This window comes from Pinus tabuliformis, chromosome 6, assembly GCF_031772625.1.
Source record: "Pinus tabuliformis cultivar Carrire ecotype Pingquan chromosome 6, CPIR1, whole genome shotgun sequence".
In the NCBI taxonomy this organism is placed as follows: domain Eukaryota; kingdom Viridiplantae; phylum Streptophyta; class Pinopsida; order Pinales; family Pinaceae; genus Pinus; species Pinus tabuliformis.
Window position 1 is genome coordinate 1,272,429,356 of NC_142292.1, and position 576,716 is coordinate 1,273,006,071.

The window sequence follows — 576,716 nt, forward strand, 5'->3', positions numbered from 1 at the left end:
TTAAAAAATCATTATGAGACCCCCTGGTGGAAACTCAGTTCATGGGAATTCATGGGCCGACCTTACTTCACAGGTCTGCCCAACCACCGTGTCACCTAGTTCACCCATCGCCCAACTTTCCTATTATGTTTGCTCAACGAACCAAATTCAAAATTGGAAATGATTGTATAAACGTAAATGAGCTTCTCTTCGTTTCAAGAATAATATATTCTCTACTGAACAAGGCCACCCCCCCACTCCCCCCACACATCACTATCAATTCCCCGATACCTGATCTATCTACTATAATATATTTGAAAGAAACACAGTAACGTTCAAACATAAAAACTAGGAAAATAAAAGTTTAAGGTGAATGAAAGAGAACAAACCAATTGAAAACATATAAATACATAACTTTTATTTTTCAACATTTTGATATCATTAACCTTCTTCCTCACCCAACTCATCATTTGTATCATCTAGTTCAAAATTCATGTACAAAGGATTTTCCATTTCAACATCATCATCATCGTCTATATCATCATCTAGAACATGCTCTTCTACATTTGGTTCAACTTCTTCGTCCGCCACAACGTCAATCTCATCTAGTTCATCTAAATTAACATTGTCTCGATTAACATATATTCCTTGAACTTCTTTAAGGTCTTCGTCTGACACTGCATGAACCCCCTACTCCTCTACATCATCATCTTCTTCAATTTCAACTTCTTCCATTACATTATACTTTATGGGCCTTCCTCTGGGATCATATCTAACAACATATGACTAACCCTCTTTATCTGGAACATCTGCATAAAATACATAATCACATTGGCTTGGAAGAACATATCGCTATGATCTTGGCTCAAGATTCCTTTTATCAACCATGGTAGATATGTTAGAATGCTCAATAACAGTTCTATCAATGTCACATTCATGGATTCGTAGCCTAAACCATTTGACATCGAATACAACTATTTTGAAGTATTCAAAGTAACGCTTAAGTATATCATGCAGATACCCATAGTATTGACTGTTAGAGAGTTTTGGATGTTTGTCACCTCTAGAGGAAACATTGATAACTTGAAATACTGCAGTTATCCCACTATCAGAAGTTTTCATCTTTTCATTCAACCTTTTGATGCGAAATTTGCGGCCATCATACCACATTTTGTGGGGGTGTTTTAACTGCAATACGTCAAACACATAAAAATAAAAAAAGCATTTTCAATTGATAAGCATATTTGTACTTGCAAAATTTGCAAATTAACAAAAAAACTCGCCATATGCATCAATATAATTGTAAAAAAACTAAGTCGTATGGGTGAATATGCTTGCCTGATAATCTTTTAAACCATATGTTAAATCGATTTCCCGCAGTGTAAGATTGGTATATACACTACATTGAGATTCTTTGACCAGTGTAGACACACCATACCATGCTAACCTACCATTATTAACTTGTTTGCATCATTCAATCCATACCTTCATCCAATCAAGATTGTTCGCAATGTATAAATGTATCACATCCCACTCTTGACCAACTGTATTAAAATAAAACAATTCACATATATATAATTAGTTACCATGTTATACCTTCATAATAATGGATTATGCAGGAAGACTACAAATTAAATAAGTATGATATACATAAAAACAAAAGGGTCAAATGTGCTATAAATCTCCACTATCTACTTACATCTCACTTTTCTCATTCTACCTTTCGCCAATAAGTGCTCCCCTTCAAATTTGTCCAAAAAGTTGACATCCCAAATGTGATCCAATACATTAATACTTTTTCCTATTTCATGCCTATATTAACGAATATAAACCATGGTTTAATATACCCTATATGCCTCTACCATATAACCCTTAGGATGTGCTCTTTGTCTGACCAAAGCGTTAAGTGATTTGAAGTGCCTCTCAACCATCGTGTGTACAACTCCACACTTTTCAATCTCCTTGACTTGTTGTATGAGGTAGTTTTCTTGTGCATTGAAAAATGTAAGAGGTAAATACTTTTGCATTTCACACATTAGATGAGGAATTTTTTTCCTCTAATACTTTATATATTATTTATCAATTTCTTTAAATCACGGCCATCTACAAATGAAGCAAGCAAATCACAGCTTTCAACAAAAAAAGTATATAATACATGATGACAAGTAAAACACATGCAGTCAAAAATATGTGACACAACAACTTATTGAACAAATTACACTTTGCACATAAATCTCCACTTACCTCATGTATTTTCCAAGGTTATATATAACTTGTTTGACATTGTTGTCAATTTTTTCTTGGAGAGATAGAGGTAGAACATAGTGTGACAAAAATAATGGCTAATCATTATTTTTTCCCAAATTAGTAGAAAAAAAACATTATTTAACAAGATGTTTCACCAATGTATAAATATATACACCAAAATAATTACCTTAATGAACGTATGCCAATCATGGGTTTTTACCCCACCTAAGTCACCTTTCTTTGTTAGGATATTATTTATGTTTAAAGAAAAGCCAATTGGAAATTTATTTTTTTCAATAACCTCTTTAACATCCTTTCTTTGTTGCTCTGTCAATAACCGTGGAAGGGCGCTTATATTTTGGATGTCTTCATTATTATTTGTATGAGTCGCACATTGCAATGCATGGTTGGCCTCCTTAATGTCATTACAAATCTTGACAACTTTTTTTTATCTCTCCTTCCATCGAAGATTCTCCATAACGTCTCTGTTACATTCATCCTGATGTGCATTGTATCAAACAAATGAACAATCTCTAAGTGCTCATAGTAGGGGAGTCTATTGAATTTCTTGGGATAACTTTTCATTCCTCATGGAAGTGCCTTGTTATTAATGCCTTGACAACCTACACCATGAATCATAGTTAAATATATTATAACAACAATATAACCTGTCAATTAGTACAATGAAGAAAATGCCACAAAAATATAAAATAATCAAAACATATCATGTATATTAATACATAGATAATTTGATCTATACCTTAAGAGACTTTATTATATTGCAACTTCCATGCATGTGTCATTCTCCGTGGTCTTAATCCAGTCTCTTCTTTCCCATTGAAAATATGTTTTTCGGTATTTCAGTACCTGTGGTTCTTAGAATGGAAGTGTCTATACTTATCAAACATCTCCTTTCCTAAGCTTCTTGAATAACGATATTTCATCTTAGGACCACAAACTAGACAAGCAAAATTACCCTTTGTTTGAAGACCTGAAGAGATGGAATAATTTTTATATCAATTATTTTAAGTACGTATAATGAAGGTCGAACTATTTAAAAATCATACATGAAATGTACTTCGTAAAATTAAACATTATTAAAGTGCAAAGTAATGTTATAACATAACACAAAAATGTGTTAGCCCTGGGGCATCGTGAATTTTCCATACAAGCATTGCATGGAAATCAAATTCCCTTTGTGCAACTATTGGTCCAGAGATATCATACATAGTGACATTGTTCCATTACTCTACTAATTCATCGATAAGAGGCTCAATATATACATTCATATCTTTGACCTCGTAGTTACCTAATTGATTGAACATACAATACAAAATTACTACATATATGAGTAAATAATTTTTTTTATAAGACATAATTATAAGGCATAATTGAACATATATAAGTAAACAAACAAATATAGGACCTAATTATCAAACAAACAAGGCAAATGAGATGTTATTGTGTTAAAAAAAATTATTAAAAAAAAATTAATACCTCGAACAATCATTGTCAACATTATGTGCTCCCTCTTTATTGACTTCTACAGAGGAATGTTATTGTTGATAACAAAAATGGGCCACATCGAGTGAGTAGATATGGGCTCTCCAACTAGAATGACATTGTCAGTTATTAATTAAAACCTAATATTATGAGGTTCTCCTTTAAACTATGACCACTTTTCCTCTATATTCCTAAATGCAGATCCATCTACAGCGATCTAAAGAATACCATCTTCACTTCTATTTGTTTCATGGTAATCCATAAGTTCTGCTACGCTTTTGCACTTGAACAATTGTAGCAAACGTGGAATTATGGGGATATAATGAAGAACTTTGTGAGGCACCTTTGTTGTTACTTTATCGGTTTGACATCTACTCTCATCACATTTTGGGCATTGTCTATATATAATAAAAAAATAAAAATAAAAATAAAAATAAAAAAAAGTATTCGTTTATGTACTAGACAGTATTAATCATACATATTGCATCCAAATGTACAAATTAATGAAAGGATGATCACCATACTAACATTAAAAAAAAATGGAAAAAATAATTGCTTTATCATGTGTATAGTATTAAAAAAAAAAAAAGTATTGGTTTATGTACTAGACAACATTAATCATACATATTGCATCCAATTGTACAAATTAATGAAAGGATGATCACCATACTAACATTAAAAAAATGGAAAAAATAATTGCTTTTATCATGTGAATAGTATTAAAAAAGAAAAGTATTGGTTTATGTACTAGACAATATTAATCATACATATTGCATCCAAATGTACAAATTAATGAAAGGATGATCACCATACTAACATTAAAAAAAAATGGAAAAGATAATTGCTTTATCATGTGTATAGTATTAAATGTCACAAAATATATTACATATCTTAGGAGTTGTGTCACAAATATGTTTGGCAAGCCATTCACCACCTCTAAGTTGACCAACAATAATACAACAGAGAGGAGATGTTTTTGAGCCTTCATAAATAGGTTTAGTTTCGCTCTCAAGCTTATGGATATCAAAAGCACGATCATCATACTAGTTGCCATTATCATATTGGTTGCCATCATCATCCATTCCAACATTATTAAATGTCTCTTGGATCAATCTATTTATCCCATCTTCTTCAACTATGTTATCAACATCATTATCTTCTTCCATAGGATCATCAACTTGATCCTCAATATTAATTGCTCCATGTTCTTGATCAGGTGCTTGTACTACAACCACCTCTTCCTCATCGAGCAATGCACTAGGGGGGCCATACTATACAATTACAATCAATAAACTAATAACATTATATATATATATAATATTGAAATGTCGATACAACAACCATTTACAAATATAATATATAAGGAAAACAAAGACAACAAAGAGAAAGAGAAAGACAACTTAGGTGAGACCAAGAAATAGAGACAACAAATCAATGATGATGCTTATGCAATTTATCAAGATATTTAAGAATATGTTGAAAAAATATAAGAAAGATGTTATTTTCCTTGACATGTTGTAGGAAGTGAGACACTTTTTGAGATATATAGTCACAACCATAATAAAAAAAATAAAAAAATAAATATTGATCTTATTTTGCATTCATCATTATGATGTCATATTTTTCTTAATGTCACATTTTGCATAATATACTTTAAAAACTTATTAATAATTCTCCATAAAAACCCATGATTAACATCTAAATCCGCTAGGTACTAATTAACCCCCTAAACATACACTAACCACCTAACACCTTAACCCTGTTCCCCTAAGCCCTTAAACCCCTAATCCCTAAGCCCATAAGCCCTAACCCCTAAACTGTTAAACAATAACCCCTTATCCCTAGGCCCATAAAGTAATTAACCACTAACTCGAACTAACCCCTTAATCGATTTTTCACACTGTGATCAACACCCTCCAAAATTTTGCCTACACGTGAATTTTGGAGCCCACTGAGGATGTAATGATCTATTCGCTTCATGATCAATGAATATTATGTTAGGTGTTTAAGTATTCTTATATGTTTATGAGTGTCAAAGTCACTTGCTCACACAAGTTCAATTTGTGCAATGTTCAATCTATGTCAACAGTCAGTGCACACTTTCAATTGGAAGTCTCTCACTTTTTGTTGTGATTGCACTTTTAATTCAATGAATTTTACAACTGTCACTTTAATGTTTACGATTGTCGCTTTTCCTTACCTTCACTTTAATAAGTGTCATTTTCATGTTATTTTCGCTCTATCACGTGTCACTTTCAATGTCATTTGCATTTTACGAGTGTCATTTGCACTTTTATCTTACCGCCACAAATGTCATATTTTGGCATGGGAAGTGTTGCATATCGCATAAGTATAGTTGTGTTTCATTTTGAGAGACAACTTTAGTACCAATGTGTCCTATTTACCGTGTAGACATGTATTAGACCCATCCCCAAAGTTTATGCATTGTTGTACAAGTGTTGTCACCGTTTTCGTAAAGTGTACCTTAAGTGTCATACCTAGTCGAAGGGAGTCAGTTGTACATTCTTAAAGGGTAGTTATAATCCATTATCCTACACTACTTTGTCCCATTCATCATAAGGAAATACATAAAACATATTCCCCAATTCTCGAGCACTATCATACAAGTGTCGTCACTGTCATCATAAAGTGTACCCTAAGTGTCGCACTTGCAGGAGGTTGTTGTATTTTCGTCACGTTGAGGGAATCATGTTGTTGTTGTGTATTAAGTATTCAATGTTGTGTCGTCAATTGTTCTGAGTGTCTGTGATCATTCATAAGTTCATCTCAACCTCTCTTTTACCTTTCTCATCCCACGCTTAGCAAAATCCCAAAAAATATTTCTACCTGACCAACTTGACCTCACTCGGCCCTCTAGAACTGCGCACTACACAGTATCAACCCTCAAGCTCAACCCTTCCTCTTGGAACTACGTAATGCACAGTTCCTGCCTCCAAGGATTTCACATTGCATAGTCACAGTGCTCAAGGATTGCCCCTCTTCCCTTAGAAATTGCACAATCCTACCTCCCAACTAGTCTCTTGTTCCACATTGCATAGTCTCAATCATTAAGTTGTCTCCCTGAGTCCTTGAACCGCGCAACTACGCAATTCACTGATCAGTCTCCCTCCAAAACTACACATTATGCAATTTCAAGGTTCAAGAATTCCTCCACAACCATGCATATCATCCTCCTAGTCAACCTTCTTTTGCGCACTATGTAGTGTCAAGCCTCAAGCTTCCATCGTGCCTCCTTGAATTGTGCAACTACAAAATCCCTAGGTCTCTCCCTCTCTTGTGTTGCACAATGAGCAACTACAAACCTCAAGTGTGCCTCCTTAAGCCCCTCAACTACGCAGTTATCTTGCCCAAGCCTCCCTAAATTGTGCACTACATAGTCTCAAGCCTCAGTCCTCCCTCCTTACCTCTAGAACTGCACATTGTGCAATCCCTGAGTCTTCCTCCCTGTCCAGTGCCCAGTCCCAGCTCAATCAACCATTTTAAGGAAGCAAGCTAAACTAGGATTTTTTTGGACTGATGCCATCCTATCATGTGTGGATTCCACTTGCAAGTATTACATATTGACATGATAGGATGATGCTCAAAGAGGAAGAAAAGGTGATCATATGAGAAGACACTTGCAAAGTTGGAATCATGAAGAAGTCATCAAACGGGAAGATGAAGAGACACTAGCTTCTGATAGAAGATCAAAGATCAGGATCACATGAAGACTCCATATCAATTAGCCCCTTAGAGGATGAATACAAATCACATGCAAGATACATCATGAAGATGCAAAGAAAGCAACAAAAGGAGCAGCTTGGCAATGCCATATCATCGTGAAGTTCCATGTCATCATTGAAAAGATTCACCTCAAGAGTCACATGTGTCATAGTGTCTTGCCACATCATTTGTGGAATGTAATTGTGTAATTCTCCAAATGAGCATATGTAAAATATGTGAAGGACCAAGGGTCCCGCATGGAATATGAAGAGTCATTATTGAGTTCTAAATTCATATAGAAGCTCAAAGGTCATGTAATAATTTGAAAAGTCATTGTAGAAGCTCAAGATTCATGAGAGGTCAAGAGCCACATGGGAGGTGAAGAGTCACCCCATTTTCTATAAATATACCCTCATAACTCAAGTAAAAGGACTTTTGGGACCTGAACTTTCACCCTGGCTTCTCTAGCTTGGCATAGGAGAGAAGATCTTTCTTTGGAGAAGCAAGTGGTGACTTAATGTTCCACTATTGGGGCTAGTGTGACAACATTGTATTTATATACTTGGCACTTCCACTTAATATATGAAGCTCGATGAACCAACACATTTTCATGCATGTATTGTGAATATCATAGGACTATTCATTTGATGTTTATGGTATGTGTTTCGTTAATATGTACTAAGGAAATTGAACTATTTTGGTGGCTTTGGTACTTATCTTGTGGAAGGTGTGTTGTATTTGATTTTATGATCGTGGTTGCCTTGTGAATTACTTTTCAGACTAACTTGTGATCCTCTTATGCTCTTATGTGACTCTTTTAGGATGGTACTATTACTTTTCTTCTAGAGGCTCGCTCTCTTTCTCATTGTCGTGAAAGTACCTTGTATACATAGAAATTGTATGCCTCATAGTGTCAACTTGCTTGTTTCAAAGAATGTTGTATAACCTCTTATGTTAATAATTCCAGCCAAGGCAAATCCCTAAGGAAAATGACAAAAATGATTGTATTTCTAGTTGGGGCTCCTACTCCAAATGGTGTAAGGTCTAATTATGACTTCACATCTGGGAGACCCTCTTGGTTGACATATTTCCAACACCGTCAATAGTTGGTACTAGAAGGAGGGCCAGGTAACAAGTTATGCTCGTTGAATCTATTTTGAATCTTATCTTTGTTGAATTTCCACGATCTTATGTCGACCAAACCAAGAATGTCAACACAACTACTTTTCATAGTGGAACAATATAAAGCAGTGAATCACATATGCATAAGTATACACAATTTTTAACAAAATATTATACAATAATGTACAACCCAATCTTCATTATATTAAACCAATCTGAATAATACAACAGTCTATGGAATACAAGATACAATGGCAATCATGTTGCATACTCTATGTTGTAACTTGTCTTGTCGGGCCTTCGCTCCCAATCTGCTCTCTAGTTTCCCCTTACTCCATCAAAGGACAACACATAGAGTCTCCAAGAGGATTGTCACCTATCACTGTTGCAAGTCGCTCTGCTACAATGAACACAGGTTGGTCCAATATGCTCTCTAGGATGGCCAATAACTGAGCTCCAATATGCCAATCTAGTAGCCTCTTTTGTCCATCAAAGAACTACACATTAGGCTACAAACTTCAACCCTCACGCACCAATCAACATCCTTCTTGTATGTTGCTCTAGGGCTAATTTGGGTAGCCAACATGGTGCCCTCCACCAGTCCAATGGCACCCAACTATTCACTATAAGTTATGCTCCTAGTTGAGGTCTCCAACTACCCAAGTCAACCTCAACACATGGCAATTATAGGTTTCTCATAAAACCGATCCAAAACTGGTCAACCTTTTGACCCAACACAAGACAAACTCAACTCCAAGTTTGTTGTACCACTGTTGTCCTTGACTGTTCTGGTTAGGGCACCTGGCACACTACAACAGCCCTAATAAAATCACCCAAACAACCCTGAATTAGTTGTGGCCTTCCCTCAAGTGTATCCTTTGCCTCCACGTTGATGTTTAGGGCACAAATTAGCCCCAAAATAGTCCCAAGCAAGCACTTTCTGAGGTGTTAAAGCTTACGGCCTACCACACCAGTGTTGTTTTCCCCATGACTTTCTCAAAACAAAGGTTCCTCACCTTAATTCATGCCCCAACATACCTGCATTTCTCCTCGTCCTACTCAGCCTGTCTGTAGGTGTAAAATGACCCCTCAATAGTCATGAAAAGGCTCCTACGCAACCTCTTTCTCTTGCTGAAATTCCCTCCTATATGCGGCCTAAAATAGAAAATCTCTTTCTCCTCCAATGAGCTTCTTCTTATGCTTGTGTTTCAATTTTGGATGTTTGAAATGATCTCACACTCACCTTGTATTCATACCACATATAAGGGCTCCTCATAACATCATCATAGGGCTTGAAAACCTATCATAATTCTTACTAATATGAAGCTAACCTTGACCTTATGCCATCATGCCCACACATAACTTTCAAAAATTCATAAATCCATTTCTACAACTCGAATCGTTGCGTCAGATTCGTCTCGACAAGAGATATCATCCTCATCCATCTCATGTCAAAATGTGTCCATGGTTTTGGTCCAAATCACGATGGGTGCAAAACCCCAAGCTAGGATTCCAAGCCCACAAGTGAGCCTTGTGGCACTTTTCCCTCCAAACCCTGAACCCTAGGTCTTGGAGTACCTCCCAAGCTACTCATAAATCAACAATCTTAAATGGTTCATTTTGAAATCATAATCCCATAATGTTTTTCTAACCTATCCCCTGGTAAACTTTTCATCTCCGTAGAACAATTTCATGACTTGTCTCAATTCAGGTTTGATAGTGAGGGTTTTACATTCATAGCCAAACATATATATGATTTTCTTGGTTTTTGTATGATGAAGATGTTGTTTGTATATTATTGACCCTCACTTTTGAAGGTCGAGTTAAGAAGTGGTCTTAGAATTTGCCACCTTCTTCCATTCACTCATTCGATCAATTTCTCAAGGAGATTCATCAAGCCTTTGATAGGTATGATTTTCAAGATATATGTAATAGGATTGATCTACTCATAATGAAATCTGGTGAGTCTGTAGAGGATTTTATTAATCGATTTTTTCACCTTTGCAATGAATTTCCTAAGGGAGTGATTGATTCATGTTTTATTAGTGAAATTTTTTAAAGCCTGATTCTTCTCTCCTTGAAATCTTTTGAATTTGAACCACCAAATGATGCTTCTCTTCCAACTTATGTTGATCATGAGACATCAAAAATTTGTGAAGAGGAACTTACTATTCTGTTTGTTCCTTATCCTCCTCCTTTTTGAGTGCCAATTTGGGTGCCTCCTGGTGATGTTGTTAAAGTTGGGAAATCTAAAAATTTAATTGTTAATTTGGTCATTCAACCTCCACTCATTTCCCATGATTCAAATCCTATTGATGAGAACTTGTAATGGTTTAGCAATTACACGAAGCAACCTCTACCTTCTACGTCTCATGATTCCTTATTTCATGATCTGCTTGATCAACCTAGTTAAACTTCTAATGATGTTCAATATGTTGTTTCAAGCAACAATCAAGAACAAGGTAGTTGTGTTTCATAGGTAGAGGAGAAAATTTTTCAATATATGCTTCATCTCTCTTGCCTCTTTCAGGATGACAATCTCACATTCCCAACTGATCATGCATTTTGCAATCTTGATAACCTATCAAATGATTTCAAATCCTTCATTCAAGTCGAGACTTTGGACAACCATCACTATGACATCCATGTTTACATTAACACATGTGGTGATGGATATCCAAGTACAACTAATGATATCTTTTCTTCTTTTGAAGGCTTAGATTTGCGAAGCATCGATTCAGAACTTGTTTCTCATAGCTTGCAATCTTCATTTGTGCAGTGGGAGTCTCATTCATTTCAAAATGATTCTAAAATTTGTACAAGACATGCATCTTCAAATATCAAATCTAAAAAGACAGGTTTTTAGCATTTTGAATCTTTTGTATATAGAGTTGAAGAAAAGCAAGATCAATCTTAATGTTGCATTTGTATGCTTGTCTATGATCATTACAATGATGAACATAATTTCATGGGACATAACATACATGTTAATTCATTATTTTTACAAGCTCAATCTGATTTTACAGTTGGTGTTTCTCCACCCGATTCCTTTTATCTTTCCTCACCTTTAGCACACTACTCATTGTACCTAGACATGTGCCATAATTTTATTATTCCAAAAGTCTCTCTAAATCCTTTATATATTTATCCGGCTACTCATGGTCAAATCAAGTACAGGATGGTGTGGTCTTACAATCGGAGGATGAAAAGCTTGAATCTATTATTCATGATCTGTTCAATTGTAGATCTTTCATATGGTAGGAGGAAGATGTTACAATTCTAAATTATCTAGGGAGTTTTCTAACTTATGCATCTCAATTTTCCATCCATCAAGAATCTAATATGTTTAATCTTGAGTCTGATCAAACCAATGGCATTAATAGTATTTTCATTGACACATCTGATGACAGTGGTGCATCTCTACCTGTTGATTTTTCTAAACTGCCCAAATTCGATGATCCAACATCAGAAAGTTCATATACCTTTTAGGAAGTTGAGGCACTTCAGCCCCTGCTAATGGTTCTGCCAAGTTATCACAATCTTGTTGAGATCACTGAATTAATTTGGATCTATATTGTCACACATAATTATTTCTTTATCATCTATCCACTGGTCTTGAGTGCATTCATAAAGGACTTTCGATATTTTAAAGTTGATCTTCAAGATAACATTTATAATCATATGAAAAATTATTGTTTGGTTAATCCTTCTTCTTCATGTGAATCCCTTGCATCGCACTCAGGGTTGGAGAGCACATATTTCACAAATCCCCAAAATTTCAAAGCCTTTCATTCTGACTATCAAGATAAAAATCATTTTGGGTTAAGGGATTTCTCTTTGTCAAACACTTTTGAGATTAATCATCTTCTTATCCCTCTTGTTGATCAGAAAATGATCCTAGATGACTTTTTACTCAAAAATTAAAGTCAAAGGATGCTTCTGAAAATAGTCCCATTGCATAGATCTTTTCAATATGAATCTAATGCAATTTGAATGGGCTAAAATGGACTTCAGATGAAGAAGTTATTGAAAAAATAAGATTGCCCATTATCCTTAGAAAAGGAGGCATTTCTTATAAAAATGAACTTAAAGGCTCCTTAAGGAAATCACATCGGAAAAGGTGCAAAGGGAGGACTTAAACCAAAGGTCGGACAGACCCCCGATCAGCGATCTCCGATATATCGCATCGGAGGTAGGCCTACATGCAATATCGGAACCCCAGGTGAGGCGATTAGCGATTGCGATTGCGATCAGTAGATCGGAAGATCAGCAATCAGCACAGTCAAAGGGAAGACCCCCGAGGCCGTTGCGACAGCAATATGCCGATATGCCGATATAGCGATGGGGCCGATAGCGATACGCCAATATCAGCGATCGGTCATCCCAGATTCAAAGGGCCAATGCACATTGCAATTGCGACTTGTGATAAATCGCAGACCCGATAAGAATTATGGACGCGATTTCATAAATTTTGAAATCCAGAATTACGAGATTTCTATGTATTTCCTGTGTATTGGGTTGTTTTGGCCTACGCCATGCAATAGAGATATGTGATAAAGTGTAGACTTGAAAGGGATTATATATGCGACTATATATCATTTGAAATCCGGTTTATGCGAATTTTCTATGTATTCCATGTATTGGGTTGTTTTGGCCTATGCCATGTCATTGGCGATATGCGATAAGGAAGTGGACCTGATAGGTTTATAGATGCGGTTGCATTCCAGTTGAAGTCTGTTTTTTGCGCCCGATAGTGTATTTCCGTGTATATTCTCTATGTATTGGAAATATGGCTATTTCGCGGATTTTGTCCTGGAAAGAGGCCGTTGATTCCTTTGTAACTGTCCCTGTTCTAAAATCATTGTGCCACGCTGTAAGCAAGTGTTTTGTAACAATGATGCGTTGTAACAGGAATGCATTATATGCAGAGAGCCACAGAGCCAGAGAGCTAGAGGGCCAGTCGAAGGAACAGAGGAATGATTACACATAGAGAAACGGACAGGAAGCCACAGAGCCAGAGGGATGCCTCACAAATAAAAACCAAGAACTCAATTGATAGGGCTACTGAGGGTTGCAGAGATTCGCTTGGAGGTCAAGTGAAACCAGAAGATCGTGAGAGCCAGAGCCGAAGAGCGAGAGCTAGAACCAGAACCGAGAGCCAGAGCCAGAGCTAGAGCCGAGAGCCAGAGCCAAATCCGAGAGCCAGAGCCGAGAGAACAGTAGGGAGATCAAATGATCCAACTGTTGCTGGTGTCTAATGTGTGCTGAAGACAAAAGAAGGAATTCTAGAGACAATGAAAGAACCTTGAGGGAGTTGGTGCAAGCTAGAGCTCAAGATAGCTAAGAGCGCTGATTGAAGGAGTCTAGTCCAGAGAAGCCTAGATCTGTCATCAGAGTATGGACAGCCAGCGGGATAAGATGGTATTCAGTTGTAAACCAATGGAGTTGAGTGTGGAACTTGTAAAAGAAAGATTACCATAATCCCAGAGAGCCTAGTCGAGTTGATTAGAGCTCAAGGAGACATAGCCCAAGATATCAGGGTGAACTCCATATTATATTGTTGTCTTATGTGTTTGTTCATTTGCTGCATTGCATTTACTGTTGTGTGTGTTTAAATATCAGCAAATCAAATAAACTTAAGGCAACTAAGCAGTTAAAGACAAACACAAGCATACACCTATTTCAAGTTCTTTTAATTCCGCAAATTGTCAAGCATAAGCTAGATCTTGGGAATATATAAGCTTTGGAGTGGATGAGGTTCTTGTAAGCTTGACAAGAAGCCTTTAATGCCCCATTTCAAATCAAGTGGTTTCAGAGCTAGTTATAGTAGAGTTGGTTATATCAAAGCAAAGGTTGATTAACACCACCTTCAAAGAACGTGATATTAAAGCTAAGTTATACCAGAGCAAGTGGTATCATGAAGCAGATGGTATCATGATGCAAGCGATATCAGATCAGAATGCTTGATTGGCAGAACAATCTATATGCTTGTTTGACTTGAAAGGTGTTCAAACAATAGAAAGAATTTAGTTGTTTGATTGTTGTGTGAGTTTGAAAAGGTGAAAGTTATTGATAGCTAAGTCTAGGAGAGGACAAGAAGGAAGAAGGGTTGAAGGCATTCTTCTTATCCCAAAGGACCTCAAATCAATCCTTGAATTACAAGAGGTTTGTTACAAAAGGTTGCTTGAATAAGCTCTTTGTTAATCTTGTTTGAAGTTCTTTTGTTCATTCTGATAATGACTACTTCTACAATTGAGTCCTCAAATTCTTCTTTCTTCACAAGAGTCTTTGATGAAGACATGAAGCAAGACTTGTCCATCATGATGGATATGGTGAGAGAAATGTATGAGGATGGAAGGAAGAGCATCATACTTAGAGAACAGTTGAATTCCATGAAGGAAGAGAAGCAGTTGCTTTCTGACAAATTGTAGGAAATGGAGAGGCAACTTCATATTGCAAATATGAACCTGGAAAGGATGCATGAGTTGGAGACATAGCTCTTTGTTGCCAAAGAATCCTTAGTCAAGTATCAACTTGAAGAAGAGGTAAATAATTCCAGTTTGTCTTCAATTTCCTCTAAGAATGTTTATATTGGTTCTTTTGAAAAACATACCAGAGGCATAGGTTCCAAGTTAATGTCCAAGATGGGCTATGAAGGAAAAGGCTTGGGAAAACATGCACAAGGTATTGTTGAGCCAATAATGGTTGAGGAAAGGCATAAGTATTTGGGTCTTGTCTATGGACAAGCTTATGGAGAAATTCCCAAAGCTGCCATGAAGACCATTAAAACAGCTCCAAGAAGGAGTTTCATTGCAGGTCTTCTACCTCAAGAGCGTAAAGATTGTATTCATGGGGAATGCAATAGCTTGAAACATCATTTTTAGGATGAAGGTGTTCATAAGCATACACTTGAACTAGAGAATAGTGGAAACTCTGAAACCATTGAAGAGGTTGATGGTGTTCCAAAGGGAGCTACTTCTTCATTCAATTCACCTCCTCAAGAAGGAAATAAAGGTGAAAGAGAAAGGTATAAATTTGGTTCTAATCATATTCCTTTTGATTATGCAAAGCATGATAAATTTCCATATAAGCATGGGAAAAGAATTGCATGTTCCTTTTGTGGTTTGGATAACCATAATTTTTCTAGATGTTGGAAGAGAATGGCTACATACAAGAAACTTTTGAAGGAAAGGAAGCAAGAAGCCAAAGGTCCATTATACAAGGCAAATCATGTTGTCAAGAAGATGCACATGTGTTGCACTTACTACCATAAGCAAGGACATATTGCTGAAAAGTGTTGGACTCTGAATCCAACAATGCTTCCACGAAACTTGAAGAAGGTGGAAAGAGAAAATGGCAGGAATGGAAAGAAAGATTCCATGAATGATGTGTTTCAGGATGATTCACATGCTGCTATTGATGTGCAGACAAAGGAAGGACTTTTGAAATGGATTGGTAAGAAATGGTTAGAGTTCTTATCCAATTAATGTTGCATGTATTTTTAAAAATGCATTATATCAGTTTGCATCTATTTGCATTTCTTTGTTAATGAGATGCAAGTTGTAGGGTTTTACCAAGAAGGTGAATGGAAAAGTTGAGTTGGAGACTCACTTTATTGCTGCAACATTATATCCATTTCAGATTCGAAAGTACAGTATGCTTAAGAAAAAGTTGAAGGATGAAATGCATGCATAAACTTGATATGCATGAACACAGGGATGCTGATGATTTCCTTGTATTTGAACATGTATGTGTAATTAACTTGAAGGGTTGATTGCTTTGTTTTAAACATGCATGTAATATTAATATTGACTTGGAAAAAGTTGATTTGGTCTCCAAGATGGAGATAATGATGAAGTGTTTCATCTTTTGAAAAGAATCCTTGAGATCGTTTCTACATGCTTGACTTGAAGGATCAATTGTTTTTAAAGGTATGTTTTGTTGGCCTGTTATCTAGTCAATCTTTTGTATGTAGATGTAAAGACATGGAGGTATTCACAAGATGTGAAAACTATTTCTTTTGTTGAAGTAGGAGTTTAGGCCATCGAGTTGTTGTCTGTAATCTTGTTGTTGTTAACAGTGGTTGTTGACAGTATGTCAAACAGGTACAAATGAAAATTTTGTGAAGCAAATGCAACTTCACATTGGTTTGAGCCACCTTGGATCAATGATCAAGGCAGATAAGTTCAAACTACCTTATGTAACCTTCTCAGCAGGAGTTTTGCAAGGAGTCAAGGAGGAAGACAGTTCTTCCCAGGAGAACAAGCACATCCAGGAAGGGAGTGTTCAAAGGTTTTGGTTCATAGGCACTATGCAAAGCAAGTGTATGGAGGCTGAAAGAAGAGGGTGTTGTTACTCTCATTTACTGTTCAGATTAGTATATCAGACTTTTGGAGACCAAAAGATTTTTAGTGGGAAGGAGTGATTAGAAAATGATCCTATATGACTTTTTACTCAAAACGAAAGCCAAAGGATGCTTCTGAAAATAGTCCCATTGCATAGATCTTTTCAATATGAATCTAATGCAATTTGAATGGGCTAAAATGGACTTTGGATGAAGAAGTTATCGCAAAAAGAAGATTGCCCATTATCCTTAGAAAAGGAGGCATTTCTTATAAAAATGGACTTAATGACTCCTTAAGGAAATCGCATTGGAAGAGGTGCAAAGGGCGGACTTAGACCAAAGGCCGGATGGACCCCCGATCAACAACCTCCGATATATCGCATCAGAGGTAGGTCTACATGCGATATTGAAACCCCGGGTGAGGCGATTAGCGATTGCAATGAGCGATTGCGATTGCGATTGCAATCAGCGGATCGACGATCAGCACAGCTGCGACAGCAATATTACGATATGTCGATATAGCGATGGGGTCGATAGCGATACACCAATATCGGTGATCCCTGATACAAAGGGCCAATGCACATCGTGATTGCGACTTGCGATAAAGCACGAACTCGATCAGAAGTATGGACGTGATTTCATAAATTTTGAAATACGAAATTAAGGGATTTCTATGTATTTCCCATGTATTGGGTTGTTTTGGCCTACGCCATGCAATAGTGATATGCGATAAAGTACAGACCCGAAAGGGATTATATATGCGACTGTATATCATTTGAAATCTGGTTTATGCAGATTTTCTATGTATTCCATGTATTGGGTTGTTTTGGCCTATGCCATGTGATTGGTGATATGCGATAAGGAATCGGACCCGATAGGTTTATATATGCGGTTGCATTCTAGTTGAAGTTAGATTTTTTTGCCCGATAGTGTATTTCTGTGTATATTATCTGTGTATTGGAAATATGGCTATTTCGCGGATTTTGTCCTGGAAAGAGGCCATTGATTCCTTTGTAACTATCCCTATTCTAAAATCATTGTGCCACGCTGTAAGTGGGAATTTTGTAACAATGATGCGTTGTAACAAGAATGCATTATATGCAAAGAGCCACAGAGCTGGATGGCCAGTCGCAGAGCCATAGAGCTATAGAGCTAGAGGGCCAGTCGAAGGAACAGAGGAATGATTACACACAGAGAAACAGATAGGAAGCCACAGAGGCGGAGGGATGCCTCACAAATACACCAAGAGCTCAATTGACAGGGCTGCTGAGGGTTGCAAAGATTTGCTTGGAGGTCAAGCAAAACTAGAAGCTCGTGAGAGCTAGAGCCAGACCCAAAGCCAAAGCCAAAGCCGAGAGCCAGAGCTAGAGCCAGAGCCGAGAGCCAGAGCTAGAGCCAGAGCTGAGAGCCAGAGCTAGAGCCAAAGCCGAGAGCCAGAGCCAGAGCCAGAGCTAGAGCTGAGAGAACAACAAGGAGATCAAATGATCCAGCTGTTGTTGGTGTCTGATGTGTGCTGAAGATAGAAGAAGGAATTCCAGAGATAATGAAAGAACTCTAAGGGAGTTGGTGTAAGCTAGAGCTCAAGATAGCTCAGAGCGCTAATTGAAGGAGTCTAGTCCAGAGAAGCCTAGATCTATCATCAGAGTATGGACAGCCAGTGGGATAAGATGGTATTCTAAACCCATAGGTTTAGATGTAAACCAATGGAGTTGAGTGTGGAACTTGTAAAAGAAAGATTACCATAATCCCAAAGAGCCTAGTCGATTTGATTAGAGCTCAAGGAGACATAGCCCGAGATATCAGGGTGAACTCCATATTATATTGTTGTCTTATGTGTTTGTTCATTTGCTGCATTGCATTTACTATTGTGCGTGTTTAAATATTAGCAAAGCAAATAAACTTAAGGCAACTAAGCAGTTAAAGACAAACACAAGCATACACCTATTTCAAGTTCTTTTAATTCCGCAAATTATTAAGCATAAGCTAGAGCTTGGGAAAATATAAGCTTTGGAGTGGGAGAGGTTCTTGTAATCTTGACAAGAAGCCTTTAGTGCCTCATTTCAGATCACTTGTGTATGTCATGAAGCTAATCATATTTTTCACACAATCTCTCTTCTTGAATGATGGTATATGCTTGAGTCATTTGGTGAATCAAGACCCTTGTGTTGTTATGAATACCTGGTTTGTTTTGACTCTTGCTTCCAACATTTCACCAACCTGGTATCTTAAATGGTTTCTTGAATTTATGATGACAATGATTGTTTTAAATACCTTAATATTTCATATTGCTGGCATGATGTCTAATCATATACAAATGGAAGCAATGGAGAATCAAGGATCTTATAGTCACCAATCTGATCATGGTGCTAGTTCTAACAACTATCCCTCAATCAATCATTGTCCCATTATCATATTTCATGATAGTTGTCTTACATTGATTTAATTTCTTGAACCCAGTGATCTTCATGGTTCATCATTTCACCATTTAGATGTTGTTGGATAGTTGAGACACTTCAGTGTGAGATGATGGTTATGTCAAGTTCTCACCATCTTGAAAAAGTTTTTAGGTGAGATCAGTTTTAATTCCCCTCGGAAGATTTTATTTGAGATTCTCATGAGCATCAGGGTTTTCAAATTGATTGTTTTGAATATCAAGATCCAAGCGTTGAATGGTTAAAGAATTCCTACATCACAAGCTCTATCACAAATAACAAGTTTCAATCTTTCTTGATGTTTGCAAAAACTGAAAACGTGAAAGAATGTACTTCCACGAGAAACCTTCAAGGTTTGTATGATCACCATTTCAAGCAACAAGGTAAAGCTCAAAACTAGTTAAATCTAGTAAGTATGGTATATCTTTCTAATGACAAGCAATACCTTCGATTCATTGTTCAAGTTTGTCAAGTTGTAGTCTTTTCTTTTGCATAATGCTTTATACTACTTTTAATTGTTTATATCTTTGTGATTGTAGGTCGGGAATGGTTATGGTGGCTACATTGGAAATTCCATTAGAATTATCCCTAGCCTTCTATCCCATTAGGTTAGGAGTAGGTGTAGGTGTCTTTAGTCCCCTAGTTGCGTTTCATGATTCTGCATTTCACCTTGCACTAGTCCTTGCATTTAGTGTGTTTGTTTATCTCTCATGTTTCTTAGTCAAGGTTTACTTACGCTTTATTTTTCTTTTGTCTTCTTGTTATGCCATGTCTTGTCTTTCTTAGTTTTTTTTAATATGACTCTGGATGAAAATGCTCTCACTTAGCTCAAAGGATAATGTGGCAAAACTTGAAAAGGGAAATTGTGATGACGAAAAATACTTGGCCTATCTGTTATCCTCTTCTCTATCTTGGGTTTACAAATCTTTAAAGTCAATGATATCTGAATGGAAAATACGATCCATTCGAATGGAAAGCCTTTGGTCGAACCATAAAGCCCGTTTCTCTTCTAAGATCTTCATTCCTTAACTCGGTGTTGTAATTAAATGGTGTTCTTCTTGTCGATCCATACGAGTAGAAGAAGGGAAGGGGAAAATCTATAGTGAGAAAACCAATATCAGAGGTATAAATATCCTTCTCTGAAGGGATAAACCTCTTCTGCTCTCAATAAGTCGGGATCCCTCTTTCGCCCTATGAAATAAATAAGTGTCGAAGCACAATTCTCTAAATAAATAAATAAATGGAGAAAGAAGAGAAAGGCATCCTGCGCAGAAAGGTGAAGAAAATAAATTTGCTCGAGTACTCTTTAGGCTTGCTCACAGTGAAGAAATCCTTGTGTTCCCATAATGACTCCGCTTGAGTACTATCCAGGCCTGTTGACAGTGAAGCAAGACCATATATGAAAACTAAGACTCTGATTATCTTAAACTCACAATATACATTACTCCTCTCCTGAATCAAAACAATTGTAATTTGGCAAGCTTTGTGAATGAGTTTAACCAAGAAAAAGAACATAGGAGACTATATCCATAACCGGGTCAAATGGAGAGCCAAGGTAATCCATGCGATGAATTAATACTTCCTGGAAGACTGAGACCTTGCACTTAAGGATAAAGCATGAATAGAGAAGCTGGAGTTCTACCAATGTGTCCCCAAGTGTTGACACTATGATAAACACCCTCCAAAAATTTGCCTACACGTGAATTTTGGATCCTACTGAAGATCTAACGATCTATTTGCTTCATGATCAATGAATTTTATGCTAGGTGTTTAAGTCTTCTTCTCGGTTGCTGAGTGTCGAAGTCATTTGCGCACACATGTTAAATTTGTAACAAGTCATCAGTGCATTCCTTTATGCAAGCTTGAACATGCATAACACAGTCCATCAAGACAGTGCTTGGGCAATGTTCAATCTTTGTCGATAGTTTCTGTGCACTTTCAATTGGCAATCTCTCACTTTTGATTATGATTGCTCTTTTATTTCAGTGAGTTTTACAATGGTCACTTTTGCGCACCTTTGCTTTCGCAAGTGTTGCTTTCATGTTTAAACTATCGGTTTCTCTTGCCTTCACTTTCACAAGTGTTGCTTTCATGTTATCTTCGCTCTGGCATGTGTCACTTTCAATGTCATTCGTATTTTGCGTGTCGTTTTCACTTTTCTCTTACTGTCACAAATGTAATATTTTGGCATGGGAAGTCTTAAATATAGCATAAGTAGAGTTGTGGTTCATTTTGAGAGGAAAATTTGGTACCAATGGGTCCTATTCACCGCGTAGACATGTATTAGACCCATCCCCAAATTTTTATGCATTTTCATACTAAGGTCATCATTGTCGTCATAAAGTGTATCTTAAGTGTCACACCTAGGCGAAGGGAGTCAATTGTACATTCATGAAGGGAAATTTTGATGGATTCTCCTACACTATTGTTTCCCATTCATCATAAGGAAATACATCAGACGTAGTCCCCAAGTCCTTAGCACTTTTGTACAAGTGTCATCACTATCGTCACAAAGTGTACCCTAAGTGTTGCACTTGGAGGAGGTTGTTGTATTGTTGTCGCATTGAGGGGATCACGTTGTTCTTGTGTATTGAGAGTTACATGTTTTGTTTTCAATTGTTCTAAGTTTGTGTGATCATTCATAAGTTCATCCTGGCCTCACTTCTACCATTTTTATCCCACTCCTAGCCAAATCCTTAAAAAGCTTTATGCTTGACCAACTTGACCTCACTCGACCCTCTAGAACTATGCAGTGTAGAATCTCAACCCTCAAGCTCATCCCCTACCTCCTAGAACTATACAATTCATAATTATTGCCTCCAAGGACTACACATTGCGCAGTCATATTGCTGAAGGATTGCCCCCCTGCCCTCAGAAATTATGCAATCCTATCTCCCAACCAGTCTCTTGTTGCTCAGTTTCAGTCACCAAGTTGTCTCCTTGAGTTCTTGAATTGCGCAACTGCATAACTCACTGGTCAGTCTCCCTTCAAAATTGTGCATTGTGCAATCTCAAGGCTCAAGACTGCCTCCTTGACCTCCACAACTACGCATATCAACCTCCCAATCAGCCTTCCTCTGTGCATTGCATGGTGTCAAGCCTCAAGCTTCCAGCACATGTACATGTACAAGTGATCAGGACGCAGACTATCGCCTCACAACAGATGGTGTGGTGAGATTTAGAGACAAGATCTATGTACCGAATTGTAGTGAGCTCAAGAAGCTTATCTTGAGGGAGTTTCACTCCAAGCCATACACGGGTCATCCACGATATTAGAAGACGTTGACGATAGTGAAGAAGTTCTACTATTGGCTGAATATGAAGAAGGAAGTGGCAGAGTTTGTGGCTAGATGTTTATATTGTCAGTAGGTCAAGGCAGAATGTAAGCATCCATGTGGTTTACTACAACCTATAGCGATTCTAGAATGGAAATGGGGGGTCATTTCCGTGGATTTCATTACAGGTCTTCTGAGGACAGTGAGGCAACATGATTCTATTATGGTCGTGGTCGACAGGTTGAGCAAGGTAGCTCACTTTATTCCAGTAAAGACTACATATTCAACCAGTGAGGTAGCACAGGTTGTTCATCAGAGAGATAATGAGACTGTGTGGTGTTCCAAAGAAGATTGTGTCGGACAAGGATGCAAAGTTCACTTCCAAGTTTTGGAAGGAGTTATTTGCAGGCTTGGGTACATAGTTGGCCTTCAGTACAACTTATCATTCACAGAAAAATGGACAGGCAGAGAGGGCCAACATGATCTTGGAGGATATGTTGAGGATGTACGTGATGCACCAGCAAAGGAATTAAGAAGAGTATCTTCCATTAGTTGAGTTCACATACAACAATGGTTATCACGAGTCATTGAGGATGAGTCCTTTTCGAGGCATTATATAGATGAATTTGTAATGCTCCCATTAGTTGGAGTGATCCAGTGAACATGGTACTTATTGGACTGGATATGTTGGCAGACATGGAGCATGAAATGAAGGTTATAAAGAAGAATCTAAAGGCAAAACATGATAGACAAAAGATTTATGTGGATCAACATAGGGTTTTCAAGGAGTTTCATGTTGGGGAGCATGTGTATTTGCGCATCAAGCCCAAGAAAATATCTTTGAGGATTGGTTCATGTGCCAAGTTGGCACCATGGTATTGCGGGCCTTTTGAGATCCTTGAGAGGATTGGACCAATGGCATATCAACTTGCAATGCCTCCAATAGTGAAAGTACATTATGTTTTCCATATTTCATTGCTTAAGAAGTATATAAAGGATGTTGATCATGTTATTGATTGGTCTATATTACAGGTGGAGAAAGAAGGAGAGTTCCAGTCGGAGCCTCAATGCATATTGCAGCAGAAACAACTCATGCTCAAGAACAGATCCATAGAGCAAGTTAAAGTGAAGTAGAAGCACTTTGGGCCTGAAGAAGCTACATGTGAGATGGAGGATCAGATTCGGGCCCTGTATCCTTCATTGTTTGCCGGTTGAGGCAAAGAAGTTTTGGTTTGATGTTGGTATATGTTTGGCACATGTTTTGTTGATGTTTTGGTATATGTATATGGATGTAAATACCGCCATGATATAAGTTATAAAGCTCCAATAAGCGGTATGGGTGCCATGTTATCATGATGTTTTTCTTTGAGCAGGTCTTTCATTGTAAATATTGCATCGAGCTAGGTTATAAAGCTCCATAGACAATATGTTTTCTTTTCAGCGGTTTTGTTGAGGTATTGGTGTGGTTTAACACCAAGGATGGTGTTCCCCAAGGGGGAGGGTTTTGTAACAGTCTTGGTGAAAATTCCATGTAATAAAAGATAATAAAGGCAAAATAAGACCATGGTTAAGGGACACTTATTCCAAGCTGAATGTTCGGCAAAGATATCCTAGTGGGCGTCACTGGATGTGTGTTTATGGCTAAGGAAATTGACAAAGGCTAAGGCTAAGGCATTAAAAGGAAAAAAGGCATTTTAGGAACATTTATTTATGAAAATAAAGGAAATTAGGAGAAAAGTAAGGTGAAAGGTCATAGGTTGCATGTGAGGAGGAAATTGAAGGAAAATAATGGAAAAGGAAGAAAATAGAGGCCTCGTTAATAAAAAGGCTTCTAAGGATCAGTTGGTAACCTTTTGTCAGTTCAAGTTTGGATCTCTCTCATCATTCTCTCTCTCTCACCCACTTGGTCACTTAGAGTTTTCTTGGAGCACTCTACTCTAGCTTTGGATCAAGGAAGGAAAAGCAAGGAAAAGGAAAGGAAGGAAAGCAGGAACACATCCTTATGAAACATAACCAGAAGGATCACCTCCTTCTCCATTGAGCCATTATATCATCAATTAGGTCTTTCATCCATCCATTTAACAATTACAAGTAAATACATGAAATAACAATGACATGAACCAATCATTTAACCATGCTTATAACCAGCATAAAACCATATAAATATCATAGATATGACAGCCATTAAATCCACATGTAAACCAATGCAAAAGTAAGAGAACTTAGCTTTTATTAATCATAGGAAAATCCGACCAGGTTTGGGACTTCCATGTACCACCCGACCATAAACATGGTTGAACCAAATCTCTCTTTCATCTAGTCACCCTTGTGCCATATTCCAAGCATGAATGTGGGATCTCATAGAACAACTAAGGGATTCCAAAGGTTAAACCACCTCCACCCTCACCAAACAGTGTTCACACCAAAACCGGTGCTCCAATCACAACTGAACCAAACTTGGAATGCCATCCGAAATCCATCATTATTCTTGAGGAATTTTCCATCTCCTTGTCTCTCAAGCTTTACCACAATCCAAACTCGGATCACTAGGCCCTAAATCGAGACTTTTCCGTTAGCCTTTACCATGTATCCCACCAAAACCAGTCAAGGGATTGCTAGGCCTTTGGTAATGAACCCTGAGACCACCTCCGCCCTGCATTCTGAATTCCATCCGACAAACCAAAGCTCAAAACCAAGATAAACATCTCAACATACCATGGCTCCATGGGCATCGAGCTAAGTTATAAAGCTCCATAGGTAGTATGTTTTCTTTTCAGTGGTTTTGTTGAGGTATTGGTGTGGTTTAACACTGAGGACGGTGTTCCCCAAGGGGGATGGTTCTGTGACAGCCCTGGTGAAAATTCCACGTAATAAAAGTTAATAAAGGCAAAATAAGACCACGGTTAAGGGACACTTATTCCAAGCTGAATGTTGGGCAAACATATCCTACTGGGCATCACTGAAAGTGTGTTTTTGGCTAAGGAAATTGGCAAAGACTAAGGCAAAGGCATTAAAAGGAAAAAAAAGACATTTTAGGAACATTTATTATGAAAATAAAGGAAATTAGGAGAAAAGTAAGGTGAAAGGTCACAGGTTGCATGTGAGGAGGAAATTGAAGGAAAATAATGGAAAATGAAGAAAATAGAGACCTCGTTAATAAACAGGCTTCTAAGGACCAGTTGGTAACCTTTTGTCAGTTCAAGTTTGGATCTCTCCCATTATTCTTTCTCTCTCTCTCACACTTGGTCAATTAGATTTTTCTTGGAGCACTCTAGATTTGGATCAAGGAAGGAAAATCAAGCAAAAGGAAAGCAAGGAAGGTAAGGATCAAGGAAGAAGAGTGGGATCAGGCAGCTTCCACAAGAATACTTGCAGGTAACCTTTTGCATGTGTGATTTCCTAGCTAGTTTGGACATGCATGTCTTTGCATGTTGGCGTATGGTTCTCTTGCTGTCGATCGCATGGTTTTGTCAGGTTATGACAGTGGTTTTCAGCCTAGCCTTGCCTTTTTCTAGATGTCATGGTATGTTGGGATGTTTATCTCGGTTTTGAGCTTTGGTTTGTCGGATGGATTTCAGAATCTAGGGTGGAGGTGATCTCAAGGTTCATTCCCAAAGGCATAGGAATCCCTTGACCAGTTTTGGTGGGATACATGGTAAAGGCTAAGGGAGAAGTCTCGATTTAGCGCCTAGTTATCCAAGTTTGGATTGCAGTAAAGCTTGAGAGACTGGTCTCGGTTTAGGGCCTAGTGGTCCGAGATTTGATTTCGATAAATCTTGAGAGACAAGGAGATGGAAAATTCCTCAGATGGATTCGGGATGGCATTCCAAGTTTGATTCAGTTGTGATCGGAGCACTGGTTTTGGTGTGATCACGATTTGGTGAGGGTGGAGGTGGTTTAACCTTTGGATTCCCTTAGTTGTTCTATGAGATCCCACATTCATGCTTGGAATATGGCACGAGGGTGACTGGTTGAAAGAGAGATTTGGTTCAAACATGTCTATGGTCGGGTGGTAAATGGAAGTCCCAAACCTGGTTGGATTTGCCTATGATTAATAAAAACTAAGTTCTCTTACTTTTGCATTGATTTACATGTGGATTTAATGGTTGTCATATCTCTGATATTTATATGGTTTTATGTTGGTTATAAGCATGGTTAAATGACTGGTTCATGTCATGGTTATTTCATGTATTTACTTGTAATTGTTAAATGGATGGATGAAAGACCTAATAGATGATATAATAGTTCAATGGAGAAGGAGGTAATCCTTCTAGTTATGTTTCATAAGTTCTTTAAGTCATTTATGCTTTGTCTTATGTCCTAGACATGTAGGTTGCATTGATGCCAAGTGTTTGACATAATGTCAGTCCCAGTTGGGGATGCTCAGGCCTAATCCTGAGGTTGATTTTGATTTGTTTATATTGTCATCATGTCTTTGATTGATTTTGAAGGTTATAACAAATTTTGGGTGGAGGTCGGGATTCTAGGCTAGAAAAGTGCCTCAAATCTCGGGGATGTTGAGATTGCAACAAGATGATGGAGCTTAGTGAAAATATTCGCCTTCACTAAGTGGGCCCGCAGGCAAATTATGGCGCAAGTTCTATTTTTGGATCCCAGCAGGGATGATCATAGCAGGAGTGACCACAGCAGGAATGATCACAGCAGGAGTGACCACAGCAGGAGTGATCACAGTAGGAGTGACCGCAGTAGGAGTGATCACAGCAGGAGTGATCAAAGTCTATTTTTAGACTGGCTGTCCAAAATAGAAAAGTCAAATATTATTGTCTCATAATAATATTTGGACTATAAACTTGATCTCATTCTCTTGGAGCACTTCAGCTTGAGCTACAGATGTGGCCCATGCAGCTCTCAGAAGGAAGTACGCTTTTCTTATGAGTCAGTTGAGTTGTTGCATGCATGACTTCAGTTAGAACTCAATCAGTTGAGTTTGGTGGAGTTGATTGTAGAGTTGATGGAGTTGTGTTCAGTTTGACTTGGTTAAACTAGTTGTAGTTAGTCTAACTGCAAATAGACTAATGATGAGTTGTTAAACTAATTATTAACTCATAATGCAACTATAGAATACATTAGTTAACTCAGTTGCATGTTAGTGCATGTTCAGTTCAGCAGGGACAGGTGTTAGAGAATCAGATTGCTATCAGTTGTGACTATAGTTGTGCATCAGATCTTGCACAATCAAGGGATTGAGTATGCCAATGAGTTTGCTCATGTAGTATTACAGCCTATGCTCACGTCTTACATAGTGTGAGTGATTCTTTGGAGGTGAAATACGAGTTTGGTAAACCATTCTCATTCATTCTTGAGCAGGTATTGAGCAATGGAGGCAGGCAAGCAATGGAATAGATTTGGAGATCAGATCTTAGCTGTATTGTGTGTAACAGGTGGAGCTGGTACTAGATTGCTTGTGATAAGCATTGTACTTTGTAATGTTACATGGTCTCAATCATTAATATACAGATAGTTGGGGTTTTTAGCAAGATGCTTTCCCCGGGTTACATACTGTGTTAATGTGTGAATGCTCTTGATGTTTTATTATTATTGATGCTGCTATATTGATGATCAACGTAGAGGAGCTTATGTATTGTGTATGTATTCCGCAATAGTACATGATCATGATAATCTCTGTTGAATATGTGTTAAATTGTTCAAAATTTCTACATGGTATCAGAGCTGTTGATCATCAGATCTACTATTCAGGAAGTGTTTACATTCTATTTCTTCAGGCAGAGTCTGTAATCGGGCCAGGTAGCCTCTGGATTCATCCTTCCTTTGGAAGGTGAGATATCCGGTGAATGCCCATACAGTCAATCTCTGTACAAGAAATATTGTGTTCTCATGAATCTTAGATCCGAGGCGGTTGAGTTGGTTGTTGGTGGAATTCGAATTTGCAACAGTGTTTTCTTGGTGGCAACGCAGCAATGTCTTTCAACGGATTGCGATTGGAGTATGCTCTTGGGGCAGCTCAAACTATATTGCATGGAAGGACAGGATGGACGCAGTATTGGATGATAACGGGCTGAAGGAGTTCATAGATACAAATGTCCCAAAGCCTATTGATGCTACTCAAGCTGATGCTTGGCAAAAGAAGACCGCAAAATGTCGAAGGATTCTGTTGGATGGCGTGAAGGATCACATTGTGTCCAGCCTCCATGGAAAGGCTACTCCATATTTGATGTGGAAATAATTAACAGAATTATTTCAAAGCAAGAGCGATCAGAGGAAGTTGGCACTCAAAGATAAACTCAGAAACATCAAATGCAAGAACGGTGACAATATGCCCAAGTATCTCACAAAGATCACTCAATGTCAAGATGAGCTGGGAAGTGTGGGGGTTACTGTCGATGATGAGGACTTGGTGAGCTTGGCTCTCCTTGGTCTTCCGAAGAGTTGGCATTCCTATCAGGACTCTGTCAATGGTCAGGAGAAATTGCCAGGATGGGAAAGACTATGGTCAGATCTTGTGAAGGAGGAGATCAAGCGGAGTACCAGGGACGGATCTTCGTCAAAGGGAGCTGATGAAGAGAATTGCACTTTGGCTACCAAAGCAAAGAAAGGGAAGAGCAAGAAAGCTTCTCATTCCGGTGCGAAAGGCAAGAACCAAGACATGTCCAAGGTGAAGTGTTTTCACTGTCACCAGCACGGACACTATGCCACTAATTGTCCGCAGAAGAAGAAGAACAAGCAGGCTGTTGGATCTTCAGCAGGAGAGGCTCTAGCCTCACAGTTTGAGTTTGATTTTTCATTGATCGCATGCTTGGTTTCAAGTGTGATGGGATCGGTGTGGTTCTTGGACAGTGGTGCGTCTTTTCACATGATGGGAGATAGAGATTTGTTCTCTGATCTGGAGGACAAAGATCTTGGAGTGCACATCGAGATGGGCGATGATGGTAGATACAGTGCGACCGGTATCGGTACCATTTCCTTTGAGAGGGAGTCTGATAAACCTTTTGTATTGAAGGAAGTCATGCATGTTCCAGGATTGAAGAAGAATCTTATCTCAGTGGCGATGTTGGAAGACAAGGGGTATGATCTTGTTTTCAACGAGGGAAAGGCCTTCCTGTGCAGCAAGACAACTGGTGAGACCCGGAAGATAGGGGTTCGAGTGAGGAACCTTTATCAGTTGCATGTAGATGGATGCGCAGCAATGGCAGGCAAGGCAGAAGGATTGGCGAGCTGGGATGATGGTGAGTTGTGGCACAGGTGATTGGGTCACCTTCACCATGGAGCCTTGAAGATACTGCAGCAGATCACTATAGGGCTTCCTAAAGGCACACTTGTGCAGTCAGATCAGTTCAAGGGGTGTACTTTGGGGAAGTTTGTGAAAGCCACTTTTCACGAGAAGGATAGCCGCGCCACGACGATCCTTGAGAGAATTCACACAGACGTGTGTGGACCTTTCTCAGTTGCTTCGACAGCAAAGCACAGGTATTATGTGATTTTTGTTGATGATTTCTCTCGTAAGTGCTGATCTTCTTCATGCAGAAGAAGAGCGAGACATATTCAAAGTTCTGTGAATTCAAAGCACTGGTCGAGAAGGAGTCGGGGAAGAAGGTGAAGGCTCTTAGGAGCGATAATGGTGGTGAATACATCTCAGACGAGTTCAAGGATTTCTGCAAGGCAGAAGGGATTCAAAGAGAGCTCATAGCTCCCCATAACCCACAGCAGAATGGGGTAGTTGAGTAGAAGAATAGAATGATTGTGGGTGTTGCACGGGCAATGTTGCATGATCAGGGCCTACCCCTTCACTTGTGGGTGGAAGCATGCAATACAGCAATTTATGCGCAGAACCGTTGTCCTCATAGGATACTTGGCATGAGTACACCCGAGGAGGCTTATTCTGGTAAGAAGCCTGATCTTTCTCATTTGAGGATTTTTGATGCTAACGTTTACATGCATGTGACGAAGGATGCCAGGAAGAAGTTGGAGCCGACCGCAGAGGTTGGGATATTTGTGGGGTACATTGATACGCCCCACAACTATCGTGTGTATTTGCCAGACAGTGGTAAAACTATTGTGTGACGGGATATAAAATTTCAGGAGGAGAAAGCCATGAAGTGTTTGCTTGAGAGGGAGCTAAACTTGCATGCAAATGAGGAGCTATTAGTTCCTAAGGATGAGCTTCAGGATGTGGATCAGCCATAGGACGAGGTTCATGGAGTGGAAGAGACCACTCATGCAGCGCCAACCATCAGAGGGAGAAAGCGCTTGACAGAAGCTGAGCGATTGGCTCAAGATGCAGAGAAAGTTGTAGGACCACCTACAGCCCAACGCAGGCAGAGACAATCACCTGATTGGTACACTGGATACATGGCTCTTATGAGCAAGTGTGTTGTGACTGAGCCATCCTCTTTCGAGGAAGCTGTGGAGGATCCCGCATGGGTAGATGCCATGGTGGAAGAGTGTGATTCTATTGTCAGAAACAGTGCATGGGAGATTGTTCCTAGACCGGAAGGGAAATCAGTGGTGGGTTCGAGATGGATCTACAAAGTTAAGCAAGCAGCTGACGAGAGTGTCGAGAAGTACAAGGCAAAATTTGTTGCCCGAGGTTTTTCACAGATAGAGGGGATCGATTATGAGGAGACCTTTGCACCTGTCGCAAGGTATTCTTCCATACGGACGATTCTTGCTCTCTCAGCGCAGATGGGATGGCACATTCATCAGATGGATGTGAAGATTGTGTTCCTCAATGAAGTCATTGAGGAGGAGGTGTACATTGAGCAACCTGAAGGCTTTGAGGTCTTCAGCAGCGAGTCACATGTGTGCAGGCTCAAGAGAGCGTTATATGGGTTGAAGCAAGCACCATGTGCTTGGTACACACGAATAGACAGCTATTTCATAGGACTTGGATTCTCCAAGAGCGAGGCGGATCCTAACCTATACCAGATTGTGGTGGAGGGTAAGTTGCTTATCATTGTACTGTATGTTGATGATTTGATTCTAACGGGTGATGACCTGTTGATACTGTCATGCAAGAAGGATCTTGCTACAGAGTTTGAGATGAAGGACTTGGGCCTCCTTCACTATTTCCTAGGATTGGAAATATGGCAGTGAAGTGGTGGATTGTTTGTTTCTCAGGGCAAGTATGCTCGGGAGATACTGGAGAAGTTCAACATGCATGGCTGTAAGCCTGTTGATACTCCTCTTCCTGGAGGTTGGAGGAAGGAGGATGCCACTTCGGGAGAAGAAGTGGATGCCACTGTTTATCCACAGTTGGTGGGGTCGCTGATGTATTTGGTCAATACACGACCTGATATATGCTATGCAGTTAACCAGCTTTCACAAGCTATGGTTAAGCCTACCAAGCTCTTCTGGAAGGCGGGCAAGCATGTATTGCGCTACTTGAGAGGCACATCGGGATATGGATATTGGTACAGATAGGAGGATGCAGATTGGGCAGGGAGCTCAACGGACGACATCAGGTATTGTCATATCAGAGATTGTGTGCAGCAGAGGATCATGTTGCTTTCATACATTCCAACGGAGGATCAGGATGCTGATATTCTGACGAAGGCTCTCACCAGGAGCAAATTCGAGTACCACCGAGGCAGGATAGGGGTTGCTGATAATCCATATCTTGTCGAGAGGGAGTGTTGAGATTGTAACAAGATGATGGAGCTTAGTGAAAACAGTCGCCTTCACTAAGTGGGCCCGCAGGCAAATTATGGCGCAAGTTCTATTTTGGATCCCAGCAGGGATGATCACAGCAGGAGTGACCACATCAGGGATGATCACAGCAAGAGTGAACACAGCAGGAGTGATCACAGTAGGAGTGACCACAGCAGGAGTGATCACAGCAGGAGTGATCAAAGTCTATTTTTAGACTGGCTGTCCAAAATAGAAAAGTCAAATATTATTTTCTCATAATAATATTTGGACTATAAACTTGATCTTATTCTCTTGGAGCACTTCAGTTTGAGCTACAAATGTGGCCCATGCAGCTATCAGAAGGAAGTATGCTTTTCTTACGAGTCAGTTGAGTTGTTGCATGCATGACTTCAGTTAGAACTCAATCAGTTGAGTTTGGTGGAGTTGATTGTAGAGTTGATGGAGTTGTGTTCAGTTTGACTTGGTTAAACTAGTTGTAGTTAGTCTAACTGCAAATAGACTAATGATGAGTTGTTAAACTAATTATTAACTCATAATGCAACTATAGAATACATCAGTTAACTCAGTTGCATGTCAGTGCATGTTCAGTTCAGCAGGGACAGGTGTTAGAGAATCAGATTGCTCTCAGTTGTGACTATAGTTGTGCATCAGATCTTGCACAATCAAGGGATTGAGTATGCCAATGAGTTTGCTCATGTATTTGCCCAGTATTATAGCCTCTGCTCACGTCTTACATAGTGTGAGTGATTCTTTGGAGGTGAAATACGAGTTTGGTAAACCATTCTCATTCATTCTTGAGCAGGTATTGAGCAGTGGAGGCAAGCAAGCAGTGGAATAGATTTGGAGATCAGATCTTAGCTGTATTGTGTGTAACAGGTGGAGCTGGTACTAGATTGCTTGTGATAAGCATTGTACTTTGTAATGTTACATGGTCTAAATCATTAATATACAGATAGTTGGGGTTTTTAGCGAGATGCTTTCCCCAGGTTACATACTGTGTTAATGTGTGAATGCTCTTGATGTTTTATTGTTATTGATGCTGCTATATTGATGATCAACGTAGAGGAGCTTATGTATTGTGTATGTATTCCGCAATAGTACATGATCAGGATAATCTCTGTTGAATATGTGTTAAATTGTTCAAAATTTATACAGGGGATGCTGACACACATCTACTAGAAAAAGTTCAGGGACGCTGGCACATAGGCCTGTGAGAGTGACTTTGCCTTCAGTCGTTGTCTTGCCTATAACATGAGAGTGACTAGAGGTTAAAAGGCTTAAATCTTTAGTGGGACTCGGGTACAAGATGTCTAAGTGGCTGACATGTCTCTTGACGTGTTGTTGCTGATGTGGATGGGTTTGTTTGATATGTTCCATCGGTTCCATTTCCTTAAGGTCACCAAGGAACTTGAATCCCTTATGGTAGCCTCTCTCTTCGCATGTTTACCCCGATTGGTTGGTTGCTTGGGTGGACCTGGGACGAGGGGGTGTTACAGATTGGTATCAGAGCGTGGTTGCGCTCTCCTTGAGTGAAGGTGATTGGTCATGCATGCATGACAATTTCATGTGTATCTCTTACACTTGTATTCCATGTGCTTGTTGCATTGCATCATGTTGATCATGGTTGTAGTAAGGTTGTCACGAGGAACTTGATGTGATTTTGTGGGATGCATCGTCGGAAGTATATTACTGGTTGCATATGGTTATATGCCGCTTACATGTTGATTATATGTCGCTTGACTACATCCTTGTATGTCAGGTGCATTCTTGAATGTTTTGATTACATGTATCAGTCTTCTAGGTTGATTACAAGAAAGGATCGCTTATGATTGACTATATGTGTTCATATGTATGTGTAGTTGATTATGCATTGCTTATGCAAGTTGATCGTTGCATGTGGCAGTGTGTGCAATGGAGTAATGGTTATTGTCATGCAGGAGGTCATAACATGCATTGTTGATATGGCCTTTCATTGATGACTAGACCCTAGCTAGAATGATATTTATGCATTGATACCTTTATTCGATATATGTCTATATGTTGTTATGATTATGTTATACATGTATCACACTGATTTGATGATCTTGCAGATAGGTAACCATGTATTTCCCTCTGGGATCTGCATGTACCACATCCGTAGCTCATCCTGAAGTGCTCCAAGAGAATAAGATCAAGTTTATAGTCCAAATATTATTATGAGACAATAATATTTGAATTTTCTATTTTTGACAGCCAGTCTAAAAATAGACTTTGATCACTCACACTGTGATCACTCACACTGTGGTCACCCACACTGTGATCACTCATACTGTGGTCACCCACACTGTGATCATCCCTGCTGGGATCAAAAATAGAACTTGTGCCATAATTTGCCTGTGGGCCCACTTAGTGAAGGCGACTCTTTTCACTAAGCTCCATCATCTTGTTGCAATCTCAACACTCCCTCTCGACAAGATATGGATTATCAGCAACCCCTATCCTGCCTCGGTGGTACTCGAATTTGCTCCTGGTGAGAGCCTTCGTCAGAATATCAGCATCTTGATCCTCCGTTGGAATGTATGAAAGCAACATGATCCTCCGCTGCACACAATCTCTGATATGATGGTACCTGATGTCAATATGCTTAGATCTATCATGAAATACAGGATTAGCCGAGAGTTTAATGCAACTCTGGTTATCACAGTAAATCACAGTAGGATCCAAATGAGAACCGAACAAACCAACCAGGATCTTCCTCATCCATATAGCCTCGCATGCAGCCAAACTTGCTGCCATATACTCAGCCTCCGCTGAACTGAGTGCCACAGATCTCTGCTTCCTGCTGTACCAAGAAACTGCTGTCGATCCAATACTGAAGACCCCTCCTGATGTGCTCTTTCTGTCCGTTGGGCTCCCTGCCCAATCTGCATCCGTGAAGCCACATAGCTTCACCTCATCCTCCTGTCTGTACCATAAACCATATCCCGATGTGCCTCTCAAGTAGCGCAATACATGCTTGCCCGCCTTCCAGAAGAGCTTGGTAGGCTTAACCATAGCTTGTGAAAGCTGGTTAACTGCATAGCATATATCAGGTCATGTATTGACCAAATACATCAGCGACCCCACCAACTGTGGATAAACAGTGGCATCCACTTCTTCTCCCAAAGTTGCATCCTCCTTCCTCCAACCTCCAGGAAGAGGAGTATCAACAGGCTTGTAGCCATGCATGTTGAACTTCTCCAGTATCTCCCGAGCATACTTGCCCTGAGAAACAAACAGTCCACCACTACGCTGCCATATTTCTAATCCTAGGAAATAGTGAAGGAGGCCCAAATCCTTCATCTCAAACTCTGTAGCAAGATCCTTCTTGCATGACAATATCAACAGCTCATCACCCGTTAGAATCAAATCATCAACATACAGTACAATGATAAGCAACTTACCCTCCACCACAATCTGGTATAGGTTAGGATCCGCCTCGCTCTTGGAGAATCCAAGTCCTGTGAAATAGCTGTCTATTCGTGTGTACCAAGCACGTGGTGCTTGCTTCAACCCATACAATGCTCTCTTGAACCTGCACACATGCGACTCGCTGCTGAAGACCTCAAAACCTTCGGTTGCTCAATGTACACCTCCTCCTCAATGATTCCGTTGAGGAACGCAGTCTTCATATCCATCTGATGAATGTGCCATCCCATCTGCGCTGAGAGAGCAAGAATCGTCCGTATGGAAGAATACCTTGCGACAGGTGCAAAGGTCTCCTCATAATCGATCCCCTCTATCTGTGAAAAGCCTCGGGCAACAAATCTTGCCTTTTACTTCTCCACACTCCCGTCAGCTGCCTGCTTAACTTTGTAGATCCATCTCAAACTCACCACTGATTTCCCTTTCGGTCTAGGAACAATCTCCCATGCACTGTTTCTGACAATAGAATCATACTCTTCCACCATGGCGTCTACCCATGCAGGATCCTCCACAGCTTCCTCGAAAGAGGATGGCTCAGTCACAACACACTTGCTCATAAGAGCCATGTATCCAGTGTACCGATTAGGTGACTGTCTCTGCCTGCGTTGGGCTGTAGGTGGTCCTACAACTTTCTCTGCATCTTGAGCCAGTCGCTCAGCTTCTGTCAAGCGCTTTCGCCCTCTGATGGTTGGCGCTGCATGAGTGGTCTCTTCCACTCCATGAACCTCGTCCTGTGGCTGATCCACGTCCTGAAGCTCATCCTTAGGAACTAATAGCTCCTCATCTGCATGCAAGTGTAGCTCCCTCTCAAGCGAACACTTCATGGCTTTCTCCTCCTGAAATTTTATATCCCGTCGCACGACAGTTTTACCACTGTCTGGCAAATACACACGATAGTTGTGGGGCGTATCAGTGTACCCCACAAATATCCCAACCTCTGCGGTCGGCTCCAACTTCTTCCTGGCATCCTCAAATGAGAAAGATCAGGCTTCTTACCAGAATAATCCTCCTCGGGTGTAGTCATGCCAAGTATCCTATGAGGACAGCGGTTCTGCACATAAACTGCTGTATTGCATGCTTCCGCCCACAAGTGAAGGGGTAGGCCCTGATCATGCAACATTGCCCGTGCAGCACCCACAATCGTTCTGTTCTTCCGCTCAGCTACCCCGTTCTGCTGTGGGTTATGGGGAGCTATGAGCTCTCTTCGAATCCCTTCTGCTTTGCAGAAATCCTTGAACTCGTCCGAGATGTATTCACCACCATTATCGCTCCTAAGAGCCTTCACCTTCTTCCCCGACTCCTTCTCGACCAGTGCTTTGAATTCACAGAACTTTGACTATGTCTCACTCTTCTTCTGCATGAAGAAGATCCAGCACTTACGAGAGAAATCATCAACAAAATTCACATAATACCTGTGTTTTGCTGTCGAAGCAACTGAGAAAGGTCCACACACGTCTGTGTGAATTCTCTCAAGGATCGTCGTGGCACGACTATCCTTCTCGTGAAAGGTGGCTTTCACAAACTTCCCCAAAGTACACCCCTTGCACTGATCTGACTGTGCAAGTGTGCCTTTAGGAAGCCCTGTAGTGATCTGCTGCAGTATCTTCAAGGCTCCATGGTGAAGGTGACCCAATCTCCTGTGCCACAACTCGCCATCATCCCGGCTCACCAATCCTTCTACCTTGCCCGCCATTGCTGCGCATCCATCTACATGCAACTGATAAAGGTTCCTCACTCGAACCCCTATCTTCCGGGTCTCACCAGTTGTCTTGCTACTTAGGAAAGCCTTTCCCTCGCTGAAAACAACATCATACCCCTTGTCTTCTAACATCGCCACTGAGATAAGATTCTTCTTCAATCCTGGAACATGCATGACTTCCTTCAATACGAAGGGTTTACCAGACTCCCTCTCAAAGGAAATGGTACCGATACCGGTCGCACTGTATCTACCATCATCGCCCATCTCGATGTGCACTCCAAGATCTTTGTCCTCCAGATCAGAGAACAAATCTCTATCTCCCGTCATGTGAAAAGACGCACCACTGTCCAAGGACCACACTGATCCCATCACACTTGAAACCAAGCATGCGATCAATGAAAAATTAAGCTCAAACTGTGAGGCTAGAGCTTCTCCTGCTGAAGATCCAGCAGCCTGCTTGTTCTTCTTCTTCTGCGGACAATTACTGGCATAGTGTCCGTGCTGGTGACAGTGAAAACACTTCACCTTGGACATATCCTGCTTCTTGCCTTTCGCACCAGACTGAGAAGCTTTCCTGCTCTTCCCTTTATTTGCTTTGGCATCCAAAGCACAATTCTCTTCATCAGCTCCCTTTGACAAAGATCCGTCCCTGGTACTCCGCCTGATCTCCTCCTGCACAAGATCTGACCATAGTCTTTCCCATCCTGGCAATTTCTCCCGACCATTGACAGAGTCCTGAATGCCAACCCTTCGGAAGACCAAGGAGAGCCAAGCTCACCAAGTCCTCATCATCGACAGTAACCCCCACACTTCCCAGCTCATATCGACACCGAGTGAACTTCGTGAGATACTTGGGAATACTGTCACCCTTCTCGCATTTGATGTTTCTGAGTTTATCTTTGAGCGCCAGCTTCCTCTGATCGCTCTTGCTTTGGAATAATTCTATTAATGATTTCCACATCAAATATGGAGTAGCCTTTCCATGGAGGCTGGACACAATGTGATCCTTCACGCCCTCCAACAGAATCCTTCGACATTTTGCGGTCTTCTTTTGCCAAACTTCCGCCTCAGCAGCATCAGTAGGCTTTGCGATATCCGTATCTATGAACTCCTTCAGCCCGTTATCATCCAATACTGCCTCCATCCTGTCCTTCCATGCAATATAGTTTGAGCTGCCCTCAAGAGCATACTCCAATCGCAATCCGTTGAAAGACATTGCTGCGTTGTCACCAAGAAAACACTGCTGCAAATTCGAATTCCACCAGCAATCAACTCAACCGCCTCGGATCTAAGATTCGTGAGAACACAATATTTCTCGTACAGAGATTGACTGTATGGGAATTCACTGGATATCTCACCTTCCAAAGGAAGGATGTATCCAGAGGCTACCTTGCTCAATTACAGACTCTGCCTGAAGAAATAGAATGTAAACACTTCCTGAATAGTAGATCTGATGATCAACAGCTCTGATACCATGTAGAAATTTTGAATAATTTAACACATATTCAATGGAGATTATCCTGATCATGTACTATTGCGGAATACATACACAATACATAAGCTCCTCTACGTTGATCATCAATATACAAACATCAATAACAATAAAACATCAAGAGCATTCACACATTAACACAGTATGTAACCCAGGGAAAGCATCTCACTAAAAACCCCACACTATCTGTATATTAATGATTGAGAACATGTAACATTACAAAGTACAATGCTTATCACAAGCAATCCACTACCAGCTCCACCTGTTACACACAATATAGCTCAGATCTGATCTCCAAATCTATTCCACTGCTTGCCTGCCTCTCCAGCTCAATACCTGCTCAAGAACTGATGAGAATGATTTACCAAACTCGTATTTCACCTGCAAAGAATCACTCACACTGTGTTGGACGTGAGCACGGGCTATAATTCTTGATATTGGCCAATTCATTGGCATACTCAATCCCTCTGATTGTGCAAATCATCATGCACAGCTATAGTCACAACTGATAGCAATCTGATCCTCTAACACCTGTCCCTGCTGAACTGAACATGCACTGACATGCAACTAAGTTAACTGATGTATTCTATAGTTGCATTATGAGTTAATAACTTGTGAATTAATTAATAACTAATTCACCCAACTCATCTCTAGTCTATTGATCAGTTAGACTAAATACAACTAGTTTAACAAAGTTAAACTGAACACAACTCCATCAACTGCACCTCCAGTCCACTAAACTCAACTCACTTGAGTTCTAACTAAAGTCCTGCATGCAAATATTAGTCATCCCATAGGTAACCACGTATTTCCCTCTGGGATCTGCATGTATGACATCCGTAGCTCATCCTGAAGTGCTCCAAGAGAATAAGATCAAGTTTATAGTCCAAATATTATTATGAGACAATAATATTTGACTTTTCTATTTTTGACAGCTAGTCTAAAAATAGACTTTGATCACTCACAGTGTGGTCACCCACACTGTGATCACTCAACTGTGGTCACCCACACTGTGATCATCCCTGCTGGGATCAAAAATAGAACTTGCGCCATAATTTTCCTGCAGGCCCACTTAGTGAAGGCGACTCTTTTCACTAAGCTCCATCATCTTGTTGCAATCTCAACAATAAGGGGTACATTAGGCCAAGTGTATCGCCTTGGGGTGCGCCAATGTTGTTCGTGAAGAAGAAAGATGGTACTCTTAGATTGTGCATTGATTACAGGCAGCTGAACAAGGTAACGATCAAGAACAAGTACCCATTGCCGAGGATTGATGATTTGATTGATCAATTGAAGGGAGCAACAATGTTCTCTAAGATTGACTTGAGATTGGGATACAATCAGGTACGAATCAAGGAAGAGGATATATTCAAGACTGCGTTCAATACTATGTATGGACATTATGAGTTTGTTGTTGTTCCATTCAGTTTGACTAATGCTCCAACTACATTCATGTGTTTGATGAATAATGCGATGCAACCTTATTTGGACAAGTTTGTTATTGTATTCATTGATGACATACTGGCATATTCTAAGAATGAGGAAGAACATGCCGAGCATTTAGCAACAATGTTGAGATTGCTGAGAGAGAATCAGTTGTATGTTAAACTTAGCAGGTGCAACTTCTTTCAGACTGAGGTACAATACGTGGGGCATGTTGTCTCCAAGGATGGCATAACAGTGGATCCAGAAAAGATAAGGGTCATCATGGAGTGGGCAACTCCTAAGAATGTGGACGAGGTGAGATCATTTATGGGATTGGCAGGTTTCTACAAGAGTTTCATCAGGAACTTCTCATGCACTACATATCCTATCACATCATTGCAACAGAAAGGTAAGAAGTTTGAATTAACAGAGGAGTGTGAGGCTAGTTTTGAGCAGCTTAAGTAGCTGTTGACACATGCACCAATGTTAAAGATTATGGATCCGAACAAGGAGTATGTAGTGTGTACAAATGATTGCAACAAAGGACTTGGTGGATTTATCATGCAAGAAGGACACGTAGTGTGCTATGAGTCACAGAAATTGAATGAGCACAAGGAGAACTATCTGACGCATGATCTTGAGCTAGCAACGATTATACATGCATTGAAGATGTGGAGGCACTATCTTCTGGGAAAGAGGTTTACATTGATGAGAAATCACAGTGGGTTGAGATATTTGTTTGATCAGCCAAATCTAAATCCTAGACAAGCTAGATGGTTGGCTACCCTTAGTGAGTTCGACTTCGAGATCAGATACATCAAAGTGAAGGTGAACTTGGTTGCAGATTTTCTTAGCAGGAAGGTACAAGTAAATCATATAACAACTATCAGCTCTTATGGGACAGAGTTACAAGATATGATCTTGCAGGCAGGACAGTGGGATGACAAATACATGGAGATCATGCACAGGCTACACCAGAGCACAGGTACAGGTACAAGTGATCGGGATGCAGACTATCGTCTCATGACAGATGGTTTGGTGAGATTTAGAGACAAGATCTATGTGTCGAATTGTAGTGAGATCAAGAAGCTTATCTTGAGGGAGTTTCACGCCAAGCCATACTCGGGTCATCCAAGATATCAAAAGACATTAACGACGGTGAAGAAGTTCTACTATTTGCCGAATCTGAAGAAAGAAGTGGCAAAGTTCGTGGCTAGATGTTTAGATTGTCAACTAGTCAAGGCAGAATGTAAGCATCTAGGTGGTTTACTATAACCTACAACGATTCCAGAATGGAAATGGGAGGTCATTTCCATGGATTTCATTACAGGTCTTCCGAGGACAGTGAGGCAGCATGATTCTATTATGGTCGTGGTCGACAGGTTGAGTAAGGTAGCTCACTTCATTCCAGTAAAGACTACATATTCAGCAAATGAGGTAGCACACATGTTCATCAAAGAGATATGAGACTGCATGGTGTTCCAAAGAAGATTGTGTTAGACAGGGATGCAAAGTTCACTTCCAAGTTCTAAAAGGAGCTATTTGCAGGCTTGGGTATAAAGTTGGCCTTCAGTACAACTTATCATCCATAGACAAAGAGGGTCAATAGAATCTTAGAGGAAATGTTGAGGATGTACGTGATGCACCAATAGATGAAATGGGAGGAGTATCATCCATTGGTTCAATTCACATACAACAATGGTTATCAAGAGTCATTGAGGATGAGTCTTGTTGAAGCATTGTATGGACGAAGTTGTAACACTCCCATTAGCTAGAGTGATCCAAGGAATAGGGTACTTATTGGACCGAATATGTTGGCAAGCATGGAGCAGGAAATGCAAGTTATAAAGAAGAATCTAAAGGCAGCACAAAATAGACAGAAGAGTTAAGATCAGCATAGGGTGTTGTTGAAGCCTCGAAAATTGCTGCAACAACATGGGGGATGACCACCCAGTCCGGACCTTAAAGCAGCTCCTTTTCCGTTTGGAATGGTGGTTCCGACTGGTTCAACTAGGTCCAGTTACCTTCTTTCAATCTCCAATGGCTTTAAAACATGACTTTCATTCACTAATGGAGAAGAGACATCAGATCGACCCTCTTGTTGATTAGGCAAGAAAGTGAACCTTAAGCTGATTGGGACTCAGCCAAGCCACTACTAAATTTTGCCTCTTTGGGAAGAGGACTTAAAAGAATGTATAAATTAATATAAATGCAAACTTATTCTTAGATGCAAGCAAAAGAAACTACCTTAATCCTATCTCAATTAGGCATGTATAGATCTAACCCAACCAAGAGCAAGATATTTAAAGTATTGGGATTTAAATATGTCTAGCTTATAATGAATATCAAGCTAATGAAGTAGTTCAATTAACTGACATTATGAATACCGCACACATCCTATTAAGACCTCTTAACTGAAATAATCAATCAACAACACTCAAGAAGAAGTTCTCAAAATGATTTTGATCATTTAATCAGTAACTTGAATTATTAAACAATAATATGAGGAAGAGGTTCACAACATATCACTATTTATTAAACCAGTACTAAAAGACAGATTTATGAATAAATAGTTACTCATAAATCAGAATTCAGCCCATAAGAGCAGAGATAAATAATAACATAAAATAGAGACAAATTACCCGTATTGACAAAAGTGCACAAATATGTAAGTAAATTGATACAATTTTGTCATCATAAAATGAAACCAGCATTTAAAATAATAGTATTCGAAATACCAATTTATTGAATCCATTTCTCCAACTCCGGTCTCTAATAGTCCTTTACAATGTCCGAGCTTCTGCTTTCAAAAGCAAAGCTACAATAGTGCAAACTCTTTTCATTATACATAACTCAGAATGTAAAGAAAAAACCTCAGTAATCTCCAGATCTGAGATTCCACTCGTCCCACCTACAACTCTAAATCCTTACTACAAAAGTGCTTTTAGACTTCTAGAATTGTAGAGGAGAGAAGCCCCTATTACATTTTGCAATCTGCTATTTATAATATTTGCAAAAGAATTCTTTACAAGAAAGTTTGTTGAAGAAGAGATTTTCTCAATCAATTTTCATCTCATGAAAATTATGTTCTTTAATTGCTGGAGCATTCTCATTGATTGAGATCCTTCTCTCCATATCTCTTCCACTGTTTTTTTCTGCAAAAAGAAATCAAAATAAATTAAGATGCAACCATAAAATCAAAATGTCATTTCTGGCATTAAAAAAAATCCAATCAAATGCAATTAAATAAATAATTGAAAAAGAAATCCAAGCTTTCTATTGATTCCTGTGATGATTTAATTGGCCAAGGATATTATTGATGAATCTGCACTTTAGAAGAGGCTTGGACAAATGAAAATGAAGAAAATAAAACTCAGAAAATTGATTTTGTTTAGAAATTCGGAGCTTGATCTTCTGCCTGTTTTTAGATCCAATAAATGACTAAATCTGTTAGTGAAACCTCCTTAGAAATGTTCTCTTTGATTTTATCTTTTCAATTAGCCATCCTAGACTTCATTTGGCCAAGTAAAACTCAATCTATGAGCCTCCAAAGTTGATAAGTCAAATTTGACATAATTCTGGAAATTCTGGTGCTGGGCTAAAAATCAGAATTTTAATTAAAATATTTAATCCGAAATTAAACTCTAATTATCTGATAATTAATACTAATTTAATGATTAATCATAAATTAAACTAATTAATTAATAAACTATTTATTAATGAATATTAATCTAACTAATTAATATATATTTACAAACTATTTAATATTAATCCAAATAAAAATAAAATTTAATTTAATTAATATCTATATGTTAATTAATTTAAAATTTAATTATTCTAATATTAAATATTTATTCTAATATTAAGTTATTACTACCTTACTTCACCCCATTTCCATCATACATATGAGTGTTAACTCAAAACTATTTACATAAGTATTATGAAGTCTTTAATTTATGCTTGAGTGTTAACTCAAAACTATTTACATAAGTATTATGAAGTCTTTAGTTAATGCTTCAAGCCCTTTGACTTTTAGCCATCGAACATTGGCGATCGGGGGAATGAGGTTATCAGGGACTTCAAAAATGTATCACCATGAAAACTTGCGATGCGATGCGATGAGAAATCTCTGATCCGATCATGTAATAATTTTTTAATTTTTTAATAAAAATTGGTTTAGTTATAAAATTATCTAAAGCGTATTTTACTTATCTAAATTACAGCCATTTTGATAAAAATAAAAATTAAACTACAACTATTTTGACATTCTGAGTTTTCGAGATTAGTAATCTATTTGAAAATTGGAATAAATTACTGAAATCCTGATGCTGCATGATTTGGCTGTATAAGTAAAAAAAATGAAAAATGTTAGTAATAACTAACTAGAGGTTAATATTTAAAATAAATGCATTATTGAACTAATTTAATTACAAAAATGGAATATTGTATATTTTACACATTTTAAACCCAGGCAACATAAATGATTAGACTTCAAAGGAGTGTCATTTACAAACCAGTTGACCAAATGAGGCGAAATAAGTATCAATGGGAAGCTTATAAAAAATCGATTTTAACAAAGCGATAAAAAACGAAAGTCTAAAAAATGAAAAATTAACAAAAGCGTAGGATCATACACTTAATAAAAATCCTAAAAGGCGTTTAGCCAAACACTGTATAAAAAGGGTCCCCATTATTTGAAGTGAACAAGTCAAAAAGGGGGTTTGTGTTTTACCACAACAATGGCGACACACGGGAGAAGAACCAATTATCTCTATTTGATATGAATGAGATTTTCCTAAAATTAAAATAAAAATAATTAAAGAAGAGAAAATTATTTTTTGGAATGCTTGACTAGGTTCATTAATCTGAATAAAAGCAAGAATCATCTTATTGTAATTTTTCTTAAAATTCCTCATAAATTAAAATATTTCAAAACTCTATATCAGTCCTTAATTAGTTGTAGAGATAAAGCAGGGGTCACTTTACAGCTTAGCTTTTAAAATATACTCATTTGTCACAGGTAGAGCCACTGCTGCCAACAAACATCTATAGTCTCGACAGGGTTACCTTTTAATCATCAATGATTCAGAATCCCATCTATTTAAGAATTATTGACCTAGAGATAAATCCATTTATATATGTTTATTTTTTATTTTTTAGTTCTTAAAAACCATTGTCCTGGTTTGGTAGCCAGATAGTTGACAATGCCATTCAATAGTTATAATTGGACTGAACAAGCTGGCTCGTGATGATACCCCTTGTCTTATAATTGTTTGCAAACATAAGCCATTACCTTGGTTTCTTTAGAAGTGTAGGTAATGTCAACCTATTTTTCCCCTATGATCATGGTAAGTAGGCTCATGACGAGACCTCTTATCTTTTAAGTTTAAATATATTTCTGGATTACACTCTAGAAAAGTAAGACTCTTTGCGACAGGGAGAATCATTGACTCCTTTAGAGTTAAGAATGACAATTTCAGAGTTAAAGGTGTTTTGCTGTAAAGTGTCTTTACTTGGTTAAAAATAACTTTTCTTAACTAATAATAGAATTTTAAAAGATCTTAATAAAATATCGAAATCTCAAAATAATTACAATTTTGATGAAAAAAGAAATTTCTCAGATTTTATGATACCTTGTCAACTTCTCTTGTTTTGTAATCTCTTCATTAAGTATCCCTACCTTTATAATAAGAAAAGAAAAAGCTAATAGTAGACTACTAACAATTTTTCCCTATGTATGCCAACCATTGTTAGGTAACAAGAAGGCCTTCCATATAAATCATGGCAGAGTAACCAAAATTAAAACTGAAAACCAAAGGAAAAGAATTCTTAAGCCAAAGTGAAAAAAAAAATCAGCTAACAAAAATAAAAATAAAAAGTAAGAGCAAAAAGTAAACTCCAAGTTTTGAAAGATAAACTCTAACAAAAATGTTTATACCAATGTCTCAACAAAATGAAGCAAAAGAAAATAATCATGTAACCATTCATTCTTAGGTCGAGATTTAGATAAATTTTACCTTGCAAGGTTGTAAGCGTTTTAGGCTTCAGATAGCAGTGATAATAAAATTTAGCCACAATGAAAAAAATTTGTCTGATGTCAATCCTTGTTTCAAAGCATCATCTTAATCATTTTCTAATAAAAGGAATGCTTAAAGAAACCGATTAAAGGTTCAAAAACTTCCTAGGGTAGCTGTTTCAATGAAGATTATCGTTGCTTCTTGAAATAAAACCAAGAGAAGAGTATCAGACTTCAAAATATGATCTGGTGGAGGATTGAAAGATTTTATGAAGAGCTATAAAACAAATTTATATATCAACAGGATTTAAGCAACTAAAGTAACGAAATGAAATTTAATGAAAGTGGGAAACCATTCAAACTGGATTTTGAGATTGGCGATTGCGAAGAGGATGCGCACGAAGAGCTAAGGTTTCAGGTTTTTGAGCTCCATGGAGGCGCGCAAAGGGGGGAGCTCCAATCCCTCCTACAAGGAGGCAGTGGCCAGTCGAGGTAAGAAACCAATAGAATCTGTCAGAGGTCCTTCAGGAGAAGGGAAAAGGAACATGGAAGAGGATCAAGATTTAACCAAACCAAGGGAGGAAAACAACACAAAAGATAATGAGGAAGAAGACAAGAAACAGGGAGCAGAAAATAAGGCGCAAAAGGGGCCATGTAAACCCAAGGCTAAGGTCACTCCCATAGTAGTTTTAAATGATTCTACTCTGCAGGTGCACAGGGACCACATACAGACCTATGCTATCATTTGTAAATTCATGGGCTTATGGCCTAATAAAAAGGATTTACAAGCGTGGATTAAATACCACTGGAAACCAAAAGGAAGCATAGACCTACATCTTAGGTCAAAGAGTTTCTTCACTATGGTCTTTACAAATATTGAGGATAAAGATAGGGTGTTTGAAGGAGGACCCTACTTCTATGCAGCAGCAGGCCTCTACATACAGCCGTGGATAATGAATTTTGTCCCGGAGAGAGAGACTTTCACTTCGGTCCTGGTCTGGGTAAGACTTTACTCCCTACCTCTTGATTACTGGCTAACAGAATCGTTATCTGCCATAGGAAATAAACTAGGGCGTTTTGTCAAAGCCTCTGAGGCCACCAGAAGGGGAAAACACACTTCCTTCGCACGAATATGTGTGGAGATGGATCTCTCTGGAGCTCTACCAAATGAGGTTATCTTGAAAGTTTTTGATGAAGAATGGGTGCAAACCGTAGATTATGAACATATTCCCTTCAGATGTCGCAGGTGCCATGAGCATGGGCACCTATTTAGAGACTGCCCTCTCAGTAAAATAGAGAACAAAAGTAAAGCAACCACAATGAGATACACTGAAAACTTTCACAAAGTGGGATATAGAGGAAAAGGGAGCAAAAGGGGGCAAAAGCAACAGCAAACAGAAGGGCAACAGGCCAGTTTGAACAGGTTCCAAGTTCTCGAATAAGAGGAAGAGATAACAAAAGTAGATCAGGTAATGGAAATAAGCCCCGGGGAGAAGGAGAAAAAAGAAGATAGGGAACAAACACAGGATAGTAATAAATAGAAAGAGACTATGCTAAGCGATGGAGAACTTGAGATGGACCAAGAAATGACCCAGAGTGAGATGGAAACGGAGGATTATGAACTGCAGGAGATTCTTGATAGAGAACACCTAGATCTGGAAGGGTTCTTGAAACAAGGAACCATGGGAGGGGTAGACTCATTACCTCAAGAAGAGTTCAACAGAGTACAACAGCTGTTCCTATGGAAAACTCAGGCTAAAGGGTTGGAAAGGCAAAGAAACAATGAAAAACAGGGCAACGAAGGTGTGAAAACTATGAAAACCACACCAGGATTAGCTCCTAGAAACCCAGGAAAGAAAAGAGGCAGAAAAAAGCAGAACGAGTTATTGATGGAATGTGGAAATCTAATGATAGATTCAGGTAAGATGAAAGACCTAACCAGTTACTCCTTTACAAATATTTAATAATGAAGGTCACACCTTGGAATATCAGAGGTCTAGGTAGTAAAAGAAAGCAAAGAATACTTAGCAATAGAATGAAACAAGAAGCTCCGGATATGATCTTTATCCAGAAAACTAAATGTTCCATTCAAAAAATAAAAGAAATTCACAGCAAATGGCTCAATAGATTTGAGTTTCTAGAAGTTAAAGCAGATAATACAATAGGAGGCATACTCACTCTTTGGAACCCCCAAAATCTTGGCATAATAGATGCTGAGGCATCGAGGAATTATTTATCAGTAGTTATTCAACCTATGGGAGATAGGGAGACTTATCTGGTCACAAATGTTTATGGCCCTCAAAGAATGGATGATAAACTCAGGTTTCTAGATTCTCTTGTGGATCTAAGAGATAGACATGTAGGAGTACCATGGATCATGGGTGGGGACTTCAACATGATCAAATCACTTTCAGAGAAAAAAGGAGGAACCAGAACTTTAAGCAAAGACTCCATAGCATTTCAAACTTTTATAGATAATATGAAGCTAGTTGACACTGATATGAGTAATGGCCTCTTTACTTGGAACAATAAAAGAGGAGGAGAGTCTCAAGTAGCCTCAAAGTTAGACAGATTCATAATCTCAGAGGACCTTATGCTCACCGACAAGGAAATGATAGCGAGAATTCTCCCCTTTGGAGGCTCAGACCATTGGCCTGTACAACTTGAGGTTCAGGGCATTGGTACACCCAAGAACAGACCTTTTAGATTTGAGAACATCTGGCTCATCCACCTGGATTTCATCAGCAACAATGCAAAATGGTGGATAGAAGATCTGCATATTCAGCGTACAAGAATGTTTCTGCTACACAAAAGACTAAATCACATCAAGCTCAGACTTAAAGACTGGAACAAGAATGAATTTGGCAATATTTTTGAAGCAAAAAAAGCTGTTGAAGACAAAATGCAGGAACTCAATCAAGCCCTTTTCACGGATGGCTTTGAGAAAGTCAGAAATGATCAAGTTACCAGACATCATCAAGACTCGGAGAATTTATGCAAATAAGAGGAAATATTTTGGAGACAAAAATCTAGATTTCAATGGCTAAAAGAAGGGGAGCGAAACACTAGATTTTTCCACAGATCCATCATGGCGAATATATCTCATAATAGGATCTCTTCAATCAAGGACGAGGGAGGTCATCTTCTTAATTCCCATGAAGATATAGAAACTGTGTTAGTCCAGCACTTTCGAGGTATAGCAAAGGAAACCATTTCAGACAGAGATCATTCTATTAGGGACTTAACAAGGCATATACCTAGGCTTGTAACAAGAGAGTATAACTTCAATCTTAATAGGCTAGTGACTGAAGAGGAGGTTAATGAGGTCATCAAAGAAATGCAGAATGGTAAAGTGTCAGGCCCTAATGGTTTCAATATGAATTTCTTTAAAGCTTGCCGGAACATTGTTAAACAAGACATTCTGAATGTGGCGGAGGATTCCAGAATGAATAGAACCATTTTGAAGGTGCTCAATACTTCCTTCATCTCCTTGATACCCAAACAGGATAATGCTCATACTCCAGACAGGTTTAGACCCATAGCCTTATGCAATGTGGTGTACAAGATAATATCCAAGGTTGTTGCTAATAGACTCAAACCACTTCTTCCTACTCTAGTTTCCGTGGAGCAATCTGGTTATGTGGAGGGCAGACAGATTCTCAATAACATCATTCAAGTGCATGAGGTGGTGCACTCATTGTTAAGCAACAGGAAGGCTGGCATGATCATGCAATTAGACCTAGCCAAAGCTTACGATAAGTTGAATTGGACCTATATCAGGAAGGTCCTTGTAGCTTTTGGGTTCGATCATAACTAGGTAAGATGGGTCATGGCCCTGCTGACTTCTTCTAGCTTTTCAATTCTGGTTAATGGTTCTCCCTCCAAGACTTTTACTCCTTCAAGAGGCCTCAGGCAGGGAGATCCGTTCTCTCCCTTTCTCTTTATCGTCATGATTGGAAGGACTTGGTCGGTCAATCAAGCATGCGAAAGAAGTTGGCAACATCAAGGGCCTCCAACTTTTTGAGACTAGACAGGCTTTGACCTATCAACAATTTGTTGATGATACCATGTTGCAGGGTGTCCCCACAGTCAAAGAAGCTCTAGCTTATAAACAAATCCTGTGTGACTTTGCCATGGCTACAGGTATGGAAGTTAATCTCTCCAAATCGAAGATTTTTTTCTTTAATACCAATATTGCTATTCAAAAAAATATCTCCAAAATTATGGGCTTTCAAAGGGATGTCCTTCCCTCAAAATACTTGGAGTTCCTCTAACAGATAAACCTTTGCAGTGATTAATAAGATGCAAGATAAAATCAGGAAATGGGCTACTAGATCTTTAAACTTGGTTGGTCAGTTAGTGCTTACAAAAGCTGTTCTTCAATTTATCCCCGTCTTCATGCTATCAGCCCTTCCAGCTCCAAAAGGAGTTTTGCAACAATTTAGAACTATTCAAAGAGATTTTCTTTGGGGTAAGGGGGAGCAGAGAAAGAAATGGGCCTTGGTAACCTGGGATAAGAATTGCAAACCTAAAAACCATGGGGGTCTTGGATTGGATGATCCGGAAGTACTAAGCAAAGTTTTAGGGGCCAAATTATGGTGGCAATGGGTAAAAGATCCAAAGGCTCAGTGGGCTAGTATCTGGAAAGAAAAATATGCCAACACTTGGCAAGATAATGATCACATAAGGATGATTGGTGTCATAAAAGGCTCTCACATCTGGAATAAGGCCTGGGAGAATAGAGGCTTAGTACAAAAAAATAGCTTATGGGAAATCAGAGAGGGAGATCTTGCTTTGTTTTGGGAGGATAAATGGCAACAAGAACCTACACTTTTAAGAGAGGACTTTCTTGACCTCAAGAAAGAAACTGATGCCAAAGGGTTACTTAGGGTAAAAGATTTTTGGGATCAAACCAATAGTGAAGGAAAATGGAGAACTTGGAATAATATAGATTACAGGGATGATAGTCCCTTGAAAGCAAAAGCTGAGGCACTTCTAAAAATGTTGGACCAAAGGAAAATTTTAGTGACAAGGGGGCATGACCAACTTAGATGGGGTAATAATAATGAAGGTACCTTCAATCTTAAGGAGGCAAAATGCAAACTCCTTGAGTTGGAATCCATTGTTTCGGACAGGGTTTGGCAGAACATATGGAGGCATCAAGGATGGATGAAGATAAAACTCTTCATGTGGCTGGTTCATCATAAGAAAATTTTGACTTGGGAAAACATTCGGAAGAGGGGTGTTCTGGGTCCTTCCAGATGCCAGCTCAGTGAGGCCGAGGAGGAAACAATGGAGCACCTTCTCAATAATTGTAGTTTCACATCCAGCTTATGGGACATTTTTGCCACTATTTTCCGACAGACAGACAGGGACAATGGAAGCATTATTAACACCCTAAATAATTGTAGACGAAACTTCTCTGATTATGAATTTCTTTGCTCAGGTTGGGCTTTAACGCCAAACTTTATAATTTGGAATGTCTGGAAAGAAAGGAACAACATAATCTTCAAAAATGATAAAATTTCCTCCCAATGCATTTTTGAGTAGATCTTAAGACAGCTTAAGAGATGGTATGTACTATTGTGAGAACTTCCCCAACGAATCCACCTTCAGAAGCTGAAATGCAAATACTTCTTCAGTTGGGTATGCAGGGACTTATACCACAAGGCTTGGATACGAAGGTAATGAAACTGGACACTAAGCAGGATCACTGGCATCCCCCCCCCGGCAAGGTTTTTTGAGATATAACATTAATGGGGCCTCAAAAGGCAACCTAGGTATTGTTGGCTTTGGAGGGGTGTTAAGGGATAAAAATGGCTGGATCCTTTTTATTTTTCATTGCCATTTGGGAAGAGCCACGAATAATATGGCGGAATTAATGGCTCTTGAGCATTGTTTAGAATTCTTGAGGTAGAATAATCTCCAGGATATAATAGTTGAAGTTGATTCGGAGTTAATCATTAACTCGGTTAAGAGAATCAGCTATGGCATGGAGCCAGAAAAAGTCATAAAATACTGGAGGTTGCTGCAGGCCTTTCAACGGATTCAGCTTCACCTCCTGGGCTTACGTACCGTGAGTTTTACCCACGTGCTAAGGACAACAAATAAATTGCCAATCAAGGGGTGCTTTGCACCAAAAGCAGGGTTGAGCTGAGTTCGTGAAAGATGCCTCAGAATAGATTAAAGGCGCTATGTCAAGATTAGGTGGATGAGGACAAAATGGTGTTTCGCAACAAAGCCACAAAGAGAGGGTCTAATTGATTGGATTTATTTATGAAGTGTTATTTCCGAAGTGAGGTCATTTTTGGGATGCAGGTCACAGTCGGCCTCCTCAACCCTGGCAAGAACAAACATAGTAGTCTCTGGAGGATGTTGCTCGGCAGACGCAGTTTCTTGGATAGACAGCTGGACGGAGGAATTTTCAGCTTCCTTTGGTTCAGTTGCCTGAGGAGATGGGTTGATGCGAGGGGCTGGATTCCTGGCTTTCTCGGCAGACTCAAAACCCCAGTTTTTCTTTCTGTGGTGGCAATACTGCTTGCAGGGTGGTTTCTGGTTTATCGCAGGGCCTTCAAGTTGAAAGTGGTTTTTTGGAGTTGGGAGCGATTCCACTCACAAAGCAACACATGGCCAAGGGACGGGAAGGAATACCGCCCTCATCGCGTGGTAATTCTCGGTGCTTTTGGTGCGTGCGATATGTTCCACAGCCGTTGGATCAAGCACGATGAATCTACGGTCAAGATTAAGCGAGCATGTTGGTGGGTCCAGGGCGTTTATCACGTGGTCATTCTCCGTGCTTTTAGGTCTTGCGATATTATCCTCTGCCGTTGGATCTGGCGAGGAGATTCGATAATCGAGGAAAAGTATGCAGGATCGGGTGAGCATTATCTTCTGTGCTTGTTGCGCTTCATGGTGGGAATCAATGGATTTAGGGCGGACTACATGCTCGAGGGCTATCCCCCCATTTGGACCCAAATTCCTTTTAGAATGGTCCCTATTTCCTCATCGGGTCCGATTCTAATTTTAAAGGGGATGCATGTTCTCGCCTCGATTTGAGCCTCGTCCGTCAGATCTCTTAGGGGGGATTGTACGGTCTCGGCTTTTGTTTGTTTTTTGTGGGTTTTGTAGTTTTGTTTGTGGGATCTTAGCTCGGCTTTTAAGCCTTTAGCGTGGTGACCTAGGCTCTAAGTGGTTTGATTTTTCTTTGGCCCACAGTTCCCTTGGGACTGTTGTATTTTATGTAATTTGTTTTCTAATTTAATGAAATAGAAGGTACGACTCTTGCTTTAGCACAAAATTTAATGAAAGTGGGTACATGAATCTTACCATTGGATAATTGCATTTGATCTTACTTGAAAGGTACCAGTTTCTCCAATACTAGCTGACTTCTTCTTTTAGTTAACATTAAAAACATGAAGAAGTCAAACTAACCAAAATCCTATAACCCAAAATCATTTTTTATTTTATTTAAACTAAAGTAAGCAGTAAAATGTAAAAATGAAATGCTTTGTGCTTAAGGGAATCAAAATTAAAACAAATGCATCAGAAATGAGTTTGAGAATATGCAGTGATGAATGTTCTCAAAATATTATAAATTTCATATAAACTCCATGATTTTTATAAATTGTTCAGAATTAAGACCAAATCCAAAATAATGAAATTTAAATGTGAATATAGAGAGGTCTTGAGTTTCATATTTAATTATGGAATTATATTTTTAAAACTGAAATATATGAGAAATCGAAATGATTTAAATACACTGCAAATTTGTTATTAATTGCTTTAGTACCATAGTGGTTAGCCAATATTGCTTTAAAATATTTCATAGAGCACAACGCCTTATCGAATGATTCACATTACATGTTTCTTCACCATGCTTAAAGTTCAATCTACAAAATTTCACCTTTGCTGATATGCCATATATCGATTAAATGTTAATGGCATGGAGGCATGCATTAGAGTCTGTCGCATCGGAAGATGCAATGGAAAATTTTGCGATATGAGAACATGCGATGAGAATATATGCAATGAGATGGAGAGATCATAATATTGAAGAAATGTTATATCGAGGATCGGGGGATATTCATGTCGTGCTTCGTACATCGCACATCGCAAATTTGGAATTGTGATATGATCATCAATAAAAATACGACGAAGCGATTGTGATAACGACATATCGGAATATTGGAAAGTAGTCATGTTAGAAATGCCAATATGATTCTTGCGATAGCGGCGATGTGATGGATGACAAGGCTCTTAGGTGGGACCGACTTTGGACCTCAAAAGAAATCGACGATCGGCAATCTTAAGTACACGATGTAATATTCTTGATACGCCGTTATGCGATGAAGAATGGACCCGATAAATTTATTATGAGATTTAATATCATATCGGATCCGAGACATCCGTACTTTTAAAATTATGGCCCTACCATTATTGCGATTGAACGGACGTGATATTTCTTATGAACTTGATTTAAATTTGATATGGGGTCCCGAATTATGTGGACATCACAATATTGGTAAAGTCATTTTATCGAAGAACGTCGATTCAAGATAATGGAAGTATATCAAACTGAAAACCTCTGATATGCGAAATGCGATATAGCATTTTATGAGAGAATGAGTGAGGTAACACATTGGAGGTTTTGCATCAGCAATTGTTATTAGAAAATGCTAAGAGCTACTTCTGATGAAATATTACGATACAAATGGTTGTGATATGGATGATGTGATATCGGAATGAAATAATTGACGAAGATGAGCGGGATGGGAATATTGTGAATATATATTCACTGTAGTATCAACAATATGAAAATCAAGTTGAAATGTTTCTGATATGAATCCTGTGATACTGTTTTAAATTTCAATTGGGTTTTCTAATGAATGAAAAAAAAGTTAAAGAATGCTCAAATTCTAATGAATCACAAATAAAATTTCCCTAAACCTGTTGCAAATTTGAAATGGGTTTGCTGCTTACTTCAAGTTTTGAAAACAAATGAAAACCTGCAAATAAAACAGAACAAGAATAAAAATAAACTAAGGAAAAGAGAAACTAATAATAGATGAAAATGAACTTGTAAATGCATACTTGGAAGGAAATTGTCTATAGATTTTACCTCATGAATCTTCAAGTTGTTCCTTTGATTTATCAAAATTCTGACTTTGTTCAAAATCATCTCATTATTTATTCTAAATTAAAGTGGGCAATCAAGCTGAAGGAAATCAATTATTCATGTTCAAAAAATTTGAAATTCATAGAATCCATTAGAAATGAAAATGAGAATATGCTCCCTTTTGAATTGCAACAACAATTTATTACCTCTGCTCATTCCGAATTAACTAGAGAAAAATTTGTATTGTTGTAGTGACTGTTCAATAATACATTTAGTAAATAAATATGAAGTGTATTGCAACATCAGATAATAAACTAAAGATCAGAATAGGATAAAGCCACTCATTATGAAAGAATATAATTACAGATTTAAATGTGTGCACATAGTAGCATGGACACCCTTAAGGTTATTTTAACCAATTTCGAGGAAAATAACATAAACTTCATGTGATTAATGAGATCATGAAGCTTTGTATCCTCAAAACCTTTAACAAATAAATTTCAGAAGAAAATCTTATAAGGACATCTCGAAATGGAGAAAATTGGCTTTGAGGTGATGGGTGCCAAGTGCGAACTCAATTAAAGTCAAGACATTATTCAAAATAGGCAGAGATATAGTAGAGTAGAGGTATTGTTGCAATAGATTTTGATTTAAAAATGGAAAGCAAGAATAAAAAAGTTTATGATGAGGAAAAAATATTTCACTGAACATGTATGAGAAGGGCTGATTGCTTTGCTTTATTTATATCTGCAGAACTGTTGAAAATAAATTAACTACATAAAACAAACTAACTAAATTAATTCTACTTCTATTCTAACCATATACATGAAAATGACTAGGTATAGTCATATTCCCAATGTAACTATTCTCTCATTTTAATTCCTGCATATATGTACAGTTCAAACATTAGTAATAGAAATACAAATCTAATTAAAGTAAGAAAGCTAAATATGAAATCAGAATTTACAGTTATTGTTATCAACTTATTTACAATCACATTTTTTTGAAATGTCCTTTCTAACTGAATTCCAATTGGATCATAAAGATATGGATGGGTTTCCATTAAGGATTGGAAAATGTTCAAAAGAGGAGATGACAGGCCAGATTGTGGATATGAGCTTTTAAATTCGAAGGCGTAGAAAAAATTGGTAGTGTTATGGGTTAATGTTAAACTATTAACAATCTTCCATGAAGAAAAACTTTCAAAATATTTTTCAAATGAGTTAATGAAAAATAGATGGAAATCTATTAAATACAATGGAAAATTATTAATTGGATTAGATTGTTGGTCAGATTGTGAAAATGCACTCTCTTGTTGACACTGCTTTGAGAAAAAAGACGCAATTGATAAGAGATGAACATCGATTGAAATTGAAATATTAATAGCTTTTGATGTTCATGGTTATAATATGAAATTTTAATTTCCCAATAGGGCAATGCATCAATTGGGCGTTCAATAGTAAAGTGCTCAATATGCCAGTGTAGAGTATCAAAAATCTAAAAAGTAAAATCAGAAATAAAATCTGATTTTAAACAAAATAAGTGAGGAAACAAAAATAAAATAAAATCACTAATGGTACAACTAATATTACAACACAATTGGGATTGTTTTGAAATATTATTATTATTATTATTATTTTTCACACAAGGATTGGCCAGAATAATGGAATTTGAATAATTGCCAATTCTAACTTGTGAATTAAAAAGAGAATTATGATTATGAGTAGGAATGAGAGCTTGATCATGATATGAATCATAAATTGGAATGTTTTCTCGAATGCTGAAATCATAAAGATAATTTGCTGCTCTAGAATGAGGAGTGGTTGGAATAATTTCTAAATTAAAACGTTCCTCACCCTCAGATGTTATTTGAATTTTAACATGAGGATTCTTTTGAAAATAATAGGGATCAACATTCTCAATGTCAGAGTAATTATCATAAACGACTTCACAATATTCTCTAAAATTCCCTTTGATGTCGTCCAATATATCAAAATGAGGAGGAATAAAAATTTCATGTTCATTAAAGGCAAAAGAATGATCAGTAATTGTTTCTCTATCTTGATAAAAACTTATTGGTAATTCATTTAGGTCACCCTCTTTATTTTCTGAAATACCAAGAGGGAAAAATTATCATCACTAAAAATATCAAGATAAAGGGAAAATGTGAATCTGAAATAATGCATTTAAAAATGTCTCTGTTTGAGAACTCTTGTGTGTTTTGTTCGCTATAAATTTTAGATTCTAGATCATTCCTTTGTGTACTCATGCTTTATTGAAGAAGGTTGCTTTGCTGCTATGATTTCAGCGTTTGCTCATCATAGAAAAATTTAGAAATTTGTACAACAGTTTGCATGCTATTATTTACTTTGATTGCTGTTTGTACTTGTTGATTTGCGATCTGATTTTCTAAATTTAATGCAGAGTAATTTTCAGATTTCAAGGCAACTCTTTTTCCAAAATTGCTACTGTTGTCTTCTTGCATTTGGATCAAAATATTTTCCAAGCTTTGTGAGACCACTTCATCATAATTTATTTGCACATCCATATTGAAATTCTCATTTATGTTGGAAGGGGATGAAGCAAAGCTTGAACTACTTTCATATGGATTGGGAATGGGAGGAAGAGAACAAATATGTTCAAACCAATCTAGTGATTCTTCTTCCATAGGTTTATCTTCGACTTTAAATTTTAAACAATTCAAATGAAATTGAATATTAAAATCTCTAACAGACTCATTTTCAAATCTTCGTAGATATTCAATTTCATCACATACCTGTTCATAATCATAGCCGTCAAATTTACAAATGAAAATTGTAACAAATTGATCCCAGCTGTGAATTGAGGCAACTGGAAGAGTTCTACACCAGTTTCTAGCTTTTGTTGCGAATGTGAGAGTAAAAATTATGCATAAAATGCCTTCATCAATTCCTTGAAAAGCATAATTTGAAACATTTTGAATAAATTGAAAGACATGATTAAAAGCAGAAGAATTCCTCTTACCATTAAACTTTACTTGAGACAAGAGTCTTACCACTTCGGGTGAAGTATTGGAAAATGCACGTCCATGGATACAACACCAAATTGGAAGTTTAAAAGGAGCCATCATGATTTAAATAAAACGTTAAAATTGAAAAGACTCCAATAGACAATAAGTTTCAGGCCCTTCTTCTCGCGCGAAGCCTTGAAAATCGCTGCAGCAACATGGGGGATGACCACCCGGTCCGGACCTTAAAGTAGCTCATTTTCCATTTGGAATGGTGGTTCCGACTGGTTCAACTAGGTCTAGTTACCTTATCTCAATCTCCAATGGCTTTAAAATATGACTTCCATTCACCAATGGAGAAGAGACATCAGATTGACCCTCTTGCTGATCAGGCAAGAAAGTGATCCTTAAGCTGATTTGGGGCTCAGCCAAGCCACTACTAAATTTTGCATCTTTGGGAAGATGACTTAAAAGAATGTAGAAATTAATCTATATGCAAACTTATTCTTAGATGCAAACAAAAGAAACCATCTTAATCCTATCTCAATTAGGCAGATATAGATCTAACCCAACCAAGAGCAAGATATTTAAAGTATTGGGATTTAAATATGTCTGGCTTATAATGAATATCAAGCTAATGAAGTAGTTCAATTAACTGACATTATGAATACCGCACACATCCTATTGAGACCTCTTAATTGAAATAATCAATCAACAACACTCAAGAAGAAGTTCTCAGAATGATTTTGATAATTTAATTAGTAACTTGAATTATTAAACAATAATATGTGGAAGAAGTTCACAACATATCACTATTTATTAAACCAATATTAAAAGACAGATTTATGAGTAAATAGTTACTCAAAAATCAGAATTCAGCCCATAAGAGCAGAGATAAATAATAACATAAAATAGAGACAAATTACCCATACCGACAAAAGTGCACAAATATGTAAGTAAATTAACACAATTCTGTTATCATAAAATGAAACCAGCATTTAAAATAATAGTATTCGAAATACCAATTTATTGAATCCATTTCTCTAGCTCCGGTCTCTAATAGTCCTTTACAATGCTTAAGCTTCTGCTTTCAAAAACAGAATTACAATAGTGCAAACTCTTTTCATTATACATAACTCAGAATGTAAAGAAAAAACCTCAATAATCTTCAAATCTGAGATTCCACTTGTCCCACCTACAACTCTAAATCCTTATTACAAAAGTGTTTTTAGAATTCCAGAATTGCAGAGGAGAGAAGCCCCTATTACATTTTGCAATCTGTTATTTATAATATTTGCAAAGGAATTCTTTACAAGAAAGTTTGTTGAAGAAGAGATTTTCTCAATCAATTTTCATCTCCTGAAAATTCCGTTCTTTAATTGCTGGAGCATTATCATTGATTGAGATTCTTCTCTCCATATCTCTTCCACTTTTTTTTCTTTTTTTTTCCCTGCAAAAAGAAATCAAAATAAATTAAGATGCAACCATAAAATCAAAATGTCATTTCTGGCATTAAAACAAATCCAATCAAATGCAATTAAATAAATAATTGAAAAGGAAATCCAAGCTTTCTATTGATTCCTGTGATGATTTAATTGGCCAAGGATATTATTAATGAATGAATCTGCACTTTAGAAGAGGCTTGGGCAAATGAAAATGAAGAAAATAAAACTCAGAAAATTAATTTTGTTTAGAAAATCGGAGCTTGATTTTCTGCCTGTTTTTAGATCCAATAAATGACTAAATCTGTTAGTGAAAATTTCTCCTTGATTTTATCTTTCCAATGAGCCGTCCTGGGCTTCATTTGGCCAAATAAAACTCAATCTATGAGCCTCCAAAGTTGATAAGTCAAATTTGGCATAATTCTGGAAATTCTGTTGCTGGGCTAAAAATCAGAATTTTAATTAAAAGATTTAATCCTAAATTAGACTCTAATTATCTGATAATTAATACTAATTTAATGATTAATTATAAATTAAACTAATTAATTAATAAACTATTTATTAATGAATATTAATCTAACTAACTAATATATAATTAACTATTTACAAACTATTTAATATTAATCTAAATAATAATTTAATTTAATTTAATTACTCTAATATTAAGTTATAACTACCTTCACTCCATTTCCATCATATGTATGAGTGTTAACTCAAAACCATTTCCATAAGTATTATGAAGTCTTTAGTTAATGCTCCAAGCCCTTTGACTTTTAGCCATCGGACATCAGCGATCGGGGGAATGAGGTTATCGGGGACTTAAAAAATGTATCACCATAAAAACTTGCGATGCGATGAGAAATCTCCGATCCGATCATGTAATAATTTTTTTTTAATAAAGACTAGTTTAGTTATAAAATTATCTAAAGCGTATTTTGCTTATCTAAACTACAACCACTTTGACATTCTAGGTTTTCGAGATTAGTAATTTATTTGAAAATTGGAGTAAATTACTGAAATCCCGATGCTTCATGATTTGGCTATATAAGTAAAAAAGAAATGAAAAATGCTAGTAATATCTAATTAGGGCCTAATATTTAAAATAAATGCATTATTGAACTAATTTAATTACAAAAATGGAATATTGTATATTTTACACATTTTTAACCCAAGCGACATAAATGACTAGACTTCAAAGGAGTGCCATTTACAAGCTAGTTGACCAAATGAGGCGAAACAAGTATCAATGGGAAGTTTATAAAAATGGATTTTAACAAAGCAATAAAAAACGAAAGTCTAAAAAATGAAAAATTAACAAAAGCATAGGATAATCAACTTAATAAAAATCCTAAAAGGCGTTTAGCCATTTTTTTTATAAAAAGGGTCCCCATTATTTGAAGTGAACAGGTAAAAAATGGGGGGGGTTGTGTTTTACCACAACAGGTGTTCAAGGAGTTTCAGGTTGGGGAGCATGTGTATTTGTGCATCAAGCCCAAGAAAATATCTTTGAGGATTGATTCATGTGCCAAGTTGGCACCACGGTATTCTGGGCCTTTTGAGATCTTTGAGAGGATTGGACCAATGGCATATTGACTTGCACTGCCTCCAACAGTGAAAGTCCATGATGTTTTCCATATTTCATTGCTTAAGAAGTATATAAAAGATGTTGATCATGTTATTGATTGCTCTGTATTGCAGGTGGAGCAAGAAGGAGAGTTCTAGCTGGAGCTTCAGTGCATATTGAAACATAAACATCTCATCCTCAGGAACAAAGCCATAGAGAAAGCTGAAGAGCAGTGGAAGCACTTTGGGCCTGAAGAAGCTAATGTGAGATGGCAAATTAGATTCGAGCCCTGTATCCTTCATTGTTTGTCGGCTGAGGCAAATCAATTTTGGTTTGATGTTGGTATATGCTTGACATATGTTTTGCTGATGTTTTAATATATGTATATGGATGTAAATACTGCCATCAGCTAAGTTATAAAGCTCCAATAAGCGGTATGTGCGTTATGTTACTATGGTTGTTATATTGTCATGTTGTCATGATGTTTTGCTTTGAGCAGGTCTTTCATTGTAAATATTGCATCGAGCTAAGTTATAAAGCTCCATGGGCAGTATGTTTTCTTTCCAGCGGTTTTGCTGAGATCTTGGTGTGGTTTAACACCGAGGACAGTGTTCCCCAATGGGGAGGGTTTTGTAACAACCTTGGTGAAAATTCCATGTAATAAAAGTTAATAAAGGCAAAATAAGACCACAGTTAAGGGACACTTATTCCAAGTTGAATGTTGGGCAAAGATATCCTAGTGGGCATCACTGGATGTGTGTTTTTGGCTAAGGAAATTGGCAAAGGCATTAAAAGGCAAAAAGACATTTTTGGCACATTTATTTATGAAAATAAAGGAAATTAGGAGAAAAGTAAGGTGAAAGGTCACATGTTGCATGTGAGGAGGAAATTGAAGGAAAATAATGGAAAATGAAGAAAATGGAGGCCTCATTAATAAAAAGGCTTCTGAGGATCAATTGGTAACCTTTTGTTAGTTGAAGTTTGGAGCTCTCTCATTATTCTCTCTCTCTCTCTCACTCTTGGTCACTTAGAGTTTTCTTGGAGCACTCTAGCTTTGGATCAAGGAATGAGAAACAAGCAAAGGGAAATTAAGGAAAACAAGGATGAAGGAAGAAGAGTAGGATCAGGTAAGCTTTAGTAGGAATACTTACAGGTAATCTTTTTCATGTGTAATTTCCTAGCTAGTTTGGACATGCATGGCTTTGCATGTTGGTGTATGGTTCTCTTGCTGTTGGTGGCATAGTTTTGCCGAGTTATGACAATGGTTTTCAACCTAGCCTTGCCTTTTTCCGAATGCCATGGTATGTTGGGATGTTTATCTCGATTTTGAGCTTTAGTTTGCTGGTTGGATTTTGAAATTCACGGCGGAGGTGGTCTCAAGGTTCATTCCCAAAGGCCTAGGAATCCCTTGACTGGTTTTGGCAGGATATACTGTAAAGGCTGACGAAGAAGTCTTGGTTTAGGGCCTAGTGATTCGGGTTTGGATTGTGGTAAAGCCTGAGAGACTGGTCTCAGTTTAGGGCCTAATGATCCAGGATTGGATTGCAGTAAATCCTGAGAGACAAGGAGACAGAAAATTCCTCAAGGATAGTGATGGATTTCAAATGGCATTCCAAGTTCGGTTCGGTTGTGATCAGAGTGGCATTTTTTGTGTGATCATGGTTTGGTGAGGGTGGAGGTGGTTTAACCTCTGGATTCCCTTGGTTGTTCTTGGATTGGTTGTTCTATGAGATCCCACATTCATGCTTGGAATATGGCATGGGGGTGACTAGCTGAAAGAGAGATTTGGTTCAACCATGTCTATGGTCGGGTGGTACGTGGAAGTCCCGAACCTGGTCAGATTTTCCTATGATTAATAAAAGCTAATTTCTCTTACTTTTGCACTGGTTTATATGTGGATTTAATGGCTGTCATATCTTTGATATTTATATGGTTTTATCCTGGTTATAAGCATGGTTAAATGACTTGTTCATGTCATGGTTATTTCATGTATCTACTTGTAATTATTAAATGGATGGATGCAAGACCCAATTGATGATATAATAGTTAAATGGAGAAGGAGGTGATCCTCCTGGTAATGTTTCATAAGTTATTTCGGTCATTTATGCTCTGTCTTGTATCCTAGACCTGTAGGTTGCATTGATGCCAAGTGTTTGACAAAATGTCGGTCTCGGTTGGGAATGCTCAGGCTTAGTCCCGAGGTTGATTTTGATTTTTTTATATTGTCATCATGTCTTTGATGGACATTGAAGGTTATAACAAGTTCTAGGCAGAGGCCAGGATTCTGGGCTAGAAAAGTGGCTCAAATCTCGGGGACGCTGGCACGTCTGTTGGAAAATGTCCATGGATGTTGGCACATAACCCTGTGAGAGCGAATTTGGCTTATGGTCACTGTCTTGCCTATACCATGAGAGCGACCAAGGGTTAAAAGGCTCAAATCATCAGTGGGACTTAGGGACAGGATGTTTGAGTGGCTGATATGTCTCTTGAGGGTGTTGTTGCTGACGTGGATGGGTTTGTCTGATATGTTTCATCGGTTCCATTTCTTTAAGGTCACCAAGGAACTTGAATCCCTTATAGTAGCCTCTCTCGTCACATGTTTACTCCAATTGTCCAGTTGCTTGGGTGGACCTAGGAGGAGGGGGTGTTACACAAATAATATTTTTAGTCCACACCAGGATGACAACATAGGTTAAACACCTACCAAAAGAATATTATAAAATACATTTATAATAGAAGGATAATACAATTTACAATACAAAGACATACAATCTAAAATACAATATACATATAAACATTTACAAAAACAATCTACAATACATAGACATATAATAAATAACTTACGAATGGATGATATTCATATTCGCCTTCAACATGTCCATTGTCTCTACTATGCTTCTTAGTTGATTTTATTAGAATTCTCCTTGGCCTCAAGCCCTTGCAATTTTTACGAGGGCAATAACATCTTCAATCCTCAAAATCCCTTGATGTTGATCCCACGTATCCTTGAGGAATGTTATGTGACATTTTTTTGTCACCAAACTTTGAGTGATGATTTTGTTCAAAAATTAAGCTCAAAATAAGCGTACAACCTTTCAAATCAATCACAACTATGTCAAATTTATACGATGTTATATATATATAGATATATATTTGACATAGTTGCTATATATATAATTTTTATATTATAATCATATATTATTAATATTATTGATATTGATATTAATAATATTATATATAATTATAATATTAATGTTATATTTATTTTAATTAGTTAAACTCAATGTAGAGCAGTCTCATATTATACATTGTTAGCAGAAAAAGCCATCAATGGCAGAATTGAATGTTATGCAACAATTATTTGCTATTTTGTCAGAAATTGGACAACACATTTTCATATTGGATAAAACCTTGGATATCTGATGGTAAAAGAACTCTCGTCAGATATTTAATGATAGGAGGGATTATAGGAAACACATCAACTAATTGACAAAAAAAGACATTCCACCAAATATTTGACCGTTAAAGAACTCTCGTTTGATATTCGACGGATGCCAGGATTTTAGAAAAAAAATAAAAATTAACTTGCCACATTTTTTCCGATTTTATCCATTCTATTGGATTTAGCCGTCGAAATTTCCACCCAAATGTAGTCTTGCAACGTATTAACTTACCATATGAGAGGTTTTTTTGACACCAAGAGGAGCTTGAGATTTTTATTAATTTGCACATCAATTGGTTTGAGGCATGCTTGGATCTACATGTGCCCCTCAACACCAAGGGACAAGTGCGCCCCCCTCCCACTCAAGAGTTTTTGATGGACCATTAGAATTAAGGGATTGGGTAGCTACCCACCCTTACATTTACAACAAGGGTGCTAGGTTCCAATGATGTTCCTTTATTTGCCTGGACATTTGTTTCCTTATTGTTTTGTCTCATGACATGGAATGCATAATATTTCCTCATACATCTCAGTAAAGATTAAATCCCTTTGAGAGTGATAGATAACGTTAGGTCCTTAGGAGAAGATCCTAGATAGATATGCTGAATTATGATGAAAGATCTCATACAATGATCATCATGTTCAGATTAAGAGATTAAGAGAGATGACATGATGGAGACCTTGGAAAAGGGCATATGCCTTTGCTTGATTATTCGAAGCACACCCTAGACCCCAAGAATATGATACTTATACTTGTCCTCTAAGGCAAATAATCACTCCCTCACTCCTACTACTCTTAGAGATGAACTACATCTTTACCAGGCTAGTCATACCTCTATATGTTGTAATCAAATAAGGTGGTGTATATAGGCAATGGTTATTATATGATCGACTTCTCTAGAGGCTATTATCAATGCAATTAATTGATTGCTTTATAATGTATTATAGGTAAATAAATGTTATTATGAAAATTTTAAAATATTATGAATATAATAGAGGCACCATCTGACTCTTCTATGTTTTGCATTTTTTATAGGAATCAAATAATGCATTTTTTTGACAAGATCGTGGTTGTTTTTGTTGTTTAAATGTGTTTTGAATGCTTAAATAGATTCAACACTTTGGAAAACCTTTGTAACACTTGAATTATGAAAATTTCACAACTCAAACTTATAAATCTAATAAATCTTTGCCAAATTTCAAATAAAATTAACCAAAAAATCTACCTCCAAAAAACAAAAAACACAAAAAAATTAACCACAACTATTTTACCATCATAAGAAATAACCTTTTTAATTTTCAATAAGTTAAATCCAACTATATAAAAAATAAATCATATTTTTAGAACTCTTTTTTTCTTCCATATATAATAATATTAAATTAAATCAAATATATTAATTTTTTTTTATTAAGATATATTTTAGTGAAAGGTGTAAAAACAGAAACTTTATTTATTTATCATTTTAATTTTATCATAAAAATGGTCTAATTAAATCAAATACATAAAAACACATGGAAGACCATACAAATTACAATAATTATCCCAATTACTTACTTGTAGGGTAACTATGAGAGCTAATATACGACCCTATTTAGGAGTGAGCATTTGGCCAAAATTTACGCAGTGGTTATCAAGCCGACTTAAGTGGTGCTCCAAAGCTTCAGGCATGTGGAAACGTGTGAAATGAACCTAGAGGGTTGTTTTGGTCCAAAATTTAAATTTGAAGTATGCCATGGACAAACTAATGGCTTGTTTTATCTTGTGTTTGTTGCCTTCATTATTTTTACACCCTGGCTTTCTGTCCAGAGGGTCGAAGCAATGGAAGGGGAAGCAAAATACGACGCTAAAGCTAATTTCACAGGACAAGTAGAAGCAGAGACCTACTACCAGAGAGGTGAAGCAATGGAAGGGGAAACAATATATGATGCTAACGCCGATGTTACAGCACAAGTAGCAGCAGAGACCTACTACTGGCCTGCTCTGGACTTCCATGTCTATCCTCAGAAGCTTTACCATTTTCATCACCAATTCAAGCTGACTTCCAACTCCAACAACAATTTCTTGAAGGCTGTAAAGTGGTAAGCTGCATTTGAGTTATTATTTTTAATTTTAACTGATGAGTGAGAAGTTTACATGTTATTTGTGTCATGTGTTTTTTTCACAATGGTTCCAGCATTGCATTTTTGTTTCTTTCAATAACAAGTCTAGAGCTTCGCAAACTTTTCCGGTCGTCACAGTCCATTTGATTGATACGGGGTACTTGCATTTGGGGGGAACTGTTACGTGTTTGCAGGTCCCCTGATGGTTCTTGCTTTCTAACAAGCAGCGATGACAATACTCTTCGTGTATTTGATATGTAAGTTTACTTTCAACCAGACTCTGTATTTATATTCTTTTTAGAACTTATCATAATTACCGAATGTTGAAGCTCGATTTGCTTCCTTTGTTTACGGTTTTTATGTTAGCTGATGTAAGAGGAAGAAACCATTTTGATTTTCCAAATACCATGGAACATCCTCGCTGTCTTCTTCGTATTGGAAATTTTTTAGGGCAGGCAGAATTTCCAACAAACACACACACCCAAAATTGTTTCAAATATCAATTTAAAATAGATATGTATCAGTGCTATATCGCAGTACAAATGAAGGTTTCTGGCTATTTTGGGTCAACAAGTAGATATCTACGAGACGTCATAGCTTAGTGAAGACACAGCGTTTCTGTTTCTTCATTTTGGAGTTTAGTATAGGTATCTGCAGGATGGTTGCACGACGAGAACCCAGACGTAGACCTGGACGCTCTTGTTGGTTGTATTGGGCATTTCTAAGGTTAGGAAACTGGATTTACTAACTTCTGAACCAGGCATGTGGATGATTGAGCAATAAAAACCTATCTGGAATAGAAAATTTGGATTACAGAGTCACTTCTAGGTGAAGAAAAGACTACACAATATCAAAGCAATTGTCTTGTTCATATAGTTATCTACTATCTTTACATCGAAGATGTAAATTCCAGCATCGTATTGTACGTCTTATTTATTAGTTTTAACCTTTGTGCTGGTGCTATGATAAAGGTACCATGGCAGATCGTGATTTTTAACCTTGGATACCTAACTAAAATGTGGATATATTTATAGGATGTAACATCAATGAAAAATGCAAATAGCTATTTCTGTCAGGGAAATGTAAGTATTTGGAGTGAAAGTGACACGAGGCACAAAGCAAAGGAATCAAAGATAATAAACACATGCTTTTTGTTGCCTTGACCATGTTCACTAATTTCTCCCAAGATTGACATTGATCTGCATCCAGATGCTGAGGATGTGTGGTGTGGAGGACATCCTGAACTTGAGATAGTTCAGGGTTAGAGAACGATTCTGAAATGCAGAAAGTAGATGAGCTAGTAGATTACACACACATTCACAATGAAAACAAATTTGTTGCACATAGCTCTTCCATTAATCATCAAATGTGGAATACATAAGGTACTGCAACCATCAAGGTTTGTGAAATTGAGAACTCTCGTATTCCAGAGTTCTGAGAAGCACTGTGAGGCAGAATCCTGCATGTTAGATAACTAAGTTATATAAGAGAGACACAAAATGTATGTATTTTTATTTATACAAGAGCACCAAGATTCAGTTATAGAAATGCTAGGGTTTCTATAATGGTCTCAGATATCTGTTTGCATTTCTGGGATTGCTGGCATTATTGGTTGTGGTTGTTAGATTTCCTGCAAACCTAGCACACAGTACTTAATTACTGGCAGAAAACTGATCTGTTGAATAGATACACAGCTAGGTTCCTAGCACAAATTCAGCCGAAACAAATTTAAATAATCGATCTCATAAAACAACACACACAGATTTTGCTCAACAAGTTTTTCATTAAAGCCTATGTTCCACGGGGACCCGTCCCCACCAAAAAATCTCTCGTACCCGACGTTCTGGCATACCGGGGACTTTTACAGGGGTTGGGAATGTCCCCAATTTTTGGGGACTTCATTGGGGACTTGGGGACTTCCAAGTCATTCCCAATCCGTCCCGGACAAATTTTGGGGACTTTTCGAGTACCATTCCACCGTCCCCAAGGAAAAAGTGGTATGTCTGACCCGATTTTGACTGGGTTTACTTTGCTGTTTGGATAGCTTTCCCTCAAACAATGAAGGTTGTATGGATGTTTATTTTTGAATGTAACCTCCTGTGTGAAGTAAAGGCTGCCAACAATGACTCATTTCAGCACATTTCCTCTTAAGACTGATGTTTCCAAAACTGTTCTTTACACTTACTTTGTCCAAGAATAATAAACCAGGATTCAAGACTAATTTACATCTTAGATTGATGTAAAGAAACCACACTATGTTTAAGGCTCTAACACACTTTGCAACTTTGCTAACTATGCCAAGGAAGTTGAATTTGTTTAACTTGGCCATATTAGTAGCAGTGATTGTAAGAAATGCCCTTTTTGCTTTCACAGGATTAGGAAAATATCTAGTGTGGTTGACTAGTCAAACTTGGCTTTTATTTGACAAATCTAACAACATAGAGGTCAATTTAGGTGTTGAGATTGGAAATATTAGGAATTTGAGCCAAGGTATGATTTTGACAAAATTAGCATGCTTGCCAACTAGGATAGTAAGTTGAATTAGTTTACATGCAAGAATGTCAACCAAGAATAGTAAAGCTGAATCTGCTTTTGGATTTGACCAAAAATAACAAACAAGACAACTAGCTCTAGTAATTCAACCTAGGTTTTTGATTTGACATTTATGGCAAGACAAATTAGGCCATTGAAAGGTCAAACTAGCAAGAGTTAGTGTTTTAGCGCTAGGTCATTTGGACCGTCATATAGATGGATACCCTCCAACTAACTATCATGTGTCACACTAGGAGAACAATTCACTTACTCAACACTGCTCTTGACTCAACATCCTTGAACTAAAAACTTCAACTTGAATTTGAGATTTGAGATTATGTATTTGGTTTTGTAATTATTAACATGAATTTCAAATTTCTTAGCTAGTTCAATAATTATAATTTTATTGCAATGATGTATTTATTATTTATTATTTATCTTTATGCACATGGTGAATTTAAAATAATAATAATAATAATATTTATTATATATATGTATATATATTATTGTCGTCCCCAACATGCCGTCCCTTGGAAAATTTGGGGGTGTGCTCTAGCCGTACCGGAAACTTGTCCCCCCATCCCCGAAGGCAGTGCAACATAGATTAACACAAAATCCAAACTTACGTGGGCTACTGTCCTAGAATAATGGCCCCACTGAGAAAATATAGAATACAAATAACTTGGATTTGATCTAACAGATCTGCCCTAGATCGGTGCTCGATCTTCTTTGCAGATCTGGATCTAAAACCTCTCTGTACTCTCTCAGACACAACACACTGCTCACTGAGATGCCTCTCTTAATCTTGTGCTACTATTGTGTGTCTTTCTACTCTCCTCAACCTTGCTTTTAGAACTTTACTTTGAGTTAAACCCCTAACCCTAATCTCAAAGTGATTAACAACCAAGATTAGATCTCGCCTCACTTGAGGTCAATGACTAAGATTAAAACAAAATTACTAAAGTAAATTGTTTTACTTTTCCTAAGTTTCGTTTAGCTCAATAAGTCAACATACTAATATGTGTTTTTTCCTAAGTTAGACTTAGGCTAAGTTACATTAGCATCTTGCTCACACTTGAGCAAGTGTTCTAAGGAGAATGTGGGCAACTTTTGCATGCCTAGACACAAGGCTTGTGCAGAAGTACCTGCACAAGCTACAAAAATCAATACTCCCTCTTAGCAAAGGAGGTACTTTTGGAAGAAACTCCTCCACCTCGATTTGTCACCAATCTCACCACATCATTTGCTGCTGTAGCCACTCCCTCTGAATTGGAAGGCTTCTCTACTACCTATTTTGGAATCTGCAATAAAGACTTGTTTCTCCCAACCATGCTCCTAGGAGACTTAATTTCCTTCGAGCCTCCATCAATATTAGCTCATACCTACTGGTTCTAACAGATCTGAAAGAGGCCTCGTGCCCTTCTTCTATATTAAAAAACTGAGTCCTCGATCTGAACTCAATCTTCAAAGCCTCCTTCTCATTCTTTGTCACTAACATTGATCCTTGATCCTGAATCCCCTTGGATCTAACCACAGGTTGGCCCTATAGGCTGCACAACTTACCCTTCCTGACAATGAGCCTTACTGCCGTGTCTTGGGTAGTTCCCTCTGAACATATGAATACTTGTCCTTTTTGGAACACAACATCACACACTTAGTCTTCCAAAGTTGAGATTGAGAGGTCTTCAACTTTGGGACATATAACACCTTTATTACCTTCAAAGATCTTCCTAATTCTAGCTAGAATAACACTATTCCAACCCCTTTCACTACATATTTGGTACTCATACCAACTTTCACACACATGTTTGAATATGTCTTCGAAATACTAAGGAACACTTCCCTCATTCCCATCATATGGTGAGATGCTCCACTATGCACGAACCATGCATCATTGTCCACAAATTGAGCACTTCTAGCACTAGTGCTAGAAAGACAAATAGCCACCAATGAGAACTCTTCCTAAATTTTGCTGCAAACTTGTCAATCTTTGCTGATGCTGCAACTTGTGTTTTCCATTTGTTTTTCTTTTTGTTTGGAAATTGGATTGCATAATGTCCTAGCTTGTGACATGCAAAGCACTTGACTTTGCTCATGTCCTTCTTCTTCCCATCATGAGAGGATCCTTCCTCTCCTTTGTTTAGTTTGGCAACCCTCTTTCCCTTTCTTGCATGACTTGAAAGAGCAACGTTTCACTCATCCCCTTTACCTTTTACCTTGTGCCACGTAGAGCCTCCTCCTGGGTGAAGTCATCCCACAACCTATCCCAGGTTGGGAGATTCTCTTGTGCCACGACTCCCTTAATGAAGGTACCCCAACACTTTATGAACTTGTTCAGAGCTGTCCTTACCAGTTTTGAGTCTAACACTTTCTCCCCTACTGCAACAAGTTCATCTCGTACTTGAGATATTTGGGTGAGATAAGAATAAATTGTCTTAGTCTTGGACATCTTGGTGCTCTTGAGTTTCTCTCTTAACACCATTTTTTGGTTCTAGTTGTCACTTTGGTATAGCTTGGTCAATGCCTCCCATATTTCTTTAGCGGTTTTCTTTTTGAACACATGAGGAACAATGTGATCCTTCACTCTGTTTAGGATAATCCTCTTGGCTTTCACGTCCTTGTTCTTATGGCGACCAGAAGTGTCGCATCGGTAGGAGTCTAAGTTTGATCTGCCAACTTCCAGATCTCATTCTCCTCTAACACCAACACAATTCTCTCCTTCTAGATACTGTAGTTAGACAACCCATCCAAACGATCTTCAAACCTGAGATTGGTAGCCATCTTTGTCCAACTAATTAAACCCTGCCAAAAACAACTTTTATTTGATGAAGAAGAAGGAGACTCTCATCTACCACTTTGCATCCCAGCCTGAGCTCCGACACCTAGTCTCTCTGGCCACCTGTTAGCTCATGTCACTGGCCGAATCTTCTTGTAGGGAGATGAGATGTGCTTGCATTACTGTAGTCCAATAGCCCGTCAACCGTGTCTGTCATACCCCATCTTGCGTTTGCTGCGTTCCATCTTAGGATCTGGCTCAACCTTGTTGTGGCTGCCTCTACTTTAGCTCACTTATGAACTTTGTTGGTCGTTGTTCGACGATACACACTCTGGCGTCTCTTCCTTCGTGGTTTGATGACTCTTAACTCCTTGATGGTGACTAGCCATAGCTTTGTCCTGTCGCGTTTGTGCTCCTTGATTGCGACCCAAACCTTTGTGCAGCCTGAGCTCTCTCTTCCCATGGGCTAAACAACTATCATGTTTTTATACACTAGCGACTAGCTATTTTGTGATGTTTGCAGGTTGCTTCCTAGACCCCTCAACCTATCTCACTGTCGATTGGGTTCCACAGAATTTGTGTGTAGGTCTGATCAGTTAGCTATCTGTTAGTTTTTCGCCGCCGATTCTACCACCGCCATTGTGATTTTTCTGGCCCCCCACGCACTGCAACTGTTTATTGTAGCTGCTAACTCTTGAGCTTGTCGCTTCGTTGCAACCCTCACCCTAGTGCTGCCTGTTGCCTCAACGCCTAGGTGGTCTGGCAGCTACCTGCTGCCTCGACGCCTAGGTGGTCTGGCAGCTACCTGCTGCCTCGACGATAGGGTGGTTTGGCGGCATGCTGTCGGCCACCAATTGGTTCGATTTGCATTTTTTAAAATTTTATTATGATTATTATTATTAAATTTGACTTTAAAAAAATTAGCTCCTTTGTTTTTGTTTAAAAATAATTTCTTCAACCAAATTGTACGGTTGATTTCTTTTCCCTTAATTTTTTTTCTCGTCTTTGTATGATCGCGGTTAGATCTGGCCCTTGGCGATCCAATACGAACTGGCATCTATAATTTTGAGATTGGTTTAGAGTTTGCGCTCTGATATTGTGTTAGATTTCCTATGAACCAATGTTGTGAAAATCGTGATCGGGATTAAATCGGCGCAGGGAACAAATCGGAAAAAATCGGAATTATCGGGAAAAAATCGTTTGGTACAAAAATATTCATTTTTTTTTCAATTTTTTTAATATCTAAACCATCTACAACATAAAATAAATACATTGACACATAAATATGATAAAAAAACTAACATATAAGATGTTTAATATCAATTCTAGCGCTAAAATCACACATAACATTGAATCATGTCCTGAATAGTAAGTCCTGACTCCTGAGTCCCAACTCAGCCTCAAAATATCAACAAAAAATATGATAATGTATCTCATCATGTCATAATGTCATATACAATAAAATGAAAGTCTAATCCTATTGATTTCCTCTGCCCCTCTTGCGAGAAAATGCCACAGCTTTCCCTTTCCCTCTAGATGTAGATGCTGGTGCCTGTGCTGGTGGAGATGGCAGTGGAGTCTGATGTGCTCTAGAAGCTGAAGAACTAGAAGTAGGAGCTATAGGAGGTAGACCACATCCTCTACTGGTGGCAGGGGTAGCCCGGGCAGGTGGTGTCACCTGGAAACATTACAATCTCCCAATCCTGAAATCCTGAAAAACTGATAAGTCTCCTGGATTTTAAATGAAATCTAAAATTCTACTTTCTCCATATGAAATCCAATGAGGCTAGAACCACTCTCAAACATCCTGAGTCATTACATGGTAATGTTAAAAATTTAAGTAAAAGGATGAAAATGAAGATTAAGGAGAATGTCACTTTTACTTTAAGAATTTAACATTACCATGAATAGCATATCCATACTAGGGCCTAGACTTGATCATTAAGTTGCCCCACTCAAAAATTATTTGTTTCTTTCAAAAACAAATTGCATGAAAAAACCCAAAAAACGTTATAAAACTATGCTGTCGCGACCCCCGGCGATTTTTTAAGTTCTTATTGCGATTTTTTATTTTATTTATTTTTATTTTTTATTTTATTTATTTTATTTTTTATTTTTATTTATTTATTTTATTTTATTTATTTATTTTTTATTTATTTATTTTTATTTTTCGTTTTTATCGCTATTTTTTCAATAAAAAACGGCAAAAAAAAATCCGCGATTTTTTCGTTTAATTATCGCGATTTTATCGGCAGAGGGAAAAAATCGCGATTTTATCGTTTTATCGTGATTTTCACAACACTGCTATGAACCTCGCACCTTGTACTTAATTCCTAGCAAAAAGGTGATCTATTGAATAAATACACGGCTAGGTTCCTAACACAAATTCAATAGAAGCAAATTTAAATAACCATTCTCATAAAACAACACAGATTCTTCCCAACAAGTTTTTCATTAAAACAAAATCCAAACTTATGTGAGCTCTCATCCTGGGATAATGGCCCAACTAAGAAAATACAAAATATAAATATCCTGGATTTGATCCAGTATATCTGCCCTAGATCAATACTCGATCTTCTCTGTAGATCTAGATCTATAGCCTCTCTGCACTCCCTCAGACCCAACACACTATTCATTGAGATTCCTCTCTTAATCTTGTGCTGCTATTGTCTTTCTTACTCCTCTCGTCAATCTTGCTTTTATAACTTTACATCAAGTTAAATCCCTAACCCTAGCCCTAATCTCAAAGTGATTAACAACCAAGATTAGATCTCGCCTCACTTGAGATCAACGACTAAGATTAAAACAAAATCATTGAAGTAAATTACTTTGCTTTTCCTAAGTTTCTTTTAGCTCAATAAGCCCACATACTCATAGGTGTATTTTCCTAAGCTAGACTTAGCCTAAGTTACATTAGCATCTTGCTCACACATGAGCAAGTGTTTTAAGGAGAATGTGGGCGACTTTTGCGCACTTAGACATGAGGCTTGTACATAAGTACTTGACTGAGCTACAAAAATCAACATGGGTTTGCACAAGTAGTGCTAAATGGTCATGTGTGTTGGGGCTGTTGAGGTGTGCATATGCAGGTTACCAAGTGGTGTGTTTGCAAGTTGCTGAAATGTGCATGCACAATTTGAAGCTAGCATGCGTAGTTGGAACTTGATGTGCAATTTGTTATCAAGGTCGTATGGTTGTGTATGGATGCTTCCTCTCAATCTTATGTGTTAGTCGCAGAGACCTTGCCCCTCAACCCTATGTGTTAACTTGTGTGTTAGCCATAGGGATGTTGCCCCTTGAACCCCATAGGGGGGTGCTGTGTGCCCCATTCTTGAGCTAGTGCACAACCATCTATGCCTACATTGAGATCAACTATAATGCATGAAACCTAAGAAAAAACATTTAAAGGAGGCGTAAAACACATCTTACCATGTTTATTTCTTGCTAGTTCAAATTCTCGTGTATTCAATGCATGTAATATAGCAATGGCTTTATCTTGCATAAAATAACCACACTTATAAGGAAATGGATAAAGTGTGGCACATATCCATATGGAGTGTGTTGCAAGTAATTTGTGATATACACTAGGTTAGATAGTATAATAACATAAAAGATAATTTAATCTTAAGTTGATCTTTTGCTTTAATAACATATAAATATAAATAATAACTTAGTTGGCTTATCACCAAAAGACATTATGATTTATATGCTCCTCTTTCAAATTATATTTATATGATCACACATCCTTTGTATCAATCATCTCATTCATTATCAATCTACTAAATATATTTCTATTGAAATATTTTTCTGTCATGCATAATTTGTAGTTCTCTCTTCTATGTGGTATTAGAGCCACATTTCGAGCCAATGCTCTTCACCATCTCAATTCAAACTGTAACAAACAAAGTTCGTATACTGCAATAATCTTTAAATTACTTCGAAGACAAAGACATCCATTGTAGGACACGTAATTATATATGAGAAGCTTAAGAAGGACAAGAAGTCATTGGAAAACAAGGTACAATAGCTTATGAAAAAGGAAGCATTGAAATCTTCAAATGAAGAAATTCAAGTTGAAGGAAAAGGAACGAATACTGATCTAGTGAACATCACAACTCAAGAAGATGACAAACTAGTAGAAGTGAAAACATATTCAGATGTTACAATTCAAATGACAGAGATTTCAAGTAAAGATCCAACAATTAATCAGGTGACTTCCGTATCCGAAGTAAATTAGATACCTCAAGTAAGTCAAGAAATCGTCACAAACATGTTTAAGGGAAATCAAATCACAAGAATTCCTTTTCAACATCTGAATCGCAACAACAAACATCTCCATCAGTCTATAAATATGTATCACTCAAAACAAAAACAACAGACATATGTTCCGAAGACTACTAATGTCACTGCGATTCAATCTTGTGATAAAAATTTATCTGAAATATCTAGTAACTACAACATTCCATAGAAGATTAATCTAGGATGGTTAGATCCATTCTCAGTGATCTAAAATGGATCTAGCATAGACTTCTAAGTTTAAAAATCTTCTTCACAAAAGAAAAAAAAGGGTGCTAAATGGCGCAAATGCATGTAAATCCGAGTTCGGATAAACATAAGGGCAAAGGCGGAGGATCATGGAGATAAACGCTTTTACAAGCAAACCTTAATAAGGCAGCGGAACAATTGACGGTGCGGAACAGGGGCTTGTTATATATATATATATATATATATATATATATATATATATATATATATATATTGCATCGCAATAATATAAAGGGCGAACATCAAGCCTGAAGCACAAGCGACATGCGATTGTGATCTCTGCTTTATTGCATCAGAGAAAAGCCAGCGGAGTGGACTGGACCTTTAGGCTTCAAGCGATTGTGATATGCGATCGCCACAATGTCGCATCGCAATGTTCCATTGAACGTTGAATGGACCCGGGCCGTTTACATATGCGACATGCGACGTGGGCAATATGCGATTGCGATCAGCAATATGTTATCGCATCGCAATGTGCCATGGGAGATGGCCATGACTCGTATCCAATGCGCAAAGCAATTGCAATATGCGATGGGGATGCGGGGACCTGAAAGGATTTATGAATGCAGTTAAATTCCATTTGAGATTTGGCCTTGAGCGTTCCGGGCGGATTTCTTTGTATTTCCCATATATTCCATTATTTGGGGTTTTATTCGGGTTTGGCTGTGGGCCATGCGACAGGGGATTTGTGATATGCGGACCTGAAAAGGATTATGATGTGGCTAATTCCATTTGAGTTCCGGCTTGAGGCGTTCAGGTCGGATTTCCATGAGTCTTCTATGTAATCCGTTATGTATTCAATTTGGGGATTAATAACGGAAAAAGGCCAGGGCGGTCGGGTTACTCGCGTTCGCCGTTTCGTTTATTCGTGAACTGATTCTTTATATGAACAGTCGGGTTTCCACTCAAAAAGAAAAACAATAATCAAACAGGTTATAAAAAAAACACAAATAATACAGAGGATTCAGAGAGGGCCACCCAGGTTGGGAGGACTGAGAAGCCAGAGCCAGAACCAGAGTCGAAGAGCCAGAGTCAGAGCCAAAGATCCAGAACCAAGAGCCAAGAGCCAGAGCTTCAAGAGCCAGGGATAACATGGTGTCTGAACCCACTGTTTATGTGAAAAACAACAGGAGTTAAGTCAAGAGCTTGTAAAAAGGACTTATACCATAATCCCAGAGAGCCTAGTTGAGTTGACTAGAGCTCACGGAGATGTAGCCCAAGAGTTGTGGGTGAACTCCAAATTAAATTGCTGTTTTTGTGTGTGTTTCACTGCTGCATTGTCTCTGCTGTTTTATTTACTGTTATATGCATTTATATATTAGTTTAAGCACATCAACTTACAACACAACAACAGAAATTAAAGCATGTAATCAGTTAAAAACAAATACCAGCATACACCTATATTTTCAAGCATTTCTTAATTCCGCATTGGTTAATCATTAAGACTTGGGAAAATTTAAAGCTTTGGAAGTGGGAGAGGTTCTTGTAAGTTAGACAAGAAGCCTAAGTGCCCCATTTTCAGATCAGGTGGTATCAGAGCTTAAGATTGATTAACCCCACCTTCAAATAAGGTTATTATCAGAATGCTTGATTGACAAAGCAAAGATTGCTTGTCTAAAGGGTGTTTGGGCAGTTAAGGATTGATTGTCTGAGTGTTTGTATGCTTGTTTGCAGACTGACTATTTTCTGGGTTTTGCTAAGGTGAAGGGAAAGCCATCGATAGCTCAGTCTAGGAAGGACAAGAAGGAGAAGGGCTGAAGGCATTCTTCTATCCCAAAGGACCTCAAAGCAATCCTGGGAGCACAAGAGGTTTGTTGCAAGAGGTTGCTTAAATAAGCTCTTTATTTATCTTGTTGAAGTTTTTTTGTTCATTAGCATAATGACAACTTCTACAAGTGGGTCCTCAAATTCTGCTCTCTTCACAAGATTCTTTGATGAAGACATGAAGCAAGAATTGTCCACCATGATGGATATGGTGAGAGAAATGTATGAGGATGGAAGGGAGAGCAACAGACTTAAAGAGCAGTTGAATTCCGTGGACGAAGAGAAGTAGTTGCTTTCTGACAAATTGCAGGAAATGGAGAGGCAACTTCATATTGCAAATATGAACCTGAAGAGGATGCATGAGTTGGAAACACAACCCTTTGTTGCCCAAGAAGCCTTAGTCAAGTATCATCTTGAAGAAGAGGTAAACCATTCCAATTTGTCTTCAAATTCCTCTAAGGATGCTTATATTGGTTCTTTTGAAAAACATACTAGAGGCATAGGTTCCAAGCTAATGTCCAAGATGGGCTATGAAGGAAAAGGCTTGGGTAGACATGCACAAGGTATTGTTGAACCAATAATGATTGAGGAAAGGCCTAAGTATTTGGGTTTTGGCTATGGACAAGCTCATGGAGAAAGTTCCAACGCTGCCATGAAGGCCACTGAAACAACTCCAAGAAGGAGTTGCATTACAGAGTGTGAAGGTTGTATTCAGGAGGAATGCAATAGCTTGAAACATCAATTGCAGGATGCAGGTGTTCAGAAGCACACACTTGAACCGAAGAGTTGGGGAGACTCCAACATCTTTGAAGAGATTGATGGTGTTTCAAAGGGAGCCACTTCTTCATTTGCTTCACCTCCTCATGAAGGCGATAAAGGTGAAAGAGAGATATAAATCTAGTTCCAAATATTTTCCTTTTGATTGTGCAAAGCATGATAAATTTCCACATGTATGGGAAAAGAATTGCATGTTCCTTTTGTGGTTTGGATAACCATAATGTTTCTAGATGTTGGAAGAGAATGGCCACATACAGGAAACTTTTGAAGGAAAAGAAGCAAGAAGCCAAAGGTCCATTGGACAAGGCAAATCATGCTGTCAAGAGGATGCACATGCAGTGCACTTACTGCCATAAGCAAGGACATCTTGCTGTAAAATGTTGGACACTGAATCTAACAATGCTTCCACCAAAGCTGAAGAAAGTGGAAAGAGAAGATGGCAAAAATGGAAAGGAAGATTCCATGAGTGATGTGTCTCAAAATGATTCACATGTTGATGTTGATGTGCAGACAAAGGTAGTACCTTTGAAAGGGATTGGTAAGAAACGGTTAGAGTTCTTATCCGATTAAGATTGCATGTCTATTGATGCATCTATTTGCATTTCTTTGTTAATGGAATGCAAGTTGCAGGTCTACCAAGATGGTGAATGGAAAAAGGTTGAGTAGGAGGCTCACTTTGTTGCTGCAACATTATATTTCATTTCAGCTTCAAAAGTACAGTGTGCTTAAGCGAAAGTTGAAAGATGAAATGCATGCATGAGCTTGATGTGCATGAACACATGGATGTTGATGATTTCCTTGTATTTGAACATGTGTGTGTAATTAACTTGCAGGGTTGATTGCTTTGACATGCATGTGATGCAATGTTGACTTGGGAGCAGTTAACTTGGTCTCCTAAATGGGGATAATGATGAAGTGTTTCATCTTTTGAAAAAGATTACAAATGGTCTTTTTCTACATGCTTGACTAGAAGGTCATTTGTTTTAAAGGCATGTTTTGTGGGCTCGTTGTCTAGTCCATCATTTGTATGCACATGTAAGACATGGAGGTGTTCACAAAATGTGAAATCTGTTCTTTGTTGAAGCAGGAGTTGAGGCCATCCAGTTGTTGTCTGTATTTTTGTTGTTGTTAACAGTTGTTGTTGACAGCTCGTCAAACATGTACAAATGAAAGTTTTGTGGAGCAGATGTACTTCACACTTGTTTGAGCCATCTTGGATCAATGATCAAGGCATAGAAGCTCAAACTACCTTCTATGACCATTTCAGTAGAAGTTTTGTAGAAAGGCAAGGAGGAAGACAACTCTTCCCAGGAGGACCAACCCATTCAAGAAGGGAAGTGGTCAGAAACTTTGGTTCAGAGGCACTATGCAAAGGCAAGTGTAGGGAGGCTGAAAGAAGAGGGTGAGTTACTCTCATCTACTATTCAGATCAGTATATCAGTCTTTTGGAGTCCAAAAGCTTTTTAGTGGGAAGGCGTGATCCAAAATGGATCTAGCATAGACTTCTAAGTCTAAAAATCTTCTTCACAAAGGAAAAAAAAAGGGGTGCTAAATGGCGCAAATGCATGTAAATCCGAGTTCGGATAAACATAAGGGCAAAGGTGGAGGATCATGGAGATAAACGCTTTTACAAGCAAACCTTAATAAGGCAGCAGACCAATCGATGGTGCGGAACAGGGGCTTGTTATATATATATATATATATATATATATATATATATATATATATATATATATATATATATCGCATCGCAATAATATAAAGGGCGGACAACAAGCCTGAAGCACAAGCGACATGCGATTGCGATCTCCGCTTTATCGCATCGGAGAAAAGCCAGCGGAGTGGACTGGACCTTTAGGCCTCAAGCGATTGCGATATGCGATCGCCGCGATATCGCATTGCAACATTCCATTGAACGTTGAATGGACCCCGAGCCGTTTACATATGCGACATGTGACATGGGCGATATGCGATATGCGATTGCGATCGGTGATATGTTATCGCATTGCAATGTGCCATAGGAGATGGCCATGACTTGTATCTAATGCGCAAAGTGATTGCGGTATGCGATGGGGATGCGTGGACCCGAAAGGATTTATGAATGCAGTTAAATGCCATTTGAGATCCGGCCTTGAGCGTTTCGGGCAGATTTCTTTGTATTTCCCATATATTCCATTATTTGGGGTTTTGTTCAAGTTTGGCTGTGGGCCATGCGACAGGCGATTTGCGATATGCAGACCCGAAAAGGATTATGATGCGGCTAATTCCATTTGAGTTCCAGCTTGAGGCGTTCAAGTCGGATTTCCATGAGTCTTCTATGTAATCCGTTATGTATTCGATTTGGGGATTAATAACGGAAAAAGGCCAGGGCGATCGGGTTACCTGCCGTTTCGTTTATTTGTGAACTGATTCTTTATATGAACAGTCAGGTTTCCACGCAAAAAGAAAAACGGTAACCGAACAGGTTATTAAAAAACCACAAATAATACAGAGGATTCGGAGAGCGCCACCAGAGGTTGGGAGGACCGAGAAGCCAAAGCCGAAGAGCCAGAGCCAGAGCCAGAGCCAGAGCCAGAGCCGAAGAGCCAAAGGAAGAGCCAGAACCAAGAGCCAAGAGCCAGAGCCAGAGCTTCAAGAGCCAGGGATAACATGGTGTCTGAACCCACTGTTTATGTGAAAAACAGCAGGAGTTAAGTCAAGAGCTTGTAAAAAGGACTTATACCATAATCCTAGAGAGCCTAGTTCAGTTGACTAGAGCTCACGGAGATGTAGCCCAAGAGTTGTGGGTGAACTCCAAATTAAATTGTTGTTTCTGTGTTTTTCACTGCTGCATTGTCTTTGCTGTTTTATTTACTGTTATATGCATTTATATATCAGTTTAAGCACATCAACTTATAGCACAACAACAGAAATTAAAGCATGTAATCAGTTAAAAACAAATACCAGCATACACCTATATTTTCAAGCATTTCTTAATTCCGCATTGGTTAATCATTAAGACTTGGGAAAATTTAAAGCTCTGGAAGTGGGAGAGGTTCTTGTAAGTTAGACAAGAAGCCTAAGTGCCCCATTTTCAGATCACTCAGTTCGACAATTTTGTTTAACACTCATAGGATCATATTGTTTTGTATCAACGAAGATAACACTTCCGAGACGAAAAGAAGTTCAAATAAGAAAAAGAGATCAAGCCTTTTCATCAGTAATCTTTGAGGACAAATGTTCTCTAAAGGGGAAGGTAATGTTATGAATAAAATATATATAAATAATATAAATATATAAATAAATAATAAATGTAATAATAGTTAATTAAATAATAACTATTTACTGAAGAGGCATGTCCCTAAGTAGTAAGGACATGGCCAGTGATTAAAGGGCACTTGCCTAGGTATATAAGCGGGCCCCCTCATTTGTAACACCAACATCTCTTATCTTCTGTAAATTTCTTATATCATATATTTGTCCTATAATGGATATTTACGTATACCAGATCTTCTGAGTATTCTACTGCGTATACGAACTTTGTTCGTTACACAAACCGCTTTGTTGCATCAAGATTCAACGCACAATTTTTTTATTCCAAGCATTACTTGAAGGAGGCCAATGTTGGGTTAGCTGTAGCAACTTGAGCGCAGGAAAATATAGAGTTGAGACCTCTACTATGAAAGCAGTGACAACAACAAAGCAATGACCATATGCAAAACATTATTTGTTTAAACCTGTAACTGTATACTAGACTATGATCCTTTACAGGCTACATACACCTTTGTATTGTTGCAGACTAGGCCAAATAAAGATCTCATGATTGTAGACTAGTCCATGAGGTGCAAGACAATCCTAGATGTAGGTGCAGTTCTTGATGTAGCCACAAACATTATCAAAACCCTAGGTGCAGGTCAACTTTTAATTGTAGGCCTAATGGAGCTGCACAAACTTTGCTTTTTATGGAGAAGCTGTTAAAACTGGGAGGAGATCTACAAAAGAAATGCTCTTCTTCACTGATTTAATGACAGAGGTTGACAGTGTCAAAGGTGAAATGGAATGAACGAGTCAAAAGATAGAAGGTCTTGATAAGAAATTTGATGACATTTGGGATGGAGTAGATCAACCAAATTGCAAGCTGAATACCAAAATCAATGATCTGACAATGGCAATAGATAATTTTTTCACAAAACAGTTTCATCTCAAATTCATGCTTGATTCGACCTCGATGCAACCCTACCTTGAGGACACCAAAGAATCCCAACATTTGATCTTTGGAATGATGTCATGGCATGTCAGTAAAATATATTTTGAATTGTCCAAATATCATGGCTAGGGAAATAGAGCACCCATTAGTAATTACCCAATTCAACAAAATCAAGAGATACTTAATAATGAGCAAGTCCACCCTAAAGGATGAAGGAAAGTTTTGGTGGCATTCATGCGCCTTGTTGGAGATGCGTACAAGTGGTTTAGTTAGTGGATGGATAGATCTAGAGGGCCATCGATCAATTGGCAAATGTTTTATGACAATGTTTTCAAAAGATTTCATGATGATGAAGAGGAAGCTGTCTTCACCAAAATTTCCTTCCGATGACAAATTAGTTTAGGATGAGAATACACTCATGAATGGGAGATCTTAACTACTCAAGTACCCATCTTTGCAAATGAGCAGTTTTTGAAAATGTATATTACAGGATTGTAAGTTGATATATGGAATGAACTTAAATTTTGGAAACCAACAAATGTTGCTAAAGCCAAAAGTGAATCCAAGTTGTTATAAACAAAGCTATTCAGCCAATAAATGGCATAATTTATCGGAGAAAACAACTAAGTATGTTCCTGCACATTAATGCAACAAGAATAAAATTCGTAAGTAAAACAATAAAAGGAAGCAAGATGAAAACTGTTTCAAATGTGGTGAAAAGTGGACATTGAGCACTAATGCAATTCAAAGAAATTATATCATGTGAGGTTGAGAGAAGTGATGAAGCATAAATTCCATCAATAATTTAGATGAAGAATAGAAAGTACTATTACTTGTGACACTAGTTAGAGTTAGAAGTCAAAGACATGCCTAGAATATCCTTAGTGGTTACCATTGGGATTTTACAATCCTAGACCTTAAATCCAAAAGGACATGTAAAAAAGAGCAATGCCATGTACTAAAAGATTTTGGTAGCACCTATAACTTCATTGTTATTAATGCTGCAAAAAGACTAAACCTTTGTACTTTGTCAGAGATGTTAAGGTTATGGATGCAGATGGGAAGAAAATTGAATCAGATAGATGCCACAAGGTGTCTCTACAACTGCAAAATTCAATATGTAAACTAGCTATTATGCCCTATTATTAGGAGGTGTTGACATGATACTAGGAGTTGAAAAGCTCATGTTGTTAGGGACCTACACTACCAATCATTAGAGGCAACTTCTAAAGTGTATATGGGAATGCGAAACACATAAATTGCAAGGATATCAACCCCCACCTAATGAAATCATTTCATCCCGTGAAATATAGAAGCTAATTCTCCAAGGGAGCTTTGACCTACATAGCCTAGTGCCATTGAATGGAGGCATTACTAGGATCTTTGTTCTCAGAAACCAGGGATACAATGATTATCAAAAATCATAAAGAAGTCTTCGAAGAACTACCAATGGAATTGCCACCTGAGAAAGGAGTTGAGCATATTCTCGAATAAACCAGATTCCTCTCTAGTTAATGTAAAGCTCTATTTCTGCCTATATTACCACATGACAAAGATTGGACATCTTTTACAAGATCTCTGGAAATGCAGTGTCACCACTAATAGTAGAAGCTCGTTCAAAATGCCAGTCGTCCTTGCGAGAAAGTAGGATGGGTCATTCAGGGTATAAACATTGATTTTAGGGAATTGAATAAATTACAATAAGAATAAACTCCCTGTATCATTTATAGATGAAATTCTGGATGAATTACATGGGGCGCAATACTTTTGAAAGTTGGATCTATGCTCAGGCTACTACTAGATCAATATTTGATTGCAGGATGGGGCGAAAACAACTTTTAGAACCCACAAGGGATATTACAAATTTAAAGTAATGCTGTTTGGGTTGACTATTGTTTTATTGTCCTTCTAGGCAACAATCAATAAACTTTTCCAACAATTGTAAAGGAGATTTATACTTGTCTTCTTTGACAGTATTTTAATTTACAATAAAACAGGGAATTAACATCTTAAACACAGCCCAAGTACTGACCATTCTGGAAGAAAGCCAGTCCTATTCTAAGTTGTCCAAATGTACATTTGAAGAAGAGGTCGAGTATTTGGGACAAAATTTCGAAAGGTGTAAAAATGGACCTGGGCAAGATGAAGGCAATTGTAGAATGACCTAGACTGGAAATCATTTCCAAACTAGGGGATTCTTAGGCTTAATCACGTACTATTGAAGGTCTACAAAAAGCTATATACATATTACAAGCCCACTATCAAACTCAGTAAAGAATAATTCTTTTCAACTGACTCAAGAGGCATAAGATTGCCTTGAAAGGATGAAAGAAGTAATGTCCTATATCTTGGTATTAGCAACTCCTGACTTTTCTAAAGTTCTAAACCTTTCACAGTAGAATGAGGAAATGTGATAAGGAAATACTAGCAATTATGCATGCATTTGCTAAGTGGTAACAATATCTCTTTGGGAGTAAGTTTCTAGTCCGTGCTGATCAGAATAGCCTTCAATATTTGTTGTGACAAAAAATGCTCGCAATAGAACAACAAAAATGGATATTAATCAGCTCATTCATCATCAACATATCAAATATATTTCCTCTGAAATTTGAATTATTTCTCCCTTGTGCATAATCTGCATTTGTCTCTTACATAACCCTAGCCTCGGAGAAAGCTCTTAGAAGTCGAAGGGTTTAGGTGAAGGGCACTTATTCCACATAATCAATGTGTGATTGGAGATATCCTTCTTAGTGTATCTTACCAGTTCATGCAAGCTTACATATATGGTTGTCTGCACAAATGCTTAGAATCACACCCCAACATTTGTGATGTTGGATTCTTTTTGATTCAACCATCATTAACCCCATGTTAGGTAGTAACCTATAGGCTATGATACTGGTACATAAGCATGTTAAGAACTATCTAGTAATCCATAACAGGCACAAGGATCACCTTTACAGTGATAGACTTTAAAGACCCTAACCTATTTAAAATTTCAGTGTCTTTCTCCCTCATTGTTGTGAGTGTAGTGTACTTCCATGTCCCATATAAAATCCATTGACAACATTTTTTTTTCTACCATGGTGACACATGCTGATTATTTTGTTTTATTGCCTTTTTCTGCTGGCCGTTTCTTGCAGGCCAGAAAGCTGTGGAAAACGGCCAGCAGAAGCACCAGCCATTTTTCGAGAAATGAGTTCTGTCCAGAAAGAGGAAACAGATGCCAGAAATGATTTTTTTGGTGCCATTTCCATTTCAAACAATTTTTTTCCAGAAATAACTCCCTCATCTGTTGGTAACAAGGAACATCATTCACCTTGTTGACATTTAAGAAAATGGGAATGAATGAGATGACATGCACGGTGAAATGATGACAACTGCTAGCAAGATATCCAGTTTTTGGTACTTATTCCAATCCATTTCCAAATATTTATGTTTTAATCATGCACATTTTCTGTCTGTGATGCCTAGCAAAGCAAGACATGTTATCAATATCTACTTTCGTCCTATGTTTCATTTCCAGTCATATGCTCTATTTTTAAGAATCCTGCACTTTATTTTTGTATGTTGGCATATATTGTTGCTGACATTGTTGATATGATTGAGATCATGTGCTTACAAGGTGCTAATGGCCAGTAACTTACATTTTCTTTTATAAGGGTCAACTTTCTTTCAGTAATTACCATCTAAATAGGGGCTATAAGCAAAATACGTAACCAAGGAATAAATAACATGGAAAGAACTGGCAATAGTATTTTTTGGTTGCAATAAGGATTTGCTTTTATTGTTTTGGCAGGCCTGATTATGGTAGCAGAAGCACACTGGGCAGTGATTTATGCGATTCAGAAGATGGTATAGTATTGGAAACCAGGTCCTGTTTTTCCTCATGTGGTGTGTGAATGAGCATAGGTTTTTTCTAGATTTAATAAAGTCCTCACTAATGCTTGATGAGAACTAGTGAAGTGAAAAGGTGTCTAATGTACCAATTGCTGCATTCTGCATTTGTAACTCCTATTCTAGGAGACATTTGTAATCTCCTATTCTAGGAGTGTACAGTCTGTGTACAGTTGTGGCTATCTCTTGCATTCTCACATTCTTATGAGATTATCTTTGCTGCCTTGTGCTCACATCAATTGGTAGCTGTGCTGAACATTCAGGTCTCTTACATCTCAATTTTTGGTTTACTTTGAGTCTGAGATCTATCATCCTCATCATAACCTCTATTAGATGTACATTGAGGGATTGCAGTTTGTTACTTCAAAAAGAATTTGAGTTTATTTATGGGATTTGATGCACCACTGAGATTTATGTTCAGCCAATTAATCATATTGCTGACATAGCATGGATTTGAAGAGGAAAAGAAATTAGATTTTCAACTGATTTTTTTGTCCGCAACAGCTGCCATTTCCAACAAATGTTATAGTAGATGATGGAATGACAACAAGGAGTTCTGGGACTAGTTCAAAAGGGCCACACTGAAGTGTCAGCAGCACGTACCTTTGGCAATCCCCGTTGCCTAACTAACTTTCAAGATGGACACCTGGATCACAAGTCTCTAATCTTATTTCAAGACCCGATGAAATACAACTGAGCCCTGAGAGAGTTTGGTAGCTGAATTGCATATGGATGACCAAGTGCTTGCTTGGTGGCAGTTTAGTTGCTGGCCACCATAAACAGACAACCTATTTACCAGTGGGATGATTTCAAAGTACCATTTGATACTTGGATACAAGAACGACATGCTTGCACGTTTATTGTAACTCCAACAATTTCTTGGTCAGACTGTCCAACAATACATTGAGCAACCATCTCTCCATAAAGTTAGAGGTGCAATATCTTGAAGAGACTCTCAGAATCAATTATATTTCTAGTTTACTTCTTAATATTAGAAAATAACTACAACATTTCTCAGTTACGTCTTTGGAACATGCTTTTCAACTTGCCTTAAAATTAATGCCAAATCACACAAAAGACTTCGCGAGTCCACTGAACAGTGGTTACAGTTCTCTTGGAGAAAGGGTTCCACACCCTCTTCTTGGCCTTCTTCCCTGGTCACTGAGACCCTGCCTAACAACAGTGGTCAAAACAAAAGGACAACGCTGAGCAACTCTTGTATTGGCTATAGGAAGAGGAAATATTGCGCATACGTTAAAGAATTTCAACTGCACTAATGATGGATGCCAGACATTACAACCTAAGAAGGTAAAAGTCCTCTTCGCTGAACAACAATAGGAGATGTGCAAATCCAAAAATGATGTAAGCAATCCTGATCATGACAATCCTTAACTGGTCCTTGTGGTCAAAGTTTTATTTTTTTTCTAGCAATAAGGAAGCATTCTTTACTTAGATTTGCCAAAGTAAACACAGGCTACAACTGGTCATAGATATTGACACTCAGAAAAATCTTCTTTCACAGCGTTTTGTGGATGAACTCCAACTACCAACCCCAAGTTATCCTAGGTTGTATCAATTTGGATGGGTTAAAGAACTAGGACAAACAACTCTGCTTACACATTGGTGTTCAATTGCCTTCGCCATAGAGCCGTTCCAGGAATTTGTTGAATGCTATGTTGCCCAAATGACTGTTGTGACATGATCATTGGCACTGCTTGCCAATTTGACTGCTGAACAGTCTATGATGATTTCTACAAGACCTATTGATAGCATGAAGATAGCAAAGTTTACAAATTTTCATCATCTTTTGTCAATTCTGTGCTTCTTAGTAGGCAGGCTATGACACCCATGACAAGGGATTCTATTCATTTGTCAAACATTCCAGCAATGACGTCACTGCATCTTTGGTAAGGAAATTTGTCATTCATACTGATCATTGATTACTTCGGTTTTTAAATTCTCAGCCGAAAATTGTTGAGCACTGTCATTAAATTTGACACCTTACAATTAAGAGTTTCATTTGGTAATTATGTACTAGTATGGAATGACAAATAAATTTATTGACTCTCTAATCAAACCTCTTGCCAAGGTACTTCACATTCTTGATGCTAGATGTGCTGCCTATGAGAAGTGGCAGGATCTTTACCCAACAGATCCACACAATGACCCAAAATTGTCAACTAGGTACCTTGTTAGATTGCAGAACCGGAGCGAAATCCACAGTGGTTTTTTTTACTCTCCTTGTCCTTTACCCGCTCCTCTTTTGCTTTTCTTTCCCTTGAGCTTCTCCCCTTCCGTTTCTTTCTTCTCTCCTTTCCTTGTCCTATCTCTTTCTTTTTAGATCATAGGAAGGTTCTTGTCTTTGGTTCGCCCTTAGTCTTTTAGAATCTTAGCATAATTGTTGAAAAATGTGTAACTAGGTTCGGTCTTCATAAACATGAAATGTACTTTTGATTCTTGTAAATTGTAAAATGAAAGACAATTATTATTATTATTTTTGGAGCATGAGTTTCATGCTCAAGGTCTTTTATTTTATAGGTCAAGCACTCATTGAGTGCTTCTAGGGTTTGTCCTAGGTCAAGAAGTCAAAAGAGTCATTGTCATAAGTTGAGCCCATTGGGCACATTGTAACTTGTAAAGAAAATTATTTTTGTCTTTAAAAGTGTCTAAATACCTTCCAAGACCAAGTCGGCCTAAAAGGAAGAGCCACGTCCACCTTAAGGAGCCTATACATAGGAGGAAACTCGTCCTTCTTTGAGAGACATTTATTCATCACTCATTCTAGCAAAGGAGGAAGAAGAAGGCAACGAAGAAGGAAGGACGAAGAAGACTTTTGTTTGGGCTATTTCTCTCTCACACGTGCTAAGGAGGACTAGGGTTTCTGCAACAGATCTAGGGTTTCTATCTACAAGTTTGATCTTGGAGAAAAGAAGGCAAGAAGGTCAAGCAAAGGTCACCAAGGGTCATCCTCAAGCTCCAGAAGTCAGAGAAAGGCAAGCAAAGGTCAAAGGAAGGCTCAGAAGGCAAATCGAGGCTCACACGTGTGGCAACAACAACTGCTGGGGGGCTGAAAATTTCAGATCTGCAGTGGAGGTCGAAATTCTGTAGCTGGAGGTCGAAGAAGTGCTACTAGAAGAGATTTGACTGGGTTTGACTGGATCAAGGTTAGCACATCATCTGGAGAGGTTGGTCTTGGTCTTGGAGGGTATTGGTTTCAGTCTTAAGGTCTTGGAATTCATCAATTGAAGAATCTATAAGGAAGAAAAGAGATTTGCGGGTTTTCCTCTCAAGTGGAGAGGTTTTGGCCCTGGTTTGGTAGCTGTTTGATGATACAGACACATAATAATAAGTAACAAAGCTAATAAGTAAAAATACATCACAAGTAGTTATCAAGTAAAGAGAAATCACTCTAATCATTGCCTTATAGATTTCTCAACATGGTATCAGAGCTAAGGTTGGCTAAGGGCATTATGAAGATCTCCACTACATTGAAGAAGTTCCTCAAGAAGTGTTCAAAGGTAGCAAGTCATGTCAAGGAAGGCATCAAAGAAAGCATGAAATCTTCTATTTACTACAAAGAAGGAAGTAATCAAGACAAAGGATGAAGGTCTCTACTCAGCACTCACTCACACATTCCAAGACAAGAGCATTTGGGTAATCGATAGTGGTGCATCCAGACACATGTTTGGTCATCACAAACAACTGAAGACATTATCAAAGGGAAAATCTTCTTACTCAGTGGAACTTGGAGATAATAAGAGCTATCTTGTAAGAGGAATTGGATCAACCTCTATAGAGCTAGAAAATGGAAGCAACATTCATGTCAACATCCTATTTGTTCTAGATTTGCATAAGAACTTACTCTCCATTTCAAGTCTAGAAGATAAGGGTGATAGAGTAGCTTTCATTGATGGAAAAGTTGTAGTATGGACTAAGAACTCAAGCATAGAGAATGCTAGAATAATTGGTATTCATGGAGGAAGAATTTACAGGTTGATATTTCCTCTCGCACAAGCTTTGGTTCACATTGAAATCAGCCCATGTGAACTCTGGCATAGAAGATTTGGTCATCTTCATTTCAAAATACTTCCAACTCTAAGTTCTATAGTAGATGGAATCCTCGAATTGAAAGAAGATCACGGAGGAGTATGTAAGGGATGTGCATTGGGTAAGAACACCAAGAGAACATTTGGAAGCAATGCTTCACGGTCAAAAGAAATCTTGGATCTCATTCATTTCGATGTCTATGGCCCTATGACTCCTAAATCACTTGGAGGTCATCTATATTTTGTAATATTCATAGATGATCATTCAAAGAAAAGTTGGGTTTAATTGATGAAATCCAAGGATTTAAGTATTTACCAAATTTCAAGAATTCAAAGCTGAAGTAGAGAACCTTACAAAAAGGAGAATCAAGGTACTGAGGTCTGATAATGGAGGATAATATACATCCAAGGGAATCATAGCCTTCTGTAAAGAGTCTGGGATTAAGAGGGAGCTAATAGTTCCATATAATCCTGAACAAAATGGAGTTGCAGAACTAAAGAGCCGATCCATTGAAGAAAGTGTAAAAACAATGTTGCCTGATCAAGATGTACCGAAATTTCTGTGGGGAGAAGGCACGAAGATAGCTGTATATATTCAAAATCGAAGCCCCCACAGGTGTTGAAGAAAGTGTAACTAGGTTCGGTATTTACAAATGTAATTTTGATCTTTGTACTTATCAAGAAAAATAAATATTATTATTTTAGTAAATTATAAGAATGAGTTTTTTGCTCATTCCATAGGTCTAGGAAAGTCAAAGAGTCAAAGAAATGTAAAGAGCATATATGTAAATGTATACTAGTCTAAAAGGCCCTCCAAGACAAGCACAATCCTCCAAGACGAGCACAAAAGAAGTCTGCAAGCAAAGCAAGTTAAAAAGACAGTCATGTCGGCCTAAAAGAATTAAATTCACTTATGTCGGCTCAAAGAAATAGTCACAACACTTCATGGATACATGTTGGCTTAATACAAGGGACTAACTACTATAAATAAGCGTGGAAAGTATCCGCATTACAGGCAGACAAAACCTTGGATATGTCTGAAGTTTTCGGTGGTGATTACAGTAAGTAATCACAGTCCTAAGATCTTGCAAAACTCTGAAATCACTGTTCTTTGAATGGGTATTATCAAGATGAATGTACTCGGTCTCCTCCCTGTCTCGGTGATCACAGAAGCAGCGTTACAGTCTTAACATACATATGGAAAGAAGGACACTCTTTGTCTCAACCTCCTCACACTCACTGCCTCAGTATTCAGTCATAGTCTCGGCATACATGAAGGATCTCAGTCACACTCTGTTTCAGCATATACATTACTTGATGATCACTGTCTCACAAGTCTCGTGATGATATCGGTAGTAGTGCAACAAGGTGTAACAAAGATGTCACAACAATGATGACATAATAGAGATAATCTCACAAGGAAGGAGCAACGATGGTGCAGCAACAATGATTTCATCATTATGGTGAAGTTCTCCATGAAGGTCCAGCAATGATGTTATAGCAATGAAGATCTTGATAGTGCAACAATGATGGAGCAATAATGATGATCTCAACAGCGACACAAAGGAGGATTGGTGTCTTGGTCTTGGAGGAGCATATTAGGTCAAGGGTCAAGGTCTTGGTATTCGTCAATTGGAATCTCTATAAGAAGAATTTAGTGCGGGTTTTCCTCTCCAAGAGGGAGAGGTTTTGGCCCTGGCAGAATGTCAAATATCTTGTGTTCTTGTCTCTTTGTTTTGATAAGCTATTTGATAAACTAACGAAAACACACTCTAATAATGTCAAAGAGAAGATTGTGCTATAAGAAAAATGAAAAACACCTCACAAATAGCTATCATGATAAGAAGAATCACTCTAACTCCAATTTGCCCTAGATTCTTCAACATGGTATCAGAGCTATGGTTAAGGAAGGGCAGAAAAGAGACATACAAAGATCTGTCTTTGAGGACATCAAAACAAGTTGGAAGGTTTGAAGGAGCAAGTCTACAACAGTACATGAAGTATCAACTTCAGTGATTACAGTCATGCACTCAACTCATGTTCAGTTTGATGGAATATATCAATACCATTCCTGGGATCCTCATTTCTTGATCACTGAATCTTCCCTATGAAATAAATTACAGTCTTGGCATATATGGTAGAATTGATCCAAGGAGTGCCTCTCACAATCCATATTATACCACTGTCTCAATATAGTCACTGCAAGAAGGCAATTTCAGTGATAAGACAGTCTCTCTATTCAGTGCCTCTCTACACAAAGACATCACTGTCTCGGTACAGTGTCATAAATACTTCACAGTCTCGGTGCTTCCAATGATGAATGGCTTAATGTAATAACAAATGATACTTCACAATAATGCTACATGATCTCAGTACACAGGGATGCTTTATGTCTCAGGCTCACAGTGATATTCTATACTACTTCATGATTTAGGGATGCCACTACTGCAAGAACAATAATAGTCTTGGATCTCCTCAAGAAGAATTCAAATCAGTGGCATTATAATCTCACTTCGTGGTGTCAAGATCACAAAATACAAATATCTCACACAGTTCAGTTTCTCGTACTTATAATATATCTTGGTTTTGTAGCATGCAGTCCTGGTGACATCACAGTATGCTGAGTATTGCATACTACCTCGATAAAGTCACATTTTGGAGATAATGTTGCTAAGCAAAACTAGGATAAATCTACTTGGGCTAAAGAAGTGTTAGCTCCTCTATTCTGGGCAAGCAATGCTAAGTGCCATAAAGAGATGATTAGTGTCTACACACTGATGCTAATCCTCCACAGTCTATTTATGTGTCAGCAATACAGTACCATATATCAATAACCGTAAAGACCTGATAAGGAGTCAAAGTGCCTTAGAAGTTAAGATGAAGAAGCATTTTCAAACATCATAATAACATATAGGATGGAGCAGTCTTTGTCATGCTTGGTGCTGGACAGTGCAAGGAGTCTTGAGGTTTTCAATAATGCTCTAGCAAAGAATCTCATTCAAAGGAGCAAGATCTCCTCTTCATGTGCCAAGTAAGTATCTTTCATGGTTATGATCTATCTTTGATTTAAATGACTTCGTTTTACAAATCGATATGCTGGTCCTTGCATAAGGAGGAGAGTCTCAGTACTTATAGATAGGTGAAATCATTGAAATAGGTCTCCTTTGAATTCACGAGAAGAAACTTTTAAAGTTCTCTCACATAGATAATATTGGAGACTTAAAAGAAGCTGGAAGAAGAAAAGATGGCCATTAAAGGACAATATCAAATATAGGAGAAAAAGAAAATTCATGCTACTGGTTAAGATGGAAGGAGCTTAATGGGTTCCATGATAAGAGGGAGTAAAATTCTTTAAGTTAGCCTCTCTCTATAAGTCTCTTTCTAGGCTCCTAGATCCTGCATAGAATAAGACTACAATATGTTATAGGATGTGGTGTAACATTATGGAAGTATTAGAAACAAGATCTCGTGACATCATCACGAGGGTGACTATGATCACGATGATAAGTAAGATGCTTCTGTCAACAACTTAGGGTTTCTATGAAAGAAGGCAAGTTGTAAGCAACAACTTTGCAGAACTCAAACATTTGAAGAATGCTCATCATGCAACAAAAGGGAAACATCTGTTGGATAGGGATCTTTAAGATCCTCAAGATTCTTTGATGGAATCTTCACTAAAAGATTCACTGATCCAGGGATGAAGCAAGTGTTTCAATAGAAACTCCACCCTGTGAAGTTCATGAATAATGATACGATGACGTAAGAGTAGTTCAAGGAGTTGAAGATCTTTCAATCAAGGAAGCTGCTGAAAGAAGCCTGGACAACCTAAAGGTAAAATGAGGTATGTATACTTGTATTTAAGTTTTATAATGTCATGTCGTATGGTTGCAGATCAATACTTCTATCTTGAGAAGCATGATCAAAAGAAAAGGATCTCCTCCTTTGAAAGGATGTAGAAAGACATAAGTCACACCAGCTGAAATCAACATATTAATTCTCATATGAAATATGAGGTGGTTGACTACAATTACATAACTTTGATTAGAAAATTCTAAAAAGACACCTGGGAATGGAATGTGTAAGGAAGGAAGAGATCGATAGATATGCAACCCTGATGAAGACAATCAACATCCAAAAAGATCAAGAAGACTTGACTAGAAAATCTCCCGAAAAGATATGAAGACTCTGATGGAAAAGATGTAGACCCTTGACAATGGATATCTTTGGGAGATGTGTCAACATGAATGCAGGATGTTGATACCTACAAGAAGATGTCATGATGAAGAGTCATCTCATAAGGTATGATTTAATTTAATATGATGTTTTGATTTCTTGAATAATATCTGGATGAGTTCATGCAGGGCTACTAGAACAAGACTTGTAAGTACAAGTAAAACCAACATTCATGCGGTGGATGGAAACTCCTGAAAGAAGCAAGGAGAGAAAAGAGGTAGCCATTTGAAGAAGGTTCCAGATATGGACCAAGAAGTCCACCTTCCATGAAGAAAGGAATGACATGACGGAATAAGAATGAAAGTGATCAATCATTGTTGCCCTACAAGGAAGAAGCTCAACTAAATTTCATGACATCAAGGAGAGAAGTTGATCAAGCAACTGAAGGACCCACGAAGAAGAAGTTGCTGATGTATAGAAGAATCCCTAGCTAAGAGGGAGCTCTGACAAGTCCCTGATCAAGAGGGAGCTTGGATTGGATCACCCCTGATCAAAAGGTGTGACAATTGTGTTTTTCTATTTCATGTGTCATGCACTAGACCAGGACTAACAACCGTAAGTCTAGGTGAAGGCCATGAAGAGAAATGAAGACACATGATATCCTCCCTAGTTGAGAGGGAGAGATAGACACAACATTCTTGTCTTCACTTTGGAAGAAAGAATGGAGGATTGGGTAATCATCTGGCATCCGATGCTCTTTGAGGATGTGTAGGGCATCCAAGATAAGAGTAGGCAAGAGGACCGATATTCTTTGAGGGCTGGGAACCCAAGATAAGAATAGTCCTAGAAGGTCATACTCAGTGAACACCCGATGGGTATGTACCTTGAGAGACAATGATGAAGGTGTCTATAATCATTGGTCTCACCAACATTGTGCTTTGATCTAATGAGGGATAGAGCTGCCAGTCAAGACCTTGCTGTGGAAATAATGTTGGTTACTATGATGCTATATAGATGGGTTACCAATCTGATTCTTCTTATGAGAAATTCTTCTGATGGAGAATGACCAAGTACCATTATAAATACCTCCCTAGTTAAGAGGGAGTGTTGAAGAAAGTGTAAGCAGGTTCGGTATTTACAAATGTAATTTTGATCTTTGTACTTATCAAGAAAAATAAATATTATTATTTTTGTAAATTATAAGAATGAGTTTCTTGCTCATTCCATTGGTCTAGGAAAGTCAAAGAGTCAAAGAAATGTAAAGAGCATATATGTAAATGTATACTAGTCTAAAAGGCCCTCCAAGACAAGCACAATTCTCCAAGATGAGCATAAAAGAAGTTTGCAAGCAAAGCAAGTTAAAAAGACAATCATGTCGGCCTAAAAGAATTAAATTCACTTATGTCAACTCAAAAAAATAGTCACAACACTTCATGGATACACGCGGCTTAATACAAGGGACTAACTACTATAAATAGGCGTGAAAAGTATCCGCATTACAAGGAGACAAAACCTCGGATATGTCTGAAGTTTTCGGTGGTGATTACAATAAGTAATCACAGTCCTAAGATCACACAAAACTCTGAAATCACTGTTCTTCGAATGGGTATTATCAAGATGAATGTACTCGATCTCCTCATCTCGGTGATCACAGAAGCAAGTTACAGTCTTAACATACATATGGAAAGAAGGACACTCTTTGTCTCAACCTTCTCACACTCACTGCCTCAGTATTCAGTCATAGTCTCGACATACATGAAGGATCTCAGTCACACTCTGTTTCAACATATACATTACTTGATGATCATTGTCTCACAAGTGTCGGTGATGATATCGGTAGTAGTGCAACAAGGTGTAACAAAGATGTCACAACAATGATGAAATAATAGAGATAATCTCACAAGGAAGGAGCAATGATGGTGTAGCAACAATGATTTCATCATTATGGTGAAGTTCTCCATGAATATCCAGCGATGAAGATCTTGATAGTGCAACAGTGATGGAGCAATAATGATGATCTTAGCAAGCGACACAAAGGAGGATTGGTGTCTTGGTCTTGGAGGAGCATATTAGGTCAAGGGTCAAGGTATTGGTATTCGTCAATTGGAATCTCTATAAGAAAAATTTAGTGTGGGGTTTCCTCTCCAAGAGGGAGAGGTTTTGGCCTTGGCAGAATGCCAAATATCTTGTGTTCTTGTCTCTTTGTTTTAATAAGCTATTTGATAAACTAAAGAAAACACACTCTAATAATGTCAAAGAAAAGATTGTGCTACAAGAAAAATTAAAAAACACCTCACAAATAACTATCATGATAAGAAGAATCACTCTAACTCCAATTTGCCCTAGATTCTTCAACAACAGGTAACTAGATAACAGAACTCCCAAGAAGTATTCATTGGGAAGAAACCAACTGTGGATCATCTCCGAATCTTTGGGTGTCTTGTATATATACCGAAGGACAAAAGAAAGAAGCTGGACCCTTAAGGCATGAGAGGAACATTTGTTGGCTACAGTAACTCTTCTAAGGCTTATAGGATCTACATAAAGGAAAGACACCGTATAGAAGTAAGTCGAGATGTTATATTTGACGAAAGTATTTCATTCAAGAAATCTAAGGAACTTCCCATGGACTTTGATGATGAAGAACTTCCAGTATTTGAAGTAGAAGTTGACAGGGAAGAAGAAGAATCTCACCATGAAGATGAAGGTCCCAGTGAACCTATTCAACCTGTGGTCATCCTCGAATCAAGAAAGAGACCTAACTGGTTGAAGTCTACACTACTTGATGTAGAGGGTCATGGAGCAGCTCAAGGCACATTCAGGGAAAGCAAGAAGCCCAAACGATATTTTGGGTATGCATCCTACATGACAAAACTAATAGAAGTAGAGCCATTCACTTTTAAAGAAGCTGTCAATCATTAAGAATGGAAGGATGCCATGAATGAAGAATGTCAATCTATAATGAAGAATGGAGTTTGGGAGATCGTGCCTAGGCTCGAAGACAAATCTGTGGTAACTTCCAAATGGATCCATAAGATCAAACATGCACAGATGGGAGTATTGACAAGTATAAGGCAAAATTTGTGGCTAGGGGTTTCTATCAACTAGAAGGCATTAACTATGAAGAGACATTTGCTCTGACAACAAGGTATACAACTATACGTTCGTTGGTCTTTTTGGCAACATCGATGGGATGGAACATCCATCAAATGGATATCAAGGCTGCTTTTTTGAATGGCACAATTGATGAGGAAGTCTATGTGGAACAACCCTTGGGATTTGAGGTTAAAGACAAAAAGGCATATGTTTGTAGATGGAAGAAGGCATTATATGGCCTCAAGCAAGCACCAAGGGCATGGTATGCTATGATGGATGCATACCTACAAAGATTAGGCTTCACAAAGAGTTTTGCTGATCAGAACCTTTATATCAAGGTTATGAAGGGAGAACCGGTAATCATTCTTTTGTATGTAGATGATCTTCTCTTAACAAGTGTAGAAGGTCGAATTGAAGAATGTAAGAAGCATCTAGCAGCAGAATTTGACATGAAGGATCTGGGCTAATGCATTACTATTTGGGACTAGAAGTCTGGCAAGGACTTGATGAAATCTATATGGGTCTAGGGAAATATGTGATCAAGATGTTGAAGAGGTTTGACATGATGGATTGCAAACCAATGAGAACTCCGATGATCACAAACATAAAAAGACTAAAGAGTTCCGGATCGAGCCTTGTGGATCCTTCCAAGTATAAACAATTGATTGGCTTGCTGATGTGCTTGGTGAATACTGGACCAGACATATGTTTTGGAGTAAAAGTTCTCAGTGAATTCCAAGTGGAGCCGAAGCATGATCATTGGATAACAGCAAAACATATACTAAGATATCTACAAGGAACCATCCAATATTGCCTGAAATATGATAGGAGGAATGATGTCCACTTGATGGGATATACAGATTCCGATCGGGAGGCAGTGAGCAGGATGGAAGGAGCACTACTATTGGATGTTTCAGTTTGGGATCCTCCATGATCTCATGGATGAGTTGAAAGCAAGACACAATTGCTTTGAGTAGTACTGAGACAGAGTATATTGCAACCTATGAAGTAAGCAGATAAGCGTTCTGGTTGAGGAAGTTGCTGTTTGACCTATTTGAATGACCAATGGACCCTACAATGGTACTTTGTGATAACACCAGTTATATACCATTGTCTGAAGATCCAGTGTTTCATGGAAAGACAAAGCATATCAACAATAAGTATCACTACATTTGGAAGCTAGTACAAGATGGTCTGTTGCAACTACAGTATATCTCCATCGATGAGCATGTAGCTGACATATTGATAAAATCTCCTCCTAATAAGAAGCTTGTGTATTTAAGAGACAAGCTTGGTTTGGTTGATGTATCCTCCCTAATTGAGAGGGAGAGATAGGCACATCATTCTTGTCTTCACTTGGGAAGACAAAATGGAGGATTGGGTAAGCATCTGGCATCCGATACTCTTTGAGGATGAGGTAGGGCATCCAAGATGAGAGTAGTCGTGGACCGATATTCTTTGAGGACTAGCTATCCAAGATAAGAATAGTCCAAAGAAGGTCATACTCTGTGAACACTCGAGTGGAGTATGTACCTTGAGAGACAATGATGATGGTGTCTATAAATCATTGGTCTCGCCAGCATTGTGCTCTGATCTTGTGGAGAGATAGAGTTGTTAGTCAAGGCCTTGCTATGTGACAATGCTGGTTGATATGATGCTATACAGATGGGTTACCAATCCGACTCTTCTTATGAGATCTCTTCAGATTGAGAATGTCCATGTACCATTTATGAATACCTCCCTAGTTAAGAGGGAGTGTTGAAAAATGTGTAACTAGGTTCAGTCTTCATAAATATGAAATGTACTTTTGATTCTTGTAAATTGTAAAATGAAAGAAAATTATTATTATTATTTTTGGAGCATGGTTTTCATGCTCAAGGTCTTTTATTTTATAGGTCAAGCACCCATTGAGTGCTTCTAGGGTTTGTCCTAGGTCAAGAAGTCAAAAGAGTCATTGTCATAAGTTGAAGACCCCATTGGGCACATTGTAACTTGTAAAGAAAATTATTTTTGTCTTTAAAAGTGTCTAAATACCCTCCAAGACCAAGTCGGCCTAAAAGTAAGAGCCACGTCCACCTTAAAGAGCCTATATATAGGAGAAAACTCGTCTTCATTGAGAGACATTAATTCATCACTCATTCTAACAAAGGAGGAAGAAGAAGGCAACGAAGAAGGAAGAGGACGAAGAAGACTTTTGTTTGGGCTATTTCTCTCTCACACGTGCTAAGGAGGACTAGGGTTTCTGCAACAGATCTAGGGTTTCTATCTACAAGTTCGATCTTGGAGAAAAGAAGGCAAGAAGGTCAAGTGAAGGCCACCAAGGGTCATCCTCAAGCAGAAGTCAAAGAAAGGAAAGCGAAGGTCAAAGGAAGGCTCAGAAGGCAAATTAAGGCTCACACATGTGGCAACAACCACTGTTGGGGGGGCCGAAAATTTCAGATGTGTAGTGGAGGTTGAAAGTCTGCCGCTGGAGTTCGAAGAAGTGCTACTGGAAGAGATTTGACTAGGTTTGATTGGATCAATGTTAGCACATCATCCAGAGAGGTTGGTCTTGGTCTTGGAGGGTATTGGTTTTAGTCTTAAGGCCTTGGAATTCGTCAATTGAAGAATCTATAAGGAAGAGAAGAGATTTGCGGCTTTCCTCTCAAGTGGAGAGGTTTTGGCCTTGGCTTGTAGCCTATATTCTGTGTTCCCGTTCTTCTTGTTTTTGGTAGTTGTTTGATGATAGACACACATAATAATAAGTAACAAAGCTAATAAGTAAAAAGACATCACAAGCATTTATCAATTAAAGAGAAATCACTCTAATCATTGCCCTATAGATTTCTCAACAATAATAACATTTACCTATATTATTAGCAACCCAACCCCGCCCAATTCTCCGGCTCCCCCCCAACCCTCCTTTATTACTCTACCACAAATGAATATATTGATAACTTTTCTCTAAGATATTAATGATAATTTCTAGGTCTTTCATGTACTATTCCTTATTAATGCACCTCAAACTATAATGAAATATCTTAATTATAGATTTAAATAATGTAATTAGTACTATTACCCCCCTTTTTTCGTTTTGAACATTAGGTCTTATGTATTTTAAAATACATTAATTATTATAACGCATTACATTTTATAATACATTAAATTTCAATACATTAATTATTATTCTTTAATCATAAGTATAATACTCTTCCACATTTACTTTCATTGTATTAATATCCTTCATTGTATTCTCCTTGGTCTTCTAGGGTTTTTTTTAGGTTTTAATGCACTTTTATTTCCCTAGCCGACTTGGTCCTTTGTTTTTCTCTATTGTAGCTCTTTTAATATTTATTACTTCCCTTAACCAACTCCTTGACAAATTGGTTCTGATGATGAATCTAGTTCTAGATTTGAAATGTCGATCAACGAGATGGACATTGTGGGTTATTCTCCAGTTCTGCAATCTAACAACACGAACCATAGAAACCTTCAAACAACAATTGGGTACCTTTGGACCAGTTTTGTCAAACTCATCCAATACTCGCTAGTCTGGTTGGGTCTTATCAAGTTAGCTTTGGGAAGGATTCACTTGAGACTCATTTGATAAGACTCATCTGAGACTCAATAGACTTACCAGACTTGCGAGTCTTGGCGTCAGATTTACGAGTCTGACCTGGAGCCAACAACTCGAACTTGGCAATCAAAAAAGCACTCGAACAGGTGATTTCACTAGCCAAGACATGTTTTGAAGCAGTGTTGTGGGGGAGTGCCCCCCCCCCCCCCCACCCCCCACCCGCCCCTCGATCCCGCTCCCAATCCGCGCTCCAGGCGGGAGCGATCGGGAGCGGGTCGGGAGCGCGCTCCCTAAATTTTTTTTCGCTCCCTGCCTTTTCAGGAGCGTTTTGCCTCTTTTGCAATTTTTTTTCATAATAATGTTCGAAATGCAATTTTTTTTGAAAGAAACAAATAATTTTTGAGTGGGATGATCAAGTCTAGGCCCTAGTATTGATATGCTATTCATGGTAATGTTAAATTCTTAAAGTAAAAGTGACATTCTCCTTAATCTTCATTTTCATCCTTTTACTTAAATTTTTAACATTACCATGAAATGACTCAGGATGTTTGAGAATGGTTCCGACCTCATTGGATTTCATATGGAGAAAGTAGAATTTTAGATTTCATTCAAAATCTAGCAGACTTATCAGTTTTTCAGGATTTCAGAATTGGGGGATTGCAATGTTTCCATTGAATTTTGTCATGTATTAGGGTTTGGAACTCATATTTAATCAAGAGCACCAATCCCTCTATTGATAACTTTTCTCTAAGATATTAATGATAATTTCTAGGTCTTTCATGTACTATTCCTTATTAATGCACCTCAAACTATAATGAAATATCTTAATTATAGATTTAAATAATGTAATTAGTACTATTACCCCCCCTTTTTTCATTTTGAACATTAGGTCTTATGCATTTTAAAATACATTAATTATTATAACGCATTACATTTTATAATACATTAAATAATACATTAAATTTCAATACATTAATTATTATTCTTTAATCATAAGTATAATACTCTTCCACATTTACTTTCATTGTATTAATATCCTTCATTTTATTCTCCTTGATCTTCTAGGGTTTTTTTTAGGTTTTATTGCACTTTTATTTCCCTAGCCGACTTGGTCCTTTGTTTTTCTCTATTGTACAGCTCTTTTAATATTTATTACTTCCCTTAACCAACTCCTTCTTGACAAATTGGTTCTGATGATGAATCTAGTTCTAGATTTGAAATGTCGATCAATGAGATGGACATTGTGGGTTATTCTCCAGTTCTGCAATCTAACAACACGAACCATAGAAACCTTCAAACAACAATTGGGTACCTTTGGACCAGTGTTGTCAAACTCATCCAATACTCGCTAGTTTGGTTGGGTCTTATCAAGTTAGCTTTGGGAAGGATTCACTTGAGACTCATTTGATAAGACTCATCTGAGACTCAATAGACTTACCAGACTTGCGAGTCTTGGCGTCAGATTCATGAGTCTGACCTGGAGCCAACAACTCGAACTTGGCAATCAAAAAAACACTCGAATAGGTGATTTCACTAGCCAAGACATGTTTCGAAGCAGTGTTGTGGGGGAGCACCCCCCCCCCCCCCCCCCCCCACCCGCCCTCGATCCCGCTCCCAATCTGCGCTCGGGCGGAGCGCGCTCCCTAAATTTTTTTCGCTCCCTGCCTTTTCGGGAGCGTTTTGCCTTTTTTGCAATTTTTTTTCATAGTAATGTTCGAAATGCAATTTTTTTTGAAAGAAACAAATAATTTTTGAGTGGGATGATCAAGTCTAGGCCCTAGTATTGATATGCTATTCATGGTAATGTTAAATTCTTAAAGTAAAAGTGACATTCTCCTTAATCTTCATTTTCATCCTTTTACTTAAATTTTTAACATTACCATGAAATGACTCAGGATGTTTGAGAGTGGTTCCGGCCTCATTGGATTTCATATGGAGAAAGTAGAATTTTAGATTTCATTCAAAATCCAGCAGACTTATCAGTTTTTCAGGATTTCAGAATTGGGGGATTGCAATGTTTCCATTGAATTTTGTCATGTATTAGGGTTTGGAACTCATATTTAATCAAGAGCACCAATCCCTCTATGTACCTTGATGCTTTGGTTGCTGAACTCCTCTATCATGACCCTCCTAAAAATGTACGCATCACTCAAACAAAATCTTGACTTGACATGCTATGCTTTTTCTATCTTATGTTAATGCTTAGAGGGTGATATTAATGACAAAGATCCCTATACAGATACAGAGGTAATGACAAGGATACCTTTGGATATTAATGCTTAGAGGGTGATATTAATGACAAAGATCCTGATTTTCCAACAAGACTAAAAAATTAGACATTTCTCGTGGTGGCAAGAGGCCCAAGCATAAGAAATAGATAATAGATTTACTTCTCTTTTCTAGTTTCTAGTAGCTTTTATAACTATTGACTCTTTCATATTTATTATGATATTTTTTTAAACAATATATGACAATTTAAGTTTGAAGTTGGCAATTATAACTCATTAGTAATGAATTATGAATATGATGCTTCATGAAAGTTGAAAGTTGTTTCATTTCATTTCATTTCATGTTAGATATTATTTGTTGTAATGGTTACACTTAGCTTACAAGTACAACTTTGGCGATTAATGATGATAAATGTTATATATTGAATTTTGAAAGCTTGAAACTTTAAGATTGATAAATCATGAGACTTAATATGTTGTATGTTACTATGTTACTACCCTGTGGACGTGGTTGATGAAGATTATAACTTCTAGATGATTGTTATTATATGGTTTAATCTATGTTTTTTTTTGTTTGTTTATTATCTAATTCATTATTCTACATGTTTTTGTTGACATATGTATCAAAATATATAAAATATATATATATATATATATTATATAAAAAACGCTCCAGGATTCGCTCCCAAACCGGGGCTTTTGAAAATGTCGCTCCCGCTCCCGTTTTCGCTCCCGCTCCTGCTTTCGCTCCTGCTCCCGCTTTTGCTCCCGCTTCCAAGTAACACTGTTTTGAAGGGAGTATTAGGAGGTAAATGAGGTGTTTGACAGGTTGGAAGTTTTTCAGAAGACATTTCTTCCCTCATTTTTTCTCATTCCATTGGTCTTCAAGAGCCATTTCTTCCTCAAAAAAGTGTTATGCGTTGTCACTTTGAGGAGGTTGAGTTCTTCATCATTTAGTAGGGTGATTGAAGGAGGCTTCATCATCATCACCTTAACTTCCACATCATCCTGCCCCTATGCCTGATCTCTAACGCCTTGCATGATCTCAAAATTATGACACTCGGGTATTCTTCATCTTGTCATGCTGATCACTTTTGATGTAATGCATACAAGATTTTTCCCAATGCTTTGCTTGAGAATCTCCCTGGAATATTTCCTCGTCTTGCTAACCAAATTTGACCAAGTTTAACCAAGCCATAACTTTTTACTAGATGCAATTTTCCACGTGACAAGGAATCCTCTAGTCATTCTTTGCAAACTGAGCCTGGGTTGACTTTTTGACTACTTGGACCTTTGCATTGGGAACCATGGATTGCTTCCAATAATGTGAAAGTTGTTAGAAGAGACTGCTATGCTATGAGAGCTTTCAAGAGTGATACTGCACTGAGGCCAAGGTCACCTACAAATTCTATAGAAACTACCCTTGTGGAATGACATAGGCGCACCTTGACGCGAGCCGGATTGGCCCATACTTCAGTGCCCACATAAACCCATGAGTCATCATGAGAAGTCCGCCAAGTTTCACCAGTGTAATTAGGGATGAGATTGCCTAGGTGAAGCTTTCAAGGGACGGGACATGGTCTAACCACAAAATGGATATAGACTCAAACTGACAAGACACAGGTCTAGGATACCCAATACAAGGCCTCACATGGTTTTTACATGGATTTAACTTGTGACCTTGGGTTTATAATGGTGGTGAATGCTGCACTGAAAAGTCTATGTATCCCCACTGACAGAGGGGTAATAGCCTAATAGGTGCTTTAATCTTTGTATGGATAGATTTGCAACTAAGGAATATTGAACTAGGGCCAACTGGGCTCAGGGAATGTAGGTCTACATAATCGTTTGGGGCCACCTTGAGTGATCAAATTTGACCATATCGACCTTCAAATGAGGGAGATTGGTCATACCCTTAAGTAATATATAGACGAGGATACAAAGATGAAAGTATATAATGTGTGTTATTTTGTTTTGTTATGTATGAAGACATATTGTGCACTATTGTGTCATAATGGTTTTTCTAAACACTACCAACTCTTTTGGATATGTTATTTTAACTATTACAATATGTTTACGAATTTTGTCATTGTATCTTAGCTTAGGGTTTGAAGACCCTAGCTTTGTTTTATTGTTGCAGTGTGTTTTAGAGGAAGACTTTGGATGGTATATGGGCTCTTGAGAAGTTTGATTTTTGGAAGAATTGACTTGTTTGAACTTGCAGTGTTTTGAAATAAGGTTTATAGAAGTAATATGGGTTTGAAGTACCAGGCTATGGTGTTTAATATGCACAATTATGGTATGTGGGTGCAAGACATCTAGAGATCACTGAAGAGAAACACATTGTGCGAATTTACAAAGACTGTTGTTTGACCCTAAAGATGAAGATGAGAAATTCATTGTTGATGATAAGAAGGATGACATTGTAGTTATAATGTGACCTACATTTCAATTCAGTGGAATTTATCTCCTAAATGAAGTTTGGAAGGCATTGTTTGACGAGATTGGTTAGGTTTTGTAACTTGAGAAAGCGACGATCTCTCTTGAAGTCGCCTCTTTTGATAGATTTTAGGGTTATCTAGCTCCTTTAAGAGCATAGTAGTTGAAGCTAGGTGAGTGTGGGAAAGACTTTCTAAAGAATGAAGTTCAATTTATAGAATTGATTTTGATGAATTCGAAAACACCCTATGATGTTTTCTCTCTACATCTCTTGCAAATTAAGCTTCAAGGAAAGAAGATGGTAAGATTATACTTTTGACTCCTTTTGCACATTGCTGGTTACGTAATAGGAAAAGTTGCTTGATGAGGGCAAGTTTTTCAATAAGCAACAAGCCCATTTTGTTAAAGGAAAGGTTAGAGAAAATAACAGAGAAAAGGTTCACAATGGCAATCAAGAAAGAAGCTACGGAGGAGATTGTCATAAATATATGGAATGTTATGTATACAAAAGAAAGCATGGAGGCGATAGTCAACAACAGTCCGGGAAAGCCTAACGAGAAGACCTGTCATTATTGTTGCAAACCAAGGGATATTTAGAGGACTTGTTGGAAGAAAAGCAGTGGCATTGTGGAGAAGGTTAACAATTTTGAAGGTGATCGACAATTACACTCTCAAGAGGGTGAAGGTGATAACTATATCATATTTTTTAGTTTTTCTCTAATATTGCAAGCTCTTATTAAAAAAAAAAAATAGAGAGTGAAATCTGGTTATTAAGACCATATAGGTAAGGATGCTTCTCGGTTTTCCCCCTTCTAGAAGGTCAAGGAAGAAAATATTTTTGTTGCATATGATTATGCCCTGATTTTTACTGGCAGCAGTATGTTTGATTGCGAAAATGGTAATCACTAACATTTACCTTGTACCTATCTTTAATTGAAATCCTTTGTCAATACCACAACTCACCCAAATTGGCAAAAATGTTGAATTTGGCTTGGCAGTTTTTGAAGAATCTTAACAATGAGTTTGCTATTGTCGCTGAGATTATTCTTGACGCCATAGACGGATTGTATGAGTTCTGTGATTTTAAAGGTTTGAAGAAGGAAACATGACCATTTTTGCTTGTGACCAAAATTGATGATAGAAGAAGAATTTGGTATGAAAGGCTAGGAATTTTGAATTTCAAAAGTATGAAAGTGATGGTCAAGTTAAATATAGTTCATGGACTTCCTAGGGTTGTTCCTCATGAAGGTGTATGTGAGAGTTGTGTTACAACAAAATTTAGTACCCTTGTGCAAAGCTTCACTAGGCAACCTAGATCAAGTGTAACAATGGGAGTGTCACCATTGTCACCTCAACAACTCTTCTCATTTTAATGATGGACATAGTCCAACATAAGGGAGTCTTCCTTTGTAGATCTTAGTGATCAAATAACCCACTTATCTCCAGCTAAGTGCCCCCAAAGGGTTCTACAATAATTTCCACCCAAGAATAAAAATAGGAAATTAGGGGTGGATTATAGGGTAACTTCAAGATTTGAGTTCAAAGGTTTTTATTGTTCAATCTAAAGGCTTAGGTCAACCAATAGAGGCTCAAGTAAGTTCCCAAACACACACAATCAAGAAATTACACTCTGGTGTTCATAAACTAGCTCTTTAAATTAGAATTTCCAGCAATACAATAGTTTATAACAACAAATTTAGCCTAGAAACTATAATAAAATGTAACTTGAGGACTAAAATTATGAGTAAAAATGAGATTACAACAATTTTCTATGGCTAAAAAGCCATGTAACATCACTAAAGCCCTATGTGTCCACCCTAATTAATGGCTGGAAATTGGACATGAAATGTAAATTTACTTATTCAATACATCCAAAAGTATTCATAACCTTACAACATAAATGTCCAAGTTAATAAATGCTGAAAATATCATGTCTCATCGTCAAAAGTGCTTTCTCAAACCCAATGTTATACTCCTCAAGCCCACGTCATGCAAGAAGGTGCCAAATAATTATCAATTGACAATGAGCAATGTCCTGTCTCTAATAGGCAGTGTCTAAGGTGACAGAGGTGAAGTGTCTTAGGGTACATGCGTGCAGCGTGCATCATCAAGCTTAATGTCCATCAATGAGTGTGCAACATCCAAGATATAGTGGAAATCCTTCCAAAGGGTGTGTCATCAACGTCCAAGACGTATGAGTGAAGCATCATCAATGCCCTCAAAAGGATTATGGCTCATCATCAAATAAAATCTCTCAGCACGAACACAATGGTCATTGAAGCTTAAAAAGTTGACCATGTTCAATGTTAGAGCCATATAAGTATATCACATGAGTATCACCTCCAAATTTCACACTAGCTTACAATCTTATACAAGTTGCCAAATTTAGGTATGGGAGGATCATCAAATGCCCCCATTAGATGCTCCTAGCCCTAGGGGGAGGAAAAATTCGTAAGTTCACTCTTCAATCAATCGGTGTTCTTGCATTACTTGAGTTACCCTTTCCTTCACACTGTTTTTTCCACTCTTTAACTAGCCTTTTTCTTTGCTTTAATTTGGCTTGCTTAGCAAGCTTTCATTACATTTCAACCCCCCTTTAGTATGGACAATTTATCGCTCATAGGTGTTGGGATGTTTCCATCAACCCCTTTTACTTTGATAGCATGATATGCATGGGACTAGGGTGATGGCCTCACATGAGGAGGTGGAGCTCAACTTAATTGAATTCTAATCATCATTCATCCCTTGCCACTTTTTTGCATTTTAACAGTTGGGATATGCCTTTATCATTCTTTCTTTTTGCAGTTGCATCGACCTCTGAGCCCTTTCATAGCCCCTCTTCTCATAAAACAAGGCAAACAAGGAACTAGTATGAGTGACTGACAACAACCAAACAAAGGAAAGGATAATGCATCAAGGTAAATGGTAAGTGTTAAATATGGAGGGTTGTGAATATCTTACATCAATTAAGGCCTCCTAGTTGTGCTTGTCTTAGTTAGTGAAAGAAAGGCCCCAAGGAGTTTGCACTTTACGAGAATGATGGATGACCATCAAGGTGAAATGAAGCAACAAGTATAAATTCCAAGAATCATGATCCATTATCTAATTTCAACAGTTAACCCATGATCCTTACTTAAATGTCAAATGCATATAATGTAAGTACTTTTCATATGAAACAATCGCTAATGTACCTCATGGTTGTAACTTGTTGGCCTATCTTCATCCTGTGAGCAATTTGATCAAGTGGATGAGTTGACCAATGAGTGGGTCAAAGGCATGTGAGAAGCTGTTACTTGAGGATCATATTGAGGTTGTTGGCTAGAAATTTGTATCATAGGAGAAATTTTTTCTCCTAGGGTTACCCTTGTATATACATGGGTAACAAGTTGCATTCTTGGTAAGCATCATTAAGAAGCACTGGAAAAAGGAAATGGAGGGCAAATACACAGTGGTATTTTGTGCACAGTGACCTTCATATGATGTTACAACCTTCCTTAGCTAGTGCAAGGTATGTTTTGTTGATTTTGTAGCCTCAGAAGGTCTTCGACATTGGTTTGGTGTCTTAGAATGTAGAAGATATTTGATTGGTTCATTAGGTGCTTGCTTGGTGGAGTAAGTGATATTATTATTTCTTTCCTAACAATAACTTATGAAAAGTACAATAATCAATTAGATAAATTATTGTGGACTATTTGGCCAAAGTTCTAAGGATAAATAATAAAATTATTTAAGTAACTTCACAATTGTTGATCTTGAGTGGGGCTTAAGATTAAATCCTAGCCATTGATCACTTCGGAGATTAGGGTTAGGGGTTTTGGCTCAATGAGATTATAAAATAAGCCTAAGGGAGATGTGCAGACACATAAGTGGAGGAAACAATTTTCTCTAGGGCTAAAGGCTCAACTAGACTGAATGGAAGTGAGGCGAAGTGCAGTAGGGAATTTTGAAGAAATTCAAGGAGGTTGAGTTTAGGAAAGGGGGAGGCCGAGTTGATGAAGAAGACACCCGAATTATCCAGCGAGGCCGATTTCTCTAGCGTTTAAGGGTTGTACGAGACACAAAGAAAGGGAGGCCGATTTGTTGGTGAAATAGGTTAATTCTCCAAGGCCAATTTGCTTCAAGTGGTTGGATTTCCTAAGGCCGAATTATTTGAGGTTGATTTTCTTAGTGGGGCAGAGTTTACAGGTGCCCAAAAACTATATTTTTTTTATGTATTCTCTATGGGTCTAACCTAGGATTTTCCTGAGAAATCTAATGAAGGAAGACTGTGTTGGGTATAAATTTGCTGTTGTGGTTTGATTGATATCTTCATTTTATTTCTATTAAATTTTTTAAGTTAATATACTAGTGTGTTTATTTTTGGCAAATTCAGAAATATTTGAGATAAATAATTTCTAGGGTTTCAATAAATTGTTGAACTGAAATAAATTAGATCTCGTATGAGAAACATTTAACATGGTATTAGAGCAATAGAAACTCTATGTGATGGATCAAATATCACAAGGGTTTTATGGCAACAAATTTTTTATTTCGCAGCGAGGGTTTTGTGGTTGAAGATGATTTGCTAATATGGCATCATCAAGTCTAAGATATGAAGATAGGTTGGAGGGGGCTATAAACTTCAGTCCATGGAAGGAATGAATCGACCTTGCCTTAATGGAAATGGTTTGCGGGAAATTGCAAGCCAAGCGATTCAGGTTCCTCATTATGCTACCCAAGCCACTGAACATAAGTTGAAAGATATAAGAGCCAGGGGCATAATTTTGGATGGTGTGAAGGATTGAATAATCCCTCACAAAATGAAGAAAGATTCAACTTATTAGAGGTGGTTGGCCTTGATTAAGCTGTACCAAAGTGACAATCTGAATAGAAAGATGGTTGTAAGGGAGAAGTTGAATAGCATCAAGATGAATAGATCTGAGACAGTGACCTCATATTTCACTAGGATTCAACAAGTTCATGATGAAATTTCAGTTGTTGGGCAAGAGGTGGCTAAGGCTGTTGGGGAAGAGGTGGCTAAGGTGGATCAAAGTAGCACTAAAAGGGTGTACCCAATAGTGGGCTACATTTGTGACAAGTATCCTAGCCAGAGATAAAATTCATGATTGAGCCAGATTATGGGATGATTTCACCCAAAAAGAGATTTGGGAGAAATCTATAATTGGTGGATAACTTAAGGGTGGGGATGAGGATAACCTTGTTCTTTCTAGGCAAGCAAAAAGGGCATGGTTAAAGCCAAGAAAAACCAGAATATAATAAAGCTGAGTTCAAATATTGTTGCAACATTTCTTGTTGATTTGTGTAGCTTGGGAGGTACTCCAAGCCCTAGGGTTCAGGGTTTGGAGGACAAAGTGCCACAAGGGCAGCTTGTGGGCTTGGAACCCAAGTATGAGGTTTTGGCACCCATCGTGTTTGGGGAAAAACCATGATGGATTCACGACATGTGATGGATGAGGATGATAGTTCTCGGAAAGACGATTCCAACGCATCGAAAATCGTCCGAATCCGAGTTATTGTTAGAGAGATATGAATTTTTGAAGTTGACAAAGTAATTTGGTTGTCAAGTAGGCCGACTTGATATGTGTCACTTCAAGTGAGACGTTGAGCCATTGTATGTGTATAAATACAAGGCGCATTGAGGTCATTGAAGCATCCGTCTTGTGCAACACATATACATCAAAGACAAACTCGTGGGAGAGAGGATACTCTGATTTAGCCGCAGCAAAAGAAGGACAAAGTGGAACTTAGGGCTGGTTCTAAGGGTCTGTTTGGAGGCCGAGGTAGCTCCCTAAAAGGCAGAGGCAGAGCTAAGTGTTTTTGGGTTGGTTTGAGGTATTGTTTTGGGGCAGATCTTCATCACCTTGCTGGCCATAAGCTACATGTTTACTGTGGGCTAGGCCGCAGGCCATTGCACCACAGTAAGGTGTGTGGAGGGCAGTTTAAAAGGCTTATATAAGGCTATGACAACAACGTGGTAAAGGAGGAGTCTCCCAAGGCTAGGATGCATTTAATGAAGGTTGTTTGAGGGCTATACATGGGTTGGTTAGTGTTTGTTGTAGCCTGCAAAATATGCCCTAACCAGGGACAGTCAAGGGCAACAAGAGGACAACAGACTTAATGTAGAAATTGATGTGTGTTGGGTCAAAGGAGTTGACCAGTTTGGATTATATTATAGAGCAGCCTGTTGGAGCCAATTGGAAGACATTCCGGGGAGGGAAGGTGTCTTCCTAGGAGCAGATTCAGCAGTGACAATATCAGGTGCCATAGGACTGTTGGAGGGCAGCATGTTGGCTACTTTGTGTTGGCTACCAAAGTAGCCCTAGACAAGCTATCTTGAAGGACGAAGAGCAGCTGAAGGTTGGTTGAAGGATGGTGTCGAAGTGCAACACTTTGATGGACTAAAGTTGTTGCTAGCGTGGCAGATTGGAGCTCGAGAATTGGCCAACCCAGAGAGTTGTTGATAAGCTAGTGTTCATTATAACAGACGTGACTTGCAACAGTGATAGGAGGCAGCCTTCCTAGAGTCTCGATGTGTAGTGGCCTTGATGGACTAAGGCATTACTAGTGAGAAGTATGGGTGCGACGGACCAACAGGACAAGATACGACATAGAAGTGTTGCAACCAAGTTTGTCATTGTATCTTTTTTCCACTGGAAAAATCGTAATCTTTCATTATGATTGAAAAATTACATGTTGTAGATGCTTTTCAGCATATGCTGTATTTGCCCTTTGCCATTGTGGGCATTTTCAAAAATGTTGCTCAGTTTATCAAAAACTTAGGATGCATATAGCATTCATCACCATGCAGGGTGCTCAGTCACTGTCTGATATAAAAAGAAACTATAAATATGTCTGCCATCTACAATATTCCACATACACCACGCAGGGTGATGTCTTTTCTGTAGGTCTATATATATAAACAAGAATATATAGTCTGTGTGAAAATATATACAATATATAAGCCGTGCATATCCATCAGGTGAGAACCAAAAAAGACTCCAAATTAGGGGCTATCTGCCCTGTGGTAATTCTGATCATTGTAAGGCCGTGATAGTAGCGATATTCATTGGAGCCTCTATGCTCCTGTATCATCCACTCTCCTCGGGGAAGTACCGTGGCCTCCTTGGAAAGCCCGTCAGCGCTGCTGTTATGTTCCCTGTAAATGTGATGACATGAAACAATATTAAACTGTGCTTTGAACAAGTTCACTTCATCTAGAATATTACTGAGTGTGTGTGAGTGACAGGCAGTAATATTATTGAACCAATTTACTATGATTTTTGAGTCACCATATATGTTTAAATCCATGCAATTATGACCCAAAGAAAAATGCAGCAGATGTCGGAGTGTAATAAGCTCTGCATAATTGTTCGTTCCCTCGCCAAGCCCCATCTTGACTTTGTAGAAATGCTGTTCATTAATATATAATATGAATCCACCACCACATCCATGGTGCTGTGCAGCACCATCAAAAAATGCCCAGGGAGAGTTTTTGTCAATAGGAGCAGGGTCATGCGGTCTACGAGGCCGAGGTCTGTGAGGCTCAGGCAACTCGTGATAGGCTGATATGATCTGGGCTGATATGTGCGGCCAGCTAACAGCTCTGTCCTCAAATATGATTCGATTCCGAGCCAGCCATAAGTGCCAACAGATAATTAAGGGAAGACATAATAGTTTTGTGCCATGATGCAGATTGCACCAGTTTTCCCAGGCACGACATATGTTATCACCCTCCCATTTCCCAGGTATATGAATTGATGAAGAGACAATCTGCCAGAGATTGCTCAGAGTATTACATTGAAGGAATAAGTGCACTGTCGATTCAGATGAATTCTTGCATAAGACACACCAGTGAGGGCCATGGAAAGAGCGGTGTGATAGTGATTCTCCCGTGGGGACTTTATTTCTGAGGATACACCAAAAGAACAGTCTTGTTCTTGGTGGCGATACAAGCTTCCAGATACTCTTCCACCATACTACTGTCTGCTCCGGCTGTTTGTGTGAAATCAGGTTGAGGTATCCGGCCTTTGGGGAATAAATGCCATTCTCAGCAAGACTCCAAACAAGTTCATCTGGTCCTTCCTTAATCCTGATGTGTGATTCACACAGTGCATTTATGTAATCATGCCATTCCTGGTGCCACTGTGGGGGAATATCAAGTTGATGGGCAGATTTCCATCCTTGTGAGAAGATGTTGGTATTCAATGGATCCGCTATGTGTGCCATTACCTTTATCTCATGAGAATTAAGGTGCTGGATGAGTTCTCTTGATAGCTAGAATCTACCTCCTCCCCCAGTCCAGGGGTCCAGTCCAATGCGGGCCTTTGATCCATCATTTATTCTCTAGATGAGATTGTTTCTGATGCTAGGCAGGGAGTGTAGAAGAGCCTTCCAAACTGAAGATATACCTGTTCTAGGCCAGCTTGGCATGCGAACCCAATCCATAATTTGGTGTGGCCAAATGTACTTGTGATATGAAATTGTAGTCCATAGATTCTGCCCAGTCAATAATGTCCAGCCCATTTTTGCAGCTAGGGCTTGTGCAAAAAGGGCTAGGTCTTTTAGCCCCCATCCTCCCCATTTTTTGGGCAAGGCGATCTTGTTCCAGCTGACCCAGGCAAAGATCTTTTTGTCTTGATGGCCATTCCAGAGATATCTGCTACAAAGCTGTTGCAGTCGGGCCAGAATGTTCCTGGGTATCCATGCTAATGCCATCTAGAAAACAGGGGTGGCCTCAAGAACAGATTTGATGAGCACTAATCTACCAGCTCTGGATAAGTATCTATGACTCCAATTAGAAAGTCTTTTTTCCAACTTGGTGACAAGCCAGACCCAATCTGTTATTTTCTGGCTGAGAGGCTTTATCCAAAATCCCAAATATTTGAAACCCCTGTCAAGGGGGATGATGCAATAAGGGAAGTGCTGCTGAGCAAGTTGTGACTCTTGGATGGAAGTGAGGGCTAAGGTAATGGTGGATTTCCCTTGATTAGCCTGCATACCAGTAGCCATCGAGAAGAGGGAGAGGATTTTGGAGAAAGTGAGTGTGTCTCGGATGCTCCCATCAAGGAAAATGAGAACATCATCCACAAAAAGGAGATGAGTGAGGTAGCAGGATTCAGATATCTTGAGGCCACATAGGCTGCCATCTCTTTTAGCTTTAGCTAGTAGACGGCTAAGCCCATCCATAACAATCAGAAAGAGTAAGGGGGAGAGGGGGCAGCCTTGCCTGAGACCATGCTCAGCATGAAAGAAGTGGGAGGCAGATCCATTGATGAGAACACTGTAGGTAGGGGTGGTGATGCAAGCCATAATCCAAGTAATGAAATCATGAGGAAAGCCCAGGTGTATAAGGAGCATCTTGATGTAGAGCCAACTGACTCGGTCAAATGCTTTTGCCAGGTCGATCTTTAAGATGATCCCTTTTAAGTGTTTAGTCCAGATCGAGTGGATGGCCTCTTGGGCCGTGCCAATGGCTTCATGGATCTGGCGATGCTCGAGAAAGGCAAATTGCTGGGGGGCGATATGGCGAGAAAGTAAGGGCCGAAGACGATTCACAATGACCTTGGAAATAATTTTATACAGACAGTTGCATAATGAGATAGGCCTATAGTCATTGAAAGAGGAAGGGGAATCGGATTTCGGATAAGGGCAATGAAAGTAGTATTGACAACATTGTAAATGGATCCAGATATTCTACACTCTTCCACAACTTTTAACAGATCATTCCCCAGGAGTTCATAGAAAGCAAGATAGAATTCTATCGTCCACCCATCCGGGCCAGGACTTTTGTCCTTTTTGAACCATTTCAACGTTCCTTCCAGTTCGCCAGCAGTAACAAGAGCGATTAGCTCATCAACCTCATCATCATTTACAAAACGGGGAAAATGTCTGGCAACATTGATGATATCAGCCAGGTTTGACCCAGGAGGGTTTTTAAAGAGATTCTTGAAATGAGAGGTGCCAAGATGGGAGAGTTTGTTAAAGGTGTCCGCTACTCCCCCATCAAGTAGGGGTAAGTTCCATATTGTGTTTGAAACTTTTCTACCTTTAGCATAGTTCTGGAAGAATCTTGTGTTGTCATCTCCCGCTTGTAACCAGATAGCTCTGCTCTTGAGGCGCCAAGATTCCTCTCTCTCCTTCAGAATCCTTGCCTTTTGGTTTTCCAGCTTGATCAGGTGAGCTTTGTCGTCAGCTGAATTAAATCCCAGGTTGCGATCATCGAGCAATATACTCAATTCAGCCTCGATTTGGGATAATGATAGCTCCTCCCTCTGTTGTTTCTCTTTGGCCCATTTGATGGATAGATGCTTGAGCTGGGACAGGTTGTGGCAGAAACCCTTTGTTAAGGATTCATGTCTATCAATAGGGTTGGCTTTCCAATAATTCGAGACCAGGTTTATGTAACCAGGGTCCTGAAGCCAGACATGATTAAATTTGAATGGAGCTTTGGGTTTGGGATGGGGACCAAAGACTTCAAGATAAATGGGAGAGTGATCCGAGATACCCCGAACCCACCCATTGTTTGTAATAGTGCAGCTGATTCATAAGGGGAACCTTTATCAAAAAACGATCTAACCTCCTGGCTAGAGCAGCATCCCCCACCCTTTTGTTTCGCCAAGTAGGGAGTGGCTTATTCATGGGGATATCCACCAAGTTGTGCTGTTCCAGAAGGTTGGTCATATAGCCAGTAATAGAGTCCACTTGAGCTTGTGACCCCCATGATTCTCCAAATCCCATGGAGAAATTGAGATCTCCCCCAAGAATGATGTGATCAGGAGAAAAAATCGATAGATTTAACAGATGTTGCCAGAAGTTCTCGCTGATGGCAGGGACCATATAAATTAATGACCCTCAGGTTTAGACCAAGCTCCGCCGAGAAAAGATCTATGCCAATAAATCCATGGCCTCCCCAGGATGCTAATACCCTGATGGTGCGGGGATTGTAGCCAATGGCTAGGCCCCCTGATCGTCCCGAAGCATCCATGGTGAAAAATTGCCATCCAGGAAGTAAGGAGACTAATGTGCTGGTGATGAATTCGGCCTCACCTAGGGTTTCTTGCAGCATGATGATATCAGAAGACTCAACTTCAAATAGTCGACGCAGGGCTAGTTTCTTGGAGGCACTAGCCATGCCTCTGCAATTGAATGAGAGACACTTCATGGGGGAACCTTGCCTGGGGTATTCAGTGCTCTAAAAACCCCTTCCAAAGTGGATTGTCTACCAGAGGCGACCTCTGCCCCAGCCCTTTTGATGGCTATGGATAGATTAGATTTTCTCCCACGAGACGAAAGTATGACCGAACTAGGTTGGGTAAGTCCCAAACCAGAGATATGAGTCGGGTGACAATCAATGTGTGAACGAGAGCGGAGGTTGTAATTGTGAGATGAAGACCTCCCGTTAGAAGATGGGGAGGTGGAAATGGATGATAATGTGGGCAAAGATGGAGCAGTGGTGGCGATGGATGGTAATGAATGAGCCAGTGTGCAATGAGCCACAGATGTATTAATGGTGGATGAAACAAGTGATGAGCTATAAGCAAAAGAGGAAGGGCAAGAGGTCAGAGGAATACCCGAAAATTTTGTGGCCTCGGCTGCTGCACGAGCTCTAGTAAGAGGGGGCGATGGCGTTCTGTGCTCTCCTTCCGCCGTCCTCAAGGTGATGTTGCTGACCGGTGGCTGTGGAACCGAACTAGGAGAGCGATTCAGAGCAGGTGCATCAATCCCTATGGATGTAGTAGGTGCCCTCAGAGGATCCTCTGGTTTTTTGATAAGTGGGCATTCCTTAAAGATGTGCCCAACTCTGTGACATCTTCTACATCGGAAGGGGACTCCTTCGTAGTCCAGGATCTGCACCCGAGTGTATTTCCCCCATTGAAGAGTGATTTTCTCTTCCAGTCCTTCGCGAGTGTCTAGATGGACCAGGATGCGAGCTAGGGTTCGATTCTTCGATTGCACGAAAGTTCTGTCGTGGTCCAGGTAAGTGCCGAGGGCATTTCCAATTCTAACGAAAACCTCCTCGCACCAATACTGTAGTGGAAGCCCTGGCAAGCGAACCCATAGAGGTCCCGCCCCAATCTGCTCCCTCTCTGGGTCAAAAAGGGGACTCCATCTCTTGAGGAGTACTGGGGCCATCTCAATATGCCAATATCTAGCGAGGATCAGATCTGTGTAATTTGATTTTGCAAAATGTAGAGAAAACCAACCCCTGGGCAATACCTGCACCTCAGGCAGTTCTTTAAGCATACTTCCCCAAATCTCTCAGACCCATAACGTGAGCCTGTCTGCTGAGTATGCTCGGCCTCGAACATGTCCAACCAGCACAGTACTAGCCATGTAGGCAACCTCCCCAATAGCAGTACTCTCGCCAAAACGTATTGTGATGTCCTTTGAGGTAGCCTTCACACACTTTGTCTTCCGTTTCCCAGTTCGTGGAGCTGATGGATGGTCCGACAATGGATCTGGTGTGACCGAGCCCTCCTGAGGTAGATGAGCCGCTGATTTGACCTTCACCGCAGGGGTTTCGAAATAGCCCGACGGAGAGTTTGCAGAGATGGGAGGGTTTTGTCCGCCGGATGCCGGGAGATCCTCAGGCGGAGCTGAAAAAAGTGTCGAGCTAGACGGATGGAGGTGGTTAATCGACGGATTCGGATCAAAAGAGGGCGAAGGTGGAGTGTTTGCAGTGAGAATGTGAAGAGTGCCTGGTGATAATGGAGGGCAATCGAGGGCGGGAGAATCAATGGAAAGAGACCCAAAGAACAACGGAGCTGTACTGTGACCAGGGTAGGTAACCACCGGCGCAGTGCTTGACGGAACAGAGACGGACGGGAGAGATGAGCCAGATGCCGGCGAAATTAGGTTAGGGTTTCCAAAAATAACTCGGTCGGGAAATGGTTCCTTGGAGTAATCAAGCTCCTCGACCTCCATGACATCGCCCATGCTGATAGCTGTTAACCGCCAGCAGATGGAGATAGCTGCGGTTGAAACGGAGGGGAAACGGAGTACTGTCGGTCGTCCGGGTTCAGGTGCTTGCAGGAGGAGCTTCGTGCTGTAGTAAAACTAGGGTTTTTTACCTAAGCCCTTACAGTGCCTTCTCATTTTTTCTCCACTTGACTCATGTTTGTCATTGTATCTTGTAACCATAGACTATTGTATTTATCAAATTTGGATTAATATAACGAAGATTGGTGATTGTACATTATTGTACAATTTTAAAAAAAAATTAAAACTGTGTATATTGTGCATATGTGATTTACAACTTTATATTTTCGCTGTGCAAAGTAGTTTATGGTTGAGATTCTTGGTTTGGTAGCGTCAGTGATTTTAAGACTCTATCCTAGACCCAAGTTGTGGAAATTCAACATGGTATCAGAGCGTATCAGAGCTACTTTAGATGTAAGTAAATCAGAGTTGTGAGCAATGAAGTACAACGTGAGAGGAAGTTGGTCACATTGTGAGTGAAGGGTTCACTACAATGTCGAAGTTGCAGACAAGTATCCATTATGAAGACAGGTTGGAGGGGATGTCCAACTATAGTCCATGGAAGGAAAAGATCAAGTTGATCTTGTAGGTAAACAGGATTTGGGATTTTGTCGACAAAGAGATCAAGAAGCCAACCGACCCTAAGGAGCTGGAAATATGGGAAGATTTGGATGCGAGGGCAAGATTGATCATCCTTGATGGTGTGAGGGATGCCCTAATACCTCATTTGTCCAGGAAGAACACCGCACATGAGATGTGGATGGCTCTTCAGAATTTGTTCCAGAATAAGAATGAGAACCAGGTACTGGTATTAGAGGACAAGTTGAAGGCCACCAAGATGTTAAAGGGTGAAAGCGTGACCTCGTATCTGACGAGATTGTCTCAAGTCAAAGATGAGCTTGCTGCCATCGGTGTGACTGTCTTAGATGGAGATATGGTAAGGATTGCCTTGAAAGGGTTCACCGAGGAATGGAAGCCCTTCATTAAAGGGATCGTTGCCAGGGAGAAGCTGCCAGACTGGGATAGGCTGTGGGATGACTTCATTCAGGAAGAGTTGCGAGACGAGGATCTTCAGCCGAAGTAGAAAGCTTCAGATGATGATGTGGCACTTGCATCACGAATGAAGGGTAAGCACAAGAAGGACTTGAGTAAAGTCAAGTGTTTCAACTGTGGCGAGATGGGTCATTTTTCGTCGAGATGTCCGATGAAGAAGAAGGGAAATGATGAAGAGAAGAAAGGAAAGCAGGCCTCCGGTGTTGCCGTTTCAGCAGAGATGGAAAATCTCTCCAGGAGATTGGAAGAGGAGGAATTTGCTATGATTTCTCATGTCTTGTAGAGTATTATCACTGAAGATGCATGGTACGTGGATAGTGGTGCAACAAAGCATATGACAGGGTCACAGGAGGTTTTTGAGACTCTAGCTGGATGGGACTCGAGGTTGCACTTGGTGTTGGGCGACAAGAGTCAGGTGGAGATCCCAGGATCAGTGTTGTGCCATTCAAGATGGAGACATGATGTATGATGCGGGTCTAGGATGTACTATTTGTACCAGGACCCATATATAGTGTGATTTCCGTCTCGATGATCGAGAGGAAAGGGTTTGGGGTCTTGTTCCAGGATGGAAAGGCAAGACTCAGGCTTAGAGGCTCTAAGTCTGATGGGATTGTACTCAGAGTTAGAGATCATGGTCTCTACAGGTTGACGAGCAAGCCTATGGATCATGGAAAGAAGCAGGTGGAGCAGGTGCAGGTTCCAGAGAAGCAGGTGCAGGTGCAGGCTTCAGAGGAGAAGGCACAAGTTCTCGAGAAGAAGGTACACTTTTCCGAAGGTCTAGGTTCTAGAGACTCAGAAGGAGTCTAGTTCGAGAGGGAGCTTGCAGATTCAGAGGGAGACTCTGCAACCGAAGAAGAGTGCGTGGTCAGCGGTGAGCAAGGGTGCTCCTACAACTGCCAAGAAGGAATCATGGAAAGAGTGGAAGACGTTACGGGATAAGAAAAAGAAACAGGTTGCTTCCAACAGTGACAACGACACTTACGAGGAGGGTGTAGTTCATCGTACAGGGATTGCTGCGATTATGAGCGCTAAGAGTTGGGCAAGTGTTGCAAGCAGTGATGATGATGACGAGATACTTCATAGTCTTGGAAGTACCTCCCTCGCTAAGGTGGAGTGTTGGTTTGTGTAGCTTGGGAGGTACTCCAAGCCCCGGGTTCAGGGTTTGGAGGACAAAGCGCCACAAGGGAAACTTGTGGGCTTGGAACCCAAGTATGAGGTTTTGGCACCCATCGTCTTTTGGGGAAAAACCATGATGGATTCATGGCATGTGATGGATGAGGATGATAGTGCTCGGAAAGACGATTCCAACGCATCAAAATTGTCTGAATCCGAGTTGTCGTTAGAGAGATATGAATTTTTGAAGTTGACAAATTAATTTGGTTGTCAAGTAGGCCGACTTGATATGTGTCACTTCAAGTGAGACGTTGAGCCATTGTATGTGTATAAATACAAGGCGTATTGAGGTCATTGAAGCATCCATCTTGTGCAACACGTATACATCAAAGACAAACTCGTGGGAGAGAGGATACTCTGATTTAGCTGCAGCAAAAGAAGAAGGACAGCGTGGAACTTAGGGCTGGTTCTAAGGGTCTGTTTGGAGGCCGAGTTTGTTGGAAGGGAGGCCGAGGTAGCTCCCTAAAAGGCCAAGGCAGAGGTAAGTGTTTTTGGGTCTGTTTGAGGTATTGTTTTGGGGGCAGATCTTCATCACCTTGCTGGCTGTAAGCTACAGGATTACTGTGTGCTAGGCCGCAGGCCATTGCACCACAGTAAGGTGTGTGGTGGGGCAGTTTAAAGGGCTTATATAAGCCTATGACAGCAGCGTGGTAAAGGAGGAGTCTCCCAAGGCTAGGCCACATTTAATGAAGGTTGTTTGAGGGTTGTTCAGGGGTTGGTTAGTGGTTGTTGCAGCCTGCAAAATATGCCCTAACCAGTGACAGTCAAGGGCAGCAAGAGGACAGCAGACTTGGAGCAGAAATTGATGTGTTGGGTCAAAGGAGTTGACCAGTTTGGATCAGATTATAGAGCAGCCTGTTGGAGCCAATTGGAAGACATTCTGGGGAGGGAAGGTGTCTTCCTAGGAGCAAATCAGCAGTGACAGCATTGGGTGCCATAGGACTGTTGGAGTGCAGCGTGTTGGCTACCCAAAGTAGCCCTAGACGAGCTATCTTGAAGGATGAAGAGCAGCTGAAGGTTGGGTGAAGGAAGGTGCCAAAGTGCAACACTTTGATGGACTAAAATTGTTGCTAGCGTGGCATATTGGAGCTCGGGAATTGGCCAACCCAGAGCGCAGTTGATGAGCCCGTTCATTGTAGCAGACGTGACTTGCAGCAGTGATAGGAGGCAGCCCTCCTAGAGTCTCGATGTGTAGTGGCCTTGATGGACTAAGGCAATACTAGTGAGCAATACGGGTGCGATGGACCGGCAGGACAAGATATGACATAGAAGTGCTGCAGCCAAGTTTGTTGCTGTATCTTGTAACCATAGACTGTTGGTTTATATCAGATTTAGCAATATAACGAAGATTGGTGATTGTACATTATTGTACAATTTTGTTTAAAACTGTGTATATTGTGCATATGTGATATACTGCTTTATATTTCCACTGTGCAAAGTAGTTTATGGTTGAGATTCTTGGTTTGGTAGCGCCAGTGATTTTTAAACTCTAACCTAGACCCAAGGTCATGAAAATTCAACATTTCTAATTGATTCTCCTGTTACTGTATTTTTATTAAATTGCCTTGTATTTTTGGGTTTATTATAAATCTGAATTAATTACTGGCAATATTTTCTACAATTTCACGATATTTTTGAATGTATTTCCCAGTGCAATATTGCTGAGTTAAACCCTTGTGATTTTAATGAAAATATCCATTTGGGATATTACAAATAAGGGGTGTGGGAGTTTGTGGATAATGTCCCAGTCGCCCCCAATGACTCTCAGCAGTTGGCTCAACATAACTGAAGAGATGCCAACTAAGCGTTAAATTTAAATTTTTTGGTATGACAAGTCGGCCCAGAAAAGTCAAGTCAGCTAGCCATGAAGAGATGCGTCTTTTGGGTTGTCACACCCTCATTCAACAAGTATAAATAAGATGATTTGATGCCCTATTTGACCACCAACAAAGAGCAATTCATAATCTCTCTGTTCATCATTCTTTGACAGCTGCACGTACGATCAAGGAGGATGAATTTGATTGTTTTGACCGAGCTGATCTGATCTCTGTTTGATGGAGTTTGACTGGGCATTGACCAAGATCTTTGAACACAGACTTTGACCAAATTTGACTGGGCATTGACCAAAGATGTTTGACCACAAGCTTCAGGCTGTTGACTGCAGTTGTTTGACCACAAACTGCAGGCTGTTGACTGCAGGTCTGAAGTTTGACTGAAGGGCCGAAGTTGACTGCAGTCCTGTTTGAGCAGGCTGAGTTGACCAGCATTGACTTCTGATTATTTTGGCTGGTTTGACCATCATTGACTTGCTGCTATTTTGACCAGGTTTGACTGGTATTTGGACTTGTATATTGGCACAGATTTCTAGACAAATTAGTGACATGTAAACCTTGCTGAAGGATAATTTATCCTAAAGAAAAGTTGCTGGGTTTTCTTCTAAGCTTGGGTTTCCCAGGGCAAAATTATTGTCTCTATTGTGCATGGTTGTCATTCTATGACCTTTACTGTTTAGGCTGCATTTACTGTTGAGGCTGTTGAGATTTTCTGAAGAGGAATTATTCAATGATAGCAGTGGCATAAAATACTGGTTGAAAATCATTAGGAAGTAATTACCTGGCAGAAAATTGTATTCTACTGCACTAGCGTTAGAATTTCGAAATACCTGTCACAAAATGGTATCTCATGGCAAATGTTGGCACCTTATACTCAACAGTAGGAGTCGCTGAGAGGAAGAACAAGACTTTGTTTGATATGGCTAGATGTTTGCTTCACACAAGGGACTATACGAATTTTGGAGCAGAAGTTGTTGTTTGCTCAAATTATATCCTGAACAGGGTTCTACCTAATTAGTGTTGCATGTGACTCTTGAAAAACAGAGTAAATGGAAACCATCATTTGGATATCTTATAACCTTTGGATGCATAGATTGGGTTGAATATTTTGCATTGCAAGCGGAAGAAGTTGGATTCCAAGAGTCATTCTTGCATCATGATTGTGTATTTCTGAAGCATTGTTACACTTGTCACGGCGAGGTTATCACCTGTATTTCTTGTGATAATTTGAGGTTTTGAAATTATCATGATAATATGGAGATTATCACCCTATCTCTGTCAATATCACCTTATAACTAGATTCTTGGTCTTCCAAACCTCATTTTGCAAAAGTCAGTTAGGGGAAAAATCTGTTGTTTTCGTAACAGTGATTCATCTCATGAGATACATTTATTTTTGTTTTGATGTGATTTTGTATCATCCTGTCAGGACTTCTGACTGAGGACAGATATATTCCAGTATCGGGATGTACCACAGTACCACTTTGACATCTTATACATTTCTATATCAGTTTTATTTTTATATATATGGAGCAGTGTGTTTGTTTGACGTTGTAGTTTTGGATGTTCAAAAAATTGAAAAAAAGATATATTTGTGTTTTTAAGTTTCCTGATAATTTCTGATATTTTTCCTGATATTGCTGATTAGTGTTATTCTAGACACCGTTGACAAATTCACAATAAAGATAAATGTAAATTTTTTCTGAAGAATGAAAGGCATATATATTATAGACGTTTGATCCAATCAAATAAAAAGTGGTCAGTCGCAAGGATGATATCTTTGATGAGCAGATCTCTGGTGCTACTCTTCTGACGTTTTCTTTTGACATGTTGAAATTTGACTCTGTTGGAGTTTTGAAAATTTCTGACTCAAGGTTGTATATAAGGATTAGTAACAATCTTGGTTGCACGAGGGAATCCATCGTGCTGTTTTTTAACAAATGTGGATAAAGCATTCCTGCTTACATTTACATATTAATTCTGTCAATGTGTCTAATAGTTGAAAATAGCATTATGTTTTGATTTTTGTTAATACATAGGTTCGGAGTTTCTTCACCCTTGTCGTTTAGGTCATCACCCAGATAGGCATTGTGCTACATTTTTTTTTGTGGCTAGAGGAATTGGCAAGTGGGCTGGGCTTGTACTCGTGACATGGGGTTGATTCTGACCGCTACCACTATAACGTCTAGGTGAAACCACATGCGCCCCAACACATGGCTTATGGGCTAACTCGGGGGGATTTGAACCTTGAATCACATATTTTATATAATACTTCATAACACAGCCATTGCCAATTGAGCCGCCCCCCGGTGGCTGCGTTGTGCTGCATTTTCTTAAAGCATAACTGATGTATTAACTGTCTCTGTATTGTAAATCACAGACTTCTGCTTTTGCAGATTCCTTTGCTTCAAGGATGATGATCCATGAGGGAGAATCTGTTTATGACTACTGTTGGTACCCTCATATGCTTGCTTCAGGTGCATCTTGATCTGATGTCTAATATAAGTTCCAGTTTTTTTAAGAATCCAGTATTCATTTTATTTGCTAGTCTTCTGAAGTCTAACTTCTGGAGTTTGTTTTTCAAGGGGTTTGCAGAATTCTGTTAGCTTATTAGAACGAGAATTTAGGGTAAGTGGTTTAAACTCGGGCCTCATTAAGTTGCTAACCATTTTGTATTGCAGACCCAGCTAGTTGTGTTTTAGCAGCTACAACTCGCGACCATCCAGTTCATCTTTGGGATTCTGTTTCTGGTCAAGTAATAATCTATGAAACTTATGACAGACACTGGATTTACTGTTTGATCAGTATTTCAAATTAATTAAAATGCACATCTTACATTGGAAATGAATATATGATGCTTTAATTGAATATTTAGTCTTAATGTGCATTGTCAATGTTATACCATATTGGTTTATTACCTTTTTTGCAAATCTTTGCAGCTTCGTGGTACGTATCGGGCATATGACTCTATGGATGAAATAACTACAGCCTTTTCTGTTGCATTTAATCCTTCAGGAACAAAGTATGATTCCACTATTTCTCTTGTGCAATTGCTTTCGAATTGAGGCTTTACTCTCTTTATTTTATTCTAGATTTGTGTATTTCGGTGTTTACCTGGGTGCTTATCTCCAATCTCCTGTGGATGTTTTTATTCGTCTCTACTTTCAATCTCTTTCTGCACTTCATTCTAGACTTTGCTGTGAATGACTCAACAATTGAATGTTTTATGAGTCGATTAAATGTTAATAATCAAATGGATGGAGTGAGGCTTAATGATGCTTACTGGTATGGATTTGTCATTGTTTGATGTCATAAGTTTATAACCAAAGCATTATTGGGTTAAAGTCGGTGTAAATTTGCAGACAGATAAATACAACTATATTGAATTTTCTGAAGACTGGATCCTGCATGTTCCTGGGTTCTAGAGCTTGATATATTATGCAATATCCATCGTTTGAGGGCAGAGGGCACATATTCCCCATTTTTCTGTGTTTGGATTGTTTGACATCCATCTATCTAAAAAATATTCCATGCTATATAGGGGATATAAAAAAGTCCTGAGAATCTCTTATAAAACTGAAGTAATAGTAGAACTATACTTGTAAGGTTGGCATTGCCGAGAAAGGGTTTGCAGCTCTTCGCAAGGAGATTTTTCATATGCCCTTTACATTTTGTTTTGTAGTGACCCTGTAATTTTGTGGGCATGTTCAATGTTATTATTATTTGCTATGAAGCTTGGGATTTTGTCGAATAGTTTCCTCGCTTCAGATCAATTATAAAATTGTACAACAGGGGTGGTGTTCCACAGTACTTCCTTCACTTCATGTGACCTTCTTCCCAGTTTGTTGGATTAGTCCTTGTGTGTGAAAAGCCGCCTTCCTTTTTCACAGGATGATGCCTGTTTGAGTTGGAGTGTTGTGTAGTGCTTTGGGTTATGATCTAGTGAGGTATGGGCCATCTTTTGCCCAAGCCCAATTACTGATCGGTTCCCTTATGCCCCAACTCATTCATTTGCTACTTTTGTTGGGTCTTGTTGTTGCTCAGATTGTATAGGCACGGTGCAACAATGACTTAGGTCGGGGTCTGTCAATGTGATCCCTGACCTCTCCATTTTAGCTGTCTCCCAACAGCAGGCTATGGGGGGTAGTTGCTATGGAAGATGGAAATGCAAGACTTATTGGCAACTAACAAGTCCGGGAGACACGCTGTCTCCCAACAGCAGGCTATGGGAGGTAGTTGCTATGGAAGAAATGCAAGACTTATTGGCAACTAACGAGTCCGAGACACACTGAATGGCCTAGCCACTTGGTTGATTATAGCAAGTTAAAGGATTAGATTGAATTATTTATGAGACTAGTGCCGTATTGAGTTAACTACTTGCTTTAGATCAATTAAATACCAGGTGACTGGATGAACAATTGCTGCTTAGATGCTTCACTATCCTATTTGAAGTGCAAGTTCTACAATCTAGGTGTGATGCAAAAAATCTTGGTTAATTTTTAATTATATGCCTAGCTAAGTGTATCCTTGATCCTTATCTATTTTGAAGCTAGTCTCAAAAGTAAGTGGCAGAGAGAAGTCAAGGCAAAGCAAGCAAAGGCTTGGCTAATGATACCTCCCCTTGAAATCTAACATACTCAGTGCCTCTAGTGCTGCAGAGACTGTGGCTATGACGACTACAAGGTCACCATTTTAACCACTAGAGAGGGTCTAGCGTTCACAAGCTAGAGATGAAGGGTGTTCCTATGTTTCTATCAACCAAGCTTATGCTTGCGGGTAAGTTAGTTAAATGCAAGGCTAGGCCTATAATGGAATGCAAGATGCTTGAGTGATCTTGAGTTAAGATTGCTTATGACTTTAAATACTTAATTACAATTTAACTTATGACAAAAAGTACTTAATAATGAATGGAGGACAACCTTAAACACAAGACAGAGTGCTTAATCTCAATAGTGCCCGCAAGATGTAACCAATGTAATCAAGAGATAATCACTCAAGAAATAAGATAGATGCTCTTAACAATAATCAATATGCCAAGGATAAAATTATCGTCCACAATAGGTGTGATGCAAGAAATCTTGGTTAATTTTTAATTATATGCCTATTTGAAGTGCAAATCCTACAATCTAGGTGTGATGCAAGAAATCTTGGTTAATTTTTAATTATATGCCTAGCTAAGTGTATCCCTTGATCCTTATCTATTTTGAGGCTAGTCTCAAAAGTAAGTGGTAGAGAGAAGTCAAGGCAAAGCAAGCAAAGGCTTGGTTAACGATACCTCCCTTTGAAATCTAACATACTCGGTGCCTCTAGTGCTGTAGAGACTGTGGCTCTGACGACTGCAAGGTCACCGTTTTAACCACTAGAGAGGGTCTAGTGTTCGCAAGCTAGACATGAAGGGTGTTCCTATGTTTCTATCAACCAAGCTTATGCTTGGAGGTAAGTTAGTTAAATGCAAGACTAGGCCTAGAATGGAATGCAAGATGCTTGAGTGAGCTTGGGTTAAGATTGTTTATGACTTAAAGTACTTAATTACTCTTTATCTTATGACAAAGAGTACTTAATAATGAATGAAGGACAACCTTAAACACAAGAGAGAGAGCTTAATCTCAATAGTGCTTGCAAGATGTAACCAATGTAACCAAGAGATAATCGCTCAAGAAATAAGATAGATGCTCTTAACTGTTAGTTTTTGGTAGCATCGGATGTGCTCTAGACATGAAAATTGGTGGAGAGGCTAAGGCACATGAGTTCTAAAAAACTAGAAACCGTTTGGTGAAATTCCACCCGGATTGTGTTTTATTAAAATAATTAATATTTTTAATGGGGTTCCTAAGTCTAAACATAGGAAAATTAAAGTATTAATGGGTATTAATCAAAATATGGGTGAGAATGTTCTAGAAAGCGGATCAAGTCAAGTTTTTAATCTTAGCCGTTGATTAGAGACTTAATCTCGGCCGTTGAAGTCTCAACGAGAAAAGTATAAGAAAGAGGCTTGGGGTTCATTCAGGAATACACCGAGAGAACGAAATTGATCTAGAGTTCGAAATTTCTGGGGCTAGGAAGCTGAGAAATTCGAACTAAGTGATCATTCTGCAGCAGAGGGGTAGGGATAGTTTGGGAATACTGGGCAGAGAGCCACGAGTGGAGGCAACGCAACACCTAGAGGGATTGACGCTGGGCTAGTCTGGGCCCACGCATAGCCAGAAGGGTCAATGCAGAAGGGAAGCTTCCTTCATGTAGAAATCTAGAACTGCCAGGGAGTTGCCAGAACAACAGGGAGAGGGGAGAGGTTGACGCAGAAGCTCCAAGAGGCAAAAGAGACACTGCATGGCTTACGCAGAGCCTCTGAGGCTGACGCAGGGCCAATGCAGAGATAGTCGGGGGTTTGCCAATTCTGCTGCCAGATCAGGCTGAAACTGCCGGGTGAAGTGAGGTAATCTCGCTCAGTTTTCTGCCATTATATTTTTCTCAGTAACTAGATTGCCGAGAGGGCATCCAACATTGTATTCAGAACTACTTCTTAATAATATAAAACCATCAGAGCTGTTGCACCGGTTTTCCCGCATTCGGTTTTTCCAGGGACTATTTTGTCCAAAAATAACGGTGTCCTATGTATCTTGTTCTTTGCTCAGTTTCTTGTTTCATGTAATCAAATTAAATTGGTGTAGGCTGCAGAAGTAATTTACTTCAATATTTTTTAGAAAATAACTTGATAATGTATATTAAAATCAAGTAGGAGAAGTAAATTCAGTTTTGCTGCAATAACAGTTCCTTGAGTATAGGTATTTTCACATGGTATCAGAGCATTGATTTTGAAACAGGAAGAGCAGATCCAACGTTGAGCAGAGAGGCCAATAGCTGCATTTGGCAGCAATTTGAATCCCCTTGAAGGGATTGCGCAATCCTTGCCGGGAAAGCAGAGATTCCGAGGAAATCTCTCTCTGAGAGAGTTGACAGAGGTACAATTTCCAGTTTGTGAGCTTGTAGAGGCAGAGGCAGTGACACAGAGCCTCAACACAGTGCTTGAAGGGCGCAGTTTTTGCCGGGGCAGAAATCCGTCGGAAAAGAGCGAAGACACATAGAAGGGGAATTTTCTCCTCAGAGGACTTTTCTTGCCAAAAGTTTGAATTTTTCACTTGCCGGGCAGCAGACCAGTGCTGCGTGAGATGGCATCACATGGGCTCAGAGGTCAAGACAGGTTGGAAGGAGCTTCCAACTATGTCATATGGAAGACCAAAATCTTAGTTGTTCTGGAGGAGTATGATCTCGAAGCTTACGTCAGGAGTGTTGTGGCTGTTCCCGTGGACAATGATCAGAAGAAGAAGTACAAGGCCGAGCAGGCAATGGCGAAGAGGTAAATACTTGATGGAGTTCGAGATCATGTGGTTTCACACTTGCAGGGAAAGATACAACCCGAGAAATGTGGGAAGCTTTGTCTTCACTGTATGAAGGTTCTTCGAACAACGGAAGATGTACTTAGAACAAAAGTTGCAGCGGACATTGATGCAGAAGGGAGAAGGGGTCAACTCCTATCTTCAACGTCTTCAGGACACTAGAGACGAACTTGCTGTAGTGGGGTCTACTCCTTAGTCTACCACGATGGTAAGGACGACCTTGAATGGAGTCTTAGATGAATGGCAAGTATTTGTCCAAAGTATATTGGGCAGGGAAAGACTACCTTCATGGGAGGAGATGTGGGTAGTCTTTCAACAACAAGAATTAAGGAGGGATTTGGTTAAGGTCAACCTCAATGGCAGCAGTGGGAGTGGCATGAAGACCAAGGAGGAGGAGGAGAACGCAACTCTAGCATCAAAGGGACAACATAAGCAGAAGTGGAAGAAGGACATTTCAAAGGTGAAATGTTTCAGATGTGGCGAGATGGGCCACTTTGCATCTTAGTGTCCTCTGAAGCAAAATGATAAGGATGAGAAACATGATCCCAAGGTTGCTTCAACAAAAAATGATGAAGATGAGTTTGCCATGAGTGCCCACGCATCTCCAAGAGGGAAATGTGGCAATATAGAACTGTAGTCGGGAGGACTACATGTGGGCAGGATCCTTGAGGAACCCACCTCTTGAGGAACCCGAGATTCAGCAGTAGCGAGATGGACTTAGTGTCAGATGATGCAGTGGGTTGGTTGGAGAGACAGATGCAGTAGCCTGAGACTAGAGATTGATCAACGTAGAGCAAGGTTGGCAGTAGTGCAGAAGTCAACAACAGTGCAAAAGATTAAGAAGGTCAGAGACTACTAGTAGTCAGATTCCAACATTCACATGGTATTATGTTGAACACAGTTAGTTCAATAATTTTGGGTGTTTGCTTCTCTCAACAATTGAGTTGCAGTACAAATGCAATGTTAGCAGTGGCAGTGCTGGCAACATAGCAAATGCAACATTTGAGAGGTATTTGTAGTACATATGCGGCAATGGCAGTGGCAGTGTCATGGGTAGTAGTACAGTAGCACAATGTTGATAGGAACAATAGTGCGGAAAGGAGATGCTTCAGAGACATAGTAGCATGCAGTTGGACATTGTAGCTAGAGCACATTCCTTGCTAAGAGGGAGTGTTAGTTTTTGGTAGCATCTGATGTGATCTAGCCATGAAAATTGGTGGAGAGGATAAGGCACATGAATTCTAAAGAACCCAGAAACTGTTTGGTGAAATTCCACCTAATGGGGTTCCTAAGTCTAAACTTAGGAAAATTAAAGTATTAATGGGTATTAATCAAAATATGGGTGAGAATGTTCTAGAAAGCGGATCAAGTCAAGTTTTTAATCTTAGTCGTTGATTAGAGACTTAATCTCGGTCGTTAAAGTCTCAACGAGAAAAGTATAAGAAGGAGGCTTGGGGTTCATTCAGGAATAGACCGAGAGAATGAATTGATCTAGAGTTAGAAATTTCTGGGGCTAGGAAGCTGAGAAATTCGAACTAAGTGATCATTCTGCAGTAGAGGGGCAGGAATAGTTCGGGAATATTGGGCAGAGAGGCGGAGAGCCACCAGTGGAGGCAAGCGCAACACCTAGAGGGACTGACACTGGGCCAGTCTGGGCCCATGCAGGCTTGACGCAGAGCCAGAAGGGCCAACGCAGAAGGGAAGTTGCCTTCACACAGAAATCCGGAACTGCTAGGGAGCTGCCAGAATAGCCGGGAGAGGTTGATGCAAAAGCTCCAAGAGGCAGAAGAGACAGTGCAGGGCTGATGCAGGGCCTACGCAGGGCCAGCACAGAGATAGCCGGGGGTTTGCCAGTTCTGCTGCCAGATCAGCCAGAAACTGTCGGGTGAAGTGAGGTAATCTCACTCAATTTTTTGCCATTATATTTTTCTCTGTAACTGGATTGCCAAGAGGGCATCCAACATTTTATTCAGAACTACTTCTTAATAATTTAAAACCCTAAGAGCTGCTGCACCAGTTTTCCCGCATTGGGTTTTTCTGGGGACTATTTTGTCCAAAAATAACGGTGTCCTATGTATCTTGTTCTTTGCTCAGTTTTTTGTTTCATGTAATCAAATTAAATTGGTGTAGGCTGCAGAAGTAATTTACTTTAGTATTTTTCAGAAAATAACTTGATAATGTATATTAAAATCAAGTAGGAGAAGTAAATTCAGTTTTGCTGCAATAGGGGTTCCTTGAGTATAGGAATTTTCACATTAACAACAAATCAATATGCCAAGGATAAAATTATCATCCACAATAGATTTTAACCATGAAACAATAATGACAATGATGGAAAGTACAAAAGATTAGAGCACTTATCCAAAATGTTATCTAGAAAAATTAGCCAAGGTTTCCTTCAACACTTATATGAGACAACACAAGAATGAACATGATATTAATGACAACTGCCCAAGAGATACACAATTAGATGAGCAATGTTCTCAACACCATTAGCAAATTTCCAAGTTACGTCAATCAATTATCACTATGCCAAATTCAACGTAATTAGATCCTAATGTAATGTGAGAGAACAAGAAATGCCAATATCCAATAATTCCTTGAATAACAAATTTAAGTGATATTAACTATTCAATAAGATGTTAAAGTTTAGGATTATGTGCTTATGTGAGTGAGGTTATTAAGTACAAAATTATGAACTTCAGGATTATGAAACTCACAAGAAAACACAATGTTAGATCTCTTGAACAATAGGAGCAATGTAAGAACTAAACCAATGGTAGATTCATTTCAAAATCCAGTGTCACCAATGCTAGCTGTCTTTTCCACAATGTGTTATTAACCGATTCAAGAAACTTTATGTAACTTATGTTCCAATGACATCAATGAGCAATAATTTAAACTTTTATGACAACAATGAGTTAATTTATGCCAAATATGTTAAAACGGTCCCAAATTATCTCCTCTTGATTAAATGAGAGCACTTTAGATGAGAATGTAAACCATGAGAAAATGCCTATGAGTGCAAGAGATGAAATGCTTATGTCACCGTCCTATATCCAACCTTATGATGCCTTTCAAAACAAGTAGACAATCACCCAAAATTATGAAATATGCCAAACAATGAATGCCCAATTTTTGTAGGTGACTTAGCAAGTATGCTGGGTGTTTTATCAATGATTTTATGTCACTTTTATGAGAATTTTACCTCTGCAAAACAATGTTTTGCGAAACGGTCGGCTCGAAATTGAAATGGTTGAGCCAGACCGAGCCAATGCCTTGTCGGGTCGGCTCGGTGGCTGAAATGGTTCGGCTGGCTGGGTTGTTACCGAGCCAATGACCGACTCGGTAACAACCCGTCCGACTCGGTCGAGCTCGAGCTAAGTCGGCCGGCTCGGTCACCATGGCTGAAAAACGGCTGACGGATTTTTTTGGGGGGAAAAAGGACCCCATAGCCAATTCTAATTTGGCTTAGGGTTATTTTGAGGTCCATTTACCTCTCCCAAATCCTATAAAAGCTACCCAACCCCTCTCATTTCCTCACAACTATCTCATTGCATTTGTGTTATAATTTGTGAGGAGTTGTGGAGTTTGTTTTTGGAGCGGCAGTGAGGAGTCTTGGGCAAGCATTGGAGCAGCAATGAGGAGCTTCTTGGGCAGCCTTTGGAGCAACATTGAGGAGTTGGTTTGTTGGAGCAGCATTGAGGAGGCAATTTGTGCCTAGAGGTTTTTTTTTTCACTTCTAAAATTTGTTTTTGCTTATTTATTTTTTCATGCAAATTTGGAAATTGAAAAGAGTGTTTTTTGTAAAGAAATGAACATTGAAGCAATGCTATTTTTTCGTTTTCATTTTCAATTTTTTTCCTTTCATTTCCAAGTCAAAAAATGGCTCCTAGAGTGAAAGATGTTGCTTGGGCATATGCTGAAATGGTAGATAATCAAACTCATTGCAAATTTTGCAATAGAAAAATTAAGGAGGTTCCTGGGGCATTCATAGGTTGAAACAACGCTTGGCAGGTATTAGAGGCCAAATTACTCCATGTGAATCACCACAAATTGGGGAGATTAGGAAGGAGTTGTTAAATAGATTTGAGAAGTTTCAGGAAGAAAAAGCTAGACAAAAAGAAATAGAGGCTGAAATTGGGAGGAAGAGGAGTATACAACAAATGATGGCTACCAACCCCCATTTTGATTTGAGGGCTCTTCTTCTATCTCTTGTACTAATGCATCCAACCCCTTTTGCTATGTTCCTCCCTCTTTGGAGTCCATGCAAGAAAAAAAGGGTAAGGGTAAAATGAAAAAGAAGGGTGATATGAATATCAAAAGTTATTTCATTGTCACACCCTCCTCTCCATCAGATGCACATGGTCCTCAAGCTATTAGAGCTTTGCAACCCACTTTAGATGACCATTGGAAGAAAGAATTGAGGGAGACTGCTTGTAATTACATATCTAGATGGTGGTATGATGTTGATATCCCCTTCAATGCTTTCCGTTCACCATATTATGAGCCTATGTTTGATGCTACTGGAAAGGGCTTCAAAGGCCCTACTATGCATGAGTTAAGGGGGCCTCGTTTGCAGAAATAATTTCCTCCATTAATGAGTATTTGAAAGATTTCAAAAACTTATGGGCAAAAACAGGATGTACCATCATGTCAGATGGATGGACTGATCAAAGGAACCGTACCATCATAAACTTTCTTATCTTTTGCCCACAGGGAACCATGCTTCTAAAATCAGTTGATGCATCTGATAGGGTGAAAGATGGACAATTGTTGTTTCAACTATTCGATGAGGTTGTTGAGGAGGTGGGTGTGGCTAATATTGTTCAAGTCATCACAGATAATGCCTCTAACTATGTTCTTGCTGGTAAACTGTTAGAGGAAAAACACAAAACCTTCTTTTGGACCCCGTGTGTTGCACATTGCATAGACCTCATGCTTGAGGATATTGGCAAATTAGATTGGGTCAAGAACATTGTAGATCATGCCAAAAGCATAACAAAATTTATCTACAACCATTCATGGATTTTGAACCTAATGAGGAGACACACAGGGGGCAGAGATATTATTAGCCCTGCCAACACTAGATTTGCAACTCATTTTTTGACATTGCAATCTATGCTTTCCCAACATAGAAACTTGCAAAAGATTTTTTTCAGTGATGATTGGAATCAAAGCCAGTCGTCTAACAAATAGGAAGGCAAAGATTTGAAAAAGAAAGTTAATGAAGAAATATTTTGGAAAAAGGCAATAGAGAATGTGAAGGTTGCTGACCCACTAGTTAAGGTGTTGCAATTGGTGGATGGGGAGAGATTGGCTATGGGCTTCATTTATGAGGCTATGGATCAAGCAAAGGAGCAAATAAAGAGGGCATACAAGGATAGAGTGGCTAAGTATGAGCCCATTTGGGCAATCATTGATGGAAGATGGAACAATCAACTCCATTGCCCTATACATGCAGCTGGGTATTTTTTGAATCCATGGTATCATTATAAAGCTCTGGAGGCAGGCTTTGGGTGGGAGGTTATAGATGGATTGATTGACTTCATTTATTGCATGATCCCATTGGAGAGTGATCAGCTGGAGATACACCGATAGGTCACTTGTTTCAGTAAATCCACAGGTACCTTTGGAAAGAACCTAGCAAAGATTGCAAGGGAAGTAGATGAGCCAGGTAAACAAAAAATTCAATTTTCAAATTCTTATTTTGTTAAATTGTTTATAATTTGAAAGTTGGATATAATTTGTTGAGTTAACTCATTGCACTACTATGTTTTTGCAGCACAGTGGCGGGAGGCTTTTGGTAGCCATTGTCCTCAATTGCAGAAGTTTGCAATTCGTATTTTGAGTCAAACTTGCAGTGCTATTGGGTGTGAGCGCAATTGGTCTGTCTTTGAGAGGATTCACACAAAGAAGAGAAACCGTTTGGATAAAAAATGGTTAAATGATCTAGTCTATGTCCAATACAACGTTTGGCTCAGACGCAACCAATTGCTGAACAAGAGACTTGATTCAGATCCCATTGTGTTGGAAGGTATTGATCCAACATCATATTGGGTAGTGGAGAGTCATCCAACAGAGTTTGATTCTGATGAGGATCTTGATTTGGATTTACAAACTGAGGCATCACTTGAATAAAATGTTTAGTTGAATGCAGATCCACTTGTGCCAGCCTCAGGCCTAGCCCCAAGTCCTCCAGTTGCAGGCGCTTCCTCTTCTCAGCCACGACGAAAGCGAATATCTCGTCTATCTTAGCGTGCAACTGCTGCACAGCCTGCTAGTGCTAACACTTCTACAGTTGCAGTTGGAGATGATGATGAGGAGGAGCCATGTGTTTGCTTGTATGACTTTGATTCAAAGTTTGAGCCAGATGATGTTGGCTCCTCTAGCAGTAGCCAGTAGTACTGGTGATTAGTGATGTTTCACAATTTACTTTTGTTGTAGAGGCCATTTCTAGCCTCTTTGGTTATGTGGTTTTGTTTTGATCTCTATATCATCATTCATGTATGTATTGGACAATGCACTGGGTGCCACTTTGATATAATGGATATATTCATGAGCCTACTTTGATCATATGTTGTCTTCTCTCCATATTCTAAAGCTTTGTGTTTGGAAACATGAATGAAAATCTTTAAAATTATGTTTTTTTATAAAAAAATAAATATTTAATGTATTTTTTACGACGACCGAGTCATTGAAATCAAACTGGCTGAGTCGATACTGAGTCGAAGTCAGAGTCAGAGTCGACCCTCGGTCGTTTCTGAACCAGGTTGGAGTTTTAAAACATTGCTGCAAATAAATGATCATAGGCTGCTAGTAAACAGTGAAGAGAATGAGGGTTTTGAGGAGCAAACCAATAGGCCCTTTAGCCTTGGAGATAGATAAGCTTGCTTGCCCACTATTTTCCTAATGGGATGGCCTCCTGCAATCACAAAATTTGACCCAAAATCTCTGCAAAACACCAAGTATTAGCTCAAAAATTAGAGATAACCCAATGTAATGATTGAATGAGGCCATCAAAGTTTTTCAAGCTATTAATGCTCAAAGGTATATAGAGCAAGAGCTGAGAGGGTTGGCACTCAGGTGGCAATCTCAACAATACGTTGCTCAACAAAATAAACTTTTCTTATTTCAAATAACTTAGTATGAGACATAAAGGGTCTCTTGTGGAGGAATCAGGCCTCAATGGCTGCTCTTGCCATATGAGGTTGTCTTTGAAGTGTAGTTCTTTATTGATTGTCAAGCTGACCCCTCTTTGCTAAACCTCGACACTCCATCATAGTAAGGTGAATTTGATAAAGTTCGTTCAATGGATGAGCAGATTTTTTACGCTGCTGAACAACACAAGAAGGCTGTGATTCTTCACTTTCTTTTGTAGATCCTTTGGAAAAAGAGCTAACTTTACAAGTGGTATGTTGATAGTGGGGACCTTGAAGTTGGAAGGTGGAATCCTCTTGGGGTTTGGCCAAGTGGAGGAGGCAACTTAAGTTGTTTTCCTATGTTGCACGGGTTCCCGCACCCGGGGGTGGGGTTCTCGAACCCGTCCCGGGTTCCCGCACCCAACTACTGGATTCGGGTACGGGTTCTTCCCAGAAGAACCCAGAAGAACCGGGTTCTTACATGAAGAACCGGGTTCTTCAAAAAAAAAATGGGTTCTTTTCCTTTCTTGGGTTCTTGGATTCTTCGGGTTCTTCGGGTTGGGTTCTTTGGGTTCTTCGGGTTGGGTTCTTTGGGTTCTTCGGGTTCTTCATAATCACTATGTAATAACTATGGAATTGAGTTGAGGGTATGCAGTTTTGCAGTGTAATAACTATGTTCATATTGTTCTTGATTTTCCTGTCAACAGAGACGTCTTCTGTGAAAAAATCCTTCTCATCTTTCAATGCTTCGCACTCAACTTCCTTTTGACATCCCGGAATGTATGCTTTGAGTTGAGGGTATGTGGTTTTGCAGTGTAATAACTATGTTCATATTGTTCTTGATTTTCCTGTCAACAGACGGAAATTATGCCTGCAAAAGCAAATTTGTTTAAAATTTGTATATTTTGTGTAATTAAATATATTATTATATACATATACTTTCAGTTTGCTCAAGAAATTCGTGGCAGTTTTTTTCTTATAAAGTAGTGTCTTCGATAAAAAGTGATTAGGCAATCCCAAGGAAAATCTTTATTGTAATTTGTATGACATCTTGATTTTGAAATTTGAATCAATAAAATTAACAAAGAATTACATTATCAAATGGAGAATGTACATGACAATATTCATGATTTGGTTTGTGAGTATAACAGACCCAGATTAGGTGTCTGATTTTTAAAATTGGGTTTCCGGGTTTGAATCAAAATAGCTAAAAACAACTATGCCTAATGTGGCCTACAGATCACTGATATACACTGCATCTTCTCATTTGAGGATCTTAAATATTTTATATGTGTGTAGGGGGAAGTAAATCTTTGCACGATTGAATGATGTAGGGTTGGTGGAAGTTACAGTGAAACTTATTCTCATACTTCATTAGAATTGGTTGAAGGGGGGTCTTTGCTCTGGATCATAATCGTCTAAATCATGCCACTGCTTCATCCCTGAAGCTCGAACTGTAGGAATAACATGCATATGAGTGTTTGCTTCAGTTTATACGACTGTAGTCAGATGGCTGTTCGTTGATTAAAAGGAGAAACTTAGCACATTATTAAAACACCTGATTCTGAGTATCTGGCTTCCTTCTTTCAAATTGCCTTAGGAGTCATATTCAATCTCAGGCATTGTTAGTGTTTACTTTTCTTCCTAGTGAGATCTGAGATGCTAACCTTGGTACAAGCATCCTTCCTTTGTCAGTTGACATAGATTTGACTACAATCATTCCACTTCAAAATGATGCTTTGGAGACCTGGACTCAAATTAACTTTAAAATGACTCTCTAAGTGAGCTGGACTCCAGTCAACTTTTACTCATATGTTGGCACAAGCGATGATGTACTTTTGGATCACACTAATGTCAAGGTCTAGAAATTACCTCCAGAGCATTTCCAACTCACTGTTACATTGCAGATTCCAAAGAAAGAGAATGCTTACTCTTATATTCGCATATTCCTAATAAGGAGAGGGTAATTGTGCAGGGGCATCCAGATAAAGATTGAAATGAAAAACCAGTTATTAGTAAACTCCAAAAACCAAGATGTAAGAAAGTGGCAAACTCACCCCAAAACCAGGGGCTTTTGAAGATGCCTTAAGGCAAATTTCGAATGTAGTATGACAATGGACATATATCATGATTCATGTTAATATGTAAGCAATGAACAATTTTTTGGTGAATGTTGAATGTTCAATGATGTGCATGTTTAAATGATTAAAGTTTTCTTGTTTAAACTTTAAAGTTGAAAAAATATACAAATTCAAATTTCATATATATTATTAATTATAATTTATAAATTTATAATTTATAAAATTTAATTATTAAAATTTAATATTATTATATTACCTGACGAACCCACGCACCCTGTTTCCAAAAATGCCGTCCCCGTCCCCGTCCCCGAACCCACGTTTCCTGGCAACATAGTTGTTTTCTTGTATGATGTGTGGTGATTGTTAGTGCTTTAGCATATACGTGGCCATGGTATGAGACTTTTAACCTTGAATATGCGGCCCAACACATACCCTATTTCGGTGAAGTTTCTTTGTGTAGCAAGTTCTTCAGGGCTCGTATCAACAACATTGTGCATCCTTTTGGTCAACTGTTGGTGGGGAATAAGTGTGATGCATACAACTTACATCCTAATGCTCAAGTTTGCACGAAGGTGGACATCTCCACTGTTGAGGTATCTTTCCTCTGAGATTCAACTACTTGCCAATGATTCTGTGTGCATTCAGAAGGTAGTGTATCTTAATTTCCTTAATTGTAGTTTTTCTTGTTTATTGCCTACTCATTTTATTAAAAGATTTTAAATTACATAAACAAGATCATTCTTCCGCTACTTGAAACCCCTTTGCTGAAACACAAAGGCCTTCTAAAACTCCTCATAAGCATTCCTAAGACTCTAAGGGCTGGCAACTCCAAAACGGAAAAAACGGGGCAATTAGGTGTCCAATCATGATAGTAGTGCAATGTCCTCAGGGGGAAAGGATGGGTGCCAAGCAAGGGTGGTTAGAGTAGTGTGTCGTAGGACGTTTCCACTGGTGTTAATTGCAGTGTGGGGGATAAACTGGATGATCTTTTACAAGTGAGGGTGTTTTTTCATATATGCTACCCATTTTTCTCCACATGCCCTCCTCCATTGTTTCTACTAGTCTTGTCTCCTCCGTTAGTGACCTTTCTACTATTGTTTTTGTACAAATCTTGTTTGTAGTCACTTGAACAGGAACGTAATTTTGGTTTCCCATGATGCTAAAACTATATGAATGATCAATGGCTAATGTTCGGGGCACAATGGCTAGTTTTCATTCTGATGTGCTCTTCCTTTGAGAAGTTAAGGTCCTTGGCTTCAAGCTCCACTTGTTCATGCATAATTGGAATGGGAATATGTGGCTACTTCTCATGGGAAGAAAGCATAGTTCTATTTGTGCTTTTTCTTCTTGTGAGCTTCTCATATTATTGCTGAAGGAGAAGGTCCCATGACATTTTGTTGGATGATTGTCCTAATAGCTAATAGGGTATCAAGTTTTTGCCCAAAATATGTTCTCAATGATTCTATTGGTTGTACGCAACTTTGGTGTTGCATGGCCCACATGTTAATGTTTGTTGAATGGGGTCATTTGGTGGAGATTTAAACATGGTTGAATAGGGTGGAGAATCGAGATTGTCTTGGTGGGCAGGAAATTGTACATTTTTTTGGCGAGAGACAATCTTGGAATGAGTGCAAATCTTGAAATGCTACTTAGTGTGTTAGATATTGTGGGGTCAAAAGAACTTAGCACAGGAAGGTTGTTATATGTTGTCAAATATACAGATTGGTTCTCAACTTATCTAGGCTAAAATTTACATGTATCATACCAACTCCCATGTGGCCATGTTCTTATCTATTGGGGAGTGCCTTGTTCATGCAATTTCATCCATTATAGGCTTTGATCATTTCCTTATATCCCACTTGTATGCTCATTTGGTGCTAGTAGCTATAATAATTCCCTCTCATTCTTTGAGCCAAATGCCTCACTTCTTGAGATTGTGGATTATCCAAACACAATTGCAAGGGTAGGGAATTTGGTGCCTCCCTTATAGGGGATAGTGGATGGATTCTTTAATGGGAGGTGGCCATTCTTCATAGTACCAAGTTCCTTTGAAGTGGGGGCAAGATGGTGGCTAGAAGTAGAAATGGTAAAGAAAGATAAGATAAAGATAAGATAACTTTATAATGTCTAGTAGGTGACCACAAACATGGAAATGGGACTTCTAAGTACAATACTCTTAAAAGTTAATACATTGTGGGAATGTAATGATCACTAATATATAAAGATCAAAAGCATAACTAATCTAAGATCAAAACTCTAATATCTAAGAAATAAAGTCTTTGCTAAAATTTGTAGTTTATGGAATGTTAAAGGGCCAGAGGCCAAAAATTCATAAAATTGGAGGCCAAAGGTGCTTAAAAATTTGTCAATGGATTCCCTAGATGAGGGCACAAAGGGGAAGTAGAAACCTTAGTATCTCCTAGACTTGTTTCTTGATGAGGGAGCAAATGGTTGCCCCCCTTTGTAATTGTGTCTCTCCTACCCTCCAAGACCAAAGAGAAAAAAACACATGATAGAACATTGTCTAAAAGATTTGGAAGTAAAGTTGATCTATGATGTGTCTTGCCATCTCAAGGGAGGTGCTTACTGCTATTGTTTGAATGCAGATGACTACTTGTTGGAAGGATGATCCTTGTCTTGGGATTGGAGTTTGTAGCTTTGCATGAATCTTATTGAAGGGGGACAAAAGGCCCCTCGAGGTTTGTTGAATTTAGACCTTGCTGTGATGGCACCATTGGCTACATATGTTTGATCCAAAATGGATTTAGTTTTGCCTTCGGATCAATGTCTTCAAATGCAGATGAAAGTGGGATCAAGTCGAAGTGCTCGTCGATATGATTCCAACGGTGCAAACGGCGCGTAAATCCGAGTCCGGATGGAGAAGCTAGAGGCAGTCAAAGTTTGTGGAAAAGTAGGGCAAAAAAAGTCAAAAGTCAAAAGTCAAAGGTCAACGGTCAATGCGTACATCAGCAGGGCACATGTTAACCTGGGAATGAGCCACGGGTCCTGGATGATGTCAGCATAGAAGGTGACATGGCAATTTGTGATTGGTTCACACGGGCCAATCTGGTGCTAACACGTGGCAGCCCGGATTTGCCCAATGTTGGCATGAAATCCCAAAATTTTGGGGTCAGGGAGGATTGAACCCCTGACCTCCCATAGTGGCAATGACTTCGCCGAAATTAGCTCACCGGTTGGGCTACCGTCGGACTTGGTAACGGATATGATGAACTTGATTTTATGTTGTGTCGGGATCTCCGTTGGAAAAAGGCCGGACGGTCGGGGTCAACCCCACGATCGCCGGTCCTTTGATTTTATGTTATCGCATTATCCCACATTCACCGCAGATTGCAACCACATATAGTATATCAATACCATATCATTGAAACATAACTAACGAAACAACGGAGTTAACACAAATCATATCGCATATCCAATGTATAACAGCGGAATGGTCGGCAGGGGTTTCGAACCCTCAACCTTCCAAAACCTTATATACAAACAACTTCACATAACTCCGCTAACCAACATGTCGAAGGGTGGGACTTGGTTAACCAAGCCACCGATTTTTCTAATAAACCATTGCAGGTGCCGAACCCGCCCTACCACCAGCGCGCAGTCCGAGGTGGTTTTATGCAGGCCAGGGCAGTTTTTTCCAAACAGAGGGTGGTTTTGCAGGGATAGAGGTGGTTTTGGACCATTCCAGGGGGTCTGGAGGTCACAGTGGCCAAATATGGTCAAGTTTATACTCGTTTGACTCGAAATTTCGAGCTGAACGCAGTGGTGATGTCCATTTTCTTATTTGAGACTCTGTTTTCGAGCTCATACCTGTAACAACATTTTGAAGACAAAATAAAGAGGTCAGCACTGGAAGCAAAAGGACCAGGAGACGTAGCCAAAAAGTCTGGTGAACTCCTTTATTAAATTTGGCTGTGTTGATGTGTTTGAATGTGTTTTCAAATTGTTTATGTGTTTATGTTATTCACAATCTTTTCGATCCATTGCACTAAGTAACATAAGCGAATTCACACATAGTCTATAATACCTTTTTCATTAACGGATCAATGTTGGGAAAAAGGATGTAGTTGTGTGACTAGGGTTTATTCAGGAGGGTGGCTTGAGCATGGAGGAGTGAAGACACAATGCCCCTTTCATAAACAAAGCTAAGCAAAATTAATTTTAGTACAAAAAATTGTGAGGAGAGAGTTTTCAGATTCCTTGAATTGGTAGTAAAAATGTCCTTGTGTCTCATTGTGGATAGGATATTGGAAAATAATGTGCTTCTCCATCTTGGTATGTTGTAGATGACATAGTTGGCAAATCATGTCCTCTCGTGGACTTTGATGCTTGACATTTAATTGAAGTCCATGTGAATCCACTCATAATTGGCTAGAAGGATCATAAGCACATGCGTTCGACGTTGTAGAGTGTAAGTAGGTTGAACAATGAGGCCATCTCACAATGCCAAAAAGTGCTTTGAGTAGAAGGACGTTTTCGACCTCAATCCCCCTCATGGGTCAAGCTATGTAGCTTTGATATACTCTCTATATATGTCATATTTTGATAATCTTACTCATCTCTTTATTTGGTGGGAGATGTCAAGGGGCACTCAAAGAGTATCTGAAAGGAGGATGGTGGTCCATTGGGATGCCAATCGGATAAAGATTTGTAACCTTAGAAAACCAACGATCATGAACCCATCTAGTAGGATGTTCAAGGCTAAGACCTCAAAGGAGTATTAAGCAAGGTATGAATATTGGTTCCTATTGGCTGTGGAGTTAGCAAAATGCCAAATATGATGTTCAAACAAGATCAATTTGAGAATGGTCTCAACGGTTGCAAACTCCACTTAAACGATGGCATGGGGAACTATTCCCTTGGCCTTGATGGTGCAACAAATTATGAGGGTTTGTACACTCTCTTGGCCTAGCCTATCTCAAGTGGGCTAGGTTCCCAGATCTTGGAACTATAAAACTATGGATGAAATTATAGAGTCTGGGAGGTCCATCATGGATAATATATTCTAGAAATGATTTTGGAGGCATTAGAGGAGAGCAGAGGACTCATGCACTTTATTGGTATTGGGTTGGAAGAATTGGGCTTCTAGAGAGGTATAGGATATGGTGATCTCAACCTCTTCACTTAGAAAAAATAAATGAATGTCATTGATGATTGAGGATATTCATTGAGCCATTGGAGATCATCGCTTTGGTTTTACTTAGGTTGTGCTTCAACTATTGAAGATCAAAAACTTTGGATAGGGCATCTAATTGCCATTGCAAGCTATTCAATGAGAGGCCAAGAGGATCATGTCATTTGTGAAGAGGAAGATTCAGATTAAAATCTAATGAAGAAGACAACTTTCCCTTGGCTAGATATGCTCTTGTAGAATGAACTTGATCTTGTTAATATTTTTAAATCCCAACAAGGTTGGGGAGTGGGGGCACCCTTGCTTCATCACATTCATGCTCTAAATAAAATAAGATAATTAGTGTGCTGTTCTTAGATGGTGAAGGATTGACTCCTAAAGGCCCATGATTGAACTGATGAAGATCTTGTAAATGCCACTGTCTTGGAGTTGCTGTAAAAGCCCTCCCTCAACACATAATCAAAACCTTTCCAAGAGTAGACAAAGTAGTAGAAGACCTTTGAAGAGTGGTGTCTTGCCTTCATATTGATGGCTTTAAGGGTGAGGATATAGTCAATGGTTTGATGCCTCAAATATATTCTTGCTTTCCCTTTGGACCTGAAGAGACGCCTCTCTAGCTCCTTTGATCACTATAGATGAAGGGTGATAGCATAAAACTTGGAGAATGTGTGTCCCACCATGATGTTGATTTGGGGTAGCATCGGATGTGCTCTAGCCACGAAAATTGGTGGAGAGGCTAAGGTACAAGAGATCTCCAATACCCAGAAAGGGTTTGGGTAGATTCTAAATAGTTTGGGAGATATTAAAATAATTAATATTTTTAATGAAGTCCCCAAGTCTAAAATTAGGGAAAATAAAATATTAATGTGAATTAATATAAAACTATTTTAGAATGGTCCAAAAGTCATGGATCAAGCCAAATTTTATCTTAGCTGTTGATTAGGGACTTAATCTCGGCCGTTGATTTGTCAACGAGAAAAGTATAAGAGGAGGCTTGAGGGTCACTTGGAGAACACACTGAGGGAGACCAGTCAGTTCAATTTTTGGAGCGCGGTTAGCTGAGAAATTGAACCAGTGGTTTGGTGAGCAGTCAGGAGGCAGCAAGTACAGAGCAGAGAGGTGGGATCAGCGACTAGAGACCAATGTTGAGGCAGGAGAGACAGATGCAGGGCTTTTCAAGCAGGCGTAGAGGCAGCAGAGGACTGCGTAGACACTAGCCGGGCCTGCGTGGGTGACACAGAGAGGCCCAGGGTTGATGCAGAGGGTTTGAGAGCCACGTAGAGGTCAGCCGGGCTGACCTTGGGATTGGGAGAAGTGCTGGAGAATTATTTCTCTCTGTGGGTAAGCCAGTTTGGCACCCTGTTGTACTGAAGAATTGCTGAATAATAAAATTCTCCCTTGCTGCACCGGTTTTCCCACATTGGGTTTTTCCGGGGATTGTTGTCCAAAATATCTGTGTCAATGCTTGTGCATATGTTTGTTTTTGTATTACGGTGTGATATCTGTAGCAGTATTTGTTTTAATGTTTATTGAAGTAATTTCATAAATAACTTATTGTGGAATAAGTAGGAAAATTAAATCAGTTGCTGCAGCGATAGAATTTTCACATGGTATCAGAGCGAGTAATCAGAGACAGAAAGGGAAAATCAGTTATGGGTCGAGACCACGATGCAGAGGCATCCACGTCAGGGGACTCACACAGATTTTCAGAAGATTGCACAAGAGAAAGAGATTTCGATTTCTCTACATTGGCTTCCAATCTGGAAGAAGAAGTGGCATGTATAACTAGTGCTGCATCATCAAAAATATGGTATAGACAGTGGAGCTTCATGGCATATGACGGGAATTAATGTGTTTATCAGAATATCGAGAAGAGAAGATGAACTTTCAGATCACCATGGGGAACAAAGCAAAGTGTACTCCAGTAGGGAAGGGCACCATAGTTTTTCAAATAGAATCGGGAGAATGGTTCCGTGCTACAAATGTGCTGCATGTACCAAGATTGGGGATGAACTTACTTTCCGTGTCACAACTCCAAGGCAAGGGCTACAACCTCTACTTCATCAAGGAGAAGGTATACGTCAAACACCTGAGCTGGAAAAAGAAAGTACAGATCTTGATCAAAAGTAATCGGTTGTATAGATTGCAACTAGAATCACCAATGGCACTAATAGGCAGTGATGGAGACAAGGATTTGAACGAACTATGGCACAGAATGGGTCACTTGCATCATGGAGCTCTGAGAATTCTCAGGAGCACTGTAATAGGAGTTCCGGATCTGAGTACGGAACGAGATGATGTATGTAGGTGATGTGCTCTAGGAAAGTATGCCAAGGCATCATTTCCTAGGAGCAAACACAGGGCCAAGAGCGTACTAGGATTGATACACTCTCATATCTGTGGACCTATGTTCGTCAAAGCTCTCAGTGGTGCCGAGTATTTCCTTACCTTCATTGATGACCACTCAAGGAAAGCTTGGATTTTTTTTTTGAAAACCAAGGATGAGGTTTTCTGTCGATTCAAGAAGTTCAAGGCTGTGGTGGAGAATCTGACTGGGAAGAAAATAAAAGTTTTGCGCTCAGATAATGGTGGAGAATATGTCAATAAGGATTTCACTAATTTTTGCGCTAAGGAGGGCATCTGAAGAGAGTGGACAACTCCATATAATCCGGAGCAGAATGGGGTAGCAGAAAGAAAGAACATGATTATTGTAGACGCAACTAGGGCCATGATGTATGATCAGGATATGCCAAAATTCCTATGGGCAGAAGCATGCAACACACAGTCTATGTTCAGAACAGGACTCCTCATCGAGCAGTGGGCAAGATTACTCCAGAGAAAGTCTTCACAGGGAAGACACTTGAAGTCAGTCATTTCAGGATATTTGGGAGTTTAGCATATTGCCGCATACTCGAAGAAAAGAGGAAGAAGCTGGATCAGACTGCGGAAAAGGGATATCTGGTAGGATATAGCGAGAACGCTAAGGCATATAGAATCTATCTTCCAGGGAGCAGGAAGGTAGTAGTACGACGAGATGTAAAGTTCATGGAGGACAGGGCTTTCAGAAGATCTCGCGAGATGCCTTCCGAGGAGCAGTCGAAAGAGGAGCTGTTGGTTAAGCCTCTTCAACCAACAGAAGTAAAGAATTCTTCCTCAGGACAGGATGAGGAGGAGGAGCGAATAGAAGCACCTGCTGGCAGAGGAAGAACTAGCAGGGAACTTCGTTAGATTTTGCGAGATGCAGAGGACTTCATCGGTACGCCAAGAAGCAATAAGAGGGTGCGGAAACAACCATATAGATATCAGACATTAGTATCTTAGGATGGAGAGCTTGCCAGTTTCAAGGAGGCAGCTCAACATTAGGTTTGGCTAGATGCAATGGTAGAGGAATACAACTCCATAATGGTAAACGATGTCTGGGAGGTGGTGCCAAGGCCTCAAGACAGATCAGTGGTAGGATCAAGATGGATCTACAAGATCAAATACATTGCAGACGGTAGTGTTGAGAAATACAAGGCCAGGTTTGTGGCTAAGGGGTATGCTCAAAAGGAAGGGATTGACTATGAGGAGACCTTTGCCCCGGTAGCCAGGTATACATCTATTAGGACCGTGATATCTCTTGCAGCCCAGATGGGATGGGAGATCCATCAGATGGATGTCAAAACGACATTTCTGAATGGGGTAATAGAAGAGGAGGTATACATTGAACAACCAGAGGGCTTTGAAACTCATGAGAAGAAGTCTCATGTATGCAGATTGAAGAAAGTCTTGTATGGGCTGAAACAGGCAGCGAGAGCATGGTATGGTCGAATAGATGGCTACTTGCAAAAGATGGGGTTTGTCAAGAGTGACGCGGATCCGAATCTCTACTATCTGGTTGTAGAGAACGAGCCACTAATCTTAGTATTGTATGTGGATGATCTCTTTCTGACAGGATCATCCAGACTCATTGGGGACTGCAAGAAGAATCTAGCCACAGAATTCGATATGAAGGATTTGGGACGAATCACTACTCCCTAGGGTTGGAAGTTTGGCAGCAGAAGGGAGAAATTTTCCTTGGGCAAGGGAGGTATGCTATAGAAATCCTGAAAAGATTCGAGATGGAGGACTGTAGATCTATGGCTGTGCCAATGATCACCAACTGGAAGAAGATTGATGCATCAGAAGACAAGGATGTCGATCCCACCTTATATAGGCAGCTCATAGGGTCCCTGATGTATTTGGTCAATACCACGCCAGACATTTGCTACGTTGTGAACACCCTCAATCAGTTCATGGTGGAACCGAAGAGGGCGCACTGGGCAACAACCAAACATGTTCTCAGGTATTTATAGGGAACATTCGATTATGTACTCTTGTACACCAGGAGTAAGGATATCAGATTGAGTGGATTTACTGATGTATATTGGGTAGGAAGTTCAGTGGATCGGAAAAGTACCTTTGGGTACTGTTTCAACATTGGATCAGGAATGACCTCCTGGTGCAGTAGGAAACAGAACTCCGTGGCTTTGAGCTCATCTGAGGCAGAATATATGGTGGCAAGCACAGCTTCGTGTGAGGCCATATGGCTTAGAAAACTGCTTGTGAACCTATTCAGAAGGAATATGGAGGCGACCAGGATCATGTGCGATAATCAGAGTTGCATCAAGCTCTCTGAGAATCCAGTGTTTCATGATAGGTCGAAGCATATTGATATCTGGTGTCACTTTGTCAGGGACTATGTCCAACGAGGAGCTGTATAGTTGAGCTACACTCCTACAGAAGAACAGGTGGCAGACATTCTCACCAAGGCCCTTGGAAAGACAAAGTTTGACTACTTCAGGGAAAAGATGGGGATGGTAAAGAACCCGTTTCAGTAGCAGAAATGGGAGTGATAACAACAAGGATGCAGAGGGAGTTGCAGTGCGGATGCAGTGTTGGGAGAAAGGACCAACAACAACACAGATGTAGAGGGAGTTGTCGTACAAATGCAGCAATGGCAGTGGTAGAGCCATGGCAGCAATATAAGATGTAGCAGTGCAGAGGATGTTGGGCAGGGAGGCTTAGCATCAGCATAGGGACCGACGCCGGATGATCAGGTGATACTCAGTGAGGAGTATTACTAGAGCACAATCCTCGCTAAGAGGGAGTGTTGATTTGGGGTAGCATCGGATGTGCTTTAGCCACGAAAATTGGTGGAGAGGCTAAGGCACATGAGATCTCCAATACCCAGAAAGGGTTTGGGCAGATTCTAAATAGTTTGGGAGATATTAAAATAATTAATATTTTTAATGAAGTCCCCAAGTCTAAACTTAGGGAAAATAAAATATTAATGTGAATTAATATAAAACTGTGTTAGAATGGTCCAAAAGTCATGGATCAAGCCAGATCTTATCTTAGCTGTTGATTAGGGACTTAATCTCAGCCGTTGATTTGTCAATGAGAAAAGTATAAGAGGAGGCTTGAGGGTCACTTGGAGAACACACTGAGGGAGACCAGTGAGTTCAATTTCTGGAGCGGGGTTAGCTGAGAAATTGAACCAGTGGTTTGGTGAGCAGTCAGGAGGCAGCAAGTACGGAGCAGAGAGGTGGGATCAACCACTAGAGATCAGCGTTGAGGTAGGAGAGGCAGACGCAGGGCTTTTCAAGCAGACGCAGAGGCAGCAGAGGACTGTGTAGTCACTAGTTGGGCCTGCGTGGGTGACGCAGAGAGGCCCAGGGCTGACACAGTCAAGTAGGGGCTGATGTAGAGGGTTTGAGAGCCACGTAGAGGTCAGCCGGGTTGACGCTGGGATTGGGAGAAGTGCTGGAGAATTATTTCTCTCTGTGGGTAAGCCAGTTTGGCACCTTGTTGTACTGAAGAATTGCTGAATAATAAAATTCTCCCTTGCTGCACCGGTTTTCCCACATTGGGTTTTTCCGGGACTGTTGTCCAAAATATCTACGTTAATGCTTGTGCATATGTTTGTTTTTGTATTACAGTGTGATATCTGTAGCAATATTTATTTTAATGTTTATTGAAGTAATTTCATAAATAACTTATTGTGGAATAAGTAGAAAAAATAAATCAGTTGCTGCAGTGATAGAATTTTCACACATGATTGTACTATAATTGTTTGGATTTGTCTTGGGTCTTGATTTGTGTATCGAGTGAATATTGTTGTGGGGCCATCCTTGTGGAAATCCTAAGAAAACTCCATGGTTAAACGAACCAACAATGTAATCTATAAAAGGATGTATACCATGCTTGAAGAATTATGCTTGGAATTCCTCCTTCTTGGCTGCTCTATTGGTGATTAGCTTCATGTTGGATATTTGTATGGAAGAACAAGTAACATAAATATGGAGGGAAGTGATAATGACTTGAGGCTACTTGAGAACATCCTAAAGTGACTATGACTCTATTGAAGTGAAGATATTTTGGAATGCTAATCAATTATGATTTGGATCATTGTAACTCTTCCTCTATAAGATTGCCTTTTGGGTTTCCAAAGGCAAGGATCCTCTCAGATTTATTCTTGTGCTATAAGTGATGAAAAAAAACTTAGAGGGTGCATCCTCATTTGGTCCATTACATGCAGCCTCTAGTTGTGGCACTTCTAACCCTATAACCTTCAAAACCTTGAAGCAATGTTTTCGATTCATTAACAACTTGTGAGATTCTTTCACTAAAAGGATCAACTTCAACCCCTCATTGAACAAGCATAAATCACTTTGCAGTTGGTCTTTCTTATTAAGCTACTAATCTTGAGTGGCTTCCCTTACTTCATAACTTCTAGCAATTTCAGTTGTTTCCTTTGCAACAATAGTGCTGTTGCTCTTGGCTATGTCTCAGAAAACTACTATTTGATCCTTTTTTTTGCCAATTCATGATGATTCTTATCTCTTTAGTAGACCATGGAAACTACCTCATCTCTAAGTGACGGAAAAGATTATAAAAGGAGGATGGAGTTCAATGGTTGATCATTCTATTCCATCATACCTTATTGCCATTGGTGAGAAGCTGAAGTGAGTTTCTATCTCGAGGGTTTCAATCAGAATCCTCATGCTAGTTTCAGTGGATCTCTTGCCACCCTAGCTAGATCTCTTCCTTCTTCGGTAGACACTATTTGCAACCCTAGTTGGATTAGTTTACTTGTTCATTTCTGAAGATATAATTGTGATTGTTTCCAACATTATGATTTAGTTTGTTTGCAGGGGATAAAAAATCTCCAAGGGCCGAGTTTATTTCTTCCAAGAGGGCTGAGTACCAAGTCTCAAAGTCTGGTTTTTGTAGCTAATTTTCAAGGACGAGTCACACAAATTAGAGGAACGAATTCTTTGCCAAGACAAGAGAATCCCTTCCAAGACAAGAGGGTCGAGTTAGTCCATTCAAGGCCGAATTATTTGTCAAGCAACTAGAGGGCGAGTTTCCAATTTGAAGAGGGAGATCGTGCTTGTGAAATTTGGAGTTTTGTATCTGAAAAAAATGGAATGGAATGGGAATGGGAAATAGAGAAAAAAAAAATATTTATTTATTTAGGAATGAACATTAAAAAAAATTGCTAAAATAGAGTGTAGAGCCTACCTCTTTGGCCTCCAATCTCCCCTTGCAAGCTCTTCAATCTCCCCTTGGATGCCTCTCCTTGCTCCTTGCTCTCTCTTGCTCTCTTGTTCTCTCTCTTGCTCTCTCTCTCTCTCACTCTCTTGCTCTCTCTCTCACTCTCACTCTCTCAAATGTAAAATGAAATGAATATGAGGGAGAGGGTTTATTTATATTACCCTTCCTCCCTCCCTTCCCTCCCTCCCTCCCTTTATTTTCCTCGTCGTCGAATTTTTTTTCCCGGTCGACCATCGCTTTTTTTCCCGCGGGCATCACTCTCCGCCGCCATGAGCGATTTTTCCAACCCAGGAGTGATCGGTCCCCGACCACTCCCGGGTTGGAAAAATCGCTCCCGAAGCAACGGGAGCGATGCTCCCTAGGTCGAATTGAAAAATGGTAGGGAGCGTAAAAAGAAGTTAGGGAGCGATTTCGAGAGTGTGCTCCCAAGTCGCTCCCGCCCAGAGCGCGGATTGGGAGCGGGATCGAGGGCGGTGGCACTCCCCCGCAACACTGGTCGAAATAGTGATTAGCACTGTGGTCTTCATTATCTTATTTATACTGAAACAGTGACTGTACTCTTGCACCGAGATTATCATCATAGTTAGGCTGAGACTGTAATCTGTTCACTGAAGTTTTCCACGAGACTGTCCTCCTGTAATGCGGATTATATCCCTGTACCCATCCAAAAGAATCTGAGTTACTTATCCGAAGTGTTTGTCCTCCTGTGGTTGACCGAGATTCCTACACCATCTGAAGTTTCAGAGGTGTCTAAATATATATCTTTTAAGTGGTGACCCCAGTGGGGTATATATAGTGGTCTGTGTGTAGGTAAGCCAACTTGTATTCATGACTAGACATGTCACTTTAACTGAGCCAACATGACTGTTCTTCAATATACATTTTGAGGCCAACTTAATTGTTTTCTTCATTGTTTTGCAGGTAGACTTCTTCGTGCTTGTCTTGGAGGATTGTGCTTGTCTTGGAGGGTTGTTCTTGACTAGTATACATTTTACATATATGCTCAAGAAGAGCTTTTTACACGACTTTGACTCTTTGACTTTCCTAGACCTATGGAATGAGCAAGAAACTCATTCGAATAATTTACAAAATAATATTTATTTTTCTTGACAAGTACAAAGATCAAAATTACATTTACAAATACCGAACCTAGTTACACTTTTCTTCAACACTCCCTCTTAACTAGGGAGGTATTTACAATGGTACTTGGTCATTCTCAATCTGAAGAATTTCTCATAAGAAGAATCGGATTGGTAACCCATCTGTATAGCATCATAGTAACCAACATTGTTTCCATAGCAAGGCCTTGACTGACAGCTCTATCTCTCATCAGATCAGAGCAAAATGTTGGCAAGACCAATGACTATAGACACCTTCATCATTGTCTCTCAAGGTACATACCCACCTGGGTGTTCACTAAGTATGAACTTCTAGGACTATTCTTATCTTGGGTTCCCAGCCCTCAAAGAATATCGGTCCTCTTGCCTACTCTTGTCTTGGATGCCCTACACATCCTCAAAGAGCATCAGATGCCAGATGATTACCCAATCCTCCATTCTTTCTTCCAAAGTGAAGACAAGAATGTTGTGTCTATCTCTCCCTCTCAACTAGGGAGGATATCATGTGTCTTCATTTCTCTTCATGGCCTTCACCTAGACTTACGGTTGTTAGTCCTGGTCTAGTGCATGACACATGAAATAGAAAAACACAACTGTCACTCCTTTTTAATCAGGGGTGATCCAATCCAAGCTCCCTCTTAGCTAGGGACTCTTCTATACACCAACAACTTCTTTCTTTGTGGGTCCTTCAGCTGCTTGATCAACTTCTCTCCTTGATGTCATGAAAATTAGTTGAGCTTCTTCCCTGTAGGGCAATAGCCATCGATCACTTTCCTCCTTAGTTCATCATGTCATTCCTTTCTTCATGGAAAGTGACCTTCTTCATATCTGGAAACCTTTGTTATAAGACTACTTCTTTCTCATCATGCTTCTTCCATCCATCACATGAATGCTAGTTGTACTTGTATTTACAACTCTTTTTTAAGTAGCCCTGCATTATCCAGATATTATTCATTAAATCAAATCATCATATTAAATCAAATCATTCCTTACGAGATGGCTCTTCATCATGACATCTTCTTGTAGGTATCAACATCCTGCACACATATTGACACATATCCCAAAGATATCCACTGTCAAGGGTCTTCATCTTTTTCAGACTTTCATCAAAGTCTTCATATCTTTCTGGAGATTTCCTAGTCTTTTGGATGTTGATTGTCTTCATCATGGTTGCATATCTCACGATCTCTTCCTTCCTCACACATTCCATTTCCAATAGCTTTCATTCAGAATTTCTTCATTGTAGTCAATCACCTCATACTTCATATGAGAACATATTAGGTTGATTTCATCTAGAGTGAGTTATGCCTTCCTGCATCTTTTCAGAGGAGGAGATCCTTTTTCTTTTGATCATGCTTCTTAAGATAGAAGCAATGATCCATGTTACTTGCAACCATATGACATAACATTATAATATTAAACACAAGCATGCATACCTTATTTTACATTCAGGTCATCGAGGCTTCTTCCAGCAACTTACTTGATTGAAAAGTTCTTCAATCCCTTGATCTGCTTCATGTCATCACATCATCATCTCTCGGATTTCATAAGTTGGAAATCTTGTTGAAACAATTGCTTCCTCTCTAGATTAGTGAACCCTACGATGAGGATTCCATCAGAGAATTTTGAGGATCTTGTATATCCCCAACTGACAAATATTTCCTTCTTGATGTATGATGAGCCTTGTCGAGGATGACTTCTTCCTTTCCTGCAATGTCCAATGAGGTTCCCAAGAGCTATATGACTGCCATGGATTTTGTCCTTCATGTTTCCCATGGCGATATCACGAGCTCTTGTTCCTAATGCTTCCATGATGCCACAATGCATCTTATTATCATGGTCATATCTATAACACAAGATTTAGGAGCTTAAGATAGGACCCTTTTGTGAGGGATACAATCTCAATCATTATTACTCCCTCTTTCCTTGGCCCTTTTCTTCAGCTTCCTCCATCTTTTTGGTGATATGAGCTTCTTTTCATCATCTTTCCATAGCATTGAATCTTGGCTATGTCTTGTTTGAGGACCAACCTTCCCTTTCCTTTCTGCACATGTTTGAGTTCTTTAACCTTCAATGCTTTTGCCATCAACTTATCTTTCTCTATCTAGCATAGAGACCACAAATTGTCGAATGAGGTAACCTTCCTTGTCTTATGGACATTTGTTACCTTGATTATCTGTTAGTGCATTATGGTTATCTTCCTTTCTAGGTCTTGTAGATGGAAGATATCCTACATTCTTTGATACCCTTTTCTTTCATGTAGATCAAATTGCGTTTTCAGAGAATGAGTTTATCATCTACATCACTTTGATGTCTCCAATTTTTCTATGTGAGGGGATCTTTCATAAATATCCCTTTTTATAAATTCAGAGGAGACCTTTTGATGACTTCAGCTACTTAGAGGACTATGTCTATCCTCCTTCTTCATGCAAGGAATCTTGATAACCCATCCAATTCATAGATGTCCTTGCAATCATGAAGTCATTTTAACCAAACTTGAATATAGAATGAAAAGATACTTACTTGTCATGTGGAGATGAAATCTTCACCTTGATGCTTTCTTGAATGATCTCCTTCAATGAGATTCTTGCTTGAGTTGCCTGGTACAATTGAGTTCCAAGACTTTTCTTGAGACTTCCTTGCCTTGTTCAGCACCAAGCACTACTGCTTTTATAAAATGTTGAGATTACTTGATTCCTTGTGAGGGTATGAAATCGAAATCAAGAATTTTAAAGCATTGTCATGATGCCCATCCAAGATGTGGCATTGTGTTCTCCTACTGAAGTGATATCGTTGTCATGTATGATGTGATTGTATGTCCTTGTAACCTTGTAGAGTAGAACCTTGCTTGAGTTAACTAGATTGAGCAAAGATTTTTAAGGCCTTCGAGCATTGTTCAATACCAAGCATTGAAACTACTTCAGACTTAATTTATTGATATCACTGTGGTATGACATAGATTGTAATGACACCCAATTTGGAGCTAGCACTAAAACTGTGGTAGGTACTTCTTTTGACTGTGATCCGAATTCTGAGCAATGGTATTGGGACTTCAATTTATCTGTGATTACTTGACCTTGAATTGTCTTGTTGTTATATACTTCTTTTTGAAGACTGATCTTTCAATTCCTTCAACTTGTTATGATGCCCTCAGTGAATCTGATCCTTAAGTGTCTCTTTGCTGCCCTTCCTTTGACTTCTGAACCTTAGTTATGATACCACGTTGAAGAATCTAGGGTAGTTAGCATTAATAAGATTCTTCTAGGCATGATAACTATTTGAGAGGCATTTTTAATTTTCTTATTAGCACAATCTTCTCTTTGACGTTGTTAGAGTGTGTGTTTCTTATTTCATCAAATAGCTACCAAAAACAAAGAAACAAGAACACAAGATGTTGGCATTCTGCCAGGGCCAAAACCTCTCCCTCTTAGAGAGGAAAACCCGCACATAATTCTTCTTATAGAGGTTCCAATTGACGAATACCAAGACCATGACCCTTGACCTACTAGACCACTCCAAGACCAAGGCACCAATCCTCTCCTTACTGCTGAGATCATCATCAACATTGTTGCTTCACCATTGAGGCCATCACTTCTGCACCACTTGTTGCACCATGACTATTCCTTCATTGAGATCTTCATCACGACCTTGATTCCATGCACTGAAATCTTCATTATGACCTAGTCTTCATTAGGATTATGATCGAGATGATCACTGTCATTATGCTGAGGTCTTGACTGTGTTTAGTATGCTGAGAGTATATTACTTGTGAGATCCCAATTATGCCGAGACAGTGAGTGTATCCTCTCCATCTGATATGTTGAGACAGTGATTAGCACTGTGGTCTTCATTATCTTATTTATACCGAAACAGTGACTGTACTCTTGCACCGAGATTATCATCATAGTTAGGCTGAGACTGTAATTTGTTCACTGAAGTTTTCCACGAGACTGTCCTCCTGTAATGTGGATTATATCCATGTACCCATCCAAAAGAATCCGAGTTACTTATCTAAAGTGTCTATCCTCCTATGGTTGACTGAGATTCCTGCACCATCCGAAGTTTCAGAGGTGTCCGAATATATATCTTTTTTGTATCCTCTCCATCTGATATATCGAGACAGTGATTAGCACTGTGGTCTTCATTATCTTATTTATACCAAAACAGTGACTGTACTATTGCGCCGAGATTATCATCATAGTTAGGCTGAGACTGTAACTTGTTCACTGAAGTTTTCCACGAGACTGTCTTCCAGTAATGTGGATTATATCCACATACCCATCCAAAAGAATCTGAGTTACTTATCTGAAGTGTCTATCCTCCTGTGGTTGACCGAGATTCCTACACCATCCGAAGTTTCAGAGGTGTCCGAATATATATCTTTTCTATGGTGACCCCAGCGGGGTATATATAGTGGTCTGTGTGTAGGTAAGTCGACTTGTATTCATGACTAGACATGTCACTTTAACTGAGCCGACATGATTGTTCTTCAATATACATTTTGAGGCTGACTTAATTGTTTTCTTCATTGTTTTGCAGGCAGACTTCTTCGTGCTTGTCTTGGAGGATTGTGCTTGTCTTGGAGGGTTGTTCTTGACTAGTATACATTTTACATATATGCTCAAGAAGAGCCTTTTACACATGACTTTGACTCTTTGACTCTCCTAGACATATGGAATGAGCAAGAAACTCATTCAAATAATCTACAAAATAATATTTCTTTTCCTTGACAAGTACAAAGATCAAAATTACATTTACAAATACCAAACCTAGTTACACTTTTCTTCAACAATAATATCATCTAGGATATAGACTTTAGCCATAAGGGAATTGTACGAGATGTTGGTGCCCAATTGTCTCACTGCCCAAGAGGCAATCAAATGTGCAGTGGACTAGTATCATACTAGAAGTTTCAAAGCTATAATGTTTGGGAGAGAACTAGTATAGTGTTTGTTCAATAGTTTTAACCCTTGGGTTAAAATCCATTTCATTTAATGATATAGGCAAGAGATCTGTTATCACAAATCTAGCACCTTAGTGCAAAGACTTCACAAGAGGCTAAGATTACTGAAACATCAGAAGTGTTACCACCAGTGTTGCACACATCGCGATAAAATCGCGATAAAATCGTAAAATCGCGATTTTTTAATTTTGCCGATTCAAAGCGCGATTTTTATCGAAAAAATCGCCCTTTTTTTTATAGCGATTTTTATCGAAAAAATCGGGAAAAAATAGGAAAAATCGGGAAAAAATCGGAAAAATCGGGAAAAAATCGGAAAAATCGGGAAAAAATCGGAAAAAAGCGGGAAAAAATCGTTTGGCACAAAAATATTCATTTTTTTTCAATTTTTTTTCAATTTGTGCCAAACGATTTTTTCCCGCTTTTTTCCGATTTTTTCCCGATTTTAACGATTTTTTCCGCTTTTTTCCCGGCGCCGATTAAATCCCGATCGCGATGTGTGCAACACTGGTTACCACCATCACCTATGTAACATTTCCCTCATTTTACTTAAGTATGAATCCAATAGAAGAAAGGCTTCCCTAGTTGGCCATAGGACTCCTAAAGCAAGACACAATCAAATCTAAGGCGCCCTAAGTGCCTACACAAATTACCACCAATGGAATATATCAAACAAGGTAAGGATAAGGTGGTTATTCTAAGTAATTTCTAAGTCAATATTTAATGCAAGGTAATCCCTCAACACTACAATTCAAAAAAACGCTGATGGTGGCTGCAAAAAACTTGTATGAAAAAAGATAAATTACAGCAGTAAACGAGTTATAACCACAGAAATAAATTCAGCTCTTGAAACAAGTAATAAGCAACTTAAATTAGAGCTTAAATGATGGCCAAAAATATATTTTTTGCAATTAGCACATTCTGAAATATTCAATGCGTATAACAACCACGAAACCCTCGACATCAAACCTTAATTTGGTTTTAAATAAAACCAGCAAGCTAATTTATGATGCTAAGATGATTTTCAAGTCAAATACGTGCACAAATACCAAGACATCTTGGTCTTTTATAAATGAAAAAGTATATATGTTGTCATAAAACCCTAACTTTACCCTGAAAATGAAAAGCCAAATTTAGGTTAATGATTGATTAAAAGGAACAAGACTAGTGCCTACTACATTTTTGAGGGAACATGGATTTAATTAATGACTCCCTTGAAGAGATGCAAGTAGTTCTATGGCAATATCTAGGTTTTCCACTACAAACCCTAGAAAATCACCTAGTGCCTTACTAATAACATCAAGATTATTCAAGGGAAGATACTCCACTAGTAACCTTTCAAGAGTTTTGAAGAGAGGGATTTGTACAAGAAGAAACACAAAGAATGCACAACCACCACTAAAGAAAGTATAATTATAGTAGCATTCATTCATAAACAAAATCCACAAGATAAAGTGAGACAACTTACTCTAGAAAACTTTCTCTTCAAGAAGTCGCTCTAATTATCCATCCATGCTTCTTTTTAGAAAACAGAAATAGTAGACAAGTAGTGATGTTTCTCCACAAGTAGCAATGATTTACAAATGAGAAGTGCTTCTCTTATTTATATGAGAGATCAAGCACCCTTCTCATTAAAATAAAAATATTATCCTAGCAAAAGCCCTAAGAATATAAAATAATGCCTTTAACTTTTACATACCGTGGAGATAAGTCCACAATACATAAAATTGTTGAAATATGTAACTAGGCTCGGTATTCATAATGACATATGTAGTCATGATTTTATGTATTTAATGAAAAGAGAAAAATAAATGTATTGTTATTATTGACACATGGATTTCATGCTCAAGAGAAATTTATTTTATAGGTCAAGCTCCCATTGTGAGCTCCCATTTAGTCTACAAGTCAAGAAAGTCATTTTCATGTATGAAAGACCCTTCTTGGGCATGTTACATATTGTAAAAAGAATTTATTTAAGAAAGTCATTTTCATGTATGAAAGATCCTTCTTGGGCATGTTACATATTGTAAAAAGAATTTATTTAAGTCAAAGTTGAGTCAAAAGACCCTCCAAGACCTCGTCATGGTGCAATGAACAAGTCAGTCTACTCAAGCAACAAGTCGGCCTAAAGGCATGGACAAGAAGCCTATATAAAGGAGGACTCGGCCTCATTCAAGGACTCACTTATCACACACAAGTTCAATCAAGGAAGAGGAAAAAGTGCGAAGAAGAAGAGGACAAGAAGGAGAAAAGGAAATCGAATTTATGGGACTGTTTTTGGGTATTTTTCTCACACGTGCAAAGTAGGGCATCCTTCTACAACAGCAAGTATCAAATTGCAGTCATCTTCAAGGGCCGAGTTCTAGGTCAAGAAAGGTCTCTCTAGCAAGCTGAATTGTCAAGGAAGGGAAGTCAAGTCAAGCGAAGAAGAAAGGAGGCAAATTTGTCCACTTCCAAGCCACATGTGTGACCTAGGGTTTTTGCAGAAGAAGTCGAAATTGCAGTTCTGCAATAGCTAGCTGAAATTCTGATCTAGGGTCATAATCTGAAGTAGTGGAACAACTTTGACCAGCGTTGACTTGGAGGAAGAAGAGTTCATCAAGGAGCAGCTTTGACTTGGTCTTGGAGGGGTCTTGATCAGTGTTTTAAAACTCTGACTCCAGTTCGGAAATGGTCGAGGGTCGGCTCCGTCTTCGACTCCGACTCAGTATCGTCTCGGCCGGTTTGATTTCAGTGACTCGGTCGTTGTAAAAAATACATTAAATATTTATTTTTTTATAAAAAAACATAATTTTAAAGATTTTCATTCATGTTTCCAAACACAAAGCCTTAGAATATAGAGAGAAGACAACATATGATCAAAGTAGGCTCATGAATATATCCATTATATCGAAATGGCACCTAGTGCACTTTCCATTACATACATGAATCATTATATAGAGATCAAAACAAAAACACATAACCAAGCAGGCTCTAAATGGCCTCTACAACAAAAACATCACTAGTCACCAGTACTACTAGCTACTACTAGAGGAGCCAACATCATCTGGCTCAGACTCTGAATTAGAGTTAGATAGGGAAACCCATCATCATCTCCAACTGCACCTGTAGAAATGGTAGCACTAGCAGGCTGTGCAGCAGCAGCACGCGGAGATAGACGAGATATGCGCTTTCGTCGTGGCTGCGCAGAGGAAGCGTCTGCAACTGGAGGACTTGGGGCTAAGCCTAAGGCTGGTACAAGTGGATCTACATTCAACTGAACATTATGTTCAAGTGATGCATCCATCTGTAAATCCAAATCAAGATCATCATCAAAATCAAACTCTACGGATGACTCTCCACTACCCAATCTGATGTTGGATCAATATCTTCCAACACAATGGGATCTGAATCAGGTCTTTTGTTCAGCAATTGGTTGCATCTAAGCTAGAGGTTGTATTGGACATAGACTAGATCATTTAACTGTTTTTTATCCAAACGGTTTCTCTTCTTTGCGTGAATCCTCTCAAAGACAGATCAATTGCGCTCACACCCAGTAGCACTGCAAGTTTCACTTAAAATTCAAATTGCAAACTTCTGCAATCGACGATAATGGCTACCAAAAGCCTCCCACCATTGTGCTGCAAAAAACATAGTAGTGTAAAGAGTTAGCTCAACAAATTATATCCAACAATCAACTTTCAAATTATAAACAATTTAACAAAATAAGAATTTGAAAATTGAAATTTTGTTTACCTGGCTCATCTGCTTCCCTTGCAATCTTTGCTAGGTTCTTGCCAAAGGTACCTATGGCTTTGCTGAAACAAGTGACCTGTTGGTGTATCTCCAACTGATCACTCTCCAATGGGATCATGCGATCAATGCAGTCAATCAATCCATCTCTAACCTCCCCACCCAAAGCTCCTGCCTCCAGAGCTTTATAATGATACCTTGGGTTCAAAAAATACCCAGCTGCATGCACAGGGCGATGGAGTTGATTGTTCCATCTTTCATCAATGATTGCCCAAATAGACCCATACTTGGCCACTCTATCCTTGTATGACCTCTTTATTGGCTCCTTTGCTTGATCCATGGCCTCATAAATGAAGCCCATAGCCAATCTTTCCTCATCCACCAACCTCAACACCTTAACTAGTGGCTCAGCAACCTTCACAATCTCTGCTGCCTTTTTCCAAAATATTTCTTCATTAACTTTTTCAAATCTTTGCCATCTAGTTTGTTAGACCACTAGCTTTGATTCCATTCATCACTAGAAAACATCTTTTGCAAGTTTCTATGTTGGGAAAGCATGGATTGCAATGTCAAAAAATAAGTTGCAAATCTAGTGATGGCAAGCCTAATAATATCTCTATCCCCTGTGTCTCCTCATCAGGCTCAAAATCCCCAAATGATTGTAGATACATTTTGTTATGCTTTTGACATGATCTACAGTGTTCTTGACCCAATCTAATTTGCCAATATCCTCAAGCATGAGGTCTATGCAATGTGCAGCACATGGGGTCCAAAAGATGGTTTTGTGTTTTTCCTCTAACAGTTTACCAGCAAGAACATAGTTAGAGGCATTATCTGTGATGACTTGAACAACATTATCCACCCCCACCTCCTCAACAACCTCATCCAATAGCTGAAACAATAATTGTCCATCTTTCACCCTATTAGATGCATCAACTGATTTTAGAAACATGATTCCCTGTGGGCAAAAGATAAGAAAGTTTATGATGGTACAGTTCCTTTGATCAGTGCATCCATCTGACATGATGATACATCATGTTTTTTCCCATGAGTTTTTGAAATCATGGAGGAAATTTCTTTCTGCAAACGAGACCCCCTTAACTCATGCATAGTAAGGCCTTTGAAAACCTTTCCATCAACAAATATGGCATCAAACATAGGCTCACAATATGGTGAACGGAAAGCATTGAAGGGGATATCAGCATCATACCACCATCTAGATATGTAATCACAAGCAGTCTGCCTCAATTCTTTCTTCCAATGTTCATCTAAAGTGGGCTGCAAAGTTCTACTAGCTTGAGGCCCATGTGCATCTGATGGAGAGGAGGGTGTGACAGTGAAATAACTTTTGATATTCATATCACCGTTCTTTTTCATTTTACCCTTACCCTTTTTTCTTGCATGGACTCCACAGAGGGAGGAACATAGCGAAAGGGGTTGGATGCATCAATACAAGGGATAGAAGAAGAGCCCTCAAAATCAAAATGGGGGTTGGTAGCCATCATTTGTTGTATACTCCTCTTCCTCCTGATTTCAGCCTATATTTCTTTTTGCCTATCTTTTTCTTCCCGAAACTTCTCAAAGCTATTTAACAATTCCTTCCTAATCTCCCCAATTTGTGGTGATTCACATGGAGTAATTTGGCCTCTAATACCTGCCAACTGTCGTTTCAACCTATGAATGCCCCCAAGACCCTCCTTAATTTTTTTATGGCAAAATTTGCAATGCATTTGATTATCAACCATTTCAGCATATGCCCAAGCAACATCTTTCACTCTAGGAGCCATTTTTTGACTTGGAAATGAAAGGAAAAAAATCTGAAAATGAAAACAAAAAAAATAGCATTGCTTCAATGTTCATTTCTTTTACAAAAAACACTCTTTTCAATTTCCTGTTTTGGACAAAAAAAAAGCAAAAACAGATTTTAGAAATGAAAAAAAATACCTCTAGGCACAAACCACCTTCTCAATGCTGCTCCAACAAACCAACTCCTCAATGTTGCTCCAATGGCTGCCCAAGAAGCTCCTCACTATTGCCCCAATGCTTGCCCAAGACTCTTCACTGCTGCTCCAAAAACAAACTCCACAACTCTTCACAAACTCTCACACAAATGCAATGAGATAGTTGTGAGGAAAAGAGGGGTTGGGTAGCTTTTATAGGATTGGGAGAGGTAAATGGACCTCAAAATAACCCTAAGCCAAATTAGAATTGACTGTGGGGTCCTTTCCCCCCCAAAAAAATCTGTAGGCCACATTTTAGCAACGGTGACCGAGCCAATCGAGTTAGCTCAGGCTCGGCTGAGTCGGCCACTAGCTTGGCCGGCTCGGTAACAACCCAGCCAGGCACTGGCTCGGTCTGGCTCGACCGTTTCGGTTTCGAGCAGGCCGTTTCTTAAAACAGTGGTCTTGATCAAGGGTGATACGTCTTGGAATTCGTCAATTGAAGTTCTATAAGAAGAGAAGAATTCTTGTGGGTTTTCCTCTAAGTTGGAGAGGCTTTGGCCCTGGTTGATCACCTATATCTTGTGTCCTTTGTCTTATTGTTATTTATGGTTTGGTAGTTATTTGATGAAGGGAACACAATAATAATCAAGTTGAAGAATAATCTAATCAAGATAAGTAAAAAAGACATCACAACCAGTTATCAAGAAAAGAGAAATCATCTATCTAGCTGCCCCTAGATTTCTCAACAAAAATATCCATTATACAATGGATAGGCCTTAAAGACTCCCAACAATGCTCCCAAAATGAACTAAAAATGCTCTAAAGCCAAGACATCCATCATAAATGCAATCTCAAGTTCACATATGTGGCACGTGTGGTCTCCCAAGGTTGACGACTCACTCAAAATGGTGTGAAGAGGAATGTCTTCAAGGCCCAAAGTGAAATGTTCCCTCCAAAGGGTGAAATGTTTCATCCCCAAGTGTAAAATCACCTCCAAAAGGTTCGACGTTCCCTCCAACCAAGTGCCACACCCTCCCTTAAGGTGCTAGGACATCTCCAAGTGTGACTTTATCAATAAAAAGCCCAATATCCTCCATAACGTGTGGAATGACCTCAATCAAGTGTGCTAAAGAAAACTTAACGTCCTCAAAGGACTCAAGGTTCACATCCATATTATGTCCATGCAAAGTACACTGTCCAAAGGGGGCCTCCAAGAGCCCAAAGGTGACCATCAATCCAAGGCATGTATATAAGTCAATGCAACATAAAAAGTGAGTCATGTCATATGTAACTACCACTATGTAGATCTCATTAGGTATCATCATCAAACTTCACAATAACTTTTAGAATTCATACCACTTGCCAAGTTTAGTTATGGTAGGATCATTATTAACCCCAATTGTAAGCTTTTAATTGACTCAATTAATGATTTTAAGTTTTGCTAAGTTTATCACAGTTTACTGCTCATTTATATTCGCTGCTCACTAGTAAATGCAAAAGCTAAACTTAGAACAAAAAACACCAATGAATCTCTTAACTGTTCAACTTAGAAACAATAGCAAACCATGAAAGTAGACAAAAAAATTTGGGCAAAACCTCTGGAAAAACCAGTAGAAAAGGGATATTTTATTATTTAAGTGCCCTCAGAAATGTAAACAGAGATTACAGCAATTTTCCAGCATTAAATACAGTGCTTATCTCGTAAATTGAACCCACAGAAAACCTTGAAAATTGTATGTTTCTCCTCCTCAAAATATGTGCAATGTTTTTCCTTGAAGTCTATGCCAACAGATTTCCGTACGACTATATGGAGAGACACAGCAGCAATAAACACTACATCAAACTCTGTGCCCAATTTTGTACTTTTCTTGTACAGAACAGCACAAATTTAAATATAGCAGATTTCCTTGTAAATCGTGCCAACCCTTGACCTTGATTAATGTGCCTTCTTTTTGCTGTATGGCCAACAATAAATGCCTGTACGACCTGCACTTAAATCTGTACAGTTCTGTCCATTCAATGTTATACTTTCTCATTTGGATGTATGCACCAACTCCCTTGGTATTTGCACCAAGTTTTGCTGCCCCTTCTCTCTTTCTTCAGCCTCACGAATCTCTCTCTCACTTCATTAAATGTTCATAATGAAGTCAAAAAAAAAATGTGTACCTTCACCCACATAAATCTCTTTTTGTCTCATTAAAATGGCTATAACCAACCCTAAGATCTTCAATGGTCAATATTAGATCTTGGTCCACGAGAGTGTCAGACATGACTTAATCTCTCGTTAAAATCACTTAAATCACTTGAGTGACTCAACTTTATAATATAAAGTTACTTTTGTAGGTTTTAACCCTGTACATAAATCACCTGCAAACAGAATCTTAAAACAGAAAAATATACAATGGCGAGAACATAAAATATGCACAGAGATTTTCTCTTGAAACCTAAACCAGGAAAACCAGATTGATTTTTCATTTTATTCCTTTCAATGTTACAATACATGATATACATGTCGAAGCATTCATAAACCCTAATCCATTAACCCTGGAATAAAACATAAGTTCCCTTAACCGGACCTACAAAATACCATAGGCAAAAAACCATCATGGCCAAAACCATGTGCAAAAATCATGCACAAAACTATGGGTAGGTCCGCCCATCATCTTTAGGTTTGCCCCCCATCCTTGGGCCCACTAGTCGTGGAAAGAATATAATACATACCCAACATTCTCCCACTTGTTGTTTGCATTCCACACAGGGGTCTAAGAGTGCAGAAGTCATTGGTCTCGAGCAACAACGCCCATTGTTTCTCTACACCAAAAAAACTTCTCAATGCTCATAGGCTTTGTCAATGCATCTACAACATTCTTCAAAGTTTCCACTTTTACCAGCAACACCTTTTTGTCTTCAACCATATCCCTCACAAAGTGATACTGAACATCAATGCGCTTTGTCTTTGAATGATAAGCAGGGTTTATTGCCAAGAAAATTGCACTTTTGGTTGTCACAGTCTATCCTTATATCTTGTTGTACCAACCCCATACTTTAATACAATCTTTGCAACCAAACTACTTCCTTGCTTGCATGAGTGGTTGTCACGTATTCAACATTTGTAGTTGAAAGTGCCACCACAGACTGTCTCTTGCTCATCCAACTAATTGTTCCTCCAAATAGGTTAAACAGTAACACATATCCACTTGTTGATCTTTGTTGATCTAGGTCTCCAGCCCAATCTGCGTCAACAAAACCACGTATGTCCAACACTCTGTCCAAGCCTGGTCTTCCTTGGTAGCACAAACCATAATCACTAATGCCACACAAATACCTGAAAACTCACTTCATTGTTGTCCAATGCTCCTTCCCTAGTTTTGACATAAACCTGCTCAATACTCCCACTGCATGTGCAATGTCTGGTTTGGTACATACCATTGCATACATTAGGCTACCAACTGCACTTGCATATGGAACATGGGACATGTCCTCTTCCTTTTCTTGTGTCTTGGGACATTGTTCAACAAATAATTTTGCACCTACAAGAATAGGACCCTCACCAGTTTACTATCCTGCATATTAAACCTCTGCAATATTGTCTCGACATACTTCCTCAGGTTTAACCAACACTTCCTCTCTGCCCAATCTCGTTTGATTTCCATGCCCAAAATGTAGTTTGCAACGCCAAGATCCTTCATGTCAAATTTAGAGGGCAATTGGGTCTTCAAATCCTGGATAATTTTTTTGTCATTTCCAATCAATAACATATCATCCACATACAAGACCAAATAAATAACACGGTCACCAATTAATTTAATATACACAGTGATCCACTTTGCTCCTTGTGAAGCCAAGTCCCCATATATATGTATCGACTTTTTGATACCGCGTCCTTGGTGACTGCTTTAACCCATACAGACACTTTTTTAACTTGCATACTAGTTCTTTCTTACCCTTCACTACAAAGTCTTCTAGTTGTTTCATGTAGATCTCTTCTTCCAAATCCCTATGAAGAAAAGTTGTCTTCACATCCATCTATTCTACCTTAAAATCAAAAGCAACAACAACATATAAAAGTAATCTAATAGAACCTAACTTGGTAACAGGAGAAGAAATATCACCAAAATCAATTCCCGACACTTGGGAATAACCTTTTGCTACAAACCAAGCTTTGTATTTCTCCACCTTGCCTTTTGCATTCATCTTCTTCTTAAACACCCATTTGTTGCCAATGGGATCCAGCCAGCAACTCTACCAAAACCCAAGCCTCATTTTTGTCTAAAGATGACATTTTTTCAACCATGGCCTTCTTCCAGAATTTGCCATCCTCTAAATCCACTGCCTCCCAGACAGTTCTAGGATCATCATCAGTTGACAGTAATAGATAAAGAAAAATTTGAACAGAAAGCAGATAGACTATACCTTTCTGGTTGCCTTCTCTCTCGAACTGATCTCCTCAAAATTGGAGTTTGTGGCTCTTCCTCTTCTGATTCCTGTTCTACTGTAGAGTTTAATTCTTCCTCCTTCAATTCAAACTCTATCTTCTTTGGTTCTTTTTCCTTTGGTAGGAGTTTATGTTTAATAACATCTTTCACCTCTCTAAACACCACATCTCGGTTGTACCCAACCTTCCTTGTTTCTGGGTTCAAAGAGAAAATCTCTGTGTATATTTTATGTACATACATTATATACATATGCATCACAGCCAAATACCTTAAGATGTGAGAGAGGATTTCTTACCAGTCCATACCTCATGTGGAGTCTTATCCTCCAACACTGGTGAAGGTGATATGTTAAACAAGTAACCCGTAATATCCACTACCTCTGCCCAGAATTCCTGCCCTAATCCAGCGCGCCACTGAGCATGCTTCTTTCCTTTTCTAGCAATGTCTTGTTCATTCTTTTTGCGACTCCATTTTGTTGAGGTGTGTATGGAGTAGTCTTTTGTCGTGTTATACCACAGCATCTCTGATTTATTGTGAGATCACAATGCCAAGGAAGTGTTATTTACAAAAGTCGAATTGATTGTTTATGCCCAAGATAAGAGGAGGTTCTTAAGTGGATTGAGGCTGAATTTATTATGCACATGGAGGGCCGAATTATCCCTAAAGGGAAGCCGAAATTTATGTGGTCCCAACACTCTGATTTTCCAAGGCCGAATAAATTACTACTTTCATCACAGGATTGAGCCATTTGCTATATAAATTGTTGCGAGTCATATCTGATTCTCACCTTGGGCAAAGTTCATTTGTAAGCCAAAGATTAATGTTGTAGCAACTTGTAATTTGAGGAATAGTATCCAATCACCAAGAGGCCGAGTTGTTCCCTTGTTTCCAAGAGCATTTTTCAAATCATCAAATCTGCCTTCTGAACAATATGGAGCACATTTCAGGTGTCACACTCCAATGGCTTTGTAAATTTTGAATTTTTGCTTTCAAATTAAAGATCAAACTTTGCCTCAGAAATTAATAAAAGTGTCTTCCCAGTTTGCTCTCAAATTGTTTGACAAAAGTTCTGTGTTGTTATTTAAAGTGATTTTTTTCAGAGTTTGCACATCTCTTTGTAGAAAGGTGTCAGTGAAATTTTGAAGTGCTTTTGGAAACATTTGCTTGAAGTTGTTGAAAAAGTTCTATCAAGTTTGCTTGGTATATTACACAAACTGTGCATCAATTAGTTGAGCTTAAAACTTGTTATCTTTGTTTTTTCTTTTATAGGATTGGCCATTGCACTCCCACTATGCATCACCACTTATGTATTGAGCAATCCTATTGACCTACCTTTGGTCATTTCTTGAACATTGATAAACTTATCATATCTTATTGGGTAGGGCTAAAACTTATGGTCAAATTATTTTTCATATTGTTTGATGATTTTTTTCATTTACAATGTTGCTTCACATGATTGTAATGTGGAGTACTGTTTGACCCTAATACCATCATATTGTTGGATCCCATCCTTATTCGAATGCCATATTGTCAAAAACCTTTATATCATTTAACCCTTAGACATTGTGTACACTTTGTTGGATCCTACATTGTGTTCACACCATTGGATATTGCAACACCCTCAACTCACTATACTATTTGACGACACTAGACCTATCATTGTCTATATCATGGACTTGATTATTGCTTAATATTGTCTATGTTGTTTACATCATTAACTTACAACACCATCTTAAATTATTTGACTTATTTACATCATTAGTCTCAGAACATCATTAGACGTTATTAGACTTGCTACTTTGTGAATTCGACATTACATCACCTAATATCAAACACCATCCTACATTGTTTTTACACTGATGGACGATGTTATCTTAATTTCTAGAAATTAATTCTTTGGGCATCTTTAATTGTGGACCTGAACATAAGACTTGTTAGCCTCTCACATATAGGGGTAACTGGGGGAGAAATTTTCTCCTATGACCTTGATCACAAACATCGATTCCACCATTGACACCCATATTTCTCCATAGATGGATACCAAGAGATTCTTCCCGCACCATCTTGAGCTTACTCATTTGATGATTTGGTGTGTGACACACATGAGGTGCATTTGTTCATTGTTTCATATTAAGTGTTAATGGCATATGTATTTGGCATAAAAATAGTTGTCATGGTTTGAAATTGGATAATGGATAATGATACTTTGAAGTTGTGCCTCTTGCCTTGTTTCATCTTTGTGGTCATCATCATCTCCTAGTCAAGTGTTGTCCGTCTTGGGTAGAGGGTACTACGAGGGGACTTTGTTAGGGTTAACGTCTCCATGTCCCAATTAATACATAACATGCTCGATCCTTTCCATTTCTATTGCCCCTCCTTTTGGGTTGGTTGTTATATGCTACACTTGTAGGTTCATGCTTCATAATCCTATGAGAAAAAGGGCCTTGGATTTTCAAGGTTGATGTGGCTTTATAAAAAAGGAAAGGGCAAGGTATAATGTTCAAAATGCAAAAGAAAATGAAGGGATATGAATGATAAGTCAAAAGCCAAAGTAAAGTTTGATATCTACATGGCCATTGCCCTAAGTCGTATGCTATGAAAGACATACCTAAAAAACGACTAAGTGAAATTATCCTAAACCCCCATGCAATAGAATGCATATGCAGGGAAAGGGGACTATGAAATGAAGTAAAAGAAAAAGGAATACAAGAAAACAAGTAGGCAATAAAGGGGTAGTAAGACACAACATTGAGGAAAGGGTAACTCAATGCATAAGCACCTCCTCAACAAAGGTGTTCACTTAGATGAATATTTTACATAACCTCACATGACTATGTAACATTACTCATGAAGTTAAACCCCAAACCATTCCATCCATCATTACACGTACTCCTTGAAGGGTACCTAGGGAAATACTACTATTCTTGGGTATTGGCACACCTACTAGGTGTTGTAAGTGGTAGCTTGGACAGGTGCCTAACACGTGGAAGTGTCCATGCAACGACACTTTATAAAGTGTACCTTTTATAATTAATGATTATAAAGTGAAAGTTGTTGGGTATGTGTTATATTCTTTCCACGACTAGTAGCAGATGTTGTTATGTTGTGTGTTATATTCTTTCCACGACTACTAGCAGATGTTGTTATGTTGCGTCGAGCGCAACACCCCAAGAATCTTTTTTTATGCGAACCCAATAAGAGTTGGGCGGACCCAAGGATGGGGGGCAGACCCAAAGATGGTGAGCGGACCTACCCATGGTTTTGGGTGTGATGGTTTTTTGCCCATGGTATTTTGTAGATCCGGTCAAGGGAACTACGATTATCTTCTATTCTAGGGTTAATGGATTGGAGTTTATGAATGCTTTGACATGTATATAATGTATTGTAACATTGAAAGGAATATAATGAAAAATCAATCTGGTTTTCCTGGTTTCGGTTCCAAGAGAAAATCACTGTGTATAGTTTATGTTCCTGCCATTGTATATTTTTCTGTTTTAAGAATTTGTTTGCAGGTGATTTATGTACAAGGTTAAAACCTACATCTGGTATCAGAGCAGTTTCGGCTTCAAGGGGATGCCTTTGCGGCTGAGGGGTTTTGCTCAAGCCTGTTGTAGACCCTGTTACAATGGGAGATCCACGGTATCGAATCTTGCGATGAAAGGAGATGAAGAACAGTGGAAAGATAAAGATTGAGAACTTCAATGGACAAAGTTTTGAGCTGTGGAGGCTCAAGATGGAGGATTTGTTGGTGGACAGAGATCAGTGGATTGTTGTAAATGTCGATACGACACCAACAAGAATGTCAACAGAAGATTGGGCGAAGTTAGATCGGAAGGCAAAGAGCACAATACAATTGTGTCTCTCAGATTCAGTACTGTTGAATGTATCAGGGGAAGCTACGACAAAGGCTTTGTGGGACAAGTTAGGGACTTTGTATCAATCTAAGTCTCTGGTGAACAAACTGCTAACATCATGGGTATATTTCTTGGCATTTTCTTCTTCTTGGTTCCTTTTTTGGTTATTATGGTGTTGGAGGGTAGAAAAAGGAGGGTTGAAAAATGAAGAAGGGGATGAAGAAGTGGGTTATAGTGGATTTGATGAAAACCCCGGAGAGGAGTACCTTGGTGAGGAGGAGCTGGAGGAGAGTGAACATGAGTCAGCTCAAAAAATTAAACAAGACCAAACCCCATTGTGGAAATATGTTAATAGGCCTGAAGCAAGGAAAGAGGGTGGAACCACTAAATTTCATTGACCCCATTGCAACAATAATTACACAGGTTCATACACTCGTGCTAGAAAGAACCTCTGCTGGAAAAGGCCATGGGATGGAGATAAACAAATAGGAATCAAAACTTGTACAGGTGTGTCTGCAGCAGATAGAGCCAAATACATAAGGGAAGAGGAGGAAGCCCAATACAAATCTAAAAAATCAAAGGGTTTCTTTGAACCAAGCTCACAATCACATGCACAAGGAACTCCTTTAGCATCCTCCCATGGCAGTGGATATGGAGGCATAGGGTCACCAAGTTTAAGGTGTAGAACCATATTAGATTTCCTTAATGAAGTGTGTAGGAATGATGTGGATTCAAAAGTTTACAGGTTTCTCTATGTATGTGGGATACCATTCAATGTTCTTCGCTCACCTTATTGGCACGAAATGGTTTCCGCCATAAATGATGCCTCTAAAGGATACAAGAGCCCTGGGTATGACAAAGCTAGAACCGTTGGACTTGATCATGAAAAAGAAAAAATATCACATTCTTTGAGTAGAATGACAAATTCTTGGACTGACCATGGGGTGTCCATTGTATCTGATGGATGAACAAATGTAAAAGGCAAGCCATTGATAAGTGTTCTTGCTGTGTCTGTTAGTGGTGCCATCTTTCTTTCAACATATGATTACTCTGACAGGTTCAAGACTGGCATCAACATTACAGAACCATTACTTGAAACAATTGACTATATTGGGCCATACAATGTCATCCAAGCCATCACTGGTAATGCTCCTAATTGTAAGGCAACAAGAGCAATTTTTGAGGATAAATACCCCAACATATTTTGGTCTGGGTGTTTCGTTCACACAATGAACCTTTTGATGCATGATATTGTTAAGAACAAAAACCAACAATACAAATGGATTGGTGATTTGTACAAGAGGCAAAGAAATGATAAAATTTATTACAAATCATAGCAATACCCATGGCCTTTTCCGCAGTCACTCAAGATTGGAGTTGTTGAAGTTTGTGAGGACTAGATTTGGTAGCTATTACCTCACCTTCAGGTGCCTTTTGAAGGTAAGAGAGTCATTGGCTAGCATGGTATCAAGTCCACACTGGCAGGTATTAAAGGAAAGGGCTACAAATGCAGCTGACAGACAAGGTTTTGAACAGGTGGAGGAGACCGCTCTTGATGGTATGTTTTGGGCACGTGTGAGGGAAGTATTGGAATTCACCAAGCCCGTTTATCACATGATTCGGTTTGCAGATACAGATAAACCAGTGATTGGGGAGGTGTATGAGCAGATGGATACCATGTTGGGGCAAATAAAAGATATTGTTCATAAAGATGATCCCAACTTGTATACACTGATTCACAATTGTGTGTGTATATGTTGGGATAAACTTAATGTTCCACTACATGCCTTGGCGTATATCCTTACGCCAAAATAGTACCCCGCATCTTGGTTGGGCCAACTTGCACCAGGGGGTGGGGTTAGGGTCAAACCCCATTTATATGAAGAGGTATCTACAAGATATTTGCAAGCATTAGACAAGTTGATATCGGACAGGGAGGAATGTGCTAGTCTGCGTCTTGAATTAGGTAGATACTTCAGTTGCACTGGTTTGTTTGGTTCCTTCCATGCAATGGAAGATAGAGACATATTTGATGCTCTCACATGGTGGGAAGCATATGGCGGCCAAGGACTTTTGCCAAAATTGGCAAAAAAAGTTCTCTCACAGGTTGTAAATACTTCTTCTGCAGAGAGGTGTTGGAGCACCTACAACTTCATACATAATGTGAGAAGAAACAAACTCAATGAAAACCAGGTAGAAAGCTTGGTTTATGTGCAATACAACTTGAGGTAGTTGAGTCATTACTATGATCGGGCTTATGAGGATCCAACATATAAATTTTTTGACAACCACCCAGAGGATGATAATTTGGAGGATGGCACTATACATCTTGAAGAACTGGAAGCGAAACTTATGAGAGAGGAAGATGAAGCAACAACCATGCCACCTCCACCATCCAGTAGCAGTGCTCAAGTTCCGAGTCTTGTTCCTTTGCTGTCGCCGCCTCCATCTACACCCTCACGTGGAGGGCATGTGCCTTCTGGTTCTGGTCGTGGGTCTGTGCGAGAGGAGACTCCTAGAAGACCACCACGACCTGCTCAAAAATTAGACATTTCTCGTGGCAAGGGCCACATGAAGTAGTAGATAATAGATTTACTTGTCTTTTCTAGTTTCTAGTAGTTTTCATAACTGTTGACTCTTTCATATTTATTATGATATTTTTTGTAAACAATATATGACAATTTAAGTTTGAAGTTTGAAGTTGGCAATTATAACTCATTGGTAATGAATTATGAATATGATGCTTCGTGAAAGTTGTTTCATTTCATTTCATTTTATAACATTTCATTTCATGTTAGATATTATTTGTTGTAATGGTTAAACTTAGCTTACAAGTACAACTTTTGTTATCAATGCTGATAAATGTTATATATTGAATTTTCAATTTTGAAAGCTTGAAGTTGAAACTTTAAGATTGATGAATCATGATTCATGAATGATGAGACTCAATATGTTGTATGTTACTAACTTGTGGATGTGGTTGATGAAGATTATAACTTCTAGATGATTGTTGTTATATGGTTCAATGATCAATCTATGTTTTTTGTTTTTGTTTTTTTGTTTTTGTTTTTGTTTGTTTGTTTGTGTTTTTTTTTAATCTAATTCATCATTCTACATGTTTTTGTTGACATATATGTATCAAAATATAAAAAATATATATATATTATATAAAAAATGCTCCAGGATTTGCTCCCAAACCGGGAGCTTCTGAAAATTTTGCTCCTGCACCCGTTTTTGCTCCCGCTCCTCGCTTTCGCTCCCACTCCCAAGTAACACTGGTTTCAACATATCAGATGGAGATGATACACTCACTGTCTCGACACAGTTGGGATCTCACAAGTAATATACTCTCAGCATACTAAACGCAGTCAAGACCTCAGCATAATGACAGTCATCATCTCGATCATAATCCTAATGAAGACTAGGTCTTAATGAAGATTTCAGTGCATGGAATCAAGGTCGTGATGAAGATGTCAATGAAGGAATAGTCATGGTGCGCCGTGCAACAAGTGGTGCAGAAGTGATGGCCTCAATGGTGAAGCAATAGTGTTGATGATGATCTTAGCAGTAAGGAGAGATTGGTGCCTTGTCTTGGAGTGGCCTAGTAGGTCAAGGGTCATGGTCTTGGTATTCGTCAATTGGAATCTCTATAAGAAGAATTATATGCCAGTTTTCCTCTCCAAGAGGGAGAGGTTTTGGCCCTAGCAGAATGCCAACATCTTGTGTTCTTGTTTCTTTGTTTTTGGTAGCTATTTGATGAAATAAGAAACGCACACTCTAACAACGTCAAAGAGAAGATGGTGCTAATAAGAAAATTAAAAATGCCTAGAAGAATCTTATTAATGCTAACTGCCCTAGATTCTTCAACAATTATACGCTTATTTCATTAAAAAGAGAGATGTAATCACCATTGATTGATGCATTCCTTTTGGATTCATGGAAGTATTTATAGTCACGCGATAAATGTACTTGCAGTAAAATTGGAAATAATCACATTCACTTATAAGAACTTTTCATGTATTTCAATTTTCAGATATAGTTAATATTTTCACAAGCATGACTTTTATTACTCAAATTAATAACTAATTTGTAAAATGGTCAAGATACATAAAATGGTTGTCGTGGAATGTTCTCCCTTTAGGTTATGATGATGGTGATGGTGATGATTAACATCCACTAAGCCCAATATGGTCTGTTAGACCTATTACCGATCTTCTTAGCAGGTCTGCTAAGGTCCTGACTCCTAACAGCTTTACTAATTGGGCACACAGAGTAGAGACCCACTGTCACCTCAGCTCAAGCCCCCACTATTTAGGTTCAACACCCCCTAAACAACCAAGGGAAATAACCCCCAACAACTTTGGTTTGTGTCCAGAGCCTTATATGGAGTCAGTGGGGTGGAGATGTTCTTGATCAATCTATTGTCTTAGCACAAAAGCGATGCAGATTTCTAACAACAGATGTTAGTAGCCAAAACAACTCAAAGATATGGCATGTGACCTATGGATTTTGGTCTACTAAACTAATCCTAACCAAATATATAGTTATTTATTCGTTCTGATGTATGGTTAGGGAATTAAAGGTGAAAATAACTTCTTGTCTTGTATGACAATCTGTAAAATCCGCGTAAATATGCAGGGACAACAACCTGTTTTGTTTATTTAGCTAATCCTTGTGAAAAGCACCTTTAAGAAGTTATCCTAAAGTGTGGAATCGCTAAAGGGGAGGTTTTGGGGCCTTTCCCTTTACTAAATTTCGACTGGAAATGTAATTTCTAGCAAGTTCGAAATTGATTTTCAGATTTCTGGATTATGTTTATTGACCCAGAAATTTTCCAAAAAATATTTATTGATTTAAACAACTGGAAAGTGAAAAAAAATCAATTTTATCAATAAAAATGTGACTATATTGATTTAGAGCTGACAATATCAAGTTCTAATTTAGAATACTTATTTGTGGCCTTGTAGATCTTGTTTTTGGTTGTTGAACATGCTGGTCCAACAAGCAGAAAGCCTTCTTATCCTGCTGATCTGCAACCACAATGCTATTTACAAGTGTGAAATGAAAGATATAGGAATTTGTATCAAAGTGGAGGTTAGATCTAACAATTTTGCTAATTTTCACCATTAAATAGCTTGTTGTAAATTGATATGGAAATAAAAACCAACAAGTAAATCCTACCCTAACTACAATATATATATATATATTGTTTGAGAATTTTGGATTTTTTGGTTGTTGAAGTTTTACCAATGCTTTGGAGTCTCACACTTTGCTAGAGTGTGAAGTAGATGTCTGTTTAAGTCACTGTTACTGCTCAAACTAGCAGGGGACCTTAAGGGGATTCATCAAGGGTCAAATGCTAGGCCAATGGCAACAAATGGAGACTTAGCCCATTGAAACCTCAACTAAGGCTCCCTACTCTTTATGGAGTTTCACCGACGGGAGGAAACCCAGTGTATATAGAGTCACAAATGAAGGATAAATCAACGAATGGATATAGAGTGACCCAAATAATCCCTTTCCAGAATAAGGTGAAGAATAGAGCTTGCTTGCTTTCAAAGCAAGGTACAATGCCTTCTAAGAGAAGGATGGGAGGATTTGAGGGCTAGGTTTAGGTAGTATGACTTGTGAAAGAGTTTCCCAATCCCTAAAATCCTTATTGAAATTGGTATCCCAGATGGTTCTTGAAGAATTGTCTTTTCAAAGGAATGGGACCACATGGGACCAAGTGGACCCAGCCTAGGTTAGGAGGTAAGAGTTTAGCAACCAATGATGTTCTTAACCCAGACAAGGAGGGGGAAAGGATCAAAGAAAGAATATTCACTTAAAGGTGTTGAATTGATCCTATGAGGCACTAGCCTTGGGGATACTAGGGCAAAGTTTGATCTCGGAGCTAGGGCTTGGCTTTTCTCACAACTCCACTGTCGGAATGGCTTCAAAATTGGAGGAGGCCTTGAGGAGACACCAATGCAGGAGAGGCTAGGAGATTGAACTTTTTGGAGGGCTATCTTGTCAGGAAAATGATGCCCTAGGTGACCCAACTTGGCTAGACCTAGGAAAAGGTGAAAAATAATTGATTTTAGGTGACCACCTCTTGGTAGATCAGTGCCTTAGTCTTGGGAGAATGGTGTCTATGATAAATATGAATGGAGAGCTTGGTTGTTAGTCAAGGAGGCCTCAAGACTACCTCGCTTGCCTTCTAGGGCAAAGAGAAGCAATCTTGTAGCTATTATACTTCGATGTGCAAAAGGTGATGGCTTATTTAGATGAATTTGTTGATAGAATTATTCCTAGAAAATTTCATTTGAGTTACATGGCCCATACATTGAGAGATGCTATATAGAGACAAAATTCCACAATTTAAGCAGCAAATGCATGCAACAATTAGCCCTAAAAATAGTGAAAATACTAATCCAATGTATATGACAAAGTAAAACAAGAATAACATTAAAATCATGTACTTACATGTAGTAGAACATATCCAACCATCTACAATTTGACAATAGAGAAGCTCCAAGATAAAATAAACCAAATCCACACATCAAAATTCATCCATAACGCTCCAATTCATCCTCCAAGAAAAAGTGCGAAATTATCAAGAGAGAGAAGAGATCCAATCCAAAGCGATGATGAGAAAATGAATTCATGTCACTTGTATTTATACACTAATTAGGAGTTCAAATTAGTCTCTTAGGCCTACATAAGCCCCAAAAATAAAATAATGTGCTAATAACCTAAGTTTTGGTGACAAGCCCACCAAACTAGCTCATGAATAAAATAATAAGCCTCTCAAGAGGTCAAATAATAAACAATACATGTCGTAGGGCCCTCCAAGAGGCCTGATGAGGTCCATAGGTGCCATAATGAAGGATAGGACCCTCAAAAGTGATGGAGAAGGGGGTGGTCCCTTATTCTCCAAACAATAAACCAATGGTGCTCCCAGGGGGTGTGGGGGCAATATAATAACCTCATGGGTCTCCAAATGAGTTGAAGGTGCCTGTAGACCATCTGTAAGGGCTCAGATGATGGTGTAGGTGATGCCACATCATCCTACAAGTCCTGGGTCAGCTGCCAAGTGCATGGTACATCTGTGGGGCTGGCTGGGCAAAGGTGAACCAGGTGCATCTTCCTCGTCCAATAGGTGGATCTCGAGCTAATCTCTGAACATCTCTGGGGATCCATGGAGTGTTGTCTACTGCTGTGGAGGCCCATGTCTCTCAACACACACCCTACATGTGCCAATGTAGCCTTTTGGAGGGTTAGGACCCTGTATAGTGAGACCAAACCCAAGATGGAGACTACTTGCATGTGAAAATTCCTGAATCTAACACATCAGGAACCCAAATTGCAATTTTTGGTTTACTATCTCCTACTTGTTCGTTACATTAACAAGTTATTTAGTTACATAAACATCGAAGTAAACACAAATGCAACGTTCACAGATATACAGATCATGTATTGAAGAAAACAGAAACAATAACACAAGGGACACCGTTATTTTTGGACAATCGTCCCCGGAAAAACCCAATGCGGGAAAACCGGTGTAACAGATATGAGGGTTTTATTATTAAGCAGATTTCGTGAATACAACTAGGGTGCCAGAAATGGCTCACCCAATAGAGAATGTCCTCGGCAGTAGTACCTCTATACATAGACAAATATTTTGGCAAATCAGCAACCGGATGATCAACCCCATAGTGAATCTAACTGTTCCTTGTGCTAGACAGCGAAACCTGCTCCAAGCACTGCTCTGGAACTATGTCACTCTTCAGGAACTGCGTCACCCTCTCCCGGCTGATTTGCTCTCAGTCTGCCCCACAAAATCTCCCCAACGATGCCTCTGAAGCCCAGCGTCTGCGTCTATGGCCCTCTGCACTGCCTGTGTCAGCCTCTACGACCCTCTGCGTTGCCTCCTTTAGCCTTTGTGTCAGCCCTTCTAGGTCTTGTGCTGTCTCTCCCGACACTTCACTGCCTCTCTGCTATGTATTCTTCAGCCTTGGATGAAAATCCCTTGCTGAATTGCCCCTCGCTGCAACTGATCACTAACTCGATTTCCTCAGCAAACCTCGCCCTAGAAAATCAAATTCTTGATCTCTCTTGGTGTATCTCCAACTGACCCTCAAGCCTCCTCTTATACTTTTCCTGTTGACGATTCAACGACCGAGATTAAGTCCCTAATCAACGGCTAAGATTAGAACTGACTTGATCCTCGTCACTTAGAACTTTCTCACCCATATTATATTAATACACATTAATATTTTTATTTTCCTAAGTTTAGACTTAGGGACTCATTAAAAATATTAATTATTTTAATATCTCTTCATCCGGGTGGAATTTCTCCAAACGATTTCTGGGTCTTGGAGATCTCATGTGCCTTAGCCTCTCCACCAATTTTCATGGCTAGAGCATATCCGATACTACCCAAAATCAACACTGCAATCTTGCATAAGATCCAATGCATCTCCTAGCCTTCTAGTAGAACAAGTCATCAAAGAATTTGAGTAGAAGAGCTTACAAAGCACAGACCACAGTTGGGGACTTCATAATGGCCTGCCCTTCTATAATGGGCTTTAGCGTGTGCTAATGTCTCCAAATTCCAAATGGGGTTAAGCAATTATCCCATTAGGTGGTTTCTACTTTTAAAGGGGATAATATGTCCAAGGTACATCTTTTAAAAGGTGGTGGCATGTGATAAAGAGGTGCATGGAATAGGGGATGAGAAGGGGCAACCTTGACCCACATGCTGGGGTACAAGGGTAGCTAATAAAGGGAAGCCAACACTTGGTATATAATGTATATGAGGGAGAAATCATGGTACATGAGGTGCCTCCACCTTTCTTTTGCCTTTTTATGATTTTTCCACCTTTCTTTAGCTTCATGGGGCATCATTCTAGGCTTGACCCAAGGTGTGGGAAAAGGGAAGGGGAGAGCTAGCCCTATGTGGATCTAGTGGAGGAATGTGGACCCAAGTAGGAGAAATGATGAATGGAGTAATAATGAGTGGAAAGGGGGTAATATGTGCAGATGAGGGAGCGGGACAACACAACCAAAATCAGGTTTTCCCATGAAATACCATCCCTAAAGCCAAATGGTCAGTAAAAGAGATCTCACGGGACTAGAATCGAAGGTTAATATCCAAAAGGGGTCTAGGGGACAAGAGCACAAACCTAGCCCATTCTTGCCAGCGAATCTCCCCATTAATCCATGCCCAAAAGTGTCCATGATGGGCAAACTACAATACTCAATTACCAAATAACAAGGCATACCTTTAGGTTCGGGAGGCCCACCTTCAAACATACGATCATGACAGATGGGTGAGGGACCACATGGCTGGCTCAGGTGGCAAAGAAGTGGCACAATGAGCTAGTTGGTGGCTACAAGGGGCTACCGGCTGACGACCATCTTGGAGAATTTTTTCTCCTAGGGATATCACTCACAAAATGGTGGGTAACATCTGGCTCCAACTGGGACGTGATCTCTCGAAGAAGTGGGCGAAGCTACTTGAACGGGAGGTCACAAGAACTCCAACAATCTCTTGGTTACCGTAGACCTGTTACCTGCACATATAATAGATGAAAACACAGGGGCAACATGCTTTCACGACGTCTCATGATCGCACATGCTTAATGTTAGGCCATAAAATCAACAAGAAAGTAAATATAATACAAATTTAATCTAAATGCATCTAATCTACCATGAGAAATATCATATGATGTTAGTTATAATGAGGAAATGAGCATGCAATGCATCCTATCCTAACATACATATAGTAAGGCTAATACCAAGTGCAATCATAAAGGAAGTACAACCAACATATCATCACATTAATGTACATGTGCCTGCCAGTATGATTACTCATGTAGCAACTCCCAAATCAAATGTGGACATAGCCACATGGCGGATGAAGCGGGTGGGAGGCGAGAAAACATGATCTCCACTTGAGGTAAAGGGAAGTCCTAGGAGAAAGAAAATAGGTCAATCTAGAAGTCTCGGGCTTTCCTTCTAAGAACACAATGGTGGAATGAATGATCACTCTTAAGAACTCCTTATCACAATGATTGTTTATAATATTATGCTTTGTAGATGCCACAAGGTTGTGATGAGAGGGGAACAAAGGGTGAGGGAAAGAAGGGGTGCAACATATAGGTTGCTCAAGGTGATGGTTACATTGGAGAGGGGAGGTCATGGGGTGATCAAAACCCTGAGGGTGTGTCCAAGGAAGTAAAGTATAATCAATGGGAGGCCCTTCCTTGACACTTTACTCGAAGGGGGAAAAGGCTCATGGTCACTTGAGATCGTATGACAAGGGGTGAGGGAATCACCTGATGAAGATTCAAGATGATGAACAATAGAAAAGGGAAAAGGGCAAGGTGAAGTCTCAACTAGATCCTTTTCATGAAAATTCAACTCTAGAGGCTCAAATATACTCTCAGAATCATACGGAAGGTAGGTATGAGCAAAGGCCTTATCAATCCTATCATCGTTGTTGTTGCCAAAGATAGGGCCTTACCACAAAAGAGAGTTAGTCATCTCCAAATGCTCCTTTTCACGCAAGGGAAAATGATAATTCTCCTTGCCTAGGGTATCGATGGATTTGTCTCCATAAATAATCCCTGGGAGACAGGGAGGGCCACTCTCAATCTCATCCTCCTTGTCGGTGTCATAAATGGGATCATAGTCAAATTGAGGACCATTGATTTCCTACTTCTCCTTTTCAATGTGGAAATAATCTCCAATGTCATCTTCCAAGGGGCTAATGGGATCATCTTTCTCAAGGTTTTCAAAAGAGGATTCATCAGAAGTAATATCCTTGAGAAAGGTAAGGTTGGTCTCAATTTCACTTTCCATAAACTCATCCTTCCTAGCACGTGTCCTCAAAATCATCATTTTCATCATGTCGACCCAAGGAGGACTCGTCTTCCTGCTCACTACCTAGATTCTTAATGTCATGATGATGCTTGATGAAGGCTTCGTCTTGGATGTTTAATGCAAGGTGTACTTGAAAATGTCTAAGAAAGCCATCAACAAACTCTTCAATAGATGAGATGCTCCTAGGTTCATGATCATGCAGCCATGAGTTATGACCACCGAGAGATCCCATGAACAATAGCATAAGAACATCTTGGTGAACAACCTTAGGCCAATGGCAACAAATGGAGACTTAGCCCACTGTCACCTCAGCTAAGGCTCCCTAGTCTTTACGAACATTCACCAATGGGAGGATACCCAGTATATATGGAGTCACACATGAAGGATAAACCAATGAGTAGATATAGAGTGACCCAAATAATCCCTTTCCAGAAGATGTTGAAGCATAAAGCTTGCTTGCTTTCGAAGCAAGGTACAATGTCTTCTAGGAGAAGGATGGGAGGATTTGAGGGTTAGGTTTAGGGAGTATGACTTGTGAAAGAGTTTCCCAATCCCTAAAATCCTGACTGAAATTGGTATCCCAGATGATTCTTGAAGAATTGTCTTTTCAAAGGAATGGGACCACACGGGACCAAGTGAACCCAGCCTAGGTTAGGGAATAAGAGTTGAGCAACAAATGATGTTCTTAACCCAGACAAGGAGGGGGAAAGGATCAAAGAAAGATTATTCACTTAAAGGTGTTGAATTGATCCTATGAGGCACTAGCCTTGGTGATATTAGGCCAAAGTTTGGTCTCGGAGCTAGGGCTTGGCTTTTCTCACAACTCCATCGTCGGAATGGCTTCAAAATTGGAGGAGACTTTGAGGAGCCACCAATGCAGGAGAGGCTAGGAGATCAAACTTTTTGGAGGGCCATCTTGTCGGGAAAATAATGCCCTAGGTGACCCAACTTGGCTAGACCTAAGAAAAGGTGAAAAAGAATTGATTTTTAGGTGACCACCTATGGGTAGATCAGTTCCTTAGTCTTGGGAGAACGAAGTCTATGATAAATATGAATGGAGGCCTTGGTTCTTAGTCAAGGAGGCCTCAAGACTACCTCACTTGCCTTCTAGGGAAAAGAGAAGCAATCTTGCAACTTTTATACTTCGATGTGCAAAAGGTGATGGCTTATCAAGACGAACTCATTGATAGAATTATCCCTAGGAGATTTCATTCGAGTTACATGGCCCATATATTGAGAGATGCTATATAGAGACAAAATTCCACAATTTAAGCAGCAAATGCATACAACAATTAGCCCTAAAACTAGCGAAAATCCCAATCCAATGTATATGGCAAAGTAAAACAAGAATAACATTAAAAGCATGTACTTACATGTAATAGAACATATCCAACCATCCACAATTTGACAATAGAGAAGCTCCAAGATAAGATAAACCAAATCCACACATCCTCCAATTCATCTTCCAAGAAAAAGTACGAAATTCTCAAGAGAGAGAAGAGATCGAATCCAAAGTGATGATGAGAAAATGAACTCATCTCACTTGCATTTATACACTAATTAGGAGTTCGAATTAGTCCCTTAGGTCTACATAAGCCCCAAAAATAAAATAATGTGCTAATAACCTAATTTTTGGTGACAAGCCCACGAAACTAGCTCTAGAATAAAATAATTAGCCTCTCAAGAGGTCAAATAATAAACAATGCATGTCGTAGGGCCCTCTAAGAGGCCTGATGAGGTCCATAGGTGCCATAATGAAGGATAGGATCCTCAAAAGTGATGAACAAGGGGGTGGCCCCTTGTTCTCCAAACAATAAACCTGTGGTGCTCCAAGTGGGTGTGGGGGCACGATAATAACCTCATGTGTCTCCAAATGAGTCAAAGTTGCCTGTAGACCATCTCTAAGGGCTCAGATGATGGTGTAGGTGATGCCACATCATCCTACAAGTCCTGGGTCAGCTGCTAGGTGCATGGTACATCTATGGGTTTGGCTGGGCAAAGGTGAACACGATGCATCTTCCTCATCCAATAGGTGGATCTCGAGCCAATCTCTGAACATCTTTGGGGATCCATGGAGTGTTGTCTACTGCTGTGGAGGCACATGGTTCTCAACACACCCTACATTTGGCAATGTAGCCCTCTAGAGGGTTAGGAACCCGTATAGGGAGACCAAATCCAAGATGGAGACCACCTGCAATCCTGCAATCCTGCATAAGATCCAATGCGTCCCCTAACCTTCCAGTACAACAAGTCATCAAAGAAATCGAGTAAAAGATGTTACAAACCACAGACCATAGGTGGGGACTTCATAATGGCCTACCCTTCCATAATGGGCTTTGGGATGTGCTAATGTCTGCAACCTCTAAATGGGGTTAATCAAGTATCCCATTAGGTGGTTTCTACGTTTAAAGGGGATAATATGTCCAAGGTACATACTTTAAAAGGCGGTGGAATGTGATAAAGAGGTGAATGGTGTTGAAGAATCTAGGGCAATTATAGTTAATGAGATTCTTCTAGGCATGATAACTATTTGTGAGGTGTTTTTCAAATTTTCTTCTTATTCGAATCTTCACTTATTATTATTAGAGTGTATCTTCGTTAGTTCATCAAATAGCTACCAAAAGAAAGAGATAAGAACACAAGATGTTGGCATTTTGCTAGGGCCAAAACCTCTCCCTCTTGGAGAGGAAAACCCGCGCAAAATTCTTCTTATAGAGATTCCAATTGACAAATACCAAGACCATGACTGTTGTCCTACTAGGCCACCCCAAGACCAAGACATCAATCCTCTTCATACTGCTGAGATCATCATCAACGCTGCTACTTCACCCTGGACATTATTCTTGCACCATCATTGATGACTGCTGTACCATATCTCCATCTTCACTTAGATTATTATTGCACTGTTACTGAGATCATCATGATGTCAACTAGGTCTCTATACTGACCTTGTCTTCAATGAGATCTTGACTGTGTTTATGTGATTACTGTGAGCATGCCGAGAGTGTATTTCATGACAAGTATGCCGAGATTGTGGGATCATCGTGATCCCCCTTATGCCGAGACAGTAAGACTGAGATTACACCTAGAATGTATGTTGAGACAGTGAGGGTTCCTGAGATCTTTCTCATCATATATATATGCAAAGACTTCTAGGAGATAGGTTCACCGAGACTATGATAGTGTTCTTCTCTGCACTGAAATCTTCCCTACATCGAGACTGGAATCATGATGACCATCCGAGAAATATAGAGCCACTGTACTCACCGATATTGTGAATCACCATGCTTATACTTGACTGAGATTCAGAGCCACTGTACTTGACCGAAGTTTCAGAGTTGTTCGAAAATCCTTGACTGTAATTCTGAACCTTAACACCTATTTATAGTGGTTATGTCTCCCATATTTAGCCGACGTGTCAATATGAACCGTTTTGTCTCTTTTATTGAGCTGACATGGCATTTATATATGCTTTGAGGCTGACATGACTGTCTTCTTCATCGTTTAGCTTGTAGACTTCTTCTTGTGCTTGTCTAGGAGGATTGTGCTTGTTTTGGAGGGCTGTTTAGACTTTTCATTACACATGACATTGATTATTTGACATCCTAAAGCTCTTAATGGGAGCCACTAAATAAATGAACCTCTTGCTCATGAAACCCATGCAACAAGGAATAATAAATTCATTTTACAAAAAATCATAATTACAATGTCATGAAGACCAAACCTAGGTACAGTTTCTTCAACACTCCCTCTTAACTAGGGAGGTATTCATTATGGTACTTGGTCAATCTGAAGAATTTCTCAAAGGAAGAATCAGATTGGTAACCCATCTGTATAGCATCATAGTAACCAACATTGTTTCCACAGCAAGGCCTTGACTGATAGCTCTAACTCTTATCTGATCATAGCACAATGTTGGCGAGACCAATGACTATAGACACCATCATTGTCTCTCAAGGTACATACCCACCCGGGTGTTCACTGAGTATGACCTTCTAGGACTATTCTTATCTTGGGTTCCCAACCCTCAAAGAATATTGGTCCTCTTGCCTACTCTTGTCTTGGATGCCCTACACATCCCCAAAGAGCATCGAATTACCCAATCCTCCATTCTTTCTTCCAAAGTGAAGACATGAATGCTGTGTCTATCTCTCCCTCTCAACTAGGGAGGATATCATGTGTTTACATTTCTTTTCCTGGCCTTCACCTAGACTTACGACTGTTAGTCTTGGTCTAGTGCATGACACATGAAATAGAAAAACACAAATGTCACTCCTTTTTAATCAGGGGTGATCCAATCCAACCTCCCTCTTTAGCTAGGGACTCTTCTATACATCAACAACTTCTTCTTCGTGGGTCCTTTTGCTGCTTGATCAACTTTCTCTCCTTGTTGTCATGAAAATCAATTCAGCTTCTTCCTTGTAGGGTAATAACTGTCGATCACTTTCCTCCTTAGTTCATCATGCCATTCCTTTCTTTATGGAAAGTGGCCTTCTTCATATCCGGAACCTTCGTTATATGACTACTTCTTTCTCATCATGCTTCTTCCATCCACCACATGAATGGTAGTTGTACTTGTATTTACAGCTCTTGTTCGAGTAGTCCTGCATTATCGAGATATTATTCAAGAAATCAAAACATCATATTAAATCAAATCATACCTTACGAGATGGCTCTTCATCATGACATATTCTTGTATGTATCAACATCCTGCACGCATGTTGGCACATCTCCGAAAGATATCCATTGTCAAGGGTCTTCATCTTTTTCGGACTTTCATCAGAGCCTTCTGTTGACCACTACGTGTTAACTACTCATAGCAGTACACCCCATTTTTTGCAAAAGGGATAGCGCTTGATCGATATGTCCATGCCATTCGACTGTCATCATCAACCCGATCATGTTATGTTGTAAACCCAATCTGCATGTGTAAATTGTAAATAATCTTAGCAGATCTGTGTCATGCATGTAATTGCCTAGGTAAACCTAATTTTCTAGTGATGATCTATGTTCCGGGAGGTTTTTTGTCTCACCGACCCATGGTCGGCAGAGTTTTCCTTCAGCCTAACCCCAAAGCCAGAATGGATTTTGTCATTAAAATCTTAGGGGAATCTGAGTGTGCTTCAAGTCTATGTAAAAGTAATTTGGAAATAATCCTAATTATTTGGTTAGGTTATTACAAATTGCTTGATTTGCTAGATTATATTTGTGTCCATGAGGGTCTTTGTCAAATGGGTTTTCCCCCTTGAGATGTAAAAGTCATGATGTAAAGTGTCTTGAGGGTTAGAAAATGTTTTATCCCCTCATAAGTCCTAGGTTTTAGGTGATTTTTCCAAAGGGCTAAGTTCGAGGGTCCAATAAAAATAATAAAAGATATAAATAATAGTAATAATAAAAAATTAAAAAATTAACTAAAAAATAAAAAAATAAAATAAAATAAAATTTAAAAATAAATAAAAATTTGAAAAATAATTTTTCCTTTAAATAGGGTGTCAGGGGTCATTTGAGATCATTCGATCTGAGAGTCGTGTGCTAAAGAAGGCTCTCTTGTAGTCATTTTTTTTTGTGCAATAAAGAAAGACTTTGGGGTTGAAAATCTTGTTGGTATTACTCTTTTGGAAATGTTGTAAGATATTTTATTTTTCTGCATAAATTTAGTTTCAGCCATTGATGATAGCTTGATGAAGAGTGATTTTTAACACAGGTATCTTGTTTAGTCGCTAGGCTTTGGATGGTAGTTAAATTTCTGAATATAATGGCAGGTATTTTCATTAGATCTGGATTTTAATATTGTTTTCTCCGTCTTTGTTAATGGTTGAATTAAGTTGTGCAAGAAATCCTTTTTTTAGATTACTAGGCGTTCGAGGAAGTTCTCAGTTGAACAAGCCAACTCCCGGATTACATTTTTTGAAGAGCCCATCCAGTTTTGATCCCGCGCTTATCATTTGAAATTTTCTGGTGAATGCATGAAGGGTTTTCTGAAGCACGTCATCTTATATTTAAAATCTTAAAAAATATTTTTGTGGCATACTGACAAATCTGGCTATTTAAGAGCCTGCAGTTTGTGAATATTGTAATTATTTAGCTAGGGTTTTAAGGTTTCATTATTATTTTGTTTCTGGGCATTTTGCTTTTATCATTGCAGGTACAGATTTTGAAAATTCTTCAGGGTTTTCCATCAGGCAATCTGATCAGGGTTTCCATTGGGCAAATCTAAAGCAAGGTGATTTAAAATTTACTGGAGTGGAGAATTTGGAAGTGTTTTGCAGGAAATTCTCTACTGATGCCATACACAGCTCCATCTCATCCCTGCTCGATTTTCCTCACATTCAACGCTGCCTGAATCTTCCTTCTCCATCTGCTTGATGTGCTCCTCCTTGCTGTGTGGACCTCTTCTCCTTTCAGCTTGCCTTTCCCATTTGAATCTCCTCTCATCCACGTAGCTCCATCCTTCATCGCAGTCTTTTCTTTATCCCTTCCCCGCAGCATTCATATCTCTCAGCCTTCCCATCTTTGCTGCCTGTCGAGCTACCATTGCTGCCATTCGTTTACACGCAGCTTTTGCCGTGCCGTTCCTTTTGCTGCTTTCTCCACTGCATAAAATCTCCCTCACGCAGCCCCTTCTCTGCTCTCCCATTCTCTGCTACAGCTCCTCGCTTCTCTTCCCTCACCCGCAGATCTGTCCTCCCATCTGCGTGTTTCCTTTTTTTTCACGCTGGCAAAGATTTCACGCTTCTCTCACACTCCTCCACGCAAGACCCACACACATCCTCGAGCATCCATCTCACACCATCAGCTTCATCCATTATCGCAGCCAGCTTCCTACGCTGCCCAGCCACGCTATCATCCTTCCAAACTCTGCTCACGGCTTTTCCTTTCCGTCCCTGCAAACAAACCTCTATCTTTCACGCAGCAGTCTCCAAAACCCCTCCGTCCTGCTCCTCACGCGTACCTGTGACAACATACAAACAAAACAAATTCAATTTTTTTTACATGGGTTAGGGTTTCTTTTTATTATTATTGTGATACGTAGTCTAGATTAGAATGTAATTTTTTCTTTTTTATTTATAAAGTTTTGCATACTTAGATTTCATTTCTTTTAAAATTTAGATTTTGTTTTAACTTTAATTTTTTTTTAAATAAAAAATCAATTTTCATTTTTTATATATACGATAAGGTATTAGTTTTTAGAATTAGATTTTTTTTTAGATTTCATTTTATTTGTATATATTTATTTTAAGTTTCATTTAATTTAGAATTAAGTTTTTTTTTTTTTTTTCTTTTAAAGTTTGATTAGATTTTGATTTATTTCTTTAAATAATAATAATAAAAATAAAGAATTAAATGATTTTGATTCTTAGGTTAGATTAGATTCTACTTTTATTTAGATTTTAGATTTATTTAAGTTTTGTTTTGTTTTGTTTAAATATAAATAAAAAAATCATAAAAAATATATAATGAATAAAAAATTAAAAAATCAAAAGAACAAAAAAGTTTTGATTTGTTCTGTTTCATTTAGATTTTAGCAAATTTCCTTTTAAATTTCCTCTCATCTGTATATATTTAGTGTTTGGTCTACATTTCATTTTCTTATAGTTTATTTTTTAATCTTTAAGTTTTAGTTTAATTTAGTTTCATATAAATATAAAATATAAAAAATAATTAGTCCTTAGGCTTTTATTTAGAATTTTGTTCTATAGTTTTGTTTTAAACTTAGAAATTTTTATGAAAATATTTTTTTTTTGAAAAAGATTAATTTAAAAAAATTGAAAATTCCTTTTAAAGTCTTTTTCTATTGTGGTATAGTTAAATGTGCTTAAATGTTTATATCTGGAGATTAACTATTTGAATTTGGTTAGCATTTAAAAAACGTGGTGCGTTTATTGAATATCTTGCATTGCTCGGATTATTTGATGATAAATGATTGTTAATGGTGGAATTACAAAGTTCATATTTTTGCAGCATTTGATAAACAATTATTTAATCATTAACTCCATAAGGCATTGGTACATTAACTTCTAAAATCAATCAGGTGCTAATCTCCCTTGCTGTGTCTCCCAAGCCAGCTGTCTCTAGTTGGTATTCCTTTATCCTATAGGGTCTGCCCCCCTTAGCCTAGGGAGACGACATAAATGGAGAGATCGGGGATCAGGGTGACAGCCCCCGGTTTGAGCGTTGTCGCGCTGCTCAGACAATCTGTGCGACAACACCTTCATATCTTTCCGGGAGATTTCCTAGGCAAATCTTCTTGGTCTTTTGGATGTTGATTGCCTTCATCAGAGTTGCATATCTCACGATCTCTTCCTTCCTCACACATTTCATTCCCAATAGCTTTCAATCTGAGTTTCTTCATTGTAGTCAACCACCTCATTCTTCATATGAGGACATATTATGTTGATTTCATCTAGTGTGACTTATAAGTTGTCGAATGAGGTAACTCATGGATATTTGTTACCTTGATTATCTGTTAGTGCATTATAGATCAATGGTGGTTATCTTCCTTGCTAGATCTTGTAGATGAGACCTTATGAAGATATCCGACATCCTTTGATACCTTTTACTTTGATGTTGATTAGATTTCATGTGACCTTTTTCATTGCACCTTCAGAGAATGAGTTTATCTTCTTTATCACTTTCATGTCTCCAATATTGCTATGTGAAGGGATCTTTCATAAGTATCCCTTTCCATCAATTTAGAGGAGACATTTTGATATGTTTATTTGCTTCAGCTCCTTAGAGGACTATGTCTATCCTCATTCTTCATGCAAGGAATCTTGCTGTCCCATCAACCTATAGATGTCCTTGAAATTCATGAAGTCATTTAACCAAATTTGATTATAGAATGAAAAGATACTTACTTGTCATGTGAAGATGAAATCTTCACCTTGATTGCTTTGATGATGGTTGAAGAAAATATATTAGAGCTTCTTCTTGGATGACCTATTACAAATGAGAGAGCCTTTCCTTAATAGAAAAGGTTGCTCCTATTGATGAGTATGATTTGCAGCTTCGTCAGATGATCTTTTTCTAAGGCAAGGAGATGATCCTTTGAAGATGTCCATGCCTTATTGCCTTCAATTTGCCTTGTTTTGTAGTTTAGATCAAGACTGCTTCTAGGACTTCGACCTTCTTCGAGATGATGTAGTCTTCGATTTTGAGGTCCTTTGAACTTTATTGCTTTGTAGACATCTTGATGAGAGTCTTGGTAGCCTTTCAACTTGCTTTGATGCCCTTCTTGAATGTCTCTTTTTGCTGCCCTTCCTTTGACTTCAACACCTTAGCTGTGATACCATGTTGAAGAATCTAGGGCAATTATAGTTAATGAGATTCTTCTAGGCATGATAACTATTTGTGAGATGTTTTTCAATTTTTCTTCTTATTCCAATCTTCACTTATTGTTATTAGAGTGTGTCTTCGTTAGTTCGTCAAATAGTTTCCAAAAGAAAGAGACAAGAACACTAGATGTTGGCATCCTGTCAAGACCAAAACCTCTCCCTCTTGGAGAGGAAAACCCGCACAAAATTCCTCTTATAGAGATTCCAATTGACGAATACCAAGACCATGACCGTTGACCTACTAGGCCACTCCAAGACCAAGACATCAATCCTCTTCTTACTGCTGAGATCATCATCAACACTGTTGCTTCACCTCGGACATTATTCTTGCACGTTCACTGAGATGACTGTTGTACCATATCTCCATCTTCACTTTGATCATTACCGTACTCTTACTAAGACCATCATGATGTCAGCTATGTCTCTATACTGACCTTGTCTTCATTGAGATCTTGACTATGTTTATGTGGTTACTGTGAGCATGTCGAGAGTGTATTTCATGACAAGTATGGCGAGACTGTGGGATCATTGTGATCCTCCTTATGCCGAGACAGTAAGACTGAGATTACACCTAGAATGTATGTTGAGACAGTGAGGGTTCTCGAGATCTTTCTCATCAATTATATATGCAAAGACTGCTAGGAGATAGGTTCACCGAGACTGTGATAGTGTTCTTCTCTGCACTGAGATATTCCCTACACTGAGACTGGAATCATGATGACCATCCGAGAAATATAGAGCCACTGTACTCACCGAGATTCTGAACCACTGTGCTTATACTTGACCGAGATTCTGAGCCACTGTACTTGACCGAAGTTTCAGAGCTGTCTGAAAATCCTTGACTGTAATTCTGAACCTTAACGCCTATTTATAGTGGTTATGTCTCCCATATTTAGCCGATGTGTCAATATGAACCGATGTGTCTCTTTTATTGAGTCGACATGACATTTATATATGCTTTGAGGTTGACAAGACTGTCTTCTTCATCGTTTAGCTTGCAAACTTCTTCTTGTGCTTGTCTTGGAGGGCTGTTTAGACTTTTCATTACGCATGACATTGACTCTTTGACATCCTAAGGCTCTCAATGGAAGCCACTAAATAAATGAACCTCTTGCTCATGAAACCCATGCAACACGGAATAAATAATTCATTTTACAAAAGATCATAATTACAATGTCATGAAGACCGAACCTAGTTACACTTTCTTTAACAAATGGAATAGGGCATGAGAAGGGGCAGCGTTGGCCCACATGTTGGGGTACAAGGGTAGCTAATAAAAAGGAAGCTCACAGTTGGTATATAATGTATAGGAGGGAGCAATTGTGGTACATGAGGTGCCTCGACCTTGATTTTTCCACCCTTCTTTATATGCCTTTTGCCTTTTTATGGTTTTTCTTTAATTAACTACTCAGGGCTCAATGGGTAAGAGCATGATGTGTGAGATATAGCAGTGGACACCCCCTTTTAAGTTAGGGTGGTTCATTGACCACCAGGGTTGGGACAATCATGGGTTCTTATGTGATGAAGGGGGCTCATAGAGCCTGTAGAAACCAGGGTGATGGCCATGATGATGGGGTAGAGCTCATGTATTGGCTTTTGCCCACGTGCTAAATGTGTTTGTCCCAACCATCTTTTGCATTTTGTGGTACATTTTCCTGTTGAATGTGGCCAATTGTGCTTTTACTTTTCTTTTTAGCTGCATCAACCTTCGAGGCATCATTTTAGGCCTGACCCAAGTTGTGGGCAAGGGGAAGGGGAGAGCTAGCCCTATGTGGACCTAGTGGAGGAATGTGGACCTAAGTGGGAGAAATGATGAATGGGGTAGTAATGAGTGGAAAGGGGGTAATATATGCGAATGAGGGAGTGGGGCCACGCAACCAAAATCAGGGTTTCCCATGAAATACCATCCCTAAAGCCAAATGGTCAGCAAAAGAGATCCCATGGGACTAGAATCCAAGATTAATATCCAAAAGGGGTCTAGGGGACAAGAGCACAAACCTAGTCCATTTTTTCCGCCGAATCCTCCCATTAATCCATGCCTCGAAGTGTTAATGATAAGCAAACTACAATACTCAATTACCAAATGACAAGGCATACCTTTAAGTTTGGGAGGCCCACTTTCAAACATAAGATCATGACAGATGGGTGAGGGGCCAAATGGTTGGCTTAGGTGGCAGAGAAGTGGCACAACGAGCTAGTTGGTGGCTGCAAGGGGCTACCAGCTGAGGACCATCTTGGAGAAATTTTTTCTCCTAGGGATATCACCCACAAATGGTGGGTAACAGTCACTATGCCGTGTTCTTGTCTAGGCAGTGGGATTGGTCCTGTTGACCACTAAAGTGGCATCTAATCATTATATGAAGACTCCATGCCCAAGGATAATCCAAAGGACACTTGTACCATCAGATATCATTAGTCAACAAGAGTTTTTAAACTCTACTTCTATTTCTCATCATCTTTCTTGTACTCAGATTCCACACCCCGTGGGGAATTGTAATAAGTGATACTAGTAATGATGAGTTTTGAGTTTGTAATAGGCCTAAGATGTTGGGACTTTATCAACGAAAGAGTACACCTTGGAGTGTTTTTTTTATCTGGTTAATTATCCCTTCTTTTTCAGAGGCGGATAGTTTTCTGGGTTTTTTCACTCACTTTTTACCCCAAAGCTGGGGTGAGGATTTGAAGGTTGAGCCCCTAACACCTCTTAGTGTCTAGAGTCGATTTTTATTACCATATTAGATCACACAAATTTTTTTGTGGAATTTGGTTAAGTCTAGGTAGTCATTTTAATTTTTTTTAGGTTTTCCGCATTGCAGAAATTGCTAGTAAAATTGTATTTCTAATGTAATAAGTGATGTCTAGAGAAGTTGTATGGAGTATGAGTAATGAAATTTGCACCTTTCACCCTCAACTTTCTACTATGACACACCTTGAGGGGTTAAAAATGCGTTTTGAACCTTCAAAATCCATTTTTTCTAAGTTTAGTGGGAAATCTAGCAATTAATTAAGCCATAAATTAAATAAATGGAGAAAAATAAATATCTACACATGCTAAATGTTGTGGAAATGAGGTGAAAAATTATGGGGGAGTTAAAGTGAAGTCTCAAGGTGGTGTGGACTCCTAAAATTAAGGAAAGGACATGTGCTCAAATAAAATCGAATTCCTGGCATTAAATGAGAAAGCTGCTTACTTGGAAATTCGAATTGGTGAAGTTAATGCACATTTGGGAGGATTTGGGAGAATATTTGGTGGAGAATTTTTTGGGAAATTGTCCCACATGGGTTATCATCCATATACATTTGTCATTCCATCATAAAATTCAAATTTGACACGTAAGGGAAGAAGAAAATGATGTCCACTTGCCAGAATTCGATTTTTACATTTAGCATTGGAGCTCCATTCAACAAATTCGAATTTCTCTTTGGGATTGTCACCTCATCCACTTGTTTAATCACTTCTACATTGGGATTGGCTCCCATAGCTCTATATAATAGAGCCTTGAGCTCTCATTTGTATCATATTGTTACTAGCTATTGTGCTTGCGGAAGCACTGGTGCCTTGTACACTTTCAAAAATATCGATAAAGATTTCGGGGTTTCATTCATGAGGTGTTCCTCCTTTGAGAGTGCAATGAATCGCTGATCATTGATATATTTCCTTTTGCTCATGCTTTGATCTAATTTGTTTCCATATGCTCTTGTAGATTTGTTAATATAGAGCTATCTTGCATTGACATTTTATTTAGAAGTATGCTCTAGGTATAAAATGCTATAGTTGGTTTTAAATTGATCTCTAGAGTTTCTTATCATTGTTTATTGCTAAATCTATATGGAACTAATTCTTGATTGAAGTTTTGTAGAGAGAACATCTTGTTGGGATCACAAAATCAAACGTGAGGGTAAGTCTTTGGAGAGACTAGCCCACTCTTGATACATTCTTAAAGGAGTTCTCATTTGTTCTTTGAGTCTTCATAGTCTTATCTTACAAAGTGGTTTTGCAGGGGTTTTTGGAACATAGCTTGTACACAAACAGAGTACTTCTAAATATAAATCTCTTTTAAAAAAACATTGTACTTCATTTCTTTCATTTGCTATCTAAAAGCTTGAAGATGACTAAGCAATGACGAGAGTTTACTCTCACTCTTTAGCTTTTAGCCTTTTGTGAATTATAATTGTACATATACATTTTATCTTGCTGATTTTTCCATTAACACTTAACTTATTTTGCAGCCATTGTTTGGATTGTTTGCTAACTCTTGTGTGGCAGGTTTTGAAGAGCAACTTCCCGCAACATCTAACAAGAGTTTGCAAGATCTTTGGCAAGTGGCGGGGGTTCAATTTCCAAGGATGCCATGAGCCCTTTTGAGGCTTATTTTGGTTAAAGTCGAGTTCACTAGAGGGTTGCCCATTTTCCTCTCTAAGTCGTGGGCATTTGGAGGAAACTTTTACCTTGTTTCCCTTGCATAAGTTTTGTGAAATCTTGTCATTACTTTCTCAAGAAAAGAGGTCTAGTGTCCAAGTTTCCAGCAATTATTGTGAAGACTCTCCTTGAAGTTTAGTTGAGGACTTTGAAGGGTCCTCTTCTCATTGTAATATTAATAAAAGGTCTAATTTGCTTGTGGGAGCTTGGGATTTCTCCCATGGTATCGTATCTCCCCATTTAGAGGGAGGCTTCTCTTGGGTGTATTGACATTTGCATGGTTTAAGCTTTCATACTTCATTCATTTACATTCATGCTTTATTTGGGAATTAACACAACCTCACTTTCACATTTTATTAAGTTAAAGTTGTTACAATTTCATTTGAGCTTTTTTGCATTTTCTATTTCATTGTTGCTTGAAGCTACAAGCTTACACTTTACCTTGGGCAATTCACCATTTACATGCAAGCATTTTATATTCTTAACAAACTTTGATTCCTTTCCATTTACCTTGGTAAATTGTTTCATGAGCACTTGAATGCATGCTTCATTTTTATGCTACATTATTATCTTGAATATTGGAGCAATTTATTGTCATTGTCTATTTGAAACAAATTTTACTTTCAAGCAAATTACTTGTATCATTTTAATTCATTGATGAGACACATGCAACACTCGTAAGCTAATTTTATTCCTCCAATTGAGTTTATAATTGCAATTTATGTTGAACACTATTTCGTTTTCAAGCATTGCAAATCAATTTCTCTTTTGGGGAAAAAACTTACATGCATTTCATCTAGGCATTTTAGTATAGGAAGGCCTCAAGCCTCATTAAAATTTTACCTCCAACACAAGTTGGTTGAAGTAGACATCTTAGGGATCCTCTACTCCTCTATTGACTCCTCACTGTAGATTTATATTTTTGGGCAAGGGTGAGGTCTGAGGATTGAAGAGTTAAATTGTAATTTTGTTGTAGAGATAATTAATAAAATTAACCAAGACCACTTTCCATTACATTTAGTTTACTCGTCTCTTGATGATTTGAGTTTTCATATGTAAAGTCCATTCCAAAAGAAAGTATTGTAATCCTTTCGAACAAGTGCTTTATTTTCATGCTTAAAGTCTAATTGCATATTGATGTCTTGGTTTAACACTTCTTTTCTTTTACATTTCCAAGTTAACTACTAATTTTTGGGTTTTGGCAAGATATGTTTCACATGTTTTGATTTATAAAGAGTATTATCTCAAAAACATTTTGTATTTTACATATCTTTTGCTAACAATTTTTGTTTACATTTTAGGGTTACTTTGCTTTATCTTTTGAGAGCATTGCATTTTACTTTGAGCAAATATATCTTTAAATTGTTGAACAAATACCTTATAAGACACTAATTTTATGGTTTTTGTCATATTGATGATTGGCATTGTTATTTCAAGTTTGCTCACTTCATATTTGCTCATAAATCCTTAAAAGTAATCCATTTTCACTATAACGCTCTCCTAGAAACTCACATCTTTTAATTTAATTTTTCATTAGGGACTATCCCCTTTAGCTAACCTAGGAGATAGCTCAAATGGAGAGAGTCGGGGATTAGTGTGATAGCCCCTTCTCTGAGTTCCCTGCCACCAACCACACCTTGTGGGTTGAAGACTTCTCACTAACTTGTAGGTAGGTGCAGGCGGTGGGGTCAATAGGCTCTATTGGAAATCATCCCCATTGTAGCTTAATTTACCTTGCAACTTTAAATCTTCCTTAGGAGAGACCCTCTCTTTATGGCATCTCCAACCTTTGTCCTCTGTGTACGTCAAAATACAAAATCCTTGGAAAAGTAAAGCCCCCCTTCGAAGTATTTTAAAGCCCTTGGATTGATTCACTTGCAAAACCAAAACAAACAAGTGAGAATACTCTAGTTGCTTGCCTCTACGTAGCATATTAGCTCCTCAATGGCAGAAAACTTAGTCTTAGGATGAATTTAATTATTAGCAATGAAGAAATTAGATAAAAATAATTCCCATTAGCAATAGCAAGAAAAATAACATTAACAAAAACCACTCTACAATTATAAAAAGTGTACAAAATTTTGCTAAATAGATGAGCTTTTTTATTAGGTAGCACTTGTCTCAAGTGAACAAGAAAAATTTACGAATGAAGAGAGGCTACCCTTTTGTAGAGAAAATTATAACGACTAGTTTGACTCTTCCTAAATAGAATGTTGCTAGTCATCCACATGTTGGAGACTTAGTAAATTAATTCATAAAAAATTACAATATAATTTTTAATTTGCCCACTAAGGGGTTGGCTTGGACGAATTTCCACAATTTAGCTTAAAATTTCCTTTGCGCATGGTCCATTGGTCAACCAATTGGTCCACCAGGTCTCCAATGGTTAGTTAGACTCTCTTGTTAATCTAGGTTGTCATTGATGTCAATATGGCAGTGTTTGTGATGGCAAATTCTTGTGGCATGTGTGGTTGTCCATTGATGCCCATTGATCATAATACCGCTCATGGAGGATCTAAGGATTGAATACAGACATAATAGAAACAGTGGAACCAAGGAGGAAAGATATCGGATGCCATCATAAGAGGAGAGAGAGTAAAGAGGAGAAGCCATCGTGAAGCCAAAGAGTAAGATGAAGAGTTTATCGAAAGCCATCAAAGAAGCAAGTTATAGGAGCAAGAGAAGCAGGTTATCGCATATGCCCAAGGGTAAGTGTTATCGGAAGAACAAAGAGCAACAACGATATCAGAGGAGTAAAGAAGAAAACATCAGAGGAGCCATATCGGAAGTATCGCATGTAATATATGCCCAAGAAGAGAATTTATATCGGAGGAAATTTATTGGCGATTCTATTATATTAAGTTATGTAAACACTGCTCAAATCCCCGATTGCAATATAATGGAGTCAAGAAATGAACGGCGGAGATCAAACCCAAGTGCTTGCGTGTAATATTCCTAATTTGCCATGGCTAATTGGAATATTTGATTTTGTCCAAATTTTTGCCTTCTATAGTTATTTGTAAATAAAAAGTGAGGAAGGGGGACATAACTCACTTTTAGAATAAAAAGTCACTTCCTAGTAGCACAACGTTGTGACTTAAAGGGGAGCCAAGGGGGCAAAAGGGGGACACAGAAATGGAGCCCACGCAGACACATGGAGGGACTGCGCAGGAGGGAAGACACACGTGGCAAGAGGGGAATCACGCAGGAGGAGGTGAGCCTTGGGATGGAGAGAGGCAAAGGCTATAAATGAGAGAGGATCCCCCTCATTTTGATCATTCTGTTATGAGCATTTGTGATAGTCGTTTCGACTTAGAGCACGCTGGCTGTTTAGCTAGTCTGCAACATTGTTTAGTGCATTGAGTGTCTCTGTTCGGAGATCTCACCCTTAGCCCCGGGGGACTTCAAGTGCCTGCTTGGGCAAGGTATTTCCATTTGCATTTCAGCAGTAGATACATCAACATTTCAGCAGCAATTTATTAGCATTTTGGAGCACTGCGCAACATTGAGAGAGGGACGTAGTTCTGGTTTTGTGCTGGGAGGTAGAGCAAGGGGATCAACCCTTGCAGCTGGAGAGTTTTGGCAGGGGTTTCAGGCATATTTCTGGAGGGTTGCATTCAGTGGTAGCGCAAAGCACTGAGAGACTGCGCAGAACCCCAAGGGGGTGATTTTCGGGGGTCAGCCATTCAAGGAGAGCTTTCTGGGTTTTTCTGGGTTTCTTGAGTAGAGTCCGATTCTAGAGTTTCAACATTTTCTGAGGAGGAGAGCAGCCCCAAATCCTCATTTGATTTCTAGCAGCAACATAGCAGTTTCCCAGCAGCATAGCAGTTTTCCATTGTTGCCCTTTGCCTAACAGTTGTCCCCTTTAGGAATTCCCTTTAGGCCCTTGCTAGTTTCAGTGGCAACAGGGCCAAAGAATCCATTTGCAACTACTATGATAATAAGGGCGATGAGGGGTTTGAAAAACAACTCATGTGGGGAGTGATTGTTGAGCGATGGAACAATACACTCCAGCGTCCCATTCATGCTACAGGGATCTACCTGAACCCCATATTTTCTTACTCGTGTAGTTTCTTATTTGATGGTGAGGTCATGGATGGATTCTTCACTTGTGTTCAGAAGATGGTTCCATCTCCAACATAACATGCAGAAATCTCCAAAGAAATGGAGATATACAGGATGGCAGGTGGCACATTTAGATTTGACATGGCCATCCATGATAGCAAAACCAATATGCCAGGTAAGCTTTAGTTTTTTAATATTTCAATTTAAATTTCATTGTCTCTTCATACTTTGCTTGAACTTTCAAATTTCATGTTTATCTTATTTGTTGTAGATGCATGGTGGAGAAGCTATGGTGGCTGAGTACCCAATCTCCAAAGGCTTGCCATTCAAGTGCTCAACCCAACATGTAGCTCCTTCGGATGCGAGCGCAACTAGAGTGTAATTAAAAAATACACACCAAGAAGTGCAACAGGTTAAAAATATTCCAATTAATTTTTTGAATTCATTAAATAATAATTTTTTATAATTATTAATTTATGACCCTTGTACAGGTTGGAGTCCCAGTGACTTAATGACATGGTCTACGTCTACTACAATCTTTGATGGTAGGTGAGACAACTTGAGAAGACACATGGTGTGGAGGCCATCTCATTGGATGTGATTGACACCACTGCTGCATGGAGGGTTGAGGCTGAGAGGCCTTTCATGGAGTCGACACTTGATTGATTAGAGGAGGTAGTGGAGGGGGTAGAAACTACAGAGGAGGAGGAGGAGGAGCAACAGGAGGAGGAGTTGACACCACCTACCATGGTCACCAGTAGAGGACGTGGTCTACCTCATATAGCTCCTAGTTCTTTAGCTTCTAGAGCACAACAAAGTCCATTGCTAACCCCAACGCTTTCTTCATCTGGAGGGAAAGCTGTTACATTTTCTTGCAAGAGGGGCAGAGGAAATCAATAGTACTAGTTATTTGGTTCATTTCATTGTATATGATATTATGACTTATGATATGAGATACGTTATTATATCTTTTGTTGATATTTTGAGGCTGAGTCGGGACTCAGGACTTAGTATTCAGGGCATGATTCATTGTTATGTGTGATGTAACGCTAGACATGATATTACACATCTTATATATTAGTTCTCTTTTCATATTTGTGTTGATGCATTTATTTTATGTTGTGGATGCTTTAGATATTAAAAAATTTGATTTTTTTTGTATTTGCCGATTGTTACTGATCTTTCCCAATTTCTATGATTTTTTGCAATTTCGAAACCTCGCTGATTTAATCCCGATCGGCAACACTGATATATATATATATATATATATATATATATATATATATATATATATATATATATCGAGAGAGAGAGAGAGAGAGAGAGAGAGAGAGAGAGAGAGAGATGACCATGGATGAACAGTCATGTCCGTTCGCTAGGATGTAACAAAAATACAAATAGCATCAAATAAGAATATTATTATTATTGTTGTAAGTGACACTTAATTTATTATTATTATTATTATTCTTAATTTATTTATTTAATGTTATATATATGTGTCACATCCTAACTAAGAGTTGTGTCCTATCCAGTGTTGATAATATCGGTATCGGGAAAATATCGGCGAGGGTCCAAAAAATATCTTATTGGCAATATCGGCGAAAATATCGGCAAATATCGGCAAGCATAAAAAATGCATAATATATTCATTTTTTTCAGATTTTTAAACATATAAAGCAATATCAACATGAAATAAACACATTGGCACATAAATATGAAGAAAACACTGATATATATGATATCAAATAGAAATGATATATCAAAGGCGATACCAAATCCTGCTGAGCCCTGATAATTGTCCATTCAAGGACTCAAATGTGGAGAACCAATACAAAATAACATCACATATATAAAAGTATCTCATCATCATGAGTTACATGTAGCATAACAAATAAAACTAGCAGCTATCTATCTACTGCCCTCTCCCCCTTTTATGGGAAAACATGATGGGATGTTTGCCAGGCCTGCCCCTAGTAGTAGAAGGCCCTGACCCTGCCTCTGCACCTAATGTCAAATAATGAGTGCTAGGCATGGAGCTATGCTCTCCTATATCTTTAGCAGATGGTGTTGAAGCTGATGCTCCCGCAGTGTCCTCCTCCTCCTGCTCCTCCTCTAAGTGCTGCTGCTCCTCTGACTCCGAGTCCTCCTCTTGCTGCCCCTGCTCTAATGGATCATCTGCCACTGGCTCTAACGATGAAGGTGACTCCTCCAATATGGGCTCCTCAGACTCCACCCTCCACGGAGACAATACATCAATATTGTCTAAGGAAATGGCATCTGGATCCATTGGTGATTCTATTTGCCTCACTCGAAGTCGGATGTTGTAATGCACATACACCAAATCGTTGAGGCGTGCGAACTCCAACCTGTAAGAGTGTCAAAAAGAGTAATGAGTCTTGACTCTTGACTCTTGACTCTTGACACTTGAAGTTGAAGGTCATAAATTAAAAATAAAAAATTACAATAAGTGTAATTGCTCAACTGAAGGCTTGAGTTCAAAGTTATACCTGTTGCGCTTTTTGGCGTGTATTTTCTCAAATACACTCCAATTGCGCTCACACCCTGAAGAGCTACATGTTTGACTCAAGATTCGTATAGCCAATTTTTGCAAATTTGGTGCCCTTGCACCATAGCTTCGCCACCAAATATCTACAACAAAATAATGAAATAAAAAATTCAAAAACTTAAAAGTTAAAAGTTAAAACATAATTAAATTCAAATTTCTAATTTCTAATGAGTGATGACTTGTCACTTACGTGGCATGAAGAGGGCCCTTTCCCTAATGGCATCATCAAAGCCAAATAGGCCAACACAATCCTGATAACACTGTACCTCGCGATTGATTTTGCTACGAAGCTCAAGATCAGGTACCATCCTCTGAATACAGGAATGGAGCCCTTCCATCACCTCACCATCAAAATCAAAGTTGCATTTGTATGAAAATGCGGGGTTGAGGAAGAGTGCTGCTGCATGAATGGGTCGATGAAGCATCCCTGTCCACCGACTATCGATCACATCCCATAACATCATCTGCCTATCAAGGCCAACAGAGCCCTTGTTTGCATAATAGGAACGAATGGCCTCCTTGGCCCTATCCATGCCCTCATACAAATAAGGCATTGCAGGCTTCTCTCCATCCACCAATCTAAGAACCTTTACTATAGGTTCGCTAACTGCACATGCTTCTTCTACTCCACGCCAAAATGTCTCAGAGTACACCATTTTTGCAATGGCTTTCCCATCAGGTCTCCTGTTGTATCTACAATTACGCCAATCATCAGACACAAACATTTGCTTCAACTCGAACTGACATCGAAGCAAAGACTGAAGAGTAATAAAGGTTGTGGCAAAACGTGTGATGGCAGGACGTCGCAACTCCTTGTTTCTAGTGAACCTCCTCATAAGGCTAAGAACAAAAGCATGGTTATAAATAAACTTGGGGATGCTCCTAGCCATATCAACTGCCTCCTTGATGAAGGAGAGTTTCCCCATATCCTCAAGCAACAAATCAAGACAATGCGCTGCACATGGAGTCCAGAACAATGTGGGATGCCTCTCCATAAGCATTTTGCCGGCAGACACATAATTAGCTGCATTGTCTGTTATGACTTGCACCACATTCTGCACACCAATCTCCCGAATGAACACATCTAACAACTCACATATCGTTGCTGCATCTTTGATATGTTCTGATGCATCCAACGATTTAATAAACATGGTACCTTTAGGACAATGTACCAAGAAATTTAGAAGGGTCCTACCCTTCCTATCTGTCCAACCATCAGACATCACTGTGCATCCAGTGACTTCCCATGTCTTTTTCAACTCCGCCAATCTAGAGTTGCTGTCCTGTTTTTCTGCTTGAAGAATTGGCCCCCACAACTCCTCATATGTGGCACTTTTGTACCCTGGGCCCACAATAGCAATAGCATCACACATTGGCTGCCAAAATGGATTGGTTTTCGTGATGCTGAGAGGTAAGTCGCTCCAAAAAATACACCTCCCCATGACTCTATCTGCTTCTTGCTTCTCCTTTTTTTTAACAAGCGATTTTATGCCAGGTTGTGCTCCAGCGCCTGTTCGTGGAACAAAAAATGATGACCTAGCACTCACAGTAGCAGTAGCATGTGATGGTGTGCCAGTTGTGGAGCCCTTCCCACTAGGGCCACTAGGCCCACTACCCTCAACACCAAAATCAGGAGAAGATATCCCGAAAGATCTACCTGCACGTTCAGCTTTGTTTCTTTCTGCCTCTTCCTTCTTTCTGTCCTTTTCTTCAATTGCCTCAAGAGCTTTTTGTATAAGCTCCGAACTAGAAACTGTACAAAGCCCAACATCATGTCCACTGAGTCTAGCAAGATGGTATTTCAGTCGTGTAATCCCACCTGTCATCTTGTCCCCACATAATTTGCATGTAAGATATGCACGATTTGTCCCACCATCAAGGCTCCCATACTCCCAAAATGGGTCCAAGGCTTTTGGAATATTTGTATTTTGTAGTGGGCTAACTCAAACGGAAACCTAGAGCACCAAAAAAAATTTGGAATTAGTAACTTAATAAGTAATACGAAATTTTCAAATTACAAATTGAAATAACCACATCATTTTACAAAACAGTTTTAACTTGACTGTTGAATAGAAGTGTAATACAAGTTGACTGTTGAATAGAAGTGTAATACAAGTTGACTGTTGAATACTCTTGAACAAAAGAGTATGAACATGTTGTAACGTGAGGTATCCAAATGGCAAATGAAACACATAGCAAATTGGCACGGAATGAGAACAATTTCTTTCAGAATTATGCCAAGCATGGGAAAAATATATAACTGTTATAACTTATAACTTATACCACTGCTGTAGGTGCATAATGCATTATTAGACTTCATAAGTTCATAGCAGTGAGCACAGAGAAAGTTACATCTTTAACCAGCAAGGCAGGGTGCAATCTTTGAAGAAGAAGGCAGCACCTTTTGAGCTGATGGAGGGAGGATCATTAATAGCAAGGATCAAAGCCATTGTGGAAATAATTTTAGCAATGTACTTGACTGCCTTTCAAGACAACAAAGCTTGTTTATAATATATATTGATGTTACCACCAAATCATGGATTTGTTTCTTTTTCAACCTAGAAACATTTTTTTCCCCTAAACAGGGACAACTCTATGGCACTAGATTTGGGGAGCATGGGAAATGGTCATGTTTGAGTTAATAGGTGGAGTTGAGGGAGGTATTGGTCATCCTACCTTGCACCCAAGATTGGGTGCAATGATGTATGTGGTTATCGAGAAGCTTATAATCAAAATAATTGTGTAAGCAACTGTGGAATTGGTGAGTTACTCGATCATCCCTTTTGTTGTGTAACTACTAGTCATTTGTGCATTTTTTTTGAGAAAATACTACATTTATACAACAAATAATCATGTACGAACAGGAAGCAGCTATCTTATTGCATCCATCCCACATGTTGGAGTTGTGAAGAAAGGTCACATTGTTACCAGGTCTTATCTATGATTTTGTATTTTCTATATACCATTTTGCGAGGGAAGTTCCAAGGCAAAACTGAAGTCAATATTGTCATTAAAGAGGGGCCACACTTTGCCATAAGTCAGTGGATCAAAGCCCTGGAAGAATAGCTGAGTCTGGCATTGGAAAAGAGGCTGAGTTGCTCCTTTCTTAACTGGCCAAGTTTCATCTTATTAAGGGTTGGGTTCATCAGCTTGTGAGGGCTGGCCCGGCTGGGTTTCCACCACCTCTGTGGGACGAGTTCTCAGTCGAAAAAGGAGGCTGTGTTCTCTTTCTGTTGGCTACACGAAATACCTTTATTTTTGGTGGAGTTTGGGTCTCTATGGCCGAGTTCTATTCCCTAGTAGTGGCTGTGTATTCCAATGTATTTTAGGCTGAATGTTTGCTGATGTGAAGGGACTGTATTATGCACAATAGCCTGAATACATATCTGAGTTTGTAAGCTGGAAAGGAACAAGCCTTATCTGCTGTCGAAGACCAAATTTGTGAGCTGATACGTACCTGTATTGGCAAATATTGGCTTCAAAGTTCAACGTTCAAACTTCAAACCCTCGGGCCTCCTTGGCAGCAACCTTCCAGCGCTCAGAAAAAACCAAAATGACTTCACAAAGACCAAAAATCGCTTTATACAGCCCACGCGTATTGTTTTCACTTTCACCCGCGATATTTAAGGTCGTCGCGCGATATTTTCAAATATATCGCCGAAATATCGTAATTCTCGCGCGATTTTAAAAACTGGAAAATATCGCGATATTTGGTCGGCGATATTTTGTCTGGCCGAAAATATCGCGATATTTACGAATATCGCCGATATCTCAGCGATATTATCAACACTGGTCCTATCTAATGGACTTGATTGTTCAACCATGGTGATTAGCAATGCGTTGTGACATTTTCTTTTGGCCAAACATAATTTTTTGGACTTTCTCTAATTATGGTCCTTGATTGCAATATGTCCTTGGCAAAAAAAAATAAATTTCAGAATTCTATTCAAGATTCTTTTTAATTCTGTTGCTCTATGAAAAGAAAATATGCTGCAAATTAAGCAATTCAGAAATCAAGTAAAAAGAAAAAAGTGCACACAGATCGAATAATTGAGTAGCGTAAACCCTATATATATATATATAGTCATCAATTTCATTTGTTATTCCTTGATCTGCTATCTAGGAAATGTCTCCAGAATAGATCAAACGGCCAGGCATATCACTGCCATTAAGCTTGCACATCTTTGAAATTGGTGTCAACTTTGTATGGCAACGGTAACAAGGTTTCAACAATTTTAATCAAAAGTGTATCTAAACGAATCATAGAGAGCCATATTGTCAATAACTTTGAATAATGATATCCAATCCAAGACAATTGATAGTTGCGAAATCAAGAGTTGAAACTATTGTTGTATGTGCCTAATTGGAAGTTGAGGCTGTCTATCCTGATCATACTGATACTACCAGTGGCCGAATCCATGGACAACTGCACACAACAAGGAAGTTGACTTCTTAAAGGGGAAGAGATTCACCAAATAAGAATTATTGCATCTCATACCATTGCCACCCCTAAGGATATACCTGCAGCTGTTGCTATCCTGGGGTAAAATCATATGGAAAATGTCTTAGGGTGTTGAAGCTGGCAATCCAATTGCCACTGATTTGGATAATTTGCATTCACGTTTCAAGAAACAGATTGTGCTGCTGCCATTACAGTACCCCTAAAACAATGAGTTACATGGGATTCATTTTGTCAAGATGGAACGATATCCATTTGAAATATATGATAAAGACATAAAAGACATACCTTTTAAATATACAGTCGTGCTTGCTCAAAAATTACTTTATGAAAGGATAATAAAATATATGGTGATATATTGAAGATTTATATTAGGATAATAAAAAAAAGAGTGATAAAAAAGGAGATCATTGAATATTCTCACCATACAATAAAAAAGAGTCTTACTAGTACATGGGGAGAAATTTGATTCAAATATCATACAAGCTTGTATTATTACTTAGTGGAATAAGGAGGTATCAATCGCTGATGAAAAGGAGATTTTAAACAAATACGTTTAATAGTTATAGTATAATCAGAATATTCGGGTAAAAATAATAACCTCTTGCAAATCAAAATAAAAGGTTTACACCTCTTTGAGTGGTGAGTAGATCTTTAAGTATATATAATCACTTTAATATAGAAAAAGGTAATACAGCAACAATGATCCTTGGTATTTGCATACCAACTAATTATTGAATAAGAAGTCGTGAAGCACACACATATCTCAGAATATGTTTTGCTGCAACCCAATGCACATGCTGGGGCTCAACCAAGGATTGGCTCAATGTGTTCACAACATAACAAATGTTAGGCCTAGTGTTCACAAGATAGTTCAACGAGCCAATCAATTTGCGATACATAGAGGGATCAATCAAATCAGAATCACAGTCCTGGGTCTTCTTCAAATTTGTCACCGTAGGAGTGTCCATGGACTTGTAGTCCATCATGCCAAATCTCTGAAGGATTTAATAGTATATTTTCCTTGGCCAACAAAGATTCCATCAGGCTTTTGCGAAATTTCCAATTGCAAATAGTAATGCATAAGACCAGGATCCTCCTTTTCAAATTCAGAAACCAACTCCCTCTTACATTGGAAAATCAAAATTTCAGTCCCTGTCAGAAACAAATCATCTACATACAATAGCAACATCAAGGGCTCACCTTCAACAACTTTGAAATACAAGTTCCAATCAACATCACTCTTCTTGAAGCCAAGACTCAATAAATAACCATCAATGTGAGAGTACCATGCATGATGACCCTACTTCTGCTCACACAGGGCTTTCTTCAATTTGCAAACCTGGGATTCTCTATCATGGACCTCAAAACCTAGAGGTCGTTCAATATAGACTTCCTCTTCAATGAACCCATTCAGAAAAGCAGTTTTAACATCCATTTGATTCAATGTCCAACCTGTAATAGAAGCAAGAGCAATGAGAGATCTAATAGAGGCATACTTGGCAATGGAAGCAAACATGTCTTCATAGTCCTCTCCCTCTTTCTGGGAGACCCCACGAATCACAAATCTAGCCTTGTACTTTTCAACACTTCCATCAACAAAATGCTTGATTTTATAGATCCACTTTGAAGACACAACAGACTTTCCTTTAGGTCTTGGTGCAATTTCCTAAACATCGTTCTTTAATATAGATTTATATTCTTCCGTCATAACATCTTTCCAAACTTGTTCCTCAACTACTTCTTCATAGGTGGATGGCTCAAATTTAATGATCTTGCACATCAGAGCTATATAACCAGAGTATCTTTTCAGTTTATTACTTTCTTCGAAGGTCCCACAAGCTGCAACATGTCCTTCAGCTTCCTTCAATGTTCTTTCAAGCCAGGTAGGTCTCTTTCTAGTCTCAGGTACAGTGGCTCTGGGAGATTCAACAAGTTCATGATCATCAAATTCTTCATGAGGATATTGATCCATCGGTTCAGGTTCTTTAGACTTTGATTCTACATTCTTTGGAGCCACCTATATCTCATCATCAGAGTCCAAGTGTGAACCCTTGGACTTCCAAAAAGCAACATCTTCATCAAAGATAACATCCCTGCAAGTTTCAATATAACGTTGTCCTGGTACATAGACCCTGAAGGCCTTTGAATCTTCATTGTAGCCAACAAAAGTTCCTTTCTTCCCGGAAGGTTCCAATTTTGTCCTTTTCTCCTTGGGCACATGAACATAAACAGGACAACCAAAAATTCTTAAATGTTAAATATTTGGTCTCTCACCTGTGAAGACTTCTTCCAGAGTCTTGTAGTCCAAGATTTTATCTGGGCATCTATTTTGAACATAAACAAATTTTCTTGCGGCTTCTCCCCAAAGAAACATAGGGAGCTCTTGATCATGAAACATGGCCTTGGTAGCTTCCATAATAGTCTTGCTCTTTCTTTTGACTGTTCCATTTTGTTGAGGATAGTAGTAACTATTAGCTCCCTCTTAATTCCAACATCCTTGCAAAAATCAATTAATTCCTTGGATACATATTCTCCACCATTGTCAGATCTCAAGGTGTTTATCCTTCTTCCTGTAGCATTTTCAACTTGTGCTTCAAATACTTGATCCTTGGACTTTAGAAGTTAAATTTGTGTTTTGCGTGAATAATCATGAATGAAAGTGACATAATACAAGCTGCCACCCAAGGTTTTATCAGACATAGACCCACAAACATAAGAGTGCGCAAGATCTAAGGTCCTTTGGGTCTACTATCACTGCTAGTACATCTTCCTTTCACAATTTTCCTATGGGCACATCCCTTGCAAACACTATCACGATCAACTTTGATTTCCAACACACCTTTAACAAAATCTTTCATTATAGTGAAAGCTTTATAGTGAATATGAGCATACCTTCGATGCCATAGCTCACGAAGATCAGTGGTGTTATGTAGCAAAGCTTGAATTGAATGTCCAAGGAGATGATATAGGCCTCCAATTCGCACACCGATGACCTTGGTAGATTCAAAAGAGGCGACCTTCTTCCATACTAGAACTTGTCTATAAATAAAAGTAATTCTATACCCTTTGTCTTCAGGAGATGAAATGGACAACAAATTCTTCTTCAAACTAGGAACATATAAAATATTGTTAATGGATACATTACTTCTAGAATCCAATTGGAAGGATGATGAGCCAATCCCTTTGAATTCATATTTTCCATTATCTCCAAGTTCAACTCTTTGAGCAATCTTCTTTTCAACCATTTTAGAGAGATGATCACGATTCCCAATCATGTGCCTAGAAGCACCACCATCCACCATCCATATTTCATTATGACCTGCAATGGAACCTGTAAAAGCAGAAAAAAATGAGTATTCATCATTAGGGTCATTCTTTCTAGGCCTTCTCTTATGAGAGGATTCATCAAGGTTAGCAGCAGAGGAATGATGTTTCCCTTTTCTCTTTCAATCTCCATTCCTTTGACTGCAACTAGCTCTGCACTGTCTATTGAGAAACTGACTACGCGCAACTGTCTCTATGCCTCTCTAGTATCTGACTGCTACTAGCTTTGCATTGTCCCTCAAGATCTAACTACACCTGCAAAACACTGATCTTCCTACTATTGAATACTGTGGGCCCTCGTAGCAAAGGTAATGATCCTCGAGGAAACACCTATCTGATGCTGTGGCTCCTCCTATCTTGCAACTCTGAAGCATCACGCTCCTCCTCCATTTAGAGGTATCGCTGTTATTAATGCAAACTCCTCCAACATGGAGGTCAATTCACCTATCTTTGTCGAAGATGTCCACTACTCTTGCCCCTTCTTGTCCTTTCTCTTTGGACACTGGGTGATGTGGTGACCAAACTCACCACATTTGAAGCATTTAAGCTTCAATAGGTCCGTTTTCTTCTTCTTGCCTCCCTTTGAGTTTTGTCCCTGACTGGGACCCTTCTTTGCCTTTCTCTTACTAGCAAGGGCAACATTTTCTTCCTCCTTCTCAACTTTTGGTCCTTTGCTGCTGTTGCTGATAGTACCTTCGATTAGGCTGAGCCTTAGCTCCTCTTGCGTGAAGTCACTCCATAAGCATTCGCAATTTGATAGCTGATCTCATCCAGTGATCCCCTAAACAAAGGTCCTCCATTCCTTGGTAAACCCATTTAGAGCTACTTGCACATCTTCTTTGTCATCAGGTTTCTCTCCTACAACTGCTAACTAATCACGAACATTTTGAATTTTGGTGAGGTAAGAGGTCACGTTCTCACCCTTCTAAATTTTCATGGTCCTCAGCTTCTCCTTGAGAATCGTTTTACGATTCTTCGATGGATCCTGGTATAGTTTTACAACTACATCCCACGTGTCCTTTGCCGTATTCTTGTCTACAATATGTGGAACAATATGATCTCGGACCCCATCTAAGACCATCCTCTTTATCTTGGCCATCTCTTTCTTGAAGTTTGCCAACTGTTTTGCATCTATTTGCTCTGCCATGACATTTGTCACAAACTCCTTCAGACCATGCTCATCTAACAGAAACGACATCCTAGCCTTCCAGACGCCAAAATTAAAGGCTTCGTCAAGTTTGCTCTGATGCCTGAGTCCTGTTGAAGCCATCTTCTGAAACTCAAATAAACTGGAGTCTGGATCTGGAAATCTCCTTCTCCTTCCTGCTCGACCTTCCTTCTGCTACTCGCACTCCCTTAGGAACGTGCAGATCTGCCTTCGGAAATCCTTCTCCAGCCAATGTACTGCCTTCAACTGCTTACTGAGACTACTCGCTCTTCCTTCCAGATGGCACACAAATTGCGACCTCTGCAACTCGAACTGGCTATTCTGGAAAACTTGCACTAGAAAATTAATTTGCCTGCTTCGACTTGCTACTACTGGAAAACTTGGATCTCCTTCCTAAAAACTGTAAGTTGGAAACCCTCTGAGAATTCACGAAATCCCCTTTGGGTGCTTTTCTCTTCCTGCCCATCGCAAATCTGCAACTGCAACCCTTGCTACAAATCTACTGCGCCCAAATCTGCTCAATGGATCAACTGATCTGCTCAATGGATCAACTGATCTGCTCATCAAAATTGTTTTCCGACAACCACACTGCTTGCAAATTTTGCTTCTGAGCAAATCAAACTTTTCCTGCACTTTGCCTCTGGAAATTGATTTCTGCCCAACAATTCGCAATCCTGGGTTGACCTGCGCAGATATGAACTCTGTGCTTCAGATCTCCTTCTGAAACTGCACGATTTGCCGATCTTTTGCCTCTAAGCCTAAGATCTTATCAACAATGCTCTGATACGATGCGGAATTTCTTTGAAATTACAACAACTGGAATTTATCCTCCTTACTCATTAACAATTTAATTGTTTACAACACTTAACGAATAAATCACACTGCAATTCTTCACAAAATAAATATGCTATGGAAGCAAAATCAGGTATTGAGAAATAAATGCACACACATAAAAAATTGACACAATTATTTTGGACTGAAAAGTCCTCAAAAAAACCCCGAAGTGAAAACCGGTGCAACAGATGAGGGTTTATTTTATTATGCAACAAAATAGAGAATTACAATTGCTGGCCTCCCTGGCTCAACTCCAAAAATTATATCTCAACTGGGAAAATTACTTTTCCCTCTCTCCAAGTCAATTTGGCCCTCACTGGGTAACTCGCACTTCCCCGTCTATTCAAGTTTTGCTTGGGGTTTATATTCTACTAGGTCAAATGGAGATGGAGTTTGTCAGCACTAGGGTTTCGCTTGTCGATTTTGAGTGTTTTTGCTCGGTCGCATCACACTGGCTCCTTGCGGGACTCCTGGGTGTCTATGGATTTGAGGCATTGGTTCTCTGGACTATAGATGGTGTTTGTGATGCGTTCACTCACAATGAGGTACATTTCAGAGTATGGCTCTCGTTTCTCTAGGAGTGCGCTGAGGAGGATATTTTTGGCATTGAGCCGGTCACATCCTATGGGGAATGCAAATTGCTCGACCTTAGAGATAAATGTCATTCCATTTGTGAAATGACTTCTGGGTGACTAGGATAAAATCTTAAATCTCTGATGCTATCAAACCAAGAAGCTCGACAAAGCTACTTTGCATAGAGGAACAATATAATTCAGCAAATCAATAACGTGCGTAATAAGAACAATAAGAACAATATATGTAACCCATCCTTGTTATATTATCAACATACAATACAACAGCCTAGGGCTCCTGTACAAGAGATAATGGCCCTCAAACATCCACAAGTACAAGAATACAAGATACAATGACAATCTCGTTACAATTACAACATCTACGTCATATCTCGTCTTGCCGGTCCTTCGTTTCCGATCTGCTCTTTAGCTGCCCCTTAGTCCATCAAGGAACAACACATAGAGACTCTAGGAGGGCTGCTTGTGATCACTGCTGCAAGTCACCTCTGCTACAATGAACTTTGGCTCATCCAATTTGCTCCTCTAGGTTGGCCAATAGCTGAGCTCCAATTTGCCTTTCCTAGTGGTCACTTTAGTCCATCAAAGTGCCACATAGGCCTTTAACTCTTCACCCAACACACAACTGTCAATGTCCTTGTCTGCTGCTTCTAGGGCTACTTTGGATACCTACACACTTCCCTCCAACAGTCCAAATATGCCCAATACATACCACCATCCAATTAGTAATCTATCTCAACATAAAACCATCATAAACACATACTTCACCTCTGTTCATGGGCTGATGTGTACTGCTGTAGGTTTGCACTATTGGTTAGGGTTACAACAAGCATTGCTAAAACACTTCCCTTCACGTCCAGGCCTCCTCCACAACTACGACTTCCCTTCAAATAGATCTAACCACTCTCTGCTATAGTTCTGGGCTACAAACAACTCCCAACAAGCCTTCACGCCTACCAGAACAAGAGGTTTGGGTTTGCAGCCTATTCTGCTCCTCATAACAACCTTTCGGCCCCCTGTCTAGGACACTTAATTCTTGCGGCCTATCTACAATTTACCTCTAGAAATGCGGCCTCTTCAATAGAAGAGAACCCTCCTCAAATCACATGGAAACACATCATAAATTTTGCCTAGACCTGTGGCTGCCTCCTAGCTTGAAGCTCGGACCTGTGGGAGAGAGTAAACACACAAACAGACTCAACACTTGTCCTCCTTGCTCCTCTAATCTGCAGCTGCCTTAGAGATAGTTTTCTATGAGGAGATGCACATTTGGATGTCTAAAATGATCTCCATCACCTCATATTTATACGAAATATGAGGACTCCCAAGAGACGTAACTTTTGGACACATCCATCTCAAGCCTACATGACTTGTATGTCCAAAAACCCATCATTAACTTCAAAAATTCATATCTTCACTTAGACATCTCAGAATTCGATGATTCTTGATGCGTTGGATTCTCCTCGACATCCTCTATCATCTCCATCCATCACATGCCTAGTGGGCCTCATGAATTTACACCCACTAGCTTGGGTGCAAAGCCCAAAGCTTGGGTTCCAAGCCCACAATGCCTTATTGTGGTGCTCCAACCTCCAAACCCCGTACCCTAGGGCTTGGAGTACCTCCCAAGCTATCAAAATTCAACAATTGACACCATAAGGGATGCGTTGAGAGCCATGGGACTCCCATCATGTGCCGAGCATCATTTCACACCATGGGCACCCTTAGCACCTTCAGCAACTTGTTTATCCCCCCACATTATTCGTGAGATGATGCACTTGGACTAGTGTGCCCAATCGACGTACCATTATGCAGTGGCAGCTGATTCGAGGCCCAGAGGAGGTTTGTCTCACCCTTGGGACATGGGAGGGTAGGCACCATCATCAAAGCCCTCATTTGGAACATTATATAGGCTATTCTATCGTCATGAGACCCACGAGACCAACATTTGTGCCTAAACCCACTTTGAGGCCCCAAATGATGACTTGCATGGAGAATTAGGGGCCATCCCCTAACTGGTGATTTGTGGAGCCCTCTCTCACATGTTGGCACCTAGAGGACTCAACATGGCGCTCCAACAACCCTACATCAGCATGACATCATCAACTCAGCTAGCATTTGGAAGGCTAATTTATAATTTGAAAAAAGCTACTTGGTCGGCGTGTGACCAAGACTTGTATTTTCACATTTTTATAATGTTAGGGGCCCTTTGGCTAATAAATCGACTTAGTGAGACACATATAAATTGAACTAAGTCTCATTTGTATTGGATCATCATCACACTTGGGATTTTCGGCCTCTTTGGCTAATTCACACTTTTTTTTTGGTGAACTTTTGGAGTATCTTGGATGCACTTTGATATTTGGAGCTGATTTTTGATCTTTTCTTGGAGCTACTTCTTGAATATGGATGGATATATTGCATGACTATCTTGTAAGTTCTCTTGTTGATGAAAATCTTTCTTTGAAATTGTCTAATGTATGTAATTGCTGCAACTAAAGTAAATGCTCTTGTGCCCTAATTTTGTTGAATAAATTTTTGAAAGCTATTTGGTTGGCTCTTGCATATGTTACTCATGGTATATAGCATGCAATGAATGTTCCTAGTGATGAAATGTTATTTTTCTTCATGAAACTCCATATTCTAATAGTAGGTAATTGTTGAAGGTTGGTAGCTAGGGCATCAACTTTTAACCTCCTTGAAGACAAATTTGGCCAATCTAAAGCATCTAGGACTCCATTAGCCCAAGGAAGAAGGCACTAGCCCAAGCCATTTGGTGATCACACTCTCTTTCTTCCATAATTTTTCCTCCTAAAATTTTGGTCCCCTCTTCTTGGATGGCTAGGCTAGGGCATAGAGCGAAATTCATTAGAGAGGGAATTGGTGGATTTCGAGAGCATAGTCCTCAAGCTTAGGGTCTTATCTACAAGACCTCAAAGTTTGGGAATCATCTCTCGAGTTTTCATCCATAAAAACACTTGCCCTAGGTGTGCCCTAGAAGGGAAACCCTAGTTTGTATTCCTTTGACTTGGGGACTTCTTTGAGGGTTGTATGAGCTTAGTATTCGTTGTAATAAATCATAAGAAGCCCTTTCCTCTCCTCGCCTTGATCTCAGGAGTACCTTTGACCATGTAATTCACAAAACCCTAGGTCTTCTGCGAATTTCTTCTAGGTCTCTTAAGGGGAGCGAAAGCCTTTCAAATTGTCATATAGAGCTTACCTTGAGAGGTCCTATCTCATCACCTAGTACCAATAACTATGGAATATCTATTAAATGTGATCATCTACCTACCTTGACTCCTCCAATCGGTGAAAGTCCGTAAAGAGCCGGGGACTTTGACTATGGTGAAAGTGGGTCATTGTCCCATTGTTATAACTTGGTCTAGCTCTTTGTCCTATAGGTTTCCTTTCCTTAGGGCCTGCTAGATTGTGTGGTAACATGAACAATTTTGTAGACTTTGGTCTTGAGGGTTTCACTAGCACTTTATTTCAAATGCTTGTTTTTAATAAGAGCATATGTTGACATTGTGGAAAAAGTCCCGAAAAAATCAGGATTTATTCCTAAAATCACGATTTTTTGGGCAAAAGGATTGAATCGGGCAACGTTTTGGCGATTTTTTCGTAAACGAAAAAATCACGATTTTATCGAAATAATCCCGATTTAATCGCGAGTCGATGGAAAAAATCGGCATGAATTTTTTTTGCGTGGATAAACAGCCGCAAAGGGTGATTTCGGTTTATTTTTTGCTGTGCGTTTTCATTGTTCACTGTTTTGGCTGCTGTGGAGAATCGACTCATCGAGGGTTACGTTCCAAATCCAACTTCCGTTTGCAACTGCCATTGCGTGGAGAGGAGCCGGCAAGGTATGTCAACAGTCACAGTTAAACAGTTCTGAGTTAATAACTTAATGTTTCAGTCTTTCAGTCAAGGACCAAACCCTTAACTCGCTGACAGAAAAACCCGTGTAGCAGAACTTTAAACCCTTTCTTGTGGCTGAGTTGGACGGTTGTGCACAGAGACAAATTTCCAAACCATATAAGTCAGATTTGGGAGCTGATTAAGTGCATCTGTTATTGCTGAAGGTAACCATATATTCCTGTAGTTTTCCTGAGATATTTCAGAGGAGAAATCTGAGTTTTGTGGCTGCTATAACCATCTTCCAGTGATATGTACCCATTTGAATTTAACATAAGTTGTTGCACTGTTGTTTATATTATCTTTGGACATCTGCTTGATATTATGTTTACCTATTCGAGCTGCAGGAGGAAGTCAATGAAATCTTCTTGCTGCAACATATTTAGGTTCATCATTTTATCATGATGTAATGTTCATATCAGATTATAGACTTGAAATTATACTGCTGTTACAAGCTTTGTTAGTGGGCTATTTTCCCTTCAAAGTGCAATATAAATTACATGTTGCTGGAGTGAAGTGTTTTCCATGGGTATTAGATGATGTGATGTCTAATTATTTAAATAAATTCAAGAAAAAACTTATGATAACCAATTAATTTTTAATTCAAAAGCAAATTTTCTTTGATGATTATGGCAAATCAACAAAAGTCTATTCAATAAGTTCTGCCATCCATCTTAAAATACCTGAAGGAAGACTTCATTTATTTCATCCACATATTTTAAAGGTAAATAACCAAGCAACCTGTCCCTGTTAAATCCATTGTTTTCTTCAAAAAAAATCTCTTCTTCTTACAGTGACATTTTGTTCTGTCATTAAATTGAAAATTCAATACTGTATATAAAATCAAAATGAACCAGATTCACTGCCTTAATTCCTGCTAACAGCTACAGAGTCTGAGCTTCTTTCTTGGCCTACTGTCAATAGTTTAGACTCCAGCCTACCCTTTCACTAGTCTGACTAGGGTTTGAGGAAAGTAAATAAGATAAACATTCATGTATTAAGATGGTTCCAAGTGTCAAGGAGGGTTGAATATGGTCATTTAATAAAACTGATGCAAATCTATTACATGTTCAAGATTTTATATGGGCTGGCAAATTTAGAGTAAGTTCCTGCTACAAATCTGTAGGGAACAAAGTCCTGCAAAAACCCTACTGTGCTCTATGTCAAATATAGCCAAATAGGATCAGCATACATACATTGTTTGAGTGATCTGTTTCAAACTTTCAGGACATCATTTAGGACTATTTTGATGGATCATTGCTAATTTAATTTGTTTCAATTTTTTTTGTGCCCAGGTTTAAACTTTAAATTCAAGCTCAAAGTTTAAAACAAAATGCCAAGGATTTTGGATGCTATGTGGGAGTTTGGTGAGCCTAATACTACACCCGAAACTGGGGGGTCAATAGAATGTATTTGACTTGCAAGTTGTGTGGCAAGCATATGTCAAGAGGCATCAACAGATCAAAATTCCATTTGGGGCAAATTCCGGGGCAAAATGTTGAACTTTGCTCAAAGACAACTCCAAAAATCAGCCGACGGGCCATTCAATCATTGATGGATAAAGAGGACAGAAAAGACACTAGGGTAGCACTAAGAAACCAACTTGTAGGGGGCTCAAGAATGGGGGGAATTGAGAGTGGTAGTGCTTCTACAACAACATCACCTTCCTCACCCATGGGTACTCATCCTTCTATCTCATCTTTTTTTGTTCCTAGAACAATAGCTGGTTCCCAACCTGGGATCAAATCATCAATGGAAAAAAGGAAAAGGCAGACGCTGACAGGTTGGTCAGTAGGTGTCTTCTATGGAGTGATGTTCCTTTCAACATTCCCAAGACAAACCCATTCTACCAGCCTATGTTTGATGCTGTTGCTATCGTTGGCCCGAGGTACAAAGCCCCTACCTTTGCAGAATTGAGAGGGCCTCTTCTTCAAGATGAAAAGACTGATTGCACTGCTATATTGGTAGAGTTTAGGGCATCATGGGAACACACTGGATGCACAGTCATGTCAGATGGTTGGACTGACCAGAAGGGTAGGACCCTTCTTAACTTCTTGGTTAGTTGTCCCAAGGGGATAATGTTTATGAAATTTGTTGATGCATCTGCACACATTAAATATGCACGTTTATTATGTGAGTTGTTGGACATCTTCATTCAGGAAGTAGGCCCAAGCAATGTTGTCGAAGTCATAATGGACAATGCTGCAAATTATGTTGCAGTTGGCAAGATGCTTATGGAGAGGTATCCTAACTTGTTTTGGACACCTTGTGCTTCTCATTGCATTGACTTGAAGTTGGAGGATATAGGTAAGATTCCTACCGTGAGGGATATTGTTGAATCATCCAAGAGCATAACAAAATTTATATATAATCATTCATTTGTGCTTAGTTTGATGAGAAGATTCACCAACAACAAAGAGTTGGTGTGGCCTGCCATTACACGATTTGCCACTACTTTCATATCTCTTCAGTCTCTATTGAATTTTATGTGGGAGGTGAAGATCATGTTTCTCTCAGCGGATTGGCATTCTTTATCTATTAGCCGCAAACCGGAGGGAGAGGGCATATGCAGACTAGCTTCATATGATCAGAGCTTTTGGGCAGGAGTAGAGGAGGTGTGTGCCATTTCAGAACCTTTGGTAAAGGTTCTTCGGTTGCTTGATGGAGACAAGCCCGCAATGGGCTACTTGTATGAGGCCATGGATAGGGCCAAGGAAGCCATTCGTGCTTACTATGCAGATAAGGGAGACGAGGGGTTAGAGAAACAACAGGTCATATGGAGAGTGATTGATCAACGATGGAACAATACCCTCCATTGCCCCATTCATGCTGCAGGTGTCTACCTCAACCCTGCATTTTCTTACGCTTGTGGTTTCAGATTTGATGCCGAGGTGATGGATGGATTCTTCACTTGTGTCGAGAGGATGGTGTCATCTGAGCAAGAACGTGAGGAGATTTCTAAAGAAATGGAGGTCTATAGGATGGGAGGTGGCACATTTGGTTTTAACATGGCTATTAAGAATAGGACAACCAAAATGCCAGGTAAGCTTCAGTTTGTTTCAAACTTTCAAGTTTAGAATTTCAATGTTTTTTTTATGTTTCTCATTTTTCTTTTAACTTGTAGATGCTTGGTGGACAAGCTATGGTGCCAGAGTATCCCATCTCCAAAAGCTTGCCATTCAAGTGCTCAACCAAACATGCAGTTCCTCTGGGTGTGAGTGCAACTGGAGTGTATTTGACAAAATACACTCCAAAAAGCGCAACAAGTAACAAGATTTCAAATTAAAATTTTTGAATTCATTTGATTAATTCTAATATTTAAATTTTCTAAGTACTAATTTACAATCTATGACCCTAATACAGATTGGAGTCCCAATGCCTCAATGACATGGTCTACGTCTACTACAATCTTCGATTGTGGGTGAGACAGCTTCAGAAACCTACTGTTGTGGAAGCCATCTCATTGGACAATATTGATACCACCTCTTCATGGAGAGTCGAGACTGAGAGGCCGATCTTGGACTCGATCCCGGATTGGTTAGGTGTGGATCTAGAGGATGTAGCAGTTGCAGAGGAGGGAGAGCCAGAGATAGAGGAGGAGGAGGAGGCGGAGCAACATTAGGGTTAGGAGGCAGTAGCAGAGCTGGATGACGATGCTGAGGAGGAGGTGACACCATCTAGGATGGGCAGCAGTAGTAGCATAGCACAAAGGCCACTTCTTCCATCGACTTCTAGAGGACGATTGAGTCCATTTGATTTTGTATCCCCAGGGGCAGGGTCTTCTTCCTCTAGAGGAAAAGGCAAAGCCATTCCCTATTCCCGTAAAAGGGGAAGAGGATCTGAGTGACTGATTACTTGATGACTTTTAGATGACTCATGATGTACATTTATTATATTTTTTGTTGATATTTTGACTCCTGAGAGTTGAGACTCAGACAGGACTCAAAATTCAGGAGTTGATTCACTATTTTGATATGTGATGTAGTACTAGACTTTATGTACATATTATATATTAGCTTTCTTTACATGTTTATGTGGAAATGCATTAGTTTGATGTTGTGGATACTCTAGATGTTAAAATTTAAAAAAAAAAATGAATAATTTTGTGTTTTTTTAATTTTGCCGACTTTTTCAAAAAACTCCTGACTTTGCCCAGTTTTTCAACTTTTGGATCCTTGCCGTATTAATCCCGACTTCGACTTTTTCCACACTGGTTGATACCACCATCTCTTTCAAGAAAAAACACTTGTTAACTTCTGCATGTGAATAGAATCACCATGTGACATCCTATTTGTCAAGGTGTTTTATGACATGCATGTTGAGTAGGGAAACTTGGAGGATATAGAGGGTCCAATTCATGATTCTGTTATTTTAGTCACTAACATTCATGGTTTGATTAGGGTGCCATTCAGGTCTTGATGACATCTGAAATCTGCTGGACTCTACCCATCACCTATCAGTATTAATGAGTAGGTCAAATTACGTAGTGGACCTTCTTATGATACTCTTCGATGCACATACCCTGGACTTTATGGTTAAGGTGTTGATGTCTTTTTCACTTCTTCAGGAGATGTTTCAGTCATAGTGAGACGAGATACATCTTCACTCTTCCCTTTCTGGGACTGTCTATAATATTGCCACTGAGGTTTCTGCAATAACATCTTCATCAGAGTACATCCTGTTGTAGGACTGGTTTATGGGGATGTGCAGCTGCCATAGTCAACCATTGTGCAGTGATGTGATTTCTTCTAGCAATCTTTTTGCTACACAATTGCATTTTACATTATTCTAAAATTTTTTGTTTGTTTTTAAACTTTGACTGGAGATCTCTGGCTAATTTATTTTTTAATCTCCTTGTCCTCTTTTGGTCCTTTCTGGACATGAATATGTTACCATTCTTCTTTCCACACTTATGATAACACAAGGACTTTGTGCTAGTCTACAGAGGAAGCACCTATTTCAAAAAAATTATACTGTCTAGAGGGTAACAGCTAATCAAATAATCTTTTTGATTGTTACTATGTTTATTTCATTTTGTAACAAGTTTAACTAGTAGAAGTTGCACATGTTTATTTTTGATGGCCAATGGTGATACAAAGAGTTCATACTAAATATAGAAAATCACAAACTAGAGTTCTATTCATGGTTTGTGTTCATTAGAAGTTAATGTGTTGAGTTTCTTATCGCAGATTATTTTGTGGATACAACAAAGCTCTCAGAGTTTTTGACATACATCGCCCAGGTCGTGATTTTGAGCAGTACTCAACACTTACTAGTACAAAAGATGGGCAAACAGGCAATGCTTTGTTTCCACTGAGCCCCAGTTTATCAAAATTTTTGAACTTAATATGGTCTCATTGCAGGAAGGTCATCTTATACTATGAATTTCGTAATTTTATTTGAACTTATATTGGGAGTTGTTTTTGTTCTTTCTAAAGCTGTCATTAGGGATCGCCTTCCTTCATTGAAGAATTAAAAAGGAACGCAGTGTATATTAATGTGGTGTAAGAATGATGAGTGTTGTGCTAACTATAATTAGAAAGGATTTTTAATTAAGAGATAAGACCCCTGATAGAATATAATGACCAATGTTAACTCTGCATAGAAATAACGTTCGTATTGATGTCAGGCCTAGTTATAAAGTTAATTGAAATTGGATGAGTTAATAAGACACACTGTTAACTAAGTTGATCATGCTTAAGACATACTCCTATTTTTTGGGGGAGTGATGCTGTTATGTCTGAATCTATTTACATAAAGTTATCTTCAATAAAAAATAATCAACTCACATATTGCACTATAATCATCTCATATTACACAATTTGGCTCTCTTTCACTCAATATGGTATCAAAGTCAATACCTATCTTGGAGTCTGTAAAGATTGCATATATCCATATTCTGTGAATAAGAGACTGTGTTAGATTGAAGACCATGAAGAAGACTTTGGTGGTATTTCTCTATTGCAAGTGTTCAAAACATATTCCCTTATGACATATTTCTTACGCCTCTTACACCTTTTGCATATTCTCATAAATCTATTACATATGTCATTCTCTTACATGGCCATGTCAAATGATCATTACTCATAACATTCCCTTATAATGAACATTTTATAAACTCCATGCAATCGTTCCTACAACAAATTATCTTACTCTAGCTCCATGCCTTCTGCACACCTTTGAATGAATCCTCCCTAGTTCAAGATCTATCAATCTCTATTTTCAGTTGATTTACTTATCATGATAGGGGACAAGACTCTTGGAACCTCACTTATTTTGAAAAATTCACTTACATTGGCTATGTTTTGGAATTTGTGCCCTACGTTAACATAATACATTGTTTTGGAATTATTGTGTATGAGCATTCTTTTGTGCCGATTCCTTGATTAATTAAGAGTTCTAGTACTCTCCCTTGGACCTCTGGTGCTCTATGTTCGTGTTTATGGTTATCTGGTGTGTTCTAATTGCTTGCTATCTATCAATTGAGTGACAACTGTGTGGTCCCATACAAAGTCTTCAGCTTTTAAGAGCCCTCAAATATAATGCGTTGATCTCTATTCATTATCAGGACATATCTAACATTTTCTATCAACAAAACTAGTCTCTAGACTTACAATATCAATATGTCCCATCTGTAAATATAATGACACTATTGTCTTTTTCCTTAAAAGTATAACATTGGAGTTTAAAATATGCCCCCTTGTCTGACAAAAGAGGGTATTTCCACATAGGACAAACACCTTAAGCAATCGGTTACACAACTAGATCAAAGATCATATCACCGATGTTTTTACACGGTTAAAACCCTCTATATAGAATGGTCCTATTTCCTTGGTTTATAAGCTATACACCTTTTAATAGGCACAATTATCCACCCATGTGGGTGACCCCTAGGAGAAAAGTTTTCTTTTGATGTTTCAGCTTGCCAACCAACAACCCTATCATGATCCACATAGCTAGCCTTGAATGAATCTCATCCATTCTCCGGGTATTCCTTTCTTTATCTGGCCTGCTCATCCAATGGTGGGTCATCAAATATGAGGTACATTAACCATTTTTATATTCAAATGCTTTCTTTTAATGTTTAAAGGCATCCTAGTATGAATCACAGGTTGAATTGGATGATACATTGCTTTTGAATGTACACTTGTTCCCTTGCTTCACCTTGGTGGTTATCACTTGCCCCTAGTTTAGTGTGACCGTCTTTGAGGCCTTTCTCTCACTGGGCACAAATTGGAGGCCCTAATTGATGTTGCGAATCCATGGTACCATCACACCTTCCATGTTCCCGATGTTGAAATTGTAACTAGGTTCGGTTTTCATAATTATTGTATTTGTATTAATATGTATTTCTTGTAAAAACAAAAACAAAAAATATTATTCTTTTTTTATTATCAAACATGTTCTTCTTGCTTTATTTTTGATCAAAAGAAAAGTCAAAAGGGCATGTTCTTCATGACACTATAAAAATAAAGAAAATTTGAATTTTGTAAGCATCATTTGTTCCTCCATGTTGCCAAGTCGACCCTCCTATAGTTCATGTCGGCCTACCCAAAAGACATGACCTTTCACATACGGAAACAACTATAAATTGGCACATATCCTCCATCATTTGGCAAGAAATTCAGCATTCGTTTGTGGTGATTAACTCAGAGGTCTGAGGTAGAAGAAAAAGGTTTATGAGGAAGGCAAGCTCAAGCCTATAGTATATAATCCTGAGGTATATATAACCGAGATTTCTGTGACAGAACAGTCTGAGCTCTGAGGCACACATATCCGAGTTCTGAGGCATACATATCTGAAGTTCTGAGTTACCTACATTTGAGACTCCTGAAGTACATGAACGAGATTTCTATGGCATATAAGGCACTGTGCATGCGAAGGCTCTGTGGCATCAACTCTGTCGTTATTAGGCTGAAATATAGGATGAAATTTAGGCTTCTATTGTGGACAAATATTTGGCATTGTATGGACAATTTTGTGAACTCTTCAGTGGACAGAATCATGGCATATAGTGGATAGATCTGTAGCAGTTTTCATGTGAACTATTGCTTGGTGGAGGGTTGACTTGACACTTGGATCATTGGTTTGTTTTGACTTCGATTTCTCTTGCTGATGAAGAAGCTATAAAGAAAGGATTGTTGGGTTTTCCCTCTTCTGGGGTTTTGCCCTGGCTTGGAGCCTAATTTCTCACGTCTCTTGTCATTTTGTGCATTTTATTTGTGTAATTGCTTGATGATTTAATGAATTGGAAAATACATACATAAATAATCACAAGTAATTACCATGATAAGAAATTCTATCTTCAATCAGAATTTCAACATGGTATCAGAGCTAAGGAAGATCAAAGAAGCAACATGTTTGGAACCTAAGTTCAAATTCTTTGATAACTTGATCTGGGTCTTTGGTATGAAAGTTCGAGGCACCTTCTTTTGTGGTATGCGAACAAGATGAGGCTCCTGTTGACTGAATAACACAAAGACCTAAGGCTATGAATTTTAGTGATGACAATACAAGTCTCTGTGACAATGTTGATGCGAATTCTCTATGATGATATTGATGCAAGGCCCTATGAAACATTCCTGTGTTGATGCGAGTTCCTGTAGCAAACATTCTCTGTAATAAAACAAGCCTTATATGGCACCTATTCTTCTGTGATGTGGCAGGCCTATGTAAGCAGATTGGTTGAACAACTTATGAAGCAACTATACGAACTTTGTTCTAAGGTACAAATCTGAATTTGTGGTCTAAACTCAAGATGGAAACAATGGTCCAAAATCTATAGCATCTATCCAAGGGTGTAATATTCCTAATGGAAATTTACAATGATAAACAAAGCAAACATAGACATAAACCACGAAAATCAAACACATGAGTTGGACCATGAAATTTCACCAAAATCTGCGTTGCTGATCCATTTTTATTAATAAATATGGGTGTACAATGAGTTGCTGGAAAGAGTGCACCTGGGCTTGCTCAAGGCAAGCTAGCTAAGCCCAAATGAACTATAAGAAATCCCTCTCAAATCTGCTGCTGCTCTCTCCTGGCTCTGCGCTGAAACTACCCTGCAAATATGTTGTTGGCTACAAAGAACTGCTGCTAGGGCCTCCTCCGGTGCTCAGAAAATTTCGGGAAATTAACTACGGACTCTCCACAATTAACCCACAAAAACGCATGAAGGAATTGCCCAAATGTTGACCTTGGAATTTTGACCCAATTTTCCTCTCAACTTCTCTAGCTGCTGGCTGAGTTGGGACCTTTGTTTGACACCTCAAATTTGCCTAGAAAATTTTGTCAAATTAATCTTGGCCTCTCCTCAATAAACCTAGAAAAACCCACAAAGGGGATGTCCTAGTTTTGACGCTCCAAAAGTGACACCCCAAATGCTTGGCCCTCCTCCACTAGCAAAAGATGTAACTTGTAGCAAATGCCTTGTTTGCTGCTCTGCCAAAATGCTGGAAAAGCCCCCACAACACTTCCCTAGACTCCACCTCAAGTTTCAGCCCCTAACTTCCTTCACTCCACAACCTCCAAGTGTGACTCCTCCAAGAGTTGTGCAGTGCCTGTATTGTTGCCGCTATTTCTCTCCACAAACTCGCACTCCGTGTTGCTGGTACGAACCAGTATAGGTAGGACTCCCTTCTTGGGCTAGCACTTAAAGTCCACCAAAGGAAGGGTTGAGATCTCCGCTCAGAGACACTCGTGTGCTAAACAACACTGTAGACTTGGCTTCAGCTCAAGCGTGCTATGTCAAAGACACAATTTTTGAATAGATGAATGAATGACCAAAATGAGTGCCTCTTCTTCTATTTATCATAGAGCCTCCAAGATGTCCATGTGGGCCCAACGCGACTTTCCCCCACCAACTTTGCTCCATTGAGAGCGTACTCCACATGTGGGCCGTAATTCTCCATGGGGTGCCCCCATGCTCGACTAGAGCTGTAATATTTCCCTTCCTTCCTAATGTTTGGGCCCCCACTTAATCCCAAAATTCATGTGGGACCTTTGAACTCACATCTCCTAAGTGCAAACATGAAATAAGACAAAATTGGGCAAGATTGATATTTCCCTTAGCAATATTGCTAAGTTGGAATATCACAGTCCTCCCCGCGAAAACTTTGCTTGTCCTCAAGCAACTGCCGAACAAGCGCTCTCTCCATGCTGTCCTAATTACCATTGCGAGCAATACCGGGATCCCAATTATGCCATTGAGTCACTCTTGATCCCCATGCTGGCCTGTCATAAAGGAGTCCCAATGGCAGATCTGGGTGACCTCCCCCTGTGGGAACCCACTCTCCCCAATCCGTAACCCAACTGCTCAACGTAGTAGCTCTTGGGTCCCAATCTAATCCCAATGTGAGTACATCAAGTGGATGTTGCCCTGGCTTGGTCATAACTGTGACCCACTCGTGCTCCTGCAAAGTCATCCACTCCAGTAAACCTCCACTACACACCCAATAAGGGAAAACTCCATTGCGCGTAGGTCTATCCTGACAAGGCACCTCGCTAAGGTTACCATGTACCGATGCATGCCTAGTCTCTTGTCAAAATCATAGCGAGAATGGCCTTCCTCGCCCCGTAGTGATCATGCTGGTGGTCTCGGACCTGTCATATGGAGGAGGATGCAATCCTACCTTTGTCATCCCATGATCCTCCCAAAACAAGGTAGTCCTCTAACCCAATGGATCCTTGGATCCCACAACCAAATTGGAGGCCCATCGCTCCCAATTCCTGGTGCCTGCCATTGAGTAGTGGCAATGACCGCCAAAACCCATACGTGCCAATCATCTTGCCATACTAGTGCAGTGCCCCAAGTCATCAATAAATCTCCAGGGGGAAAACTACTCTCTATGCAATTGAAACCCAATGGAAGACCTATACAATCTTCCCCTGTAGAAACTAGCACATCTTTGAGTGTGGCTGAACTGCCAAGCCTTGAGAGGCTGAGATCTTGTGCTGATCGCAAAAAGAAACTGCCGTGCTAATGCTGCGGCTCTCTAGTCATAATTGGTGGTGCAACATGCTCATACTCCCCATTATGTGCAGACTGTATCCTCCACTAATGAGGCCTAGTGGCAAAAAATCTATGAGAGCCAAGCTCATCTTGTTTGGGCATCTACATGATGCCTATATCTACGCCTCTACTGCCAATCTCGACCCTAAGCAACAACAGGATAAGTCTGCCTTGCTGTGCAGTGGAGGTCTTATTGACCCCCCGTGTGTCAAGCCCAAGGTGAACTGGATCACCCTCTGACATGACCCTTCTCATCACCAAGGGGGTGTGATCCACTCGCCAACCGGATCCCTAGATCTCCCAACCATACTGGGATCTCATAACTCCCTCTCCTCGCGGAATGTCGCTATGTAGCGCTGCTACCTGCTAGAACCCATCTGGCTCTCATCTTTGATCCTTGTATGTATCCCATGGGTGGACCCCAGGTATTAGGAGTCTGTCTCGCACAAGCCAACCTGCCCTGCTCCTGCCAAACCTTGCAATGTAGTCTGCTATCCCAACTCCTGGCGATACATCTGGATACTGCTCGGACTATGGGTGCCCTTCGGTAGATGAAGTCTACCATCCACCATCCCTCAGGCTCTTGTGACACCTCAGATTGTCTTGCCCGAAGTGCATCATGTAGTTCCCTCGCAATCGAATCCCCCTGTGTGAGACCAGGAATGGAACCTATGCTACCTCGTCAATAAACCAAGCCGCCCCTAAGCCGACATCCATCAGCCCGTGCCTCCACCAAACGTCTCAACTGGAGAGTCATGGGTGAGTAGGTCCCCAAGGGTAGGATCAAGAATCTGCTGGGGTACTGAAGAATAACCCTATGGGTGCCCCTCTCTCGGTCTCGGATTTGCTGATAAACCTGACGAAGACCTGTCTCTGTACACCACAAGTTATCCCCCGACTACCGCTATACCACCCTGTACCGTCTCGTGCCCTGTCTGTGTCAAGACTCCAGTAATTCCCCGCGTGTACACAATGTGATGTAAGACACTCCTACTCCACAACGCAGTCCAACACACTACGGTACTCCACCATGCACCTCCATGTCCACTGATAGTCCATTGCTCAACACTAGATGCTCCCACACATCCCTGGATGTGATGGCCTAGAGCTGTGCCTCTATGTGTTGGGCCACACTTGATCAGTATCATCACCTCCACCATTGCATCACTATACCCGCCAATGAATGGATCTTCTCTCCAAATGGGAAAAGGTGACTCAATAGTACTGCTAACCTGGTCATCCCTTCTGGCATGTCTAGACAACTCCGCCTCTCTCAATCCAATGCGTAAGAGTGGGTTGATAACGCTGTAGATCCTGTCAGTGCGCCTCTGAAGTGAACTATGTTGGAATCCTAATGTGTGGTCTCTATGCTGCCCCTCAGTAATGGCTAGCCCAAAGGATGGCTGCACATCCTCCTCCATCATGGGCTTGACATGAACCTCCAACTGCTCCTCTAATCTGTCTACTGGGGCTACCAAAGGAAACTCCAATAGGGGTGGCTCCTACATCACACTAGGTGTATCATCCTCGTGTTCCTCCTGTGTGCCATTAACCTCATTCTCAACTGGCTGGAACGTATCTAGGTGAACTCCCTCCTCTAGGGTTATGTTCTCTCTCATCTCGTCACTACCTCCACCTCCCATCTTCGTCTTTGCATTATTGCTACTAGTGTTTAGTTCAACAATCATGCTCCTCTTATTTTCTTCATCTGCGGGTCGACAACTACGGTTTCTTCTTTGCTGACAACCATTCTTTGAGAAGTCTCACCAATCTCTCGATGCTTCTAGTAACATTTTCAAATTCCTCTTGCTGAGACATTTCAGGCATAAGCTCAATCTGGCGAATAATATGGGACTAGTGTTTTAGCCTCTGGAATTCTAGTCCATAATAGCACTTGAGCATTTGTGTAATTTAGACCCACAACTGGCCAAAATCATGCTCTGATACCACTGTAATATTCCTAATGGAAACTTACAATGATAAACAAAGCAGACATAGACATAAACCATGAAAATCAAACATGAGTGTCAAACCATGAAATTTCACCAAAATCTGCGCTGCTGAGCCATTTTTATTAATAAAGATGGGTGTACAATGCGGTGCTGGAAAGAGTGCACCTAGGCTTGCAACCCAAAAAATTAATCTTGGCCTCTCCTCAATAAACCCAGAAAAACCCAGAAAGGGTTTGTCCTAGTTTTGATGCTCCAAAAGTGACTCCCAAATGCTTGGCCCTCCTCCACGAGCAAAAACTGTAACCTGTAGCAAATGCTGCGTTTTTTGCTCCGCTAAAATGATGGAAAAGCACCCACAACACTTCCCTAGACTCCACCTCAAGTTTTAGCCCCTAACTCCCTTCACTCCACAAACTCCAAGCGTGCCTACTCCAAGAGCTGCGCAGTCCTTGTATTGTTGTTGCCAATTCTCCACAAATTCATACTCCTTGCTATTGGTATGAACTGGTATAGGTAGGACTCCCTTCTTGGGCTAGCACTCGAAGTCCACCGAAGCAAGGGTGGAGATCTCCACTCGGAGACACTTGTGTGCTAAACAACACTGCAGACTTGGCTTCAGCTCAAGTGTGCTATGTCAAAGACACAATTTTTGAATAGATGAATGAATGGCCAAAATGAGTGCCTCTTGCTCTATTTATCAAAGAGCCTCCAAGATGCCCATGTGGGCCCAACTCGACTTTCCCCCACCAACTTCGCTCCAATGAGAGCATACTCCAAATGTGGGCTGTAATTCTCCATGGGGTGGCCCCCACGCTCCACTAGAGCTGCAATATTTCCCTTCCTTTGTAATGTTTGGGGCCCCAATTAATCCCAAAATTCATGTGGGACCTCTAAACCCACATCTCCTAAGTGCAAACATGAAATAAGACAAAATTGGGCAAGATTGATATTTCCCTTATCATTATTGCTAGGCGACAATATCACAGAGGGATTCGAAACCTTCATATTGTTGAAGAATGTAACTAGTGTCGGCCTTCATAATTGTATTTTAGTCATAATGTAATGTATTTGTCAAAAGAAAGAAAAATAAATTTTATTGTAAAAGAAAAATTATTTTTGAAGCATGGGTTTCATGCTCTTTTATTTATTTTCTAGGTCATAGCCTTCATTGAAGGCTTCTAGGTTTTGTCTTGAGTCATAAGAGTCATTGTCACATTTATTAGACACTTCATGGGCTTTTGTATTATGTTAAGAAATTGATTTTGTGTCAAAAACAATAATTTAACCCCCCTGTTGATGGGCTAGAATTTATCACCAACAATCAAGGGGATCTCTCCGGTGTAGGTTCCCAACTAGAGCCTGCACTAAGCGTTTTGAAGAGCCCTTCTGGTATGTAGGCCCAACTGTCGTTCAGTTTTGCAGAGCTAGCTTCGGATAGAGGTGTGATATAAACTTAGTAGAAGGTATGAGTTTTAAGAAACACAAGAGAATAATTGACAAGTATCCTGTATCATACATATATACCATGAATAGCAAGAGATAAGCCACACAGTCTCACGTAAAGTTACTGTTAGCAGGACTTTAAATAAGACTTGTGCAAATTAAATAGATACTGCTTAACGATTGCAAAATCAGTTTACAATAATCAACCATTTACCAACGTACATAACCGTGCAGTCAAAAGAAAGATTATACTAATACCTAAAGAAATAGTTCATTGGCATGCGTATAGAGTGAAATAAACCAAATACCATTCATACGTAGCAAAACCAGATTCGGGGTACGAAATAGCATGTGGAGCGACCGCACATCAAGAAGCTTTCGGGAACATTCGATCCGTCAAGTGTAGAAAAATACTCATGGCACCAACACATAGATATTTGAAGCATTCAATAGTGAAAATGTACAATTAACTCTTGTATTGAGTAGAAGAACCACACTTCTCTTAAGAAATGTGTCTATTACTATCCAAAAGTACTTCGCTCAAAAGCCCCAGTGAATGAGACGTGAAGTTACATTTATAGGATGAGAGAGACCTTTGGTCTACTCTTGACTCTTGGACTTCCTAGTGACCTTTCGACAACCAAATGACTCTTAGCATTCTATGTGACCTTTCGTGTTCATAGAGTATTCCGTGCTATCATAGTACACACACAAAAGAAAAAGGAAATGGCTATCATCCTAGTTGACTAAGCTGCAGATGGCGAGTTCCGGAATGCTGAGCCCGAGCTTTTCGGTCAGGTAAGTGCGCCATATGTTGTATTCTGCCGCGATGGGAGAGATTGGTGGCTGGCCTTCATCATGTCGGTGTAAGCATTCCAATGCGTCCGGGATAAGGGTATTTCGCTTGGCACGTATATGATTGTTCAGGGTACCCAACTTGGTGTAGAGCCTCACTGGTTCCACAATGTAACGCTTGATATTTTCCACTGAGACCGACATATCTCCTGTGCGGGCAACTCGTCTATATGTTTCCACGAATGCTTGCACCTCATTGTTGATCTCCTCCTGATTTCTGACCTGTCCAATTTCTCCTATAGAAGGGGACCCATGCAGTTGGATCACTGACTCCAGATTGCTGAACAATTGCCTGTAGGAAGCCAACACCCTTTCTGCATCTTTGACCAATTTTTCTCTGGACTGCATTTTGATACGAAGTTGGACCCTAGTATTCTGCATAGCAATCCAATCTTTCCTGGGGACTACTGCCGAGGCTTCGGGGTACTTTTCAGACCACTCATGTATTTTATCTAGGGCGGTCATGGCCTCTTTGAGCATGGCAACCCTTTCCTTTGAGTGAGTTTGAATAGCCACTATGGGAGCTATAGTGTGGTGCAGTTTTGCCATCTCCTCATAAACTACAGCCATAATCTCCCCCAGGATCTCTGTTTCTGATGCGACTGCTATTTGGAAATCAGCTGATCCTATATGTAGCAAGCAGAGTGTCGCGGTTTCCTCCTCCAAGTTTCTCTTCCCTTGTTCTGCTACGTTGGCCCTTTGCTCGGATGCGTATAACCTATTTTGCAAATCTACAATTTGTCTACTCATCTAGGCTATGTTGTGTTCTGTGGCAGCTACGAATGCTGTACCGGCAGAGGCAATCATTAGCGGGTTTGACGTGATATTTGGCACGATATTTGTTGCCGTAGTTACCGACAATGGGTCAGCTGGGTTTCGGCTGCAAGATCTCTTCCTCTCCTATATAATCTTGAGGTTTACTTCATCAAATGTGATTTTAGTCAGATCTAGAACCTCTTCCTCTTAATCTTTTGAGATGCCTAGCTCTCGGAGGGGTAGGTGTCTGCCAGTGAGGGGAGTAATGGGAGGTACGTCCAAAGGAGGAAGCTCACTCTGTCCTGAGCTTGGATCGACCACCTTGCTTGTCTCTCCTTGTTCAATCACTACCGTTTCCTTCTCCCTGTTTGCCCTAAGCTCCTCTTCCTGTTGCCTCCTTTCCCTTTCTGCTAGTGCTTGTTGCCTTTCTAGCTCTTCCTCCATGTTCTTCAATTCCTGTTCTAACCTTTGTTGTTCATCTTGTTTTTTCCTCGCAGCTTCTTCTGCTTGTCTCTGCTTTTCGACCTCTTCTTCCCTCCTTTTCTCTTCCTCATCTTGTGCTCTCTTTTCCTCTTCCTGCCTCCTTTTCTCGTCTTCCTGCCTTTTCCTCTCTATCTCGACCTGGCTTTGGGTGTCGGGTTCCTGCGATTGTTTGCTTTCTAGTTCTCTTTGCCTCTTCAGTTCTCGCTTCTTTCTTGCCAGTTTGGCGTTTCTTTGTATGAGTGTAACTTCCTCTTCCTCGCTGTCGCTTAGAGGATCTTCCGCTTCTTTTCCTTTTCGCTTCCCTGATGTCTCGACTCTCTTCGGTGTTCTTTCTCTGAGGCTTTCATCATCCTAGAAATCATCAAGGAGTTCATCTTCTATGGCCTGTTGCTCATTGGGGTTGATCTCCCTTGTGGAGTTATACCAGTTCCTAATTCCATCCTCGAGGTCCTTCCTAGTGTGGGCATAAGACCAACTGAATTTTGCCTTCTTACAGTGGGCAACTACGATCTTTTCAGGGTCATACGTTTTGTAATTCAGGGTCACGAAATGGCTCCCCTCGAGTTCTTCAGCTTCCGCTTCCACCTGCTTGAAGTTTTCTACTACGTACGCCCCAATAGTAAGAGGAAAAGGCAGCCAAGGTTTCTTCTTACCTTTGTGCAACACTTTCGAGAAACCCTGTGTCATCTGGTAGCAGACCTCTCGTAGAAGAGTCCTATCTGTGACGAACTTGGGTAGAGCGTGCGAAGCTTTATGAGTACCAAACACCCTGACTACTGTTCCTTCATCGATAGGGAACTAGTGAGCTACTTTAACCACGGTCCTCATGGCTCTTTTTGACATGCAAGGTGGATCTTCCCCGAACAACAATTGGTATAATGGGATGATAAATGTTTCAGATATTATATCCAACGTGGCTTTATAAGCCATGTCCCAGAAGACCTTGTAGTGGCAGTGGATAGGTAGGGGTACTGATGAGTCCTAATTGCAGCTCCAGCGTTAAAAGTGGCACCTCACACAAATAGCGTCAAGGAGGTATGAAGACATATAAAATTCTAGGGGTTGCTCGGGAGCTGGGCTTTGGGCGGTGGCTATGTTGGTCCTCAAAGATGATGACAAGATGCTCGCCCAATTGAAAATAATTCCCTGAGTGGTGACGACATACATGAGTGGGACCCACGTGCCATAAAACACATCGCAGTTTGCCTTGCCATATAGTCGACACATCATTGCAGCGATTAACTGATATACCCTATGTAGCCCTTTGGTCTTGTATGCCTGATCTGTCCTGACCCGGAACTTTGCAGGTTCTTGCCACCAATCCCTCAAGATGTCTTTTGTCAGGGTAGTGAATCCAGCGAGCCACTTGGTGTTAAAAATCTGCTGCTTTTCAGGCAATTTATAGTAGGCGTTGATATTCGTGGAAGCAATGGTAGCTATAGGCGCCCCATCATGACCCCTAATCATCCAGTCTTCTGTGCTTGTACACTGCAAGACCCATTCGATGATTTCAGCGCACGGGAATATTGGTGGATGAGCCGCCACTTTATGTAACCTTGACCTTTTGACGTTGATATATACGTGAAAGTCCTCTTATGTCTCCGGGATATCCCTCTTAGCAAATTCTTCGTAGATCTCATACCAGGAGAGCCTGGTGGTCTTACTTATGTTGCACGCCGTATCTGCGAAGATAGGTGGTTGTTCGTCTGGATCCGTTTCCCATGCCCCGCTTCTTGATGCACCTTGAGCTGTTTTAGTAGTCGGGTGACCCATCTCGTCTTCAAAAGAGGAAATGGATATGCACTTGAGCTCAACGTCACCTGGCATGTCAAAAATGCAATCCCACGATGAGAGAGAGGGCATGACCATAAATTAAAAATACCAAAAGAAAACTTAGCCAGTGAGAGGAAGGTTGCGGGGATGAGCGAGTCACAAGGTATCTGATGAAAAACAATGCGATAGTGCGACTGAGGTCACAGGTCGGGTGCGATTGTGAGGTTGAGATGCGCAGGGGCAGATCATGGGTCGCACAACGGATGGAGGAGTTGCGAGGTCGCAATGGTAGGAGGTCGCGGGGTCGCAACGATAGGAGGTCGTAGGGAAAGAGGAGTCGTGAGGTCGCAATGGTAGGAGGTCGTGGGGAAAGGGGAGTCGCGAGGTCGCAACGGTAGGAGGTCGCAGGGAAAGGGGAGTCGCGGAGGGAAGGATATCGCGGCCGCGGGGCATGCGACTAAGGTTCAGATTGTCTTAGAGGAGGCCCTGAACGACTTTGGGAGACCCAGGTCACTTTCAGAAGGATAAAACCTCGGTTTCTTGATCTAATAAGGAGGATCAAGTGTAAGGAGAATTGAAAACTTGAGTGAAGGAGCAGGGGAAGGCTAGGGTAATTTATGAGGCACCAACGGGAAGGAGAGCTAAGTAAAGGGCTAAAACCTAGGGCAGGAGGTAAGCCAGAGGTCAGGGGATGCAGTTTATGCCATTTGGAAGAAAATAATCATTGCAGGAGGGAGGACTGTTACTTACCAGAGTCAGACGTGTGCGCGAAGTCAGGTTGGAGGGATTTATGCCTTCTGGTGCGACCAACAGAGCTTTGTCAAATGCGACCAGGGTGCCCTCCTATTTATAAAATCATCGCACGTGTGGAGGTCGCGAGGGGGTATATTGCGACCTTGCGACTCAAGGGTCGCTTGCGACTCAGGGGTCGCGAAGTCGCGTTGGAAGATGCGATAGGAAATGCGATATTGCGACCTTGCGACCTTGCGAGTCGCATGGTCGCGTGGTCGCAAAGGTGACTGGCAGTAACTAAGGTGACTTTGCGACTTCGCGACTTAAAAGGTCGCGGGGTAGCAGGGTTGCGTTGAATTTAGGCGGTCGGAAGTGCGACCTTGCGACTTTGCGATTGGCGAGTCGTCGAGGTTGCAAGGGTTGTCTTGGTCGTGGGTATATGCTATAATCGCGTTCCGATTATGTGACCCGGTCTTATCTCATGAACTTGCGACTTGGCTTAACTTAGCCAAAATTTGGATTTCCCTCGGATTCACTGATATTGACAAAACTTCGGGAAGGGCCTAACGTGGCCGAAGCTTAGGCTTGATGTAGGGGGTCCAAAATTTTTATGTTTACAAGGATTTTTGGAGGTGTTGTCGCAACAACTACAACAATTGGCGATTCCCTGGAAGAACCTAGGATCTCTGACGTTTACGGGCCTCGCTTAAGGGGACTTGAAATAGATATTTCTTGATTGGGCTGCGGGTCCCACTGATGGTATTCCAGGTTCTCCTTTCGAACTTGGTCAGTTGTCCTGCCTATCTCGACATGATCTTTACACATGCAAAAAAAAAGGGGCGCTACCTTCTGCTACCTTGGGCCCAAAGGGAGAACCGAAGTTACAACATGAGTTTTAGAGTATTCCTGGTATAGTGGTCATGGTACTCTGGTGTTGCTCCACTGCCAGCGAGCCTGAACAGTACCCCGGCAGAGTCACTACCTAGAAATCGCAAACGTTGCTCCGCTGCCAGCGAGCCTAGTCAGTACCCTGGCAGAGTTGTTGCTTCACCTCTTTGCGCAGGAAGCCTTTCTCAGTCCTTTAGCCCTTATTATGAAAGGTGTAGGTGCTCATGAGCACTTATTTTGCCTGTGCATATAACGCACTTATTTTAATGGAGGCTTAAAACTTGGGCGGATGAGGGATCCCGACTTATTTGACTTGCAAAGAGGCTGTTTCTGGCTTACAGAGTCCTTATTGTTTTCCTAAGATATGTGTATACTCATTGCTGGTTTCTTCAGCTCCTCTTTTGTCCCTAAGATTGCAGGTGAGCTAGAATGGCTTCAAGAATTTAGATCATGCGAGCAGCATGGATAGACCGACGTGGGTGAGAATGAGGACCTGTGCATGCCATCGCGTTCCCCGTCATTACCAAATCTTTCATACTATACTCTTGTCGTACTTAAACTTTGGTCTGTTAACGGATCCAGAGAGCGTCTGAGGGACCTAAAGTGTAGGGCTATTTTAACTTTGACCTGCCATCTCTACTTTATTCTAGAAAAACAACAAACAACTGTTTGATTGAAACTAACTGGTGGTAAATGACAACTATCTATGAAAGCAATGGTAGACTATAGTACAAGGTGGGACTTAGCAACTCTGGGGTTGCTAGGTGAAGTAACGTTTAAGGTCGTGGTCGTTCACTGGAAGGGGTTCCACCTGTCCTCCCAGGGTTTGTAATTTGAAAGTGTGATGACCAATTTTTTCTACAATCTGGAATGGGCCTATCCACAAGGCTTGAAATTTTGCGTGTTTGCCTTTGTCTTCATGAGCCCGGTCCCATTTGAGCACTAGGTCCCCTACCTCAAATTTGTGGGACCCTGCGGATTTCCCATCAAACCATCTTTTGATCTGGGCTTGGTGAATGGAAAACTTCTCCTTAGTTTTGAACCTTTCTTCCTCTAGTTTCACCAGGGTATCGATCTGGCTTTGTATAGATGGGCAAGGGGTGCCTCGCGACTCTTGGGCTAGCCTAAGGGCGGGGAGATACAGATTGGGGGGAAAGATGGCTTCTTTCCCGTAGACCAAGAAATACGGCGATGTGCTTATTGAGGTTTTGGGAGTGACCCGGTCAGCCCAAAGAGCGTTACTGAGGGCGTTATTCCAATTCCTCTGTTGCGAAAGCAGGGTTTTTTTGATGATACGAATGAGGTTCTTGTTGGTTGATTCTGCCAAGCCGTTCCCTTGAGGGTAGTAATTAGCTGAATGTTTTAACACTATGCTATTTTCTAGAGCGAAATTATATAATTTCAAAGATGAAAAGTAAGTAGCGTTATCAAAAATAAGGGAGGTTGGAACGCCAAACCTGGTGATGATGTGCTGCTTAATAAAAGATATTACCTCATCGTCGTTAACCTTTCGAAGTGGGATTGCCTCTACCCATCGAGTGAAGTAGTCGGTGGCTGTGAGTATGTACCTATGCTGCTTTGACGAGTGAGGGATGATCTTGCCTATGATGTCCAGACCCCATTGTTGAAAAGGTTCCTCGACTGCTATGGGTTGTAAGGGGGCAGATGACCTTGCCTGCCTGCCAGCATGCTTTTGGCAGATCGAACACTTTCGTACATAGTCATGAGCATCTTTGAATAGAGTGGGCTAGTAGAAACCTGCCCGCATAACCTTGTGCGCCGTGGTGTCGCCCGCGTAATGACCTCCTGCCGATCCATCATGTAGATCTTTGAGCACCCGTTGTGCTTCGTCATATTCTAGACATCTTAGCAACACACCAAGGTGATGCTTCCTGAAGAGGTTCCCCTGGACCATCTGATATGAGGCTGCTTTCAGTCTGATGGCTCTTCTCTGTTTAGCGGACATTGTTTCGGGCAATGACCCCTGTGTTAGGTATTGCTTTAAATCAGCATACCATGATGGGGAGTCATGTGAGCCGAGGAGTTCGTTGTGGTACATTTCGATTTCATGCTCCCATCCTTCTATTTCTTGGGCCAATCGGTCAGATTCCGTGCCCTGCAGATCCGTGGCCTTGGCGGCCAGCTTACAAAGACCATGCCCTTTTACAGTGTGAGAGGGCTTAAATTCTAAGTCGTATTCCTGGAGGGATGTCATCCAGTTGGCTCTTCTCTCCCCCAACTCTTGTTGTACGAAGAGGGATCTAACAGCGGGATGGGGGACCATTACGGTGACGTGATTTTTTAGGATGTAAGGCCTGAAGTGTTTCACCGCTTTGTAGACAGCATAAGCCTGCTTATCGATGTCTGGGTAATTCAGCTCTGCCCCTTGGAGTCCTGTACTCATGAAAGATATAGGACGTTCGTCATGATCATAGTCCTTTTGAGTGAGGACCGTGGCCAGTGACGAATCTGAAGCGAAAGTGTATAAGATAAAATCTTTGCGGAAATCGGGGCTTGAGAGTGAAGGTGCCTCCGCGATTGCTACCTTAATCCGATCAAAGGATTCCTTTTCTTCCCGGTCCCATTTGAAAACTGTATCTTTCTTTATCATGTTTTGTAGAGGTTTGGCAATTTGTGCAAAATCTGAAATAAACTTGCGCAGGAAATTAATTTTACCGAGGAAAGATTGCATACCTTTCTTGGTGCTTGGCTGAGGGATTTGTGCTATGGATTTTATACGGTTAGGGTCGACGGTGATCCCTTTCTTGGTGATGATGTGGCCCAGTAGATTGCCTTCCGAAACTGCAAATATGCTCTTCTTAGGGTTGAGAGAGATCCCATATTTCTGACATCTTTCAAAAATCTGTTTCAAATGTTGGAGATGATCACTTCTTTTTTTTGAAAAAATGGTGACATCATCCAGGTAGACCACCACACTTTGCCCCATTAACCCCCGAAAAGCGATATCCATAGCCCTTTGGAAAGTTGCCCCAACGTTTATTAGTTCGAACGGCATGCGACGAAAAGCGAATGTTCCCCACTTCGTTCGAAACGTTGTCTTAATCCTGTCAAGTTCTGACATCAGGACCTGATTGTAATCGGAGAACCCATCCAGTAGAGAAAAGAGCTCGGACCCTGAGATAGTTTGAAGGCTGTGCTCCATGGATGGAATAGGGTAGTTATCTTTGTCTGACGCTCGATTAAGGTTCCAGAAATTGACGCATAGGCGTATTTCTCTAGATTTTTTTTCTTACTAGTACCAGATTAGATACCCATGTCGAGTGTCTGACCTTAAAAATAATGCGGGCGTCCAACAATTTCTTTAACTCCTTTTGTATGAGGGGTTCTAAGGCGGGATGCACCTTCCTCAGTTTCTGCTGAAATGGTTTGACCCCCTCTCTGGTAGGAATAACATGCTGAATAATCCGAGTATCATACGCTTTCAGGTCATCGTAAGTCCAAGCAAAGACATCTCGGTACTTTCGAAACAAACTGATGAAAGCTTGTTTTTCCTCTGGGGTGCATTCTGTTCCCAAATTAACATATTTGGGGTCACACTCAGTCCCGAGATTGATTTTCTCATGTAAGAGGGTGGAACTATGCGTCTTGGCATTTGGTGGACCTCTGAAGCGATTCTGAAGGTCGAACAGTTTTTCCAATGACACCACCCCTTTCGGTAAGGTATTTCCCTTCCGGGAATCCACCTCATCTTGTAATGTTTTTTCATGTTCCTCTTCGTCGATAGCCGCGTCTTTGAATACTTCCGCATTTGCCATGAATTCCAAAATCTGTTGGTCATCATTGAACATGCGCAAGTTAGTTACGTTATCTGGTACTGCTGGTTTATACAAAATTTCAATAGAAAAGCCATCTCTAAGGGGTGTGAACCTAGCTGTGGCATTAGCTAGAGTATCAACAACAACGTTGTTAAACCTAGGAATAGACATGATATTGAAAGCTTTAAAAGAATTCATGAGACGCCATACCTCTTGCTGGTAGTTCTTTAGATGCGGAGACAAACAATGGATGCTATTGCGTACCTGTCTCGTGATGATTTCTGAATCCCCAATGACTTTTAGGTAGTCTGCTTTTAAGTCAATGGCCTTTTTTAGGCTGAGCACCAATGCCTCGTATTTAGCAGTGTTGTTGGTACATTGGAATTCTAACCTGCAAGAGATAAAAAATTTCTTTCTTTTGGGATTTAGCAGGACACATTCGGCCCCTGCTCCCTCGTGGATTTTTGAACTGTCATAGTAGTCCACGTCCCTGTGTTGGAAAAGGGTAAACTCGACGTATGCAAGTTTAAAGAAAAAATTGCGTCATCGCAGCTCGGGGTTTGCGTGGGGATTTCAATCTGGGTATCCGAGGAAACAGTTGAGGTCTGAGGCTGATAGCACCTGAATGAAGATTCGAGGAGGCATACTCGTAGATCTTGTTGTGCGTAATTGATTGGTTCATTAGAGCTTTCAAGGTCGGTAACAGTATGTTTCATACAAGGTTCACTATTTACCCTGATCTGGTTATTTTTTCCTTTGTAAGGCAGCCATAAGTGAGACCAATCGGTGGCAAAGTAGCTGTTGGGACTCAGAAATGTCATATTTTCATCCACCTTTTTCTTCACTATTCCTTACATTTCATCATCCCATTAACCTTTTATCATATCATTTTCCTAAATACATTTGGGTTTCACCTTCTTATTTTCCATTTTATTCATTTTTGTATTACAAGTGAATTTATGATTAAATATTAGAAAATATACATATTTTTATATATATCTCAAGAATATGTGAGTTTTGTGATGTGCAGTAAATATGTGAAGAATTAATATTTCCTCCACCATATTAAGGAGATAATTATGCAAGCCTATTCCTAAGGAGAAAATCATGGAGGATTTGGATTGGCATATCTTATCCAAATCTTAAGGAGAAAATCATGGAGGATTTGGGTGGCATATCTTATCCAATTCCTAAGGAGAAAATCATGGAGGATTTGGGTGGCATATCTTATCCAATTCCTAAGGAGAAAATCATGGAGGCTTTGGTTGGCATATCTTATCCAATTCCTAAGGAGAAGGTCATGGAGGATTTGGTTGGCATATCTTATTCAAGATATGTGAGAGATTTATGGAGGATTCAAAGGGATCATATTTTGTAGTAATGGGAAAGTAGTTAAAAATGCATGAGAGATTTGTGGGATCATATTTTGTAATAATGGGAAAGTAGATTAGTGGATGATCATTATGAGTTTGTTACTCATCCCATTGTATAAATAGGAGTACAATCTCCTCCATTTGTAATCTGGAAGTTTTTGTAATCTTAGAATTTTGGAGTATGTAATCTTAGAAGCTTAGAGTTGTAATCTTAGAGTTGGTTTGTAATGGAGATTTTGAAATAAAGGATCATACTTCAATTTTTGCTTCTACATCTGAGTCTCCATTGAAGTGGTGTGCTGGTGGAGTTATGGAGGGCCCCCATGGCCTCACTTGCATGCTTATTTGTTTATAATTTACTTTATGTTTTTGTTTGATTCCAGCTTTCAAGTTTTATTAAATGTTCTAATATTGGAAGGATGTTATTTGAAGGTGTTCTTGTAAGAGAATCGTAAGATCTCATACAATTATTAGATCTAGGTTTATTTCATTTCAGCTTTTAATTTCTTATTAGATGTTCTAATGTTGGAAGAGATCTTGTAGAATATGTTCTTGTAAGAGAATCATAGATCTCAAACAATTGTTAGATCTAAGTTTGATTAGTTATTGAAAGAGATCTTAATGAATATGTTCTTGTAAGGGGACTTTAAGATCTTGGACAAATTAGGAATCTTTCTAGATCTATATATTTTAGATAAGCACTTCTAAGTTTACCTTCCCGGGTTGACATTAAATTAAACTCTAATTTGCATCCACATTTTAGACCACACAGTAGCCCTGCAACTTGCAAGACCAATCTCTGCTGAGAAGAAGACCATAAGCTTCCGGGATGTCTACGACGATTATGTCAATGCATTGGTGCACTCGGGCATCAGAGGATAACTGAATGATGACATTATTTAATTCTCCAATGGCTGGGACTTGAGATCTGTCAAGTTGGATAATTTTGGCATCGATTTTCTCTGGTTGAACATTTAGTTTCTTGCATACTGACCAGGGCATAACGTTGGTTGACGCACCAGAGTCAACGAGGCAGTTGTGGACATTGAAATTAAACATTTCAAAGGTTAAGAGGAATGGGGGAGTTGAGCCTCTCGAGTTGGTGTTGGCGGCATTAACTATAGCTTGGAGGTCGACTACAGCTGGGGATCGGCCTACGGGATTTCCCTTGCTCGAAGCGGCGGGTTTAACAGGGTCAGGGGAGAAAGTGAAGGCTTTGGCTATGAGTTCCTGTTGAGTCGTCAATTTGCACAACTCGAATAACGAGATGTTAGCTCGCGTCTTCTTTAAATCTTCGATGATATTGTAATCTAACTCGACAGGCAAATATTTTGGCGTTACGCGTGGCGTAGCTGTGATAGTCTTAGTAGTAAACCCTTTGGATGCATCCTTAGGTGTGGAGGGGTTCCTTTTCACGTTGGTGGGTGATTTGCTCGGGTATAAATCATCCGTTCCTCTGGGTGAGGGGACAGATGTTTGACTGGTATCGGTCGGGGGCAAGATCCTATGCAACAAAGCTTTCTTCTTTTCTTCTAAGGAAGAGTCCGCTACTGCACCTTTACTCCTGAGATTGTAACTTTTGGGGGTTTTTGGGGAGCCTCTCCGACACAGGCTTCTTGTGTAGTGCACACATCTCCTCCTCGGAGGATCTCGAGAGTTAGCACAGCGGAGGGGGAATCCTCACCAAGGGGGGAATCATCTTCTCCTGATTCGTCTGTTTCTTCCTCTACTTCGCCGGCGGTCTGATCTTCTAATAATTGGGTGACGACGACGGTCATATTATGTAACCATTGCGGGCAAGTTTTTTCGGAGTGTGAAGCTTGATGGAAAGTGCAGAAGTTATCTTTGCCTAATTCTTCTATGTTGAAGGTAGGACTAGGGTTTTGTGAAACTTTAGGGGGAAAATTATTGGTTTTCCGAAAAAAGGGCTTAGTGGGTTTGGACCCTCCCGAAGCATCACTGGTTCTTCGCTTTAGCTCAGACACTTCGTTGGTTAGTTGTTTTAGCGATTTGGTTAGTCCTTCAAAATCAAAAGGATCTTTGTCTTTATTGGCTGTTTTACTTGAGGAAGCCTGGTTCCTCTTACTGGAGGACTTTGGATCCTCTCGCGACTCGTGTTCCAAGGCGCCAATTGAAAGAAGATCCTTTTCGACCTCGAGTGCCGCGGCAAAATTCTCTACCAGAGTGAGCTTTGCTTCACGCTTAACGAAAACGACAATGTCCCGCGGCAGGGCCCTTGTGTAGTAATCAATCTATGAAAGAGGACCGAAACTACATAATCAAAGGCCGTTTTTATGAACATAAATTATGTAAAAATAAATAAAAATAGATAATAAATAATAATCATAACAATATAAATATAATAATAAATAAAAGTAAATTAACTAATGGTTAGTTAGTTAATAATGAAAAGGCATGTCTCTAAGACATGCCTGTTTGTGAAAGGGTACTTACCTAGCTATATATACAGGACCCTCATTCTCATTTGTAATCATTCTACATCAATTCTTTATATAATATACAATTTACATTTACTGTCCTACAATGGATGTATTTGTCTACGAAGTATTTTAAATATTTCCGTTGCGTATATGACTAGTGGTTATTACATTGGTATCAAAGCTACCTCTGATCCGGCCTTTCGCCATCAACCTATCATCAACCTTGCTGTCCTCGTGATTTCAACGTTTCGCTACACCAGCCTCGGAGATTCTCCATTCCACCGGTTTCGTCATTCAAGGCTTTGGGCATTAAACAAAAACAAAAAAAGGAGGAAAAAAATACGATAGTCAAAGAAAAAACATAAATAAAAGAAGTACATATAAATATTAAAAAAAAAAAGATTTAAAAATAAATAAATAAATATAGTCCGATGTAAATTTTGAAGGAGAACATTCATACATGTAAAAAGGTTCTACATTATTGATAAAAAGTGCATGATAAAGTTAAGAGGGAATCTTTCCAAATATACTTAAAATTATACGGTAAGAGAAGGAAGAGTAAACAATATTATCTTGATTCTTCATTAAGTGGTTGGGTTTTAGAAACCCATGGTAATTGCCCAGGGTATTTTAAAAGTAAAAGAAAAACAAAAGGAATACAAAATCTCTTTATGTGAATGGTAAGTTTTACTTTTACGTGGAAAACGTTAACGGAGGTTTTAGAAACCAACCCATGGTAATTGCCCATGGTATTTTAAAAGTAAAAGAAAAACAAAAGGAATACAAAATCTCTTTATGTGAATGGTAAGTTTTACTTTTTATGTGGAAAACGTTAACGGAGGTTTTAGAAACCAACCCATGGTAATTGCCCATGGTATTTAAAAAGTAAAAGAAAAACAAAGGGAATACAAAATTTCTTTAGATGAATGGTAAGTTTTACTTTTTACGTGGAGAACATTAACCGAGTCAAAAGTACATAAGTGAACATATATTTTATAATATACACCAAAGGTGAATAGCCACGTTTCACTAGGGTTGTAACTTTTCAAAAAGAAAAAAAATATTATAAATAAAAGATATATAAAGAGAAGTATTATATTATAAAGGGGTATTTAAAGAAAAATTCAAGTCATAAAATTATTGAAAATATATACAAGTACAAAACAGGTATTATTATAAAAGGTTACGTAAGGAGAAAATATCAATTAAGAGTTTACGTTAGAGTGAAGTTGAATTAAAGTTTAAAGAGTTATATGAAATTTAAAAAATAAATACAAAGGACAATAAGATATTTAAAAGAAGTCAATTGAAACAATATTTAAATATTGTTTTTAAAGTACAAAAGGAAAAAAAAAACTTGAGTAGAATTATATAAAAAGAATACAAAGGAGTTTTGAAATATTAAGGATAATATGAAATTGGATTAAAAGAGTTTTGAAGCATTATAAAAAAGTATATATTAAAATGACACTTTTAAAGGAGGCTTGAAGTACAAAGTCCAAAGGAACTTTAAATATAATACTTTAAGTCATCTCAACAAAACAAATGGGATCAATCATTGAAAAAAAATGATGGAGCTCAATTCTAAAATGACGAAGGAAGAAAGGTTTTCCTATAATTGTCTTTCAGTTACAGATCACAGAGTAATTACATTAAAAGGAAGTATCAAAGGAAGAGAAATTAATGTCGCCATCAACCCAAACAATGATAAAAATTATATCAACATCAACTTGGCAAACCAAAACGAGTATAAAATTAGTGATCTACAAGTGACAATAGGTCATTATGACTACATATTTCAATTTCATGTTGTAAGGACGGATAAAAACATTGACATCATACTCGGTCAACCCTAGTTTAAGGATTTGGGTACATTCATGTTAAACATAAAGAAACAAGTTTTGACGTTTCCTTGTAAAGGGAAGATGGGTCATGTTTCGAGACCTAACAAGTAAATCAAAATCAATAAAATCTTCATTAGAAGACCTTAAGGATATCTCAGATTTGATGTTTCAAGATAACGGAAAAGCTGTATCAAAGAAGCAAAAAGAGTTTGAAGAAGTCATCTGCAGCAAAGACGAAGAAATTTTGTGCCTCAGAGATCACCAAGAAAAGCTACTTGAACAAGTCAAGAAAGCTAAAACATCAAAGAAAGAATTCAAGGAGCGTTTATTAGAACAAGAAGAAGACAATTTACGTTTAAAGAACCTTAACCAAACATTAGTAGAACAAATCAAGTGTTTAAAAGACGACAAGCGTGAAGGCCAAAATAAAGTTGACGAATAGGTTCAAAGAACTTGTCGAAAAGGAAACATCAAAATCTCCAGATGTAGCAGTCCAAACTGAAGAAACAGAGATCAAGACAACTAATCTCGCAGTTCATGCAAATCCAAACCCTATTGAAGTAGAACTCAGGGGTTGTCATTCAAACAGAGGACACCCCAAATAAGGATTCAGTAGTTAAGTCAACAACAACAATGCCTGATGGAAATCATGAAATTGTCATAAAAACATTAAAGGAAGTTCAAACAAGACAAACTCGTTATCTATATCCGAATCACAAGAGTAGACACCTTAATCAATCTACAAATCTGTATCACTAAGAACATAAACAACAAACTTATGTTACAAAGAATATTGAAGTGAGCTCAATTCAGTCTATTGATAACAATTTGTTACAAAATTCCAGTGATCAGAAGATTCCACAAAAGGTTAATCTAGGATGGTTCGATTCATTTTCAGTGAGACAATTTTATATATCACTCCAAGGATCATATCTACTTGTATCGACAAAGATGATTGTTCTGAGATGAGAAAACATTCGTAGCAAAAAAAAGATATCAAGTAGAAGACATTCGTAGTAGAAAAGAGATCAAGCCCTTTCATCAATAAGCTTTGAGGACAAAGTTTTTTGAAGGAGAAGGCAATGTTATGAACATAAATTATGTAAAAATAAATAAAAATAGATAATAAATAATAATCATAATAATATAAATATAATAATAAATAAAAGTAAATTAACTAATGGTTAGTTAGTTAATAATGAAAAGGCATGTCTTAGAAACATGCCTGTTTGTGAAAGGGTACTTACCTGGCTATATATACAAGACCCTCATTCTCATTTGTAATCATCCTACATCAATTCTTTTATTCAATATACAATTACAATTACTGCCCTACGATGAATGTCTTTGTTTACGAAGTATTTTAAATATTTCTGCTGCATATACGACTTTTGGTCGTTACAGCCGTGACTTTGAGAAGCTTTGTGGATGAAGTATGACTAGATAATAAATGAAAGCTCATTTTTGTTAAACAATTAAGTGTAACAGCGATACCATCAATATTCTCTACTTATACATAAAGGAAGGATGAACTAAACCATGAAGTCGACCTATCTGACATTGAATCCTGAAAGCCCAAAGATATCTCTGTAGTATGGTCTCTGTTCGAAGAAGATACCAACTGAAGAAAAGTCAAAGACCAAATACCTGCAAGGATGAATAGCTAAAGTTAAAAGAGGTACATTTAAACTATGTTCATTTGCAATCAATAGCAGCGATGTGAAGATAATGATCTCTTGAAAGATAGTAATGTGTCATAGAAAAGGTATGTGTAGATACATTTGAGAGATCATTGATATTTTAGCATATGAATTTTTTCCTTGTATATAAAAGACTAGGATACTGAGATCAAGAAATGAAATGAATTCTATATATAGAGAGCTTGCTAATGACATCTCCTAGGGTTTGTGTATATGTAGAACTTGCAATTTGTAAAGATGGCAGGTCTTGAAGACTTTGGCATCTTGGGTTTGTAAACCCTTGCAAAAGTTTGGACTAAGAGGAACCCTGGAAACAAAATCCTAACTAATATTTTTTGTTATAAAAAGAAAACCTAGCTCTTGAGAATGACATGAATGACATCATGCTAATATGGGAACAAGTTTGGTGAACAGGTTCAAGATTAAGAGGGAGATGACCTTCTTTAAGATAAGTACTCTGCATCCCCTTGATTACTACGATTGCTATTATCTTTATAGTTTCCCTGTATTTATTCTTTCTCATCTTCTAATAAAGCTTGCAGGTCAAGACAATAACTATCTAAACTTGACTAGCAAATGGAAGAATTGGAAGAACGTGGCAAATCATGAAAATTAAGAAGAAGGAAGCAGTTTGAAGTATGCATCAAAGAAGTCGATTAGATGGAAAGAGGGAGCCGTAAGATCTTGGATGGATACATTGAAGTTTGGCAGAAAACCCAGAGAAGCTTGTGATCAAAAGAGAAGATGATAGATCTATGGCAATACTCTTTAGCAAGAAGTTGAAGAACTCTGATACTGTACCAACCACTGATTTGTTCATAGTACTAAGGATGATCTATTGATGGTTGGAATTGATATGATTCCTTGGAAGAACACGATGCAAGATTTTCTTACAATGCAAATGAAGAAGATTAGCTGCGAAGAAGTTTGGCTCCATGTTGTGATGGACTATTTGATGACACGTTGAATTCGATATGAAGATTGTCTGAAAACTAGGAAGGTAGAAGCCTATTATGATGTGATGCAAATAGGAGCTGAGAAGCTACAAGGGATCTCCACAAGACAAACAAGTAGCCGATTCATTTATGAAGTTCCTTTTTATGGAAAAGGATGAGTATTTTTTAGACAAGCTTAGGCTTGTGGTTATTTCTCCCCGTTTGAGAGGGAGAGAGGATCTCCTCCTTGGTTGAGAGGGAGTGAGGGTAGACACCGTATTCTCCATGTGTCATGTGCTATGGCTAGGACTAACGACCGTAAGCCTAGTAAAGGCACTAGTAGGGAGAATGGTGGATTGGATAAGCATTTGGGACTGATATTCTTTGAGGATTTGTAGTTTGATTAGGACTAACCGTCGTAAGTCAAGTATATTAATCCAAGATCAGTCTCGAGGACCGATATTTCCTCGTCTCAAATTTTGTGACTATGGATTAGGAAATAGTCTTGTGAGGACATATCTGGTGAATACCTGGGTGGGGTATGTGCTTGAAAGGCGGTGTTGTCCAAATTTATGCCTTCCAACATTGTATGATCTAATCGAGAGATAGAGCTTGTTAGTCAAGGCCTTGCTATTTTGACAATGCTGGCTATAATGATGTAAATCATCATCGTGATGCTTATCAATCCCAATCCTTTCTTATAGAAGTTCTCAACTTCAGAGTATCATGATAAGTCATTATGAATACCTCTCTAGTTAAGAGGGAGTGTTGAAATTGTAACTAGGTTTGATCTTCATAATTATAGTATTTGTATTAATATGTATTTCTTGTAAAAAAAAAAGAAAAAGAAAAATTATTTTTCTTATTTTTATTATCAAGCATGTTCTTCATGCTTTATTTTTGGTCAAAAGAAAAGTCAAAAGGGCATGTTCTTTGTGACCCTATAAAAAGAAAGAAAATTTGAATTTTGTAAGTGTCCTTTTTTCCTCCATGTTGCCAAGTCGACTCTCCTAGAGTTCATGTCGGCCTGCGCAAAGGACGTGACCTTTCATATACGGAAACAACTGTAAATTGGCACATATCCTCCATCATTTGGCAAGAAATTCGACATTGTTCTGTGGTGAAGAATTTGGAGGTCTAAGGCAGAATAAAAAGGTTTATGAGGAAGGCAAGATTGGGCCTGTAGTACATAATCCCGAGGTACATATAACTAAGATTTCTGTCCCAGAACAATCCGAGCTTTGGGGCATACATATTTGAGTTTTGAGGCATACGTATTCAAAGTTCTGAGGTGCCTACTGTTGAAAAGTGTAACTAGATTCGGTCTTCATAATGACATGTAATTATGTAATGAGATGTAAAGAAGAAAAATAAAATTATTGTGTTGACTTGCTTCATGGGTTTCATGAGCAAGAGATTTTATTTTTGAGTCAACACTCCCATTGAGATTCTTTAGGATTTATTGTCATCTAGTCATAAAATGTTAATGTCATTGTCATGTAATGAAGTCATGTTACACTTTGTAAAAGGTCAAACTTGTCTATGTAAAGTATCCTCCAAAACCTTGTCACTCATCCTCTTCAAGTCGGCCTACAACGATGGAAGAAATTGCTAGAAGAAGTCGGCCCAACTACAAGTAATCATGTCGACTTAAAGGACATGAGAAGTGTATAGACAGCCTAACTCGGCCTCACTTGAAGATAAGGAATTCAAACAAGCAACTAGACATACATTCGGTGAAGAAATGCGAAGAAGAAGGGTTACAAAGAGAAGACGAAGAAACGACACCAAAGAGGTTTCTTCTGGGCAATGCGAAGGAGGTTTCTTTTGGGTAGTACGAAGGAGAGATTCTTTTAGGAAGTGCGAAGGAGAGGTTCTTCTGGATTAGCGAAGGAGGTATTCTTCTGGGGCAACGAAGAAAGGTTTCTTCTAGGCAAGTGAAGGAGGGTTTCTTCTGGGGTAGCCAGAGAAGGATTCTTGTGGGTGGCTGAGATCTAGAGACTGAATTTCTCTAGAGGAGACCAGTGAAAGTCTACAGACCGAGATTCTCTAGGGAAGCTGAGAAGAAGCAGTGTGAAGGATAGAGACCGAGTTTCTCTAGAAGGAGTCGAGAAGAGCAGTTCAAGATCAAGAAAGGAAGTCGAAGGGAAGAGGCAGAGCATCAAGGATAGTGGCAAGGTTCTTGGAAGGATACTAGAGTCAAGGGCCTATGTCATGGTCTTGGTACTCGTCAATTGAAGATCTAGAAGAAGAATTTTGATCGGGTTTTTCTCTCAAGAGGTTAGAGGTTTTGGCCCTGGCTGAGAAGCCTACACACTGTGTCACTTGTCTTTTATTATTGGTAATTGTCTTGATGAAAAGAACACAATAATAACATAGTAGAGTAAAGATCATAAGCTAAGAAGTAAAAGTATATCACAAGCAATTATTAAGCAGAGAAATCTTTTAACTATTCATGCACTAGATTTCTCAACACCTACATCCAACACTCCTTAAGTACATGAACAAGATTACTGTAGCATATAAGGCACTGTGCATGCGAAAGCTCTGTGGCATCAACTCTGTGGTTACTAGGCTGAAATAAAGGATGAAATTTAGGCTTCTATTGTGGACAAATATTTGGCATTGTATGGACAATTTTGTGGACTCTTCAGTGGACAAAATCATGGCATCTAGTGGATAGATCTGTTGCAGACTTCATGTGAACTATTGCTTGGTGGAGGACTGACTTGGCACTTGGACCATTGGTTTGTTTTGACATGGATTTCTCTTGTTGATGAAGAAGCTATAAAGAAAGGATTGTTGGGTCCTCCTTTTGGGGTTTTGCCCTCGTGGAGCCTAATTTCTTGTGTCTCTTGTCCTTTTGTGCATTGCATTTATGTAAATGCTTGGTGATTTAATGAATGATGTAAAAACTAATTGGAAAATACATATATAAATAATTAATTACCATGATAAGAAATTCTATCTTCAATTTGAATTTCAACACCCCATGTACCCACATGCCATCTTCAAGTTGATTTTTATCTGTCACCAGTATTGGTTTGTTGAGTAGGCGCCTAAAAAATTTGCCCTAAGAGGTTGATGCAACAAAAAGAAAAGAAAAAACATGAGCCATATGTTAAAATGCAAAAAATTAGCAGGGATAAATGAAAGTGCATGGACAAAATCCTAGCTTGAGTTATAGCCCTTGTAGTGGCCCTCACCCAGTTCCTAGCTAATGCATGAGCTATCTAAATGAAAGGAACTTTGAATATCCCATCCTTAATGAGTAATGAAATGCTTCGTCTTTAATCGGTCAATGATGAATCAATGTAAGCTTGTAACCAAATCTATATATGTAAAAATTGATGATGAAAAAGGTGCACAAGAGGGGTGGTAAAAATAGGTCAAAGAAAGGGGTGAATCAAGTCCCACAATTGCTGCCTCTTCACAACATAATGCTCAAGGATGTTGTGAATTTCATAGCTGGTACAAGACAATGCTGTCCTCCATGAAGTAAACCTCGCATCATGTCATTGATCATTTGCCCCTGTTGATTGATGGGTTGGCCTAGGAACTATATTTCCCCTTAGTGTTGGAAGCACCTAAGAAAGGCCTTGTGATGACCCTCCCATACCTAAGCAAGGTAACTTGTTTACAATTCATGAGCTAGAAAGACATTTCAAGATGATAGTTGGGTAAAGTACTTTAATACCTTTGACATTAAGTATGCCCAACCTTGATACTCTTATGGTTTGTGCACCTGTGGTGTTGATCTCACTTGATTTTGTGAGCATGTTGCTAGATTTGTGCTCCCAAGTACAACTTCCATCCCTTGAGGGATTGTATGATGCTTCTGTTAAGTTATGGTATGTTCTATGCTTAGAGCAGTTTACTTCTTTTTCTTATTATTATCCACAGATTAGCAGTCACATGTACATTAAGTAAAGTGCAGATAGAACATTAAACGATCGACAGAAAAACAAGCCAAGACAAGAGACACAAGATGTGGCGGCTAACCAGGGACAAACCCCAATATGGGGAAACCCTTTGATCAAATCTTCTTTTATCTTCAATAATTCAGCAGAGAGAAATAGTACATAAATCTGGTTTACATTAGCAGCAACAAACCCTAGATCAACCCTAAACTAGGGCAGACAATATCTTGCAAACCGACCGTTAGATCGGATTGATTCCTTCACCAAAAAATGCGGTCTTCTGAGGAGAGTTAGTTCCACCTACAGCGAAGTTCTGAGAGAGAGTCTAATGGTCAACGCTGGTCAAACTTCCGATCTGTAGTTGCAGCTCTAAATTCTGCGTCCTTTCTTCCACACGTGTGAGAGAAGAGTCCCTTTCTGTGCAGTAGGAGAAGAGCCTCTTTTCTGTGCAAGAGAGAGAGAGAGATGTGATGAGATGAGTGTGTCCAAATGAGGAAAAGACCTCCTGTATTTATATACAAATGTTGATGATAAATAGATGCGTCTTTTGGGCTTTTGAGCCTACATGAGTTGCTGGTCGGCTTGATAATTATTCCATAATCAAAATAAATTCATATCTCCATAAATACTTATCGGAATCGAATGATCTTTAGATCAATCCTACACCTCTCGACGAGAGGAATCTAATAAAAATATTATCAACCATGAATAAGATGACCCACATGGAGTTTGGCCCTAGTTGCTAATTTTAACACTCCCTCTCAACTAGGGAGAACTCCATCGACAATTTGTCTGTCGGTCGCTACTATTCATTGATCAAATGCACTGCTTTGTACAGCTTGACCCCTGCTTTGCTCTGCTCTATTCTGCTTGTTCTGCTCTGTTCTGATCTGCTATGCTCTGCTTTGTCCGAATTATGAAGAAGAAGAAATGATCGAGGATGTATCATACCATCCTCCACTGACTCAAAGTCAGTCTTAGAGTGTGTACCACTGGTCCTAGACCAGTCCTCAACTGACCCGAAGTTAGTGTCATAGTGGGTACAACTCCTACCACTGGTCCCAGACCAGTATCATTGATCCCAGATCAATGAAGGTCATCCTAGCATAGAGAGTACGGTAGATACAGCGATGCGTCCATCGGTACTACTATGGTCCCTATCCTCATTTCCCTGCTTATTGATCAGATGAGAGGTACTTCCCATGAGTCCCAGACTGCATGGGTAGGATGCCTCGACAGGAGAACTAATCATCATGTCCATAGGAGAGCGAATCATCCTGTGCAGTGGATGCCACAGAGAACTAATCATCCTAGCCCACAGGAGAGCGAATCATCCTGTTCCACAATCGCCATGGAGAACACATCATCCAGGCCTCACAGGAGAACTAATCATCCTGCTACACAATCGTCATGGAGAACACATCATCCAGACCTCACATGAGAACTAATCATCCTGCTACATAGTCGCCATGGAGAACACATCATCCAGACCTCACAGGAGAACTAATCATCCTGCTACATAGTCGTCATGGAGAACACATCATCTAGACCTCACAAGAGAACTAATCATCCTGCTACACAATCGTCGTGGAGAACACATCATCTAGACCTCATAGGAGAACTAATCATCCTGCTACATAGTCGCCACGGGGTGTCATAGGGAAAGTTTGATCCTTTTACCCTGTACAAGGTGCACCACCAGGGGATGGTGAGTCACCTTGTGGTCATATGTTGCTCCAGGAAGTACCCCGCGCCCCCCGGAGCTCCCAGAGCTCAATACATCATAGAGGACCCTCATTAGAGGGTTTCTGAATGACACCAAGTCATTCTCAGAAAGTAAAAAATTTGACCTTTTCTAGGGGCTTTGTCAGAAAGTTGGCGAACTGTTCATTTGTATCGATATGTTGGAACCTTATAGCTCCTCGCTGCACCATATCTTGAATATAGTGGTACCTGATATCGATATGCTTGGAGCGATCATGAATTACAGGATTCTCTGATAAACGAATCCCACTCTGGTTGTCACATAGGATTATGGTGGTATCCAATGTAAATCCAAACAGCTCACTGAAGAGCTTTTGCAACCAGACTGCCTCACAGGAGGCCATGCTAGCAGCAATATATTATGCCTTGGCGGTGCTCAAAGCCACCGACTTCTGCTTCCTGCTCATCCAGGATATCGAAGCAGATCCCAAGGAGAAACAACACTAGAAGTGCTCTTACGATCTACCACACTGCCTGCCCAATCAGCATCAGTGTATCCAAGTAGTCTCACATCTCTGGCAGTGTATCTTAACCCATATGTAATTGTGCCACGAAGATATCTTAACAGATTCTTGGCACCAATCTAATGTATGTGGTGAGGTTCAACCATATGTTGACTGCAAAGCATATATCTGGACGGGAGTTCACTAAGAACATTAATGCTTCGACGAGTTGCCGATACTCGGTAGCATTTCGTAAAATAGGTCCAGTAGCACTACCGCTTAACTTCTTGAAGTCAAGCTCCATTGGGGTAGTTACAGGCTTGCAGTCTACCATACCGAATCTTTCCAATATCTTCACCACATATTTTCCTTGAGATAGGAAAATTTCCTTTGGCTTCTGCCAGACTTCAAGTCCTAGGAAATAGTGCATCAGTCCTAGGTCCTTCATTTCAAATTCAGAAGCCAACTCCATCTTACATTTGTGAATGAGAGGGTCTGCACCTGTTAGAAAGAGGTCATCCACATACAACACCAGTATGAGAGGTTTGTCATCTTCAACCTTAAAGTGAAGGTTAGGATTGGCTTCACTCCTAGTGAATCCCAGCTTCATCAAGTAGCTATCGATCCTCTCATACCATGCTCGGGGTGCTTGCTTCAACCCATAGAGAGCCTTCTCCAACCTGCATACATGAGATTTTCGATCATAAATCTCAAATCCTTCGAGTTGCTCCACGTAGACCTTTTCTTTGATCGAACCATGCAAGAACGTGGTCTTGACATTCATCTGATGTAGATTCCATCCTTGTGGAGCTGCAAGGGCTATGATCGAGCGGATGGTGGTATATCTGGCAACAGGTGCAAATATCTCGTCATAGTCTATACCTTCCTTTGGGAGAAGCCACGAGCGACTAAACGAGCCTTACACTTTTCCGTACTTCCATCTGCTGCATGCTTTATCTTCTAAAGCCATTTAGAAGTGACAACTGTCTTGTCCTGGGGGTCTGGGAACTACTTCCAGACATCATTCTTCATAATAGACTCATATTCTTCGGTCATAGCATCCTTCCATACTTGATGCTTGACGACATCTGAGAATGATGAAGGCTCATTTTGTATGATCGTGCTCATGATGGTCAGGTATCCCTGATACCTGTTAGGTTTCTTACTTTCACGGAAGGTTCCTCGGGGTGCAGTGTGTTCTTCAGCATTATCGATTAGCCTCCTAAGCCAACAGGGCCTCTTCCTAGAAGAGGAAGGCTCAAGTGGATTAATAGGATCCATGGGTTCATCCACATCGGGCATTGTTACATCATCTTTTTCTTTTGGTTCCCTGGTGTCAGCTTCTTGAGAGCTCCTTAAAGTAGGAAGATTGTTCACCTTGCTGAGAGCCATATCTTCGTCAAAGGTGACATCATGACTAATCACAACTTCCCTTTGACCGGCTACATAGATTCTATAGCCCTTAGTATTTTCACCATAGCCCACGAAGATTCCTTTCTTTCCAGATGCACCCAATTTATTCCTTTTCTCTTTCGGCACATGAAAATATACAGGGCTTCCAAAAATTCTAAAGTGAGATATGTCAGGTTTCTTACCAGTGAACATTTCTTCGGGAGTCTTGGAACCCAATGCTTGATGAGGGCATTGGTTTTGTACATATACGGCAGTGCTTGCAGCTTCGGCCCATAGAAACTTCGGAAGTCTTTGATCATGGAGCATGGCACGGACAACTTCCACAATCGTACGATTCTTCCTTTCCGCCACACCATTCTATTCAAGAGTGTACGGTGTAGTGGTCTCCCTCTTACTGCCATCCTCTTTACAAAAGTCATGAAACTCATTAGATTCATATTTAGTCCCATTATCAGTCCTTAAGATCTTGATCTTCTTTTCAATTTGATTCTTGATCAAGGCTTGAGATGTGTCACAAGACATGACACCTAGCAGACTTCCTCCGACCTGATATAATGAATCAACTTGAAACCTAGAGTGAAGGCATCTTTAATATTGTTTTTCCATGCACGTACCTTGCCATCACTGAAAGCCACCTTGTAGCCTTTGTCTTCCATTGCCAAAATGGACACCAAGTTCTTTTTGAGGTCAGGTACATATAAATGTTTTAAAAAACGGTCGAATCGAATCTGAAACGACCGAGTTGATCTGAGTCGTTGGGATTTTTTATGACTCGGCAGAAAAATGGAATGGGAGGCCGAGTCAGTCATGACTCGGCTGAGTTATTGCATGACTCGGCCGAGTCAGTCATGACTCGATCAACCCAGCTGGTTCCGCAATAACTCAGCCGAGTCAATGAATGCGGCCTGTAACCCCCAAAAAATGCGATTTTTCATATTTTTTAATTTTTTTAACTGTTAGTTGAGTGTTGGGGACTCCAAGGTGTTTTCTAAATTAGTTAAATGCTATTTGGGGTCGATTCCCCTCTCCTAGTATTGATATGCTATTCAAATTTCATGGTAATGTTAAATTTTTAAAGTAAAAGTGACATTCTCCTTAATATTCATTTTCATCCTTTTACTTAAATTTTTAACATTACCATGAAATGACTCAGGATGTTTGAGAGTGGTTCCAGCCTCATTGGATTTCATATGGAGAAAGTAGAATTTTAGATTTCATTCAAAATCCAGCAGACTTATCAGTTTTTCAGGATTTCAGGATTGGAGGATTGCAATGTTTCCATTGAATTTTGTCATGTATTAGGGTATGGAACTCGTATTTAATCAAGAGCACCAATCCCTCTATGTACCTTGATGTTAGTGACATTGGTTGTCGAACTCCTCCGGGATTCGCTCCCAAACCAGGAGCTTCTGAAAATGTCGCTCCCGCTCCCGTTTTCGCTCTCGCTCCCCACTTTCGCTCCCGCTCCCAAGTAACACTGAGCTAGATGATGTTGGCAACTCTAGCAGTAGCCAGTAGTACTGGTCACAGAATTTTGTTGTGGAGGCCATTTATAGCCTCCTTGGTTATGTGTTTTTGTTTTGATCTCTATATCATCATCGTGTATGTATTGGACAGTGCACTGGGTGCCATTTTGATATAATGGATATATTCATGAGCCTACTTTGATCATATGTTGTCTTCTATCTATATTCTAATGCTGTGTGTTTGGAAACATGAATGAAAATCTTTAAAATTATGTGTTTTTATAAAAAATAAACATTTAATGTATTTTTTACAAGGACCGAGTCATTGAAATCGAGCCGGCCGAGTCGATACCGAGTCGGAGTCGGAGTTGACCCACGGCCGAGTTGGAGTGGGAGTCGGAGTTTTAAAACATTGCATATAATACATCCTGTAAGTGGATTGTATTACCTTGATTCAATTTAAGAGAGACATTGCCTATACCTTTCATGGGATATTTCATATTATCTCTAAGGACAATTTCCAGGTTAGTTTCTTTCTCTATCAAATTATGGAGAACTTCTTTGTAACCAGTGAAGTGCCTTGAGACACCACTATCGATAAGCCAATTTCCCAGCGAGTCCAGAGGAGTAGGAGGCAGATAGAGCAGCTGGTAGATAATATTCATCTTGCTTATTGTCAACAGTGTTAGATTCATACCTGGAATTTCTAGCCTTCTTGAATGATTGTCCTCTTCCTTGATTTCCAACACTCCTTTTACCTCTGCTATTAGATTTACCATTCCTTTGATTACCATGAGAGGGATTTTGATTGTCGTCCGAGTGAGAGTTCCTTCTATCAGGGCATTCCCTTGCATAGTGACCTGCTTTATCGCAAATGTAACATCGTCCTTTTCTTCCACCCTTAGGTCCAACCTTTCTTTTTGATTTAGTCCTGGAATTATTCCTTTTCTTAGCATGAAAAGAAAAGGCAGCAGGAGGACCTTTAGGCATGGGAATTTCTTGCTCTTCTATCCTTGTTTCTTCTTGAATGCATCTTGCCATTAATTCCTCGAAACCAGGAATTGAGTAGTCCTGAACACGTACCATTCAGATGGTAATCCTCCAAGGGTTGAGAGTGCCATTTCCCTATCAGTGATAATTTCTCCAATAGATAGGAGATTTTTCTTAATCTCGGTGATTCTTAAGAAATATGCTTGCATGCTCTCATCTTTGCCCTTCTTAATTTCCTTCAGCTTATTTCTAAGCTAAGTTGCACGAAACGGGGAAACGGAAACGAGTTTCCGAAACGGGAAGCGAAACGAAACGCGACCTCCCCAAATTTTGGAAACGGGGAAACACGAATATATATAATAATATATATATATATTAAAAATATTTAAAAATTATTATTATATATATGTGCAATCATAAAGCATGAATGATACATTTACATTATATGATTATAGTTTATTACATTTAAACATTAAGATTAAATTTACATCACATTTACTCATGAGTCATGAATGATCACATAATGAAAATAAAAATATAGGAAAATCCAAAATCAACCTTTATTTATATTAGTATATGAGGCTGCAAGTACAATAAAGACTATAAGGCTGCAAGAACTATAGAGACAAGTCACAAAAGACTAATCCTCATCATAACAATCCTCATCAAAAATAGAAGCAGCACAATGCTCAACAGTGGATGGTAGTGCTGAAGAAGATGATGCACCAATTCCACTATCAGATTCGGCCTCAATATTCAGGGCAGCAAGAGAGAGATCCAAATCAACAATGATTTTCACCTATCAACTTTAGAATAGGTTTCTAGAACATCCCGGAAACCTAAAAAAAATTTAAAAACAAATTAATTTTTTTTTTTAAAAACAACACATAAATTTGGGGAAACGTGGCTCGTACGGCCTAGAAACGCGTTTCCGGCCGTACTGGCACGTTTCCGTTTCGGGAAACGTGGCAGTACGGCCGGAAACGCGTTTCCAGGCCGTACGGTACGCGTTTCCGGGTTTCGTTTCGTTTCCCGGGAGGAAACGACCCCTAGGGCCATGTTTCCTGCAACTTAGTTTCTAAGAAACTGAACTTGATTTGCATCACTAACTTTAAATAAACTCACCAGTCTATTGTAGATTTCCTTGGAGGTGTTCAGGTCGGAGATGTAGGCCACCAAGTGCTTGTCGATAGAGTCCCGGATGATCTTCTTTGTTTTGACTTCACCGGTTTTCCATTTGTTCCTGGCAACAGCGGGTGCATTTGATGGAGGCTCAACAATATTGCCTCTCACATGGTCCAACACTCCTTGATCTTCTAAGGTTAGATCGAGAGACATCTTCCATCTGTGATAGTTAGACTTCTCACGGAGCTTGTCTTTGGCAGGGAAGAGTGTTGAGGAACCCATAGCCTTGCCAATCTTCTCTTCGGTGATTGCTCTTGCTCTTGCTCGGGCTTTGTCTTCACCTCAGCTCCGATACCATGTTAAGTTATGGTATGTTCTATGCTTAGAGCAATTTACTTCTTTTTCTTATTATTATCCACAGATTAGCAATCACATGTACGATAGAACATTAAACGATCGACAGAAAAACAAGCCAAGACAAGAGACACAAGATGTGGCGGCTAGCCAGGGACAAACTGCAATATGGGGAAACCCTTTGATCAAATCTTCTTTTATCTTCAATAATTCAGCAGAGAGAAATAGTACATAAATCTGATTTACATCAGCAGCAGCAAACCCTAGATCAACCCTAAACTAGGGCAGACAATATCTTGCAAACCGATTGTCGGATCAGCTTGATTCCTTCATCAAAAAATGCGGTCTTCTGAGGAGAGTCAGTTCCACCTACAACGCAGTTCTGAGAGAGAGTTTGATGGTCAACACTGGTCAAACTTCCGATCTGCAGTTGCAGCCCTAAATTCTGCGTCCTTCCTTCCACACGTGTGAGAGAAGAGTCCCTTTCTGCGCAGTAGGAGAAGAGCCTCTTTTCTGTGCAGGAGAGAGAGAGAGATGTGATGAGATGAGTGTGTCCAAATGAGGAAAAGACCTCCTGTATTTATATACAAATGTTGATGATGAATAGATGCGTCTGTTGGGCTTCTGAGCCTACATGAGTTGCTGGTCGGCTTGATAATTATTCCATAATCAAAATAAATTCATATCTCCATAAATACTTATCGGAATCGGATGATCTTTAGATCAATCCTACACCTCTCGACGAGAGGAATCTAATAAAAATATTATCAGCCATGAATAAGATGACCCACATGGAGTTTGGCCTAGTTGCTAATTTTAACAGTTGGCCTAGGAACTATTTTTCCCCTTGGTTTTGGAAGCACCTAAGAAAGGCCTTGTGATGACCGTCCCATACCTAAGCAAGGTAACTTGTTTACAAGTCATAAGCTAGAAAGACATTTGAAGATGATAGTTGGGTAAAGTACTTTAATGCCTTTGACATTAAATATGCCCAAGTTTGATACTCTTATGGTTTGTGCACCTGTGATGTTGATCTCACTTGATTTTGTGAGCATGTTGCTAGATTTGTGCTCCCAAGTACAACTTCCATCCCTTGAGGGATTGTATGATGCTTCTCCAACACTTCAGAGGGGACAGCGAGGCCCACTTAATGACTGCACTGGGCACTTTGAAGTTTGAACTAGGATGTTGACCACTTATTGAGAAATGTTGACCTTGGGAGGCCTTTAACATAGTTGATGACACTCGTTTCTCCCTTAAGGCCCTGCAATGCCACCCTCCAGGGCTTGGTCGTTTCTTAGAGAGTTGGTGCACCCTAGAGGTAATAGGATTCCTCCAGGTTAGGTGCTAGACGAATGTTGCCCTATTTATGAGGAGATTTGATGATGATATTGACTTGGGTCCCCTTTGGAAGGGATGATACACTACTCTACATTATGACACCATGCCCTAGATCCATGTCGTATCCTTTGTGGTGCTTAGATTGATGATGTGGGTAGGTTTGAGGATGACTTGTTAATGGAGTAGTCTTGCTTGATGATCAAACACCATTTGATGAGGAGATGTGACCTTTGGGTTGAGATGCACCCCCTGAGGCATCCACAAAACCTTTTGATGATAGACACACCTTTTGGAGGTTTTTTAGCATACGTGGGGGTTAAAATGAGGCTTATTTTTATGTTTTATCATTGAGTTAGCTATCTTTGGGGGTCTCTTTGTGAGCTACCTAGCTTGTGATCACACTATTATTATTTTGGGCCTTTTAGACTAATATTAGAGAAAATTGACTTGGTTGCCCTCATATAAATAGAGGTAGGTTGATCTCTCTTTGGATGATTTTCACACACTTGGAGATCAATGTACACTAGCTAGTTTATTCTCTTTTAGTCACTATGGAGGACTAGTTGATCGAAATTGTCTCAGAGAGAATATTTTGATTAAATGGTTCTTTCTCTTGGATGATTATTGGTGATTCTTTCATGATAGTGCTAATTTATTGTAAGTATGTTCTTACATCTTGTACTTGTTGAAGAATCTAGGGCATTTGGGTTATAGTGAGATTCTTCTGACGATGATAACAATTTGTGTAGTACTTTTACTTTTCTTATTAGCACAATCTTCTTTTATTATTATTAGTGTGTGTTCTTCTTACTTCATCAAACAACTACCAAAACAAAAGAGTCATGAACACAAGATATTGGCTCTCAACCAGGGCAAAAACCTCTCTCCTAGAGAGGAAAACCCTTCTGCAAATTTCTCTTATTGAAGCTTCAATTGACAAATGCCAAACCCTAGGCCCTTTACCAACCTCCAAGCACAAGATACAATCTCTCTTTCTTTATCCTTCAAATGATGCCTTCTTTTGGGTTGCACCTTGATCTCTTCCTTTACACTCCTTCCGGCAACTGGCATCTCTTTTCTCGACAACTGCAGAAACCCTAGGTGTCCTTAGAGACCTCTTCTTTGGTGTCCTTCTTTCCTTCTCTACCTTGCTTTGCAGTTTTCTTTCTCCTTGATACTTAGGCTGGAGAATGAGTCTTTTCTTGAGGTATGCCCTTGAGGTTAGAGGCTGATCCTCTTAACCCTTACTGCTACTCTATTTTCTTTGCACGTGTGGCTGATCTAGGGCACGAGATTTCCCTTCTAGCTTGCTCCTTTCATTCACTTGAGATGGGACCCATTTCACTTGATATGGAGGCCCATTTGAGACCTCTTTTTAGCCCAACTAAAACATCTTGTAGGGCTGCAACAAGTCTACATATATGATAGTAGTGAAACTTCTCATGAGTCGTCATGATCAAACTTAGTTGGTCGAGTACTTTACAACTGCTTGAGTCACAAACTTATCTATTGGTTCAGTGACTTGAGCCTCAAGCTTTTGAAGGTATTCTTCCCTAATATGCCCTATTGAGTCATTTGGTGCTTCACATGGCTTTACATGGCCTTCTATCCCAACCAAGTGTTGTTTGAACTTCTTAATACCCCCTCCAATACATTTTTGGTAATATTTGCAGAGCATTTTGCCATCAATCATATCACAATGAGCCCATGTAGTATCCTTGGCTTTTGGAGGCATGATGACTACTACTTAGCTCTACTCCAGCAAAATCTCAACACTCTCCTTATTAATTTCCCCCTTATTAATTTCCTTAACATCATTCGTAATCTTAACATCTATTTTACAACTAAATTAAGAATATTAAATAATTTAGATCAAATTTTTTTGGGATTTTAAATAATATTAAAATATTAAAACTACTTTTTAAATAAAAATCATATTTAATTTTTTGGGATTTTAAACAATATTAAAATATTAAAACTACTTTTTAAATAAAAATAATATTTAATTTACTTGTTTGACTATTCTCCAACGACTAACCTTGGGCAATGATGCATCCTTACTATTTATTCTTGAAGATTGTACGATTTCTTTCACTTTGTTTTGAGGATGAACCACATTGGTTGGTTCGAAACGTCGACCAAATCCTAATGATGTGATTATTCCGAAAGACATTTGTCTACTCTCCAAGCTCTCAATCAAACTCACAAAAACTCCAAATGAGATGTGTGAGGCAAATGAGGGGTTGAACTTCTTTTAAAGGCTTGGAGAGGGTGTTTTTGGAGGGAAAGAACCCTTATTTCCCTTGCAAAACACCCTACAAACTTGGAAAACCGTGCTATGTGGGTCCTGTGTGGCCTTGGTAGCTAACCGCCCAGTTTCGGACGAAACTGGTTGGTTTGACCAGAAACCGGCCGATTAGGACCTATTTTTCCCTTTTTTGGGTGAAATGAAGGGTCAAACCGGTTTTTTCTACCGGTTTGACCCGGTGGGCTAGCTAACCGATTGGTTTGACCGGTTACCAGTTCAGACCGACCAGTTTTTAAAACACTGATCTCTACACACTTGGAAAAAGATGCCAACAATCATAAAGGGATTAGATTATACAATGGAGGAGAAGACTAGAGATTTCACCAAAAATCTTTTGGTGCTCCTCTTCTTGGAGTATTTCTCTAACCCAAAAACCATACAGGATAGCTTGCATATGTTAATCCAAACAAGTGGCAAATGATAACTAACATAACCCAACATACATGTAGAATGTAAAGCACAACAATTGAAACAACATCACCTCAAACAATGGAAGGAGAACACCAACACAATAGTACACTAAAGTCTTTTTATTATATGAAAATGATAATGCTCAAAATAAAAGATAATGCTCAAATAAACAATACCAATATCTTTCTTGGAAGTAATAACATTCACTCATGCATTTCATCCAGGCATTTTAGTATAAGAAGGCTTCCAAGCCATGCCCCAAGCCTCACTAAAACTAACCTCCAAGAATAAGCTTGGTTGATAGAAAGTATAGGGAAAAAGATTTTCTTGGAAAGATTTTCCATTTGGTACGAAGTAAGGTAAAAACGTTGTGACCCTGGAGTTATGAAGGTGGCTTGTCCCCTTGTAGGAACGAAGGCACACACTGGCTCGTAAGACTCAGGGGATGGGTATCGTTAATGATACCTCTGTGCCCTCGCCCCTTCTTTCTTATAGTCAGCCCAATTTTTACCCTTTGGTAAGAGCTCAAGATGAGGACTTCTCATTTAGATTAGACATTTTAGATTAAAAATAACCAAGACTAATTGCATTCAAATCTAGTGTAGGTGCATCTCATGCTAACACATCTTATGATTTCACTTGCAATTATCCATTTTTCTTGTCATTATTGAATATTTTATGTTGGCAAGCATTGTTTCATTTTCCTTTTGCAAGTAGCACATTAATTGATTTCGCTTTTGCAAGATATCTCTATATGATTTGATTTAGGCATTGATTATATTTTAAAAGCATTTTATATCTTGTATCGATTATCATGTTAACATCTTTGTCTCCATTCCATGATTGCTTTGCTTTCATTTTTTGAAGCATTCTACTTTTGTTTTGAACAAATATATCTTTCATTCCTGTCGAGCAATTTATCTTAAGGCACTGGTTTTATGGTTTTAATATGTTAATGATTTTTATTGCTCATATCATATTTTGCTCATAATTCTTAAAAGTAATCCACTTTCACTTTAACATCTCTCGTAGAACCTCACATTTCTTTTATCTTAGTTTTCCATATTAGGGACCACCCCCCATAGCTAACCTAGGAGATAGCTTAAAAGAATAGAGAGTGGGTTTAGCGTGACAACCCCTTATCTTAGTTCTCTGCCACCAACCACACCTTGTGGGGTTGAAGGCTTCTCTCACTGACTTGTAGGTAGGTGTAGGCGTTAGGGTTAACAGTTTTGACCTCATTGTATTTCATATGGAGAAAGTAGAATTTTAGATCTCACTCAAAATCCAACAAACTTAATAGTTTTTCAGGATCGGGGGGATTGCAACATCTCCATTGGATTTGTGAAAATTTCTAAACAGAAATTCTATTACTGAAGCAACTGATTTATTTCACCTACTTATTATTCCCAATAAGTTATTTATGAAATCCCTTCAGTAAATATTAAAATAAATTCTATTGCAGATATCACACCATTATATAGAAACAAATATATGCACAAGAATCAATCACATCAACACAATTATTTTTGGACAATTGTCCCCGGAAAAACCCAATGTGGGAAAACCGGTGCAACAGAGGAGGGTTTTATTAATCTTCAGCAACAATTGCTTTTACAGAAAAATTTACATAGACACTAGGAGAAAACACTTGAGACTTTTCTCTGAGACTTTCTGACACCCTGGAGAGCTTCCTTTCTCTACTGCGTCAGCCCTGCATCATTCTGCGTGGCTCTGCGCAGCTCTGGTCCCTCTCTGCATCATCCCTGCGTCTCTCTGATCTGCGTCTCCCTCTGCGCTGTCTCTCAAAGTCCCTGCATCACTTCTTTTGAGCTCCCTAATTGCTGCTAATCCCCCTTCTTCCTCCACCCTGTAACTCTCCCTTTGAAATCGATCTCCTTCTCTTAGAGAATCGTTTTTCCTTGAGATACTGAGTATCTGCTGGTGTATCTCCAACTGACCCTCAAGCCTTCTCTTATACTTTTCCTATTGAGTCTTCAACGACCGAGATTAAGTCCCTAATCAATGATTAAGATTAGATTTGGCTTGATCCTCGTCATTTAGAACCTTCTCCCCCAGTTTTATAGTAATACCCATTAATATCTTAATTTTCCTAAGTTTAGACTTAGGAACTCCATTAAAAATATTAATTATTTTAATGTCTCTCTAACCGGATGGAATTTCCCAAAACGATTTTTGGGTTTTGGAGATCTTATGTGCCTTAGCCTATCCACCAATTTTCATGGCTAGAGCACATCTGATGCTACCACAAATCAACACTCCCTCTTAGTGAGGAATGTGCTCTAGTAATGCTCCATCGCTGAAACATCACATTGATCCTTCTGCATTGGTACCTGTGCTGATGCTTGGCCTGATGCCTCACACCATCTGCACTGTTGCTTTCTGTACTACTGCCCATGACACTGCCACTGCCACTACTACATCTGTACTGTAACTCCCTCTCCATATGTTGCCCATGCTGCATTGCAACACCTTCTACTGAAATGGATTCTTTACCATCCCCATCTTCTCCCTGAAAAAACGAACTTTGTTCTTCCTAGGGCCTTGGTGAGGATGTCCGCCACCTGTTCTCCTTTAGGAGTGTAGCTTAACTGTACCGCTCCTCGTTGGAGACAGTCTCTGACAAAGTGACACCTGATATCAATGTTCTTCGACCGATCATGAAATACTGGATTCTCAGAGAGCTTGATGCAACTCTGATTATCACACATAATCCTGGTCGCATCCATCCTTCTACTGAATAGGTTCACAAGCAATTTTCTAAGCCATATGGCTTCGCACGAAGTTGTGCTAGTGGCCATATATTCTGCTTCAGCTGAGCTCAGAGGTTATGAATATAATTCATAACAAAATAACTGAATATAAATAATATAAATACTAAGTAATCAATTAGTGATTATGTTAAGAAGTCATTAGTTAAGTGAAAAGGCATGTCTAAAAGACATGCCCGGTCACGAAAGGACACTTGCTTAAGTATATATATGCAGGTCCTCATTGTAACATTCATCACTTATACATTTTATATATATAATAAATGATTATTTCAAATACCTCTTGTGTATTTTTACATTCAAGCCTCCAAGCTATCAGCTTTCATGCTTCAGTAACAGTTTTTGTTGCTTTAGTGGTATCGGAGCCATGACGCACAATATAATCATGTGGGTCTTTGAACGTTGTTCGCTGCACAATGTGCCATTACATTCACATCCTGAATGCGTTGAGCAGTTTAGTAAAATTCGAGAATCATTTTAGCATTTAGAAAAATCATATGCAGAAGTTAAAAAATGCTGAAAGGAAATCGATAATAAGGAAGATGATAATAACAATGAAGAAATTAAAAAAGATCAAGATGATGGTTCATATGAAGTTGATGTTGAAAGTAAAGGAGAAGGAGCAGATACCAAGCCAATTAGAGAACTAAGTGATCAAGGTGATGATCACCATGTAACTCGTTCAACAATAGATATGCATGATGTTTTTGGTTATTCTGGCAAGGAAGAACAACCCGAATATGCTTCTCAGCATAGTCCAGAGCAAAGTGCTGGTAGGGTTACTTCAGAGGAGGGAAGAAGTGAACAAAGGGGATTACATCAGGATGATATAATACATGATGAAGTGGATCAATATGAATCAGAAGAAGAACAACAATATGAGCAAAGGAAAAAGGAGAAACCTGTAGTCCCTCCCTTAGAGCTGGAGTTTCCATTACGCCCACCTCCAGGTCAGCTAGAACCAATGGATATTCCAGATGAGGAGAAAGAGAAGGCGACTCAGAAAGCAAAGGCACAGAAAGAAAAGAAAGATTTGGGACAACAGGAAGATTTTGATCCAAAGTTGGCAGATGAAAGAGCGCTTGAAGAGGAGAAAGAAAACCTTGACAATGTGTCAAAATCACTAAAGAACCTTGAACTTCAAATCAAGGATAAAAAAGAGCAAGCTGCATATCTCAAGGAGGTCTTGCTTTATGAAAAGAAGACAACAAGGAAAAAAGCTAAACTTGATAAGCAACCAAAACTCCTCGAGCTGAAAGAAGCAATCTCTCGGATCACTCAAAAAATTAAGAGCAGCGAGAAAGAATTGGAGAAAAAGAAAGAAGATCAGATCACCTTCACCAACAACAGCCATGAATTTGAGAGGTTTATGACTAATCTGAAAGAATTGAAGGTTGTCGATGTATTCCACGGAGGCCTACCTATCAAAAATCACAAGGAAATATTGAAAAATGAATGCCCCCAAATAGTTGTTATGACCCCTAGAAGTATTGGGGCATTGGCAGAAGACAAGAATCTCAGTCTGAAAAATATTAGGCATTTTATTCTAGATGAGTGTGACAAAATGCTAGAATCTTTGGGCATGAGGAGCGATGTACAGGCCATTTCCAAGATGACCTCTCATGACATGCAGGTCATGATGTTTACAACCACACTGAGCAAGGAAATCAGGACTGTCTGTGAGAAATTCATGCAGGATCCTATGGAGATATATGATGAGGCCAAGCTTACACTTCAAGGGCTAGTTCAACACTATATAAAACTGGCTGAGGTGGAAAAGAACAGGTAGTTGTCTAATGTTCCAGATTATTTAAAACATGGTGAGTCTAGGCAGTTTCCACGTGATCATGCTCTGGCCAATAACCTTGACGCTAAACAGATAGTCGACGAAGCTTTCAGTTATCAGTTCGACAGAGCGCTGCCCAATTTTTCTTGGCCTCAACCGCCACTTAATGTAGGCTCACCCTTCGACGTGACGTTCTTGCTTGACAATGACACGAAACAGATATGGGCCCACAAGCGCGTGCTGAGCGAAGCGTCTGCAATATTCACTACAATGCTGGCCGATGACTATTTCCAGGACACGGGTGGGGTCATCAAGGTTTCCAATATAGGATTTTCATCATTTAGATCTGTCATGCATTTCATCTACAGAGGTGAACTGGGCTCAGACGTCAAACACCTTGAGTATTACGATGATTCTGCTGCTGCTGCTACCCGACATTGTTTGCACCCTATATCACACCCGCACTGTCTTCCAGAATATCATCTGCAGCTCAAGTGCTCACTGTCATCACACCCGTTACCTGACTGGTTGTTACTTCCCTCAAACCGTGCCATGTTCACCCTTACCTTTTCCGCCCCTTACCCTTAAACAAAGGTGCGTTTAACTCGACAATTCTGTTAGGGGATTATGCCGTCGTGCTTCCATCCTTGACTCTTGTTGTTCCGACAGCCGCTGTTCCAACAAAGACCTCTGCCATCAATTTTGTGTTTGCCGCCTTCTTATCGTGCACTAGTGGTAGACCCTCCGTCAACACTCCACGTTGCCTGTTCGCCGAATACCCTCCACATCGCCTGTCCACCGTAGCAATGTTTCGAGTATTTACGTGTGGGCAACGTTTCGGCGAACCTAGCGAGCAGGTCAGCATTCTAGCGAACATGACGAACAGTTCGATGGGTTATGCAAATTGCACGCTTGAGAAGCCTATTAATTTGAGCGACGACGAACAACTCTGCGTCCACCTTGCCAGTCGACGCTTGTTAACCTTGTCTGCTGCGTAAATCGTGGTGGCCTGGTGTTGTTGATAGGTTGAGCGTAAATCATGGTGGGTCGATGTTATTGATACGTCGTGCATATTCAAATCATTGTGAATTGTGGTGATATGAGTAATTGAATTAATAAATAAAATTAATTAAATTTAATTAATTTTATTATAAAAAAAATTAGAGCTATTAAAAAAAATAGAGTTAAAAAAAAGAAATAGAGTTATTAGAAAAAAAAAAAAACGATAACCCTGTACTCAAATCAGAGTTACCAACGAATCATAGAAGATGAGCTACCAATGATGCAGTCAAAGGAAGAAAGTATTAGCGGTCAAGTGTAAAGAAGATATTTGCGGCATTCGTGGCAGATAAGAGATCAAGTCTTTTCATCAACAAGCTTTGAGGACAAAGCTTCTGAAGAAAGGGGCTATGTTATGAATATAATTCATAACAAAATAAATAAATATAAATAATATAAATACTAAGTAATCAATTAGTGATTATGTTAAGAAGTCATTAGTTAAGTGAAAAGGCATGTCTAAAAGACATGCCCAGTCACGAAAGGACACCTGCTTAGGTATATATATGCGGGTCCTCATTGTAACATTCATCACTTATACATTTTATATATAATAATTATTATTTCAAATACCTCTTGTGTATTTTTACATTCAAGCCTCCAAGCTATCAATTTTCATGCTTTAGTAACAGTTTTTGTTGCTTCATCAGAGCTACGAATTTCTGTTTCCTATTGCACCAGGAAGTCATCCCCGATCCAATGTTGAAACAATACCCAGTGGTACTTTTCCGATCTACTGAACTTCCAGTCCAATCTGCGTTAGTGAACCCACTCAGCCTGATGTCATTACCTCTAGTGTACAATAGTCCATGCTCGACTGTTCCTTGTATATACCTGAGAACATGTTTGGTTGTTGCCCAATGTGCCCTCTTAGGTTCCACCATGCACTGTCTGAAGGTGTTGACAACGTAACAAATGTCTAACCTGGTATTGACCAGAGACATCAGGGATCCTATGAGCTGCCTGTACAAGGTGGGATCAACATTTTTATCTTCTGATGCATCAATTTTCTTCCAGTTGGTGATCATTGGAGTAGCCATAGGCCTATAGTCCTTCGTCCTGAATCTCTGCAGGATTTCTGTAGCATATCTCCCTTGTCCAAGGAAGAACTCACCCTTCTGCTGCCAAACTTTCAACCCCAGGAAATAATACATCTGTCCCAAATCCTTCATGTCGAATTTTGTGGTCAGATTCTTCTTGTAGTCCTTGATGAGCCTGGATGATCCTATCAGTAAGATATCATCCACATATAATACTAGGACTATAGGCTCATTCTCTATAACCAAATAGTAGAGATTGGGATCTGCATCACTCTTAACGAACCCCATTTTCTGCAAGGAGCCATCAATTCGACCATACCATGCTCTAGGTGGCTGTTTAAGCCCATGCAAGGCTTTCTTTAATCTGCATACATGAGATTTCTTCTCATGTGTCTCAAAGCCTTCTAGTTGTTCAATGTATACTTCCTATTCTATTACCCCGTTCAAGAATACCGTCTTGACACCCATCTGATGAATCTCCCACCCCATCTGTGCTGCAAGAGATATCATGGTTCTAATAGATGTATACCTGGCTACTGGGGCGAAGGTCTCTTCGTAATTTATTCCTTCCTGAGCATACCCCTTTGCCACAAACCTGGCTTTGTATTTCTCCACACTGCCGTCTGCAGTGTATTTGATCTTGTAGGTCCATCTCGAATCTACCACTGATCTGTCTTGAGGCCTAGGCACCACTTCCCAGACATCATTCACCATTAGAGAGTTGTATTCCTCCACCATCGCATCCACCCATACTTGATGCTGAACGACCTGCTGAAAACTGGAGAGTTCCCCAACCTGAGCTACTAAGGCCTGGTATCTGTCTCGTTGTCTTCGCTCCCTTTTACTATTCTTGAGTGCACCAATGAATTCTTCTGCATCCCGTAGAATATGTTGGAGTTCCTAGCTCGTTCTTCCTCTGGTAGTAGGCGCATCTGTCAACTCTTCCTCTTCCTGTGTTTCCTCCTGTTCTGAAGGAGAATTTCTGGTACTAGCTTCCGCTAGTTGAAGTGGTTTGACCAACAACTCATCTTTTGACTGCTCCTCGGAAGGCATTTCTCGAGATTTTTTGAAAGTTGTATCCTCCATGAACTTTACATCTCGTCGAACTACTACCTTCCTACTCCCTAGAAGACAGACTCTATATGCCTTAGCATTTTCACTATATCCCACAAGATATCCTTTCTCTGCAGTTTGATCTAACTTCTTCCTCTTCTCTTTGGGTATACGACAATATGCTAAACTCCCAAATATCCTGAAATGACTAACTTCAGGTATCTTCCCGGTGAAGACCTTCTTTGGAGTAATCTTGCCCAATGCCCTATGAGGAGTTCTATTTTGGACATAGACTGCCATGCTGCATGCTTTTGCCCATAGGAATTTTGGCATATCTTGATCATACATCATTGCCCTAGCTGCTTCCACAATAGTCCTGTTCTTCCTTTTTGCTACTCCATTCTGCTCCGGATTGTAGGGAGCTATCCACTCCCTTCTGATGCCCTCCCTAGCGCAAAAATCGGTGAAGTCCTTGTCAACATACTCTCCATCATTGTCTGAGCGCAACAATTTTATCTTCTTTCCTATCAGATTCTCCACTAGAGCCTTGAACTCTTTGAATCGACCGAAAACCTCATCTTTGGTTTTCATAAAATAGATCCAAGTCTTCCTGGAATGGTCATTGATGAAGGTGATGAAGTATTTAGCACCACTAAGAGCTTTTGTGTACATCGGTCCGTAGATGTCTGAGTGTATCAATCCTAGTACACTCGTGGCCCTATTGTTACTTCTTGGAAACATTGCTTTGGCATACTTGCCCAGAGCACACCCTTTGCATACATAATCTCGTTCGGTACTAAGATTTGGAACTCCTGTTACAGTTTTTCTGAGAATTCTCAGAGCGCCATGGTGCAAGTGTCCCATCCTTTTGTGCCATAGTTCATTCAAATCATTGTCTCATTATTGCCTATTAGTGCCATTGGTGATTCTAGCTGCAACCTGTACAACCTGTTACTTTTGATTCCGATCTAGACCTTCTTTTGACAACTCGGGTGTTTGATGTATACTTTCTCCTTGATGAAGAAACTTCATAGCCCTTGTTTTGAAGTTGAGATACGGAAAGTAAGTTCATCCCCAGTCCTGGCACATGCAGCACATTGGTAGCTCGGAACTGCTCTCTTGTTTCTGTTTGAAAAACTATAGTACCTTTCCCTACTGGAGTACACTTTGCCTTATTCCCCATGGTGATCTGAAAATTCATTTTTTCTTCTTGATAATCTGAAAAACATTCTCGGATTTCTGTCATATGCCAGGAAGCTCCACTATCTATATACCAAACCTTCGAGGAGGCAGAGCTTGCTAACTTCTTCTTCCAATCTGGAAGCCAACATAGAATAATCGTAATTTCTGTCTCTTGTGCATTCTTCTGAAAATCTGCATGAGTCTCCTTGAGTGGATGCTTCTGCATCATGCTCTTGACCCATAATTGATTTTCCCTTCCTGTCACCGAATCTTTGCTCTGATACCATGTGAAAATTTCTAAATAGAAATTCTATTACTGCCGCAATTGATTTATTTCACCTACTTATTATTCCCAATAAGTTATTTATGAAATCCCTTCAGTAAATATTAAAATAAATTCTACTGCAGATATCACACCATTATAGAGAAACAAATATAGGCACAAGAATCAATCACATCAACACAGTTATTTTTAGACAATTGTCTCTGGGAAACTGGTGCAGCAAAGGAGGGTTTTATTAAGCTTAAACAACAATCGCTTTTACAGAAAAATTTACATAGACACTGGGAGAAAACACCTGAGACTTTTCTTCGAGACTTTCTGACACCTTGGAGAGCTTCCTTTCTCTACTGCGTCAACCTTGCGTCATTCTGCGTGGCTCTGCGCAGCTCTGGTCCCTCTCTATGTCATCCCTGCATCTCTTTGATTTGCGTCGCCCTCTGCGCTGTCTCTCAGACTCCCTGCATCACTTCTTCTGAGCTCCCTGACTCCTGCTAATCCCGCCTCTTCCTCCACCATGTAGCTCTCCCTCTGAAATCGATCTCCTCTTTGAGAATCGATTTTCCTTGAGATACTGAGTATTTGTTGGTGTACCTCCAACTGACCCTTAAGACTCTTCTTATACTTTCCTGTTGAGTCTTCAACGGCCGAGATTAAGTCCCTAATCAACGGCTAAGATTAGGTTTGGCTTGATCCTTGTCATTTAGAACCTTCTCACCCAGTTTATATTAATACCCATTAATATTTTAATTTTCCTAAGTTTGGACTTAGGAAACTCCATTAAAAATATTAACTATTTTAATATCTCTCTAACCGGATGGAATTTCCCAAAACGATTTCTGGGTTTTGTAGATCTTATGTTCCTTAGCCTCTCCACCAATTTTCATGGCCAGAGCACATCCGATGCTACCACAAATCAACAGGATTTTGTCATGTACGAGGGTATGGAACTAGTATTTAATCAAGAACACCAAAATCTCTATGTACCTTGATGTTAGTGGCATTGGTTGTCGAATTCCTCTATCATGACCCTACTAAAAATGTACCCATCACTCAAACAAAATCTTGACTTGACATGCTTCATTTTTTCTATCTTATTTTAATGCTTAGAGGGTGATATTAATGATGAAGATCCCAAGGGAACCGACATAGTATTGACTCCTTTTGTTCTGTTTTCTCTCTTGGTTATGACTGATCTATCTTGGTGAGTTTATGGTGCATGAACATCATGTTTGTCATTTAAGTGCAGTTATAAAACTGCAGCCTTATTTATTTGAGTTAGGGTTCAGTAAGGAGATCATCCTAGATCTACTATCTCTTTCGATAATATGAAGGTGATTCAGAAGAATTACTTGTGCTTTGTCTTTAAAGTTTATACTATATGTTTGCTTTGGTAAGGAAAAGTCTTTCTTATTTTATAATAATAGAAAAAATACAGTAATGATATAAACCCCCGCTGGTTTGACACTCGGGGGAGATAAACAGAAACATTTACTGGTTCATGGTGCCCCGAAACCAAAATCATTGGAATTTGAAGTTCCCCTGTATTGGTACCTAGTTGACCTAGCACCATGAGTACGGAACAAATTTGCATACTGCTGTTATTTAGAAATACTATCTCATTAACTGGATATTGACTAGGCTTTATTTTAATTATAGAATGTTGTATTTGAACTGTTAACTCCTGGGATGTGGTGTAAAATGTCATATCGGTTTAGGCCTTGAAAGAGAAGAATCATGGGATATGCCAAGTCTTACACCACATCTAGTATTGATGGAGAGTTTTAGATAAAGTATAAAAGGTTTAGAGGATCAGTGACAATCATTTGATTTAAATGGTTGTATTTTTGTTGATTCAAATGGATACCTTGGCTAGGAAATATTTATATTCAGTTGTCAATTTGAAATAAAGACGAATCAGAATAAGTTAGCATGGTTGGGTTTCTTTCTAGTTTCTATCTATTTCTATACTTTGCAAGGCTTTTAAATTGCAATGCACTGATTGTTCACTTGCGCACACGCCATGTTTTGAAACTCATCTTCTGATACCCAAGACAATTGCAAATTCTTTATTTGTAGGCTTTTATGTAAAGTTTATCAGAGATATCATATTTAGGTTCTGGTTCCTTTGATGTTTCCTGCATGCAGGTATTATATCGTGTATCTCTTTTAGTCCTGTGTATAATGGGTTGCTTGCTGCTGGATCCTACAATCGAACTACTGCATTATATGCTGAGGAAAATGCAGAACTTTTATTTGTCCTACATGGCCAAGAAGGTGGTGTTACTCAGGTATTCATCATTTTCATAATTATTCTTATTGTTTTTGTAAGTTGGGAAATAGGAGGAAAGTTCTAGTTCTTGTGGAATAAGGGAAAAGTTCAAAACCTCTACTAGATGAAGAAGCTCATATTGTATCATGTTTGGTCAGGTTCTTTTTTCAAGGGATGGAAACTATCTCTACACTGGGGGACGTAAGGTAATTGTGCTTCTACAATTTTTTTTTAATTGATCATGGCACGAAAACATGCATCTTTTCTGATATTTTGTCTGAAATTAGAGGATGTATCTATGTCATGGTCCAATGCTTGTTCAGAAACCCCCTATCTAGTAGGTCACTGGGGGAACTGAAAAATACAATGCTGTTATTTTGGTTAAAATGAAATGGGGAGGGTATATTGTTTGTCTGTTAGAATGGTATTATATTCTAATTAACATGTTATTTTCTGATTTGTTCAGACCTTCACTTGGATATTCTTTTAGATGCATGTCATGATAGACTATATTGTAATCACTTTATCCTTTTGTTGGAAAATATGTTTAGGCATATGCTATTGGAAAAATTGTGATCAGCCATTGAAACAGTTAATGCAAGGGTGTAGTGTTATGTGGCAAGTTTATTTCCAAAGAGGTTCACCCTATTTCATAGTGTTGATTTCTCAAGCCCTAACGAATACAATTATATTGATAAAGGAAAAATACAACCATATTGAACTATTCAACTTTGACACATGGAGATAGACTGTACGGAAAGTTGTTGATGTGACCTTCAAGCAAAAATGACAAAATAATAAGGTGGTACAAGTGTGTTAGACCACAATGTCCATGCAGGCATGGCGTCACATGCATGTGTAAATATTGGGAAGTATATGAATACATACCCTTCTTGAGGACACCTACCGCTTGTTAGTTTACTACAAGGCCACTAATCATGGTGCTTGCTGTAATCACTAATGTATATGTGCTAGACTTCAATGTATTACTGTGACAAGTTTGAGCAATGAGCAGTTCACATTAGCAGAGGAAATTAGTAAAATGTCCCTTGAAATTGTGAGCAAAGTTGCAAACAAAATGAAGATATGTGAGGATATGGAGAATCAAAATTGTCAAACTTTCTTGACTAGACCGGAAGTTTGGTACTTAGTAGTTTATAGGCACCGTTGTTTATTTGTGGTCTGACATATAGACATCAAGATCAGGAGGCGAGAGACGTAGTGTGCACATCAAAATGTAATGATAAATGTGTCAGATATGTCAGATGTAGACAACTAAAAGCTCTTAAGCACAGCAATTAGTATTGAAGACCTGAAACAATTGTCATTGTAAGAATAATGTCAGTTAGGGTAACGCTCTACTGGCTCACATCATGTGAACAACATGAATAATGTTTTATCTGATAGAGAAATGTGTCAGTAAGAGACTGACTAATGAATTGAGTAGACATTGTCAGTGGTTGCTGATAAACTTTCTTTTTAATATAAAGGCTCAAAAACATATGGGAAATTCAAATTTTCCTGCAAATTTTTTGATAGGCAGAACTGTCTGCAATGGTATGTAATTGGCAGTTAAATTTGGCATGTGTAAAATTATCTAAAATGTAAAAATTTGGAAATCTGATTCCAGAAATAATAATGAATGATGATGTAGTGTTGTTGGTCGATGAAGTTTCAGTAACAGGTGCACATGACTCTTCCAGAATCAGCTAAATTATGTGTTTAGAGAAGACATTAAAGAAGGCCTTGAAGATGTAAGGTATGGTCACAAAAAAGCTATATTTGTGCTTTGAGTGGTGATCATAAAAAGGGTTTAGTTGATATAATTCAGATTGATGTGGTGTTGGGTTTGTTACTGGCTCAACGCTGACAGTTGCCTGGGCTGGAATGTTCCGGCATAAGGAAGACAATATTTTGACATGTATTAAGTGAAACTAGACAGCGTGCATGTACCCCTGAAAGACTAGAAAAACAGTCAAGAAAAAGAGAAGGGGAAAAACTGGTTGCCCTCTGAGAGCAAGATATGATTATTTTTTAGTCAATTAGGTGCAGTGAACAAGGTTCTTGTAATCTTGTGATCAGCTAATATTGGTTGACCCATAAAATCTGATCCACATGTGGACATAGAACAATAAGCGTGAGAAGTTATTTGGGCATAATTATAAACTTTTCATGTTTATCCTTACAGACTCTACACTAATTAGCAGAGATTCATGATACTAACTGGGTCTGAAATGTTCACCAAAATATTAAAATATATAGACGTGGTTCCTTGTGAAGCTAAATAGCACGGGTATGTGTACCCTTGGTCAGATTCTTCGTAACCATACCTGTACCCATGTTTTGGAAACATAACCATAGCCTGTCGTACCCTGGCCAAATTTGGAGATGTATCCTGATATCAGGTACATTGATGCTAATTTTATAAATTAAAAAGCCCCAATAAGGTCACATTTAGGGTGGCCCAACATGAGACATAAGAGAACCATGCGTTGCCCCCTTTTATACCTTTAAATCCTAATTTCGTGCCCATTCTTACATTTTCAGTTTGCTTATGTGAGCTTGGAAGAGATTAGTAGAGAAGAATAGGAAATAGGGCATTGTTCATTGTTTTAATTGCAGAGGCGGTGTTAGGGAGCGTGGTCAAGATTTCCAGAGATTATGTGATGTTTCTTTTTCTGGTGTTCCTCATGTCATGGTTAAGATGGACTTTCAGGGTTGGAGGCAGACACGTCATATGTGCAAGTTTACTACATCAGTGGGCCCAGGGGCTTTGGAGATGTTTCTTGGGGTTTTGAGGAGTTTCTATGGGATCCAATGGCATATTCCATCCTTTGCACAACTTGCCTTTCATTCCATTGCATTTCGACAATTTCAAAAAACAGAGTTATTATTGGGCCTAACTCAATTAATTACGCTTATGGTGACATTCTGAGAGGAATACTTGACGGAACACCTTAGTGTAATAGATCGTTGGAACCACAACGAGAAGATCTATAGGATGGGATGGTTAGAAGTGATTTTTAGTGACTTGAAGAGGCATGGTGGCCATTTTATTCTTTCCCCACATTAAAAGAATATTTAATTGAAATAAAAAGAGGGAAATGTGCCCAATGATTAAAATAATCATGAAATAGGAGGTTCTAGTTAGGATATTCTGACACATAGGAAATAGTTAAGCATATGTTGGTCTAGTGTAGAGTTAGGTAAAGTGTGTTTCTTTACTATGTACTTTTGTAACTTACAATCTGATGGTCACGATATGTAGTGATCCGACGATTCCTTCTCTCCTTGGTATTACTGACACTTGGTCCGTGGCTTAACACCCGATTGGTCCATGATCTCTATTTAAAGAGCATGGAGGGTCATTTGTAGGGTAACCGTTCATGAGAGAAGCTTATGTAAATTTTCATTCTTTATTAATAAATTCCCTGAAGTGGCCACGTTGGCTCAGGCCGTGCACTGTTTCCCTCTTTGCGGGTTTTAACCATGTCAACAATACTGGTGTATTAATCTGTGATCTGTTTGTGAGTAGTGTCCTTTGGTGTTCTGTCTGAGGAACTTACCCTGTAAATTCCTACATGGTATCAGAGCCAAGTTGAGGGCCGCATCCGTTGGTGATCCAAATCTGAAGCCGGTAGAATTGCATCCAACTGCCGTTTCCCAGATTTACTGTTTCTAACTGCTTTCGGGCCGAGAGGACTACTCTATTGTGTTAGGAGCATCTGTTCCAGTGAAGAACCCCTTTCGTTTCACGCGAAAAGGTTTCCAGTAGCCCTAGCTACGTCATTTTTAAGATCTAGAGGTATACAATGTTTATTTGCAGTTTTTAGTTATTTTCTTTCTGTTTATTTCAGTTTATTTAGCTCTTTGTTTTTTTTTTATTTCCAGATATATACCTTTCATTTCTGTGTATGCTCTTTGCCCGTGACTCTGTGCGATCTGGGCAAATTAGAAACAGAAAGGAAGGATTTTTCTCATGCGTATGCACTTTTCTGCCACGCCTTAGTGCGATCTCGGAAAATCAGAAACATTGAGTAAATTATTTAGTTTTTAGCGAAAACTAACTTCAAGCCGTAAAGTTTGTTTTTTTTTGTATGCCCATGTTGGGTTTTGTGTATTTTGTTTTGTAAGCAAAAAAGAGCTTTCTCAAGTAAGCACGCACTCCAAAGCTTCAGTGACTAAAAAAAAAAACTCCTTCCTCTTTTCCAAAAATTACTAACCTTTAAATCTAGCTCACTTGGTCCAAAGCTACTTTATGAGAATAGAGGTCTTGAGTTCAAGTCTTTCTTTTTGTTGAGCTAATTAGATTAAGTTTGGAAAGGGGGCAGATTTTTTTAAATATAACATTATCATTCATTTTTGCACATTCCTGCACTTCGTCGGCATCTTCAACAACTTTTATTCAAAAAGCCATAACTTCTTCATGCGGAAGCCGTTTTCAGATCCGTTTTTTTTTGAATCAATCTATTTTTTCGAGATCTTTCCATTGGAACACTTATTTTTAGCATTTACAGCTTCAGTTTCTGTTAAAATGGAAAGTCCATGCCAAGTTATTCCTGACAACAACAACTACTTCCAATGGTGGTCCTACATTGTGCATTTACTTAGAAGTAAAGGTCTTTACAGAATAGCCTCAGGCCAAGAAACCAAACCGAAAGATGAAAATAAAGCAACCAAATGGGAAAATAGGCAAGATCAAGCACGTGGGTTGATAGGGATGTCTATTTCTCCAGACCTTAGATTCCATATCGCAGAACTTGATACTCTTACTGAAGCAATGAAACAAATCACTAATGTTTTTGGAATTAAAAATGAACTTAGAGCCCATCAACTCGAAAATGAGTTGCTTACATTGGACCCCAATAATTTTTCTTCCATTGAAGATGTTTTGTCCAAGTTTAAGACCCTTAGACTTCTCTTCGAAGGTGTTAAGGTTAAGAAAGAAGATGGTAACCTTATCTATTCCATTCTTACTAAGTTGGGACCAGCCTACTCTGTGTTTGTTTCCACCCTCCATTCTACAAGAGAAACTTTCATTTCTCAAGGACAAGACTACAAGTCCCCTTCCTTTGATTCCTTTTGTAATTCTTTAATAAGAGAACAAGAAAAACTCTTACACCTTGGTCTTCTTAACCTTGGAAACTCTTCTAAGAAAGCCTTAGCTGCCGAGCAGCAACCAAATTCAAAGAATCCTAAGAAGCCGTATCCTAAAAAGAATGGTCCTAAACCAAACAAGGGTCCTAAGCAATTTCAGCCTCAAAATGAAAAACCATTTCAACAAAATGATAAGGAAAATATAAACAAAGGGAAGAAGACTAATCGACATTGCCACTTTTGTAATCGAGATGGCCACTTAGAATCCAAATGCTTTAAGAAGATGGAAGCCTTGGAAGCAACAATGAAGAAGCATAACATCCATTTAGAGCACTCTTCAACTTCAACTTCATCTTCAGGAATAACACTTTCTGCATGTGGTTGTCAAACATCTCGGTCTGGATATGCACTAAATGTATCTTCTTCTTATAGAGTTCAGGCTTCTGTGATCCATATCAAGATTGTGAGAGATTTTTCAGCGAAAATCACATGGAGTATCATTTGTCGACGCGTTTCGAACCAACTAGTGTGGTTCATCGTCAAGACAAGTTGAAGAAACAGATCCAGCTTAGCATGATAAATAGCCTGAGCAGAGTCTCCAACGGCTATATTGATTAACGGCTAATTTTGACCTTAGGAGCTAGGTCAAAATTGTAATTTATTAATTTAATATTTTTACTATTATTATTATTATTTTTCTATGGAAATAAGTTAAATTAGGTAAATGGTTGGTTTTAAAAAGGAATTTATTTATAAAAATAATAAATATAATTATAATACTAGGTTATTAAAAGTTAGGATTAATCATTTCAATGGTTGATTTGAAAAGAAAAGAAAATTTATTTAAATGATTTAATAATTAATATTGGCATTATACATATATATAAATATTTTTATACTTAAAATCATAATAATAGGTTGACGAGTATTTTTATTCAATCATAATTTAATGGTTAGTTTATTCAAAAGATGTTACGTTAGTTAGAAAATGAGTTAAAAATAATTAGATTAGAATTTCAACGTAAAATTAGTTATATAAAGGACCTTAAGGAATGTAAAATATATATAAAATTAATTAAAAAGGGAGCTGATTTCTAAGAACTATCAAAGTTAAAAGCAAATTGGAAAAAAGTAATATTAAAATTTTTAAAATAAATAAAAGGGAACAATAATTAAATAATATTGAATAATATTAAATAAATAAAAATCAGTTCAAAATAATGTCAGTTAAAAAAAAAAATAATAATAATAAAAAAAAAATAAATAAATAAATAAAAAAAAAAAAAAAAAAAAATAAATAAAATAAAATAAAAAATAATAATAATAATAAAAATAAATAAATAAAAATAAAAATAAAATAATAAAAATAAAAATAAAGAAATAAAAATAATAAATAAATAAGTAAAAATGAAATAAAGTAATAATAATTAAAAATAAAGATAAAAGAAAAAACCTAAAGAGGAGGGCGGAAAAACGACTAGGACGAGAGTGCAGGGACCCAACACCTACTGACTTTCCAGCCATCCTCTCTATTGAGATTGCTTGGTCTCTTTTCAATCTCAAGCGCTTCCCTAAATTTTCGATGATGGAAATGCGAGACCTTAGCAATAACACTAGCCTCCTCAATACAAACATGATGATTGGTTTTCTCAGCATCTTCAGCTAAAGCGGAAGACTTAGCTCTCCTATGCCTAAGATCCGCTGCGTGCTCGCTAATCCTTTGATTAATGAAGCGACCAGTCTCCCCAATATAGGGGGTCCCACAGGAACAAGGGATCAGATAAATGCCCTTCATATCCTTAGGGTCGATCGGATCCTTCACAGATTTGAGGGACAGACGAATGGTGTTCAGGGGCCTAAAGGTCACAAGGATACTATGCTTCCTGAGAATCCTTCCAATTCTATCGGTGGTCCCCTGAACATACGGAAGATGGACACCAGGAATTCGCTCTTTCGGTTCTCTTTTAGACAGAGAATTCTTGGAAGCTTTAAGGAAAGCCCTCTGACCCATGTATCTACTATAACCATTCTCAACAAAGACATCAAGCAAATGGGATTTTTCTTTCTCAAAGCTCTTCTTGTCCGAGATCCTCAGGGCCCGAGTAGCAAGGGTATTGAGAACACCCATCTTTTGAGCCGGGAAATGGTGGGAACTGGCATGAAGATACTGTTCCGTATGAGTTTTCTTTCGAAAAACTTGATGGGCGAGGGAACCATCACTATTCTTCGAAATAAGAATATCAAGGAATGGAAGGCATCCATCAACTTCCTGCTCCTTAGTGAACTTAATGGCTGAGGATTGCTTGTTGAGATGATCAAAGAAGAGATCAAGCTCATCCTGGCCATGAGACCAAATGACATTGGTGTCATCCACATACCTTCTCCACAGTTTGGGCAAGAGCCGAGAAGAGTTCAGAGCCTTGGACTCAAAATCCTCCATAAACAGGTTCGCAACAACAGGGGAAAGGGGTGAGCCCATCGCAACCCCACAGGTCTGCTCGAAGAACTCTCCCTCAAAACTGAAGAAAGTGGAAGTGAGACAGATCTCAACCAACCTGGCCGTGTCAGGATCTGTTAGGCGGTTGATCACATCCAAGGCCTCATTAATAGGGATGCAAGTGAACAGGGAGACAACATCAAAACTAACAAGAATGTCCCCAGGATCAAGCTTAATGTCCTTTAGTTCTTCAATAAAGGAAGCAGAGTCTTTTACGAAGGACTCCGTACGACCAACTAAGGGCTTAAGCTTTAACGCAAGGAACTTCGCAAGAAGGTAGGTAGGGCCTCCAATGGTGTTGACGATGGGCCTTAAGGGGGCACCTTCCTTGTGAATCTTGGGGAGGCCATAGATTCTGGGGGTAATAGGGCTGCTTTCAATGAGCTTATGGTGCAAGGAACTCAATGAGCCAATGGATTTAATGGCCACAGCCACATTTCGAGCCACCTTCTTCAAAGGATTTTTGGGAAGCTTTTTGTAGCTACCACTATTATGAAGATGATCCAACATCTTGCTGCGGTAATCATCCCTGTTAAGAATGACGGCAGCCCCACCCTTGTCTGCCTTAAGAACAATGATATCCTTGTTCTGGTTTAAGGATCTGAGAGCTAAAGATTCTTCCTTGCTGATGTTACTCTTAGGCGGCTTAGCCTTTCTCAAGGCAACTGCACAATCCTGCCTAATAGTATCTTTGATCCTATCAGGTAAACTTCGGATCCCAAACTCAATATCACAGATAATGTCCTCCACAGGGATTTTTCTAGGGGCTAAGGCAAAATTTAAACCCTTGCCCAAAACTTCAAAAACAGAAGGGGGAAAAACAAAACTGGAAAGATTAATAACCTTGTTACTAGAAGGAGAAATACTAGCAGCCCTTTTATTCCTATTATTTTTCAAGAAGCTTCTGTTAGTCTTGTCCATCCAGTTATTATTAAAAATATTATCATTATTGATATCATTATTACTAAAATGAGTATTATTATTATTAACACAATAACTATTATAATTATTATTATAAGTAATAATGTCACTTTTATTATTCATATTGTTATTATGATTCATAACACCATTATTACGATTCTTAATGAATTTACCATTATTATAAGTGTTATTATTATTATCATCCTTAATAAAGTTATTACCAATACGTTCATTACTTTTTATGTCACTATTATAATTCTTATTGCGTATATTAAAATTCTTATCAATATTAAATAATTTATCATTATCATGAGTGTTATTAATAACATTGTTATCCTTAATAACATTAATATCTTTAATCATCACGCGTTCATTACAGTCACTATTATAATTCTTATTACGTATATTAAAATTCTTATCAATATCATTATTATGAGTGCTATTCATATCATTGTTATCCTTAATAACATTAATATCTTTAATCATCACGCGTTCATTACTGTTATTATAACTCTTATAATAAGAGCTGCTCCGCTTATTTATGAAATTAAGATTCCTATCAACGAAACCAGCGCTGTCCTCAGGCGAAGCAACCCCCGTGGGATCTCCACAATTGAACGAAGAGCCGGGGACGGGGATCGAATCATCGATAGCCTCTCCTTTGCTGGCTGCATCAAACCTGCTAACGCTTACCGGGAACACGGTTTTACCAGGCGACGGGGACGAGGAATTATCCAATGGCGACCTCGAATCAAAAGGCACCACGTTAACCAAACTCAACCGGTTTGGGGAGGCGGAGGATGCGTCGGTCGATATCGCAGTTGGATCCGAAACGTCGAAATCAGGCACAACACCACGGCTGCTACCTAAAGAAACGTGTTTAGGATCCCCGGCAACAGGATCGAAGCATTTCCCCGTAACGCAGGTCCCAGGAATAACGCTGCCCTGAGAGACAAACATTATTTCATGCTCTGCGCAGAGAAGACCCTGCTTACTCCCATCCGGTAAGACAGAACCTATTGCAGCTGAATGCAGGTCTGTAGAGAACGAAACGGCTTCATCAACGTGCGCTGAGGTATCCAGAGATTGGAAACCAGAGACTCCATCTGAGCGGCCAGATAACCAGTCATTCAACGCAGAGATTTTCCCAGATGAGATACGGCTATGGGAAGCAGCGCCCATGGCTCTATCAAGAGACTCTGAATTACCAGCTAGTCTTAGAAACTTAGAAGCTTGCTTCTGCTTCTGAATCTCCTCTAACCGAAGAGACTTCAAAGCAGAACAGGCATCTATTCTGGCCCAAAGGGAGGCCGAAAATAAGTTTCCAAGATCCAGATGCAAATCCAAAAGGACCCGAGAAAGCTGACTCAAGGATCTTCTGACCCTACTGATTTCCGCCCTTATTAATGCCAAACTCGCCTTAAGGAAAACCTGATGGTTTCGTGGAGTGTGAAGGCGGTGCTTAATCCGGGCAAAGATAGGAATGATGGAGGAGTCTCTGCAACGTTTAAGAAAAGCTAGATCTGATTTCAACCTTGAAACCTGCAAGCGAGCCCGTTCAAAACGACGAACCTTGTGTGCGATGGCATCTCCGTGCAGGGATTCAATTATAGAGTTCAGGCTTCTGTGATCCATATCAAGATTGTGAGAGATTTTTCAGCGAAAATCACATGGAGTATCATTTGTCGACGCGTTTCGAACCAACTAGTGTGGTTCATCGTCAGGACAAGTTGAAGAAACAGATCCAGCTTAGCATGATAAATAGCCTGAGCAGAGTCTCCAACGGCTAGATTGATTAACGGCTAATTTTGACCTTAGGAGCTAGGTCAAAATTGTAATTTATTAATTTAATATTTTTACTATTATTATTATTATTATTTTTCTATGGAAATAAGTTAAATTAGGTAAATGGTTGGTTTTAAAAAGGAATTTATTTATAAAAATAATAAATATAAGTATAATACTAGGTTATTAAAAGTTAGGATTAATCATTTCAATCGCTGATTTGAAAATAAAAGAAAATTTATTTATTTATTTAAATTATTTAATAATTAATATTGGCATTATACATATATATAAATATTTTTATACTTAAAATCATAATAATAGGTATCTTCTTCTTCTAATTCTCATGAGTGGCTCATTGATTTTGGAGCTTCTTATCACATGGCCAAAAACAAAGCCATGTTTTCTTCTTTAAATGATTGTAACACCAAAAATATATATGTTGGTGATGATAGATCTCTTAGTGTTGTAGGGACTGGAACTGTTCATATGGAGAATGGTCAATTTAATGATGTATTATGTGTTCCAACCTTATCCTGCAACCTTCTATCTGTATATCAGATAACTCATTTAGGTGAAGGTAATCATTGAATTTTCACCCCACGATGTTGTAATTAAGGATCTAAGAGATCCTAGACAGATTTTAGCTATTGGCATTGTTGTTGATTCTACAAGGTTGTATAAGTTTAACAACTTTGGGTCATCAAATCTTCCCTCGGTATTTGTTGCTCATAATGATGAAGTGAGAAAACTTTGGCATGAGTGATTTGGTCACTTAAACTATCATTTCCTTCAGAATCTATGTAAAGAAAATATGGTGACAGGTCTTCCAATGGTATCTTGCAGAGATGATGTTTGTTCCAGATGTGTACTCAGAAAACGTCATCGGGATAGTTTTGAAAAACGTGCCTCTTGGCACAACTCAGCCCCTTTACAGCTTGTGCATAGTGATTTATGTGGTCCACTTCTAGTTGTTTCATTCTCTGGCTACAAGTATTTCTTAACTTTCATTGATGATTTCTCTAGACGCACTTGGGTATACTTCTTAAAACTCAAGAGTGAAACATTTAACATGTTCTTAGCCTTTAATGCCTTTGATGAAAAACAATCTGGCCATCAGATTCTTAAGCTAAGATCTGATAATGGTGGAGAATATGTTAACAACAAATTCATCAACTTTTGCATTGAGAATGGAATTCAAATGCAACATATTGTTCCATATACTCCACAACAAAATGGTGTAGCTGAAAGGAAGAATTGCACCTTAAAGGAAATGGCTAATTGTATGCTTCAATCTAAAGGACTTAGTCTTAATTTTTGGGCAGAAGCAATTAATTGTGCAAATTACATAATAACTCGCACTCCTACTAAGGTTTTAAAGAATATCACTCCAGAGTCTCTCATAGAGGCGAAATTTACTAAACTTCGATTGATGGTTGGAGTTCAGGAAGTTGTCACTAAGGGGGGATAGGCTCTAATTCCTCCTTCCTTCTACTATTGTGTGATATTTGTACATCCTTCAATCCTATCCCAAGTTGTTCTTAAGGGGGAATGTTAGGATATTCCGACACATAGGAAATAGTTAAGTATAACTTGGTTTAGTGTAGAGTTAGGTAAAGTGTGTTTCTTTACTATGTACTTTTGTAACTTACAATTCGACGGTTACGATATGTAGTGATCCGACGGTTCATTCTCTTCTCTGTATTACCGACACTTGATCCATGGCTTAACACCCGATTGGCCCATGATCTCTATTTCAAGAGCATGGAGGGTCATTTGTAGGGTAACCGTTCATGAGAGAAGCTTATGTAAATTTTCATTCTTTTATTAATAAATTGCTTGAAGTGGCCACGTTGGCTCAGGCCATGGACTGTTTCCCTCTTTGAGGGTTTTAACCACGTCAACAATACTCGTGTATTGATTTGTAATCTGTTTGTGAGCGGTGTCCTTTGGTGTTCTGTCTGAGGAACTTACCATGTAAATTCCTATAAGGGGTCCATCAGATTTATAAAAGAGGAGGGGGAGGCCATTGGAGGACATCTTGGATTTGATCTTTCTTCTTATATGAGAGGTTGAGAACCCGGTTCTCTACTTCATTGGTAGCCCTAGGACGGAAACCCTCGGGTGATTCAGTGAGATTGGGCGAGTACCCATCTCCCCTTGGTGAATTCATCCAGAATTCACATGAGAGCTCAGTAGTGACATTTCAGTTCAGTTTTGGAGGGCCAACACAACATTGGAGTAGATTCTTGAGGCCATTTTTCCATCTCAGCTATTTTATTATATTAGCATGCAAACCCAGTTTCTATTATACTAAAAGTTGAGATTATTTCTGTTCATCGCATTATTGAATTGCATGCACTTTATTTGTTATATTTTACATGGCAATCTTCTATTGATTGAACGGTGATTTTATGGAGAAATTTTAGTTGAGTTATATTTCTGCAAAACTAGCCAAATATCCCGTTTGGGATATTACAGAATAATAATTTCTTCTTTAGCAGATATTTGGGCGCTATATTGGACCTCTCGTTGGAGCTACATTAGGTCTATGTATCATGGGGATACATGCATTGTATTTCCTAGTCCTAGTGGAATTGGGCAGTAGAATGAGATGCTTCCATATTGATGGGGATATACGGTGGGCGTTTCTCTAGTCCTAGGGTTGTTGGGTGGCATCCTTGGTGTCCCTTGTTTGTCATCTGTCAACTGAGATGTCCTCGAATTAGTTGCAGGACAATTTGGCATTCCTTGCCAAAGCTGAAATGCTCCTTCTCTCCCCCTTCAGAAAACAAAATCAAGTTAAATAATTTAAAAAGCAAAACTACAAAAAAATTGTGCTAATCTTAATCAAACACAAACCTTAACATGAGCTAAATCAAGTTTAAACTGAATTTTCTGTTTTTTTTTTTCTTTACATTGGGTACCATGCTGTTCCGAGTATGCAATTTTTGGAAGAACAGTAAGTGAAGAGCCTTGAAACCTGATTCTCATATATGATGATGTTAAAATTGGTCATTACTTTGGTACATCATAATATTTTCATATTTTTTATCAATAAAAAAATGATGTTGCCTGAATCATCTATTATGGTATATGGATACTATTCAATTTGCACAAGATGGTGTTTACAATTTTTTCTATTTAACCTATTTAATTGGTTTATGGTTTATGGTTTTAGTATTTTATTTATTTAGTTCCTTAGTTATCCATATATTTTTAAGATATTATTAGTTTTGTTCCCTTTGTCTCTGCCTGGGATTTTATCTTTCCACGTCTCAAAAACTTGTCTCCCCATGCCTCCATTTCCCTACATTGTAACTTGATACAGGCTAGCATGCTATTTTGCTCATGCCATTGGCCTTGTCCCATTTGGATAGATATTATTTTTCTTTCTTTTTGACATTATAATAGATTGAAGGAGTAAAATTTGTTTCAAATACTATCGTCGAAGTGTTTGCTTATGTTTTATTTTGTTGGAATGCAATGTGTGTTTTTGTATATAAGCACTACTAGTTTCTGTATACTGAAAAGTTTTGCATTGGAATTCATGATGAGATTTGCATGGTTATGCTCACATTATTGTCATCAGGAGTTTATAATTGAAGTTCGAGGCTAATTCACTTATCAAGAAAAAGAGGTTTCTTATCTCATCTTAAGAGTATTATTATTGGACATTTAGGTAATATAATCTAAGCCATACTGATCTGGGTGGTTCTTTGAATGCTGGCACAGGATCCTTACATTTTGTGCTGGGATGTGCGAAATACAACTGGGATTTTGTACAAGTAAGTTTTCTTTACAGTAGTTTTGAAAGAACCAACTTAATGAGTTGTTTTACATTATGGAAATATGATTGTACAAGTTTTTTTGTTTGTTTGTTTGTTTGTTACATCAGTTTTGAAAGAGGCAACATAGTGAGCCATTTTACATTATGGAAATGTGATAGTCCAGTTTGAATCTGTCTAGGAGATGACTCATGAATGTTTCCTTAAAGGAATCTTAAGGGAAACACATTTGTGGTGTTTTAGTATTGGAAATGTTCCATTTATAAAAATGAGTCACAAGTTAGATGTTTTCAGTTAGATAGAAGCAACCTAACGAAATTACATTTTTACCATGTTATACTAACTTTACACCAAAAAGCTTATGCTCTTCCCTATTGGGCAAGTAGGAACTTCTGGAATTTTGTTATCGTACAAGAGGATATATGTCATATGTCTAACAATTTACTCATTTTATTTCCTGCCAGTGTTGGAATTTTACGAAGTTCTTAATACATTGTGAGATTGTTGAGGCCCTTTTGAAGCTAAGAATATTTCAAGGCTGGCCCTTTCAATGTATGTTTTCCAATAATTTCATGTTACTTTTTCCTTAGTTGTCTGTGGACCTCCCACATCCTTTAATAGTACATTTCATATGAGCACACAATAAAAGAAATGACTGAAAATCTAAGTTACCAGGATACGGATACGGATACGGATTCAGATCTGGATACGGATCCACTAGTTTTTTTGAAAGCCAGGGTCCGGATACGCCAAAGAAATGGCAAGTACAAATAATTTAAATATATATATTTTTTATATTTTTAAAAATAAAAATAAAAATTATAATTTTTATATTTTATATTTTATAATTTATATACATTTGTAAAATGTAATACTTATATAAAACAATTAATATATTTTATTAATAACTTTAAAATTAAAGTACAAATAATTTAAATATATATTATTTATATTTTTAAAAGTAAAAATAAAAATTATAAGTTTTATATTTTATAATTTATATACATTTGTAAAATGTAATACTTATATAAAACAATTAATATATTTTATTAATAACTTTAAAATTAATATATTATTTATATATTTTATTAATAACTTTAAAATTAATATATTATTTATAAGTATTAAATATTAAGTATTCAAATTAATTAGTTTACAATTAAATGGACACGAACTATTTAGATTGGATTATAAAGTTAATTGGATTTATTAATTTAATAGGAATTTATTATAAACCATCCAAGACTAAACCTATGAGAGCTGGCAATTTAAAATTGGCAGCATAATAAACTAATGTCAGACCTGGTATGCCATTAAATAACCACGAGATTCAGCAATTGATTTTTCAATAATATTTCAAAAGTCCACACAAGCCACTAAATAATCGGGGGATTCAACAATAAAGTTTTCACTTTTCAATAATACTTGAAATGTTATGACACGGGGGATCCAACAATAGAATTTTCAATAATATTTGAAATGTTCTGACCAGTGATGATAATATTGGCGATATATCGCCGAATATCAGAAATATCGTGATATTTTCGGTGAGCTGAAATATCAGCGAGAAAATATCGCGATATTTTGGCTCCCAAAAATATCGCGATATTTCTGAGATATTGTCGATATCTCGGCAAAATATCGCGAGACGACAAAAAATATCGCTGGGTGTGTTATGTCGCGGCTAGAAAAAGGGAAAATCGTTTTTTCTTTTCTTCATTTTTGTTTCTGAGTGTTGGAGAAGGAAGGGGAAGAGTTTTGTGGTGGTTGTCAAGGAGGGTTTGAGGATCAAACAATGAGTATCACTACCAACTAAGATTTTTCTATGGATCAAAGATTGAAGAATAGTGAGACAAACTTCATTTCTTCCATTAACAGGTATGTTCTTAAAACCCCCTTGCCTTTTTGCCTATCAACATTTTGTTTATTTGTTTTTTTTCCATTTGCTATGATTTTCATGCCCATGAGCCAATGCAAGGGTTTTCTCCATATTTGGACATCAAGCTTCATTTTTTTTTCAACTTTCTTATGCACCCTCTTATTGCCATTTTTCATTCACATTGCAAAATGAAATGATGTAGTATTTTTTTTTTAAATGAGGTGGTTATTACTTATTATTTTTTGTGTTGAGGGGTTTAATGCCAATTTTTTGTTTTTTTTGTGCCCTAGGTTTGAATTAGTTCACTACAAATGTCAAATATGCCAAAAGCCTTGGACCCATTTTGGGAGTATGGGGAGGTTGTTGGTGGGGAAAATCGGGCATATATATCATGCAAATTGTGTGGGACCAAGATGTCAGGAGGGGTTACACGATTAAAATACCATCTGGCTAGACTCCCTGCACATGATGCAGATGTAATGCCTTGTATGGTTTCTAGTGCAGAGGTTATACAAAAATCTCTTGGAGCAATTGCTGAACAAGACAGAAAGAAAGCTGCTAGGGAGAGACCAATGGTCTCAGATAGATAGCTGCTAGTTTTATTTGTTTTGCAATTTTTGCTACATATAAGTTTATAACTCATGATGATGAAATACTTTTAAAGTTTTATATATGTGATGTTATTTTGTTTGAGTCCTTGATTGGGCAATTATCAGGGGTCAGCAAGATATGTGATGTTATTTTGTTTGAGTCCTTGATTGGACAATTATCAGGGATCAACAGGATATGTGATGTTATTTTGTTTGAGTCCTTGATTGGACAATTATTAGGGATCAACAGGATTTGGTATCGCCTTTGAAGTTTGATGTATTATTTCTATTTGACATCATATATATCAGTGCTTTCTTCATATTTATGTGCCAATGTGTTTAGTTCATGTTTTTATTGCTTTATATGTTTAGAAATCTGAAAAAATGAATATATTATGCATTTTTTATGCTTGCCGATATTTGCCAATATTTTCGCCAATATTGCCGATAAGATGTTTTCTGGACCCTCGTCGATATTTTGCCGATACCGATATTTTCAACACTGGTTCTGACACACATTTTTTTAACAGGACTCTAAAGTGAACTGAGCAGATCCTGGCGGATCTAGATCCGAATCCGTATATGATCCGAGGATTCGCAGATCCAACTACCCAGACCCATGGATCCGGTAACATATCTGAAAATTTATCACAGGAGATCCGTGCCTCGACAAACTCTGTGTTTGTATTCCCAATGAGCACATGCTTATAATATAAGTTTGCAACAAAATTGGCGATTGAAGATTAAAGTGGATCTTCAGCTTAGTATACCTTGATTCTCAACCTAGAATATATTTCTTGAGATAAATAACTTTTGTAATGTTCCTTGCCAAATAGGCCAACTCAACTTGCATAAAATCTCTAAATATTTCCATTAAGCATTTTTCTGACACTTTGCAAACAATTAATTCTTCCAACACTTGGAAAATAATGAGGAACCTCACTCAATAAAATTTAGGAAACCACCAAAATAATTTTACTTAGTAAAATTTGCCAATTAAACACCAATCAACCAATTTCTTATTATACTATAAAAAATTGCCTACAAGGATTATTTTTGGAACTTGATAGTTTCTCCAGCAATTGATATGATTTGGATGCAAGGAATGGATGAAGAAGGCTATCCACAAAAGAATATGGCCTCCAAATGCAACTGCAAATAAACTTGGCCTCTCAATATGAAACTCGACCTCCTCAAAGAGATGTGGCTTCTCCAACAATTCAGTCTCCCAAGATAATTTCCTTGATGAAATGTGGCCTTTAGAGCTACTAACAATAGATGAATATGTTCTTCGTCAAGCTTCCTTCATCTCATGTTGAAATGTAGTTCTTCCTTCAATATCCTCACCTATGAGGAATCTGGATGATTCATACTTCTTGTCTGGAGAGGGTGGATATGTTTTATCACCGAAACTGATCTTGATTAGCTAGGGTGGATATGTCTCACCATCGAAACTATTCCTCACTAGGGTTCTCACCCTTTTTCTCATAAGCTCTGAGAGCTCACCAAATCAATTTAGACAAATAACCAATGCATACTCAAAAGTGAGCTCCAATTATCATTTTTTAACTTTTTTCATTAGAATACCATGGGTCAATACCATGAATCATCAGAGTATGATGGGTCAATGCCATGGGTCATCAAAATACCATGGATCTCCCCCTTTTTCATTTTTTCCGCTCAATAATATAAAGGGACTTCATAAAGTTTTTATTATTTTTCCCATAGTCACTTAATAGCACCCTTTTAATTTAATTATTCACTGTCACTTCTAAATGTTGCTCTTTTCACCTGAACAACAGTCAAACAATTAAAATAATTGATCCCCTTTTTCCCTCTATAACCTATGGGAATGAAATAGGCCACTGAGTCGGCGACCATTCGAAAAGGAGACATTACAATCCTCCCTTCCCGAGATTACTTGCCCTCAAGCAATCCAAAACCTGTGTATCAATACTAAAATCCCAAATATGCTTGTAGAATGCTCCAACATATATATGTTGTACCATCCCAACACCATTGAACCCAACATCACTGTCACATTTTGCCATACCACAAAGCCATCCACTACAATGTAAACCACTCCTAATAATAGTCCCTGGTGAAGTTGAAGGGCATAACTCCTCATGATCTAACTTTATCATATTTTCAACATTCCTTTCTCTTAGTTCAATAATTGTGTATCTCTCAGTTCATTTTCCTCCATGTATTATCTCATCCTATGCTTCTACTGGGCTTTCTCACATCCATGAGATTCTCTTCCATGAGTTATATCATAAAATATATAAGGCTTCAATAAAGGATCATTATAATAAATTGCAATATTCCTTTCACAATATTTAGCTAAAAATAACTACGGCAAAATTACACCATAAATTTGTAGAATTTTACATGATAAATATTGCAAACTTTGAATTAACACAAGAAAGCATAGGAAAATTCAACCTTATTATTATATTAAATAACCCCAATGTTGATTTGGGGTAGCATCGGATGTGCTCTAGCCACGAAGTTTGGTGGAGAGGTTGGGGGTTGGGGCACATGAGATCTCTAATACCCTGAAAGGGTTTGGGCAGATTCTAAACAGTTTGGGAGATATTAAAATAATTAATATTTTTAATGGAGTCCCTAAGTCTAAACTTAGAAAAATTAAAATATGAATGTGGATTAATATAAAACTATGTTAGAATGGTCCAAAAGACATGGATGAAGCCAGATATAATCTTAGCCGTTGATTAGGGATTTAATCTCGGCTGTTGATATGTCAATGAGAAAAGTATAGAGGGGGCTTGAGGGTCACTTGGAGAGGACACCAAATGATCAGTCATTCTATTCTCTAGAGCGCGGTTTGCTAAGAGAGATAGAATCAGTGATCAGAGTTGCAGCTGAGGGGCATTGAGTACAGAGAGACAGAGAGGCAGAGATAGTGCCGAGAGATCAGTGCAGGAGCTAGAGAGAGTGACGCAGAGGCAGCTAGGGCTCACGCAGGGCCACACAAAGGTAGCCAGGAGCTGCGCAGTGCTTCAGAGAGGTCAGCATTGCTGATGCAGGGCTTCTTGAGGCTGACACACACCCATTCAAGGTGACGCAGGGCCAGCGTTGGGCACAAAGAGGTTGACGCAGTCCAGAAAGGCAGACGCTGGGGTTTCTGGGGCTGATTGGAGCTGAGGAGCTGTCGGAGGGTTTATCCAGGGTTTCAGCCGGGACATTTGTCTCAAATTGAGAGGTATTACTGCCAAGGGCATTCTCCGTTAGGTAAGCCAGATTTGGCACCCAGATTGTACTCTGAAATTGCTTAATAAGAAAACCCTCAAATAGCTGCACTAGTTTTCCCGCGTTGGGTTTTTCTGGGGACATTGGTCCAAAAATAATGATGTCATTTGGTGTGATTGTTTCTGTTTTCTTCAGTTGATGATTTGTAATATGTTGAGCATGCACTAGTGTTTATTTTCAATATTTACATTGTAAATAACTTGTTAAGTAACAGAACAAGTAGGTAGGAATAAATCAGTAAAGTGCATGGAGGGTTTCTAACTGGTAGACTTAGAAACTTCAACACCCAACCAATGGTTAACAATAGCTATTACATCAGTGAAGCCAAAATTGGAGATCAGAATGATTCCTACTCCATTCCTCAGATCTGCTCTAGATCTAACCTCTATTTGATACCATTGAAGCTCCATGAGATTTTTGGATGAAATCTCCTCAACAATGGGTTGGGTTTTCATCCAACTCACACAAGGAAACCCAAGGGTTTTTGTCTTGGAGCTAATTGAAGCTAAGAACTTCGTTCCCAGAATCTCTCCACAAAAGAATACTCAAATCCAAGATATGTCAAATGACTTGCTCTCCCTCATTTTAAAGATTGGATAGATCTCTCTTTGGCCTACTAGAAGCGCTTAATTTTATTATTTTTTTCTCCTCTCTAGAAGCTTCTCCTCTTTACTTTATTAAGTGGCTTTTTATTTAATTTTATTTAAGTCACTTTTCCTTTTCTTGCCTTTTTCTCCAATTAAGCACTTTTTCCCTTTTTTATTTAATAAAGTGACTAATTAAAGTCAATTTTAATCTTGGGAAATGATTGATCGACCACCACGCTTTTTTCGACCACTGGAAGTCTCTTTTCACCATCCCATCTTGTAGATATTTTTGTCCTTGGTTCGAATGAGCTATTACACTAAGGTGTTTCTTCAGATAAACTGCTCCAAGTTACACCTTTAGCATATTGAATTAAAATATGGTGATAATAACCTTGTTTTCTGAGAATGATCAGAATGTAACAGAACCAAGAACAAACAATGCATTATTGATTCTGATGATGAAATATAGTGAGCAAACCTTGTCGGACCCCATAAAATTCCTCGAAAACCCTGTGGGCCCACTGATGATGTAATCTTGCTCCTGTGACCTGGGTATCGCACATGTTGGAAATCCATCCTAACTGCATTATAAGGGAAACTGAAAATGGGGACATTACAAATCCTCCCGCCCTAAGATTGCTTTCCCTCAAGCAATCTACATCTATCAACTGTAGAGGCATTTGTACACCAATACTAGGATCCCATACAAACCATTTTGCTACATCATGCCTCCATGATATCCAATCATAAATGGAACACTCGATACCCGGATCCCAAACAAACCTTAGGCTCATCTTGTGACCAATAGATCCTCTTGGATCCCATTGCCACCAACAATCCATCCACGCCTATGTCTAAGGACTCCTATTGTGCTAGGCCCTTGACTAATAATATCGCCTCATCAATAGAATACCAACTCATAACCTCTCGCCAATCCATCATCTGGCATGGATCTTGTGCATACATGTTCGCACAAGAAACAATCCCATCATGCTGATGCTGCACCTCCTTGATACTGATTGGGATGCTCCTAAAGAGCTGGTCCATCTCTTGATCTTGGCCAACCCGTAAAAACCAACTAGAAGGCTCAACGCCTTCTCGACCATACCAAAGCTTCTCTCCACTATGCTGAAGTGGTCTAATAGTAGCACATGCTCTGTCTATGTACTCCTGAAGAGGGCTACTCTGAAACTCCTAAATATACTCCTCTTGCTGCCTTGCTAAGGACTTTAACCATCCCTTAGTGCTAGACAACTTGGCTGTTGATTCGATACATTTCACTCTAAGCTCCTCAATTTTACTTTTCTGCTGCAAGATGATGCCTCAAACTGTCTGAACCTGTTGCTTCAACGCCATAAGATTAATCCTGAAATTCTCAATCTTCTCTAGGTGGCTACCATTTGAAAGTTCTGGAGCCCTGCTAGATGCCTTTGCATCTATTTGCACCTCATCAATGTTTGGCTCCAAAGGCAGATACTCAACTCCCTTAACCATGACTCCAACTTGAGCCTTTAACTGGCTCGCCAAAGATGACTTATGCCTCATATCTTCTTTAATGTCTTCTCCTTCACACATGGATCAATTTGCTGCTCACCTTTTTTAACCATCAAACATGGATGCATGGATGAAATGCTACGAACATCTTCACATGATGGCTCATGGTCAACATCAATAGAAGAACCCATCGCACTCTCATCAGAAGGACTCTCCTCCTGTCCTACCCCTGTGACAATTTTTCTTGAGCATGAGTGATTAGGCTCCCAAGGTCCTTTGCAGCTGAAACAAGGATTTTGCCTCATTAATTCATTTTTGCTGATTGTTTGAACCTTTGAACCCTTGTCTTCATCACAAACATGCATCCTCATCAACTCCTCCTTGGTCAATTTCCTTCTGAACAACTTCATGTTTTGGTCAACCAACCTCTCGACTAGTTCACAAGCAACAGGTGAGACAACTTGTTCCTTCCTCCAAATGGCCAACAATCTGGACTGCAGTGACTTGTAGATGGCAACATGGTTACCCATAAGTCCAACCATGATCTCTAAGATCTTGAGCCTCTTTCCATAGGTAGGACCCAAGGTGTCATGCAGCCCCTGAAAACTTTCTTCTATCAGCTGAAAAACTTCCCCCCATAATGTCATCATTCTAAGGAGGCATGGGTGAAGTTATTGTTATTTTTTCATCAAGAATTGTTCTGTGCTGCAACTGTTAATGTTCAATAGCATCCAAATTACAATTTCACTTCTTCAATTAACCAATGACAGTAGAGCAATAGTAGATAGAACAATTACACAAATGCACAATGAAAGACAACCAAGAGACAAGAGACACAATATTTGGACAATGATCAGGGAAAAACCCACAAAGGGGAAAACCCTTTGCAATTCTTCTTCTATTAGATTGTCTTCAAATGTTCAGCAAAGATAGTACATGATCCAAGAGTCAAATTCAAACTTTGACTAGCCAATATCCAAATATGTCAATATGCCAAGCAACTATCCAAATCAGGGTCAAGAGAGAGAGAGTCAACAAAAGTCAACTCTTGAGCAAATCTGTCCAATTCAACAACAGTCAACAGCAACAATGTGTGCCCTAACCAATCAACAACCAAAGGTCAAAACAGTCCCTTAGTAGCTCGGTCAACAACCCACAAACTTGGCCTTGATTGATGGTCAAAGTCAGCCCAAAACAATCAACAAAAGTCCAGTCAAAGGAGATAGAATTCCCTGCTGTCAAATCTGCAATTTCCTGCAGTCAAATTAGAAGTCAATGCCTGGTCAAAGTGCCCATATTTTCTGGGTTTTAGTGCTAGTCAACTTAGCCTTTGAAAATCCAAATTTTCCCACTCAATGTAAGTCAAAACATGAAGTCAAACTTGGTCAAACTATGGTCAAACTGTCCAGCTACAGAAAGTCAATGCAGAAAGTCAACCTAGCCTCCAAGACCCTTGCATGTGTGAAGAAAATTTGGCTGCCTCAGACCTGTACGAACCAAATAAATCAAGAGAGAGAAGAAGAATGTGTTGATGTGATGTCCAAATGAGCTTGAGGTCACTTGTATTTATATGCAACTTTGGAGGGGCAATTTGTCCTTAGGCCGACCTTGAAAATTTGTGCAACTGTGGGCTTCACTTCAAAAATACACTTTCCCATGTTCGAATCAAGTGCTTCAAAGGTCAATTTTGGTCCTCTCGAAAAGAGGAATTTAGTCCAATGGTTGGAATTTGTCATTGAGCTGCCAAATTAAGACTCCCTCTCAACTAGGGAGAAATTCCAACTGAACCATGTAATTATCATAAGTATCTCATCATCATGTCATGTGCATCCCTGCTCATCTCTACTTGTCTCTGCTCATGTCATGCTGAACACTCTCGAATCTAAAGAAGAAGAATTGCTGTAGGGGAGCTTTAGCTACTACCCTGATTCCATTGTCATCGAGGAGACTTAGCTACCACTCAGAATCATCATCATCATCAGTAGGGAGCCATACCTACCACCCGAAACTAAAGACAATGGGAAAGATCAACCTACCCCAATGCGTAAGGATCACACTCTATCCCAAGTCCCTCATCCCATTGGCCAGATGGGGAGGTTATCACACAGAGTGGGCAGTACGCTAAATGGGGCATACTCTGACTAATGGAGATCCTAGGTCTCTACACCTTATTGGTTAGAGGTCTCTCATCCCCAAGAGCCCATCAACTCCATTCCTCACCTTGGGAGCTCAACTAGGGGGGAAGAGCACTACTTAGTGTTCTTGATCAATCTGGACCCTTATCCGAAAGGGTCATCTCAACTAGTCCAAGCTACTCTCTGAAGACCAAGAACTTCTCTTTTGGCAAAGCCTTGGTAAGGATATCGACTATCTACTCATCTTTCGAAATGTGAAGGAGTTTTACGACTCCTCTCTGCACCATGTCTTGAATGTAATGATATTTGATCTCTATATGCTTGGACTTGTCATGGAACACATTATTCTCTGACAAACGAATCCATCTCTTGTTGTCGCAATAGATAATTGTTGTGTCTAGGACCTGCTCAAATAGCTCTCGAAAGAGCTTCCTCAACCAAACTGCTTCACAACTGGCCAGGTTGGTTGCAATATACTTGGCCTCAACTGTGTTAAGGGCTATAGACTTCTGCTTCCTTCTCATCCACGATATCATGGTAGACCCAAGACTAAAACAACATCCAGAAGTACTCTTCCTGTCAACAACATGCCAACCCAATCTGCATCTGTATATCCATGTAGTCTAACATGTCCAGTGGCATATCTCAGTCCAGGGTTCATAGACCCATGTAGATATCTCAATACGTGTTTGGCAATGACCCAATGTACATGGTGAGGCTCGATCATAAACTGGCTCAAAGTGTTGATTGCAAAACATATGTCAGGGCGAGTGTTCACGAGAAACATCAAAGCACCAACCAATTGTCTATACTCAGAATGGTTTGCTAGGCCCGTTCCGACAACCTCTCCACATAACTTCTTGAAATTCATCTCCATAGGTGTAGGCAAGGACTTGCTTTCTACCATGCCAAATCTCTCTAACAGTTTCACAACATATTTTCCTTGGGACAAATGTCGCCCAGTCTTTGCCATACTTCTAGTCCCAGGAAATAGTGCATAAAACCAAGGTCTTTCATCTCAAATTCTGAAGCCAACTCCCTCTTACATTCAAGAATGAGAGGGTCTGCACTTGTCAAGAATAAGTCATTAACATATAATACCAAAATGAGAGGCATACCTTGGACCAATTTGAAGTACAAGTTTGGATCGACACTGCTCCTTGTGAATCCCAACTTTGTCAAGTAACTGTCAATGCGGGCATACTAGGCACGGGGGGCTTGCTTCAATCCATAAAGAGCTTTCTTCAATCGGCACACATGAGTCTTCCTCTTATGAACTTCAAATCTGGAGGTTGTTCAACATATACTTCTTCTTGAAGCAAACCATGCAAGAAGGTAGTCTTCACATCCATCTGGTGAAGAGTCCAACCTTGACTAGCTGCATGTGCAATGATGGATAGAATGGTGGTGTAGCGAGCAACTGGAGAAAATATATCATCATAATCCTCTCCCTCCTTTTGGGAGAACCCTCGAGCTATTTGTTGATGCTTCCATCAACCCCATGCTTGATTTTGTAGAGCCATTTTGAAGTCACCATAGATTTCCCCTTCGGTCTCAGCACAACATCCCATACATCGTTCTTCATAATTGACTCGTATTCTTTAGCCATAACATCCTTCGAAACTTGTTCCTTCACAACTTCTTCAAAGGTGGGAGGCTCTGCTTGAATCATATTGCTCATTGCCACCACATATCCTTGGTACCTGCACGACTTCTAAAGGTCCCTCTGGCGGGAATGTGTCTCTTGGTATCTTGTAATGCATTATGAAGCCAAAGTGGCTTATTCCTGGTAGGACGGTCACATGGAGGAGGATCCAAGGGGTCCGTGGGCTCCATGAATCACCAACAATGTTTCTCTCAGATTCAGGCATGGATGGACCTTCTAGAATATCCATATCATCATTCTTCTTCTCAGGAGGAGGAGGCGGAGGAAGGTCCCTTGCTTTTCCAAGGGCAACATCTTCATCAAATGTTACATCCCTGCTAATTTTAACCTTCCTTTGACCAGGTATATATATTCTAAATGCTTTAGAATCTTCACAATATCTGACAAACATACCTTTTCTTCTAGTGGATTCCTACTTGTTTCTTTTGTCCTTCGGCACATGGAAATATACGGGGCAGCCAAATATACTTAGGTGACCAATGCCGGGCTTGACACCTGTGAATACTTCTTCGAGGGTCTTGTTGTCCAATGCTTGATGAGGAACCGTGTTTTGAACATATATTGTTGTGTTTATTTCATCTCCCCAAAGGAATTTCGACAACTTTTGATCATGGAGCATGGCTCAGGAAACTTCTACAATAGACTGGTTCTTTCTCTCAGCTACTCCATTTTGTTCAGGATTGTAGGGCACAATAGTCTCCTTTTTGATACCTTCCTTCTTGCAAAAGTCTATGAATTCATTTGAGATGTATTCCCCACCGTTGTCGGACCTGAAGATCTTAATTTTCTTTCCTGTTTGATTTTTGACCAAAGCTTTGAATTCCTTGAACATTTTAAAGGCCTCATCCTTGTGCTTCAAGTAATATATCCATGTCTTTCTTGAGAAATCGTCGATGAAGGTAATATAATAGAGATGGCCACCAAGTGAATGTATAGCATCAGACCACAACTATCATAATGAATGAGATGGAGGATGTATTTTGTCTTGTTTTTGCTAGAGGGAATTGTCCCCTTGTCTTATTTCCACTGGCACACCTTGGACATATTCCATCATGTTGAGCTTGAACATCGAGAATCTCAGAAACCAACTTCTTCAATTTTGGAAGTGCTTCATAGTGAAGATGGGCCAGCCTTCGGTGCCACAACTTGCTTTGATGATTTGTATCATGGACCATTACTAGAAGAGGTCTTCCAGTGACTCTATAGAGTCCTTAAAATTTAGATCCTAATGTGAAGGCATCTCTCATAGAGGATACAATAGGCCAAGTAAGTACTTTTCCCTTGATGAATGCGACCCTCATTCCTTTGTCTTCCAAAGCAGATATGGATACCAAATTCTTCTTCAATCCCGACACATACATCACATCATGAAGCAAAACAGATTCCTTAGAGTCCAAGTGAAATTTGACAGACCCAAAGCCTTTGACGGGATGAGTGGAGTTATCTCCAAGAATAATCTTCAAACTTGACTCCCTCACTACCAATTTAGAGAGAACTTCCTTATACCCAGAGAAATGGTGAGAGGCCCGACTATCAACCAACCAGATATCCCAAGCATCCAGAGGAGAGGATCTAGAAAGAGCAAACATAGCAGTATATTCAGATTGATTAGTAGCATTGCTTTCATACCTGGAATTTCTTGACCTCCTTTGTGGATGATAGCTTTCTTCATGATCATTAGGAGAGTCTCTTCTTCTTCTATCGTTCCTTCTTCCATCTCTTCTATCATTTCTTCTATCATATGACCTGTTATTGTTGTAGCCACGGTGATTGTTGTAGGACCTTGAAGTGTTTCTTCTTGGTTCATCTCTCTTCTTGGGGCGATCTCGAGCATAGTGACCCTTTTGATGACAATTATAGCATTCGACATCTCTATCTCGTCTCCTTGAGTCCTTGGAGTCTCGGTTAGCTTGAGGAGGTCGTCTTGAATTAGATGGCTTTCCCTTTCCTTTCTTTTTATTCTTATTCTTCCCTTGAGCAACGAAGGCTTTAGGCTCTCCTTCATTTGGTCTTTGAATTCTTCCCCTAGATATCATCATTCTTTCCTCTTGATTGCATAGAGAAAGTAGCTCATCAAAAGTAGGGATCCTTTCTCTATTGTTGATAGAAGTAATGAACATGTCCCATGATGAAGGAAGACCACTAAGGGTAGTAATCACCAATTCCTTGTCAGGTACAATTCTTGAGCAATCCGGAGTTAATCCCTGATTTTAGTGATTCTCATGAAGAATGATTGAATGGTCTCTCCCTTCTACATCTTAGATTCCTTGAGTTGATTTTTCAAATCCATAATGTGGCTCAAATTGTTCACTTCACACATGCCCACAATTGTATCGTACATTTCCTTGGATGTCTTCAAAGATGAAATATAGACAAGTAGATGATCTCGTAAAGAATCAGTAATAATCTTCTTAGCTTTAATTTCACCTTTCTTGAACTTGGACTTGGCAGCTTGGGGAGCATTTTCTGGAGGTGCTGAAACCTTTCCTTCCATGTATTCCAAGACATCATACTCATGTAAGGTGACATTGATTTTGGTCTTCCAAGCTGCAAAGCTAGATGCATCAACTAACTTTTCATTATCCTTGAAGTATGAGGTAGACATTTTTTACCAGATCAAAATTCAGCTGCTAGAAAATGGATTCTCTTGCTCTATGTCTCTTGGGCTTGTCTTTACCTCAACTCTAATACCATGTTAAGTTTTCATCAAGAATTTTTCTATGCTGCAACTATTTCTTCAACAATTTCCAGTAGCATCCATATTACAATTTCACTTCTTCAATTAATCAATGACGATAGAGCAATAGTAGATAGAACAATTATAAAAATGCACAATGAATGACAACCAAGAGACAAGAGACACAATATTTGGTCAATGACCAGGGAAAAACCCCACAAAGGGGAAAACCCTTTGCAATTCTTCGTCTATTAGATTGTCTTCAAATGTTCTGCAAAGAGAGTACATCGTCTAAGAGTCAAAGTCAGAATTTGACTAGCCAATTTCCAATATCCAATATCCAAGTATGTCAATATGCTAAGCAACTATCCAAATCAGAGTCAAGAGAGAGAGAGTCAACAAAAGTCAACTCTTGAGATAACCTATCCAAGTCAACCGTAGTCAACAGTGGCAATGTGTGCCCTAACCAGTCAATAATCAAAGTTCAAAACAGTCCCTTAGTAGCTCGGTTAACAACCCACAAACCCGACCTTGCTTGCTAGTCAAAGTCAATCCAAAATAGTCAACTGTCAACAAAAGTCCAATAAAAAACAAGAGAATTCCCTGCGGTCAAATCTATAATTTCTTGCCATCAAATCAGGAGTCAATACCTCGTCAAAGTGCCTAGATTCTCTCGGTTTTAGTGCCAGTGAATGCGACCTCTGAGAATAAATTTTTTGCACTCAAAGTAAGTCAAAACATGAAGTCAAACTCGGTCAAACTGTCCATTTGCAGAAAGCCAACGCAAAAAGTCAACCTAGCCTCCAAGTCCCTCACACGTGTTAAGAAAATTCGGCTGCTTCAGATAAATCAAGGGAGAAGAAGAATGTGATGATGTGATGTCCAAATGAGCTTGAGGTCACTTGTATTTATATGCAACATCGGAGTGGCAATTTGTCCTTTAGGCCAACCTTGACAATTTTTGCAACTGTGGGCTTCACTTCAAAAATACACTTTCCCATGTTTGAATTAAGTGGTTCAAAGGTCAATTCTAGTCCTCTTGGAAAGAGGAATTTAGTCCAATGGTTGGAATTTGTTATTAAGCTGCCAAAGTAAGAGTTATCCGTATGATCTCACTAAGACAAGAGGCAACAATAAGTTTGACCGCCTCTCAAGTGTGCTCCAAGAATTTTTGTTGTATCAAGGAAAGCATTGTTGGATTTAGAGCCCAATTTAGAATCCTCAAATCCGATTGCCTCACCTTGAAAAGTTGTGAACTTAATTTTTCCAGATTAAGGAGAGCCTTTTCAGTCACCTTCACGTTCTTCAAATCTGACCCAAGTGCAAAAAGCCAATTTCCAATCTCCTTTTCTTTTTGCAGATCCCACAACTGCTTCAACTATAGAATAGCATGGACTCCTTTTGAGAAGGGTTTGCTGTTTTGTTTTGTTCTTTGGCCCAAAGAAGCATTACAACCCAAAGAACCAAGTGCAAGTGATGTCTTGAACTATTGTTGATTCCATTTTCTTTTGAAGTTATTAAGGGTACTTCTAAGTGTTGAAAAGTGTAACTAGGTTTAATGACATGTAATTGTAATTTTTATGTAAATGATGTATAGAAGAAAAATAAAATTATTATTGTAATACTTGCCTCTTGGGTTTCATGAGCAAGGGATTTTATTTTTAGATGGCTCCCATTGCGAGCCTTTAAGATTTGTCAAAAAGAGTCAATGTCATGTATGAAGAACCCTTCTTGGGCATGTTACAAATGTATATAAGTCTATAGGATTGTCAAATAGCCCTCCAAGACAAGCACAAGTTACTCCTGTTCAAGTCGGCTTCAAGATGAAGTACTAAACTCTTGTCGGCTCACCTAATTTGGAGACATAACCCTTCATAAGATAATGCAACTAATATTCTTGGGAAGATTACTATAAATAGGGAGCTCGGTCTATTCCACAGAAGCAAGTTCGAATCTCTTTGAAGTTTGGATAGATTGCAGAGGCAAGTTCGACGAAGGAGCTTGGATAAGGGTACATGATTGTAGAGATAAGTTCGGTCATATCTCACAATCATGAAGTTCTGTCTACCTCTGAAATTCGGATAACAATTGCAGTGACAAGTACAGAGACAAGTTCAGATATCAATTGAAGTGACAAGTATTTCGATAAAGGAACTCGGATAGGTGATCTTATCTACGGTGCTACTACAACAAGTGTTTGCAATATATACACAGTGATGAAGTCACACCACAATGCCATAATGTCGGTGAAATCTCAGTAAAAGTCTTGGTGCTATCTCAAAGAAAAGATATCAGTGCTATCTCAGGAAAAAGGTCTCGATACTAGCTCAGGAAGAAGTCTCAGTGCTACCACAAAGGATTGTGACTTCAATTTTGGTCTCATTGCAGAAGGAGAAGTTCAGTGTCATTACAAGTGAACACAGGATTTGGTACAGTGACCTCAAGTGATCTCATACAATAAGAAATCTGAAGCTTAAGTGCAGTAGAAGGAACCGAGAAAGAGTAAACAAGGAAGCGGAAGAAGAACTAGTGTCTTGGTCTTGGAGTGGCAAATAGTCAAGGGTCTTGGTCTTGGTATTCATCAATTGAAGTTTCTATAAGAAGAATTCGTTTGGGTTTTCCTCTCAAAGAGTGAGAGGTTTTGGCCCTGGTTGACAACCTACATATTGTGTCTCTTGTCTCCTTTATTGTTCATGCATTGGTAATTGTCTTGATGAAAAGAACACTATAATAACATAAGCAAGAGAAGATTATAATCAAGAAGTGAAAAAGCTCTCACAAGCAATTATCAAAGTAGAGAAATCACCTAAATATTGATGCCCTAGATTTCTCAACATGGAATCAGAGCTAAGGTGACAAAGTCAAGAAAAGGGCATCTAATCAAAGAGACACTCAAGGATCAAGTTTCAAGAAAGGCATCAAAGCAAGTTGAAGGATATCAAAGCGAAAGTTCAAGATCTACATTGAAGAATCAAACCCTAGATCAAAGAAGAAAGTCTACTTCAAAAGAAGTCTTGGGATCATCAATCAAATAATCAAGGCCAAAGCCTTATTTCTACTCAAGGCGAATAGATCTACAAATCAAGGCAACTAGAAGTCTATTCATCCAAGAGAAGCATTTCTAGGTCAAAGATCATATCATCTTGGAGAAAGTCAAAACCCTAGAAGTATTTCTGAGATCTGCACTCTATCATCACCAAAGGAAACCTCAAAGAGTTTGTAGACTATTCAATGAAGAGAAGCAAGATCAAGGACATTATCATTATCTTCAAAAGGTTCCAAGGCAACCTCCCCATCATTGAAGCAATGACCTCCTTATCCTTGAAGAAGATCATTCGAGGAACCTCAAGACATCTTCATCAATTATCATCAACAACGGGATCAAGTTGAAGATTTTATCTTCAATTGACAAGTAAGTACCTTTTTCTTCTATAATCTAATGTAGTAAAATGACTTCGTTTTGCAAGGAGATCTATAAGCTGGTTGGGTCATCAAACTTCCTTGCATGGAAAAGAAGGATAGAAATAGTCCTCGAAGAAAATGAAGTCATTGATCATATCAAAGGAAAAGTCTCCAAACCATTTGAAGGTTAAGTACTATCTAAATACATGGAAAAGGATGTTGATTTGGGGTAGCATTGGATGTGCTCTAGCCATGAAAATTAGTGGAGAGACTAAAGCACATGAGATCTCCAATACCCATAAATGGTTTGGGCAGAATCTAACCAGTTTGGGAGATTAAAATAATTAATATTTTTAATGGAGTTTAATTTAATGGAGTCCCTAAGTCTAAACTTAGGGAAAATAGAATATTAATGTGAATTAATATAAAATACAGTTAGAATGGTCCAAAAGTCATGGATCAAGCTAGATCTAATCTTAGCCGTTGATTAGGGACTTAATCTCGGCCGTTGAATTGTCAACGAGAAAAGTATAAGAGGAGGCTTGAGGGTCACTTGGAGAACACATTGAGTTGATTAAGAATTCGATTTTCTGAGGTAGGGCTTGCTGAGGAAATCGAAGGAGTGATTAGAGTTGCAACTAAGGGGCAATGAATGCAGTAGCAGAGAGGTAGAGATAGTACCGGGAGCATCAACGTAGAAGCCGGGAGAGGGTTGACGCAGAGCCAACTAGAGGCCACCAGAGGCCACGCAGAAGCAGCCAGGAGCTGCGCAGAGCCTGAGGAGGGCCAGCGTGGGACACACAAAGGCTCCAGAGGCTGACACAGAGCCCCGAGAGGCTAACACTGGGCCAGAGAGGCTGACGCTGGGCTAGCGAGGCTGACGCTGGGCTAGAGAGGTTGACGTCGACCCTAGAGGTTGACGCTGGGCCAGAGAGGTTGACGCTGGGCCAGAGAGGTTGATGCAGACCCTAGAGGTTGACGCTGGGCCAGAGAGGTTGATGCAGACCCTAGAGGTTGACGCTGGGAGATTTCGTGGGGCAGATTGGGGCTAATATCTGTCTCTGACTAAGAGGTACTACTGCCGAGGGCATTCTCTATTGGGTGAGCCATTTCTGGCACCCAGATTGTATTATGAAACTACTTAATAATAAAACCCTCAGATAGCTGCATCGGTTTTGTCGCATTGGGTTTTTCCAGGGACATTAGTGCAAAAATAACGATGTCACTTGTGTGCTTGTTTTTCCTTCAGTTGATGATCTGTATGTGTTGAGACTGTACTTGTATTTATTTTCAGTATTTACATGGTAAATAACTTGTTAATTAACAGAACAAGTAGGAAGAAATAAATCAGAAAGTACAGGAAGGATTTCTAATAGTTATACTTAGAAATTCTAACATGGTATCAGAGCGTGGTTGCAGATCACAAGATAATTGAGGGCATCAGCCGAGCAGAGCAACAACCACTGAAACAACTGTCTCGAGTGATGGAAGTTGTTCCTAGTGGAGAAGCAGCTAGGAAGGGGTGATGCAGTGCCTGCTTCATTAGTTCGAGCCGGGAAGAGGATCAACACAATGACAAAGAGGAGAAGACCTGACCTACGTAGTGCCCGGTCATCTTTCTCAGTCAAAGAGGATTGACGCCCGTGGCCAGAAGGTGTGGATTTTGCTGGTGCTGGGATTGCGCAGAGCCTAGAGGCTCTAACCTTTAGTTTGCTGGGGCATAGGAGGCTGTGTGTAAGTTGCAGAGTGAAGCTGGTGGGGTACTGTGGTCAGAGCAGTACCTAAGAGGGCAAAACCAAGGAGGAGGGAGTTGCTACCAAGGATTTCTAGCCAAGAAATCCGGATCGGTGGTGCAGCTGCACTAACAATCAGAATGGGGGCATCTCGACATTGGCAGAGGGGTTTCCAGGAGGGAAATCGAGGCTCAGAGGGAGTCACATCGAGAACTTCTAGGAGGGAAGTAGAGAGACTCAGAAGAGTCGAAAGAGGAGTAGCGAAATGGCAGTGATTGGGTAAGAGATTAGGACAGACTGGATGGAGCCTCAAACTTCGTAGTCTGGAAGGCCAAGATCTTGTCCGTTCTAGACAGGAATCATTTCAAGCACTTTGCCTTGAACACGATAGCGATCCCAGTTGACCCTGCTGAGAATGAAAAGTATGAGGAGGAAATGGCAAGGGCCAAGGGCATCATCTTGATGAGGTCAAGGACCATGTTGTACAACATATTGCTGAAAAGGACACGACAAATGCGATGTGGGAGGCCCTCACGAAATTGTATCAGCATACTTCCGTGTAGAGGAAGATGCTACTCGAAAATCAACTGCAATCATACCAGATGAAGAAGGGAGAATAGATAGACAGCTTCCTCGGTCGATTGAAGGAGATCCGAGATCAACTGACTTCCATAGGGGCCACGCCGGATGAGGACATGTTGGTGAGGACCGCATTGAACGCAATCTCATAGGATTTGGAGGTATTTGTCTAGAGCATACTGGGTAGGTCGACCCTTCCAGATTGGGAGGAACTGTGGGCATCTCTTCGTCAAGAAGAGATTAGAAGGCTAATCAAGGCGGGAAGCAGCGACAAGGGGGTTAGAATCAAGAAGTAGGAAGAGGGGGATCCTGCCCTAGCATCTGAGGGAAAGTAGGAGAAACAAAAGAAGGACGTCTCCAAGGTCAAATGCTTCCACTTTGGGGAACTGGGTCACTATGCGAGCTAGTGTCCAAGGAACAAGAGCAAGGGAGAGGCTTTTGAGAGCAAGGCTGCGCTAGCAAGGGCGGAGAAAGAAGTAGAGACAGATGATGATTGTGCCATGAGTGCTCATACGCCACTTGAGAGGAAGTGGGGAGACATCGAGCTGTAGTCAGACTGACTACAGACGATGACGGGCAAGATCCTCAAGGTACCTAACCTCTTGGATTATACATTGCTACGAGAACCTCGAAGAGGAGTAGCAAGACTGGCAGATGTCGGTAGAGATGGGTGTGAATAGAGCGACAGAGGGAGCTACAATGTAGGAGTCCCAGGACAACGTGAGGCAACAGTGCGAGATGCACAGAGTTGTTGCAGTAGCGCAGAGGTCAGAGAGGGAGCACTTGTCAGTGACAGAGGGAGCTTCAACATCGGGAGTGTTTCTAGCCTGACGGAGATGTTAGAGTTGGGAGATCAGTTACTTACTTCTCAGTAACTGAGTTGCAGTGCAGCAGTTAGCAGTGGCAGTGCTATGGGCAGCACGATGCAACATGATGAGAGGGGTTGCAGTGCAGATGCAATAGTGGCAGTGGCAGGGCCATGGGCAGCAACACGGATGTAGAGGGAGCTGCCGTACAGATGCAGCAGTGGCAGTGGCAGGGCCATGGGTAGCAGTACATGATGTAGCAGTGCAGAGGATGTTGGGCAGTAGGCCTAGCATCAACACAGGGACCGATGCCAGATGATTAGGGTGATGCTCAGTGAGGAGTATTACTAGAGCGCAGTCCTCGCTAAGAGGGAGTGTTGATTTGGGATAGCATCAGATGTGCCCCAGCCACAAAAATTAGTGGAGAGGCTAAAGCACATGAGATCTCCAATACTCAGAAATTGTTTGGGCGGAATCTAACCAGCTTGGGAGATATTAAAATAATTATATTTTTAATGGAGTCCCTAAGTCTAAACTTAGGAAAATAAAATATTAATGTGAATTAATATTAAATTGAGTTAGAATGGTCCGAAAGTCATCGATCAAGCCAGATCTAATCTTAGCCATTGATTAGGGACTTAATCTCGGCGGTTGAATTGTCAACGAGAAAAGTATAAGAGGAGGCTTGAGGGTCACTTGGAGAACACACCAAGTTGATCAAGGATTTGATATTCTGGCGTAGGGCTCGTTGAGGAAATCGAAAGAGTGATTAGAGTTGCAATTGAGGGGTAGTGAATGCAGTAGCAGAGAGGCAGAGATAGTACTGGGAGCATCAACGTAGAAGTCGGGAGAGGGTTGACGCAGAGCCAGCGAGAGGCCACCAGAGGCCACACAGAAGCAGCCAAAGGCCACACAAAGGCAGCCAAGAGCTACGTAGAGCTTGAGGAGGGCCAGCGTGGGACACGCAGAGGCTCCAGAGGTTGATGCAAAGCCCCGAGAGGCCAACATTGGGCTAGAGAGGCTGACGCAGACCCTAGAGGTTGACGCTGGGAGATTTCATGGGGCAGATTGGGGCTGATATCTATCTCTGACTGAGAGGTACTACTGTCGAGGGCATTCTCTGTTGGGTTAGCCATTTCTAGCATCCTGTTGGGCGCGGGATTCCCTAAGGGAAGTTTTGGGGCTTAAAGACAAGATTTTGACTAAATCTGATGTAAAGACTCTGCATTTTGGGGGCGCGGAGCGCGAGCTTGTAAATGAGTCATAGGGTGTCCGCCCTCATTTTTGTAATGTAATGTCGGCTTTAGAGATCTACCCATGGTTTGCAGACCCTGGGATTGTATAAATAGAGCGAGGCTCTAAGTTGTAAATAAGATAGAAGGAAGTCATGAATGAAGGGTGAAGAATTGAGTCTTGTCTGAAGTGTAGAGTCGAGTCTTTGGGTCTAGAGTAGGAGAAGGCTCTGCAACTGAGTGCGCAGAGGCCTAGTAGTCCGCAATTGAGTGTGCGGACCCATGCAACTGAGTTTGCATGGCAGGTTGAGTCTGTAACCGTTGAAGTATTAATAAAGAGAAGTTTTATACCATTCCTGTGTATTTATTCACTGTTTTTTGCATTGAATGTATTGGGTATAAATTGCATTTTCATTGTTTATATGGTGCACAAACTTATATGATTGTGTTGATTAAGTAAATGTGAGATAAGGTATCTGTTTGCGCGAAGTTAACTAACAATTGTAAGAAGATAAGTAAGAAACGCGGTGTAACTTGGGGAAATAGTGCAGATTGCTGCCCTAGCAGCGCGAAAGCATCTCAGCCCCTGGTTAGGGCTGCGTGAAGGCGGTTATAACAGATTGCGAAGGTCTCGTAGGTCAGGACAGTGCATGAAGTGACCTGCGCGAAGGTATTCACAGTTGGACTAAATCGACCCCTCAAACATCTACAGTGTGTAGAAAGTTTGTTCCAGCATCCCCCCATACTGCTTCGGGTGAGACTTTAGTCCACGCTCCGCGGGCTGATGCCGAAAGGGCCAGTAATGTAGGGATTTGTTTGGCTAATTAACTCCGAACCTCGGTCGGGCCCCATCAAGCCAACACACCTAGATTGTATTCTGAAACTGCTTACTAATAAAACCCTCAGATAGCTGCACCGGTTTTCCCGCATTAGGTTTTTCTGGGGACATTAGTCCAAAAATAACGGTGTCACTTGGGTGCTTGTTTTTCCTTCAGTTGATGATCTGTATGTGTTGAGACTGTACTTTTATTTATTTTCAGTATTTACATGGTAAATAACTTGTTAATTAACAGAACAAGTAGGAAGAAATAAATCAGAAAGTACAGGAAGGATTTCTAACAGTTAGACTTAGAAATTCCAACAAAGGATCTAAGGGCTCAAGAGATTCTTATGGAGTCCCTTGTTCCCCATATAGCAGGATTGGAGACATCAAAAGAGATATATGATAAGCTGGTAGAACTATTCTCTGAAGATGCAATAAAGAAGGTCATATCACTTAGATCTGATCTACACAAATTAAAGGTATCAAAGGATAAAGGGTTATTTTCATAAGATCTCAACTGCAAGATCTGGGAGAGATGATTTTAGATAAGGAAAATGATCTCCTTTGTTGTAAATGCCAGTGTTGATAATATCGCCGAAATATCGGCGATATTCGCAAATATCGCGATATTTTCGGCGAGCCGAAATATCGCCCCCGAAAAATCGCGATATTTGCTTGTTTTCAATTTCTCGCGAGATTGGCGATATTTCGGCGATATTTTCTAAAATATCGCGAGACGATAGAAAATATCGCCGGCGGCCTGTTTAAATTGGTTTTTCAGTTCATTGTTTCACGTCATTTCGTTTATTTCGTTTTTGTGAGAGCTGGAGACGCTGCGAAGGAGGGTTTGGCTGCCACGAACAGGTTTGAATCCGACACCAACCCGCACGTCCATTATCTGTCTGCCCGTCCATTATTTGGCTGCCCGCACGTCCATTATCTGTCTGCGTTGCCAGTGACAAGTGTTACATTTCGTTTTTTGAAGCTGAACTGTAGACAGAAACCATATAAGTATTAAGTAATATAGTTTCAACTTTATTCCCTCGTAGTTGTTTAGTATCTCCACCGCTGCTTGACCATTGAAAGTTCTCGTTTATGGGATAAAGTTATAAACACGTTTTTCATCATAAAAAATTCCGAGATTCAAGACATACCGAGAGAGATCCCATAAGCGAACAAACACCGATGTATACCATAATATGAGTGGGACCATAATATGGAACAAAATGGAAAATGATAACTATAGTCGCTGATACAACCAACGCCGCATATAACAAGAAAGCTGTTTGCATAAAATGACAGTTTAAACTTTAAATTTTTAAAACATATGTCAGGAGTCGAGACAAAGATATAGTTCGCAAGATATCATCGGTAAATAGTAAATACTAAAATGCATTGCTACATAGGTTAACAGTAAAGCAACGGAGTCATGAATATTAATTGTTATTGGATATAACTTAGTGCCTGTAGATATGGGTAGACATTGATCCTTATGAGGAAAGCGACATTAAATGAAAAGGGAAAAACAAGGATTCTTAAATCATTTCCATTGATATACCTCCAATAAATGAAAGGATATGCCGAGTATCTACTGGTAATATATGCAAAAGAAGGCACAGCTTATGTCCAGATTGTTGGAAATAATACTGAGAGGGGGGGTGAATCAGTATTATCAGATCAGATAAAACTTTTCAATTTCATACTCAGAAACATATACGCGACTTCAGTTAAGTGAACCCGCGTGTACACGCGACTGTGTCTAATGCAACTAGCGTATATCCAGAGATCTTATGATTCAGTTAATCTTATCTTCAGTAAATGCATCAGAACATTATTAAGCATATTAACAGTAAACAGGTGCAGTATAACAGAACAGATCATCACACAAAAGCCACACACATGAACACCATGATATAAGGTGGAAACCCAATGTGGGTGAAAACCACCTGCTGCAATTTGTCTCTTTCTTCTTTAATGAGAACTTCTTTTACAATGTACTGGTGCAGTCCTTTACCAGCACGCAGGCTACAACCTGCAGAGGGCTACAACCCTCTTAGCTCTTGTACTAGTCGATCCATTTACTAGTACGTAGGTGCCTACCTACAGAATGCTTCTTTACTCGTTTTCCAGCTGCTAGTGGAAGGGAGCTACAACCCCCTGGCTCTTGTACTGGCTGATATGTTTACCAGTACGTAGGTGCCGGCCTACGAGCTACCCGGGACCACGTTTCATACATTTTCATACTGGATCCATAAGACAATCATCATTGTAGTACAACCTGCATCATTAATCACTGAAACACCCAATTCTGAATCACTGTAACCCTATCAACAATAACCAGACAATCATAGCAACAACCAGATCCAGCTCCATATTCAAATATCATACTTCACATTGTATACGCCACTTGGATGAACCCAACCTGCGTGTATACGCTCTTTTACCAAAACCAACTCGCGTACAGATCTATAAATTCAACCTTAAAACTCTGCAGCTATATCAGACATCAAAACATACCCAGATCATAATAATAAACATGCGTCAGTAGATCTAGTCTATCCAGAGTCAAACATATGAAGATAATCATTCCAAGCCTTGAGATCTCGTTCCATCATTCATCATCCTCCACATGGGTGAAACCTTGGTTCAGATCACCAACCCATAACCAACACTTGGATCACACACTTTCTCAGATCTTCATCACTCACACTTGGTATCTTTGGCCTAGTGATCTTCTCCTTATATAGCCTTAGGCCTTGCTCAATACCAAGAGCCAAACCATAGTAACACAATACCATCAACCTCGAAACTAGGGATCGACACGTCCGTCGAGACACCATGGTCCAAAACCATAGGCACAACTTCCAAGGACTAACTGCCACTGACCAAAGGTACGTTTTCACATGTACGCGCTTTTACTGAAGCCAACTTGCGTGTACACGCTGATTCTCCTTGCTGAACCTGCGTATATCTCTTTCTTGTCCTGCTGTACTGAGATCTGTCCACTAGTTAAGTTGCCATCACCTGTACCAATCTCTGAGCACCTGTACCAATCTCTGAGTGAGTTGCCATCAAGGACAACACTTGAATCATAATGCCAACAATCTCCCCCTTTGGACTTGATGGCAACCACCACACCAAGTCACTCTCCCCCTTTGACATCAAGGGCAAAGGGTGGACCAAGATATTCTCTTCTTTGGTATACCTTCTGCTGTCCATACTCCCCCTGAGTACATGCTGAAATCTCCAAATGTGCTCCCCCTTTGTGTATGCCAAAGTGTACCAATCTATCCATTCTGCTCTTGCTGAATTTTGCTGTTCATGCTCCCCTTGACTGTAGGCAAGATCTGCAAAAGATGTTCTTCAAGAAGAACAAAGACTTATACATTATAGAAGACCTTCCTATCACCAATGACTCAATTCATCACCCACCTAGTGGGGATATACCAATATTGACTCATCCACCTAACCATGTGGAGATACATTAAGAGTTTACTCATGACAATACATAAACATTTCATCATTCATCCCAGGCATAGTGGGGAAACCAACATAGGCCGTTACATGACCTTGACATCATAAAAGAGATATCACAAAGAGATACATGACATAGTGATGAAATATCTAGACCAAGACTTATGAAAGCCACCAGCAGCATCATGATCTGTACCATAAGCATCAGCCTGCAATACCATTCCTAAACAGCAAGATGTATCATTTAGCTTCATAGACTTTATCAACAACTTCTAACCATAATGCCAACAATGAATTATTTGAAGAATCTGCTCCCCTGAGTGTGAGCCAACCATGTCTGAACCATTTCCTGAGTCTGTTCTGCTCCCCCTGAGCCTGAGCCAACCATGACTGAACCTGGGTCTGTTCTGCTGCCCTTTCTCCATATACGCGACTTTGCAGCCTGTAACTCGCGTATATACGCGGCTTTCCTTCATGAAACTTGCGTATTAGAATTAGAACACTGAAGTTTTACACCTTCAGCTCCCCCTGAGTTTGTTATGTCTGTGCTGTGCTGAGTACCCTGTGCTGTGCCATATTTTTCTGACTGAACTTCCTTTTTCTTCCATATCTTCAAGCATGTTGATGATTTCTTCTTATCATGAGCTTTGTTCCTGCAATCTCTTGCTTTATGTCCAAACTTGTTACATGCATAGCATCTTACATGTTTCATATTCCTCCTGTAGCAATCGGCAGCTTTGTGGCCAAGCATATTGCAAGAAAAACAATATCCATTAAAGTACCTCGAATGTGATGATCTTTCTGCATGATGGTCTTGAACCTTCTTCTTCTACATATGGCTGCAACATGTCCAAGATTATGACATACATAACATTCAACATTATTTAGTGGAGGAAATAATCGTCTATCACGTCCATAGTTAGGAGTAAAGAATCTTCCTTGAGGAATTTCTTTCCTTGGTTGTTCCTTGTTGGGCATTTCAGATTTCTCATTAGAGTTTCTTGCCTCACCTTGTGAACTAGATTCACCTTCAACATATCCACGAAAACCAAGACCAGTCTTGATAGCAGGAGATCTTTGACTATGAAGAATATCATCCAAGACTTTAGTACTATCTTGAAATCGTAAAAGCTTATCCTTTTCTTCTATTTTACCTTTCAGGATATTTACCTCAACTTGATGTTGTTCTTCCTTTTCAAGACATTGCTTCTCCAAGGTCTCTTCAGCTTTCCTTCCTTCATCCAACTGATGCCTTAGTTTGAGGATCTCGTTTTCTTGCTCTTTATTCAGTGCTAGCAGCATTTCTCGAATTCTGGAGGCACATTCTAACTGATCTTCTAATCTGATGATTTCTTCCTTGAGGGCATTCTCCCTTTTGCTAGGTAGATCTTGTTGATCTATGATTTGATCTGATGCTTCATTTGCTTGTCCATCTTCAATCTGAGATGCTTCAGGATCTGAACACTTGCTTCCACTCAACGGCAGGTTGTCATTTTTCCTTTGAGCTGTCTTCTTCTTCTGACGTGCTTTCTTCCCCATTGTTCTACGAATCTCCTTCAAGCGATCAAGCTTCTCTGAAGGACCTGCTCTGATACCAATTGTTGGAAATAATACTGAGAGGGGGGGTGAATCAGTATTATCAGATCAGATAAAACTTTTCAATTTCATACTCAGAAACATATACGCGACTTCAGTTAAGTGAACCCGCGTGTACACGCGACTGTGTCTAATGCAACTAGCGTATATCCAGAGATCTTATGATTCAGTTAATCTTATCTTCAGTAAATGCATCAGAACATTATTAAGCATATTAACAGTAAACAGGTGCAGTATAACAGAACAGATCATCACACAAAAGCCACCACACATGAACACCATGATATAAGGTGGAAACCCAATGTGGGTGAAAACCACCTGCCGCAATTTGTCTCTTTCTTCTTTAATGAGAACTTCTTTTACAATGTACTGGTGCAGTCCTTTACCAGCACGCAGGCTACAACCTGCAGAGGGCTACAACCCTCTTAGCTCTTGTACTAGTCGATCCATTTACTAGTACGTAGGTGCCTACCTACAGAATGCTTCTTTACTCGTTTTCCAGCTGCTAGTGGAAGGGAGCTACAACCCCCTGGCTCTTGTACTGGCTGATATGTTTACCAGTACGTAGGTGCCGGCCTACGAGCTACCCGGGACCACGTTTCATACATTTTCATACTGGATCCATAAGACAATCATCATTGTAGTACAACCTGCATCATTAATCACTGAAACACCCAATTCTGAATCACTGTAACCCTATCAACAATAACCAGACAATCATAGCAACAACCAGATCCAGCTCCATATTCAAATATCATACTTCACATTGTATACGCCACTTGGATGAACCCAACCTGCGTGTATACGCTCTTTTACCAAAACCAACTCGCGTACAGATCTATAAATTCAACCTTAAAACTCTGCAGCTATATCAGACATCAAAACATACCCAGATCATAATAATAAACATGCGTCAGTAGATCTAGTCTATCCAGAGTCAAACCATATGAAGATAATCATTCCAAGCCTTGAGATCTCGTTCCATCATTCATCATCCTCCACATGGGTGAAACCTTGGTTCAGATCACCAACCCATAACCAGCACTTGGATCACACACTTTCTCAGATCTTCATCACTCACACTTGGTATCTTTGGCCTAGTGATCTTCTCCTTATATAGCCTTAGGCCTTGCTCAATACCAAGAGCCAAAACCATAGTAACACAATACCATCAACCTCGAAACTAGGGATCGACACGTCCGTCGAGACACCATGGTCCAAAACCATAGGCACAACTTCCAAGGACTAACTGCCACTGACCAAAGGTACGTTTTCACATGTACGCGCTTTTACTGAAGCCAACCTGCGTGTACACGCTGATTCTCCTTGCTGAACCTGCGTATATCTCTTTCTTGTCCTGCTGTACTGAGATCTGTCCACTAGTTAAGTTGCCATCACCTGTACCAGTCTCTGAGCACCTGTACCAATCTCTGAGTGAGTTGCCATCAAGGACAACACTTGAATCATAATGCCAACACAGATCTGAGTTACCAAGTTAGTAAACAGATTATGAATTCATGTATCTTCATGTATAACAAGTTGTACATCCATTACATGATAAAAGTGCTGTTATTGTTATGCCAGTTTAATATTGAGGAACTTGGTCAAAGACTCATCATAAAGACCCCAAAGAAAACCTGATCACAATAGCAGACTCTCTTGAAGTTAATGGCAGTCCAATAAAAGGGGTCAACACAAGACATACTGGATGTAAGAAGCACCGTAAAAGTTTTCAGTGTTATCACATACTTATCATTTCTATTTGACATCATATATATCAGTGTTTTCTTCATATTTATGTGCCAATGTGTTTATTTCATGTTGTTATTGCTTTATATGTTTAAAAATCTGAAAAAAATGAATATATTATGCATTTTTTATGCTTGCCGATATTTGCCGATATTTTGCCGATATTTTCGCCGATATTGCCGATAAGATATTTTCTGGACCCTCGCCGATATTTTCCCGATACCGATATTATCAACACTGGTAAATGCACTAACTGATGAAAAAGGTAACAAATGCCTATAAGAAAGCTATTGCATTCAACAAAGTTGTGATTTCTATGTAAGATAGAAGAAGACAGGTTAAGGGAAAAAAGTGTTCAAACATTTGTTGAAAGGAAAGCGATGTTCGGTTCTCAAGAAAACATGGCTAAGATTCAATGCTATGGGTGTCAAGAATATGGGCATTACAGGAAAGATTGTCCTAAGATCAAGAAGGACAATATCGAAAGAGGAAGAGAAGAAGCCCATATCATTGAAGAAGTAGAGGCAAAGAAGAAGTCCAAGAAAGAGGAAAAGCATTGAAAGTAAGAGCTCGTGACATTATCATAGAGAAGCTTGAAAGATGATTGAAATTGAAATCTATGACAATCAACTATGAAGGATATAGCTCTTGGAAACCTCATTGGAAACATAAGTGGCACTTATAGAAAGGAAAAAGTCATCTAGGACAAAGCTCATCATACATCAGTCAAAAGGAAAAATCTATTGGATGGGGATACAATAGATCCTCAAGATTCTCTGATGGAATTTTCATCAAAAGGTTCACCGATCACGAAAGGAAGCAAGTGTTTCATCAAGAATTCCAAACTTGTGGAATTCATGGGATGATGGTATGATGACATAAGAGGTGAAGCAGATCAAGGGATTGAAACTCTTTTCAATCAAGGAAGCTGCAGAAAGAAGCCTAGATGACCTAAAGATAAATGAGGTATGCATTCTTGTATTCAATACTATAAAGTCATGTCGTATGGTTGCAGGTAACATGGATCACTACTCTATCTTGAGCAGTGTTGCAGGAAGCGCCCCCCCCCCCCCCGGATCCTAGGCCGGAATCGCGTCCCGTACGGAAGCGTTTCGGAAGCGCCCTAGGAAGCGCGATTCCATTTTTTCCGAAGCGCGATTCCAAAATTTTAATGCGCTTCCTGGGATTCGGGTAAGGATTTTAGAGAGCAGTTTCGGTGATATGACTGAGATTACTATCTCAGATCTCATAGAAGATTGCGTTGAAGATTGGGTTCAATTTTGTTATGTATCACAATGAATGCGGATTGCAATGGAGACAGTTCTGTTATGTATTACAGTGACTCAATGTTATTCCTATGACAGTTTCGATGCTACCTTGATTTCGATGCTATTACAGTGATCACACTTCGGTGATATTACAGTGATCACACTTCAGTGCAGTGATGCAGTCACATAAACTCGAATTATCTCTGAAATAAAATTTGGGTACCACAGTAAGGTAATGCAGATTAAAGGTTTTGTGCTACCACAGTCTTGGTGCCTCAACAGTAAGAACAGTCATCAATAGATTTTGGTATAACTATAGTGATACAAATTTGGTATCACAACAGTGAGAAAGCTTTCATCACAATAAGAAGATCTTGGTACCTAACACAGTCTCAATGATAAGGGTTCGGTGAGAAGGTTTCACTGTCAAAATCTTGACGCATAACAATGATATTACAAGGATAAGGACTTTGCATCACATACATAGAAATTCGATCAAGGCACTTCAGAGTTTCGATGATATTATGTAATGCTTAAATCAAAATTTTCCCATTTAATTTTACAATTGAATTGCTAAATTCATGTAATGCTTAAAAATTTGATGCATGTTTGTAATAGCTAGAATATAGATGATTGTTGTACATACTAGTAACTACAATGGAATCATGGATGCCATATCTATCTTGATTTATGCAAAAATATGCATGTTTTCATGTCTTCTACAATTAATTTGGTATTTGGGATGTTTGTTTTGAGTATAAATGCAAAAAAATATAAAAATATATATTATATAGCAGACGCTTCCACGGACGCTTCGCTTCCTAGATTTTTGGAAAATGACGCTTCCGCGCTCCGCGCTTCCGCTTCGCGCTTCCGCTTCGCTCCCGCTTCGTGCAACATTGATCTTGAGAAGCATGATCAATGGAAAGGAATCTCCTCCTATGAAAGAATGCAGGAAAGCATGGGTCGCACTAGATGAAATCAACATAATATGTCCTCATATGGAATATGAGGAAGAACTCTGATCGGAAGCTTCTAGCAATAAAACATTTGAAGAAAGGAAGGAAGAGATCATGCAACCATGGAAGGAGGCAATCAACATCCAAGAACTGAAAGATTTGACTATGATATCTCCTAGAAAGATATGAAGACTCTGATGGAAGTCTAAAAAAGATGGAGACCCTTGACAATATACATCTTTGGGAAATATGTCAACTTGTATGTAGGATGTTGATGCCAACAGGAAGATGTCATGATGAAAGACCATCACAAAGGTAATTTTGATTTAAGGACTGCCAAAGGAAGAACTGTGGATGTCTTCCAAGAGGACCATGTAAAAGGATGTAAGATCCTTCTGAAGAAGATAACATGAAGAAGGCATCATGACATGAAGCAAGGCCAGATGTAGGCTGATGGATCGCTTTCTGATGAAAGGAATGATGACATGACTGACTCACCGATGAAAGTGATGGATGGTTTGTGCCCTATGAAGAAGTCTGAAAAGATGAAGACTCCATGACGAAGAAAATTCAAGACATCGAAGCAATGTTACTTGGGAGCGGGAGCGGAAGCGGGAGCGGGAGCGACCATTTTCAGAAGCTCCCGGTTTGGGAGCGAATCCCGGAGCGATTTTTTTAAAAATATATATTTTTTTTATTTTTTAATTTTTGATACATATATGTCAACAAAAACATGTAGAATGATGAATTAGATATAAAAAACATAAAAAGCATAGATTGAACCATATAACAACAATCATCTAGAAGTTATAATCTTCATCAACCACGTCCGCAAGTTAGTAACATAGTAACATACAACATATTGAGTCTCATGATTCATCAATCTTAAAGTTTCAAGCTTTCAAAATTCAATATATAACATTTATCATCATTGATCACCAAAGTTGTACTTGTAAGCTAAGTGTAACCATTACAACAAATAATATCTAACATGAAATGAAATGTTATAAAATGAAATGAAATGAAACAACTTTCAACTTTCATGAAGCATCATATTCATAATTCATTACTAATGAGTTATAATTGCCAACTTCAAACTTAAATTGTCATATATTGTTTAAAAAAATATCATAATAAATATGAAAGAGTCAATAGTTATAAAAGCTACTAGAAACTAGAAAAGAGAAGTAAATCTATTATCTATTTCCTATGCTTGGGCCTCTTGCCACCACGAGAAATGTCTAATTTTTTAGTCTTGTTGCAAAATCAGGATCTTTGTCATTAATATCACCCTCCAAGCATTAATATCCAGAGGTATCTTTGTCATTACCTTTGTATCTGTATAGGGATCTTTGTCATTAATATCACCCTCTAAGCATTAACATAAGATAGAAAAAGCATAGCATGTCAAGTCAAGATTTTGTTTGAGTGATGCGTACATTTTTAGAAGGGTCATGATAGAGGAGTTCGACAACCAATGTCACTAACATCAAGGTACATAGAGGGATTGGTACTCTTGATTAAATATGAGTTCCATACCCTAATACATGACAAAATTCAATGGAAACATTGCAATCCCCCAATCCTGAAATCCTGAAAAACTGATAAGTCTGCTGGATTTTGAATGAAATCTAAAATTCTACTTTCTCCATATGAAATCCAATGAGGACGAAACCACTCTCAAACATCCTGAGTCATTTCATGGTAATGTTAAAAATTTAAGTAAAAGGATGAAAATGAAAATAAAATTAAAGAAAATGTCACTTTTACTTTAAGAATTTAACATTACCATGAATAGCATATCAATACTAGGGCCTAGACTTGATCATTAAGTTGCCCCACTCAAAAACTATTTGTTTCTTTCAAAAAAATTGCATTTCGAACATTACTAAAAAAAAAAAATGCAAAAAAGGCAAAACGCTCCCGAAAAGGCAGGGCAGGGAGCGAAATTTTTTTTAGGGAGCGCGCTCCCGACCCGCTCCCGAGTCGCTCCCGCCCGGAGCGCGGATCGGGAGCGGGAGCGAGGGGGGGGGGGGGGCGCTCCCCCGCAACACTGCATCGAAGGAAGGAGCTCTTCAAGCAACTAGTTGTCTTTTCATCTCCACCTGAGGAATTGTTGTAGGTCCCTAGCTAAGAGGGAGCTTGAAAACAAGTTTTCTTTCTTGATAGAAACTTGGAAGCAATATGTCCTCCTTAATTGAGAGGGAAAGATAGACACATCATTCTATTCTTCACTTGGGAAGACAGAATGGAGGATTGGGTAATCATCTGGCATCCAATGCTCTTTGAGGATGAGATAAGGCATCCAAGATAAGAGTAGTCATAGAGGATCGATATTCTTTGAGGACTAGGAATCCAAGATAAGAAGTCCGGATGGAACACACCTTGAGAACCTGGGTGGGGTATGTTCCAAGAGAGACAATGATAAGGGTGTCTATAAATCATTGGTCTCGCCAACATTGAGCTCAAATCTTGTGGAGAGATAGCACTGTTAGTCAAGGCCTTGCTATGTGACAATGCTGGTTGATATGATGCTGTACAGATGGGTTACCAATCCGATTATTGTTATGAGAAATTCTTCAGATTGAGAATGACCAAGTACCATTATGAATACCTCCCTAGTTAGGGGGAGTGTTGAAAAGTGTAACTAGGTTTGGTCTTCATAATGACATGTAATTGTAATTTTTATGTACATGATGTAAAGAAGAAAATTATTATTGTAATGCTTGCCTCTTGGATTTCATGAGCAAGGGATTTTATTTTTAGATGGCTCCCATTATGAGCCTTTAAGATTTGTCAAAAAGAGTTAATGTCATGTATGAAGAACCCTTTTTGGGGCATGTTACAAATGTATATAAGTCTATAGGATTGTCAAATAGCCTTCCAAGACATAAGTTACTCCTCTTCAAGTCGACTTCAAGATGAAGTAGGAAACTCATGTCGGCTCACCTAATTTGGAGACACAACCCTTCATAAGATCATGTTAGCTAATATTCTTAGGCAGACTACTATAAATAGGCAGCTTGACCTATTCCATAGAAGCAAGTTTGGATCTCTCTGAAGTTCGGATAGATTATAGAGGAATGTTTGTTGAATGAGCTTGGATAAGGGTACAAGATTGCATAGATAAGTTCGGTGCTATCTCACAATCAAGGAGCTCGGTCTACCTCTGAAATTCAGATAACAATTGTAGTGACAAGTACAGAGACAAGTTCAGATATCAATTGGAGTGACAAGTATTTCGGTCAGTGTTACTTGGGAGCGGGAGCGGGAGCGAGGAGCGGGAGCGGAAGCGGGAGCGGGAGCGACCATTTTCAGAAGCTCCCGGTTTGGGAGCGAATCCCGGAGCGATTTTTTAAAAATATATATTTTTTTTATATTTTTTAATTTTTGATACATATATGTCAACAAAAACATGTAGAATGATGAAATAGACATAAAAAACATAAAAAAACATAAATTGATCATTGAACCATATCACATCAATCATCTAGAAATTATAATCGTCATCAACCTTAGTAAAATAATAAATTAAAATAACATTCAATTCAATAACATTTATCATCATTGATCACCAAAGTAACAAGTTGTACTTGTAAGCCAAGTTTAACCATTACAAGAAGTAATATCGAAGATATTTCTAAGTCCTAACTTCTAACTGTTAACATGATATGAAATGTTAAAAATTTATAAAATGAAACATGAATAATGAGATGAAATGAAACAACTTTAGTCTTTCACAAAGCATCATATTCATAATTCACAATCATTACCAATGAGTTATAATTGCCAAGGCCCAACTTCAAACTTCAAATTTTCATTGTCACAGTGATATAATGTTTACAAAAAATATCATAATGTCATAATGATATGAAGAGTCAAGAGTCAAGAGTCAAGGACTCAAAACTCAACACTGAACAGTTATGAAAACTAAAGTGACAAGTCTAATAGAAACTAAAAAAGACAAGTAAACTGTAAATCTACAAGTGGCCCTTGCCACGAGAGTCTCCAGGAGTATAAGTAGGTATTGGCGGTCTTCTAGGAGTCTCCCGCCCAGACCGACGACCAGAACTAGAGCCTCCACGCGAGGGTGTCGATGGAGGTGGCGACAACAATGGAACAAGACTCGGGCCCCGAGAACTGCTACTGGATGGTGGAGGTGGAGGTGGCATGGCTGCTGCAGCTGCTTCAGCTTCATCCCGTACAAGCTCATCTTCTAGTTCTTCCATATGTACAATGCCATCCTCCAAATTGTCGTCCTCAGGGTGATTGTCCCAAATTTTATATGTGGGATCTTCATTAGCCCGATCACAGTAATGGCTCAACAACCTCAAATTGTAGTGCACATAAACCAAGCTTTCTGCTCGGTTTTCGTTGAGCCTGTTTCTTTTCACATTATGTATATAACTGTAGGTGCTCCAACACCTCTCTGCAGAAGAAGAATTTACAACCTGTGCAAGAACTTTCAATGCCAATTTTCGCAAAAGTCTGTCGCCGCCATATGTTTCCCACCATGTGAGAGAATTAAATTTATCTTTGTCGTCCATTGCATGGAAGTTACCATACAAACCACTGCCAGTGAAGTATCTGCCTATTTCAAGGCGCACAGCTGCACATTCCTCCCTGTCAGGCACCGACTTTTCTAATGCATCCAGATATCCTTTAGTTACCTCTCGATCTAAATGGGGTTTGGTCCTAACACCACCCCCTGCTGCAGGTTTGCCCAACCAAGAATCTGAGTAGTATTTTGGCGTAAGGATATACGCCAAGCAATGTAGTGGAAGGTTAAGCCTTTTCCACCGTTCACACACACAATCGTGAATCAGATTGTACAAGTCGGGATCTCTGTTATTAACAATGTCTTTTATTTCCCCCAACATGGTATCCATTTGCTCATACACCTCGCCAATCACTGGTTTGTCTGTATCTGCAAACCGAATCATGTTATAAATTGGCTTGGTGAAATCCAATACCTGTCTCACAGTTGTCCAAAACTGCCCATCGAGAGCGGCCTCCTCCACCGTTTCAAAACCTGCAATGTCAGCTACATTTGTAGCCCTTTCCTTTAACACCTGCCAATTTGGACTTGATACCATGCTAGCTAAACCCTCTCTTACCTTCAAAAGGCGCCTGAAGGTGAGGTAATAGCTACCAAATCTAGTCCTCGCAATCTTCAGCAACTCCAATCTCGAGTGACTGCGGAAAAGGCCATGGGTATTGCTATGATTTGTAATAAATTTTATCATTTTTTTTCCTCTCTTGTACAAATCACCAATCCATTGGTATTGTTCATTTTTGTTTTTGACAATATCATGCAACAGAAGGTTCAATGTGTGAACCAAACATCCAGACCAAAATATGTTCGGGTATCTATCCTCAATAATTGCTCCCGCTGCCTTACAATTAGGAGCATTATCAGTGATGACTTGGATGACATTGTATGGGCCAATACGCTCAATTGTTTCAAGCAATGCTTCTGCAATGTTGATAGCGGTCTTGAACTTGTCTGAGTAATCATGTGCAGCTAGAAAAATGGGACCACTTCGGGACACAGCAAGAACACTTATCAATGGCTTGCCTTTTACATTTGTCCATCCATCAGATACAATGGACACCCCATTGTCAGTCCAAGAACTTGTCATTTTATTCAAAGAATGTGATATTTTTGCTTTTTCATGATCAAGGCCAACTGTTCTTGCCTTGTCATACCCAGGGCTCTTGTATCCTTTAGGGGCATCATTTATGGCAGAAACCATTTCGTGCCAATAAGGTGAGCGTAGAACATTGAATGGTATCCCATTTGCATAGAGGAACCTGTAAATTTTTGAATCCACATCATTCCTACACCCCTCATCAAGGAAATCTGATATGGTTCTACGGCGTAAAGATGATGACCCTGAGCCTCCATGTCCATATCCACTACCTTGGGAGGATGCTGAAGGAGTTCTTTGTGAGCTTTCAAAGAAACCCCTTGATCTTTTTGCTTTGTATTGGGCGTCCTCCTCTTCCTTTATGTATTTGGCTCTATCTGCTGTTGACACCGCGTCGCAAGTTCTGATTCCTATTTGTTTCTCTCCATCCCATGCCCTTTTCCCGCAAAGGTGTCTTCTCAAACGGGTGTATGAGCCTGTGAAATCATTGTTGCAATGGGGGCAATGAAATTTAGTGGTTCCACCCCCTCTCCCTGTTTCAGGCCTGTGAACATATTTCCACAATGGAGTTTGGTCTTGTTTAGTTTTTTGACCCTCATGTTCACCCTCCACATCCTCCTCACTGGGGTTTTCACCTATTTGACTTCCTCCGGCTTCTTCATCCACCTCTTCAGTTTCAGGCCCCTCCGTTTCCTACTCTCCACCACCATAATAACCAGAAAAGGGACCAGGAAGAGGAAAATGCCAATAAAAATCCCCAGGTCCATCGTGTTTGATGTTTGTAGGGTTTGAGTCTTGAATCTGCAAATTAATTTAGTTTATTGGGATTAATTCATTTAATTTATTAATTTAATTTAAATTAATGATCTTTAAACTCAAACAGGTAAATTAAACTAAACAAACTAACTACCTAACCAACTAAACTAACTAAATGATTAAGTTACTTACCTCTGCAAGCTTGCTCCTCGCTCCTTGGCACTTGCTCCTCGCTCCTCAGCTCTGGCTCCTTGCTCCTCAGCTCTTGCTCCTTGCTCCTTTGCTCTCAAACTCAAGCTCAATCTCATTGAAATGATTTTGTTTTGGCCCATTGGGCTTATAAACCCAAAAAAATTAGTTAATTTTTTTGTTTTTTTTTCGGGTCCGCGGAATTTTTTTCCGCCGAACCGCTCCTGGAATTTTAAAATTCGCTCCCGGAGCGTTTTTTAATGCCCGGGAGCGATCGCTCCCGATCGCTCCCGGGCATTAAAAAGCGCTCCGGGAGCGATCGCTCCCTGAAGCGCTCCCTCACAGACCAGGGAGCGCAAATTTTTTTACGGGAGCGCGCTCCCGAAAATCGCTCCCGTCCGGGAGCGATTTGGGGAGCGCGCTCCCGACCCGCTCCCGCCCGGAGCGCGCTTCGGGAGCGGGTTCGAAGGGGGGGGGGGGCGCTCCCCCGCATCACTGATTTCGGTAAAGGAACTCAGATAGGTGATCTTATCTCAGATGCTACTGCAACAAGTGTTTGTAGTATATACACAGTGATGAAGTCACACCATAGTGCCATAATCTCGGTGAAATCTCTGTAGAAGTCTCGGTGCTGTCTCAAAGAAAATATATCAGTGCTATGTCAGGAAAAATGTCTTGGTACTAGCTCAGGAAGAAGTCTCAGTACTACCACAAAGGATTGTGACTTCAGTTTCGGTCTCATTGCAGAAGGAGAAGTTTAGTGTCATTAGAACTGAACACAAGATTCGGTAAAGTGATCTCATACAATAAGAAATCTGACGCTTAAGTGCAATAGAAGGAACCAAGAAAGAGTAAACAAGGAAGCGGAAGAAGAACTAGTGTCTTGGTCTTGGAGTGGTAAATAGTCAAGGGTCTTGGTCTTGGTATTCATCAATTGAAGTTTCTATAAGAAGAATTCATTTGGGTTTTCCTCTCAAAGGGTGAGAGGTTTTGGCCCTGGCTGACAGCGTACATACTGTGTCGCTTGTCTCCTTTATTGTTCATGCATTGATAATTGTCTTGATGAAAAGAACACTATAATAATATAAGCAAGAGAATATTATAATCAAGAAGTGAAAAAGCTCTCACAAGCAATTATCAAAGTAGAGAAATCACCTAACTATTGATGCCCTAGATTTCACAACATTGAGGTCTTCTAGGGTCTTTTCAATATCCATCTTTCCATTAGCAACAACATATACAAGGCTTATAGGAAAATGCTATACAAAATTAGACTCAGACTCTCAACCTCATTCATCTCACCAAGACTCTGACCCATAAACATCTCACACTCAATTAAGCCAACATACCCTTTGACTATTAACTTCATCAACAATATACAATAATACTTTGACTCAATACATAACACAACAATAAACTTTTCTTACATGGCCAACTGACTCATTATATAAACATGTCGATTACATAGGCATGACAACTCAACCAACATATCATGCTCAGACCTATTCTCTCACTCAACCATATACAACATGACATTAATGGCATAAAACTCAAGCTATGAATGATGTTTGAATCATAGTTGCTTGAAAGAGTTGGCAACCTGTTTATTAGTATTTGTGTGCAGAAAATGGTCAGAGTAGGTTGCTGTACATATTGATGACCAAAGGAAGAATCCAACAATATAAAGAAACTATCAAGGACAGTTGCAATAATACCATGATGCATGTGTAATGGTGTGCAATGTATACCTAGTGCATTATGGAGACCAGGAGACCAGGACATGTTGAGTCTATTTATGAAGAATTACTTGTTGCTGAGTTAGCCTTGTATTGAAAGAGTCGCTGCTGCTGAGTGTTATGACTTAGAGTTCATATCGTAGTTCATTTTTTTTTATTGAGAGTTGTCCTTTCTTGAAGTCAATCTATAATCATGTCCTCGAGACTTTCTAGAAATAATGGAGACATCGTAGCATCATGGAGCATTCTTAAATATGGCTTGAACTACAACATTTTTGTCTTTGCAGACATGGTAGTTGGAGGTTATCGCTAGAGGCAGAATTCAAGCATTACAAAGACTTTATTGTATCATTGACCTTGATACATTAGCTTGGACTGATATTGGTAGTCTAAATAGACAAAACATCCTTGATTGATTGATGACATGATGGATTTCATCATATATGCAGAGCAAAAAAGTTTGCACGTGAGGACAATATTTGTTGAACTTACAAAAGGTGTAGATGAAATTTGGAAATCTTAGGGTTTGTAAACACTAGAAGACTAGAAGTCTTGGATAAGAAAGCCTTGGGGTTTGTGGATAAAACATTAGAGCTAGACCTATATTAATGATTCCGTTGAAAGAAGAAACCCAACCTCATGTAAGGAAGGAAAGGAAAGCAACATGCTAATGATGAGTACAAGGTGTTAAAATGTGAAAGTTTTATGTAGAAACTTAAAAATTCTTTGCAGAAAATTGAAATTTTTATGCAGAAAAATGAATGTACTTTGCAGAAAATTGAATGTTCTATGCTGGGATTTGAAAGTACTTTGCAGAAAACTAAATGTTCTATGCCATTACAATTACCTAAAAAGTAGATTTCATCATCAAAAATTTCCAAATCAGCAATTGTATATAGAATGTAAACTTAAGGATCATATGAAAATAACCAAGCAAATATATGAGACACTAAGATTTAGGTCCAATGACTAGGGAAAAACCCTTGAAGGGGGAAAACCCAAATTATTCTTCTTCTATTAGATTTCTTGAATTGTTCAATAGAGTAAAGAGAGAGAGGAAGAGAATGAGAATGAATAAATTCACCAATGATTGATCAACTTGTAGCTAAAGTGTTGTTGCTCTTTTCTTGAAGATCTCGTCCTTCTCTTGATCAAATCTTGTCCTTCACACTTGCTTCAGCGCTTCCCTTGCTCTAGCTCTTCTCACTCTCACACTTCTCTTGCACACACTCAACACTTGCTCTTCTTCTTCACAATGAACATGCTACACTCAACTCTCACTTGCTCTTCTTTAAATAGATGAGAATAGAGAGGAGTTACAAAATGAATTCATGCCTTGAGCCAACCATAGGAGAATCCAATTCCATGAGGGAGGAATTACTTGAGGGGAAGTGTAACTCATCCCAAGATTAGAGAGAGAGGTACACTTGTCTTGAGGAGTTACAATTTGAATTAGGGAGAGAGAGAGTTACACTTAGAAATGAGATAATATTTGGTGAGATTTACAAATCGAATTGAGGGAGGGAGTTATAAGTGCATTTAATGAGGAGAAGTTACATTTTTTCCATACATCAAATTAGTGAGGGAGCATTACATTCTCTTAAGTGTGGAGTTTCTATTTTATTCTAAGAGAAAGATTCAATTTTCCAAGTAAGAGATTCTCAATTTAATTGACTTATTCCATGAGACTTTTGAGAATTCGTTTTTATTAATCCATTAAAGGTGAATGATTTTAGACTATTCTATAAATAATTGTATTATAATAATAATAATACTAGTAAGGATAAAATATTAATTCTTGACTTGTATAATCGCGATTGATTTGATTTTAAAGTGGATTCCATATGTCGAGATAATCCTTGATCATTTAGACATGACTTTCTCTTTTTGGAAAGTCACTTCCAAATTGAGATGTGACTTATTGTTTTTGGAAAGTCATATTAGAATTGTCAGAAATGAAATTTTATTTTTGGTGGTTCAAACATAACTGAAGTATATGATTTCTTCTAGGAGAAATTCATCCTTGAGCTACCAAATTTTAACACCCCCCCTCAGTTAGGGAGGAATTTCTTTCTGCATCAAAGATCTCTGCTTCCTCTGATATCTTTCATTCATCTCAGTTCAATTATGCTCTGTAACATCTGTAACAATGAAGTCGCAATCTAAAGAAGAATCATCCACTTGACACAATTTTGGAAAGGAAAAGATCATTACATGTCACATAGACAAGGATTACACTCAACCAATTTTCATCTCAAAAATTAAGTGATAGAACACAAACATCACATAGACAAGACTCAAACAAGTCACACAGACAAGAATCAAACACAACCAAGTTTCATTAAACGTCAAGTGGTGGAACACCTGCATCCTAGACAAGTCACACAGACAAGTCTCACTACACCTATTGGCCAGATAGGTGGCTCTTCCCATGTCCCAAATTGTGGGTTAGATGCATACTGAGACCTACTCTTGTGGCACACTATACACAAGAGGTCCCTCATCCTCAGGAGCTTTCCAACATCATTCCTTAATGAAGTTGCAATCTAAAGAAGAATTCTGCTTTGTAACATCTGTAATGATGAAGTCGCAATCTAAAGAAGAATCATTCACTTGACACAAATTTGGAAAGGAAATGATCATCATATGTCACATAGACAAGGATTGCACTCAACCAATTTTCGTCTTCAAAAATTAGGTGATAGAACACAGGCATCACATAGACAAGAATCAAACAACTCACACAAACAAGAATCAAACACAACCAAGTGTCAAGTGGTGGAACACCTGCATCCTAGACAAGTCATACAGACAAGTCCCACTACACCTATTGGCTTGATAGGTGGCTCTTCCCATGCCCTAGATTGTGGGTCAGATGCATACTAAGGTCTACTCTTATGGCACACACTACACAAGAGGTCCCTCATCTTTAAGGGCTTTCTGACATCATTCCCTAATCTTGTGAGCTCTGACATGGGGGAGAGGCAGCTCAATGTTCGTGATCAACTGTGACCGCTTCCCAGAAGGGTCACTTCCATAGGTGCAAGTTGCTCTCTAGAAACCAAGAACTTTCGATTTAGTAAAGGCTTGTTAAGAATGTCAACTATCTGATCATGAATGGAGATGTGATGGAGCTTCACTGCTCCTCTCTGCACCATATCCCAGATATAGTGATATTTAATCTCAATATGCTTGGACTTGTCATGAAACATAGGATTTTCTGCTAGATGAATCCCACTCTTATTGCCACAATATATAACTGTTGTGTCTGGAACTTGCTTAAATAGTTCCCCAAAAATCTTTCTTAGCCAAACTGACTCACAACTAGTCATGCTAGAAGGAATATACTCAGCTTCAGCTGTACTTAGTGCAATAGACTTCTACTTTCTGCTCATCCAAGAGATCATGGAAGATCCCAAGCTAAAGCAACACCCAAATGTGTTTTTTGTATCAACAGAGTTACCAGCTCAATCAACATCATTATATCCATGAAGTCTTACATTTTTAGCAGTGTATTTCAATCCTAGATTGATAATTCCATGCAAGTATCTGAGTACATTTTTTCTAACAACCCAGTGGGCATGAAAGGGATCGATCATATGTTGACTTAAAGTGTTTACAATAATGCATATGTCAGGGCTAGTGTTTACCAAAAACATCACAGCACCAATGAACTGTCTATATTTTGTGGGATTTGCCAGATTAGGTTCTGCAACTTTGCTGCATAATTTCTAAAGTTCATTTCCATAGGAGTATGCATGGACTTACATTCTACCATAACAAATTTTTCAAGAAGCTCAACAACATATTTTTCTTGAGAAAGATAAATTTTACCAGGTCTTTGCCGGATCTCTAGAACCAAAAAGTAAAGCATCAAACCAAGGTCTTTCATTTCAAATTCAGAAGCTAACTACTTCTTACACTGGAGGATAAGAGTTTCTCCACCTGTTAAGAATAAATCATTAACATACAATGCCAAAATCAAAGGTATACCTTGGACAACCTTGAAGTAGAGGTTTGGGTTTGCACTGCTTCTGGTGAAACCAAGCTTCTACCTCTTACACTGGAGGATAAGAGTTTCTCCACCTGTTAAGAATAAATCATCAACATACAATGCCAAAATCAAAGGTACACCTTGGACAACCTTGAAGTAGAGGTTTAGGTTTGCACTGGTTCTGGTGAAAGCAAGCTTGATTAGGTAGCTATTAATGTGAGCATACCAAGCTCTTGGAGCTTGCTTTAGCCCATATTGTTGAGAAATCTTGGGCATTAGCATTAGGTGATTTCTCTCTAATTAATGACTGTTTGTGAATGCATTTTTCTTCTTAGATTAGGATCTTCTTCATTGTTAGATTATTAATGTTCTTCTTCATCAAACAGTAACCAATGCATGAACATAAATATACAAGAGACACAACATGTATGCTATGAGCCAGGGCCAAAACCTCTCACTCTTTGAGAGGAAAACCCACACAAATTCTTCTTATGGAGATTCCAATTGACGAATACCAAGACCAACACCAAGACCCTTGACCTATTAGCCACTCCAAGACCAAGACAATAGTTCTTTGTTCTTCATCTTGACTCCTCTTCCTCTTCGACCTTTTTCATGCTGAGATCATCTCTTTAACGAACACATATTGGTCTCCAAGATAGCTTCGAGCTGTGGTCTTTTCAAAGGACAAAGATGTAGTATATATATACTTCTATCAAGTGGTGTTCTTCTGCTGTAGCACCGAAACCCTTAACTCATGATATCTGAATTGTTATACCTAGACAATGCTTCGCTGACCTTTCATTATTCCTTGCTGTCCCTTCGCTGTCCCATCTGAATTGTCTTCACTGTAATAGAGATTCGAACTTCTCTTTGTTCAACCCATCCGAAATTCTGAATGTGATTGCCCACCGAATTTAGAGATCCGAACTTGACTTGTAACCTCATCTGAACTTCATTGTTCTATTACCCATCCGAAATCACAGAGAGACCACTGAACTTCTGACTATAGTTGTCATCTGAAATTCTCAGACATAGATCCAAATTTCTATGTAAATGCAAAGAGCCTAGCTGTGTATATATCAGTGTTTGACAAGGACGCGTCCCCTAGGGTCGGGTGCACGTACCCCTCGCATCCCACACACCCAGGACAGGGAGTCTTCTGGGGGTGCGTTCCCCATGCGCCCTTTTTGGGGAGTCTTGGGGAGACGCAAGGTGGTGCGTTTCCCTAGTGTGGGGGATGAGACTCCCCAAAAGGGGTGAGTCTGGGCATCCCCCCTCAAAACTTCAGTATCTAGTATATAGTATATAGTAATATACTAGTATGTTTTGCTTTCAATTTAGATTGTAGAATGATGAATGATTAAACTAATTTTTAAATCAACGTAGATTGTAGAATGATGAATGATATGGATCAATGTATTTGAATATTTTATTATAGAATCTCATGGTATGGATGAATAATGAGTATGTCATGTGAATGATGTATGTATCAAAACGAATGATGAGGATGGATCAATGTATGTCATTATTTAATTCAATTTTAAATTTAAATTTTATGTGTGGATCAAATTTCAATTTTCAATGTATTGGTATCCATGTTACTATTATTCTATTTAATATTTATGCTTTCATTATTGAACAATCAATATGAACTTGAATTATATATATATATATATATATATATAGAGATATATATACCCTGGCTCCCCCTGCACCCCCGAAATTTCCCTAAATTTTGAGGGTACTATATATATATATATATATATATATAATTAAAAATTATATACCCTGACTCCCCCCTGCACCCCCGAAATTTCCCTAAATTTTTAGGGTACTCCCACACTTCCCCATGCGTCTCCCCGCACCAAAGTCTTGGTGGAACACTGGTATATATTGTAGTTTGTCTCCATAAATAAGCCGACATGATTATCAAAGGGATGTGTCCCTTTCACTGTGAGCCGACATGAGTTTAATTTATTCATTTGGAGGCCGACTCGAAGATGGCTAGTGCTTGTCGTTGGAGTGCTATCTAGACATTTTATAGAATCATATACATTGACATATCCCCAAGAAGGGTTCTTCATACATGACATATACTCTTTGACTTTTAATGACCAATCCTAAGGCTCTCAATGGGATCCAAGTTTCCAACTAAAATAAAATCACTTGCTCATGAAACACATGAAGCAAGGCATATGATACTAATTTTATTTTTCTTCATTACATCATTTACGAAAGTCACAATTACATGTCATTATGAAGACTGAACCTAGTTACACTTTTCAACACTCCCTCTTAACTAGGGAGGTATTCATAATGGTACTTGGTCATTCTCAATCTGAAGAATTTCCCATAAGAAGAATCGGATTGGTAACCCATTTGTTTAGCATCATATCAACCAACATTGTTACATAGCAAGGCCTTAATTAACAACTCTATCTCTCCATAAGATCTGAGTTCAATGCTGGCGAGACCAATGATTTATAGACACTCTCATCATTGTCTCTCTCGAAACATACCCTACTTGGGTACTCAGGATATGTCCCATCAGGACTATTCTTATCTTGGACTCCCTAGCCCTCAAAGAATATTGGTCCTCCACGACTACTCTTCTATTGGATGCCCTATCTCATCCTCAAAGAGTATCGGATGCCAAATGATTATACAATCCTCTTATTCTGTCCTCCCAGGTGAAGACTAGAATAATGTGTCTCTCTCCCTCTCAAATAGGAAGTGCATATTCCAATAAAGGATTGTACTCATTCCTGCAAAAGGAATGTACCTATTCTCCCTCTTGGCTTAGGAATTTCCAAGTTTCTTCCAAGCAAGAAACTTTCCAGGCTCCCTCTTAATTAGGGACATACAACAGCTTCTCAGGTGGAGATGATGGGACAACCAACTGCTTGAAGAACTCCTCTCTTCTTCGATGTCATGAATTTCTTTTGTCATGGAGTCTTCATCTTTTGAGACTTCTTCATAGGGCACAAACCATCCATCACTTTCATTCATGAGTCAATCATGTCCTCATTCCTTTCATCAGAAAGTGATCCATCAGGTTTCCATCTGGCTTTGCTTTATGTCATGCTGCTTTCTTGATGCAATATTTTCCGGAAGGACCTTTCATCCTTCTATATGGTCTTCTTGGAAGTTATCTACAGATCTTGCCTTTGGCAGTGTTACATAAGCCCATCCAGATATTAGTTCAAAAATAAGAAATGAACACTTAAACCAAAAATTACCTTTGTGATGGTCTTTCATCATGACATCTTGTAGGTACCAACATCCTGTATACATGTTGACACATCTCCCAAAGATATCCATTGTCAAGGGTCTTCATCTTTTTTAGACTTCTATCAGAGTCTTCATATCTTTCCGGGAGATTTCCTAGTCAAATCTTCTTGGTCTTTTGGATGTTGATTGCCTTTATCATGGTTGCATATCTCACGGTCTCTTCCTTCCTTTCTTCACACATTCCATTCCTAGGAGATTCCAATAAGAGTTCCTTAATTGTAGTCAACCACCTCATACTTCATATGAGGACATATTATGTTGATTTCATCTAGTGTGACTTATGCCTTCTTGCATCTTTTCAGAGGAGGAGATCCTTTTCCTTGATCATGCTTCCCAAGATAGAAGTAGTGATCCATGTTACCTGCAACCATACGACATGACATTATAACACTAAATGCAAGCATACATACCTCATTTACCTTTAGGTCATCTAGGCTTCTTTCAACAACTTCCTTTATTGAAAAGATCTTCAACCCCTTGATCTGCTTCATCTCCCATGTCATCATACCATCATCCCATGAACTCCACAAGTTGGAGTTCCTGATCAAACATTTGCTTCCTTTCTAGATCGGTGAACCCTCCGATGAGGATTACATCAATCTTAAGGATCTTGCATATCCCTATCTGACAAATGTTTCCTTTTTGACTTGATGTATAATGAGACTTATCCTGGATGACTTCTTCCTTTCCTTAACTTTGCAATGAGGTTTCCCAGAGCTACATCCTTCATATTTGACTGCCATGGATCTTGTTCTAGACATCCTTCATGTTTCCTATGGTGATGTCACGAGCTCTTGCTTCTAATGCTTCCATGATGCCACGATGCATCTTATTACTTATTATAGCCATATCCGATAACATAAGATTTAGAAGCTATGTTGAGACCTTTTGTGAGGGAGACTATCTTAGTCATAGTAGAGATCTCTTACTTTCTCTTTTCTTGGACTTCTTCTCTTCAGCTTCCTCCACTTCTTCGATGATATGGGCTTCTTCTCTTCTTTTGATATTGTCCTTTTTATGACAATATTTCTTGTAATGTCCATAATTTTACATCCATAGCATTGAATCTCATCAGCTATGCTATTCTTTCTTTTTTGAGGACCAAAATTTTCCAAACCTCCCTTTCCTTCCTGCAAATTTTTGAGTCCTTTAACCTTCAACACTTTTGTCCTCAACTTGTCTTCTTCTATCTTGCATAGAAACTACAAGTTGTTGAATGAGGTAACTTTCTTATCCCCATGGACATTTGTTACCTTGTTCATCAGTTAGTGCATTTAAAACAATGATGATTATCTTCTTATCATCTCTCCTAGATCTCGCAATTGAGATTTTATGAAGATATCCCCTCATTCTTTGATACCTTCAATTTTGTGTAGATCAGATCTAATAAGTCATGTGACCTTCTTTATCGCATCTTTAGAGAATATTCTTATGAGCTTATCATATACATCTCTTTGATGTCTCCAATATTGCTATATGAGGGGACCTTTCATAAGAATCCCTTTCCATGAATTCAGAGGAGACCTTTTTCATTGATGTGTTCAATGACTTCACTTTCTTCGAGGACTATGTCTATCCTCCTTTTTCATGCAAGGAATTTCGATGACCCAACCAACTTATAGATCTCCTTGCAAACACGAAGTCATTTTACCAAATTTAATTAAAGAATGAAAGATACTTACTTGACAAGTGAAGATGAAATCTTCTACTTGATCACTTTGATGATGGTTGAAGAAGATGTATTAGTGCTCCCTCTTGGATGATCTTCTTCCAAATGAAAAAGCCTTTATTCAATAAAGAAGATTGCTCCTTTTATGATGACAACACCTTTTGATCTGGCTCCTTTTGATGAGGATGATTTGCTGCTTCCTCGGATGATCTTCTTCAAGGACAAGGAGAGGATCCTTGCTTGCTTTATAACCTTGAAGATGATGACAATGCCTTCTAGCCTTCAAGATACTTCGACTTCTTTGGTAGTGAATGAGTGCAAATCAGAATTGCTTCTAGGGTTTCGACTTTCTTCAAGATGATGTGATCTTCGTCTTTAAAGTTCTTCGAGCTACCTTGCTTTGTAGATAACTTGATGAGGGTCTTTGTGGTCTTTTGATGATGACTAGAGGATCCAAAACTTTTGCTATTGTAGACTGCTTCTTCGATCTAGGGTTTTATTCTTCAATGTAGATCTTGATCTTTTGCTTTGATATCTTTTGACTTGCTTAGATGCCTTTATTGAAACTTGATGCTTGAGTGTCTCTTTGATTAGATGCCCTTCCTTTGACTTTAGCACCTTAGCTCTGATACCATGTTAAGAAATCTAGGGCATTAGCATTAGGTGATTTCTCTTTGATTAGTGACTATTTGTGAATGCATTTTTCTTCTTAGATTAGTATCTTCTTCCTTGTTAGATTATTAGTGTTCTTCTTCATCAAACGGTAACCAATGCATGAACATAAATATACAAGAGACACAACATGTATGCTATAAGCCAGGGCCAAAGCTCCTCACTCTTTAAGAGGAAAACCCGCACAAATTCTTCTTATAGAGATTCCAACTGACAAATACCAAGACCAAGACCAAGACCCTTGACCTATTAGTCACTCCAAGACCAAGACACTAGTTCTCTGTTCTTTATCTTGACTCCTCTTCCTCTTCGACCTTCTTCATGCTAAGATCATCTCTTCAACGAACACATAGTGGTCTCCAAGATAGCACTGATGGACGGAGATGTAGTATATATATACTTCTATCAAGTGTTGTTCTTCTGCTGTAGCACCGAAAACCTTAACTCATGATATCCGAACTGTTATACCTAGACAATGCTTCACTGGCCTTTCATTATTCCTTGTTGTCCCTTCGCTGTCCCATCCGAATTGTCTTCACTGTAATAGGGATCCGAACCTCTCTCTGTTCAGCCCATCCGAAATTTTGACTGTGATTGCCCACTGAATTCAGTGATCCAAACTTGACTTGTAACCTCATCCAAACTTCATTCTTCTATTACCCATCTGAAATCACAGAGAGACCACCGAACTTCTAATTGTAGTTGTCATCCGAAATTCTCAGAGACAAATCCACATTTCTGTGTGTAAATGCGAAGAGCCTAGTTGTGTATATATAGTAGTTTGTCTCCATAAATTAGCTGACATGATCTATCGAAAGGATGTGTCCCTTTAACTGTGAGCCGACATGAGTTTAATCTATTCATTTAGAGGCCGACTTGAAGAGGATGACTAGTGCTTGTTGTTGGAGGGTTATCTAGACATTTTGTAGGCTCATATACATTGATATATCCCCAAGAAGGGTTCTTCATAAATGACATAGACTCTTTGACTTTTAATGACCAATCCTAAGGCTCTCAATGGGAGCCAACTAAAATGAAATCACTTTCTCATGAAACCCATGAAGCAACGCATACAATAATAATTTTATTTTTCTTCATTACATCATTCACAAAAGTCGCAATTACATGTCATTATGAAGATCGAACCTAGTTACACTTTTCAACACATATAAAGCTTTCTTTAGTATGCATACATGAGTTTCCCTGTCATGCTCTTCAAAGCCTTGTGGCTATTCCACAAATACCTCTTCCTTGAGGAAGCCATGCAAGAAAGGAATTTTCACGTCCATTTGGTGAAGAGTCCATCCCTGGCTAGCAACTAAGGCAAAAACAGATCGAATAGTAGTATGTCGAGCTACAGGTGCAAAAATCTCATCATAATCTATTTCCTCTTTCTATGTTTCCGCTGCATTATTTCTATACCTTGGATTTCTTGTTTTCTTAGGATGACCTTTTCTTTGATTTTCATAAGTGTCTTTTCTATAATCAGATTTGTTTTTGAATCTAGGTGCTCTTCTTCTTTCTCTATAGTCACGAGCAAAGTGACCATGCTTTTGATAATTAAAGCATCTAACTTTTGACATGTCTAGATTCCCTTTAAAGGAATCATTTGATTTGAAAGCAGATTTCTTTGAAAAATGATGAGAGCCTTTATTACCTTTCTTTTTCTTGTCATAGGCTGAAAATGCAGTAGGTTCTCCTTCTTCATGATGTGAAATTTTCCCTTTGGAGATCATTTTGGCCTCCTCTTGAATACATTTTCCCAGGAGCTCATCAAATGTGGGAATAGTGTTGATATCGCTGATGGTGGTGATAAAAGTCTCCTAAACAAGAGAAATGCCTCCAAGCGCAGTCAACACCATTTCTTTGTCGAGTACAACTTCACCAACTATTGACCGTTGATTCTTGAGTTTGGTCATTCTAGGGAAGTATGCTTGAACTATCTCTCCTCTGTTCATCAAGATGTCCTTCAGTTGATTCTTGAAGGCAATAATTTGGTTCAAGTTACTAATTGCAAACATGCCAATTAGTTTGTCATACATTTTTTTAGCTTTTTTCAAACCAAAAGCATAAGTAATGAGTTGATCACTAAGAGAATCAGAGATAATTTTTCTAGATTTGATTTCACCCTTTTTAGTTTGGATTTGATAGCAACACTTGCATTCTCTGGTGGATCAACTACAGTGCCTTCAACATATTCCAGAAATTTGTGCTCTTTAAGAAAGATATCTAGGCTTGCTTTCCATGGACCAAAGTTTGAAGCATCATTCAACTTCTCCTCTACCTTGAAGTAGGATGAAGTCATCTTGATCATAAAACTTTAGCAACAAGTGAGGTCTCTTCAGGTGATCTCTGGTCTCCTTGGACTTTTCTTCACCAAGGCTTTGATATCATGTTAAAATCTGAAAGTTCTATTTAAAAAATTATAAATTCTTTGCAAAAATTTGAAAGTTTTATGCAGAAAACTGAATGTACTTTGCAGAAAACTGAATATTCTATGCTGGGACTTGAAAGTACATTGTAGAAAATTAAATGTTCTATGCTGTTACAATTACTTAAAATGCAGACTTCTTCTTCAAAACTTTTCATATCAGCAATTGTAGATAGAACAAAAACTTAAGGATCATATGAAGACAACCAAGCATAAATATGAGACACTGAAATTTAGGTTGAATGACTGGGGAAAAACCCCTCAAGGGGAAAAACCCAAATGATTCTTCTTCTATTAGATTTCTTCAATTTTTCAGCAAAGTACATAGAGAGAGAGAGAATGAGAATGGATAAAGTCACCAATGCCTGATCAACTTGCAATCGAAGAGCTCTTTCTCTTTGCTTGAAGATCTCATTTTTTTGATTTGATCTCGTGCTTCACACTTGCTCCAACTCTTCCTTTGCTCTTGCTCTTCACTTGCTCTCACACTTCTCTTGCACACATTCAATACTTGCTCTCCTTCTTCATAATGATCATCCTACACTCAACTCTCACTTGCTCTTGCTTAAATGGATGAGAAATGAGAGGAGTTACAAAATAAATTCATGCCTTGAACCAACAATAGGAGAATCGAATTCCATGAGGGAGGAGTTGCTTAAGGAGAAGTGTAACTCATCCCAATAATAAAGAGGGAGAGGTACACTTGTCTTGAAGAGTTGCAATTTGAATTAGGGAGAGATTTACACTTAGACATGAGAGAATATTTGGTGAGAGTTACAAATCGAATTGAGTGAGGGAGTTACAAGTGCATTTAATGAGGAGTTACACTTTTGCCATACATCGAATTAGTGAGGGAGAGTTACATTCTCTTAAGTGTGGAGTTACTATTTTATTCCAAGAGAGAGGTTCGATTTGCCAAGTAAGAGATTCTCAATTTAATTGACTTATTCCATGAGACTATTGAGAATTCGTTTTTATTAATCCATTAAAGGTGAATGACTTTAGACTATTTTATAAATAATAGTATCATAATAATAATAATACTAGTAAGGATAAAATATTAATTCTTGACTTGTATAATCATGATTGATTTGATTTTAAAGTGGATTCCATATGTCGAGATCATCCTTGATCATTTAGACATGACTTTCTATTTTTGGAAAGTCACTTCCAAATTGAGATGTGACTTACTATTTTTGGAAAGTCATATTAAAATTTTCAGAAATGAAATTTTATTATAGGTGGTTCAAATAGAATTGAAGGATATGATTTCTTCTAGGAGAAATTCATCCCTGAGCTACCAAATTTTTAACACTCCCCCTCAGTTATGAAGGAATTTCTTTCTACATCAAGAATCTTTGCTTCCTCTAATCTCTTTCATTCATCTTAGTCAGTGTTGCACACATCGCGATAAAATCGTAAAATCGTGATTTTTTAATTTTGCCGATTCAAAGCGCGATTTTTATCGAAAAAATCGCCCTTTTTTTTATAGCGATTTTTATCGAAAAAATCGCGATTTTTTGAAAAAATCGGGAAAAAATCGGAAAAATCGGGAAAAAATCGGAAAAATCGGGAAAAAATCGGAAAAAGCGGGAAAAAATCGTTTGGCACAAAAATATTCATTTTTTTTCAATTTTTTTTCAATTTGTGCCAAACGATTTTTTCCCGCTTTTTTCCGATTTTTTCCCGATTTTAACGATTTTTTCCGCTTTTTTCCCGGCGCCGATTAAATCCCGATCGCGATGTGTGCAACACTGATCTTAGTTCAATTATGCTTTGTAATATCTGTAACAATGAAGTCACAATCTAAAGAAGAATCATCCACTTGACACAAATTTGGAAAGGAAAAGATCATTACATGTCACATAGACAAGGATTACACTCAACCAATTTTTATTTCAAAAATTAAGTGATGGAACACAACCATCACATCAACGAGACTCCAAAAAGTCACACAGACAAGAATCAAACACAACCAAGTTTCATTAAACATCAAGTGGTAGAACACCTACATCCTAGACAAGTCACACAGACAAGTCTCACTACACCTATTGGCTAGATAGATGGCTCTTGCCATGTTCCAAATTGTGGGTTAGATGCATACTGATCAACTGTGACTGCTTCCCAATAGGGTCACTTCCATAGGTGCAAGTTGCTCTCTAAAAACCAAGAACTTTCCATTCGGTAAAGCCGTGGTAAGAATGTGAACTATCTGGTCTTCAGTGGAGATATGATGGCGCCTCACTGCTCCCCTTTGCACCATATGCTGGATATAGTGATATTTAATCTCAATATGCTTGGACTTGTCATGAAACATAGATTTTTTGCAAGATGAATCCCACTCTTATTTTCACAATATATAACTGTTGTGTCTGGAACTTGCCCAAATAGTTCCCCAAAAATCTTTCTCAACCAAACTGTCTCACAACTAGCCATGCTAGCAGGAATATACTCAGCGTCAGCTGTACTTAGTGCAATAGACTTATGCTTTTTGCTCATCCAAGAGATCATGGAAGATCCCAAGCTAAAGCAACACCCAAAAGGGTTTTTTCTATCAGTAGAGTTACCAACCCAATCAATTTCAATATATCCATGAAGTCTTACATTTTTAGCAATGTATTTCAATCCTAGATTGATAGTTCCATGCAAGTATCTAAGTACATGTTTTGCAACAATCTAGTGGGCATGAAAGGGATCAATCATATGTTGACTTAAAGTGTTTACAACAAAGCATATGTCAGGCCTAGTGTTTACCAAAAACATCAAAGCACCAATGAGCTATCTATATTCTGTGGGATTTGCCAGATTAGGTCCTACAACTTTGCCACATAATTCCTTAAAGTTCATTTCCATAGGAGTGCGAATGGACTTACATACTACCATAGCAAATCTTTCAAGAAACTCAACAACATATTTTCCTTGAGGAAGATAAATTTCAGCAGGGCTTTTCTAGACCTCTAGACCCAGAATGTAAAGCATTAAACTAATGTCTTTCATTTCAAATTCAGAAGCTAACTCCCTCTTACACTAAAGGATAAGAGGTTCTCCTCCTATTAAGAAGAAATCATCAACATACAATACCAAAATCAAAGGTATACCTTGGACAATCTTGAAGTAGAGGTTTGGGACTGCACTGCTTCTGGTGAAACCAAGCTTCATCAGGTAGCTATCAATGCGACCATACCAAGCTCTTGGAGCTTGCTTCAACCCATCTAAGACTTTCTTCAGTCTGCATACATGAGTTTCCCTGTCATGCTCTTCAAAGCCTTGTGGCTATTCCACAAATACCTTTTCCTTGAGGAATCCATGCAAGAAAGCAATTTTCACATCCATTTGGTGAAGAGTCCATCCCTAGCTAACAGCTAAGGCAACAACAGATCAAATAGTAGTATATCAAGCTACAGGTGCAAAAATCTCATCATAACCTATTCCCTCTTTCTAAGAGAAATCTCTATCTACAAATTTAGCCTTATATTTTTCAGTACTAACAGCTACACCATGTTTAATCTCAAATAACCATTTGGAAGTGACAACAAATTTACCTTGAGATCTAGGAACCACTTCCCAGACATCATTCTGGATGATGGACTTGTATTCTTCAATCATGGCATCTTTCCATACTTGTTCTTTTGCAAGTTCTTCAAGGGTGGATAGTTATGCCTAAATGATGTTGCTGATGGGAACAACATACCCTTGAAACCGACTTGGCTTCTTACTTTCTTTGAATGTTCCTATTGGGGCAGCATGTTGTTCAACATCTTGCAAGGAATCTCATAGCCATTGTGGTCTCTTTCTGGTAGGGGGATCATGTGGTGGAGGATCTTGAGGATCCATGGAACCCATGGGATTATAAGCAAGCTCATTCTCAGGTTCCAGTTCAGAATCAGATGCAGGCTCTTTTTCATTAACAATTTGTCTTTCAACAATGGTCGGAGGAGGAAAGTGTCTTTCTTTTTCAAGAACTGTATCTTCATCAAATGTTACGTCTTTGCTAAACTTTATAGTTCTTTGACCAGGTACATAAATTCTATAAGCTTTTGAATTATCACAATAACCAACAAACCAACAAACGTACCTTTCTTACCTGAAGCTTCCAGTTTGTTCCTTTTCTCCTTCGGCACATGGAAGTACACAGGACAACCAAAGATTCTCAAATTACTCACCTCAGGCCTTTCACAACTGAAGACTTCTTCAGGAGTCTTATTGTCTAAGGCGTGATGAGGAGTTCTATTTTGCACATAAAGAACAATATTTGCAGGTTTCTCCTCATAGAAACTTCAGTGGCTTTTGATCATACAACATGGCTCTGGCCGTTTCAACTTTCTGTAATGGTTTTGTTCTTCCTCTTAGCCACACCCATTTTGTTGTGGATTGTATGACACAATGGTTTCTTTATTTATTTCGACGTTTTTGCAAAGATCATTAAAATTATTGGAGGTGAACTTTCCCTGTTATTATATATGAAAGCTTTGATAAGCTTTCTAGTACAATGGTGGGGGTCCAAGTGGAATAGGTGGGTGGGCACCAATATCCACCTGGATGAAATTTTTGGAGGGCTACTTGGTGCTTGGAGGAAGACTTGGTCTAAGGTTTTTATTATTTGAAGCAAATTCTATAAGAAGTGAAAAGATTCTTTCATGGTTTTTTCCCTTGGAGGGTTGTTTCCCTTGCTTGGAGCCTACTTCTTGTGTCTATTGTCTTTATTAGTTTATTTTTTTTGCTCTTGATAATTGTTTGATGAAAAGATCTAATAAAGAAACATAAGAAGATAACTAAAGTTCACAAGAAATTATTAAGGTTAAGGAGAATTGGTTTAAATCACTGCTCTACTAGATTCTCCAACAATTACCATCAATAATCATCCAAAACCAAGGTTGCCAATGTAGAGTGAGCTAAAAAATTGTGTATATAGGATCCCATGATTTAAAATATATAGAAGGGATGCCATCAAGATAAGCAACCAACTAGTCAAAACATTCCACCTAATTGTCAAACTGTCAATATCCACTATGGTGTTCTATCACCAATGAAATACGTCATGAACCATACACAACTATAGCTTTTGGAAGGATAGAATTCAACAGGGCAATGCTTATGATTAATTCTCTTTTACCTGATAACTACTTGTGATTCCTTTTTACTTATTAGCTTTGTTCCTTATTATTATATGTGTGGAGCATCAAATATAAGAAGAACAATGACACAATATATAGGTTGCAAGCCATGACCAAAACCTCTCCTCTTAGAGGAAAACCTGTAAATCTCCTCTTCTTTATAGATTCTTCAATTGACGAATTCCATGACCTTAAGACTAAGACCATTACCCTCCAAGACAAAGACCAACCTCTTCGGATGATGTGCCAAATTCGATCTAGTCAAACATAGTCAAATCTATTCCAGTTGCACCTTTTCAACCTTCTGCTACAAGATTTTTCGACCTCCTACTGTAGATTTGAAATTTCGTCCTCTCTGTAGTTGCTGTGCCATACGTGGGAACTTTGATCTTCTTCTAGAGCTTTACGCTGACCTTTGCTTGCCTTTTTCTGACTTCTAGAGCTTGAGAGAGACCCTTGGTGACCTTCGCTTGACCTCTTTGCCCCCTTTTCTCCAAGATTGAGCTTGTAGATGGATGCCCTAGGTCTGCTGCAGAAACCCTAGTCTTTGTAGCACGTGTGAGAGAAAATCAACCCAAAAATAAGTCTTCTTCATCATCCTTCTTCTTTGCTGCCTTCTCCTTCCTCTTCCTTTGCTAGAATGAGTGGTGAGTGTGTGTGCTTCAAGTAGGACGAGTCTTCTTATATTTATAGGCTCTTCAAGGGTGGAAGTGGCTCTTCCTTTAGGTTGACTTGCCAGCTGCCAGTCTGACTTGGTCTTGGAGGGTATTTCGACACTTTTAAAGACAAAAATAATTTTCTTTATAAGTTATAACGTGCCCAGTGGGGTCTTCAACTTATGACAATAACTCTTTTGACTTCTTGCCCTAGGACAAACCCTAGAAGCACTCAATGGGTGCTTGACCTATAAAATAAAAGACCTTGAGCATGAAACCCATGCCCCAAAACTCATTTTATAATTTACAAGAATAAAAAATACATTTCATACTTATGAAAACCGAACCTAGTTACAAATTTTTCAACACTGCTTCTTAACTAGGGAGGTGTTCACAAGAGGTACATGGACATACTCAATCTGAAGAGATCTCATAAGAAGAGTTGGATTGGTAACCCATCTGTCTAGCATCATATTAACCAACATTGTCACATAACAAGGCCTTGACTAACAATTCTATCTCTCCACAAGATCAAAGTACAATGTTGACGAGACTAATGATTTATAGACACCTTCATCATTGTCTCTCAAGGTACATACTCCACTTGAGTATTCACCGAGTATGACCTTCTTTGGACTATTCTTATCTTGGATAGCTAGTCCTTAAAGAATATCAATCCACGACTACTCTTATCTTGGATGCCCTACCTCATCCTCAAAGAGTATCGGATGCCAGATGTTTACCCAATCCTCCATTCTGTCTTCCTAAGTGAAGACAAGAATGATGTGCCTATCTCTCTCTCTCAATTAGGGAGGATATATCAACCAAGCCAAGCTTGTCTCTCAAGTACACAAGCCTCTTGTTAGGAAGAGATTTCGTCAATATGTCGGCTACCTGCTCATCAATGGAGATATACAGTAGATGCAATAGACCATTTTGTACTAGCTCTGGAATATAGTGATACTTCTTGTATATATGCTTTGTCTTTGGTTGAAATACTGGGTCCTCATACAATCGTATACAACTGGTGTTGTCATAATCTATCACTGTAGGGTTTATTTGTCCTTAGAATAAGTCGGATAACAACTTCCTTAACCAAACCGCTTCTCTGCTTACTTCACAAGTCTCAACATACTCAACCTCACTATTGCTCAAAGCAACTGTGTCTTGCTTTCTGCTCATCCATGAGATCATGGAGGATCCCAAACTAAAACATCCTTCTATAGTGCTTCTTCCCTCCTGCTCGCTGCCTCCCCAATCGGAATCTGTATATCCAATCAAGTGGACATTATTCCTCCTATCATATTTCGGCAGTAGTGGATAGTTCCTCGCAGATATCTTAGTATATGTCTTGCTGCTATCCAGTGATCATGCTTCGGCTTCACTTGGAATTGACTGAGAATGTTGACTACAAAACATATGTCTGGTCGAGTATTTACCAAGTACATCAGTGAGCCAATCAGTTGTCTATATTTGGAAAGATCCACAAGGCTTGATTCAGAACTCCTTAGTCTCTTCAAGTTTGTTATCATCAGAGTGGTCATAGGTTTGCAATCCATCATATCAAACCTCTTCAACATCTTGATCATGTATTTCCCTTGACCTAGATAAATTTCATCAGGTCTTTGCCAGACTTCTAATCCCAAATAGTAATGCATCAACCCTAGATTCTTCATGCCAAATTATGCTGCTAGTTGCTTCTTGCATTCTTCAATTCGACCTTCTAGACCTGTTAAGAGAGGATCATCTAAATACAAAAGAATGATTACAGGTTCTCCATTGTTAAAATTGGCAACTAGGGCCAACTTCCACCTTAGGACAACTCATATGATGGAGATGATTATTGCATTGGATTCCTCTTTCGGAGAGGTACAATTTTGATATAAAGATCATCTCATTCTGACAAGCAGAAATGGAATTATGAATTTATTCTTCTTATGGACAAATTGTCAAGGTCGGCCTCAGTCAAATGTAGGCTCATGAAGCCCAATGGATGGGTCTCCTCACCCTCAACGAATTGTATAAATAAGAGTGACCCTTCTCTCATTTGAACATCATCATCACACATCACATCATCTCTCTCTTTTCTTGTTTCTCTCTCCTTTGATTGGGTTTGACTAAATTCTTTTGGGCTGACTCTGATTCTCCTAGAAGGCCGAATTGGATTGATGTTGATTGAGCTGTTTGGAGGACGTTTTGGGGTAGCTTTGACCACCGTTGACTTTCTGGTTAGGGTTGCATTCACTGTTGATTTGGCAGATCTGTTTTGGGCTTGTATTTATGATATTTGTACTCTTTCTCTCTTTGCTGAACTATTGAAGAATAATAAGAAGATTTGATCAAAGGGTTTCCCGACATTGGGGTTTGTCCCTGGCATCTGCCACATCTTGTGTCCTCTTGTCTTGGTTTGTCTTCTGCATATGATTTTATGTTCTATCTGCATTTACTGTCAATGTTTATAAGTTAATGTGATTGCTACTGGATATAATTGGAAATTGTCATTGGGTTGCTAAAGGAACATTGTCGTAAATTGTGCTTAAGCATAGAACATACCATTTTTATCCAAAATTAACATGGTATCAGAGGTCAGGTGAAGACAAAGCCCAAGCAAGAGTGGAGCAAAGCAATCACTAAGGAAGCTGTTGGAGAAGGACTTGGAATTAGTCCCAATGATGACTGCATCTTTCTTCAAATTCGAGGACAAGCTTAAGGACAAATCCAACTATCATGCATGGAAGATGACTTTGGATTTGAATTTGGAAGAGAATGATGCCATGGACTATGTCAAAGGAAGAATAGCAGAGCCTCCTTCAAATGCATCCGTTGCTGCACAAACCAAGTACAAGAAAGGTGAGGTAAAAGCTAAGAAGATTATTTTTGATTCCATTGATAAGCCTTTGGTTGCCGATATTTCTGATTTGGAAACATCTAAGTAAATGTATGACAAGTTGGTTGGGATGTTCAAAGTAAATGATGCAAATCAAATTCTCTTCCTCAAGAACAAGTTGAAAGACATCAAGATGGATAGAGGAGAATCCATCCAATCCTACTTCATGAGGATTACCGAGATCAAGAATGATCTCCTATCTATTGGAGAAGTCATTGGTGACAAGGAGCTTACACTTATTACTCTTGGTGGCCTTACAAGAGATTGGGATGTGTTTAACACTACTATCCTCAACAATGACAGGATTTCGGGATTTGATGAACTATTGGCCAGATGCAGTCCAGAAGAAATAAGGATGATGGAAAGAGTCAGGCTCTCAAATGGAAATAGTCCTACGACCTTCTCCGCTCATTCTAAGGGAAGGAACAATGTTGGTCCAAGGAATCAAGGACAAGGGTTCAAGTCAGGATTCAAAGAAGGAAGGAAAGGAAGGTGCTTCAATTGTAACAGGCTTGGCCACTACGCTAGAGAATGTCCTCACAAGAAGAATACTCCAAGGGATGATGACAATAACAACAACAACTTCAAGGGCGATGGAAATCAAAGGAACAATAGGCTCAATAAAAAATGAAGGAGGAATGCTCCTGCTGCTTGAAATGGACGTGTTCGTCCTCCCAAGAAGTCAAGAAACTCTAGGTATGATGAAGTTAATATTGCAAAGAAAAATTAATTTATTCTTATTTCTGCCCTCTCCATCGCCTCTCCTCCAGATACATTGGACCTGTTGACCACTGGAGTGGCACCTGGTGATTATATGAAGACTCCATTGAGAGGACTGTTGTACCATCATATATCATCAGCCAACAGAGTTTTTTAACTCTACTTCTATCTTCTCATCATTTTTCTTGTACCTAGATTCCGCACTCTGTGGGGAATTGTAATAAATGATACTAGTAATGTTGAATTTTTGAGTCTATAACAGGCCTAGGATGTTGGGACTCTATCAACAAACGAGTACACCTTGGAGTGTTTTTTCAATCTGGTTAATTATCCATTTTTTCAGAGGCAGATAATTTTCTGGGTTTTTTCATTCACTTTTTACCCCAAAGTCGGGGTGACGGTTTGAAGGTTGAGCCCCTAACACATCTTAGTGTCTAGAGTCGATGTATATTACCATACTAGATCACACAAAAATTTTTGTGGAATTTGGCTAGGTCTAAGTAGGATTTTTTAATAATTAAAAATTTCCCGCAAAACAAGATTTTTTAATAATTTTCTATGTAATAATGTAAATAAGTGGCCTTAGCAAATGTCTAGGGCGTGTGACTCAATGTCACATGAAGCGGGGACAAAACGGGGACCCTTTTTGGAAGCGAGGACGCGGAAGTGTCATTTTCCAAAAATGTAGGGAGCAAAGCGTCTGCTATATATATATTTATATTTTTTTGCATTTATACTCAAAATAAACATCCAAATACCAAATTAGTTGTAGAAGACATGAAAACATGCATATTTTTGCATAAATCAAGATAGATATAGCATCCATTGTACATTAGTGATTAATTATTCGAGCATCAACCATTTAGATGCATCAACCATCTAGAATCTAGATTCTTCTCCTCTTGTCTAACCTTTGCCTCTACCTTGATTGTCTAGGGATATTAGTCAACATTGCCCAATTTTGAACAAACTACCTAATTCAAGACTTAAAATATGGTAGAAAAAGCTTAACATGCTTGATCGATGATTTTGACTTTGATTGAAAGGTAATTTTTTGCTAAGGGCGTGACAAAAGAGTTCAACAATTAGCACCACCAACACTAGGGTACATATAGGGCTTCGTGCTCTTGATTAAATGCTAATCGCATACTTTCATACTTGATATAATCTAATGAAATGCACAATCCCATTGATCTTGAATTCCTGAAAATTGTTAAGTCTGCTGAATTTTGAATAGGATATGAAATTCTATTTTCTTCATATGAAGTCCAATGAGGCTGGAACCACTCTCAAACATCTTGAGTCATTTCATGGTAATGTTAAAAATTTAAGTAAAAGGATGAAAATGAAAAATAAAGGAGAATGTCACTTTTACTTTAAGAATTTAACATTACCATGAGGGAGCATCTGCTATATTTATATTTTTTTTGCCTTTATTCCTCACCCTAACCCAAGGTGGACCCACCCCAATATACAAACTCACTTAAATAAAAAAAAAATAAAATAAAAATCGATTTTCTAAACAGTGCGGCGCTTTTTCCGGAAGCGTGTACGGAACCATATGAGAACCCTCCGAAGCGCCGCGCTTCGTACGGCCGAAGCGTCGTACGAAGCGTGCTTCGGAGATTCGGAAGCGCGCTTCAAAGGGACGCTTCTGGAATTTCCAGGAAGCATCCAAAATAGGCGGAACCGCACTTCCGAATTTTGGAGTCGCGCTTCCAGGGATGCTTCCTGTACGAATCCGTACGGGACGCGCTTCGGGCATTAGATTCGGGGGGGGGGGGGTTCCTACAACATTGGTGTGACTACTTGAAATTCATCCTCAGATACCCAACATTATCCTAGGACCCACTTTGGGGGTCAAAAACGAGTTATAGTCACTCAAAAGCCAATTTTCCTAATGTTAGTGGCAAAAATGAGGAAAAAATAAAAAAAAATGAATAATTGGAAAAATTTAGAAATTTTTTCAAAGTCAAAATAAGGAAAAGAAGTGAGAAGGAAAATTGAGCGGAAGTCAAAGGTGATGTGGCAGTTACATGGGGCCCACCAAAAAGGCGCTAGCTCAATTACAACTCAAGTCAAAGTCAAACTGGGCCCACGTTGAGTTCATACGTATAGCCAAAAGTTCACCTTGATATAATTCAAATGTTATGGATTAAATGTGATGGAGTATAAGCCTAAAGTTTAAACTTTAATAAAGTGGGTGGGTATTGGACCCCATCTCAATCATATACTCTACGTAGTAGGCAATCAAAACAGATATATGCACATGCCACTAAAGAATTCAACGCAAAGGGAAAAGAAGGTTCCATGCAGCCACGAAAATTCCAATGCAGCAACATGATATTACACAACAGATTTTTGAGAAGATATTGACGTTGCTAATCAAGGAGGCAACTCCACGTATGGGCAGATTAGGAACACGTTGGTAGTCAAAGATCAACGCTACAACAAGGGAAATGAACACATGGTTCAGATTTTGTAATGGCAGATCCGATTGTTATTATTTTGGGAGTACATCTCCACACAACTTCACATCCTTTACACTTGTACGCATAGTACCTACCATATCTTCTACGTAACAACTAGTTCATAACTATCTTATGAAGCTGGGATTTACAAGAAGCGATGATGACTCGAACCTATACTTCAAGGCTGAAAAGGATAGGGCTCTCATTTTGGTCCTTTATGTGGATGATGTTTTTCTGACAGGTGATGACCCTCTCATTCATCAATGCAAGGGGGAGTTAGCTTCCGAGTTCATGATGAAGGACCTAGGACTGATGGATTACTTTCTAGGGCTGGAGGTCTGATAAAATCTAGGTGAGATTTTCCTTTCTCAAGGAGAATATATTGTGAAGATACTTGAGAGATGTGGGATGGTGGACTGCAAGTCTGTGACTACTCCGATGGAACTCAACTTTAAGAAGCTATGTGGAAGTGTTGTTGGGCCTAAATTGGCGAACCCTACCGAGTATCGTCAACTTGTGGGAGCCTTGATGTTTTTGGTCAACTCCCATCCTAACATATGCTTCGTTGTGAACACGTTGAGTCAATATATGGTCGAGCCTCATCACATTCATTAGATTGCTACCAAGAATCTCTTGAGATATCTCTGGGGCACAATCCACTATGGATTGAGATACACTGCCGGGAGTTTGAGGCTACATGGATATACAAATGTTGACTGGGATGGCAGTTTGGTGGATCGTAAGCGCACGTCTGGGTGCTGCCTCTCTTTGGTGTCTGCTTCTATATCTTGGATGAGCAGGAAAGAGAAATCGGTTGCACTAAGCACTGCCGAGGCCAAATACATTGCTGCGAGTATGACCTGTTGTGAAACAGTCTGGTTGAGGAAGCTCTTAAGTGAGCTATTTGAGCATGTGCTAGATACTACCATGATCTTCTGCGACAACCAGAGTGGGATTCGTTTATCAGAGAATCCTGTGTTCCATGACCACTCCAAGCACATTGATATCAGGTACCACTTTATCCGGGATATGGTACAAAGGGAGCAATTAGGCTCCAACATATTAGAACAAATGAGCAGGTTGCAAAAATTCTCATGAAGCCTTTGGGGAAGGTCAAATTCTTAACCTTTCGAGAGACTTGGATTCGTGGAACGACCCTCTTATGAGGGTCTTGTATGAGTTGAACACAGAGCTCAAGGAATTCTTGCGGGCATGGGGTACTTCTTGGAGCTAGCCATCAGCGACCATAGGGTGAGTGGTTCACCTTCCCCTAGTGGTGTGTTGGATGTAGGGTGAGTGGTTCACCTTCCCCTGTGATACCGCATTATGGTTGACATGTGTGTAGGGTGAGTGGTTCGCCTTCCCCTACCCAGACACATGTATGTAGGGTGAGTGGTTCACTTTCCCCTATGATTGACATATGCATAAGATGAGTGGTTCACCTTCTCCTGTTGATGCCCTGACACACATCCTACCCATAGAGTTCGGGACTCATGGGAAGTACCTCTCATCTGGCCAATGAGTTGGGAAAAGCTGGTTAGGGACCATAGCACTACAGATGTATGCATCATGTACTGCCATACTCCTTATGACAAGGATGCATGGTGTTCAACAACTTGATCTGGGAGCAAGGACTGACTTTAGTCAGTGGAGAGTGGTATGATACACTCTCGATCACTTCTTCTTCATTATTTCTTCATGGTTCAGCAGAGAAGAGTAGAGTAGTACAGGTCAGTGATGACAGGTATGGTATAGGATGACAGGTTGACATGATGATGGATTGGCAGGTGGAATTCTCCCTAGTTGAGAGGGAGTGTTAAAATTGGCAACTAGGGCCAACTTTCACCTTATGACAACTCATATGATGGAGATGATTATTGCATTGGATTCCTCTTTCGGAGAGGTACAATTTTGATATAAAGATCATCTCATTCTGATAAGTAGAAATGGAATTATGAATTTATTCTTCTTATGGACAAATTGTCAAGGTTGACCTCAGTCAAATGTGGGCTCGTGAAGCCCGATGGATGGGTGTCCTCACCCTCAAGGAATTGTATAAATAAGAGTGACCCTTCTCTCATTTGGACATCATCATCACACATCACATCATCTCTCTCTTCTCTTGTTTGGTTCGTACCACTTGGAGGCAGCTTCTCTTCTTTGCACGTGTGGCAGGAGGCTGAGTTTTTCTGGGTCAAAACAGGGCGAAATTTCAGAGCTTTTATTTGCACAAAAAATCGAGGAGTTTGGGACAATTTGACTAGTGTTGACTTCAGATTTGACTGTAGAAAATTACATCAGTGTTTCTCTCTCCTTTGACTGGGTTTGACTGAATTCTTTTGGGCTGAATTTGACTCTCCTAAAAGTCCGAATTGCACTGATGTTGACCGAGCTGTTTGGAGGACGTTTTGGGGCAACTTTGACCACCGTTGACTTTCTGGTTAGGGTTGCATTGACTGCTGATTTGGCATATCTGGTTTGGGCTTGTATTTATGATATTTGCATTCTCTCTCTTTCTGCTGAACTCTTGAAGAATCATAAGAAGATTTGATCAAAGGGTTTCCCCACATTGGTGTTTGTCCCTGGCATCTGCCACATCTTGTGTCCTCTTGTCTTGGTTTGTCTTCTGCATATGATTTTATGTTCTATCTGCATTTACTGTCAATGTTTATAAGTTAATGTGATTGCTACTGTATATAATTGGAAATTGTCATTGGGCTGCTAAGGGACATTGAAGTAAATTGTGCTTAAGCATAGAACATACCATTGTTATCCAAAATTAACATCCATCTACAACCTTGATATAAAGGTTTGGATCAACTGAACTTTTTATGAAGCCTATTCTTTGTAGGAATGCATCCATTCTAGCATATACCATGCCCTTGGTGCTTGCTTGAGGCCATATAATGCTTTTTTCAATCTGCAAAGATATGCCTTTCTGTCTTTAACTTCAAATCCCAAGGGTATCTCTATATAGACTTCCTCATCAATTGTGCCATTAAAATGTAGTCTTGACATCCATTTTATGGTTGTTCCATCCCATCGATGCTGCTAGAGAGACCAATGAACGAATCGTTGTATACCTTGCTGTCAGAGAAAATGTCTCTTCATAGTTGATGCCTTCTTGTTGAGAGAAGCCTCTAGCCACAAATCTTGCCTTATACTTATCGATACTTCCATTTGCCACATGTTTGATCTTGTAGATCCATTTGGAAGTTACTACATATTTTTCTTCGGGCCTAGGTACGATCTCCCAAACTCCATTCTTCATTATAGATTGATATTCTTCATTCATGGCATCCTTCCATTCCTGATGGTTGACAACTTCTTTAAAGGTGGATGGCTATGTTTTTAGTAGTTTTGTCAAGTAGGCAGCGTACCCAGAATATCTCTTAGGTTTCTCGCTGTCTCTAAATGAGCCTTTCACTGCCCCATGACCTTCTGCATCAAGTAGTGTAGATTTCAACCAGTTTGGTCTCTTTCTTGATTCAGGAAGGACCACAGGTTGAATGGGTCCACTGGGACCTCATCTTCGCGATGAGATTCTTCTTCTTCCCTGTTAACTTCTTCTTCAAATACTGGAAGTTCTTCGTCATTAGAGTCTGTTGTCGCGCGGATTGGCACGACAACGCTCAGACTGGGGGCTGTCACTCTGATCCCCTGGTCTCTCCGTTTAAGCCTGTCTCCCGCGGCTAAGGGGGGTAGAACCTACAAGGTGAAGGAAACCAACTATCGACTAGTTGGGTGGGAGACACGATATGGCAAGCCCTAAGATGACTTGATTTAGCGGACCAGTGCCCTTAAAGCGATTACTTGTTAGCTGATATAGAATATAAAACCATGAACAACAATCACTTATCATCAAATAGCCTGAACAATGCTTAAATATACAGTAAAACCACAAAGATCATGGAACTCAAAAAAAGGATATCCAGTAATTAGGAGAATGATAACACAATTATAAATCACCAATTGTTAACCAGATACCACGTCAAGATAATCATTCATGTAAAGCATTCATTCCACATCAATAACTTTAAATCTCAGGATAAAAATTTCTCAAATAACTGAGTTTTGACAAAAAGAAATTCCCACAATATTTTCAGGCAAAAAAGATTTAAAGCTAAATTTTCCAGCTAAATGCAAATCCTATTTTTTTTTTTAAATGAAATCCTAAAAAAAAGAAAATCTAGAAATTATTCTAAAACTAAACTATATTAAGAGTAAAACTATTCCTAACTTTAAACATAAACATTTTTTTTTTGATTTTTTATTTCTTTTTTATATTTTTTTATTTTTATAACAAAGCTTAAAACTATTTTAATGCTAAAATAAAACAAAGACCTAAAAATTAAACCAAAATAAAATCTTTTTATATATATATTTTTTTTTGTATTTATGCAAATCCTAAAAACAAAACTAAGCCTAAAATCTAACTAGCTCTACGTCTAACCCTTTTTTTTTTTTTATATGAGACTTTATAAAACCTAAAAAAAAACAAACCCTAACTAAAAGCTATCACACCTACGCATAACAAACAATACAAATTATGAAACGTGAAGAGTAAGACTCAGAATCGTGCGACGGCTTTCGTGACAGGGTTTTTCGAAGGTGCGAGTGCTGAAGGAGGAGAAATACATGACCGCACTTAGATTCGATGAGACAATGATAATCGTGAAGAACCAGAGGCGTAAAGGAGCATCAAATGCGATTTTCAGAAAAAACGACAGCGATTGCAATCGAAGGTGTGAAGAAGACCAGCAAATGCAATCACAATGACAACAGAATCATGAGACTCAATGTGTGACTGCGTGAAAACGATTTGGGTAACAGCATGCGTAGTCGACAGCGGCAATAGAAACCGATTTTTTGAAGTTAACTGAAGAACGAGATACACAGAAGTTACCTAGCTCAAATGATGAATAGGAACTAACCTGTGTGATGGCTGAGGTTTCCAGTTCATGCCGGCGACAGAACAGCGTAGAGAACCCTTTTCAGCTGATACTCATACGCAAAGAATTCACCATAGTCTCGACAGCCAAAAAAAAATCTGCGTGGGTATGGATTGAGGATCCCCAGCCTTTATTAAAGTCGAAAATGCTGGGCGAATCACACTTTGGAAACAATAACTGGTCTTCAAATCGATTGAGGCAAACAGCGCTTTAAGGTTTGGACGCAGCTACAGGTTGTTATGTCAAGTGTCCCAAAGTACCGACCCTGAGCTAAATGAAGACTGTAGCCACGTAATTCTGCAAAAATGTGTCCTTGTTACATCTTCAATAAAGGAAAAGCCCAAAAATTTGATTTAAACCCAACTGAAAAAATGCAGATCTTGGTGTAGAAAATAGACATAAAAATATGTGTGCAGAACCAAAATTTTCAAGATCCTGAATCAGTTAAGCAGAGTCTGAGATTTTTGGCCCCTTTTTAGCCAGATTTAACAATGATTTACAGTAATATTTTCGAAATATCAGAGACTTGACTTTTATTGTGAACAGACTCAGAAATCTCTCATGTAAAACAAGAAATAAACTTTAAATGATTAACCCAGGGCACAATCAGCTGGGCTCTGCACAGAAGAGCCTGTGGGAGTCGGCTGGTTCAGCCCAGAACTTCCCCAAACGCCCACCAGTATTCTTTACTAAAAGGTTTTCCTGCACATCTCAAGCAACCATCAGCAAAGAGAGAGAGAAATGCTGCTAGATTTCAGGAAATAATGGAGATACCTGCCATTATTTCAGAAACCCTAGCAACACTCAACCCTAGCAAGTGAACAAGATACCTGTGCTCACAGTACTCTAAAAAAGCAAGCTATGATTGATGGCTGAAAACTGAAATATGCAGAAAATTAAAGATCTCACAGCAATTCCAGAGAGTAACACCAGCACAATTTGGACCCCAAAGTCTTCTTTTATTAACCAGAAATCAGATTACAAGAGAGCTTTTCAGTACAGACTCACAGATCAGATAAACCTGTAAAATGACCCCCTAAGACCCTATATAAAGGAAATGATCCCAACGGCTAGTTTTGAGTGATCCATGTTGAAGCGATCTCAACCGTCGATGAGGATTAAGACCTCTCTTAATCTCATCCGTTGATTTTATTAAAAGAGATATTTTGAATGCATTCACCAAAAATAGTATTATTTTATTTTTTTAGGGTTTTTGCTTTATTTCATGAATTTTTTATTATTTTTTATTTATTTGATTTTTTTAATTTTTTTTTTTAATTTTTTTAATTTTTTTTAATTTTTATTTATTTTATTATTTTAGTATTTTATTTATTTTCTTAAGTGGATCATTCGAAATAAGCCGTTGGAAACCATCACCTAGGACCTAGGACTTAGGACTCATGAGGGGATTTACGACATTTTTCAATCCTCAAGACACATTTCATCATGATTTTTTTACAATTTACATCTCAAAGGGATGAACCCACTTAATACAAACCCTCATAGAACACCCAGTTCTGCGACACAACTATAATCTAGCAGATTAACACACTAAGATTCTCCTAAAGTTCTAATGACAAAATCCATCCCGGCTTTGGGGTCAGGTTTGAAGGAAAACTCTGCCGATCGTAGATCGGTGAGACGAAAAACCTCCCGGGACGTAGATCATCATTAGAAAGTTAGGCCCACCTAGGCAATTTTACATACATGACTCTGATCTGCTTAGATTATTTACAATTCGTACATGCAGACTGGGTTTACAAAAAAAAGTCAAGCTGCTGATGACTGTAGGTTGGCACGGACATGTCGTTCAGGTGCTGCCCCTTTTTGCAAAAAGAAGGGGGGTGTACTGCATGGGTAGTTGACCGGTAGTGGTCAACATCTGGCTCTACTTGGGGACACGTTGCTGCACTGGTAGGAATGTGAGAATCCAGAATCTGCATCCATACAACACACAAATAAAAATAAGTAGCGTCCATTCCAAAATCATCATATACATTAAGTACAGGAAAGATAAAAGCTCTTCATTTATTGACTAACTAATAACATGAAAAGTAAATCTAATCCTAAAAACAGAAATGAAATGCTGAAAAGACAAGGAGTAGGGATAGAAATACAATACAAAAGATGCCCCATGGCATCAGATATCATCTCTGAAGAACAGCTTGAGCATTTGGCCGTTCACTGGTAGATCAAGTGGTTCGCCATCCAATCTGCTCAAGTAGAATGAGTTTGGCCCAGCTATATCTCTAATGATGTATGGTCCCAGCCACAAGCTGTCAAACTTCTTATGCTTTCCCGGTTTTTCATTTTTGCGATCCCAAAGTAGAACCATATCTCCAACCTGCAAAGATCTAGATCGAGAACATTTATCAAAGCTTTTCTTAATATTAGATTGATTTTTACATATAGTTTCAAAAGCTGTCCGACGAGTCTCATCTAATTCCACAATCTGATCTATCCTATTCTGAACAACATCTTTATCAGTGGAAAAATTTTGGAGAAGCTGTTAGGCTGGCAATTTTAGGTGCACAGGTAAGGTAACATCCAAGCCATAAACCAATTCAAAGGGAGATTTACCAGTAGATTTCTTCTTAGTAATTCTGTCTGCCCACAAAGCATACTTGATTTTGCTGTCCCAAGACTTCTTGTTATCTCCTACTATCTTCTTGATAATGGTTATGAGATTTTTATTACTTGATTCAGCCAAACCATTACCCTGAGGATAGTAATTCGACGAATGAGATAAGACAATGCCATATTTGAAACAAAAAGATGTAAACTCTGAAGAACTAAAGGCCTTGGCATTGTCCGTGGTGATTTTAGCGGGGACACCAAATCTAGTAATGATGTTATTCTCAATGAAATCCATAATCACCTTTTCAGTGGCATTCTTAGCAGGAATGGCTTCGACCCATTTAGTGAAGTAATCAGTAGCAGTCAAAATCCATGAGTAGCCATTGCTAGAATTTTCATGGAACTTCCCTATGAAGTCCAGACCCCAATGCTGAAAAGGTGCCTCTACAACAACAGGTTGTAGAGGAAGGGCAACAAGCTTCTGCTTCCCAGTGAACAGTTGACAAGCTTGACACGTTCTAACATACTTGTGCACATCAGAAAAAATCGAAGGCCAATAATAGCCAGCTCTCAGGATTTTGTGGGCGGTAGTTCTAGCAGCATAATGACCACCACAAAATCCTGAATGAAATTCGGAGATTAATCTTTTGGACTCAACATCGTCAACACACCTAAGCACTATGCCCTCAGGATTTCTCCATCCAAGGCCATCCTTCATAAGGCAGTACTTAGTGGCTTTTAGTCTAAGAGCCCTTCTCTTATGAGCGACTAAGTGGTTAGGACATGCAAGATTTGTTAAGTAGTAAACTATGTCCTTATACCATTCATGCTCAGCCAACCTTCTTAATTCTGGCGAAGATAGATCGTCAAGGCAGAACAAACCAAGAGTCTTTTCATTACTTTCAGCTAACATTTGAGCTAAACCTTGGCCTTTGATTAGCTTAGTGGGTCTAATTTCTAAATCATACTCCTGTATCTTAGTAACCCACCTAGCACGAGTCCCTAAGCAATCAGTTTGAGTTAATATGTCCTTAACAGCAGAATGTGGGACGAAAGCAATGACCTTAGAATAACCCACATAAGTTTTAAAATGCTTAAGAGACTTGACCAGGGCATAAGCCTGCTTTTCCATGGTATTGTACTTCAATTCAGAGTTTTGAAGTGCTCTACTCATGAAAGCAATAGGCTGCTCATGACCATCTTTATTCTTTTGAAGCAAGACACCGGCAATGGTATCTTCAGAAGCGAAAGAAAAAATCATGAAATCCTTGGAGTAATCAGGACTAACTAGGACAGGAGCTTTCGCGATAGCAGACTTGATTTCTTGGAAAGCCTTTTTGCCCTCTTCTTGCCAGACAAATTTCGCATCTTTCTTCAGAAGGCTTTGAATGGGCTTAGCTATTTCCGCATAATTTGGGATGAATCTTCTAATAAAATTTATCTTTCCAAGGAAAGACTGAAGGGACTTGAGGTTATGCGGGAGAGGAATCTTTTGAATTGCTTCGACTCTTTCGGGATCGACCTTGACTCCTTCCTTAGAAATGATATGACCCAGTAACTTCCCTTCTGTTACCCCAAAAACAGATTTAGCCGGATTCAAAGAAATTCCATATTCTCTGCATCTATCGAAAACTTTCCTAAGATGATCTATATGACTGATACCATCTTTAGAGAAAACAGTAAGATCGTCTTGGTAAATTTCGATAATTTTCCCGATTAACCCCTTGAAGGCATAATCCATGGCCCTCTGGAAAGTAGCTCCAGCATTTGTTAACCCAAATGGCATTCTGATGTATTCAAAAGTGCCCCATGGTGTTGTGAATGTGGTCTTGTGTCGATCTTCCCTTTTAACCCAAACTTGATTATACCCAGAAAAACCGTCTAGCAATGACATCATTCCAGACCCAGTTACTCTTTGCAACAAAGTTTCCATTTTTGGCAAAGGGTAATTATCCTTCTTGCACGCTAGATTAAGGTTTCTAAAGTCGACACAAAGTCTTATTGTACCATTCTTTTTCCTGACAATCACTAAATTCGAACACCATGTTGAATGCCTAGTTTGAGCGATGATCCCTGCTGCAAGCATTTTCGCAAGCTCTTTCTGGACCAGGGGGGCTAACTTAGGATTAATCTGCCTAAGTTTCTGCCGGAAGGGTCTAGCATTTTCGTCCTTTAATGGAATGGTATGCTCCATAATATCCTCCCTATAGCCCTTCAATTCGTCATAGGAAAAAGCTAAAACATCTCGATATTCGCGAAGTAAATCGGTTAACTTTTTCCTTTCCTCCAAACTAGTACCTTTACCGATTTTAACTATTTTCGGATTTTCAGAAGTGCCAATGTTAATTTCAAGGTACTCACCTGGGTCCAACTTGTTTTCTTCTCTCAGCTTCGTGGCATCATGCCGATCAAAATGTTGCTCTAAGGCAACCACATTTCTGGGAGTGGGATTTATGATATGTCTATGATCTAAAGACCCATCCTCGCCAGAAACTAACCGGAAATCCTCAAACTCGTCTAAACTATTGAGAAAACGAACGACTTGTTTTTCATCATTAAAAACTTGCCAATGCTCTAAGTTGTCTGGAACAGATGGTCTGAATATTACTTCCATTTTAATTTTATCGTTAATTAACTCGTCAGACAACTGGAAAGTGGTAGCAGCTACGGCAAGTTCATCTGCCGAACTATTTAGCTCTCTAGGAATTGCTTCAAGGTTAAGGGCATCGAAGTGCTCCATAGTATCCCACACAGCATTTCGATAGTTTCTTAATCTCTGATTTCTACATGTGAATTTGTTTTTAAGCTGCATGATAACCAGATCGGAATCCCCCTTGATGCTAAGCAATTTAATCTTCAAAGCTTTGGCCAATTCAAGGCCCAACAATATGGCTTCATACTCAGCGACATTGTTGGTTGCTTCAAATTCTAGACGATAGGAAAACTTGAATACGTGACCAAGGGGAGACTTAAGCACTATTCCAGCGCCCTTACCATGACTAGAGAACGCACCATCGAAATACATATACCAGACTTCATCTTTAAGACTTTTGACCTTTTCATCAGGAGGAATTATGAAGTTGGACATGATAGCATAGTTCCCGATGTCAGATTGCTCTCTAATTATTTCGTTATGAGGCTTTTTAGGATTTTCAACATGAAATTTCCTCTCAGGCTCTCTATTTAGTCTAACGAAACCGTCACCGCTAGGAGAAGGAATCATAGCATATGACCAATTCATCTGAATGCTTCCCCCTAGATCAGAGGCCCACTTTCTAGATAACAGCATACCCCAAGCATCAGGTACATCAACAACAACAATATCCATAACAACCATGATGTCTGGGTAAACCGAAAGATGAACTTGCAAATCCTTGATTAAACCATGTACTTCGATTTTCTTAGAATCCATGGCACATATATTATAGTAGGGTCTGGAAACTCTTAAGTTAAGTTGTTCCATAACCCTTTTAGTCATAACACAAGCAGATGCACCTGAATCCAACATGCAGTTATTCAATTTATACCCATTGACTAATAAGGTGATAAAGAAGGGTTGATGATCCTTGTTATCAGCATCTACGCTTTGCAGATAAATAGGAGCATCATGATAGTCAACCTCACGAATCTTCTGTTGAGAAGCGTTGACTTGAGGACCCTGAATTGCTTTTAGTAACTTGTCTCTTTGGGAAGGGATCTTAGCGATCTCAGATACGGGAACCCAGATTTTAGCATTATTAAACCAACTCCCCAAATCGACATCTATTCCAGAGTTTATACCAGGGTTTAAAGTTCGAGGAGGAATTTGATTCCCGCTCTGATCTTTATCCCTTCTCTGGTATGTCAAACCCTTATCTCTAGCAATTTCCAGAATTTTCTCAGGAGAAGGTTTCTCACCATATAACCTAGCCAAAATGTCATCTTCGTCTTCAAGGTTATTTATACTAAAAGCAGATTGAGGATTCACAACATCATAGCTCCTTTCCTTAACATCTATCCAATCATTCATAGGCAAAGGAAACTTGCTCCCTACTACGTTTATTTGCTCACCTGTCCCAAACATTCCATTATCTAGAAGTCTTCTGATGATGGGACAAGAAGACTCTTCGTGAAAAGCATCGCAAGCACGACAGTAAGGAGGAGCATTATCAACCAGATTAGTAAACGGATTAGGAGGCCTCTGCTCACTAGATTGACCCTTTTTTTGCCAATTACTGTTTCTGTTATTATTATTTCGAGGTTGAAAATTTTGTGATTGCGCTCTTTCCATTTGAATCAACCTATTCTGCAAAGTGTTTATCTCCTTGTTATGATTAATTTCCATGGTTTCAATTTTTTGAAGTAACTTGAGAACAAGTTCATTTTCAGGCTCTTGGGCTGCTTTTCCCTTAGGTTCCTTTAGTTTCGTAGCAGCCCTATCATAACCTGGGATTTCAGACTTCCCAGAAGCTGCCTTGTCCTTTTCAAGTTCTATAGCTAAGGCTTGGCAATCTCGATAATCACCAAGTTTGGCACGCCTTAACTCATAAGAAGGTTCAGGACCAAAGGCATCAATGTAAAAATCTTGGAGAGTTTTATCTGTAGGTTTATAGTCTTGAGGTAATTCTCTAATAATACCATTAAACCTTCTATTAAATTCTTCAACAGTTTCATCCTCTCTCTTTTTCATTAGAGTAAGAGCTCTTACAAGATGTCTTCCCTCTCTCTTGTCTCCATATTTTTCTTTAAATGAATTGATGATTGCTTGTAAAGAGTCAAATGAATTTGGAGGTTTTTCTGTAAACCAGTCATAAGCATCACCTCCTAGAGTCAAGATAAAAAGAGTCATCCTGACATCCTCATGATCAAAATCAGGAGATCTAGCATACTTAGCCAACCATATGTTAAAATCTCGCAAATGGGAATTAGCAGTAATAGCATTGTCTCCTTGAAAGTTAGGTAATTTGTCTATCCCAACAGATGGAATATCATTAGGGTACCCTGGGATGTTAGAAAAATCACAAGGGGCATACATACCCATGGTGCTACGCCTAACTTGACCCCTAAAGAGCAAATGAACGTCAGAAAGGGCTTCTTGTCCAAGATTTGTAAGGAGTGTACGAGAAGCGAGTTTGTGTGATCGCACCCTGTAAACCTTTTCAGGATCAGGAGTGGGGTTGCACAGACTGCCTGGATGTCTTCTAGTGTACACTCTTGCAGATAATATGGGAAGTGGAGTCGCCACTTGAACAAGAAGTTAAGCACAGCCAAGCTTGAAATGAAAGAACCAAGGACAGAAAAACTCTATCCCCGGCAACGGCGCCAAAAAATGTTGTCGCGCAGATTGGCACGACAACGCTCAGACCGGGGGCTGTCACTCTGATCCCCTGGTCTCTCCGTTTAAGCCTGTCTCCCGCGGCTAAGGGGGGTAGACCCTACAAGGTGAAGGAAACCAACTATCGACTAGTTGGGTGGGAGACACGATATGGCAAGCCCTAAGATGACTTGATTTAGCGGACCAGTGCCCTTAAAGCGATTACTTGTTAGCTGATATAGAATATAAAACCATGAACAACAATCACTTATCATCAAATAGCCTGAACAATGCTTAAATATTCAGTAAAACCACAAAGATCATGGAACTCAAAAAAACGATATCCAGTAATTAGGAGAATGATAACACAATTATAAATCACCAATTGTTAACCAGATACCACGTCAAGATAATCATTCATGTAAAGCATTCATTCCACATCAATAACTTTAAATCTCAGGATAAAAATTTCTCAAATAACTGAGTTTTGACAAAAAGAAATTCCCACAATATTTTCAGGCAAAAAAGATTTAAAGCTAAATTTTCCAGCTAAATGCCAATCCTAAATTTTTTTTTTTTTTTTTTAAAATGAAATCCTAAAAAAAAGAAAATCTAGAAATTATTCTAAAACTAAACTATATTAAGAGTAAAACTATTCCTAACTTTAAACATAAACATTTTTTTTTTTGATTTTTTATTTCTTTTTTATATTTTTTTATTTTTTATAACAAAGCTTAAAACTATTTTAATGCTAAAATAAAACAAAGACCTAAAAATTAAACCAAAATAAAATCTTTTTATATATATTATATATATTTTTTGTATTTATGCAAATCCTAAAAATAAAACTAAGCCTAAAATCTAACTAGCTCTACGTCTAACCCTTTTTTGTTTTTTATTTTTATTTTTATATGAGACTTTATAAAACCTAAAAAAGGACAAACCCTAACTAAACGCTATCACACCTACGCATAACAAACAATACAAATTATGAAACGTGAAGAGTAAGACTTAGAATCGTGAGACGGCTTTCGTGACAGGGTTTTCGAAGGTGCGAATGCTGAAGGAGGAGAAATACGTGACCGCACTTAGATTCGATAAGACAATGATAATCGTGAAGAACCAGAGGCGTAAAGGAGCATCAAATGCGATTTAAAAAAAAACGACAGCGATTGCAATCGAAGGTGCGTAAGAAGATATGCAAATGCAATCACAATGACAACAGAATCATGAGACTCAAGGACTGACTGCGTGAAAACGATTTGGGGTAACAGTATGCACGGTCGACAACGGCAATATAAATCGATTTTTTGAAATTTACTGAAGACGGAGATACACAGTCGTTACCCAGCTCAAATGATGAATAGGAACTAACCTGCGTGGTGGCTGTGGTTTCCAGTTCCTGCCGGCGACAGAACAGCGTAGAGAACCCTTTTCAGCTGATACTCATACGCAAAGAATTCACCATTGTCTCAACAGCCAAAAAGAAATCTGCGTGGGTATGGATTGAGGACCCCCAGCCTTTATTAAAGTCGAAAATGCTGGGCGAATCACGCTTTGGAAACAATAACTGGTCTTCAAATCGATTGAGGCAGACAGCGCGTTAAGATCTGGACGCAGTTACAGGTTGTTATGTCAAGTGTCCCAAAGTACCGACCCTGAGCTGAATGAAGACTGTAGCCACGTAATTCTGCAAAAATGTGTCCTTGTTACATCTTCAATAAAGGAAAAGCCCAAAAATTTGATTTAAACCCAACTGAAAAAATGCAAATCTTGGTGTAGAAAATAGACATAAAAATATGTGTGCAGAACCAAAATTTTCAAGATCCTAGATCAGTTAAGCAGAGTCTGAGATTTTTGGCCCCTTTTTAGCCAGATTTAACAATGATTTACAGTAATATTTTCGAAATATCAGAGACTTGAATTTTACTGTGAGCAGACTCAGAAATCTCTCATGTAAAACAGGAAATAAACTTTAAATGATAAACCCAGGTCACAATCAGCTGGGCTCTGCACAGAAGAGCCTGTGGGAGTCGGCTGGTTCAGCCCAGAACTTCCCCAAACGCCCACCAGTATTCTTTACTAAAAGGTTTTCCTGCACATCTCAAGCAACCATCAGCAAAGAAAGAGAGAAATGCTGCTAGATTTCAGGAAATAATGGAGATACCTGCCATTATTTCAGAAACCCTAGCAACACTCAACCCTAGCAAGTGAACAAGATACCTGTGCTCACAGTACTCTAAAAAAGCAAACTATGATTGATGGCTGAAAACTGAAATATGCAGAAAATTAAAATCTCACAGCAATTCCAGAGAGTAACACCAGCACAATTTGGACCCCAAAATCTTCTTTTATTAACCAGAAATCAGATTACAAGAGAGCTTTTCAGTACAGACTCACAGATCAGATAAACCTGTAAAATGACCCCCTAAGACCCTATATAAAGGAAATGATCCCAACGGCTAGTTTTGAGTGATCCATGTTGAAGCGATCTCAACCGTCGATGAGGATTAAGACCTCTCTTAATCTCATCCGTTGATTTTATTAAAAGAGATATTTTGAATGCATTCACCAAAACTAGTATTATTTTATTTTTTTAGGGTTTTTTTCTTTATTTCATGAATTTTTTATTATTTTTTATTTATTTGATTTTTTTTTTTTTTAATTTATTTTTTAATTTATTTTTTATTTATTTTTTAATTTTTATTTATTTTATTATTTTAGTATTTTATTTATTTTCTTAAGTGGATCATTCGAAATAAGCCGTTGGAAACCATCACGTAGGACTTAGGACTCATGAGGGGATTTACGACATTTTTCAACCCTCAAGACACATTTCATCATGATTTTTTTACAATTTACATCTCAAAGGGATGAACCAGTGTTGTTAAAATCGCGATTTTTTCAAAAAATCGCGATTTTATCACTATCCCGCTTAAATCGCGATTTTTATCCCAAAAAATCGCGGGCTTTTTTTTATAACGATTTTTTCCGAAAAATTCGCGATTTTTATTGAAAAAAGCGCCGAGGCACGGGCAGCGGGCTTTAAGTTATGAAAATCGATTTTTTATTAGTCATTTTTGACTTTCGCCGCGCGGAGGAGGAGGAGACGCCTTGTGGAGGAGAGCTGAAGGTTTGGGAGCGAATCCAAGTGGTTTTAGGAGAAATCCAAGACAAGATCACCAATTTGTCCATAAAAACGGTATGTAGATTAATTTTTTTTTGTTTTCCTTGTTATAAACTTTGTTTTTCATTGTTTTTGGTTGAGAAATTTCATATGGGCACCATTTGTTTTCAATGTTCATTGTTTTTAAAGATTTTTTTGTAATTTTTCATTGATTTGGGATGGGTAACTTGGTATGACTATGGGAACCAATTTTTTATTTTTTTTTTCATTTTTTTTAAAACATTGTTTATGTTTTTTGATTTTCATTGTTTTTTGGCATTTGCCATTTGGTTGGGTAACTTGGATTTTGTAAATTTGTAACTTGTAATTTTGTAAATGCTAAATTGTAATTTGTAATCCTAAATTCCTATTTCCTAATCCTTATTTTTCCATAGGTTTGCAAATTCAAAATTCAAAAACAAACATGCCAAGGAAATTGGATCCTTTCTGGGAATATGGTGAACCTAAAGCTCCGAATGATAGACAAAACTTGAATTGCAAGTTGTGTGGAAAGGAGATATTCGGGGGGTGTATAGGTTGAAGTTCCACCTTGAACAAATCCCTGGACGTGATGTGGGGCCGTGTATAAATACAAATCCTGAAATTATCCAAAGAGCCATGAGAGCATTGGGAGAATTAGAGCACACTAGAGAGGCCAAAGAAGAACTCAAAAGGCAACTAAAAAGGTCAGCTGAAGGAAGTGGGCCAAGTGGCACTGGTTCTACTGCAGTGTCAGTCAATCCGGTAGCTGCATCATCATTTTTTGTTCCTCGAACCACACCTGGTTCACAACCAACTATCGGTTCAATGCTAAAAAGAACTGAAAAAGAACAAGCTGATAGGTTGATGGCAAAATTTCTCCTCTGGAGTGATATTCCTTTCAGCATTGTAAGGAATAATCCATTTTTCCAACCTACTGTTGATGCTATTGCCAGTGTTGGCCCGGGGTACAAAATCCCTTCTCTTCATGATTTCAGAGGCCGGATTCTTCAAGAGGAAAAGCGTGACTGCACCCAAAGATTGGAGGATTTTAGGGCATCATGGGCACAAACAGGATGCACTGTTATGTCAGATGGTTGGACTGACCAAAAGGGGAGAACCCTTATAAACTTCTTGGTTAGTTGTCCCAAGGGGACTATGTTTATCAAATCTATTGATGCAACTCATCAAATCAAAGATGCAAGAACTTTATGTGATTTGCTGGATGTGTTTATTTTGGAGGTGGGTGCAGAAAATGTTGTCCAAGTCATAACGGACAATGCTGCAAATTATGTTGCTGCTGGTAGAATGCTTATGGACAGGCATCCTACTTTATTTTGGACACCTTGTGCTGCCCATTGTATTGATTTGATGTTAGAGGACATAGGGAAAATTCCCTTTGTCAAAGATATTGTTGATTCATCAAAAAGCATCACAAAATTTATTTACAATCACACATCTGTGCTTAGCTTGATGAGAAAATGCACCAACAACAAAGAGTTGGTGCGCCCCGCCATACACGGTTTGCGACGAGTTTCATATCTCTTCAATCCCTCTTGAATTCTATGTGGGATTTGAAGAGAATGTTTCTTTCAGAGGAGTGGCGTGCTTCGTCAATGAGCCGCAAACCAGAAGGAGAGGCCGTGTGCAGACTAGTTTCATACCAGGAAGACTTCTGGGCGGGAGTGCAGGAGGTGTGCGCTGTTACTGAACCTTTGGTAAAGGTTCTTCGGTTGGTTGATGGTGAGAAGCCCGCAATGGGCTATTTGTATGAAGCCATGGACAGGGCCAAAGAAGCCATTCGGTCCTACTATGATGATAAGGGAGATGATGGGTTTCAGAGACAACTCCTTCTATGGGAAGTGATTGATGAGCGATGGAACAACACACTCCATCGTCCCATTCATGCTGCTGGGCTTTTCCTGAACCCTGCATTTTCTTATGCATGTGGGTTTGATTTTGATGCTGAGGTCGTGGAAGGATTATTAACCTGTGTCCAGAAGATGGTGAGATCTCCAGAACAACGTATAGAGATCTCTAGACAAATTGAGACATATAAGATGTCAGGTGGCAAATTTGGCTTTGAGATGGCTGTCACTGATAGGACGATTAAAATGCCAGGTGTTTTTTAGTTTGTACTTTGTAACTTTGTTTCAAATTTCATTGTCTCTTCAAATTCCATTTTTTTCTTATGTTTATTTAAAATTTTATTTGTAATTTTGTTGTAGACGCATGGTGGAAGATGTATGGTGGCAGAGTACCCCTTTTGCAAAAGCTTGCCGTACGCATCCTCAGCCAAACATGCAGCTCCTCAGGATGTGAGCGCAATTGGAGTGTATTTGAAAAAATACACAACAAGAAGCGCAATAGGTTAACACTTAAACATTTAAAATATTGCAAATTTCCAAATAAATTTTTGAATTCATTAAAGTTTTAAACAATATTTTTTTTATAATATTAATTATTAATTATTATTTCATGAACTTTGTACAGGTTGGAGTCCCATAGACTTAATGACATGGTCTATGTCTACTACAATCTTCGATTGTGGGTGAGACAACTAGAGAGGACACCTGATACGGAAGCCATCTCATTGGATGGGATTGACACCACTGCTGAATGGAGGGTTGAGACCGAGAGGCCTCTCATGGATCCCACTGATGATTGGTTAGTGCAGGATGAGGGGGAGGAGGAGGGGGAGGGAGGAGCAGGAGGAGCAGGAGCAGGAGCAGGAGGAGGAGGAGGAGCAGGAGGAGGAGGTGACACCGCCTACCCGGGCTACCACTACCACCAGTAGAGGACGTGGTCTCCGTCTACCTCAGCCTCCTGTAGCTGCTACTACTAGTTCTTCAGCTTCTAGAGCACGTCAGACTCCACTGCCATTTCCACCAGCACAGGCACCAGCTTCTACATATAGAGGGAAAGAGAAAGTTGTGCCATTTTCTCGCAAGAGGGGCAGAGGAAATCAATAGGATTAGACTTTCATTTTATTGTATATGACATTATGACATGATGAGATACATTATCATATTTTTTGTTGATATTTTGAGGCTGAGTTGGGACTCAGGACTTACTATTCAGGACATGATTCAATGTTATGTGTGATTTTAGCGCTAGAAATGATATTAAACATCTTATATATTAGTTTTTTTATCATATTTATGTGTCAATGTATTTATTTTATGTTGTAGATGGTTTAGATATTAAAAAAATTGAAAAAAAATGAAAAAAAAATGAATATTTTTGTGCCAAATGCTTTTTTCCCGCTTTTTTCCGCTTTTTTCCCGCTTTTCCCGATTTTTTCCGCTTTATTCCCGGCGCCGATTTAATCCCGATTGCGCTTTTAACAACATTGGGATGAACCCACTTAATACAGACCCTCATAGAACACCCAGTTCTGCGACACAACTATAATCTAGCAGATTAACACACTAAGATTCTCCTAAAGTTCTAATGACAAAATCCATCCCGGCTTTGGGGTCAGGTTTGAAGGAAAACTCTGCCGATCGTAGATCGGTGAGACGAAAAACCTCCCGGGACGTAGATCATCATTAGAAAGTTAGGCCCACCTAGGCAATTTTACATACATGACTCTGATCTGCTTAGATTATTTACAATTCGTACATGCAGACTGGGTTTACAAAAAAAGGTCAAGCTGCTGATGACTGTAGGCTGGCACGGACATGTCGTTCAGGTGCTGCCCCTTTTTGCAAAAAGAAGGAGGGTGTACTGCATGGGTAGTTGACCGGTAGTGGTCAACAGAGTCCATGGGAAGTTCCTTAGATTTCTTGAATGCAAGACTCTCGTCGAATATGATATCTCAACTTACTTCTATATGGTGTCTTTTGGTATATGAATATATACAGGACACCCAAAGATACGAAGATGATCTACAGTTGGTTTCCTCCTAGTGAATACTTCTTCCGGAGTCTTGTTGTTCAGTGACCCGTGGCGGCTTTGATTTTGAATATATACTGCAGCCTTCGTAGCTTCTCCCCACAGAAATTTTGGTAGATCTTGATCATGCAACATCGCTTTTACACTTTCTTCAATGGATCGGTTCTTTCGTTCTGCAACTCCATTTTGCTTAGGATTATATGGGATTATCAACTCCCTCTTAATCCCAAACTCCTTACAAAATGCTATAATCTCTTTGGATGTATACTATTCTCCATTATCAGATCTTATTATCTTGATTCTTCTTTCTTTAAGGTTCTCCACTTCAGCGTTGAATTCTTGAAATTTTGTAAATACTTCATCCTTGGTTTTCATTAAGTAAACCTAGGTCTAGGTCTTTCTTGAATGATCATTTATAAATGTGACATAATATAGATGACCTCGAAATGATTTAGGAGTCATAGGGACACATACATCAGAGTGAATGAGATCTAAGATTTCTTTTGACCGTGAAGCACTGCTTCCAAATGGTCTCTTGGTATTCTTCCCCAATGCACATCCCTTACATACTCCTTCACGATCTTCTTTCAGTTCAGGTATTCCATCTACTATGGAACTTAGAGTTGGGAGGATCTTGAAATGAAGATGACTAAATCATCTATGCCATAGTTCACATGGGCTAATTTCAATGTGAACCAAGGTTTGAGCTAGATGAGATATCAACCTGTAAAGTCTTCCTTCCCGAATACCAATCACTATAACATTCTCTATGCTTGAGTTTTTACTCCATACAACAACCTTTCCATCAATGAAAGCTACTCTATTGCCGTTATCCACTATACTTGAAATGGAAAGTAAGTTCTTATGCAAGCTTGGGACAAATAGGATGTTGTTGAGGTGAATGTTGCTTCCATTCTCCAACTCTATCAAGGTTGATCCAATACCTCTCACGGGATAGCTTTTGTTATCTCCAAGTTCCACTGAATAAGAAGATTTTCCCTTTGATAAAGTCTCAATTGTTTGTGATGACCTGTCACGTGCTTAGATGCACCACTATCACTTACCCAAATGCTCTCGTCTTGGAATGTGTCAGTGAGTGCCGAGAAGAGACTTTCATCCTTTTGCTCAATTAATTCCTTCTTTGTAGAGAATAGGAGACTCCATGCTAACTTGATGCTTTTCTTGAGATAGCTTGTTACCTTTGAACACTTCTTGATGAACTTCTTCAATGTAGAGGAGATCTTTATGATGCAGCCAACCTTAGCTCTGATACCATGTTGAGAATTCAATAGGGAAATGATTATGATTAATTCTCTTTTACTTGATAATTGCACGTGATTCCTTTTTACTTATTTTCTTCATTCCTTGTCATTTTATGTGTGAAGCATCAAACAACTACCAAAACAAGAAGAACAAGGACACAATATATAGGCTGCAAGCTAGGGCCAAAACCTCTCCTCTTGAGAGGAAAACCCATAAATCTCCTCTTATCTTCAATTGATGAATTCCATGACCTTAAGAATGAGTCCAATACCCTCCAAGACCAAGAACAACCTCCTTGGATGATGTGCCAACTTTGATCTAGTCAAACCCAGTCAAATCTCTTCTAGTTGCACCATTTTGACCTTCTACTGCAAGATTTTTTGACCTCCTACCGAAGATCTGAAATTTCGGCATCTCTGTAGTTGCTGCTGCCACATGTGGGAACTTTGATCTTCTTCTAGAGCCTTCCTTTGACCTTCACTTGCCTTTTTCTGACTATTGGAGATTGAGAGAGACCCTTGGTGATGCTCGATTGACCTCATTGCCTCCTTTTCTCCAAGATCGAACTTCCAGATGGATGCCCTAGGTCTATTGCAGAAACCCTAGTCCTCTTTAGCACGTGTGAGAGAAGATTTGCCCAAAAATAAGTCTTCTTCGTCCTCGTTCGTTGCCTTCTCTCTCCTCTTCCTTTGCTAGAAAGAGTGGTGAGTGTGTGTGTGCTTCAAGTAGGACAAGTTTGTTGAGAAATATCGGGCATCGATATTAGGTGATTTCTCTTCTTTAGATAACTTCTTGTGAATGATTTTTACTTTCTTAGATTAGGATCTTCTTTTACTTGGATTATTAGTGTTCTTTTTCATCAAACAACTACCAATGCATAAACCATAAGGAGACAAGAGACATAGAGTATAAGCTACCATCCAGGGCCAAAACCTCTCCTTCTTGAAAGGAAAACCCGAACAAATTCTTCTTCTTATAGAGACTCCAATTGACGAATACGAAGACCAAGACCCTAGACCTTTTTGCCACTCCAAGACCAAGCCACAAGACCTCTTAGTTTAACTCCTTTCTTCAATGGTCAAACTATTTGCTTCTCCTTCCTTCTCTGCTATCTTTCAGATCTCGACTTCTTAGATTAGATCTTCTACCTTCAGTAGCCCTAGTTGCAGCATGTGTAATGTATGATGTACCTTGTTATCACTTTGCTTGGAGGGGAGACTTCCTTACATACTTTAGCTTGATGTATACAATGAATCTTCCCTTGATTCGGCTTCCCAAGTGACCCTACTAGCCTCGGCCCTTCTAGAACTCTTCTCAGCTTCTTCTGCAACAAATCCTGCCTTCCTTCCTCGCACGAGTGACAAGAGACAACCCTAAAATAGATCTGGAATAGTTCGAATATCTTCCCTTCTTCTTCGTTGGTGAGGAGGCTTCCTTCTTGAGCTTCTCGTTGATTATAGTGCTGCTCTCCTTGGCTCTTCGCACTCCTTCTAACCGCAGACCATTACCAAAATTGCTTCTTTGAAATTCTGACTTCAAATGAAATCCAAACTTCCCTATTTATAGTTGTTGGAGTCTGCAATAAACCGATTTGAAGGGAGTGAACTGACATGTCTCTTTGTGTAGATTATTTATTATTCTTCTTGAAGCCGACTTGAAGGAGAGGTCTTGTGCTTGTCTTGGAGGGCTTTCATACTTATTTAATGATTCATACAAAATGTAACATGCCCAAGAAGGGTCCTTCATACATGACATAAACTCAAATTGACTTTTATGACTAGATGACAAATCCTAAAGGCTCACAATGGGAGCCATCACTAAAAACAAAATTCCTTGCTCATTAAACCCATGAGACAAGCATTACAATAATAATTTTATCTGTTTTCTTTTCATCAATTACATAAAATCACAATTACACATGTCATTATGAAGATCAAACCTAGTTACACTTTTCAACACTCCCTCTTAACTAGGGAGGTATTCATAATGGTTCTTGGTCATTCTCAATTTGAAGAAATTCTCATAAGAAGAGTCAGATTGGTAACCCATCTGTGTAGCATCATGTCAACCAACATTGTCACATAGCAAGGCCTTGACTAACAACTTTATCTCTCCACGAGATTTGAGCACAATGCTCACGAGACCAATGATGTATAGACACCCTTATCATTTTCTCTCTCAGAACATACCCAACCTAGGTTCCTAGGGTGTGTTCCACCAGGATGATTCTTAGTTTGGATTCCCGGTCCTCAAAGATTATCGGTCCTCTACGACTACTCTTATCTTGGATGCCCTAAATCATCCTCAAAGAGTATCAAATGCCAGATGTTTACCCACTCCTCCATTCCGTCTTCCCAAGTGAAGACAAGAATGATGTGTCTATCTCTCCCTCTTAATTGGGGAGGACATATCTATTCCAATAAAGGAATGTACTCATTCCTACGGAAGGAAAGTACCTAAGCTCCCTCTTGGCTTAGGAATTTTTTTCCAAGTTTCTACCAAGTAAGAAACTTGTTTCAGGCTCCCTCTTCATTAGGGACCTACAACAGCTCCTCAGGTGGAGATGATGGGACAACCAATTGCCTGAATAACTCCTCTTCACGATGACCTGAACTTCTTTTCGTTATCTAGGAGTCTTCATGTTTGGGACTTCTTCATAAGGCAGAAACCATCCATCACTTTCATGCATGAGTCAGTCATGTCATCATCGGAAAATGATCAATCAATCCATATCTGGCCTTCCTTCATGCCACATTTCCTTAAGGATCTTTCATCTTACTACATGGGCATCGGTGGTGGAAGACATCCATAGATCTTCCCTCAGCAGACCTGCATAAGCCCATCCAGATATTTGTTCAAAAATAAAAAATGAACACTTAAATCAAAATTACCTTTGTGATGGTCTTTCATCATTACATCTTCTAGTTTGTATCAGCATCTTGCACACATATCGACACATCTCCCAAAGATATAGATTGTCAAGGATCTCTTTCTTTTTCAGACTCCATCAAAGTCTTCATATCTTTCATGGAGATATCCTAGTCAAATCTTCTTGGCCTTTGGATGTTGATTGCCTTTTTCTATGGTTGCATATCCCATGATTTCTTCCTTCCTTTCTTCACACATTTCATTCCTAGGAACTTCCAATCAGAGTTCCTCAATTATAGTCAACCACCTCATATTACATATGAGGACATATTATGTTGATTTCGTCTAGTAAATGTGTGACCCATGCATTTTTGCATTCCTTCGAAGGAGGAGATCCTTCCTTTGATTATGCTCTCAAGATACAACATTGATCCATGTTAACTACAACCATATGACATGATTCTTCAATATAGACTATAAGCATACATACCTCATTTTCCTTTGGGTCATCCAGACTTCTTGCAACAATGTCCTTTATTGAAAGAGCTTCAATCCCTTGATTTGCTTCTCCTTTTATGTCATCATACCATCATCCCATGAATTCCACAAGTTTGGAATTCTTGATGAAACACTTTCTTCCTCTCTTGATCGGTGAACCTGATGAAGATTCCATTAGAGAATCTTGAGGATCTAGAGTATCCCCATCCAACAGATGTTTCCTTTTGACAGATGTATGATGAGCCTTGTATTAGATGACCTTTTTCTTTCTTTCCCATAAGTGCCACCTATGTTACAAATGAGGTTTCCAAGAGCTATATCTTTCCATAGTTGATTGCCATGCTTTTTTATGTTGATGTCACGAGCTCTTGCTTTTAATGCTTCTATGATGCCATGATGCATCCCATCATTTTTCTTAGTGAATCATGATAGCCATATCTTACAACAGAAGACTTAGGAACTTGAGAAGAACTTAGGTGAGGAAGACTATCTCAGTCATAGTAGAGATCTCTTACTTCCTCTTTCTTGGACTTCTTCTTTTCAACTTCCTCCACTTCTTCGGTGATGTGGGCTTCTTCTCTTCCTCGTTTGTTATTTTCCTTCTTGATCCAAGGACAATCTGTTTTGTAGTGCCCATAGTCTTGAGTCTTGACTCCCATAGCATTGGATCTTTGACATATCCCTTTTCTTTTTCCGAGAACCAGACCTTCCAAATTTAGCTTGATTTTGCTCATCTGCTCCCACATCATATTTGGCCTTTAGTCTAGATTCTTCAATCTTGCATAGTGACCATAGATCCTGGAATGGAGTAGCTTCTTAAGTTACCCCACTCCTCTAGTAGTGCATTTAATACAACTGTAGTCATTTCTCTATCAGACTTGACTTCTCCTAGATCTTGTAGTTGATCCTGAATTCCAAATATCTTCATAAAGTATGAGGCTATTCCATCTTCCCTTGGCATCTTCAACTTGTAGAGTTCTTACCTTAATGAGTTGACTTCTTCAACAATGCCTACGAAGTACAACTCTACCAGTTTGTCATAGATTTATTTTGAAGTTTCGAGTTTGGATACATATGGGATAAGGGGATCCTTGATAGATTCTATGAGATTCCTTTGAGCCCTAACTTCCCCTTTCATATACTTTGTAGGAGCTTGAGCATCTTCCTTTCTTGGTTTAGTGATAGATCCTTTGACATGTTCCATAACCTCATTTTCAATGAGATTCAGATTTGTCCTTTTCTTCCGTGCAGTATAGTTTGAAGCCCCAACCAATTTGTTGCTTTCCTTGCAAAAAGACATTTTGATAGATTCAGATGTGGACATAAATATACTTGCTTGATAGAATGCTCCTTCTTCTTGTTGCTTCCTTGATGTTAATGGTGATATAGAGGATAGAAAACTTCTCCTTGATGAAGATAGTTTTCTTCAATAATGATCCTTGATCCCACAGAGAGGGAGATCCCTTGGACCTTTTGATGATGATGATGTTTTAAATGGCAGGGATCTTGCTTGGGAGAGAGATCTCCTTAGAGTCTTGATGACAATGTTATGAATATAATTCATAACAAGTAAATAAATAAAATAAATGTAAATATTAAATAATCAAATATTGATTATGTTAAATAGTCATTAAGTTAAGTGAAAAGGCATGTCTAAAAGACATGACCAGTCACAAAAGGACACCTGCTTAGGTATATATATGCGGGTCTTCATTGTAACATTCATCACTTATACATTTTTATATATAATAAATTATTATTACAAAATACCTCTTGTGTATTTTTACCATTGTTTTAAGAAACGGCTGTTTCGAAACCGAAACGGCCGGGTTGATTCGAGCCAATACCTTTTTCTATGACCCGGCCTTTGGAACGGTTCGACTGGCCGAGTCAGCCATGACTCGGCCGAGTCATTGAATGACTCGGCCGTTTCCGTTATGACTCGGCCGAGTCACAAAAAAACGCCCAGCATCATGTCAAACTGCGATTTAATAAAATTTTAATGGATTTTAAAATTGTTTTTTGGTTGGTTTGGACTCCAAGTAGTTATAAATTTTCATGGTAATGTTAAATTCTTAAAGTAAAAGTGACATTCTCCTTAATCTTCATTTTCATCCTTTTACTTAAATTTTTAACATTACCATGAAATGACTCAGGATGTTTGAGAGTGGTTTCGGCCTCATTGGATTTCCTATGGAGAAAGTAGAATTTTAGATTTCATTCAAAATCCAGCAGACTTATCAGTTTTTCAGGGTTTCAGGATTGGAGGATTGCAATGTTTCTATTGAATTTTGTCATGTATTAGGGTATGGATTCTGGAACTCGTATTTAATCAAGAGCACCAATCCCTCTATGTACCTTGATGTTAGTGACATTGGTTGTCGAACTCCTCTGGGATTCGCTCCCAAACCAAGAGCTTCTCAAAATGTCGCTCCCGCTCCCGTTTTCGCTCTCGCTCCCCACTTTCACTCCTGCTCCCAAGTAACACTGAGCCAGATGATGTTGGCAACTCTAGCAGTAGCCAGTAGTACTGGTCACAGAGTTTTGTTGTAGAGGCCATTTATAGCCTCCTTGGTTATGTGTTTTTGTTTTGATCTCTATATCATCATCGTGTATGTATTGGACAATGTACTGAGTGCCATTTTGATATAATGGATATATTCATGAGCCTACTTTGATCATATGTTGTCTTCTATCTATATTCTAATGCTGTGTGTTTGGAAACATGAACGAACATCTTTAAAATTATGTGTTTTTATAAAAAATAAATATTTAATGTATTTTTTACAAGGACCGAGTCATTGAAATCGAGCCGGCCGAGTCGATACCGAGTCGGAGTCAACCCTCGGCCGAGTCGGAGTCGGAGTCGGAGTTTTAAAACATTGATTTTTACATTCAAGCCAACAAGTTATCAGTTTTGATGCTTTAGTGGTATCAGAGCCATGGTGCACAATATAATCATGCGGGTCTTTGAAGGTTGTTCTCCGCACAATGTGCCATTACGTTCACGTCCTGATTGCGTTGAGCAGTTTAATAAAATTCAAGAAGTATTTTAGTGATTAGAAAAATCATGTGAAGAAATTAAAGCATGTCAAAAGGAAATCGATAGTTAGGAAGATAATAGGGACAGTGAAGAAACAAAACAAGGTGAAGCTAGAAAAGAAGATGGTGATCATAATGATGAATATGAAAAGGATATCAATCAAGATGGTGAAGAAGAGATTGATGATGTGGATGAGGACTATCTTGAGAAACAAGAAGATGAACAATATCATAGCAGTGAGGAAGATGTTGCAGAAAATGATCAAGAGGATGATTCTGATGAAGCTGATATAGATCAAGATAAGGATCCAAATGAAGTTGATCTTGATGTGGATGAGAATGATATAGATCAAGATGATGATCCAAATGAAGATCACGTGAATGTGGACGGGAGGCATGTGACCTCTTTTCCTTATCGAACAGGGTTTGTGCTTGAAGATGCCACTGGCTTCTCTGTAAATGGTGACATTGATGTGCATACAGTTGTTGCTGCTTCCTTGCCTGTCTCACATCCAAGCTTTTCACCTCAAAGACTTCTAGATGCAGTGAAAAGCTATCTCCAAAATCTTTCTAGTACAATGCAAACTAGAGAACATTGTCAGGAGTTAGAAAACTTTGAGAAGCTTCAAATTTCTGCTATTGTGATGCCTCCACATGTTGGGGTAAGCAACAGTTCCAACCATGGTCCATCTTATGAAGGTGTCCCAGTATATATATACCCTCCGAGTGAAAGGAAATCTGAAACTGGACAAAAAAGGTTACCATCAATAAGACTGTCTTTGAATGAAGTATGGAACCAGGATATTGGAGGCCGGCAAGGTTCATTCCCACCCAAAATTTTTACTGGTTCTATGTTGAATAGCAGCTTTGCTGCCCCCAAACAAGTTAGTAAGGTCATTAGAGTTGGAGCCACAAGAACAGACATGACTAAAGACGCAACACTTTGGGACATTATTGATCGAGTTGCAAGTTCCCCATCATCACCTGAAGCAGTGATGTTGTCTTCTTATTCTCGAACATCTATTCCTGATGGCACATGGCGACCTCAGGGAATTCTAGTTGCACATCTTCAGGAGCATCCGTTAGTGGTCTATGATATTGCAGGTTCACATGATCACAACGTTTTTGTAACAACCTCAGAGGATTGTATAGTTAAAATATGGGAGCATGTCATGATGTTTTCTGGGGGATTCCAAGTTGCTTTGGCATCAAGCAGCGACACTATCAATGTATTTTTTGCTGATTATGTACCAAGGGGAGGGGGCAGTGTTGAGAGATACTCTGGAATTTCAGACATTAAGAAGAAAGAGACCCAGAAAGGAGCAATGCTAAGTTTGCAAAGCTATGCTACAGAGGGCTCTCCAATGATATATTACAACAACATTAGTAAAATTGAGACAAAGCAGAGAGAAAGGGAAGAGTTTGTCATCCGTAACCCATTATTATAATAAGGCTTCTAGAATTGATAAACATGAACCTTCTACTTGGGTTGGAAAGGGCGCGCAACTTCTAGCAAAAGGTAATCTTGAACAAGCATATGGTGCATTCAAAACTGTACTAGATGGACATGCTAATAATATTCTTGATCTTCTTGGACAAGCATGTGGACAATTCAACTGCGGACGATATACTGAGTCATTGGAGTTTTATAAGAAAGCTTTGCAAGTTTATCTCGGGTGCCCTGCAACGGTGAGACTTGGTTTAGGTCTATGTCAGTACAAACTGGGTCAGTTCAAGAAATCCAGACAAGATTTTGAGTGTGTTTTACAGCTAGACCCTGAAAATGTGGAAGCTTTGGTGGCACTTGGAATAATGGATTTGCAAATGAATGAATTAGAAGGCATTCACGAAGGAATGGAAAAAAATATGGAGGGCCTTTGAGTTATATCTATACTGTGCAATGGCATTAGATCAATTAACCAACAAATTTTTCTTCACGGGGCAACATTTTCTTGTAGAACAGTTAACCGAGACTGCTCTTGCTTCAACAGATCATGCTTTGATGAAATCTCATTCTTAGTATAATCTTGCACGGTCTTATCATAATAAGTTGATTATGAGACTGCATTTGCCCATTTTTCTGCGTCACAGGGGCTCTGAGGCTCCGTCCCTGAATATCTGCGGGTCTTCGACCATGGTATCCGTTGGCTCCCTTGATTCTCACCGTGGCCTTGACCATGCCTCTGCGACGACAGTCCCTGCTACCGTCACCACTGTCCGCACCGTTTCAAACAACTGCCCGATTGCTGTGTCCATCCAACCTTGACCATCGGGCCATCCACTGCCAAACAAAACAAAATCAAACACTACTGTTCCAACCGGTCTGTCTACACCGTCGATTCCGCTATCTGCTTGTTGAATAGCACGCCATTGTCTTCGGTGCCACAGATCAAAAGGTGTTACCTCTCCATCCGTCACGTTCAATATAACATTAATAATAATGAATTCATAACATAATAATATTAATTTAAAAAAAAATTAGAGTTATTAAAAAAAATAAATCGATAACCTTGGGTTCAAGACAGTGTTACCAAGCGAATTATACAGGCATAGGTGCTAATGGCATCGGGTTACAAATGGCGAGATGACAAATGCAAATTGAAAGAAACTGCCGACAATAAGCTTTGAGGACAAAGCTTCTGAAGGAAGGGGCTATGTTATGAATATAATTCATAACAAGTAAATAAATAAAATAAATGTAAATGTTAAATAATCAAATATTGATTATGTTAAATAGTCATTAAGTTAAGTGAAAAGGCATGCCTAAAAGACATGGCCAGTCACGAAAGGATACTTGCTTAGGTATATATATGCAGGTACTCATTGTAACATTCATCACTTATACATTTTTATATATAATAAACTATTATTACAAAATACCTCGTGTATTTTTACATTCAAGCCAACAAGCTATTAGTTTTGATGCTTCAGACAACGCATTTTGACCTAGCTTCCTTTGGATGAATAGTCTTCAAAACACTTCAACTTGATTCATAGATCTTTTCAACTTGAGTAGATGTAGGGCTTTGGCCTTCTTTGTAGATCTTGACTTCAAGATGATCTTCGCTTTGATGCCTTCCTTGAGATTTGATCCTTGAGTGTCCCTTGATAAGATGCCCTTCCTTGACTTAGTCACCTTAGCTCTGATACCATGTTGAGAAATCTAGGGCATCAATATTAGGTGATTTCTCTTCTTTAAATAACTGTTTGTGAATGCTTTTTACTTTCTTAGATTATGGCCTTCTTTTACTTAGATTATTAGTGTTCTTTTTCATCAAATGACTACCAATGCATAAACCATAAAGAGACAAGAGACACGTAATATAGGCTATCATTCAGGGCCAAAACCTCTCCTTCTTGAGAGGAAAACCTGAACAAATTTTTCTTCTTATAGAGATTCCAATTGACGAATATGAAGACCAAGACCCTAGACCTTTTTGCCACTCCAAGACCAAGCCACAAGAGCTCTTAGTTTAACTCCTTTCTTCAATGGTCAAACTTTTTGCTTCTCCTTGCTTCTTTGCTATCTTTTAGATCTCGACTTCTTAGATTAGACCTGCTACCTTCAGTAGCCCTAGTTGCAGCACGTGTAATGTATAATGTACCTTGTTATCACTTTGCTTGGAGGGGAGACTTCCTTGCATACTTCGGCTTGATGTATTCAATGAATATTTCCTTGATTCAGCTTCCCAAGTGACCCTACTAGCCTCGATCCTTCTAGAACTCTTCTCGGCTTCTTCTGCAACAAATCCTGCCTTTCTTCCTTGCACGATGACAATAGAGCCCTAAAACAGATCTGGAATATTTCAGATATCTTCCCTTCTTCTTCACTGGTGAGGAGGCTTCCTTCTTGAGCTTCTCACTGATTATAATGCTGCTCTCCTTGGCTTTTTGCACTCCTTGTAACCATAGACTTACTGAAATTGCTTCTTTGAAGTTTTGTCTTCAAATGAAATCTGAACTGCCCAATTTATAGTTGTTGGAGCTTGTAATAAGCCGACTTGAAGAGAGTGAACCGACATGTCTCTTTGTGTAGATTATTTATTATTCTTCTTGAGGCCGACTTGAAGGAGAGGTCTTGTGCTTGTCTTGGAGGGCTTTCATACTTATTTAATGACTCATACAAAATGTAACATGCCCAAGAAGGGTCCTTCATACATGACAGACTCAAATTGACTTTTATGACTAGATGACAAATCCTAAAGGCTCACAATGAGGGCCATCACTAAAAATAAAATTCCTTGTTCATGAAACCCATGAGACAAGCATTACAATATTAATTTTATTTTTTTTCTTTTCATCAATTACATAAAATCACAATTACACGTCATTATGAAGACCGAACCTAGTTACACTTTTCAACAAAGTCTTCTTCTATTTATAGGCTCTGCAAGGGTGGACGTGGCTCTTCCTTTAGGCTGACTTGCTAGCTGCCAGGTCGACTCGGTCTTGGAGGGTATTCCAACACTTTTAAAGGCAAAAATAATTTTCTTTACAAGTTACAATGTGCCCAATGGGGTCTTCAACTTATGAGGTTAACTCTTTTGACTTCTTGCCCTAGGACAAACCCTAGAAGCACTCAATGGCTGCTTGACCTATAAAATAAAAGACCTTGAGCATGAAACCCATGCTCCAAAATAATAATAATAATAATTTTTTCTTTCATTTTATAATTTACAAGAATAAAAAATACATTTCATACTTATGAAGACCGAACCTAGTTACACACTTTTCAACACAAAATACCTCAGAAACCACCAATGGTGGTTGACAATGTCAAAAGGGAAATGCCGAGGAGGGTGTTTGCACAAACAATAATGCCCCTCAATAAGCCATGAAGCTCCATCAAAGAAATCTGCATTTGTCTGTCCAGTTTGAAGATAATGCCAACTGAATAATAATCACTAATATGTGCATTTGATAACACGATATGGAAAGAAGCCACATCATTCCATGTGCAGCCTGTCTAAGCAGGGTCTTCAATTGGATCAAATACCTCAAGTTATATGAAGGGTGTAATAGGGCATAAGATGCAAAGTTTTGTTATCAAGAAATTGATCGGTTAGTTTTTTTCTTGTGAATCATAAACTTATGATGTTTTTGAAAATATGTCTTGGCATTCCCCCAAGATTTTCATATGAAAGCTATATCTATGTAATTTCTTGTATTTTTCTGGTTCCCGCATCTTGTGCTTTGTAGCTGTGGTTGAACATTCATAATTTGCATGGCAGGAATGCATATAGTTTAATAATTAGATGTACATGGGCGGGTTCTTTTGGGTTTACTTGCGAAGAAACAATGGTCTGCATATTATGTGTATATGAAGATGGCTTGTAATGTTTCCTGCCTAATAAACTGACTCAAGGATATTCAAATACTGGCAATTTTTTAGTCATTCATTGTAATTGCATTTTTCAGGTTCTACAGGTCTGCAGAGAATACTAATCAGCGAATAGCCTTTGATATCGAGCCTTATGGACGACATTTAGGTACTGGTGGGCAGGTAGATTCCTCCAATTTTTTATATGATGGTTCAACTTCTTCGATATTGGTAGCTGTGCTTGCAATTCAAATTAAAATTAGAAAATTTTTGATTTTTTTCTTTTCCTACTAGGATGGCCAAGTGAATATATATGACTTGCAAACTGGAGAATGGATTGCAAACTTTAGGGCCGCTTATGGTAATATTCCAGGGCTCGACATTGTTTTAATTGCACCTCTGTTAAAAGTGCTGGAGTTGAAATAAAGTATTTCAAAACTAATGTATCTCATTTTCCACATGTTTTAATTTGCTGGACAATCAGACACTGTGAATGGATTTTGCTTTCATCCATCCCTTCCTTTAGCTGTGTCTTCTTCTGGGCATCGCCGATTTTGCATACCGGGTGATGATGAAGAGAGTTTAAAATTACGTGGTGAGCACTACTTCCTGCCCTTCTCTTCATTCACTTCCTGTTTCTTTAGTGTTTTTGATTTTCATTTTGGTGTCATTGTTAATATCAATGTTATCATTCTTAAAAGTGATATGGTGCTACTTATTTAATTGGTAAGTGCTATGGACTCATTTCTTAGAGAGACACTGATTAAAATTGGATGGTCAGATATGAAGTTAACGGCCGAGGAGAATATTTTGACATAATTGATGATGATATACGGATTATCTAGTCTTAAAAATGGAGGTTACTGAATGTTTTGTGAAAAATGTTTGAAATATTATCACTTAAAAAGTTATACAACATAGAAATATTCTTTAATGTGGTATGCAAAGTGTATAATAACAGCTGTATTGATGTCATGCATGTGGGCTAAACCTAGATGAGAGTAATTGTAAAAAATTGTCAAGTGAAGGCTTTATTCTTCAAATTTGTGCTTTGTACCTATGTTGCAGGAAATGGCTGCCAAGCCGGCGTACCTGAAATGCCTGTTACTGCTCAAACTAGCAGGAGTCCTAAAAGGGGATCCTTGAAGGTTTGGGCAACAATGGAGCGATATCCCATTGTCACCTCGGCTAAGCCTCCCTTCTCTTTGCGGATTTTCACCTATGGGAGGAGACCCGTTATTATAAGGATCATGAAATGGATGGACCAATGATAGGGTGAGGGCTGATCCTGGAAGCCTATTCACAAGAGAGTCTCAAATATGTGGCTTGCTTGTCTTGGAAGACAAGATGGAAGACTCTCTAGGAAGGGCTTGGGGAAAATTTCTAGGGTTAGGATTTGAGTATGTGTCTTATAAAGGAGATCCCTAAGTCCTAGAATTCTTGTTGAAACTTGGGTTCTAGGCGATCTTTGAAGAATTAACCTTGGTATTGCATGGGACTACATGAGACCAAGTGGACCTGAGATTCAGTCAAGGGGATAGGATTTAGCAACCAATGATATGCTTGACCTAATTAGGGAGGGGAAAGGAATTAAGGAATAAATTTTTAATGAAAGGCAATGCAAAGATCCCAGTGAGGTTTCTAGCCTAAGGGAAATCAATGGCAAGAATTGGTCTTCAAGCTAGGGCTTGCGATATCTCAAGATCCCACCGTCAGAATCTCATGAAATTTGGAGGGCTTCTTGAGGATACACTAATGCAGTTGTGGACCAAAAATCGAAGTATTTGGATGGCTAGATCATGAGATAATTGATGCCCTATGTGACATAGAGGACTAGACCTAGAGAAGAGGAAAGGGGAGAAGGAAAATAGGTTTAAGGTGATCACCTTTGGGTGGACTAGTGCCTAATCCTTTGGGGAGATTGGAGTCAGGTAGAATTATGACGAGCAACAACAAAAGCAACTTCAAAGACTTTATACTTCGTTTTGCAAGGTAAATGGCTTGTCAAGATGAATTTCAGTGATGAAACATCCATAGGAACATTCATTCATTCTACATGGCCCATACATGAAGCATTTACTATCCAGAAACAAATTTCCACAACTTCGCATAAGAGATGCAACAAATAAGCCCTAGTATAGCGAAATCCCAACAACAATGTATGTGACAAAATTAGAAAGAAAGAATATCATTAAAATGTACTTACATCTATAAGAATATATCCAACCATCCAAAAAATAGCCATCAAGAAGCTCCAAGACATATGAAAATTATCCAAACTTCAAAATTCATTCCATGCTCCAAAAATCCATCCTTCAAGAAGGATAGCGAAAATCTCCAAAGAGATACTAGTTCCAAATCCAAGTGATGATGCTAAATGAATCCTCATCACTTCTATTTATACACTTTTAATGAGTTCGATTTAGCTACTTGGGCCTTCATTAGCCCCTAAAATAAAATAATGTGCAAAATAACTAACTTTTGGTGACAAGCCCACCAAACTAGCTCATAAATGAAATAATAAGCCTCTCAAGAGGTCAAATGATCAACAATACATGTTGTTGGGCCTTCTAAGAAGCTCGATGAAGTCCATAAGTGCCACAATGATGAATAAGACCTCCAAAATTAATGGACAAGGGGTTGGCCCCTTGTTCCCCACATAATAAACCTATGGTGCTCCCAATGGGTGTGAGGGCACACAAGTGACCTCATGGGTCTCCAAGTAAGTCTAAGACGCCTGTAGACCATTAGTAAGGGCTTAGATGATGGTGTGAGTGATTCCACATCAACATACAAGTCCTGGGTCATCTGCCAAGTGCATGGTACAACTGTGGGGCTAGCTGGGCAAAGGTGAATCAGGTGCATCTTCCTTGTCCAATAAGTGTATTTTGAGTCAATCATCTTTGGGGATCCATGGAGTGCTATCTACTGTTGTGGAGGCCCATGGCTCTCAACACACATGCTACATGTGCCAATGTAGCCCTCGAGAGGGTTAGGACCCCGTATAGGGAGACCAAACCCAAGATGGCGACCACTTGCAATCCTGCGTAAGACCCAATGTGTCCCCTAGCCTTCCAGTACAACAAGTCATCAAGGAAATCGAGTAAAAGGGCTTACAAACCATGGACAATAGGTGGGGACTTCATAATAGCATGCCCTTCCATAGTGGGCTTTGGCATGTGCTAATGTCTCCAAGCTCCAAATGTGGTTAACCAAGTATCCTATTAGGTCGCTTCTATTTCTAAAGGGGATAGTATGTCCAAGGTACATCCTTTAAAAGGTGGTGGCATGTGATAAAGAGATGAATGGAGTAGGGAATGAAAGGGGCAACCCTGGGTCACATGCTGGCGTACAAGGGCAATTAATACAAGGGAAGCCCACACTTGGGTATTTAATGTATAGGAGGGAGCAATCGTGGTACATGAGGTGCCTTGGCCTTGATTTTTCCACCCTTCCTTATATGCCTTTTGCCTTTTTATGATTTTTCTTTAATTGACTGTTCGGGGTTCAAGGGGTAAGAGCATGATGTGTGAGATATAGTAGTGGACACTGGATACCCCCTTTAAGGTAGGGTGGTTCATTTCCCACCAGGGGTTGGGACAATCATGGGTTCTTGAATGATAAAGGAGCTCATCTAGGGCCTGTAGGAACTAGGGTGGTGGCCATGATAATGGGGTAGAGCTCATATTTTGGCTTTTGCCCATGTGCTAAGTGTGTTTGTGCCGACCATATTTTGCATTTTGTGGTACATTTTTCTGTTGAATGTGGCCAATTATGCTTTTACTTTTATTTTCAACTGCATCAACCTCCGAGGCATCATTCTAGGCCTGACCCAAGATGTGGGCAAGGGGAGGGGGAATGCTAACCCTATGTGGACCCAATGGAGGAATGTGGACCCAGGTGGGTAAAATGATGAATGGGGTTATAATGAGCAGAAGAGGAGCGATATATGTGGATGAGGGAGTGGTACCACACAACCAAAATCAGGGTTTTCCATGTAGTACCATCCCTAAAGCCCAAAGGCCAGTAAAAGAGATCCCACGAGATTAGGGTCCAAGGTTAACATCCAAAAGAGGTCTAGGGGACAAAAGCACAAACCTAGCCCACTTTTTCCGCAGAATCCCCCAATTAATCCATGCCCAAAAGTAACCATGATAAGCAAACTGCAATACTCAATTACCAAATGACAAGGCATACCTTTAGGTTCGGGAGGCCCACCTTCAAACATACGATCATGACAGATGGGTGAGGGACCACATGGCTGGTTCAGGTGGCAGAGAAATCGCACAACGAGATAGTTGGTGGCTGGTGGCTGTCGGCTGAGTACCATCTTGGAGAAATTTTTTCTCCTAGGGATATCACCCACAAAATGGTGGGTAACAATGCTGAAACACAACCGAAATGCTGTCAAAATGCTTGGGTGGTGTTTCTGAATTTGGAAACGCCACTGAAATGCTACTGAAATGTTTCAGTTGAAATCAACCCCATTTTTGTGACTTTTTTGCTCATGCTGGCCCAAGAGGGGTGTGGGGTCCTTCTATGTCCAAAAAGATTTAATCTACCAGTAAATTTTACCTCTAAGTACTCCACAAACTAATTTATCTCTAATGAGTCGACGCTGTAGTTCTGCTAAAAAAACACCTTGCTCTATTTTTGTGGATGAGGATGAGGATGAGGATTATAAGATTTGTATCTGTACCTGTTATTAGCTCATGTTTTATTTCATTTTCATCACATATAGCCATGTATAAAGACTGATTTTGGATGATTTTCGAATCTTGGATGTACAATCACATCTATAAAGTATAATTTTTGATTTTGAATCAGGTAATCATCAATTAGAGTTAATATAGACTAGGTTTTCCTTCTAAAATGTCATTTGTGTGTCTCATTCTTTTTTTTCTTGCAAGATAATGCATTATTAACTTATTTGTAAAAAAAGATACATACATAGCCCTGAGGGTTAGCTCAGTTGGTCGAGTCTCCGTTGTTAAAAGCATCTTTTCTATTGAGAGGTCACGGGTTCAATTCAATAGACGCCCTCGGGGTTAGGCTCTGTGGTTGAGCCAACAGGAAGTGATCCCTTTGGGTGGATTTGCCTAGCACAAATATTCCATGGATGTAGCGGTCACCGATCTCCAGTGTCTGTGAACCACATAAAAAACATACATACATACATATGTATATCGTGTTTCGCCTTACATTTCCATTTTTTGAGGGTTGCATTTTCAACATTAGTCATTTTGAAAACTTCTAGATGTTTCTACGTTTCGTGCAACTTAGCTCTATATGAACTGTATTAGAATTTCGTTAGACAATAGTGGAATGTACAACATATATATGTTCTGAAACTAGTCAGAAGGTCAAACATGGTTAAATTCAGATAAAACAAATGAAATTTTAATTGTAGGAACATTGTAGAGAGAAATAAGAACTTCAACATGTTGGAAACACTGAGAGGGGGGTGAATCAGTATTTCACTTTTATTTACAATATAGTATCAAAAACATTAACCAATAACATCACATCAAGAAGTACACAAGAATGATATGAACAATTTATTTATATTACAAGGGAAGCTACAACTTTTGGTTTATCAGCTAAAACTGGAAGGGGTACAACCCCAAAATATTTACCAGCCACTAGGAAGGAGCTACAACCCTTGGTTTACCAGCATCCACTGGAAGGAGGTGACAACCTCCTGAAGGAAGCTACAACTTTCTTGCTTAGCACCACCCTGCCACCCTTAACAATAAAAGATAAAACAAAACTCTTGGGCCCCCGTACTAGGGACAATGACCCAATTACAACAATACTCAACAGTTTCAATAATCAAACAATCTAGTCATTGTCCTATTACTCAACCGTTGCTGCTCATCAACTGCTGTTTCACTGTATCATTGTCAATGAACTTGTACCCATGCAAATTCACGTCCTCAGGCTGCTTTCTCAAACACAACTCAATGTGCCTTTGGTCTGCCTTTTGACCAGCTTCTAACTGCCTCAAACTCAACCTCTTACCAACCCAATGCCTTGTCATATATGATCATGATTGTTCTGACAAACAACTACTATCGCTTACATCATCAACAAATTTAGGTTTGTCCCTTGTCATGATCAACTTGCCTGCTGCTATAGTGGTCTTCAACAGTATGCAATCCGAAAACAAAGGGAACTCTAATTCACACCTCTAATCAACTGCTCCAGTTGTGCCTTAGAATGGACCTTGGATGGCTCAGATCTCCCTTAGAAATTTTGCCTCAAAAAACTGTTGATCTGCCTCAATAGATGTCTTCAAAGGTCTGCTTCCAAACTTCTTCAGGACTGCTTACAAAGACAATTTCAAGACCTGCTCTAAACTTTTGCTTACGAGGACAACTTCAAGATTTACTTTAACCTTCTTCAAGGTCAAACCTCTTCAAGCATCAATATTTGAATTGTGCCACAGGATTTCGGATCAGGGATCAGTCTTGAAGGAGGCCAAAGCTAGCCACAGATAACCTCAGTTTCAGACTGTCACAGAGGGCCCTAAATTTGGTCTGCCACAGGAGACTTTTTGCCTAATCAGAAGCTCAAAAAATTTTGAACCAGCCTCAAGATGACTGCCTCAGATCAAGAAAGATGAGGCTTAGATTCATCCTCTGATTAGCGAGATATTCTTCCAAAATTTGTCTTTAAATAGGTCTGTTCTGTACTCTGAGAATTCCATAGACTTTGGATTCGTTAGGAGAAATACAGGGCTACAATTAGCCTTAGAAACTCGGGCTGCTTCAGAAATTAGGTTGCCTCAGACCTAGATCAAGAGGAGCCTTAGAAGGGCTAAATTTGACCTTAGTTGAGGCCTCAGACTTTTGGATCTCCTGCCTCAGAACTTCAAGTTATTTCTAACCTTGATCTTTTTTAGATTCAAACCTGCTTCCTTGCCTCAGTCTTAGTCTTGATGTACCCGAAATTTATCACAGAAGAATGAATCAGAACACCTTGATTTTTTTCCTCCTCCTTTAGATATTCAATCAGCTAAGGCGTTGGACCTCTCTTGATTAGATACTTCCTCAGATCACCCAAAAATGCTTGCCATTTAAATGCCACGATAGGGATATACATACACATTCAAAAGGGGGCCCTATATTGGGGCTGACCTGAACAAAATAAAGATTTGCTTCTTGAAAAGACATGAATATATCAAAGTTGACCTGATTGACTTGAAGCCAACCTGAACAAGGAGACTTAGGACACTTTAAAATATAATTTTTTGTCTTTCATATGTCCCATTTCAGACTGACTTGGACACATAGATTTAGGTTAATTCAAGTCAAATATTTGACCCTCTTTTAGGGGTAACAATAAATGTTTAAGGCCATGAAATTTAGGGGAAATATACTGGTGTTAAACTCATCCACTTGGGGCATCAGACTTCAAACATCAATATCTCTTTAACCAAGAGGACCCACAAGGTGTGCCACCTATTAAACGAAATGGCATGACAAGGGCTACTAATCTGAAGGGTTCTTGCATCCAAATTCACTAATTTGTGCACACAAATCACCAAACAAATGCTATCCCATTCACCCTTTGACATGAATGACAATTTCTTCCAACACAACAATAACACAAACAAAGATTAGAATAACCTACTATTCCAAGAGTAGCATGTTGGAATAACCAATTGCCACTTGCTCAGTTTTGTTGATATTTTAATGTGCTTCTTGGATAACCACTGTTGACTTGTTGAGATTCATAAGAGAGTGAAGGGATGGAGCCAACCTGCAAACCCTAATTCCTGCAACAAACAAGGAGAAAAATGACATGCGGTCAACATAACAGAAAACACTAACAAGTGTGCCCTAGAGGTGATGCATAAGTGTTCTAGAGAGAATCCATAAGTGTGCAGGGGAGAAGAAAATGCACCCCAAGAACAAGAGATAAAAAATTGATATGGTTCCTGTAGGCTAAAGAATAAATCGCTTGTATATTAGAATGATTATCTTACAAATGACCCTTGAGTGTATATTTATACACAACTCAAGAGGTCCTACTACTTCTATTTCTTATGCTTCAAGCCTCAAAACCAAAAAGCAAACTTCCCGACCATATTGAGTTTTGAGTTTCGTTTTTAGTTTTGAGGCTAGTAGTGTTAGAAAATCAATATATTTGCAGATTTAGAGTTGATTCTCCTTACCTGATAATTACTTGTGATGTTTGTTGGCCTTTTATCTCTTTATTAGTTCTTCTTCATCAAGCAATTATGAAAACAAAAATACGTGAAAATCACAAGAAAACAAAGAACACAAGATATAGGCTCCAAGCTAGGGCAAAACCCCTCCAAGGGGAAAACCCAGAAAATTCTCTTCTCAAAGAATCAGATCAAATGAGATATCCGCATCCCTTTCACCTTCTAGATGCCAAGTCAAACCATCCTTTTGCTCAGATTTCGACCTTCCTCTTTCTCTGTGAAATTTCAGATATTATGCTCCAAATTGTTTGTCCAAAATGAGCTCCAATTTTCTTCTATTTATACTTATCTAGAGGGGTGCGAACAATCATGTTCCTTGGGGTAGAACCTACATAACAGGCAGGGCCGACTTGACTTCTAGAAGGAATTTTCCCCCAAAATACATGTTTAATTTTCTATTTCATTTTTTTTTTCAAAGTCCAAATGGGACTTGACTCTTTGACTCATGACAAATATACTTTTTACTTTGACAAAGCCTAGAAGCATGAATAACAAAATATAATATTTTTTTTTCTTTTTTTGCATTTTACATAAAATATATAATGACATAAGTACAATGACAATTATGAAGACAAAACCTAGTTACATTTTCCAACACTCCCTCTTAACTAGGGAAGTATTCATAATTCCATAACCGGTACAAGGATACTTCTCAAATTGAAATATTCTCATAGGAAGAGTCGGATCAACATTATAACCAACATATACTATACCAAGGATCTAGATACCATCTACGCTACTGCCAAGGTATCAACCCATGATCTTTCAGGGATGTAGGTACCATCTAGGCTACTGCCAAGGTACCAACCCAACATGTTTCAGGGATCTCGATACCATCTAGGCTATTGCTAAGGTACCAACCCAACATCTCACAGGGATCTAGGTACCATGTAGGCTATTTCCAAGGTACCAACCCAACATCTCACAGGGATCTAGGTACCATCTAGGGTAATGCTAAGGTACCAACCCTATGTACCATCATACAGGCTACCTAGCATAAGGTACAACAACTAGTCACCATGACCTGGTTGGTGCCTCAACCTCATGGTATACAGACGAGTACAAGTTTGCCATCACTAAGGTCAAACCTCCTGGAACATCCATGTTCCAACTATGCAGGGTTGCCCAAACCCTGGATGACATTCAATTCCTCACACCACAGGGTCAAACCCTAAAGGATTTTTACATCATAGGTTTGCCATTATCTTGGTCAAACCCTAACATCATATGCCTTATTCTAAGCCAAACAACTCACTCAACAAGTAATCGAGCCTGACAAAGGCACCTACTCTTATAGAGTAATTGGGCCAATGCAAAAAGGCACCTACTCTTCTGAGTAACTAAGCCTTAAGGACCATTCTTCCTAAACTAGGAGAATGTCTGCCCTCAACAATAGTCTGGTTTATTCTTCCTAAATCTGGAGAATGTCTAGCCCTATTGTTATCTTATTAATGCTCCCTCTTATAGAGAGAACTTATATTAACAAGTCCAAGCTTGTCCCTAAAGTACATGTACTTTATATAGGATAGAGGCTTGTCACAACTTTAGTCTTTAAATATTTAAAGATAATACTTAAAGACATACCTTAAAACTTGAGAGTTGAATTGCTCCTTCTGAATCGAAGCTTCTTTTAAATTCATAGTTCTTTCAAGATTCAAAGCTCCCTCTGAATCTAAGACTTGTCACAGAGTTTTGTTTTGATATTATAACTTCTTCTAGCCCAAACTATTTTCAGCATGTACCTGCAATCCTATTCGGGGAGATCACAAAAGAGTAGTTACAATCAAGTAATGAAAATAAAATAAGAGACTAGGTTTACTAAAGATATCAATAATAGTACAAGAAGAGAGATAAAACACATCTTTTATGAACAACAACATTTCCCTCTTTCCAAGAAGTCATTATCAAGCACGAATATTACATTACTTTGTTCTTCCATCCTTCTCATCTTGCTTCCATCATTTTGATAGCCTTCATTATGTATCTGCAATTAAATACAACGAAGCAAAATATGGAAGTACAAGAGTATGATGTCAATCCTATCAATCTGGGGTTTCTATGATTACCCAAAAGTGTAATTTTAGGGTTCTAACTATAAACCCTACAAATTTCTTGACAAAACCCTTATTAGGGTTTTTAATTTTAGTAGAAACATCAAGTCTTAGGTTTTTGACTTCAAGCCCTAGATTTGTCTTGATCCAAATTTTGCTAGGGTTTAGTATATGCCCTAGAGTCCATTTCCCAAAAGCAAGGGATTCCTTTAGAGGGAACAAACAATTAAGGTTAGGGTTTTCGCTCCTAGGTCAATTCAATGTAGGGTATGGAAACCCTAAGATTCTAAATCCTAGCAATTATATAGTCGATAAGACTTGCCACAAATGAAATAGAAAAACCCTACAAACATATAGCAAAACCCTAACTATTGTAAAGACTATGCATCATAATCATAGTATCACTGCTTATCATAGATTGTAAAGTATACATACCTCTTACAAATTTTACTTGTCCAAGTTGCAAAGATCTGGCATCATAATTTCTTTCAAACTCCATGTCAGCTTTGTTGATGAAGTCCAAACACAACCATATACATCTTCTATTTAATTTTGCATGAAGGTTCAACTCTCCATTGCAATTCAATATAGGCTAGGCTATACAATGGTGGTTGCTATATTTTTCACTTGAAACAATTATGTTATGATGGCGCTATCTTCAAAGGAGTAAATTACAACCAATCATCGTATTGTCAATATTGACCTCATCACCGAACACAATATTTAACTGTGAGTGGTATATGACTCAACCTTCACCATTTCGAGTAATATGTATACGATGCTAATAGTGACTGGTTCACATCCAACTATTTGCCAGAATGAAACTCCTCAGTGTTATAATTCCACAGTGACTCAACATACCATAAAACGAAACTGTATCGGCTTGCGTTATATTATATAGTCTTTGCCAAAAGTTCCATTATCAAATGCTATATTCTGCCAAAAGTTTGCCATCGGTCTTGCACTGTATTATATATTAATCATTGTGTATTAGAATCAAGCCTCTGCCACAGATTCTCAACCTCCGCTTATTTATGGCCAGGTTCCATTTCTTTGATAACAAATATAATAGTTAATCATTCTTACTGCAACTGATATGCTGCATGATATGCTAAATGGTGTCACTGTACCCCAAATAATATGTTGCACGATAATATCATTGTACCTCAGATAATATGCCACACGATAATGCTACATGGTGTCACTGTACTTGTTTATGAATAATTTCGATGCCTCTGTTATATTATTACGATGCCTCTAATATAATAAAGTTATACCAGTATGTAATGAATGTGATATATACCACGGTCACAACATGCTATTGTTGTGAGTCATGATGCCAAACTACTGCATAATGTTTATGCCAAATCACTGTAATGTAAGCGTGCTGATGGATCCACTGCTATGAGCCAAATATGACCATGCGGTGTGAAAAAGAGCGAGCCGTAGAGTCTCTATGCCTATATGTGTATGAATATAAATCACATAAGTAGAGAGCGAACCACAGAAGTCAATAATTGATCTACTCACATTATTTATAAGTGATTAAACTCTAGAGTGAGGCACTGTGATATGATATAAACCATGATGCCATCGAGCCTTAGATGAACCTTATAACAATGATGTCGATGTGTATGAGCCAATGTAACAATGCGAAGAGTCACTGTAGCATAGGGTTTCACAAGCATCACTAATTTTCAGAGTTTTGTTTTCTTCAAGGTTGCCAACAAAGAGTGATCTTCAACCTCCTTCAAACCAAAGCTCTGATATCATGTTGGAAAGTCAATATATTTACAAATTTAGAGTCGATTCTCCTTACTTCATAATTACTTGTGATGTTTGTTGGCCTTTTATTTATTTATTAGTTCTTATTCATCAATCCATTACCAAAACAAAAATACATGAAGATCACAAGAAAAAAAGAACACAAGATATAGGCTTCAAGCCATGGCAAAACCCCTCCAAGGGGAAAACCTAGAAAATTCTCTTCTTATAGAATCAAATCAAATGAGATATCCAAGACCCTTTCACCTTCTAGAAGCCAATTCAAACCCTTCTTCTGCTAAGATTTTGACCTTCCTCTTTCTCTGCGAAATTTAAGATATTATGCTCCAAATTGTTTCCAAAATGAGCTCCAACTTTCTTCTATTTATACTTATCCAGAGGGGTGTGAACAATCATGTCCCTTGGGGTAGAGTCTCCATGACAGGTGGCACTGACTTGACTTCTAGAAGGAATTTTTACCCAAAATACATATTTAAAAATTCTTTTTCTGTTTTCTTTTCAAACTCCAAATGGGACTTGACTCTTTGACTCATGACAAATATTCTTTTGACTTTGACAAACCCTAGAAGCATGAAGAACATGCTTGACCTAGATGACCAATTGACTTGAGCATGAAACCCATGCTTGAAAAAATAATATTTCCTTTTCTTCTTTTGCATTTTACATAAAATATATAATGACATAAGTACAATGACAATTATAAAGACTGAACCTGCTACTTTTCTGAGTGTACAAAGGCTGCGTAGCAGTTGCGCAACATCCAAAACTTTGAGCTGTTGGAAATGGCACATGGCGGGCTGCTAAGGAGATGAGCTGGATGTCACACGTACTCCATGTCAACCTCTTGAAAATCTGACAGGTGGCTTCCCTCCAACATGTGTGTGATGGTCTGGGCACAACCTGTGTAGCGGTTGCGCATCGCCTGCGCAAAGGAATTTCTACAGCTGTCTACTGAGTGCCTCCAATCCTCCTAAAACGCCATCATGCTACTATATGCCGCTCAAAACATCAAATCCATAATATTAAAACATCAGAAAACTTAACACAAAACTTGGAACCATGAAATGAGGCTTGATCACCTCCTTTTTCTCTTGCCTGAAACCTTGCTGCTGGAAGCCTTGGTGCTAGAAGTTTGAGGAGTGAAGCCATGCTGTTCAACAGGTGATGACATGGTGGGTTTGGCTTTAGTCATGAGCTTGGAATCCAATTTAGGCACCCTTACAAGAGGAGGTATCACAACTGCTCCTTCATATTTCTTTATCAATATTCGTGCCTCATCCAAGCTTTGCTTCATGCTTCTCAACTGGGCGTTCAATACCAAATTTCTAACATATAAACTTTTACATTGCCTCCTTACCGGCATGGACCATTTGACAAAGTGTTTTCTCCGTCAAGGGCTTTAGATGCTTCCCTAACTTCATTATCATAGTTCTCAAGAATGTGTTGTATTGAGTTTTTATAATCTAGATTCTGCTGTCTAAACTAGTTCATTTGGTCCTTGCTTTCCTCCAGCTCGTCCAAGCACCTTTGATATTCTTTCCACTGACTAAAGGGGGGTTTTCTAGGAGCTTGAGCTATCTGCTTCATTTGCTGCACATATCTAAATTTAGACTTGAAAGCCTTGACTGACGACCCACTAGGCTCTACTGCGACATTCTTGGCCTGCTCTGCAAAAGCAACATGCTTCTCCTTTCCCTTAGCAACTGTTGTTGTAGGTGACTTTGACTTGTCCACTGTTGGTTTGACTACTTCCTTCAGATCTCTGTTCTTTTTCTTCAAGAATGTTATTCTCATTTGATATTTAGAAAGTGATTCTTTCATCTTGGTCATTTTAGGGTCCTCTTCTTCATAATGCATAACACCTATTTCAGGTTGTGCTATGTCCTCTTCTTGGTCTGGCTGTACTATTTCAGGTCCCTTAACTTCATCTATTTTGTCTTGATCTTGCTTATCTACTTGTCTGTCTGAAGAAATCTCCACTACTACTTGAGGGGCCGCCTCTTCCTAGGTTTGTTTGACTCTAAACCTTGTCCTGGGTCTCATCACAAATTCGTCTTGCACTGTGTCTTCAATCCTGGTTTTAATCCTCGCAGGTTGAGCTGATGCCACTCTCATCTACAAAAACCTCTTTCAGTTTTGCAACATTTGTCTAGATTTAGGATAAATGAGCTCGTCTTTGAACCCAATATTTCCAGAAATTCGGTGGTCTTTGCTGTGCAACTACTGCACAAACATATTAGTCAACTCTATTTTGGAAAATTTCAAAATTTGAAGCTTCTGGAAGTCATTCTAGTTATTGGATAAGTGTTGATAAGTTAAAATCATGTAGTTTGAGTTGTTAAACAAAAATGCATTGTTTTGTTGATGTTTCCAAATTATATTAGTCTTGATATAACAATTTTTGTGTTTTCTGCATAGCAAGTAAAGATGCATTGCATCTGGACCATTCTACTTTTGTGAAGTGAATTCGAATTCCTCATTGTATATAACGATGTAAAGATATGGGAAATGGGGGCTGGTTGGTCAGATTGGAGAGGAAAGAACATTGTGCATGTTGTAATTTTTTCTGAGTTTTAATGAAATTGGTGGATCAGAAGTACCTGGTTAAATCTCTTCAGAGATTCATGTGATTCAACTCTCTTATGTGAGTGTTTCCTATTTTGTGTGTGTTATATTTCTTCCTATGATGTTTAAATGAAAAAATTGTTTTAGAATTCATCTATTTAATGGTGCTCTGTTGTAGTCATTTAGACATTCCATATGTTTTTTCTGCCATAATCATTTTAAGATTCATCCATTGTTTGATGCCTTGAGATGGTTATCTACTTTCTTTATTCTTCTCACATATGCAACTATTAATTGGCATAAGGAAGTGTTTCTATCTTGCCTCTAAATGTATTTTCCCAATTTGCTGAGCATCCACCACGTCATTGATCTCAATTGTTTACGAACTCCATGCCCAATGGATTTCTTTTTGCCCTGCCACTACACCTATAAACTTTGCTATTTGTCAAAGATCTAGCCATTGTTCTTCATTGAAACCATTCTTTAGTGACTGAGTTGAAAGAGAGAGCCCTCTTGGGGTTGGAAGGGCTAGTTTCCAATTCTGCAAGTGGTTTGTGGTTACCTCTGGGTTTCCTTCCTACAACCAAAGGAAATTATGACTGCTAACAAGATAAAAAATATAGGGTTTGTATCTAGAACCCTGGAAGTACCCTTCTAAGAATCCATGTAAACCCTAGATTGAAAAAATTGACATCATGCTCTTGTCTTTGTATAGTTTTATGTGCTGCTGAGAATTGTAGGCACATAATGAAAGCAATGAAAGCAAGATGAGAAGGATGGAAGAACTAAAGAAACACTCATACCTGGCAATGATTTCTTGAATATGATGAGCATGCTGGAAAGAGGGAACTATAAGGACCCTGATGGATATGATGTTGAAACTTGTTGCTGATGAGTTCATTGATATTGAAAAATAAAGCAAAGCCTTGGTACAAATGAAGATAAAGCATGCAAAGGAATAATGACTTCAGAAGGAGTTGAGAAGATAAATATCGTATGTTTTTCATTTTATTTTTAAAAGTTACTAATGATAAGAATTCTTTAATTACAACAAGGACTCCTTATTGATGATATGGACTCGATGATAATGATGTGAAAAATGTGGACTCGTTGATGTTGATATTGATGATGTGGAGTCATGAACGTGAACTCTTTGATGATGATATGGACTTCTTGAAGATGTTGACATGGACTTCTTAATGATAAATGTTGCGTACTCTATGATGTTGACTATATGTATTCCTTATTGATGATGATAAGTACTCCTTGCTCACAATTTAGATGTAGATGATGCAATTGGACTCCTTAATGGTGATCTGAACTCCTTGATGCTTACTCTTTAATAATGATGATGATCTGAATGACGATGATGTGGATTCATTAATGATGTTGATGATGATAATGTGGTCTTGTTGATGACATGGGCTTGTTGATTTGTTGATGATGATATAGACTCCTTGATAATATAAATGATATGTACTTCTTATGTGGACCCTTTGATGATATGGACAAGGTCAACTTCTTGATGATGATATGGTAATGATATACTTCTTGATGATGGCATGATGCTAAATTTTGGTATGTTCTATGCTTAAGAGCAATTTACTTCAAATTTCTTATTAGCCCAATATCAATTTCCAGATTAGCAATAACATCAACATGATAGTAAAATGCAGATAGAACATAAACATAAACAGTAGAAGACAAGCCAAGACTAAAGGACACAATATGTGGCACCAACCAGGGACAAACCCCAATGTGGGGAAACCCTTGATCAATTCTTCTTATATTCTTCAATAATTCAGCACAGAGAGAGCGAGATAGTACAAATATACAATTCTGATATTTTATGACAGCAACAACAAACCCTAACCAACAAAGTCAAATCTGGTCAAACAGGTAAGATTTGATATCCAATCAACTCGGTCATCAACCCAAACAACTCGACCTCCAACAACAAGGAGAAGCAGCCCAAAACATTCTGAAAATCACTGTCAAACTTCAGTCAACTGCAGTCAGCCCTAGCATAGTCAATGCTGGTCAACGCAGGGTCAAGGAGGGGTCAACACAGGGTCAAGGAGGGGTCTAGAAGGCTGTTTAGAACTGTAGGCTACCAAGGAGAGGTAGCTTAACCCAATCCACACTCAAGGAGAGATGACATTGTCCAAAACGCAGTCCAAAAACCCTCTTGTTGCTTCGGTCAAACCCAGTGAACGTTGCCCTAACAGAAAACAGAATTCGTCCTTCCACACGTGTGAGAGAAAAAGCTCTAGAAATGTGTACCCAAACAAGAGAGGAGAGAGGAGGATGAATGGATGAGATGGTGAAATGAAGCCATGAGGTCTCCTCCTTTTATAGCAACGTTGAGGTTAAGTTGGGGTGAAAAATAACTAATTTGCTTGCTGGCTGACCTTGACAAATTGTCAAGAATATAAATAAATTCATATCTCCATATATACATGTCGGAATCAGATGATCTTTAGATCAATCCTACACCTCTTGGAGAGAGGAATCCAAGAAAATATCAGTTGTCCCAAATAAGGTGACCCACATGGAGTTTGGCCCTAGTTGCCAATTTTAACACTCCCTCTCAACTAGGGAGAACTTTGTCTGCTAATCCATCTGTCTGTTGGTACTATCTCTACCATCAATGCACTCCTCTGCATTGCTTTGCTCTGTTGAACTATGAATAAGAAGAAGTGATCGAGAATGTATTATACCATTCTCTACTAACCCAAAGTCAGTCCCAGATAAAAGAGAGTGTCTCATACCACTCTCACTGACCCGAAGTCAGTTTCAATAAAGAGAGTGTGTCATACCACTCTTACTGACCCAAAGTCAGTTCCAATTGATCCCTGATCAATATCATCCTAGCATAGGGAGTACAGTAGTACACGATGCGTCCATTAGTAGTACTATGGTCCCTATCCTCATTTCCCTACTCATTGGCCAGATGAGAGATACTTCCCATGAGTCCCAGACTGCATGGGTAGGATGTCTCAGCAGGAGAAGGATGAAACACTCATCCTGCCTACATGTCGCCACGGGGTATCACAGGGGAAGGCTGAACCACTCACCTTGTACACAACAACCCACTAGGGGAAGGTTGAACCACTGACCCTATGGTTGCTCATCGCCCCAAGAAGTACCCCAAGCCCCCGGAGCTCCCAGAGCTCAATGTCCATATCATACAGGACCCTCATAAGAGGGTCTCTCCACAACTCCTAGTCGTTCTCGGAAAGTCAAGAATTTGACCTTTTCGAGGGGTTTCGTCACAATGTCGGCGACCTAGTCATCAATCCCAATGTGATGGAGCCTTATAGCTCCTCGTTGTACCATATCCCGGATAAAGTGGTACCTGATATCGATGTGCTTGGAGCGATCATGAAATACGTGATTCTTTGATAATCGGATCCCACTCTGGTTGTCGCAGAGGATCACGGTGGTATCCAACACATGTCCAAATAGCTCACTGAAGAGCTTCCTCAACCAGACAGATTCACAGGAGGCCATACTTGCAGCTATGTATTCGGCCTCAGCAGTGCTCAAAGCAACTGACTTCTGCTTCTTGTTCATCCAGGATATCGAAGTAGAACCCAAAGAAAAACAACACCCAAAAGTGCTCTTGTGATCCACCACACTGCCTGCGCAATCAACATTGGAATAACCATGCAGCCTCACATCTCCAGCAGTGTATCTCAGTCCATGAGTGATTGTGCCCTGAAGATATCTCAGAAGATTCTTGGCACCAATCCAATGTGAGTGATGAGGCTCAATCATATATTGGCTCAACGTGTTGACTGCAAAGCATATATCCGGACGAGAGTTCACCAAGAACATCAATGCTCCTATGAGTTGACGATACTCAGAAACATTTCCCAATTCAGGTTCGGCAACACTATCGCATAATTTCTTAAAGTTAAGCTCCATCGGGGGTAGTCACGGGCTTGCAGTCCACCATTGCAATTCTTTCCAATATCTTCACCACATCTTTTCCTTGAGATAGGAAAATTTCTCCTGGCTTTTGCCAGACCTCCAACCATAGGTAGTGCATTAGTCCTAGGTCCTTCATCTCAAATTTGGAATCCAACTCCCTCTTACATTTGTGAATGAGAGGGTCTGCACCACCTAGAAAGAGGTCATCCACATAAAGCACTAGTATGAGAGGTCTATCATCTTCAACCTTAAAGTAAAGGTTTGGATCGGCTTCACTCCTAGTGAATCCCAACTTCATCAAATAGCTATCGATCCTCTCATACCAAGCTCGGGGTGCTTGCTTCAACCCATAGAGAGCTTTCTTCAACCTGCATACATGAGATTCCTGATCATGAATCTCAAACCCCTTGGGTTGTTCCACATAGACTTCCTCTTTAATCGAACCATGCAAGAAAGCGGTCTTGACATCCATCTGATGTAGGTTCCATCCTTGCGAGGCAACAAGGGCTATGATCGAGTGGATGGTGGTGTATCAGGCAACAGGTGCAAATATCTCATCATAATCTACACCTTCCTTTTGAGAGAAGCCTCGAGCAACAAAGCGAGCCTTGTACTTTTCTGCACTTCCATCAGCTCCATGCTTGATTTTGTAAAGCCATTTAGAGGTGACAACTGATTTGTCCTAGGGTCTAGGGACCACATCCCAGACATCATTCTTCATAATGGACTCATATTCTTCATTCACAACATCCTTCCATACTTGATGCTTCATGACTTCTTCAAATGATGTAGGCTCGTTTTGAATGATAGTGCTCATAATGGTCAAGTATTCCTGATACCTGGTCAGCTTCTTGCTTTCATAGAAAGTCCCCCTTGGTGCAATATGTCTCTCGGCATCTTCGAGAGTCTCCCTAAGCCATGAGGGCCTCTTCTTAGAGGAGGAGGGCTCTTGAGGAGGAGGATCAATAGGATCCATAGGTTCATCAACATCCGGCATCGTTTCATCTTCCTTTTCATCTGGCTTTTCGGTGTCAGCTTCTTTATTCTTTCTTGGTATAGGAAGATTGTCAACCTTGCTAAGAGCCATATTTTCGTCAAAGGTGACATCATGACTTATCTCAACTTCCCTTTGACCAGCCACATAAATTCTATAGCCCTTAGAATTTTCGCTATAGCCCACAAAGATTCCTTTCTTTCTAGATGCACCCAATTTGCTTCTTTTCTCTTTCGGCATATGAAAGTATATGGGACTTTAAAAAATTCTAAATTGAGAGACATCGGGTTTCTTACTAGTGAACATTTCTTTGGGAGTTTTGGAGTCTAATGCTTGATGAGGGCATCAGTTTTGAACATACATGGCGGTATTCGCAGCTTCGACCCATAGGAACTTCAGAAGCCTTTGATCATGAAGCATGGTACGAACAATTTCCATAATAGTATGGTTATTCCTTTCAACCACACCATTTTGCTCAAGAGTGTATGGTATAGTGGTCTCCCTCTTAATGCCAACTTCTCCGCAATAGTCATGGAAGTCATTTGATTCATACTCGGTCCCATTATCAGTCCTCAATATCTTGATTCTCATCTCGGATTGATTTTCGATCATGGCTTTGAAGTGACGGAGCTAGGTGAACACTTCATCCTTCTTTTTCAAGAAGTAGATCCAAGTCTTGCGAGAATAATCATCTGTAAAAGTGAGATATTATAGATATCCTCCCAAAGATTTTACGGGCATCATACCAGATATGTCGGAGTGGACCAATTGCAATATATCTAAGGTCTTGCTATTACTTGAGGGGAATGGTCCCCTTTTAAGTTTTCCTTCGGCACATCCCGGACATACACCTTCATGCTCTACTTTGAACTCGGGCATCCTTGTCACCATCTGTCTCACATCAGATAGGGCCTTATAATGAAGGTCGGCAAACCTCTGGTTTCATAGTTCAGATTGTAGAGATGTGTCGCAAGACATGGCCCCCAATGGACTTCCTCCAACTTGATACAAAGTGTCTACCCGAAACCCAGGAGTAAAAGCATCTTTAAAATTCTTTTTCCAAACACGTACATTTCCATTGATGAATGCCACCTTGTAACCTTTGGCTTCCATTGTCGAAATGGACACTAGTTTCTTCTTGAGATTAGGTACATATAAAACTTCTTGTAAATGGATCGTGTTACCCTGATTCAATTGAAGGATAACATTCCCTACACCCTTTATGGAATAGGTGGTGTTGTCTCCAAGAATAATCTCCATGTTTGTCTCCTTCTCTATCATATTATAGAGAGCTTCCTTGTATCTGGTGAAGTGCCTTGAGGCACCACTATCAATAAGCCAATTCCTCGAAGTGTCCCGAGGAGAGGTAGTGGAGAGGGATGATATAAGATAATACTCATTTTGCTTATTGTTAACAATATTTAATTCTTCATACCTGGAGTTCCTTGCTTTCTTGGAGGGTTGACCATTTCCATGATTTCCCACATTCCTTTTTCCTTTGCCATTGAACCTGCCATTCCTTTGATTGTTGTTGAAGTTGCCCTTGGAGTGATTGTGATCATCATCATGTGATGTGTCCTTTCTATTTGGACACTCCCTCACATAGTGGCCAAATTTATTGCAAACAAAGCATCTTCCCTTCCTTCCACCCTTAGATCTGGGCTTACCTTTGAAATGTCCTTTAGACCCAGAATTATTTCTCCTTTTGGCATGAGCGGAGAAAGCAGTGGGGTTGCCTCTATTTGAAGGCATTTCTTGCTCCACCATTCTTGTCTCTTCTTGAATGCATCTCGACATCAATTCTTCAAACCCTGGAATTCGATCATTATTGAGAAGAGTGGTTCTAAATATATATCACTCGGATGGGAGCCCTCCAAGGGTAGTGATAGTAAGTTCCCTGTTAGGAATGACTTCTCCAATTGATAGAAGATCATTCTTGATTTCAGTGATCCTTAAGAAGTAGGATTGAATATCCTCGTCCTTGCCCTTCTTAATATCCTTCAACTTATTTTTGAGGAACAAAACTTGATTTGCATCACTAACCTTAAACATGCTTACCAATCTGTCGTAGATCTCCTTGGAGGTGTTCAAATCTGAGATGTAGGCCACCAGACGCTTGTCAATGGAATCTTTGATAATCTTTTTCGCTTTGACTTCACCCTTAGTGTACTTGTTCTCTGTAGCAGCCGGTGCATGTGATGGAGGCTTAGGGATTTTACCCTTCACATAGTCCAATACTTCTTGTTCTTCCAATGTCAAATCAAGAGACATCTTCCATGCATGATAGTCAGACTTTTCACGGAGTTTGTCTTCAGCTAGGAAGTGGGATGAGGAACGCATTTAGCCTTTTTTCCTTACCAATTGTCTTCAGTGATTGCTCTTTCACTCTTGCTTGGGCTTGGTCTTCACCTCAACTCTGATACCATGTTAAATTTTGGTATGTTCTATGCTTAAGAGCAATTTACTTCAAATTTCTTACTAGCCCAATATCAATTTCCAGATTAGCAATCACATCAACATGATAGTAAAATGCAGATAGAACATAAACATAAATAGTTGAAGACAAGCCAAGACAAGAGGACACAAGATGTGGCACTACACTAGCCAGGGACAAACCCCAATGTGGGGAAACCCTTGATCAATTCTTCTTATATTCTTCAATAATTCAACAGAGGGAGAGAGGAAGTACAAATATACAATTATGATATTTTATGACAATAACAACAAACCCTAATTAGCAAAGTCAAAGCTGGTCAAATAGGTCAGATTTGACCTCCAATAAGCTCGGTCATCAACCCAAACAACTCGACCTCCAACAAGAAGGAGAAGCAGCCCAAAATAGTCTGAAAATCACTGTCAAACTTCGGTCAACTACAATCAGCCCTGTGGCTAGCCCTAGCACAATCAACATTGGTCAACGCAAGGTCAAGGAGGGGTCAAGAAGGCTGTCCAGAATTGCGGCCTGCTAAGGAGAGGCAACCTAACCCATTCCACACTCAAGGAGAGATGACGCTGTCCAAAACATAGTCTAAAAACCCTCCTGCTGCTTAGGTCAAACCCAATCAACACTGCCCTAACAAAAAACTAAATTCGTCCTTCCACATGTGTGAGAGAAGCAGCTCCAGAAATGCGTACCCAAACAAGAGAGGAGAGGGAAGGATGAATGGATGAGATGGTGAAATGAAGCCATGAGGTCTCCTTTTATAGCAACGTTGAGGTTAAGTTGGGGGTGAAAAATAACTAATTTGCTTGCTTGCCGACCTTGACAAATTGTCAAGAATATAAATAAATTCATATCTCCATATATACATGTCAGAATCAGATAATATTTAGATCAATCCTACACCTTTCAGAGAGAGGAATCCAAGAAAAATATCAGCTGTCACAAATAAGATGACCCACTTGGAGTTTGGCCCTAGTTGCTAATTTTAACACATGAACTCTTTGATGATATGATGATGATAAAGATATGGACTCAAGATAACGATGGACTCCTTGATGATATGATGAGACGAACTCGATCTAAGAAGGTCAAGATCAAGGGGAGCTGAGACACTCACAAAAGATAAGTATTATCTTGATTATTTCTATTGATTGTTCATTTTAAGTCTCTTGGCTTGCTTGGTTGTTCTCGTTCCTCCTTGGCCTCCTAGTGAGGATTGCAGGTACATAAAGAAGACTGCCAAGGTGGGCTAATCATTGAAATTATTGAGAGAACAATGTGACAAAAGACTTGTGATAGGCTCTGTACTGAAAGGGAGCAAACAAGATCAAAGAACTTATGTGTAAGAGGGAGTTGTCATTGAGGCATGAACTTGGTGATATTCTTGGCACAATGAACTACAAGTTCATCGACATCTCCTTGATGGATGATTTGAAGAAGTTGCAAGACTTTGATATTGATTGGTTCATTGATCTATCTAATGATGTTTGTTTCCGTCGAAACCAATTATTATTTATGGTGTACTGGATTCTACTATGGTTGCTGATCCCTGCTTATCATTTGTTGGATTCAATTATGGTTTGTTTGCTGATGCCTAGTTCTGTGAGAAGCCATTTATTATCTGTTGGATTCGACTATGGACACTAATATTTGCTTCTATGGTTGCCGATGATTGCTTTTTTAAAGAAGCCACTGCTGAAGTCTACTATTGTCTACTAATAACTGCGTCTGAGAGAAGCCTTGGCTAAAGTTGAATGAACAATTGAATGCTAAGATCCACCATGGCTATATTTCTGTTGATGAACTAATTGCTGATGTTTATGTGAAGGAATTGGAATAACTAAGAATCCCTCCCTGAATGAGAGGGAGCTCTGATTACATAGCTCCATGGATAGACCATCTCCTGCAGGCTGTGTGCCGAGAGACATTGTTGTCCTGGAGATGTATTGTTGGATTCCTCCCATAGGTTGTGTCGAGAGACATTGTTGTCTTGGAGATGTATTGATGGTTTCCTCTCGTAGGCTGTGTGCCGAGAGACATTGTTGTCCTGGAGATGTATTGATGGATTCCTGCCTTAGACTATGTGCCGAGAGACATTGTTGTTCGGGGGATGTATTGATGCATTCCACCTATAGGCTTGTGTGTCGAGACACATTGTTGTCTAGGAGATGTATTGATGATTATTGATGATTCCTCCCATAGGCTGTGTGCCAAGAGACCTTGTTGTCCAAGAGATGTATTTATGGATTCCTCTTGTGGGCTGTGCCGAGAGACATTGTTGTCCGGGAAATGTATTGATAGATTCCTCCTGTAGGTTGTGTGCTGAGAGACATTGTTATCCAAGAGATGTATTGACGTGTGCCATGAGACCTCGTGGTCGGGGAGATGCTTTGAGATGGATGCTATGTATTTTTCCTTATGTTGAGTTCGAGAGAGAAACTTGGATTGTGTTATCTTCCTTAGGTTGTGGGCCATGAGACCTATAGATTGGTCAGGAAGATTGATTGTGAGAGAGAATGAAAAATTACCTCCCTAGCTAAGAGGGAGTGTTGAAATATATTGTAGCTTTGGTCAACAATTTTCATCGAATACAAAATGAATAAATTAATTATTGCTCACCTCAAGTCAGCTCAAACAAGATCTACAAGTCGGCTCCTTGAGAGATTATTATGTCGGTCCTAGTAGGGCTAATTAGTCCTCACATTACTCCTATAAATTGGAGCTCGTTGATCCTCATTTTGGCCACCATCAAGCACACATCAATTCGGTTTGCAATCAACAACAAGTTCAGTCCTCTATTAACGACATATCCACACATGCGAAGGGTAAAAGAGAGTCTACTACAATTGCATTGAGCTATTCTTTGGACTGAAGTTGAGTGAATTTTGTGTTGGGTATCTTACTCTTGTTGGGCTATCATCTTATCTTATTTAGAAGGACAAATACTACATATAAGCTTTCTCTGTTTGAGGTGACCTATTTCTGAAGTTAACAAAGGATTTTGGGCTGAATTTGTCTTGGTTCATTGGCATCATTAGTGGTAACTACAGTGAGAACTTCAGCCTCCCATCACAGTGATTACGGGCCTACATTTCGGCCTCCTTGTGCAGACACTCTCATTGGACAAAAGTGGAATCTCTCCTTATTTTGTGCAAACTTTGATTTTTTATCTCATTGTTGGTTATTTTGGATTTGTTAGAACATTCAGATGTACTATTGATGGACAAAATATCCATAAGGAAAGAATTTTTGGATTTTCCCCTAGTGGGTTTTGCCCTGGCTGTGAGCCTAATCTTGGTGTCTCTTGTCTCTTGCTTATTGTCTATTGTTCATTGTCTACTGTGATCTCTATTTACTGCTCTCATGGAAGAATTATTGGTTGAAGTTTATCATGTATAGCTACTTGTTGAATAAAGTATAAAGAAGGAACAATTTACATAAATAGAAGTAGTTATCAATTGTGAAAAACCATTCTAGTCATTGCAACACTAGAATTTTAACACTAAATACTTCTTCGGCCTCTTGCTTTCCTTGAAGGTCCCACGAGGCGCCGCATGTCCTTCAACTTCCTTGAAAGTTCTTACAAGCCAAGCAAGTCTCTTTCTAGTCTCCAGAACAGTGACTCTTAGTGAGTCAACAAATTCATTTGGATCATTAGATTCTTCATGAGGGTCTTGTTCCATAGGTTCAGGTTCTTTGCGTTTTGATTCCACATTCTTAGGAGCCACTTGCATTTCATCATCAGAGTCCAAGTGTGATCCCTTGAACTTACAGAAAGCAACATCCTCATCAAAAATGACATCCTTGCAAGTTTCAATCGGACATTGTCTTGGTACATGGACCTTGAAGGCCTTTGAATTTTCATTTCAACCAACAAAAGTTCCCCTCTTCCTGGAAGGTTCCAACTTTGTCCTTTTCTCCTTCGGCACATGAACATAAACAGGGCAACAGAAGATTCTCAAATGCTCAACATTGGGTCTCTCAACTATGAAGACTTCTTTAGGAGTCTTGTAATCTAAGATTCGATGTGGACATGTATTTTGAACATAAACAACTGTCTTTGAAGCTTCTCCCCATAGGAGCATCAACAACTCTTGATCATGAAGCATGACCTTGGCAACTTCCATAATAGTTCTATTCTTCCTTTCAACAATTCCATTTTGTTGAGGATAGTAGAGAACTATCAACTCCCCTTAATCCCATTATCCCTGTGGAAAGTAATCAAATACTTGGACACGTATTCTCCTCCATTGTTGGACCTTAAAGTCTTGATCCTTCTTCCTGTAGCATTTTCAACTTGTGCCTTGAATTTTTGAAACTTCTCAAATACTTCATCCTTGTATTTCAAGAAATAAATCCATATTTTTGAGAGTAATCATCATTGAAAGTAACATAGTATAGATGACGTCCCAAGGACTTGCTAGACATAGGCCCACATATGTCAGAATGCACAAGATCCAACATTCCCTTGGATCTACTATCACTACAAGTACATCGCCATTTATCATTTTTCCCAAGAGTGCATCCTTTGCAAACTTCATCATGCTCAATCTTGATTTCTTGTACACCTTTAACAAAATCTTTCATTCTAGACAAGGCTTTATAATGAACATGAGCGTGCCTTCGATGCCATAGCTCACAATGATTAGTGGTGTTGTGTCACAAGGCTTGAATTGAGCATCCAACAAGATGATATAGGCCTCTAATTCGTACACCAATGACTTTGGCATATTCAAAGGAGGAGTCCTTCTTCCATACTAGAACTTGTCCATCAACGAAAGCAATTCTATATCATTTGTCTTCAAGAGATGAAATGGACAACAAATTCTTCTTCAAAATAGGAACATGTAGAATATTGTTAATAGATACAGTACCTTCTCATTCCAATTAGAAGGAAGATGAGCTAATGCGTTTGACTTTGTATTTACCATTATCTCCAAGCTCAAACCTTTGAGTCATCTTTTGTTCACGACTTCTAGTCATGTGTCTAGAGGCACCACTGTCCACCAACCATATTTCACCATGACCTGTAATGCAACGTATAAAAGCAGGATAAAATGAATATTCATCACCATAATATCTCTTTTAAGGCCTCCCCTTATGTGAGGGTTCATTAATGTCAGCTGTAGAAGCATGATGCTTCACTTTCCTTTTTCGATCATCATCCCTTTGATAATGATTCTTTTGAGGACACCTATTTTGATAGTGAACATATGCTTGGCAACAGAAGCATTGGACATTTTCATGTCTCTTTGAGAGGGAGGAGGAGGTATTCTTTGTGGAACATGTCCTCTTCTTGGAGCAAGCTTTTGAGCAGGTCTTGAATTAGGTCTTCTACTTGAATTTCTTTGAAATCCTCCAAAATTACTTCTACGTCTGCTATTCTTAGAGTGAGTTGCAAAAGCTTGAGAGTCTTCACCTGGATTTGCAATCTTGCCTCTGGATAGGAGCCTTGATTCTTCTTGAGTGGAAGCAACCCATAGCTTATCAAAAGGAGCAATTTCTCTTCCACTAATGCTTGCTGCAAAAGGATCCCAAGATTCAGGCAAACCACCCATTGCCACAACTACCAATTCTTTGTCAGATACTTCTTCATCAATAGCTTTGAGTTGATCTCTTATTTGAGATATTCTTACGAAGTATGATGCTACAGTATCATTGTTTGTCATCTTGATCTCATGAAGCTGACCCCTTAGACTTATAGATTGATTGATGTTGTTGATGGTGTACAATCCAATGAGGGCATCATACATCTCCTTAGAAGATTTGTGATCAGGAATATAGAGAAATTAGATGATCCCTAACAGATTCCACAATGATGCTCCTAGCCAAGATGTCATCTTCTTGAAACTTGTCTTTTCCTGCTTGGTCAGCTGGTTTAGTAACTTTTCCCAATACAATACCCAAGACCTTATGCCTTGCAAGCACTAGGTCAATTCTAGCCTTCCATGCCTTGAAATTTGTAGCTCCTTCAAGCTTGTTCTCTGTCTTCATGAAGGAATTCATGATGAAGATGACCAATCAAAACAAAATATGTAGAATCCCAAAGCTCTTCAAAGTGCTCTCAATGCTCTTCAAGGTGATCTCAATGCTCTTTCCCTTCACCAAAGCTCTGATACCATGTTGATTTTGTAGTGCAATCAAGACTAGTACAAATTTTCAAACTGGTAACTACTTCCAATGATACAATTAAACTTCTTTAGAGCATTCAATCATTAAGAATGTTGATTTATGTAGCTTTGGAGGCACTCCACGACTTGGGTATTGGGTTTGTGTGAGCTTGCACTGCGAAAGGACTTTGTGGGTGAAGTACCCAAGCGGTGGGTTTGCACCCAAAGTTGTGGGTACGAAACCAAGAGGAGTTTTGGATGATTTGATCATTGAGGGCATGTGGAGGATGTTAAAATTTGGGAGGTCAGAGATTAATTTCTCTTAGAAGAAATCATATCTTTCAGTTCTGTTTGAACCACCTACAATAAAATTTCATTTTTGATAATTCTAATATGACTTTCCAAAAATAGTAAGTCACATCTCAATTTGGAAGTGACTTTCTAAAAATAGAAAGTCATGTCTAAATGATCAAGGACAATCTCGGCATATGGAATCCACTTTAAAATCAAATCAATCATGATTATGCAAGTCAAGAATTGATATTTTTATCCTTTAGTATTATTATTATGATACTATTATTTATAAAATAATTTAAAGTTAAATCCCTCATGGAATAAGTAAATTAAATTGAGAATCTCTTTCTTGTTAAATCAAACCTCTTTCTTGGAATAAAATAGTAACTCCACACTTAAGAGAATGTAAGTCTCCCTCACTAATTCAATGTACGACAAAAGTGTAACTCCTAATTAAATGCACTTGTAACTCCCTCACTCAATTCGATTTGTAACTCTCACCAAATATTCTCTCATGTCTAAGTGTAACTCTCTTTCTCCCTAATTCGAATTGTAATTCATTGGATGAGTTACACTCCTGAAGTAACTCCTCCCTCATGGAATTCAATTCTCCTATTATTGGTTCAAGGGATGAATTCATTTTGTAACTCCAGTGATTTGTCATCTATTTAAGCAAGAGAAAGTGAAAGTTGGGTGTAGCATGTTCATTGTGAAGGAGAGCTAGTGTTGAGTGTGTGTAAGAGAAGTGTGAGGGCAAGTGAAGACTAAGAGCAAGGGAAGAGCTAGAGCAAGTGTGAAGGACAAGATATGATCAAGTGAAAGAGATATTCAAGCAAAGAGCAAGAGCACTTCAGTTACAAGTTAATCAAACATTGGTGACTTTATTCATTTTCATTCTCTTTCTCTCTCTCTGTACTTTGTTTAAAAATTGAAAAAAATTGATAGAAGAAGAATCATTTGGGTTTTCCCCTTGTGGCTTTTGCCCTAGTCATTGGACCTAAGTCTCAGTATCTTATATTTGTGCTTGGCTGTCTTCATATGATCCTTAAGTTTAGGTTCTATCTACAATTGCTGACTTGAAAAGTTTTGAAAAAGAAATCTGCACAAGTAATTGTAACAACATGGAACATTCAATATTTTGCAAAGTACATTCAATTTTATGAAAAATACATCAAGATTTTTGCAAAGAACATTCAATTTTCTGCAAAGTACATTTAGTTTTCTGCAAAGTGCATTAAGCTTTCTGCAAAGTACCTTCAGTTCCATTTAGTTTTCTGCAAAGTACATTCAATGTTTTTCAAAGTACATTAAGCTTTCTGCAAAGTACATTCAATTCCATTCAATTGTCTGCAAAGTTCATTCAGTTTGTTGTAATGTGTATTAAGTTTTCTGCAAAGTACATTCAATTCCATTCAGTTTTCTGCAAAGTACATTAAGTTTTTGCAAAGTGTATTAAGCTTGTTGAAATTTCTAAGTATTACCCATTAGAAATTTTATCTGTATTCTCTGGTTTATTTCGCCTACTTATTTAATTACTAACAAGTTATTTAACCATATAAACACTAAAATAAACACAATACAATCTCAACCATCTACAGATCAACAACTGAAAGAAATAGACAAACACACAAGGGACACCGTTATTTTTGGACAATCGTCCCCAGAAAAACCCAACTTGGGAAAACCGGTGCAGTAGTTCTGAGGGTTTTTATTATTAAGCAACTTTTTTGAGTACATTGGGTGCCAAACTGGCTCACTCGACAAAGATGAGAAATCTGGCAATAATACCTCTCTTCGGAAGCAGATATTCTGAAAGTTTTCCCCATGAAACCCTCTCCAACACAATCTGAAGCACTGCGTCAACCCTCCTGGCCTCTGCGTCAGCTTGAAACCCTTTGTGTCAGCCCTCTGAGGTTCTACGCAGCCTCTCTGGCTCTTCGCGTCCCTCCTGCAACCTCTACGTGGATGACGCAGGCCCTTCTGGCCTCTATGCAGTAGCTGCTAGCCTTTGCGTGGCTTCCTTTGGCTCTGCGCTGGTCTTTCGTCACTATCTCTGCCTCTGCGCTGGTCTTCCGACACTATCTCTACCTCTCTGCCTCGTACTCATTGCTCCTCGCTACAACTCTGATGACTGATTCAATTTCTCTTAGCAAACCCTGCTCTAGAAAATCGAATGACTGATCACGCTGGTGTATTCTCCAACTGACCCTCAAGTCTCCTCTTATACTTCTTATATTGAGTCTTCAACGGCTGAGATTACATCTCTAATCAACGGCTAAGATTAGATTTGGCTTGATCCATGTCCTTTAGAACCTTCTAACCTAGTTTTATATTAATACCGTAACCCATTAATATTTTGTTTTTCCTAAGTTTAGACTTAGGAACTCCGTTAAAAATATTAATTATTTTAATATCTCCTTAACCGGGTAGAATCAGCCCAAACCATTTCGTGGTATTGGAGATCTCATGTGCTTTAGCTTCTCCACCAATTTTCATGGCTAGAGACATCCGATGCTACCCCACCAAATCAACACTCCCTCTTAGCGAGGACTGTGTTCTAGTAATACTCCACCATTGAGCATCACCCTGATTATACGACACCGATACCCTTGTTGATGCTCGGCCTCCTCGCTCAACATCCTCTGCACTGTTGCATCCTATACTGCTGCCCATGGCTCTGCCACTGCCACTGCTACATCCGTACGACAACTCCCTCTGCATCCATGCGCTGCTGGTCCTTTCTCCCAACATTGCATCTGCACTGCAGTTCTCACTCATCATGCTGCATCGTGCCACTGCTACTGTTACTACATTGCAACTCAGTTACTGAGAAGTAAGTAACTGATCCACCCAACTACTGAGATCCTTGTCAGGCTAGAAACACTCTCGATGCTAAAGCCCTCTCTGCCGCTATCCTGTGCTTCCTCTGCTGCATCTGCACTACTGCAACAACTCTGTGCCTCTCGCACCGCTGCAAACCTCTCTGTGCCATCCTGCACTGCTGCAACTGCCTCTGTGCCTCTCGCACTGCTGCAAGCTTCTTTGCGTTGCTAGGGACTACTGCACTTCTAGCACTCTCTACCGCTTCATTCGCATCCGTTTCTACTGACATCTGCCATCCTGCTACTACCACTTCGGGGCTCTCGTAGCTAGGTATGATCCAAGAGTTTGGGTATCTCAAAGATCCTGCCCCTCATCACCTGTAGTCTTCCTGACTACAGCTGATGTCTCCCCACCTCTTCTCTAGAGGTACATGAGCACTGATGGCACAATTGTCATCGTCCTCTACCTCCTTTTCCGCCTTCGTTGGCTACCTTGGAGTTACACGCCTCTCCCTTATTCTTCTTCCTCAGACACTAGTTCACATAATGCCCCAGTTCCCCATAGTTGAAGCACTTTATCTTGGAGAGGTCCTTTTTCTTCCTCTTCTCCTGCTTCCCCACAGATGCCAGAGCTGCATCCTCTTCCTCCTCTTTCTTGACCTAGGCTCTTTTGCTGCTACTTCCCATCTTGGTCAGCTGTCTGATCTCTTCTTGGCGAAGAGCTGCCCACAATTCTTCCCATCCTGGAAGATTCACTCTGCCCAAAATGCTTTGGACAAACGTCTCCCACTCCTTGGAGACAACGTTCAGGGCGGTCCTCACCATTAACTCTTGATCTGACGTGGCCCCTATGGAAGTCAGTTGGTCTTGGATCTCCTGCAACCTGCCGAGGAAGTGATCTATCTTCTCCTCCTGCATTTGGTACGATCGCAACTGATTCTCCAGTAGCATCTTCCTCTACACAGAAGTGCCTTGATACAATGTCTTCAAGGTATCCCACATTTCCTTTGCCGTCTCCTTCTCGGCAATATGCTGGACCACATGATCCTTGACCCCATCAAGGATTATGCATTTCGCCTTGGCCATCGCATCCTCATACCTTTCATTGTTAGCTGGGTTGACTGGGATAGCCACGGTTCTCAAGGGGAAGCCCTTGATGCGATGTCTATCTAGAAAGGACAGGATGTTGGTCTTCTAGATGACAAAGTTGGACGCCCTGTCCAGCCTATGCTGATCCCTCAGTCCATTCATGGCCATCTCTCTGCTCTTCTTTTTGACGACTCTGAGTCTCTAATTCCCTCCTGGAAGTTCTCTGCCAGACTCCCTCTGAGTCTCGATTTCCCTTTTGGAAATCCTCCTACCAACCGTCGAATCACACCTCTCTGATCTCCTATGCACCTGCAACATTGATCTGGATTTCTTGCCTAGAAATCCGCCTAGGTAGCGACTCGCTCTACCTAGGTTTTGCCCCGTTAGGTACTGTTCTGTCTCGGCAGCAACAACACCCCACCAGCTTCACTCCTCGCAATCTGCCCATAGCTTTCTATGCCCCAACAACTAAAGAAGTGAGCCTTTAGGCTCTGTGCAATCCCGGGAAGGCTGAATTTCTCCCTTGGCCAACTGCGTCAACCTTCCTGGTCTCTGTGTGGCTCTTTGTGAGCCTCTTTTGCCTTCTTCTGCCTCTTTGCTGGCCTCTCTTTGGCTCGAGCTGATGACGTAGGCCCTCTACATCAACCCTTCTCTAATGCATTTTGCTTAGGAACAACTTCTGTCACTCGGGACAACGATTTCTGCTACAAATTCTCTGATTCAGTTGGCGCCTTCAGCTCTCCTGTGATCTGCAACGCTCCGATACCATGTTGGAATTTCCAAGTATTACCCGTTAGAAATTTTATCTGTATTCTCTGGTTTATTTTGCCTACTTGTTTAATTACTAACAAGTTATTTAACTATATAAACATTGAAATAAACACAATACAATCTCAACCATCTACAGATCAACAATTGGAAGAAATAGACAAAGACACAAGGGACCCCGTTATTTTTGGCCAATCGTCCCTGGAAAAACCCAACTTGGGAAAACCGGTGTAGCAGTTCTGAGGTTTTTTATTATTAAGCAGCTTTTCTGAGTACACTGGGTGCTAAACTGGCTCACCCGACAGAGATGAAAAATCTGGCAGTAATACCTCTCTTCGGAAGCAGATATTCTGAAAGTCTGCCCCACGAAACCTTCTCCAGCACAATCTGAAGCACTGTGTCAACCCTCTTGGCTTTTGTGTTAGCCTGAAACCCTCTGTGTCAGCCCTCTGAGGCTCTGCACAACCTCTCTGGCTCTCTGTGTCACACCTGCAGCCTCTACGTGGATGACACAGGCCCTTCTGGCCTCTGCGCAGTCGCTGCTGGCCTTTGCATGGCTCCCTTTGGCTCTGTGTCTGCCTCTCTGCCTCTGCACTGGTCTTCCGACACTATCTTTGCCTCTTTGCCTCGTACTCACTGCCCCTCGCTGCAACTCTGGTCACTGATTCAATTTCTCTTAGCAAACCCTGCTCTAGAAAATCGAATGACTGATCACTCTGGTGTATTCTCCAACTGACCCTCAAGCCTCCTCTTATACTTTTTTTGTTGAGTCTTTGTTAAATTTGGCAACTAGAGCCAAACTCCATGTGGGTCATCTTATTTATGGCAGCTGATATTTTTCTTGGATCCCTCTCATCGAGAGGTGTAGGATTGATCTAAAGATCATCCGATTCCGACAAGTATTCATGGAGATATGATTTTATTTGTGTTATTGGACAAATCGTCAAAGTCGGCCAACAACCAAATAAACTGCACAAGTGCTCAACGTTTTAGTATAAAAGGAGATGACTTGAGAGTCATTTCTCACACTCACTTCACTCATGATCTCTCTCCACTTGTTTTGGGTTTGGTGGCTAGAGAGATCTAGAGGGAGAAGCCCTAGATGCTGAACCTAAGATGCCCTAGCTGCAGTCTTATGAGGAGATCATCTTGTAGGTAAGAAGAGCTCTATACGCTGCCATAGAGGAGACTAATTCGCTGCCCTAATGAGATCTAGATGTAGTCATGGAGGATCATGGAAGAATCTTATACACAGCCCTAGTCACAGTCATGCAAGAAGACAATTTGGCCGCAGTCAAGAAAGGGTTCTATATGCAGCAAATCAAGGTGCCCTAGATGAAGTTGAAGGGAGGAACACCTAGCCGCAATTAAAGGGGATCTAGTCATGCCCTAGACGCAAGAAGGTCTAATGCAACCATATATTTGCAGTTGAAGAAAGGCTCCTATATGCTGTATAGAGGAGGCCTATCCAAGATCTCAAGAAGACCTAGCCGCTGTCATATCAAGCCCTAGCCATAGCTCTAAAGCTAGTCGTAACCACAGATCAAAGGAGACGTATACACTGTCATAAGGAGGCTAAAGAAGAGTTCTGGCCACAGTTATATAGAGGCTCATATTCCGCAATTAAGGAAGGTCTAAGTCTGGAGATAAAAGGGAACTCTATCTGCTGTCATGAATACCCTTATTCATAGTTATGGAGAAGCCATATCCGCAGCAAAGGGAGGACTGATCAGCAGTGGAATATAAGCTCTATATACAGTTTGAGTGGCAGCCCCAATCCGCTGTTAAGAGAGGTCCATTAACAGTCTTGTGAAGACTCTTATTCACAGCTCAAAGAGACCTAGTTGCAGTCACTTTAACTGCTGTCATAATACCACATTGTTGTAGGTGACATCATGGCCTAATTGTAGACTATTTGGGTAGGTTGATAACTCAGTGTTGCTGGACATATTATGGGACAACAACATAGTACAACTTAGTGCTATCAACATATAGTGATGGGTAGCAATGTAGCATAATGTAAAAAGGGTGCAACATGATATGATGCATAGTACAACACTATGTATGATGCAGCTACATGGTTGGATGCTACATGCAGCAGTTAAAATACAACAAGCTTATACATAGGACAACTGCAACATGGGACAGCTGCAAGCATGAAGAATCATGAACAGTAGCAGCATGTTAAAGCATGGACAACAACAAGTACAATGCAACAAGTACATTGGGACAACAGTAAGCATGGAGCAGCAGTGGCACTATGTACAATAGTGCTAAACGTTGGGACAGTAGCAGCGTGAGGTCCAACATTGTGATGATGGGTGCAGCATGGTGCAGCACGGTGAGGTGCAACATGATGATGAGATGCAGCACAATGATAGGTGAAGAAGTCACCTTAGATAATCAGTTGAAGCGACATGTCTTCCACTGATCTCATGTATCATCTTCTTAGAGATGCTTTATGCTCTCATCTAGATAAGTCAAAGTGTTGACTTCAGTTGTAAATGTACTATCTCTCTCTCTCTCTCTGTGCTGAACTATTGAAGAACACATAAGAAGAATTGATCAAGGGTTTCCCCACATTGGTGTTTGTCCCTGGTTAGCGTCACATCTTGTGTCCTCTTGTCTTGGCTTGTCTTCTACAATTTATATTTATGTTCTATCTGCAATTCAATTTAATGCTGATGTGATTGCTAATCAGGGAAAGATATTGAGCTAACTATGAAAATTGAAATAAATTGCTCTAGCATAGAACATACCTAAAATTAATAGTCTTCAACGACTGAGATTACATCTCTAATCAACTACTAAGATTAGATTTGCTTGATCCATGTCTTTTAGAATCTTCTAAACCAGTTTTATATTAATACCCATTAATATTTTATATTTCCTAAGTTTAGTCTTAGGAACTGCATTAAAAATATTAATTATTTTAATATCTCTTTAAATGGGTAGAATCTGCCCAAACCAATTCTAGGTCTTGGAGATCTCATGTGCTTTAGCCTCTCCACCAATTTTTATGGCTAGAGCACATCCAATGCTACCTAAATCAACAAAGCTTTATGCAAAGTACATTCAGTTCCATTCAGTTTTTTGCAAAGTACATTTAGTTTTCGTCACAGAACTTTCAAGTTTTTGCAAAGATTTTTTTTAATTTCTGCATAGAACTTTTAGATTTTTAAGATAGTATCATAACCTTGGTGAAGACAAGTCTAAGGAGAATAGAGATTACCTAAAGAGACCCCACTTGTTGCCAAATTTTTTTATCAAGATGATTTCGTCCTACTTCAAGGTAGAGGAGAAGATGAATGATGCGTCACTCTTGAAGAACACGAAGTTCTGAAGTATGTTGAAGACACAATGGCTGATCCACTAGAGAATGTGAGTGCTGCTGTCAAATCCAAATATAAAAGGGGTGAAATAAAAGTTAAAAAAATTATCCTTGATTCTCTTAGTGATCATCTCATTACTTATGTTTTTGGTTTGAAGAATGCTAAAGAAATGTATGACAAACTAATTGACATGTTTGCAATTAGTAACTTGAACCAAATTATTGCCTTGAAGAATTAGTTGAAGGACATCAATATGATTAGAGGAGAGACAGTTCAAGCATACTTCTTAAGAACGACCAAAATCAGGAATCAATTATCAACAGTTAGTGAAGTTGTATCCGACAAAGAAATGGCGTTGATTGCATTTGGAGGCCTTTCTCCTGTTTGGGAGACTTTTATCACCACCATCAGCAATATCAACATTATTTCACATTTGGTGAGCTCTTGGGAAAGTGTATTCAAGAGGAGGCCAGAATGATATCCAGAGGGAGAATTTCACATCATGAAGAAGGAGAACCTACTGCATTTTCAGCCTATGACAAGAGAAAGAAAGGTAAAAAAAAGAAATTTGTTTTCAAATCAAATAAAATGAATCTAGATATGTCAAAAGTTAGATGCTTTAACTATCAAAAGCATGATCACTTTGTTCATGATTGTAAAGAAAGAAGAAGAGCACCCAGATTCAAAAACAAATCTGATTATAGAAAAGACACTTTTGAAAATCAAAGAAAATATCATCCTAAGAAAACAATAAATCCAAGGTATATAAATAATGTAGCGAAAACTCAATCATAATATTTTCTTGTTTCTGCTCTTTCTAGTTCTTCTGCAGATTCATTTGATAGCTGGTTAGTTGATAGTGGTGCTTCCAAATATTTTACTGGTTACAAAGAAGCACTCTCCAATCTAGTTGAGAGGGAGACTAATTTAAATGTTATCCTTGGAGATAATTCTACTCACCAAGTTAAAGGTTATGTTTCAGTTTCATTTCAGTTAAATGATGATAATTATTTTTTTTTTGCAAGAAGTTTTGTATGTATCTGGTTTGAAAAAGAATCTTGTATCCATATCTGCTCTAGAAGATAAATGAATGAAAGTTGTTTTTATTAATGAAAAATTTCTAACCTGGACTTTGAACTCAAGTATGAGAGAAGCCTTCACTCTTGGATCAAGATGTGAAGGGCTTTACAAAGTCAATGGTAAACCAAATCATGCACTGGTCTATGATACCGATCTTTAGTGTGAGCTATGGCACAAAAGATTTGCTCACCTACACTGCAAAGCGTTACCTCATGTAAGGAAGATGGTTTCTGGAATGCCTGAGATTAGAATGGATTAAGAAGGAGTTTTCCCACGATGTGTAAGTGGAAAACATATCAAGGGACCATTCCCTTCAAGCAAAACATAAACTAGTCAGATACTTGAGCTCATACATTCTGATTTATGTGGACCTATGCTTGTTACTTCTCTTGGTGGCTACTTGTATTTCGTGATTTTTGTTGATGATTTTTCTCGCAAGACATGGATATTCTTTTTGAAAAAAAAAGAAAAATCGTTTGACATGTTCAAAGATTTCAAGGTTCTGATTGAAAATCAAACTGGAACGCTGATCAAAGCTTTCAGATCTAATAATGGGGGAGAGTTCACTCCAATGATTTTAATGATCTTTGCAAAGATGCCATAATAAAGAAAGAAACCACTATGTCTTACAATTCACAACAAAATGGTGTGGCTGAGAGGAAGAATATAACCATTATGGAAGCAGTTAGAGCCATGCTACATTAGCAAAAACTACCAAAGTTTATGTGGGGAGAAGCTGCAAATACTGTTGTTTATGTGCAAAACAAAACTCCTCTTCAGGCTTTAAACAATAAGACTCCTGTTAATTTTAGATAACAATGGTATGTTCTATGCTTTAGTACAATTTACTTCAATGTTCTGACAATTTCCAATTATTTCCAGTAGCAATCACATTAACTTAATCACATTGATAGTGAATGCAAATAGAACATAAAAACAAGTGCAAAAGACAAGCCAAGACAAGAGGACACAAGATTTGGCGGATACCGGGGAAAAACCCCAATGTGGGGAAAACCCTTTGATCAAATCTTCTTATTATTATTCAATAGTTCAACAGAGAGAGAGAGAGAGTACATAGATCAAATTTACTTGCCCAATACGTAGTCAAAACAACCCTGTCAAAATCAGCAATCAACAATAGTCAATTGCAGCGCTAACCAGAAAGTTAACACTAGTCAAATCAGCCACAAAACTTCCTCCAAGCAGCTCGGTCAAAAACAGTGCAATTCGGCCTTCAAGAAGGGTCAATGTTAACCCAAAACAGTCCTCCTAGCCTCAACAAACTTGGTCAAACCTCAGTCAATGCTGCAGTCAAACAACCCTGCAATCAACGCAAGTCAAACTGCCCCAAATACCTTGGTTTCTATGCCAGAGAATGCAGCTTCAAGAAATTGGAAATCTGCCTAGAAAAATGCAATCAAAGTTCGTCAAACGACCCCTAGTCAACGCTGGTTTGTTCTCTGAAGTTTCGGCCTGTACTTGTCCCTGAAATTTTCGACCTTCTATGTCACATGTGGGAGAGAGAGAGAGGCTTCTCAAGCTGTACGAACCAATCAAGAGAAGAGAGAGAAGAATGATGTGTGTGAGACTTGAGTGATGTCCTAATGAGGAGAGAGGGCACTCCTATTTATACAATTTGTCAAGGATGAGGAGACACATCCAATGGGCTTCTTGATCCTACATTTCACTGAGGCCGACCTTGACAATTTGTGTATGAGAGAGAATAAATTCGAAATTCCACTTCTGTTTGTCCGCATGAGATGATATTCATATCAAAATTGGACTTTTCGAAAAGAGGAATCCGATGCAATAATCATCTCCATAATATGAGTTGTCCTAAGGTGGAATTTGGCCCTAGTTGTCAATTTTAACACTCCCTCTCAACTATGGAGAATTCCACCTACCAATACATCTGTCATCATCATGTCGTCCTATCATCATGTACCATCTTTGTCATCATTGCTCTGCTCTGCTCTGCTGAACCATGAAGTAATAATGCAGAAGAAGTGATTGAGAGTGAGTCACAATACCATACCACTTTTTACTGACAAAAGTCAGTCCTTGATCCCAGATCAAGTTGTTGAACACCATGCATCCTAGTCATAGGGAGGACGACAATACACGATGCGTCCATCGGTAGTGCTATGGTCCCTAACCACTTTTTCCTAACTCATTGGCTAAATGAGAGGTACTTCCCATGAGTCCCAGACTCCATGGGTAGGATGTCTGCTAGGGCATTGGAAAGAGCAGGTGAACCACTCATCCTGCTCATATGCCATAGGAGAAGGTGAACCACTTATCCTATCCATATGTCAATCGTAGGAGAAGGTGAACCACTCACTCTACATACATGTGTCAGCGATCGTAGGGGAAGGTGAACCACTCACCCTACCCACATGTCAACTATCATGGGGTGTCACAGGGGAAGGTGAACCACTCACCCTGTATCTAGCACACCACTAGGGGAAGGTGAACCACTCACCCTATGGTCACTCATAGCTCCAAGAAGTACCCCAAGTCTCCAGGAGCTCCCAGAGCTTAGTGTCCAATTCATACGGGACCCTCATAGGAGGGTCTTTTTACGACTCGAAGTCTCTCTCGGAAGGTTAAGAATTTGACCTTCCTCAAAGGCTTCGTGAGAATGTCTGCGACCTGCTCATCCTTCGTGATGTGTTGGAGCTTTATTGCTTCTCATTGTACCATATCCCAGATAAAGTGGTATGTGATGTCAATGTGCTTGGAGTGGTTGTGGAATATTGGATTCTCTGATAGGCGAATTCCACTCTATTTGTCGCAAAAGATCATGGTGGTATCTAGCACGTGCTCAAATAGCTCACTGAAAAGCTTCCTTAACCAAACAACTTCACAACAGGGCATACTTGCAACATTGTATTCGGCCTCGATGGTGCTCAAAGCAACTGATTTTTGCTTCCTGCTCAACCAAGAATTGAAGTAGACCCCAAAGAGAAGCAACACCCAGACGTGCTCTTGCGATCCACCACACTGCCAGCCTAGTCAGCATCTGAATATCCATGTAGCGTCAAGTTCGCGACAGTGTATCTCAATCCATAGTGGATTGTGCCCCGGAGATATCTCGAGAGATTCTTAGCAGCAATCTAATGAATGTGATGAGGCTCGACCATAAATTGACTTAACGTGTTCACGGTGAAGCATATGTCAGGACAAGAGTTCACCAAGAATATTAGGGCCCGCAAATTTTGGCGATACTCAGAAGAGTTCGCTAATCTGGGCCTAGCAACACTTCCACATAGTTTCTTGAAGTTGAGTTCCATCGGAGTAGATACAGACTTGCAGTCGACCATCCCACATCTCTCAAGTAGATTCAAAATGTATTTTCGTTGAGAAAGGAAACTCTCACCTGGCTTTTGCCAAACTTCCAGTCCTAGGAAGTAGTGCATCAGTCCTAGGTGCTTCATCTCGAATTCGGAAGTCAACTCCCTCTTGCATTGATGAATGAGAAAGTCATCACCTGTCAGAAAGAGATCATCCACATAAAGGACCAGAATGAGAGGCCTATCCTTTTCATCCTTGAAGTATAGGATAGGGTCAACATCGCTTCTTGTAAATCCCAGCTTCATAAGATAGCTATCAATCCTCTCATACCAATCCCTAGTAGTTTGCTTCAACCCATAGAGGGATTTCTTCAACCTGCATACATCTGTCTTATGATCTTGAACTTCGAACCCCTCGCGCTGTTCTACATAGACTTCCTCTTTAAGCAAGCCATGCAAGAAAGCAATTTTGACATCCATCTAGTGTAGCCTCCAACCTTGTGAGACAGCAAGGGCTATGATCGAACAAATGGTGGTATAGCGGGAAACCGGTGCAAATATCTCATCATAGTCTTCTCCTTCCTTTTGAGAGAAGCCTTGAGCAACGAATCTGGCCTTGAACTTTTCAGCACTCCCATCAGCTCCATGTTTGATCTTGTAGAGCCATTTTGAAGTGACCACTGACTTGTCCTTGGGTCTAGGAACCACATTCCAGACATCATTCTTCATGATCGATTCATATTCCTCGTTCATCGCATCCTTCCAAACTTGGTGTTTCACGGCTTTTTCAAATGTATAAGGCTATGATTGTACAATGGTATTCATGGAAGCTAAGTACCCTTGGTACTTGTTGATTTCTTGCTTTCACGAAATGTCCCCCTTAGTGCAATTTGTTTCTCAGCATCTTCAAGAGTATCTTTGAGTGACAAAGGTTTTTTTTGAAGTAGAGGGCTCACTAGGAGGTGGATCAATGGGATTCATTAGACCTTCCACATCAGGCATCGAGTCATCAGCGAGAGGTTCATCCTACTTTCCTGCATCATCATTATCATCATTGTCCTTCCTAGGGATAGGAAGATCTCAGACTTTCCTAAGGGCAGAATCTTCATCGAAAGTGACATCATGACTTATTTCTAGTTCTCTTTGACCAGACACATAGATTTTATATGCCTTCGAAGTTTCATTGTCACCCACAAATGTTCCTTTCTTCCTAGATGCATCTAAATTGTTTCTTTTCTCTTTCAGCACATCAAAATATATGGGGCAGCTAAAAATTCTAAAATGAGAAACATCAGGTCTCTTACCAGTGAAAACTTCTTCGGGTGTCTTGAAGTCCAATGTTTGATGTGGGCATCTATTTTGAACATACAAAACAGTGTTGGCAGCCTCTCCCCATAAGAACTTCGGTAGACCTTGGTCATGAAGCAATGCACGAGTGGCTTCTATGATAGTTCAATTCTTCCTTTTGGGAACACCATTTTGTTAAGGAGAATATGTAGTAGTGGTCTCCCTCTTAATGCCAACTTCTCTACAATAGTCATTGAATTCATTTGACTCATATTCAGTCCCATTATCAGTCCTCAATATTTTGATCTTCTTCCTTGTTTGATTCTCAACCAAGGCTTTGAAAGAGCGAAACCATTTGAACACTTCGTCCTTCTTCTTTAAGAAATAGATCCATGTTTTGCGAGAGAAGCCATCCACAAAAATTGCATAGTACAAATATCCACCCAAAGATGTCACAGACAACATACCTAATAGATCAGTATGGACCAATTGAAGAATATCAGTAGTTTGACTTTGAGTTGAGGGGAACGGTCCCCTTGTATGTTTTCCAGCTGCACAACCTTGACAAACACCTTCATGATCTAAGTTGAATTTGGGCATACCTGTGACCATCTTCCTTACATCAGGTAAGGCTTTGTAATGAAGGTGAGAAAATTTTTGGTGCCTGTTGTCGCGCAGATTGGCACGACAACGCTCGGACCGGGGGCTGTCACTCTGATCCCCGATCCCTCCGTTTAAGCCTGTCTCCCGCGGCTAAGGGGGGTAGTCCCTGCAAGATGATGAAGACCAACTGTCGACCAGTTGGTTGGGAGACACGAGATACGATATAAAATGCACTCGATGGATTTGATTTTATTTAGCAGACCAGTGCCTTAAGAGATTGTTATTAAAATGATTACTTGTCAGATGATTATAGAAACATAAACCGCGAACAACAATCATTTGTCATCAGCAGATATCAGCGAAATCACATAACCAAAACGATATCCAGCGACTGAGAATTTTAAAAGATGAACGCTTTAAACCACCACGAATCATAAACCATCAACCAGATATCAACTTCGCATCTCGACTTGAAAATTTAGCATGAAAGATATAACATGAAAACCACTGAAATCTGACAAAAAATAATTTTCCAAAATTTTAATATTTTTTCAAATTTTTTTTTTTTTTTTTTTTTTTAATTTTTTTTTTTTTATTATTTTTTTAGAAAATTTCCACACTAAAAGAAAAATTTAAAATTTAAAATCTATTCTAAAACAAAACTATAAAAAATTAAAATAAACCCAAAAATCTTTTTTATTTTATTTTTTAATATCTAAATCTAAATCTAAAAGGTATATACATAAACATTAATTAACATATAAAACAAAATTTATAATCTACAGAAATAAACTAAAGTAAAACTAAATCTAAACAATTAACTATACAAACATAAATCTAAAACCTAAATATTAAAATCCATCATAAATCAAAACTATACAAAACTAAAATTTTAATCCTAACAAAAAGAAACTATTTAAAATCTAAAAATGACAAAATTTAAACTATAACAAAACACTAAACAAACTTGAACTAAACGTAAAAAAAAAAAACTACGACAATATATACATAAACCCAAGACGTTGAAACGATAATGCCTGACCCAGTCGAAGAAAAAAAATGAAGGAAACTCACGCTGGAGAAAATGAAACGACACGCAGACGTTTGCAAAGGGAATTTACCTGGCCCGGGACTGAGGATGGCGGACGGATTTACAATTACCTGATGTAACTGGAGCCTCCGCGTGATATACTCACAGCTGGTTCTCTTGAAATCTTTTCACGCTGGATGGAGTAAACACGTTTTCTTTGTCCAGCCAACACACCGATGTATATAAAAAAAAATCGCCCAGGATTATTCAACGTATGCGTTGCAGCCTCTAATCCTTTTGGAGTATCCGAAACTTGCAGACGGCAGCTGCAAAAATGGATCGAAAAGGGCCACGAAAACGCAGACCTCAGCTAGATCGTTGCTTGCTTCAGATTTTCCTTTCTGCAGTAACTTCCTTTCTTCCGGATTATAAGATGGAGTTTATTGTTTGCAGGTGCAGCGGGCAAGAGAGGAATATGACGGCGGCCCTGAAGCGTGCAGCCTCCAGCAATCTGACGGTGGCTCCCCTTTAAATATTGAATTTGAAACGCAGTTTGCCTGAGATACGATTAACAATGAAGCTGCAAATACCCTGCGTGAAAAGGAGCTAGCTGGGCAATCTCGACAGCGGACAAAGCAACGCCTCACAATGAAACAGAATTAACACACCAGCATATCAGATTAGACTGCCGGCTCCACCCGTTATCTTGGCAATCGATGCTAATTTCGCAGGCTAAGACAATAATATTCAGCCATGGATAGAGGATGACCCAGCTGCTTTCAGATGACGGTAGAATTGGCTTGTGCTTGATGTAAATCACCTGTTGGCAGCTTATTGCAGAGTGTGTCGGCGTGTCAACCTTGATGGCAATCCTGCCATTGCAAAAAGGACAAAACCCTAATAAAAACTGTACAAAAATTTGAAACCCTAGATCCAAAAAATTTGAAACCCTAGAACAGCTAATTAATGTACAGATTTTGGCCCCTACACAGCCAGATTTAACAATAAGAGCAGAAATATTTTCAATATATCAGAAATTTTGAACTTCACTGTGAACAGAAAGAGAATCTCTCAATGTAAAACAGAAACAGAAACTTTGAATGATTAACCCAGGGAACAATCAGCGGGGCTCTGCACAGAAAGTGCTTGCGGGAGTTGGCTGGTTCAGCCGAGAACTTCCCCGAACGCCCACACAATTTCCTTCAAAAAATGTTTTCCTGCACATCTCAAGCAACCATCAGCAAAGAGAGAGAGAAAGCTGCTAGATCTCAGGAAATAATGGAGATACCTGCCATTATTTCAGAAACCCTAGCAGCCTTCAAACCCTAGCAGGTGAACAAGATACCTGTGCTCACACTACTCTAAAAACAAGCTATGATTAATGGCTGAAAACTAAAATATGCAGAAAATTAAAGATCTCACAGCAATTCCGGAGAGTAACACCAGCCAGTTTTGAACCCCAAAGTCTTTTTATTAATCAGAAAATCAGATTACAAGAGAGCTTTTCAGTACAGACTCACAGATCAGATGATTTGAAACGACCCCCTAAGACCCTATATAAAGGAAATGATCCTAACGGCTAGTTCGTGTGATCCATGTAGAAATGATCTCGACCGTTGATGAAGATCAAGACATCTCTTGATCTCATCCGTCGATTTATTCACTTAAAATATTATTATTTTATTAGTTAGGGTTTTTTGCTTGATTTTTTAATTTTTTATTATTTTTAAAATGGATCACTGAACTAAACCTTCGGAAACATCACCTAGGACCTAGGACTTAGGATTCATGAGGGGATTTAAAACATTTCTCGACCCTCAGGACACATTACATCATGACTTTTACAAAATTACATCTTAAGGGACAAACCCATTTAATACAGACCCTCACAAAACACCCAGCTCTGCGACACAACGATAATCTAGCAGATCAACGCACTAGGATTCTCCTAAAGTTCTAATGACAAAATCAATCCCGGCTTTGGGGTCGGGTTTGAAGGAAAACTCTGCCGATCCGTGGATCGGTGAGACAAAAAACCTTCCGGGACGTAGATTATCATCAGAAAGTTAGGTCCACCTAGGCAAAATACATACATGACTCTGATATGCTTAGATTATTTACAACTTATACATGCACACTGGGTTTACAACAAAAAAAAATCAAGCTGCTGATGATGGCAGGATGGCACGGACATGCTGATCAGGTGCTGCTTCTTTCTGTCAAGAAAAACGGGGTGCACTGCATGGGTAGTTGACCAGTAGAGGTCAACAGTGCCATAATTCAAATTGAAGAGAAGTATCACAGGTGATGGCTCCCAACGGATTTCCTCCAACCTGATAGAGACCTTCAACCCTAAATCCAAGAGTGAATGCATCTCTTGGGTTCCTTTGCCAAACGCGAACCTTCCCATCAATGAATGTCACCTTGAAACCTTTATCTTCCATTGTGGAAATAGAGTCCAGGTTCTTTTTCAGATCAGGTACATACAACACTTATTGTAAATGAAGGGTTTGACCTTGATTTATGTGAAGAGTAACAATCCCAATTCCTTTCACGAGATATGTGGCATTATCCCCAAGTATAATCTCCATATTTGTCTTCTTTTCAATCAAGTTTGAGAGAGCCCCTTTGTACCCAGTGAAGTGGCTTGAGGCACCACTATCAACCAACCAATGATCCAATGTATCTGGAGGAGAGGCAGTGGTGAGGGCAGAAATAAGATAAAATTATTTCTGCTTTCCTACAACATTAAATTTTTCATAACTGGAGTTTCTCGACTTCTTGGGAGGACGACCATTTCCATTTCGAGTAGCGAGAGCATTCCTCTTAACTTTGTTGTTGTACTTGTTGTTCCTTTGATTTCCATTGCCTTTGTAGTTGTTGTTATTGTTGTCATCACCTCTTGGAGTAGCCTTCTTGTGAGGACACTCTCTAGCAAAGTGGCCAAACCTGTTACAATTGAAGCATCTTCCTTTTTTTCCTTCTTTTCTTCCTGGCTTGAACCCTTGACCTTGTCTTCTTGGACCTGTATTGTTCTTCCTCTTAGCATGAGTGAAGAAGGCGGTAGGATTGTTTCCATTTGAGGGCTTGTCTCTTTCCATCATCCTTATTTCTTTTTGAGTGCATCTAGCTAATAATTCATCAAATCCCGAAATCCTGTCATTGTTGAGAATGGTAGTGTTAAACACATCCCATTCTCTTGTAAGGCCTCCAAGTGCAATAAGAGTGAGTTCCCTGTCACCAATGACTTCTCCAATAGATAGGAGATCATTCTTGATTTCGGTTATCCTCATGAAATAGGATTGAATGGATTCTCCTCTATCGATCTTGATGTATTTCAACTTGTTCTTGAGAAAGAGAAGTTGATTTGCATTATTTACTTTGAACATCCCAACCAGCTTGTCATACATCTCCTTAGATGTTTCCAAATCAGAAATATAGGAAACCAAAGGCTTGTGAATAGAATCGACAATAATTTTCTTAGCTTTAACCTTACATTTCTTGTACTTTCTTTGTAAAACTGCGGATGCATTTGAAGGAGGCTCCAGTACTCTTCCTTTGACATAATCCATGGCATCATTTTCTTCCAAAGTCAAATTTAGAGACATCTTCCATGCATGATTGTCGGATTTGTCTTTAAGTTTGTCCTCGAATTTGAAGTAATATGTACTCGTGATTGAGACTAGTTCCAAGTTTTAGTCCAAAAACTTCCCTTAGTGATTGCTTTTCTTCACTCTTGCTTGGGCTCTGTCTTCACCTGAGCTTTGATACCATGTTAAATTTAGATAACAATGGTATGTTCTATGCTTTAACACAATTTACTTCAATGTTCCTTATCATCCCAATGACAATTTCCAATTATTTCGAGTAGAAATCACATTGACAGTAAATGCATATAGAACATAAAAACAAGTGCAGAACACAAGCCAAGGCAAGAGGACACAAGATTTGGTGGATGCAGGGATGAACCTCAATGTGGGTAAAACCCTTTGATCAAATCTTCGTATTATTATTCAATAGTTTAGCACAGAGAGAGAGAGTACATAGATCAAATTTACTTGCCCAATACACAGTCAAAACAACCCTGTCAAAATCAGCAATCAATAATGGTTAATTGCAGCCCTAACTAGAAACTCAATGCTGGTCAAATCAGCCACAAAACTTCCTCCAAGCAGCTCGGTCAACAACAGTCCAATTTAGCCTTCAAGAAGGGTCAAAGTCAACCCAAAACAATCCATCTAGCCTCAGTCAAACTTGGTCAAACTTCAATGAATGTTGTGGTCAAACAGTCCTGCGGTCAACGCAGGTCAAATTGCCCCAAATACCACTGTTTTTGTGCCAGAGAATGCAGCGTCAAGAAATCAGAAATCTGCTTGGAAAAACGCAGTCAAATTTGGTCAAACGATGCCTAGTCAACACTGGTTTGTTCTCTGAAATTTCGGCTTGTACTTGTCCCTGAAATTTTCGACATTCTATGCCACATGTGGGAGAGAGAAAAAGGCTTCCCAAGCTGTATGAACCAATCAAGAGAAGAGAGAGAAGAATGATGTGTGTGATTGATGTCCTAATGAAGAGAGAGGTCACTCCTATTTATACAATTCGTTGAGGGTGAGGAGACACATCCAATGGGTTTCTTGAGCCTACAATTGACTGAGGCCGACCTTGACAATTTGTGTATGAGAGAGAATAAATTCAAAATTCCACTTCTGCTTGTTTGAATGAGATGATATTTATATCAAAATTGGACCTCTCGAAAAGAGGAATCCAATGCAATAATCATCTCGATAATATGAGTTGTCCTAAGGTGGAATTTGACCCCAGTTGTCAATTTTAAAACTCTTGAAGAAGTTTTCACTGGTAAGTGGGTCATTTGAGAATCTTTGGCTGTAGTGTATACTTTCGTGTTCCAAAAGAGAAAATGAACAAATTGGAAGCTTTAGGTAAGAAAGGTACAATTGTTGGTTATTGTGATAATTCAAAAGCTTATAGAATTTATGTACCTAGTCAAATAACTATAGAGTTTAGTAGAGACATAACATTTGATGAAGATGCAACTCTTAGAAAAGCAAGAGACTCTCCTCCTCATGCCATTGCTAAAAGACAAGTTGTTAATGAAAAAAGGGTTGCCTCTGAGTTTGAACTGGAACCTAAGAATGAACTTGTTGATAATCCAATTGGTTCCATGGATCCTCTAGATCCTCCACCACATGACCATTTTACCAAAAGGAGACTACTATGGCTGCGAGATACCTTGCAATATGCTGAATGACATGCTGCCCCAAGAGGAACGTTCAGAGAAAGTAAGAAGCCAAGTCAGATTCAAGGGTATGTTGCTGCCATGAGCAACATCATTCAGGCAGAACCATGCACCTTTGAGGAAGCTGCAAAAGAACAAGTATGGAAAGATGCCATGACTGAAGAATACGAGTCCATCGAGAATGATGTCTGGGAAATGGTTCCTAAAACTCAAGGTAAATTTGTTGTCAATTTCAAATGGTTGTTTAAGATTAAACATGGTGCAAATGGTAGTACTGAAAAATATAAGGCTAGATTTGTAGATAGAGGTTTCTCTCAGAAAGAGGGACTAGATCATGATAAGATTTTTTCACCTATAGCTCGATATACTACTATTTGATCTGGTACTTCCTTAGTTGCTAGCCAAGGATGGACTCTTCACCAAATGGACACGAAAATTGCTTTCTTGCATGGATTCCTCAAGGAAGAGGTATTTGTGGAATATCCATAAGGATATGAAGAGCATGATAGGGAAACTCATGTATGTAGACTGAAAAAAACCTTATATGGGGTTAAGCAAGCTCCAAGAGCTTCGTATGCTCGCATTGATAGCTACCTAATGAAGCGTGGTTTCACCAGAAGTAGTGTAGACCCAAACCTCTACTTCAAGACTGTCCAAGGTATACCTTTGATTTTGGCATTATATGTTGTTGATTTATTCTTGACAAGAGGATAACCTCTTATCCTCTAGTGTAAGAGGGAGTTAGCTGTTGAATTTGAAATGAATGACCTTGGTTTGATGCATTAATTTCTAGGTCTAGAGGTCTAGCAAAGACCTAGTGAAATTTATCTTTCTCAAGGAAAATATGTTGTTAAGCTTCTTGAAAGATGGTAGAATGTAAGTCCATGCATACTCCTATGGAAATGTACTTTAAGAACTTATGTGGCTACGCTGCAAGATCTAATCTAACAAATCCCACAGAGTATAGAAAGCTCGTTGGTGCTTTGATATTTTTGGTAAACACTAGGCCTGACATATGCTTTGCTGTAAAAACTTTAAGTCAACACATGATTGATTCCTTTCATGCCCACTAGATTGTTGCAAAACATGTACTCAGATACTTGCATGGAACTATGAATCTAGGATTGAAATACATTGCTAAAAATGTAAGACTTCATCGATATACTGATGCTGATTGGGTTGGTAACTCTGTTGATGGAAGGAGAATGTCTGGCTACTGCTTTAGCTTGAGATCTACCATGATCTCTTGGATGAGTAGTAAGAAGAAGTCTGTTGCACTGAGTACAACTGAAGCTGAAGACATTGCTGCTAGCATGGTTAGCTGTGAGGCAGTTTGACTAAGAAATCTTTCTTGTGAACTATTTGAGCAAGTTCCAAATGTAGAATTTCCCACTGTAGATCGCCAGATAATGCAATATACTAAAGAAAAATACTTGATCTTCTTCTACAAACAAACTTGTGGAAGCTTAATCGACTTTGAGCAAGAACAAATAGAACACATATAACAGAGAATGAGAAAGAAATCACACATGAACATAGAAGAATACTCTGGGGAAAGCCTCAGCTAAAAACCCGATCTCTGTATTATCATACAAGTGGAAATATGTGCGGATTACACAAAGCTTTAGCTCACAAGCTATCCAACTCTCAGTACAATCCTTCAATATAGCTCATAGACTGAATAGACACAACATATGCTTTCCTCCAATCCTCCAAGCCTCCTATTTCCTTGTGCAGTTTCTCCTGGGGTCCAATGCTGCCACCTATGTGAATTGGCCTCTCACACAACTCACCAAACTCAGAAGTAACTGCGCAATCTCCAAGGAATGAATTCCTTCTGCATGCAAGAGATATCCTCGATGGAATATTCCTGCAACTGATAGTACACTGTCCCATCATCTGATCTCAACTGGGTCTCTAACTGAACTGACATGCATGAGTTATTATGAGAGAATATTTAGTTATCTGAAGTGCAGTAGTTAGATGCATGCATGCATTAACTAACTAAACTCACAATCAGTTCCACAAACTGTTGGAACTAATCTAACTGGGCTTAACTTAGTTAACTGAGCTAACTAATTACAACTCAAAGTATAAATCATCCTGATCTCCTTAATCAAGGGATAACTTCCTCAATCAAAGGGAAAACTGTTGCATGTCTTCACATAGACTTCATGTTTGATTTTCTACAACTAATTAACTCAAGATGAATTAATTAATTATTTTACAAACAGCTGCTAAGATCAAATTCGAATTTTAATTCTCAATTTTAGTTTAGGGACTAACTTAAATTGGAATGTATCCCAAAATGCTATTTATAGCAGCGCTATTTTTAGCACTTCTATTTTTATCATTTTTTGTTGTTATTTTCAACACTCCCTCTCAACAAGAGAGGGATTATCAGTCACTCCAATACTGTCTTTGTGGAACTTGAACTTGCATTTTGACAATGTCTTAGTCAAAATATCTGCATGTTGTTCCTCTGTTGAAACATACAACAACATGATCCTCTTCACCACACAGTCTCGAAGATGATGATACTGGATATCAATGTGCTTGGACCTGTCATGAAACACTGGATTCTCAGAGAGTTTGATACAACTCTGATTATCGCAATAGATCACAGTTGGATCCATCCTCTGACCAAACAATCCCACTAGAATCTTTCACATCCAAATGGCAGGCAACCATGTATTCAGCCTCTATTGAGCTAAGTGCAACTGACCTCTATTTCCTGATGTACCAGGAAACTACAGCTGAATCAAGGTTTAAGATTCCTCCAGAAGTGCTCTTCCGGTCTGATAGACTCCTTGCTCAATTTGCATCTGTGAAGCCCTAAATCTTCACTCCCTCTATCCGTCTGTACCACAATCCACACTGAGATGTGCCTCTGAGGTATCTTAGCACATGCTTCGCCGCCTTCCAAAACAGCTTGGTAGGCTGAACCATAGCTTGACTCAGCTGGTTCACCGCAAAGCACAAATCTGATCGTGTGTTCACTAGATACATCAATCAACCCACAAGTTGCGATAAACAGTAGCATCTACTACCTCACCTGAAGTAGCATCCTCCTTCCTCTAGTTACCAGTTAGAGGAGTCTGCATGGGCTTGCACTTTTCCATGTGGAATCACCTGAGTATTTCATTGGCATACTTGCCTTGAGACACAAACACTTCTATGCCTAGAAAGTAGTGCATAAGACCCATGTCTTTCATCTCGAACTCTCTTGCAAGGTCCTCCTTGCAAGACTTGATCAATTGATCATCACTTGTCAAAATCAGATCATCCACATAAAGAACAATGATCAATGGCTTACCTTCTACCATGATGTGGTAAAGGTTCGCATTTGCTTCACTCTTGGTGAAGCCCAACCCAATGAAATCCCTGTCGATCCTGGTGTACCAAGCACGAGGTGTTTGCTTCAGCCCGTACAAAGCCCTATTGAGTCGGCACACATGCGACTCACGATCGAAGGTCTCAAAACCTTCCGGCTGCTCAATGTACAGCTCTTCCTCAATCTTCCCATTGAGGAATGTAGTCTTCACATCCATCTGATGGATCTTCCAACCCATCTGAGTTGATAGTGCCAACATCGATATGATAGATGAGTACCTTGATATAGGAGCAAAAGTCTCATCGTAGTTGATCCCCTCGACCTGTGAGAAACCACGGGCAACAAACCTTGCCTTATGTTTCTCAACACTGCGATCAGCTGCCTGCTTTACCTTGTAAAGCCATCAGGAACTCAGTGGTCCTGAGGTCTTGGGACAACATCCCAAACATAGTTCCAAACGATGGAGTCGTACTCCTCCACCATAGCATCAACCCAGACTGGTTGTTGCATTGCTTCCTCGAATGAAGAAAGTTCAGACTCTACACACTCCCCAACCAGGGCCATATAACCAGTGTACCACTCGGGTGAGCTCCTCTGTCTGTGCTAAGAAGATGGCTGTCCCACATTCTCTCACACATCCATCATCAACTTGTCAGCTTCCCTTGAGCATTTTCGCCCATCTCTGGAAGACTCAGCATTAGTGGATGTCTCCACTCCTGGATCCTCTGCATGCGGCTGCTCCGCATCAGTCTAAGGCTCCTCCTCCTTAGGAACTGAAAGTTCCTCCTCTGCATGCAACTTGAGCTCCCTCTCAAGGGAGACTCGCATGGCTTTCTGCTCGTCGAACTTCAGATCTCTGTGCACCACTGTCCTCTAACTAGTAGGCAGAAACACCCGATAGTTGTGGGGTGCATCAGTGTACCCCACAAGTATCCCCAACTCAGCTGTTGGATCTAGATTTTTTCGGGCATCTTTGGTCACATGGCAATAAACCGATGATTCAAAGATCCTGAAATGATTGACATCTGGTCTCTACCCTGAAAAGGCCTCCATAGGTGTCTTCATTCCCAGTATACGGTTGGGGCTTCTATTCTGCAAGTATACTGCTGTATTGCATGCCTCAACCCACAAATGAAGTGGTAGGCTTTGGTCATGCAACATCGCTCGTGCTGCTCCCACTATCGATCTATTCTTCCTTTCGACCACCCCATTCTGCTGTGGGTTATGGGGTGCCGTCAACTCCCATTTAATTCCTTATACTGCGCAGAAGTCCTTAAACTGTTGGGAGACATACTCTCCACCATTGTCGCTACGCAAGGCCCTTATTTTCTTTTCAGATTATTTCTCTGCTAAGGCTTTAAACTCACAAAACCTTTAGAAGGTTTGATCCTTCTTCTGCATAAAGTAGATCCAACATCTACGAGAAAAATCATCAATAAAAGTAACATAGTAGCATTGTTTAGCAGTGGAGGCTGTAGAGAATGGTCCACACACATCTGTGTGAACTCGCTCCAGGATTGCTCCAAGTCTGTTGTCTCGATCCTGAGAGGAAGATTTTGCATACTTACCCAAGGTACAACCTTTGCATGTATCTGTTTGCTCCAGTTTTCCCTTGGGAAGTCTGGTAGAAATCTGCTGCATGATCTTCAAGGCCCCATGGTGCAAGTGGCCCAATCTTCTATGCCATAGCTCGCCAACATCTTGGCTCTGCACCAACTCTGCTTTGGAACTCAATGCAGCACAGTCGTCTACCTCCAACTTGTAGAGATTCTTAACTCGAATCCCAATCCTCTTGGTCTGTCCAGTGCCGATATGCCTCAGGAATACCTTTCCTTTACTAAAGACTACATCATAGCCTTTGTCTTCCAGCATAGCGACGGACACAAGATTCTTCTTCAGACCCGGTACATACTTTACATTAGTCAGGGTGAGAGGAGCTCCATGCTCCCTATGAAACACAACCATACCTTCACCTGAAACACAGTACTTTCCATCATCTCCCATCTCGATCCGCATTTGGAGATCCTTCTCCTCCAAAGTATTGAAAAGATTCTCGTTGCCGGTCATGTGGAATGAAGCTCCATTGTCCAGGTACCAAACACATCCCACCATCGATGAAACCATGCATGTGATGAGGGAGAAATCCAATTCGAACTGTGAGGCCAGTGCCTCACCATCTGATCCCTTCGAGGATCCCTTCTTAGATTTCTTCTATGGACAATTCATAGCATAATGGCCCACCTCATGACAATGAAAGCATCTCACTTTCGATTTTTCAAACTTCTTCCCACCATGGGAAGCACTGGATTTGGAATGGGACGCCTTCCCTTTCCCTTTCCTCGTCTAATTCGCTAAGGCTAGATTTTCTTCATCATCTTGCTTTGATGAAGATCCATCTTTGGTGCTTATTCTTATCTCCTCCTGCATCAGATCCGACCAAAGTCGTTCCGAATCTGGCAGTTTCTCTCTTCCATTTACCGAGTCTTGGTAGCTATGCCAGCTCTTAGGAAGACCAAGGAGAGCAAGACTCACCATGTCATCATTGGCTGCCATGATCCCTACACTTCCAAGCTCATCTCTGCAAGTGGTGAGCTTGTTCAGATATGTAGAGATCGTGTCGCCCTTTTCGCACTTGATTTTCCGAAGCTTGTCTTTCAGCGCCAACTTCCTCTGATCACTGCTGTTCTGATATAGATCTTTCAATGTTTTCCACATTGAAAACCGTGTCTCCTTCTCATGGAGGCTCGAGACAGTGTGGTCTCAAACTCCCTCCAGGAGGATTCTCCTTGCTCTAGCCACACATTTCTTCCATTCCGCCAATTCTTGGGCATTAGCTGTTGCTGGCTTGGGGACTTCTTGATCAATGAAGTCCTCTAGACTGTTGTCCTCTAATACCGTTTCCATGCGATCCTTCCAGGCTATATAATTCGAGCTGCCACCAAGGGCATACTGGAGTCTCAAACCGCTGAACGCCATTGGTGAAATTGAGAAGTGATAAGAACTCGATTTCCATAATCAGGAACTTCAAACTTCGAACTTCTCCCTTCTTTGTATATTGTTCTTCGCTTTGATCACCTTTGCTCTGATACCATGTAGAATTTCCCACTGTAGATCACCTGATAATGCAATATACTAAAGAAAAATACTTGATCTACTTTTACAAACAAACCTGTGGAAGCTTAATCGATTTTGAGCAAGAACAAATAGAACACATAAAATAGAGAATGAGAAAGCAATCACACATGAACACAGAAGAATACTCTGGGGAAAGCCTTAGCTAAAAACCCCGATCTCTGTATTATCATACAATTGGAAATATGTCTTGAATACACAAAGATTTAGCTCACAAGCTATCCATCTCTTAGTACAATCCCTCAATACAACTCATAGACTGAATAAACACAACATATGCCTTCCTCCAATCCTCCAAGCCTTCTATTTCCTTGCACAGTTTCTCCTGGGGTCCAATGCTACCACCTGTGTGAATTGGCCTCTCACACAACTCACCAAACTCAGAAGTAACTGCGCAATCTCCAAGGAATGAATTCCTTCTGCATGCAAGAGATATCCTCAATGGAATATTCCTGCAACTGATAGTACACTGTCCCATCATCTTATCTCAATTAGGTCTCTGACTGAACTGACATGCATGAGTTATTTATGAGAGAATATTCAGTTATCTGAAGTGCAGTAGTTACATGCATGTATGCATTAACTAACTGAACTCACAATTAGTTCCACAAACTGTTGGAACTAATCTAACTGGACTTAACTCAGTTAACTGAGCTAACTAATTACAACTCAAAGTACAACTCATCTTGATCTCCTTAATCAAGGGACAACTTCCTCAATCAAAGGGGAAACTGTTGCATGTCTTCACATAGATTTCATGTTTGATTTTCTACAAGTAATTAACTCAGAGGAATTAAATAATTATCTTACGAACAACGACTAAGATCAAATTCGAATTTTAATTCTCAATTTTAGTTCAGGGACTAACTAAAATTGGAATGTATCCCAAAATGCTCTTTATAGCAGTGCTATTTTTAGCATTTATTGTTGCTATTTTCAACACCAAACACAATAGTTATATATTATGACAATAAATGTGGGATACATCTTGCAAAAAGTCCTGTATTTCATGATAAGTCCAAGCATATTGAGATAAAGTATTACAATATGACAAGTCTGGAAAAAGAAAGGGGAAGCATTTGACATATTCAGAGATTTCAGGGCTCTGATTGAAAATCAAACTAGAAAGCTTATCAAAGCTTTCAGATATGATAACGGGGGAGAATTCACATCCAATAATTTTAATGCTCCTCTAGTGTAAGAGGGAGTTAGGTTTTGAATTTGAAATGGAAGACCTTGGTTTGATGCATTACTTTCTAGGTCTAGAGGTCTAGCAAAGACCTGGTGAAATTTATCTTTCTCAAGGAAAATATGTTGTTAAGCTTCTTGAAAGATGGTAGAATGTAAGTCCATGCATACTCATATGGAAATTTACTTTAAAAACTTATGTGGCCAAGCTACAGGATCTAATCTGGCAAATCCCATAGAGTATAGAAAGCTCATTGGTGCTTTGATATTTTTGGTAAACACTAGGCCTAACATATGCTTTGCTGTAAACACTTTAAGTCAACACATGATTGATTCCTTTCATGCCCACTGGATTGTTGCAAAACATGTACTCAGATACTTGCATGGAACTATGAATCTAGGATTGAAATACATTGCTAAAAATGTAAGACTTCATCGATATACTGATGCTGATTGGGCTGGTCACTCTGTTGATGGAAGGAGAACGCTGGTTGCTGCTTTAGCTTGAGATCTACCATGATCTCTTAGATGAGTAGTAAGAAAAGTCTGTTGCACTGAGTACAACTGACGCTGAAGACATCGTTGCTAGCATGGCGAGCTGTGAGGCAGTTTAATTGAGAAATCTTTTTTGTGAACTATTTGAGCAAGTTCCAAACACAATAGTTATATATTGTCACAATAAAAGTGGGATTCGTCTTGCAGAATATCCTATCTTTCATGACAAGTCCAAGCATATTGTGATAAAGTATTACAATATGACAAGTCTGGTAAAAGAAACAGGAGACATTTGACATGTTCAGAGATTTCGGGGCTCTGATTGAAAATCAAACTAGAAAGATTATCAAAGCTTTCAGATTTGATAATGGGGGAGAATTCACCTCCAATGATTTTAATGATCTTTGCAAAAACATCAGAATAAATAAAGAAACCATTGTGTCGTACAATCCACAACAAAATGGTGTGGTTGAGACGAAGAACAAAACCATTGTGGAAGCAATCAGAGTCATTCTGAATGATCAAAAGATAGTTAAGTTTCTGTGGGGAAAAGCTGCAAATAATAATGTTTATGTGCAAAACAAAACTCCTTATCAGGCCTTAGACAATAATACTTCTGAAGAAGTCTTCACTGGTGAAAGGCCCGAGGTGAGTCAATTGAGAATCTTTGGTTGTCATGTGTACTTCGATGTGCCGAAAGAGAAAAGGAACAAACTGGAAGCTTCAGGTAGGAAAGGTACATTTGTTGGTTATTGTGATGAAGATGTAACTCTTGGAAAAGCAAGAGACTCTCCTCCTCCGGCCATTGTTGAAAGACAAGCTGTTAATGAAAACGAGGTTGTATCTGAGTCTAAATTGGAACCTGAGAATGAGCTTGCTGATAATCCCATGGGTTCTATGGATCCTCAAGATCCTCCACCACATGATCCTCCTACCAGAAAGAGATCACTATAGTGTGGAAGAATCAAGGGAAATTAGGTGTAGTGTGATTCTTCTTGACTTGATAACAATTTGTGGAGTCTTTTTACTTTGTCTTGTTAGCTTAATCTTCTTCTTCTTCTTATTAATGCATGTGTGTGTACTTCATCAAATTGCTATCAAAAGCATAAGAACAAGAACACAAGCTGTTGGCTCTCTACCAGGGCCAAAACCTCTCTCCTCTTGAGAGGAAAACCCTTTAGTAAGTTTCTCTTATTGAAGCTTCTTATTGATCAATGACAAACCCTAGACCCTTGACTAGAATGTCCTCCAAGCACAAGTCAAGTCCTTCCTTTCTACACTTTGTTCTCCGACACTTCCTTCTTCCAACACTTCATTTTCTGACACTTCGTCCTCCTTCCAACTGTTGTTAGATCTTGTTTCACTTACTCTAGAAGTGATGCTTCTCTTCTATACTTAGAGATATCCTTCACTTATGTCGACACTTTCCTTCTTTCAACCAAACAAGATCCTTCTTGAGATGTACACTGAAGTGACTGTATAGCATCCCTAGATTCTCACACATGTGATAGGAAACCTTGCAGATTAGGGTCCTTTCATCTTCGCTTGAGAGAGCCTTACCTTCGCTTGAGTAGGAGGCCTTATAGGCCTAACTTTCTAGCCCAACCAATGATGAATATGTGACTGTGATCTTACTGCTGATATGACCGTAGAATGTCCTTCATTTTCTCGCACGTGTGACTATATTTACCCTAGAAAACAACCTCCAACCTTCGCTTATACTTTCCCTTACTTCGCTGCACTAGAGGCTTCTCTTCTTCGCTTTCTCTTCACCTTAGATTCGTCTTCCTTGCTCGCTGATTTCAGAGGAATGAGTGCATTATATTTAGAGGAGTGGACAACCTCTATATATAGAGGACTGTCCCTCCTTTAGGCCGACTTGACATATATATAGCTCATATTGCTTCTTTGATGGTGTCACATGCTTGGAGGAGACTTGACTTTGCTTGGAGGTGACTTCTTTGACTATAATACATAAGTATACCTATAGTAACATGCCCTTAAGGTCTTCAACATTTTCTTTTGACTATTTGACTCACCTATAGCACTTTAATATGTGCTAGACCTATTTCAATGAGCAAGAAACTCATTGACATATATTATAAAAATTATATTTCTTTTCTTGAATAAATACAAATATTAAAAGTACATTTACGAAGACCGAACCTAGTTACATTTCCTTCAACACTCCCTCTTAACTAGGGAGGTATTCATACAACATTACAAGGTGTTTGGCTATGTTTCAATCTTGAAGAATTTACATAAGAGAAACCGGATTGGTAATCCATCTGTTTTAGCATCATAGTAACCAACATAGTTTCCACAACAAGGAAGATTAGATTCTTATCTTTAATCCTTTATAATTAGGTAGAAAATAATGTCTGTAGTTATTTTTCCTTTATTATAATATTAAATAATTATTTATTTATTTAATTTATTATTTTATCTATTTATTATATTATTATTATTAATTTTTTTTTGATATATTATTATTATTCTAAAAAGTTATTCCTCCTTTGTCTTATGAAGTTATATTTTCTGATATTTCTCATCGGAATATTGTTTATTATTCCCTTCCTCAAAATCATGAATTTGATATAATCCTTTATATATATTTATGAATATCTTATTCCCTATTGAATCTAAAGTTAATTTTATGATTTTAATTTATATATATATATATTTTAAATTATTTAGTTATAAAAAATAACTTTTTAAATTAATTAGTTAAAATTAAATAATATATATATATATATATATATTTCCCTTTTCCTCTCCAGGTCAAATATAGTCGTTTCCTTATAGCTATTAGGATGACATGTCTTCCTATTTATCCTGCTCCCTTGATTTGATTCTTCATCTTGTCTTGAAGATGAACCACACTGCTTGGTTCAAAACGCGTCGACCAAAATCTTCCAATGTGATTTCTTCCGAAAATGTTTTTAATATTCAAGATATGGATCACAGAAGCTTGAATGCTTTGTCTTGTAAGATCTACTCCATAGCCCTTGAGCATATCGGCAAGATTTTCCTAAACAAGGAAAATATGAAAAGAAATGTTATTAGCATCTAATACAAACTCTTCTAGATAAGAGGAGGAAACCAAATATAAAAAAGATGATACAAGGAATAAGATACTTATTGTAATATCCCTTATCAGGGGTATCCCTCAAACACAAGCAAACTCCAACCAGAGATGGACTGGGAGGGCGTTTACCAGATATGTCGCCTCTAAAAAGAGGACGAGATATGGAGGCTACCTGGCCCTCTCCAGACTCTGTCTAAGAGTATAGGAGAAAAACACACAAGTGGTATAGTAGCCGAGAAGCTCAAAGAGATAAAAATAACAGTAGTGCAACATACAATAATGTATACATGGAATATAAGCAGATACTCGAGAAATGCAGAGAGAAATGCTAAGCCATTTTATTATACTGAGTAATGGAAATAGTACAAGAGGTGATTAGAAAGATGGCACCTCGACTTGCACAAGGCAAGTGAAGAAACACACTCATAATGGTAAGGAAATGGCCTCTCTCTGAACTGTGTCCAAGCTGTTGGAGAACTGCTGTGCTGCTGCTACTGCTGGAATCAACTGAGGATTTGGGGCTGTTCCTCTCCTTAGAAAATGTTGAAACTCTGGAATCAGCCTCTGCTCAATAAACCCAGAAAAGCCCAGAAAGCTTTTTTAAAATAGCTGATCCTCGAAAATCACCCCCTTGAGGATCTACGCTATCCCTCAAGGCTCTGCGATGCTCTTGAAGAGAATCCTCCAAAACTCTACCCAGGACTCTGCCAAAATCCTCCAATATGCAAGGGTTGATCCCTTGCTCAATCTCCAAGCTCAAATCCTCCACATAAACCCAATCTGGAGCTCCTACCAAAAGAGACTGCGTCCTCCCCTCTCAAGACTGCGCAGTCATCGAAATGCTCAGTTCCTCCTCAACTCCAGAGATCACTCGTGCAAAATACTGATGAAACTACCTTGTCCGAGCAGGCACTTGAAATCCCTCGGGGCTAAGGGTGAGATCTTCGAACAGAGACACTTGATGCACTAAACAGTGTTGCAGACAGGCTAAACAGCCAGCGTGCTCTAAGTCGAAGTGACTAGCTCAAATGCAACATAATCCGATGCCCAAATGAGGAGGCTCCTCTCTCCTTTATAGCGTTGGCCTCTCTTAAACCCTAAGGCCCACCTCCTCCAACATAGCCTCTCTCTTGCCACGTGCTCCTTCATCTACGCAGTCCCTCCAAGTGTCTACGTGGGCCCCCTTCTCTACGTGGTGCTTTGGCCCCCTTGGCTCCCCTTTTTAAGTTACAATGTTGTGCTCTAGGGAGTGACTTTATTCAAAAAGTGAGTTACGCCCCCCTTTCCTCACCTTTTTATTTATAAATAACTATAGAAGGCAAAATTGAGCAAAATCGAATATTCCAATTAGCCATGAATATTCCTAATTAGCCATGGCTAATTAGGAATATTACAGTCTCCCTCGGCAAAATGTTGCTTGTCCTCAAGCAACTGAAGTGATGGATGCTGCAAAATTTTCTCACTCTCCCAGGTGGCATCCTCATCTGGTAAGTTCTTCCACCTCACCAAGAATTCTCGGACCGTCCTGCTCCACAGCCGCCTCTCCCTCATATCAATAATAGCCTCTAGCTGCAACACCAAATGTCCCTCATCATCCGTGGGTGGTAGCTCATCTGTCATTATCACCTGCTGCCCCAATGCCTTCTTCAGGCATAATACATGAAAAACGTTATGAATCTTGCTGCCTTGGGGTAGCTCCAATTCATACGCAACCTGTCCAATCCTGCGTATCACCTTGTATGACCCATAAAAGTGGGGCTTGAGCTTCTCAGCTCCCTTCTGCTTTAGTGACGACTGTCGGTATGGCTGTAATCGTAGGTAGACCAAGTCCCCTACCTCAAACTGTCTCTCCACCCGACCACTATCAGCATACAACTTCTGCTGGTTCTGTAGCCATATTATCCTTGAGAGCTCGGAGGATATCCTGACTCTCTTGGATCTAAATCTTGGCTCTCGGAGCCTTGCTAGCACCAAACATCACGTCAGCAAAAGATAAAGGATGATATCCATACAAAGCATAGAATGGTGACATACCAATGGACATGTGATGTGTAGTGTTGTAGCAGTACTCCCCCAGATGCAGCCACTTCAGCCATGCTCGCTTCTGCCCACTGACATAGTTACGCAATTAGCCCTCCAGCCACTTGTTAACTATCTCTGTCTGCCCGTTCGTCTATGGGTGATAACTGGTACTTGGTGTCAACTCTGTCCCCACCAACCGAAGAAGCTCCTGCCAAAACCCACCCATGAAACGGTTGTCCCTGTCACTGATGATGGTCTTAGGAAGACCATGTAGCCTGAAGACCTCTCTGAAGAACAGCTTGGCCACCTGCGCTGCTGTATAGTGTGCAAATATGGCGAAAAAGTGTGCATACTTTGTCAGTTGATCAACGACGACAAAGATACAATCCTTGCCCTGCACCATGGGCAACCCTGTGATGAAGTCCATCGAAATACACTCCCATTTCCCCTCCGGAATGGGAAGAGGCTGCGATAATCCTGCGGGATAGCTCATCTCCCCCTTGTTCCTCTGGCAAATATCGCACTCCTGGATATGCTGGAGTACGTCCTCCTTGAGGCCCTTCCATGAGAACGTCTCTCTAATGGCCCTGTAGGTTTTGGTAAACCCCTGATGGTGAATCATGTGATGCCTGAAGTATCTTCTTCTTGAGTTGAGATCCCTTAGTCAAGAAGATCCAGTCCCTATAGTAGATGATCTCATCGACTACCCTGTACCTGTCATATGCCACCGGCCCATCCAGAACCTCACATGCCAATCTGTCCTTGGAGTACTCTACGAAGAGTCGAGCCCTCCAGTCTGTGTCCAAGCTCATAAGAGACAACGTGGCTAGTCTACGTGAAAGGGCATCTGCTACCACATTGTTCTTACCCTTTACATACTCAATGTCAAAGTCATATGCTTGGATCTTACTGATCCACTTCTGCTGCCTCTCCTGTAGCTGTTTCTGCTCCAAAAAGAACCTGAGGCTGTTGTGATCAGTCCTCACCCTGAACCTGTTACCCACTAAATACTGCCGGAATTTGGCTAATGCATGCATAATGGTTAGCATCTCCTTGTCGTATATAGAATACAACCTCTCGTGCGGAAGGAGCTTCCAGCTCTCAAAGGCTATAGGTTGACTCCCTGCATCAACACTGCGCCGATCCCCTCACCCGACACATCACACTCCAGAACAAATGGCTGTGAGAAATCTGACAATACAAGGACTAGACAGCTGCTCATAACCTCCTTGAGCTTGTCAAAGGCTCTCTGCGCTGTATCCGACCAACTGAATGCCCCCTTCTTCGTCAAATCTGTCAGGGGTGCAGCAAGCTGTGAGAAACTCTTGACGAACTTCCGGTAGTAAGTACAAATGCCAATGAATCCTCGTAGTTCTGTCACGTTCCTCGGCTCCGGCCAATCTCTGATGGCCCTGATCTTCTCCTCGTGGACTCTCACTCCGTCCACTCCTATGATGTGTCCCAAGTACAACATCTTTGTCAACCCAAACACACACTTGGAGAGCTTGGTATAGAACTGCTGCTCCTCCAAGATGCGCAACATTGTTTCAATGTGCTGGAGATGCTCCTCCCAAGTCTTGCTGTAAATGAGAATATCCTCAAAGAACACCAACACAAAATTCCTTAAGTGACTGCGGAAGATGTGATTCATGCAGGATTGGAATGTAGCTGGGGCGTTGGTTAGCCCAAAGGGCATCACCAGAAACTCAAAGTGCCGATAGTGACACCTGAAGGCAGTCTTGGGAATGTCCTCACGCGAATCTGATGGTACCCAGATCTCAAATAATCTTTGAGAAGAACCATGCTCCTCTCAACTCATCCATCAACTCATCGATCCTGGGTATGGGGTACCTGTTCTTCAGGGTCTTCTTGTTCAGGGCCCTGTAGTCAATGCACATCCTCAATGTGCCGTCCTTCTTCCTCAACAACACCACGGAAGAAGCAAAAGGCCTCGTGCTCGGCCGAATGTGCCCAAGAGTCAGCAACTCCTGAATGGCCTGTTCAATCTCATCACGATAGGCCTTGGGATGCCTATAGTCCCTGCCTCTGATGCACGCAGCTCCACTGCCCACTCTACGTCTCCCTTCCGCAAGACTGCCTCCATCCGATGAGCCGAAACACTCTGAGGCGGATATGAGTGCTGTCCCCGTATCTTCTCATGCCTCCCTGTCTTCTCATCATCCCACTCCATCTCTAGGGCCTTCCAATCTGTTGTGACCTTCCCTAGAGTGATAAGCCATTGAACACCCAGTATCATGTTGGTGTCTAGAATATTGACCATGAAAAAGTGGTTAGTCAGTGTGTAGGCACCCATCGTCACTGATAACTCTGGGACATAACGAGCACACACCATGGTCTGATCTCCTGGGACCAAAACTGAAAAGCCATCGAAGCTCTCTGTCTGTATACCTCTCCGCTCAACCCTCTGTGCATCGATGAAGTTGTGGGTTGCCCCACTGTCAACCAAAATTTATACTCGTTGGCCACGTACCGTCCCCCGTATGCGCAGCGTCAAATACTTGGGAACTCCTCGCGATGCTGTAAGGGCCCCTCCGGTAGGTGCAAAAGCTGCACCACCTGCTGCTGCTGGTGGAGGTGGCAAAGGATATTGCGCGACATGACTATCTCCTACCTCCACTCATCCTCCTCATCCTCTTCCCCGCTGCTCTCGGAGAAGACCTCAATAAAATGTGCTTTTCCAGTAGCACATCTATGTCTCGGTGCCTGTTATCACCCCAAGAAACTCTTCTAGGTTGTATCTCAGAGATGCTCAGGAACATTACAAACTCAACAAAATGTTGGAAATGGATGAATGGAAGGAATGATGCATATTCAAGCCAGATAACCACTTCTACTATGCTTAACCCTAGACATGGGTGAACACCCCCAGACTACAAGGCTTTAGACCACCAATTACTCACAGTTTGAGGATTAAGTGAACATGGAGAATACTGAGCACACCAGTAGATGCACAAGACCATGTGATGGCCGGCTGCAACCAGTGAAGAGTTCTGCAAATCTATTTCCTAATGCACAGACAGGATGACAGCTCTCTGGCACTAAGTAAATAGAAACCTGCATAGCAAATTCAATGATACATACTAGATTCTAACACAGAGGTGGGATGACAGCCCCTCTAATGCTAAACATCAAGAGCACATGAAAAATACATAACAGGCACAACCTAGAACAGAGTAGAAATGGAAAGTGAGCAATTGACAGCGAAAGAAGCTTGTATTAGCTGAAAATGAAGACCAGACGGTGCAGGTATCACAGTAGTTACAGTCTCCAGAAGTTGAACCTTACATCAAAACTACAACCATCAACCCCCATCCCATCTCTCTTCTGGGTATCTATAGAGTTTTATTACAAAAATTCTCTGCTATGCTATGTGTGGAGGGGTCATAATTGACCACCAACCACCTTAACTCTCTGATAGAATCTCTGCTACAAACTGCATGCTTTAATGAACAAAATTGGCCTTTTGAGATACTCTGCTGTCCTTCTCGAGCAGGTGGAGTGTTAATTGAAAGAAGCTCCATATCTGATAAATGCCTTTAACTGCTCGAGGTTTGTACTTTCCTTCCTTGACCGTGCTGTCTCTTGAAAGAGGTAGTTGAAGATTTAATACAAACAGTACAGGGACTGGTTATGGTCGTCCTTCGGATGCACAAAGAAACTAAGGAGCTTGGACTTCTTGGCGGGCAGACGAACTGAATGGAAAAATGAGGCTGACCGTCGGATTGTATAATTGAACGGTGGAGATCGGTTTACAAGAGGAATCGGGGGATGTGAGATCGAGATAGATGCAGGCCGTAGGATCTCATGCAAGCCGATCCAACGGTGATCGGGGGCGGAAGCTGCGCGGGGATTTAATGGCTGGGAGAATTGTTTCAAGCAGCGGGCGGTATTCCCCGCACCACTTATGGGAGGGACGCGGTAAACGTACACGGCCGCATGATCACAATCATCGCGTGACACGTGGCGGATGGGACAGGCGGAAAACCGCTTTCCCCGCGGGTTAACGAGTGGGCAGCTCATGCGATTGGGAGGTGCGAACACCATTGGATCACGCGACGGACGGTCGGATGGCGGGGGAAACAAGCGGAGTTTAATGCACAGGGAACAAGGCGGAGACCGTTCGATGAAGCGGTAGATGATCGGATGGTGGAAACTTGATCGCACGGATCTTGATTGATGTGATGGGAAAGGACCCACGAATAGCGCGCTGTCATATGATCACGGTTATATGATTGTTTGAACTCGGCGCCCGGGGCTAAGGAAATATGGGTTATACAGAGTTTAGAGGAACAAAATAGAGGCAGCAGGGTGAAAGGAAGTAAGCAGGGAATAGGGAAAGGCGAGGATAACCAGTGCAGATCATCTCTGAGCCAGCAACCAAGGACCGAGCTTATTCCTCCTCCTCGAAAATCAGCAACATGTAGCAGAGCTAACACTGGCTCCTTCTGGGGATGAGATCCTCCCTGTGAGGTCTCAAGAACTGCAGACCAATGCAATCATTAAAGCTTGAGAACATAAATCTTCAAAAACTAGCCATCTGCTGGGCCATCAAAACTGTTTCTCCTCCTCTCGACTGGTTTATCAAAGAGCTGCAAAACTGGATTTATTTGATCATCTACCTCAAAAAGTTTAGGGCATTTGGGCTCATTCGGTAGATATGGATCAAATTTCTTCCCCTTTCTGTATACTCTCATCCTTGGATGTTCTTCATGGGAGCCTTTGTACACCTGTTGGATAACAATGAATGCTGTGTACTTCTTTGTGTTATCTGTGGCTTGCACAATTAATATAAATGGTGTACCAATGTGTTCATGTGTAGAGGACACAAAGACATCATTTTCTCTTGCATCTTGCTTAGAACAGTCTTCATCCAAGGAGGAGTCCCAAAATTGTGCACCCTCTTCCTCTGTCATCTGCCAAGCTGACCTTCAAATATTGTGGAGGCCCCCAGGGCAGGCTTAAGAATATTAAGATTGAGATTATCAGTATTAGCCTTGGGCATGGAGTTATGACCTGCCTCAGTGCCTGATGGGCAATTATGAGGGATTGTCACTTGAACAGACAGAGAAGCATAAGATGATGGGAAGCTTCCTCCTCCCTTATTGATCACTGTGCAGGGGACAAAAGCAGGCTGGCTAATTTGCAAATTTGCATAGTCATTGGAAGATGGGCTGGCTTTAGGCTCAGATTCTTTGAGGATGAAGGGATCTGCTGCTACTTGCTTCTGCTGATGAGCTTGTTGTTCTGCAGGTACAACAAACTGATGAGCAGTGCCTTTGGATAATGCTTCTTCATAGGCAGCTCTGGTTAGGAAAGGGGCACTGCCCTTATCTTCCAAACCACGAACCTCATCCTCTTCTTCATATTGCTCTTTTTCCATGACTATATTCTGAAAAAGGGTTTTCACCCTCGTCTTCATTTGTATCTCTGCTTCTTTACAGAATCTGCAACTACTCCTGTGCTCCTCTATATGGATTTGGCTTTGGAAGAGTAAAGGAACAAGGAGCTCCTGCTTCCTGAGAATACTGCTCAGCCTCAAATCTGGAAACTTCAGAGGCAAATAGCTCTATCATCCTAGCCAATTTATCGATCTTAGGATCAGAGGATAATGAGGACTCACCTCCTTGTCTTCTCCTTTCAGCATCACCTTCGAGTCTTTCTACAACGATGATGTTTGCTTCTACTGCAAAGGCTGCATCTTGCATATCAGCCAAAGAAGCACATCTTCTTTCTCTTAACAACAGGCAGAACTGAGAATCAAAGGCATTGGCATAAGTGAGCATAGCAGAAGTAGGAGTGGGTTTCACTTCATATGGTATTCTGTTGTACAAATGGTTGAATCTCTTGTTGAAACCAGACCGCAGCCCACCATCTTCTCTCTGCAAGTTCCCAAATTCAGTATGATAATAGAGCAGATCTTTATTATCCCCCTAGTGCTTTAGGAACACGTCATCTAAGGCCTCAATATCTGAGCTATAGACCTAGGGGGTAATTCTCTGAACCATTTTCTAAACTCCCCATCTAGGCTTTGGACAAAAACCCTCATCCACACATCCTCTTCATTGATATCCAGGTTATCAGCATAGCTGTAAAAGGCCTCAAGGTGCTCTTCAGCTGTTACTCCTTCTGTACCAGTAAACTTAGGCATATATTCTTGATAATCTCCTGCAGGCATGGGATTTGAAGAGACAGGCAAGACCAAGGGTCCATACCTAGCAGCAACATTCTATCTTTGTAAGAGCTCGCTGACCTGCCATTATTGGGGTATATGAAAGGATACTGGTAGACTGAGTGGTATGGATCAATGAAAAGGATAGCAGAGATAGAGGAATATGATGGACAACACGGATGCTTCCTTGGACTGAGATCCGAAAGGGAAATGAATGAACAGGAGCTTTGTGAATCTGTAAAGCTAATTTCCTCACTAGCAGAGATACATGGGACTTTTAAGGCTTACCTGATCCTGATGCTCCTTTCTATGAAGTTTTCTTCTGCTTATCGATCTTTTTAGGGTCAGGCACTGGGACAACGGGTGATTTCTGAGGATTTCTTTGAGTGTGTCTCACAAACTGAGCCAGGACTATAATGTGGAGTCGCCAAAGGTTGGTCTTCTTCCAGTGGAGTCGCCAGATAGATGATTACAACTAGAAATGTGTCCAAACCTTGTCTATCATCAAAATCTGAAACTATGTCGTTCTCCCAGGGAAGCTGAGCTTCAATCTCCTCTCCCCAGCAATGGCGCCAATTAATGTTATCACCCCAGGAAACTCTCCTAGGTTGTATCTCAAAGATGCTCGGGAACATTACAAACTCAACAAAATGTTGGAAATGGATGAATGGAAGGAATGATGCATATTCAAGCCAGATAACCACTTCTACTATGCTTAACCCCAGACATGGGTGAACACCCCTAGACTACAAGGCTTTAGACCACCAATTACTCACAGTTTGAGGATTAAGTGAACATGGAGAATTCTGACTACACCAGTAGATGCACAAGACCATGTGATGGCCGGCTGCAACCAGTGAAGAGGTCTGCAAATCTATTTCCTAATGCACAGACAAGATGACAACTCTCTGGCACTAAATAAACAGAAACCTGCATAGCACATTCAACGATACATACTAGAGTCTAACACAGAGGTGGGATGACAACCCCTCTAATGCTAAACATCAAGAGCACATGAAAAATACATAACAGGCACAGCCTAGAACAGAGTAGAAATGGAAAGTGAGCAATTAACAGCGAAAGAAGCTTGTATTAGCTGAAAATGAAGACCAGACGGTGCAGGTATCACAGTAGTTACAGTCTCTAGAAGTTGAACCTTACATCAAAACTACAACCATCAACCCCCATCCCATCTCTCTTCTGGGTATCTATAGAGTTTTATTACAAAAATTCTCTGCTATGCTATGTGTGGAGGGGTCATAATTGACCACCAACCACCTTAACTCTCTGATAGAGTCTCTGCTACAAACTGCATGCTTTAATGAACAAAATTGGCCTTTTGAGATACTCTGCTGTCCTTCTCGAGCAGGTGGAGTGTTAGTTGAAAGAAGCTCCATATCTGATAAATGCCTTTAACTGCTCGAGGTTTGTACTTTCCTTCCTTGACCGTGTTGTCTCTTGAAAGAGGTAGTCGAAGATTTAATACAAACAGTACCGGGACTGGTTATGGTCGTCCTTCGGATGCACAGAGAAACTAAGGAGCTTGGACTTCTTGGCGGGCAGATGAACTGAATGGAAGAATGAGGCTGACCGTCGGATTGTGTAACTGAACGGTGGAGATCGGTTTACAAGAGGAATCGGGAGATGTGAGATCGGGATAGATGCAGGCCGTAGGATCTCATGCAAGCCGATCCAACGGTGATCGGGGGTGGAAGCTGCGCGGGGATTTAACAACTGAGAGAACGGTTTCAAGCGGCGGGCAGTATTCCCCGCACCACTTATGGGAGGGACGTGGTAAACGTACACGGCCGCGCGATCACAATCATCGCGCGACACGTGGCGGATGGGACAGGTGGAAAACTGCTTTCCCCGCAGGTTAACGAGTGGGCAGCCCGTGCGATTGGGAGGTGCGAACGCCGTTGGATCACGCGACGGACGGTCGGATGGCGGGGGAAACAAACATAGTTTAATGCACGGGGAACAAGGCGGAGACTGTTCGATCAAGCGGTAGATGATCGGACAGCGGAAACTTGATCGCACGGATCTTGATTGATGTGATGGGAAAGGGCCCACGAACAGCGCGTTGTCATATGATCGCAGTTATATGACCGTTTGAACTCGGCGCCCGGGGCTAAGGAAATATGGGTTATACAAAGTTTAGAGGAACAAAACAGAGGCAGCAGGGTGAAAGGAAGTAAGCGGGGAATAGGGAAAGGCGAGGATAACCAGTGCAGACTATCTCTGAGCCAACAACCAAGGACCGAGCTTATTCCTCCTCCTCGAAAATCAGCAACATGTAGCAGAGCTAACAATGCCCATGGCTCCTGATAGGTAAAGCACAACCACTTCTTCTTTAGCTCCCTCCCGGCATCATCATCAATCTGTGCTCGTCCTGGATTCCCCTTTGGAGGCGGAATCCTCATATCCTTCTCGTTATGCTGGAAAGCCTGTCTCTAGGGGTACAGTGTTTGGGTCATGGGTAAGACATCCTGTAAATCCCGGGTCTTGCTAATAGCATCCTGGAGTGTGGCTGGTCTAGTGGATCTGACTAGACCCCGAAGTGCCTCTGCTAACCCCTCAACAAACATGTAGATCCTTCGTGTCGCGGATAGATCTGGCACCATCACTGAAACCCTCAAGAAGTCTGCAATGTAGGTCTCTGGGTTCTCAGTCTGTTTGAGCCTCGTCACCTCAACAAAGTGTTATTTTGGATCCCCCCGGTCAAACCTCTCTATCAATCTCCTGGTGAACTCGGCATATGTCGTCACTATGAAGTGTCCGAGTGTAACCATTCCATGGAACCACTAGTCCTGGGCCTAACCATCCAAATGTAATGTCGCCACCTTAATGGCCTTTGTCTCCAACATCTGGTTAAGCTGGAAATAGATGTCCAGCTTCTCCACCTAAGACTTTGCCGAACTATTTGATGAGCCATCAAACGTAGGCAAGTGGAATCTACTAGCTGCGCGGTGAGTGTCTCCATCATGATAATGCGGGTATCCTCTGTGATGGTCGTGGGGTCTACTATCCCGTTGGAGTTGAACAAAGTCTCTGAATGAGAGAGCATCCCTGAACTCCTGCCCATAGGCCTGGTACTTTGCAAAATCATCGCCCATATGACCGGGCTTTGCCTCCTACTGGGCTCCGGCCCGTGTGTCTGCTCCTAGGAAAGTGGGCATGGTAGAGCGTGTAGGGGCATGTGAGGTCATCTGTTGAGTGGCACCCTGCTCTGGAAAATGGTGGGATGTACCCGATCCCTCACCAACCTGGAAAATCCGTGGGTTCTCACGCTGTCTAGCCTCCACTGTCGTGAATCTCTGCCCCATCAACTCGATTTGCCTTGACAGATCTTGCACTGATTTGAGGAGCATGTCCGCAAATCTTTTCCCGTCCTCATCTGCCATCAGATCCTCCTGCTTTGCGTCCACCACAGGCCCCTCCTGTTCTGTGTTCACCATAGGCTACCACTACTCTGTGTCCACCACCCGAACACAGTGTCCCTCTCCATAGGTGTTCTCCAACCTACGCTCAATATCTTTGTATTCCTACCTCTGTAACAGATGTAGGGCTTCTCCCTTGGTGTCATAGACTACTAGCTCCATAGGTTGGGCCAGATCTATGCTCCAATACCGCTGTAATATCCCTTATCAGGGGTATCCTCAAACACAAGCAAACTTCAAGTAGAGATGGACTGGGAGGGCGTTTACCAGATATGTCGCGATCTGGAGGCTACCTGGCCCTTTCCAAACTCTGTCTAAGAGTATAGGTGAAAAACACACAAGTGGTATAGTAGTCGGGAAGCTCAAAGAGATAAAAATAACAGTACTGCAACATACAATAATGTATATATGGAATATAAGCAGATACTCGAAAAATGCAGAGAGATGCTAAGTCATTTTATTATACTGAGTAATGGAAAGAGTACAAGAGGTGATTAGAAAGAGAGCACCTCGACTTGCACAAGGCAAGTGAAGAAACACACTCAAAATGGTAAGGAAATGGCCTCTCTCTGAACTGCGTCCAAGCTGCCGGAGAACTGTTGGAATCAAGTGAGGATTTTGGGCTGTTCCCCTCCTCAGAAGATGCTGAAACACTGGGATCAGCGTCTGCTCAATAAACCCAGGAAAGCCCAGAAAGCTTTTCTAAAATAGCTGACCCCCGAAAATCATCCCCTTGAGGATCTACGCTATCCCTCAAGGCTCTGTGCTGCCCCTAAAGAGAATCCTCCAAAACTCTACCCGGGACTCTGCCAAAATCCTCCAATATGCAAGGGATGATCCCTTGCTCAATCTCCAAGCTCAAATCCTCCACATAAACCCAATCCAGAGCTCCTACCAAAAGAGACTGCGTCCTGCCCTCTCAAGACTGCGCAGTCATCGAAATGCTCAATTCCTCCTCAACTCCAGAGATCGCTGCTCCTGCAAAATACTGATGAAACTACCTTGCCCGAGCAGGCACTCGAAGTGCCCTGGGGCTAAGGGTGAGATCTCCGAACGGAGACACTCGATGCACTAAACAGTGCTGCAGACAGGCTAAGTAGCCAGCGTGCTCTATGTCGAAGTGGCTAGCTCAAATGCAACATAATCCGATGCCCAAATGAGGAGGCTCCTCTCTCCTTTATAGCGTTGTCCTCTCTCAAACCCTAAGGCCCACCTCCTCCAACGTAGCCTCTCTCTTGCCACGTGCTCCTTCTTCATCTGTGCAGTCCCTCCAAGTGTCTACGTGGGCCCCCTTCTCTACGTGGTCCTTTGGCCCCCTTTGGCTCCCCTTTTTAAGTTACAACATTGTGCTATTAGGGAGCGGCTTTATTCAAAAAGTGAGTTACGCCCCCCTTTCCTCACCTTTTTATTTATAAATAACTATAGAAGGCAAAATTGAGCAGAATAGAATATTCCAATTCGCCATGGCTAATTAGGAATATTACACTTATCTTTGAAAAATGGTGAGGGCTCCCTCTCAATCCAATCTCGACGGATACCTATAACTTTATCAAAACAATTGAAAAATAATTTTCCAAAGCATGTTAAACCTACAAGTGCTAGAAATCAAAGCATAAAGGAAAATAATTCAAAATTTTAGAGTAGAAGGATATATAAGGGATAGATTCTTAAGAGTCTATTATGAATATAATTCATAACAAGTAAATAAATAAAATAAATATAAATATTAAATAATCAAATATTAATTAGGTTAAATAGTCATTAAGTTAAGTGAAAAGGTATGTGTTCACGAAAGGACATTTGCTTAGGTATATAAATGTGGGTCGTCATTGTAACATTCATCATCTTGTACAATTTTATGTATATTAATAAATTATTATTTTAAATACCTCGTGTATTTTTACATTCAAGCCTACAAGCTATCAATTTTTATGCTTCAGTGGTATCAGAGCCATGGCACACAATATAATCATGCGGGTCTTTGAACGTCATTCGTTGCACAATGTGCCATTGCGTTCACATCCTGAATGTGTTGAACAGTTTATTAAAATTCAAGAAGCATTTCAGCATTTAGAAAAATCCTAGGTTGCACGAAACGGGGAAATGGGTACGAGTTTCCGAAACGGGAACCGATATAAAACGCGACCTCCCCAAATTTTGGAAACGGGGAAACGCGAATATATATATATATATATATATATATATATATATATATATATATATTAGGACATTTAAGAAATATGTGCAATCATAAAGCATATATGATACATTCTAATTTATTACATTATGATAAAATTGTCAATTGTCAATGCATAAACTGTAAGTCTCTAAATTTACTCATGAATGATCACATAATGAAAATAGAAATATCCAAAATCAGCCACGAGAAATTTCTAATTTCTTGTCTCGTGCTTGATTGAGAGTCTCCTCCTACATAGTCGAATGACCCTAGTGCTCTTGATTAAATACAAGTTTCATACCCTAGTGCCCTACATGCTCTTCATTATTGGGAGTCTCCCTTGCATAGAGGGCTTGGTTCTCTTGATTAAATACAAGTTCCATACCCTAGTACATGATAAAATCCAATGGAAACATTGTAATCCCCCCAATCCTAAAATCTTGAAAAGCAGATAAGTCTGCTGGATTTTGAGTGAGATCTAAAATTCTACTTTCTCCATATGAAATCCAATGAGGGCGAAACCACTCTCAAACATCCTGAGTCATTTCATGGTAATGTTAAAAATTTAAGTAAAAGTGATATTCTCCTTTATTTTTCATTTTCATCCTTTTACTTTAAGAATTTAACATTACCATGAACTGTATATCAACACTAGGGCAAAAATTCACTTTTATAACTTTAGACAGGCATCTAGAAGCAACTAGAAGTCATTAGGATAACCTAAAAATAAATTAGAAAACAAATTAAAAATAAATAAATTTAAAAACACAAGTAACGTTTCAGTTTCCTGAAACATGGCCAGTACGGCCTGAAACGCATTTTAGGGCCATACCAAACGCGTTTCAGCGTTTCGTACTCGTTTCTGTACAGAAACGCCCCCTTGCCCTACGTTTCCTGCAACATAGGAAAAATCATTTGCAGAAGTTAAAGAATGTCGAAAGGAAATCGATAATAGGGAAGATAGCGGCCATGGAGAAACAGAGCAAGGGGAAGCATGAGAAGAAGATTTTGATTAGAATGATGATAATGAACAAGAAGATTTGATACATAATGATGAAAATGAAAAGGATATCAATCACGATGATGATCCAGATGACATTGATGATGGTGAAGAGGAAAATATTGCAGAAGAACCTAAAGAAAAAAGTGATCATGGAAATGAGGATGAGGGTTCGGATTTCTTGTCGTCCCGGAGGATATTCAAGATTCACCCAGAAGATGAGAAGATCTTGTCAACTTCTATTACAAATTGTTCCTTAAGTACCCTTGAATGTAGTCCTGGCACTGAGATTTTTTTTAAAAGACTATTTAGGGATCGTGATCAATCTGTTGAAGACTCTAAATTATTTAGTTTAAAATGGCAGTGGGAGAAGTGGCCAAAATCTCCAAGGCAGCAGAGTGACAGGTCATCTGCTAAACCACCTTTGCCAATTACATCCCAAATTCGAAAAGGCACTTACCATGTGCCTTTGGATTTTGTTCAATTACTATGTGATACATCATATGGTTTGGTAGATGTATACCCAAAGAACATCGTAAAAATGCCTTGCGGGAGTCATTGGCTGAGCTCGATTCCCAGCTGGCAGCGTCCCAAAGCGATGGAGGCATCTGCTTTCCAATGGGAAAAGGCTTGTGTTGTGTGGTACATATCCCAAGAGATGAGGCTGTTCTCTTAAATTCTAGAGAAAAGGCACCTTACCTAATTTGTGTTGAGGTTCTAAAAGGTGAGAACCAAAGCTCAAATTCACAAAACAGGGATTCTTCATCTCATAAACTTTCCCGAGGAGGAATTCCATTGGAAAATGGAGATGTGCAGTTGCAACGCCCACCTCCATGGGCATTTCCACTTTGGAATCAACATGATGTGCAGCGCAATAGCACTGATCAGATGTTAAGATCTGTTTCCCAAGCCATTGATCAAGCGATGGCACATTTATGGGAAGCCAAAGTAAAATTTGTGCATGTGAGCCTTTCTGTTGACCATCGAAGTGTTCAGGGTTCTTCAGAAAATAATGAATCAGGAGTCACATCTGTGAAGCCGGTGAATAATGATCTTCATAAACAGAGTGAACAAATGACTTCTAACAGTTTATGGGCCAAAACAGAAGATGGAGACAGATCGGGAGATGCAGGCAGCACTCATCAGGCTGGTAATAGTGAATAGTTCACTGATGAAGAATGGATAAGTGTGACTTTGACTGCAGTTCCTGGTGTTAATATGGAAGATTTAGAAGATCAAGAGCCAGCAAAAAGAAAAGAACACCGTCGTGTTCCGAGTACCATAGCAATGGCTGAAGTAAAGGTTGTTGCAGCCGAAGGAGAAGCCCCCCCGGGACTTCCTGTAAAAAAGGGTAGTCATGGTTCATCGACTACAAATTCTGAGCGTAATGATGGTGGCTAGCCCAAGGCAACAGAAGCATTAGCAGGAGAGCTATGGAGGGCTCATAACATGCCATTGATTTTGTGTCGTTGTTCTAAACTCGTGCCACTGTATATCCCTCCGTTGTCCCCGCTGGGTTACCGCTATCCAATCCAACACCTCGACCCCGCTAAAAAATTAAACACCAACTCCTTCATCTATTGCCATGACTCTACGTGTTCGCTGTCATCCCTTTCGGTTTCTCTCCTTTTCATGGTTAAGAAAATATGCTACCTGCTGTTACAACATCACACTAACAACAATCAGGCCAACAAGGAACCGAAACTGCATTCCGTAGCCTTATTAACGATTTTTTGTGACGTTTCAATCTTTCGTTGTTCGCTTTATTGGGGTTTTGTCTTGCAGGCGCTGTCAACTAGAGTGCAAGGTTCGCCGTCCCAATCCTGGTCCGATATTCAATGCTGCCAGCCGACAACCAAATTCACTGCAAACATTGCGTCAAGTCAAATAAACACCTGCATAAAAACCAGCAGGTCGATTCCACATCACGGCCATCTTTTTTTTTAAATGATTCGTTATACGGTATGGTTATAAGTGATACGGTGGGTGTGGTTATAAGTGATACGATGGGTGTTAGAATGATGCGGTGTGACGGATTATAACGTGTGGTATATAGATAATTATATCATAACGATTAATTTTCTCACTTTTCCAATAAAGCCAACGCTTTTTTCAAAGCAGCTGCGCAAGGCTGACAGAGATCACATTCATGTGATGAAACTTCACATTCCAACTTCTTCAAATCTCGATATCCAAAGGCAGCTTCTTGCATAGCATCAGCTTTCCTCTTAGGCTAGTGAAAATGTTTTAGCACTGCTCTCTCATCAACTAGAAAGAATAACTCATCATCAACTATAGTCACAATTAATAAATTTATATAATCAAAATTAATTAATTTTATTATTAAAAATAATAATAATAATAATAATAATCAGTATCTATATATATATATATATATATTAATTAATTTAATTAATAAAAATGTTATTAAAAAACTTATTAAAAATAAAAATAAAAATTCTTAAATAAAAGAAAGAAAAGGAAAAAAAAGAAAAAGGAAGACAACCTTGGACTCAAAATAGAGTTACTAGCGAGCCACTAGTGACGGAGACCTTCCGCCTTCCATATGCCGAGACAAGAACAACAAAGACAATTGCTAGCAATATAGCTTTCAAGACAAAGCTTCTGAAGGAAGCGGCTATGTTATGAATATAATTCATAACAAGTAAATAAATAAAATAAATATAAATATTAAATAATCAAATATTAATTAGGTTAAATAGTCATTAAGTTAAGTGAAAAGGAATGTCTAAAAGACATGTCCATTCACGAAAGGATACCTGCTTAGGTATATAAATGCAGGTCCTCATTGTAACATTCATCATCTTGTACAATTTCATATATATTAATAAATGATTATTTCAAATATTTCGTGTATTTTTACATTCAAGCCTACAAGCTATCAGTTTTTATGCTTCAGAGTCCTTAGCAAATAAGTCTTTGACTTCGGATTCTTCGATCTTGTTCTTCTTTGGTGGTCCTTCATCAACAACATTTGCATGTTCCCTTTCTCTCTTCTTATTTCTCGAATTCTCAGGACAATTGCTTTTATAGTGACCCATCTTGTGACAATTGTAACATTCAATGTTGGATAGGTCTACCTTCCTTCTAGGCCCTTTAGACTTCTTGAGGGTTCCTTTGTTCTTGTGATGAACAGAATAGGCATTTGCAATTTTCTCCTCTTCATTCTCTTTGTTGCTTACTAATGAAATTTTGACTTCTTCTTGACTACATGCATTCCATAATTGTTCGAATGTAAGAGTTTCCTTCCAACTGTTAATCACTGATGAAAAGGCACTCCAAGATGTTGGTAATCCTAGAACTGCAGTGATTACAAGCTCCTTTTTAGATACTATCTCATTTGTTTCCTGGAGTTCATCTCTGATTCTAGCTATTCTTACAAAGAAGGATGCCACCGTGTCCTCCTTTGTCATCTTCATAGTTCTTAGTTCATCCTTAAGACTTGCAATTTGACCAAGATCCTTGATTGTGATTAATTTGGATAAGGCCTCATACATCTCTTGAGTAGAATCTATGTTGGATATATATGGGATGAGGTTGTCCTTTATTCCATCCACCATTAGGGTCATAGCCAATATCTCTGTTTCTCTGAACTTTGCCTTTTCTGCATCACTTGATTCATTTGTAGTATTTTTTACTTTTCCTTTGACTAGATCCAAGATTTTATTCTTCTCGAGGATGAGATCTATCCTCTTTTTCCATGCCCTGTAGTTGGATGCTCCTAATTTGTTTTCTCCCTTCATTGAGTTAGACATTGGTCTTGAAGATATTAGGCTTGACTTCTTTTATGATCCTTTTCTTTGATGACCCTTATTCAAACTTCTTAAAACTCCTTATTCTAATTTCAATAGATCTTCAGGTTGCCTTTTTTCTTCTTCTTCACCTTAGCTTTGATACCATGTTGGAAAATTAGAAAGGCAAAAATATTTTCTTTATGTTGATAATTACTTGTGATATTCTTATGTTCTTATTAACTTTCTTGTGTTTTTCTTCTAACTTAGTTCATCAAACAATTATCAATAACCATAACATGAAGATCAAAGACACCATATGTAGGTGGATAGCCAGGGAAAAACCCCTATCTAGGGGAAAAGCCAATCAATAACTCTTCCTTTAATAGTTTCACGAGATGATCCAAGAATCCTTGACCTAGACACAAACTTCCTCCAATCACCAAGTCAACCCTTCTTTTCTTCTACATATGATAACCTTCTAGCAACAACTTCGACCTAGTACTTTGATCTTGCAGCAATAGAATTTCGATCTCCCTAGCAACAAAATTTCGACCCAACAGCAAAACTTCGACCCAATAGATGTCTCGGAAACTTCTATTTTTCTTCTCCAACAAATCTCCTATTCCTTCTGCAATTTCGTATTCTTCTGCTTCTCTCTCTTGAATATCGAACTTGTGAGTGTGTGTTCCAAATGAATCGAACTCCACTTCTATATATACCCTTTTCTGTGGGTCGAATTACCGTCATGTAGGTCGACTTGATCAAGTAAGGGCCGACTTGGTGTGGAGGTGACAAATGACTTATTTTACTCAATAATAATTCTTTTTACATGATTCAAAAGCCCAAGAAGGGTCTCTTTAAATGGACAATGACTCTAATGACTTAATATAAAACCTAGAAGTCTTCAATGGGGACTTTGATCTAAAACATGATGACCCAAGCATGAAACCCATGCTTTAATAAGTCATAATAATAATAATACAAATTTCTTTTTCTTTCTTTTGATAAATACATTTCATTATGACTCAAATACAATTTATGAAGACCATACCTAGTTACATTCTTCAACAATCTTCTGTTCCAAATTGTTCGTTTTGCGGATTCCAGATGTTTTATTTCAAGTTCTGACTTAACAAGTTCAGATAGATTAGGTTTGTTGGTACAGGTGTAAGTCATAGAGACATTATGGAAGGCCCTAGAGATTTTTCTGTCGGGCAAGATGATACAAGACTTTTCGAGTTTACAGTATGAATGTAGTCAGTTAATTGTTATTATTTTTTGTCCAACTTTCCATTCCATGCTTTAACAAGTGTACAAAGCAACCTGCTCTTTGTCTTTCTGACTGGAGCTGTATGTGGAGGATCCAATGTCTTCAAAAAGCCATATTGATTAGCATAGAAGGGATGCGAGTATGTCTTCCTTCAAATGAAGAGCCCTTGTCAAGTTTTGATCCTCAGAGGAGGGCCAAATATCAATGTTTGATTAGCTTTGGAGAAAACCGTTGCCCTTGATATTACTATTGTGATAAATATGTAGAGCTCAGATTGAATGTCCCATACCCTTAGAAGTTGAATCCTGCGAATGGTTGTTTTAATTGTTTCTCAAGTAGATATGTATTTTAGTTTTTGACTGTTGCCAACTATTAACTATCGTTTGCCTGATGTTTTTAAGCAGTTGAGGAGAACTATGCTTCAGTATGGAGTTTCTCATGTACATGGGTTGGAGGACATGGGTCTGATGTTGACTATCAAGATAATAACAAAGAAGACGCTCCAGAGTATGTGAATGTTCAAGGTGAAAGTAAAGATGCAGATTCAACAAAAACTGAGGATGTTATTGAAGTTTCAGTTGATTTTGATAACACAAAGGAACAAGAGAGATAAGAGAATTGATGCTCGAGCATCATACTTTTTATTCTTGTCACCTGTAATTCTGTAACTTTAATTAACTTAATGTTTTAGATGTCTCATTCCTTTTATCAATCTTTGTTTAAATTCTCCCGCCCATTTCCATAGGTTAGTCTTCAAAATGAATGTGATGTTTCCTTAATTTTGGCCTATTATTTATTGGCACCTGAAGGGATTTGTTAGTGTAAATTGTTGTTTATATAAATGACCCACCAATATTATAATAATAATAATGTAATTTTAAGGTCACAGCCAAGCCAGACACCAAATTGGTGTAGCAGACCCCCTTGTTTGTGAGACTAAGGAACCCACCTCCATTCAACAATTTTACTGCTAAAGTCTATGAAGGTGTGTATACTCTACCCCATTCTGGATTTGAACTTGTAATCTCTTATGAGGAAACACATGTTCTTAACCATTAGGCCCACTCAGGTTGTATGACCAATCAATAGACACCACCCACCAAATTGGTGTATGAGACCCCCCTTTTTTATGGGACAATAAACCCATCTTCGTGCAATAATTTTACTGCTAAAGTCGTCTATGGTGGTGTACATACTCTACCGCCATCTGGATTTGAACTTGTGTACATACTCTACCCAAGTCAAGTGTTCCAAAGCATTGAATGAAACACCAATAAATGGGAATCAGAAGGAGAAGGAACCCTATCTGTATCGTAAGAGTGCTCCTTCGTCACTGAGAACTGGGATGAAGCTAACTGATTCTGATCAGCAATAATAAGCGGGTAACAACCTAGGTTGAGGAAGCATGAGCTTGATCTGCTGTTTAGAGAGCCTAATGCTCCTAAGGCATGGTATCTCCCATAATATCCATAAAATGCACACATGCAACAGACATACCAAGTTACCAACACTACAGCCATCTTAGAGTAAAAAAGAAAAATATCGTAAACTGATAAAATGCACACATGGAACAGACATACCGAGTTACCAACACTACAGCCATCTTAGAGTAAAAAAGAAAAATATTGTAAACTGATGGTTGTAGACAGGCTATTTACATAAAAAGCCTTTGTAAGCTAAATTGTTTGGAAGATAATGTATGCGGTTTGCATTCATTAGACCTCAGTGCCTACACAACTAATCGAAGTTCAAGAACTTGTGTGATAATGTAATGCATTGATAAATGTGACCATTTGCAAATAGGACACCAAACGTGACTGAAAATCCAGTGAAACCAGTCCAGCGCCCCTTCGGATGTTGCTACTTGTCATTTCATTATGCAATTTATCCTCTTCTTGCAGATAGTGGGGAGGAATTACCTCCATTTGAGGGAGGTGTAAAGATCCATAAGTTCACTCCTTGAGGTAGTCAGATGGGATATTACATCTTTCGAATTAATTGAATAAGATTTAATATATTCAACATCTACTAGAATCCATGTCCTCTCAATTGTAATCAAATTCCTTATTGATCTTAGCTCATTTTTAGCCAATAGGAAACGTGTAGTGGAAGCACCCCAAATTTTATACATCGCTCGAATGTTTCCTTCATGTCCAAAAATGCTCGATCTAGTATTGTCATGCCAATTTTTGTAATGGTATGTTGGGTTGGGGTTCCATTTAGTGGTCCTATTTGTGTATAAATATGCTTGTATATGATAATTTTTTTATAAATATTAGGAAACTTCACATTTTATGTAAAGTATTACAAAATTATGTGCAATTTTAACAATTGCCTAAATTTGCATCCATTCATATTTCTGTTCCCACTCATTCTATCACATTGAATTCATCCGTGGACAAGATACAATTAAATTTGAAGAATTTAAACTTGATTTAGAAAGTCTCCAGAGTCAAGATCAATCTATAATATATGCGGACCACAAGATGGATAAAAAATGGATCCATACGTAGTTTCATTTGGAATACTACATTTTGTGTATAGTATTACAAAATTATGTGCAATTTTAACAATTGCCTACATTTTCTTCCATTCATGTTACTGTTCCCACTCATTCTATCACATAGAATTCATCAGTGGACCAGATCCAATTAAATTTGAAGACTTTAAACTTGATTTAGAAAGTCTCAAGAGTCGAGATCAATCTATAATACAATATTTGTGGACCACAAGATGGATAAAAAATGGATCCATACGTAGTTCCATTTGGAATGGTTTTTTGTATGCAGAACCATACCAAAATCAAGTCGTGATAGGATGAAATACCGTTACTTTCCTTGGGGGCTAGGAGGGGATGAAGTGGATTAATGCAACTATCACCTGTTGTTCCTTTGGGATTGTGGAAGAGTCACTCTAGCATCATTTGCTCAATTTTGTCTAGCCACCAAAAGTATGTAGACAAGGATGCATCCACGCTTCACATTGTTTTTGCTTGTTGTGAATGGAGGATTTTGCTTGCATTGTACTACTACCTCTATTCTTCAGAATAGCTATGAAGTTAAGTTCAAGTCTTAAACTGAATGGTAGAAAAAAATTGCGTTTTATCCTTAAAATCAATAGAATGATACTTTATTCTAGTGCCAACTATACGGACCATAGAATGCTCATGACGAATTTCTCAAATAACCTGAGAAGTAAAAAATAAGTATAATTATATATGATGAATGATTAAAAATGATGTCTTTCTTACAATATGAAGGTTTGAGTTTGAAAACATAAGGGGGTGCCTTGGTATAATTATATATGATGAATGATTAAAAAATGATGTCTTTCTTACAATATGAAGGTTTGAGTTAGTACATATAAGGGGGTGCCTTGGTACCCTTTATGAAATGTTACATCTTTTATTAATTTTATCTATTATTTTATTATTTTCCTCTTTATCTTTATTTTCTTTATATTACTTTGTTAAATTATCCTACACTATATTTATTCCTTCTAAATTGTAATTTTTGGTATATAACATTTCCTTCCCATTTTGAGATGCTTTTTACTCTAATCAAACTTGGAATGATTTCTTCTTTTCTTGCAGAGAGTCAACTTGATTCTAGAGTTGTTTCTGAATATTTGCAAGGCTTGTTTGTAGTCAAAATCTAAGAGTTGTGCGTTCTTTTAGTGGATGATGTAGGCTTTCGAATCCACATGATTTATAGTTTTCCCTTGCCATTTGAATTCCATTAATTGTTCTTGGAGGTTTGTGGTGTAGGTGCCCAATTGCATCAACCATTCTCCTCTTACCACCATGTCTGCTCCACCAAGTGGCAAAACATAACATCTAGTTTGTATCTCCAAGTTTTGTAACTATACAAGGACTTTATGGCATCTTCCTCTTCTTCCTTTGACTTGTTGTCCGTCCATGATTGTAACAATGAGATCCTTCACAAGATGTACAAAAAGGTTTACTTCTTTTGTGACATTCATATCTATGATACATCTCAAGTTTGCAAGGATACTATTTTTATTTTTATTTTTTTATGATTCCCTTGTGTTTTAAGGTCCTTGGTTCCATTCTTCTTGTAATTGTTACAAGCGATATCACGGGCTTATTTGTTTTGAATGATCTAACTCTTATCCATGTTGCTTGGATGACGTGGGACATACCTTAGTAGAGATGGTTGCACTTTTTCCTTTTGGCCAATACCTTTGTTACAACCATTTGATCCTTCTTCGATATGAGTCTCCTTAATGCACGTGATTGTTGGTAATGACACATTCTGTAAATGTTCATCCTCATTAGATTCTAACATGTCTTCATTAATGGAAACCTCTAGTTCCTTTTCATTTATAATTTGCAATGATATAAGTGATTGGATGTATATGTATGGCATAAAACCCATTTCTTAAAGACTACAATAATTGTTTTCTTCCCTTTTTCCTCCATTGGAGTTGGAGTTTGATTCTCGTTTAGCTTCATATCTATATGATTTTTGATATTCACATTTGAATTTAGGTGACCACTTTTCTCCACAATATCTATATCTGTCTTCCTTATGTCATGAATAAGCCTTTTTGAATTTTTGTAATGATCATCTTTTGAATTTCTTCCACATTTTTTGCCTTAAGTCTGGCCTTTTCCATGGATTCATTTCAGATTTGTGGCTTTAGTTGTATTGATAACTTGGGTACTTGTGTAACCATTGATTTACAGTCACATGTAAATTTGTTTACAATGCCCTTTTGTTTTAGTTTGGTGAGTTCTTAATAAATAAATAAAAAACCAACCTTCCTCTGTGACGCCATGGAATCTTTTTTGAATAATCATTATGGAATATTTTTGTCTTTTTGAATAATCATTCTTGAATGTATTCCAACTAAATTAATAAGATTATTTCTTCCACTACATGTACCAATTGTATGCATTACCCTTAGGTTGCATGGAGGCATGTTTGGTTTTTTCGGTGTCATTTTAGATATTACATATATCAAAGTATTCTTCTTCTTTGTTAAGTTGTGTGCAACTTGCTTTTCATTTCCATCAAACTTTGGTAGCTCTAGTTTGTTAATTTTTTTGCATTGCTTATGTTATATCAATTACTTTAGCCCAATTTAATTTCTCAATTAACAATCTTTCAACAATAATTAATATTTCCAATCATCAATAGTAATTGAAGATAGAACATTAAATGCAATAATAGTAGGAGACATTCAACACATCAACAAGAAACATTAATTTGGTCAAAGACAAGGGGAAAACCCCACAAAGGGGAAACCCCTTTGTAATTCTTCTTCTATTGGATCGTCATAAAATGTTCAACAAAGAGTACAGTAAACAATATCCATCAACAAGAGTCAAAGTCAAAGGCTTTGACTATTAACCAAGTCAAGCAACCATAAATCCAATATACCAATGATGAAAAGTGAAATTTGGTCAATTGTCACAGATCTACAATCCGGTCCAAGTCAACAACAATCAACATGCCCTAACTAGTCCACAATAGTTAACGGTCAACCCTCCAAACAACTCGGTCATCGCAACAATAAATGTGGCCTTGAATGTTGGTCAAATGCAACCCAAAACAATCAAAGACATCCTTCTCAAAGTTGGTTAAAGGAGAGAGAGAATGTTGCGGTCAATATCTGGAATTTTTTTGCAGTCAAATTAGAATTCAATGCTAGTCAACCTGCCCAGATTGCCTCGATTCCTGTGCTAGTCAACTCAACCTCAAAAGATCGAACTTTTCCTAGTCAAAGAAAGTAAAACCATGAATAAAAACTTGGTCAAACAGAAGTCAAACTATCCCAGCAAAATGTCAACGTAGAAATTGCCTCCTTAGACTGTACGTGTGAAAGAGACGTTGCCCTTGACCTATACGAACCAATCATTTTAAGAGAGAGAAGTGATGTTGAGTTATGATGATGTCCAAATGAGGTTGAGGCTACTTATATTTATATGTGTTGGAGGAGGACTAAGTTGTCCTTAGGCTGACCTTGATAATTTTGACATTGTGGGCTTCACTTCAAAAATACACTTTCCTTTGTCCAAATCAAGTGCTTCAAAGGTCAAAATTGGTCCTCTCAGAAAGAGGAATTTAGTCCCATGATTGGAATTTGTCATTGAGCTGCCAAATTAACATAGTTTTCCCCCTGTCGGGAATCTATGTATTGGTGGATTTATGTAGAGTGGTGGTAAGTCCATGAGCTGATGTAGGTTGCCACTTATGGACATGCTTGGTAGGGAATTACTTCAATTTAGAGATAGGGGAATGTAAATATTTGGTTGATTTGTTGGTGTGGACGCTACATGTGACACATGTTTTACAATTGATATGTGGAGTAAAGTCTTGTTTGACTTTGGAATTTTTTTTTTGAACATATATGCATAAAATTAGGCTAATTGATAGTTGAGTTGGATCACTGCAATAGGTCTGATAAAGAAAAGAATATGTATTAGTCATTGTGACCATGTTTCCATTGCCATATCTTACAAAAAATTATGAACCTTGCACCTTAAAAATGTTAAGAAACCAATATTTATAGTCCTCTTAGAGGGAGAAACCTTCTTTTACAATGAATACAATGTACAAGATACTACATGTGACACATGTTTTACAATTGATATGTGCAATGAAGTCTTGTTTGACATTGGGAATTTTGTTTTTGAAGATATATGCATAGAATCAAGCTATTTGATAGTTGAGTTGGATCACTACAATAGGCATGATAAAGAAAACAATATGTATTAGTCATTCTGACCATGTTTCCATTGCCATATCTTATAAAAAGTTATGAACCTTGCACCTTGAAAATGATAAGAAACCAATATTTATAGTCCTCTTAGAGGGAGAAACATTCTTTTATGATGAATATACTATACAAGACAATATTCGATGATTCTAAAACTAATTCTCCTTGTAGAAATTTTGAATAATATGACACTTATTGACATATATTATTCCGATTATACTGTATTGCAGAATGCATGCATAATACATAACCTCCTCTACGTTGATCATCAATTTTGCGGAATTAAAAACAATGAAACATCAATCGCATGCGCACATTAACACAGTATGTAACCCGGGGAAAGCATACAGCTGAAAACCCCACACTATCTGTACATTGTAATGATTGAGAACATATAACAATACATAGTACAATACTCCTCACAAGTACTCAGTACTACCTCCACCTGTCACACACAAACTAGCTCAGATCTGAATCAATCACAGGTTCAAATCTCCTCCACTGCTTGCCTGCAGGGAAAATTTTAAGAACCCCCCCTAAATTTACATGTATAATAAATGGGCGAATCTCCATGGTATATAGGAAAAATGGAAGGCGATTTTATCAATAATATGATATGTATATATAATTTTTTGGCGAATCTCTCACTAGGCATGGCGAATATTCTATTCAATTATAAAATCTTGTGTTTATTGAATACACAAATGAAATCATTGCATTTCTTTAAAATATCTTTTGAAATCAAAATTACCGAAATTACATATCAATAACCTAGTGGGTGTAAGATAAAATTCACTCGTTCCATTCACAGAAAGCATGAGAAAAAACCTAATACTATATATAAAACCAAGAAAAATTCAAATTCATCACTTCTAGGGACCTCATAACCACCCTGCCAATACACAAGTATGTTCCTGTTTGCAATTAGAAAAATTACCCAAATTACAATTTGTTTACTCCAGCATATGTTGGAAAGTTATAAAAGGATGACTAGTGCAATCGATCCATTCCTTTTAGCCCTGGATTTGTTTCAGTTTAAAATAGAAGTATACAAATATACTTGTCCAATGTCTATGCTTAACCATTCACCTTAAGATGTTTTTACAATATAATTTCCTGAGTCTATTTAATATCTTCATTATCATAAAAACCAACCTATATCCATCTTAATTCCACATCTACCACTCTGAGGGGGATGAAATCTATTTATCCCTCTGAGCACTTAGTAGACCCAGAATTAAGATGGATCTAAGATGATAGAATTTCCCCTTTAAATAGTCTATGCTCACAAGAATACCATGGTATTACCATGGGTCAATACCATGGGTTATCATAAACCTGGAGCTTAAAAATTACTATTAGTAATTTATAAAAATTAATAAAATTAATAGTTGATTTTTATTTTATTTTTTATTTTAACCAAGCTAAAATGTTTAATATACATTAAATTACAACATCCATTTTTACTCTTGATTGGATCAAATATTTTTTCTCTCTATGCTAGTTTGCATATCACGATATTTGATACCTCTCGGGGGTTAGTAGATCCAGAGTAAAGATGGATCTATGCTGGTTTAATTCCCCCATTTAAATAGGCTAAATTCCAGGTGAATACCATGGGTCAATACCATGTGCCATTTTGGTGAATACCATGGGTCAATACCATGTGCCATTTTGGTGAATACCATGGGTCAATACCATGTGCCATTTTTATTTTTATTAATACTAATATTGGGGTTAATAATGTTTTTTTTGCATGGTATTAATAACAATCTAGTCCATGGTATTTGTCCCTTAGTATTTTGCCCATAGGTTTCACCTAAATATAAGGTGACTTATGGAGTAAATATAAAAAAATGTTTTATTTGTTTACCATACTTCTCGTTTATTTATATTTTTATTAATTTAACATACCTCTTTTACAAATATGGTATTTGGCCCATAGGATTCACTTAAATAAAACCTCTTTCTTGAGCCTTCATAAATAGAATGAGGTTATGGACTGAATATAAAAAGAGGTTTTATTTATTTACCATGCATCTAGTTTATTTATATTTTTATTTATTTACCATACCTTTTGAGTAAGTATAAAAAGATGTTTTATTTATTTACCATACCTCCACTTTACTTATATTTTTATTTGTTTACACCCTTGCATGTATATAAGGTGACTTATGGAGTAAATATAAAAAATGTTTTATTTATTTACCATACCTCTCATTTATTTATATTTTTATTAATTTACCATACCTCTTTTATAAATATGGTATTTGGACCTTTAGCCCATAGGATTCACTTAAATAAAACCTATTCTTGAAAATGGGCGAATGGATTCACTTAAATAAAACCTATTCTCGAAAATGGGCGAATGGAAGGTTGTAACTCCTAATTTCAAGGGCTAAATTTACCTTTTTTACCTTCTCCCTTAAAATAAGGTGGGCTATTTGAGATGATTTGTAAAAATGTACTATGATACCAAATATTCGCCCACTAAAAATTTAAAACCCCTTAATTTCGCCAAAGAGCGAACATTCGCCCCTAAAATTTTCTGTGCTTGCCTGCCTCCACTGCGCAATCCTGCATGAGAATAAATGAGTATGGCTGATCCAAACTCGTATTTCCTTTTGGCTGAACCACGCAATCCTCATTGGCAATACTCAATCCATTGATTGTGCAAATCTCATGCACAACTATAGTCACAACTGATAGCAATCTCAACTTCTAACACCTGTCTCCACTGAACTGTCCATGCACTGACTTAATTGATGTATTCTTTAGTTGCTTTATGAGTTAATAATTAGTGAATTAATTAACAAATAATTCACATCACTCATCATTAGTGTATTTGCAGTTAAACTAAATACAACTAGTTCCACCAAGTCAAACTGAACACAACTCCATCAACTCCTCAATCAACTCCACCAAACTCAATCACTTGAGTTCTAACTGAAGTCCACCATGCAATAGCTCAACTGACTCATAAGAAAAACGTATTTCCTTCTGACAACTGCATGTGCCACATCTGTAGCTCAAACTGAAGTGTTCCAAGAGGATAAGATAATGTTTATGGTCAAAATATTATTATGAGCTAATAATATTCGACTGTTCTATTTTTAGCCTGGCAGTCTAAAAATAGAATCCGCCCATATGTCTAAAAATAGAAGTCCATCTATTTTTACCGACATGACCAATTATCCACAAATAGCATCCTGCAACTCATAGACCATGATCCATATGTCTAAAAATAGACATAGCCTAAAAATAGACTTTGCGTCAAAAATAGCCTGCAGGCCCACTTAGTGAAGGCGACTCCTTTCTACTAAGCTCCATCATCTTGTTGCATTATCAACACTCCCTCTCAACAAGATATGGATTATCAGCAACCCCTATCCTGCCTCGGTGGTATTCGAATTTGCTCTTGGTGAGCGCCTTCGTCAAGATATCAGCAACTTGATCCTCCGTTGGAATGTATGAAAGTAACATGATTCTCCACTGCACACAATCTTTGATATGATGGTACTTGATGTCAATGTGCTTGGATCTATCATGAAATACTGGATTAGCCGAGAGTTTAATGCAACTCTGGTTATCACAATAAATCACTGTAGGCTCCAAGTATGAACCGAACAACTCGACCAGGGTCTTCCTCATCCATATAGCCTCGTATGCAGCCAAACTTGCTGCCATATACTCGGCCTCTGTTGAACTGAGTGCCACGGATCTCTGCTTCCTGCTGTACCAAGAAACTGTTGTCGACCCGATACTAAAGACCCCTCCAGATGTGCTCTTTCTGTCCGTTGGGCTCCCTGCCCAATCTGCATCCGTGAAGCCACATAGCTTCACCTCATCCTCCTGTCTGTACCACAATCCATATCCCGATGTGCCTCTTAGATAACACAATACATGCTTGATTGCCTTCCAGAAGAGCTTGGTTGGCTTAACCATAGCTTGTGAAAGTTGGTTAACAGCGTAGCATATATCGGGTCGTGTATTGACCAGATACATAAGAGACCCCACCAACTGTCGATAAACAGTGGCATCCACTACTTTTGCTGAAGTAAAATCCTCATTCCTCCAACCTCCAGGAAGAGGAGTATCAATAGGCTTGCAACCATGCATGTTGAACTTCTCCAGTATCTCCTGAGCATACTTACCCTGAGAAACAAATAGTCCATCACTGCGTTGCCAAATTTCCAATCCCAAGAAATAATGAAGGAGACCCAAGTCTTTCATCTCAAACTCCTTAGCAAGATCATCCTTGCATGAAAGTATCAACAGCTCATCACCTGTCAGAATCAAATCATCTACATAAAGTACAATGATAAGCAACTTACCCTCCACCACAATCTGGTATAGGTTAGGATCCGCCTCACTCTTGGAGAATCCAAGTCCGGTGAAATAATTGTCTATCCGTGTGTACCAAGCACGTGGTGCTTGTTTCAACCCATACAACGCTCTCTTGAGCCTGCACACATGCGACTCACTGCTGAAGATCTCAAAACCTTTGGGCTGCTTTATGTATACCTCCTCCTCAATGACTCCGTTGAGGAACGCAGTCTTCACCTCCATCTGATGAATGTGCCACCCCATCTGCACTGAGAGAGCAAGAATCATTCGTATGGAAGAATACCTTGCGACAGGTGCAAAGGTCTCCTCATAATCGATCCCCTCTATCTGTGAAAAGCCTCGGGAACAAATCTTGCCTTGTACTTCTCCACACTCCCGTCAGCTACCTGCTTCACTTTGTAGATCCATCTTGAACCCACCACTAATTTCCCTTCCGGTCTTGGGACAATCTCCCATGCACTGTTTCTAACAATCGAATCATACTCTTCCACCATGGCATCTACCCATGTGGGATCCTCCACAGCTTCCTCAAAAGAGGATGGCTCAGTCACAACACATTTGCTCACAAGAGCCATGTATCCAGTGTACCGATCAGGTGACTGTCTCTGTCTGTGTTGCGCTGTAGGTGGTCCTACAACCTTCTCTGCATCTTGAGCCAGTCGCTCAGCTTCTGTAATGCGCTTTCGCCCTCTGATGGTTGGTGCTGCATGAGTGGTCTCTTCCACTCCATGAACTTCATCCTGTGGCTGATCCACATCCTGAAGCTCATCCTTAGGAACTAATAGCTCCTCATCTGCATGCAAGTGTGTCTCCCTCTCAAACGAACACTTCATGGCTTTCTCCTCCTGAAATTTGATATCCCGTCGCACAACAGTCTTGCGACTATTTGGAAAATACACACGATAGTTGTGGGGTGTATCAGTGTACCCCACAAATATCCCAACCTCTGCGGTCGGCCCTAGCTTCTTCCTGGCATCCTTCGTCACATGCATGTAAACGTTAGAACCAAAAATCCTCAAATGAAAAATATCAGGCCTCTTACCAGAATAAGCCTCCTCGGGTGTACTCATGCCAAGTATCCTGTGAGGACAACGGTTCTGCACATATACTGTAGTATTGCACGCTTCCGCCCACAGGTGAAGGGGTATGCTCTGATCATGTAACATCGCCCGTGCAGCACCCACGATCGTTCTGTTCTTCCGCTCAGCAACCCCGTTCTGCTGTGGGTTATGGGGAGCTATGAGCTCTCTTCAAATCCCTTCTGCGTTGCAGAAGTCCTTGAACTCACCAGAGATGAATTCACCACCATTGTCGCTCCTAAGAGCCTTCATCTTCTTCCCCGATTCCTTCTCGACCAGTGCTTTGAACTCACAAAACTTTGAGTATGTCTCGCTCTTCTTCTGCATGAAGAAGATCCAACACTTTCGAGAGAAATCATCAACAAAGATCACATAGTACTTGTGCTTTGTTGTCGAATCTACTGAGAAAGGTCCACACACGTCTGTGTGAATTCTCTCAAGGATCATCGTGGCGCGACTATCCTTCTCGTGAAAGGTGGCTTTCACAAATTTTCCCAAAGTACACCCCTTGCACTGATCTGACTGCGCAAGAGTGCCTTTAGGAAGCCCAGTAGTAATCTGCTGCAGTATCTTCAAGGCTCCATGGTGAAGGTGGCCCAATCTCCTATGCCATAGCTTGCCATCATCCTGGCTCACCAATCCTTCTGCCTTGCATGCCATTGCTGCACAGCCATCTACATGCAACTGATATAGGTTCCTGACTCGAACCCCTATCTTTCGGGTTTCTCTAGTTGTTTTACTGTGCAGGAAAGCCTTTCCCTCGCTAAAAACAACATCATATCCCTTGTCTTCTAACATCGCCATAGAGATAAGATTCTTCTTCAATCCTGGAACATGCATCACTTCCTTCAATACGAAGGGTTTACTAAACTCCCTCTCAAAGGAAATGGTACCGATACCGGTCACACTATATCTACCATCATCGCCCATTTCGATGTGCACTCCAAGATCTTTCTCCTCCACATCAGAAAACAAATCTCGATCTCCTGTCATGTGAAAAGACGCACCACTGTCCAAGACCATATCGATCCCATCACACTTGATACAAAGCATGCGATCAACGAAAAATCAAGCTCAAACTGCGAGGCTAAGGCCTCTCCCGCTGTAGATCCAGCAACTTGCTTATTTTTCTTCTTCTACGAACAATTTGTGGCATAATGTCTGTGCTGGTGACAATGAAAGCACTTCACCTTGGAAATGTCCTGCTTCTTGCCTTTCACACCGGAATGAGAAGCTTTCTTGTTCTTCCCCTTCTTTGCTTTGGTAGCCAAAGCGCGATTTTCTTCATCAGGTGCCTTTGATGAAGATCCGTCCCTAGTATTCCACCTGATCTCCTCCTGCACAAGATCTGACTAAAGTCTCTCCCATCCTGGCAATTTCTCCCAACCATTGACAGAGTCCTGATAGAAATGCCAACTCTTCGGAAGACCAAGGAGAGCCAAGCTCACCAAGTCCTCATCATCGACAGTCACCCCTACACTTCCCAGCTCATCCCTGCACTGAGTGAACTTCGTGAGATACTTGGGCATACTGTCTCCTTTCTCACACTTAATGTTTCTGAGTTTATCCTTGAGCGCCAACTTCCTCTGGTTGCTCTTGCTTTGGAATAGATCTGTCAACGCTTTCCACATCAAGTATGAAGAAGCCTTTCCATGCAGGCTGGACACAATGTGATCCTTCACGCCCTCCAACAGAATCTTTCGATAGTTTGCTGTCTTCTTTTGCCAAGCCTCAACTTGAGCAGTATCAGTAGGCTTTGGGACCTCAGCCTCTATGAACTCCTTCAACCCATTATCATCTAATACTGCCTCCATCCTGTCTTTCCATGCAATATAATTCGAGCTGCCCTCAAGAGCATACTCCAATCGCAATCCGTTGAAAGACATTTCAACTTTGACACCAAGAAAACATTGCTGCAAATTCGAATTCCACCAGCTCAAGACTCAACCGCTTCTGATCTAAAATTCGTGAAAACAAGGTATTTCTCGTACAGAGATTGACTGTATGGGTTTTTACCGAATATCTCACCTTCCAAAGGAAGGATGAATCCAGAGGCTACCTGGCCCGATTACAGACTCCGCCTAAAGAAATAAAATGTAAACACTTTCTGAATAATAGATCTGATGATCAACTCTGCTTTGATACCATGTAGAAATTTTGAATAATATGACACTTATTCACAGAGATTATCCCAATTATACACTATTGCGGAATGCATGCATAATACATAACCTCCTTTACGTTGATCATCAATTTTGCAGAATTAAAAACAATGAAACATCAATCGCATGCACACATTAACACAGTATGTAACCCGAGGAAAGCATACAGCTGAAAACCCCACACTATCTGTATATTATAATGATTGAGAACATGTAACAATACATAGTACAATACTCCTCACAAGTACTCAGTACTATCTCCACCTGTCACACAAACTAGCTCAGATCTGAATCAATCACAGGTTCAAATCTCCTCCACTGCTTGCCTGCCTCCACTGCGCAATCTTGCATGAGAATAGATGAGTATGGCTGATCCAAACTCGTATTTCCTTTTGGTTGAACCACACAATCCTCATTGGCAATACTCAATCCATTGATTGTGCAAATCTCATGCACAACTATAGTCACAACTGATAGAAATCTCGACCTCTAACACCTGTCTCCACTAAATTGTCCATGCACTGAGTTAACTGATGTATTCTTTAGTTGCTTTATGAGTTAATAATTAGTGAATTAATTAACAATTAATTCACATCACTCATCACTAGTGTATTTGCAGTTAAACTAAATACAACTAGTTCCACCAAGTCAAACTGAACACAACTCCATCAACTCCTCAATCAACTCCACCAAACTCAATCACTTGAGTTCTAACTGAAGTCCACCATGCAATAGCTCAACTGACTCATAAGAAAGGCGTATTTCCTTCTGACAATTGCATGTGCCACATCTGTAGCTCAAACTGAAGTGCTCCAAGAGGATAAGATAATGTTTATAGTCCAAATATTATTATGAGCTAATAATATTCAACTGTTCTATTTTTAGCCTGACAGTCTAAAAATAGAATCCGCCCATATGTCTAAAAATAGAAGTCCATCTATTTTTACCAACATGACCAATCATCCACAAATAGCATCCTACAACTCATAGACCATGATCCATATGTCTAAAAATAGACATAGTCTAAAAATAGACTTTGCGCCAAAAATAGCATGCGGGCCCATTTAGTGAAGGCCACTGCTTTCCACTAAGCTCCATCATCTTGTTGCATTCTCAACACTTATTTGTGTGTGTGTGTATATATATTTATAGATGACAAGGTACAATTGTAATAAAATGGGATCATGAGAGGTTCTAGCCTACATAACAATATAACAATACAAATGTAATCACACAATATCTAGGACTTAATAAAGTGTTTTTAAGTTAACATGGGGCTTATATATGGTTTAACATGCCCTTCCCTTTCATAAAAATGTTTTTCTCGATGCTTGACTATTTGTGGGTGTTTCTTCATGAACAACTCATCTTTTGATGTTCCTTCTTCCACTTGTAGGTTCTTCCTTTGATGAAGTACTTAGTAAGTGCTTGATTTCTCAAATGCTTAGTCTTCATTTCCAAGATTGTTTCTGGGTCTAATATTATTTTCCCTTGCTCATTAATCTTTGGTAGAACAACTTGGACTGAAATTTTGTCACCGATTATGTAACGAACAAAGTTCGTATCCAACAGAATATTCAAAATATTTGGAATACGTAAATATCCACTACAAAACAAGTAATATTTATATGGAAATGTTTGAATGTAGAAGAGATATTTTGATATGATATGATTACAAATGAGGCCCCTCTTATATACCTATGCAAGTGCCCCTTCATGAACAGTCATGTCCTTAAGACATTCTTCTTCAATAACTAATTATTATTTAATTAATTATTTTATTTAAATGATCTTATATTATTTTTGTACATTATATTCATTACATTGATTTCATCTTAAAAAACCTTTGTCCTCAAAGCTTATTGCTCACATGGTGTGTCATTTGTTTCTTTGTCTTGTGATCTATTCACATCTTTCAAATTTCTTTGAGTTTTCATCTTTGATGATACAAGACGATAGGATCCTTCGAGTGATAAACAAAATTGTCGAACTGAGAAGGGATAATACCATCCTAAATCAATCTTCTAGGGAATCTCGCAATTATTTGATGCCTGTGATAAATTGTTATCATAAGACTAGATTTTTAAAATATCAGTATTCTTCAGAACATAAGTTTGTTGTTTCTGTTATGAGTGATACAAATATGGAAATTGATTGAGATGCTTGCTCTTGTGATTCAAATGTTGATAAGTGGTTCTTGTGATTTGATTTTCCTTATCATGTGTGTGACAATTTCTTGATTTACTTCAAGTACTCATGTTGTTGAGTTCAATGTTATCAGAACTAAACCGGTGATCGAATTGGAAAACCTTGTGGACCAGGAACTAATCAAAATCATATCAAAGCCGATAAAAAATCCATACCAAAAAACATGTCAACCAAAAACACATAAAATATTCAAATTTTAAAGAAGAACATATATATTCATGTGCATCCATATGAATCCAAACCATTTATGCACAAATATGCAAAATTTTTCATTTATATAGCATGTAAAGGTGCACATAACCAAAAAAGTATTGAGTGCAATGCATTTCTACACCAAAAATGCATCAACAAACATGCTCTATATGGCCTCTAGCATTTCAAAAAAATCATGCTACAACAAGTACTGGCCTATCATCAAAATCATTGCCTATATTTAGATATTTATCATCAATGTCACCCTCTAAGCATTAAAATAAGATTAAAAAAATGTAGCATGTCAAATCAAGATTTTGTTTGAGCGATTGGTACATTTTTAGTAGGGTCATGATAGAGGAGTTTGAAAACCAATTCCACTAACATCATAGTACATAGAGGGTTTGGTGCTTTTGATTAAATACTAGTTCCATATCCTTGTACATGACAAAATATGATGGAAACATTGCAATCCCCCCAATCTTGAAAAACTGTTAAGTGTGTTGGATTTTGAGTGAGATCTAAATTTCCACTTTCTCCATATGAAATCCAATGAGGTCATAACCACTCTCAAACATCTTGAGTCATTTCATGGTAATGTTAAAAATTTAAGTAAAAGGGAGAATAAGCTTGAATTTGTTGCATATCAATACCAAGACCATAGGCAATAGACAGTTCAGTGACAAATTACTAGTTCGGTGCTGAATCGTTCGGTTCCATTACAAAACCGGTTAGTTTGCCACTGAACCGACCATTTTCGGTTCTGAACCTAGAACCGGATTTGTTTAGCCCCCAAACTGGTCAGACCAGTCGGTTCCACCGATTCTGGTCTGGTTTTGATAACATTGGTTGAGTTGGTTACGTGATCCTGAGTGGGAATTTTTGTCGTTTGAATTGCAACATCTGAATATGATTTTACTTCAATTGGTTTGTCATCTTCTTGAGTTGTGTTATTGATTGGATTGATATTCGTTTATTTTTCTTCAACTTGGATTATTATGTTTGAATACTTCGATACTTCTTTCATGATAAGTTCTAATTTGTTTTTCAATGATTTCTTGTCATCCTTAATTTTCTTAATCTGAGTAAGTAGATTTTGGTTATGATTTTTTAAACGTGGAAGTTCTTCAGCTTCTCGTTGAACTTCATTTTGAAGCTCAAGATTCTCATCTTTTACATCTTTGATTTGTTCTAATAACTTTTGATTAAGGTTTTTTAAACACAATTTTTCTTCTTTTTTTCTCTGATAGACTCTCGTTGAGTTTCTTCTCGGAACTTTTGTTTTTCTTGCTTGTTAGCCTTGGACCTTTTGTTTTCTTGCTTCTTAGCCTTGGACTTCTTGATCTTTCCAAGTAATTTTTGGCTATGGTCTCTTAGACAAGAAATTTCCTCATCTTTTTCTTTTAACTGGTATAACATATCTTTGAGATCTTTATGTTTCTTTTCAAACACCTAGTTTTTTTGTTCAAGTTTTGCGAGTTCTTCTTTTATTTATTTTATTTTATTTGTATTTGTATATTACCTTGATGTTCTTCCATACTAAATAGTTTCTTAGAAGTTGGGCAAAATATTTTGCAATTTTTAAAAATTGATCGATACCTAATTTTTGTTTTACAAAATGGACATTTAGTCCAAAATGTTGATTTATATGTGGAATTCATATTTTTCCCTTATAAATTCGTACTTAAAACTACTTAAAATTTCCTTTGAATTGAATTTTTCCTTTAGTGTTCTTGCTTTCATCGCTTAAAATTTAAAATTCTTTTAGTATATTTATATGCTTTTCTTTTTCACCTATAAAATATATTTCCATCTTATATTATTTTCTCTTTATAAAAGGTTAATATATACATAGCAATTTTCAATAAATGCCCCTTTCCCCAATAGGTGTGTCATTACGGATGCGATGGCTTCATAGGGTGTTGTGCTATCCTCCTTCCAACTGTAAAGGGTCATTTAAGTCACTATAGGTGTTGGATTGTGGGTGCATGTAAGAGTACAAGTGGAGTCTCTTCCTATAAATGGAATTTATGGGCCTGGTTTTGGAATATGAAGAGGTGAGTGCGAGTGGAGGTGAGGATAGACCCTCGACCCCGATCCGCTGTTTCCCAATTTCTCTCTCGGTGGGTAATATTTTCTAGTTTGAAGAGGTGCTTTTGGTAAATAGAATTAACGTTGGTATCTGCATCGAGTGGTGCGACCTTTTCAGTCTTTTCACTGTAATGGTGTGTGGCTTCAGTCTCTCTAGAGTGCTGGTGAGAACGCTGTCGCCTGTTACAGGTATTCTATTCCAATGTTTTCTCTTGCATCACTGGTTTTGTAGGTTTGTTCAATTTCTAGGCCTGTTTTTGATATCGTGGGTAATTGTCCAGTCCTTGGGGGTAAGTTCTGTTGGTTGGATATCACTGGCTCCTGATTGGTTTGAGGTTTTGGGTTGCTTCGAGTTTGGTGGTATGATTTGAAGAAAGCTTGTTCTCTTGCCATTTTGTGAAATCTTTCAGTTCTTGGTGTTTGTTGACGGTGTTGCGCTGTTAGGGATTGATACACGCCTCTCTGTGTTATGTCAATGTTTGGCGGGTTATTGTGTAATATTGCGTGTCATGGTTACGGGATGCAGTGATAGTGAGAAGTTGGTGGAATTTGCACCATTGGTGTGGAAATTCGGTGATGATATAATGGTTTTCAGGATTGGGGTTCACGGTTCTATGTCTAGTCCTTCATCTTGCTTTATAGGTCGAGGTCTTTCAATTGTTTCTGTAAGTGCTCCCTCTTAGTTGTGCTCATGACTCCTATATAGAGAATGTGTCACAGGAGGGATATAGGAGGTACTTTTACTGTAGGGAAGAAAAGGGGATTTCCTTTTGCCTATGATTCCGTGGACAATTTATTTAATGAAGTTCCTTCAAAGGTGAGGAAATAAATTCTACTATTGGAATGTAAAGAGTTAAGGGATCACCCATATCACTCTAATTTTGAATTGGTTAGTGAAGATATGAAATGGGTTCCTGCTTCTGGAAGATTCAGGAGTAGGCAACTACATTTTTTGAATACTATGGCTTGGAATGTAAAGAGTCAGGGGATCGCCCGCATCACTCTGATTTTGAATTGGTTGGTGAATATATGAAATGGGTTCCTGCTTCTGGAAGATTCAGGAGTAGGCAACTACATTTTTTGAATACTATGGCTTTACAAGCATGTCGAAAATTACAATGCCTTCCCCTAATTCGAGGACATTAAACACATGATTCATAATCAAAGGTTCTATTTAGAAAATCTGGATTCTTATTTACCTCATGTTGAAGGCTTCCCTGTGAGTGACTCAGCCTCTGGTGATCTTACGGACCCCGCGGATGATAGTGCGCAAGCACCGACTACTATACCTTCTTCTGATCATGAATATAGATGCATGGTTTTGCAATCAATTTTGGCATGCGAACTAAAACGTATGGCCTCTTCGAGGGGTTCCCAATTATATTTTGGTTGAGAAGTACCTTGTTTTGGAGAATATTTCTGGTTGCCAATCTAGTTAATTATGTGGACAGTTTTTTCTCTGTCACTTTTTGTGGTTATCGCCGTGGATGGATGGTGTTATCGATGTATCTTGTGTTTTATGGTTGGATGTCATATCTTGTTGTTTCTCTGGGCTATGAATTGGGGAATTGAGATTATCTTGTTGTTGTATTTTTGACATGCATGTGCTTTACCTACAACTGGATATGGATAAATGTGTGTATGTTGGATAACCCTCTATTCATGCGGGATCCTATGTGTTGTGATTTTATTGGCGGTTGATATTTCTATGGATGTGCGTGCATTATGGATAATTCCTGTTTGTTATATAGACCACTGACACTCTTGTTATTTTTTGGTCGCTGATCTATTCTTGTGGGTGCCTATACATTATGAATTTCTCGGCGGTGGATCTTTTTGTGGCTCTGGGAACATTATGGAAACTTCCTCTTTATTCTGATGACCAATGACACTATGGTTATTTGGTTTATTCTCTGAATTGTGAAAATATATGGTTATGGAGATACACTCCCCTTTGGTAGTTGATGCTAGGTATTTCTTGCAATTTATACATCGTTATGTTGCTTCTTGTCAATGGAGAAGGGTGATACTTTCCGTGGCTTATTGGCATCGTGTTTTGAAACTTTGCTTATGTATCTATGATGGGACTGGATAGGTGTGTGGTGTTGTGTGTTGTTAAACTGAAGAGAGCAATACTCCTCCGCGTCTTTGTTATATGGGGGTATTTGGGATCTTTCTCTTTCCTATGTATTTCTGGGCGGGACCTGAAAAGGATAACTTTGTAACCCTTTTTTGTTAATGAAATCCAAGAGGTTCAATTTACAAAAAAATAAAAAAGAAGAGAGTAAATATCCATTTATTTTTAATTGACCTTTATTTATCCTTTTATTAATTTATACTTTGGATTGACTTCATTGAAAAGTACTTTAAATCTTCCTTTGTTTTGGCTGAATGATTCCGAGCATCAGGATCTTCTATCAACGGTCGTCGCTTGAAGAATTTCATGGGTAACCTCGATCCCAACGAGAACAGTCCCAACCAAAAATAAGAGATAGAACGCAATCCCAACCCAGTATTGCAGCAAGAACAAAATTTGGTGGACCTTGCTAAATGTAAACTTTGAAATTTAACGCAGTGATATATACAAACACCACCATTTAATACTTGGGGAGATGAAGGCCACGGCAAGGCATGAGTACGACACGAAGAGTGATATGTCAGTTGATGGCTGGTGGATCCGGTTTGAGTGGCAGTAGATGCACAGGAACAAAGCATCAAGCGTATGGGGATGAAGACTAACAGAGCGCTGGGTAGACAGGGGGCGACGAATACACAAAATCCACCGTTGCAGACCCAACAAACAAGAAAGAGGCAAGGCCACTCGAAATGGCACGAAATGATTGTTTTAGAAGGCAGGGGACAAACAATGGCATACATAATCTTGGTGGGGTCTGGTTGCAGTGGCTGCCATTTTTTTTTTCATTTTTATTATCTCTTCTCCTTTATTTTTAAAATTATTCTTAATGTCATTTTAATTTTTTTTGGGTTATTTTCGCTTTATATATATGCAGTTGTCTATAACGCGACTTTTTGAAAGTCTTTTCGGCGGGTTTTTTCCAGGGTGCTGAATCCAAATATGCAGTTAAAAAACCATTTTAACTACAACAAATCAAGATTTAGCCTCAATTTCTTCCGCCGGATTCCGTCACCGGAATCTCCAAAAAGTCGCATTATAGACAACTCCTTATATATATATATATATATATATATATATATATATATTGTCAAAGGTTCAAAAGCAAAATGTGTTGAAGAATGTAATTAGGTTCTGTCTTCATATTTAATATATTTGTCAAAAGAATTTTTATTATTATTAAATTTGACTTATTAAAGCATGAATTTCATGTTTGGGTCAATGGTCATAGGTCAAGCCTCCATTGTAGGCTTTTAGGATTTTTATTTAAGTCTAGGTCAAAATCAAATCTACATTGTCATGTCAAAAGCCTCATCCATCAAGTTATCTTGCAAAGGCGGCCTCTAAACTAATCCTCCGCAAGTCAGCTTCACAAATTGCTCAAGTCGACTTATTTTACAATCATAAACAACTATAAATACCCCTGTGCACTCAACCAAACAGAGAGAAGAAGATGCAGTTCAAATAGATCATAAAGATAGTGAAACAAAAGGTCAAAGTTCTAGATAATTACAAGGCCGAGGCATTAACTACTACAGGACTGAAATATGTATCTATCATAGGACCAAAGTAAGATGCTATTTCAGGAGTTTAGATAACATTTACAAAGAATATTATAAGAGCTATCCATAGAACAATAAAGAAGCGAAGTAATTACAAGAGGTGACTACAAGACAAGAACTTCCATTTATTACAGAACCAAGATTCCTTAAAGAAGCTACAAGACCGAGATTCCTTGGAGAAGCCACAAGAACGAAACTGGGTATAGCTACAGGACTAAGATTCCAAATTACAGATTTGACAGTTGATATAACTACTGAACCGAGGACTTGTGTATGGCTACAGGAATCATGTGTGACAAGACTTTTGTATGAATACAGGACCGAGGTTTCAGGATTAAGTCTTTATATAACTACAAAGTTAAGATAGCTACTACTGCAGGACTGAAGTATAGAAGCCGAGATGAACTACTTATGGTTATCATATGAAGAAATGAACCAACAAGTGTATGCAAGGCTAACTTGATGGATGGAAGGTTCTCGATCTAGGTATCAAGAGTCTTGGTTGTCTCACTGTGATATGAATCTACTGAAGGAAGAGTTTTTGACTGGGTTTTCCCCTACCTAGGGGTTTTTCCCTGGCTGTGTGCCTACATCTTGTGTTCCCTCTCATAGTGATCTTCATGGATTGGCATTAGTCTTAATGATAAGAACATAATAACTGAAAAGAAGATATAATAAGTAAAAATTCATAAGATAATGTCATAATAGAAGGGAAATCAAGTGAAATACATGATGCCCTAGATTTCTCAACATGGTATCAGAGCTTGGTTCAGTTGCATAAGGGCAGAAAGGAGATCACAAGGACTACAAGTCATGGCAAAGAAGTCTAGTCAACTAAGATTGAGCTTCTCAAAGAGGTAAATCAGAAATGTTGGGCACTATGAAGCAACCCTAACCACAAGAAATGTGACCACAGACCTGGATAAGAAAAGCGAAGGCATAAAAAAACATCGTGTTTAAAAGACAGTGAAAGATATAATATGTAGTTTCAGGCCTCTCGACCTTGATGATCAAATCTTATACTCTCCTACAATTCATCTCCTAAGACTAATCATATAATAACAACTAAAACAAACTCCTCCTATCACTAAATCATGATAAATAAGAATCGAAAGGCACAAGTCCTATAATAACAATTTGGTCCAAATACAATGAAGATATAAAAGTAATGAATGTAGGAGTTTACAGGGTAGTTTCCTCATACATAACACCAAAGGACACCGCTCACAAACAAATCACAGATCAATACACCAATATTCTTTACGTAGTTAAAACCCTAAAAAAGGGAAACAATCCATGGCTTGAGCCAACGTGGCCACTTCAGGCAATTTATTAATAAAAGAATGAAAATTTACATAAGCTTCTCTCATGAATAGTTACCCTACAAATGACCCTCCATGCTCTTTAAATAGAGATCATGGACCACTTAGGTGTTAAGCCACGGATCAAGTGTCAGTAATACCGAGGAGAGAATGAACCGTCAGATCACTACATATCGTGACCATCGGATTGTAAGTTACAAAAGTACATAGTAAAGAAGCACACTTTACCTAACTCTACACTAGACCAAGTTATACTAAACTATTTCCTATGTGTCGGAATATCCTAACATCCCCCCTTAAGAACAACTTGGGATAGGATTGAAGGATGTACAAATATGACACAATAGGAGAAGGAAAGAGGCATTAGAGCCTATCCCCCCTTAGTGACAACTTCCTGAACTCCAACCATAAGTCGAAGTTTAGTAAATTGCGCCTCTGTGAGAGCCTTTGTAAAGATGTCTGCAACTTGATCATCTGTTGAACAATATTGCACTTCAAGAACATGGTCATGAATGAGCTTTTTGATGAAGTGCATGTGCAGTTCAATGTGTTTGTTGCACTGATGTTGGATTGGATATTTGCATAGTTGAATCACACTTTGATTATCACACCAAAGTGTAGTCGGATGCTGCTGCTGAAAGCCAAACTCTGACAGGATTTGATGAGGCCACATGGCTTCCTTACTAGCTTCTACGGCACCACGATACTCTACTTCTACTGAAGAAAGAGAAATGAGACTTTGTTTCTTGCAAGCCCATGTAATAGGTCCTGAACCAAGAGTGAACACATAACTTGCAGTAGACTTTCGATCATTAGGGTCACCAGCCCAATCAGAATCAGTGAAGCCAACCAATAGAGGAGATGCTTCTGCACTGTAATGAATCCCAAACTGAATTGTACCTCGAACATAATGAAGTATTATTTTAACTGCTTTCCAATGAATTTCATGTGGGTTGTGCATAAACCGAGCAATAAGGCCAACAACACAAGAAAGGTCAAGACGAGTATTGGTCAGATACAAAATTTTTCCTACAAGTTGACGGTATAAGGTAGCATAAACTTCAGGGGAAGTACAAGTGACTGAAAGTTTGGGTCTAGACTAAAAGGGAGAAGGGGCTGGCTAACACTCTTCCATGTGAAAATGGCGTAGAAGATCACATGCATACTTGAACTGGGAAAGGGAAATACCTTCCTTGGATTGCAAGACTTGAAGACCAAGAAAATAATGCAAGTGTCCTAAGTCTGTCATTTCAAACTTCTTTTTAAGGTTGGACTTCACATGGTTTATAAGGTTGGGATCATTACCAGTAAGGATAACGCCATCAACATAAAGAACAAGAATGATAAGAGACTTTCCCACTTTCTTGGTGTAGACAATATTGTTAGAATGACACCTAGAAAATCCACTTTCTAAAAGAAAGCTATCCATTTTGGCATACCAAGCCCGAGGGGCTTGCTTGAGACCATAAAGGGATTTCTTAAGCCGACATACAAGGCTGGAGTCTGTTTGTATAAAGCCAGTAGGTTGTTCCATATAGATTTCTTCATGCAAGTTCCCATGCAAGAAGGCAGATTTAACATCCATCTAATGGACTTCCCATTTGAAAGAGGCAGCAAGGGAAAGAACAAGGCGGATAGAGTTCATTTTGGCAACAAGGGAGAAAGTTTTAGTATAGTCAATGCCTTCAACTTGTGAAAAACCCTTAGCAATAAGACGAGCTTTATGTTTATCAACTTTTCCATTTGGTCCATACTTGGTTCTGTAAACCCATTTGCATCTAACACGTTTTCGTCCCTTTGGAAGGGGAACAAGATCCCATGTATCATTTGCCAATAATGAATGATATTCTTCATTCATAGCTGCGTCCCAATCTGGATGGCTTGAAGCTTCTGCAAAGGTTTCAGGATCATAATTAGCTGAAGCGTGAGCTAGTAAAGAAGAGGCCCTATCGAATTGAGAACGTGTACGTTGTTGATCTGTAGGATCACTGGCAAGAGCACTTGCTGCATCTCGAGTAGCACGGACCCATTTTGGAAACTGAGGAGCTGAAGGAGGATCTTGAGAAGGTGGGGGAGGATTGTCATCCTCACTATCATCATCTGAAGAAGAAATATTTTCAGAAGTAGAAGGGATAGAGAGAGGTGGCACATCCGCTGAACTAGGCTCGTAGGTCGATATATTTTCAGCAAACTTTACATCTCTTTTAATGATAACATTTTTGGACTTAAGTGGAATAAGTCTGTATCCTTTGATATCTTCAGAATATCCAACAAAAATATATTTTTCACTCTTAGGTTCTAAAGCTTTATGTTTCTCATCTGGAATATGGGCCCATGCTTTACTTCCAAAGACATGAAAGTGACTTACATCTGGTTTAATTGAGCTCCATGCTTCTTCTGGAGTGATATTCTTTAAAACCTTAGTAGGAGTGCGATTTATTATGTAATTTGCACAATTAATTGCTTCTGCCCAAAAATTAAGACTAAGTCCTTTAGATTGAAGCATACAATTAGCCATTTCCTTTAAGGTGCAATTCTTCCTTTCAGCTACACCATTTTGTTGTGGAGTATATGGAACAATATGTTGCATTTGAATTCCATTCTCAATGCAAAAGTTGATGAATTTGTTGTTAACATATTCTCCACCATTATCAGATCTTAGCTTAAGAATCTGATGGCCAGATTGTTTTTCATCAAAGGCATTAAAGGCTAAGAACATGTTAAATACTTCACTCTTGAGTTTTAAGAAGTATACCCAAGTGCGTCTGGAGAAATCATCAATGAAAGTTAAGAAATACTTGTAGCCAGAGAATGAAACAACTGAAAGTGGACCACATAAATCACTATGCACAAGCTATAAAGGGGCTGAGGTGTGCCAAGAGGTACGTTTTTCAAAACTATCTTGATGATGTTTTCTAAGTACACATCCGGAACAAACACCATCTCTGCAAGATACCATTGGAAGACCTGTCACCATATTTTCTTTACATAGATTCTGAACGGAGCAATTGTTTAAGTGACCAAATCGCTCATGCCAAAGTTTTCTCACTTCATCATTATGAGCAACAAATACTGAGGGAAGATTTGATGACCCAAATTTGTTAAACTTATACAACCTTGTAGGGTCATCAGTAATGCCAGTAGCTAAAATCTGTCTAGGATCTCTTCGGTCCTTAATTACAACATCGTGAGGTGAAAATTCAACGATTTTACCTTCACCTGAATCAGTTATCTGATATACAGATAGAAGGTTGCAGGATAAGGTTGGAACACATAATACATCATTAAATTGACCATTGTCTATATGAACAGTTCCAGTCCCTACAACACTAAGAGATCTATTATCACCAACATATATATTTTTGGTGTTAGAATCATTTAAAGAAGAAAACATGGCTCTGTTTTTGGCCATGTGATAAGAAGCTCCAAAATCAATGAGCCACTCATGAGAATTAGAAGAAGAAGATACATTTAGTGCATATCCAGATCGAGATGTTTGACAACCATATGCAGAAAGTGCTATTCCTGAAGATGAAGTTGAAGTTGAAGAGTGCTCCAAATGGATGTTATGCTTCTTCATTGTTGCTTCCAAGGCTTCCATCTTCTTAAATCATTTGGATTCTAAGTGGCCATCTCGATTACAAAAGTGGCAATGTCTATCAGTCTTCTTCCTTTGTTTTTATTTGTCTTATCATTTTGTTGAAATGATTTTTCATTTTGAGACTGAAATTGCTTAGGACCCTTAGACCATTCTTTTTAGGATACGACTTCTTAGGATTCTTTGAATTTGGTTGCTTCTAGGCGGCTAAGGCTTTCTTAGAAGAGTTTCCAAGATTAAGAAGACCACAGTGTAAGAGTTTTTCTTGTTCTCTTATTAAAGAATCACAAAATGCATTAAAGGCAGGGACTTGTAGTCTTGTCCTTGAGAAATGAAGGCTTCTCTTGTAGAATGGAAGGTGGAAACAAACACGGAGTAGGATGGTCCCAAGTTAGTAAGAATGGAATAGATAAAGTTACCATCTTCTTTCTTAACCTTAACACCTTTTAAGAGAACTCTAAGGGTTTTGAACTTGGACAAAAAATCTTCAATGGAAGAAAAATTATTGGTGTCCAATGTAAGCAACTCATTTTCGAGTTGATGGGCTCTAAGTTCATTTTTAATTCCAAAAACTTAAGTGATATGTTTCATTGCTTCATTAGGAGTGTCAAGTTTTACGATATGGAATCTAAGGTTTGGAGAAATAGACATCCCTATCAACCCGCATTCTTGGTCTTGCCTATTTTCCCATTTGGTTGCCTTATCTTCATCTTTCGGTTTTGTTTCTTGGCATGAGGCTATTCTATAAATACCTTTACTTCTAAGTAAATCCACAATGTGGTACCACCATTGGAAGTAGTTGGTGCTGTCAAGAATAACTTGGCATGGAATTTCCATCTTAACAGAAACTGAAGCTACAGATGCTGAAACTAAGTGTTCCAATGCAAAGATCTCGAAAAAATAAGCTGATTAAAAAAAATGGCTCTGAAAACAACTTTCGGATGAAGAAGTTATGGCTTTTTGAAAAAAAGTTGTTGAAGATGCCGATGAAGTGCGGGAATGTGCGGAAATGAATGATAATGTTATATTTAAAAAAAATCCGTTCCCTTTCCAAATTTAATCTAATTAGCTCACTTAAAAAAAAAAAAAATTATGACTCACTTTTATAAATAAGTGAAAGTCACTTTTATAATGGTACTTTATGAGCTACCCACGAAATTGTAACTTAAATAAAAGATAAAGAGACTTTAGAATTATAAGTGACTCACTTTTTATAATGGGTGAGAACACTTTTACATAAAGTAACTTTAAAACATAAGTTACATGTGCTTTTTGAAAAAGTAACTCAACAAAAAAAAAGACTTGAACTCAAGACCTCTATTCTCATAAAGTAACTTTGGACCAAATGAGCTAGTTTAAAAGGTTAGTAATTTTTGGAAAAGAGAAAGGGTTTTTTTTTAGTTACTGAAGTTTTGGGGTGCGTGCTTACTTGAAAAAACTCTTTTTTTCCTACAAAACAAAAACCCCAAAACCCAACACGGACATACAAAAAAAAAACAAAACAAACCTTATGGCTTGAAGTTAGCATTAGCCGGAAACTAAATATTTTCCTCAATGTTTCTAATTTTCTGAGATCACATTAAGGTGCAATGGAAAAGAGCATATGCATGAGAAAAAATCTTCCTTTCTGTTTCTGATTTGCCCAGATCGCACAGAGTCACAGGGCAAAAAGAAACGTAGAAATGAAAGGTATAGATCCGGTAATAAAACACAAAGAGATAAATAAATCGAAATAACCGAGAGAAAATAACTAAAAACTGCAAATAAGCATTATATACCTCCAAATCTTAAAAATGACGTAGCTAAGGCTACCAGAAACCTTTTCGCATGAAACAAAAGGGGTTCCTCACTGGAACAGATGCTCCTAACACAATAGAGCAGTCCTCTCGGCCTGAAAGCAATAAAAAACAATAGATCTAGGAAACGACAGTCAGATGTAGTTCTACCGGCTTCAGATTTGGATCACCAACGGATGCAGCCCTCAAATAGCTCTGATACCATGTAGGAATTTACAGGGTAAGTTCCTCAGACAGAACACCAAAGGACACCGCTCACAAACAGATCACAGATCAATACACCAGTATTCTTGACGTGGTTAAAACCCTCAAAGAGGGAAACAATCCACAGTCTGAGCCAACGCGGCCACTTCAGGCAATTTATTAATAAAATAATGAAAATTTACATAAGCTTCTCTCATGAACAGTTACCCTACAAATGACCTTCCATGCTCTTAAATAGAGATCACGGACCAATTGGGTGCTAAGCCATGGATCAAGTGTTGGTAACACTGAGGAGAGAATGAACCATCGGATCACTACATATCATGAATATTGAATTGTAAGTTACAAAAGTACATAGTAAAGAAACACACTTTACCTAACTCTACAGTAGACCAAGTTATACTTAACTATTTCCTATGTGTCGGAATATCCTAACAATGAAGCACGACTCTTCTAAGGCATAACCATGATCTGATCACCCACAATGTATCTCCTTCAATGAAGCTATATAACATATCATGAATTTGTGGAAAATTCAAGGTAGTTAGGAACAATCACACGTTAGTTATTTAACATTTTTTCGTTTTTGTTTCCTTGAATTCAGGTTAGGGTTTGTTCAAATTTGTTTTTAGTTTGGCCAAGGCCTAGTTTTTTAAAGATTGTTATAGGTCTGGTCAGGGTTAGACTTGATTGTTAAGCATAGTCTAGGATTAGCCCAGATTAGTCTTTGTAATTATGTCCTACAATATCCCACAAATTCTTGATATCCCAAGGTTTGATTACAACTTTAATTAAACTCTCTCTAAATTCTTTCTAGTTTGCAGATTAGAAATATTTTTGAATTAGGTCAATTGACTTATATGCATAAGCTTATGATTACCTATGAGTCAAATTCTTGTACTAACAATTTGGAGTATTCATCAAGATTCTTGTATACTTGACAACTTGCATTGTAGGTGAAGATAAGTATCATTTGTTTAGGACTTATTTATTTTCATCTTGGGATTAGGATTCGTCTTGGCACTATTCTTCATTACAGGTAAAAATTGACTCAAGACATCCAAAGCTACAAAAGACACTTAAGTAAAGCAGTTTAAGGAACATCACTTCAAGGAAACCATACAAGGTTTGTAAAGGAGTAAAGCAAGGTATGTAAGAAGTTTTTCTTCATTAAAAGTATAATTATTTTAAAATCTTTGCTTGGTATTACTAACTCTCTCATGTTTAGGTTTTGAATTGTAAAGCTTCTTGTTAGGGTGATTAATCATTAGATTGAATCTACCCTCATTATATTATCATTTGATCATTCTTATGGAACCCTAAAAGGTTCTCTGTAAAACCCTAACCTAAGGGTACGTCAAAATTGATTATGAATCCCTAGTCTACTTAGGGTTGTTAATGAAATCTAGAAAACCTATTCATTTTCATGTTTAGGAGTTTGGTATTGTTATGATAGAAACCCTAGTCCTTTAGGGTTTGGTAAATTAAGTTTTATACACAAGACCCGTATTAGCTAACATGAAGTTTTAAGATCAAAACACTAGGTATATATTCATTCGTATGATCAAAACCCTAGTCTGAATGAAACTATTGTATATCTAACTTTGATGTCTTGATGTTTGTGTTTACCCAGTACATATAAATATGAGATTCTAGTGCATGCATCCTAGATATGTATATATGTTGTCCTAATTGTTAATGTTCATGTTTAGTTTGTAAAACCTAGTGTCTGTAAAGCTCTAATAGATATTCTAGGATATGATATTGTTTTCAATATGATTTAGCCTAGGGTTTGCAACAAACTCTAGTAAAAGTTTGTCTTGTAAAAGCATATTGTTGAAACTTTTGATAGTAATATATTGAATCACTAATATCTAAAGCTTTGTGTCTCTAGGGTTTACATTAAGTTATGGTAGAATATGTCATATATCTTTAAAAGTAATATTGAGGCCCTAGATATAATGAGACTGATATCTTGGTTAAATTACTCGAAGTCTTGATGATGAAGTCTAGGGTTTATGACAAAACCCTAGCAATAAGTTGATGTCTAGCATGAACCTAACTAGGTTTAGTTGTTTAATGTCCAAAGTCTAATATTTCCATATAGCTAACTTCATGCTCTGTATATTTGTTTTAGGTGTAACTGCAATTAAAATTTTGCAGATACATAATCTTCAAGATAATAAAGATGTTCGTATAAGCATGATGAAGGAAGCATATGAATGATGATGATCAAGGAATGAAGCCACAAAAGATTTTGTGATATTATAAGAAAACAAGAAAAGGAAGTTGTTGATCTCCCTAAGTTAAGAGGGAGTCTGGAGTACATTTCCCTAGTTGAGAGGGAGTGCATATTATGATAGTCATGATAGATACCCTGAAGAAGAAATTGGAGAACGAATTGGTGCCACTAAAGGAATGAAAGAAGAAGAAAAGCTTCCAACAAATTGAATATGGATAACTTGATGATGATATTAGCAACATATGAATAATTGAGGACTTGGAAGATTTTAGCTTACTTGTATATTTGGAAGCTTATTATTGTTTGGGGTTTGTGTTTGTACAAGTAAAATCTCTCCACAAGAAGCTTGAACACTCTCGAAGCATGCTTGGACAAATGGATATATTGATAGGAGGAGTTGAAGCATCTAATGGTGGATGCTTGGGAGGACATTTGGCCGACCTATGTGTATTTGATGTCTAGATGCCAAAGAGGGAGGGTGGCATTGGTCTTGGAGCTCTGGCCTTGGATATACACCTATCTCCTTGGGTTGATTGTTAGTTAGTAAGATTGATGGTACCTAGACTCGCTGAAAGCTTTAGTTCATCTTAGTCCCACATAGATAGATAACCCTAATCAGGTTTCTAGTCTGTGGCATTGAGTGTGCCTGAACTCTTCATAGTTCATGTTTTTTTGATATCTTCCATGTACTTGTATATATGTAATTATGAATACCTCCCTAGGGAGTGTTGAAGAATGTAACTAGGTTCGATCTTCATAATTGTGTAATGTAATATATTTGTCAAAAGAAATATTTATTATTATTAAATTGACTTATTAAAGCATGAATTTCATGCTTAGGTCAATGGTCATAGGTCAAGCCTCCATTGTAGGCTTTTATGATTTTTATTTAAGTCAAAGTCAAATCTATTTTGTCATGTCAAAAGCCTCATCCATCAAGTCACCTTGTAAAGTCAGCATCCAAACTAATCCTCCACATGTCAGGTTCACAAATTGCTTAATTTGGCTTATTTTACAATAATAAACAACTATAAATACCCCTGTGCACTCGACCAAACAGAGAGCAGAAGAAGAAATTCAGACAGATCACAAAGATAACAAAACAAAAGGTTGAAGTTCTAGATAATTGCAGGGCTGAGGCATTAACTACTACAAGACCGAATTATGTATCTATCACAGGACCAAAGTAAGATGCTATTATAGGAGTTCAAATAAATTTACAAATAATATTATAAGGGCTATCCATAGAACAATAAAGCAACGAAGTAATTACAAGAGGTGACTACAAGACAAGAACTTCCATTTATTACAAAACCAAGATTCCTTAAGGAAGTTACAGGATCGAGATTCCTTGGAGAAGCCACAAGAATGACACTGGGTATAGCTACAAGATTGAGATCCAAATTATATATTTGACAGTTGATATAACTACTGAACCAAGGACTTATGTATGGCTATAGGAATCATGTGTGACAAGACTTTTGTATGAATACATGATCGAGGTTTCAGGATTAAGTCTTGATATAACTACAAAGTTAAGATAACTACTATTACATGACTGAAGTATAGAAGTCGAGATGAAATAATTATGGTTATCATATGAACAAATGAACCAACAGGTGTATGCAAGGCTGACTTGATGGATGGAAAGTTCTCGGTCTAAGTATCAAGAGTCTTGGTTGTCTCACTGTGATATGAATCTCCTAAAGAGAGTTCTTGACTGGGTTTTACCCTATCTAGGGGTTTTGCCCTGGTTGTGTGCTTACATCTTGTGTTCCCTCTCATAGTGATCTTCATGTATTGACATTAGTCTTAATGATAAGAACATAATAACTTGAAAATAAGATATAATAAGTAAAACTTCATAAGATAATGTCATAATAGAAGAGAAATCAAGTGAAATACACGATGCCCTAGATTTCTCAACAAAATGGAGAACTTGTTTGTGCAACTAAAAGCCTAAATCGCAACAACATGTAACTTGACGAAGAATTAATGGCCAAAGGCTGGGATCAAAGAACTTGGCTTTGATACCACTGTAATGAACAAAGTTCGTATTGAACAAAATATTCAAAATATCTAGAATACATAAATATCCATTATAAGACAAGTATTGTTTATATAGAATTGTTTGAATGTACAATAAATATCCGATATGAGATGATCTGGTTATAAATGAGGGCCCACTTATATACCTAGTCAAGTGACCTTTCATGAACAGTCATGTCCTTTAAGACATGCCTCTTCAGTAACTAATTATTATTATTTCTTATATTATTTTTGTATATTATATTCATAACATATTACCTTCTTTAAGCAAGAAACATGGAAGACTACATTTACACGTGAAGATGGAGGAAAATCGAATTTGTAAGCCGTACTTGTAATCCTTTGCAAGATCTTGTAGGGGCCATAATATCATGGTGCTAAATTATTGTCCTTTTGCTGCTCAAGAGACATTTGTTTATACCATAACCAAGTTGTCCTTCAATAGTTTGAGAACCTTTTTTTAGTGCCGCCAAAAGTGAGTATTTATAGTCTGTGTCAAAGATGATGTGATGGATGGAGAATGATATCCATAAAGTGCCATAAATGGTGGCATTTTTGATGAGGTATGGAAGGATGTGTTGTACCACCATTTTGCCAAGGTATCTTCTTGTCTCATTTTGATATGAAGATATCAATAACAAAGATCGAATTTAGTAAAGAAAATTTCTCCGTGCAATTCATCTAATAATTCATTAATGACATGAATAGGAAACTTATATTTGATTGTCATTTTTCTGAGCTGTTTATAATCTTGACACATGGCATGAATCCTTTTTGATAACCATCAACGCTCATGAAGAGAAAATGCTCTGGACAGGTTGAATGATGTCCGCCTCTAACATTTATGTATCTCAATATCATTCTTTTATGCATGTGGATACCTATAAGGCCTAATGTTAGGTGGTGCACTTCTAGGTTGAAAATGAATAACATGGTCATGATCTCGGGTAGGTTGAAGACCTTTAGGCATCCCCCCAAATACCTTAGGATGATTGTTGATAATTTTTTGGAGATCCACTAGAGTAGAGGATATAGATGTTTGAACATCTAATGAACACAATTGTGAAAGTACATATTGGTGTGTCTTTTTTAGCATTTTTTCCATGCTATTAGAGCTTATCACTTTATTGTGTTTCCCTTGGATACCTCTAAGCTCAATTTCCTTTCCTTTTGAGAAAAATCTTATGAAAGGACCTTGAAAATTAAGGGCTATTGTTCCCAATGATTGTAACCATTATACCCCTAATACAATATCAACACCACTAATTTGGATGGTGTTAGTGTCGGTCTTGAGCCCTCCATCGGTGATCAAAAGCTCTTTGCATATGCATAGGTAGGTGTCTCATCAGTGTCAGTTTTGCATCCCGTTAGGCATGCCATAAAACTGATGGAGGAGCTGGTCCTTGTTCCCTTCTTGGCTTTGCTGGATCAGGTCATATCATAATGAGGTTGGGTCATATTTGTTTTTATTTTTGTCTTGAGGTCCCAAGTCTTAGGTCTAGGGTTTGGTCAAAAATCACTGCAAGGTCATGAGTCAAAGGTCCATGAGTGCCCAGCAAGCCAGAAGGAGGTATGTACATATGTTCCATTGATATTTTTCATCAGCTACAGATCATTTATACCTTGGTTTTAAAAACCCTGTTTTTAAACCCAAGGTCATGTAATATTTGTAAAAAAATAAGGAAAATTTCAAAAGTCTTCAAAATGCCGGCAATAACCCTGGTCTCCTCGCCAGACTCCATCAGATGGTCAATCTGCAAAAAGAATGAAGTTAAAGCGCCTCAAAAGCTAAATTCAGGACAAAGCAACTCAAAAAGCAGTGTTAAAAGTGAATGCCAAAATAGAACATTAGAGAGTGGGTTTTGTGATTTAAATTTTTTCAAATTCAACCTACAAGAGCTAAATTTCCCTCTAAACATTTCATTATGCCTCTATGAGCTAACAAAGAGGAGCAAGAGGGCGAAAATAGTGAGGGAGGTCGAATTGCAGTGAATTGGAGAGTTTTTCTGGTGCGCGACCACTCGGGCAGGGTGCGCGACCACCGGGGCGGTGCGCGACCACTCGAGCCCTCCTCCGCAGTGCAAATTTTACACTGGCGCGACCACTCGAGCTGCGCGCGACCACTCCAACCCTGCGCGCGACCACTCGAGCTGTAAATTGCAGAATCGGCCCAAACTCACTCGAATTGCCTTGTGACTTGTAAATTGCTCGAGGTAGGCCTTTCAAATGTTTTGAATGTTGAAAATAAGGATGATAAGCTTGTGTTTGTGCATTTTTATCATCAAAATTATGAAGAGAAATAGGTTAAGTGATTGCTTGTTCTTGTAGGCAATTTTGCTAGGGTTATGTTTGATTTCAAGGTTTTTAATTCCTTTTTATTCCCTCCATTACTCCTATTAGATTTACACTTGTCATCATGTGTCTCAATCTCATCTCATTTGCAAAGAATGAATCTCAAATCCCCATTCCCTACACCTAAAACCCTAATCCCTTTCATATGCATCCCTAAAACCTAAACCCTCTATACAAATATGTCCCAAAACCCTAATTCATTCCCCACAGCAATATCATTATAAAAATATGTAAAACCACAACAAAGATCAAATAGTGATGTGAAAATGAAAGAGCAATTGCAATAATAAAACAAAAGGACAAAAAACAGAGAAAAAAGATTACTATGTGTAGCCAAGTTATTGCAAAGACAAAAGAAACTTATTGCTGTGTATAGTCCTCATAAAAACAGTGAAAAGGAGGTTGTTATTCATAACAAGAACAAAGTAAATACAGCTGTACCTATTTGTTAAAGGACAAGTTGCCTTGAAATGCTGTTTGTAAAGGAGAATTGCTGTGTTTCCAGACCCAAACCTATGTATCTTTTTCCTTCTATTCCCCTAGATGCTATACATCTCCTTTCTCTTTGAATCTGTCAAATAACGCCTTTCCCCTCCCCTTATGACAAATGCAATTTAATCCCTTATTGCCCCTTAGCATCAAAAGCATATCAGTCCCTTGGAAAAACAGAGTATGCTTCAAAATGTACAGTCAAAGGACATAATTGAAAAGCAATCTTTTGATGCTAGTTATCATTGTTTCTTTATACCCCTGTAATCATGCTATCCTTTATCCCCTGTTGAAAATTGTATTGTCCTTTCCCTTGGTGACCCTATTACATGTTTTCCCTAATAAAGATATGTCTTTGCAAATGATTTCCCAATGATGAGAGATGGGATAACATGTTTGACATTGTGTGAATTATTCCTTAAAAGTTCCCTGTTTTTATATATTTTCCCATTCCTTATGATAAAATCCCTCCCCTAACATTTCCCTCATGGTTTTTCCCCTTGAAAACAGCATACTTCTCAGCATTTTGCAGGCAGGGCAGCAGTCAATTTTGCCTATTTTCTCCACCTTGCTCAATAACACCATGTCAACCACTGAAACTAATGAGCAAGGTGATGACTGGTCTTCTTCTACGGAGGTTGAGACACAGCAGAGGCCTCGTAAGGGTGGCAAAGGTGGTCATCATAGGAGAGAAGAGCCCACATCTTTAGCAGAATTACAGGCATGCCCTTTGGCAGTGACTTGTTTCCAGTACATGTCATGTTTCCAGTTTTGTGAGAGGCTTGCCCAGATTCAGCACCACAGGGAGTTGGCTCGACTATTTGTTTTGCACCTTCATGATGGACAGGTCACTCTTGCAGGGGTGAATTTTGTGTGTTCTCCTGAGATGATTTCAGAGGCTACCGGGATACCCAATGTGGGTGAGGTGTGGCCAAAGCGCAAGTGGCTGGATTTTGTCTATTTTGAGCCATATGTCAGGCCAGCATTCACACATAACTTGTCAGGGAACTTTCCTTTCAGATTCCTCCGGAGGGAGTATGCTCCTATCATGCGGCTTATCATGCATTACTTCACATGCGAGGGAAGGTTTTCACGAGTCTTTGCTTGTCACATTCGCCTGTTGATGCACTTTACCCGGGTGAGGATGATGAACATCCCAGTTTACTTTTTCCAGGACATTCAGAGGATGGTGTCCGTGTTTCAGAGGCAGACCCCAGCTCAGCAGCATAGGAGTTTGTGCCATCATGGTCTTATCCAGCTCATTGTTTCCCATCAGCTGAGTCAGCAGGGCATTTCATGGGCAGATTTCATTTCCCGTGAGTTCTTTACATAGCCAGAGCCAGAGCCAGAAACCATTTATGAGGAGGGAGGTCCATCACACCAGCCCGAGATTATTGTTCCGAGACATATGGCTTCTTCACCTTGGGTCACCTATCAGAGAGGTCCTAGGACCTTATTTGCAGCAGCTCGACGAGTATTTTCTCCACAGCAGGTGGAAGGGGTCTCGTCATCTTCTTCAGATCAGCGAGTGTTATCTCCACACCAGGTGGAAGGGGCCTCGCATTCTTCATCAGCAGAGGCAGTACCGGAGGGCAAGCAGCCCATGGTCGAGGACGATAGAGTTGGCGATACACACCATGATTTCATTGACCTTGATGCTCGCTCCCTCACTTCAGATTTGCATGAGATCATCCGACAGAGAGAGGCGGAGAACCTCGTGTTGCAGCAGAAGCTCCAAATGGCTCAATGGACCATCACTTATCTGGAGCAGCGCAACAAACAATTAGAGGCGGAGAAAGAACTTGATGAGCTATGGAGGATCCACGGTAATAGAGGCTTGAACCGTAGGAGGCCCGGTGACTTGCTGCCCAAGGAGAGGGAGTCCATGCTTATTCGTGTGAATGCACACTTGGAGAGACTGTTGGAGAAAACCAACAAGGACAAAGGGCTGCTACGAAACATGAAGAACCATTACTGGGCAAGGTTACAAGTTTGTAAGGCAAAAATGAAGATACTCCAAAGGAAGTTGTCCGAGGCCCAAAAGAGGAAGAAGAAGACCAACCCGCTCCGTATCTTGGCTGAGGCCTCTCTTACTCACCATGATACTCACTAGCCTTCTTCTAGCAGCAAAACCAAAAAAATTTGAGAAGTTTTGGAGCATTTTTGACATTTTTGAGAAATTTACAGGTTTTGGCCGTTGGAGTGGTCTCACCCCGCGCGCGACCACTCGGGGGGACAGCTCAGAATGAGAAAAACTTTGCATTTTTGGAATTGTCAGGCAAAAATACACTTGCCTATGCATGGGGTCAAGTGTTTATGGAGATTTGGGCCTCCAAAAGCTTAAAATACATGCAAATTTTGACTTTCTGCCCACTTTTTGAGTTGCAGAAAGCTGTCTTGGGAGAAATGACTTTTGAGGGGTCAAATCAACTCCAAATTCAGAAATTCCAGTTGGGTTGGAAAGTAGACTCACAGAACTTTCCAATGAGCTATCTTGCACCTGATTTTGACACCAGGAAGGCCCTCAAACACAGCTTCCAATGCGCGCGACCACTCCAAAGCAGGGGCGCGACCACTCAGGGAAATTTTGCCAGTTTGACCATTTCGGCCTGCAAAACTCAGTTTTTACTATGGTTGACTTTTAATGCTTGTAAATGATGGATTTTTGGATAATTTTCATGGCACATGGATACATTTACTCCCCTTTAACCCTTCTAGAAGTTTCCTTGATGTAAATAGTGAATATTAAATGCATGGATGGGTTACCTAAGATTTAGAGGCAAGTTGTTTTGACTGCCTATTATCTAGTGCTTAGTTTAGAATTAGTTCAAACTGCTCCTAGAAAGCTGAGCTCGACCCCTAGAGGTGGGGAAAGGAGTTAGATGATCTATATTATGTCTTCTCTTACTCATTTTCATGGTGGGACTCTTGAGGGAGAAGCTCTATTGTATATTTTACTTGTATCTCTGCAATTTGAGGAAGAGGAAGGCCAGGGTTTTGCAGACATCATTGTGGATTCTTGTGGATTATTGTGTTGATGGTTTGTTTCCTACTTGTCATTGTAAGTGTGTTTATGTGTTCCATCTCTTATTCTATTGCTGCTAATTAAACAAAAGAAGTGATAAAGTTTGAATTCATGCATGCCATGCTTAGCTTTCAATTTTGTTTAATATTTATGTTTTCCACTGTCTAGAGAGGATTCAAAGTCATTGTTTGCCCTCTTTAGCTCCCTCTCTTTCTTCCTTGATCATCCATCTCAGCTTAAGGCATCAGCACAAACTCCTTCCTTGCCCCAAAGACCCACCTGCAAAAACTAAGCCCAATCCCCACACCCTGAATTGCACTCCTCCAATTGCCACCAAAAACCCCAAAAACTTTAAATCAACCCTCCTCATCAGTTTACTAGCCTAATATCTTTGATCCTAATTGGTCAGCTCACCCCATTGAGAAAATACCTTGAGTCTGACCGGAGAGAGCCTTCTCCTTCCTCGTAGGGCTAGCTACGAGGTGTAATGGTTTGATGTAGCCTTGAGATTTGTCTATCTCAGCCTAGGTGAAATTTCAAGCGCTAACAGATGGTAATAATGGGACTAACCAACAAATACTCTCCCATATTCAACTTTATTATGGCAATTCCTTGGACAATTTATGGTACCTCCATTTGCAATCATTACTTGAAATTATCGTGGTGGATATACAAATCAATTAAGAAGCTTTGCCAATTTGTAATTGATGAAGTTGTGGCTACTACTTGAATCAATAAATATTTTTACCTTTTTCTTTTTTATATATCCTTCTATCTTGAGGGTTTGTGAAGTACTAATGTCGGCCAATGAATGATGAGATTGTTGCAGTCTCTTCCAACTCTAGATATTGTGAAGTTTCCACTTCTTGATCTTATTCATCTTCACAATATGTAGAATAAATTCTCATTGCATTTATGCCACTTACTACACTTGCTTCCACAATTGAAATGTTGTCCCTTTGTTTCAACCATTTTCACAGGAGTCAATTTTGTTGGTTTAGGAGAGGGAGCATGATTCTCTCTATAGTTATTAGTGATCAATTTTTTAGTGGCCATATTTTCACTTTCAACTTTCCTTGCCATACAGCAGCATGCTCTAGAGATTTAAGTTCAAAGAGGCACACCTCATGTTGGATGCTTTCCTTTAAAGTTCCCATAAATATGTCTAACAAATTATCCTCTGAAATATTCTTTACTATGGGACTCAACTTTTGGAATTGTTGGGTGTGCTTTATAACCAGACCTTTTTGTCAAATATTTACTAATTGACTGAAGGATGCATTACTCTTAATATCCCCATAATGTGCTATTAATTCCTCTCTAAAAATGGACCAAGATATAACATAATCATTCTTTTTTTCACAAAATCATTGATACCAAAGATGCTCTTGTTCTAAAAACATGGATGGAATATTGACCACTTTTAAGGATCCCACTTGGTGTAGATCAAAGTGTTTGCTCCATCTGAAATATCCATGTTATATGATCATTACTATAAAACTTCTTGATATTGATCTTTAGAATGTAGTAGTTCCTTGGTGTTAACTTGAAGCCCCGATGATGTGGATCTTGGATTAAAAATTCATGTTTATGGTTCCGATTTAATATATTTTCTCTCCAATTGTGATATCCTACTCCTTGAATGATATTGATTCTCAACACAATGCTTCTCCTTATTTTCACGATTTCCTTGGATCTCCACATCCCTTTTAGGATTTCCATGGATTTTTGTATTTCTTTCTTATTTTCATTCTTCTTCTTTTCTATTCCTTCCTTATTGTCATTCATATTTTTTTCTTTTCATTTCTATTTTTTTTTTTCTTGAGAACTTGATAAATCCACCTTTTTCAACATACTATTGTCCATTTCATTCACTTTATTCTCTAATTGAGCTAACCTAAATTCTAAGTCTTTATTTTCCTCGTGAGTTAAGGATGGGGCTTTAGTATATTTAATTGGTATAGTAACTTTCTTTGGAGACATTTTGGAAAATAATATATTATTCGTCTTTATCACAACTTTTAGTCACAAAAAAATGAGTTCTTCTAATCAACAATGAGGTCACTTGTCACTTATGTACTTTAATTTGGAGAATATATGAATGGTTGATTTGTTTTTGATATATTCACGAGCTTGAGTGCTTCTAGATCTGAAAAATTGCTATGTAATACTCTAATATGTCTTTTCCGCAATTCTACAAGTGTGACTAGAATTTGATGTTCTAAGTGAAAGCTACGATAACTTTCTCAAAAATTACTGATTTTTGACCTCTTCTCATGAGAAAACTTGTATAGCATGCCATGTGTCTAAATTTTCAAATATGATTATGAAATTTGTACTTTATGTACCTTTGTATGTCTCTTGAAATCCTTGAAGATTTCACAATTTAAAAGTCCAAGAAAAGAAGTGTTGAAAATGCAACAAGAAAGTCTCAATTTGATTTTTGCCTTAATCAAATTGAGGAAATTCGAAACTCCACATCAACAAACAACATGGAGTTAACTGAGGTGCCATGGCTCTTGTCATTCAATTAAGAACACTCGATTCGAGTTAATGAGTTGAAGTTTACTTTACTTGAGTTGATTCCTAAAAAATAGGAATCTAGATTAGTTAATCCGAGTTAGGGGCATGAAGTTTAGTTGTGTGCAGTGGGTTCCTAAGATTTAGGAGCCTAAGTTGAGTTAATTTCAGTTGTAGAAATTTAGTTCAGTTAAATCGAGTTATTGTCAGTTAAAATAGTTCTAACTATTGGAGGAACTAGTGGAAGGTCAATTTGTGGAAGTGGAACTTCACCACACTCAGTGATCATCCAGATAACTAATGAGTCATCCTAAATTAGCTCATGCATGCAGAGAATTTGAGTTACCTAGTTGAGATGGAGATTCCAAGGCACTGTACTATTAGTTGTAGACTATTTCAAGGTGTACAAGTGATGGATGCAGTCAGAGGATGAGCCTAAAGGAATTGCACAATTCAATTGAGGGAATTTCCTAATTAATAGGGGCCTAATTCCTCAAGGAACAATGCAAGGAATTAAGAGCTTGGAGGGATTGAAAATTGGCTAAGTGTTGGCCAGAGTTAGTCAATCAGGTAGAGGGATAAACTATACACTTGCAAGGTGTGCTTAGGCTCTAGAAACATATGTATTCATCTTTATTCTTTGATTAATGCAATATAGATAGGAAGGGGTTTTGAGCAGTTGATTTCCTCTAGATAAATATTTGTGCATGTGTGATAATTATTCTTTCATGTTTATGATTTGTGTTCTTGATATTCCGCAGAATAGTAGAGTAGATTTGAGTCTTGTGTTTTAGTAAAATTCATGTGAAATTTCAGATCTACACATTAATTTCTATAAGAAGATAAAGCAATGATACCAAGTTGACTTGTTTAGAATTTATTTCAGGATTGTTCACAAACCCTAACTTCCATAGGGTATAACTCTGAAAGTATATCAAAATAAATTATAAAATGTGAACTAAATGTTCCCTAATATTTCTTCTTGTTATGGTCCATTTTCCACTGTCTGAAACATCCTAGGAAAAAAGTTATTGTGAAAATGCCAAACTGACTGGTTTGAAACTAATTTTAGGAGCTTTCAAGAACCCAAATTTTCTTAGAGAATATATGCAAAAATATAACGAACCAAGATCTAAAATTTGAACTAGATGTCACTGATTTTTCTTCAATATGATTTAATTTTCATGATTTGAATCATTCAGAAAAAATTATAGCGAAAATGCCAAACTAACCTACTTGAGACTAATTTCAGGGGCATTTAGTTTTGAAAATGGTAACTAGTTTTGGTATTCGTAATTGTTTATGTATTATGACTTGATGTAGTCAATGTACTTTTCAAAAGAAAAAGAAATAAATAAATTATATTTTTCAAAAGAAAAAAAAAATTGTTTATTAAAGAATGGGTTTCTTGCCCATTGATTAATTTATTTAGTTTTTGGCACCCATTGTGTGCCCTAGGGTTTTGACAAGGTCAAGGTTATGATGTAAAGACCCTTGAAGGGTTCTTGGATCAATGTAAAATAAATTATTTTTGTATGTAAAATGGAAAGAAACCACCAAGTGATGGGTTGGCCAACCCACCAAGTCGGCCCCACATGAAGCAATTGTAGCCCACTCAAAAAACTATATATAGAATACTCATTTGATCTCCGAGGACAAACTCAAGAAGCTTGTAGATCCTAGAGGTCTGAAGCAAGAAGTATAGTGAGGAAGAGAATTTTATTAAGAAAGTCATATGTTTGATTTGTGGCATCTTCTTATGTTTGACAAAATCGCACATGTAAGGGATTTTGTCTTAGTTCAGACTTATGATCCAGTGAAAAGAAATTAATTCGAATTACAGAAACACGTTTTGATTGGGTGGCTCGCCATCACTTGGTGGATTGTCTTGGTTAAGGTTTTGGATGTCTTCCTTGAGAATTCTATAAGAGAGAAGTTTTTGGGTTTTCCTTTATGGAGGTATTTTTCCGTGGCGAAGAGCATAATTTTCTAGAGTTCTTGTGATCTTCTCTATTGGAATTTTTTTTATGATGATAAACACACCATGCTAATTGATGATCTAATATCACAAGGAATGTCAATGTGCAAGAGAAAACAATCAAAATAATTCTGAACACTATATGCCCTAGTTTTCTTCAACATTTAGGAACCTTGACTTCCTTGGAGCATATCTCCGAAATTATAATGAACCAAAATATGAAATTTAAAATGGATATTCCCCAAGATTTCTCTTTAATATCCTCCAAGTTTCACCATCTGAAAACCTACAAAAGAAAAAAGTTACAATGAAAATGCCATGATGGCTTATTTGAAGCAACAAAACCCTAGGATCATGAGCTCTAATACCAAATGTTATGATCCTATTGCCTTAAAAATTACAAGTAACGAATAATTACAATCCTCTTCGAGGGGGAAACCAATGTTTACAATGTACAAGACAATTTTTGATGATCGTAAGACTGAGTCTTCTTAGTGCATATATATAGGAGACAAAAAGTAAACTTATAATAAAATGAGACGATGAGAGGTTTTAGTTTACATCACAATATAACAATATAAATGTAATCACATAATACCTAGGGATGAATAAGGTGTTTTAAGGTTAGCAAGGGGCTTATATAGGTCTTAATAAATGTGCTACCACCAAGCCTTGATGTTGTGCTACCAAGGGAATTTCTTTGTGCTATGTGAGAAAATATTTGTTTGAAAAGAATTGCTTGAGCAAGACCAACAAAATATGTTTTCTGAAACAAAATTGACCATAAAGGTGTTGGCTAAGAATGAAATGCCATTGAAAGTTTCTAGGAGAATCGAGTTCACAAAACCCTATGTGCAAAAAGTCAAACTATCCACTTGAGTTAGGGTGTTAAGTGTGATAGATTTGTATGCATGAGTTTACCCATATGTGCACAATGAATTTCCTTGTTTGATATTTTTAAAAGCCCTCAAAGATGCCTTGAAACAATCCCATATGATCATTCTCTCCTTGATTAAGATGCTCACATGGGTTTGTCACATATGATATATATTATCCACGTTGATAGATAATAAAATTGTTTCTAGAGGTATGTGAAAACCTTGGTTTTTTGCAAAATGTATTTGTTTAAATTTTATCTTAAAAGCATTTATAGTATTGTGATATCTAGCACAATAAAACATTAGTTTTCCAAATATTGTTCCAATTTCCATCATTGTTATTGTGATTGACGTCAACATGATCAAAGACCCTTCTTTTTTCTTGTAATAGACAAATTTCTTTCCAGTGTACTCCTTTTAGCAAGGTCTTCATACTATTTGTAACCCAAGGTATAAAACACATGAGCTTAGTGTTCCAATTTAAAGACCAAAACTAATTTCAAGGCCAATAGTATCTTAAGTGTGTCTAGTGGTGGAAACAATGGCATTGAGAATTTTGTTTCAATCTTGATAGGCGTCAATAAATGCAACAATAGGTTGGCCATAAAAGAGTGGCAAACCCATTGATCAACATGATAGGTTATGGTGTTATGGATCGTGTTGGATACATGTACAAAACCCATAACAAATCCTCACCACATAACACAATAATAATCAATGGAACACTCTTTTAATTGCTATTAGATAAGGTTGAGAAGACTAATTCATGGCAAAGAAAATAATCACTTACCTTATAGTATATTGTGGTCCAATTGAAGAACACATGATTTTGTAGATTCAATTTTTTTTAGGATGTTTAAGCCAAACCAAGGCATCATGGTTGGACGTTGAATGCATGATTAGCTCCATACGATAGAAAAGTGATCGCAAATGGAATATATGACCAATTGTTGATCCCAGTGCTACAATTAGTGGTTATAAAATCAACCTTTCTTAATGGTTCAATACTTGAGATGGTTTTTGTTTTGGAGATAAATATCATGTTTCTCATGGGGAGAGTGAATTTCATTCATCGAAGAATATATGTACTTCTATTGTAATGGAATTTCAATTCAATTCGTGCTTGCAATGTGTGATAATAGTTCTCTAGCAATGACATCCGACCTAATGGAATTTTTATATAATTTTACATATGAAAAGAAATGGTGTCTCGCTCAATTATGGAGTCATGTAATAGGGATTGAGTGCCATGTGAGTTGGGCTACATAGAACAATAAATTAATGCATGTAGTTGAGGATACTATAATATTTATGCATAGATCCACAAAATAGCAATAGAAACCAAGGCCCTAAAAAGAACCTTGGAAAAAGCACTTGGAGATAATTGAATTAGAGATTGGCCTCTATGAGTCATTTGAGAAAGACATTTAGGGTTAGCAAAAAACCATACAAAACATTGCTATAAATTTCTAGAGTTAATGGAACAAAATGGTGAAGTAATTGTCAATGCTTTCATTTATGTATTGATTGTGTCAATGATGTCCTTTATGAGTTTTGATAGTCTCTAACAATGTATAAAATTAATATCTTAACAACTGCAAGAAATTACTTTATTTATCAATCTAGGATCGTAAGACTTTCAAAATGTTGTGCACTATACATGCATTTTTGGATTCCAAATTTACTTGAGCTTTTTATCTAATTACAAGATTCTCATTTTATATAATTTTTACAAGACTTGTTTACACAACTTTGACAAGGTTCTTAACTATTGAGTTCCTTTGCACTCATAAGCCTAAATATTAACTACTTGAGTCTCAATTAAGTTAACAATGAAAAAACTAAAAATTTTGTAGGAAAAGTTTTGTATAATCAAATGGAAATAAAATGTCTACACTACTGGAAAAAAACAATTACAACAAATAGAAATAAACCACATATAGGAAACACCATTAGCTATTGACAAAGCTTATTCAATTCATTGTATTTCGACAAATCTGAATATTTAGAAATAACTCGAACAACTATAATCAACTTAACCAAGAAGTATTACTAAGATTAAATATGTTTTAAATATTTCCAATTAACCAATCACTACTAATTCAAAAGAAAACTATGGATTATCTTGCATGAAGAAAATAAGCATAACAACATTTAATTTCACATTTCATTGTTAACAAAAAAAAAATCATAACCCCAAAATACTAAGAAACATAAATAGGATATCACTGATACTATAGATTGGAATTTTCTTTACAGTTTGTTATATTTCTATTTACATAAATTTAGTTAATCAACATAGCAAATTTTGAACTTAGACGTTGTTCTATATTTTCAGTAGTAGTAACTAACCATTCAAACCCTTTCAAGTCCTCCTTCCTATATTTTATATAAAACATAACCGACTACCTTGATATGGTGGTTATGCAATTCTAGGAATATAATTGCTAAAATCAATTTCTATTTTTCTTTTTCCTTGCATAAGGGAAAGATATTAGTTTGATAACTTTAAAAATATAAGTTCTTTATATAACGCTCCTTTCTAATAAACTTGGAGAGACAATGGAGCTACAGGAGCGCGCGGGCCTAGGGTAAGATAGTTAGGGTTTGCCGAGAGCTGCAGGCAGTCACTGTTACTTGCCTACCGTTCCACTGTAACGGATCAACGGAGACGATCACGCGCCGTTTAACAGCCGTCGATGTTTACCTCACCTGTTGTCCGTCATGGAGGGCCACATGGAGGCAGATCTCGTGGATTACACCAGGGATCCTTTGGAGGACCATATTATATTTGGAAACCCTAACTTCGCTGTGCCGGTTACTGCCCCCCCGACTGTTACGGAACCTTATTCCCTCGACACTTCGCCAGTGGTCGCACTACCAAGTCCGTTCATTGACCACCTCGACTCTGCCCACTCTCCAGCGACGTCGCCTGGCCTTGAAGCCCCTCCCCTATCTCCTGGTACGGCACAGCTTCTCTCTACTTTTTCCCCTCATATTTTGTCTTTCGATCAGCACCCACCCTTGCCCTCTGATCTCCCGACTGCATCGGTGGACACCCCGGTGACGGGATCTCAAACCCTACCGGAATCAGGGATTCGACCTTCTGGATGTTTTGGTACCCCGGCTGTAAATGTTAAACCCTCAAAACCATTCCCGCTGAAGGCGTAAAAAACCCTTTTGTTGATTACCCGTCGGCGCCTCGCACAAAGAAGAGGAAATCTAGGTTTATCAGAGCGACGACCAAAGATATCACTATCACCTTTGGCGACCCATCAGAATTAGGGCAAGCAGTGGCCATGGCTCGAACGGTCTTGGTAGGACATCTGTGGGGACGTGCCTACTTAGAAAGCCGACTGACGCAATGGGTAAAGGAAATTTGGGGAGCCCTGCTCAAAGAACTTCCGGAGGTACATGTTCTCCCCCGAGGGTGGTTCTCCCTCCATTTTGCAAAGGAGGTCTATACGAACTTAGTACTGGCAAAGTACTGGCACATCGAAATGGCACCAGTTCTGCTAAAGAGGTGGAGTCCCCTCTTTGACCCAAAGCATGAACAGATTGGAGCAGGACCCCTGTGGGTGCGTTTGCCTGGATTGCCACTACAGTATTGGAGTGAGGAAGCACTCATCAGGATAGGAAATGCTTTGGGCACGTATCTGGATCATGATCGCACGTATGTGGAATCAAAGAAGCGAACCCTAGCTCGTGTGCTGGTTCACTTGGATACGCGTGACGGATTGGAGGAAAAGATCACACTGCAATGGGGAAAATACAGCAGGACCCAAATTCTCGATTACGAAGGCGTTTCGTTCCGCTGCAATCGCTGTCATCAAGTGGGACACCTATTTAAGGACAGTCCGCTCAACAAAAGTCCAGAACTTTCTCCAAAGATCACTCCCACTTCATCTAGAGGAGTTTCCCCAGTTATCCTTCGCCCATCTCAGGGGATTGCATCAGCACAGGGCTCTCTAGTGAAGGTAGGGACAAAGGGGCTAGGCTCGTCTTCGCCACCTATGACTAGGGCTCGGGCCGTAGCTGCAGCCGCTCAGGCCTCGAGTACTGTTCTAAACCCTTCCTCCTTATCTCTTGGTATCTCCTCTGCATTCGTTACTTCAAATGCATCTTGCACTATGGCTCACTGCACTATCTCGCCTCCTCCCTTGATTGCCTCCACTGCTCCTCCAACCTTGCCGCCCTCATCCTCTTCCTCCTCACTGTCATCTTCCAGGAAGACTACCTCCCACCCTTATTCTCTTCGTCCTCGTACCCACCTTGCGGTCTCTTCCGGATCTCAGGTCGGACTGGGTATTGTCTCCCTGGGACTGGGACCTCTGACCTCCAGAGGTAGAAAATCTGATCTTTCCAAAGCTATCCGGTGGGCTGGGGCGGAGGTCGCATCTGGTCGTCAATCCACAATTGATGGGGTCCTTAGAGCAGCCTTAACCCCCCGGAGTGGTCCCCCATGAAATGCTTATCATTCAACTGTCGGGGCCTGGCTAGTGCCCCCAAGAAACTAGCCCTTCGGAGACTCTTCGAGGTTGAACAGCCTGATATTATTCTCCTTCAAGAGACTCTTGGCTCAGCCGAGGCTATCACTCATTCCTTACTCTCACTAGCAACAAGATGGAAGTTCTTGGCAATTGATGCCACTGGACGATCTGGGGGACTGGCGCTCGGATATAACCCTAGGTCAATCAGGATTGATTCTTCCTGGGGAGGACAAGGATTCATGGGAATGGACATTTTCTCAGTGGAACTCGGACAAGCCCTTTGTATTGTGAATGTATATGGCCCCTGCCACCAAAGGGAGCCCTTTTGGAGGCATCTCCTTAATATTACATTAATGGCATCTGACCAAACCATTCTGGGGGGAGATCTAAATTTTTCTTTGGGTTTCCGTGAATCATGGGGTTCTATGGCACAGGTGGATACCATGACAGAGTTCATGAGAAATACCCTGGAACAGACAAACTTTATTGATATCCCCATGCAGAAACCCATGCCTACGTGGAGGAACAGAAGGGTGGGAGCAGCAGCTTTGGCGCGCAGACTGGACAAATTTCTGCTAAAAGGCCCCCTGCTTCATCATTTACATCACTATAAACAATGGGTTGGATCGGGGGGTATATCAGATCACTCCCCAATATTATTGGAAATCCTCGGCCCTCACCATAAGCCAAAAGCCCCTTTCAAATTCAACCATATCTGGCTTCAGGACCAAGACTTCATGAAATTGGTCACAGATTACTGGATGGCACACCCCATTGACAGAGAAGCATCACTGGCCAAGGGATTTTGTAAAAACCTTTCTGAGCTGAAGCATATAGTCATTAATTGGGCCAAGGAGAAGAACACCAAGGAAACCGCTCAGCTCTCATTTGTTGAAGAAGAGTTGAGCTCCCTACTAGATGAGCGGAACTTAGGATTCATCTCGGGCGAAGACAAGTCTCGACTGATTGAGTTGGAAAACCAGAAGACTAATATTCTCAGACAAAGGGAGGAATCCCTCAGACTGTGTAGCAGAGCAATATGGCTGAAAGCTGGGGATGAAAACTCAAGGTTATTTCACAACTATGCTAAGTGAAGGAAAGTGGCAAATACTATCTGGAATCTTCCCCTACCTGAAGGGGGCCTTGCAGACTCTTTCAACAAGCTCTCCCAGCTTGGAACATCACATTTTAGAAGCTTGTACAGAAGTCCACCAGGTTCAAATTTGGCAGAGATCATTAATGTGGCCACACACTTCCCTAGATTTGTAAACGAGGAGGACTCGACTGATCTTATGGCCCCGGTCACTATGGAGGAACTGGAAAGCACACTCAAATGGTTCAAGAAGGACAAGAGTCCTGGGCCGGACGGTTGGACTATCGAATTCTATTTAGCCTTCTATGACCTGCTGGGACAGGATCTGCTCAGAGTGATAGAGGAAAGTAGAACATCTGGGTGCTTATATCATGCTATAAACTCTACATTCATTGCCCTCATTCCTAAATCTGACTCCCCATCCTCTTTTGATGATTTTCGCCCCATTTCACTGTGTAATGTTCTTTACAAGATTATCTCTAAGATTATTGCTAACCGGCTCAAACCCATTCTTTCAAAACACATTGCTCCTCAGCAATTTGCTTTCCTGGAAGATAGACAGATACATGAAGCCATTGGATCCACCCAGGAAGCCCTTCACTCCATCTGGTCCAAACATCTTAAATGTATTCTCCTGAAAATTGATCTATCAAAAGCCTTTGACCGAGTCAGCTGGCTATACATAAAGATGCTCCTTATTCATCTGGGCTTCCCTCTTCCTCTCATAAACTGGATCATGGCTTGTATCTCTACTCCCTCGTTCAGCATCCTGATTAATGGATCGGCCTCCAATTTTTTTCACTCTGAAAGGAGGCTTCGCCAAGGCTGCCCCCTATCACCTCTCTTATTCCTATTGGTCATGGAAGGACTGAGTCGCTTAATCAATTCAACAAAAAGGGAAAGTTCTCTCAGAGGCCTCAAGATCACGGATGAGTGCTACCTCACACACCTGCTGTTCGTGGATGACGTACTCATCCTATTGGATGGTAGCATCAGAGATTCATTGACATTTTCCCGCATACTACAACTCTTCTCACAGGCCATAGGCATGATTGTTAATCAAGAAAAATCTACCATAACTCTGGCCCGTACCTCGGTCAATGAATCTCAAACTGCACGGCAGGCTTTCCCTTATAACATTCATCCATTGGACAGGGGTCTAAAGTATTTGGGTTTCTGGTTAAAGCCCACTTGCCAGAAGATTGCAGACTGGGTCTGGCTGGTAACAAAATTGGAAAAAAGACTATCCTGTTGGAGTCACAGATACCTCTCTAGGGTAGGATGATTAGTACTCATCAAATCTGTGCTGGAAGCAACTCCAGTTTTCTGGATGGCCCTCGCCTGGATACCAAGACACATTCTGGCTCGCCTACAACAATTATGCAACATATATCTCTGGGTAGGAAGTCAAGACAAACGTATCTTTTCCGGGATCGGATGGCAGAAGATAACACTCCCAAAGAAGTGGGGAGGATGGGGATTAAAAGATCTTCCACTTTTTGCACAAGCATTGGCAGCGAAAATGAGCTGGGCATTGTTAACTAGCCAGAGCTTATGGACCCGTCTCTCATATCACAAATATATATGGCCCCTTGGCATTCTAGAATGGGTTAGACTCCCTAATTGGAATAGAGTTGGTATATCATCTATATGGAAATCATTACTATTCTCGCTGCCCATGATCAAAGACAACTTGGTTTGGAGAATCAGAGACGGAACCCTGGCTCGGATAGGAATCGACCCGTGGATTGGCAGCGGAGGAAGGCATATTCTCCCTCAAGATCTGGTTGGATATCTACTCTCTCGTGACATCAAAGTGATTGCCCATATTGCAGACAAAGAAAATTCAGATATTTTTCATCAGGCCTGGAGGACAGCACAACAATTAAATCTCCCAGAAAGATGGCATCAGGAATGGCAGATATACAGAGAGGTCGTGATCGAATCTCACATCAGAATCAAAGAGGGGCCGGATGAACTCATATGGAACCAGGCTGATAGTGGTTATTACACTCCAAAGGCTGGCTACATTCTTCTTATCAGTCACAAAAAACTTGAGGTCATCTCGAACTGGTGGCATAGCATTTGGAAACTCACAGCAACACCGCGATCAAAACTCTTCTTCTGGTGTATCCTAAGGAACAAAGTACCTACAGGCGATCATCTAATGCACAGAGCACAATATGGACCAACTTGGTGTGTGCTATGCAAAGGAGCTACTGAATCCACAGAGCACCTTTTTATGCGATGCAGGAATATACAAGAACTGTGGATAGCTCTTAAAAACACCATTTCTTACATTGGAAATTGGGAGGGTACAGACCTGACAGAGGCTTGGATAGATTGGGAGATGCGGCACAAAGGAACGAAGAATATCAATCTCCCAATTCTAGTAAATTGGCACATATGGAAAGCGAGAAACCGTAATATATTCGATGATAAACCTGTACACTGGCCAATGGTGGAGGCAGGAATTATTGCAGCATTTAGAGAATTACCAGATCCCCCGCCCCCTAAACTACGCCACCCTCATCCTCCCCCATGCATTGATCAAAACACACCATGGGCTTACTTTGACGGCGCTGCAAACCTACAGGGCTGTGGGGGCGGATTTATCATTCACAAATCTGAGAATCATATCTACAAAGTAAAAGCTGGACTGGGCACTGGAACAAACAACTATGCTGAGCTCATCACACTCCGTCACTTACTCCATTTTGCATTGGGTCATCATTGCACTAGCATCAATATATTCGGGGATTCAAAAATAATCATAAATTGGTTCAATGGCATATCTGCTTGTCACATCCACACACTCAGCATTATCTTAAATGAGGTTTTAGAACTCAAAGCAGCTTTTAACAACATCACATGTTCACATATCTACAGGGAACATAACGAAGGCGCTGACAAACTATCCAAGGAGGCCACGATGATGGACAGAGGTGTATGGGAGATCACAGAAGTACAAGGCCAGCACGAATACAAATATTACCATCGACCATACATTGATCCGAGTTACCAGCCTGCTCCGGGACAATAAATAAACTGAAGAATATCATGTTCATGACAGAGATGTTTTTTGTAATCACCATAGCATAATGTCTTATTTTGAAACAGTAAGGTAAAGCTTGAAAGGCAATTATAAACAGTTTTTATATATAGCACTAGCAGATTGCCCTACGAGGTACATCTGATCAGATGTTCATGTACAGAATCCTTTTTGTAACTAAAAGGTACACTGTGTATAGTGACCTCAGCATATGCGTAAAGCATCTACAATATGTAATTTTCCTTATTAATGAAAATTACGGATTTTCCCAGTGGAAAAAAAAGTTCTTTATATAACCATTAACTTCTCTAACTGTTGTGTTAATTTATTTATCCATGTCTTACACTGTTACACTGGAAAACACCTCCTCATCAGCTCAGAGGGGAAGACCACTTTTGAATGGAATAAAACCTTAATTTACATGCCTATTTTCCACAGTAATACACCCTCAAAAACTAGCACAGGGTGTGCTAATGCTGGCCACTAACAAACAAACTGAATTAACCTAGATATGCACGCTCTGTATCTTCAATAAGGGAGCGTTACCTAAATTTCACGACCTCACGAGAAAAAAATCACGAGTTAACTCATTGTCACTCCATCATTTACTCAAATTTGAATATAAAAAGCTGGAAGAGATCACCTCCAACTCATCTATACAAGTTGCTTATCCTGACTGAGACAACTAAAGAAGGGGAAAGCGACAAAGCAAGGAAACATCCTCCAACCTTTTGGTTTTTTTCCAAAGTGAATCGGTGAAGAAATTGGCAAAATCAGAGCCTCCCATTGCATATATATTGGAGGCTAGGCCATTGTAATTGGGAGGAGAATTCATGTATATTTATTCTACTAAGATACTGCCTGAGAGAGAGATTGAGGAACTAGGATCTAGGAGTTGGAGGAAGGTCTGTTGCAACATCTCATGGTTGTAATATTTCTTCACTTGATTTAATAATATAGATCTATGACCGTTCTGTCTATATCATGGTCTGATGCTCACATTTTGCATGCTTATGCTTGTATGATCTAGACTAATGACTTAATATTGATGCATTCAACTCTTATATGTTGTTATCTATTAGTATGTTGAATTTATTGGGTTTATATATGTTGTGTATATCACTTGTTGTCTGTCTTGTGTGTAGGTCCCACTCTTGGATTTGGTCGAGGAATCTTTCTCTGTCACACTAACTACTCTAGCAGAACTGTGCAAAGGTTAAACATGTCTCTACTCACTTCCGCTTTGTCAATTCTAGAGTAGCATTAGTATTGTTGAGTGTTTCTTTCCTTGACAACCTTAGATCCCTTGATCTGTCTGCCTTAGGTTTTGGGAAAACCTGAGAGGGTTTCTTGTCCATCTATTTGTGCACTAATCCATACAGCAAAATTGGTGACTCCACTGGGGATTGTTCTTTGACTCTCGGTTCGTATCTCCTAGATCCTGGATCTATGGTCCTCTCTAGTCTTATCTGTTCTTGGTAGCTTGGATTCTCTTCATTTTTCCTACTTGCATGCTAGTTCTTTTAGTCTTAGCCCTTTCCTTGACATGGATTTCCATTTTTCTGAGTAAAACCTTTGTAACAAACTCTTCTAGTGCCTTCCAAAGTGTTATACCATGCTTCTCCTTCTAGCACAAAGTGTTACCCTAGCTGATAACACCCTGTGAAACTTTGAGACCTGCGTTATATTACCAAATCTCTGTTGTCCACCCAGTTCTGTGGATTTCATTGTTTGAAAGTTTCACCTGTTGCTTGATCCTTGAGTTTATTTATGCTTGGCTTTGTTTCTACTGCCTGCATGTATGTATTTGTTTTCTTTTGAAAAAGTAGTGTAATTGCATTATTATGGAAAAAGAAAATGATTTTTTTTTATGCTTTCTATCATTTTAGATGGTTTGTTCAAGTTTACTTTGGGTTTTTTATCTGAGTATTGTATGTATTCATTTATTTATATGTGATAGAGCTGCATTAAGGATGTTTGGTTTTGGAAAAGACGTTTAGTTACTCTCTCCTTGTAGAAATCCCTTCTCATTGAACTGAAATTGAAAAGCATATTTTCTACATTGTTTGAGTCAGGTCTCACAAACTTCATATGTCAACACTCCTCCAAAGACATTAATAAAGTACCCTTAAAATTAATCTCGTAATAAAATTGATCAACAACTCTTTTTCAGGATATACACATATTATTTTAGGCTAGAGTCTCAGGTTAGGTTGTGTAAGTCAACTCCCCAAGACTGCAAAACCAAAATAATGTCATTAAAGAGAGAAAATCATGTTGCACTCACATCAACTGGGATTTCTCCTCTAACACAAGAGTTAATTGTGAGGCAACAACAAAGTGTGAGAGAAGGTAACCCGCCTTTGATTGCATTTCGGTGGGTATTCTGTGTATCGGGGATCCTTTCAGGGATATCAGAGTTGAGTTAGGGACTCAAGTATCCTACCCACACAGTGTACTTAGTGGCCCCATGACTGTCACCCCCCCAGTGGTGTCTGTGATTTGAAGTGAACTTAGTGGCCATACTTGTAGGGACTTACAAAAGGTGACTAGGGTGGGTTGCTTCGGTACTTAGAAAAACGAACCTACTCCATATTTGGTTTTTTGGGAGGGTACTTGTCTTCATAAGAGTGCTTGACCCCTTCTTACTGAGGTTCAAGAAAATCTTAGGAGTAATCGTAATTGTCACTTTCGACTACCTCTCTCTTACAACCCTTCGTAATGGGTTTCATCTCTAGCTACTTATGGCTATCAGACAAAGTTTTATAGTTGTTTATTGATCTCTTTTAGAGTTTTTGTTTTTAAGTGTGTGCTCTTTGCTACTAAAATTAATATATATATATATCTATATATATATATATATATATATATATATATATATATATATCACACACAATTTAAAATTTTGTTAAAATATATCATTCACCGTGGGTACCCAAGGCCATCGTCATCAGTCTCGATGGTTGCAAGACCTTCCTTCACTTGCTGTGAAGAAATTTTCGAGTGAATTAGATTCTCCCACTACACAAGGGAATTAGTCTCTAGTGTCAAATACTGAATCACACAATACTTCCCAAGAGTCTCTTTTACGAGAGGATTTTTTACCGAAGGTTTTGTATCTCATTTTAATCATCCACTTATTGATTCTCCTGGGTCTGTTTTAGTTTAGGTTGCACCTTTTCCTGTTATGTCTTCGTTAGTTTCCACTCTTAACATCCTGATAAATACTAATGGGTCATGTTATTTTGTGGGAAACTTTGCTCCACCACCATTTACCCCGCCTACAACCAGTTCAACACAATTTATTGGTTATCCTACTATTCAGACTATGCCCAGTCCAGTGTTGAGAAATGGAAACAAGAAATTCCAGTTTAATTTGTCCTTGAATTAAACTGTGAATTAAATTCGAATTCTATTCTCATAGCAACTTAAAATAGTTAAATTAAGTTTATTAAACTTACTTAACTTAGGAAATTCGAGTTGGAAGTCTTTCTGTCATCATGTGTATGTTCTCCCTACTTTGTAGGAGTCCAGTGTGATTTAATTGTGAGTTGTAAAATAGAAGACTCGGTTTCATGAGTCAGTTCAGTTAAATTAGTTCTCAAATTGATTGAGAGAACTAATAGTGAGTTAACAGTCAGTGGTGACACTAATGAACTCCACCAGTGCTACTCTAGTTAACTGAATATTTACTCATCAAAAACTCATGCATGTCGATTATGAGAAAGACCCAGAGTGCAGGGACAATTTACTATTTGTTTTATATTTTTCTGAGTTGCATTGAAAGTGCATGCATTTAGGAATTGATCCTTGAGGGATTGCGCTATTTTTAGAGGCTTTATTTCCCTTTAAATACAAGCTATTCTCCATAGGAATTACACATTGGAATAGAGACTTGGAGAGCTTGTGAATTGGCTAAGATTTGGCCTTTAGCTTGCTTATGAGTTGGAGATTGAATTTGTTGAGTGCTGGGATTGTTCTAAAGAGAACAAGCATTGTAATTTCATCTTGATTTTCCATATTAATGCAAAACAAATAGTGGGGTTTTGAGTTGTGGCTTTCCACGAATATTTATTGTGTTATGTGCCTTTGATTCTCTTCCTCTATCGATTATTGTTTTCTCGATGTTTATGGGATTCCACTGTAAAAAGTAGAAGTAGATTCTTGTCTCTTGCTTTAGCAAATTGCATTAGCTTGTGAATATACAGGATTTTCTACATGGTATCGGAGCAAGATTGTTTTTTGGGCTGAGAGTTTGCAGAGCATATATGAGAATTTTTGTGCAAAATTTTTAGAAACAAATTATAGATTTGGATTCCTTGGGAGAAGATACCAAAATTCAAAAAACAAATTGGCCGAATCGGAGTTCGGATGAGGGAGATATCGCTGATTTAAAATCAGCTCTCTAGAGGAGATTTCCATGTTTTGATTTTTAGGGTTACAGGTGAAAGTCGAATTTGCTTACATACTTCAGGATCGACAAATGGCGTTCCATGGGTTGAGGATTGGGTATGTCTTGGAAGGAAACTCAGATTTCATAGCCTGGAGGGATAGGATGGAGGATGTGTTAGAGGACATTGGCTTGAAGGAATTTGTTGAACAAGCAATTCCTAAGCCAACAACTACTGATGCATAGAACTTGGCCAAGTGGAAGAAGTGTGTGGCGAAGGCAAGGCAGATAATCCTTGAGGGAGTTCAAGATCATATTGTCTCGAGTATCCATGGAAAGGAAACCCCACATGCTATGTGGAAAACATTGACGGACGTGTATCAAAATAACAATGATCAAAGGAAGTTGGCAATGAAGGAGAAACTTCGTAAAATCAAGATGGAGAAAGGAGAGACGATTCCAAAGTACTTGACCAAGTTCACTCAATGTCGGGATGAACTTGGAAGTGTTGGAATCACGGTTTTGCAAAGGATATGGTGACCCTTGCTCTTCTTGGACTCCCAAAGAGTTGGCATAGTTATCAGGACTCTGTTAATAGTCGAGAGAAGCTGCCAGATTGGGAACAACTATAGTCGGATTTGATGTAGGATGAGATTGGGAGGAACACCAAGGATGGCTCTTCATCAAAGACTGATGATGAAGAGAACTGTGCCTTGGTGATTAAGGCAAGGAAGGGGAAAGGAAAAATTTCTCATTCCAAATCAGATTCTTATCATGGAGGTAAGAAGAAGGACATGATGAAAGTTAATTGATTTCATTGTCACAAGATGGGTCACTTTGCTATAAATTGTCCATTAAAGAAGTCCAAGGAGAAGTCCTCAGGAGGAGTGGCAGGTGAGGCTTTGGCCTCCTAATTTGAATTGGACTTTCCCCTCATTTCATGCATGGTGTCTTTAGTGATGGGAAGTGTCTGGTACTTAGACAGTGGAGCTTCTATCCACATGACTGGCGACAAAGAGTTATTCAATGAACTGGAGGAGAAAGATCTCAAGATGCATATCAAGATGGGTGATGACGATAAGTATAATGTTACTGGTGTGGGCAATATTACTTTTCAGAGGGAGCATGTGGCTCCACTCACCTTGAAGAATGTTATGCATGTACCTAGACTAACGAAGAACTTGGTATCCATTTCCATGCTTGAGGATAGAGGCTATGATGTGATCTTTTCGAAAGGAAAGGCATTCCTTAAACACATAAACAAGGGTCAAGTAAAGAAGATATGGATTCAAGTTCAGAATCTATATAAGATAGAGGTAGAGGATTGTGTTACCTTGAGTTCAAAAGCTGAAAAGATGTTTATCTGAGACGTCGACGAGTTGTGGCATAAGAAATTGGGCCAATTGCATCAGGGGGCTTTGAAGATATTGCAACAAATCTCTACCGGTCTTCCCAAAGGTATGCTTGAGCAAGTTGATACATGTAAGGGTTGTACTTTGTGAAATACACCAAGTCTTCCTTTGGAGATAGAGACAATTGAGCAGAGTCTATTTTGAAGAGAGTCCATTCAGATGTGTGTGGACCATTCTCGACAACATCCATGGCTAAACAATGGTATTATGTTAAATTTGTTGATGACTATTCTCGTAAATGTTGGGTATTTTTTATGCAGAAAAAGGATCAAACTTTCACAAAGTTTTGTGAGTTCAAAGCATTGGTAGAGAAAGAGTTTGGCAAGAAGATTAAAGTTCTGTGGAGTGATAAAGGTGGTGAGTATGTCTCCAATGAGTTCAAGAACTTCTGTGCAGCAGAAGGGACTAAACGAGAGTTGACGACACCCATAACCCTCAATAGAATGTGGTTACTGAGAGCAGGAATAGGAGCATAGTAGGGGCAACAAGGTCGATGTTTCATGATCAAGGCCTACCACTACACTTGTGGGCCGAGGCATGCAACACAGCGGTTTATGTTCAAAACCGTAGCCCACACTAGATACTTGAGATGAAGACACCGGAGGATTCTTATTTTGGTAAGAGGCTAGATGTTGGTCACTTCAGCATTTTTGGGTCATCATTTTATTTCCACTTGAACAAAGATGCACGGAAGAAGCTTGAGCCAACAACAAAGTTGGCGATGTTTCTGGGGTACACTGATACACTAGACAACTATCGGGTGTACATGCCAACCAGTTGGATGGATATGGTTTGCAGGGATGTCAGGTTCGATGAGGAGAAGGCCATGCGAGTATCCCTTGAGAGGGAGTTTGAGGTACACGCGGATGAGGAGATTTTATCTCCTAAGGTTGAGGGGCCTCAGATTGATGTGGAATAGCCACATGCAGAGGTTCAGAGAGTGGAGACATCCACTCAAGCAGAGTCTTCCAGAGAGGGAAGAAAGCGCTTTAGCAGATTGTTGGATGATGCATGGGAGAATGTGGGAGAACCCTCTTCTCAAAGCAGATAGAGGAGGTCACCAGAGAGATACACTAGATACATGGAACTTATGGGTCCATGTGTTGTGACAGAGCCATCTTCCTTTTAGGAAGTAGCGTAATAGCCGGTTTGGGTTGATGCGATGGTGGAGGAGTATGACTCCATAGTTCGAAACAGTGTTTGGGATGTGGTCTCGAGACGGAGGACAAGTCAGTTGTGAGCTCCCATTGGCTTTACAAGGTAAAGTAAGCTGCAAATGGTAGTGTGGAGAAACATAAGGCCAGATTTTTGGTCCATGGCTTTTCACAGGTAGAGGGGATTGACTATGATGAGACCTTTGATCTGGTTGCAAGGTACTCATCAATCAGATCTATTTTGGCACTATCAACACAGATGGGTTGGAAGATCCATCAGATGGATGTGAAGACTTCCTTCCTCAATGACATGATTGAGGAAGAGGTGTACATAGAGAAGCCCGAAGGTTTTGAAACCTTGGACCATGAGTTGCATGTGTGTCGACTCAAGAGAGCATTGTATGGGCTAAAGCAAGCACCCCGTGCTTGGTACACCAGGATAGATAGCTACTTCATTGGGTTGGGCTTCACGAAGAGTGAAGTGGATGTGAATCTGTATCACATAGTGGTGGAACGTAAGCTGTTGATCATTTTACTTTACGTAGATGATCTTATACTGACAGGTGATGAGAAGCTCGTCAAATCTTGCAAGGAGGACCTTGCAAGAGAGTTTGAGATGAAGGACATGGGGCCCATGCATTACTTTCTTGGCATGGAGGTATGGTAGGGAGACGAGGAGTTGTTTGTATCTCAAGGAAAGTATGCCAACAAGATACTCAGGATATTCTGAATGGAGAGAAGTAAACCCATGGAGACTCCTCTAGCTGGTAACTGGAGTAAGGAGGATGCTACTTCAGGGGAAGTAGTGGAAGCTACTATTTACAGGAAGCCTGTGGGTTCACTCATGTACTTAGTGAACACACAACCAGATATGTGCTATGTAGTTAACCATCTTAGTCAAGTGATGGTTAGGCCTACCAAGCTGTATTGGAAGGCGGAAAAGCATGTATTGAGATATCTTAGAGGTACTACTAAGTTTGGGTTATGGTACAGATGGACAGAGGGAGTGAAGTTTCAAGGCTTCATTGATGCAGATTGGGAAGGGAGTCCATCCAATAGGAAGGCCACATCAGGAGGGATCTTTAGTATTGGGTTAGTGACAATTTCTTGGTACAACAGGAAACAGAGATTGGTTTCACTTAGTTCGGCAGAGGCATAGTACATGGCTGCAAGTCAAGCAGCATGTGAGGCTATCTGGATGAAGAAGATCCTAGTTGGTTTATTTGGTCAGTAGATGGATCTAACAATGATTGATTGTGATAATCAGAGTTGTATCAAATTCTCTGAAAATCTAGTCTTTCATGATCGGTCCAAGCATATTGATATCCAGTATCATCATATTAGAGATTTTGTATTGAGGTGGATCAAGTTGTTAGATTACATTCCCATGGAGGAGAAAGATGCTGAAATCTTGACAAAGGCATTATCAAGATGTAAATTCGAGTTTCATAGAGACAAGATCGGGGTAGTTGATAATCCCTTTCTTGTTGAGAGGGAGTGTTGAGAAATGTAAACAAGAAATTCTAGTTTAATTTGTCCTTGAATTAAACTGTGAATTAAATTCAAATTATATTCTCATAGCAACTTAAAATAGCATTCTAATGTGATTTACGCTGAAAAATCTTCTCAAAAAACTTGATATGGATCACAGAAGCCTAAATTCAACAATAGTTAAATTAAGTTTATTAAAATTACTTAATTTAGGAAATTCGAGTTGGAAGTCTTTCTCTCATCATGTGTATGTTCTCCCTACTTTGTAGGAGTCTAGTGTGAGTTAATTGTGAGTTGTAAAATAGAAGACTCAGTTTCATGAGTCATTTTAGTTAAATTAGTTCTCAAATTGATTGAGAGAACTAATAGTGAGTTAACAGTTAGTGGTGACACTAATGAACTCCACCAATGCTACTCTAGTTAATTGAATATTTACTCATCAGAAACTCATGCATGTCGATTCTGAGAAAGACCCAGTTGAGACTAGAGTGCAGGGACAATGTACTATTTGTTTTAGATTTTTTTGAGTTGCACTGACAATGCATGCATTCAGGAACTGATCCTTGAGGGATTGTGCTATTTTTAGAGGCTTTATTTCCCTTTAAATCCAAGCTATTCTCCATAGGAATTACACATTGGAATAGAGACTTGGAGAGCTTGTAGTTTGGCTAAGATTTGGCCTTGAGCTTGCTTATGAATTGGAGGTTGAATTTTTTGAGTGCTGGGATTGTTCTAGAGAGAACAAGCATTGTAATTTGATCTTGATTTTCCGGATTAATACAAAACAAATAGTGGGGTTTTGAGCTATGGATTTCCATAGATATTCATTTTGTTATGTGCCTTTGATTCTCTTCCTCTATTGATTATTGTTTTCTCGATGTTTATGGGATTCCATTGTAAAGAGTAGAAGTAGATTCTTGTCTCTTGCTTTAGAAAATTGCATTAGCTTGTGAATGTACATAATTTTCTACAGGTATCCCAACTAAACCTATTATAGGTGGAATTCATCACATTCCCTTCCCCACCCCTTTCATGTTAGGTCTTTGACCCCCGTCTCTCACCCCTACGGGTGCTATTAGTTCGAATACCTTCAAAAAAATGTTTGGTTGGAACCCTTTACTAAGTTCTAACCCCTAGAAAATCATGAATGGGGGAAATGTTTCCAGCATGCACATACTTGTTGGCGGCATGTCTTCTCCTATACCCTCTATTGTAAAATTTGGTCCTTCACTAATCGATATTTTTCCTTCCGATGGTTATATTTCCACTATTGGTCCTACACCCAATGAACCTTATGTGGCCAACAATATCCCTCCTCCCAGCCCTGTTGCATCTCCTTGGGGCCTCCCTACTCAACAGTAGTTGAATTTAGTGGGAAACATCCATACTAGGGGAAACCAATTCTATGGTAACCCCCCTCAAGCTGGGAGTGTGCCTTGTGGCCCGCCACTTTATACAACCTCACCTTCACCACCAAGAAAATACTATCCTTTGCAACCTGCATACCCTACTGGAAACCAGTTAATGGGGATACCTTCTAGTCCATCAGGTCATCCTTCTCTCTCCTGGTCTGATTCGCGGTCACCTACTCCTTTGCCATTATTGGCTAATTTAGATATCGCCAATCTATACAAGTTAACAAATGACCCCATCAACCATAACTTGCTTTGATATCTGACGCTGCATAAAATTCTTGTTGACATTTTGAAGTTTTAAGGCAAGCAAGGAGATGACCTGACAATGTACATCACATCTTACCACCTTTAGTGTGTATCAAAATCTATGATTGATGATAGTATCTAACTCAGACTCTTCCCCCACACCTTGACTAGAAACACAACCAAATGGTACATTGAGTTACCATGAGCTTCTGTGAATAATTTCAACACCCTTGCCATGGAATTCTTAAAGCACTTCCAATTACCTATCTGCTATGAATCCGGAACAGAATGTTTGAGTACACTACACCAGGACACCTCCACCCACATATCCGATCATATCCATGAATGGAGATGCTGACGGAGGCTAGTCAAGGCTCCCATTCTAGATTATCTCTTAGCAAACTGGTTCTGCAAGTCTCTTCTACCTCCCATCGTGAAGGATGTTTCCATGTTTGGCATGGTTACTAAAGATAAATATATTCGATGTGCCCAACATTTAGACTTTTTTTATTCACAATCTAGCACACTTTATGATTTGATCCCTAATGCCCCTAGAACTTCCAATGCTCCCACTACTCAGTAGACTGGTGCCCATGCTAACGGTATAGTTTACACTACCACTAGAGATGTTATAAAGCAATTGAGTGCACAAGTTTCTTAGTTAAATGTTATTGCTGATCCCATTTCTACTACCCAATATTATGTTCCTCCAACCGGTGCGATCAAATTTGTGCAGTTTACACAAAAACCCAATGGTAAGAACAAGAAGAATAAGAAAAATACCATTCCTTCTGAATAGTAGCAGACGACCTAGAACAACCCAAATTAGAAAGCCCATGCTGACACTAAATTTGGGAAAGGAAGGGAAAAGCATGTCAAGTTCCCTTGCAAGATATGCATTGAGGACCATTTAACCTATAAATTTCCTCATATCAAGAGTGCACATAATTCCTTGTACAAAAGGATAATGGTTGGACCCTTGTAGTCTTGAATAACCCTTTTCATACTCTGTAGCAACAACATCTTGTATCAAATCCACCACCACCTCTGCAAGGGGGTAATGGTGGTTCACATCCCCTCCTGGAGAAGGATCATCAGCTATTTACACATTTGAAACAGTTGATTTGTAAACACGAGCCAAAAACTATGTGAATCCTGTCCCAAATGCTTTAGACACTGCCTCGAGTTCCATTTCATCGTTGCATAATGATCTACATGTGATAAGACTTGTTGTTGACCCCATGATTCATCCACCAAAAGGGGTATTTCGACGTATGACACATAATTCATCTTCTTGCGTTGTCCATAACTACAATATTGTATAGGATCTGGTGCAAGCATCCTCTGTTATGTTAGTGCTCAAAGTATTACAAAGTTTCCCAGCACAACGGAAAGCTTTGGTTTTGGCCATAGATGGGATTGACCCTGAGGATTCCAATCTAGTGATTTTTGACATGGAGAAAAGTACACCTCGCCTCTCCCATCAACTTGCATTCCAAGTGCAAGTTATGGTGAAAGGAAAATCCATTCACTGCACCATCATCGATGAAGGTGTGTCAACCTGTGTAATGGCTACTTCCTGTTGGCTTGCTTGGGTTCGCCCACTCTTTCACCATCGTCAAAATCCCTTAAATATTTTGATGGCCACGCTTTCATCCTGAAGGGATACCTTGTCATCTACCCCATCACTCTTGGTGGGAAAACTGTAACGGTGGATATCGAAGTCGTATATCACCATGTCAACTACAATATGCTTTTGGGGTGCAGCTGGACCTATGTTATAACTATGATTGTTTCATCAGTCTTCTGACTTATCCTTTTTCCTCTTGATGGGAAAATTGTAACTGTGGATCAATTGTCCTTCTGTAACCCTGATTTTCACCCATTACCCAATGACAACTTTCCTTTAGTGGGTGGCATACCTGACTCTTATCTCAATTTTGGTACTTGTGTTTTGAAGGGTTCCTCGCTCTTAGGTTGTTTTCCTCTCTTGCCTCCTAAGGTTCCAGTGACCGTGTCAATTGTCTCTTCTGTTTTGAATGTCCCAATGGATCCTTGGATCCTACTGACCCCTTCCACGATTGATTCCTATGGAGAGCATATGCCATTGTAACCAACAGAACTTGCTTATTAGGATATTCCATCTGCATCTGACTCTCTGTCTACTTTGGTTACGACCGATGATACCTCTTCTTCTCCCATCACTTCTCACTCTACTGATTTCCTTAATGAATTCTTACCGTATTATGAGGCCATCATGAAAATCATGTCTCTATATGAGTGGCCCTGGGATGATTTTCATCACCACATCTCAGTCTCCTACCCATCCAGCTTGAACACAATCTCTCTAGAAATCCTATCTTTTGATCAGCCTAATATTGTTCCTTCCTCCTACACGATTATTCACGAGATAAATACAAAATGTAACTGAGGTAATCTCTCAAAGACTTTACTTATAGACATATCGATCAAGATAGGTGTCTTGGAAAACATTCATATTGGAGCTGACTGCACTCCCAAAGAGATTGCAAACTTCACCTACCTATTTGAGGAATTCCGTGATGTTTTTTCTTGGTCTTATGAGGAAATTTCCAACATAGATCCATTTGTCGTCAAGCATGAGATCAAGACTTACATGGATGCCAAGCCCATCTAGAAAAGACTTTGGCCAATCCACCCTCGAAAGACAGTTTCCATCAAGACAAAAGTTGAAAATATGTTGAAAGTTGGTTTTACCTATCCTGTTCCCTTGATAGAATGGGTATCTAACCTAGTTCCCATTGAAAAAAAACAAGGAACCATCTGAGTATGCATCAATTACTGTGATTTGAACGCTGCTTTTCCTAATGAAAATTATCATAGCTTGTTCATTAACCAAATTATTGATGGTTGGGTTGGATGCGAATCATTTTCCTTTATGGATGGCTTCTTGGGCTACAACCATATCGCTATCAAACTAAACAATCAACACAAAACCACCTTTATCTATCCTTGGGGTACTTTTTCATACCACAAAATTCTGTTTAGTCTTAATAATGTGGGTGCCATTTTTTAGAGGGCAATGGACTATGCTTTTCATGAGATTAGACAAATCTTTCAAGTGTATTTGGATGACCTTCCTTCTCACTCCAAGCATTGGGCACAACACCTAGATCATCTGTTAAAATTGGCAACTAGGCCCAAACTCCATGTGGGTCATATTATTTATGGTAGCTGATATTTTTATTGGATCCCTCTCATTGAGAGGTGTAGGATTGATCTAAAGATCATCCAATTCCGATAAGTATTTATGAAGTTATGAATTTATTTATGTTATGGACAAATTGTTAAGTCGCCCAGCATCTTATGTAGGCTCAGAAGCCCAACCGACGTGTCTATTCAAACTCTATGTTTTTAGTATAAATAGAAGAGGATTTGAAGTCATTAAGGACACACTCTTCATGTGATCTCCTCTCCACGTCTTGGGTTTTTGGAGAAGGAGAGAAACTAAAAGAGTATGTTGGTCTAGTATGATGCCCTAGCTGCAGATGATGCTCGAATCCAACGCAAGTCATGAAGACATCTATCCGCAGGCAAATGGAGACACCTAATACGCAGCAAGGAGACTTGTTCATGTAGAAAATGAAGCCGTTGTCCAGGTATGAAGCCGCAGTCATGTATTAAGGCATGAAGACATAGTCAAGGTCATGGTAGCCGCAGTGGCAACATAGTGAAGCATGTAAGAGCCACAGTCATTAGAAGCATAGTTGGCTGCAGCATGAAGTGAAGCCAAAAGCATTAGAAGCACAGTTGTTCTTGCAGTCAAAGAAGAAACAGAATCCACGTGAATCTTGGGTACAGGTATACACTATACTAGAAGGACAAAACTCGCATAAACGAAGGAACATAACTCGGGTTTTATCTCTAAGTTTTTCGTATGAAGATGGCTGCAGGGATTCGCAATCAAGAAGGGACAAATCTCACATTGTCTCTCTGAAATTTCATGTGTATAAGAAGCAAATCTGCATTATGTTAGGGCATCACTTTGTCTATCCTCATTATCATAGAAAATGCCTGGTCTTGAGTCCGGTTAAAAGGCAGACTCATGCGAAGAAGGTTAACCATTGTATCGAGGATTTAGGATGGCTAGAATAGTCCTAAACCCTTCTCACATATAAAGGTGTAGATATGGAATAGCACTGGTTCTAGGCCTAAAGAACTCAGTCATTGGATAGCTCCTAGCATGGCAAGGAAGAAGAAGACCTTGAAGAGAAAATCAGTATCATCTTCAGATTTTCTGAGCAGTCCATTCTAGGAAGCAGATCTCATTATCTTAAGAGAGCATTGAGGAGATACACTAGCCAATGTATGAATTTGGATTGTTGTAGGTAACAACATGACTAAAGAAGGACTGTGTAGATTCTGGAACTATAGCCTAGCTACTTTGTTAGGTTGCAAGCCATAGTAAGCAGCTAAGGCTGATATGCAAATGGCTGTATAATGAAGCAACAGAAGTATAATGTTGCAGCATGATGAAGCAACAAGAAGTTATAAAAGCTACATGATGGGCATGTTAGTAAGGGACAACATGATGATGGAAGATGTAGCATAATGGGCAGCATGATGATGAAAGTAGATGAGAGTAGCTCAATCATCAAGGTCTAGCACTGTAATGGTATAGCATGGTGCCACACGATTATTTGCGGTAAATGGATGAAAGGCAGCACTATGATAGGTAAAAGAGTCACCTTAGTGAATCAGTTGAAGAAATATGTCTTCAACTGATCTCATGAGATATCAAAAGTCAAAATATTGATTTCTATTGTAATTGTACTATCTCTCTCACTTTCTCTACTGAACTTTGAAGAACATAAAAGAAGAATTGATCAAGGGTTCCCCACATTGGGGTTTGTCCCTGGTTGATGCCACATCTTGTGTCCTCTTGTCTTGGCTTGTCTTCTGCGACTTATATTTATGTTCTATCTGTAGTTTACTTTAATGCTGATGTGATTGCTAACTGTGAAAATTTAAATAAATTTCTCTAGAATAGAACATACCTGAAATTAACATGGTATCAGAGCTGAGGTGAAGACAATGCCCAAGTAAGAGTGAAAGAGAAATCATCTAAGACAGTTGGGATAGGACAAAAGGATCAATGGGTTCCACATCTCTCTTCTAAGTTCACCAAGAATGAAGTCGAAGCAAAGCATATTATCAGAACGGCGTAGCGGAAGTTTCTGATGGCCCATCTAAAAGATCACTTCATTGGGAAGTTCAGATCTAAGGGTGGAAGGAAAGGCAAATGCCTTGGTTGCAATAAGTTTGGCCATTATGCAAAGGAGTGTCCAAATGGCCGACTCTTCATAGAAAGCAAGGAACCCCAGGAATGGAAGTCGAAGGTTTTAAGGTGGCACTCGTCGATGGAAAGGTACATGTTTGAAAATAGAATTTTCAAAGATGTTTTTGAGTTCAGGGTTGTATTAAGTTACAAGAAGTCCACTGGGGACCATGTCCATTGACACATAGCACCGGAGGTTTGTGAGTCAGATGGTGATAGGGAAGCCTGAATTCAAAAAGAGCATGAAAGTACATGTCTGAGATGTACCAAAGGAAAGTATTACAAGGGGACCATTCCCATCATGTAGCAGGTCCACAGGTATGGAACAACCCGAGGGGTTTGAGATTGATAATTAGGAATCTCACATATGCAGGTGGAAGAAAGCCCTATATGGCTTGAAGCAAAAACACCCCAAACGTAGTATGAGAGGATCGATAGCTATCTGATAAAGCTGAGATTCACTAGGAGTGAAACTGATCCAAACCATTCGAAGGTTGTGAATGATAAACCTCTCATACCAACACCTTATGATAGAGACGTATTTCTGGCAGGTGCAGACCCTCTCATTTGTAGAAGTAAGAGGGAGTTGGATTCTGGATGTGGAATGATAAACTGCAAGCATGTGACTACCTCGAGAATCTTAACTTTCAGAAGTTATATGGTAGCGATGTCGGACCAGATTTGGGAAATGCCTCTGAGTTTCATAAACTCATCCGCGTTGATGTTCTTGGTGAACTTCTATCCAGACATATGTTTTGCAGTTAACATGGTGAGCTCATTATTGGTTGAGCCTCACTAGATTGGTGCCAAGAATCTTCTGAGATATCTTCGGGGCACAATCTCTCATGGATTGAGATACATTGCTGGAAATATGAAACTGCATGATTATTTGAATGTTGAGTGAGCAAGCAGTGTGGAGAGCACTTCTCAGTGCTGGTTCTCTTTGGAATCTACCTCGATATCCTGGATGAGCAAGAAGTAGAAGTCAGTGGCTCTGAGCACCGCCAAGGCAGAATACGTTGCTTCTAGCATGGCCTCCTGTGAGGCAGTCTGGTTGCAGAAGCTCTTTAGTGAGTTGTTTGTACACATGATGAATACCATTGTGATTCTCTATGAAAACCAGAGGTGGGACTCGATTATAGAGGAATCCCGTATTCGATGATTGCTCCAGAAGCTAGACATCAGATGCTGCCTTATCTGGGATATGGTAAGTTGATGACCAAGGAGGCTCCATTGCATTGATACTGATGTACAGGTCACTGACATTTTGACAAAGCCCCAGGGAAAGATCAAATTTGTAATTTTTCCAAATGACTTGGAGTCGTCGAGAGACCCTTGTAAAAGGGTCCTGCATGTTGCATACATTGAGCTCTGGGAGCTCTGGGGGCTTGCGGTTCTTATTGGAGCAACATACGACCATAGGGTGACTCACCCTCCCCTGGTGGTGTGCACTGGGACAAGATGATTCACTCTCTTGTGGGATAGGATGATTCGCTCTCCTGTGGATAGGACAATTCGCTCTCCTGTGGACAAGATGATTCGCTCTCTTGTGTAGCAGGATGATTAGTTCTCCTGTGAGGTCTGGATGATGTGTTCTCCATGATGATTGTGTAGCAGGATGATTAGTTCTCCTGTGAGGCCTGGATGATGTGTTCTCCATGGCGATTGTGGAATGGGATGATTCGCTCTCCTATGGGCCAGGATGATTAGTTCTTTGTGGCATCCACTGGACATGATGATTCGCTCTCCTGTGGACAGGATGATTAGTTCTCCTATCAAGGTATCCTACCCATGCAGTCCGAGACTCATGGGAAGTACCTCTCATCTGATCAATGAGTAGGGAAATGAGGATAGGGACCATAGTAGTACCGATGGACACATCGTTGTATCTATCGTACTCCCTATGCTAGGATGACCTTCATTGATCTAGGATCAATGATACTGGTCTGAGACCAATGGTAGGAGTTGTACCTACTATGACACTGACTTCGAGTCAGTTGAGGACTGGTCTGGGACCAGTGGTACACACTATGAGACTGACTTCGGGTTAGTGGAGAATGGTATGACACATTCTCGATCAATTCTTCTTCTTCATGATTCAACAGAGCTGAGCAGAGCAGAGCAGAGCCTACAGAGCTGAGCAGAGTAGAGCCTACAGAGCTGAGCAGAGCAGAGCAGAGCTGAGCAAAGCAGAGCAGAGCTAGCAGAGCTAAGCAGAGCAAAGCAGAGCAGAGCAGAGCCAACAAAGCTGAGCAGAGTAGAGAAGAGCCAGTAGAGCTGAGCAGAGCAAAGCAGAGCTAGTAGAGCAGAGTAGAGCCAACATAGCTGAGCAGAGCAGTGCAGGGCACTGATGGTAGAGATAATACAGTCAAACATATGGATCAGCGGATGGAGTTCTCCTTAGTTGAGAGGGAGTGTTAAAATTGGAAACTAGGGCCAAAATCCATGTGGGTGATATTATTTATGGAAGCTAATATTTTTATTGGATCCCTCTCATTGAAAGGTGTAGGATTGATCTAAAGATCATCTGATTCCGATAAGTCTTTATGAAGTTATGAATTTATTTATGTTATGGACAAATTATTAAGTCGCCCAGCATCTTATGTAGGCTTTGAAGCCCAATTGACGTGTCTATTCAACCTCTACGTTTTTAGTATAAATAGAAGAGGATTTTAAGTCATTAGGGACACACTCTTCATGTGATCTCCTCTCCACGTCTTGGGTTTTTGGAGAAGGAGAGAAACTAAAACAGTACATTGGTCAAGTATGATGCCCTAGCTACAGAAAATGCCCAAATCCAACACAGGTCATGAAGACATCTATCCGTAGGCAAATGGAGACACCTAATACGCAAGAATGAGACCTATTCACGCAGAAAATGAAGTCGTCGTCAAGGTATGAAGCCACAATCATGTATTAAGGCATGAAGACACAGTTAAGGTCATGGTAGCCACAGTGGCAACGTAGTGAAGCACGTAAGAGATGCAAGCATTAGAAGCATAGTTGGCCACAGCATGAAGTGAAGTTGTAGGCATTAGAAACACAGTTGTTCTCTCAGTCAAAGAAGAAACAGAATCCACGTGAATCTTGGGTATAGGTATATGCTATACTGGAAGGATAGAACTCGCATAAATGAAGGAACAGAACTCAGGTTTTATCTCTGAATTTTTCGTATGAAGATGGGTGCAGGGATCCGCAATCAATAAGGGACAAATCTCACATTGTCTCTCTGAAATTTCACATTTATAAGAAGCAGATCTGGATTATGTTAGGGCATCACTTTGTCTGTCCTCATTATCACAGAAAATGCCTGGTCTTGAGTCCAGTTAAAAGGCAGAATCATGCGAAGAAGGTTAACCATTGTATCGAGGGTTTAGGAGGGCTAGAAGAGTCCTAAACCCTTCTCACGTATAAAGGTGTAGATCTGGAATAGGGATGGTTCTAGGCCTAAAGAACTCAGTCAATGGATAGCTCCCAACACAGCAAGGAAGAAGAAGACCTTGAAGATAAAATCAGTATCATCTTTAGGTTTTCTGAGCAGTCCATTCTAGGAAGCAGATCTCATTATCTCAAGACAGCGTTGAGGAGATACACTAGACAATGTATGAATTCGGATTGTTGTAGGTGACAACATGACTAAAGAAGGACTGTGTAGATTCTAGAACTATAGCCTAGCTTCTTTGCTAGGCTGCAAGCCATAGCAAGCAGCTAAGGCTGATATGCATATGGTTGTATGATGAAGCAACAAGAAGTTATAATAGCTACATGATGGGCATGTTAGTAAAGGACATCATGGTGATGGAAGATGAAGCATAATGGGAAGCATGATGATGAAAGCAGATGAGAGAAGCTTAGTCATCAAGGTCCAGCACTGTAATGGTACAACATGGTGCCACACTATTATGTGCAACAAATGGACGAAAGGCAACACTATGATAGGTGAAGGAGTCACCTTAGAGAATCAGTTGAAGCAATATGTCTTCAACTGATCTCATGCAATATCAAAAGTCAAAATATTGACTTCTATTGTAATTGTACTATCTCTCTCACTTTCTCTGCTGAAATTTGAAGAACATAAAAGAAGAATTAATCAAGGGTTTCCCAACATTGGGGTTTGTCCATGGCTAGAACCACATCTTATGTCCTCTTGTCTTGGCTTGTCTTCTGCGATTTATATTTATGTTCTATCTGCAGTTTACTTTAATGCTGATGTGATTACTAACTATGAAAATTTAAATAAATTGCTCTAGCATAGAACATACCTAAAATTAACATCATCTTCGAGTTATCTTTCGTATGTGTCAGCTCTACCACATGTTAATTTGGATGCTCAATGATAAATTCCAACCACAGGACGAGATTCCTCTTTTCGAGAGGACCAATTTTGACTATTGAAGAGGTCAATTTGGACAAGGGAAAGTGTATTTTTGAATTAAAGCCAACATGTGCACATTTGATTAGGTCGTCCCTAAAGAAAATTGGAAACTCTTGGAAGTCTATAAATACAAGTGACTTCAACCTCATTTGGACATGATCATGAATAAATCTTCTATTGTCTTCTTTAGTTTTGGATCGCACAGGTCTGAGGTAGTTCACCGAGATTGGCTCGCACAAGTTTGATATTGTAGGGTTCAAAGCTTGCATGTGTGTTATAGGGGTTTTGGTTCCCAACCACAACCATGCTACAGGGAAATTTTGGTTGTAATGACAAGAATAGAGGCCTATGCATGTGGTTGAATGGTTTCCGCCACACACACAACACTCTCTTCGTGCGGTTGAGACCCAAGGTTTGAATTTTATAGTTTACCGCAAATTTCACCATTTGACCACAGAGTTTGGCAATTGACCATAGGTTTCTAAATTAGGGTTTTGATTATTAGCATTGTTGTGTTCATCTCATGAATTTCGTTCAGCTGATTTTGTTGGATAGGATTATGGTTGAAGATATGGATCATTGTACTCTCTTTTGCTGAATCATCAATGACAATCTTATAAGAAGAAGAATTTGAAAGGGTTTTCCCTGTTGTGGGTTTTCCCTAGTCTCTGACCAATCGTGGTGTCTCTACGTGTGAATAATTTTTTTCTATTGTTCCTTTATGTTCCACTGCATTGATGATGATATTGTTCTTTCTATATAGTTTCATATGTTGTTGAATAATGTTGTAAAACTGAATAATGATATGATGCTATGGGGTGAATTTAATATGAAAATAAAGAAATGAAATTATCTAAATAAAATAACAATATAGCCCTAAGAAAAATAACATGGTATTAGAGCTTGGCTGAAGAAAAGTCATTGAGATCACCCCTATGAAGGCACCTTTGTTAGAAGAAAGAGAAGATGGTGGAGACTTAAAAGAATGTTAGGGTTTAAAGGAAACCCTATGCAATTTGTCTATTAGGGTTTGATGGATATTATGAGGTTAGGGTTTGGAAGGAACCCTGGATTATAAAAAATATTTGATATATGCACTCTAGAAACGCTAACATGATTAGTGTGTAGTTGTTCAAGCACTTGTGATAGATTTGATGTAGCCCTAGATAGGATAGTCTCAATTAGGCCTGGTTGCTGATGAAGTTGGTTGGAATATTGAAGGCAACAATATTATATGCATAATGGAAAATTGTGACTCTTGAAGGCTAGTTCAAGAGGGAGATGATCACCTCTCAATAAAGATAAGTATTTTTCGATTTATGTTTTTACTTTTATTTAGATTTATTGATCTGATTATTGATTATAATTCTTGCATGTATATTTGAGTATTGGGATACTTCTAACCTCCTAATGAGATTTGATAAGTGGATCCTTCTTGAGGGTCATCTAAGGTGTAGGAAAAGATGGCTAGTGCATGAAGAGAAGAGTTAACATTATAAAAGGAAAAGAGGCACCTGATGGAAAGTTGACAAAGTGCTCCAGCTACCAATGTCAAGGTGCATAGGTATCTGAATACTATAAGGTATATATGGTGTATTTTTTCAATGTTATGTTTTAGCTGCAATATTCGTTGGAAAGGTAAGCCCTAAGGTATGATGAGAATGTCACCTTCACAGATGTCTCATGCATACGAAATTAAATTTGATTTATGGTACATGTGATAAATTGGTGTACTTAATGTTTGGAAAGTAATTTATGATTGATTTCCTAAAGTAGGATATATAAATTGATTCTTATATATAACTTGATGATGCTTGAAACAAGCATGATAACCTTGATGATAAAAGTGGCTTCTTGTTGACCTTGGTTAGGTTTTGATAAGCTTAGTAAATTAAAAATGTTATAAATCTGGATGACCTAACTTGATGGTTGAGTAATATGATAAAGAAGTGATGTTGTGTTCTTGAAGTATACTCCTATTATATGTTCTAATTATTTGACTCTAACCCTTGATGAAAGTTTGATGTCATGTTCATATGTGGTGATGAAGTAGCTGATGCTAACATGTTATGACTATGATGTATGGATGTCTAAGAATATGATATATTTAATAGTTTTGTTTATGCGTGATAGTATTATGATAGACAGGTTGATGTTTTGAATGATGATGACTAAAGTGGCTTCCCATTCAGAGGGAGAAACTCTCCATAATATCCCTACACCTATTATCATTTGCATTAAATATATAGAATATTGTTTATTTTTGAAGTAAGATTTTTGACATGAATAGAAAAATATCTGATGTTGTTGGTCTACAACAAGTTCTGGTTTGAGAAGAAAAGGTTTCTCCTAATCTAAGCCCCAACCACACTGAAGAAGGCTTAAGGGTGCAATTATAATCCTCCCAACCGCACGAAAGAAGGCCTATGGGTGCAACTATGCCTATAGGACACAAAAACTAAATCTTTATGCACAAGAACATGAGAACACCTGGAGCATGATAGTCCTATAGATATAGAATAGACAATAGAAAGTTGTATGAGTAGGGAAGTTTGAATGTTTGACTTACTATAGAGAATTAAAATGTGTTGAATAAACTTGTATTTGTAGGGGAATGGAATATGCATATCAGTATGCCGATCCGTTTTGATTATTGAAGCTAGTATATGACAATAATTGATAACAGTTACAAGGGTTTGACAATATTTGGCTAGATGAGCGGTATTGGAGTTTTGACATGATGCCTAATAGTTCATAGATATGTTTTGGCTTATGGATTGATTGAATTCACAATGCTAACAAATTAGGGTTTTGACTTGATAATTGATGATTTTCATTGATGACAGTGCTATGTGGGCATAGTGACATTCAATGACTAATATTAGTATTCAATAGAGATTTTGTATTAGCGTCATTGGCTTTGGCACATTGGTTGAAGTATAAACAATTATGACTTATCCTTAGTATATGCATTTGCATCTAGTGATAAAAATAATTCATATTATAATTATGTGGATGGCTTGATGGAATTTGATATTGCTTAATAATAATTTATTGACATGAAAAATAGATGAAGTCATGATTTGGTATTTCGATGTGAGCTCTACCTAATACTTGGTTCAAAGATTTTTCACAGTGATATTGGCAGAAACCTTTATGATTTTTATATTAGTTTTGATTTGGCATCCAAGGCTTGATAAGATGACTTAGTTGATTTGATTGCACAATATTGATTTGCGTGAGGCTAATCATATTGGTTTGGTCAAGTGTTATGTTTGTAGAAGACATTATATGAAGCAAGCTTCCCGATCTTGGTGTGTTCACATTGAAATTCATCTGGTCAAGCCAGGAATATGTTCCAATCCAAACCTCTACTTAAAAAGTGGTCCAAGGTATGAGTTTGATTTTGGTTTGATATGCTGATGGTCTATTCTTGATAGGTAATGAGCCTTTGATTACCAAAGTAAGAGGGAGTTTGATTTTGAAGTACAAAATGAAGAATCATGGCATGATGAATTACTTTTTGAAGATTGGAAAATAAAATCTATATTGTGAAGTTATTGAAGAGTTTTTGAAAATGAAAATCCTTGGGCACTCTGATTGAATTTCTAGAGGTTATGAAGAGATATTGTTGAATCTGACTTGGCAAGTGATATTTTATTGAAGCATTAATGTTTCTTATGAACATCTATCCATATATATATATTTCATAGAATTTGAGTCAATTCATGATTGATACGCTTCATACATATTGGGTTTCTGCCAAGCACACTTCGAGATATTTTCATGGGTTGATCAATTTTTAGTTTGAGTTATTCATCCGATCATATGTGACTACATGGATGTCCTAATGTTGTTTGGGATCATTATTGATAAGGTGAGAACTTTTGGGTGATGATTTAGTATGAGATCTACCATGATATTTTGATGAAAAATCTGTAGCGTTAAGCACGACCGAGGTTGAATACGATTTTTCTATCATGGCTAGCAGCAAGGCAGGTTGAAGAAACTCTTTTGAACAGGTTCTGGATGTGACAATGGTACATTGTGATAATAAAGAGTAAGATTCAATAGACAGTGAATCCTGTGTGTGTGTGTGTATATATAGCTGGGAATGAGATATCTTCATATATTGAGATGATGTTTCTATACGAGATAAGATTAATCTTGTAGTTGGTGCCTCCATGAGAGGGAGGATGAATAAGGTATCCTTTTGCGATATGTATTTGTTCTAATATAATATTTGATATGAAGTCCTATATGAGAAAGAGACTGCTACTATTGATACATTATGATTAAACTCTTTAGTGAGTTGTTTAATTGGGTACTAGATATGAGCATGATGATATGTTTTTGATCTACAGAGAGCAGGGTTGATCGAGGACAATGAGCTAGCTCTTCCCCTTTTTTGAACTCCCAAGGCATGGAATTGTGATGGAGGGCTCCTAGGGTTGAGGGATATCTGGGCAATAAAGTATCACCCTTATTTATTACCCATAGGGTCGTAGATGTTTTCCCCCTACCTTGGTCTATGTAGAGTATACCCCAGTTGGAATCATACCTACAAGCTGGGCTTGTTGGGAATACCGCTACCTATCTAGCCAACAGGTTGAGAGAGTGCTTGGAGATGTACAACCCAGGTTTATTATGATGTAGTTTTTCTACCACATGACCATTGAGTTTCATTGTTGGGAAGGTCAACAGGAAATAGGATGGTTGTGATCATTACCTCTTATAGTAAGTGGTATCTCTCCTATTGGTTCCATCATGGTATGGTTGTGATCCCTGCTTGGTAAGTGGTATCTCACCTCTTGCTTGACATGGGGTGAGTGTCTTGTAGGACCTTCCCCATTTTCATAGAAATGAGGTGAGAATGTCCAATAGGGCCTTCCTCATTGTCATTGGTTTTTAGGTTAAGATGTTCTCCCCAATGTGGTTCCAAGTTGAGTAGGGCTCCCTGATGAAAATCTATCTGATGTTTCTAGGGTTGTAGCATTGAGCTCCCCGCTGACAGTGATTCCAGGTGGTAGCAGTGGCTCCCTGATGGATAGAGGGTGGTAGCTTAAGCTCCCATTCGTTGTAAAATTATTCTTCTTTTAGATTCTATAATGATCAACATATGAGTAGACAATCTAGAGATAAGAAGGAATACATAGAGATGAGAAAAAATGAGCAATGGCGACATTTGATGATGAGATACATGAGAAAGGATATGATTTGATAATGTGATACTTGCGATGATTACATGATGTAGTTAGAATTTCTCCCTAGATGAAAGGGAGTGTTAATTTAGTAGCTTAGTGACAAATTCCAACCATGGGACAAGATTTCTCTTTTCGAGAGGGCCAATTTTGACTATTGAAGCACTCAATTTAGATAGGGAAAAGTGTATTTTTGAATTAAAACCCACATGTGCATATTTGATCACGTTATCCCTAAATAAAATTGGACACTTTTAGAGGTCTATAAATACATGTTAACTCAACCTCATGTGGACATGATCATGAAGCATTCTTTTATTCTCTTCTTTGGTTTTGGCTCACACAGCTCTGAGATAGTTCATAGAGATTAGCTCGCATAGGCCTACAATTGTAAGGGTTGAAGCTCTCACGTGTGTTATATGGTTTTTGGTTCCCAATGGTAGGATTGCTATAGGAAAATTCTTGTTGTAATCATAGGCATGCAAGCCTATGGGTGCAGTTGAAGGGTTTTAGCCACACGTACGACACTCTCTCCGTGTAGTTAATACCAAGGGTTTTAATCTTATAGTTTGATGATGAGGTACGTGAGAAAGGATATTATTTGATAACATGATACTTGTGATGATTACGTGATGCAGTTGGAATTTCTCCCTAGTTGAGAGGGAGTGTTAATTTAGTAGCAGCTTAGTGACAAATTCCAACCATGGGATGAAATTTTTCTTTTCGAGAGGACCAATTTTGACTATTGAAGCGCTCAATTTGGACAAGGGAAAGTGTATTTTTGAATTAAAGCCCACATGTGCACATTTGATCAAGTTATCCCTAAGGAAAAATGGACAATCTTAGAGGTCTATAAATACAAGTTACCTCAACCTCATTTGGACATGATCATGAATCATTCTTCTATTCTCTTCTTTGGTTTTGGCTCACACAGGTCTGAGGTAGTTCGCAAAGATTGGCTCGCATAGGTCTAAAATTGAAAGGTTCAAAGATCGCATGTGTGTTATATGGTTTTTGGTTCCCAAAGGTAGGAATGCTATAGGGAAATTCTAGTTGTAATCATAGGGATGCAAGCCTATGTGTGTGGTTGAAGGGTTTCAGCCACACGCACAACACTCTCACTGTGAAGTTAATACCTAGGGTTTGAATTTTATAGTTGACTGCATATTTTGTCAGTTGACTTCAAAGTTCGGCCGTTGATCACAAAAAATCATAATTGACCACTTATTTCTGAATTAGGGTTTTTATTATTAGAATTGTTGGGTTCATCTTGTGAATGTTGTTTAGGTGATTTTGCTGGATAGGATTATGGTTGAAGATATGGACCATTGTACTCAATTTTTCTGAATAATTCAATGAAAATCTAATAAGAAGAAGAATTTGAAAGGGTTTTCCTCATAGTGGGTTTTTCCTTGGTCTCCGACCAATCCTGGTGTCTCTATATGTGTATGCCTTTCTTCTAATGTTCCTTTATGTTCCACTGTATTGATGATGATATTGTTCTTTGTATATAGTTGCATATGTTTCTAAATAATGTTGTAAAACTGAATAATGATATGATGTTATGGGGTGAATTTAATACGCAAATAAAGAATGCAATTATCTAGAGCAAAGAACAATATATCCCTAAGAAAATTTAACACCACATCCATTTAAATCCGCATAAGTGTGTGTTCTTTGTCGAATCTGGGTGTTTTCTTGGGTTGATTGTATCGAAACATAGGATACAGGTTGATCTTAATAAGGTTAAGGCAATTATTGAATTTTCCCCACCACAATCCATTTCTCAACTCCAAAGTTTGTAGGGGAAGGAAAACTTCTTATGATGCTTCATTGTCAACTATGATGAATTAACGAAAAGTTTTATGTGCTTACTGAAGAAAGGAGTTCCTTTCTTGTGGGATGATTAGGCTCAAAGATCATTTGATTCCTTGAAAAAGGTTCTTACTTTAGCCCCACTACTGAGTCCTCTTGACTACTCGCACAACTTTTTATTATACCTCGTAGCCTCGCCATCCATTGGCATGGTTTTGGTTTAAGAAGATGAAAATCATAGTGAGCATGTGATCTATTACCTTTCAAAAGGTCTAGTTGCACCTGAGCTTAGATATTCACATGTGGAGAAAATTTCATTGGTAGTAGTCTTGGCTGTCAACCACTTCTAACATTATATTTTTTTGCGTCAAAATATTGTAGTTTCCCTGGAGAACCCTATGAGACATATCTTGTCTCATCAGATTATTGGAGGTATCCAAGTGGATATTTATCCTCACGCAATTTTAATAGGCTTTCATCACTACTAAGTCGAAGAAATATTTAGTTTTCACAGAGCTCTTGTTAGATCTTCCCAGAGTTGACATAGATGAGGTAGCCTATGATCCCATGCAAGATGAATCCATTTATCTAGTTGAATCTTCTGAACCATGGTACGAAGATATCCTTGTGTATCTTCAAACCCAACGATTTTGCAAAAATCTATCAAAAGACAACCATCGTCGCTTCTTCCACCAAGAAAAACACTATTTAGTGTTGAATGATACCTTGTATCATCATGGCGTTGACTTAGTTCTTCGACATTATCTCACATATCATGAAGTTGAACATGTTCTAAATGACTGCCATTCCAGGGCATGTGGCAGTTGTTATCACTCAGGTTGTCCTTAAGCTCTGGAAAAGGATACGGCCGAGGTAACCACAGACCAACTTTGGACTGCAGGTTCTAGCCAACCTGCAATCAGAGAGGGCTCTCTCTTTATGATTTAGCTTTGTTGAAAAGGATTTTAGGCTAGGTCTCAAGTTCAGAGGGTTTTGTTTTGTTTTCGGTGGGAAAATTGATGTTTTCAGACAGAGAGGCAAGGCATAGTCTGGAAGTTTCAAACCATTGGGCGTGGAGTCGAGGAGGAGAACTGCTGGTGCGCTTCTTCGATCACAAGAGAGGGAAAATAGAGCAAGATAGCTGAGCATGAAACAATATTCCAGGTTTAAATGATGGAAAGAATGCTAAGTAATGAGAGGCAATTAAGAATCTCTCAATCAGCTTAACAGAGGAGGTAACAGAGCGCTACCTAGGGGTAGTAAAGAATCCCTAGATAATTGGCAAACACAGGTGAATTGGGGTAAACATGAGCCAGGAGGAATTCATATTCATAACCAATTCAATCAGAGGAAAACATAAAGAAATAGCAGAAATTGAGCATAGAGAGTATTTAAACTAATTCTAGGCTATTCATTCTTTCTGCTATTTAGATAGTGGGAAACAACAAAACAGAGGTAAGATGCACTTATTGCTTCAAGATGCAGCACAAGAATTCCATCTTCATACCTCCAAAAACATTCATTTACAACAGACAGTTTTCTCTCCAAGCTTTCAGTAATCTTTGATTATAGAAAAACTCAGGTATACAATGCGAGTCTCTGGTGAAAATTCTCAATCAACCAACCCTTGAAACAATGTAGAGGGCGGTATATATAGGGAAAAACTATCTACAGAGTTTCTTTATTACATCTTGACCTAATCAGGTTTGAAAGAAAGATGATTACTTAACCTAATCCTATCCAGAAATAAATGCAAAAAATATCTCGGGCTGCGCTCAAGGCCGCCGTATCAAAACTGAGTAAATGATGTTGTCCTTGGTGGCTTGCTGCAGTGTTTTCTGAAATAAATGTGTATGGGTTTTTGCCTTTTTGCTGTCTGTCTGCATTTAAATCTTTAACTATGATTTGAGGGCAAGGATGGGCTTACGCCTCTTGATTTGACTTTCTGGGGGGGGCTCATCAATGTTCAGGTGCTTCGAACCCCTAAAAAATCTTCGGCTAATACTCTTTGGATTTTCTTATTCCTCTGATACTCTTTGGCAATAAACCGATGCTGTTCTGACGTGCTGTGTGTTAAATCATCATTTAATGGCCGTTGCTCAGCCTCTGTTTTCTTGAAAACTGTTTTCTGCTCCTCTCGGTAAGCTTCGCGAAGAAAAATGGTTCATTCGGCGCCTTTCGGGCTTCCTGGGGGCTGCAAAATGAAAAGATTCCCTGAATATTCCCCATTCAGGCCCAAAAAATCTAGCGATGAGCGATTTGCGCAAATCGCTCATCAAAAACTGCCTCAAAAACTGATTCCGGGGCTTCGAAGTGCGATTTTTGCTCCTTCGCGCCAAAAGTGTCGATGACGTCAGCATGACGTTAGCGGATGTGACATCGTACGGCGGGTGACGTGGCATGTACAGTGGCAGGGTACGGTGGCAGGAGGCCATGTGGCAGGTGACTCGGCAGGGGGCCACGCAGGCGGACGATGTGTCGCGGTGACTGGGCAGGGGGGGTGACGCAGGCGGGTGACGTCACAAGGGAAATGGCGGTAAGCGGTATTGGGCGCACCGCCTTAGCGCCTGGGTGGTTTTGGGGGGAGGGGCTCCGCCACACCCCAGAGCTTGACGCGTGGCGGGAGTACAGCGGGTAATACCGCCCATCTCCCAGATGCTAAAGCTCGGGCAGTTGGCGCGCGAAAAGGCCCGCCCACCGTAGATCTGGGACGGGCCAGATCTAACGGCTGGCGGGGCGGACAAAGAAACAGCGGGTTATGGCGGGGGAATATACAGGGAATATCCTGCTTTTAATAATGCGCGCGGGGGTTTAGACTTAGGGAAAGGGGTTTTATGGGTTTAAAATGAGCGCGGGTTTAGCAATTTATGCCCGAAACTTGGGATAAGGGGGCAAAAAAGTGGGTTTTTGAGGGTTTTAGGGCTAGGGAAGAGGTTATTAATCTGGCCAGGTGTCAGATTAATCCCTACTTGGACACGGATGGGCTAAAAGCAACCCCAGATGGACTGTTCTTTCCCAGACTTACAAAAATATGGCTATATTGCCAGGGAGGGGATATTTACATAGGGGAATTTTATATACAAAGTTTTAATAGGGGAATGGGGAAAACTGATAGGGAGTTATATAATACTGTTAGTAGTTAATATGAAGGTGATCAGCAAGCGCTAAGGTCAGGGACCTTAGGCTAATTTTGGGGAAAAGACTTTGAAAAGAAATAGAATCCTTGAGTGAAGCAGATCTTCACCAAGGCAACTACTATGGATGGTGATGAAACTAAGAGGAATCAAGCAGATCTTGACCTCTTTGGGAAGTTAGTAAGTGACTTGGGGAATTAGAAGAAGGGGAAGTTAGTTATGTCCACCTTTGAGCTCCTTTGCATAAACACTGCCTGCACTGTGATCTGTAAAGATAAAGCACTTTGTAACACAAAATTGATCATAAATTATCATTCTGCAACTACACAGCTACCTACCCAGCCTATTCTCCTAACATTTTTTCTTCTTTTGAATTGGGTGCACTTAGACTTGCAAACCCAGATTTACAATTTTTCTTTTGAATTCTTCCTATCTAAATCTACACTTATTTCTGCCAGGGCCCAGATTAAACAGTTGGGTCCCTTTGATTCTCTACCTATCTACAAATCTGCCAAGATTAAACTGTTTGGACAGATATCATTCTCTATATTCTAAAACAGGAAATTGAAACCTAGGGAGACCAAGATTAAACTGTTTGGACCTCCCTTAAATGAAAACTCTTCAAAACTGGAACAACTTATCAAAAATTGGAATCAGCAGTGGCATTGGACTAGCACACTTCATGGCTTTCTTCTTTGGTCTCTTCTGGAAATATGGAACACTGCAGCTTGCAAAGTATGACATATTTGGCATGTAAAAATGTCAATCATGAAAAATGATACCCTGTTGCAACAGGAGGCTAACAGTGGCTCCACTTGGGGATGGCCTTCCCTTGTGGAAGGCCAAGAACAGCAGGTCAGATTGCCTTGATCTTCTGTGGTTGTTGTAGACTGGAAACATTTGTTCTGGCTGCTAGAAATATAAACTTGGAACTATAAACAACCTCCTCCTCAACTGAATTACTGTGAACTGTACAACATCGCCTGCTTTCTTCTGCGTGCTTGATAATTATGTACAACATTGTTTGAGCATTATGCCTCTGAAAATCATGGGCCAAAACTGATGTGTCTTCTCTGACTCTGGTCCTGAACAGTTACTGACCAATTTCTTCTTCCTTGTCAACATTCTTTTGGCTAAAGATTACAATCTGCAACAACTTGCCTTTACCATGATATATTGGGATGCGTCTGTGCTATTCTTCGCTGTTGTGCTGAAATTAGTGCAGAGACAGGGCCTTTAAAACTGGAATACTTGCATCGGCTGGATCTTCACAGATTTACTGTTGCTTCTTAAATAATCGGCTTGCTTAAAAAAATGAAAACAAAGTGCTGATATATACAAATAAGACTGTACAAAGATATATACAAAGCTGCATTGTGTCCCTTTAAAAGGGGTCATGGTAATGCTTCAGCATACGGCCATTGACAGGGCCTTCTTCAGCAGAACAATCCTCTACAGATCTGAGAAAATAAGTGTTATTTCCCTGAACAGCAGAAATAACCAATGGACCTCTCCATAGAAAATCAAACTTGGCATGTTTGCCCTTGTCTTCCCTTCTTGAGTCCCATCTTAGGACTTTGTCACCAACATTGAAATCCTCAGCCTTAGCTCTTTTATCAAACATCTTTTTGAGCTTTTCTTGCACAATCTGAGCTCTGTCATAAACTTGTTCTCTGGTTTGCTGCAGATGGATGGTCTGATTGATTCTTCTTTGAATGTCATTCGGTTCAGCCTGAATCTCTTGTAACAGCTTGATAGTAGGAATGCCCAGGGATGAAGGAAATCTGGCCTCCATGCCATATACTAGCTCATAAGGGCTCATCCCAATTGATCTTTTGCTTGACAGTCTGTCTGCCCATAGGGCATTTACCAGCTTTTTGTGCCAGTTCTTCTTGTTTTCTTCCAGCACTTTCTTTATGATGTTGATGAGGCTTTTGTTAGATGATTCGGCCAAGCCATTGCCTTGAGGGTAATAGGCTGTGGAGTGGCCCAAGGTAATATGAAATCTGTGGCAAAAATTGATCATCTTTTTGGACTTAAAGGCAGCGGCATTGTCAGTGATGATTTTCTCAGGGCAGCCAAATCTGGAAAGGATATTGCACTCAAGGAATTGGATAATGATGGTATCATTGGCTTGTCTACAGGGAATGGCTTCAACCCACTTAGTGAAATAGTCGGTGGCTGTTAGGATCCATTTGTGCTGGCCTGAGGAAGAGGGATGGATTTCTCCAATGAAGTCAAGACCCCATTGTTGAAAAGGTTTTTCTGTGGAGATGGGTTTGAGGGGCAGGGGAAATAACTTTCTCTTGCCCTCAAAAATTTGGCATTTGTGACATGACATGGCGAACTTCTTTACATCTGCAAAAAGAGAGGGCCAATAAAAACCAGCCCTTAGAATTTTATCAGCAGTGGACTTCCAATATAGATGTCCTCCACAGTCACCTGCATGGAATTCTTTCATGACATTGTTAGTTTCATTCATGGTTAAACAATTAAGCAATATACCTTCATGATTTCTCCAAAATAATACACCATCTATAACACAAAACTTTAAAGCCTTCATTTTCAAAAATCTTTTCTTGGTTCTGGACAATCCTGGGGGAGCACACAGGTTTAACAATACAAAGCATATATCAGCGTACCATGGGGATTGTAGAAAGATTTCACTGATCTGTGGAGTCGCTAGATCCGGTTCATTGTCCAGCTGGTTAATCTCTAAGGCTTGAAAATTTGTTTCGGACATCAGTTTAGCTAAACCTTGTCCCTTTATCAGCTTGGCTGGTTTTTATCTCTATGTCATATTCAAGGATGTTTGCAATCCACTTGCCTCTTTTGCCTTCTAATCCTTCTTGAGTCAATATGTCTTTTACAGCAGCGTGTGGGACATAGGCAATCACGTGTGAATATAGTATGTACACTCTGAAATCCTTGATGGCCTTAACCAGTGCGTAGGCTTGCTTTTCCATTATTGGGTACTTCAAAGGGGTGTCTCTAAAGGCTCGGCTGAAAAAAGCGATTGGTTTTTCAGCTCCCTATTCATCCTTTTGCAAAAGGACGGCGGCTATAGTGTGATCAGATGCAAACGAAAATATGATAAAATCTTTATCAAACTGTGGGCTAGTTACGACAGGGGTTTGTGTTAAGGCTGATTTGATACTCTCAAATGCTTGCTTGGTTTCAAGAGACCATTTTATCTTGGCATACTTCTTTAACATGTTGCTTAACAATCTTATCAGCTCAACTAGATTTGGAATAAATCTTCTCAAGAAGGTGATTTTCCCAAGGAATGCTTGTAGCTCTTTAATGTTTCTTGGAAATGGGATTTGGAGGATGGCTTGTATTCTTTCAAGATCAATTCTGATCCCATCCTTTGATATGATGTGGCCAAGTAATTTGCCTTCTTCAAGGCCAAACAGAGACTTCTTGGGGTTCAAGGAAATGCCATATTTCCTACATGTCATGAAAATTTGCCTAAGATTCTTGAGGTGTTCTTCATCAGATTTGGAAAATGGGGTTAAGTCATCAAGGTAGACAACTAGAAAGTCATGTATTTCTTTGGCAAAAGCAATATCCATTGCTCGTTGAAAGGTAGCACCAACGTTTTTAAGACCAAATGGCATCTTTACATACTTGAATGTTCCCCAGGGTGTAGTAAAAGCAGTTTTTTCTTGGTCGTCCGGGTGAACAAGTATTTGGTTGAAACCTGAAAAACCATCTAGCAAAGAGATTCTAGATGATCCCACTACTCTTTGTAAGATGTGGTCCATTTTAGGCAAAAGGTAATGGTCTTTTAGGGAGACTTGATTTAAATTTCTAAGATCTACACAAAGTCTGATTTCGCCTATCTTTTTCCTCGTAGGAACAAGATTGGACACCCATTCAGAAAATCTGATGGGTGCTATGATGCCTGCTTCAAACATCCTCTTTACTTCCTTCTCAATCGGGGGGAGAAGCATAGGGTTAATTCTTCTAAGTTTCTGCTTGAAGGGTTTTTGGTTTGGTTTTAAAGGAATGGTGTGTTGGATCACCGAGGTGTCGTAGGATTTCAGATCCTCATAGCTCCAAGCAAATACATCTTGGAACTCTTTGAATAAGTCAATATACTTGGGCTTTTGATCGGGTGGTAAGTTTTTGGACAGTTTGATCATTTTTGGCTTTTCTACTGTCCCAATGTTATGTTCCTCTATCTCAGTGTTTATGGGCTGCAATTTTGGCTTTCTGGGCACGTCATTAGCATCAAACATGTCTTCTAATGGGGTTAGGCCAGCAGGCAGAAAGTTATCCTTTAAGTCAATGATGTCTGCCTCTGTTTTGGCTATATCTTCCAAGTGTATTTGTTTCAGCTGTTCTATGTTTTCTTTGCCAAAAATAGTTGGTTTCAGGGTTTGCTTGACTGTTGCAGCCGTTACATCTTGTTGATTTTCATTTGTTTGGTGTTCTGGATCTGTCATAGCATCTATGTCAATGTTAATGTTTGAAAATTCATGCTCAAGTGTGAGGAAATTATTAATTTGGGCATCATTTTCGAATACTTGCCAATCTTTAACGTTATTTGGGACTGCGGGCCTATGTTTTATTTCAGCTGTGAAGTGATGGTTTGGGTCAAAAGGAAGCTTGCATGTACTAGCAAAGGTAGCTAGGCTGTGTGCATGAATGTTGTGATTTCTTGAAATCTTGTCAAGCTTGAATTCAGTGAATACCTGGAGTATATTAGTCGCAGCGCTCCTATAGGCTCTCATTCTGTTGTCATTGGTTACAAAATTGCCTTTCATCTGTTGTATGATTAAATCAGAGTCTCCTAAAATAGACACTTTTGCAGCTCCCAGAGCTCTGAGGAGTTTAAGGCCTAAAAGCAGAGCCTCATACTCTGCCATGTTATTTGTGCATTTGAAGTTTAGTCTGTAGGCATGACCTTCTTCATGGTTGTTATATGTGTTGTGAATCCATACACTTGCCCTTGCTCCTAACTTGTTGACAGAGCCATCAAATTCTAAATACCATGTGATTTCCTGTTTGTGGTTGATGCCTAAAGTGTCAGTCAGCTTAGGATTGGGCAGATTCGAAACTTCTGTTTGGGAAAGTTCTTTTGGTATGCTGGTTGCATTAGCTATTGTGACAGTTTCGAGGGTATGAGCAACTGATTCTTCGTTGATGTGTGCTTGTTGCTCTAGAGCGAAGGGCTCATTATCAATTGAAACATTTGTATCATCATTAAACAAAATAAAGGAATCCATATCAGAGTGGATTGAGTAAATGGGAAAATTTTCAGGCTTGCTCTCACTACTTACCACATATTTCATGAGCGTTTCTCTATACAGTCTCTTTGGTTGCCCAAAGACTGAAATGGTGGCATAGGAAAGGTCTAATTGAAGGGATCCTTGGAGCTTTGCTCCCCATGATCTTGACAGGAGCATACCGTACTTTGGTGGAATGTCAGCAACCACTACATCCATGAGGATGGTCTTGTTGGGATATTGGACTAAGGAGACACACAAGTCTTTGATGAGGCCTAAACATTTCACTTGACTTGAGTCAAATGAGTACAGATCTTTGTAAGGTCTTGTAACATCAAGATTCAGTTTTTCCATAACTGCTTTGGGCATAAGATTGTGCGATGCCCCTGAGTCAAACATAGCATTGTGCAAAACTTTGTCATGTATATGAAAACTGACATAAAAGGGTGGGACAGGTCCATGTGTTGATTTTCCGTTAACTTCTGGGCCAAATAGCAGCTCTGGGGTGTCATCTAAAACATTTACATCATCCTTGACCTCTGGCATTTGAAGTGATCTTTGAATTTGCTGCCTATATACATCGTGTTTAGCCAATTCTGAGAGGGGAATGGATATTTTTAACTTAGCTATTTCTGTCTCTAAGTTAAATGGCTTTTCCAGTGGAGTCTTGGTGTTGATAATGGGAGCTTTTTCTATTTCATTTGAATTGTCTGCGTTTTGCTCTTGTTTATCAGCGTTATGGGAAGTTTTTGCTTTCGGTTTTTCAACTTCAAGAAAGTTTTTTGGAACCCTGTTCGAGCTTTCTTTCGAGGAAGAAGGTGGCAAAGGCTGATCTTTGGAATGTTGTATTTTTGTTATGTCTTCTACAGTCACTTGATGCTGGTTTGGAACAGGTATATCAGCTGGTTCTGTTATGACAGCCTTGCCTTTAGTCTTGCTGGGTTGTTTGCCTTCCTTTGTTTTACTAGGTTCGGAAATGTCAGTGGTCCTAGTTCTCAGCTTATATTGTTTGTGTACTTCATACACAGCGGTGTCATAACCTTGTTTAAAATCAAAAGACTCGCCAGACATAGTCTGAAACTGATTGTAATCGGTTTCATTTTGGTCTTCTTGGGACAGGATAGTTTGGTGCTCACCCTTTAGATCCATTAAGTTCATGTGAGTGTCCTCTATGGGTTCACTAGAAGTAGATCCTTCAACATAATTATCTTGGAAAGGGGGTCTTATATCATGGTCTTGGTTAGGCCTACCAGCATTTGTGTTCTACGTTTTCCTAAAATTTGGGTTCTTTATGGTATTAGACTGTTGTCCTTCCCATGATGCTTTTCTCTCAACATTTTCTACTCTTTCTCCCAGCCTTTGCAGGCCATTGATGATAGCATCAATCTTTTGATCAAAAGCTGAGGGTTCTTCCTTAAAGGTGGTTCTTCTTTCCATTCTAGCTCCGTTTCTTTTGGCAATTAAATTGGCTTCTACGCTAATAGCAACATTTTGCATGTCTGTAAGGGTTTGAGGAGCTCTTTCTTTTAACTGGTATGCCATATCCGGGTCGAATCCATCGAGAAATTTGTACAAGGCCAGATCAGGTCAAGGCCTTAAGTTCTGTGGTATTGCGTTATATACATTATTGAATCTTGCACAGTACTCCAAAACAGTCTCTTGAAGACCTCTTTTGATCGTATCATATTCAGCTAGTATGTGCAAGGGGTCTTTCTTTTTCTCCCATCTGTTGGTAAAGGATTGGTAAAGCTCATCTGGGGTGGTTATGGAATTTGCAGCAAGTGATCTGAACCAAGTTCTTACATCACCTGTCAAACTCTGAACAAAAATTCTCATTCTCACGCTATCATCGTCTATCTCATAGTTTTCAAAATAGTCTTGCATCTTTTTGGTGTGCTGAAGGGCTGTGAAAGGACCGGTGCTGTCAAAATATGTGATTTTAGATTGGTACTCTTGAGGTAAAGCCCCAGCATTAGCAGGTAATTGCAGGGGTGCATATCTATTAGCCATATTGGCAGGTATAAGTGGAACAACGGGGATAAGTGGAACAACTGGAGTAACGGGGATCACAGGAGTAACTGGAACGCTAGAAACAACAGTAGTGTTAGTATGTGCAGTGAATGAAGGTGTGGAAGGAGTACTACGGGATGTAGATGATGAACTAAGGGAAATAGGGGTTGAACGGAACAAAACCTTGACAGGAGTCGGAATACTGCTAGGGTAAGCTGTTTCAGGGCTCAAATCAGCAAAATTTTCCTGTCTTTCTTGCTTCCTAATGATTTTCGAGATTATGTTAGGGTTTTCAAAAACAACTGGAGGGTTGGGATCTGGATTTGACCTTGTATATCGTGGATTTTTCTTGGGAGCCAGCTTCTGAATTGTTTTTTGGGTAATTTTCCAGGGAATGTTTTTGTAATCAACAAGGGACTAATTAAAATATGAGACAACTTGTTTGTAACTTAAAACTAGCATGAAGATTGACTGAAGCAGCATTTATTTACTCCTGTTAATGCAAAGCAAAAAACAGTCTCAAAGGCTTCCTGGCTGACATTCAGGCTTCATCTGTAGTTTTAAGAGATAAACAACAGTTGGGAAGTTTGATTTATGGTCTCAGCAGAGCTTTCTTACCTTCTTCGTGAAACTATCTGAGGAAGTTCCCCAGTGGAGTCACCATTATGTTATCACTCAGGTTGTCCTTAAGATCTGGAAAAGGATACGAACGAGGTAACCACAGACCAACTTTGGACTGCAGGTTCTAGCCAACCTACAATCAGAGAGGGCTCTCTCTTTATGATTTAGCTTTGTTGAAAAGGATTTTAGGCTAGGTCTCGAGTTCAGAGGGTTTTGTTTTGTTTTCGGTGGGAAAATTGATGTTTTCAGATAGAGAGGCAAGGCATAGTCTGGAAGTTTCAAACCATTGGGCGTGGAGTCGAGGAGGATAACTGCTGGTGCGCTTCCTCGGTCACAAGGGAGGGAAAACAGAGCAAGATAGCTGAGCATGAAACAATATTCTAGGTTTAAATGATGGAAAAAATGCTAAGTAATGAGAGGCAGTTAAGAATCTCTCAATCAGCTTAACAGAGGAGGTAACAGAGCGCTACCTAGGGGCAGTAAAGAATCCCTAGATAATTGGCAAACACAGGTGAATTGGGGTAAACATGAGCCAGGAGGAATTCATATTCATAACCAATTCAATCAGAGGAAAACATAAAGAAATAGCAGAAATTGAGCATAGAGAGTATTTAAACTAATTCTAGGCTATTCATTCTTTCTGCTATTTAGATAGTGGGAAACAATAAAACAGAGGTAAGATGCACTTATTGCTTCAGGCTGCAGCACAAGAATTCCATCTTCATATCTCCAAAAACATTCATTTACAACAGACAGTTTGCTCTCCAAGCTTTCAGCAATCTTTGATTATAGAAAAACTCAGGTATACAATGCGAGTCTCTGGTGAAAATTCTCAATCAACCAACCCTTGAAACAATGTAGAGGGCGGTATATATAGGGCAAAACTATCTACAGAGTTTCTTTATTACATCTTGACCTAATCAGGTCTGAAAGAAAGATGATTACTTAACCTAATCCTATCCAGAAATAAATGCAAAAAATATCTCGGGCTGCGCTCAGGGCCGCCGTATCAAAACTGAGTAAATGATGTTGTCCTTGGTGGCTTGCTGCAGTGTTTTCTGAAATAAATGTGTATGGGTTTCTGCCTTTTTGCTGTCTGTCTGCATTTAAAGCTTTAACTATGATTTGAGGGCAAGGATGGGCTTACGCCTCTTGATTTGACTTTCTGGGGGGGCTCATCAATGTTCAGGTGCTTCGAGCCCCTAAAAAATCTTCGGCTGATACTCTTTGGCTTTTCTTATTCCTCTGATACTCTTTGGCAATAAACCGATGCTGTTCTGACGTGCTGTGTGTTAAATCATCATTTAATGGCCGCTGCTCGGCCTCTGTTTTCTTCAAAACTGTTTTCTGCTCCTCTCGGCAAGCTTCGCGAAGAAAAATGGTTCATTCGGCGCCTTTCGGGCTTCCTGGGGGCTGCAAAATGAAAAGATTCCCTAAAGATTCCCCATTCAGGCCCAAAAAATCTAGCGATGAGTGATTTGTGCAAATCGCTCATCAAAAACTGCCTCAGAAACTGATTCCGGGGCTCCGAAGTGCGATTTTTGCTCCTTCGCGCCAAAAGTGCTGATGACGTCAGCATGACGTTAGCGGATGTGACTTCGTACGGCGGTGGGTGACGTGGCATGTACAGTGTCAGGGTACGGTGGCAGGAGGCCATGTGGCAGGTGACTCGGCAGGGGGCCACGCAGGCGGGTGATGTGTCGCGGTGACTGGGCAGGGGGGGTGACGCAGGCAGGTGATGTCACAAGGGAAATGGCGGTAAGCGGTATTGGGCGCACCGCCTTAGCGCCTGGGTGGTTTTGGTGGGAGGGGCTCCGCCACACCCCAGAGCCTGACGCGTGGCGGGAGTACGGCGGGTAATACCGCCCATCTCCCGGACGCTAAAGCTCGGGCAGTTGGCGCGCGAAAAGGCCCGCCCACCGTAGATCTGGGACGGGCCAGATCTAACGGCTGGCGGGGCGGACAAAGAAACGACGGGTTACGGCGGGGGAATATACAGGGAATATCCCACTTTTAATAATGCGCGCGGGGGTTTAGACTTAGGGAAAGGGGTTTTATGGGTTTAAAATGAGCGTGGGTTTAGCAATTTATGCCCGAAACTTGGGATAAGGGGGCAAAAAAGTGGGTTTTTGAGGGTTTTAGGGCTAGGGAAGAGGTTATTAATCTGGCCAGGTGTCAGATTAATCCCTACTTGGACACGGATGGGCTAAAAGCAGCCCTAGATGGACTGTTCTTTCCTGGACTTACAAAAATATGGCTATATTGCCAGGGAGGGGATATTTACATAGGGGAATTTTATATACAAAGTTTTAATAAGGGAATAGGGGAAAACTGATAGGGAGTTATATAATACTGTTACTAGTTAATGTGAAGGTAATCAACAAGCGCTAAGGTCAGGGACCTTAGGCTAATTTTGGGGAAAAGACTTTGAAAAGAAATAGAATCCTTGAGTGAAGCAGATCTTCACCAAGGCAATTGCTATAGATGGTGATGAAACTAAGAGGAATCAAGCAGATCTTGACCTCTTTGGGAAGTTAGTAAGTGACTTGGGGAATTAGAAGAAGGGGAAGTTAGTTATGTCCACCTTTGAGCTCCTTTGCATGAACACTGCCTGCACTGTGATCTGTAAAGATAAAGCACTTTGTAACACAAAATTGATCATAAATTATCACTCTGCAACCACACAGCTACCTACCCAGCTTACTCTCCTAACATTTTTTCTTCTTTTGAATTGGGTGCACTTAGACTTGCAAACCCAGATTTACAATTTTTCTTTTGAATTCTTCCTATCTAAATCTACACTTATTTCTGCCAGGGCCCAGATTAAACAGTTGGGCCCCTTTGATTCTCTACCTATCTACAAATCTGCCAAGATTAAACTGTTTGGACATATATCATTCTCTATATTCTAAAATAGGAAATTGAAACCTAGGGAGACCAAGATTAAACTGTTTGGACCTTCCTTAAATGAAAACTCTTCAAAACTGTAACAAATTATCAAAAATTGGAATCAGCAGTGGCATTGGACTAGCACACTTCATGGCTTTCTTCTTTGGTCTCTTCTGGAAATATGGAACACTGCAGCTTGCAAAGTATGACATATTTGACATGTAAAAATGTCAATCATGAAAAATGATACCCTGTTGCAACAGGAGTCTAACAACAGTCACCTGTCAGGCATTGCTATTTCCAAAAAAATATTGCACGCAGGATACTACTGGCTGACTTTGTTCAAAGATTGTATAACTACAGTCCAACAGTGTCACCCTTTTCAAATCTATGAAAAACAAATGCGCACACCCCCTACCCCCTTTCATCTTGTAGTTTCTATAGGTCCTTTATCTAAATGGGGAATAGAATTCATCACTTGCAATCCCACTTCAACTAATGGTCACGGTTACATTGTTGTCACCATCGACTACTTCACGAAATGGGCCGAAGCCATTCCTACTTTTAAGGCTTATGGTGAGACTACTGCATTATTCTTGTTTAATTAGGTAATCTGTCACTTTGATGTGCCCCACACAATTGTTACAGACCATGGATCACATTTCTATAATCACATTATGTGTGACTTAACCTCTATGCTTGGTTTTCACCAATATTATTCATCATCCTACTACCCATGGGCTAATGGCCAAGTCAAAGTTGTTAATGGCATCCTCAAGGACATGATGCGTTGGTTAGTAGGTAATCACAAGACCAACTGACATATAATGTTATATTCTACACTTTAGGCATATCGAACATCAGGAAATACTGCTACAAGATTTACACTGTTTAAGCTTGTTTACAACCTGGAAGTAGTCCTTCCAATTGAGTGCCAGATCCCATTGCTCAAAATCATTGTTGAACTTTTGCCCGACGCTACTATAGAAGAGGAATGCTTTTTATCATTGCGTCATTTGGATGAGAATCATGGAGATGTTGCACTATCTCTTGAAGCACACAAACACTGAGTCAAGGCTCAATACGAAAAATGAGTTAAGCTTCGTTCTTACCAAGAGGAAGATCTTATTTTAGTTTATTACCAAAAGAACGACCTATTGTGGGCAAGAACACTTCAACCATTGTGGATTAGTCCCTACTTTGTCACTAAGGTTCTTTCTAAAGGAGCCTATGAAATTTAGGACTGTGATGGAATCCCACTTGCTCAACCCCGCAATGGGCTCTATCTAAAAAAGTATTATGCCTAGTGTTGCACTAAGCGTATGCTTTGTAATTTTATGTATATAAGTTTTGTTTCTTTTTGGTGTGCTTGTTGCTTTTGGCTATATTTGGCTATTTTTCTCATGCATGTTTCTCTTTTTGCATAGATGTCGACTTCACTCTTTCCATACGTTGGATATGTGGATGGTGTTAGTCGTCTCACATGACACATTGCATCAAATGCTTGGCTGCTTTACACACCTGAGTCAAAGTTTCCTACTTATGGAGGGGTCTTCCCTTGTTATGATACTAATAATATTGTTGATTATATGTGTCTCATCGAATTCCTTACAAAGGCTATATCCCTTGGCATTTCAAATTTAGTGATCAGGTTAGATTCCCAACTGGTTGTTATGCATTTGAATAATCATTATCATATTCTTAATCCGATTTCACTGTGTCATTTTTTAAGACTTAGGATTTTCGAATGTAATTTTGAGTATCTTACTTACAAACAGATTGCAAGAAAATCTAATGCATTAGCTGATTCTTTAGCAAGCTATGTATTAGATTGACATCTTTCACATTTATTTTAGTTACATGCATGTGTGTACATTTTCGTTGAACAAGTTACATAAAAAACATTCAATACACCAGGTAACTCCAATATATATATATATATATATATATATATATATATATATACACTGACACCCTACAACAATCATCTATCCTCTACTCCTACTGATCTCATTGCTCATAGTAACATATCACAACCTTAGTTATCCTCCTAAGAGGTACCAAAGACCTCTCCAACACACCCATTGTGTGTTGCTGTAAGTGGATTAGTATCTCCCTCATGGAAAGACATGGCACATCCATAGTAAGACCTTTGAGGTTCCTAGAAACCTCGCAAAGGCTTTGAGTGTCATCTTCCTGTTTGGTAGCTACCGTGGCCCTTGTTGCTGCTCCGACCCTAGGTTGCTACTCATCACACCTCGTATGTCGAAGCCCACCCGTAAGATGAACAAGTGCCACATCTATGTCATGCCATAACTTGTGTAAAATTGTTTCACCTTAACAATTTTTTTTGTTGTTGTATAAAATTCAAAAGTAAAAAAATAAGCACGGAGTTGCCTTCTTACCTATTGAATCCCATTGTGTACCAGGTGGTAAAATCAACTTTGGATCCCTTGAATAGTTCAACCCGACATATGGGAAGTCCTTGATCATTGGAATTTGGACTTGTAGCCAGTTAAAAAGGTTTGCATCAAAATAATCTCTAATAGTTCCACCTCCTGTCCAAGGTATCAAGGCTTCCCATCTCTCTAGCTTGGGCTCCCTTGGACCTTCTATAGCCAGACTCACTCGTGATCTTGGAATGGGCACTCTCTCTAGCTTGAAGGCTACTATCAATGTACCATACCCAAACTCTCTTTGGGCTCGAGTCTTGCATGCTATCAATTATGCTTTCACTTAAATGAGGACACTCTTTGACCAATCAAAAACCTATAGTTGTAGGTAATCCATTTGCAGAAGCATATGGGATTTTGTAGCCACATGTTGGCTCTTAGCCACTGCTAGTTGAACTATCATCCATAGGATAGACCTTAATGGTATTTCTCTAACTCGTTCTATTAGAATTATATTGTTGACTTTGAGTGCGCCTGGTGTGCAAAAGGTGTTGATTAAATCATTGGTGGTTCTAGGATCTGCTCTCCCTCCCGTTAAGTTCGTTCGTTCACTTCTACACGATAAGCTAGTGAGTAAATATATGTTATCCTTTTCAATTAAGAGTTTATGGTACCATATTCTGCATACCCCTTGGTGTTCATCCCACTACTAGATTATCCAAGACAAGAGCTCCTCTTCATCCTTCATTAGATCAAGTCTAACATACTTCAGTAAGACACATCTCCTCTATGTAGCCAAGCATGCTAGATCATTCAACATTTGAAATTATTCCTTGTCATGAGCTCTTTCTCTCTAGAGGTTCATCTTGATTAAATGAATCTTGCATAATTAAAATCCGTGGTTAAGTTCTTCTGGTTGCAAACCCCTATGATTTTAAAATTTTAGTTTTTCTTGCGCCTGGCTGGGTAAGATAGGCACACGTAAACCCACAAAGCATGCTAACACATCCTCCTAGCTCGAGAAATGTGTGCGCACATGATCCTTTGACCTGGGCACCTGCATTACGCACCCAAGCCATCTAGGGTAAGTTTAAAAAATGAAAATAACTGGTGAAAAACAATAATTAAGGAATTAAATGAAAGAACATGATCAATACTCTTACCTGTAATTTACGGGAAGTCAAATGTTTGCCTGGATTGATCATAATCACCCTTATAAGATGTGCCTCTATTTTCACCTCCAAATGCTCTCACCAACTCAAACTAGTGCAAATGAGGACCAAAATGCCTATTTATAAACATTGGAGGTATGGTAAACCCAATTTTTTGTCATTTATAAGCAATTTTTCCTCTTTTTGGTCTCTAACACTCCCAATGACTATATTGCCAATATGTTTATATGTTCTAATGCTATCTTAAGTGATTTTCTACAGAATTGACCAACATTAACTCAGTTTGAGCATTCTTTTTAAGAACTTTTTCTCACATTAAATTGAAAAAAACCTCGAGTTACCTATTTCAAGCTTGTAAAACTTCTATGAAATATATTTGAGTGATTCTTTTTCTATATTTTTCTCACTATTAAACTGAAAAATATGCTACAAGTTTTCTTCGTCAAACTCATTTAAAATTTTACGAATAATATTGAGATCACTTCATTCCCCTCATACTTGAAACAAAATGACATGGACATCTATTGAGTGTAGGTTTATCACTTTATATGGAATCTATGGACTAAATATGGAAAATGAATTGTGTCGGGTATACTATTAACCCTTTGTCGCACCCAATCATCAACCATGACAAAGGTACCCCCTTGGAGCCTTCTTTAATCTCTTTTCAAATTATCTAAATATGAAAAGACCATCGAGTTTACCCTTTCTGCGTTCGTTAAACCTAAAAAGATGGGGAAAAAATTGGACCTATGGTTATACTATATGTATTTTGAAGGAATTTTTGGCAGTAGTACCTTGTCAATCACTTGAACATGTCAACTTCCTAGCATACTCCTCTTTTTGTCAGCTTCTTTGCGAACTATACCATTTTATGAGTCTTTCTTTGATACCCATATATCCCTACATATTTGTCTCTAGCTCCTCTTGGTGTTCTTGAGTCTAAGCTTCCTGGTCTTCCTGATGTCGTGCCTTCTATTGTTCAAGGGATCAACCTACTCTCTATTTATTGTATCAACCATTTGGTCATATGACATATTTTCCCTAAGTGAGATTGTCCCATTGTTCTAAAATATCTCCAAATAAATTCGCTTGTCTGGTTTCACATCAATTGGTGTAGGATTCCCTATTGCCTACCTTTGACAGGTCTCTTCCTATCAACTTCAACATTTTATCTAGTGAGTAGATTGAGAAAAATTTCAGTACCTTGGAGCTTGTAGTCCTTAGTGGCAAGTTTCCATGAATTTGATCAAGGTTTTTCATCATTGGATCCCATTTGAATGATTCTATGAGTCTTTGATCACACTCACTAGACTGTATTATGCATCTTGGAGGCCATCATCCCTATCGATGGTCATCCTCGCTATTAATTATTTTCATCATTGGCCGATAATCAGAGGATTTCTCACATGTTCAAGTTCAATTCATTTATTCACATGTGTAGAAATATGCTATTTAAGAAGCAGTGACGAAGACCTTGGATAGAGGCTTACATCACTCAACCTTGTTTCCTTTCCCAAGCTTCAATTATTGTTTTCAGAGACAACTTATTAGATTGATCACATTATGAAATGTATCCACATTGTAACTATCGGTGGACACGATGATCATAGCCCCATTGGATATCATTCTGGTTTCGATACTAAGCATCGGAATGCCTGAATCAGGACATGATTTTATATTCTGAAATATGTTTGTTGTTCATAGGTTTCCTTCAGTTCCAAATATTTGACACTCTCTCTCTTCAGTTACATTATATAAAGTATTTCAACCATCGTATTTTTCTATGACCTCACACATTAGGGGTTATCTATTACACTAGAAAAAACCTCTTCATCAGCTTAGAGGGGAAGACCACTTTTGACAAGAATAAAGCCCTCATTTATAGACCTATTTGCCACAATAACACACCCTTAGAAACTAGCACAAGGTGTTGTAATGTTGGCCACTAACCATCAAACCGTGTTAACCTATTTATGCACACTCTATGTCTTCAATAAGGGTGTGTTACCTACCTTTCACGAGATCATGAGAAAAAATCACGAGTTAACTCACTATCACTCTGTCATTTACTCAAAGTTGACTCTAAAAAGCTGGAAAATATTGCCTCCAACTCATCTATAGAACTTTACTATCCTGAATGAGACAAGTAAAGAAGGAGAAAGAAACAGAGAAATGAAACATCCTCCATCCTTTCATCTTTTTCCCAAAGTGAACTAGTGAATAAATTGGCAAAATCAGAGCCTCCCACTACCTATATATTGTAGGTTAGGTGTTGGAAAATGTAACTATGTTTGATCTTCAATAATGTACTTGAGTCATCATGTAATGTACTTGTCAAAAGAATAAAGAAAAGAATTACTATTATTATTATTGTGACTTATTAAAGCATGGGTTTCATGCTTGGATCACCTTGTTTTAGGTCAAAGTCCCCATTGAGGAATTCTAGGATTTATCCCGAGTCTATAGAATTATTGTACATTTAAAGAGACCCTTCTTGGGCTTTTGAATCATGTAAAAAGGTTAAGTATTGAGTCAAATATGAATTATGTAACCTCCACACCATGTCAGCCTAAGAGAAGATCAAGTTGGACAAAGGACCCTATTCGACCCCACAAGAAGCCTATAAAAGGAAGGCCATCAAATTCATTTGGAACATCGTTTTCTCAAAAAGCTCGAATTCTCTTTTAGCTGGGAAGAAGTGCAAAAATCTCTTGTTGCTAGGTAAAGTGGGAATTTCTCTTGTTGCTGGGAGGACGAAGTGAATGTGAGTTTGGGGAAGTCTAAGGAGACAAGGAAAATCAATTTTGGTGCCTCTCCCTCTCTCTCTCTGTTTCGTGCCCTATATTGGGAGATCAAAGTCTTCCAACTTTCACTATTGCCGAAAGTTTCCATTTGTTGTAAGTTGTTGCATAGTCGAAGTTGTTGGGAAGAGGTCGAAATTCTAGGAGGTTGAATTGGTGTGGAGGGAAGGTTTGGTCTTGGTCTAGGGTGAAGAGTCTTAAAGAATACTATTGAAAGGAAGAATTATCTTGAATGGGTTTTTCCCTTGAGGGGGTTTTTTCCCTGGCATGTGCCTACATCTGGTGTCTATTGTTTTATGTGATTTTGCTTTTGGTATTTGCTTTATGAACTAAAGAAAGAAGATATAAAGAATCATAATAATAATAAACATCACAAGTAATTATCAATATCAAGAAAATATTGACAGCCTTTCTGATTTTCTAACCTGGAATCGGAGCTTTGGTGAAGAAGGAAGAAAAAGGCAATCTCAAGCACTCGATCCATTCAAAGGGACTATCTAAGGGAACGAGTCTATTATATTCAAGAAAGATGTATAACTCAATCAAGGATGAGAAAAAACTTAAAGGAGCATCTAACTTCAGATCCTGGAAGAGGAGGATTGAACTAATCCTCGAGAAGAACAAGGTGTTGGATTTGGTAAAAGGAAATGCAAAGAAGACTATACAAGAAGCCAATGATGCTGACAAAGAGAAGTTCAGGGATTTATAATTTGTGGCTATGACTCTAATAGTAGAAGGGATAAAAGGAAATCTTGTCCCATTCATAGCTAACATCGATCATGCTCAAGAAATATATGAAGCCTTGTTGAAGCTGTTTACTATTAAGAATATTGGTTAAGTAGCAAATTTGAAGAATAAGCTAAGGGATATGAAGATGACTAAAGAATATACTGTGGAAACCTTCTTTGTGAAGATATCTCGACTCGGGGATGATCTCTTAGCAATCAATGAGATTTCTACGGACAAAGAACTTGTGATCACTGCTCTATTAGGATTGCCACCCTCTTGGGGTGCATTTTCTGCAGGTCTCAACTGTTGGAAAGTAGCTCCCACCTTTGAAGAATTATGGACCACCTGTAGTCAAGAAGAATTAAAGATCTCAATGGTTGCCAATCCTGAAGGAGTATCAAATTCTTATGTTTCTCATCATAAAGGAAAGAGATCGAAGGGACTGAGGAAGAAATTTGACATGTCCAAGATAGAATGCTATCAATGTCACATGAAGGGTCACTACAAAAGAGATTATCCTAAGAATCCAAAGAATAAGAAGAGAGGAAGGGATAAATACAACCTTGTTGTAGAAGGAGACTCAAATAAAGTCAAGCCCGAAGAACCCGACATTAGGGACTTGCACTGTTAAGTCCTTTGCTTGTATCTTTATATATCTTATTGTATATGTTTTAGAATTTATATGTTTTTAACATATTTTGGAAAATACATTTTTGTAAGTGTGTAGGTTTCCCTCAAGCTTTGGAGGGAGCCCCCAAAAAATCCCAAAGATAAGTATCTCGTGTCTCTTCAGTTTTGGGTTCATGTACTCATTTAGTTTTGATTATATTAAAATACTAATCACCTTTCTCCCTCAATTTTCTTGATTAGGGAAAACATCTGCAAGAAAGGAGGATCTCTCAAGACAAGGTTAGTCAAGAATCAAAGGTATGCTTTAAATACAATGATTGAAAGGATTATTCAATTAATGATCTATTACTAACTTTTTTGTGACTAGCTGTATTGAATCTTAGTGATTCTTGTTTGGGTGATTCATCTCTTGATAAATCTACACACCCCACTCTTAGCTGTTTTGGTAGAACCCTAAACAGGTTTTGAAAAACCCTAATCGAAGGGTATGATATTGTGAATGTATGAAACCCTAAAACGACTTAGGGATATTGTGAAATGCTAGTTGAATTTTTATTGATGATGTCTTGTTTGGGATTTTGGAATGATCGAGAAATCCTAACTTGTTAGGATGAAATGATAAGGTCTAAAATCCCGAGTCTTTGAAGTTTTGGCTATGTAGGGTTTTCTATGTTTCTACATCAGACCCCTAGCTCATTTGGGTTTGGTGGAATGTGTGAGAAAAACCCTTACATTGTCTTAGAAATTTTTTCTTTGGTTTGTGTGTGTTTTGTCTGATCAAACCCTAGTGTAATCAAAATGATTTTGTGTCTAACTCTTACTTGATATTTTTGTGAAGTTTGGTTTCACTAACACGTGATATGAAATGTATTTGCATGATGAAATCTAGGCTTGTATAGATATGTCCTCTTGGTCAAAACCATAGCTTGGTAATGGTCAGATGTATTAATGTTATTGGACATATGATATGCTTATATATGTGTGTTGACCTAGTCATTGGTGGTCATGAGTCTTATGATTTAATGGAAGTCCTTGTCTGAGATTCTAGGATGATAGTATATGGAAATCTAGGGTGTTATAGCTAAACCCTAGTGAAGTTAAAATTATCTAGTATGTGTGATATAACAATCTGAAATCTATCAGATGATTGTTGAAAATGAAAATCTAGGATTTTGCGGTCAAAACCTAGTAGTAACATTGTCTGGTATGAACTGTAATAATATGAGATCTATGTATTTAATGATTGTTGATATTATGGAATTCTAGGGTTTTGGAGTTGAACCTTAGTTGAAGTAGAATTCTCTGAAGAATGTTGACTATATGATTTGAGATTTGTGAAGAAATTGTTGAAATTTGAATTTTTGGTTGTGTATAATGATTGATCAGAAATCTAAGGTTTGCAAACTAATCCTAGTAATAGTTAGTCATGTTAGTGACTGATTGATAGTTGATTGAAAAATCTAGGGGTTTGGAGCTAACCCTAGTGGAACATGGTTAGGTAGATGACTAAGTTGTGATTGGCTTTGATTGACTTTTTTGTTTGAAATCTAGGATTTATATGAATCCCTAGTGAGAAGTCTAACATATGTATTTTGAAAGGTTGTTAAATACTTTATGGATCTATATTTGTTTTGAATTGTTGCTAAGGTTTGCTATATGTTGAAGGAAGGTATGTCATACCTTTGGAAGAAACATTGAAACCCTAGATTGAATGGGTATTGTTATGAAGCAGTCTAGGGTGTATAACAAATTCCCTAACAAGATGTAGAAGAGTATATGTCTCTTGTTTGTAATTGAATTTGGGTATCTGATATGTATAAAGATGAATTGCTCGTGATTTTGATATGTCTAACATCATTCTTCTATAGTTTTAATGGTACTTTCTATTTAAGTTGTGCAGGTACACAATCTTCAACTTGGTGAAGATGCTCGTTGACGTTATAATCATGATTAGGATGCTGATAACTCTGATGAAATGGTTGGAAGCCACGAAGGATTTTTCAATGTCAAAAAGAAGAAGATGATCTCTTGGAGGAAGAATGAATAGAAGAGATCTCCCTAAGATTAAGAGGGATTCTGAATAAAAGAGGTGCTTCTTGGTTGAGAGGGAGGGAATAACTTGGTATTAGTTGAAGAATGAATTTTGGAGGATATGTTGTTGCATGAGAAGTAGGAAGGAAAACATATGATTGGGGAATATTTTATCAAAGATTTGGTTGATAGTCCTACTATGGAAAGTTGAGAAGCAACATCAAGTTGTCTGAAAGACCCCGGAGGTTTGTATTTGATTATGTACATGTGAAAGTATATTATTGATTGGGATTGTGTTTGTATAGGTGAATCTCTCGAAGGATTTGATAGCATGCTGGTAAACAATCAAGTTGATTTGGAAGATTGGTCATTCTTGATCTTTTGGATCAAGGGGTGTTGAGGCTTTGTGAGTGAAGCATTTCCTAGGAACACATTTGGCTAACACTTTGTGTTTATGTCTGAGTCGTGAAGTTAGAAAGATGGTGTGGTCATTGAGCTCTATTTTATATACACACATGGATTTTTGGGTTGATGGTTAGCAAGTAAGCCCGAGGGTACCTAAAGGGGCTAAAAGCTTGAGTCCATCTTAGTCCTACCTGGATAGATTCCCTTGCTAATGAATCTAGTCCATGGCATTGCGATGCCTAAACTATTGAGTGACTATTTGGATAGATTTCCCTAGTCAGGAATTTAGTCCATGGTATTGCAGTGCCTAAAGTTCTTCATGGTTCATATATTTTCAGATATTCCATTGTATTTGTACATTATGAATACCTCCATAGTTAAGAGGGACTGTTGGAAAATGTAACTATGTTCTATCTTCAATAATGTACTTGAGTCATCATGTAATGTACTTTTTAAAAGAATAAAGAAAATTATTATTATTATTATTGTGACTTATTAAAGCATGGGTTTCATGCTTGTCAAATATGAAATATGTAACCTCCACACCATGTTGGCCTAAGAGAAGATAAAGTCGAACTAAGGAACCTATTCGACCCCACAGGAATCCTATTAAAGGAAGGTCATCAAATTCATTTGGAACATCTTTCTCTCAACAAGCTTGAATTCTCATGTAGCTGGGAAGAAGTGTAAAAATCTCTTGTTGCTGGGTAAAGTGGTAAGTTCTCTTGTAGCTGGGAAAAGGTGTGAAGTCTGTTGTCGAGAAGACGAAGTAAATGCAAGTTTGGGGAAGTCTAAGGAGACAAGGAAAATCAAAATTTTGGTCTCTCTCTCTCTCTCTCTCTCTCTCTCTCTCTCTCTCTCTCTCTCTCTCTCTCTCTCTCTCTCTCTGTTTCTTGCCCTAGATTTGGAGATCAAAGTCTTCCAAGTTTCATCGTTACCGGAAGTTGCTAATTGTTGTAAGTTGTTGCATAGTCTAAGTTGCTAGGAAGAGGTCGAAATTCTAGGAGGCTGAATTGGTATGGAGGGAAGGTCTGGTCTTGGTCTAGGGTGAAGAGTCTCAAAAAATACTATTGAATGGAAGAATTATCTTGAATGGGTTTTTCCCTCGAGGGGGGTTTTTCCCCGGCATGTGACTACATTTGGTGTCTGTTGTTTTATGTGTTATTCATTTTGGTATTTTCTTTATGAACTAAAGAAAGAAGATATACATAATCATAATAATAATAAACATCACAAGTAATTATCAAGATCAAGAAAATATTTGCTGCCTTTCTGATTTTCTAACACTAGTAAATTATAATCGATAGGAGAATTCATTTATTTTTATGTTGCTAAGATACCGTATGAGAGAGAGATTGCGGAGCTAGGAGCTAGAGGAAGGGTTGTTGCAACATCTCATGGTTGTAATATTCCTTCACTTGATTTAATAATATAGATCTACAACTATTATGTCCATATCATGGTCTAATGCTCACATTTTACATGTTTATGCTTCTATGATCTAGACTAATGACTTAATATTGATGCATTCAACTCTTATATGATATTATCTATTAGTATTTTGAATTGATTGGGTTTATATATGTTGTGTAGATCACTTGTTTTCCATCTTGTGTGTAGGTCTCACTCTTGGAGTTGGTCAAGGACTCTTTCTCTGCCACACAGACTTCTCCAGCATAACTGTGCAAAGGATAAAAATGTCACTACTCACTTTCTCTTTGTCAATTCTAGAATAACATTAGTATTGTTGAGTGTTTCTTGCCTTAACAACCTTAGCTACCTTGATCTACCTATATTAGGTTTTGGGAAAACCTAAGAGGGTTTTTTTTCCATCTATCCATGCACTAATCCCTACAACATATACTCAAGCCAGGTGGTTAAGAGTATAATTATTACATGTCCATGAGAAATATTCATCATGGCTGACGTGACAAAAAAATCAACAACTTAAGTTCAGTAAAAAAAATTACAATTTTACATCAATGTTGCTGAGATGAGAAATCACATAATAATGTATACTTTTATTTTATGATTCCATGGCTGCAGGAAAACTCGACATCAATTGATATTCCTACTAGAGATTCTAATGTTGATAAAAAACTATACAATGATAGGTGTTGAAAAAATATTCAACAACAAATAACCAAATAGTAAAAACATAATGTTCTCTTCATATATCTTTCATTTGAGACGAAATTAACTAATACAACACATGTATCAATTATCCCTAAATATTTCTCAATGAAACTCACCTAATTGGTATTGAAATTCAACCATAACCCATAACATGATTGGAGATGGTTAAATCATAAATTGCTTGGTAATATCAAGAAAGTGGCCATTTTTAAAGGAAAATAAGGCAAAATGGATGACAAAATAAGACAATTACTAACCTCATCATGTTTATCTACATTTCCATTAAATAGAAACTTTAAAGGATGGAAAGATACTAATACATGGCTTGATGGTCACACACAAGTAATGAGATTTTGAAGACATTTAACAATTGCACATTTAATAGAGTCCACAAATGTATTTAAAATAGTGTGTTTAGCTAGCATAACACCAAACATGTTAAGGGCATACAAATTAGTCTGTTTCTCCACTAAAAATAGGATAGAAGAGTGAAAGAAACATGTCATTGGTGAATTAAAAGAGGAACACAATTTAAGGATGAGTGTAGGTAGATCATTATTCTTCTCTGAGTGTCTGAAATGTTTGTAAATATCCTTTTGTTGCTTCTTTATTCATCTCCAGACACAAGAAAAAGGAGATTTGTATGGGTGGTTGATGTTGAATTTTTAGGTAGTTGCAGTTGATATTCCCAACTATTTCAAGTCGCCCATGAAAGAAATTTAAAATGGAGGGAAACATAAAATTTAATATTTAAATTAAATTAATTTGTTCAAGTTAGGCTCCAAGAAGTCGACCAACCCCAAAAGAGACACCTATTCGAGCTCATTGGATCAGTATATAAAGGAAATTCATTCTCCTCCTCTTGGAAATAATTCAGATCACTTACTTATCTTTTTTCCCCATAGGAAAATCTGGGTAGATCAACCCCGAAGGGAATCTTTTAAAGCTTGTTGGCCAGACTAGCAAGGCCTAATCCAAGGGCGTTGAGGAGAATTGACCATGTGACCTTCCA

General features: G+C 39.1%; 3 protein-coding genes and 1 pseudogene across 7 annotated transcripts; 3 read left to right on the forward strand and 1 right to left on the reverse strand.

Annotated features, from left to right (window-relative positions):
- Positions 1 to 66,421: 66,421 nt before the first annotated feature.
- On the forward strand, positions 66,422 to 469,833 carry LOC149263294 (Transducin/WD40 repeat-like superfamily protein). Of its 5 annotated transcripts, none has more exons than XM_089426056.1 (15): positions 66,422 to 66,542; positions 66,685 to 66,956; positions 67,172 to 67,234; positions 87,354 to 87,409; positions 126,421 to 126,501; positions 126,706 to 126,779; positions 126,964 to 127,046; positions 224,149 to 224,255; positions 277,800 to 277,942; positions 278,082 to 278,129; positions 291,959 to 292,011; positions 389,127 to 389,211; positions 389,323 to 389,389; positions 389,513 to 389,623; positions 469,495 to 469,833. In XM_089426056.1, the coding sequence occupies exons 2-15, from the start codon at positions 66,697 to 66,699 to the stop codon at positions 469,704 to 469,706; spliced, it is 1,443 nt and encodes a 480-aa protein (XP_089282182.1). In that variant the 5' UTR covers positions 66,422 to 66,542; positions 66,685 to 66,696; the 3' UTR covers positions 469,707 to 469,833. The 5 variants fall into 5 exon arrangements, with proteins under 5 accessions (XP_089282182.1, XP_089282175.1, XP_089282178.1 ...); XM_089426049.1 differs by having other exon boundaries at positions 66,478 to 66,603; XM_089426052.1 differs by having other exon boundaries at positions 66,478 to 66,603; positions 469,498 to 469,833.
- LOC149263295 (uncharacterized) lies at positions 162,448 to 211,100 on the reverse strand. The gene is made up of 7 exons (XM_089448647.1): positions 210,947 to 211,100; positions 210,433 to 210,580; positions 208,041 to 208,123; positions 204,857 to 205,789; positions 204,608 to 204,749; positions 204,280 to 204,466; positions 162,448 to 162,732 (listed from the first exon to the last, which is right to left on the reverse strand). The coding sequence occupies exons 1-7, from the start codon at positions 211,098 to 211,100 to the stop codon at positions 162,448 to 162,450; spliced, it is 1,932 nt and encodes a 643-aa protein (XP_089304773.1).
- Positions 463,863 to 465,959, forward strand: LOC149263296 (phosphatidylinositol 4-kinase beta 1 pseudogene; annotated as a pseudogene).
- A 48,694-nt stretch (positions 469,834 to 518,527) lies between the features above and the next one.
- LOC149263297 (uncharacterized) lies at positions 518,528 to 519,649 on the forward strand. Its single transcript, XM_089387389.1, has one exon. It carries the CDS (start codon positions 518,528 to 518,530, stop codon positions 519,647 to 519,649), a length of 1,122 nt encoding a protein of 373 aa, XP_089243515.1.
- The last annotated feature ends 57,067 nt before the right edge of the window (positions 519,650 to 576,716 follow it).

What these genes read in the sequence shown, in the direction of transcription:
- LOC149263297 (XM_089387389.1), top strand. Translation starts at nt 518,528, where the DNA reads ATGAAATGCTTATCATTCAACTGTCGGGGCCTGGCTAGTGCCCCCAAG.
- LOC149263294 (XM_089426049.1), top strand. Translation starts at nt 66,562, where the DNA reads ATGAACCTAGAGGGTTGTTTTGGTCCAAAATTTAAATTTGAA. An exon ending in TTCTTGAAGGCTGTAAAGTG is followed by an intron (nt 66,957 to 67,171) that starts GTAAGCTGCATT and finishes ACGTGTTTGCAG; the next exon opens with GTCCCCTGATGGTTCTTGCT. An exon ending in TACAAAAGATGGGCAAACAG is followed by an intron (nt 224,256 to 277,799) that starts GCAATGCTTTGT and finishes TCCTGCATGCAG; the next exon opens with GTATTATATCGTGTATCTCT.
- LOC149263295 (XM_089448647.1), bottom strand. Translation starts at nt 211,100, where the DNA reads ATGGATCAATATCCTCATGAAGAATTTGATGATCATGAACTTGTTGAA. An exon ending in TTGTGGGACCTTCGAAGAAA is followed by an intron (nt 210,581 to 210,946) that starts GTAATAAACTGA and finishes CTTCTATTACAG; the next exon opens with GTTGGACATTGAATCAAATG. An exon ending in AAAGCCCTGTGTGAGCAGAA is followed by an intron (nt 208,124 to 210,432) that starts GTAGGGTCATCA and finishes TTGCCAATACAG; the next exon opens with GTACGTATCAGCTCACAAAT.